Source organism: Balaenoptera physalus (genome assembly GCF_965194825.1).
Source record: "Balaenoptera physalus genome assembly, chromosome: 11".
NCBI lineage: Eukaryota > Metazoa > Chordata > Mammalia > Artiodactyla > Balaenopteridae > Balaenoptera > Balaenoptera physalus.
Window position 1 is genome coordinate 53,624,948 of NC_138896.1, and position 576,716 is coordinate 54,201,663.

The 576,716-nt window shown below is 38.9% G+C and overlaps 2 protein-coding genes and 1 long non-coding RNA gene across 22 annotated transcripts; 1 reads left to right on the forward strand and 2 right to left on the reverse strand.

Moving 5' to 3' along the window:
• Positions 1 to 12,542: 12,542 nt before the first annotated feature.
• On the reverse strand, positions 12,543 to 345,378 carry NEK10 (NIMA related kinase 10). 11 transcript variants are annotated; one of them, XM_082415108.1, is made up of 39 exons: positions 342,326 to 345,378; positions 339,456 to 339,558; positions 328,255 to 328,378; positions 327,776 to 327,836; positions 314,097 to 314,224; positions 311,497 to 311,595; positions 291,128 to 291,212; positions 283,365 to 283,406; positions 281,867 to 281,945; positions 280,843 to 280,910; positions 279,167 to 279,246; positions 277,679 to 277,765; positions 274,829 to 275,053; positions 272,069 to 272,208; positions 271,359 to 271,420; positions 269,809 to 269,886; positions 267,655 to 267,719; positions 266,230 to 266,332; positions 266,009 to 266,137; positions 265,359 to 265,496; positions 262,378 to 262,423; positions 260,102 to 260,223; positions 259,857 to 259,959; positions 226,212 to 226,287; positions 178,349 to 178,478; positions 177,728 to 177,798; positions 157,896 to 158,109; positions 138,821 to 139,004; positions 138,638 to 138,724; positions 137,094 to 137,148; positions 88,929 to 88,966; positions 88,687 to 88,829; positions 76,088 to 76,115; positions 74,170 to 74,270; positions 66,651 to 66,761; positions 35,465 to 35,573; positions 32,965 to 33,017; positions 32,828 to 32,883; positions 12,543 to 28,880 (listed from the first exon to the last, which is right to left on the reverse strand). In XM_082415108.1, the coding sequence occupies exons 3-39, from the start codon at positions 328,326 to 328,328 to the stop codon at positions 28,832 to 28,834; spliced, it is 3,519 nt and encodes a 1,172-aa protein (XP_082271234.1). In that variant the 5' UTR covers positions 328,329 to 328,378; positions 339,456 to 339,558; positions 342,326 to 345,378; the 3' UTR covers positions 12,543 to 28,831. The 11 variants fall into 11 exon arrangements, 10 of the variants coding, with proteins under 10 accessions (XP_082271234.1, XP_082271232.1, XP_082271235.1 ...); XM_082415106.1 differs by lacking the exons at positions 76,088 to 76,115; positions 88,687 to 88,829 and adding an exon at positions 267,110 to 267,250; XM_082415109.1 differs by lacking the exons at positions 76,088 to 76,115; positions 88,687 to 88,829; positions 339,456 to 339,558 and adding an exon at positions 267,110 to 267,250.
• A 107-nt stretch (positions 345,379 to 345,485) lies between these two features.
• On the reverse strand, positions 345,486 to 459,315 carry SLC4A7 (solute carrier family 4 member 7). 10 transcript variants are annotated; one of them, XM_082415100.1, is made up of 26 exons: positions 459,198 to 459,315; positions 417,639 to 417,720; positions 413,824 to 413,970; positions 403,212 to 403,350; positions 402,514 to 402,674; positions 400,299 to 400,448; positions 397,418 to 397,786; positions 392,558 to 392,673; positions 390,491 to 390,648; positions 388,838 to 388,925; positions 387,045 to 387,191; positions 383,107 to 383,213; positions 380,813 to 380,987; positions 377,029 to 377,162; positions 375,625 to 375,870; positions 373,671 to 373,776; positions 371,352 to 371,513; positions 370,838 to 370,951; positions 368,218 to 368,379; positions 367,820 to 368,071; positions 363,708 to 363,776; positions 362,146 to 362,319; positions 357,191 to 357,322; positions 354,811 to 354,908; positions 351,591 to 351,698; positions 345,486 to 349,650 (listed from the first exon to the last, which is right to left on the reverse strand). In XM_082415100.1, exons 1-26 carry the CDS (start codon positions 459,243 to 459,245, stop codon positions 349,569 to 349,571), a joined length of 3,726 nt encoding a protein of 1,241 aa, XP_082271226.1. In that variant the 5' UTR covers positions 459,246 to 459,315; the 3' UTR covers positions 345,486 to 349,568. The 10 variants fall into 10 exon arrangements, with proteins under 10 accessions (XP_082271226.1, XP_082271225.1, XP_082271224.1 ...); XM_082415099.1 differs by having other exon boundaries at positions 375,625 to 375,834; positions 400,260 to 400,448; XM_082415098.1 differs by having other exon boundaries at positions 375,625 to 375,840; positions 400,260 to 400,448.
• Positions 459,316 to 460,943: 1,628 nt separating this feature from the next.
• LOC309638788 lies at positions 460,944 to 462,205 on the forward strand. The gene is made up of 2 exons (XR_014251297.1): positions 460,944 to 461,026; positions 461,333 to 462,205. It is a non-coding gene; the product is annotated as an uncharacterized lncRNA (long non-coding RNA).
• The last annotated feature ends 114,511 nt before the right edge of the window (positions 462,206 to 576,716 follow it).

Sequence of the window (576,716 nt, forward strand, 5' to 3'; positions counted from 1 at the left end):
ACACCAAATTCACTCAAAATTATTCATAGACACATTCTAAATGCAAACCTACTCAAAATTAGAGAAGAAAACATAGCAGAATATTGACATAAGCATTGAGTCTTAACACACAACACAGAGAAGCAATCCACAAAGAAAAACAAGGGAATACTGTGGACTTGATGAAATTAAAGATTTCTACTCTGTGAAAGACTTTCTTCAGAAAAGCAAAAGACAAGTCATGCACTGGGAGACAAACATTTGCAAACACATAATGAATAAAGGATTTGTCTCAAAATGTACAAAGAGCACTAACACAAACGATCCCATGAAAAATAAGGAAAGATCTGAAGGAACACCTGGCCACAGAAAGTACACAGATAGTATACCAAAGTATGCCCAGGACTGAGGGGTAGAAAAACAACGGTCCAGTTCAACTCCTTGTGTCATATGTGACCCTGCACTAGTCCTGCCCTTCCTAGAGGGCTCAGAGAGATGGAGAAAGGGGAAGGGGAAAAGGGCCAGTTATGCTTACACCTAACTCTAACCCTAACCATGCTCACCACTTTCATTCACCATGGTCTAGGATGTCCGTAATAACTAAAAGGAAAAAAAGAAAAAAGAAATAAGAGGAATCCGATGGCAGAAGAAAAAGTAAAATGATCACTCTTTGTAGATGATATGATACTCTACATAGATAGAAAATGCTGAAGGTGACTCACAAAAACAAATAGAACTCGTCAGAGAACTCAGCTAATTTGCAGGATACAAAATGAATTGGCAGAAATTGGTTACATTTCTGTACACTCACAACAAACTATGAGAATGAGCAATGAAGAAAACAAACCCATTGACAATGACATTAACAAAAATAAAATACCTAAGAGTACATCTATCCCAGGAGGTTAAAGACCTGTACTCAGAAAACTGGAAAATTTTAATGAAAGAATTTGAAGATGACACAAACAAATGGAATGACATCTGTATGTCTGTGTTTGTGTATATATATATATGTCAAAGCCTGACACAGCTGGGTTTGTAGGAATGTTTTGGATTCAAAATACAACGATTCCATCATCTTTGTTGGGTTTAGGCTCCGGAGAAATGAAAAATTAAAAAAAAGAACACACACACACATAACCATTTTTTACGTATTCTTTTGCCACCCAGGTTTACAAATCACAGCCATGTGTATTAATATGAGAACAGCGAACTCTTTTAGAAACAATTGTGAATAGGACTAATTACACCAGTGATTAATTAAATAATGCTGGTGTGTGTGTGCATGTCTGTTTATTGTTGATCTGTGTGCTTGATTTTCTGCACACACTAAAGATGGTTGTCAGGCAGTACCCGTGGATGGATGCCACAGGGATTGTTTGCTGTCTGCAAGTCTTGGGAGAATGTCTTGAGACTGTGCACATCCTGGTCCTTTGTCCTCAGGTGGCAGAGGTAAGAGGGTGCTGGGACTCAAAAGAGAAGCTGCAAGAGAAACAACTTCAGGTGGCTTGGTGTGCATTGCGTCTAGACGAGATCCCCGAGAGAGGGAATGGATTGAGAGACTTGGACTTACCTGAATTCTGCTCTCTGGAATGCCAAGTTTTCAGGGCATTCTCTAGTCATTATCCCAGGGTAAGGGTTCTGTTGAAAGAGTGCTTGCAGAGCATCCTTCTGACTCAGCTTCAGGACAAGCCTCCTTCTTCAAGATCTTCTGAGAGTGGGCCTGTGGAAGAGAAAAGGGGGAAAGTCTCAGGAGGGAATCCATGGAGGTGCCAAACAATGGTGCCAGCCCAGCGGTTGTCCTTGTGCCATATGGGAAAACCTCTAAATCCAGGGACGATTCTGTATTTGGAATTAACTTCAGCCCACCAAAAGCCAGGCTGAATGTGACCCTGGGATTTCAAGCTAAGCTGAGAGTCAAGGCTATGGAGAGCTCCTCACCACTCATAAGTAATCCACAGAATTCCATGCAAACAGAACAGAAAGCCCTAGAAAAACAGGATATCATGACCAATGGGTGGAAGGATTTTCTACCTATGGATGCCTGGAAAGTCTTGATGGCTTCTACTCTATGCTGACAAGAGGAACCTGACTTCTGGCCTATCATATGCACAGGGCACATCTGCTTTCACTATTTGAAAGGAAACACAACAAAACAAAAACAAAGCAAAACGTACAACACAACACAAGACAGAACGCACTATGAGATTGTTTAGAAGACCCACTTTTGAGATAAGGACCAACGTGGTGCCCCTTCTGATGGCTCCTACCCATGCTGGTTCTCCTTGGAAGATGAATTTCCCTTTCCAGGCACCAAGGTCATGCTGACTCGCCATGGTGTGTATGTGCTAATCTTTCTCCTGGGGAGCCTTAAAGTGCATGACCCATGTCCTATTTGACGTTGGGTCTTTGTGGTGACAAGGAATAGAAGGGTGTTTTTTTCCCACCTCACAAAGGGAGCCAGGTGTTATAGCCACGGTGGGTGTGGTTTCAGGCATGTCCCCACATCCCTGAAATCTTGAGTTTCCTGAACTCTATCCAACTTTAGGACAACACCAGCCCTTCTCAAAGGCATACCTGCTAGCAGCTGTCAGCAGCCAATTATGGTCTCAGGGTGTCTCCCCCTGGAAGGCGCCAAGGCAAGGATTTCAGACCCCCAACAGAGACTTCCTTAACAAGCTCCCTTCCTTCTTGCCAGCTCCAAGGACAATTCTTTGGAAAGAACTCAAGGAACTAACTTATCACATTTCGGATTTTGCCTTTCTAGAGGCTCCCCCACCCCCACCCCCACCCCCATCCCTCACCTTGGAATCCAGTGGGAAACAATTAGAGTGCTTCTGGAATCTGCATTTCCCGGGCTCTAGTTTTCAGTTTCACTCGAAGAAAAACTCTCTTCTGTTCTTAATACGAATTAGATGTTGATACTTGTCATGGACACAATAGAAATTAACTAGTTCAAATGGAAGATGAAAACAAAGAGAGCAATCCACAACAAGAAGAAGAGAACAAACGAAACCAACTCAAAATCCAAAACTTGGTCAACTGGAAAATAGTGTCAGTTTAGTAGGGAGCATTTACAAACACTTGTGTTTTGTTTTCTGCACCCACAGGATAGGACTTTTGGTAGAGAAACCATTGATGGGCAACAGGGCTACCAACTTGCATTTCGATTTCAGGAAGGAAACAAAAAAGAATATGTACATAAAATGCCCAAGCCACTGTCCATCTTTTTGCCCAACTGACTCCTGAAACATGGCCCAGCAAATCTGCCCTTGCCCTCTTGGTGGTCATTGACATCTTCGTGATCAACCCTTGGGAGAGCATCAAGGCATTTGGATGATCCAACCACAGAGCCCAGATGCTGAGGTCAACATACTGCTTGAGGTGCTGGACAAGCTGGATGAATCCATGGTGGGAGACCCACATGGATGGCACAAAAACTGCTGGCCAACTGTCCAGTACCCAGAAGCACAGGACCTACAAAGGGTGAGGATGCCCCGCCCCTATTTATGTCAATAGCTGCAAAAGGAGGGGAATTTTCCTTCCAAATTTAGGGCCTGGAAGGACTCCCTTGAAGCAAGTGGGCATTGGAATGAAAGGCCAGTTCAGGGGCTCCCAGGTCCCTTTGAAGTTGCTACCCTCGTCATCATTTTCCCAGAATGCTTGGGTTCCAAGACCCTTCTTGTTTTCACACCTTTTCACATTCCACACATACTTTGCTCTCCATGGCTTTCCCTGACTCTGAGTTCTTCATCCTTAGATGTGGTGGTGTTCTTTCCAAAATGGAGAGCCTAGAGCTTAGCTTTCCTTGTGTACGTTTCCCACTTCCCTCATCATCTCCTGGACCTCATTGCATCCCACCCCTAAAGAATGTCCTTGGGGCTTCCCTGGTGGTGCAGCGGTTGAGAATCCACCTGCCAATGCAGGGGACACGGGTTCGAGCCCTGGTCTGGGAAGATCCCACATGCCGCGGAGCAACTAGGCCCGTGAGCCACAACTACTGAGCCTACATGCCTGGAGCCTGTGCTCCGCAACAAGAGAGGCCATGACAGTGAGAGGCCCGTGCACCACGATGAAGAGTGGCCCCTGCTTGCCGCAACTGGAGAAAGCCCTCGCACGGAAACGAAGACCCAACACAGCCAAAAATAAATAAATAAAATAAAGAATTATTTAAAAAAAAAAGAAATAGGAAAAAATACTTAAAAAAAAAAGAATGTCCTTTAATGGGGTTTGAGTTCCCGATAATTCACATACTAAGTTTGACTGTCAGTCCAGGGTCTCCCCGTGGTCCTCAACCATTCGGGACTTTTTCAGGTGTAACTTCAAACCCGCCCCCTTGTTTACGCACCATGGAGAGACTGGAGGAAGGGACAGACCACATTATATTGGTAGGAAGTAGGTTTCACAAGCCAAGGAACTTATTTTCAATGTTTGTCCTGGGTGACCACAAGACGAGTAGTTTTCCTCTCACCAGTCCACCAGCATTTTTTCAAAAAAGTTTGTATAGAGGCCTTAAGAGTGTCCAGTCACCTATACTGTCCAAAGGTGTGTCACCAATCCTGTCCACCTTGTTATCTCAAAGCTGTGTTGTTGTTAAGCATATCTCTCCTGGGGAAACAATTCCAAAAGCAGTGGAGGCAGTTGAAGTACTTGGGCCCATCTCCCAGATCAACTCAGGTTGGGTTCTCTCCAGGAATTCCAAGGACACATGGCCAATGTCTGAGGGGAACCCATCCCACGTCAATACAATGTATTCTAAAGCAACCTTCCCTGACAAAACTTTCCAAAGGGAAGGAAGACATAATCCTTCCATGTTTGGCTGGCAAACAGACTACCTTTAGGTACTTACTCCTTCCCTGAACTGCTCTGGTCAGGGAAAATAGACGAGTCCAATAAAGAAGAGCCACACACGAAGAAGAGAGGACTTTTAAGCCTACTGCACATTCACTGCAGATACAGTGTGGTATGTATGAAGTACAATATCATAAATATAGAGATAGAGTTAAAGATAGATAAACCTTATTCAGTTGTATGTGTATATGTATACAGATGTACATACATACACACATATATACATATACACATATGTCCATACAAATATATGTGTATATATATATATATATATATTTCTTTTCACCACCTTTCTTGCCACTGAGTGCTCTGAAGTACTCATCATGGCACCACCACTTGGGAGAATGGAAAGACAACACAAATAAGTGGGAAAGTACAATGATAGGCTCCCATCATCCACCATAGACTGAGTATTCTATGAAATGAAAACAAAATGAAGACCTGAAGTGACAATTTACATGAAAAGAAGGTGTGTTTTCAAAAAGTGAGGGAAAAAAAAAACAAGAAAAGGAAGCAACATAAAGCAACTTAGATGATGGATGATGGTACAGCCTGGTTTGAAATGAATGCTTTGGATTCAAAACACAACCATTACAACATTTTAGTTGCATGTAAGCTCCAGAGAATTGAAAAATTAAAAAAGAACAAACACACACATAACCATTTTTAATGTATTCTTTTGCCACCCAGGTTTATAAATCTCAGCTATGTGGATTAACATGAGGACAGTTAGCTTATTTAGAAACAACTGGAAATGGGACTAATTACACCAGTGATTCATGAAAACAATTCTGGGGTGTTACTGTGTGTGAGCACACGTGCATGTGCACATGTGCACGCATGTGTGTGTGCATGTGTGCGTGTGTGCTAATGTATGTTTGGGAGGCAGAAAGGCAACTGGCTCTCCATAAGGAAAACATCAGTGTTTTAACAAAGGATATTTTTTTCTTTTTGGAACCCTGGGATTCTTTCCAAAGAGCACTAGAATTTTTATAAAGCATGTTAATTCTGGGGAGCGAATCGATACAAAAATTTGGAGTCCTTTGTGAAATGTGTGGAAATCGGCGATCAACATTTCTATGGTATCAAGGAAACCTTGGTGAAGCTCTGTGTCCATAACGGGCAAAGATAAATGAAAGCCTTTCAGCTGGCAGGGAAAGGCTGCCTTTCCATTCTTTCAGTATATGGTTTCTAACAAGCAGTTGAAGCACTTACAGGCACCCTGTCCTTTCACAGACAGGAATTCACCCCAAGTGGCTGAAGCAGGTGGGGTTTTATTTCACAGCCATGTGACACCAGTGTTTGCATAGGCTACTTGGAGTTTCTCCTTAAAGCAAGTACCACCCTAAGAATAGAAGCATAAACTTGTTTAGCCTACATGCCATGAAGAGTTTCCCATGGTAATCAGAAAACCTTGTTAACAAGCTACCAGGAAAACGTTTTCCAACAGTGTTCTTCCTCAGAACGGAAACTCATTTTGTATGTGACATATGCTGTGATTCCTTCCAAAGTCTAGTTGAGCTTACCTTTGCTTTCCTTATGGTAGGTGGAGCTAAATTAGGAGAGCTCAAGATATTTCATAGGTAAAGCCCTACAAGAAGCATTGAGGTAACAGGATCGTCCCAAGGCGAATGTAGCCAATTGTTTTTTGCCTTCAGAAATGACCACTCTACACTTTGTTCTTTGGCAGTGTGAATGCTATGTTGGAAGTGTATATCATACAGTATACTCTTTAAGAGTTCTACAATTCTGTCAATCTAGAGGAAGAAAAAAGCTATGATGAGCGCTCTGTTGTAAACGTGATTAAGAAAGGCTGCCATTGCACTATGGATAAGGCACGTCTATCATGCAGAAACTATTGGTGTTTGTTACAAGCCTGGGAAAGCAACTTTTATCAAACCTGTGCATTTTGCATAGGGAATGGAGACCGTGGTTTCTGGCTCACGAGTGAAATGTGTGGAAACCTGTAGAACAACTTTTCTAAGGTTTCATGGAAAGCTGCCTGATGTTCTGTGTTCAAAACAACCAAGGAAGGGTGAGAGCCTTTCAGCCTGCAGAGAAAGGCTGACTTCCCATTCAGTCAAGGTATGTTTACTCACAAGCTGGTGGAAAGTATTTGTAGGCACTGTGTGCCCTTTCACTGTCAGGACTCAGTTCATGTAGCTGAAGCAGGTGGGGTTTTATTTCACAGCCTTGTGAAACTAGTGTTTGCATAAGCCACTTGGAGTCTCCCCTTAAAAGCAAGTACCTAACTAAGAACAGAAGAACATTCTTGTTTAGCTCGTATGAAACAAATAGTGGCCCTTGGTCACATGAACTTTTTACCAAGCCAGCAGCAGACAGGTTTTCCAACACTGTTCTTCTCTGAAGGCAAGTTCACGTTGGAAGTGATGTACGTTGTGATTCATTCCAAAACACTGTCAACCTTACCTTTGCTTGTTCTCCATGAAGTTGAGCACATCAAAGAGTGCTCCATGAGTTTAGTAGGTAAAACCCTGAAGAACTCATACCAGACAAGGTTCGTCCCATTGGGAATGTAGCCAACAGTTTCCTTCCAAAGGAAAGAACCACTATGCCCTTTGTTCTCTGACAGAGTGGAAGGTATATGGGAAGTGTGATGCATATAGTATATTCTTTAGGAGATCTACTATTCTGCTCGATCCAGAGGTTGAAATCTGTGTGAAGATCTGTGTTCCAAATGTAAGAGAAATGCCCATTGCACAGTGTGATGAGGCTTGTCTGCCATGCATCAGATGTTTGTGTTCCTTACATGCCAGGTGAATGAATGTTTATAGAGCCTGTTTCTTCTGGGCAGTAAATTGATACAGAAATTGGGAGTCACTCGTAAAATAGGTGGAGGCCTGCAGACCAATCTTCCTAGGGTTACATGGAAAGCTGTATGAAGCTCTGGTCTCAAACAACCAAAGAGGACTGAAAACCTTTCAGCCTGCAGGAAAAGGCTGGTTTCCCATTCAGTCAATGTATGGTTTCTGACAAGCACTTTTAGGCACTTTTCCTTTCACTGTTAGGAACTCTCCCCAGTGGCTGAAGCAGGTGGGGTTTTATTTTACAGCCTTGTGACCCTAGTGTCTGGAGGAAATTTAAAACTACACTTAGCTTACAGTACCCTTAGTTTCCTGCTTTGTAATCATCACACAAACATGGGCAACTCTTCAAAATTCTATTAGGCTGAGCTTTTTCTAGTTACAAAATTGTTTATCCTTTGGACCTCTCTGTAATTTGCCAATAACTGCTTTTTGATATGCTTATTGAAATTCAGGGAATATTAGCATAACATTGCTAGATTTCATTGAAGGTGTTTGCACAAATAGGTATTGAGGGGAAAGTGCTTGTATATATCAGCCATAAAGGGGTTAAGAAGGGAAAGTCAATCCAAAACAGTTGTGTTCCATAAGTATTTGGTGTCTGCTATGTGGTAAGTGCTCACCTGGCAAAGTGTAACATGTGTTGGAATGACATGGGTCTTGCCTCCTTTACCTCAAAGTCTAACACATAAACAAATAATTTTAATAAATTGTGATAAATCAGACATTAGAGGTATGTACAAATATTACAGGAAAATAGGTAGGGAAGCAATTATTTTTTCAGTTCTCAGTAAGCAAGAGAGAAGGGAAGCAGAACCTGATATAAGGCAAAAGTGTAAATACATTTTTTTGGGAAATGATCCCTAGAAACACAAGTGGGTAATGGGAAGAGAAACTGGGAAAGGAAATAAAAAAGATGCATGTTATCAAAATCAGTCCTGCTGGAGGAACTTGGAGCCCATGTGCAACATACACCTTGGAGTTATTCCTCTTAAAAAGCCATCCTGCTGGTTATTGGTTACAGCTGCTGAGTCCAGTGAGAGGGACATTGTGTTCATTACCTTGTGCTTGTGGCCAGCCTTACACATAAGCAGAATGGACTCCATGGCCAGAGTCCATTCTTCAGAGACTCTCTTGAAGAGTCAGATCGACTGACATTTGGAAGTCAGGTTGGCATGCACAGATATAGGTGCCAAGGTGATATGGGTAGGCTGATGACAACATCTGCTGCAAGATGTGGCAATTAAATTGAACCTTGAAAGATGAGTAGTACTAAAGGGAGGAGAAGCCTTAATCAGGAAGAGGGAATGGCAGGAGCAGAGGATGAGAAACAACCATGCTACAATATGTTCCTGAACACAGTTGAGAGGGGATAAAATGGGTGGAAATGAGGTTGCAAAAGCCAGCATGTGGACAACTTGATATTTACACTGCAGGCAATAAGAATCATCAGAAAAGAACAAGTGGAGAAAAATGGAGAGCTTAAGGAAAGGGGGAGCATGGTCAATGATATTTTGTAATGTGTTTTCTCTCTCATATACCCATGTCTGTTTCCACATACATTTTCAGATTGCCTCTGTGCTGTGTCTTACCCCATACCAAGGCATGGATTTCAAACGAAGATAAGACAAAGTCCGGTACTTGAGGACCTGACATCATTGTTTTTCTCTCCTACAATCTTGAAAGAAGAGGTTATCCCATGTTTTCTTCACTTCCAGTGAGCCTCACCATGCCTGGCTCAGAGTAGACCCCTAATACACATTGTGAGAGAATGAATTATTTTATCACCTCTCAGCAATCAAAGCAGAAAAATAAAAGCATCAAGACCCAAATTTCAGCCCTAGCTCTGGGATTCTTCAGATACAGGGAAGTTGCGGGAGATAATAATTAATAGTAAGAATAATAGCTAACATTAAGTGTTTTAGCATGTACAAGGACCTGTTTTGAGCATTTTACAAATGTTAAAATTAAAAATCGCCCTATGAGTAAGGTACTGTTTTTATTCTTACAGATTTGGAAACTAAGGCACAGAGAAGTTAAATGGCTATTTTAAGTGACAAAGGTGAGACTTGAACCCAAGTAAACTGGATCCAGCACTTGACTACCATTTGTACTGTCTTTGTAACGAATGAGACAATGCATATGATTATGACTTTAACCTAAGGCAAGCTGTAAAATCAACCCACTGTAAATTGTAAAACAAAGCTCCCGAGCAGAAGCAAGAAGAACTACAATCCTGCAGCCTGTAGAACAAAAACCACATTCAAAGAAAGAGAGACAAGATGAAAAGGCAGAGGGCTATGTACCAGATAAGGAACAAGATAAAAACCCAGAAAAACAACTAAATGAAGTGGAGATAGGCAACCTTCCAGAAAAATAATTCAGAAAAATTATAGTGAAGATGATCCAGGACCTCGGGAAAAGAATGGAGGCAAAGATCAAGAAGATGCAAGAAATGTTTAACAAAGACCTAGAAGAATTAAAGAACAAACAAACAGAGATGAACAGTACAATAACTGAAATGAAAACTATACTAGAAGGAATCAATAGCAGAATAACTGATACAGAATAATGGATGAGTGACCTGGAAGACAGAATGGTGGAATTCACTGCTGCAGAACAGAATAAAGAAAAAAGAATGAAAAGAAATGAAGACAGCCTAAGAGATCTCTGTGACAACATTAAATGCGACAACATTAAATGCAACAACATTCGCATTATAGGGGTCCCAGAAGGAGAAGAGAGAGAGAAAGGACTTGAGAAAATATTTGAAGAGATTGTAGTCGAAAACTTCCCTGACATGGGTAAGGAAATAATAGCCACCCAAGTCCAGGAAGTGCAGCGAGTCCCATACAGGATAAACCCAAGGAGAAACATGCCGTGACACATAGTAATCAAATTGGGAAAAATTAAAGACAAAGAAAAATTCTTAAAAGCAGCAAGGGGAAACAACAAATAAGATACAAGGGAACTCCCATAAGGTTAACAGCTGATTTCTCAGCAGAAACCCTACAAGCCAGAAGGGAGTGGCATAATATACTTAAAGTGATGAAAGGGAAGAACCTAGAACCAAGATTACTCTTCCCGGCAAGGATCTCATTCAGATTCGATGGAGAAATCAAAAGCTTTACAGAAAAACAAAAGCTAAGAGAACTCAGCACCACCAAACCAGCTCTACAACAAATGCTAAAGGAACTTCTCTAAGGGGGAAACACAAGAGAAGAAAAGGACCTATAAAAACAAACTCAAAACAATTAAGAAAATGGTAATAGGAACATACATATAGATAATTACCTTAAACGGGAATGGATTAAATGCTCCAACCAAAAGACACAGGCTTGCTGAATGGATACAAAAAAAAGACCCACATATATGCTTTCTACAAGAGACCCACTTCAGACCTAGGGACACATTCAGAATGAAAGTGAGGGGATGGAAAAAGATATTCCATGCAAATGGAAATCAGAAGAAAGCTGGAGTAGCAATACTCATATCAGATAAAATAGACTTTAAAATAAAGAATGTTACAAGAGACAAGGAAGGGCACTACATAATGATCAACGGATCAATCCAAGAAGAAGATATAACACTTATAAGTATATATGAAGCCAACACAGGAACACCTCAATACATAAGGTAACTGCTAACAGCTATAAAAGAGGAAATTGACAGTAACACAGTAATAGTGGGGGACTTTAACACCTCACTTAAACCAATGGACAGATCATCCAAAATGAAAATAAATAAGGAAACAGAAGCTTTAAATGACACAATAGACCAAATAGATTTAATTGATATTTATAGGACAGTCCATCCCAAAACAGCAGATTACACTTTCTTCTCAAGTGCGCACGGAACATTCTCCAGGATAGATCACATCTTGGGTCACAAATCAAGCCTCAGTAAATTTAAGAAAATTGAAATCATATCAAGCATCTTTTCTGACCACAATGCTATGAGATTAGAACTGAATTACAGGGAAAACAACATAAAAAACACAAACACATGGAGGCTAAACAATACATTACTAAATAACCAAGAGATCACTGAAGAAATCAAAGAGGAAATCAAAAAATACCTAGAGAAAAATGACAATGAAAACACGATGATCCAACACTTATGGGATGCAGCAAAAGCAGTTCTAAGAGGTAAGTTTATAGCTATACAAGCCTACCTCAAGAAACAAAAATCTCAAATAAACAATCTAACCTTACACCTAAAGGAACTAGAGAAAGAAGAACAAACAAAACTCAAAGTTAGCAGAAGGAAAGAAATCATAAAGATCAGAGCAGAAATAAATGAAATAGAAACAAAGAAAACAATAGCAAAGATCAATAAAACTAAAAGTTGGTTCTTTGAGAAGATAAACAAAATTGATAAACCATTAGTCGGATTCATCAATAAAAAGGGGGAGAGGACTCAAATCAATAAAATTAGAAATGAAAAAGGAGAAGTTACAACAGACACCGCAGAAATACAAAGCATCCTAAGAGACTACTACAAGCAATTCTATGCCAGTAAAATGGACAACCTGGAAGAAATGGACAAATTCTTACAAAGGTATAACCTTCCAAGACTGAGCCAGGAAGAAACAGAAAATATGAACACACCAATCACAAGTAATGATATTGAAACTGTGATTAAAAATCTTCCAACAAACAAAAGTCCAGGACCAGGCTTCACAGGTGAATTCTATCAAGCATTTAGAGACAAGCTAACACCCATCCTTCTCAAACTCTTCCAAAAAATTGCAGAAGAAGGAACACTCCCAAACTCATTCTATGAGGCCACTATCACCCTGATACCAAAACCAAAGATACTACAAAAAAAGAAAATTACAGACCAATATCACTGATGAATATAGATGCAAAAATCCTCAACAGTATACTAGCAAACAGAATCCAACAACAAATTAAAAGGATCATACACCATGATCAAGTAGGATTGATCCCAGTGATGCAAGGATTCTTCAGTATACGCAAATCAATCAATGTGATAAACCATATTAACAAATTGAAGAAGAAAAACCATATAATCATCTCAATAGATGCAGAAAAAGCTTTTGACAAAATTTGACACCCATTTATGATAAAAAACTCTGCAGAAAGTGGGCATAGAGGGAACCTACCTCAACATAATAAAGGCCATATATGACAAACCCACAGCAAACATCATTCTCAATGGTGAAAAACTGAACGCATTTCCTCTAAGAACAGGAACAAGACAAGGATGTCCACTCTCACCACTATTATTCAACATAGGTTTGGAAGTCCTAGCCACGGCAATCAGAGAAGAAAAAGAAATAAGAGGAATCCAAATTGGAAAAGAAGTAAAACTGTCACTCTTTTCAGATGACATGATACTATACATAGAGAATCCTAAAGATGCCACCAGAAAACTACTCAAGCTAATCAATGAATTTGGTAAAGTTGCAGGATACAAAATTAATGCACAGAAATCTCTTGCATTCCTATACACTAATGGTGAAAAATCTGAAAAAGAAATTAAGGAAACATTCCCATTTACCATTGTAATAAAACAAATAAAATACCCAGGAATAAACCTACCTAGGGAGACATAAGACCTGTATGCAGAAAACTATAAGACACTGATGAAAGAAATTAAAGATGACAACAACAGATGGAGAGATATACCATGTTCTTGGATTGGAAAAATCAATAGTGTGAAAATGAGTATACTACCCAAAGTGATTTACAGATTCAATGCAATCCCTATCAAATTATCAATGGCATTTGTTACGGAACTAGAACAAATCTCTTCAAATTTGTATGGAAGCAGAAAAGACCCCGAATAGCCAAAGCAGTCTTGAGGGAAAAAAATGGAGCTGGAGGAATCAGACTCCCTGACTTCAGACTATACTATAAAGCTACAGTAATCAAGACAATATGGTACTGGCACAAAAACAAAAACATAGATCAATGGAACAGGATAGAAAGCCCAGAGATTAACCCATGAACCTATGGTCAACTAATCTATGACAAAGGAGGCAAGGATATACAATGGAGAAAAGACAGCCTCTTCAATAAGTGGTGCTGGGAAAACTGGACGGCTACATGTAAAAGAAAGAAATTAGAACACTCCCTAACACCATACACAAGAATAAACTCAAAATGGATTAGAGACCTAAATGTAAGACCAGACACTATAAAACTCTTGGAGGAAAACATAGGAGGAACACTCTTTGACATAAATCACAGCAAGATCTTTTTTGATCCACCTCCTAGAGTAATGGAAATAAAAACAAAAATAAACAAATGGAACCTAATGAAACTTCAAAGTTTTTGCACAGCAAAGGAAACCATAAAGAAGACGAAAAGACAGCCCTGAGAATGGGAGAAAATATTTGCAAATGAATCAATGGACAAAGGATTAATCTCCAAAATATATAAACAGCTCATGCAGCTCAATATCAAAACAACAAACAACCCAATCCAAAAATGGGCAGAAGACCTAAATAGACATTTCTCCAAAGAAGACATACAGATGGCCAAGAAGCACATAAAAATCTGCTCAACATCACTAATTATTAGAGAAATGCAAATCAAAACTACAATGAGGTATCACCTCACACCAGTTAGAATGGGCATCATCAGAAAATCTACAAACAACAAATGCTGAAGAAGGTGTGGAGAAAAGGGAACACTCTTGCACTGTTGGTGGGAATGTAAATTGATACAGCCACTATGGAGAACAGTATGGAGGTTCCTTAAAAAACTAAGAATTACCATATGATCCAGCAATCCCACTATTGGGCACATATCCAGAGAAAACCATAATTCAAAAAGACCCATGCACCCCAATGTTCATTGCAGCACTATTTACAATAGTCAGGTCATAGAAGCAAACTAAATGCCCATTGACTGACAAATGGATAAAGAAGATGTGGTACATATATACAATGGAATATTAGCCATAAAAAGGAACGAAATTGAGTCATTTGTTGAGACGTGGATGGATCTAGAGACTGTCATACAGAGTGAAGTAAGTCAGAAAGAGAAAAACAAATATCATATATTAACGCATATATGTGGAACCTAGAAAAATGGTACAGATGAACTGGTTTTCAGGGCAGAAATTGAGACACAGATGTAGAGAACAAACGTATGGACACCAAGCGGGGAAAGCGGTGGGGTGGTGGGGGTAGTGGTGTGCTGAATTGGGCGATTGTGATTGACATGTATACACTGATGTGTATAAAATTAATGACTAATAAGAACCTGCTGTATAAAAAAATAATAACAAACAAACAAACAAAAAAGCTCCCAAGCTTCCCATGATTTCCTTTCTCACTCATATGTCCTCTCATCATAGCAGCCCTGGTCGTAGTCTTAGACCTTGACTAGCCTGAAGGATGATTAGAGTTAAAAGACTGTGTGTCTTTTATATATGTATGGAAGAAATCATAGCATGTGTATATGTGAGAATCTAGAAGAAAAGAAAAAAACTAATGATGGAAAGGAGAGGAAAGACAGTTCCCTGGAGCAGTGTCTCTGACTATGTGGGAAGAAACTCATCTAGTGGACAAGGCAGGGACTGGTTTTAAGACAAGGATGGTTTAACCCTGGGAGTAAGAGCGAAGGTCGTGTGATAGGCACTGAGGCAAGAGTTGGGTAGATATGATAGAGAGAGTAAGTGAAAGTGCTTCCAGTTGCTTGTGCAAGAGTAATCAGAGTCATCAGTAAGAGTGAATATGGAAGAGGAGGTAATGAAAATTCGAAAGAGTGGAAAAAAATGATAGAGTGAAATAAGTAAAATTACTTACAGGAGGTTGTGAGTGTAAAGGGCCTAGAACCATACAGTGGTACTGCTAAGTGGCACCAATTTGAGCTTCATGAGACCAGCTGACAGGATTGTATGTTTTTCTCTGACCAGGTCTAGGGTTATTAGTTGGCAATGTGGTGGGGGTCGGGGTGACAGGTTGATGTAATCATGATAGGGGTTTACCAGGTGATAAAGTTGATCATGAATAAAAGGAAGTAATTTCAATGATGATCCATAGAATCTATGCTGGATAGGAGGGAAAATAAAGCTATGAGCAATGTAAGGGATGGTGAAAATGTGGCAGAATCAATTCACTGTAGGACAAGTGAGGTCAAACAAATGTTGAAAGTGGGGTGTGTTTTATACTATCCCAAAATTCAATGGCTTAAAACAACAATAATTATTCTCACTCTTTTGGCTACAGTTCCACTGGGGATTGACTAATCTAGGCTGGGATTCCCTGGGCCTGCCTCCAAGCTACAAACTGAGATTCGTTTCATGTATCACTCATCCCCCCTTTGAACCAGGAGGGCATGTTTTTTTTTTCATGGAAATGGCAAAAATGCATGATATGCCCCACCACACAAGGACATACCAATAATTGCTGCAACGTGTGCTGTTAATATCTATAGTGCATCACATGATAGAGCTGATATCAGTGAGGTGAGAGAGCCACAGCAAAGGACTCAACCCAGTAATCTATCACATCCCATCAAGTTGGGAGTCTTTGGGAGTTAACACATTGTTTTTGCATACACTTCATTTGCTCTTAGGATGAGTGGGTGTTTTATTTTTAATTTTATTGGGGTATAGTTGATTTACAATGTTGTGTTTGTTTTAGGGGTTACAGCAAAGTGATTCAGTTATACGTATACATATATCCATTCTTTTTCAGATTCTTTTCCATATAGGTTATTACAGAATATTGAGTAGAGTTCCCTGTGCTATACAGTAGGTTCTTGTTGGTTATCTATTTTATATACAGTAAGTCCCCTACATAAGAACGAGTTCTGTTCTCAGAGTGTGTTCACAAGTCCAATTTATTTGTAAGTCCAACAAAGTTAACCTAGGTACCCAACTAACACAACTGGCTATATAGCACTGTACTGTAATAAGTTTATAATACTTTTTACATAAATAATACATAAAAAACAAACACACAAAAGAAGAAAAAATTTAATCTTACAATACAGTACCTTGAGAAGTACAGTAGTACAGTACAACAGCTGGCATACAGGGTCTGGCATCAAGTGAACAGGCAAGAAGAGTTACTGACTGGAGGAGGGAGAGGAGGTGGGAGATGGTAGAGCTGAAGGATCATCAGCAATAGAGATGGAGGGCAAGCTGCAATTTCACTCATGCCTGACGTTGATGGAACGCACGTTTGCATCTTTGAAAGTTCACAGCTTGAAAGTTCGTATGTAGGGGACTTACTGTATAGTAGTGTGCGTATGTTAATCCCCAAATCCTGATTTATCCCTCCCCACTATGCTTCCCGTTTGGTAACCATAAGTTTGTTTTTGAAATCAGTGAGTCTGTTTCTGTTTTGTAAATAAGTTCATTTGTATCATTTTTAAAAATTAGATTCCACATATGAGTGATATCATATGACATTTGTCTTTCTCTGTCTGACTAACTTCACTTAGTAGAATCATCTCTAGGTCGATCCATGTTGCTGCCAATGGCATTATTTCACTCTTCTTTATGGCTAATAGTCCATTGTATATATACACCACTTGTTCTTTATCCATTCCTCTGTTGATGGACATTTATGTTGCATCCATGTCTTGGATATTGTAAACAGTGCTGCAATGAACATTGGTGTGCATGTATATTTTGGAATTATGGTTTTCTCTGGATATATGCCCAGGAGTGGGATTGCTGGATCATATGGTAGTTCTGTCTTTAGTTTTTTAAGGAACCTCCATACTGTTCTCTGTAGTGGCTGTACCAATTTACATTCCCACCAACAGTGTAGGAGGGTCCCCTTTTCTCCACATCCTCTCCAGCATTTATTGTTTGTAGACAATAAATGGTCAGATGATGGCCATTCTGAGCAGTGAGAGGTGATACGTCATTGTAGTTTTGATTTGCATTGTTGCAGACAGCATAAAGCTTGGTGTTCCCTCAATTGACCCATGGAAACGTTAACCAATAGGTAAAGGACTAGGAAGCTTCTGTCCACTTTCACAGAAGAGTGGTGTGTGTGTGTGTGGGGGGGTGCTGTGCTGGGAGGAGGGCAAGTGTAGGGAGTCTACTCCCTACCTCTCCTACTGATTGCTTTAAGAGCATGGCCACAAGTGAGTGATTTTCCTCCTCACATAGGCACCCAGGGAACAAGCAGATTTTGAACAACAAGTATTTCACTACCGCTCCCTGCCTTTCTGCACCATTGACTTTGGAATACACTTTCCAAACTGGAGCACCTGTTGTCAAAACGTTAATGGTGTTACTGATGATTAGGCCCAACCAGGCAGGTGACACAGGAACAAAAGGGAACATGATAATCTCTGAAGGTTGTCATAGAAAATTTTCCAATGTTCTTAATGTGTAACTTACCAGATATGTTGTAACTGAGCAGGACCCTGTGGGGACTTCCTGGGGCAGACTGCTCACCTGTATCCTCTGCTTTAGCTCCTCTCTGAAGTACCTAGACCATAGTATCTGATGCACATTTCCTGAGTTGTCTTACAGATGTGAAAACCCCCACCAAATGGAAAATGTTAATTACTTGATGACCATGAGCACATAGCCCCCAGACCTACTGGAGCCTATGGATTGATAATGTTAACACTTGTGACAATGTTAATGCCCTGTTACCTCACCATCAGCCAATCAGAGAATTGTGCACAAGCTGATCACACACACTATGACCCCTCTCCTTCACCTGGCCTTTAAAAATGCTTTGCTGAAACTCATTGGGGAGTTTGGACTTTTTGAGCACTAGCTACCTGGACTCCTTGCTTGGCACACTGCAATAAATGCTGCACTTTCCCGGTGTCAATAGATTGGTGAGCGGACTTAAGTTTGATTCCATGACAATGCTGGTAAGCATTTTGCCAACTAAAAATTGGCACTTGCCGTCTATGCCATCTACGTCTACAAGGATCAAATAATGAGCTGCTGCAGCTGCTGACCTTCAACACCCCCTGAAAGGAGTTTAGGGTAGAGATCAGGAAGGAGGCACTCTGTGCTCTGGGAAAAACTAGCAGAACAGGTCTTCTGATAGTTAGATAGTTTTAGGAGAAGATTTTATGAGCCTAATTCTTGCATCTTCTCATATCTAGTAAAGCACTAAAATCCTTCCGGTGATGTCTGCTCCTCATGACTAGCAGTGACCTTCATGAGACTAGCAGAAACTTTCTGCATAAATATGTGCTTGATGGCATGTACCCCACCCCTTTCAGCAAAATCACATGTATACTGACCTTCCCCCCTACTGCTTTGGAGCAGTTTCTGAGCGCTATCTGAAATGCTGTCTCCGGACTATAGTCCTCATTTTGCCCCAAGTAAAGGTTAATTCACAACTCTCACATTGTGCTTTTTTTTTTCAGTTGACAATTTGAAGAGATTTAGTAGTCATTTGTTATGTATTTCATGCTAAAAGTTATATATCTGTCATGAGAATTCATTTTTTGGAAAGGCAGAAGATAAGATCATCTAAAAGGTTCACAGTAGGATTAATAAGCATAATTCAAAAGCATTTTAAGAATAAATTAGCAAAGTAATGTTCATTACTTTGGTTGAGGTTGTTTGAAAGAAACAAATACTCTCAAAGGAAAACTAGTGAGGAAGTGGGAGAAAAGCAGCCCATGTCTCTTACAGACCAAATGAGAATCAGCAGACTCTATCTGTTCTAGACAGCAGGGAGGTCTCCCCGAGGTGGAGGTTATTCTGTTTGTGTGGTTAATGAAGGCAGGGGAAGACAATTTCCTCCCTAAGGGTTCTCCCTGCTTGCTGCAACTTCCTCTCCTGTTCTTGGAATTCTGACCTGACTTTATCTAAAGTATAACAATAAATCACAAAGAGAGGCAGCTGGTTACCCAGGGGCAGGAAAGAATGTCTCCAAATTACTTTAGGAGGCTAGGGAGGTGCTGTGGACTGTTAGTTTATCCTTTCCTTTTGCTGCTGATTTCTGTTATCCCACCGACAGCTACAGGAGGCAGGGAGTGTGGTCCCAACCATCAGATCATTATGCCCAGTTTAATTCCTGCTTAATGGGGATGCTGTACCAGGACACCCCACAGTGACATCAATCAATGAATCATTTCCTTGGGCATGTGTACCATTAAGTGATTGTCAATCCACATTCTTTGTCACAAAAAATTTAAGCTAATATTAATTTAGCCTTTTATATTCTGCCAGTGCCTTATGGGGGCTTTCCCAGAAGCGTGTCCTGAGATGTGGGACACATTCATCAGGAGGTGTCACCAGGGAAACTGTGAGAGGAGAGGTGAGACAGGAGCAGGACGGGAGGCAGACACAATGCTGTGGAGGGTGGCTTTGACTCGATGCTGCAGGGAACTGTGAAAGAGTGAAGAGCACCCTCAGAGCTGTCTCAGTCAGAGGTGAGGGTGCTGGAGGATTTGCTTCCCTATACCAGGTGTTACCATTGCCAGCAGGCAAAATGGGTTCCAGCAAGTTCCCTAAGGACAGTTCCTCACACATGCAGGCTGTCAGGAGAGAAAGTGCATCAGGAGGCCACACACACAGAAATAGTCCGAGGGTCCTGGGTCTGTGGGGTCTGGGTGGAGTCTGGCTGATACTGTACTGAGTGGCTTACTCCTATTGTAGTGCTCAGCTCTTGCATCAAGCCTAGATTCTGTAACCTTTTAAAGTGGAATCTACTATTATCTCCATTATACAGATGTGGAAGCTAAACCTTAGAAATGTTAAGTCCTTGGTCTGAGGTCATCCAAGTAGAAAATCATGGAGCTGGCATTCAAACCCAAGTCTATGTGAGCCAAGGGCCCAAATCCTTAATCAACTTTACTTCTTGTTCCATGTGCATATAAATTTAGACTTTAATTTGTTTCTTGATTCTTGAGCAATTCACAATATTTATACCTATATGTTCATTAGGAAAATTGCAACAAATTTTCTGAGTTATATAAACAACATTTTGCACATACCAAAACTGGTTAAAATGTCTGTATGGCTCAAGAGACAAAAACAGTGTATGTACACAATTAATTCATGACATTTAGTCTTTATAGTATGACAGCAAATTAAATTGGTCTTATCAGGGAAGTTTCATATAAAGAGTGAAATGAATATAAAATTATATACACTTACTCTTGAGAAGAGAGGAAGAATCTTTAACTTTGGGAGACAGTTTCCTCTATTCATTGCTTATGAGGTACTTTTTTAAGATTGCAACTTGTAGCTATATAGAGCTATAATCTATAATTCCCTTATTTAATTCCTGTTCTCTGCCATAAAAACATAATTACCGAGAACAATCAATTTGTTCCCACTTGATAAAGGATTAAATCAAGCACACTGCATCAAGGTAGAAGTATGTGGGGGATGTTAACTGTGATGCTACTGAAAGCCCCTCTGGCTTCTGGAAGAAGTAGAATTTCCATTCCTGCTTCTCATGTCAGTGACTGAGGTTGGTTTGTCTATTTTCTGGATTAGATCTGTTTTTCAAATAGCCTGTTGAAGGCATCTAACTGAATCTTGGGACAGGGACTGGAAATGTTCTAGAATTCAGGTCCTGTAGTCTGAGGTCATTTTCATGAGACTACCTCACACAATTCTTCCTTCTCCAGGTATTTTAATATTGTGATGTTTCATATTTCATGACCCCAGTTTTTCAGGTCTACCTGTATCTGTGGCTTTGGTATTTCTCTCTGTGACAGACATCCTAAGGTGACCCCAATCATTCATTCTATTGTATAATCCCCTCCCCTTGTGTGTAGGCTACACCTGTGACTTGCTTATAACAACTAGAATATGGAAAAGGTGATGGACTGTCACTGCCTTGACTTGATTATATTATAAAACTGTCTTAATGAGAGAGAGAGAGTTACAGACAGACAGAGAGAGGGAGACTGACTTTCCTACTGGCCTTGAAGAAGCAAGCTGCCTTGATGTGAACTGTCTTGTCTATAGAAAGGGCCACTAGGCAGAGGACTACAGGCAGCATTCAATTACTGAGACCTTGTCCTACAAATACAAGGAACTCAAGTCTGTCAAAAATCACATGAGCTTGGAAGAGGATCTCAAGGCTCTGATGAGACCCCAGCCCCTGGCCCACACTTTGATTCCAGACTATGAGAGAATTCACTTAAGGTGTGCTCAAATTTCTGACCTCCAGAAATTGTGAGAGAAAAAAGAAAGTGTGTAGTTTCCAACTGATAAGTGTATAGCAATTTGTTATACAGCAATAAAAACCTGATACACCTGCCCACACTAAAGTTGGGTTTGAATGTGTGATCTGATTTAGCCAGTGGAATGGGGAAAACCTGATGTAAGCAGAGGCTTGACAAAGGAGTCTTGCATTTCTACATTCTTTAACTCTTGCTACCAGCACAAATACAATACATCTGCTAGGTTACTGGAGGGATGTGAGGGACACATGGAGGAGAGCTGCCCTGTCCTCTCTGGGTCCATCCTAGACCAGCCAGACCCTGACAACCAGCCAGTTGATCATAGATACATGAGGGAGCCCTGCTCAGATCAGCAGAACATCACCCAGCTGACCCACTGACTAGAGAATAAATTCTTGTCAGTTTAAGTCACTAAGTTTAAGGTGCCTGATTGTAACATTTGTAACAACAGATAATTGCTATGCATTCCATTGCTTCAGGACATATTTGAGCTTGGACACATACGTGATTGCCTGCTTGGAACTTTTTTAAAAAAAATCAAAACACTTAAAAGCATAAAAGCAGAGACTGAGGGAGCTGCTGAGAGAAAAATATGACCACTTGTTATAAACTCTTGACAGAAGAGAAATTCTTTTCCAATAAGGTTGAAAATACATTTTAAATTTTCTTTAGCATTTTACAGAGTTTATTTAAGTGATAGCAAAGATAAAAGCTGCTTGGATCTTTTACATACAGCTTTTACAGAACCATCCCATTTTTCTTCTCTTCCAAGGCCTCCAATCTCACCTTGGAGCCTTGGTGCTCACACAGGAGGACAGAGTCCCCTGCAGAGCAGCCCACTGTCCCTCCATGTCACAGATCTTCATAGAGCCACAAGCATCCTCTGTCCCTGCAGGAAACCTGGTGACAGCCTGTTCCTCTGGCAGGAATGGTGAGAGGGTGTGTGGAGACAGGAGAGAGGTCTGGGGATGGGGCTGGCAAGAAAAAGATGCTCTTTTTGAGGCTCAGAGCAAACTTGAAGTACTCTCCCATTCTGTGGGCACAGGCCTTCGTCTCAGACCCAGAGCTGTCCAGAAACTAGAAGCTCTGTGCAACGTGAGATTAGGGGTTGCACTTCTTTTTGATCCTCACAAACTCACCAATGGGAACAAGAGAATACAGGAAGCATTATAACTCAGTTTTGATCCACTAAATGTCAATAGACAAAATGCACTCAAAAGATTTTTCTTTTAAGTGATTTTCTTGATACTAAATTTTTTAAAAATAATTTTTATCCATTCAAACTTACAACCATTCAAAAGATCTGAAATAGGGGTAAGTCTAACAAAGCATGCATCTTGAAAATACACAAATCTGATGAAAGAAATCAAAGGAAATCTCAATAAACGAAGAGACATACTGAATTCATGAATTAGAAAACTACCTGGTAAAGATGTGAATTCCTAAAAATAGTACAAGGTTACAATTCCTATCAAACTCTCAGCAACAATTTTTGTAGGTAATTTTGTAAGCTTTTAAGTGATTTTTGTTTTCCATTTTAGAAGAGTAAAAAATGGAATCTTTCCACAACCTCTTTATCAACTGGTTTACTTGCAAACAACTGAAGTACCTTGAAGTATTTCTTTTCTAATTTAGCTAAGTATAACCACATGCAAGTCTGCTTGCATTTATCTATTTAAGTTCCATATAGATTTCTTGTAATATTCTTGCACTGTCAGATGAAATGGGCCTGAGACCATGGATGAAAGATGGGGCAGAAAACATGGTCCCCAGGGGAGAACCATGTTCACTTACTGGCAGATAAAGCTGTTTCTTTAGAATGCTTCACAAGGACCCTCTCCTAAGGACAAGTTACTTGGGGCCGTCTGCTACTACTCTGGGTGGTCAACTTACCTGAGACAGTGCTGAGGTAACAGTCCAATGCACACTGGGGAAAGGTGTGATCAGCTGCCTCCAGAAGACCCTGCAGCAGGAATCATTCAAGTCCTGGAGCTCCCTGGCCCCTTGCCACCTGCTCACCACCTGGTGACCAGCCTGCTGGGTGATGCCAGGCACTGGGGAACCACTGGCCTTCTACCTGCCCTCTGACTTCTCAAAGCAGTTTTTATCTGGGGATCATCTCACCTTCTTGAAAGGTTCACCTTTCCTCTTTGGCAAGTTGGGATTTCACTTCTGAGTACTTGCATTTATTCACTTCTCTCAGTGTTAATGTTGGGCTCATCCAAATAGTTCATCTATTCCTTCTGGACAGGAGGTATCCCTGAACCCGCTGCATTTCTTTCAAAATTCGTGAGGTAAACACAGAGGACATGGAGGGCAAGGAAAGCTAAAATGTAATGCCATTTATAAGACTTGTAATTCTTTTTCAGAACCCTGACTCAACTGGTGCTTGAAATGTAGAACTAAATCATGGGTTAAGAATATTTTATGAGATCCTTTCAGTCTGGCTTAAAGGTGCTAAGGCCTTAAAACATTTGTTCCTCTTGGTTTGTTATTTCTATTCCAAACCTCTTTCTACTTGTTTTTTTGGAAACAGTTCATCACATTTGCAAAAACTTCAGCTAATTTTTCATTTGTGAGTTCCCCAGGTCAATTCCAAGCACCTATTCAGACTTGTTGATTACTTATCAAAATGACAGTAACTTTCTATAAAGACAAAACTTCCATCCTTGTTTAGGAGAAACAAGATAGGCTACTTCGACATGTTAATATTTAAAGAATCACATATTTGCTGTAATACAATTTTGCTACCCCTAAGTGCAGTTCCTGGGTACAGTGCAAAGTTTCATACTACAGAATGATAAAAAGGAAGCTTGTCACATTTAGAGGAATAATGTTCAGTTTTCAATTGAGAATAGAGTTCATTTACTTTTAACATAAAGCAATAAACTGTATTTAAAAACTTTTATATTACTAGTTAATTGCTATATATGTGTAGTAAAAGAAATCTAGCATACCTCACATACCATGAATGCTGCTATGATTTTAGGACATGTGATCTTCATTTTTAAAAACAACTATCACCCATAGTCCCAGAGAGCATGAAAATTTGCAATATCCATCAGTCACCCTGTCAAAGTCATAAAATCTTTCCTGTCCCTTTTTCAAATTTCAAAACATCACAGCAGGATTGTAATCAACCATAACAGTAATATTTATAATATACAATTTAACTGTAATGACACACATAATAATTTCTTTATCACAAAGTTGTTTCCCTGAGACCTTTGTGTCTTCCTATCAGTATGGAAAACAGCATTCAAGGGTTGAGCACACTGATAACAGCACATTTCAATTGGAAAAATAACCTATCCAAAACTATGTAAATTTCCATCAAAGGATACAATCTGAAAGATACCATAAAGGTATATGTAAAATAACTTCTTATCCCATTTAGTTGTCAAACATGAAGAATTTCATGTTTGGATGGAATTTCATCCAAAGAGTCCAGGTTGACACACAAAAGCGTTGAGGTTCCCTTGCTTAGGAGTCTTTCATAGTTGTATCTCTAACGTGCTGAGAAGCTGTGTCAATTCTGATGCCCGTGCATTGTCTCTCCAGTTGATTTATGTACTTGTGAATATACACCATAAACAAAGTAAAGGGAAAAACAATAAAAGTAGTTTTAAAAAGTTTTTCCTGCCTTCAGACAGAAGCTGAAGCCATTTCTAAAGGAATCCAGCATATTTGATGTACATGGCTCCTCACCATTCCCAACAAAAGAGAGAAGTAGCAATAAATATATTTTTCAATTCAGCATATCAAAAAGAAGGATGTGGATTCTATACATATTAATACTGATGGAATTCACTAAGCAATATTGTCACCTTCACACATCTTAAATACAAATGCTGATTAATTGATGATATTGCTGGGATTGCACATAATCAACAAGTCCTATGTTAGTTTTTGAACATCAAAATTCATAGTATTTAATAAGTCATAGATGGTATCACTAGGAAGACCTTAACTCCAATTCAGTTCCATCATTTGGGTAAATTTCATAACAATGTCTCTTAATTAAGTTCTGCTTTAGAATGCCGAAATAGACGTACACATACCACCCAGAACCACATAGATGTCCATACAAAACTCAGTAGTGTTTGTTTTCCCAGAAAGTTTCTGAAATGCAACTATGAGCTCAGGGTCTAGTGTACATGTCACTATTCTCTGAAGATCTCTAATTAAATATCACACGTCTGGAAGAAGACAAAGTTAACAAACAGTAAGCACATGTGCCTGCTGCAGTCACTTCCCTGAGAATGAAATATTCTGCTTTTAAAAAGGAAATGACAATTTCAAGTACACATATTCAGATAAAGCTTTTTTTAAAACAATATTTTTTTAATTTAATTTTTAATTTTTTAAATTTATTTTTTAAAATTTTGGCTGCATTGGGTCTTCATTGCTGCACGTGGGCTTTCTCTAGTTGTGGTGAGCAGAGGCTACTCTTCATTGTGATGCGCGGGCATCTCATTGCAGTGGCTTCTCTTGTTGCGGAGCACGGGCTTTAGGAGCGCAGGCTCAGTATTTGTGGCACATGGGCTTAGTTGCTCTGAGGCATGTGGGATCTTCCTGGACCAGGGATCGAACCTGTGCCCCTGCATTGGCAGGAGGATTCTTAACCACTGCACCACCAGGGAAGTGAAAACAAAATCAACAAGTATTTTGTGTATCAAAAATGATCTGAGAAGGCTGATCCATATTCTGTCCCATACAAATATTCAGCGACTTAGAATTAGATGAACTCACAGGGATTTCATTGCACAACAAAGAATTTAAAAATTATACAAAAGAAAGAGAAAAAATTGAAATGCAATCAGGAAAAGATTGAGGCCTATTAAGTTCAAGTAACAACTTCTTTGCACTAGAAGACACTTTAGATAGTCAAAACAAAATGATCATTGTTTTACTGTGAGGGTAAGGGGTTCCTTGTTAACCTCCTTGCTGGGATGTGACCCCCTGCACAAAATGCTTCCCTTACCAGTGCCTAACCTTCCCTTAAAGTCTTGGTCTTGCACTGGGAGAATGCTGATTCAGTGACTGTGGTAGTTTAAGAATATATCATTTTGGCAAAAGAATGCATCTATCAGCTTAGAGTTGATGGGCCTAAAGCTGCTGTTGAAAAAGACATTCGTTTGCTTATTTTTGTTAATTCTTACTAACTTCTAGCATAATATATGCCATTTGTATGGTCTAGAAGAGTTAATTGGAAACATTTTGCTCCCTTTCTGGTCAATAAGGTATGCATTTAAAATTTTATGCATTTAAAAACACCTTCAAATAAGCAATTTCTCTTTTCTTACCAAGGTGTGACCTCTGAATACTATGCTTTTCTACACCATTTGAGAAGAACTTTATGGTTCAAACTTTCACCCTATAGCTTGGTTTGTTTCTAAGTACTGGCTTCTATCACAATGAAAATTTGTGCCCCTCTAGGCCTGTGCCTCCTGTACAATAAAGACATATGCCCATTCCATACATGAAAAGAGATAAAATATAATCGTGCATGTTCAAGTTAAGCTGGAATAGAAATAGAATTTTTCGTGGTTTAAATCAACAATATCATAGCCTTTTGACTTCACGTGTAAATTTCACATGTGGATGAATTTGGTTGAAAGCTAAAATTGAAAAATTTCATTGCTGTATTCTCATCTATTACTTTAAATTACAGTGTGTTTGTAATTATTAATTTGGCTTAAAGACAAGGATTCACTGGTAATTTTCAAAGGCATGGGTTAAAGAGAATAGGATATAACTTAAGTACTAAACATACTAATTGTAAAAATAGTATGGATTCACATTAAGAGATTTTTCCATACTATAGAAAAGATTATTGTGTTTCAACCACTGTACTAAATTTTATTTGATCATACTAAAAATATATCAATGTAAATAAGATAGAACTTAGTGAGAAGTAAATAAAAAGCATAATTTCAGCTTTCAGATTACTAATTATATAGATTTAAAATCTTCTTTAAGTAGTTAGAAGTGCAGTCTGATTTGGCAATAATTTCTTGACATTATTCCAGTTATAAGAAGCCAGTTGAAGAGATTTTAGCCCAATAAGAATCTAGAGAATTTTCACCATAAATTATCCCCACACAGGAATGGGACACTGTTTTGGTGTTCTGAGTTCTCTTTTCTAGAGACGTTTCAATGAATAAAGAAGACATTTATATTTTATTATATAACTTATTTTCATTTCAAATTCTCAAATAATAAAAATTTAAAAGCAATGTTGGTAATTTCAGTTAGGAGGGACTTAGAATATGGACTATTGCATCTCTTTCATAGACTCTATGACTCTTCAAAGTGCCCTAAAAACACTATGAGTTTGATTAGCAGCAAAGCATTAGCCTAATCAAAACCTCCCTCCTCCCCCTATGCATATATACATATACACAAACTATACATCAATACATTCTTAGCTTAAATCTGACAATTTGACAGTTATTCCCAGAGGCTGTGCAAGGTTACAAATACTGTTCAAGACCACTAGTACCCAACTGGTTAAGAGAAAACCAATTCTTTCATTAAAACAAACAAATAAAACTACAAAATAATTCAATCACATATTCTGAATTTCTTTTAAGATTAAAAAAATTGAGGGATACAGTGAATCACCCAATATATTACTGTTCTGAGTTCTATAATTTTCTTTATCTAAAACTATCTTTTATACATAGAAGGCTAGATGCCTTTAAACATAGTTTCACAATTCTAAGTAGATTCCTTTGAAAAATATGACAAGTTTTTTTTTTTAACTTGGAGGAAAGTTCTGCAAGGAGTGGGTTTTCTTCTCACAGATGAATTTTGCAGCATTTTCTCCCAGGAGCACACTGGGAGCCCTGTCATCCTGTATACATGTGTCCCAAGGATGAAGCCTCTTAGCACCGGACCTCCAGAAAGAGGTCCTGCAGGCATCATGGCATGTTGGTCTTTTCTCTTCCACACTCTTTTAGCAGCACCCAATCTTTGGGCATCTTGCCAGTAGTGGTTGAAGTCCAGAACTTGATCTTCACTGGGAAAACCAAGTCCATTCAAAATGCAGCACTTTCATCTTTTGGTTGGGTGATTCTTGGTCCCCCATGGATAGGAGTGATACCTAGAAGATTCAGAAGTGGAAGGAGTTGTCTACAGTCTCAAATATTTTACTTCACATATTCAATTTCAAAAGCAGTAGCTCAGGTATATAAATAAATAAATCACAATGAATAAAAAGGTGATTCTAAACATAATGGAATGGGGAGATTTTTAGAAAGTTGTCTTTTGCTGAAGTTCAGTGTTAACATTTTCTTTCTCAAATTATAAACTTAATAGGAACTAATAACCCTACAGTGGAAAAATTAATACCCATCCAAAGTAACCTGTACATTAAATGCCTATTTTAAAGCAATGCAAGTTGATTCAATGTAGATTTCTTTTTCTCTCAACACATATTTCATTGTTACAAAGTAAAATATTAATATGTGTCCCTAAGTATATAAGAATGGTATGCTGGTCATCTATTCACTCACAAAACTCAACAGTTTTACTCTCATTACAACAATGATAAAATGAAGACACCCCAGGCTGTATCCTTCTGGTAAGGAAGTGAAATATTAATGTGTGCAAAATAGAGGTAATCATACATCCCTGCAAATGACCACAAATAGAGCCCACCTGGGGCTGGCCCAGTTTGTTTTGACCTTGTTTCATTTTCCTTGCATTCTCAACTCAGTCCTACTTCCCCTTCCCAAATCCCTCATTTGGGTTAGGGCTCCTTGCTGCTGTTTCTATTTCTGTTACCACTTTCTTTAACTAATGTAGCATGTTGTGCCTGAGACATTCTTCCTACCAACTGCCCAAGCAGTCTCACCATTACTTAAACAGTTCTAGGTATCTTCCCCAAAGAGAGCTAATAGCTAGATAATGGCCTTATCCTGAGACTTTCCATTTGAGAATGGCACCTCTCTATCCCTAACTAAACATAAACCCTATGATCTAAGCTGAAATGTGCCATATCTTGGCTTAATGCTTTAGGTCCTGTCTGGATGCATTGTAGATGTGTGTATAGGTTTGAACTGACAGTCTTAATTTGTAAGCTTGAGTAATACAGGACTTATGTATGTAATTCCTTTTGCATGGTTATTAATCAAGATCATTTAATAATATTTTGCAATGATGGCTATGATGACAATTAAAATGATGATGATGATTATGAGAACAATAGCAGATCTGACTAGATACTGGTGGAGGAGTTAAAACAATGTTTCTTATTTCAAACCACATTGCTTAGGGAAGGTTTTCTCAATTTGTGTTCCAAGTAAAAGATGAAAAATCACTGGGTAAACAAGGTCAACAGACTTCTTTCCTAAAGTATATCTCAAAGTTTTCAATATAGTCATGTCTGTCAACATGCTTCAAAAATGGAAAAATGTACATTCAGGGTTTTCCAAATATATTTGGTCATGGAATTTTATTTTTCATATAACATCTATTATCATCTTTGATAATATTGGCTATTTACAAAACCTATTTGGGAAAATACACTCTACTGATTCTAAGTACTGATTCTAATTACCTCTACACATCCTGTGACATCTAGCATCCTCTATCCTTTGAGTATGGAAAAATCATGACTGTCACAGCTGATCTGATTCATATTTGGAATTATGTGCACTTTCAGTTTGTGAAGTATTAGGTGCTTCTATGTGGAGCCTGACTTACTTCTTGGAAACTAATTGGGAACATCGGTAAACAAGTAATGGTTTTAAGCACAACCAAGGGTTATTTCTACTGGTAAACCGTGAAAACTATCTCCCCCAGTTATATATTCTATCACTGCTATTAGGAACTGAAAAGGGAGTATCATGGTTATATGGATTTTTAAATGGATGATTCATTTTAATTTGGAACATTTTAAGAAAATTTGATGTCATTTCCATCATATATTACTTTAACTTGATCGTTTAAATCATATCTTCATATTATATTCACAATTCTAAATATAACTGTAAATAATTTTTCACCTTTGTCATTAGGCATCTTATTGTCTATTTACCATAAGAAGAAAACCTGCAATTTACTTTAATACAGGAATATGTCTTTGAAAGTAGAAGTAATGTTTGATTTTTTAAAAACTTAATAATTGGAGAATTGAAAAGGATAACCATAAATTTCAAAATAAGACTGGAATTACTATTTCTAAAAAAGGAAAAATAAGAGCTCTTATAAGATTTTCCCTAAGTTCCTTACACCCCTGGTTTTTCATTATATTTAGCTGATTTTCTGCAAAAATTTGAAGATATCCATTGCCCATGATCCTGAGTCTCTGAGAAAATGTGATTAAAAAAATGATAAGCATGACTTTTGCCCCACTACAAGCCAACGGCACTTGAAATAATAAGTTGCCAAGAGTCAAGAACAGAGACATTCATACTATCCATGGAAGGCTGGATGTACTCAGATCAGGAGGAAAAATGAAAATTCAAAATCCCTCCAGGGATGGGGGGAGAAGAGTGATTATGGAGATCGTGATTTCTATTAACAATATACCTTTGGAAAGTGAGAATTACTCATCATTTCTCTGCAGTTACAAATCACAACAGGACTAAATGTACAAAGGTAGTATTTTGGAAATATATTGTCAAGCCAAAAGAGCAAGCAGCTGCCTAGTCTTATCTGTGATTCATAAGAACAACTAATTGAAACAGGGGGAAAAAAGGCTGGAGACTGAACTAACCTCAAAAAAGATTCTAATTTCCATATAATGACCTTAATAGAATGTTCTTGAGACCTCTTTCTCTTTCCATGGCTAACAGTCATCTTTGGGGAAGACTTCTAGAATAATTTAAATAGTGGTCAACAGATAGCTTCATTAGCTAGACAGGAAGGCTATTCCTCCAGGTAGAAAAGGCCACTTAGGGAAAATGAACTCCACAGGACTATGCCTCCTAAAGCAACTTTGGCCATATAGGATGTGTAAGTGGTTACTCATGGTCAATTTGATGCTTCTGTTATGAGTCGGCTCCTTGGAAAAGTCAAGAGACAGCTCATGTATAGCAGACACCGTCAGCGCCCATATCCCCTCATTCAAAGCACTTCAAAGCATGCTGGCCTGATTCCCTACGGCCAGCACCTGCGTTTCTTTTCCTGAGGATATCTCTGGCCTCTAGAATCTGCTTTGTCCACCCTTACAGAAGGCCAGAAACGCCAGGGAACTAACATCCTCTGGGAAAAAAGGTCTCAAACGATGACTAATGGAAATTAGAGATAAATACCATCCCAGCTCCCTCAGTCCATAAGTGGGAGAATTGTTCTCCACTGGCTCTCAGATTTCCATAATGGGATCAAGCTCCAACCACCACAATGGTAACTTACTTGAAAAGGAAACTTTTATTGAGTTATTTCTTCAATCCCTTACCAGACTTTCTTGGGATTGCCTCTCAAACTAATTGTACTCAAATCTTTGTGCCCTAAACGGTGCCCAACAGTAAAACTGCAGGAATCCATAACTGAATGAAATTGATAAAATAGAGTATATTTTTAGACCACCAATAATGATTATTTTAGAAGATAACACACAGCCCCAGTAAACTGCAGTTTCTTATTTAGGGTAAGCAAATGGGAACACATAACAACAAATCCCTTTCCCACAAACATATCTTAAATTCACCAGAAGTGATTCTTTGTTTAGTTGCATTTTCTCCCTTGCATTCTATACAAATAATGGTTATATTTTAGTCATGGACATTTGAGTTTACGGCTCTTCCAATATAGGACAAACATGCTTAATTAAAAAAACTGTAGAAATAATTTTCCATTTCATTATGTAGGAGTAAATTACTACTAAGTGATCACCCTTTCTTTTTCAACCAAGAATACAGCAGCTGCATCCATATAAAAGATGGTCAACATACATTCTACTTACAGTTGTATCAAGTCTAAGCCAAGATATTTTACAAAAGTGTTTAAAATAGAAGGTCGGGGAAAACCTCTGGAATCAAGGATAGAGAAATTAGATCTAATATCCAATGGTCTAAAATGAATTTTCACATTTCTAGATCTCACCTGTTAGAAGTAAAATTGTAATAACCACTTTCCTCTAGGACTTCTTCAATCACAATCTAAAGTTAAAAAAAAATCAGGTTAGTATTGAATTAAAAGCAACAAAATAAAATCATTCAGAGGCACTGCAAAAACCTCACCTGCATCTGTTCATATGTTATCCCCTGCTCCAAATCAAAGCTGGAGGGTAGACCTGAAATAGATAAATTATGAAAAGGCTGACATTTGGTTCATGTTTTCTTAGATTTTATTGGCAATTATGACTCACATGCAGTGAAAAGAGGTCAGTTTCTTAGTGATGAAGATGAGTACTTACAAACACATTCCAAATTATCTTGGCTTTTGGGGTGGCCATCACAAAATAATACACAAGATTTATGGGCATTGCTCATGGTATAAATTGGCCAATTAAATTAGGGGTGTGTGTGTGTGTAAGGATAGGTGAGGAGTGGTCCTAAACACAAACTTCCTGATAGGCAAAGAAAAGATTAAGAAGCTATCCCTAATCCACAAGGCAAAAAGAATAGATATGTGCTAGAAAAAAAACAAATTCTTAGAGGAAGGCAGAAATAGCCAGAGGAGGACAACAAAGGTTTGACCCTGGCTATGGCTGCCAGGAGGGAATAAAATACATTTAAAATCAGAAGACAGTAATTCTTTTGAGGTTTGGTCTGAGTATGATATACCAGCACATTAACCAACCCCAGCACCACCCAAAGCAATGTTGACCAGTTTCCACTCAGGTCAATCAACACTTATCACATGGAGGCCCAGGAGCTCCCCTGCCACTTACTTAGGAGAGAGAAAGGAGAATGGGTTGAAGGTTAAGAGGACGCAAGAGGATGTGAGTCTTGGCAGCTGGTTTTTCAAGTCCAGCTTAAAGGTGTTGCCCAAAGTGCTCCCTGGTTCTGCTGTCTTTGCTTTTGTCCAGCCTGCCATGACTAGGGACACACCTGGTCTGCTCTGAGGAGGGGCAGCCAGCTTCTGGAAGAGCCTGTCAACTCCTTCTCAGGCCGCTGAGAGACTTCCACCAGAGCTCGTCACTCAGCAGGGCTGTTGTGGTAAGAAGTCTGGCCTGTGACTGACCTACCTGCCCAGGGGGATGCAAATGACTTTACTTCACTTAGTATGATAATCTCTAGATCCATCTATGTTGCTGCAAATGGCAAGATTTTATTCTTTTTTATGGCTAATATTCCTTGGTATATATATATATACCACATCATACTAAGTGAAGTAAGTCAGAAAGACAAATATTGTATGATATCACTTATCTGTGGAATCTAAAAAATAATACAAATGAACTTATTTACAAAACAGAAACAGACTCACAGACATAGAAAACAAACCTATGGTTACCAAAGGGGAAAGGGGTGGGGGAGGGATAAATTAGGCATACGGGATTAACAGATGCACACTACTATATATAAAATATATAAACAATAATGATTTACTGTATAGCACTGGGAACTATATTCAATACTTTTAATAACCTATAATGGAAAAGGAAAAGAATCTGAAAAAGAATATATATATATATATCTGGATCACTTTGCTGTACACCTGAAACTAACACAATATTATAAATCAACTATAGTTCAATTAAAAATAAATAAAAGCAAATGACTTTAGATAACAGTTTATCTCGATCTTACAGATTTCTCAGGGACGATTTTAAATGAAGTTCTGCCTACCCAGTTTAGCTGTATCCTAGGAGTCCAAGACTTAGGGAAAGTTTGATAATTAGTACACGAAGTGATTTGCCTAAATTAGTCAACTTCAAAAGCACAACAGAATTAAGCTTTTTTTTTTTTTGTCTGAGTAGATGGCAAGTCTTCATTTAACAGTAAAAACTTCACATCTGTCTGCCCCACTGTGAGATATAACTATAGTTTACAGGGATTCAAAAATTATTTAGGAATTCTGTAACCTCAGACTAGCTTGAAGATCTCTTCTGAGAGTCAAATATCACAAGAAAAATTACATTATGCTGAGTCCCTACTACTGGCTAAGTACTTTTTATATATTTACACTGATCATTGCTATAATCCTAAGATGGTTACCATTTTTGTTCCCATTTTACAGGCAAGAAAACTGGGGTTCAGTGAGGTCAAATAATTTTCTCAAGGTCAGCTACTAAGTGGTTGAGCTGAGATTTGAATCTAGGCATCCTGGTTTACAGAATACGTACCTTTAATCCCTATGTTATATTGCCTCCCTATGAGAAATTTTTTCAAAAAAGAAAAAAAATTAAATATGTCTGATGTGGATTCTTCAGGTAAGTTTCAAATTTTCTGTTTTATTCAAGCTCTTCATTTCTGCTTTTTATCTCCCTGGATGTTTTTGGGCATTTGATTTCCCATCATCAGATAAGAAGAAGTAAAAGGAAATACAATTTACGCACACAGATTCTGTTTGCTTACGGTATTAATAAATGATCAAGGAAGGTGTCACAAGTGTGTAAAATAAATCTCAGGGAATTTCTAAATTCCTACTGTATGTCCTTCCAACTATCACCATAGATAATCAAAATAAGCTCTATTTTCATTTTAAATTGAAGATAATCTTTTAAGGATAGCTGTTGATCCAAACAATCTATTTCTTTGTGAAAGCCAGATTTCCTGTGTTGAAGACCATTACCTGTTGGGTTATTTGGGGACAGGCTGTTTCGACCTGATGAATGATGCAATAAATGGTAATCTGCTGTGAAAAAGTTGGGCTCAATTGGTTCTGGAGATCCCTGAGATAACTGAAACAGAAAAAGCAAAACTGCATCTTATTTTGCATTCAGAATCAAATGACATGAGACCTCTGTGTGCGTCTCTGCCCAGAAAAATTAGTGCTCTTCAGTTGTCAATCCCTTGTATACAGATAAAGACCAATCTTCTTCCTTTCAAAAGAAATGATAAATTAGATGCAGGCAAATTACAGTGAAAGCAAGTAGATAATTCCTGGTCACATGAAAATAAAAAATGTTATACTTTATAGATTTATGAGAACAAAATAAAAATAGATAGAAAAATAATGGCATGGGCCTGGTATATCAAAATGTTATTTTTGTCAGGTGTAGGAGGAATAAACTCCAATCATTCAACAAAACATCATTTTTAGCCCAAATCATTCTTGTTTGACCAAGGCAAACATATTTCTTAATACGTTTTTCTAAATTACTATTAATTAATTTTAATCCCCAAACATTAATTCCCAACACTGTAAAGGAAAGAGTAATTCACTAAATGCCAGAACTTATTAAAGTTCCAATTGTTTAATGCCGTTCTATAAGGATGAAGTTTTTAAATGAAACTTTCAAAATCCTTTCACCTTTAATTCCAACTAACACTTGAGCTGGCCAAGTTTTTATGCCTGTGTAAAACAATATACTTTTTAAATGTTGATACATATTAATAAACCAGAAACAAAAGGCACAATTTAGATTATTCAACAGTAGTTACCTTGGATTCACAAACTCTATTCATGAATTAAAATATATCACGGTTCAATCATTTGAGCAAATTGTTTGGCAGTTCACAAATATGCCCACCCTTTGAGCCAACAATCCCACTCTTGGATATACACACACAAGAGAAATGAGTACTTCTGTTCATCAAAAGACATGTACAAGACTGTTTGTAGCACATTTATTCATAATAATCAAAAACTGGAAAACCCCCATATGTCCACAGGATAGACAAATATATTGTGGTGTGCTTATCCAATGGAATTTTGCCAAACATGAAAAAGAACACACTATGGATATACACAGCAAGATGGATGAGTGTTGAGCAAAAGAAGCCAGACACAAAAGGATACACAATGTATAACTTCATTTACACATATTTTCACAACTGAGAAAAGCTAACCAATGGTGACAAAGATCAGGACAATGATTACAGTGTAGCAGGTAGTAGAGTTTGACCAGGAAAAGGCAGGCAGGAGCCTTCTTCTGGGCTGGAATTGTTCTATATATCGATGTGGGTGGTGGTCACATGGGTGAATATATATGTAAAAGTTCATGGAGCTGTATATGTACTTCACTGTATACATTATGCATTTTATACCTTAATATAAACATTTTATATTAGCAATTGATAATTATTCCATCAATATGCTTTGGATACTATAAATAAAAATCATTTTTGAGTTTTCCAGTCTCCATATTGCCAACGAATGCTACACATTAGAAAAAAATATGAATCATCCTTTTATATTCTTGAAAATTTATTTTCCTTACTTTAGTGACAACTGATAAAATTAATAACCCATCTGTAAAATGACAAGATGGTAAGACCGTAATAGTGTAATGCAGGAAGATTTTATTTGCTTAATAACTTTCTCATCAGTGCTATTAGGAGGCAATGCAGACAGCCTTAAGCATTCCGTAGTTCTATTATCTAAGGTAGCAGATTATTCCAACTGAACTTCTTAATATGTCTTGTAATGTTGAAAATGATTTCCTGGTATTACCTTCCAAGTGACTTCAGATAGATTTTTTTTCATATGGTTGAGCATAGGAGTAATTTGGCTGCCTGAAATATTCATCCCAATTATTTCTTAGAAAGCTTATTTAAGTCAACTTAATTATTAAGTGAACACCTTGGAATCCTAAAGATTTCACAGACAGGAAGATGCACAGTAACATATGTGAATTGTGACATGGAGAGGTCAAGAGAGTCATTTTAAGATGACAGGACAAGTTCTTTTCATTGATTCAAACCTTGAAGAGAGGAGTGCTTGATATTTCCAGAGCCTGTGTCACACTAGCAGTCTTCGAGCCTAAGAACTGTGAATTCTCAGAGGGATGGGCCCATGGAAGAAGCCAAGGACTAAAATCTTTAGTCTTGTGTTTGAGACCCAGATACATTTATTTTTACTCTAGGAAATTTCCGGCACTTCTTTTTGCAGTTCAGTTTTTTGACATATACTATATTCTTTCAGCAAATCTTTTTTGCCCCTTACTATGTGACCTGAGCAGGTTTTGTAAATCAGAAATGTAAACCTTTCAATCCACATACACTGATGATCTGCCCAGCTTATTAGCACCATGCTGGGCACCACGGAGGACACAGAAATGATCTGGCCTCCATGAGACTTGCAACTTGACTGGAAAAATAGGCTAATGTACATAAAACAAGAGGGCAATGCATTAAATAATGAAGTGTGAAATGAGGTGGTGAGATCTAAGCTTACACAAAGAAGGATGCTTCATGAAGACCAGCATCGTTTTCAGAAACTCTGTAGAAGAAACACTAGAGCTGAAACTCAAAGGCTGGATTTGGGTGGGATGCAAGGAAGTCAAGTGGACATTCCAGGGGAGAGGAACTTGAGGGCAAAGGCTGGGTATTGAATATTAATGGCAAAGTGATAAAGGGCTATGACATTAGTCCATGTTATAGAGGCATGGGGATTTAGGTTGAAGAGAGGAAGACAAGTGTTATTCATTAATTCAGGGAGTATTTTTTATTCAAAAACATTTTTTAATTTAAATTTTTAAAATTTTAAAATATTTTTTGGCCATGCCACACAGCATGTGGGATCTTAGCTCCTTGACCAGCGATCAAACCCATGGCACCTGCATTGGAAGCACAGAGTCTTAGCCACTGGACCGCCAGGGAAGTCCCCAGGGAGTATATATTTTTTTAAACAGCAGGTTCTTATTAGTTATCCATTTTATACATATTAGTGTATATATGTCAATCCCAATGTCCCAATTCATCACACAACCACGCCCCCGCCACGTTCCCCCCTTGGTGCCCATACTTTTCTTCTTTACATCTGTGTCTCAATTTCTGCCCTGTAAACCAGTTCATCTGTACCATTTTTCTAGGTTCCACATATATGCATTAATATATGATATTTGTTTTTCTCTTTCTGACTTACTTCACTCTTTATGACAGTCTCCAGATCCATCCACGTCTCTACAAATGACTCAGTTTTGTTCCTTTTAATGGCTGAATAATATTCCATTATATATATGTACCACTTCTTCTTTATCCATTCATCTGTCGATGGGAATTTAGGTTGCTTCCATGTCCTGGCTATTGTAAATAGTGCTGCAATGAACACTGGGGTGCATGTGTCTTTGAATTATGGTTTTCTCTTGGTATATGCCCAGTAGTGGGATTGCTGGGTCATATGGTAGTTCTATTTTTAGTTTCTTAAGGAACCTCCATACTGTTCTCCATAGTGGCTGTATCAATTTACATTCCCACTAACAGTGCAAGAGGGTCCTATTTCTCCACACCCTCTCCAGCATTTGTTGTTTGTAGATTTTCTGATGATGCCCATTCTAACTGGTGTGAGGTGATACCTCATTGTAGTTTTGATTTGCATTTCTCTAATAATTAGTGATGTTCAGCAGATTTTTATGTGCTTCTTGGCATCTGTATCTCTTCTTTGGAGGAATGTCTATTTAGGTCTTCTGCCCATTTTTGGATTGGGTTGTCTGTTTCTTTAATATTGAGCTGCATGAGCTGTTTATATATTTTGGAGATTAATCCTTTGTCCATTGATTCATTTGCAAATATTTTCTCCCATTCTGAGGGTTGTCTTTTCACCTTGTTTGTAGTTTCCTTTGCTTTGCAAAACCTTTTAAGTTTCATTAGGTCCCATTTGTTTATTTTTGTTTTTATCTCCATTACTCTACGAGGTGGATCAAAAAAGATCTTGCTCTGCTTTATGTCAAAGAGTGTTCTTCCTATGTTTTCCTTTAAGAGTTTTATAGTGTTTGGTCTTACATTTAGGTCTCTAATCCACTTTGAGTGTATTTTTGTGTATGGTGTTAGGGAGTGTTCTAATTTCATTCTTTAACATGTAGCTGCCCAGTTTTCCCAGCACCACTTATTGAAGAGGCTGTCTTTTCTCCATTGTATATTCTTGCCTCCTTTAACAAAGATAAGGTGACCATAGGTGTGAGGATTTATCTCTGGGCTGTCTATCCTGTTCCACTGATCTATATTTCTGTTTTTGTGCCAATACCATACTGCCTTGCTTACTGTAGCTTTGTAGTATACTCTGAAGTCAGGGAGCCTGATTCTTCCAGCTCCGTTTTTCTTTCTGAAAATTGTTTTGGCTATTCAGGGTGTTTTGTGATTCCACACAAATTGTGAAATTTTTTGTTCTAGTTTTGTGAAAAAGGCCATTGGTATTTTGACAGGGATTGAATTGAATCTGTAATATGCTTTGGGTAGTATAGTCATTTTCACAATGTTGATTCTTCCAATCCAAGAACATGGTATATCTCTCCATCTGTTGGTATTATCTTTAATTTCTTTCAGCAGTGTCTTATAGTTTTCTGCATACAGGTCTTTTGTCTCCTTAGGTAGGTTTATTCCTAGGTATTTTATTCTTTTTGTTGCAATGGTAAATGGGAATGTTTCCTTAATTTCTCTTTCAGATTTTTCATCATTAGTGTATAGGAATGCAAGTGATTTCTGTGCATTAATTTTGTATCCTGCAACTTTACCAAATTCATTGATTAACTCTAGTAGTTTTCTGGTGGCATCTTTAGGATAATCTATGTATAGTATCATGTCATCTGCAAACGGTGACAGTTTTATTTCTTTTCCAATTTGGTTCCTTTTATTTCTTTTTCTTCTCTGATTGCTGTGGCTAAAACTTCCAAAACTATGTTGAATAATAGTGGTGAGAGTGGACATCCTTGTCTTGTCCCTGATCTTAGAGGAAATGCGTTCAGTTTTTCACCATTGAGAATGATGTTTGCTGTGGGTTTGTCATATATGGCCTTTATTATGTTGAGGTAGGTTCCCTCTATGCCCACTTTCTGCAGAGTTTTTTATCATAAATGGGTGTCAAATTTTGTCAAAAGCTTTTTCTGCATCTATTGAGATGATCATACGGTTTTTATTCTTCAATTTGTTAATATGGTTTATCACATTGATTGATTTGTGTATATTGAAGAATCCTTGCATCCCTGGGATAAATCCCACTTGATCATGGTGTATGATCCTTTTAATGTGTTGTTGGATTTGGTTTGCTAGTATTTTGTTGAGAATTTTTGCATCTATATTCATCAGTGATATTGGTCTGTAATTTTCTTTTTTTGTAGTATCTTTGTCTGGTTTTGGTATCAGGGTGATGGTGGCCTCATAGAATGAGTTTGGGAGTGTTCCTTCCTCTGCCATTTTTTGGAAGAGTTTGAGAAGGATGGGTGTTAGCTTGTCTCTAAATGCTTGATAGAATTCACCTGTGAAGCCTGATCCTGGACTTTTGTTTGTTGGAAGATTTTTAATCACAGTTTCAATTTCATTACTTGTGATTGGTGTGTTCATATTTTCTGTTTCTTCCTGGCTCAGTCTTGGAAGGTTATACCTTTCTAAGAATTTGTCCATTTCTTCCAGGTTGTCCATTTTATTGGCATAGAATTGCTTGTAGTCATCTCTTAGGATGTTTGTATTTCTGCAGTGTCTGTTGTAACTTCTTTTTTATTTCTAATTTTATTGATTTGAGTCCTCTCCCTCTTTTTCTTGATGAGTCTGGCTAATGGTTTATCGATTTTGTTTATCTTCTCAAAGAACCAGCTTTTAGTTTTATTGATTTCTATTTTATTTATTTCTGTTCTGATCTTTATGATCTCTTTCCTTCTACTAACTTTGGGTTTTGTTTGTTCTTCTTTCTCTAGTTTCTTTAGGTGTAAAGTTAGGTTGTTTATTTGAGATGTTTGTTGTTTCTTGAGGTAGGCTTGTATTGCTATAAATTTCCATCTTAGAACTGCTTTTGCTGCATCCCATTGGTTTTGGATCATCATGTTTTCGTTGCCATTTGTCTCTAGGTATGTTTTGATTTCCTCTTTGACTTCTTCAGTGATCTCTTGGTTATTTAGTAACGTATTGTTTAGCCTCCATGTGTTTGTGTTTTTTACGTTTTTTTCCCTGTAACTGATTTCTAATCTCATAGTGTTGTCATCAGAAAAGATGCTTGATATGATTTTAATTTTCTTAAATTTACTGAGGCTTGATTTGTGACACAAGGTGTTGTCTATCCTGGAGAATGTTCCACGTGCACTTGAGAAAAAAGTGTAATCTGCTGTTTTTTAATGGAATGTCCTATAAATATCAATTAAATCTATTTGGTCTATTGTGTCATTTAAAGCTTGTGTTTCCTTATCAATTTTCTGTTTGGATGATCTGTCCCTTGTTGTAAGTGAGGTGTTAAAGACCCCCACTATTATTGTGTTACTGTTGATTTCCTCTTTTATAGCTGTTAGCAGTTGCCTTATGTATTGAGGTGCTCCGATGTTGGGTGCATATATATTTATAATTGTTATATCTTCTTGGAGTGATCCCTTGATCATTATGTAGTGTCCTTCCTTGTCTCTTGTAACATTCTTTATTTTAAAGTCCATTTTATCTGATATGAGTACTGCTACTCCAGCTTTCTTTTGATTTCCATTTTCATGAAATATCTTTTTCCATCCCCTCACTTTCAGTCTGTATGTGTCCCTATGTCTGAAGTGGGTCTCTTGTAGACAGCATATATATAGGTCTTGTTTTTGTACCCATTCAGTGAGCCTGTGTCTTTCGGTTGGAGACTGTAATCTGTTCACATTTAAGGTAATTATCGATATGTATGTTCCTATTACCATTTTCTTAATTGTTTTGGGTTTGTTTTTTTTTTTTTTTTTTTTTTTAAACATCTTTATTGGAGTATAATTGCTTTACAATGGTGTGTTAGTTTCTGCTTTATAACAAAGTGAATCAGCTATACATATACATATATCCCCATATCTCTTCCCTCTTACGTCTCCCTCCCTCCCACCCTCCCTATCCCACAGGTTTAGGGGATCTTTTTTTTTTTTTTTTTAACATCTTTATTGAAGTATAATTGCCTTACAATGGTGTGTTAGCTTCTGCTTTATAACAAAGTGAATCAGTTATACATATACAATATGTTCCCATTTCTCTTCCCTCTTGCATCTCCCTCCCTCCCACCCTCCCCATCCCATCCCTCTAGATGGTCACAAAGCACCGAGCTGATCTCCCTGTGCTATGCGGCTGCTTCCCACTAGTTATCTATTTTACATTTGGTAGTGTATATATGTCCATGACACTCTCTTACCCTGTCACATCTCACCCCACCCCCTCCCCATATCCTCAAGTCCATTCTCTAGTAGGTCTGTGTCTTTATTCCCGTCTTGCCACTAGGTTCTTCATGGCCTTTTTTTTTTTTTTTTTTCCCCTTAGATTCCGTATATATGTGTTAGCATACTGTATTTGTTTTTCTCTTTCTGACTTACTTCACTCTGTATGACAGACTCTAACTCCATCCACCTCATTACAAATACCTCCATTTCATTTCTTTTTATGGCTGAGTAATATTCCATTGTATATATGTGCCACATCTTCTTTATCCATTCATCTGTCGATGGACATTTAGATTGCTTCCATGTCCTGGCTATTGTAAATAGAGCTGCAATGAACATTTTGGTACATGACTCTTTTTGACCTATGGTTTTCTCAGGGTATATGCCCAGTAGTGGGATTGCTGGGTCGTATGGTAGTTCTATTTGTAGTTTTTTAAGGAACCTCCATACTGTTCTCCATAGTGGCTGTATCAATTTACATTCCCACCAACAGTGCAAGAGTGTTCCCTTTCCTCCACACCCTCTCCAGCATTTATTGTTTCTAGATTTTTTGATGATGGCCATTCTGACCGGTGTGAGATGATATCTCATTGTAGTTTTGATTTGCATTTCTCTAATGATTAATGATGTTGAGCATTCTTTCATGTGTCTGTAGGCCATCTGTATATCTTCTTTGGAGAAATGTCTATTTAGGTCTTCGGCCCATTTTTGGATTGGGTTGTTCGTTTTTTTGTTATTGAGCTGCATGAGCTGCTTGTAAATCTTGGAGATTAATCCTTTGTCAGTTGCTTCATTTGCAAATATTTTCTCCCATTCTGATGGTTGTCTTTTGGTCTTGTTTATGGTTTCCTTTGCTGTGCAAAAGCTTTTAAGTTTCATTAGGTCCCATTTGTTTATTTGTGTTCTTATTTCCATTTCTCTGGGAGCTGGGTCAAAAAGAATCTTGCTGTGATGTATGTCATAGAGTGTTCTGCCTATGTTTTCCTCTAAGAGTTTGATAGTGTCTGCCCTTACACTTAGGTCTTTAATCCATTTTGAGTTTATTTTTGTGCATGGTGTCAGGGAGTGTTCTATTTTCATACTTTTACATGTACCTGTCCAATTTTCCCAGCACCACTTATTGAAGAGGCTGTCTTTTCTCCACTGTATATGCTTGCCTCCTTTATCAAAAATAAGGTGCCCATATGTGTGTGGGTTTATCTCTGGGCTTTCTATCCTGTTCCATTGATCTATATTTCTGTTTTTGTGCCAGTACCAAACTGTCTTGATTACTGAAGCTTTGTAATATAGTCTGAAGTCAGGGAGCCTGATTCCCCCAGCTCCATTTTTCGTTCTCAAGATTGCTTTGGCTATTCGGGGTCTTTTGTGTTTCCATACAAATTGTGAAATTTTTTGTTCTAGTTCTGTGAAAAATGCCAGTGGTAGTTTGATAGGGATTGCATTGAATCTGTAGATTGCTTTGGGTAGTAGAGTCATTTTCACAATGTTGATTCTTCCAATCCAGGAACATGGTATATCTCTCCATCTATTTGTATCATCTTTAATTTCTTTCATCAGTGTCTTATAATTTTCTGCATACAGGTCTTTTGTCTCCTTAGGTAGGTTTATTCCTAGATATTTTATTCTTTTTGTTGCAATGGTAAATGGGAGTGTTTTCTTAATTTCACTTTCAGATTTTTCGTCATTAGTGTATAGAAATGCAAGAGATTTCTGTGCATTAATTTTGTATCCTGCTACTTTACCAAATTCATTGATTAGCTCTAGGAGTTTTCTGGTAGCATCTTTAGGATTCTCTATGTATAGTATCATGTCATCTGCAAATAGTGACAGCTTTACTTCTTCTTTTCCGATTTGGATTCCTTTTATTTCTTTGTCTTCTCTGATTGCTGTGGCTAACACTTCCAAAACTATGTTGAATAATAGTGGTGAGAGTGGGCAACCTTGTCTTGTTCCTGATCTTAGTGGAAATGGTTTCAGTTTTTCACCATTGAGGACAATGTTGGCTGTGGGTTTGTCATATATGGCCTTTATTATGTTGAGGAAAGTTCCCTCTATGCCTACTTTCTGCAGGGCTTTTATCATAAATGGGTGTTGAATTTTGTCGAAAGCTTTCTCTGCATCTATTGAGATGATCATATGGTTTTTCTCCTTCAGTTTGTTAATATGATGTATCACATTGATTGATTTGCGTATATTGAAGAATCCTTGCATTCCTGGGATAAACCCCACTTGATCATGGTGTATGATCCTTTTAATGTGCTGTTGGATTCTGTTTGCTAGTATTTTGTTGAGGATTTTTGCATCTATGTTCATCAGTGATATTGGCCTGTAGTTTTCTTTCTTTGTGACATCTTTGTCTGGTTTTGGTATCAGGGTGATGGTGGCCTCGTAGAATGAGTTTGGGAGTGTTCCTCCCTCTGCAATATTTTGGAAGAGTTTGAGAAGGATAGGTGTTAGCTCTTCTCTAAATGTTTGATAGAATTCACCTGTGAAGCCATCTGGTCCTGGGCTTTTGTTTGTTGGAAGGTTTTTAATCACAGTTTCAATTTCAGTGCTTGTGATTGGTCTGTTCATATTTTCTATTTCTTCCTGGTTCAGTCTCGGCAGTTTGTGCCTTTCTAAGAATCTGTCCATTTCTTCCAGGTTGTCCATTTTATTGGCATAGAGTTGCTTGTAGTAATCTCTCATGATCTTTTGTATTTCTGCAGTGTCAGTGGTTACTTCTCCTTTTTCATTTCTAATTCTATTGATCTGAGTCTTCTCCCTTTTTCTCTTGATGAGTCTGGCTAATGGTTTATCAATTTTGTTTATCTTCTCAAAGAACCAGCTTTTAGTTTCATTGATTTTTGCTATTGTTTCCTTCATTTCTTTTTCATTTATTTCTGACCTGATCTTTATAATTTCTTTCCTTCTGCTGGCTTTGGGGTTTTTTTGTTCTTCTTTCTCTAATTGCTTTAGGTGCAAGGTTAGGTTGTTTATTCGAGATGTTTCCTGTTTCTTGAGGTAGGCTTGTATTGCTATAAACTTCCCTCTTAGCACTGCTTTTGCTGCGTCCCATAGGTTTTGGGTCGTCGTATCTCCATTGTCATTTGTTTCTAGGTATTTTTTGATTTCCCCTTTGATTTCTTCAGTGATCACTTCGTTATTAAGTAATGTATTGTGTAGCCTCCATGTGTTTGTATTTTTTACAGGTCTTTTCCTGTAATTGATATCTAGTCTCATAGCGTTGTGGTCGGAAAAGATACTTGATACTATTTCAATTTTCTTAAATTTACCAAGGCTTGATTTGTGACCCAAGATATGATCTATCCTGGAGAATGTTCCATGAGCACTTGAGAAAAATGTGTATTCTGTTGTTTTTGGATGGAATGTCCTATAAATATCAATTAAGTCTATCTTGTTTAATGTATCATTTAAAGCTTGTGTTTCCTTATTTATTTTCATTTTGGATGATCTGTCCATTGGTGAGAGTGGGGTGTTAAAGTCCCCTACTATGATTGTGTTGCTGTCGATGTCCCCTTTTATGGCTGTTAGTATTTGCCTTATGTATTGAGGTGCTCCTATGTTGGGTGCATAAATATTTACAATTGTTATACCTTCCTCTTGTATCGATCCCTTGATCATTATATAGTGTCCTTCTTTGTCTCTTGTAATAGTCTTTATTTTAAAGTCTATTTTGTCTGATATGAGAATTGCTACTCCAGCTTTCTTTTGATTTCCATTTGCATGGAATATCTTTTTCCATCCCCTCACTTTCAGTCTATATGTGTCTCTAGGTCTGAAGTGGGTCTCTTGTAGACAGCATATATATGGGTCTTGTTTTTGTATCCATTCAGCCAGCCTGTGTCTTTTGGTGGGAGCATTTAATCCATTTACATTCAAGGTAATTATCGATATGTATGTTCCTATTCCCATTTTCTTAAATGTTTTGGGTTTGTTATTGTAGGTGTTTTCCTTCTCTTGTGTTTCTTGCCTAGAGAAGTTCCTTTAGCATTTGTTGTAAGGCTGGTTTGGTGGTGCTGAACTCTCTCAGCTTTTGCTTGTCTGTAAAGGTTTTAATTTCTCCATCGAATCTGAATGAGATCCTTGCTGGGTAGTGTAATCTTGGTTGCAGGTTTTTCTCCTTCATCACTTTAAGTATATCCTGCCACTCCCTTCTGGCTTGCAGAGTTTCTGCTGAAAGATCAGATGTTAACCTTATGGGGATTCCCTTGTGTGTTATTTGTTTTTTTTCCCTTGCTGCCTTTAATATGTTTTCCTTATATTTAATTTTTGACAGTTTGATTAATATGTGTCTTGGTGTGTTTCTCCTTGGGTTTATCCTGTATGGGACTCTCTGTGCTTCCAGGACTTGATTAACTATTTCCTTTCCCATATTAGGGAAGTTTTCAACTATAATCTCTTCAAATATCTTCTCAGTCCCTTTCTTTTTCTCTTCTTCTTCTGGGACCCCTATAATTCGAATGTTGGCACGTTTAATGTTGTCCCAGAGGTCTCTGAGACTGTCCTCAGTTCTTTTCATTCTTTTTTCTTTATCCTGCTCTGCAGTAGTTATTTCCACCATTTTATCTTCCAGGTCACTTATCCTTTCTTCTGCCTCAGTTATTCTGCTATTGATCCCATCTAGAGTATTTTTAATTTCATTTATTGTGGTTTTCATCATTGCTTGGTTCCTCTTTAGTTCTTCTACGTCCTTGTTAAATGTTTCTTGCATTTTGTCTATTCTATTTCCAAGATTTTGGATCATCCTTACTATCATTATTCTGAATTCTTTTTCAGGTAGACTACCTATTTCCTCTTCATTTGTTAAGTCTGGTATGTTCTGACCCTGCTCCTTCATCTGCTGTGTGTTTTTCTGTCGTCTCATTTTGCTTATCTTACTGTGTTTGGGGTCTCCTTTTCACAGGCTGCAGGTTCGTAGTTCCTGTTGTTTTTGGTATCTGTCCCCAGTGGCTAAGGTTGGTTCAGTGGGTTGTGTAGGCTTCCTGGTGGAGGGAACTAGTGCCTGAGCTCTGGTGGATGAGGTTGGCTCTTGTCTTTCTGGTGGGCACGTCCACGTCTGGTGGTGTATTTTGGGGTGTCTGTGGCCTTATTATGATTTTAGGCAGCCTCTCTGCTAATGGATGGGGCTGTGTTCCTGTCTTGCTAGTTGTTTGGCATAGGGTGTCCAGCACTGTAGCTTGTTGGTCGTTGAGTGAAGCTGGGTCTTGATGTTGAGATGGAGATCTCTGAGAGATTTTTGCCTTTTGGTATTACGTGAAGCTGGGAGGTCTCTTGTGGACCAGTGTCCTGAAGTTGGCTCTCCCACCTCAGAGGCACGGCCCTGATGCCTGGCTGGAGCACCAAGAGCCTTTCGTCCACACGGCTCAGAGTAGAAGGGAGAAAAAATAGAAAGAAAGAAAGAAAGAAAGAAAGAGGCTATAATATAGTGAAGTAAAATAAAGCTATTGTAAAGCAAAGCTATACAGACAAAATCGCACCCAGAAGCATATACATATACACTCACAAATAAAGGAAAAGGGGAAAAATTAATATATCCTGCTCCCAAAGTCCACCTCCTGAATTTGGGATGATTCGTTGTCTATTCAGGTATTCACCAGATGCAGGCACATCAAGTTGTTTGTGGAGTTTTAATCCGCTGCTTCTAAGGTTGCTGGGAGAGATTTCCCCTTATCTTCCCAGTTCGCACAGTTCCTGGGGTTCAGCTTTGGATTTGGACCCGCCTCTGCGTGTAGGTCGCCTGAGGGCGTCTATTCCCCGCACAGACAGGACGGGGTTAAAGGAGCAGCTGCTTCGGGGGCTCTGGCTCACTCAGGCCGCGGGTAGGGAGGTGTACAGAGGAGCCGGGGTGAGCCTGCGGCGGCCGAGGCCGGCGTGACGTTGCACCAGCCTGAGGCGGGCAGTGCGTTCTCCCGGGGAACTTGTCCCCGGATCACGGGACCCTGGCAGTGGCGGGCTGCACAGGCTCCCGGGAGGGGCGATGTGGAGAGTGACTTGTGCTCACACACAGGCTTTTTGGAGGCGGCAGCAGCAGCCCCAGCGTCTCACGCCCGTCTCTGGGGTCCGTGCTGATCGCCGCGGCTCACGCCTTTCTCTGGAGTTCGTTTAGGCGGCACTCTGAATCCCCTCTCCTTGCGCGCCGCGAAACAAAGAGGCAAGAAAAAGTCTCTTGCCTCTTCGGCAGCTGCAGACTTTTTCCCGGACTCCCTACCAGCCAGCTGTGGTGCGCTAACCCCTTCAGGCTGTGTTCACGCCGCCAGCCCCAGTCCTCTCCCTGCGATCCAACCGAAACCGAAACCCGAGCCTCAGCTCCCAGCCCCGCCCGCCGAGCAGACAAGCCTCTCGGGCTGGTGAGTGCTGCTCCGCGCCGAGCCTCTGTGCGGGAGTCTCTCCGTTTTTTTTTCTCTGCGCCCCTGTTGCTGTGGGGTCTGCAGTGATCGCCGCGGCTCGCGCCCTTCCCTGGAGTTCGTTTAGGCGGCGCTCTGAATCCCCTCTCCTTGCGCGGCGGCGCTCTGAATCCCCTCTCCTTGCGCGCCGCGAAACAAAGAGGCAAGAAAAAGTCCCTTGCCTCTTCGGCAGCTGCAGACTTTTTCCCGGTCTCCCTCCCAGCCAGCTGTTGTGCGCTAATCCCTTCAGGCTGTGTTCACGCTGCCAGCCCCAGTCCTCTCCCTGCGATCCAACCGAAACCGAAACCGGAGCCTCAGCTCCCAGCCCCGCCCGCCCCGGCGGGTGAGCAGACAAGCCTCTCGGGCTGGAGAGTGCTGCTCGGCGCCGAGCTTCTGTGCGGGAATCTCTCCGTTTTTCCCTCTGCGCCCCTGTTGCTGTGGGATCCGCGTTGGTAGCTGCGGCTCGCGCCCGTCTCTGAAGTTCGTTTAGGCAGCGCTCTGAATCCCCTCTCCTCGCGCACCAGGAAACAAAGAGGGAAGAAAAAGTCTCTTGCCTCTTCGGCAGCTGCAGACTTTTTCCCGGACTCCCTCTCGGCTAGCTGTGGTGCACTAACCCCTTCAGGCTGTGTTCACGCCGCCAACCCCAGTCCTCTCCCTGCGATCCGACCGAAGCCCGAGCCTCAGCTCCCAGCCCCGCCCGCCCCGGCGGGTGAGCAGACAAGCCTCTCGGGCTGGAGAGTGCTGCTCGGCGCCGAGCCTCCGTGCGGGAACCTCTCCGCTTTGCCCTCCGCACCCCTGTGGCTGCGCTCTCCTCCGTGGCTCCGAAGCTTCCCCCCTCTGCCACCCGCAGTCTCCGCCCGCTAAGGGGCTTCCTAGTGCGTGGAAATCTTTCCTCCTTCACGGCTCCCTCCCACTGGTGCAGGTGCCGTCCCTATTCTTTTGTCTCTGTTATTTCTTTTTTCTTTTGCCCTACCCAAGTACGGGGGGAGTTTCTTGCCTTTTTGGAGATCGGACGTTTTCTGCCAGCGTTCAGTGGGTGTTCTGTGGGAGCAGTTCCACGTGTAGATGTATTTCTACTGTATCTGTGGGAAGGAAGGTGATCTCCGCGTCTTACTCTTCCGCCATCTTCCCGAGGACCCCTGGGTTTGTTTTTGTAGGTCCTTTTCTTCTCTGTGTTTCCCACTTAGAGAATTTCCTTTAGCATTTGTTGTAAAGCTGGTTTGGTGGTGCTGAATTCCCTTAGCTTCTGCTTGTCTGTAAAGCTCTTGATTTCTCCATCAAATTTGAATGAGATCCTTGCCAGGTAGAGTAATCTTAGTTGTAGGTTCTTCCCTTTCATCACTTTAAAATGTCATGCCACTCCCTTCTGGCTTGTAGATTTTCTGCTGAGAAATCAGCTGTTAACCTTATGGGAGTTCCCTTGTATGTTATTTGTCATTTTTCCTTGCTGCTTTCAATAATTTTTCTGTGTCTTTAATTTTTTCCAATTTGATTACTATGTGTCTCAGCATGTTTCTCCCTGGGTTTATCCTGTGTGGGACTCTCTGCACTCCCTGGACTTGGGTGGCTATTTCCTTACCCATGTTAGGGAAGTTTTTGACTACAATCTCTTCAAAGATTTCCTCGGGTCCTTTCTCTCTCTCTTCTCCTTCTGGAACCCCTATAATGCGAATGTTGTTGCACTTAATGTTGTCCCAGAGGTCTCTTAGGCTGTCTTCATTTCTTTTCATTCTTTTTTTGTTTATTCTGTTCTGCAGTAGTGAATTCCACCATTCTGTCTTCCAGGTCACTTATCCGTTCTTCTGCCTCAGTTATTCTGCTATTGATTCCTTCTAGTGTAGTTTTCATTTCAGTTATTGTATTGTTCATCTCTGTTTCTTTGTTCTTTAATTCTTCTTGGTCTTTGTTAAACATTTCTTGCATCTTCTCGATCTTTGCCTCCATTGTTTTTCCGAGGTCCTGGATCATCTTCACTAAGATTATTCTGAATTCTTTTTCTGGAAGGTTGCCTACCTCTTCATTTAGTTGTTTTTCTGGGTTTTTATCTTGTTCCTTCATCTGGTACATAGCTCTCTGTCTTTTCATCTTGTCTCTTTTTCTGTGAATGTGGTTTTTGTTCTACAGGCTGCAGGATTGTAGTTCTTCTTGCTTCTGCTCTCTGCCCTGTGGTGGATGAGGCTATCTAAGAGGCTTCAGCAAGTTTCCTGAGGGATGGACTGGTGGTGGGTAGAGCTGGCTGTTCCTCTGGTGGGCAGAGCTCAGTAAAACTTTACTGAGAAATGGATGCTTCTCTGTTGATGGGTGGGGCTGGGTTCCCTCCCTGTTAGTTGTTTGGCCTGAGGCAACCCAACACTGGAGCCTACCCGGGCTCTTTGGTGCAGCTAATGGTAGACTCTGGGAGGGCTCACACCAAGGAGTACTTCCCAGAACTTCTGCCACCATTGTCCTTGTCCTCACGGTGAGACACAGACACTTCCTGCCTCTGCAGGAGACCCTCTGACGCTAGCAGGTAGGTCTGTTCAGTCTCCTATGGGGTCAATTCTCCTTCCCCTGGGTCTCAATGTGCACACTACTTTGTGTGTGCCCTCCAGGAGTGAAGTCTCTTTTTCCCCCAGTCCTGTTGAAGTCCTGCAATCAAATCCCGCTAGGTTTCAAAGTCTGATTCTCTAGGAATTCCTCCTCCCATTGCAGAGCTCCCAGGTTGGGAAGCCCAACGTGGGCCTCAGAACCTTCACTCCAGTCGGTGGACTTCTGTGGTAGAAGTGTTCTCCAGTTTGTGAGTCACCCACCCAACAGTTATGGGATTTGATTTTATCGTGATTGTGCCCCTCCTACCATCTCATTGTGGCTTCTCCTTTGTCTTTGGATGTGGCCTATCTTTTTTGGTGAGTTCCAGTGTCTTCCTGTTGATGATTGTTCAGTAGTTAGTTGTGATTGCAGTGCTCTCTCAAGAGGGAGTGAGAGCACATCCTTCTACTCCACCATCTTGAACCACAGCTCCCTGGGAGTATTTTTTAAATGAACTATTGTGTGCCATGCACAGATCCAAACAATGAAAACAATCAATGGTGGCTAAATATTGTATTCTTGGAGCTTACTGCCTAGTTAGGGAGAATTATGTCTGTGAAATATCCACTTGTGTATTTGCAAAATTGCAGATATGCTGAATGCATTGAAGGCAAGGCCTGTGGTTCTAAGAGGTAACAGACAGATTTAACTTAGGGAAGGTTTTCCTGAGAAAATGATGCTTATGCTGAGAGCCAAAATAAAGAGTAAGAGTGATTAAAGGATGGAGTGGGAAGAACATTACAGGCAGAGGAAAGAGCATGTGCAGAAATGGGAGGAAGCAGCATGGTAGATGGGCACTGTAGCCAGTGTGGAGACAGCAAAGGACAAGAGTGGTATGAGGTGAGGGTGGAGAGAGAGGCAGGGCTTGGACCAAACAGGACTGTGAACACCATTGGTGGGAATTTTGACATTTTATACTATAAGAGCCCCCTGGACAATGTTTTGTGGTGTGTGTGTGTGTGTGTGTGTGTGTGTGTGTGTGTGTGTGTGTGTGTGTGACATGATCAAATTTCTGTTTTGAAGAGATCACCCTGGAAGCAATATATGTAAAAATTTGGGTGGGTCTGGGACCTCAGGGTGAACATAGGCAGATCATGAGGAGGCTCCTGCAAATAATGGAGGTCTAGGCGGTGGGACTCGGAGTTAGATGGTGAGGCAGGAAACTGGACATAAGTGTTTAGGAACACTGGCAAAAGTCTGGCAAAATGAATTGGAGAACAAGGAGAGCAGCAAGAAGTGTGACACTAGTGCAAGAGAAGGGTGCTAAGAGCTTGGACTAGGTGGAAACTGAAAGGAAGGAACAGCTATGGAAGACCAAATATTCCCACTTAATAACAATGATAGCACCTATGCCATTGATTGAGTACTTACTACATTCTAGATACATTTGATATTCTATTTTGTTCTTACAACTACTTTGTAAGGTAGGCATTATCCCCATTTTACAGATGAGGAATCTGAGAAGTAAAGTAATTTGCTCAAGGAGCATAGCTAGTAAGTGGCAGAACCGGGGCTAGAACCCAGGGCTAGAACATCAAAGGCCAACCAAAACCACCTACACTATGAATATTCCCCAGGTGTTAATGACTTAGGAGATGCAAGAGATAAAGTGGAACAGTTGAAAGTGACCACAGGGTTTAACGATTGAGCAGAATGATACTGGATGCTTCCAATGATATTCGATGTGGACAAAGGAAGGAAGCAGGTGGTGAGTTCAATTCTGGACATACCAGGTGACAAAGTAAATGTTCACCCAGTAGGTGGAAATATGGGTGATACAACAGAATCTTTCAAAGCAGTGGCCTCTCAGGCTGGCTGAAGCTGTGAGGTGGCTCAGCAGTCCCAGACCAGCACTGTGGGGCCCTCTCCTGGCTCATGAGCTAAGAGGTGTACATCCCATCTTTGGCATGTATGTTCTCTTTGGAAGAATGTGTAAGAAAATTTCTTCTGAACTGACATAAAAGGGCTTTTCTGGGGACTCCAATCGAGATGGTGGAATAGGAAGTGGATCTCGCCTCCTCCCACAAATACATCAAAAATACATCTACAAGTGGAACAACTCTCACAGAATACCTACTGAATGCTGACAGAAGGTCTCAGACAGCCAAAATTGCAAGAGAGATCACCACATAACCAAGTATGACAAAAGAAAAAAATAAAGGAAGTGAGACAGGACCTGCACCCCTGGGAGGGAGCTGTGAAAGAGGAAAGGTTCCCTTACCCTGGGAAAAGCCTTCACCAGTGGGGAGATCACCCAGGACATAAAGGGAGCTTCAGAAGCTCAGAGGAGAGAGTAGCAGCTGGCTTGAGGCAGGCAGAACAGCAAGAGACCAGCACAGAGGGTCTGCACCACCTCCCTGCACTCCCCAGCCTGAGACGTGCATCTGCTGCTGTGGGCAGGGGCTGGGTGCTGAAACTCAGGCTTCAGAACACAGACCCAGGGAGAGGACTGGGGCTGGCTGTGCAGGGACAGCCTAAAGGGGCAGGACCATGCTTTGGGCCACAACCAGGGGTATGTGGAGGAAGGAGCCCAGGTCTGCCATAGAAGTGAAGTGTTGTTAACAGGTGCAGGAAGGGAGGGACAGGGCCCACCATAGCAGCCTCTTTCTCAGCATGCTCACAGCTGGTGCGGTGCTGCCTCTATGACTTCTGGGAGCACGCAAGCACCAACAGCCTGCCCACATTCGGAGGTGGGGCTGAAATCAGAGTTCATCCCCAGGAGTTGTGCAACTTAGGAAGCAGGGCTGAAATCTGAGCCCTCTCCCTGTGGCTGTGCAATCTGCAGATTTATGCCACTGCCATCAGCTTTGTAAACTCAGTGCCTGCAGGACATCCAAGTGGACAATGGGTGCTCCCGTGGCTGGGGCAAGTCCAGCATTAGCAGCTGTGGGCTTTGCAGGTGCATGTACAAGGAGGCAGGGCCGGAGTCTGGGCTGCTTCCATAGCTCCCACAGCGGGTCCAAGTGCATGACTACTGTGGTCCTGGTACCCGACTTCAGTGGATTGGTGCCTATGGATCTGCACTGTTGGCTTTGTGAACACAGTGCCTAAGGGACACTGGGGCCAATTGCATTCCCACAGTTAAGGCAGGGCTGAGGGCAGTGCCAACAACAGTATACTTTGTGAGCTCACACAACACGTGACAGGCAACACCACTGAGCACACTCCTGGGTGGACAGCTCCTGCTGAAGAATATTCAGTGGTTCCTCTCCTAGTGTGAGGGCTTCAATCTTGCCTACCTCATGCTGCAGTCAGAAACGGATATGGGGGCTTCTACTCCAAAAACTAGAAAGTAGACCCTGTCCCTGACAGGATTGTGACAACCACAGAGCAAAGAGGAGGGCCCACTCAGTATCCAGTGCAGGCTCTGGTAATCAAAACACCAGTCACACCTCCTATCAAAGGGATAATGGCCAGTACACACCGGGGAAAGACGCAGCAGGCATCCATACTAAAAGCAGCACTTGCACCAAAAATATTAAACCCATGCAGGCTACACAGGAACTCTCCCACATAAAAACATCTCTCCAAGACCACAGTAAATAACTCTTTCTCCTAAACACATAGAGTCAGAGAAATACAAGTAAAATGAAGAAACAGAGAAATCACTCCCAATTAAAAGATCAAGAGAATTCACCTGAAAGAACAAACAATGAAACAGACTTCTTCAGTCTAATAGACTCTGAGTTCAAAAAGGAGGTAATAAAAATACTGACGGGATTAAGAAAGCCTATAAGTAGGAATGCAGATTACTATAAAAAGGAACTAGAAACTATAAAGAGGAGCCAAGAAAAATTATAAAACTGATTTGCTGAGATGAAAACTGAGCTAAAGGCAATAAAAGGCAAATTGAATAATGCAGAAGAACAAATAAGTGATCTGGAAGATAGAATAATGGAAATCACCAAACCTGAACAGCTGAAAGAAAAACAAATGAAAAACAAAATGAAAGCAATATACAAGACCTATGGGATAATATGAAACATGCCAATCTACACATAATAGGGATCCCAGAAGGAGAGGAAAGAAAAAAGGGGATAGAAAATATATTTGAAGAATCATGGCTGAAAACTTTCCAAACCTAAAGAAGGAAATGAACATCCAGGTATAGGAAGTGCAGAGGATCCCAAACAAGATGAACCCAAACAGACCTACACCAAGACATATTATAACTAAAATGGCAAAAGTTAAAGATAGGATTTTAAAGGTACCAAGAGAAAAACAAAGAATTAATTACAAGGGAACCCCCATAAGGCTATCAGCTGATTTCTCTACAGATGTTGCAGGCTAGGAGTGGCAAGATATATTCAAAGTCTTGAAAGGGAAAAACCTGCAACCTAGGATACTCTACCCAACAAGATTATCATTTAGAATAAAAGGAGGGATAAAGAATTTTTCAGACAAGCAAAATTTAAAGAATACAGCGATACTAAACCTATCTTAAAAGAAATATTGAAAAGTCTTCTCTAAATAGAAAAGAGGCAAGAATCAATAGGAAAGAAAAATCACAATTGAAAAGTAAATCATTTAAATAAGTCAGTACACAGATTTTTTAAAACATCAAAAAATTTTTGTGTCAGCATACAGTATTTGTTTTTCTCTTTCTGACTTACTTCACTCTGTATGACAGACTCTAGGTCCATCCACCTCACTACAAATAACTCAATTTCGTTTCTTTTTATGACTGAGTAATATTCCATTGTATATATGTGCCACATCTTCTTTATCCATTCATCTGTCGATGGACACTTAGGTTGCTTCCATGTCCTGGCTATTGTAAATAGAGCTGCAATGAACATTTTGGTACATGACTCTTTTTGCCAACACATATATATGGAATCTAAAAAAAAAAAAAGAACTTGTCATGAAGAACCTAGGAGCAAGATGGGAATAAAGACACCGATCTACTAGAGAATGGACTTGAGGATACGGGGAGGGGGAAGGGTAAGCTGGGAAAAATCAGAGAGTGGCATGGACATATATACACTACCAAACATAAAATAGATAGCTAGTGGGAAGCAGCCGCATAGCACAGGGAGATCAGCTCGGTGCTTTGTGACCACCTAGAGGGGTGGGATAGGGAGGGTGGGAGGGAGGGAGACACAAGAGGGAAGAGACATGGGGACATATGTATATGTATAACCGATTCACTTTGTTATAAAGCAGAAACTAACACACCATTGTAAAGCAATTATATCCAATAAAGATGTTAAAAAATTGTTTTGTGTGTGAAAGTGATGATAACTACAATGAAGAGCAAAAGGATAAACATGAAGGTGTAAAAGCGGATATCAAAATAATAAAATGTGGAGGGGGAGAGTAAGAAAAATGTACATTTTTTAAAGAATGTTTTTGAGTCTTTACCAGTCTAAAGCAAGTAGATATAGGAATGGGTTAGCATACTTGAAAAACAGGGTAACCACAAATGAAAAACATACAATAGATTCACCAAAAACCAAAAAGAAAGGAACTCAAGCAAATACAAAAGAAAACTATCAAACTACAAAAGAAAAAACAAAAAGAAAAGAAAAGGAACAAAGAAGAAATACAAAATCACCTGGGAAACAAGGTGTAAAATGGCAATAAATGCATATCTATCAATAATTACCTTAAATGTCAATTGCCTAAATGCTGCAATCAAAAGACATAGAGTGTCAGATTTGATTTAAAAAAAACAAGAGCCTACAATACGCTGCCTACAAGAGACCCACTTTAGGGCAAAGGACACACATAGATTGAAAATGAGGGGATGGGAAAAGATATTTCATGCAAATGGAAATGACAAGAAAGTGGGGGTAGCAATACTCATATCAGACAAAATAGACTTTAAAGCAAAGGCCATAAAGAAAGATAAAGCAGAACACTATATAATGATAAAAGGATCAATACAAGAAGAGCATATTACAGTTGTTAACATATATGCACCCAATATAGGATCACCCAAATACATAAAACAAATACTAACAGACAAAACTGGAGAAATTGACAGGAATACAATAATAGTAGGAGACTTTAACACCCAACTCACATCATCAATGGACAGATCTTCCAGACAGAAAATCAATAAAGTAACAGATATCCTAAATGATACAACAGAACAGTTAGACTTAATTGATATTTTCGGGACATTACATCCAAAATAACCAGAGTACACATTCTTTTCAAGTGCACATGAAACATTCTCTAGGATTGACCAATACTAGGGCACAAAACAAGCCTCAACAAATTTAAGAGGATAGAAATTATTTCAAGCATCTTTTCTGACCACAATGGCATGAAACTAGAAATTAAGCACAAAAAGAGAAATGAGAAAAAATGATTACATGTAGACTAAACAACATGCTACTAAAAAACCAAAGGGTCAATGATCAAATCAAAGAGGAAATTTAAAAATACCTTGAGACAAATGACAATGAAAACACAACCATACAAAATCTATGGGATACAGCAAAAGCAGTCCTTGGAGGGAAGTTCATAGCCATATAGGCCTTCCTCAGAAAACAAGAAAAATCTCAAATAAACAACCTAACCTACCACCTAAAAGAATTAGAAAAAGAAGAACAAACAAAACCTAAAGTTAGCAGAAGGAAAGAAATAATAATGATCAGAGAGGGAATAAATAAAGTAGAGACTTAAAAAGAGTAGGAAAAAAATCAGTAAAACAGAGAGCTGATTATTTGAAAGGGTAAACAAAATCAACAAACCTCTGGCCAGGCTCACCAAGAAGAAAAGAGAGAGGACCCAAATAAAGTAAGAAATGAAAGTGAGAAATAACAACCGATACCACAGAAATACAAAAAAAAAATAAGAGAATACTATGAACAACTACATGCCAACAAATTGGACAACCTAGAAGAAATGGACAAGTTTCTAGAAACATACAGCCCACCAAAACTGAATGAAAAAGAAATAGAAATAAGAGACCAATCACTAGAGGTGAAATAGAAAATGTAAAAAAAAACACAAAAAAAACAAAAAAAACACACCAACTCACTGCAAACAAAAGTTCAGGCTTCACTGAGGAATTCTACTGAACATACAAAGAAGTTATACTTATCCTTTTCAAACTCTTCCAAAAGACTGAAGAGGAGGGAACACTCCCAAAGTCATTCTTTGAAGCCACCATCACCCTGATACCAAAACCAGATAAAGACATTACTGAAAAAGAAAATTACAGGCCAATATCTTTGAAGAATATAGATGCAAAAATTCTCAAAAAATATTGGCAAACTGAATCCAACAACACATAAAAAAGTTCATATACCACGACCAAGTGGGTTTCATCCCAGGGTCATAAGGATGGTTCAACACATGCAAATCAATCAGTGTGATACACCACATCAACAAAAGAAAAGACAAAAACCACATGGTCATCTCAATAGATGCAGAGAAAGCATTTGATAAAACTCAACATTCATTCATGATAAAAACTCTCACCAAAGTGGGTATAGAGTGAACATATCTCAACATCATAATAGCTATTTATGACAAATCCACAGCGAATATAATACTCTGATGAAAAGCTGAAAGTCTTCCTGTTAAAATCTGGAACAAGACAAGGATGCTCTCTCTCATCATTTCTCTTCAACACAGTATTGGAAGTTCGAGTCACAGCAGTCAGACTAGAAAAAGAAATAAAATGTATCCAAATTGGAAGGGGAGAGGTAAAATTGTCATTATATTCAGATGATACGATGCTATTTATATAAAACCCTAAAGACTCCACACAAAAGCTACTAGCACTGGTAAATGAATTCAGCAAGGTAGCAGGATACAAGATTAACATACAGAAATCTGTTGCATTTCTTTACACTAACAATGAAATATCAGAAAGGGAAAGTAAAAAAAAAATCCCTTTTAAAATCACATCAAAAAAAAACAAAACAAGAAAAACCCAAAAAACCTAGGAATAAACCTGACCAAGGAGGTGAAAGGCTTGTACACTGAGAACTATAAAACATTAATAAAGGAAACTGAAGGTGATTCAAAGAAATGGAAAAATATCCCATGCTCTTGGATTGGAAGAATTAATATTGTTAAAATGGCCATACCTAAAACAATCTACAGATTTAATGCAATCCCTATCAAATTACCCATGACATTTTTCACAGAACTAGAACAAATAATCCTAAAATTTATATGGAATCATAAAAGACCCAGAATTGCCAAAGCAATCCCAAGGAAAAAGAACGAAGTAGGAGACATAACCCTCCCAGACTTCAGACAATACTACAAGGCTACAGCAATCAAAACAGCACAGTACTGGCACAAAAACAGACATACGGATCAATGGAACAGAATATAGAGCCCAGAAATAGACCCACATACCTACAGTCAATTAATCTTCAACAAAGGAGGCAAGAATATAAAATGGGGAAAAGACAGTCTCTTAGGCAAGTGGTGTTGGGAAACCTGGACAGCCACATGTAAATCAATGAAGTTAGAACACACACCATACACAAAACAAACTCAAAATGGTTTATAGACTTAAATATAAGACATGACACCGTAAAACTCCTAGAAGAGAACATAGGCAAAACATTCTCTGACATAAATCACACTAATGTTTTCCTAGGTCAGTCTCTTAAGACAATAGAAATAAAAGTAAAAATAAACAAATAGGGCCTAATTAAATGTATAAGCTTTTGCACAGCAAAGGAAACCATAAACAAAATGAAAAGACAACCTACAGACTGGGAGAAAATAGTTGCAAACAATGCTACCGACAAGGGATTAATTTCCAAAATATACAAATAGCTCATACAACTCAGTAACAAAAAAAACCCAAACAAAAAATGGTAGAAGACCTAAATTGACATTTCTCCAAAGAAGACATACAGATGGCCATGAGGCATATGAGAAGATGCTCAACATCACGACTTATTAGAGAAATGCAAATCAAAACTACGATGAGGTACCACCTCACATGGGTCAGAATGGCCATCATCAAAAATCTACAAACAATAAATGCTGGAGAGGGTGTGGAGAAAGGGGAACCCTCCTACACTGTTGGTGGGAATGTAAATTGGTGCAGCCAATATGGAAAACAGTATGGAGGTTCCTCAAAAAACTAAAAATAGAGTTGCCATATGATCCAGCAATCCCTCCCCTGGGCATACATCCAGAGAAAACTATAATTTGAAAAGATACATGTACCCCAATATTCATAGCAACACTATTTACAATAGCCAAGACATGGAAGCAACCTAAGTGTCCATCGACAGATGAATGGGTAAAGAACACGTGGTGTATATATACAATGGAATACTACTTAACTATAAAATAAGAATGAAATAATGCCATTTGAAGCAACATGGATGGACCTAGAGATTGTCATTTAAGTGAACTAAGTCAGAAAGACAAATCCATATGATATCACTTATATGTGGAATCAAAAATATGACATAAACAGATTCACACACACAGAGAACAGACTTGTGTTTGCCAAGGAGGAGAGGGTTGGGGGAGGGATGGATTGGGAGTTTGGAATTAGCAGATGCAAACTATTATATATAGAATGGAGGAACAACAAGATCCTACTCTAGAGGACAGAGGACTGTATTCAGTATCCTATCATAAACCATAATGGAAAAGAATATGAGAAAAGAATATATGTATTCTTTATGCATATACATATATATGTATAAATGAATCACTTTGCTATACACCAGAAACTAACACAACATTGTAAATCAACTATATTTCAATACAAAATAAATTTTTATAAAAGGGCTCTTCTGCTCTGAATAAACATCTACAGTTCTAAGGAGCAAATAATTGTATGCACTTTTGAACTAAACAAGTCAAGTAAATATTACAGAGAAAAGATAATATCACTATATACTACCTCTCCCCCCAAAAAACCACTAATTTTGAGCAAATATTGAACAATTTTAGCACTTTATTGGTCAATTGAGTATATAGTACTTTTTAAGCAAAAACTAAAGAGAAGAAAATAAAATTTGTAGGAGAAACTACAAATGTAATCCTCATTAAATTCCCCAAATTGTATCTTCTTTTCCATATCATAAAATAAGGCTATCTTTTCTGTAGAACAACTACATAAATGAGTTGGAACCTAATCAACTGAGATAGAACTCTGAAGGAAATTAAGCGAAAATAAATGTTAACATATGTGTATGTATAACTGATTCACTTTGTTATAAATCAGAAACTAACACACCATTGTAAAGCAATTATACCCCAATAAAGATGTTAAAAAAAAAAGAAAGAAAAGAAATGAAATTAGGTGCCAGAAATGAGAAATGTTTCAACATGTTTTATCACACTTCACTCGTCAGTCCTCTGATCTCTTTTTTCTTTAGATTTTTCTTGTCCTCTTTGACTGAATTACATAACATGTTAAGACATAAAATATTGCCTTATTTTTCATTTTTTCTAACCTACAGCTCCTTTCTATTAGTTTTTATTAGACTTTCTAGGCCACTTTGTTAACAGAAATGCCCAGTATTTACACTCACTATTTTCTTATGCTTAAATCTTAGAGGCTGATCAGATGCAGATTCAAGTGTTTAGCATGTACATTTCACAGATGTGCTGTGCACATCCATCAGGAGGCATGTACTGTCCGGTTGTTCCTCTTTTTGTGATGTCAGCAGCCAGTAGTGATCATGTCAGATCCATTATTTCATTCAGGGGCTGCAAAATGACAATATTTTTTATTCCTTCAGTACTTATTAGCTGAAGTACTTCTGTCATGAGAAACTTCCCCCTCATCAATTTAGTTACCCTGAGATAGAATTCATAAGTGAAGGGCAGAATAAATGTTTGATTCTTTCCTTTTGTAAACAATTTTCAAAATAATGAGTTGGTCACTTAGCATCTTCCAAAGGTAACCAATGAGGGATTTTTTTTTTCTTACTTTTGTGAACTCTTGGATTTAAACATTAGTTAATGTTTTCAATCAATTTTGGTTATTATTCTTATTGACGCTTTAATTATCCAATAGATAGTCTGTGAGAGCCTCTTTGTTGGCTCCCGAGTCCTTTTGACACACGCTCAGTAGTCCTTGACAGCATCCTTGCCATGTATTCTGTTATGTCAAGATATTCGAGCCTAGTCTCATTCAGTTCCTGCTCAAGAGCTGCAATGGGCTATATTTCCAAAGCTATGGGTGAAAAGGGAGCACACTGCCGCTTGCTTCGTTTCTATATCATTTTAGTGAAATTTAGGAAATATGTGTCTTTTTTAAAAGATAAGATCTATCATGAATTCGTACTGATTCATATTGATACTTCTAATTTGAATTAGTATTTTCTACTTTGTTTCTGTTTCTCCTTTCTCCCATGCTGAAAACCCTAGTTCTCAAAGACACCTATGCAATTGCATAGATGCTTTGTTCACCCTGCAATTCTAGCCAAGGTTGAGTAGCATGGACTGAAGACACCTCAGGTGAGTCATAAATAAAAAGGCTCATTTCTTGGAAAAGGGTTCTTCCATGTTTTGACTCTTCTGTCCATCTTGCTGGGCCTCAGGCCACTCATAAGTAAGTTGCAATCATCCCATAATGACTCCTTCAAACTGCAGACATGGAGTCCCAGGATTTTAGGAGAAGCTTCAGAGGGGAGGGTGGAAATCACATGCACTTTATGTGTTGTCACCACTTCTTCCAAGGCCATGGTGTGGGGTGACCGTGTCATTCAAAGGCTAATGGGCTACTCCTCTATGATTGTACAGGGGATGATAAAGCCATTTCTGAAAAAAATTGTCACTAACTAAAGATTACACCAGAAAGGGGGAAAAACAGGTCACAAACTTTTCTCATTTAGGTTTAGACTGGGGGCAGAAGGGCTTCTTTTTTTTCATGGAGAAATATATAAATATATTTATCAATATTTATATATCAATAAAGAATAGAACCAATATAGGATATGTTATATAGAATATGTCTATCAATCTAGAATTTATTCTATATTCAACAATTATTCATTAAGCATCTACCATGCACCGTGTACGACTCTGGGGAATCAAAGATGAGCAAGATAAACTCACTACCCTTACATGTAAACAGACATGTGAGCTAAATAGCTTTTGAATGAAAAGCTATTTAAAACACAATGATATGAGTGAAAAAGTGATTGAAGCATAGAGAAAGGGGAGATTAATTCTGGACAAGGAAAATTAAGAAAAGTGTTAATGGAGGAGCTGGTTAATATCCCAGGCTTCCAATTTCTTTAGCTCATAGGAGGTGAGGCCTGCCCCCGATTATAGGGTACATTTCATAAGGGTATGAAGCACCACAGGCTTATAATATCAGATGAGGAGACCATAGCATTCTTCATAGGATAATTTAATCTGCATCTTAACCCAGTTGAAAGGAGTATGAATCTATGCCCCCTTCGGTCCCCTCATGCCCCAGACCAAGAACAGAGATGAGATGCTCCTGTGAGAGATGCCGCCACAGCAGAGGAAGCACACAAGGTTGGAAGTGGGTGGCACAGCTAAACAAAAGGAGGAAAAGAAAGACACCAAGGAAGGAGGCCAAACTGAAAACCTAAGTCACAAAAGAGACGATGATTTGCGCTAAGGACAGGCACTGCTGGAAGCACGGACCAGGGACAGGTTGCAGCCCCCTTCATGCCTCAGTTTGCAGCAGGCACCTTCCTCTCATAAAGCTAGGATTTCTGTTAAAATAAAAGTGTGTACAAACTGGATTATTCTGAATATCATTTTAATAAGAATATAAAACTTATCAACATGTAACGTTTTCATGGGAGACTTGAGCTTCTGTCTTTAAAATCTATTTATTGGTATTCATGATGCAATATGTGAATATCCTAAAATAAATATTTGAAGTCTCCTCCACTTCTGTTTTGATCTCCCCTAGCTTTGTTTCTTGGCCTTATTTGCCAAGACAACCCATAAAATCTCTAATCTCTGATGAGGTAGGGTTTATGTTTTGTTTACCTGCAGCTATGTGTTTTTTCCCCCATCTCCTGTTTGTGTATGTGCAGACACCACTGATGTAAGGCAAAAAAGCAAAAACATACTGTTTGCATTTCTTATCAAAGAGCGTATATGACCGTTAGCGTAACTGATGCTACCTTGGGCCCATACAGTTCCTCCAGTCCTCCCGCTGACCCTATCCAGGACTGTACTGCACAATAAATCACTTCTCTGTCATTAGGAGCTTTGTAGTTAAGAGACATTGTTTAATAATCATTAGGACCAGGTGGCCTCCATGCTCTGTTAGTCCCTAAACAATGATGAAGACCTTTGCTGACGTATTCCCAGCGCCCACGAGACCAGTTACCCATTCATAAAACTTGACTTAGGAAGGCACGTCCTATTTCCGAGCAGCCCCCCAACTCCTTGGTTAACTATAAAACTGTCCCAATGTCCCCTCAGAGGTGTGGAGTGCAGCTGCGAATGCTTCTGGGTCGTTGTCCACCTGATCCAGATCCCACCCTGTAACTTATCCTGTAATAAACTGGTCCATTGATTACATGGAGCTGCCTGCCTCTATTTTCTGTCTCAAGATGCCTTCTCAGTTCAGTGGGCACTTTTGGTTCCCTCCGTCCTCCAACATTGCCCGAATTATGAGTTAATTTATACTACAGATTGGATACAGTAAAAGAAAAAGAAACCTTAAAGAAAAAGTTCATTGGCAGCATGCCTGTGCCAAAGTTTATGTATATGCTGAAGTTTTTAAAAAATATACAAAATTGGAGTGGGATCAAGCATCTTTACACAACTGGGCCCAAGCTGTTTGGGCCTTGTGTCTTTCTGGGACAGGAGAATGGGAGCCTGTGACCACCTCAAAGGCCTGTATCAAAATGGCTACTGACCAGGTCAAACGGATTTCCTATTACCAAGTTGTGTTAACCAGAAATAAACAATTTTCTTTCTGTCTGGTTGATTTAACCTCTTTGTGATTTAGTTTCCTTATGAAAGAATAGAACTATTTACCAGCACCCAAAGTCTAGGAGACCATAGAATGTTGAAGACGAAAAGAACCTTAGAAATTGTTCATTCCACCCTCACAGGTGATAAAAATCATGGCCTCAGATGGTTAAGTGACTTGTTCAGATTTGCAAAGCTCAATTTAGGGGCTCATTGAAGAATATTCTAACAAAGGTTGGAATAGAATTCTCTAAAAAAGACATATATATTTATTTAAATTAAAGATATTTAATAACATTTCTTCTTAGGAAAACATGCAATAATACTGAAAGAACTTTCTATTAGTCTTCTGAGAACAATGGCTTCAGAAATAAAGGGGAGAAAATTAGAGGCAAAGACATATCCTCGATTTAGTATCTTAAGCAGTGCTATGGTCTCAATGTTTGTGTCCCCCAAAATTTGTATATTGAAACTAACCTCCAAGGTGGGACCTTTGGGAGGTAATTAGGCCATAAAGATAAAGCCCTTATATAAGTGTTCTTATAAAAAATACGCTTATAAAAGAGGCCTGGAAGAGCTCCCTTGCTTCCTCTGCCATGTAAGTATACAGCAAGAAGTCGGCAGTCTGCAACCTGGAAGAGGGTCCTTACCAGACCTGACCGTGCTGGTACCTCGATCTTGAACTTCCAGCTACCAGAACCATAAGCAATAAATTCTTGCTGTTTATAAACTCTGCACTTTATGGTATTTTTACTATAGCAGCCCAAATGGACTAAGACAAACATTGATAATACCCTTTAGTAGAGGGCAGAGCTTTAAATATAGGATACAAGCACAGGAGGTATAAAATTTAATTCTTATGACTTTTTTTGTTAGTCAAAGAAGAATTCCTATATGTAGAATACTGTACCTTTTTAATTTCAGATTTCAAATTACAAGGGTTACTCTGCTGGCTGAAGAGGGATTTCTTGAATCTCTCTATAACCCTTCTTTTCAAATTGTGGTGCAAAGCTGGAGGAAGCTGCATAAAATGAGAAAATCATTATAAGCACATTGTTAACTATGCATAGCTGACTCCCAGGAAGCATTTGTGAGGGTAGCAATATTCACTCAACAGGACTAAATAAGAATTTAAATTTTACTCCAAATAGCATGACTTAATGTTACAATTTTTCATTCTACAATCCAGAAGAAACACATCACTCTGTTCTCTTTCAAAAGACTACTTCTAATTATGTTACTGTTCTTTCATTTTATTTATATTATTTTTTCATAGAATGACTAAATTATATATTAGTTGTGTGTATAAATTGAATTTTGCAAACAACAGACTTACAAGGAAAGATGCATTCTATGAATGCTTAAGTGCTTGTATCATGCCCAGAACCATGCTGAACACTCTCATCATGGTCCTTGTCCTGAAGGATCTGACACTTTGGACCAGGAAGCACACATCTGCATTAGTACAGGGTCAGAGGCCTGCTTCTGAATATACAGCTGGAGAGAGATCAGATTGGAGGGGCCAATCTTATCAAGAAGAAAGAGAGAAATGAATTTGTATACATTAGGGCTCAGCAGGATGAGTTAGATTTAATAAGTAAATAGTAGGAAGCCACTGGTTTGAGTGGAGAAGGTAAGGGAAAGTACCTGAAGACACATTTTTGGTCTTGATAATTCCCTACTGTTACCCACCAGAAGTTGCCACTTCCCTAAGTCAAACACCAAAGGGCAGTGTTGGCCCAGGACCTTCTAGTTGATGCCCAGCATGATTCTACCTGTCAAGGGTAAAGGTAGCAGCCCTTTCTGACATAACTCACTGTCTGCTACAGCACCAGTGGGTCCTTCAAAAGTGACTTACCCCGGTTGTGGCAGCCATCAGTATCACATTAATTCAGATACTCTTAAAACCTTGCTATTCATTTAACTTGATAAGCCTCTAGTTAACTTAGAATTGCTTTTACTACTCCTGATGGTCTGAATTAATCCTCACAAAAACTTTCTTGCATAAGTTAATATTCAGTCAACTTAAGATTCATATACAGGGCAGTATTTGAAAGCTATTGTATCTTATCAGAATAATTATCACAAGCAACAGCACCCTATCTTTAAAGTTTTCATGGAAGAATTAAAAATTTTGCACAGAATGATGACTCACACATAACTTAAAACTGCAGATAATATAAGTATAATTATATATATATAAGAATTATAATACTAAGAATAAAATTACTAATACCTATGACTTGTATGTGCCAGGCACTATGGTTACTCTTTCATGTGCATTAGCTCACTTTTTTCTCGACAATAAACTTATGAAGTAGGTACTATCCTATAGGTGAGGAAATCAGACATTATATAACACCCAAGATACTTTCTGAGGTAGTGAGTCTGCCAGCACAACGATTGTTCGAGAGCTAATACCATCACCACTAGCATTACACAAGTATAGCACTTTATAAACATTTCACATACTTTATTTCCTTTATCACAATAGTCCCATAAGCTACCTGAATTTTACTGATGAAGAAACTGATTCTAGAAAAGGTAATGGTTCCTTCAATGTCACGAATCTAAAAGTGTGGTTTTTGTTTGTTTTTATCATACCAAATAAAGTAACAGCAGAAAAAAAAAAGAAATCTTATACATTTATATTGTAGGTTTTCTCAAACATAATACATGGATTCTTTCTAAAGAACTAGTATCTCCAAAAATACATTGGCAGACCATCAGTAGCCCACAGGGCCCCCTTTGATAGTGACTCAAACAATATATTTTCTACTGAAAAAAAGTTATTTTGACATATTACTATTTAAGAGGAGATTGCTATATGCTGATTTTTAAAGCATTTATTTAACATAACAATCAAATCTTAACTATAGAGTTAAATCCAAAGCTTACGTTGGCTGCACAGGTTCTACCTAAGCAATAACACATAAAGACTCCTACTAAAAGATAATGTATGTACCTTAGTCACCTTATATGCTCAAAGATCGATTTTGGTTTCCAGCAATGGAAATGAACCACTGATTTCATTCTCAGCTTACTGGTCTTAAGATTCCCATCTTATTTTTGATGAAAACAGATGTCAAATCACTGAAGGCAGAGTTAGGATTCTAACATCCTGTCTTTTAAAATAGTTGCTTTTAGATGGTTTCCACAGATTTGTCTCCATGGAAACTGGATAAGAAAGGCCACCACCAGCCAAAAGTAAGCAGTTTCCCATTTAAAGTCACTTGTTGGCTGTCAGAAGGGATCTGGCTCTGCAATTCAGGGTACTACCACAGCTTAAGTCTGCAGGAATTTATATAGTAAATAAATATGTGAACAAGAAGGTTTTTTTGTTTGTTTGTCCATTCAGTTTTATTTTCAGAAGTTTTCCTTTGCAATTACAAGACAGAAAAAATTGATCTTGGTCTTTAAGCTTTGGTAAATACGTGAGTGTAATGTTTAGACTTGTATTTATCTCCTTTACTTGAAAGGCAGTGACTTTGGTTAGCACTGTAATTTAAGGTTCCCCAAAGAGGAATCATTCCTTACTATGAGCAATGCCATAAACTTTAAAGTATTCTGGAAATACATTTTTACAACCACCATGATTGTATCTTAACTTGTAGCAAGGAATTCCATCTTGCCAAAAATATGAAATCATTTGTTATGCTGGCAGTGTAAGAGCATAATAATAAGGTGTTTTTAATAGTTTCATTCTTGCTTTATAATACTTTGAACTCCAATAAAGAAACAAAATACATCCATTTAAAAAGTTTTTTAATATAAAAATTAGCAGGACAGGCATATGGAAATTATATTTAAATTTTAAAGGATATTTTCTCTCAATTTAGTAGTGAATCATTAAGGTAACCAATAAGCTATTTGAAGTTATTTCCATAGCACTAAAGTTAAGAATTCTTCTCCATATATCTATATCAGTATTTAAATGGAAATGTATTTTTGAATACAATATCTTTACTCAATAGAGATATGGCAGATTATATTTTGACTTATTAACCAGTTTTCTCCCTCATCCTATGTTCTTATGCCCCTTCACCCACTTTCATTTAATCAGGTAGACAGTTCTGCGGGATTGCCTAAAGGAAAGGCTGACAGAAGAAAATGGAGAAAAGGGTAATCAATTTTAGACTCTTGAGTCTTCAAAAGGCTGGCACTCAGGGTAACTGAAAAGAGCACCAGATTTGGTTTAAAAAATTTTTTAAAACCCACAAAAAAACCCAAAAAATAACCCAAACATGATAGATAAGAGCCAGGCTACTCTCCAGGCTGGGCAGAAGTCAAAGGGGGAACAGTGAGAAGTTAGAGGTGGGCAGGTCCCAAATAAGGTAGTCCCTTGTTGAGCCCCCAGGCTAACTGTGCCAGCTGTCAGTTTTTTTACTCTCAGCTCCAAATCCACCTTCATTGCCCTGCTTGTGACACTGGAACATATATCCCTTGTCAGCTGGCTGGATGTTCAGCTTTATCTGCAGAGGGCACTAGTGGAGGATGGAGCCTGTCTTTCTGGTTCCAGTGATGCTCCTGCCTTGCCTTAGTTTGGCAGCAGTGAATGGTCAGCAGGAATGGGGACTCCCAGCGGTGCTCATCCCCAGCCAGATTCAGTGCCACCAACCCTGCAGGCAGCTTTCCAGAGAGTTCCATGGAGCAGCACCTACCAGTGGGCAGCCTCCCCTGGTCCCATAGAGGGCAGTTCCTAGAGGGCAATTCCCAGCACACCACTCTTACAGGCTGATTTCCAGCAAGTCTACAGCACAGTACCTCAGGACATTTCTCTGACTTTCCAGTGAGGTCTGGACCTCAGCCCAGGATGAGGGTGTCCTCTTCTATTTTGTTCCTTTCTTGGGTGCTGTGCCTCAGCCCTATAAGTAGTAACTTCCTTATCTGCTCTTCTTATAGTCTTTAGATTTCTCTTCCCCTCCTCAGTAGATAATACCCTGTTATTATTAGTAATTCTTAAATAATTCTTTATGTGAAACCTTCCCTGTTGAAATCAGTTTGGTTTCTGTCCTCTGAATAGACGCTCACTGAAACAGATTTGGTTCCAGGAATGTCCAGGAGGAGCCATAGAGATGGCATTTGGAAATTGATTTGATTGTACCCTTGGAACCGAGCCCACTGCTGGGTTGTTTGCCAATAGGACAGAGGATGATAGTAATCCATGGCATGCAGTGGCATCGCAGTTAGTCAGTTGTCACCTGAATGAAGAGCCAACTGAAGCGAGTGCCCTGGAAGCTTGAGTGGCTGCTACACTTGACCATCAGGCAGTATGAAGACCACGAGGATGGTGGGGTGGGCGGGTCCTTTAGATGCACTGGGGCACTTACAGAGAGACAATGACAAACCTGGGTCCTTTAACTCTCAGCTCAATTCATAGTCTAAGAGACAGAAAGATTCCATGACAGCCCTAATAGAATGTATTTCTTGCTACCACAGCACTGGTATGGCTGATAATCAAACACAAATCTAATTGATCAGGTTGCTGAATTACAATGTCAGCTGAATGTACATTTCACCAAGTTTCTCATGCAAAAGTTAGAAAAAAAGATTAGAATACTAAAACTCCAAGTAGGGACATGTTGTTGGACCCAGATAAAACTGACAATCTTGAAACTCAACTCACTCTGAGCCATCATTGCCAGTGGAAGTAGCTTGAAACCCTGCATCTGAGAAGATAAGACTTCTTTTGCTTCAAAACTCTATACTAACCTCACCTAGCACAGATGAGGGGTAATATCTTTAAAAGGGATGCTCATTCCTCTTAAGACCCACAACAGTGAGCTTTAAGTCAGGAACAAGGGTCATATCTCAATATGATCCAGGGGAACTTGTACACTTCCCTATCTGCTCTGCATCAAAAGATTTTGCTATTCCATATCAGCAGCAACCCAGAGAACATGTGCAGGAGTGGATTCTAAGGGTGTCAGGACAAGAAGGATGAAATATAGCACTATATCAAGCTGAATTCATTCAAATGTGTGTACTTACTAGAGAGTCTAGATTTAATATATTAGTTTGTGCAGCTGGAGGTGTACTAAAACCTGGACTCAATGGTGGCCTACATTTAATGAGGATAAAATGCCAGAGCTTCTCTGGCTTGTGGAGGAGGGAATTCAAAGGCTTGGAGAGACAGGAATGCTGGGATAGATTTATCATGGGTGACCTGCACACTCACTTCCCAATTTCGTTCAGCAAGAACACTCAGAAGCCATTCCTTTTGATACCAAACAGGACCCCGTGGGGCTCCTGGGCACAAAAGCCTTTCTGTGTCCCCCATTTCTTTGATTATAGGAAATAGGTTTCATTCAGCCTCCATGACCTTCCCTGAGTTCCAACTGGCAGATTCAAGCAGTCGCTAATTAGGGAAGGGAGGGGATGTGGAGACAAGGGAGGAGCAGTCAAGAGAAACAATAGTGCAGCCTTGGGGCAGGGTCCTGGCTCCTCATTAAGGGAAACACACAATATCTTTGAGCTGTTTTGCAGATACTGAAACACCCACCAGGTGGGAGAAGTTAACTGTATGCTGCCCACAAGCACGTAGACCGCAGACCGGTTGGAACCAGAAGGTTGATGATGCTGACTCCCAGTTACCTCACCACCAACCAATCAGAAGAATGTCCACGAGCTAATGATGCCCTCTTTGAACCATTCCCATAAAACTCCTCACTACCCACTCCAGGTAGGACACAGAGTTTTGAAGGCATTAGCCTGTTGTGGCCCCCTTTGCCTGGCAAAGCAATAAAGCTATTCTTTTCTACTTCACCCAAAACTCTGTGTCCAAGATTTAATTTGGTGTCAGGGTACAGAGGCCAGGCTCGGCTTCACTTTCACTAAAGCAGTGAGAAACACATAGGAGAGGGGAGAACCAGCATCCTTGAAGACCTTACAGTTGCTCTCCTTTGTAGGCCAGATATGACAAGGAAAGTACAAGGTTCCAATGGGGATGATGTGATCCCAGAGGAGCAGAGGCCAAGAGGCAGCCCCTGACCACCAGTGACAAGTTGGGAGCATTTACCATAAAGGGTGGCAGGGATGTATACTGTTAATGAGAATGCCTGGCCCACAGAGATCTTTGATGGTAGTTAACTGATTGGGGTGCTCTTGGGAAAGAAACATGAGGTCATCCTACTAGAGTATTCCTTAATCCATATAACAGAAAAGAAACTCTAGGTCTGGTAGACAAAAACGTGATTTGAGTTGCTGTTGCCCTCAGTTGAGAGTTATCTCCTCTCACATAGTTTCCAGACGTTGGTCAATTCAAAGACTAAAAGCCCCTTGATTAGTGCGAAAGCTGGGGCCCCTTGAGGAAGGGCCCTGAAACATTGCTATACCTATGCAATAAATAAATTTTCTTCCAACCCTTCTCCAGAGATCCCTGCAGCTATTTATTAGAGTGACTGCTCACAGAGAAGAAGGAAATACACAGGCTTTCAGGGAATACTGGACACCAGTCATAAACTGACTCTATTTCCTAGAGTCTTATAATGCCACCGTGGTACACTAATCAAAATGTTTTTTTTTTTTTACTTGTTTGCTTCTTTGAGGGGGGAGGCATATTAGACCAAGTTAGACTTATAATGGGCCCAATTGTTCCACTGGCTTGGTGATATTTCTCTCTAGTACCTGAATATTTAATTGTAATTGCCACAATTGGCAACTGACAGAATCATCAGACTGGGTCTCTGAATCTTAGGGTGAGGGAGTGTTTATATGTTTTGCTCATTGGTATGTCTCAAGTGCCTAGAATAGTGGCTGGTGCATAGTAGGCATCTAGTAATTAAATGTCAAATGAAAAAATGAATGAATGAATGAACTACATATTAAGACATACAGTCTTAAACTTCAAAATAATAGTTACTTTCTTGTCCAAATATCTACACAAAATTTGTTTTCTTATTAACAGTACCTAACTTTGGTAAATGACCATTCAACTCCCTTATCGTTAGAAAGATTTCTGTAAATAATTTGTAACCAGTGATTACTTCTCCAATGCCTAAGGGTCACTGAGATTTAGAAAAAGTTTTTAAAATCCTGAATTTTGTGTTTTCAGTTTTTTGAGAGGTCTTGGTTTTATCCCAGCCTCGTCAGGATTAGGGAACTACTTTCCTTTCTTTCCTGTAGCCCAGCTCTGTCCCCACTTTCACCCCCACATAAAAGGGACATTTGTGTTGAAGTTTGTTTTTGGTTGGGCACTAACAGTAAAAGAGCAGGTTAGGAGTCACAGGGAAAACCTGACATATCTGCTTCTTTTAACCTATGACCTTCCCAGCTCTGCTGCTAAGCTAAAGTGTTCCCAAATATATGTAGTTGGAGAGAATAAGAACAAGCATCACTCGAACTGAAAGTTTCTCAAAGTAGTTCTTTACCAATATTAGCACCAAACTTGTACTTAAGATAAAAAGGAAATAAAAAGCTAGCACACTGACCTGAGTGATGTAGATGATTTTGTGCAGCTGGATTAAGATCTGCTGAATAGGATCACTGATCTGACGTACTTTCCTCTGGGACACAGCAATTCCTGCAGATGCTGTGGATGACAAATTCTGCCATTAATCAAGACCCTTTTCCCCTTCAAAAGTGGTATTAAGTGGAAAATGGGGTAAAATTCTGAAAAAAAAATACTCTCATCCTACCAACGAGAAAATATGTAGAGACCTTGTTACACTTCAATATTTTATGATATGGGATGCACAATTCTTTCCTTCTACTTCTCAGACCTCTAAGTAACATAATAATGTTATCATTTGTAACATCTTAAAGACTGTTTATCACTTGGAAATTTTGCCTGCAATTACACCAGGCTGCCACAAGGAGTCAGTGGTGTCTTGGATACTGTGGCCGTTGAGAAGCTGGACTTCAGATATGTGCAGTTAAGGGATTATCACACTTAAAAATTTTAAATTCATTTGCCCTCAGTAGCAAATAAAACTAATTTTATTAAAACTACTAAAATGCAAATAGTGAATAGGCAATCTTACAGAGCAAACAAAAAATAAAATTATAATTTGTAATAATCAAGGGTTTGAAAATTATGTTACTTTCAAACCCTTGATTATTACAAATTATAATTTTCACCGAGATTTCTCTTCAGGTCTAAATAAGACACATCTATAATTTATCCTGAATTCTCATCACAGAGCCACATCACTTTCACAGTTCTAGGCTAGCTTGGTATCAAACTGCATATAAGCTGCTTTCCCAGATTCACATGTCATAGCCACAAGTGGCCCATTCTTAACTTTGAGGAATGTAAAGCTATGTAAAGGAATAGCCTTGACCCTTGTATTAGCCACAAGGTCCCCTCTGCCTCCTCTCACCCTCAGATCCACACTGGAGAAAATGGAAGAGAGACTTCAGATATGTGGATGTATATTATCCTCTCTCCCACATTTCTGCTCTTTCCCTTCCTCCAGATAACATGCAGCATGCTTTCTGAAATAATGTTTTTCTTGACAATTTCTCTTTTTTAAAGAAAAGTTCCAAAGTCCTTCTTTTCTTACCTTCATACAACTTTGAGCACATGAAATTAAATGTGAATACAATCATTGCTTTAGCAACAGCTAAGATTTTGAAAAATGATTCTTATATATATGATTTCTGAGAAAGTTTGCATATTTTACCATAAAAACTTGTTTTCAAAACATTTATAGAGAAAATTTAATGTGGCCATTAAAAGATTCACCTTATTTTATTATTAGCATACCAAAATGTATGTTTAGGACACAAACCACATAAAAGAAAATAAATATAACATTGAAAGAAATATTATTTTCCTTATGGGTATCTTTACTGAGTTTGTTGAGAAATTCACACAAGAAATCATCTAGCTCTAGTTCATCTACATTTAATACCCTGTTTAAATGTTTGCAATTTAAAGGATCTACCTCCTCTAGGAACTGTGTCTAACTCCTTTTAAGCAACAATTACTTGCCATTAAGATGAGGTTTAATAAATTACCCTTAGGGTAAAAATGTGAAGGTAAATCAGAAAGAATTAAGGTAGCTCTGAAATAGAAAACAGAGAGCTGGAAGTATCTGCTCCAGCCTGCAGAGATGGCCAAGAGTACATATGTCATATTTTCTACAATGGTGCTTCTTTGCAGAAATAATTCTTAAAACGTAATTATTTGTTTGTCTAGACTGATATCCAAAACTAATGTGGCCAAGTTGATGTTGCTATAGGAACACTAACTTTGCATTTTCTGAAACTGGATGGCTTGGTTTTTGATCACACTTATGTTGATTACTTTATGTTTTTTGTATATGGAATTTCATTCATAGGTTAAAATCTCACAGCATGGCAGAGTTTTTAGATTTGTGATGACATTTTGAGTGGGATGTCTACCTTGCCACAAGAATGTATTCATCTGTGGCTAGATATAAAAACAGAGATAGTTAGCTAGAATGCGTGCCTTCTGAACTACTCAATATACAAAATTACTTAAAATTATTTTTCTTAAGACCTTTGACCACTACTCTCTCAATCCCGGTAAGTCCTTGAGTTTTGAAAATAGTTTTGGTTGCTTAGTCTCTAAAAAATAAATTTTAAAATGTGTAATTACACATGCCCATTGTAAAACAAGCAAACAAATGTAAAACAACCTAAGTATCACAGAAGAGACTTCGAGGGTCCCTGGAACCACCACCCATCAGCCACCTCCCCAGAAGAAACCTCTGATATCAGCTTGGTGCGTTGCCTTGCAGTTACTTTTCTATTTACGTACTTCAGTGTGTATCTTCAGAACAATATTTTTCAAACTGTGGTTGAGTCCTAAATCTGTTTAATGAATCATGACCAGCATTTTGAAAAATGGAATGGAATGGCATGAAATGAAATAGGATATAAAAATTTCAAAGTGCATTGCATGTAGTAAGGATCCACCCAGTCGAGATATAAAATGTGTGTCTTACTAAGTGTCATTTCCAAAAAGACTTACTTCCAAAAAGACTTTGAAAGCTACTATTGTAGAAAATCTATAGTATTATCTCATGCTTTATTTCCCTCTTTTTAAATAAATGGTGACACATTATAAGACTGTTTTACAATTTTTATTCTTAGTCTGTCATGGAGATTCTCTTTTATCAACACACCCAGTTATAGCTTATTCTTTATGACCACTATTGAACAGCATTACATGTCCTGCATGCATTATAGTTTCTTAGTCACTTCTGTCTTGATGGGAACTTAGTTTTTTTTCAATTTCTCATGATTATAAATGATGCTGCAATGGGTATACGTGTGCATGCCTCACTGTGCATAGTACAAGAGGTCTTTTAGGGTAAATAAGGAGAAATTAAATAGCTGGGCCCTTTGATACACATATTTCCTATTTTAACAAATACATTTTAAAGTGGCTGAATCAATTTGCACTCTGATCAGAAGAGAATCCATTTTTCTATACCGTGATCAACACTATAATCAAACTTTTCAATTTTGCCAATCTGATTTTGTTTTATTTTTTGTTTATCTGAATGCTGATGAGGTTATTGTACTTCTTCGGTGATTTTCTGTTTGCGTCCCAAGCTTTTTTTTTCTTATTGATTTGTAAGTGCTCTTTACATTGTCTGACTACTAATCCTTTTATTGTATTTTACATGTTAAAAGTATTTTCACCTAATCTGTTACTTCTTTTCAATTTAAAGGGCAGACCAGTGGTTAGGAATCTGCGCTCTCACTGCCAAGGGCCTGGGTTGGATCCTTGGTTGCTGAACTAAGATCCCGCAAGTTGGGGAGCATGGCAAAAAAAAAAAAAAAGACATCATAGAAACTGATCATATTCCAACGTCAGTCATATACAGTATGCCCATGATTCATATCTATATGGTTCCTACTGTGAAAGATAGAAAGTATTTGGTCTCATTAAAATTTAAATAAAATCAAAGTTTACATTGGAATACTTTATATTCATTTTACGGTTTTTATTAAAATAGTGAACTTAATTAGTGTTTTAAAACTTAGAAGGAAACTACAAAATTCATTATAAGAGGCAATTTACTTAGAGTGTAAAAGAAAATTATATTTGCTAGCTTACTGTGTGGTGAGCATGACATTAAACAGCTACTTTTCCCCTCTGGGGTGGTGGGTATGAGGACCTGGAGGAGGTGTTGGCAAGGGTTTTACACATTTAGTCTCATGTGATCCTCACAACTATTCTGAATGGTAGTTGTTTCTATGCCCATTTTATAGATGACTGAAATTAAGGAGATTGTCCAACCAAGACTGAAGAACTGGGACATGCAACAAGGTGGGCCCTAAACTCTACACTGATTTAGTCTCCTAACTTGTCACTGGGAGACCATGAAATTATGGACAATGTAACATAATATATATGCTCCTTCCCACACCTGAAATACTACTTTTTTCTTAAAAGGAGTTGCTACTTTTAACATGTTCTGACTATACCTTTGAACATTGGAAAGCATGTACAAGTAATAAACTGGAAGCGTTATGTCTTTGTAGCCTGTGCAGTGCACTATATCTGCTTTATTATCTCATGGCACATTACAATAGCCAAGTTAGTTGCCCATTCCTGGTGCTTTGAGACTTGATTTACATCATACATCCAGTCTATTGAAACCACAATTCACAACACAAACTTTGAAACTGTTAATTACTACAAATTGAACAAAAGATGGATTACACATGTTCCCCCAATTGACCATGATATAGTGTCAACCTACTATTTTTCTGAATTCTTTCTGCTAAGAATCAGGAATGTTTGAACAACTGGAGAAGAGAAAGCTTTGAGCAGGAGCTCCCTGAAAAAAGTAAAAAAAAAAGTTTCCCTTTATGAAGGGGGCTAAAACATGGCTTCTCCATATGGGACCAACTGCCCTGTTGAAAGACAACCTTTTAAATTTAAGTACAGTGAACAGATTTGCTCTGGTCTCTTTCCTCTACTTTTGTAAAAAGGAAATAAAGTAACTGAATTGTAGCTTAAATCTGCAAATGCTCAGCAATGAACCTCTGTGCCCAGCAGCATAGAAGGCAGCAAAATTAGACAAAGAACGTTGTATTCACAAGGGGCTCATGGGAGGTCCATTTAGAGGACCATGGATGAAGGACAGAGAACTGATGCAAACATTTCAGCTGAGAAGACCAAGAAGAATGAATAGGTTTTCAGTAGGCACAGGACATGGATTTGGTGTGAGGGAGGGTATATTTGAGTGGCAGCTTCTGAGTAGAAAAACAGTTTCAGCAAAGGACAGGAGTCAGCTAAGTGAGTGCCACATCTGGAGAACAGCAAAGTGTTCAGTTTTCCCTGCGTGCAGTACCATGAAAAGGTATAGTACTGGGTGCATCTGCAGAGGGAGCCAGGGACCATAGCAGATGGTGATTTCAGGAAAGGTGATCTCATGAGAAGAGGCCTAGGGCCTAAGTCAGGCTCGGCATGGAGCAGCACATGGTGACTGTCTGTGAGGAGCAGGAGCCGAGGAGGGGCCAAAGCTTGGACCTGAGTTGTTAAATGACTCCCACGGAAGGAGAGAGGGAAGTGAGAGAGAAGATGATGACCAGAAGGTGTGGGCATGGAATCTTTCCCAACACAGACCAACAGATGGTTCCACAATCAGGTAGAAATTATTAGGAAGAGACTCAATGGTCTGGGCCTAGTCCCCCCACAGTCCAGCCCCTGGTAGAACTTTCCACAAGATGACAGGAAGCTGCAATAAAGCCTCAGCACCGTTCACCCTGGGTGACCAGGCTCCTTCCACTCCGTTTCATTCCAGCTTCAGAAACAAGCTGTTTAAAGGCCAAAGAAGCAAGGCTGCTTTGAGGTCCTTCACTCTTGAATGCTGGCTGAATCACCTTTACATAATGCATCTCACATCTTGTTCAGGCTTAATTTGTGTGTGTGTGAGGATTAGGGTTTCATCCTATTCCAAATTCTCTATGTCTTTATTTTTTTCAAAATATATAATCTCAGGATATTTAAAGTTGCTAAGCCCCTTAAAAGGACTACATAATACACATGGCAAGATGCTGTGTGAAGAATTCACTGTTGTATTATTTCCCACACTTACTTTTGACCTCATGAACCTCCTGTTATCAAGAAGCAGAGAGAGTCAAGCACTGCCCCAAGATGGGGAGGCAGAGAGGAACCAGGGAACAGACAGCATACATTCCTGGACTTTAAAAGCAATAGTCTAAGCAGAAGACAGAGAGATTCACAGGACCTGTAGCTGAACAAACTTTTCATTCTGCCCCTCCTGGACAAGATAAAGCTTCTTTGAGGAGGAAGGACGAAGACACACGAGAAGGAAAGAAGGTCTCAGAAGAGATTCAAATTCCAGCTCACTTGGGCAAAGTCTTGGGTGGGGGCAATGAGGAGGGCAGAGATGTTTGATGGAAGTCTCTCTACGTTTGGGGATTCAAGAGTGGAAAGGCTGGGGGTGCAATTACCACAGGGAGCTCTGGGAAGTCCTAGCCATGCAGATGTTCCCTGCACCATATGACCTGGGATGGAATGGGGCAGGAGAGACAGCTTCCTGGGGTGTCAGAGGCTCAGCCCCCAAGTCTCCAAACCCAGAGAGTGTGGAAGAGTAGGCTAACCTTCCCAGACCCCTGAGAAGGTGAGCTGACAGAGCAAGGAGCTTGCCCCACAGAAGTCCTGCCTTCATGTCAAGGGGACAGCCAGAAATGGGAATGTGTACTGGGAGCTGGAAGTTAGGGAGGGCTGTGCCCACTTCTCAGGAGAGCAACGTGGAAGAGTGACCCCCACTCAGTACTCAGAGCAGATACCAGCACAGGCAGTCTCAAAGCCTCAGTACAATGATGCCAACTGAATCCTTGGAACAAAAATACCACTCAGGGAAGAAGAAGAAGAAAGAGAAGTGCAATTCTGTTTGTCTGACTTTAAGCCTGATATGATAAAGAAATCACCAACACATTGAAATTTGCCTTTAGGCTAATTGATTATGTTTTCTGAGATGTGGAATAGGGGCTTAATATAAAAATTAAGTTCAGTTTTGGGAAAATATATAAAGTTAGATTTTTTTCCCCTGAATTTGTGACCTAAAAATAACATGCATTTGGCCTAGTCCATATAACCTGGCCCTTATCCATTGACTTAGTTGTTCTTATACTATGCTACAATCACTAACCAAGCCATACTGGCTCCTTTTATTCCTACTAGAGGGAACCTTTTTTTCTCTGAAAGTCAACTCTATTGATGAAGCTCAGAATTCTCAGGAAGAAAATATTGTGCTGTGAAAATACACTGTGTTCAGCACTATGGATGCAAAAGCTAACCAATCAAACTAAAAGGAACAGAAAGAAAAGATAGGAACCCTCCCCTTATTCAATTACCTGGACAAGAAAAATTTATCTCAATCATGGAAAACAGACAAAATGATCATTGCTTGATTCTCTGACATCATGTTATGACATTTTCTAATAGTTTTACTTGATTCTAATCTAACACTTTTAATCCACACCGATAAAGGTGAAGGCAGTTACAGTCCTGTAGAGTTAGTGGTTAACCTATAGAAATTGACATGTTGGTATGACTTTATAGGCCAATCAAGACGTTAATCACAAAACTGATATGCCTTTATTGCCCCACAGAAAATTTGCCAGTCTTATGCTTAATTTAGCAATGTTGCTTCAGCTTTTCTTTACTATATATATACTTTTTTTACTATATATATATATACTATACATACTTTTACAACTATAAAAATATATTTATACAACTATAAAAATCCCTGTCTCCAAATGCTCATGAACAGGCTCTTTTATCCTCCATCTGGTTCCATCATTAAGGGAATTTAAATAAAACTAGGATTCTTGCTAAAAAATAACTTTAAGAATTGTGCTTTTTGGCTTCCCTCATGGCGCAGTGGTTGAGAATCTGCCTGCCAATGCAGGGGACACGGGGTCGAGCCCTGGTCTGGAAAGATCCCACATGCCGCGGAGCAACAAAGCCCTTGTGCCACAGCTACTGAGCCTGTGCTCTAGAGCCTGTGAGCCACAACTACTGAGCCCACGTGCCACAACTACTGAAGCCCACGTGCCTAGAGACTGTGCTCCACAGCAAGAGAAGCCACCGCAATGAGAAGCCCACGCACTGCAATGAAGAGTAGCCCCCACCCGCCGCAACTAGAGAAAGCCCATGCACAGCAAAAAAGACCCAACACAGCCAAAAATAAATAAAAATTAAATAAATTTTTTAAAAAAGAATTGTGCTTTTTGACTCCAATATGGTAAGAAACAATAAGTAGTTTCTTATAAATAAATAAGAAACTTATAAATAAATAAATTTTAAAATTTTAATTAACATGTCATCTAAAACATCCCAAATAATCTATGGCATCCACAGTGAGGAATGTCAATTAACAATGAATGAGATCTCAGCTGTACTGGAGGGCAGGAAGTTGGCCCAGCCAGAAGAGGCCTCTTGCCTGTTTCTCATTACTATTAGCTCACCAGTCACCATCTGCAATACTCAAATTACTTTATGACAACAATTCAAAGGGTAGTTGTAAGCACTCTGAAACAACTTTTTTAAAATAATTAATTAATTTATTTATTATTATTATTACTTTTGGTTGCATTGGGTCTTTGCTGCTGTGCATGGGCTTTCTCTGGTTGTGGCGAGCGGGGGCTACTCTTCGTTGCAGTGAGCAGGCTTCTCACTGCAGTGGCTTCTCTTGTTGCAGAGCATGGGCTCTAGGCACATGGGCTTCAGTAGTTGCAGCACGCAGGCTCAGTAGTTGTGGCTCACAGGCTCTAGAGCACAGGTTCAATAGTTGTGGCTCATGGGGTCTAAAGCAAGGCTCAGTAGTTGTGGTGCATGGGCTTAGTTGTTCCGCAGCATGTGGGATCTTCCTGGACTAGGGCTCAAACCCATGTCCCCTGCATTGGCAGGTGGATTCTTAACCACTGCAGCACCAAGGAAGTCCTGAAACCAATTTTTGAATCTCAGTAATCATTAATAATGGCAATTTGGAATTTGGAAGCCCTCCTTTTCTACATTGACTCAATTATTTGTACACTAAACTACAATCATCATCCAAGCCACATAGACCTCCCTTTACTACTACCAGAGGGTGGTGTAGCTTTCTTCTCCTCCTTTCATTTAGCCTTTTCCCAGGGCAGAAACCCCCAGGGCAGGGTTGTGGGCTGCCTTAACAGCTAATTTGCAGTCTGCACTTGGGCTTGGATTGGGACCATCAATAACTTTTGTGAGACTGAGTACCTTTTTGAAAAGACATTGTCCTCCAAAGAATATGTAAAAATCTACATCTGGTCCACACTCTCCCAGTGCCTGCCTGGCATGAAGAACTAGGACGCAATTCATCATTGATAAAGAAAATGTGTTATCTCCCACCCCTTCCCCAATCTGAAGTCTAACATTAAAATATCATTGTTTCCCTAGTCTTTAAGTAATCACAAGATTACTTACACAGTTGCTCTCAATAGCAAGAATAAACGAGGGTTTAAACAGTGGTAGGTCTGCATCATTTACAAAATAAGTAGTTTTCAGGGGCCTGATCTCAGAGGAAATACTCAAGATACATGCAAACTTTACTAAAGATTCTTATAATATGGTTGTGAAATATAACTAACATACCCAAATCCCAACAAACAATATAGAAAAATATATAATTATATGTCAAATTGCATAGTGTAGACTAGTATTATAAGAGTTTTGATTAAAGTCTGGTAAGCACATTTTCACGTGCTAAAAGAATTGCTATGCAATAAAATTAGAGAAGGCATTTACACAAAATCACCTTGGCAATTGTGAAATCTAGTATTAAGTATTCTATGTTAATAACTAACTTGAAAGCAAGCTACTGAAAGTTGCTCATAATAAAGACAACTAGAATATAGGTGTGCTCTCTGGAATATTTGGATGAAACATTGATTACTTTACATAGATGTGATCTTTATGAACAAAAGACAAGTATAAATATAGATTCTCAGTCATCTAGTAAGATAATTAAGAGCCTGGAAATCATGAAGAGACAATTTCTATTCAAAATGCAGAGCATAATAATTCCCATCTATTAGTTCAGTGCCTGGGTGTTAGCTGCTGAAAAATGAAAAACCCAGCAAAGGAGGGAAAATCATCAGTGTTAATCCAGTCGAAGTTGGCCATAGTCTTAGTTGACATTACATTTGCATTTTAAATTTGGGTTGGACTGACACTCCCAAAAATTTACATTTGACCTACACAAATAGCATCCATAACATTAAAATGTACCCTATTAACTTGACAAAGAATAAGTTTCTTATCATATGTTTTGGTATGATTTAATTTTCACAAACGTACAACATCATTTCCCCTATCTCAACAGGGAAGGACTATTTCTTTTTTATATATAAAAGACCCTAGACATTTTTTCCAATTCAAAATATCCAATTGTTGGATTAATTTGACTCTATAGACAACAGAACAAATAAATTATTTTTAAAGAACTGACACAAAATTAGTATACAGAAATCTGTTGCTTTCTGTACACTAACAATGAACTATCATAAAGAGAAATTAAGAAAACAACCTCATTTATAATCACACCAAAAAGAATAAAATACCTAGGAATAAATTTAACCAAGAAATTGAAAGACCTATAATCAAAAAGCTAGAAGACATTGATGAAAGAAACTGAAGATGATACAAAAAAATGGAAAAGTATCCTGCACTCATGGATTGGAAGAAATAATATTGGTAAAATGTCCATACTACCCAATGCAATGTATAGATTTAATGCAATACCTATCAAATACCAATGACATTTTTCATGGAACTAGAATAAATAATTTAAAAATATATAGAACCACAAAAGATCCTGAAGAGCCAAAACAATATTGAGAAAAAAGAACAAAGCTGAAGGTATCATGCTCCCTGACTTCAGACTATACTACAAAGCTACAGTAGTCAGAAACAGTATGGTACTGGCACAAAAACAGACACATAGCTGAGTAGAGAGCCCAGAAATAAACCCACACACATGTGGTCACCTAATCTATGACAAAGGAGGCAAGAACATACAATGGGGAAAAGACAATCTCTTCAACAAGTGATGTTGAGAAAACTGGATAGCTACAAGTAAAACAATGAGATTAGAACATTTCCTCACACCATATACAAAAATAAACTCAAAATGGAGATTAAAGACTTAAATGTAAGACTAGAAACCATAAAAGTAGAAGAAAACATAGGCAGTGCACTCTTTGACATAGGTCTTAGCAATATTTTTTGAATATGTCTACTCAGGCAAGGCAAACAAATGCAAAAATAAACAAATCGGACCTAATGAAAGTTAAAAGCTTTTGCACAATGAATCAAACTATAGACAAAATGAAAGACAAACTACTGAATGGGAGAAGATATTTGCAAATGATATGTCTGGTAAGGGGTGAATATCCAAAATAAATAAAGAACACATATAATTCAATATAAAAAAATTAAAAATGGACAGAGCACCTGAATAGACATTTCTCCATAGAAGACACACAGCTGGCCAACAGGCACATGAAAATATGCTCAACCTTGCTAATCAGGGAAATGCAAATCAAAACCACCATGAGAAATCATCTCACAACTGTCAGAATGGTTATCATCAAAAAGACAACACATAAATGTTGGCAAGGTTGTGGAATAAAGGGAACCCTAGCACACTGGTGGTGGGAGTGTAAATTGGTTCAGTCACTATGGGAAACAGCATGGAGTTTCCACAAAAAATTAAAAACAGAACTACCATATGATCCAGCAATCCCACTTCTGATTATATATCTGAAGAAAACAAAAACACTGATTCAAAAAGATGTATGCACCCCAATTTTCATTATAGCATTATTTACAATTGCCAAGATGTGGAAGCAACCCAACTGCCCACCAACAGATGAATGGATAAAGAAGATGTGGTGTATATATACAATGGAATATTACTCAGCCATAAAAAAGAATGAAATTCTGCCATTTTCAGCAATGGATGGACCTAGAGAATATTATGCTTAGTGAAATAAGTCATATAGAGAAGGACAAATACTGTGTATTTTCACTTATATGTGGAATCTAAAAAATAAAGCATACAAATGAATAGAACAAAACAGAAATAGACTCACAGATACAGAGAATAAACTAGTGGTTACCAGTAGGGAGAGGGGGAGGTGCAAATTAGGGGAAAAGGATTAAGAGGTACAAACTATTACATATAAAATAAATAAGATATAAGGATGTAATGTACAGCACAGGAAATAGAGCCAATATTTTATAACTCTAAGTGGAGTATAATCTATGAAAATAGAGAATCAATATGTTGTACACCTGAAGCTAATATAATATTGTAAACCAACTATACTTCAATTAAAAAAAATTATTCATCCAGAGAACTTTTGGACATAACTGAGTTTCCTGAGGCTAGAGGCACTTAAACAGCATAATGTTACATAGTAAGTAGATCAGGTATGAAAGGTATTCCTTTTCCAGTTTTCTTTTCTTTCTACTGATTATATCAAGGGTTAAGTTTCAGTATGGAATAAGTATGTCATCACCATCTTTGAGATATGAGCTAATGTTCCTTCATAACAAAGAAAACAGACCTCAGGATAAGCAGATAACAATACCTACTAGAATTTAATAATGTTGTTTTGCTTAGATTTGCATTTATTTTTTATAATTGTCACCTATTATGGCAAGTGACGCTATTCTGGTTTCCCATTTGTAACAAAAATATAAACTTCCCTTTAGATAACTTTAAGTTGAGAAAGTAAGTCAAATTAAAGAAACCAATACTTGGAAAATAGTAATACAGATGGTACTCAGATACAGCCAAATTTGTGCCGTGGTAATCTATAAGTGACAAAGGTTAGGGAAATAGAGCTAAAATAATTAATATGTGTAAAAAGTGTTTATTCATTCATTGATTCCATGTTAATTACTGTTAATATTTTCATCCATTCAGTATAGAAATTCCTAAATTTTCAATTCTGTTGTCAGAGAACTGGTCTGTTATTTAACCTAAAGAGTATCTTATCAAATAATTTATACAATCTAGTTAGTATTAAAAGACAGAACAAGAGGATTTTTAATAGTGTTAACTTGAAACGGCTTCATGGTTATTTGTTTTACAGGAGTTTGGAGGTACATTAAATACTGCTGTATGACCACAATGTGAACCTAGAAGTTCACATTTTAGGAGTACAATATAGGCAAGATCATATTCTAATACAGCCACTTAGCACTCTAAAATAATAGTTCTCACCCTTTGTTCTGCCATAGCACATGGAAAACGATGTTCACATACTAGATATAGTCCTGGGAGCATACCCAGGTTTTGACAAAATTCTCTCATCTCTGACAATTTTTTTCCAGAGCACTTAGGCAATACAGGACTATAGCTATTGGTTATACATAATGGAAAGAATACTGATTTGCAGAGAAGGTGATCTAAGTGGATGGGGCTGGTACCAGTTGTTTGTGATTTGATAAAGCAACCAATAGTCCAAGTTTACCTGCAATATTTAAAAAAGTATGACTTTTATAATATGTAGAAAACCCATTTTGCATTAAGATGAAGAAAAAAAATTTTTTTACTTGAAAGTGGAATAACTCATAAGTAGTAACCCAAATTTTCTCATATACATTACTATGTTCTACAATATTAGTTGAAACTAATCACTCCTTTATAGGTAAACTTTAGCATTCACTGACAACACTTAAAATGCTATAGTACATTCTGTTTTAAATTTAAAATTTATGAATCAGTAAATTTTTAAAAAGTAGACGGTATAACAAACTGTAGTTCTAAGAAATATAATATATTACATGTTAACTGTGCTAAATAGTTTGTTTAAATATCCAGAGATCTGATCAATTTTGCTGACATAAAGTCAAGTCTCAAACTAGCTAACTCAACATACCCTTTAGGAAAAATAATTCTTATTATGAATCACAACTGAACGCAAATGTATTCTGCTATCACTATTATAAAATCAATCGATGACAATCATTTTAACTTCATGATTATGTTATGAACTTACCTTATGCCAAAATAGCAGGAGTAGAGCATGGTCAACATGACAGCTTTAGATATGTTAATAACAAAGCTATCTGTTTTTTGCATCTATGCTGATCGTGACAGATTGGCCCCAAACTGTCAATAACTCTTCCAAAGCAAATTTAATAAATGTGGAGACATGGACTAATATTACAGTAAATCAATTCACATCTCCTTTGTTCACTATACGTATTAACTCTACAAAAGAATGTGAATTAAGGAAGCCAAAGTGAAAATAACATTAAGCAATAATAATTCCAAATTAACCAAAGTAGTAAAATAGAACTTTATACTCGAGTCATACACATATGTTAAAAGCACAGTCACTAAGTTTTTTTTTCTGAATTGTCCAGGTTTAGTTAAAAACTTTACTATTACTGTTGAACTTTGGTCCTCTTTAATAGAAATTAGAAATGTTAATGAATACACTCTTTTTTCTCAAACAATTACTATAAACTTTTATGTTTTAAGAATCCATAATTTTTACATTATTAGAGAAACAATGTGATATAACACTGCTTTAATCAAATACAAATAACTAAAATTATCTGTGTCAGAGTAAAGGAGATAGAATAAGATATGCTTACTCATATCATATAGGTGTAGAGCTTATAGAAATATGTATGTAAAACAAGGTTACTACTTTTTGTTAGTAGGTATGCACTGTAAGCATGAAAATTCAACTGGCTAACATTCCTACCAAAGCAAAAATACAAATTTTAGTAAAACAGCCTATATATTTCATCAAATAAGTGAACACAGAAAGCATTTTGATACTGTTTACATGCCAAATTAATAATGATGGACAAACAAAACAAGATTCTCTGGCTGATTGTACTAAAGTTACCTCCCAAGCATCATTCAGGTATTCAGGCCCAACCATAATTCTGTGTTCACCCATTGTGTGCTTGAAATCAACTTGATCTAATAAGTACTACCATGGTCTTTGAGATTGCGAAGTATCACAGTGGGAAGGCTATGGGACTGCCACCCCATCATTAACTCGGCCTCTAGCTCCTTAACGTGGGCCCTGAGCATGAGGGGTGGCACTTTCAGAAGCAGGTCAAGAGGCAGCAAAGCTGAAGAAATAAAAGGGGGAAAGATATGAAACTGTAACATGAATTGCACTGAATTTCAGGGAGGGGTGTATGATGTTATTGCTGCCAACACTAAATTACCTGGCCTTGGTCTTGATCCTATTCCACCAGTGAAGTCTCTGAAAACAGAATTAGAAGGATTTATTCAACCTGGATTTGACTAACATTTACTGAAAGCTTATACCCCGCTATGGTTTACATAGGAAAATATAGGTTTATTTTTCCTCAAGACGCCCACAAGAGTTTAATAAAGAGAGAAAATAGACATATTTGAACCCAGAGCAGAACTGACATTCTATGACCAATGGAAGAACCTTGTCCTATCACAGTTGTTTATAAGCTCTAAGAATAATTACGAGCCTAAATCTTAGTACAGTACCTTGAATGATTTTGTTACTTTTAAAATCAAAATACTTATTTTGTATTAAAAAGAAAAAACATTTAAAATTTTATATGTAGTATTTTCCATGCTTTATTCCTGCTGTCTTAAAGAAGAAACTATAACTCTTCCTATGATATGAGATGATTTTTGCATTTAAGAGGACTATATTTTTCCTTAAGTTCTCAGTGTTATTAACATTACTTGTTTGCCCTACCCTAAAATTCTGGATTTCCTGAACATTTTGCAAGTTGGTCTTCGTGGCTTCCACCTAGTGGAAGGGTCATTAGACCCTACTAAGGACAGCCATAAATAACCTTCAACCTTGTTTTTTCTACTGTAATCTAAAGTCAATTTCTTAATAGTTTTTTAAATGAAATAAGAAACATCTATGCCCTGACAAATGATAAGAACCATACTTAAATTTAATGCAATGCAACAAAAGTACATCAAACATGTTCTGTGTATATGGCACATGTGTGTATATTGAGTTGGAATGAACATAGGGACTCAAACACAAATAAACATGATTGATAATTTTCTTACCCCAACCCTTTCATTTTAATCACAGAAGTTTTGATACATACATGCAACACATACCTAAGTTATGAAGCATAACAAATTTGGCACTCATCTACCCACCACTCAATTACTAGAATAATACCAAAATCTGTGCACTCAACTGTGAGTTCCTTCCCTATCCTTTCCCATCCTTCTAATTCCCTACCAAACCAGCCCTCTCTTGATCCTATTTACTTTTTGTGTCTCATTCCCAACCCATATTTCCAGAGTCTTGAAAATTAAATGAAACTCGCCAGCTTTGCATAGGTAATACATTCTCCCAACCCCTGGAATAAGGTGGCATGTTTAAATAAAGAAAAGGGATGCCCCCTTCCCTCAAATTTTCAAAGAGGGACATAATCTCAGCAGTGCCCATATGCGTGTGGCAGAAGCCTCAGCACTGGGCTGAGGAGCAACTCATATCCTTGCATGCAGGCTATACATCAGGAAGGGCAAATGCATAGCCCTGCCCCTTAGCCTTCTAGACAAGTCCAGCACTGTCCAACAGAAATATAATGCAAACTACAAATTAATATTTAAATGAAATTTAAAATTCAGTTCCTCGGTCAAACTAGCTACACTTCAATTGCTCGAGTCACATGTTGCCAGTGGCCCCCGTACGTGACATTGCATTCCAGACGCTTCTGTAGAAGATGTTAGTCATTGTCTTCATAAACATTATGACTGAGGCTTACAGACATGCCACACAGCTGCACAATACTTCATGGACCCCACTATCTTAAACGTTGAGGAGACAAGCTTTGGGAAAGATCCCCAGTGTTCTCCTTACTTGTTGCAAGTAATAAATGCTTCCTTCTCCTGATCTTTGTCTTAGTTGTGTCTTTTGACTTGACACCCACTAAAAGGAGAACACAGTTTGCAGGTGACAAATTTTGATGACTCTGGTGGGTCCTCTCACTTAACCCCTTTGGGTTCCTCCAGCTCCCAAGAGGCAATGCAGTGGGCTGCAGCAGTTCACCCAGGCGAATTTGTCTATGTTGCTGGGGCATCTAAGGGGAAGGGCATAGGAGAATCCCTCTTGTCGCCTGATTTTTCAGGTCCATGCACCTCAACTTGCTGAATAGGTTCAGTGGCTGCTCTGGACTTCTTGATCTGGAGAGTCCCTTTGGAGAGGTGAGAGGTGTTTATCCCACAAATCAGCTTCAGGGCTCTGTCCCTATCTCAAGGGGGGAGAAGAAATGACTCAAGAACTGCCCAGTTAATCTGGTCTGGTGAGGTTGGCTCTGAGAGTCTGAGGGATTGCAAGACATTCCTCTCTTCTCCAGTCTTAGAGGTCAGGTCAGAGTCTGAGGGACTGTGAGACACCCCCGTGTTGCTCGAAGAGTCTGAGGGATTGTGAGACAAAGAAGTTGATGTGCCATTCTTTGGCCATTGAATAAAGCTTGTGCTGTTCCAGTCTCAGCACTGGTTTTGTTATTGGCTGTGCGAATCCGAGCCGAAAAGAACCTCCCTGGGGTCTTGGGGGGCTAGGGGCCTCGGCCTGAGCTAGGACCCTGGTATGGCTCCAGGTGACCAATTTGGTAACAAATCCAGCCAGAGGGCTCTCTGACTCAAGGCCAACAGGTGGCCAGCCAAAAGAACAGGGTGATTTAGCCCTTGCCCTTGACCTCTGAGTCAACGAGCCCTACTGGAATAAGTCTGAGATCTGAAAACAGCCAAGCATCTGATCTGGGAGCACTCATCTGGAAAGACGAACCCTCCCAAATATCCTTGATTGGGATGCCTGTCATGGATCAGGGTAGTGTCCTGGGGATGCCCAACACAGGGTCACTGGCTTTACCTGGCCAGAAATGCCAGGTGAGTGAGGAGCTGGACCAACTTTGTTCTAGCAGAGGGCTAAGTGAGTGAGGAGTTGGGCTGGACAAAGTCCTCTGAAGGCCACTGCACAGTAAGATCACCTCTTTGTTTCTTGTGTCTTTTTTTTTTTAACATCTTTATTGGAGTATAATTGCTTTACAATGGTGTGTTAGTTTCTGCTTTATAACAAAGTAAATCAGTTATACATATACATATGTTCCCATATCTCTTCATTCCTGCATCTCCCTCTCTCCCACCCTCCCTATCCCACCCCTCTAGGTGTTCACAAAGCACAGAGATGATCTCCCTGGTTTCTTGTGTCTTTAGTTTAAATTTCTGTCATTGGTTTGTGTCAAGTCTTCATCAGTGAATTTGGAAGGATCTTGGTTTTATGTGGTTTTGTTTGTCCAACTGCTCTTGTGAGTCTCTGCCACAATTGTGGGCACAGGTCAAGCACTGAAGACCCGTCAGCGTGCTCACCACTTGAAGAGTCCCATGAAAGTATAAGTTGGTCATGGATCAGGACAGACTGGCTCTAGTTTTGCTGCCGACCTGAAGCATGCGTCCGTGCAACCAGGAACATGTAAATCATCCATAGCCACAATCCCTGCAGCACTCCCACCTTCAGGATATAATCAGGAGTCCAAGAGCATGTCTTTAGTGTTAATCTGTCTTTCGTCTTGATCAGTGAGCTTGGATCTGTGTATATGTCTTTTTCGGGTCCACCTCTCCCTGTCATTCCTCACCATTGGTCTCCGGGAGCCTCTCTCAGAGACAAGAACCCCTAAGGAATATGGTTCTAGGCTAAGCTCAGGAAATTCAGTTTTAGTTCCCCAGGAGATCTGAGGACCCACAAGTAGCTCAGAACCTTTGGGTCCTTGTCATTGAGTTGTCCAGAACTCAAACTGGGTCATCTGAGACTCAAGCTGAGTCACCTGGGGACAGATAACTAGATCTTTGAGACTCCAAATCAGTCTCACCTTGAGATGTAAATGTTCTATGAGGGCTCTCAGAAACACTTATCTAGACCACCTGTAATTCCTGAGACTGAGAGGGAGAAGGGGAAAGAGAACTTTTTAAAAAAATTTAACTTATTCCAACCATTATAAACCAATGTGTTTTATATTATAATACCTGGTTCATAACTAAGTTTAAAATGGGGCTAGGAGATCTCTGGTTCCATCTGTCTTTATATACAAAGTAACTTGTAGATGAGCTGTATTTAATTGGCCTAAAGAAAAGTAAGTGCTTACAAGTTAAATATTTCTAAATATAAAGAAAACTGGCCAGAATAAATTTCAGGGTCATGTGATCTAGGACTAATCTTTAATGAGCAAAAACAAGCTTGTTTGTTGGTTTAATTAATATAGACATGTCTTTAGAGTCATCAGGATTAAGAATAATACTTTCATTATACTGAGAGTCAAATTTGTCAGCAAGGAAAAGAACGTGGTATAATGAAATCTTAAATTAAATGTACATGAGATAAGAGGTTTCTTTAGTTGAACTTAAAAAAAATTGCGTTTTGGGAATGTTTATCTAAAATAGTCTCTCCTGATTTTGGCAACTTGAAACTTTAGTTTTGCTATATTAAATTAAATGATAGGAATTATTGACCATCCAGGTTATTTCAAATAAAATAAAACACTGGAACACTACTTGCTAAACAGGTCTAAGTTTATCGACTTTTGTCTTCTTATGAGGGGAAACTAAAGACGTTTGGGTTTCTTAAAGACATGTAGCACATTGAGGCAAGAAATTCTGCTATGAGAAGACCTTCAAGATGGCAGAAGAATAAGACGTGGAGATCACCTTCCTCCCCACAAATACATCAAAAATACATCTACATGTGGAACAACTCCTACAGAACACCTACTGAATGCTGGCAGAAGACCTCAGACTTCCCCAAAGGCAAGAAAATCCCCACATACCTGGGTAGGGCAAAAGAAAAAAGAAAAAACAGAGACAAAAGAATAGGGATGGGACCTGCGCCTCTGAGAGGGAGCTGTGAAAGAAAAAAGTTCCCACACACTAGGAAGCCCCTTCACTGGTGGGGACGAGGGGTGGACAGTGGGGAAGATTTGGAGCCACAGAGGAGAGTGCAGCAACAGGGGTGCAGACAGCAAAGCGGAGAGATTCCCACACAGAGGATCACTGCCGACCAGCACTCATTAGCCTGAGATGTTTGTCTGCTCACCCACCAGGGTGGGTGGGGCCTGGGAGCTGAGGCTCGGGCTTTGGCAGTCAGACCTCAAGGAGAGGACTGGAGTAGGCTGAGTGAAGACAGCGTGAAGGGGGCTAGTGCACCACAGCTAGCCGGGAGGGAGTCCGGGAAAACGTCTGGACCTGCCAGAGAGGCAAGAGACCATTGTTTTGGGGTGCACAAGGTGAGGGGATTCCTACTCCTTGTGCCCACAGATGGAAGAGCACTGCCTAAGTGAGCTCCAGAGATGGGCATGAGCCGTGGCTATCAGCTCAGACCCCAGAGACAGGTATTGTCCGCTAATGCTGTCACTGCTGCCACCAAGAATCCTGTGTACAAGTGCAGGTCACCACACACCCCCAAAACCCCCAGAGTCTGTGCAGCATGTCACTGCCAGGGTCCCGTGATCCAGGGACAATTTCCCCAGGAGAACACACGGTGTGCCTCAGGCTGTTGCAATGTCACGCTGGCCTCTGCCGCCGAAGGCTTGCCCTGCATTTCAATTATGGCTACAGTACCCCTCCCTCTCCTTGGCCTGAATGAGCAAGAGAGCCCTAATCAGCCACTGCTTTAACACCCTCCTGTCTGGAACAGATGCCTGAGGGTGGCCTACATTCAGAGGTGGGGTCAAAACTAAAGCTGAACCCCAGGAGCTGTGTGGACAAAGAAGAGAAAGGGAAATTTTTCCATGCAGCCTCGGGAGCAGTGGATTAAATCCCCACAAACAACTTGATAAATGCTGCATCTGTGGAATAACGGAATAGACAATGAATGTTTCCAAAATTGAGGTGGTGGATTTTGGGAGCAACTGTAGACTTGGGGTTTGCATTATGCATCTGATTTTTTATCTTAGTTTAGTTTTTAGTGCTTGTTATCATTGGTGGATTTGTTTATTGGTTTGGTTGCTCTCTTCCTTTTTTAAAAAATATTTTTTATTTTTTTATTTTTTTTTTCCTTTTTTCTCTTCTTCTGAGTGTGTCTGTGTATGTTTCTTTGTGTGATGTTGTCTGTTTCGGTTTGCTTTTACCATTTGTCCTAGGGTTCTGTCTGTTTGTTTTTTGATGTTGTTTGTTTGTTTTCTTTTTATGAGTGAGTGTGTGTTTGTGTATGTTTCTTTCAGTGATTTTGTCTGTTAGTTTTGCTTTTACCATTTGGCTTGGGGTTCTATCTGTTCGGTTTTTTTTTCTTCCTTTTCTTCTGAGCCATGTGGCTGGCAGGGTCTCGGTGCTCTGGCCGGGTGTTGGGCCCAAGCCTCCAAGGTGAGAGAGCCAAGTCCAGGACATTGGACCACCAGAGACCTCTCGGCCCTATGTAATATCAATTGGCAAGAGCTCTCCCAGAGATCTCCATCTCAACACAAAGACCCAGCTCCACCCAATGGCCAGCAATCTCCAGTGCTGGATGCCCCATGCCAAACAACGAGCAAGACAGGAATACAATCACACCCATCAGCAGAGAGGCAGCCTAAAGTCATATTAAGTTCACAGACACCCCAAAACACACTACCAGATGTGGCCCTTCCTACCAGAAGGACAAGATCCAGCCTCACACACAGGCACCAGTCCCCTCCACCAGGAAGCCTACACAAGACACTGAACCAACCTCACCCACTGTGGGCAGACACCAAAAATAACGGGAACTATGAACTGAAGCCTGTGAAAAGGAAACCCCAAACACAGTAAGTTAAACAAAATGAGAAGACAGAGAAATATGCAGCAGATAAGGAGCAAGGTAAAAACCCACCAAACCAAAAAAATGAAGAAGGAATAGGCAGTCTACCTGAAAAAGAATACAGAGTAATGATAGTAAAGATGATCCAAAATCTTGGAAATAGAATGGAGAAAATACAAGAAACGTTTAACAATGACCTAGAAGAACTAAAGAGCAAACAAACAATGAGGAACAGCACAATAAATGAAATTAAAACACTCTAGAAGGAATCAATAGCAGAATAACTGAGGCAGAAAAACAGATAAGTGACCTAGAAGATAGAATAGTGGAAATAACTGCTGCAGAGCAGAATAAAGAAAAAAGAATGAAAAGAATTGAGGACAGTCTCAGAGACCTCTGAGACAACATTAAATGCACCAATATTCAGATTACAGGGGTCCCAGAGGAAGAAGAGAAAAAGAAAGGGTCTGAGAAAATATTTGAAGAGATTAGAGTCCAGGAAGTCAATCAAGTCCAGGAAGCACAGATAAATGCAAGGAGAAACATGCCAAGACACATATTAATCAAACAATCAACAATTAAATGCAAAGAGAAAAATATTAAAAGGGCAAGGGAAAAGCAACAAATAACATACAAGGGAATCCCCATAAGGTTAACAGTTGATATTTCAAAAACTCTGAAGGATCTTTGCAGAAAGATCAAAGCTGATCTTTGCAAAAACTCTGCAAGCCAGAAGGGAGCGGCAGGACATATTTAAAGTGATTAAAGGGAAAAACTTACAACCAAGATTATTTTATCCAGCAAGGATCTCATTCAGATTCGATGGAGAAATTAAAACCTTTACAAACAAGCAAAGATTGAGAGAATTCAGCACTACCAAAGCAGCGTAACAACAAATGCTAAAGAAACTTCTCTAGGCAGAAAACACAAGGGAGGGAAAAGACCTACAAAAAAACTGAACACAGCTAAGAAAATGGTAATAGGAACATACATATCGAAAATTACCTTAAATGTAAATGGATTTAATGTTCTGCCCAAAAGATACAGACTGACTGAATGGGTATAGAAACCAGACCCATATATATGCTGTCTACAAGAGACCCACTTCAGACCTAGGGACACATACAGACTGAAAGTGAAGGGATGGAAAAAGATATTCCATGCAAATGGAAATCAAAAGAAAGGGGAAGTAGCAATACTCATATCAGACAAAATAGACTTTAAAATAAAGACTATTACAAGAGACAAAGAAGGACAGTACATAATGATCAAGGGATTGATCCAAGAAGAAGATATCACAATTGTAAATATTTATGCACCTAACATAAGAACACCTCAATACATAAGAAAAATGCTAACAGCCATAAGAGGGGAAATTGACAGTAACACAATCATAGTAGGGGAATTTAACACCCCACTTTCACCAATGGACAAATCATCCAAAATGAAAATAAATAAGGAAACACAAGCTTTAAATGACACATTAGATCAGATGGACTTAATTGATATTTATAGGACACTCCATCCAAAAACAACAGAATACACTTTCTTCTCAAGTGCACATGGAACACTCTGCAGGATAGATCATATCTTGGGTCACAAATCAAGCCTCGATAAATTTAAGAAAATTGAAATCATACCAAGCATGTTTTCTGACCACAATGCAATGAGACTAGATATCAATTACAGGAAAAAAACTGTAAAAAATACAAACACATGGAGGCTAAACAATACACTACTAAGTAACCAAGACATAGCTGAAGAAATCAAAGAGGAAATCAAAAATACCTGGAAATAAATGGCAATGAAAATACGACAACCCAAAACCTATAGGATGCAGCAAAAGCAGTTATAAGAGAGAAGTTTATAGCAATACGATCCTACCTCAAGAAACAAGAAACATCTCAAACAACCTAAACTTACACCTACAGCAATCAGAGAAAGAAGAAAAAAAAAAACCCAGGGTGAGCAGAAGGAAAGAAATCATAAAGATTAGATCAGAAATAAATGAAAAAGAAATGAAGGAAACAATAGCAAAGATCAATAAAGCTGGTTCTTTGAGAAGATAAACGAAATTGATAAACCTTTAGCGAGACTCATCAAAAAAAGGGGGGAGAAGACTCAAATCAACAGAACTAGAAATGAAAAAGGAGAAGTAACAACTGACACTGCAGAAATACAAAGGATCATGAGAGATTACTACAAGCAACTATATGCCAATAAAATGGACAACCTGGAAGAAATGGACAAATTCTTAGAAAAGTACAATCTTCCAAGACTGAGCCAGGAAGAAATAGAAAATATGAACAGACCAATCACAAGCACTGAAATTGAAACGGTGATTAAAAATCTTCCAACAAACAAAAGCCCAGGACCAGATGGCTTCACAGGCGAATTCTATCAAACATTTAGAGAAGAGCTAACACCTATCTTTCTCAAACTCTTCCAAAATATAGCAGAGGGAGGAATACTCCCAAACTCATTCTATGAGGCCACCATCACCCTGATACCAAAACCAGACAAAGATGTCACAAAGAAAGAAAACTACAGGCCAATATCACTGATGAATATAGATGCAAAAATTCTCAACAAAATACTAGCAAACAGAATCCAGCAGCACATTAAAAGGATCATACACCATGATCAAGTGGGGTTTATCCCAGGAATGCAAGGATTCTTCAATATATGCAAATCAAACAATGTGATACACTATATTATCAAATTGAAGGATAAAAACCATACGATAATCTCAATAGATGCAGAAAAAACTTTTGACAAAATTCAACACCTATTTATGATAAAAATTCTCCAGAAAGTGGGCATAGAGGGAACCTACCTCAACATAATAAAGGCCATAAATGACAAACCCAGAGCCAGCATCATCCTCAATGGTGAAAAACTGAAACCATTTCCTCTAAGATCAGGAACAGGACAAGGTTGCCCACTCTCACCATTATTACTTAACATAGTTTTGGAAGTTTTAGCCACAGCAATCAGAGAAGAAAAAGAAATAAAAGGAATCCAAATCAAAAAGAAGTAAAGCTGTCACTGTTTGCAGATGACATGATACAATACATAGAGAATCCTAAAGATGCTACCAGAAAACTACTAGAGCTAATCAATGAATTTGGTAAAGTAGCAGGAAAGAAAATTAATGCACAGAAATCTCTTTCATTCTTATACACTAATGACGAAAAATATGAAAGAGAAATTAAGGAAACACTCCCATTTACCATTGCAACAAAAAGAATAAAATACCTAGGAATAAACTTACCTAAGGAAACAAAAGACTCGTATGCAGAAAACTATAAGACACTGATGGAAGAAATTAAAGATGATACAAACAGATGGAGAGATACACCTTGTTCTTGGATTGGAAGAATCAACATTGCAAAAATGACTATACTACCCAAACAATCTACAGATTCAATGCAATCCCTATCAAACTACCAATGGCATTTTTCACAAAACTAGAACAAAAAATTTCACAATTTGTATGGAAACACAAAAGACCTCGAATAGACAAAACAACGTTCAGAAAGAAAACCGGAGCTGGAAGAATCAGGCTCCCTGACTTCAGACTATACTACAAAGCTACAGTAATCAAGACAGTATGGTATTGGCACAAAAACAGAAATATAGATCAATGGAACAGGATAGACAGCCCAGAGATAAACCCTCGCACCTATGGTCACGTTATCTTTGATAAAGGTGGCAAGAATATACAATGGAGAAAAGACAGCCTCTTCAATAAGTGGTGCTGGGAAAACTGGGCAGCTACATGTTAAAGAATGAAATTAGAACACTCCCTAACACCATACACAAAAATAAACTCAAAATGGATTAAAGATCTAAAGGTAAGGAGAGACACAATAAAACTCTTAAGAGGAAAACATAGGCAGAACACTCTATGACATAAATCACAGCAAGATCCTTTCTGATCCACCTCCTAGAGAAATGGAAATAAAAATAAGCAAATGGGACTTAATGAAATGTAAAAGTTTTGCACAGTAAAGGAAACCATAAACAAGCCTAAAAGAGAACACTCAGAATGGGAGAAAATATTTCCAACAAAGCAACTGACAAAGGAATAATCTCCAAAATATACAAGCAGCTAATGCAGGTCAATATAAAAAAAAAACAAAGAACCCAATCCAAAAATGGGCAGAAGACCTAAACAGACATTTCTCCAAAGAAGATATACAGATTGCCAACAAACACATGAAAGGATGCTCAACGTCACTAATCATTAGAGAAATGCAAATAAAAACCCCAATGAGGTATCACCCCACACCAGTCAGAATGGCCATCATCAAAACAACCTACAAACAGTAAATGCTGTATAGGGTGTGGAGAAAAGGGAACCCTCTTGCATTGTTGGTGGGCATGTAAATTGATATAGCCACTATGGAGAACAGTATGGAGGTTCCTTAAAAAACTAAAAATAGAACTACCATACGACCCCCAGCAACCCCACTACTGGGCATATTCCCTGAGAAAACCATAATTCAAAAAGAGTCATGTACCACAATGTTCACTGCAGCTCTATTTACAGTAGCCAGGACATGGAAGCAACCTAAGAGTCCACTGACAGATGAATGGATAAAGAAGATGTGACACATATATACAATGGAATATAACTCAGCCATAAAAAGAAACAAAATTGAGTTATTTATAGTCAGGTGGATGGGTGTAGAGTTTGTCATACAGAGTGAAGTAAGTCAGAAAGGGAAAAACAAATACCATATGCTAACACACATATATATGGAATTTTTAAAAAATGGGTCTGATGAACCTAGGGGCAGCATGTGAATAATGACACAGACGTAGAGAATGGACTTGAGGACACGGGGTTGGGGGGAAAGGTAAGCTGGGATGAAGTGATAGAGTAGCATTGACATATATACACTACCAAATGTAAAATAGAGAGCTAGTGGGAAACAGCTGCATAGCACAGGGAGATCATCTCGGTGCTTTGGGACCACCTAGAGTGGTTGGATAGGGAGGGTGGGAAGGAGGAGCAAGAGGGAGGGGATATGGGGATATACGTATACATATAACTGATTCAGTTTGTTATACAGCAGAAACTAATACAACATTGTAAAGCAATTATACTCCAATAAAGATGTTTAAAAAAAAAGAAATTCTGCTATGAGAAAATGTATGATTCTAGAGGTTATAGAATATATTCATAAAATTTCCAATTAGGAAATGCTGTTTGACAAACAGTTCACAATTACTTGCTTCTTGGCTTTTGCTAGAGATTAAGGTTTTTAAGGGTTAAAATTATAATATATGTAATTAAAGCTATTAAAATAATAAGGGAAACATTTCAGTATGCCAGTTAAATAGACATGTGTTTTAGTAAAGGAAGGTACGAGGAATGGAACTGCATTTTGTTAGGAAAGTAAAAGGGTAGTTTTATTCTATAGCTGGTTATTTCTGAATAGAAAAGAAAGTAAGGGACAAAATAATATAGATACAGAAAGCTGTAGAAGGTTTACTTGGAAAGGAACACTGGGAAAAGAGTTTCGTACATGGTCAGGATTTTCCAAGACTGGATTAAATTTACTTAGGTAAATGAATTTTGTTATTAAGAGTAGGCTGGTGCAGGACTGGATTTTGTATCTCTCTGTGTAAAGAGAAATAAGTTTTCTTGGAATGCTACATTTGATAACAGATTGTGTAAGTTTCTTTGCCTTTAAGTGATCTGCGTTTGCTTTTGAAATCTTTTGTCACTTTGGTTAAATGAATAAGTATTGTTTCACAGTGACCAACGATTCTATTTGACCAAGTCTTTTGAAACTTTTTGATATTTTTGACAAACTTCCCAGTGTCAAATTCTAATTAAAGTTCTTTTGACCTCCAGCTAACTTTAAGATTCTTCAGAGGGCCCCTAAGGCATCTCAGAGAAAAATATTAAACTAATTAGGATTATTTGGTATATGTTAAGTTACAAGGAAAGTAATTATCACATGAGTGATAAGCTTTCCAAAGTTATACCCTATGGGTAAATGTCATTAATATAAATATCTTAGAAATTATATAAAGTTCCTAAAATGTGAATATGTCCTGGTGTAATGTTATCAGTCATAATTATAGTTAGAACCAAGTTCCTTTGTCAGTTGCATTGTGGTCAGGTGTTTAACCATGCCTTTTAAGTCTTTTGTCATTCATAGACACTTATTTTATTCTGATGTTTTTACAAAAATACTTCATTTCAAGATGATTCATAGAAAATACATTTTTGACAAGTACAGGTTTCTGATAACTTTCAGATCCTACTGCTGAAATGGGTAAATAAATTAAAGAATCCTAATGGAAACCCTGATAGCATCATAAAACTGTTAACAAAAGGGATTAGTTACATATGACTGAGTGAACTGGTAAATATGGTTCTAATTTTTTCGGGTTTTGTCAGAATTATTACTGGTTTTAACCTGTGTTTTCCAGGTATAAGGAAACCCTTCCTCTCAAGCTAATTATGACTTACAGCAATTTGGTAAATTACACTTCTGTAAGTGGAATTGAAACATTTATCTTCTCTTTCTACCTGATCCCTCCAGAAATTGGAAACTTATAGGTTCCCAGTAGCTTTATCCAGTAAACAAGGAAGGTCACCTACTGACTGGTGATATTTTGGGAACCTCAAAAAGGGGAGAATTCACCCAAATCTGCAAGGCAAAGTCTGTGGTAAGTCCTTGGCATGGCTTTCCTGGCCCTGAGAAGATTTTTTATTTTTAAAGTTCAGTCTGAGACTCCTTACGTAAGTAATCAGGAAAGTTTACTGAAATCAGACTTAATTTGCAAACAACTTAATCTTAATTTGGCTATATTTGGTAAAAATGAGGGTAATTTTAGAGAGAAAAAGATGATGTCTCAGTGGATATTAAATTCTAGTTTTGTTAACTGAGGTTTGTATATACAGTCTAAGACTCACCTCCCAGATAGCTTCTTGTCATTATGCTACATAATTGTAAAGTTTAACTGAATTATTAAAAATATATTCTAGGGGGGTCCTCGGGAAGATGGCGGAAGAGTAAGACGCGGAGATCACCTTCCTTCCCACAGATACAGTAGAAATACATCTACACGTGGAACTGCTCCCACAGAACACCCACTGAACGCTGGCAGAAAACGTCCGATCTCCAAAAAGGCAAGAAACTCCCCCCGTACTTGGGTAGGGCAAAAGAAAAAAGAAATAACAGAGACAAAAGAATAGGGACGGCACCTGCACCAGTGGGAGGGAGCCGTGAAGGAGGAAAGATTTCCACGCACTAGGAAGCCCCTTAGCGGGCGGAGACTGCGGGTGGCAGAGGGGGGAAGCTTCGGAGCCACGGAGGAGAGCGCAGCCACAGGGGTGCGGAGGGCAAAGCGGAGAGGTTCCCGCACGGAGGCTCGGCGCCGAGCAGCACTCTCCAGCCCGAGAGGCTTGTCTGCTCACCCGCCGGGGCGGGCGGGGCTGGGAGCTGAGGCTCGGGCTTCGGTCGGATCGCAGGGAGAGGACTGGGGTTGGCGGCGTGAACACAGCCTGAAGGCGTTAGTGCACCACAGCTAGCCGAGAGGGAGTCCGGGAAAAAGTCTGCAGCTGCCGAAGAGGCAAGAGACTTTTTCTTCCCTCTTTGTTTCCTGGTGCGCGAGGAGAGGGGATTCAGAGCGCTGCCTAAACGAACTTCAGAGACGGGCGCGAGCCGCAGCTACCAACGCGGATCCCACAGCAACAGGGGCGCAGAGGGAAAAACGGAGAGATTCCCGCACAGAGGCTCGGCGCCGAGCAGCACTCTCCAGCCCGAGAGGCTTGTCTGCTCACCCGCCGGGGCGGGCGGGGCTGGGAGCTGAGGCTCCGGTTTCGGTTTCGGTTGGATCGCAGGGAGAGGACTGGGGCTGGCAGCGTGAACACAGCCTGAAGGGATTAGCGCACAACAGCTGGCTGGGAGGGAGACCGGGAAAAAGTCTGCAGCTGCCGAAGAGGCAAGGGACTTTTTCTTGCCTCTTTGTTTCACGGCGCGCAAGGAGAGGGGATTCAGAGCGCCGCCTAAACGAACTCCAGAGAAGGGCGCGAGCCGCGGCGATCACCGCAGACCCCACAGCAACAGGGGCGCAGAGAAAAAAAAAACGGAGAGACTCCCGCACAGAGGCTCGGCGCGGAGCAGCACTCACCAGCCCGAGAGGCTTGTCTGCTCGGCGGGCGGGGCTGGGAGCTGAGGCTCGGGTTTCGGTTTCGGTTGGATCGCAGGGAGAGGACTGGGGCTGGCGGCGTGAACACAGCCTGAAGGGGTTAGCGCACCACAGCTGGCTGGTAGGGAGTCCGGGAAAAAGTCTGCAGCTGCCGAAGAGGCAAGAGACTTTTTCTTGCCTCTTTGTTTCGCGGCGCGCAAGGAGAGGGGATTCAGAGTGCCGCCTAAACGAACTCCAGAGAAAGGCGTGAGCCGCGGCGATCAGCACGGACCCCAGAGACGGGCGTGAGACGCTGGGGCTGCTGCTGCCGCCTCCAAAAAGCCTGTGTGTGAGCACAAGTCACTCTCCACATCGCCCCTCCCAGGAGCCTGTGCAGCCCGCCACTGCCAGGGTCCCGTGATCCGGGGACAAGTTCCCCGGGAGAACGCACTGCCCGCCTCAGGCTGGTGCAACGTCACGCCGGCCTCGGCCGCCGCAGGCTCACCCCGGCTCCTCGGTACACCTCCCTACCCGCGGCCTGAGTGAGCCAGAGCCCCCGAAGCAGCTGCTCCTTTAACCCCGTCCTGTCTGTGCGGGGAATAGACGCCCTCAGGCGACCTACACGCAGAGGCGGGTCCAAATCCAAAGCTGAACCCCAGGAACTGTGTGAACTGGGAAGATAAGGGGAAATCTCTCCCAGCAACCTTAGAAGCAGCGGATTAAAACTCCACAAACAACTTGATGTGCCTGCATCTGGTGAATACCTGAATAGACAACGAATCATCCCAAATTCAGGAGGTGGACTTTGGGAGCAGGATATATTAATTTTTCCCCTTTTCCTTTATTTGTGAGTGTATATGTATATGCTTCTGGGTGCGATTTTGTCTGTATAGCTTTGCTTTACAATAGCTTTATTTTACTTCACTATATTATAGCCTCTTTCTTTCTTTCTTTCTTTCTTTCTATTTTTTCTCCCTTCTACTCTGAGCCGTGTGGACGAAAGGCTCTTGGTGCTCCAGCCAGGCATCAGGGCCGTGCCTCTGAGGTGGGAGAGCCAACTTCAGGACACTGGTCCACAAGAGACCTCCCAGCTTCACGTAATACCAAAAGGCAAAAATCTCTCAGAGATCTCCATCTCAACATCAAGACCCAGCTTCACTCAACGACCAACAAGCTACAGTGCTGGACACCCTATGCCAAACAACTAGCAAGACAGGAACACAGCCCCATCCATTAGCAGAGAGGCTGCCTAAAATCATAATAAGGCCACAGACACCCCAAAATACACCACCAGACGTGGACGTGCCCACCAGAAAGACAAGAGCCAACCTCATCCACCAGAGCTCAGGCACTAGTTCCCTCCACCAGGAAGCCTACACAACCCACTGAACCAACCTTAGCCACTGGGGACAGATACCAAAAACAACAGGAACTACGAACCTGCAGCCTGTGAAAAGGAGACCCCAAACACAGTAAGATAAGCAAAATGAGACGACAGAAAAACACACAGCAGATGAAGGAGCAGGGTCAGAACATACCAGACTTAACAAATGAAGAGGAAATAGGTACTCTACCTGAAAAAGAATTCAGAATAATGATAGTAAGGATGATCCAAAATCTTGGAAATAGAATAGACAAAATGCAAGAAACATTTAACAAGGACGTAGAAGAACTAAAGAGGAACCAAGCAATGATGAAAACCACAATAAATGAAATTAAAAATACTCTAGATGGGATCAATAGCAGAATAACTGAGGCAGAAGAAAGGATAAGTGACCTGGAAGATAAAATGGTGGAAATAACTACTGCAGAGCAGGATAAAGAAAAAAGAATGAAAAGAACTGAGGACAGTCTCAGAGACCTCTGGGACAACATTAAACGTGCCAACATTCGAATTATAGGGGTCCCAGAAGAAGAAGAGAAAAAGAAAGGGACTGAGAAGATATTTGAAGAGATTATAGTTGAAAACTTCCCTAATATGGGAAAGGAAATAGTTAATCAAGTCCTGGAAGCACAGAGAGTCCCATACAGGATAAACCCAAGGAGAAACACACCAAGACACATATTAATCAAACTGTCAAAAATTAAATATAAGGAAAACATATTAAAGGCAGCAAGGGAAAAAAAACAAATAACACACAAGGGAATCCCCATAAGGTTAACATCTGATCTTTCAGCAGAAACTCTGCAAGCCAGAAGGGAGTGGCAGGATATACTTAAAGTGATGAAGGAGAAAAACCTGCAACCAAGATTACACTACCCAGCAAGGATCTCATTCAGATTCGATGGAGAAATTAAAACCTTTACAGACAAGCAAAAGCTGAGAGAGTTCAGCACCACCAAACCAGCTTTACAACAAATGCTAAAGGAACTTCTCTAGGCAAGAAACACAAGAGAAGGAAAACACCTACAATAACAAACCCAAAACATTTAAGAAAATGGGAATAGGAACATACATATCGATAATTACCTTGAATGTAAATGGATTAAATGCTCCCACCAAAAGACACAGGCTGGCTGAATGGATACAAAAACAAGACCCATATATATGCTGTCTACAAGAGACCCACTTCAGACCTAGAGACACATATAGACTGAAAGTGAGGGGATGGAAAAAGATATTCCATGCAAATGGAAATCAAAAGAAAGCTGGAGTAGCAATTCTCATATCAGACAAAATAGACTTTAAAATAAAGACTATTACAAGAGACAAAGAAGGACACTATATAATGATCAAGGGATCGATACAAGAGGAAGGTATAACAATTGTAAATATTTATGCACCCAACATAGGAGCACCTCAATACATAAGGCAAATACTAACAGCCATAAAAGGGGACATCGACAGCAACACAATCATAGTAGGGGACTTTAACACCCCACTCTCACCAATGGACAGATCATCCAAAATGAAAATAAATAAGGAAACACAAGCTTTAAATGATACATTAAACAAGATAGACTTAATTGATATTTATAGGACATTCCATCCAAAAACAACAGAATACACATTTTTCTCAAGTGCTCATGGAACATTCTCCAGGATAGATCATATCTTGGGTCACAAATCAAGCCTTGGTAAATTTAAGAAAATTGAAATAGTATCAAGTATCTTTTCCGACCACAACGCTATGAGACTAGATATCAATTACAGGAAAAGACCTGTAAAAAATACAAACACATGGAGGCTACACAATACATTACTTAATAACGAAGTGATCACTGAAGAAATCAAAGGGGAAATCAAAAAATACCTAGAAACAAATGACAATGGAGATACGACGACCCAAAACCTATGGGACGCAGCAAAAGCAGTGCTAAGAGGGAAGTTTATAGCAATACAAGCCTACCTCAAGAAACAGGAAACATCTCGAATAAACAACCTAACCTTGCACCTAAAGCAATTAGAGAAAGAAGAACAAAAAAACCCCAAAGCCAGCAGAAGGAAAGAAATTATAAAGATCAGGTCAGAAATAAATGAAAAAGAAATGAAGGAAACAATAGCAAAAATCAATGAAACTAAAAGCTGGTTCTTTGAGAAGATAAACAAAATTGATAAACCATTAGCCAGACTCATCAAGAGAAAAAGGGAGAAGACTCAGATCAATAGAATTAGAAATGAAAAAGGAGAAGTAACCACTGACACTGCAGAAATACAAAAGATCATGAGAGATTACTACAAGCAACTCTATGCCAATAAAATGGACAACCTGCAAGAAATGGACAGATTCTTAGAAAGGCACAAACTGCCGAGACTGAACCAGGAAGAAATAGAAAATATGAACAGACCAATCACAAGCACTGAAATTGAAACTGTGATTAAAAACCTTCCAACAAACAAAAGCCCAGGACCAGATGGCTTCACAGGTGAATTCTATCAAACATTTAGAGAAGAGCTAACACCTATCCTTCTCAAACTCTTCCAAAATATTGCAGAGGGAGGAACACTCCCAAACTCATTCTACGAGGCCACCATCACCCTGATACCAAAACCAGACAAAGATGTCACAAAGAAAGAAAACTACAGGCCAATATCACTGATGAACATAGATGCAAAAATCCTCAACAAAATACTAGCAAACAGAATCCAACAGCACATTAAAAGGATCATACACCATGATCAAGTGGGGTTTATCCCAGGAATGCAAGGATTCTTCAATATACGCAAATCAATCAATGTGATACATCATATTAACAAACTGAAGGAGAAAAACCATATGATCATCTCAATAGATGCAGAGAAAGCTTTCGACAAAATTCAACACCCATTTATGATAAAAGCCCTGCAGAAAGTAGGCATAGAGGGAACTTTCCTCAACATAATAAAGGCCATATATGACAAACCCACAGCCAACATTGTCCTCAATGGTGAAAAACTGAAACCATTTCCACTAAGATCAGGAACAAGACAAGGTTGCCCACTCTCACCACTATTATTCAACATAGTTTTGGAAGTGTTAGCCACAGCAATCAGAGAAGACAAAGAAATAAAAGGAATCCAAATCGGAAAAGAAGAAGTAAAGCTGTCACTATTTGCAGATGACATGATACTATACATAGAGAATCCTAAAGATGCTACCAGAAAACTCCTAGAGCTAATCAATGAATTTGGTAAAGTAGCAGGATACAAAATTAATGCACAGAAATCTCTTGCATTTCTATACACTAATGACGAAAAATCTGAAAGTGAAATTAAGAAAACACTCCCATTTACCATTGCAACAAAAAGAATAAAATATCTAGGAATAAACCTACCTAAGGAGACAAAAGACCTGTATGCAGAAAATTATAAGACACTGATGAAAGAAATTAAAGATGATACAAATAGATGGAGAGATATACCATGTTCCTGGATTGGAAGAATCAACATTGTGAAAATGACTCTACTACCCAAAGCAATCTACAGATTCAATGCAATCCCTATCAAACTACCACTGGCATTTTTCACAGAACTAGAACAAAAAATTTCACAATTTGTATGGAAACACAAAAGACCCCGAATAGCCAAAGCAATCTTGAGAACGAAAAATGGAGCTGGGGGAATCAGGCTCCCTGACTTCAGACTATATTACAAAGCTTCAGTAATCAAGACAGTTTGGTACTGGCACAAAAACAGAAATATAGATCAATGGAACAGGATAGAAAGCCCAGAGATAAACCCACACACATATGGGCACCTTATTTTTGATAAAGGAGGCAAGCATATACAGTGGAGAAAAGACAGCCTCTTCAATAAGTGGTGCTGGGAAAATTGGACAGGTACATGTAAAAGTATGAAAATAGAACACTCCCTGACACCATGCACAAAAATAAACTCAAAATGGATTAAAGACCTAAGTGTAAGGGCAGACACTATCAAACTCTTAGAGGAAAACATAGGCAGAACACTCTATGACATACATCACAGCAAGATTCTTTTTGACCCAGCTCCCAGAGAAATGGAAATAAGAACACAAATAAACAAATGGGACCTAATGAAACTTAAAAGCTTTTGCACAGCAAAGGAAACCATAAACAAGACCAAAAGACAACCATCAGAATGGGAGAAAATATTTGCAAATGAAGCAACTGACAAAGGATTAATCTCCAAGATTTACAAGCAGCTCATGCAGCTCAATAACAAAAAAACGAACAACCCAATCCAAAAATGGGCCGAAGACCTAAATAGACATTTCTCCAAAGAAGATATACAGATGGCCTACAGACACATGAAAGAATGCTCAACATCATTAATCATTAGAGAAATGCAAATCAAAACTACAATGAGATATCATCTCACACCGGTCAGAATGGCCATCATCAAAAAATCTAGAAACAATAAATGCTGGAGAGGGTGTGGAGGAAAGGGAACACTCTTGCACTGTTGGTGGGAATGTAAATTGATACAGCCACTATGGAGAACAGTATGGAGGTTCCTTAAAAAACTACAAATAGAACTACCATACGACCCAGCAATCCCACTACTGGGCATATACCCTGAGAAAACCATAGGTCAAAAAGAGTCATGTACCAAAATGTTCATTGCAGCTCTATTTACAATAGCCAGGACATGGAAGCAATCTAAATGTCCATCGACAGATGAATGGATAAAGAAGATGTGGCACATATATACAATGGAATATTACTCAGCCATAAAAAGAAATGAAATGGAGGTATTTGTAATGAGGTGGATGGAGTTAGAGTCTGTCATACAGAGTGAAGTAAGTCAGAAAGAGAAAAACAAATACAGTATGCTAACACATATATACGGAATCTAAGGGGAAAAAAAAAAAAAAAAGGCCATGAAGAACCTAGTGGCAAGACGGGAATAAAGACACAGACCTACTAGAGAATGGACTTGAGGATATGGGGAGGGGGTGGGGTGAGATGTGACAGGGTAAGAGAGTGTCATGGACATATATACACTACCAAATGTAAAATAGATAACTAGTGGGAAGCAGCCGCATAGCACAGGGAGATCAGCTCGGTGCTTTGTGACCATCTAGAGGGATGGGATGGGGAGGGTGGGAGGGAGGGAGATGCAAGAGGGAAGAGAAATGGGAACATATTGTATATGTATAACTGATTCACTTTGTTATAAAGCAGAAGCTAACACACCATTGTAAGGCAATTATGCTTCAATAAAGATGTTAAAAAAAAAAAAAAAAAAAAACAAAAAAAAAACAAAAAAAAAACAAAAAGCAGGCCAGTATAGTTACAGTTTAGTAAAGAGCAGTCCAAGATGAGGCTGGAGAAGTAGACACAGGCAAACCTGGAAGAATTTGTAGCCATGTTAAGAATTCTGAAATTTTATCCTAAAGGTAAATGAAAGCCACCGAAGGGTGTTTTTTTTTTGGCAGGGGAATGACAGGTTCCAGTTTACAGGTTAAGATCATTCTGGGTGCTATGGGATGGATTATAGGGGGCAAGACTGTGAACACATGAGTTAGAAAGCTACTGCAGTGGTCAAGGCAAGGGAATGATGATGACTTGCCTAGAGTAAAGGCAGTAAAAATGGGATTAGTAGAAAGATTAAAATGTATTTTAGGTGGCTACAGACCATGCTAACAGAATGGATGTGGCAGGCGGGGACCTTGCCAAATTGCTCTTTTGAGCAACTGGAAAGATGTAATGGAGGGACAATGAAAGAGGAGCAGGATGAGGATGGGAGCAGGAAGATAAAAGAATTCAGGACAATCTTGCCCGTTTGACATGTAAGTAGAGAAGACCGGCAGTTAGCTATGTAAGTCTGCAGTTCTGAAGAGAGGGTTGGAATTTAGAAATTGTTGCACATGGGTGATATCTGAAGTCCTGGGAATGGATGAGATCACTTAAGATGAAAATATACATGGGAAATAAAGTAAGCACATTCCATGAGGAACACTTAGGACTTAGAGTGAGAAGGAGCTTATTCATGGATTAAGACTGAACAATAATAGCAATGAGTGGCATAAAGGACAATTATGTGGTTAACAACCCTGGCTTCTCAGTACAGTGCAAGTGTTAAAGATAGTATTTCTTATAATAGTCACATATAGAAAATACTGACAACCTATTTTCTAAATATTGATTATGTAAAATTCATACTTTTATGCAATAGTCAAACAATATCAAAATTTATCCTCCCTCAACCCTGTGCATTATCCTATGCTTCCTCTACCTTGTTTAATTATATGAGCTAAATGACTTTACCTTTCCTAAACTCATTAATTTTTATAAACTATATATTAGTAAATCCATAAACAATATCTTTCAGTTACCCTCTTTTATTTGTATTATTCCTGTAGTTCTAATTTTTGCTACCTAAAGCTCAGTTCAGGTGACATTACTCTGTGGATACAGGCAACAGCTCCCAAAGCCTACAAACTTTAATGAGCACGTACCACGTGCTAGTCACTCTTACAGGATGGGGGATATGTTCTTGAACAAATGGGCAAAATTCCTGCCCTTACCAGAGCTTATTTTCTAGTAGGGAAGCTTGATGCTAAGTCACTAATCAAGCACAAAATATAATGTTAGAGAGTAATGAGAGCTATGAAGGAAAATAAAGCAAATAAATTATGAAAGAAAATAAATAAAACATAACAAAACATTCTGTCCCTCCATCTTCAACTGTGCCTCTAGGAAGTGTCATGTATACCTATGTTTGTCACTTCACTTCTTCTGCCTTTTATGATAGTACTTCTGGCCTCTAAGCTCCAAGAGGCGGGGACTATGATTCTCTGTAGCCCTCTAGTTTCTCTCACTTTGCATATACTGTATTCAAGTGCACCATTTTTCACTAAGTCATCGGTGGTCCGAAAAGATGCCAAGAAATCTTAATTCACTGTAAATGACTAGTGGCGATTATTAAAATATACACAAAATCTCTAAAAAAAAAAAAAAAAAAAAAAAAAAAAAAAATATATATTCTAAGTTTGTTTCTTTTTTATATTATTTTTTAATTAATTAATTAATCAAGTTATTTATTTATTTATTTATTTATTTATTATTTTTGGCTGCTTCGGGTCTTAGTTGCGGCATGCGGGATCTTTGTTGTGGCATACGGCATCTTTTGTTGCAGTGCGCGGGCTCTTCATTGTGGTGCACGGGCTTCTCTCTAGTTGTGGTGTGCAGGTTTTCACTCTCTAGTTGTAGTGTGTGGGCTCAGTAGTTGTGGCATGTGGGCTTAGTTGTCCCATGGCATGTGGGATCTTAGTTCCCCAACCAGGGATCGAACCCAAGTCCCCTGCATTGGAAGCAGGATTCTTTACCACTAGACCACAGGGAAGTCCCCTAAGTTTGTTTCTGAAGCTTACCACAGCAATCTATTTTTAGAGGAAGATCAGATGCCCCACGACTTGGGACGAGGCCCTATATTTCTCCATTAGTATACCTCTGAGCTTGTTTACGATATCTGATTATTTTCCCTCCAATGTGGATAACTAGGCAAATATCTATGTATTAACAAAAAGGAGGCCCAGCACCAAGGGACATGATGGACCCAAGGTTGGCAGAAACCACCCTGGCACCAAAGGACAAATATTTTGGTTTATTGAAAGATTTGTAATCAAAAGGGGAAGTGATGGAAAAATCTTCATTTTGAGGTACGGGGAAGTCATTCTGGCTTATACATGGTTTAACTTAAACTTTACTGACTACAGCGGCCTGTTTTGTGGCCTATCAAACATGCATCATACATTTGCTTTGGCCATTAAGGAGGGGAATGCATTTAGACCTCAAAAATAGAGGACCTCACCACTCACAGGAGGCCTTAATGAAATTTACCCAGCAAGCCTTAAAACGATAGTAATCAGGCTGTCAATCTGTTGAACTCAGAAGTTTCTATGATGAAAAAAGTGGCCCTATAAAGTGGTTCTTGATATTTTAACAGCCTAGCAAGGAGGTGCTTATGCTATAATATATATTAAATGCTGTTTTTTTATACCTGAAGAGTCTTCTAATATGACTCACCCTATACATATATGAAAAATCAAACCTCTCTGAATAATCCCCTTCCCAGATTAGGGAAAATACTAGAAAAATAGTTTGGTTTCGGGGGCTCTTGGCTCAAGTCTCTGCTAATGATATTGCAAGGTCATTGTTAATTGTCTCTCCTGCTGTGCCTCTCCTACACCTGTTAGAATAATGCTATCCAAGTGAGGTTCAGGCACTACTTCAATGGATCCCCATATTTATTTAGCTCTAGAAGCAAGAGAGAGTTTCACTCCTCTAAATAGGGAGACTACAATGCACATTCTCCACAGGAAGCAATTTCAGAAGACGTGCCTTCAGCCCTGTACCCCTCAAGATTGAGTAGTGAAATATCTCAAAGGGGGATTTTATAAGCAGATAGGGTAGGGGCTTTTCAGAGAAAGAGAACTAGGCATGGCTTTCTTGACAGAAAAGAATCCATTTTTGGCCTAAGCCATTTTGTGATCTAAGCCTGGCCACAATGCTTGTCCTTGAACAGGCCTCAGTAATTAATGATCTTAAGGGAACAAAAGAATGCAGGGACACATCATTGTTATCAGGCAAGTAACAATAGCAAAGAGAATATATCAGTTGGAAAGACTTCCAGTTTTGTTTCAACGGTAAAGACTGGCCTGAAGTGTTCAACCAGTAGATCAACTGGAACCTAAGGAATGATGATGTTGACTTTTTCTGACCCTCATAACTTCTATCAACTAAAGCCTGGACTCTGTCACACCCAAGCCCCTTCATGAAACTTCCCCAATTTTGCTGTTCGGTGAGACACTGCTTTGGGAAAGATCCCCAGTGTTCTCCTTACTTGCTGCAAGTAATAAATCCTTCTTCTTCCAGAAAAAAAGAAAAACGAATAAAAATGTAGCTTGTGGAAGTCCTTTATTCATAAGTTTTTGGGTGATCTTGATAGCTGGTGACCATGAACATGCTGAGTTAACTAGATGGCATTCCAGTGGTCCTGAAAATCCAAAATTTCAAACATTTTTACATATTAAAAAATGTGTGATCAAGATGACAGAGCTCACCTCCCCCCATGAACACATCAAAAATACATGTGGAACAATTCTCACTGAAAACTAAATAGAAACTGGCAGAAGGACTGCTACAACCAAAGCTACACACAAATCACATAGGAAGGGAGGAGAAATGATTGAGCCAGGACCTGTGCCCCTGGGAGGGGACTCAGAGGAAAAGGGAGATTGCACAGGTGGACAACCACCCTGTGGAGTGAGTGGGTTTAGCCACACACTGGGTGTGTCAGCCCTGGGATTTCTACACAGAGGAGACAAGTCTTGTTTGCTGGTGGAGGTCCAGTGCAAAAATTAGAAGAGCTGGGAGAAGCAGGTGCTGGTAAGCTCCTGAGGAGCGCATGCTCTGGCCTTGCTTACTCCACAAAACAGCATGGCACTGGATCTAGGGTGGCCAGGACCAGGGAAAAGACTTGACCTTGAGACACATAGGCAACCTGGTCCCAGGGTGGAGCACAGGAGTGGCAGCAGTGGCCATTGTTGGCACTTACTCAAGCAGCATCCCAGAAGTTTCCCAGATATTGATGGGGGCTGCTCTACCACAGCTAACCTCCGACACACACCAAGAGTCCACATAAATCTCTGCTAGCCCAGTGGAGTGGCTCCACAAATGCCGGGGGATGGGTGGTGGCGGAGGCAGGGGGAAGTGATTGGTCATGAGAGACAAAGGGGGCTTGCACCTGAGTCTGCATCTGAGTGTAGCTGCAGATGCTATACAATCAGTGAATTAGACCTCTGTCAATGTAGAGACCACACTTGTTTCAGCACCCCACTTCACTGGGGCAAAGGTCCTGGTGCAGAAAAGAGGGAAAAAAGCACACTTAAAGGGAATAGAGCCAGCTTGAGCTCGACTGTAAGGGCTTCTGCTCTGGCAATTTGAAAGCAGACCACACCCCTGACAGGGCAGTAATGGCCACTGAGCAGAGAGGAAGTCCTGCCTCAGATCTGGTGCCAGTTCTAGCCCCTCCATCTCCAGCACCACCCCCTACCAAGGTGATAGCTACCAGCACATCCACATCAAATCCAGCTCTCCCATCAAAGGCAGGCACACACACTCTGCAAAGGGATGCTCCCACATAAAAACAGCCATTTAAAGACTGCAACGGATAACTGTTTCACCTAAATACATAGAGGCAGAGAAAAGTTAAGCTAAATAAAAAGAGGAACTACTCTCAATTGGAAAAGCAAAAGAAAACCCCTGAAAAAATAATGAAAGAGAAATAAACAATTTACCAGAAAAGAATTTAAAACACAGTAAATAAAAAATTAACTGAATAAAGAAAAAGAACTGATCTCAACACTGAACATTTTAAAATATAAAAAAGACCCAATCCGAAATAAATAACTCAATAGCTGAAATAAAAAACACACTAGAAGAAACGAATAGCAGACTAGGTGATACAGAGAATGCATATATGACCTGGAAGATAGAATAATGGAAATCACTGAATCAGACAGTAGAAAGAAAAACAAGTTTAAAAAATGAATGCAGGGCTTCCCTGGTGGCACAGTGGTCAAGAATCTGCCTGCCAATGCAAGGGACATGGGTTCGAGCCCTGGTCCTGGAAGATCTCACATGCCATGGAGCAACTAAGCCTGTACACCACAACTACTGAGCCTGCGCTTTAGAGCCCACGAGCCACAACTACTGAAGCCTGTGCATTTAGATCCCATGCGCCTCAACCAGAGAAGCCACCACAATGAGAAGCCTGTGCACCACAACGAAGAGTAGCCCCTGCTCGCCACAACTAGAGAAAGCCTGTGTGCAGCAACAAAGACCCAACACAGCCAAAAATAAATATAAATAAAATAAATAAATTCATTTAAAAAATGAATGAAATTTAAGAGATCTCTGGTATAACATTAAGCATTCCAACATTCACATTATAGGAGAACAGAGAGAGAAGAGGAGCCAAAAGATATTTGAGAAATTATGGCTGAAAACTTCCTAAACCTGAAGAAGGAAACATATATTTAGGTACAGGAAGCACAGAGGGTCCCAAACAAGATGAACCCAAACAGACCCACACCAAGACATGTAATAATTAAACTGGCAAAAGTTAAAGATAAAGAGTATTCTAAAGGCAGCAAGAGAACAATAGTCATATACAAGAGAATCCCCTAAGGCTATCAGCTGATTCTCTGCAGAAAATTTCCAGGCCAGAATAGCGTGGCATGATATATTAAAAGTGCTGAAAGGGAAAAACCTGTAACCTAGAATACTGTATCCAGTAAGATTATCATTTAAAATAGAAGGAGAAATAAAGAACTTCTTAGACAAGCAAAACCTAAAAGAACAGCAATAGTAAACCTATCCTAAAAGAAAGGTTGGGGACTTCCCTGGTGGTCCAGTAGGTAAGACTCCACGCTCCCAATGCAGGGGGCCCAGGTTTGATCTCTGGTCAGAAAACTAGATCCTGCATGCTTGCCACAACTAAAAGTCTGCACGCTGCAACTAAGAAGTCTGCATGCCTCAACTAAGAAGTCCGCACGCTGCAACTAAGGGTCCACATTCCACAACTAAAAGATCCCACATGCTGCAACTAAAGATCCCACATGCTTCAAGGAAGATCCTGTGTGCCACAACTAAGACCCAGCTCAGCCTAAATAAATAAATAAATAAATAAATAAATAAATAAATAAATGGTTTTTAAAAAAAGAAATGTTGAAGGGTCTTCTCTAAAGGAAAAGGAACAAGAATCTATAGGAAAGGGAAAATCACAATAGGGAAGGCAAATATACAAAATGATTGAAAAATCACATAAATGAGCCAGCACATAGATTAAAAAACAGTCAAAAAAGTATTGTACAAGTGATTATAGCTATAATTAACAGAAAAAGGATAAACATGAAGATGTAAAATAGGACATCAATATATAAAATGTAGGGGAGGAGAGTAAAAAGTGTAGATCTTTTAGAATGTGTTTGAACTTATATGACTATCAGTTTAAAGCAGGTAGATATAGTTATGGGTCAACATACTTGAAAACCAGGGTAACCACTAATCAAAAACATACAATAGATTCACAAAACTCAAAAAGAAAGGAACTCAAGCATAATAAAACAGGAAACCGTCAGACCACAAAAGGAAAAACAAAAAGAAGAAATGATCAAAGAAGAACTACAAAATCAAATGGAAAACAAGATTTAAAATGACTAAAAGTATATACTTATCAATAATTACTTTAAATTTCAATGGATTGGAGGAGCTTCAAGATGGTGGAAGAGTAAGACATGGAGATCACCTTCCTCTCCACAAATACATCAGAAATACATCTACATGTGGAACAGCTGCTATAGAACACCTACTGAACGCTGGCAGAAGACCTCAGACCTCCCAAAAGGCAAGAAACTCCCCACGTACCTGGGTAGGGAAAAAGAAAAAAGAAAAAACAGAGACAAAAGAATAGGAATGGGACCTGCACCACTGGGAGGGAGCTGTGAAGGAGGAAAGGTTTCCACACACTAGGAAGCCCCTTCACGGGCAGAGACTGCAGGTGGCGGAGGGGGGGAGCTTTGGAGCCACGGAGGAGAGCGCAGCAACAGGGGAGCGGAGGGCAAAGCGGAGAGATTCCCGCACAGAGGGACAGTGCCCGGAGCACTCACCAGCCGGAGAGGCTTGTCTGCTCACCCGCCAGGGCGGGCAGGGGCTGGGAGCTGTGGCTCAGGCTTCAATCGGATCCCAGGGAGAGGACTGCCGTTGGCTGCATGAACACAGCCTGAAGGGATTAGTGTGTCACAGCTAGCTGGGAGGGAGTCCAGGAAAAAGTCTGGACCTGCTGAAGAGGCAAAAGACTTTTTCTTCCCTATTTGTTTCCTGGTGCTCGAGGAGAGGGGATTAAGAGCACTGCTTAAAGGAGCTCCAGAGATGAGCGAGAGCCACGGCTATCAGTGTGGACCCCAGAGACGGGCATGGCATGCTAAGGCTGCTGCTGCTGCCACCAAGAAGCTTGTGTGCAAACACAGGTCACTCTCCACACCTCCCCTCCCAGGAGCCTGTGCAGCCCGCCACTGCCAGGGTCCCGTGATCCAGGGACAACTTCCCCAGGAGAACACATGGCGCACCTCAGGCTGTTGCAAAGCCATGATGGCCTCTGCTGCCGCAGGCTGGCACCGCACTCTGTACCCCTCCCTCGCCCTGGCCTGAGTGAGTCAGAGCCCACAAATCAGCTGCTCCTTTAACCCCGTCCTGTCTGAGTGAAGAACAGAGGTCTCCCTCAGGAGACCTACACGCAGAGGCGGGTCCAAATCCAAAGCTGAACCCTGGGAGCTGTGCGAACAAAGAAGAGAAAGGGAAAATACTCCCAGCAGCCTCAGAAGCAGCAGATTAAATCTCCACAATCAACTTGATGTACCTTGCATCTGTGGAATACCTGAATAGACAATGAATCATCCCAAATTTAGGAGGTGGACTTTGGGGGCAAAGAGATATACATTTTTTCCCTTTTCACTTTTTGTGAGTGTGTATGTGTATGCTTCTGTGTGTGATTTTGTCTGTATAGCTTTGCTTTTACCAGTTGTCCTACGGTTCTGTCTGTTCTTTTTTTTTTTTTTAGTTTAAAAAATTTTTTTCCTAATAATTATTTTTTAATTTTTATTTTAATAACTTTATTTTATTTTATTTTACTTTATTTTATTTTATCTTCTTTTTTTCTTTCTTTCTATTTTTTCTCCCTTTTATTCTGAGCCATGCAGATGAAAGGCTCTTGGTGCTCCAGCCAGGCGTCAGGGCTGTGCCTCTGAGGTGGGAGAACCAACTTCAGGACACTGGTCCACAAGAGACCTCCCAGCTCCACGTAATATCAAACGGTGAAAATCTCCCAGAGATCTCCATCTCAACGCCAAGACCCAGGTTCACTCAACGACCAGGAAGCTACAGTGCTGGACACCCTATGCCAAACAACTAGCAAGACAGGAACACAACCCCATCCATTAGCAGACAGGCTGCCTAAAATCATAATAAGGCCACAGACACCCCAAAACACACCACTAGACGTGGACCTGCCCACCAGAGACAAGATCCAGCCTCATCCACCAGAACACAGGCAATGGGTACCTCCACCAGGAAGCCTACACAACCTACTGAACCAACCTCAGCCACTGGGGACAGACACCAAAAACAACAGGAACTACGAACCTGCAGCCTGCAAACAGGAGACCCCAAACACAGTAAGTAAAGGAAAATGAGAAGACAGAAAAACACACAGCAGATGAAGGAGCAAGGTAAAAACCCACCAGACCTAACAAATGAAGGGGAAAAAGGCAGTCTACCTGAAAAAGAATTCAGAGTAATGATGGTAAAGATGATCTAAAATCTTGGAAGTAGAATGGAGAAAATACAGGAAACATTTAACAAGGACCTAGAAGAACTAAAGAGCAAACAAACAATGATGAACAACATAATAAATGAAATTAAAAATACTCTAGAAGTGATCAATAGCAGAATAACTGAGGCAGAAGAACGAGTAAGTGACCTGGAAGATAAAATAGTGGAAATAACTACTGCAGAGCAGAATAAAGAAAAAAGAATGAAAAGAAATGAGGACAGTCTCAGAGACCTCCAGTATAACATTAAACACACCAATATTCGAATTATAGGGGTCACAGAAGAAGAAGAGAAAAAGAAAGGGAGTGAGAAATTATTTGAAGAGATTATAGTTGAAAACTTCCCTAATATAGGAAAGGAAATATTTAATCAGGTCCAGGAAGCACAGACAGTCCCATACAGGATAAATATAAGGAGAAACATGCCAAGACACATATTAATCAAACTATCAAAAATTAAATACAAAGAAAAAATATTAAAAAGCAGCAAGGGATGGGCTTCCCTGATGGCACAGTGGTTGAGAATCTGCCTGCCAATGCAGGGGACACGGGTTCGAGCCCTGGTCTGGGAGAATCCCACATGCCGCGGAGCAACTAGGCCTGTGAGCCACAATTACTGAGCCTGCAAGTCTGGAGCCTGTGCTCCACAACAAGAGAGGCCGCGATGGTGAGAGGCCCGCGCACCGCAACGAAGAGTGACCCCCACTTGCCGCAACTAGAGAAAGCCCTCACACAGAAATGAAGACCCAACACAGCCAAAAATAAATAAATAAATAATTCCCCAAAGAACTGAATGTTAAAAAAAAAAAAAAAACAGCAAGGGAAAAACAACAAATAACACACAAAGGAATCCCTAGAAGGTTAACAGCTGATCTTTCAGCAGAAACTCTGCAAGCCAGAAGCGACTGGCGGGACATATATAAAGTGATGAAGGAGAAACACCTACAATCAAGATTACTCTACCCACCAAGGATCTCATTCAGATTTGATGGAGAAATTAAAAGCTATACAGACAAGCAAAAGCTAAGAGAATTCAGTACCACCAAACCAGCTTTACAACAAATGCTAAAGGAACTTCTCTAGGCAGGAAACACAAGAGAAGGAAAAGACCTACAATAACAAACCCAAAACAATTAAGAAAATGGGAATAGGAACATACATATCGAGAATTACCTTAAATGTAAATGGATTAAATGCTCCAACAAAAAGATATAGACTGGCTGAATGGATACAGAAACAAGACCTGTATATATGCTGTCTCCAAGAGACCCACTTCAGACCTAGGGACACATACAGACTGAAAGTGAGGGGATGGAAAAAGATATTCCATGCAAATAGAAATCAAAAGAAAGCTGGAAGAGCAATTCTCATATAAGACAAAATAGACTTTAAAATAAAGACTATTACAAGAGACAGAGAAGGACACTACATAAGGATCAAGGGATCGATCCAAGAAGAAGAAATAACAATTGTAAATATTTATGCAGCCAACATAGGAGTACCACAATACATAAGGCAAATACTAACAGCCATAAAAGGGGAAATCAACAGTAACACAATCATAGTAGGGGACTTTAACATCCCACTTTCACCAATGGACAGATCATCCAAAATGAAAATAAATAAGGAAACACAAGCTTTAAATGATTCATTAAACAAGATGGACTTAATTGATATTTATAGGACATTCCATCCAAAAACAACAGAACACACATTCTTCTCAAGTGCTCATGGAACATTCTCCAGGATAGATCATATCTTGGGTCACAAATCAAGCCTTGGTAAATTTAAGAAAATTGAAATCATATCAAGTATCTTTTCCAAATATAACGCTATGAGACTAGATATCAATTACAGGAAAAAATCTGTTAAAAATACAAGCACATGGAGGCTAAACAATACACTACTTATAACAACGAGATCACTGAAGAAATCAAAGAAGAAATGAGGAAATACCTAGAAACAAATGACAATGAAAACACGATGACCCAAAGCCTATGGGATGCAGCAAAAGCAGTGCTAAGAGGGAACTTTATAGCAATACAATCCTAACTTAAGAAACAAGAAACACTTCAAATAAACAACGTAACCTTACACCTAAAGCAATTAGAAAAGAAGAACAAAAACCCCCAAAGTTAGCAAAAGGAAAGAAATCATAAAGATCAGATCACAAATAAATGAAAAAGAAATGAAGGAAACGATAGCAAAGATCAATAAAACTAAAAGCTGGTTCTTTGAGAAGATAAACAAAATTGATAAACCATTAGCCAGACTTATCAAGAAAATAAGGGAGAAGACTCAAATCAGTAGGATTAGAAATGAAAAAGAAGAAGTAACAACTGACACTGCAGAAATACAAAGGATCATGAGACATTACTACAAGCAACTCTATGCCAATAAAATGGACAACCTGGAAGAAATGGACCAATTCTTAGAAATGCACGACCTTCCGAGACTGAACCAGGAAGAAATAGAAAATATGAACAGACCAATCACAAGCACTGAAATTGCAACTGTGATTAAAAATCTTCCAACAAACAAAAGCCCAGGACCAGGTGGCTTCACAGGCGAATTCTATCAAACATTTAGAGAAGAGCTAACACCTATCTTTCTCAAAATCTTCCAAAAAATTGCAGAAAAAGGAACACTCCCAAACTCATTCTACGAGGCCACCATCACCCTGATACCAAAACCAGACAAAGACGTCACAAAGAAAGAAAACTACAGGCCAATATCACTGATGAACATAGATGCAACAATCCTCAACAAAATACTAGCAAACAGAATCCAACAGCACATTAAAAGGATCTTACACCATGATCAAGTGGGGTTTAATCCAGGAATGCAAGGATTCTTCAATATACGGAAATCAATCAATGTGATACACCATATTAACAATTTGAAGGAGAAAAACCATATGATCATCTCAATCAATGCAGAGAAAACTTTCAGCAAAATTCAACACCCATTTATGATAAAAAACCCTGCAGAAAGCAGGCATAGAGGGAACTTTCCTCAACATAATAAAGGCCATATATGACAAACCCACAGCCAACATCATCCTCAATGGTGAATAACTGAAACCATATCCATTAAGATCAGGAACAAGACAAGGTTGCCCACTCTCACCACTATTATTCAACATAGTTTTGGAAGTTTTAGCCACAGCAATCAGAGAAGAAAAAGAAATAAAAGGAATCCAAGTTGGAAAAGAAGAAGTAAAGCTGTCACTGTTTGCAGATGCCATGATACTATACATAGAGAATCGTAAAGATGCTACCAGAAAACTACTAGAGCTAATCAATGAATTTGGGAAAGTAGCAGGATACAAAATTAATGCACAGAAATCTCTTGCATTCCTATACACTAATGATGAAAAATCTGAAAGTGAAATTATGAAAACACTCCCATTTACCATTGCAACAAAAAGAATAAACTAGCTAGGAATAAACCTACCTAAGGAGACAAAAGACCTGTATGCAGAAAATTATAGGACACTGATGAAAGAAATTAAAGATGATACAAATAGATGGAGAGATATACCATGTTCTTGGATTGGAAGAATCAACATTGTGAAAATGACTCTACTACCCAAAGCAATCTACAGATTCAGTGTGATCCCTATCAAACTACCACTGGCATGTTTCACAGAACTAGAACAAAAAATTTCACAATTTGTATGGAAGCACAAAGACACCGAATAGCTAAAGCAATCTTGAGAAAAAAAACGGAGCTGGAGGAATCAGGCTCCCAGACTTCAGACTATACTACAAAGGTACAGTAATCAAGACAGTATGGTAGTTGAACAAAAGTAGAAATATAGATCAATGGAACAGGATAGAAAGCTCAGAGTTTAACCCACGCACATATGGTCACCTTATATTTGATAAAGGAGGCAAGAATATACAATGGAGAAAAGACAACCTCTTCAATAAGTGATGCTGTGAAAACTGGACAGCTACATATAAAAGAAAGAAATTAGAACACTCCCTAACACCATACACAAAAATAAACTCAAAATGGATTAAAGACCTAAATGTAAGGCCAGACACTATCAAACTCTTAGAGCAAAACATAGGCAGAACACTGTATGACATAACTCACAGCAAGGTCCTTTTTGACCCACCTCCTAGAGAAATGGAAATAAAAACAAAAATAAACAAATGGGACCTAATGAAACTTCAAAGCTTTTGCACAGCAAAGGAAACAATAAACAAGACGAAAAGACAACCCTCAGAATGGGAGAAAGGATTTGCAAATGAAGCAACTGACAAAGGATTATCCTCCAAAATTTACAAGCAGCTCATGGGGCTCAATATCAAAAAAAAAAAAAAATCCAAAACTGGGCAGAAGACCTAAATAGACATTTCTACAAAGAAGAGATACAGATTGCCAACAAACACATGAAAGAATGTTCAATATCATTAATCATTAGAGAAATGCAAATCAAAACTACAGTGAGATATCCTCTCACACCAGTCAGAATGGCCATCATCAAAAAATCTACAAACAATAAATGCTGGAGAGGGTGTGGAGAAAAGGGAGCTCTCTTGCACTGTTAGTGGGAATGTAAATTGATGCAGCCATTATGGATAATAGTACGGAGGTTCCTTAAAAAACTAGAAATACAACTACCATATGACTCAGCAATCCCACTACTGGGCATATACCCTGCGAAAACCATAATTCAGAAAGTGTCTTGTACCACAATGTTCATTGCAGCTCTATTTACAATCACCAGGACATGGAAGCAACCTAAGTGTCCATCGACAGATGAATGGATAAAGAAGATGTGGCACATATATACAATGGAATATTATTCAGGCATAAAAAGAAACGAAATTGAGTTATTTGTAGTGAGGTGGAGGGACGTAGAGTCTGCCATACAGAGTGAAGTAAGTTAGAAAGAGAAAAACAAATACTGTGTTCTAACACATGTATATGGAATCGAAAAAGAAAAAAAAAGTCATGAAGAACCTAGTGGCAGAACGGGATTAGAGATGCAGACCTACTAGAGAATGGACTTGAGGACATGGGGAGGGGGAACGGTAAGCTGTGACAAAGTGAGAGAGTGGCATGGACATATATACACTACCAAATGTAAAATAGATAGCTAATGGGAAGCAGCCGCATAGCACAGGGAGATCAGCTCGGTGCTTTGTGACCACATTGAGGGCTGGGATAGGGAGGGTGGGAGGGAGAGAGACATAAGAGGGAAGAGATATGGGGATTTATGTATATGTATAGCTGATTCACTTTGTTATAAAGCAGAAACTAACTCACCATTGTAAGGCAATTATTCTCCAATAAAGGTGTATATATATAAAAAAAGGACCCAACGCAGCCAAAAATAATAAATAAATAAATAAATAAATAAATAAATAAATAAATAATGGGCCTATGATGCCATCATAGAAGAAATCAGAAACTATCTCGAGACAAATGACAATGAAACACAACCTTACAAAATCTATGGAATGCAGCAAAAGCAGTGCTAAGAGGAATGTGCACAGTGATACAGGCCTTCCTCAAAAAACAAGAAAAATTTCAAATAAACAGCCTAAACTACCACTTACAAAAATTAGAAAAAGAACAAACAAAACCCAAAGTTAGAAGAAGGAAGGTAATAGTAAACAAAGGAAGTAAATAAAATAGAAAAAAAAAAACAATAGAAAAGATCGATAAGACCAAGATCTGGTTTTTTGAAAAGATAAGAAAAATCAACAAACCTCTAGCCAGGCTCACCAAGAAGAAAAGGGAGAAGACCCAAATAAACAAAATAAGAAAGAGGAGAAATAACACCTGATATCAGAGAAATATAGAAAATCATATGGGAATACTATGAACAGTTATAAGTCAACATATTGGACAACCTAGAAGAAATGGAAAAATTTCTAGAAATATACAGCTTGCCAAAATTGAGTCAAGAAGGAATAGATAGTTTGAACAGACCAATCTGTAGAAGTGAAATAGAATATGTAATAAAAACAAAACTCCTGAAACGAAGTCCAGACTGGATAGCTTCACTGGGGAATTCTACCAAACATACAAATAAGAAGTTATACCTATCCTTCTCAAACTCTTTCAAAAGATTGAAGACTCCCAATTTCTTTCTATGAAGCCACCATAACCTTGATACCAAAGCCAGACAAAGATACTGCCAAAAAAAGGAAATTATAGGCCAATATCTTTGATGGATAGAGATGTAAAAATCCTCAACAGAATATTAGCAAACTGAATCCAACAATATATAAAAAGGATCATACACTGTGATCAAGCTGAATTCATTCCAAGGATGGTTCTTTACACAAATCAATCAATGTGATACACCACATTAACAAAAGGAAAGACAAAAACCATATGATCATCTCAATAGACGCAGAAAAAGCATTTGACAAAATTCAATATCCATTCATGATAAAACTCTCACCAAAGTGGGTATAGAGGGAACATATCTCAACATAATAAAAGCCACTTACAACAAACCCAAAGCCAACATAATACTCAACAATGAAAAGTTGAAAGCCTTCCTGCTAAATTCAGGAAAAAGACAAGGATGCCCATTCTTACCACTTCTATTCAACATAGTATTAAAAGTCCTAGCCACAGCAGTCTAAAATCAAGAAAAAGAAACAAATATGTTCAAATTGGAAGGGAAGAGGTAAAACTGTCACTATTTGCAGATGACATGATACTCTATATAGAGAAACCTAAAGACTCCACACAAAAACTATTAGAACTAATAAATGAATTCAGCAAGGTAGCAGGATACAAGATTAATATACAGAAATCTGTTGCATTTCTTTACACTAACAATGAAATATCAGAAATAGAAAGTGAAAAACAATCCCATTTAAAATCATGTCAAAAAATAAAATAAAATAGCTAAGAATAAACTTAATGAAGGAGGTGAAAGACCTATACACCAAAACCCATAAAATATTGATAAAGGAAACTGAAGATGGTTCAAAGAAATGGAAATATGCTCTTGAATTGGAAGAATTAATATTGTTAAAATGGCCATACTACTCAAAGCAATCGACAGATTTAATGCGATCCCTATCGAAATACTCATGACATTTTTCACAGAATAGAACAAATAATCCTAAAATTTACATGGAACTACAAAAGACCCAGAATTGTCACAGCAGTCCTGAGCAAGAAGAAGAAATCTGGAGGCATAACCTTTCTAGACTCCAGACAATACTACAAAGCTTCAGTAATCAAAACAGCGTGTTATTGGCACAAAACAGACATATGGATCAATGGAACAGCATACAGAGCCCAGAAATAAATCCACACACCTACTGCCAATTAATCTATGACAAAAAAAGTTGAGAACATACAGTGGATAAAAGACAGTCTCTTCAACAAGTGGTGTTGGGAAAGCTGGACAGTTATAGGTAAATCAATGAAATTAGAACACTCCCTCACACCATACACAAAAATAAACTCAAAATGGTTTAAAGACCTAAATATAAGACATGATATCATAAAACTCCTAGAAGAGAACATAGGCAGAACACTCTTTGACATAAATTGTACCAATATTCTTTTGGATCTTTCTCCTAAGGTAAAGCAAATAAAAGCAAAAATAAACAAAGGAACCTAATCAAACTTTAAAGGTTTTGCACAACAAAGGAAATCATTGACAAAATGGAAAAAAAAAACTATGGACTGGGAGAAAATATTTGCAATTGATATGACCAACTAGGGGTTAATATCTTAAATATACAAAGAGCTCATGCAACTCAATATTAAAAAAAAAAAAAACAAATCAAACAACCCAATCAAAAACTGGAAAGAGATCAGAATAGATATTTTTCCTAAGTAGACATACAGATGACTAACAGGCACATGAAAAGATGGTCAACATTGCTAATTATTAGAGAAATCCAAAACCACAATGAGATATCACCTCACACCAGTCAGAATAGCCATCATCAAAAAGTCTACAAATAGGGCTTCCCTGGTAGCACAGTGGTTAAGAATCTGTCTGCCAATGCAGGGGACACGGGTTCGAGCCCTGGTCAGGGAAGATCCCACATGCCGTGGAGCAACTAAGCCCTTGCACCACAACTACTGAGCCTGTGCTCTAGAGGCCACGAGCTACAACTACTGAGCCCGCATGCCACAACTACTGAAGCCCACATGCCTAGAATCCATGCTCTGCAGCAAGAGAAGCCACCACAATGAGAAGCCTGCACACCCCAATGAAGAGTTGCCCCCACTTGCCACAACTAGAGAAAGCCCACGCACAGCAATGAAGACCCAATGAAGCCAAAAATAAATAAAATAAATAAATTTTTTAAAAGTCTATAAATAACAAATGTTGGAGAGGGTGTGGAGAAATGGGAACCCTCATAAACTGTTGATAGGAATGTAAATTAGTGCAGCCCTATGGAAAACAATATGGAGGTTCCTCAAGAAACTAAAAATACAATTACCATATGATCCAGCAATTCTGCTCCTGGATATATCCAGAGAAAACAAAAATACTAATTTTAAAAGATACATGCACCCCAATGTTCAAAGCAGCACTACTTACAATAGCCAGGCAATCCTAGTGCCCATCAACAGATGAATGGATAAAGGAGATGTGGTATATGTATATATATATATATATATATATATATATATATATATATATATATATATGTATATATGTATATATACTTGTCTGTAATATATATGTATGAATATTACACAGCTATAAGAATGAGAGTCTGCCATTTGCAGCAACATGCATAGACCTAGAAAATATGCTTAGTGAAATAAGTCAGACAGGGAAAGACAAATACTGCATGATATCACTTATGTGGATCTAATATATAACACAAATGAACATTTATACAAAACAGACTCACAGATGTAGAAAACAAACTAGTGATTATCAAAGGGGTGAGGGAAGAATGGAGGGGCAAGCTAAGGATATAGGATTAAGAGATAAAAACTACTATGTATAAAATAGATAAGCAATAAGGATATATTGTATAGCATAGGGAATTATAGCCATTATCTTGTAATAACTTATAACGAAGTACAAGCTACTATGCTGTACACCTGAAACTACCACAATATTGTAAATCAACTATACTTCAGTAAAAAAGATATTTTGTTTAAGGAAATGGTGTGACTTCATGCAGAATTCATAAGTCAAAACAGAAATTGAAGCGCTGAATATGAGTGTTAGCCTACTACTTTCACCTTAGCTGACTACTACAGGTAAGGTGGCAATTGGAGGTATTAGCTTTGTAATTTTTTAAATCAAGTTTTCACTGATTAATTCAAGTATGAGGTAAATTATTTGGATAATTATTTTGTCAGAGGAGTGCTGGTCATGAAGGAGATGGAGTCTAAAATTTTGTGCCTCACAAAATTCTTTTAAATATATTTCTGAAGTAAGGAAATATTTTCACATGCATTGTAAGTGCATCACATCATTTAATTCAATTATGAAAAGTAGTCAATAGTATTTGATGCTGATAGAAAGAAATATTTAACCTTATGAAATGAGAGGTATGGCTTAAAACATTAAGATGATGCAAACACACCATCTGAGCTCACTAGCATTTTACAGCTTGAAAGTCTCTTTCAGGTAGTGACACTCATAAACATGTCCCGCATGAATAAGTGACATTATGTAGGGTTGCCTTCTCCTGCTCATTAAGGGCTTTTTAATGTTAATGGAGTTGGTATCACTGCAGGAAGGTGTCATAGTGCTCCTGGGGCTCCAATAACAGCTAGAAACTAATAAGCAATAAGCCAGGAAATTTTAGAACTGCCATAGAAAAGGGATACAATGGTCTTACTGATAATTGTTTTTGTAAGCTGCTTGACTGTGACTTTGGCTACTAGGCCAGGTTAATTCTGGCAAGCAGTGAGTAGGAGTATTTATTCAATTAAGTGAAACTAGATATGGATTATTAGAAACTGGATTATGAAAAAAGAGTGGGTGGTCTCCATTCCCTATAGCTGCAAGTCAAAATAAGCAAGACTTCTGCTAAAGGGAGGCAAGATCTGTAGGTCCTGAGATCACACAAGGTCTTCCCAGTCACATGTATGATACTGGATGGCCACAAATGCCCACAATCATCTTTATACACAAAGACTAGAGTCAGGCACACATCCTTGAATACAATTATGCATACATTGATTCATCAAAGAAGCTGTGAACCACAGGCATCTCTGATACTGCAAACATCTGATGTCTCAAACCAGCCTGTCAACTGTACACTGTTGCCTTGGCAACAGGATGCAAGGATGCATGGCAAAATCTTACTGCCTGAGCAACAGGGTCTTAAAAGGGCTTAAGCTGTTGACTGTGGCAAAGGCTGTAGGTTCAAGCCAGGGGGTGAGGTTTTAGTCCAATTACAGAGAGTTACAGAATTTATGCTAAAACAGTCATTCCTCTATTAATTGACAAATATTTGTGGACTGGCACCTATGTGCAATACACTGTGCCCTGGGGAATGCAAAGATGGACCAGGCATAGTCTGGTATGTGCCAGCACACAGTAATAAATATTAATTGATGAATCAATGGATTTTATAGAAGGTCATAATACAATAACCAAAGCTTACTGGGACTTTAGTGTATGTGACAAAGAGGCTGAAGCTCCTGTGTGTATTACCAAATTCCATTATACAGGACAATTTATTTGTAAACTGAAATAAAATGTTATGATTTATTGAATTAGAACTATCAACATATATATCAACTGAGTGAGAATATAAAACCCAGACAGAAACTGGTAAGGCCAAGCCTATTTGTAATTTTCTTCCAGCAAGTAGTAATGGAGGCAGGAGATTTTTACATCACTTAGATAATTGAAAATGATTAAAGTTGGAAATTTCAAAGAAAGTCCTAATTATTGAATTTTTAATTGTTTTTTTCTTGACACAGACATTACCTCAGCTTTTGGCTAGCTCTGTCAATGTGCACAAAACATCAAACAAACATCAACAATAAGGATATTTATTTCATATGATTATTTCGAAGTAGATAATATTTTGTGAGAGTTTGACCATGAAAAGTCAATTCCAGGGCTTCCCTGGTGGCACAGTGGTTGAGAATCTGCCTGCCAATGGAGGGGACACGGGTTCGAGCCCTGGTCTGGGAAGATCCCACATGCCGTGGAGCAGCTGGGTCCGTGAGCCACAACTACTGAGCCTGGGCATCTGGAGCCTGTGCTCCGCAACAAGAGAGGCCGCGATAGTGAGAGGCCCGCGCACCGCGATGAAGAGTGGCCCCCACTTGCCACAACTAGAGAAAGCCCTCACACAGAAATGAAGAGCCAACACAGCCATAAATAAATAAATAAATAAATAAATTTTAAAAAAATGTCAATTCCATTTTCCCTCTTACTCCTTATGATTTCAGGGATGCAAACATCAAAATAAAAGATGATTTCCACAAATACCATAATTAACTTCAACATGTGAGTTCAAATCTCTCAAACTGGGAATGCAAAAATGATACAACCACTCTAGAAAACAGTTTGGCAGTTTCTTAAAAAGTTAAGCATGCACCTACCATATGACCCAGCCATTTCACTTATAGGCACTTACCCCAAAGGAAAGGAGTATGTGTTCATACAGACACAAATGTTCATTGCAGCTTTATTTGTAACAGCTAAACAGTGGAACTCAAATGTCCACTAACAGATAAATGGATAAACAGCCCACGGCATATCCATATAATGGTATACTACTTAACAATAAAAAGGATTGAACTATTGATACACAAAACAATATAGACAGATTTCAAATTAATTATGCTAAAATTAATTATGCCGACTGGAAGCAAGTCCAGACAAATGAGAGTAGGTCCTATTTAGTCCCATTCATATTAAATTCTAGAATGTAAACTACTCTACAGTGCAGCAAGCAGATCAATGATTGCCTGGGGTGGGAGTGAGGAGCAGGAGTGAGGGGCACAATTGGGCATAAGGACACTTCTGGATGGATACGTCCACTCTCTTAATTGTGTTTTCACAGGGATATGCATACTCAAAACATCACGTCTCACACTTTAAATAGGTGTAATCTACTTTGTGTGAATTATACCTCACTGAAGCTCTTAGAACAAAATAATTTCTCACATTCTCATTCAAGAAAGTTATTCATATAGACCATCACAAGATCTGTGTGCATTCATTAAAAACAATATGTGAAAATACAAAATTAAGTTAACTTTCATCTGCCTTTTGTTACTTACTAAATGAAACTTAAATGTAAGTTTATCTCATGGTTCTGTATCTTCAGGACAGCTAACTAGTTAGCCCTTGAGAGAGTATGAGCGATTGAAGTTAAAGCAGCTACTTGGTGACCACTCAGATTAATAAACATCTGGAGGAGTATCCCAAGTGACACTCTTATTTATGACTCTTCAATTACATGCAAAGAATAAAGATGTAAAATCAAATCTCTATTCTAGTAAACCAAAGGCATAACTAAAAGCAAATTATCCTTAGTAATATACTTGTAGTTTGTTACGGAATGCAGGTCAACTGGAGATTCCCCATGGGCTACTTCTGTAATATTAAAAATGCTACACTGACATCTCCAGGTCTTCTAGGGGTCCAGGAGAGCCCTGAAATGGCTGCTACATGGCATCCTGGTGGGAGAGAGTTAGTATCTGGAGACCTGGTAATGGAGATTTGGAGACTCACCTCTGCTGCAAATGAGTGAAAGGCTGCATTTCCAGAGCCAAGGAATGGGGCACTCTCTGCTGATCTAATATCTCAGCTTTGAGTTTGGCTTTCAGGACTTTTGGTGATTTGGGGATGGAGGGCTGAGATCTGGGAGGAGTTTGGCAAGAAAAGGAGCCCAAAGGAATTATTTTCTGGCTTCAAGTGAATTCTGGTAAATAGTTCATAGAAGGAACATGGACATCTAAGAGTTGGAGACTCTTTCTGGGTCTTGCCATTAATTAATGTAATTATGTTATATGTAATTACATTCCTGAAAAAAGTTTTATAATCTGATGACGGGACGGCTTGGATCACATCACCAGGATGCCTTCCAGTTCTAATATCATGTTTCCTTTCATGAGCCTTAAGAATTCAATACCTCTCTGAGGAGGCAGGAGCTGCCCTTTCTAGTTTCATTTGCTCATGTTTTGTACATTTGCCTCGCCCAGTTGCTCAAGAAAGTCTACCTCAAGTTACTAGGGAGGTACCTTGGATCTTTAGCAGGCAATTGGCTTAAATCTAGCTCCTGATATCTGAGATGACCAAAGTTGCGAGTTTATGCTTAAGCTTTCTCTGTGTACCATGTAGCCAGGACCATGTCTGAATTCTAAACTCTGCTCTCAGATCAAGTAAGCACCTCTCTGTGGCTTTTTCTTTTTGGGACCAACTCCCTTGTTTTAGGAGCCAATAAGGAGCTCTTGGGAGAGCTAATCAGGTTTCAATGTAACTCTTCTACCATTTAATATGTGGCACCAAATAGCCAAAAATACCTGCAGGCTTGATTTTCAATTGATTTTTATTATATTTTGTAGCTCTGCTATCTTCTTTTAGATTCTAACTTTTCATTTAGCTTTTAAATATTTTGCAGGAGGGGTTTACAGTTAATATTACTAAACCAAGAAACCCAGGATAATTCTAAACAAATTAGATTGCAAATAACTTTAGCCTTATTCAATGCCTTTTGAAGAAATTCTAAATATATTTTAGAATTGTCTCCTTTTAATTCGTTGAAGCTCTGGGGAATACCTGGAAGGAAGTCAAAAAGTTATTACTTTTCTCTCCTCTTATTTGGTATGAATCACAGGCTTTTTGTCATTTATTTTCTTCTCAAGTCTGCCTTTGTCCGCCCTCCATCATAAGTTCCTTGAGAGAAGAGAGCTTGCCTTAAACCAACATGTGTTCCCTGATGGCATGTCACACTGTCCCACACATGGCACAGCTTTGCACATGTTATTTTAGCTCAGACCTTATTCACCTGTTTACTTATGCCTGCTCCTGCTGATTCATCAACCTCAACATCTGGACCATCTTCCATTTTCTGCCTGTTTAACTTGGTCGTTAACCCCAAGTTAAAGCCCACTCTGTACTATCTCTCTTTCAATGAGATTCAGATTGAACTTCCTTTTTCTGATGATTCTAGTTTACCCAATTTGCTAAAAATGTTTAGATAATGACTAGGTTTTAAAAAGCATTTCAAGCTCTAATACATATGTTTCCTTTGTTTTTAAAGAGCTGAACTCTTGCAAACAAGACAATTTTCCATGAATCCTTTTAGAAAAAAGGACTAGATTTATTTGGCAATGTTAAGATTCCTAAATTCACCTGATTGAAAATTTCCATCTTAATATAAAATTCTCTTAATTAGGGAGTTCACCCATATGTCATAATTTATTTTTGTACTAAAATAATTGTTTTGCATCTCTTCTATATATTTATGCAACTTTGTATCACTGAGTAAAGCATCCAATCATAGAGGAAAAACCTTTTTATGATTTTCTTAAACATATAAATAATCGCAAACCTTAAAAGGGAGTAGTTAGACTCCAAAGAGCACTTGTTAATTATTTGAGAAGAACACATGGAACATTTCCCCATGCAGGCAGTGGACAGATTTCCAGATCAGCTCACAAAAGTCTACTGAACTCATGATGTGGTTAAGGTAGAGAAGCTCTGGTGCCAGAGTTGAGGAGGACATACCCACTCCATGGTGTCGCTCAGACCCCCAGCTCCATGGCCAGGCTCACATCTCCCACACCTGTCCCCTCACTTCCTGGGCTGAGAAGGCAAGAGCTCTCATGTTCCAGGCTGCTGTGTGTGGCTTCCTTGTCCACAGCAAGTAGAAGCAGAGCTTCTGGGTTGGGGTGGGCACCCAGAAATGGGAAGTGGGAGAGGTCCCTCAGGATATAATGATCCTTCTGGTGTATTATGCAGTCTGATAGGTTTCCTTGGGTTTTGTTTCTAGTGACACCAGAAAATATTTAGGAAGTAAAAAGGCTCCACCCTAACCCTTCCTGAACCTCACTTGGAAAAGATAAAGTTATCAGTGATGTTGTGTATTTGACTAAACAAAACAAAAAAAAGATTTTCTATGTGAGCCTTCCTTTGCCACCTAACTGAAGCCCTCAAGATTTCACTAGGCAGGTTCTTCATTCTGAAATTCATTTCCATTATGCTCTTCCTGGCACCCTCAAACCCAGCAGTGATTGTGGTCCCATTTGGACTGCTTGGCATCCACACCTGCTCCCTGTGGCAAGGCCCCCAAGGGACCCAAAGAGGCTGTCAGTGAAGGGGCTCAGACCTCTCCACAGCAGGGAATAGGGCCTGATTCAAGCCAGGCCAACCCAACTTTGTTGCAGGACACTGGATCCTAAGAGAGGCGACGCAGAAACAAAGCAAACAAGCTGGGAGCTCATTCAGGCCCGCATTAGAGCCTTGACAAGTCTTCCAGGAGTGCCTCCTCCACAGACTTCAGGGGCTGACCTGGCTCCTATCCCTTCGTAGGTTGATTCTACAAGTTCCCTAATTATGTGAGTCCTTGAAAGCCTTCTAATGAACGCCCCTGTGGCATAAGTCAGCCTGAGTCAGGTTTTTTCCTGCATCCACAAAGCCTGACTGGTAAAGCACACCCACTTACACATGGCCTGGCCTGCACTGCTGCCGTAGACCCAGAGCTGTTGGCAGCCCTCTGCCTGTCGCTGCTTAGTCCCCTGCCATCTCAATGCTGGCTCTTCCCAGTTGATCACACTCCTCAGACTAGACCGTCTTCTCAGCAGTTAGCTGGAACATTATCTAATAAACAGAAACTGAGTCAGGAGGTAGATGGGCTCCAGGCTAGACATTTACAACCGGCCTCCTATTCACACTTCCTGGAGCAAAAAAAGATGGGCTCCAGGCCAGACATTCACTACCAGCCTCCTGTTTACATTTCCTGAGGCAAGAGACAAATGGGCTCTGGGCTACATATTTATGACCAGCCTCCTGTCTACATTTTGAGATCTACACTTCAATATAAGAAACAACAACAGGAATAGGGTAAATACTAGACATTGGACACTTTTATGGCAGGAACAGAGAGGGGTTAAACCCTGTTAGAAGATCAAGAAGTCACACATTTCCCATCCTTGGAGCAAGGAAAACACTACATGTATGCAGGAAGGCTCCATGGGGTTAAAAAGGCAGGGGAGGCCAGACCATAATGTCTTGCTATTTTCCCTCCCAGACACCCTTGCGATGAAATCCATCTTGACTGAGGTGTGTGTGCATACGGAGGGGAGGGTCCTGAGACAAATTAGCCATGGGGTCAAAGCAAGTCGATTGGCAAGAAGACAAAGGCCCAGAAGACTGCCCCCTTATAAAGGATTTAAACTTCCCAAAGGCGGGACTTTTGCAACTCTCTTGCTGAGTTCACCAGTGTGTCTTTCTGCATGTACTCTGCTTTTCTAGTAAACACTTTACTTTCTTCTATACCTACTGTCTCCTTGTCAGATTCCTCCTGACAAGGCAGACAAGGACTGGGGATTTAGACTCTAGCTGCTGTCCCTGTGGTCTAGCGGTTAAGATTCCTGGTTCCCACCCAGGTGACCAGGGTTCGATTCCCGGTCAGGGAACTAAGGTCTCACTTCCAGCCGCTGCTCACTTGCAAGCTACCGCTCACTGCTGTGTGTGTCCAAAATCAAAACCACCAAGTATAATATTCCCTAATATCCCTCTTCTCTGACTCTCTAGCTTAATTTTATCTTTGCCTCTCTTTCTTCAGACACAGTCGATGGCTATCCCTTCAGGCCTGCTCTCTAGCTCCAAGCTGCTCTGAGACTGGGAACCATCTTCAATCTCTCCTCTCCATCAGCTGCTTCTCCTCAGTCCACTCACCCCACAGTCATCCTGATCCTAGAAGGCCCTTTTCCACCAAACATTCCCCACCAGCTCACTGTCAGCCCACTCCTTTCTTCAACTGCTCTCCATCTCTGCCTCTGTAACTTCTAAAACCACCACGATCAGGCTTCCCACCACCAGCCTCACCCAAGGCCATTGAACAGCTCTTATGAAGGTTACCAGGGACTTGCAAAAGGCCAAATCAAAGAGTTTCATTTTAGTTCTTAGCCCAAGAGACAACTATTGCAGAAACTGCTAGTCATTCCAAAATAACAATTCCTTCTTTTAAAACAGAGTCCTCCAAACATATTCATTCTCCCTTGCAGCTAGATGTGGCCACTGATCTGTGAGCAGAAGGGAAGAACACAACGTCTGGGTCACATCCGTAAAATGAAGGGCATGTCTCTACTTGCCATCCCACTTCCTGCTGGCTGGATGTGGGTGTGATGTGATCCACATTTGCCACATTTGCAATGAGCATAAGACCTATACCCCAGGGGTGTAGAAAAACAAGGTATAAGGAGCCACAGCTCCAGATGATCTCATGAAGCCCTACCTCCCTGGGCCACCCTTGGGCTCAGAGAGACTAACTGAGTGGCTGAGGATCACAAAGCCAGAATAAAACCCAGGCCCAAGCTTAGTGCTCTTCCCAGTACACTCCTTGGTAAAGTACAATCAGTTCTGGGAGGGTGGGCTCCAATAGCCTCTGGTACCACATGCCCACATAACTTCTGATATCAGGCATCAATTTAGCCACCAAAAGCTCAGCTCTTCAGAGTCTAAAAATATTTCTAGGAGCTCAATGTCTACATACCTTGTTTGGGATTGTCTTTCTCCTCCTGAAACACTAAAACTTCTCTTTAAAGTTACTGAAACAAGAAAATAAAAATAACTTCACATTTTCCTGTGGCAAATCTTTTATTTATTCACTCATTTGTTTGTTTAAAAAATATCTAACCAATTGTACCTACTGTAAAGACTGTCTTCATTTATTATAGCATCAGCAAAATATAACATTGCATATTATTATTTACTTGACAGGTTTGTTTAAGGGTCTTTTCTCAAAGAAAAGGTGCTAAACAAAGAAACTCCATTGTTAGTAGCTAAAAAGTTCATAAAATATCTGTGTCATAATCATCCTAAATCCCTAACCAAGAGAGCTAGAAGTAACCACATGCAAGTGTAAGGGTCCAACTTTCCTTTATCACTTCCCCACTGACCCTCCCCACCCTTGTTACTGGGGATACATAATATCCCATCATCTCAAAATTCATCTCAAACAGTTAGCTTCTAGAATTTCCTACATATGTTTAAATGCACAAATATTTTTACTGCATAATATTCATGTTTTCCCAATCGCAAATCAAGACATTTTATTTAGCAGGCAGGAATTTATAGGGAAAACAGAACAGAGTGTTGGAATTTGGGATTGCCCCAGAAAATCTGGAACATCTATTCTCCATTTTGATGGACCAATTAATTTTGGAAAGGGACAAAGAATGAAGCAAAATCCTTAGAGTTCTACTCTCATCCTTAGGGACACTATTTTAAACCATTTTTTAATGAAATTTTCACAGTATAGTCATTGATGAGAGGGTATTATTTAGACTTAATTTATTTCAGAGTATTTCTACCTATCTTACTTAATAGTCCATCAACTTACTCTTTTAAAAGAGTTATTCTTTTCTCTCCATTTTCTATTTTAACTGATCTTTTATTTCAATTTCAGATTTGTTCAGGGAATTGAATCCTATCTTTCTGTGAGGAAGATTCTTTAAATTTTATCTAAATATATCTTTACTTTCTCATACCCCAGTCGGATTTTTTTTTTTTTTACTGTTTCAAATTAAGAGTAAAGATGAACATATTTACTGAATTTACATAGCATTTTTTCATAATTCTAAACAATTAAAACATTTATTTTACTTTAGTGCTTTAAGGAAAATATATCCCTTTATATTAATGTAAATAAAATTGTACAAAACTTAGTCTACACCAAGACTAATTTCTTCTCCAGGTTTCTAACCTCTACTCAACAGACTCAAGAAAGGTCACTTCCATTACTCCTGCGGTTATTTAGTCTGTCTCCAAATAAGTTATCTCCACTCCCCAGTTAGAACCTGCATTTGCTGGAAGAAATAATGAAACTGTTCATTTGACAGGAGGCAATGGAAAACCACAGTGTCCGCTGGCCTTTGAGCTCTGTAAGAGTGACAGACACACCTGTCCTAATTAGCATTACACCTGGGAAACAAACTACTCATTTATGTAAGTGTGATGACATCTACTTGACTCCCAAGTATGATTCCCAGACCTCTACCTGCTGGAATCCCACAAACTGGTTAAAAGAAAGCTTACTGAATGTAGATTCCTTCAAAGGGTTTGAACTGGAGCTGCTGGAGTTATCCAAAGTGTCCAATTCATCATCGAACTCTGAACATATATCTGCACATTAATAAAAAAAAAATAAAGAGCAAATGAACCTTGAAACAGAAAGGAGTCAAGAGTTCATTCATGTTGTAACCCTTTCACTAGAAATACCTTTCTCAATATTTTCCAAGTTGAAGTTATCATCTGACAAGATTCCAGCACAGGCTCGGTCTTCGTCCTTATCACAGGGGGCATGGTAGCCCTCAGGCGGCAGGTCTGTGCTTTCTGAAAGCTCACTTTTCAGGCTTCCTGCTCCACTGCTGCTTCTACTCAAGCTTGCCTTCTCAAAGGATTCCTGAAAGAGAAATTCAGTTTGTAATACCCACTTCTTTCCTTTCTTCTGCAGGACTTAAAGCTCATTAGAATATATATTAAAATGGCTAAAATATTATTACAAATATTTGTGCTGAAGTGGCATCATTAGTTCCACCTATACATATGCTATAGAATTCATTCAGTCCATGACTACAAAAAGTGGGTCTGCAAGCTACCACTGGACAAAAAAGAATGGATGTGGCAAGATGCTGAGTAACAAAAGTCTGTGCAATCTGATGAAAGAAAATGTAGCACTAAGGAATAGAAATGTAGAATAATTCTGGAGGTAGGTGGCCAAGATGGAGGAGTAGAAAGACCTTAAGTTCACCTTCTCCTATGGACACAACAAAACAACAAGTATTTACAGAGCAACTATTGAAGAAAAAGACTGGAATCTAACAGAAAATATCTTCTACAACTAAAGATATAAAGAAGGAACCACAACGAGACAGGTAGGAGGGGCAGGGAGACGGTAAGTCAAGACCCATACCTCTGGTGGGTGACCCTCAAACGGGAAGACAATTACAATTGCAGAGGTTCTCACCAAAGAGCAATGGGTCTGAGCCCCACATCAGGTTCCCTAGCCTGGGGGTCCTGCACCAGGAATATGAGCCCCCAGAACATTTGTTTTTGAAGGCCAGCTGGGCTTACTTTCAGGAGAGCCAGAAGACTGGAGGACACAGAGACTCCACTGTTATATGACACACACAAAAGTTCACACACTCCAGCACCTACGGAAGAGGAAATTACTTGAAAGGAGCCTGGGTCAGACCAACCTACTGATCTTGGAGAGTCTTCCAGAGGAGAAGGAGGCACGTGGAGCTCCCCTGGGGACATGGACATTGACGGTGGCCACTTTGGGGAGCTCGTTCTACCATGTGGACACTGTTGTTGCAAGTGCCACTGTGGAGTCCTCCCTCCAGCTTATCAGCACCAGGACTGGCGCCACCCCTGCTCACCAGCCTGTAGAAGCCAGTGTTGGGAAGCCTCAGATCAAGCAGATAGTCAGGAGAAGACATAGCTCCACTCATCAGCAGGCCAGTTTCCATAAGACCCCCTGAGCCCACAGCTGCCATAGAACAAGGCCCTGTCCACCAGAGGGCCCAGAAACCAGCCCCATACACCAATGCACAAGCACTAGACCAGGGACCCTCAGGTCTTCCAGCCAGCTACACTGTGATCTGGTCCCACAAACTAGTGGGCAGATACCAGTACCACAACCACTGAAACCTTACAGCCTGCCTTGTCAGGATCCAGCCAACCCATCAGCAAGCCTACATCAGCCCTAGGACCTCCTGGGCCTGGGCCCTGCCCACCAATAGACCAAAACCAGTTCTGAGAAATCTTGGGCCCCTAAGCCAGCTACGCTGGAATCCAGTCCCACTCACCAGTGGGCCAGCAACAGCTTTGGGAAACCTCAGAACCCACAGCCAGCTGTGTCAGGAATCAGCCCCAAAGCAGGCCAACACTAGACACCGGAACACAGGCTCCACAACACCCACCCCAGGACCCACAGCTCCACCACCAATGGGCCATCACTAGCCATGTCACCCCCAGTGGCTCAGCAGTCAGTTGTGTCATGACCAAGCCCCAACAACCAGCAGCTGACAGGCAACCAACTAGACCGGGGGCCAGACACACCTACCAGAGCACTCACAGTACTCAGCCTGCCACAAAAGAAGACCCATGAAGCCCACATAGGGGGCAACCCTAGAGCACATAGCTCTGCTGACAGAGGGGAGTGTGCTGCCGGGATGCATAGGATGTTTCCTATAAAAGGCTACTTCTCTAAAGTCAGGAAATTTAAGAAACCTACCAAATACATAGAAATAGAAACAGAAAACTAGACAAAATGAGGTGACAGAGGAACATGTTCCCAAAGAAGAAACATGATAAAACCCCAGAAGAAGAACTAAGTGAAGTAGAGAGAGGCAATCTACCCAATAAAGAGTTCAAGGTAATGATTGATGGTAAATATGATCAAAGAAGTGAGGAAAAGATTGAACGAACAGAGTGAGAAGCAGAAGTTTTAACAAAGAGTTAGAAAATATAAAGAAGAACCAAACAGAGATGAAGAATACAATAACTGACATGAAGAAAACACTAAAAGGAATCAACAGTAGATTGGATGATGTAGAGGAACAGATCAGTGAGCTGGAAGACAGAGTAGTGGAAATCACTGAAGCTGGAGAGAAAAAAGAAAAAAAAAGGAATGAGGATAGGTTAAGAGACATCTGAGACAACGTCAAACATGCTAACATTCACATTACAGGGTATACGGGTACCAGAAGAAGACGAGAGAGAAAGGGGCAGAGAACATATTTGAAGAACTCCCTGAACCTGGGAAAGGAAATAGGTATCCAGGTTCAGGAAGCACAGAGAGTCCCAAACAGGATCACCCCAAAGAGGACCACAACAAGACAATTGTAATTAAAATGGCAAAAATCAGAGATAAAGAAAGAATTTTAAAAGCAGCAAAAAAAAAAAGCAAGAAGTTACATACAATGGAACTCTCATAAGACTATCAGCTGACTTTTCAGCAGAAACTGCAGGCCAGAAGGGAGTGGCATGATATAGTTAAAATATTGAAAGGGAAAAACTTACAACCAAGATATTCTACTTGGCAAGGCTCTCATTCAGATTTGATGGAGATGAAGAGTTTTACAGACAAGCAAAAGCTCAAAGAGTTCAGCATCACCAAACCAGCTTTACAAGAAATGATAGAATAAAAGGGTCTGGGAGGAGAGAAGATGGCGGTAGAGTAAGAGGTGGAGATCACCTTCCTTCCCACAGATACATTAGAAATACATCTACACGTGGAACTGCTCCTACAGAACACCCACTGAACACTGGCAGAAAACGTCAGACCTCCCAAAAGGCAAGAAACTCCCCACGTACTGGGGTAGGGCAAAAGAAAAAAGAAATAACAGAGACAAAAGAATAGGGATGGGACCTGCACCAGTGGGAGGGAGCCGTGAAGGAGGAAAGGTTTCCACGCACTAGAAAGCCCCTTCACGGGCAGAGACTGCGGGTGGCAGAGGGGGGAAGCTTTGGAGTCAAGGAGGAGAGCGCAGCCACAGGGGTGCGGAGGGCAAAGTGGAGAGAATCCCGCACAGAGGCTCGGCCGAGCAGCACTCACCAGCCTGAGAGGCTTCTCTGCTCCCCAGCCAGGGTGGGCGGGGCTGGGAGCTGAGGCTCGGGCTTCGGTCGGATCGCAGGGAGAGGACTGGGGTGGGCGGCGTCAACACAGCCTGAAGGGGTGAGCGCACCACAGCTGGCTGGGAGGGAGACCGGGAAAAAGTCTGCAGCTGCCGTAGAGGCAAGAGATTTTTTCTTGCCTCTTTGTATCGCGGCGCGCAAGGAGAGGGGATTCAGAGCGCCACCTAAACGAACTCCAGAGACGGGTGCGAGCTGCGGCGATCAGTGCGGTCCCCAGAGACGGGCGTGAGACGCTAAGGCGGCCACTGCCACCATCAAAAAGCCTGTTTGCGAGCACAGGTCACTCTCCACACCGCCCCTCCTGGGAGCCGGTGCAGCCCGCCATTGCCAGGGTCCCGTGATCCAGGGACAACTTTCCTGGGAAAACGCACGGCGCGCCTCAAGCTGGTGCAACGTCACGCCGGCCTCTGCCGCTGCACGCTCGCCCGGCATCCGTACCCCTCCATCCCCCCGGCCTGAGTGAGCCAGAACCCCCGAAGCAGCTGCTCCTTTAACCCCGTTCTGTCTGGGCGGGGATCAGACGCCCTCAGGCGACGTACACATAGAGGCGGGTCCAAATCCAAAGCTGAACCCGGGAGCTGTGCGAACAAAGAAAAGAAAGGGAAATCTCTCCCAGCAGCCTCAGAAGCAGCAGATTAAAACTCCACAAACAACTTGATGTGCCTGCATCTGTTGAATACCTGAATAGACAACGAATCACCCCAAATTCAGGAGGTGGACTTTGGGAGCAGGATATATTAATTTTTCCCCTTTTCCTTTTTTTGTGAGTGTATATGTATATGTTTCTGGGTGACATTTTGTCTGTATACCTTTGCTTTATAATAGCTTTATTTTACTTCACTATATTATATCCTCTTTCTTTCTTTCTTTCTATTTTTTCTCCCTTTTACTCTGAGCCGTGTGGATGAAAGGCTCTTGGTGCTCCAGCCAGGCATCAGGGCTGTGCCTCTGAGGTGGGAGAGCCAACTTCAGGACACTGGTCCACAAGAGACCTCTCAGCTCCACGTAAAACCAAATGGCGAAAATCACTCAGAGATCTCCATCTCAACATCAAGACCCAGCTTCACTCAACGACCAGCAAGCTACAGTGCTGGACACCCTATGCCAAACAACTAGCAAGACAGGAACACAGCCCCATCCATTACCAGAGAGGTTGCCTAAAATCATAATAAGGCCACAGACACACCAAAATACACCATCAGACGTGGACGTGCCCACCAGAAATACAAGATCCAGCCTCATACACCAGAACTCAGGCACTAGTTCCCTCCACCAGGAGGCCTACACAACCCACTGAACCAACCTTAGCCACTGGGAACAGATACCAAAAACAATGGGAACTATGAACCTGCAGCCTGTGAAAAGGAGACCCCAAACACAGTAAGATAAGCAAAATGAGAAGACAGAATAACACACAGCAGATGAAGGAGCAGGGTCAAAACACACCAGACCTAACAAATGAAGAGGAAATAGGTAGTCTACCTGAAAAAGAATTCAGAATAATGATAGTAAGGATGATGCAAAATCTTGGAAATAGAATAGACAAAATGCAAGAAACATTTAACAAGGACGTAGAAGAACTAAAGAAGAACCAAGCAACGATGAAAAACACAATAAATGAAATTAAAAATACTCTAGATGGGATCAATAGCAGAATAACTGAGGCAGAAGTACGGATAAGTGACCTGGAAGATAAAATGCTGGAAATAACTACTGCAGAGCAGGATAAAGAAAAAAGAATGAAAAGAAGTGAGGACAGTCTCAGAGACCTCTGGGACAACATTAAACGCACCAACATTCGAATTATAGGGGTCCCAGAAGAAGAAGAGAAAAAGAAAGGGACTGAGAAAATATTTCAAGAGATTAGAGTTGAAAACTTCCCTAATATGGGAAAGGAAATAGTTAATCAAGTCCTGGAAGCACAGAGAGTCCCATACAGGATAAACCCAAGGAGAAACACGCCAAGACACATATTAATCAAACTGTCAAAAATTAAATATAAGGAAAACATATTAAAAGCAGCAAGGAAAAAACAACAAATAACACACAAGGGAATCCCCATAAGGTTAACATCTGATCTTTCAGCAGAAACTCTGCAAGCCAGAAAGGAGTGGCAGGATATATTTAAAGTGATGAAGGAGAAAAACCTACAACCAAGATTACTCTACCCAGCAAGGATCTCATTCAGATGTGATGGAGAAATTAAAACCTTTACAGACAAGCAAAAGCTGGGAGAGTTCAGCACCACCAAACCAGCTTTACAACAAATGATAAAGGAAATTCTCTGGCAAGAAACACAAGAGAAGGAAAACACCTACAATAACAAACCCAAAACATTTAAGAAAATGGGAATAGGAACATACATATCGATAATTACCTTGAATGTAAATGGATTAAATGCTCCCATGAAAAGACACAGACTGGCTGAATGGATATGAAAACAAGACCCATATATATGCTGTCTACAAGAGACCCACTTCAGACATAGAGACACATACAGACTGAAAGTGAGGGGATGGAAAAAGATATTCCATGCAAATGGAAATCAAAAGAAAGCTGGAGTAGCAATTCTCATATCAGATAAAATAGACTTTAAAATAAAGACTATTACAAGAGACAAAGAAGGACACTATATAATGATCAAGGGATCGATCCAAGAGGAAGGTATAACAATTGTAAATATTTATGCACCCAACATAGGAGCACCTCAATACATAAGGCAAATACTAACAACCATAAAAGGGGAAATCGACAGCAACACAATCATAGTAGGGGACTTTAACACCCCACTTTCACCAATGGACAGATCATCCAAAATGAAAATAAATTAGGAAATACAAGCTTTAAATGATACATTAAACAAGATGTACTTAATTGATATTTATAGGACATTCCACCCAAAAACAACAGAATACACATTTTATTCAAGTGCTCATGGAACATTCTCCAAGATAGATCATATCTTGGGTCACAAATCAAGCCTTGGTAAATTTCAGGAAATTGAAATTGTATCAAGTATCTTTTCCGACCACAACGCTATGAGACTAGATATCAATTACAGGAAAAGATGTGTAAAAAATACAAACACATGGAGGCTACACAATACACTACTTAATAACGAAGTGATCACTGAAGAAATCAAAGGGGAAATCAAACAATACCTAGAAACAAATGACAATGGAGACACGACGACCCAAAACCTATGGGATGCAGCAAAAGCAGTGCTAAGAGGGAAGTTTATAGCAATAAAAGCCTACCTCAAGAAACAGGAAACATCTCGAATAAACAACCTAACTTTGCACCTAAAGCAATTAGAGAAAGAAGAACCAAAAAACCTCAAAGCTAGCAGAAGGAAAGAAATCATAAAGATCAGGTCAGAAATAAATGAAAAAGAAATGAAGGAAACAATACCAAAAATCAATGAAACTAAAAGCTGGTTCTTTGAGAAGATAAACAAAATTGATAAACCATTAGCCAGACTCATCAAGAGAAAAAGGGAGAAGACTCAAGTCAATAGAATTAGAAATGAAAAAGGAGAAGTAACCACTGACACTGCAGAAATACAAAAGATCATGAGAGATTACTACAAGCAACTCTATGCCAATAAAATGGACAACCTGGAAGAAATGGACCAATTCTTAGAAATGAACAACCTGCCGAGACTGAACGAGGAAGAAATAGAAAATATGAACAGACCAATCACAAGCACTGAAATTGAAACTGTGATTAAAAACCTTCCAACAAACAAAAGGCCAGGACCAGATGGCTTCACAGGTGAATTCTATGAAACATTTAGAGAAGAGCTAACACCTATCCTTCTCAAACTCTTCCAAAATATTGCAGAGGGAGGAACACTCCCAAACTCATTCTACGAGGCCACCATCACCCTGATACCAAAACCAGACAAAGATGTCACAAAGAAAGAAAACTACAGGCCAATATCACTAATGAACATAGATGCAAAAATCCTCAACAAAATACTAGCAAACAGAATCCAACAGCACATTAAAAGGATCATACACCATGATAAAGTAGGATTTATCCCAGGAATGCAAGGATTCTTCAATATACGCAAATCAATCAATGTGATACACCATATTAACAAACAGAAGGAGAAAAACCATATGATCATCTCAATAGATGCAGAGAAAGCTTTTGACAAAATTCAACACCCATTTATGATAAAAGCCCTGCAGAAAGTAGGCATAGAGGGAACTTTCCTCAACATAATAAAGGCCATATATGACAAACCCACAGCCAACATTGTCCTCAATGGTGAAAAACTGAAACCATTTCCACTAAGATCAGGAACAAGACAAGGTTGCCCACTCTCACCACTATTATTCAACATAGTTTTGGAAGTGGTAGCCACAGCAATCAGAGAAGACAAAGAAATAAAAGGAATCCAAATCGGAAAAGAAGAAGTAAAGCTGTCACTGTTTGCAGATGCCATGATACTATACATAGAGAATCCTAAAGATGCTACCAGAAAACTACTAGAGCTAATCAATGAATTTGGGAAAGTAGCAGGATACAAAATTAATGCACAGAAATCTCTTGCATTTCTATACACTAATAATGAAAAATCTGAAAGTGAAATTAAGAAAACACTCCCGTTTACCATTGCAACAAAAAGAATAAAATATCTAGGAATAAACCTACCTAAGGAGACAAAAGACCTGTATGCAGAAAATTACAAGGCACTGTTGAAAGAAATTAAAGATGATACATATAGATGGAGAGATATACCATGTTCCTGGATTGGAAGAATCAACATTGTGAAAATGACTCTACTACTCAAAGCAATCTACAGATTCAATGCAATCCCTATCAAACTACCACTGGCATTTTTCACAGAACTAGAACAAAAAATTTCACAATTTGTAATGAAACACAAAAGACCCCGAATAGCCAAAGCAATCTTGAGAACGAAAAATGGAGCTGGGGGAATCAGGTTCCCTGACTTCAGACTATATTACAAAGCTACAGTAATAAAGACAGTTTGGTACTGGCACAAAAACAGAAATATAGATCAATGGAACAGGATAGAAAGCCCAGAGATAAACCCACGCACGTATGGTCACCTTATCTTTGATAAAGGAGGCAAGCATATACAGTGGAGAAAAGACAGCCTCTTCAATAAGTGGTGCTGGGATAATTGGACAGATACATCTAAAAGTATGAAATTAGAACACTCCCTGACACCATGCACTAAAATAAACTCAAAATGGATTAAAGATCTAAGTGTAAGGCCAGACACTATCAAACTCTTAGAGGAAAACATAGGCAGAACACTCTATGACATACATCACAGCAAGATTCTTTTTGACCCAGCTCCCAGAGAAATGGAAATAAGATCACAAACAAATGGGACCTAATGAAACTTAAAAGCTTTTGCACAGCAAAGGAAACCATAAACAAGACCAGAAGACAACCCTCAGAATGGGAGAAAATATTTGCAAATGAAGCAACTGACAAAGGATTAATCTCCAAGATTTACAAGCAGCTCATGCAGCTCAATAACAAAAAAACGAACAACCCAATCCAAAAATGGGCAGAAGACCTAAATAGACATTTCTCCAAAGAAGATATACAGATTGCCAACAGACACATGAAAGAATGCTCAACATCATTAATCATTAGAGAAATGCAAATCAAAACTACAATGAGATATCATCTCACACCGGTCAGAATGGCCATCATCAAAAAATCTAGAAACAATAAATGCTGGAGAGGGTGTGGAGGAAAGGGAACACTCTTGCACTGTTGGTGGGAATGTAAATTGATACAGCCACTATGGAGAACAGTATGGAGGTTCCTTAAAAAACTACAAATAGAACTACCATACGACCCAGCAATCCCACTACTGGGCATATACCCTGAGAAAACCATAGTTCAAAAAGAGTCATGTACCAAAATGTTCATTGCAGCTCTATTTACAATAGCCAGGACATGGAAGCAACCTAAATGTCCATCGACAGATGAATGGATAAAGAAGATGTGGCACATATATACAATGGAATATTACTCAGCCATAAAAAGAAATGAAATGGAGGTATTTGTAATGAGGTGGATGGAGTTAGAGTGTGTCATACAGAGTGAAGTAAGTGAGAAAGAGGAAAACAAATACAGTATGCTAACACATATATATGGAATCTAAGGAAAAAAAAAAGGCCATGAAGAACCTAGTGGCAAGACGGGAATAAAGACACAGACCTACTAGAGAATGGACTTGAGGATATGGGGAGGGGGAGGGGTGAGATGTGACAGAGTGAGAGAGTGTCATGGACATATATACACTACCAAATGTAAAATAGATAGCTAGTGGGAAGCAGCCACATAGCACAGGGAGATCAACTCGGTGCTTTGTGACCACCTAGAGGGGTGGTATGGGGAGGGTGCAAGGGAGGGAGATGCAAGAGGGAAGAGATATGGGAACATATGTATATATATAACTGATTCACTTTGTTATAAAGCAGAAACTAACACACCATTGTAAAGCAATTATACTTCAATAAAGATGTTTAAAAAAAAAAAAGAAATGATAAAGGGACTTCTCCAAGTGAAAAGGGCCACAACTAAAAACAGAAAAATTACAAAAGAAAAGGCTCACTGGTAAAGGTAAATATACATGTACAAAGATAGTAGGAAGGTTAAAAGACAAAAGCAATAAAAGCATTTGGCCAGCAATAAGTAATTAAGGGGTACACAAAACAAAAAAGATGTAAAATATGATGTCAAAAACATGGAACTTAGATTGCAGGATTGTTAAAATGCAATTTAAATTGAGATCAGCAACTTAAAATTAAAAAAATGTATATCTGTGTGTATATATATGTGCATATAGCTGTATATAAACCTCATGGTAATAACAAAACAAAAATCTATGATAGACACACACAAAAAAGAGAAAAGAATCCCAACATAACACTAAAGATAGTCCTCAAGCCACAGGTGAAGAGAACAAAAGAAGAAAGAACACAAAAATAACTACAACAACAACCACAAAACAATTAACAAAATGGCAATAAGTACATACCTATCAATAATTACTTTAAATGTACATGGACCAAATGCTCTAATCAATAGACACAGAGTGGATGAATGGATAAAAAAAGCAAGATCCACATATATGCTGCCTACAAGACACTCATTTCAAATCTAAAGACACACACAGACTGAAAGTGAGGGGATGGAAAAGGTATTCCATGCAAATGGAAATGAAAAGAAAGCTGGAGTAGCAATAATTATATCAGAAAAAATAGAATTTAAAACAAAGGCTGTAAAAAGACAGAAGAATTTTACAATGATCGAGGGTCAAGAAGAAGATATAACAATTTTAAATATATAAGCACCCAACATAAATACCTAAATACATAAAGCAAATATTAACAAACATAAGTAGAAAAATTGACAGTAGCACAATAATAGCAAAGGACTTTAACACTCCACTTACATCAATGGAGAGATCATCCAGACAAAAAATCAATAAGGAAACACTGGTCTTAAATGACACACTAGACCAAATAGACTTAATAGATATACATAAAACACTCCATCCAAAAGCAGAAGCATACACATTCCTTTCAAGCATACATGGAACATTCTCCAGGATAGATCACATGTTAGGCAACAAAATAAGTCTCAGTAAATTTAAGAAAAATGAAATCATATCAAGCGTATTTTCTGACCATAATGTTATGAGACTAGAAACAAGTACAAGAAAAAAACTGCAAAATACACAAACACATGAAGGCTAAACAATATGCTACTAAACAACAAATGGATTACTGAAGAAATCAAAGAGGAAATAAAAAAATACTTGTAGACAAATGAAAATGAAACACAACAGTCCAAAATCTATGGGATGCAGCAAAAGCAGTTCAAAGATTGAAGTTTATAGCAATACAAGCCTACCTTAGGAAACAAGAAAAAATTAAAAAAAAAACCCACCCAAAACCAAAACCTAACAAACAACCCCCCCCCAAAAAAACAACAAAAAACCCAACTTAACCTTACACCTAACGGAATTTGAAAAAGAAGAATGAAGAAAACCAAAAGTTAGCAGAAGGAAAGAAAACATAAAGATCAGAGGAGAAATAAATGAAATAGAGATTTAAAAACACCCAAGACAAAACAATAAAAAAGATCCGTGAATCTAAGAGCATTTGTCTTGAAAAGATAAACAAAATTAATAAACCTTTAGCCAGATTCACTATGAAAAAAATTAGAAAAAGACAGAGGGTTCATATCAATAAAATCAGAAATGAAAAATGAAAGGTTACAAACACCACAGAAATACAAAGAATCATGAGAGAGTTCTATAAATGATTGTATGCCAATAAAATGGACAACCAAGAAGTAATTGACAAATTCCAAGAAATGTAGAATCTCCCAAGACTGAACCAGGAAAAAATAGAAAACATGAACAGACAAATTACCAGTAATTAAATTAAAATAGTAATAAAAAAATCCAACAAACTAAAGTCCAGGACCAGGTGCTTCACAGGTAAATTCTACCAAACATTTAGAAAAGAGTTAGCACCTATCCTTCACAAACTATTCCAAAAAGTTTCAGAGAAAGGAACACTTCTGAACACATTCTAAAAGGCCAATATCACACTATACCAAAGCCAGACAAAGATATAATAAAAAAGACTACTGACCAATATCACTGATGAACATAAATGCAAAATTCTCAAGAAAATATTAGCAAACCGTGTTTAACAATACATTAAAAGGATCATACATCTTCATCAAGTGGGATTTATCTCAGGGATGCAAGAATGGTCCAAATACACAAATCAGTCACTGTGAAACACCACATTAACAAAGTGAGGAACTCACCAAGAAGGAAAGATAGAGGACCCAAAGAAAGAAAATAAGAAAATGAAGGAAAAGAAATAACAACCAATACCACAGAAATACCCAAAAACATAAAAAATAAAAGAGAATACTATGAACAATTATATGTTAACAAATTGGACAACCTAGAAGAAATGGACACGTTCTAGACACATAGAGCCTGCCAAAACTGAATCAAAAGGAAATAGATAATTGAACAGACCAATCACTAGAAGTGAAATAGAATCTGTAATAATAATTAAAAAAAACAAAACAAAACCTCCCTGCAAACAAAAGTCCAGGACCACATGGCTCCACTGGGGAATTCTATAAACATACAAAGAAGAATATATACCAATCCTTCTCAGAATCTTCCAAAAGACTGAAAAGAAGGGAACACTCACACAGTCATTCTATGAAGCCACCATAACCCTGATACTAAAACCAGACAAAGACACTACCAAAAAATAAAATTATAGGCCAATATCTTTGATGGATATAGATGCAAAAGTCCTCAACAAAATATTAGTAAACCAAATCCAACAACACATAAAACTCCTTTTTCACATACGATGATCAAGCTGGATTCATCCCAGGGTCACAAGGATGGTTCCACATATGTAAATCAATCAATGTGATACACCATTATCAACAAAAGAAAAGACAAAAACCACATGATCATTTCAATAGATGCTGTAAAAGCATCTGATAAAATTCAACATCCTTTCATGAAAAATACTCTAACCAAAGTGGGTATAGAGTATAATTCAGAATAATAAAACCTATTTATGACAAAGATACAACCAGCATAATACTCAGTGGTGAAAAGTTGAAAGCCTTCCCACTAAATTCAAGGAACAAGACAAGGATACCCACTCTCATGACTTCTATTCAACATAGTATAAAATTTCTGAGCCACAGCAGTCAGACAAGACAAGGACATTAAAGGTATCCAAATTGGAAGGGAAGAAGTGAAATTGTCATTATATGCAGATGATATGATGCATATACACATATAGAAAACCCTAAAGATTCCACACAAAAATTACTAGAACTGATCAAGGAATTCAGCAAGGTAGCAGGATACAAGATTAACATACAGAAATTGGTTGCATTTCTTTTCACTAACAATGAAATATCAGAAGAAGAAAGTTAAACAACAAATCCCTTTTAAAATTGCACCATTGATCTATATTTCTGTTTTTGTGCCAGTACTATACTGTCTTGATTACTGTAGCTTTGTAGTATAGTCTGAAGTCAGGGAGCCTGATTCCTCCAGCTCCATTTTTCGTTCTCAAGATTGCTTTGGTTATTCGGGGTCTTTTGTGTTTCATTACAAATTGTGAAATTTTTTGTTCTAGTTCTGTGAAAAATGCCAGTGGTAGTTTGATAGGGATTGCATTGAATCTGTAGATTGCTTTGAGTAGTAGAGTCATTTTCACAATGTTGATTCTTCCAATCCAAGAACATGGTATATCTCTCCATCTATTTGTATCATCTTTAATTTCTTTCATCAGTGTCTTATAATTTTCTGCATACAGGTCTTTTGTCTCCTTAGGTAGGTTTATTCCTAGATATTTTATTCTTTTTGTTGCAATGGTAAACGGGAGTGTTTTCTTAATTTCACTTTCAGATTTTTCATCATTAGTGTATAGGAATGCAAGAGATTTCTGTGCATTAATTTTGTATCCTGCTACTTTCCCAAATTCATTGATTCGCTCTAGTAGTTTTCTGGTAGCATCTTTAGGATTCTCTATGTATAGTATCATGTCATGTGCAAACAGTGACAGCTTTACGTCTTCTTTTCTGATTTTGATTTCTTTTATTTCTTTTTCTTCTCTGTTTGCTGTGGCTAAAACTTCCAAAACTATGTTGAATAATAGTGGTGAGAGTGGGCAACCTTGTCTTGTTCCTGATCTTAGTGGAAATGGTTTCAGTTTTTCACCATTGGGGATGATGTTGGCTGTGGGTTTGTCATATATGGCCTTTATTATGTTGAGGAAATTTCCCTCTATGCCTACTTTCTGCAGGGCTTTTATCATAAATGGGTGTTGAATTTTGTCGAAAGCTTTCTCTGCAAAACAGAAATATAGATCAATGGAACAGGATAGAAAGCCCAGAGATAAATCCACGCACATATGGTCACCTTATATTTGATAAAGGAGGCAAGCATATACAGTGGAGAAAAGACAGCCTATTCAATAAGTGGTGCTGGGAAAACTGGACAGGTACATGTAAAAGTATGAAATTAGAACACTCCCTAACACCATACACAAAAATAAACTCAAAATGGATTAAAGACCTAAATGTAAGGCCAGACACTATCAAACTCTTAGAGGAAAACATAGGCAGAACACTCTATGAGATAAATCATAGCAAGATCCTTTTTGACCCAGCTCCTAGAGAAATGGAAATAAAAACAAAAATAAACTAATGGGATCTAATGAAACTTAAAAGCTTTTGCACAGCAAAGGAAACCATAAAGAAGACCAAAAGACAACCCTCAGAATGGGAGAACATATTTGCAAATGAAGCAACTGACAAAGGATTAATCTCCAAGATTTACAAGCAGCTCATGCAGCTCAATAACAAAAAAAACCAAACAACCCAATCCAAAAATGGGCAGAAGACCTAAATAGACATTTCTCCAAAGAAGAGATACAGGTTGCCAACAAACACATGAAAGAATGTTCAATATCACTAATCATTAGAGAAATGCAAATCAAAACTACAATGAGATATCATCTCACACCGGTCAGAATGGCCATCATCAAAAAATCTAGAAACAATAAATGCTGGAGAGGGTGTGGAGGAAAGGGAACACTCTTGCACTGTTGGTGGGAATGTAAATTGATACAGCCACTATGGAGAACAGTATGGAGGTTCCTTAAAAAACTAAAAATAGAACTACCTTACGACCCAGCAATCCCACTACTGGGCATAAACCCTGAGAAAACCATAATTCAAAAAGAGTCATGTACCAAAATGTTCATTGCAGCTCTATTTACAATAGCCAGGACATGGAAGCAACTTAAGTGTCCATCATTGGATGAATGGATAAAGAAGATGTGGCACATATATACAATGGAATATTACTCAGTCATAAAAAGAAACGAAATGGAGTTATTTGTAATGAGGTGGATGGAGTTAGAGTCTGTCATACAGAGTGAAGTAAGTCAGAAAGAGAAAAACAAATACCATATTCTAACACATATATATGGAATCTAAGGAAAAAAAAAAAGGTCATGGAGAACCTAGTGGTAAGACGGGAGTAAAGACACAGACCTACTAGTGAATGGACTTGAGGATATGGGGAGGGGGAAGGGTAAGGTATGAGAAAGTGAGAGAGTGGCATGGACATATATACACTACCAAACGTAAAATAGATAGCTAGTGGGAAGCAGCCACATAGCACAGGGAGATCAGCTCGGTGCTTTGTGACCACCTAGAGGGGTGGGATAGGGAGGGTGGGAGGGAGGGAGATGTAAGAAGGAAGAGATATGGGAACATATGTATATATATATAACTGATTCACTTTGTTATAAAGCAGAAACTAACACACCATTGTAAAGCAATTATACTCCAATAAAGATGTTAAAAAATAAATAAATAAAATAAAATAAAATTGCACCAAACAAACGAAATAGTACTTAGGCATAAACCTGACCAAGGAGGTAAAAGACTTATATCCTGAAAACTATAAAATATTTTTAAAGGAAATTGAAGATGATTAGAAGAAATAGAAAGATATCCCATGATCCTGGAATGAAAGAATTAATATTATTAAAATGGCCATACTACCCAAAGCAATCTACAGATTTAATACAAGCCCTATCAAATTACCCATGACATTTTTCAATGAACTAGAACAAATAATCCTAAAATTTATATGGAACCACAGAAAGATCCAGAATTGCCAAAGTAATCCTGAGGAAAAAAGAAGAGAGCTAGAGGCATAACCCTCACAGACTTCAGACAATACTACAAGGCTACAGCAATCAAAACTGCATGGTATTGGCACAAAAAGAGACATATAGATCAATGCAGTAGAAGAGAGAGCTCAGAAATAAACCCACACACCTATGGTCAATTAATCTTTGACAAAGGAGCCAAGAAAATACAATGGAGAAAAGACAGTCTCTTCAGGAAGTGGTGGTGGGAAAGCTGAATAGCTGCATGTAAATAAATGAACTTAGAACACATCCTCAAACCACACACAAAAATAAACTCAAAATGGCTTAAAGGGTTAACTATAAGACATGACACCATAAAACTCCCAGAAGATAACATAGGCAGAATACTCTTTGACATTAATTGTAGCAATATTTTTTTGGATCTGTCTCCTAAAGCAAAATAAATAAAAGCAAAAATAAAGAAATGGGACCTAATCAAAGGAAACAAAACAAAAAGACAACCTACAGACTGGGAAAATATTTGCAAATGATGCGACCGACAAGGGAATAATCTCCAAAATACACAAACAGCTCATACAACTCAATATCCAAAAAACAAACAACCCAATCAAAAAATGGACAGAAGATCTAAATTGACATTTCTCTAAAAAAGGCATAGAGATGGCCGAAAGGCACATTAAAAGATGCTCAATATTGCTAATTATTAGAGAAATGCAAATCAAAACTACAATGAGATATCACTTCACACCAGTCTGAATGATCATCATCAAAAAGTCTATAAATAATAAGTGCTGGAGAGGGTGTGCAGAAAAGGGAATTCTCCTACACTGTTGGTAGGAATGTAAATTTGTGCAGCTACTACAGAGAACAGTATGGATGTTCCTCAAAACACTAAAAATAGAGTTGCCATATGATCCAGCAATCCCACTCCTGGGCATATATCCAAAGAAAACTCTAATTTGAAAAGATACATGCACCCCAATGTTCATAGCAGCACTATTTACAATAGCCAAAACATGGAGGCAACCTAAATGTCCATCAACAGATGAATGGATAAAAAAGATATGGTACATATGTATACAATGAAATATTACCCAGACATAAAAAAGAATAAAATAATGTAATTTGCAGCAACGTGAATGAACCTAGAGATTATCATACTAAGTGAAGTCAGAGAAAGACAAATATCACGATATCACTTATATGTGGAATCTAAAAAAAGTGACACAAACGAACTTATTTACAAAACAGAAACAGACTCACAGACACAGAAAACAAATTTATGGTTACCAAAGGGGAAAAGAGGAGGGATAAATTAGGAGTTTGGGATTAACAAATACACACTATTATATATAAAGTAGAAAAACAACCAGGACCTACTCTATGGAACAGGGAACTATATTCAATATCTTGTAATAACCTATAATGGAATAGAGTCTGATAAAGAATAACATATATATAGAAAAACTGAATCACCCTGCTGTACACCAGAAACTATCACAACACTGTAAATCAACTCTACTTAAAAAAAAAAGAGGGGCTTCCCTGGTGGTGCAGTGGTTGAGAATCTGCCTGCCAATGCAGGGGACACGGGTTCGAGCCCTGGTCTGGGAAGATCCCACATGACGTGAAGCAACTAGGCCCGTGAGCCACAATTACTGAGCCTGCGCGTCTGGAGCCCGTGCTCCGCAACAAGAAAGGCCGCGATAGTGAGAAGCCCGTGCACCGCGATGAAGAGTGGCCCCCGCTTGCTGCAACTGGAGAAAGCCCTCACACAGAAACTAAGACCCAACACAGCCATAAATAAATAAATAATTAAAAAAAAAAAAGAAAAGTGAAATAAAAGGTATGACTGTACTAAAAACATAAAAAATGAAATAAAATTTTTAGAAACCCACCAAAATTATATTGATTGAATCTTTAACTTCCGGATTCCAAGTATGGCAAGATAAACCCACCAAATAGTATTGCTTTCCTTCTAAAAAAAAAAAAAAAAAGTTTGCTGGAAATGCTGTTATTCAAGAAATCAAAACTGGCTCTTCTTGGGGACTAATTCTTACATAATTTTCCCAGCTGAGGCAGATCCTGGAAAGGAATTTAATGAGCAGGTATCCGGATCAAGGATGGGCTTTGTGACCCTATTGTGCTGGGCCCATCCCCAGGAGGGTTAAAAAAGAACATTTATGGGTTGAAGGGCCCCTTACTAAATCCCTGCTTTCAGGGAACCCAGAGCGTGAGTGAAGGATAAGTCATGGGTCATGATACAACAAAGGCAGAGAGAAAATAGAACAAGGGCGTCACAGGCACCATCACATGCACTTGCGGAAATCTGTGGCTTTGGCATCCCTTTTTCAAGTATACTCAGAAATAAACTTAAATATCAAAATAATTTAAAGGTTAATGTCAAGAAAAATAAAAGCACATATTCTGATTTGTACCATGGAAAAATTATTACCACCAAAAACAGTAATGAAATCAATTACAGACTAATAAGAAAAAAATTTTAAGGCAAATATTATTTCCTTCTTTAAACTGACATAAATATTTTCATCTATATTTCCAAGATTGTTGAATAAATTGAATATAAGCAGTCACTGCTACTTATACAAAGATCATATTACAAACTTAATGAATTTCTAAAATATCTTTTTGATACCTCTGGTTTTGTAATATACAACAAATTATGGGTTAGTTCTTTGGAACATCAATTATATTGACAATTTTAACTATAAGATATCAAAATGGATGCAAATATGTATCTCTATAATAGTGAAATATTACAGTAGCAATTAATATTTTTCTAACTTAAGATGAATTTTCCTCAACACAAGCAAGAACAGCCTCAGACAGTCCATCAGAATGCATCCTGAAGAGATTGAAAGATTTCCACTTACTTGAGAGAGCAGAGCCGGCTTGCGCTGACACATGACTGTGTTCCGGTTGGCTTCCATAAAATACCTCTGTGTGCGTCTCCGTTCCCGTTCCAGCTTCTTCTCCAAGGCCAGCTGGGATGCGGATAAGTTATCTACATACTTCATCATGACATCTGATATCATGGAGCTGACTTCTACAATATCTGGGCGGGTTTCTGCATCAGGAGTGAGGCATCTAAGGGAAGATAACCTAATTACAGCCCTCTGGTCAAAATCGGGACCAGGCCATGGGGTGTGAAGGGCCAAGTCTAAATTCTGCTATGTATCCCCCATGATGTTTGCGCCTAAGAGAACCTGGGCAAGGTGGACATCAAGCATAGCTTTGCATCAAAGACCTCTCAAAAGGCATTTGGAAAGTTTGGGGAGGAGAGGGAGCAGCACTGTTCTCTTTGCAGCTAGGCTGGTGGGCAAGGGTTACAGGCTGCACAGGAAGCTGCTCCCAGTCTCAGGATGGGCAGGTGGGGTCTGCGTCTCCTTGTGTAACTGGTTATTTTCTAAAACCACTCCAACTCATTGGCCAGTTAAACAAAGAATGATCTCAATAATATAGGCCCTGATGATCACACCTGATGCACCAAAAGGAAGGCAGGATTCTTGGGGGTGGAATAACAACTTTTTGGCCTTTTCCAGCTGTATAGGGGCAATGTCAACAACTTTGATTAGTGAGAGTCTTACAAAGCATGATGTCATAAAAATAAAATTCGACCCAGTTACTTAGAGGTTTAAGGTGTGTTTCATAATTTTTAACAGTAGATAATTTGACACATCACATGCTAAAATTTTCTCGAATTTTGGCGGTAGAAAATATCAATCAGCCTGCTAAAGGGAGCATTGTTTCTGTCACAGCTAAACACTAAGAGAAGGCTATTCTAGATGCTTGTGGAACCAATTATCAAGATCACTGGTTAGCATAATTTAAAACATTCTGCCACTCACTAAAATATTTGTCTATCTTTTTTATTCAAAAGCTCTAATTTCAATGAAGTTATGTGTACTTCTCAATAAAATTTAACTTATTTGGACTTTGACTAAAAGATCTAATTTTCACATCTTGTATTTGACTTAGCAACCCAAAGTTAATACAACTTTCAACTATACTAATGTCTCCAGGCAAGATTTAAGAATTATTACTCACAATTACTATTAATAACAGAAGTGAAAATAACACTCTAACTTGTTATTTTTCTAATTATTCGTCCTTGAGTTTTCTTTGCATTTATTTATTTTATTTTTCTTTTATTTTAAATTGTAGATGATATACAATGTTAGTTTCAGGTATACAACATAGTGATTGAATATTTTTATAGACTGTATTCCATTTAAATTTATTATAAAATATTGACTATAGTCCCTGTGCTGTACAATATATCCTTGTATCTATTTCATACTTAGTAGTGTACCTCTTAATCCCCTTCCCCTATCTTGCCTCTCCCCCAACCCCTCTACCCACTGGTTTGTTCACTGTATCTGTGAGTCTGTCCTATTTTGTTATACTCATTCGTTTTACTTTTTAGATTAATATATGTGATAACATACAGTATTAGTCTTTCTCTGTCTGACTTAGCTCAGTTAGCATGATACCCTCTAAGTCCATCCATGTAGTTGCAAATGGCGAAATTTCGTTCTTTTTTATGGCTGATATAATTCCTATATATTTTATTCTTTTTGAAGCAACCATAAACGGCATTATTTTCTTGCATTCCCTTTCTGAGAATTCATTATTATATGTTGTTTAAAAAATAACAGATTTCCATATAATAATGTTGTATCCTGATTTACTGAATCACTTAGTAGTTCTAATAGTTTTTTGGTGGAGAACTTAGGGTTTTATATATATAGTATCATGTCATCAGCAAATAGTGACAATTTTACTTTTTCCCTTCCAATTTGGATACCTTTTATTTCTTTTTCTTGTCTGATTGCTGTGCTTAGGAATTCCAGTACTATGTTAAATAGAAATGGTGAGAGTGGGCATCCTTGTCTTGTACCTGATTTTAGAGACAATCTAATGATAACCCTGATGGTATCCTAGGTGGTAGGGGTAGGGTTTTTGTTTTTGTTTTGTTTTTTTCCTTTCAGTACGTTAAATGTATCATACCACTCCCTTCTGGCCTGCAATGTTTCTGCAGAAAAATCAGCTGAAAGCCTTATGGAAGTTCCCTGTAACTGACTGTTTTTCTCTTGCTGCCTTTATTTTATTTTATTTTTTTCTTTTTATTCTTTTTTAAAACATCTTTATTGGAGTATAATTGCTTTACAACGGTGTGTTAGTTTCTGCTTTATAACAAAGTGAATCAGCTATACATATACATATACATATATCCCCATATCTCCTCCCTCTTGCGTCTCCTTCCCCCCACACTCCATAACCCACCCCTCTAGGTGCTCACAAAGCACTGAGCTGAAATCCCTGTGCTATATGGCTGCTTCCCAGTAGCTATCTATTTTCCATTTGGTAGTGTATCTATGTCCATGTCACTCTCTCATTTCATCCCAGCTTACACTTCGCCCTCCCCGTGTCCTCAAGTCCATTCTTTACGTCTGCATCTTTATTCGTGTCCTGCCCCTAGGATCTTCAAAACCATTTTTTTTAATATTCCATATATATGTGTTAGTATATGGTATTTTTTTTCTCTCTCTAACTTACTCCACTCTGCATGACATACTCTAGGTCCATCCACCTCACTAAAAATAACTCAATTTCGTGTCTTTTATTTATTATTTATTTATTTATTTATTATTTATTTATGGCTGTGTTGGGTCTTCGTTTCTGTGCGAGGGCTTTCTCTAGTTGCGGCAAGCGGGGACCACTCTTCATCGTGGTGCGCGGGCCTCTCACCATCGCGGCCTCTCCCGTTGCGGAGCACAGGCTCCAGACGCGCAGGCTCAGCAATTGTGGCTCACGGGCCTAGCCGCTCTGCGGCATGTGGGATCTTCCCAGACCAGGGCTCGAACCCGTGTCCCCTGCACTAGCAGGCAGATTCTCAACCACTGCGCCACCAGGGAAGCCCTCGTGTCTTTTTATGGCTGAGTAATATTCCATTGTATATATGTGCCACATCTTCTTTATCCATTCATCTGTTGATGGACACTTAGGTTGCTTCCATGTCCTGGCTATTGTAAATAGAGCTGCAATGAACATTGTGGTACATGACTCTTTATGAATTATGGTTTTCTCAGGGTATATGCCCAGCAGTGGGATTGCTGGGTCGTATGGTAGTTCTATTTTTAGTTTTTTAAGGAACCTCCATACTGTCCTCCATAGTGGCTGTATCAATTTACATTCCCACCAACAGTGCAAGAGGGTTCCCTTTTCTCCACACCCTCTCCAGCATTTATTATTTGTAGATTTTTTGATGATGGCCATTCAGACTGGTGTGAGGTGAAACATCATTGTAGTTTTGATTTGCATTTCTCTAATGATTAGTGATGTTGAGCATTCTTTCATGTGTTTGTTGGCAATCTGTATATCTTCTTCAGAGAAATGTCTATTTAGGTCTTCTGCCTATTTTTGGATTGGGTTTTTTGTTTTTTGATATTGAGCTGCATGAGCTGCTTGTATATTTTGGAGATTAATCCCTGTCAGTTGCTTCATTTGCAAATATTTTCTCCCATTCTGAGGGTTGTCTTTTCGTCTTGTTTATTGTTGCCTTTGCTGTGCAAAAGCTTTTAAGTTTCATTAGGTCCCATTAGTTTATTTTTATTTTTATTTCCATTTCTCTAGGAGGTGGGTCAAAGAGGATCTTGCTGTGATTTATGTCATAGAGTGTTCTGCCTATGCTTTCCTCTAAGAGTTTTAAAGTGTCTGGCCTGACATTAAGGTTTTTAATCCATTTTGAGTTTATTTTTGTGTATGGTGTTAGGAAGTGTTCTAATTTCATTCTTTTACATGGAGCTGTCCAGTTTTCCCAGCAGCATTTATTGAAGAGGCTGTCTTTTCTCCATTGTATACTCTTGCCTCCTTTATCAAAGATAAGGTGACCATATGTGCGTGGGTTTATCTCTGGGCTTTCTATCCTGTTCCATTGATCTATATTTCTGTTTTTGTGTCAGTATCATAATGTCTTGATTACTGTAGGTTTGTAGTATAGTCTGAAGTCTGGGAGACTGATTCCTCCAGCTCCATTTTTCTTTCTCAAGATTGCTTTGGCTATTCAGGGTCTTTTGTTTTTCCATACAAATTGTGAAATCTTTTGTTCTAGTTCTGTGAAAAATGTCATTGGTAGTTTGATAGGGATTGCACTGAATCTGTAGATTGCTTTGGGTAGTATAGTCATTTTCATAATATTGATTCTTCCAATCCAAGAACATGGTATATCTCTCCATCTATTTGTATCATCTTTAATTTCTTCCTTCAGTGTCTTATATTTTTCTGCATACAGGACTTTTGTCTCCGGAGGTAGGTTTATACCTAGGTATTTTATTCTTCTTGTTGCAATGGTAAATGGGAGTGTTTCCTTAACTTCTCTTTCAGATTTTTCATCATTAGTGAATAGGAATGCAAAAGATTTCTGTGCATTAATTTTGTATCCTGCTACTTTCCCAAATTCATTGATTAGCTCTAGTAGTTTTCTGGTAGCATCTTTAGGATTCTCTATGTATCGTATCATGTCATCTGCAAACAGTGACAGCTTTACTTCTTTTCGATTTGGATTCCTTTTATTTCTTTTTCTTCTCTGATTGCTGTGGCTAAAACGTCCAAAACTATGTTGAATAATAGTGGTGAGAGTGGACAGCCTTGTCTTTTTCCTGATCTTAGAGGAAATGGTTTCAGTTATTCACCATTGAGAACGATATTGTCTGTGGGTTTGTCATATATGGCCTTTATTATTTTGAGGTAAGTTCCCTCTATGCCTGCTCTCTGGAGGGTTTTTTATCATAAATGGGTGTTGAATTTTGTCAAGAGCTTTTCTGCATCTATTGAGATGATAATATGGTTTTTAATCCTTCAATTTGTTAATATGGTTTATCACATTGATTGATTTGCATATATTGGAGAATTCTTGCGTTCCTGGGATAAATCCCACTTGAACATGGTGTATGCTCCTTTTAATGTGCTGTTGGATTCTGTTTGCTAGTATTTTGTTGAGGATTTCTGCATCTATGTTCATCAGTGATACTGGCCTGTAGTTTTCTTTCTTTGTGACATCTTTGTCTGATTTTGGTATCAGGATGATGGTGGTCTCATAGAATGAGTTTGGGAGTGCTCCTCCCTCTTCTATATTATGGAAGAGTTTGAGAAGGATAGGTGTTAGGTCTTCTCTAAATGTTTGATAGAAATTGCCTGTGAAGCCATCTGGCTTTTGTTTGTTGGAAGATTTTTAATCACAGTCTCAAGTTCAGGGTTTGTAATTGGTCTGTTTATATTTTCTATTTCTTCCTGGTTCAGTCTCAGAGGCTGTGCTTTCCTAAGAGTTTGTCCATTTCTTCCAGGTTGTCCATTTCATTGACATATAGTTGCTTGTAGTAATCTCTCATGACCCTTTGTATTTCTGCAGTGTCAGTTGTTACTTCTCCTTTTTCATTTCTAATTCTATTGATTTGAGTCTTCTCCATTTTCTTCTTGATGAGTCTGGATAATGGTTTATCAATTTTGTTTATCTTCTCAAAGAACCAGCTTTTAGTTTTATTGATCTTTGCTATTGTTTCCTTCATTTATTTTTTATTTATTTCTGATCTGATGTTTATGATTTCTTTCCTTCTGCTAACTTTGGTGGGTTTTTTGTTCTTCTTATTGCTTTAGGAGTAAGGTTAGGTTGTTTATTTGAGAGATTTCTTGTTTCTTGAGGTAGGATCGTATTGCTATACACTTCCCTCTTAGAATTGCTTTTGCTGCATCCCATAGGTTTTGGGTCATCGTGTTTTCACTGTCATTTGTTTCTAGGTATCTCTCAATTTCCTCTTTGATTTCTTCAGTGATTTATTGGTTATTTAGTAGTGAATTGTTTAGCCTCCATGTGTTTGTATTTTATAGATTTTTTTCCTGCAATTGATATCTATTCTCATAGCATTGTGGTTGGAATAGATACTTGACACAATTTCAATTTTCTTAATTTACAAAGGCTTGATTTGTGACCCAAGATATGATCTATCCTGGAGAATGTTCCTTGAGCACTTGAGAAGAAAGTGTTTTGTGTTATTTTTGTATGTAATGTCCTATAAACATCAATTAAGTCCATCTTGTTTAATGTATCATTTAAAGCTTGTGTTTTCTTATTTATTTTTATTTTGGATGATCTGTCCACTGGTGAAAATGGGGTGTTAAAGTCCCCTACTATGATTGTGTTTCTGTCGATTTCCCCTTTTATGGCTGTTAGCATTTGCCTTATGTATTGAGGTGCTCCAATGTTGGGTGCATATATATTTATAATTGTTATATCTTCTTCTTGGATTGATCCCTTGATCGTTATGTAGTATCCTTCTTTGTCTCTGGTAATAAACTTTATTTTAAAACCTATTTTGTCTGATATGAGAATTGCTACTCCAGTTTTCTTTTGATTTCCATTTGCATGGAATATCTTTTTCCATCCCCTCACTTTCAGTCTGTACGTGTCCCTAGGTCTGAAGTGGGTCTCTTGTAGACAGCATATATACGGGTCTTCTTTTTGTATGCATTCAGCCAGTCTATGTCTTTCGGTTGGAGCATTTAATCCATTTACATTTATGTAGTTTTCTATATGTATGTTCCTATTACCATTTTCTTAATAATTTTGTTTTTGTTATTGTAGGCCTCTTCCTTCTCTTGTGTTTCCCGCCTAGAGAAGTTCCTTTAACATTTGTAAAGCTAAAGTTGTAAAGCCAGTTTGGTGGTGCTGAATTCTCTCAGCTTTTGCTTGTCTGTAAAGGTGTTAATTTCTCCATCAAATTTGCATGAGATCCTTGCTGGGTAGAGTAATCTTGGTTGTAGGTTTTTCACTTTCATCACTTCAAATATGTCCTGCCAGTCCCTTCTGGCTTGCAGAGTTTCTGCTCAAAGATCAGCTGTTAACCTTGTGTGGATTCCCTTGCATGTTGTTTGTTGTTTTTCCCTTGCTGCTTTTAATATTTTTTCTTTGTATTTAATTTTTTTTAATAAATTTATTTATTTATTTATATTTATTTTTTGGCTGTGTTGGGTCTTCGTTTCTGTGCGAGGGCTTTCTCTAGTTGCGGCGAGCAGGGGCCACTCTTCATCGCGGTGCGCGGGCCTCTCACTGTCGCAGCCTCTCTTGTTGCGGAGCACAGGCTGCAGACGCGCAGGCTCAGTGGTTGTGGCTCACGGGCTTAGTCGCTCCGTGGCATGTGGGATCTTCCCAGACCAGGGCTCGAGCCCATGTCCCCTGCACTGGCAGGCAGATTCCCAACCACTGCGCCACCAGGGAAGCCCTGTACTTAATTTTTGATAGTTTGCTCAATTCTTTTCATTCTTTTTTCTTTATTCTGCTTTGCAGTAGTTATTTCCACTATTTTATCTTCTAGGTCACTTATCCATTCTTCTGCCTCAGTTATTCTGCTATTGACTCCTTCTAGAAAAATTTTAATTTCATTTATTGTGTTCTTCATCATTGTTTGTTTGCTCTTTAGTTCTTCTAGGTCCTTGTTAAATGTTTCCTGTATTTTCTCCATTCTACTTCCAAGATTTTAGATCATCTTTACCATCATTACTCTGAATTCTTTTTCAGGTAGACTGCCTATTTCCTCTTCATTTGTTTGGTCTGGTGGGTTTTTACCTTGCTCCTTCATCTGTTGTGTGTTTCTCTGTCTTCTCATTTTGCTTTTCTTACTGTGGGGTCTCCTTTTCGCAGGCTGTACATTCGTAGTTCCTGTTGTTTTTGCTGTCTGCCACCAGTGGCTAAGTTTCGTTTAGTGGGTTGTGTAGGCTTCCTGGTGAAGGGGCCTGGTGCCTGTATTCTGGTGGATGAGGCTGAATCTTGTCTTTCTGGTGGGCAGGACCATGTCCAGTGGTGTGTTTTGGGGTGTCTGTGACCTTATTATGATTTTAGGCAGCCTCTCTGCTAATGGGTGGGGTTGTGTTCCCTTCTTGCTAGTTGTTTGATATAGGGTGTCCCGCACTGTAGAGTGCAGGTTCTTGAGTGGAGATGGGTCTTAGCACTTACATGGAGGTCTTTGGGAGAGCTTTCGCTGTTTGATATTATGTGGAGCTGGGAGGCCTGTGGTGGACCAATGTCCTGAACTTGGCTCTCCCACCTCAGAGGCACAGGCCTGACACCCGGCTGGAGCAACAAGATCCTGTCAGCCCCACGGCTCAGAAGAAAAGGGAGAAAAATAGAAAGAAAGAAAGAAAAATAAATAAAATACAGTTATTAAAATAAAAACTTATTAATAATTAAAAAAATGAAAAGTAATAAAAAAAGAAGAAAAGAAAGAAAGAAAGAAAGAAGAGAGCAACCAAACCAAAAAACAAATCCACCAATGATAACAAGTGCTAAAAACTATACAAAAAATTAAAAAGAAAGAAAAAAAAACGGACTGACAGAACCCTAGGACAAATGTAAAAGCAAAGCTATACAGACAAAATCACACAAAGAAGCATACACATACACACTCACAAAACGAGAAAAAGGGAAAAAAAATCTACATATAAAAAAAAGAAAACAAAAAGGAAGAGAGCCACCAAATCAATAAACAAATCTACCCATGATAATAAATTCTAAATACTAAATTAAGATAAACATAAAACCAGAAACAAATTAGATACAGAAGCAAACCCCAAGTCTACAGTTGCTCTTAAAGTTCACTGCCTCAAATTTGGGATTATTTCTTGTCTATTCAGGTATTCCAGTGATGCAGAGTATATTAAGTTGGTTGTGGAGATTTAATCCACTGCTCCTGAGGCTGCCGGGAGAAATTTCCCCTTCTCTTCTTTGTTCGCACAGCTCTTGGGGTTCGGCTTTGGATTTGGCCCTGCCTCTGCGTATAGGTCGCCTGAGGGTGTCTGTTCTCTCCCACACAGGACGGGGTTAAAGTAGCAGCTGATTAGGGGGCTCTGGCTCACTCAGGCCAGGGGGTAGGGATGGGTATGAAATGGAGGGCGAGCCTGTGGCAGCAGAGGCCAGCATGATGTTGCAACAGCTTGAGGTGCACCGTGTATTCTCCCGGGGAAGTTGTCCCTGGATCACCAGACCCTGGCAGTGGCGGGCTGCAGTTTCCTGGGAGGGGAGGTGTGGGTAGTGACCTGTGCTTGCACACAGGCTTCTTGGTGGCTGCAGCAGCAGCCTTAGCGTTTCATGCCCATCTCTGATGTCTGCACTGGTAGCCGCGGCTCACACCCATCTCTGGAGCTTGTTTAGGTGGTGTTCTTAATCCCCTCTCCTCGTGCACCCCCAAAACAATGGTCTCTTGCCTCTCAGGCAGGTCCAGACTTTTTCCTGGACTCCCTCCCAGCTAGCTGTGGCACACTAGTCCCCTTCAGGCTGTGTTCATGCAGCCAACCCCAGTCCTCTCCCTGGGATCTGACCTCCAAAGCTGGAGCCTAAGCTCCCAGCCCCCACCCACCCTGGCATTTGAGTAGACAAGCGTCTCAGGCTGGTGAGGGCTGGTCGGCACCGATCCTCTCTGCAGGAATCTCTCCGCTTTGTCCTCTGCACCCCTATTGCTGTGCTCTCCTCCATGGCTCCGAAGCTTCCCCCCTGCCACCCCCAGTCTCTGCCAGTAAAGGGGCTTCCTAGTGTGTGGAAACTTTTCCTCCTTCACAGCTCCCTCCCAGAAGTGCAGGTCCCATCCCTATTCTTTTGTCTCTGTTTTTCTTTTTCGTTTGCCCTACCCAGGTTTGTGGGGAGTTTCTTGCCTTTGGGGAAGTCTGAGGTCTTCTGCCAGCGTTCAGTAGGTGTTCTCTAGGAGTTGTTCCTCATGTAGATGTATTTCTGATGTATTTGTGGGGAGGAAGGTGATCTCCACATCTTACTCCTCCGCCATCTTGAAGGTCTCTCCTCTTGCTGCCTTTAGAATCCTCTCTTTATCTTTAACTTTTGCCATTTTAATTATGATAGGTCTTGTTGGGGGTCTCTTTGTGTTCATCTTGTTTGGAACTCTCTGTGCTTCCTGTACCTGAATATGTTTCCTTCTTCAGCATCAGGAAGTTTTCAGCCGTAATTTCATCAAATATATTTTCTACCCCTTTCTCTCTCTCTTCTCCTTCTGGGACCCATATTATGTGAACGTTAGTATACATGTTGTCCTAGAAGTCCCTTAAACAAGCCTCATTTCTTAATATCTATTTTTCTTTTTGCTGTTTTGATTGGGTGATTTCCATTATTCCATCTCCCAGGTCACTAGTATGCTCTTCTGTTTGTATCACTTAATCTGCTGTTAATGCCCTCTACTGTATTTTTCATTTCAGTTATTATATTCTTCAGTTCTGTCTGTTTTTTAAACAAATATTTTCTAGTTCTTTGTTAACATTCTCACTGTGTTCATGTACTCTTTTTTCCCCCAAGTTCAGTTAGCATTTTCATTACTATTGCTTTGAACTCTTTATCAGGTAAATTATTTACCTCTAGTTCATTAAGATTTTCTTTTCAGGTTTTTTTTCTTATTTCTTTTGAAACATAGTCTTCTCTGTCTTCTCATTTTGTTTGACTTTCTCTGTCACTATAAAATTAGGTGAAACAGTTACCTATTCTGTCCTTGTGTGGGAGTGCCCCTATGAAGTCTTTGTGTGCCCAGTGGCCTTGGTGGGAGAGCTGGGTCTGACATTAGCATAGGCCACGTCTTCTCCCAGTGTGTGCTGGCACCTACCACCTAGGTGGGAGGTAGGGGCAGAGTTGGAGGGGCTAGAGCCAGAGCCAGGTGCCACCTGGAGCTTCTCCTCGGCTCAGTGGCCATCACCACCCTGTCAAGGGTGGGGTCAGAGCCACAGGGGCTGGAGCAGGAGCCCTGAGGAAGTTGGGTTTCTTCCAGGTGTGATGGCAGTCTCAGCCTTGGTTTGGGGTATAGATTCAGGGCCTGAGGGCTTGAGGCTGTACTTCTTTTCTGATTTCACTTTATCCCTGATGTGCTTGCTTGGCTAGAGGCTGGGTTGTGGCTGGAGGGGTTGGTATCACACTACTGAGCTGAGCTTGCTCCCTCCCAAGAGTGCCCAGGGACACACATGCTGGCAATGGGTGCCTATGCCCTGGTCAGAGGCAGGGCTGGAATCCAAGCCAGCTCTGTTCCCTCCAAGTGTGCACACTCACGTAGTTAGTGGTACCCTCTGCCTTAGTGGAGAGCAGTGCTGGAGCACGAGGGGCTAGAGCAGGAGCCAGGTGAGGGATGGGTGGGTGGTGATGCAGCAGTCCTGGCTAGCTGGTCAGAGCCCCTGGCAGTTTTCAGTGTGCTGCCTCCACACTTTGACTGGGAGCAAGCAAGTCTGTGTGCTCTTCAAGAGCAGAGGCCCAGTTTCTTACAGCCCTTCGGTAAGCCCCACTGGGTTTCAAACCAGCTAAGGGGCTTGTCTTCCTGGTGTTGTATCCCAGGGCTGGGGTGTCCAATGTGGGGCTGGAATCCCTCACTCCCCAGGGAGGATCCCTGAGCCTGTGATGTCCCCTCCTCTCCTGTGTCCCTGCTAAGGGTGTAGATCCTGACCACATCGCTTCTCCCTTCCTACCAGACTCCATGTGGATCTTTCTTTACAGCCTTGGTTGCAGAAGAGCTGTTCTGCTTGTCCCCAGGTTGATTTCAACAAGAGCTGTTTTTTGGATGAGGGGAGGTGAGCCCAGCATCCTCCTAATCTGCCACTTTGATCTCTCTCTCCTTTCTTGACTTTAATAACCATGAGTATAATACACAAGTCTTAATCAAATTTTAAGTCATTATCATTTCATGCTTTATCTTTATGCTATTTGTTTTCAAGTTCTAACAAAGGGGGCTTGCACTATGGTTATGACAGACATATCTGCTGAATTCTTATTTAACAAAGTTCAGTCTATGCATTTATTATATACAAAATAGGCAAGAGATTGAGGAGAAAGGGCCAACTACATAATTTGGGGAGTGTCCCACATAATATAAATTGTGAGGCGCCAGCAGGGAGTGAGGAAGTCAATCTCCCCTTCCCACAGTCCAGCATCCCAGTTGATGGTAGACAAGAAACCCCCCAAGATATTGCAACCTCCATGACAGCAGGATGCAATTGGTACCTGGATTAGAGGTCAGCAAGAGGCCCCCACTGAATCACCCTCCAAACAAGCCAGGGTGCCACCAGCCTGGTCAGGGATGGCCTCCTCTTTGCCCCACCCCAGATGCAGCAGGGCACCTGCTCCACCCTGACCATCTCCTTGCCTGCCTCCATATCCTATTGGGGGAGAAGTGTAAAGGTGGAACACAGTCCTCCCTTGCTGACACACCCAATCACCATACCAGGTAGAGGGAAGCAGCAATGGGACAGGGACAGGGAGGTGGAGCTGGAGGCCAGGCAGAGGCCCAGAGGGCTGGAAGCAGGTGGCTGAGAACTTAAGCCAGGGAGCTGGAGGGACCACACGTGCACTAGGGTCCAAGCCCCCAACACACATGCTTCTTTTCCCACCAGACTTCACTTCTAAAACACAAATTCAAAGATAAAATTATTGAGAGTTTCATGACCTTGAATACTGTATTCAAGTTTCTTACTTTCACTCATAATCACAAAAGAAGTTAAGTGTTCAACTTCACTTTTAATTAAATCTGGTTCCTCACCTTCACTTAATTAGCAAAAGGGATGAAAGCAGATAAAAATGCTCAGTTGACCAAGTGTTGATTATGACTACAAAAACCCCTTTCATTAGTGCAGATATTCTAAAGTCTTAGTCTGAATTCTAAGTTCTAAATTCAAGGTACTGTCAGTTGAATGATCAGCTGAGCTATTTTTTTTTAATAAAAAAGCAATGTAAGCTAGTTTTACAAATTATACAGTTATATATTATGGTAAATGGAATCCAGAATGGCCTCTGTGCTGGCATTTAGTCATCCCCTCCTCTCCCAAAGCTACTCCCCTTCCTATGTTTGCCATCATCAGAAAAGGAACCACCTGGGAGATGCAGTTTAGCATCATAATTAGGCCTGCAGGCCCTGGGTCTGATTGTTGGGGGTTAAATCCTGGCTCGCCCTTTATTAACTCTGATCTTGGGCAAGGTTTAGCTTCTAAATCCCAGATAGCCTGGGACTATAATCTGTAAAATGGGATAATCATAGTATCTACCACATCAAGCTGGTATGGTGATTAAGTGAAGCCATCCCTGTAAAGTGCCCAATAAATTAAAAAGAAAATCCACAATTTTCTTTCTCTTCCATCTCCTCCCTCATTCAGCCAACACCAAATCCTGTGGCTTCTACCTCCCAAATATTTCTCAAATCCGTATCATTCCCCTCTAATCCCATGGCTATTGGCCTATTTCATCATCACTTGCTTGGACCACTGAAACAGTCTCCTAAATGACATGCACATCTCTTGTCCACCTCTGATCCATATTGTAAACTGCTACCAGAAAAACATTCCAAAATTGATGACATCACTCCTCTGCTCAGAATTCCTCAATATCCCCTCATGGCCCAAGAGGACAAAATTAAAACTCCCTGCATGCGATACAAGCCCCTCCTGAACTAGCCCTTACCTCCCTCCACAGCCTCACCCCCTCTTCCCCCCGCCAGCAACACACCAAATGCTCCTACTTGTTCTTTCGCAAACAGCCCATGGCTCACCTATGCCCCCATTTCTTGGTTATTTTATTCACTCTGCTTGAATTTGGTTTTTGCTGATTATATCTACTCTTTCCCAAACCACATCCCTTATGTGCTTACCACTCTTTTCCAAGTCTCCATTAGGAAGACTTCTTGGACCACCCTTAGACAGACTCACTGTCCGCCTTTTACATGTTCTCATTGCACTGTCTATATTTAAGTATGTAAAACGACTGTAACTATTGTATCATAATGGTCTGTTCCACCACTGGAAACTGGAAACTCGTTGAGAGGAGGGACCTGTGTCTCCTTCACCATGATCTCCCCTGCACGTAAAATGGAATCTGGGTCCTGATGGGTACTCAGTAAGTGAATGAATGAACAAATGAATGAACAAATGAACTAAGCCTAACATCTAAGAATTTACCCGTCTATAACCTAAAATATTTCGGTATAGACTTTTGGAATCCTAGGAATATCTCCTACCAGAAGTTCCAGTTTATCCTCATTGCTGTGAAATGCCTCCCTGCTTGGATATTTCAGAGAAATTCTTAAGAGCAACCGAATGCTTTAATGATTCTCTAATCAAATAAGCATAAAATCACGTTCTAGAAAAAAATCTGGGATATTCCACTCATGCTACCCACTTCATCCCCGCTCTACTCTGAGAGACCAGATGGAAAGAAGTAAAGGGATACAATGTTCAACTGTCTTCATTTCATGTTTTAAGAAACAAAGAGGTGGGACTTCCCCAGGGGCACAGTGGTTAAGAATCCGACTACCAATGCACGGGACACAGGTTTGATCCCTGGTCCGGCAAGATCCCACATGTCACGGAGCAACTAAGTCCGTGTGCCACAACTACTGAGCCTGCGTGCCTACGGCCCGTGCTCTGCAGCAAGAGAAGCCACCGCAAGGAGAAGCCTGTGCACCGCAAAGAATAGTCCTACCTGCTCACCACAACTAGAGAAAGCCCGCGTGCAGCAACGAAGACCCAACACAGCCAAAAATAAATAAAATTAAATCTTTAAAAAAAAAAAAAAGAAACAAAGAGTTGAAGATAGGGTGGAAAATGTAAAGATCCACTGTCCTTAGAACTAGCCAAAACTAACTTCTTTAGTCCTTATGACTGCCTCTGAAACAAAGTGCCAGACAGCTTATGCAACCAAGCACAGACAGAGAAAACTTAGGCAATGGGAATATTGTGTGCATAAAAGGAAATGTTCTTCCTTTACTTTAAAGGAAGTTCTTACTTTAGAAAGTAAATAGATAACATTCTCTTAACAGTGTACTGGAAGGTAAAAACAGTAATGCTGGTACTGAGCAGAGCAGTAAAATATATTTATTTTCTGCCTCAAACTCTTCAGAGTTACTAAGTTATTCTCCCAATTTAAAAGTCTGCTAAGGTAAGAAACTAAGAAAACAGGAAATTGAATTTGTTCTCTAGTTCTTTTGAAACTTAATTTTTTAAAAAATTTATTTATTTATTTATTTTGGCTGCATTGGGTCGTCGTTGTTGGGTCTTCATTGCTGCGTGCGGGCTTTCTCTAGTTGCGGTGAGCGGGGACTACCCTTCATTGTGGTGTGCAGGCTTCTCATTGCGGTGGCTTGTCTTGTTGCAGAGCTCAGGCTCTAGGCATGTGGGCTTCAGTAGTTGTGGCACGTGGGCTCAGTAGTTGTGGCTTGCAGGCTCTAGAGTGCAGGCTCAATAGTTGTGGCACACGGGCTTAGTTGCTCCACGGCATGTGGGATCTTCCCAGACCAGGTCTTGAACCCATGTCCCCTGCATTGGCAGGCAGATTCTCAACCACTGCGCCACCAGGGAAGTCCCTGAAACTTAATTTTTAAAGACTGAAAATCCAAAGCAATTCAAGTATGTAATTGCATGCAACTCACAACTGATTTTGGTTTTATGTCAAATTTTCTAAAGATAAAACTTCACAATGTGAACCTACTGTCTTGAATAACTTTAAATGAAAACTACATCTGTTATAGGCTGCACACTGCAATCTTAATTTGTAGTCAGCTTTAAAATTAAATTGTCATTTCCTACTAATTATGGCACCTTAGTATTCTGAATTAAAAGTGTACTCAGAACATTTCATCTGGAGCCCCCTAATAGTGTTCATTCATCCTCTTAAACACTCTGGTGACAGGGAACTCACCACCCATCAGCAGCCTGCTCCACTGTGGATATCTCTAATTCTGACACACACTTCCTAATGGTGAGGTCACCTTGGCCACCCCAGAACTTCCATTCCATGGTCTTGGCTCCATTTGCTGAGGTTCCACATAATAAATCCAATTGTTTTCATATTCTCGATGCCATTCCATTTTCCCAGTTAACTGAAGTATTTTTTAAACCTCTTACGATTGTACTCCAAAACTTGTTGACTCAACTTCCAGCCCACAGTGGGAACAACCCACTTCTCTCCATCAACACCACCACTCTAGTCAAAGCCGCCATCATCTCTCAGTGGACAGCTGAACCTGGTTCTCCTTCCCACTCTCATTCCCTTCAGTCTATTCCCTGGAGATCAGCCAGAATGATCTCTGCTAAAGAAATTTTCACTATGTCTTAACCTGTTAATAACCCTTCAGTCCTCTCCTCAATACTGGAGATAAAAATTCAAAACCCTCAATGTGGCCTGTAGAACCTGTCAACCTGGGTCCTGTCAGCCTCCCAGGTCCATTTGCTGGCTATTCTCTCCCTTACTTGACATGCTGCATCTCCAACTTTTTTCAGTTCTTCAAATTAACAAGCTCTTTTGCTCAGGAAAACCTTCAGAGATGTGGGTCTATGAAATGCTTTCTCCACTCTGTTTACTATTTGAGAAGTAGTGAAGTTCAGGTCTCAGATTACATGTCCTTTCTTCAGAGAAAAACTTTCCCAAATCCCCAGACTAGACCAAGTCCTTCTGTAATCTCTCATTGTCCCTTTTACCATCCTTCATCAAATTTATCATAATTTTTATATACTTCATTCCATAAATAATAATATTATTAATAACAATACCTAAATTAATTGAGGGCTCACTACATGCTGGGAACTGTGCTAAGACCATCACAAGCATGATCTTATTTAGGCTTCAAAACAAGCCCATGAGTAGTTACTATTGCTACCTATATATCACAGATGAGGAAAGTGGGGCTTGGGAAGGTTAAGGTGAGTGGAAAAGTGGGGATTAGAATCCACTCAATTCTAGAACCTACTGATGTTCTTAACCTTTTCATGATAATGCTGATATCTGACTTTTCCACTAACCTCCTAGCCCCAAGAGGCATGGACACCAATAGCCAGGAAGCCTGTCATAAGCAAATTATGGTCCTGTTTGCCCAATGCCACAAAATCAGAATAATGTCTCTGTACTACCCTCTCCTATTTTTCGTGGCACTCAAATACCTAAGAAAAGGAGAAATTAAATGAGTAACTCTGGTATTCTTGTCTTGACCTCTCTGGAGACTTCTTGAATTTTTAAGGCACTTTCCAGAAAACAAATAGCAGAGAACAGGAGATGAGCAGTTTAAATACATTTGTCTGGATTCATTAGCAATAGGGTGGATCTAGTGTAACGTGGAATTCAGATGATTTAGAAAGGGGTTTCAGCTCATTTCCCACAATATTTATAATGATAACTGCCAACATTGCTCAAGATTTACCATTTGCCAAAGCTCTATGCTAAGTGATTTGCATGTTATAATCATCACATCGGCTTGATGAGGTTGGTACTATTACGACCCCCATTTTACCAGATGAGGAAACAGATGCTGAAAGAATAGTCAAATTGTCTGCTCAGAGTCCACAGTTAGTGAAACTCAGCCCCAGCTGGGCCTGAGGTACTTAATATTGTAGGGCAGCATTGTGCTGAGCAAAGAAAGATTCAAGATATAATCCTACAAACGTGAGGAGTATCTATTAATGCTAAACAATGGGCTGGAAGGAGAAACCAAAGGGAAAGGGACACAGCCATGAAAATACATTTATTACATTGCATCAGAGGTGGTGCCAAGAGCTAGGATAGATACAGAATTGAGATTTAAAGGAACTGGGCAGGGGGATAGGTATAGTTTCCATCTGGGGTGACCCTAGGATTTCTATTATCACAATAAGGATTTGACTCAGCTTGATGGGGCAGAGTAGTAATCTTGGGCCAATTTAAGGTCATAAAATGGTCCAGAAATAACGATCAGCCAGGTAAATGAGTCATTTATTCATACAACCAGTAAATTGTTAAGGGTCTACTTTGTACTAGGCATTGCTCTGGGCACTAAATAGCTATAAACTAAACTGAAAAAGTCCCCATTTTTGTGGAGTTTTCATTCTGGTGGGAAAGAGAGAGAATTAAGGAACAAGTCTGCATGCACATGTATAATGTGTTAGGGGTGGTGGGTGTTGTGAACTTTATAAACCGGTCAAGGGGACAAGAGAGTCTAGAGAGGTTGTGGGGGCATCAGGGCAGGTGCCCTGATTATGCAGAGACCCAGTTTCCACAGAAACCGGAGGAAGTAAGGGCCTGTGCCACTGCGTGTATCAGAGGGAAGAAAGTGCCAGGAAAAGGGAAGAGCAGTAGCGAGGAGCTCCCTGTGGTTGGAGTGGAGGGAGCAGAGGGAAAGTGGGAGGGGAAGGGTGAGGGATCAGCTGGGACAAGATCTGTGGGGGCAGAACTTTGAGACTCTATAGGGATAAGGACTTTCATTAAACTCCTACTATATGGATATATGGAGCACTTCTTTCTGACTTTCTTTGAAAAATTAAAATACTTCTTAAAAATAGAAAGGAAAAAATGCTTGCCATTTTATCATCTAACATGGCCTTTTTCAGTTTCATATGTTCTTGTCTACTCTTTTCCATATTCATGCACATTTTATGTTTTTTTCATAGTTATAAATACGTGTACATTTTGTTTGTTTTACTTAGTTTCAGATCATACTTGGTTTTCTTGTTTGTTTTCATTTTTTAATTAAAAATTTTTTTAAATTAATTTTTTACTGGCATATAGTTGATTTACAATGTTGCATTAGTTTCTGCTGTACAGCAAAGTGAATCACCCATACATGTACTTATATCCACTCTCCTCCAGACTTCATTCCCATATAGGTCATTACAGAGCACTGAATAGAGTTCCCTATGTTATACAATAGGTTCCTATTTATTATCTTTTATATATAGTAGTGTGTATATTTCAATCCCAATCTCCCAATTTATCGCCCCTCCCTTTCCCCCTTGGTAACCATAAGTTTGTTTTCTACATCTGTGACTCAATTTCTGTTTTGTAAACAGGTTCGTGTGTACCATTTTTTTTAGATTCCACATATAAGCACTATCATATGATATTTGTCTTTCTTTGTCTGACTTACTTCACTCATTATGACAATCTCTAGGTCCATCCATGTTGCTGCAAATGGCATTATTTCCTTCTTTTTTATGGCTGAGTAATATTCCATGGTATATATGTACCACATCTTTATCCATTCCTCTGTCAATGGACATTTAGGTTGCTTCCATGTCCTGGCTATTGTAAATAGTGCTGCAATGAATACTGGGGTGCATGTATCCTTTCAAATTATGGTTTTCTCTGGATATATACCCAGGAGTGGGATTTCTGGATCATATGGTAGTTCTATTTTTAGTTTCTTAAGGAACTTCCATACTGTTCTCCATAGTGGCTGTATCAATTTACATTCCCACCAATAGTGTATGAGGTTCCCTTTTCTCCACACCCATTCCAGCATTTATGGTTTGTAGATTTTTTGATGATGGCCATTCTAACCGGTGTGAGGTGATTACCTCATAGTTTTGATTTTCATTTCTCTAATAATTAGTGATGTTGAACATCTTTTCATGTGCCTCTTGACCATCTGTATACCTTCCTTGGAGAAATGTCTATTTAGCAGATCATACTTATTTTACAGGTTGATATAAAGCCTTCTGAATAATCAATCTAATGGTTGCATAATATTTCAAGTGAATGTACTACTTCCGCTTGGACACTTGGTTGGCTTCCAAATGGTCCTTATGACTGGTGATGCACAAACATTTTTCTAGCTTTGGATTATTTGAGAGCCCTTCCTCTTCCTCTTAATATTTACATAGTGAATTTGCATAGATATGAGGTATTTCTTGACAATCCCTATAGGTTTGAAGTTATGAGACTAATTACCTGCTGATGATAGTGGTCACCTTTTCAGAATAGATGCCTTCTGGCACTGGTTCATATACCGCCTCCACTATCTGCAAAACAAACAGACTAGAATGATGGAAGTAAAGGAGTCACAGGCGCCTTTGAGTGGTGATACTTGGCCATACACAAGAGTTACTTAACAAGCATCATAATTTCATGCACACATTTTCATCAGAAACAAAAATATCCCAGCAAATTAAAAATTAGCATTAATTAAACAGTTCTTGAGCATAGAATTGTATTCTTCAAATTGAGTTAAAGTTAACCTCAGATTCATAATAAATGATGTGTAGGATAATACAATATGCTAGACTGAGGGCAGTTCAAACCACAATTAAGAATAAAAGACCAAAAGCAGTTTGATATATTTATTTTTATAATTTTCTATGATAAATTGAAGACAATTATAAGGGGAAATGTGCCTTAGCACATGATGTAGATTTAGAAGAAAGGAAGAAAAATAAACTGGATCATGTGGTTAATAAAACAATGACTGCTTTTAAGTGACAGTTTTATTAAAATCACAAAGGTTCTATTTAAGAAGAAAAGGAATGGTGTTTTTGGCAATATGAGACCCTTTTGTCTTCCAAGGTTGCTTACTTTTGTGGCCAGGGAGAGCATGTTTGTACTGTAGAAGGGAGGATTCAGAGTCGCCATCTGATAAAGGATGCAGCCTGCTGCCCAGACATCAGCCTTCTCCCCATACGGCTCACTCTTCAGCACCTCAGGGCTGAATTAAAATAAGGATGTTAATGCTCAATGAAAAAGGGAGGAGTCAGTACAGAAAAAAGTTCAATTTTCAAGCTATAGTTGGAGATATAAGAAAAAAATGGAAACTCGATCACCATTTCAAGTAAACATATTAAAATATATTTTTGAATTCTCTCAGACTCATGTGAATCAAGAAGCACAACCAAGCAATTCTAATTTAAGCAATAAATGTCAATAAACAACTCCTATTAAATGTCCTTTTACTTCCAGAAAAAACTACCCCTCCGTGGTAGACGGAATGATTGGCCCCAGTTCTCACTATTCTGGAGATTTTGAATATCCCACTCTTTCCTCTTGGTGGGCAGTGTTTGCTACCCACTCCTGCCTTTGCTTTTGTTGTGTTGGCCAGTGGAATGTGGAAGTGGCAGTGCAACAGATCAGGGCCTCAGTCTTAACAGGTGTTGAGTGCTTCCATTTGTCCCTCCAGGAGCTTCTGTCCAAAAGAACATTGTATCCCAGGTAGCTAGGATAGCCCAGCCTAGGCCCAGCACAAGACACATGGAGCAGATCTGCACACATAAACCTGCATCCTGAAGGAGACCCAGCCCAGGAGACCCACAGACCTGTGAGTCTGACAATAAATGCTTATTGTTGAATGCCACTGAGATTTCATGGTGATTTGTTATGCAGCATTATTATGAGCAAAACTGACTGACATAGCACCATCCCTTTGCTATTCAATGCTAGCTTATAAAGTAGGAAGCAAGACCATATTTAAATGTGTTGCAGAAAATGACAATTTCCATCATGTTCATCTCTTCTGAAATTTCATATCTAGTCTGAATAAGGATGCTGTCAGCCTTTAAATGAAGTTAAGCTGTGAGGGTTTATGGGTTTGAAATATTTTTTAATGTGGAGGGGTGGGTAGTTCCCTTGGATATTTTGAACTGATAGAAGTTTCCTCTCTCATATTTCTAGACTGAAACTCAGCAAAGTGTTAAAAGCGCTCAGCACACACACAACCCTAAATTAAGTAGTTTGATAATTCAGTTCTAAAGTATGTATTTAGGACTGTGCTCAACCTTCTAAATTAATGGAGTAGGAATTAATGGTTAACTTGGGCAGTGGGATTAAGATACAGAGAAACTCATAAATTGGTATCAGAACAGAGTAAGTATTGGCTGTTAAGAATAACCAAGGAGTAGCAATTCTTGTGAGATTATGGAGAATGATTCCTGGTTTAAGATTTACATTATGTATTTACAGAGGAAGTGTGATTTCAAGATGTCTCAGTTAAGCATTTTCATAGGTACTGTCTTTGAGTTCAATAATATGGCAATGGGGGAATCCGGGTGAAATTTCCAGGGCTCTACTGGTCCTAAGTGTATAAAAGTGTCCCCTGTTCTCACTCGATCAACTGCTCACATTAAAAAATGCCATAGGGCTTCCCTGGTGGCACAGTGGTTGAGAATCTGCCTGCTAATGCAGGGGACACGGGTTCGAGCCCTGGTCTGGGACGATCCCACATGCCGCGGAGCAACTGGGCCTGTGAGCCACAGTTACTGAGCCTGCGCATCTGGAGCCTGTGCTCCGCAACAAGAGAGGCCGCGAAAGTGAGAGGCCCGAGCACCGCGATGAAGAGTGGCCCCCACTTGCCGCAACTAGAGAAAGCCCTCGCATAGAAACGAAGACCCAACACAGCCATAAATAAATAAATAAATAAATAAATAAATAAATTTTAAAAATACCATAAAAGGAAAAAAGTGCTTTCAACAAAAAAAATCCTTGGCTCCGCACAAATGGCTCATGTTTTAATCTACTGAGAACTCAGAAGATTTGTTTCATATTTCCAAAAGCTCATGAAGCAGGTGATGTGAGTGCGCCACCCATCACCCACTCAGATCTCTTTTCCATTTCCTGTTTCCTGTGTGCTTTCACTCTCAACAGCCAGTGTGTGTACTTCTCTGGAGGACAGCCTTCATTTTTCCTCAAAAGATAACTACTCACTGTAGAGGAAAACTCTTGTAAGAGTAGAATTTACTTAGTTTATTTTTCTCATCATTACACCTCTTCCTTCATCTCACTAGAGACCACACACTCCTTTCATCCCCACAGGCATGCCCCTTTGCAATATGGCTGTGCCGCTCCTCCCAATAAAAGATGGAGTCTATTTTGTACCCCTTGAATCCGGGCTTAACCATATAACTTGCTTTGGCCAAGAAGACATCAGGGAAAGTGATGCAAGGAGAGAACGGAAAAGCACTTACTCTTTGTGGCTTGCTCTCTCTTCCTGCTCTTGAAAACCCTACGATCACAAGCAGGTGATTGAGCCCAGGCTTGCCTGCTGGATGATGAGCATCACATGGCTCAGTTACCTCCAGAGCCCCTACCCACAGCCACTCTACCACCACATCCATCAGTGAAGCCTTTGAAAACCAGGTGACCACAATGCACAGGTGAGCCCAGACAACACAGATAAGCAATCCCAGCTCAAACCAGCCCACAATTTGCCAGTGCACAGTATATTGAGAAGAAGAAAAAGGTTATTGTATCAATCCACTAAGTTTTGAGGTCCTTAGTCAAAGTTAACTGACATGACAGCTTTCATCAGAATCTCAAAGCTGCCCATGCCTCCCTGAAAAAGACAGAGAATCACTTCTCTGGAAGAGAACAAGAAAGGGCAATAAAAGACAACACGGTTGCCAACTATCACTTTGCTTCTGGGGTCCAACTTCAAATATTCTCTAAGATAAAAGAATTTCATAATTACAATTAAAAGCAATGGCAAACACAGACAGAGTTTGATTTCCAAAAACCACACAAAATGTTCTGTTATGGTCTAAATTGTGTCCCCCCAAAATTCATGTGTTGAGTCCCAACCCCCAGTACCTCAGAGTGTAACTGTATATGCAGATAAGGCCTGCATGAGCTGATCAGAGCTGCCATTGGGGTGGACCTAATCCAGTATGACTGGTGTCTGTATTAGAAGAGGAAGAGACACCAGGAGTGTGCGAGGAACAACCATGGGAAGAGGCAGGAAGAAGGCGGGGCTGGCATTTGCAAGCCAAGGAGAGGCCTCAGAGGAAACCAAACCTGCCAACATCTTGATCTTGGACTCCAGCCTTCAAATAAATTTCTGTTGTTTAAGCCACCCAGGCTGTGGTATTTTTTATGGCAGCAGGTTCTATGAAAAAAACCTATTCATGTGTTTTTCATCTTTAAAAAGAACCCAGCCTTTGGGAAATATGGCTAAAGTAATGATTCAATCACTACTTATTTTGGTGATTATTGTTTAGAGACGATTGTAAAATAATTCACTGTCTTGTAATAATTTCCAATTTCTCCACTTAAGGTGAGCCCAACCACATTTAAAGAAATACAGAGTTACAGCTAGCAATGCTCCCTTAAGAGAAAGAAGTTAAATAGTAAACACACAGACACACACACACACACACACACACACACACACACACACACACACTTTAAAATGGGTTTTCTCTTTCCCAATCAAAAATATTACTCTGTATTTTAAAAACTGGATATTCCTATGTGATTTGGTCATCTAAAATCTTTTAATGGTAAAGTAGAGCATAATTTATATGATATTTAATAAAAATAAGGGCTTTTCTGGTAAAGATTAAACATATGCAATTAAATGTGTAAAAAATTACAGCCATTTTAAATTGTACTTCAATTAAAATATTATCATTTTTATTATTGCTGACCTAACGTACATGGTGACTATATTTAATAATAATGTATTGTATACTTGAAATTTGCTAAGAGAGTACATCACAAGTAATGCGATAATTGAATCTATTGAAGTAATAGATATATTAATTAGCTTGGTTGTATAATCATTTCACAATGTATACAAATATCAAAACATCACATTGTAAACCTTAAACATATACAATTTTTAATTGTCAATAATACCTCAATAAAGCTGGAAAAAATTTTAAGTGAAGCCAGGGATAGTATAGTTAGGTAGATGGCAAGGACATTCTTCACTTATTACTATATTTTAATAAATAAGTCAACATAGCTCATAATCAGCAGCCTTTGAGAGGGGGCTGGAGGAAAGTTTATCTAAATACTACCTCTGTTTTAAAAAGGCATAAATTCACAAACTGATAATGAAAACAAGGTGGAAGAAAGATGAGGAAGGAAGGATGCTTAATATAATTTTTTAAAAAGACAAACTGTTTAGATTTTTAAATTCCATTAGTAGTCCCTCACTGATGTGAACAATTAGGTTGCTAATTGCCAAAGATTCTTATTTACTCATTATTGAGGTAAACAAGGAAAGTATTGAATCTAGATGTTTTTCAAAACAGTTTAAAATATGAACATTTTGCTATTTCACAAATAATTCAATACTATGATGATTTATATAAGTTGGGAGGGGGTACTTCTTTCCTTTAAATTCAACAAAGAACATCCACAAAGTAAATGAAATGAAATGATATGTTAAAAGGTTCTGAGTGTAGACAGTATATTCTTCTTTCCTACAGTGGTCATGTTGTCATCTTTGTTAAAAGTTTGATTATTGTCCTCATTTTGTCAGCACATATACTAAAATTAGAATGACATGTGAAAATTAGCATGACCTCGGCACAAGGATGACATGCAAATCTGTGACGCATTCCATATTTTAGAGGCAGTAAGATGACAGGCAAAAGATGAAGACTATACTCTAGTTAATAAAGTTGTTTCCCATAGGGGTAAAGATTAACAATTTTGATACTGCTGTACATGTATACCAGAATTCAACAATTAAGTAAATGAGTGGCAGATGGCAGAAGCCAGGTTTCTCACTATTGGAGTGGAAGAAAGGTTACAGATAAGCAAGGAAAGGAGTAGGGCTACTCTACAAGGAGGTAACAGATTAGAGTTGGAGACAACAGTATAAACCCATGTTTAGCTTAATATTAATGTAGATGGTTACATATGAAAATATTTATAGTTATGTGAATATACACAGGTTACTATGCACATATATATCCTTGTTCTGTCAGATGAAAAGGCCCAGAATTGATGACTTCCTAGTAGCAATGAGCACACTTAGCACCAGATCTTGGTTTTTAACACCATTCTCCAATAAAAAGAATCAGGACCATTGGAGAAATGACTGATAATAGGACTGGGGCAAGAAATATACTAAATGAACCTGTAGTATCTTATAGTTCCAGAAAGTTAGTCTAAAAAAAAAAAAAAAAAGCACAATGATGGGGGTATGCCAGAGGGATATGGAAGACAAGTCAACCAGCTCCCAGTGGCCAAATGTAGAAAAGTTTGAACAAAATAAAGTATTGTATTAGTCAGCTTGGGCTGCCATAATAAAATACCAATAACGGGGTAGCTTAAACAGAAATAAACAGGAATTTATTTCTCACAATTCAGGAAGCTGGGAAATCCAAGAGCAAGGTGCTGGCTAATTCTGTTCCCCAATCAGGGCCTTCTTCCTGGCCTACAGATGGTTGCTGTGTCCTCACATGGCAGAGAAAGAGAAAGAGAGATTGAGCAGAGTCTCTGGTGTCTCTTCTTATAAGACCACTTATCCCATCATGAGGCCCCCGCCTTCGTGACCTCATCTAAATCTACTTAACTTCCCAAAGGCAACAATCTCCAAATAACATCACATTGGGGTTTAGGGTGTTAACGTATGAATTTGGGAGGGGGACACAATTCAGCCCACTGAAAGTTTTATAGATTATAACCCAGGGTATAAAATAATTATCCATGAGTCCCTACTGATATAAATTTTAAAAAACCGAATAAATAAATAAACAGGAGGCAATAGACAAATCTCTTGAAAAATGACAAATAATTCATGTGGAGACTCCACCTTAAGGAGATGAAGCATAACTCCCCACTCCTTAAGTTTGGGGTGCATGTAGTGACTTTCTTTCAAAAAGTACCTTATAGAAAGAAAAAAAAAAAGAGTAACTGTACAGTAGAGAGACCTGATAAACACTATCTCCAGCCAGCTGATCAAGATTAACATCAACAGTGTTAAGTCATATTGATAGTATGTACCCATGATAAGATAAGAGAATGGCAGTTTACACCTGTGATCTTCCTCCCCAAACATATTCCAGTCTAATTGTTAGAAAAATATCAGACAAATCCCAATTGAGGAAATTCTATGAAATACTTAACCAATAATTCTCAAAACTTCCAAGGTCATTAAACACAAGAAAAATCTGAGAAATTGCCAAAACTGAGAGGAGTCTAAGGAGAAATAAAAGATTACCTGGTCAACAAGTATCTGTAATATTAAGATGATAGGGTTTTTATTCTTAGAAGAAAAGGTATATGATAAATTGAAAATGAAAATATTTGAAGCAAGAAAACAAATCACTTCTATCAAGTATATCCATCCATTGTGCCACCAATTAATCTTATTATCAAACATAGAATGCTAAAATTACAGGCTATTTCCTCTCCTATGTTACATATACAGTTGACCCTTGAACAATGCAGGGTTTAGGGGTACTGAGGTAGGAGACAGATGGGTCCCTGGGTTAGACAACTGGTGTCTGTCAAGTGGAGTAAAACTGAAGCTTTGTTCTCACCCAGACACTCCAAGGACAAAGCTAGTGGCAGAAGCTGAGCTCTGCTGAAGTAAAGAGATAAGATGACCACTCCTGAGGTCAAGGAAAACTTCCTGTCTGCACACGCAAAGGAAGGCTCCTTGGGGGTCAAAAAGGGAGGGGGCGCCACCCCATAATAAGTGTGGACATACACCCACAGGCCTCTGTGGTGGGATCCATCTCAACAAAAAGTTGCACATGCATCTTGGGGAGGGTCCTAGGACTGGTCAGGTGTGGAAAAAGAAACAAGATAATTAGCCAAAGGTTAACAAAGACCCAGAAGGACTGTCCTATATACAGGATTTAAATCACCTCTTTACTGTGCTCCTCCTCATTAGAGAGGACTCCCACACCCCTTCTCTCTGGGTGTGTATTTCTGCGTAGCTTCTGGCTTAAGTAAAATAAACTGTTTCTCTGTGTGCTCTCGCATACGTTGTGCTGTGTCTCTAATAATAAACTTTGTACCTGTTTTTACAGTTTTTGCCTCCTTGAAACATTCTTGCTTTCAATGGGGGTAAGAGCCAGGAGAATTTTGCCTCTAGCCACTAGCCCCTGGTGAACTAGCGGCTAGGATTCCTAGTTTTCATCCAGGCTACCCAGGTTCAATTCCTGGGCAGAGAACTAAGATGTCTCTTCAGGACTGCTCATTGCTGTCTCTCCGAGATCAGTACGACCCTCCATGCAGTTGAAAATCCATATTTAATTTATAGCTGGTCCTCAGTACCCGCAGTTCTGCACACTCAGGTTCAACCAACCATGTCGTGTAGTACTGGAGTAAAAACTCCAGTAGTGAAGTGAAAAAAACTAGTGAAAAACTCATGTCTCTGAAAAAAACTCTCATAGTTCAAATCTGTGTCGTTCAAGAATCAACTGTATACAACATAAGGCATCAAAGGTTTTTAATTTTTCCTTTGAAGTTTATATACTACCTCCTCTTTTTTAAAGACTTAATTTTTCAGAGCACTTTTAGGTTTAGAACAAAACTGAGAGGAAGTTATGGAGATTTTCAACATACTTCCTTCCCCCGCATCCCCTTTCTTTTTTATTCTCATTAACAGCAGGCTTAAACCAGCTCACACCTGGATTATCATAAAAGCCTTACTCCTTTAAAAGTGTTTTCATTTGTTCATTAACTGAACAATTATTTACTGAGCACCTACTATATGCCTGTCTTTCAGAGAGTTTTGTTTTGAAAGAACAGAGAAAAGTGGGTCAGTAGCTGGAAGAGAAAGGGAAGAATATGAGTTTTTGTTTTTTAAGATGGGAAAAAAATGTCAGTATGCTAGTCAATTGGTAGGAATGAGTCACTGGAGGCAGAGAAATTAATGATGCAGAATTGAGAGGGCTTGTCTGGAGAAAATGGTCCCCACTAGGACTGCAGGAGTTCAGGCCACTCAGGGGCATGGGGGCAGGCAGCTGGGAGGACATGGAAGCAAAGCCTGTGGAAGTTCTCTTCTGAAGTAGGGAGCAGAGTCGCTAGTGTAAAGGTGAAGTTCAAACTCCTCCCTCTTGCCATTAATCCAAACCTTACTTGGTCAAACACCCTCTCCACAGAAGCCTCTGCACACACTGAATTCCCATTTCACTAATCTCCTGATGCCCCTTCAACTACCCGTGTCCTCCACCAGGCTTGCTCTGCTATTCCCCATCTACGTGGCAGCAGAGGGGGGTTGTGATAAACACTGGATTCCATCAAAACACGGATTATTTGCCATTCATTCATTAGTACTGTGAATAAAAAATGTTGCCTGCCATATCAGCAAACAAAGGATGCTGAGGCCATTAAGCCCTCTGCCACTACCACTGACCCCTAGGGTGAGCCCTGAGGAGACCCAGGCTGGGAAAGAACAGGATACTGGCCCCAGATAGCTAAGGTGTATATTAAAGGAATGATTTCAGCAAGCTCAGACTCTTGTTCTTCCCATACCTAGACAAACACTAAATTCCTTAACTTAAGATGTCTGGTTTTCTTTCAGTAACAGTAATCTTTGATTTTCTGACTATTTTGCAAAAACCCCTATATATCCTGGCTTCTCCCTTACCTCTTGGGAGCAGACCTATCTGAGAGGCTGTCTTCCAGGCTGAAGTCCTCAGTTTTGTCCACCAAGCTAAACATAATTCTCAACTTTTAGGTTGTGTATTTTTTTCAGTCAACAGTACAACACTTGAAAATATATATCACTAGGTAGGTGATAGCAGTAACTAAGGAAACATAATTTTACTCATATGACAAGAGCATACACATCTTTTGTTAACTGTATATGAACAGATATGAGAAGAGGCCTTGTTAATTGGGGAAGTGCCATACGCGTGACTACTTTGCCAGTGGCCAACAATTTGGTCAGAAACGACCTGGACAAAAAGCATTCAAGTTAAGACTGACCTAGTTCAAACTCTGACACACATATATAAAGGCATAGGAACTTCTAGTTAGCTATTTTTATTTTAGTGGTCAAGAAAAAAATCTGGTGAAAATGAAAATTTCTTTAGAAAATGAGAAATTGATCACCAATGAATATTCCCAGTCATTGGATTTTCCATATATTGATAATTATTTTGCTGTTAAAAATTCTTTTGCTTTCTTATTTCAAGTTAATTTTTAGCCGATTATATAAGTCCTATGTTATATGAATTAGGGAGAAGCTGGAATTTGAATGTCTTAAAAAAAGATGGCTGGTTGAATAAATTATGATTTATCCAGACAATAAAATGTAATTCAGATATTAAAACTGAAGGTACAGGAAAGCATTCGTTAACATCAGTGTGTGTGTGTGTATGGTTTGCATAAGAAAGGATTTGATATTGGGATACCAAGTTGTCTTCTGTGAGTTTGTTCCCCACCTCAGGATTAGTAGGATTATAAGTGTTCTTAATGGAATTTTTTTCCTTATTTTCAGCAATGAGAATCGTAAAAATTAATAAACAGAAACCTCATATAAATAGAGTCAGGAGACCAAAGTGGGGGTTCTCACACCCTCTGATGACAGCAGAGCCCAACAGGAAGAAGAAAGACTCCTTTCCTGGCCAGGATTCAGCCAATGACAAGCCCTGGACTCTTTGTTTCCTGCAGTCTCCTGAATTCCTTTTCCTCCCTATTGTTGCAATAAAAATAGAGGTGAGGTTTTTTTCCCTCTCCTGAGGACAAGGAAAATAAAGGGAACAGTGAACAGGCTAGAGAAGGAACAGGCCTGAAAGAGTTAATCACTCACAGTTTTTTGTTTTTTTTTTAAAGGAAATCCCTCTGGGAGTGCTGTTTCTTTCTTTTTTTTAAATTTATTTATTTATTTTCGGCTGCGTTGGGTCCTTGTTTCTGTGCAAGGGCCTTCTCTAGTTGCGGCAAGCGGGGGCCACTCTTCATTGCGGTGCGCGGGCCTCTCACTGTCGCGGCCTCTCTCGTTGCGGAGCACAGGATTCAGACGCGCAGGCTCAGTAGTTGTGGCTCACGGGCCGAGTTGCTCCGTGGCATGTGGGATCCTCCCAGACCAGGGCTCGAACCCATGTCCCCTGCACTGGCAGGTGGACTCTCAACCGCTGCACCACCAGGGAAGCCCTCACTCATAGTTTTATTTTAACTGTTACTAATCTGTAGTGTCTGTAAATAGATTTGTACTTCACAAAGCTAACCTATCACTCCCTAACTCTATGTAAATTACATCCTGCTCCTGGTGTTTACATTCTCTGCACTCCCTTGTAACAAATCACCCCTGTAGCTTTTCAGAAAGAAAGTCGAAGGCTGATAAACCAGAGATAAATGGACCCAGTTACTGAGCTGCCTGATGCCAGCTATGACTGTTTTGAAATAATGCAAGAAGAAGAAAAATGCAAGACCTTCACTACTTTGATCCTTATCATATACCCCAGACTGCGAACCCCACCTATAAAATCCTCTCCAATTTCCCAGGGAAGGGGGCACAGTTCTTGAGGCACTAGCCTGATGTGTTTTCCCCTTTGCCTGGCAAAGGAATAAAGCCATCTCTTTTATCCTCTAAAATCTCTGTCTCCATATTTCTGTTCGGCATTGGTGCACAGAAGCTGAGAGGTCGGCAACACTATGAAGTGTTCTCCTTCCCTTTTCGTGTAGAGACCTGCATGTGGCTTGCTATGTCTGCAGACCTCGAACTGCAATTCTCTGCTGATCCCAAATAAACCCATCTTTGCTGGCAAAAAAACTTAACAGTCTTTTTGTTTCAGGTAAACATTTTGGTGGCCCATATAGGGATCAGTGAAGACCCCTGACAGCTGTGAGGCTGGTGAGCAAACAGCTGTAGTACCCTCAATTGAGCCCACTGTCACTCTCTGCCTTTCTCACCAACCTTGGAGGTTGAAAGTACATCTTTCTCCTGGATCCAAGCTCAGGCCCTCTTTGCATTTGAAGCTCTCCAGGCTTTATTTAGGATCTCTTTAAAGGTTTCATCTTTCTGGTCAAGGCCCTGTTCTGTGAGTACTTGTTTGGCACTTGGGTCTGATTTTGAGATTAGACTATTTCATGGAAACAGGCCGAGATGTTCAACCTATTGTTGTTTCCCTGAACCGGTGCTGGGTTTTTCAGCCTTCAGCCTATTCCTTTGGATGCCTGTGGAGACTGACAAAAAAAAAAGCCTCAGTCAGGCTCCTCCAGGACCATGCTGTCTCCTCCTTAGGACCGGCTGGGATTAACTGGCAAGCTGTTTAAATTATGCTACTTGTGCTGTAAACTGTTTAAGCTGTTTGAAAATTATTCTTTACTCTAGAGGAAAAACCTCTAAGAAATGGGATCCCAGTTATCTAAGTATTTTGAAGATGTCTCCCCCATAGGCACTCTGGCCAATTTTATGTTTAAAAACCATGGCCCTTCCTCATGTGCATTTCTAACTAAATGGACTGACCTGACCAAAGGCAATTTAGAACATCAATGGCCATTATGGAGAACTTTTGAAATCCTCAAACCTAATTTCCTTAAATCCAGATTGGACTACAGTAGCTCAAAAATTTCCAGAACTAACTGGAATGTTGATTTTAACTGGTATTTTGAGGCTTCCCAATGTTATCAAGAGTCTCGAATTGCCTCTTGGTAAAATAAGATTTTAAGATTAATTAAGGCAAACAAATGAATATAAAAAGATAAAATGGCTTCCAAAGTCTCAGATTCCTCTCCCTCAGCTTCTTTGTCTCCCTCTGATGACATCTTGTCTCTCTGTGTTCTGTGCTGCACATGCCTCCCCTAGACTGTCAGTCCCCCCACACTGCTGTAGCAGAAACTAGATGAGACACCCCCCAGGTTGTTAGCCCTTGTTCAGCCCTTATTCTTTCAGATTTTCCCCCCCTCTATTTCTTGTTTAATTGCACTCTGAAAATGACTGCTTTCTAGTTAAAGTTGTACTGTGCACCTGGTGTTTACTTCTCCAAGACAACACTCCCTAACACTCCTTTCCTTTGTGAGCACTCTTCATTCTAGAAAGAAGGTCATGGAACAATAACCTCAAGGACCACCAGAACCACCTGACGCCAGCCCTGATGATCTCAGTGTCTCCACGAGGAAAGAAAAATGCAAGACTACATCAGACCCGATCCTTACCTACAGCCCTATTTTCCACCCTGAAACTATAAAACCCCTTCCTATTTCCCAGGAAGGGGGACACAGTCTTGAGGGTGTTAGCCTGCTATGGCCTCCTTTGCCCAGCAAAGCAATAAAGATACTCTTTTCTACTTCTCCAAATTCTGTCTCAGCGTCTCTATTTGGCACTGGTGAACAGAAGCCAGGTTTTGGCAACAATACTAATTCTCTCACCAAACTTCCCTTTTCTCTGAAACTCTCCCCTCTCATTTTTCCTCTGAAGTTAACAGAAATGGTCCCTTTAATATCAAGCCTTCTGAGGATCCAGAGGCTAAACCTTTAATTTCTTATATTCCCTGGACTGAAGCTGAGAGCCATAGTCAAGGATTTTCCCAAAGTAACTAAAGATCTATACAGATTTGCTGAGGGATTTAATATAGTCATTCAGACTGATCAACCTGGTTTCTCTGACTTATATCACCTAGTTCATGTGCTTGCTGGTAAAGGCCAGGCCCAGTATTGGATGAAAATTGCTAATTGGGAAAGTCCTGAAAGGTCTCTAGAATTACAACTGGGAGCCTAGCCCCCTAACTTATTATATGATCACGCTCAGGCAATTGCTAGGTGACTTCAATAAGCAATTTCTAGGGCTTTTCCAAAGCCTGTTGATCAGAACAAAATTCAGGTTTGAACACAAAAATCTGATGAGCCTGTTCATGACTATTACAATAAACTGCAGACTGTTTCTAAAGAAAATTCTGGTCTTCCTTCAGATGATGATTCTACCTTAGTAGCTTTTAAATCTATGTTTATTAATGGGCTGAACAGGGACTTTTCCCTTTTAGTAAAAAGGACCAGGATGGAATGGGAAACTATGCCCACTCCAGATTTAGTTAATGGCAAACCAGCTCTCTTGTACTCAAATGAGTCACCTCCAAGGAAGGTCGCCAAAATTCTTACTCTTCCACTCTAGCAACTGAAGGCTCCTAAACGAAACCAAAACCCTTCTAGTTTTTGCTACTATCACAAAGAGCCAGGACATTGGAAAAATGATTGTTACAAATCTACACTTTAGGTGCCTTCAGCCCTCTAACCAGCCTTTCCATCGTCCTCCCAATTCTCAGTGATGGGGCTCTGAGGAACTACAGGGCCTCTTCCCAATCCTCCTCCTTAATTGACTTGGAGAAACATTTTTCCAGATTGGGGATGAATCTCTTCCAGTCCTGGCTGACACTAGAGCCACACTCTTGGTGCTCAACCCCACTACTATGAAGCAGCCCCTGCCCTGGAGTACTAAAACACTTCAAATAGTGGCATCTCTAATTGAAGAAGGAAAGACAGGGCTGGGCCCAAGGACACCCTCCTCATGTATAGGCATTAGGCAGTCCTGCACATTTGTCTCCTGAAGCCACCATACAAGAGCTGTTTTCCCTTAAACCATCCCTTACTAGTCGAGCACCACACGTGGAAGGTCGTACAGGGTAATCAGCAACCTGTGCATTTTGATTGCACATGCTCCACGGTTTCCATGGTCAGAGTTTCTTGCTCAGATACTACAAAGTTGCGTTTTAGATGCCATTCCTCCATGCCTCATTAAGTGCAAAATAAGGAGGTGGCTTTGCCTTCTGCCTAATGCCTAGCATGAGGAGTCTGTCCTTGGGCCTGGCCCTGTCTTTCCTAACTCATAATGAACCTCAAGAGGTTCCTGTCTCTGAACCTATTCCCTTTTGTTTAGACCCTTTGAAAGATACACACCCTTTTCTCCTTAGTTCCTCCACTCCTACTCATTTATTAGGCCTAGAATTCTTAGAGAACTAATATGCTGGAATTTCTTTCTCCTAAAAGGGGGAAATAGTTCTATAAATTGACAGTAGTCATCAAAGTAACTCTCCAGGTGAATTAAATGACCCCTCTACATCTTTTATTTGTTCCATCTCTGATGGTACTAGAGCAGATTCTGGAAATACCGATCATTTGTCTCTACTTAATCAGCTACCACCTTCCTTATAGGCAAAATCTCAAACTGATGTTGGCAAAATTCTCAGTGCACCTCCCATCAACATTCAAACAGATCCCTCGAACTAGGGCACCTACCAGGCATCAGTGGGGACCACGGACATCTAAGGGGACGGGAGGAACCCCCAGCGACCGGGTAGGATGTGGGGCATGGGGGGAGTGAAGGGGGAGGAGAAGTGGAAGCAGGACGAGATTGGCGCCCCTGAGGGGCGGCTGGGGGAGGGGAAGGGATCCCACACCCAAACGGGGAAATTGGGGAACCATTGGAGGGCAGAGGATCAAAAGGGAGTGTGGCCAGATCTCCCCTGCCCACTTGGACCCCCAGGAACCTGTTGAGGTCCTGGGTCTGATTCTCTGCTCACCGAGGCCCCCTCCAGCCCTGCAGGTCCTGAGGGAGTGGGAGGGCGGGAAGGGGGAGCAAAAGTAAAGGTCAGACCTCTAGGACGCGCAGTCCTGAGGGGTGGCTGGGGGAGGGGAGGAGTTCCTACACCCAGTGGGACCCACTTACGGTTAGGGATCCAGCTGTGATGGGGAGACAGTGGGGGAGGGGCGTGAAGGAACAGAAGGGAATGGGGCCAGTGCTTTCCCTGTCCACTTAGGCACTGGGGAGTCTGTTGGGCTCCCAGGCCTAATCCTCTGCCCTTGGAGCCTCCCTCCTAGAGGGCAGAGCCCAAGCGCCACCCCTACACCCGTACTCAGGGCCTACCTCTACACTCGGAGACCCCCTCCAACGACCTGGGCCTAAATCCCATCCACACACCCTCACTCAGGGCCCCACCTCCAAACTCTGGAACCCCACACTCCAGAGGCCCACCTTTTGACTTGCTGCCTCTCCCCTTCTGCAGAGATCGTAAGCAGAGGCCTCGCCCCATGCTTGAACGTTGCCCCGCCCCACCCAAACCCACACCCCTGCCTAAGTTCCAACCCCCGCCTAAATTCTGCCCCCATACTCAGGGCTTTTTTTTTTTCTTTTCTTTTTTCCTCCTTTAGATTGTGGTTCTGTTTTACCTTCTTGATTCATTGTTGTTGATTCTTTTATATTTTTATTTTTCCTAATAAATCTTTTTTCTAATTTTATTTTATTCTTTATATTTTGTTAGCGATCTCTCCTTTTGGCTTGTTTCCCTCCCGCCTTTTTTTTTCTTTTTTCTGTTGTGGTTTTTTTTTGGTTTTTTCTTTTCTTGTTTTTTAAAATTTAATTAATTAATTAATTTATTTATTTATTTATTTATTTTTGGCTGTGTTGGGTCTTCGTTTCTGTGCGAGGGCTTTCTCTAGTTGTGGTAAGTGGGGGCCACTCTTCATCATGGTGCGCAGGCATCTCACTATCGTGGCCTCTCTTGTTGTGGAGCACAGGCTCCAGAAGCGCAGGCTCAGCAATTGTGACTCACGGGCCTAGTCGCTCCGCGGCATGTGGGATCTTCCCAGACCAGGGCCGGAACCCGTGTCCCTTGCACTGGCAGGCAGACTCTCAACCACTGCGCCACCAGGGAAGCCCCTCTGTTGTGGTTTTATCTTAACTTGTTTCAATTAGAGTTATATTTTTTATCTTTCTAATTTTATTTTGTTTTTTATTCTTTGATATTGTACTGCTCCTTTTCTTCTTTCTTTCTTCCTTTTTTTTTTTTTTTACCACGCCACAAAGCTTGCAGGATCTTGCTTCCCAGGCCAGAGGTTGGGCCCGAGCTCCTGTGGTGGGAGCTCCAAGTCCAAACCACTGGAGGAAGAGAGAACCTCAGACCTCAGGGAATGTCAATCAGAGTGAGGCCTCCCAGAGGTCCTCATCTCAGCACCAAGACCCAGCTCTATCAAACTGTCTGCAAATTCCACTGCTGGACGTCTCAGGTCAAACAACCAGTAATACAGGAACACAGCACCACCCATCCAAAAAAAAAAAAAAGAAACGACAAATAAATTTGTTACAGATGAAGGAGCAAGGTACAAAACCTTCAAGACTAAATAAATGAACACAAAAGAGGCAAGCTACCTGAAAAAGAACTCAGAGTAATGATAGTAAATATGATCCAAAATCTCAGAAACAGAATGGAGAAAATAGAGGAAACATTTAACAAGGATCTAGAAGAACTAAAGAGCAAACAGGGGAGGTCTGGGCAAAATGGCAGAAGAGTAAGATGCGGAGATCACCTTCCTCCTCACAGATACATCAGAAATACATCTACACGTGGAACTGCTCCTACAGAACACCCACTGAACGCTGGCAGAAGACGTCAGACCTCCCAAAAGGCAAGAAACTCCCCACTTACTTGGGTAGGGCAAAAGAAAAAAGAAATAACAGAGACAAAAGAATAGGGATGGGACCTGCACCAGTGGGAGGGAGCTGTGAAGGAGGAAAGGATTCCACACAGTAGGAAGCCCCTTCCCAGGCGGAGACTGCGGGTGGCAGAGGGGGGAAGCTTCGGAGCCACGGAGGAGAGCGCAGCAACAGGGGAGTGGAGGGCAAAGCGGAGAGACTCCCGCACAAAGGATCAGCGCCGAGCAGCACTCACCAGCCCGAGAGGCTTGTCTGCTCAACCGCCGGGGCGGGTGGGGGCTGGGAGCTGAGGCTCGGGCTTCGGTCAGATCGCAGGGAGAGGACTGGGGTTGGCTGCGTGAACACAGCCTGAAGGGGTTAGTGCACCACAGCTAGCCGGGAGGGAGTCCGGGAAAGAGTCTGCAGCTGCCGAAGAGGCAAGAGACTTTTTCTTGCCTCTTTGTTTCGCAGTGTGCAAGGAGAGGGGATTCAGAGCGCCGCCTAAATGAGCTCTAGAGACGGGAGCGAGCCGCGGCTACCAGCGCGGACCCCAGAGACAGGCATGAGATGCTAAGGCTGCTGCTGCCGCCACCAAGAAGCCTGTGTGCGAGCACAGGTCACTATCCACACCACCCCTCCTGGGAGCCTGTGCAGCCCGCCACTGCCAGACTCCCGAGATGCAGGGACAACTTCCCCAGGAGAACGCACAGCGTGCCTCAGGCTGCTGCAATGTCACGCTGGCCTCTGCCGCCACAGGCTCGCCGCACATCCAGACCTTCCCTCCCCCGGGCCTGAGTGAGCCAGAGCCCCCGAAGCAGCTGCTCCTTTAACCCCATCCTGTGTGAGCGAAGAACAGAGGCCCTCAGGTGACCTACACGCAGAGGCGGGTCCAAATCGAAAGCTGAACCCCGGGAGCTGTATGAACAAATAAGAGAAAGGGAAATTTCTCCCAGCAGCCTCAGAAGCAGCAGAATAAAGCTCCACAAACAACTTGATGTACCTGCATCTGCTGAATACCTGAATAGACAACAAATCATCCCAAATTCAGGAGGTAGACTTTGGGAGCAGGATATATTAATTTTTCCCCTTTTCCTCTTTTTGTGAGTGTATATGTGCATGCTCCTGGGTGAGATTTTGTCTGTATAGCTTAGCTTCACCATTTGTCCTAGGGTTCGGTACATCCTTTTTTTTTTCTTAATTAAAAATTTTTTTTCTTAATAAATTTTTTCTTAATACTTTTTTCCTTATTTTTTATTTTAAAAAATTAAAAAATATTTTTTCTTAACAACTTTTTTTATTTTTTATTTTAAAAATTAAATTTTTTTCTTGATAAATTTTTTCTTAATAAATTTTTTCTTATTTTTCATTGTAAAATATATTTTAAAAAATGTCTTAATAAATTTTTTTCACAATAATTTTCTTATTTTTATTATAAAAAATAAAAAAAATTATTTTAAAAAATTAAAAAAATTTTTTCTTAATAAATTTTTTCCTAATAATTTTTTTCTTATTTTTTGTTATAATAGTTTTATTTTATGTCATTTCATCCTCTTTCTTTCTTTCTTTCTTTCTATTTTTTCTCCCTTTTATTCTGAGCCATGTGGATGAAAGGCTCTTGGTGCTCCAGCCGGGCATCAGGGCTGTGCCTCTGAGGTGGGAGAGCCAACTTCAGGACATTGGTCCACAAGAGACCCCCCAGCTCCACGTAATACCAAATGGTGTAAATCTCTCAGAGATCCCCATCTCAACATCAACACCCAGCTTCATTCAACGACGAGCAAGCTACAGTGCTGGACACCTTATGCCAAACAACTAGCAAGACAGGAACACAGCCCCATCCATTAGCAGAGAGGTTGCCTAAAATCACAATAAGGCCACAGACACCCCAAAACACACCACCAGACGTGGACCTGCTCACCAGAAACACAAGAACCAGCCTCATCCACCAGAGCACAGGCACTAGTCCCCTCCACCAGGAAGCCTACACAACCCACTGAACCAACCTTAGCCAATGGGGACAGATACCAAAAACAATGGGAACTACGAACCTGCAGCCTGCAAAAAGGAGACCCCAAACACAGTAAGATAAGCAAAATGAGAAGACAGAAAAACACACAGCACATGAAGGAGCAGGGTCAAAACACACCAGACCTAACAAATGAAGAGGAAATCAGCAGTCTACCTGAAAAAGAATTCAGAATAATGATAGTAAAGATGATCCAAAATCTTGGAAATAGAATAGACAAAATGCAAGAACATTTAACAAGGACCTAGAAGAACTAAAGAGGAACCAAACAATGATGAAAAACAAAATAAATGAAATTAAAAATACTCTAGAAGGGATCAATAGCAGAATAACTGAGGCAGAAGAACAGGTAAGTGACCTGGAAGATAAAATAGTGGAAATAACTACTGCAGAGCAGAATAAAGAAAAAAGAATGAAAAGAACTGAGGACAGTCTCAGAGACATCTGGGACAACATTAAACGCACCAACGTTCGAATTATAGGGGCCCCAGAAGAAGAAGAGAAAAAGAAAGGGACTGAGAAAATATTTCAAGAGATTATAGTTGAAAACTTCCCTAATATGGGAAAGGAAATAGTTAATCAAGTCCTGGAAGCACAGAGAGTCCCATACAGGAGAAATCCAAGGAGAAACACGCCAAGACACATATTAATCAAACTATCAAAAATTAAATATAAAGAAAACATACTAAAAGCAGCAAGGGAAAAACAACAAATAACACACAAGGGAATCCCCGTAAGATTAACAGCTGATCTTTCAGCAGAAACTCTGCAAGCCAGAAGGGAGTGGCAGGATATACTTAAAGTGATGAAGGACAAAAACCTGCAAGCAAGATTACTCTACCCAGCAAGGATCTCATTCAGATTTGATGGAGAAATTAAAACCTTTACAGACAAGCAAAAGCTGAGAGAGTTCAGCACCACCAAACCAGCTTTACAACAAATGCTAAGGAACTTTTCTAGGCAAGAAACACAAGAGAAGGAAAACACCTACAATAACAAGCCCAAAGCATTTAAGAAAATGGGAATAGGAACATACATATCGATAATTACCTTCAATGTAAATGGATTAAATGCTCCCACCAAAAGATACAGACTGGATGAATGGATACAAAAACAAGACCCATATATATGCTGTCTACAAGAGACCCACTTCAAACTTAGGGACACATACAGACTGAAAGTGAGGGGATGGAAAAAGATATTCCATGCAAATGGAAATCAAAAGAAAGCTGGAGTAGCAATTCTCATATCAGACAAAATACACTTTAAAATAAAGACTATTACAAGAGACAAAGAAGGACACTATATAATGATCAAGGGATTGATCCAAGAAAAAGGTATAACAATTGTAAATATTTATGCACCCAACATAGGAGCACCTCAATACATAAGGCAAATACTAACAGCCATAAAAGGGGAAATCGACAGTAACACAATCATAGTAGGGGACTTTAACACCCCACTTTCACCAATGGACAGATCATCGAAAATGAAAATAAATAAGAAACACAAGCTTTAAATGATACATTAAACAAGATGGACTTAATTGATATTTATAGGACATTCCACCCAAAAACAACAGAATACACATTTTTCTCAAGTGCTCATGAAACATTCTCCAGGATAGATCATATCTTGGGTCACAAATCAAGCCTTGGTAAATTTAAGAGAATTGAAATCGTATGAATTATCATTTCCGACGACAATGCTATGAGACTAGATAGCAATAACAGGAAAAGATCTGTAAAAAATACAAACACATGGAGGCTACACAATACACTACTTATTTAACGAAGTGATCACTGAAGAAATCAAAGGGGAAATCAAAAAATACCTAGAAACAAATGACAATGGAGACACGATGACCCAAAACCTATGGGATGCAGCAAAAGCAGTTCTAAGAGGGAAGTTTATAGCAATACAAGCCTACATCAAGAAACAGGAAACATCTCGAATAAACAACCTAACCTTGCACCTAAAGCAATTAGAGATAGAAGAACAAAAAAACCCTAAAGTTAGCAGAAAGAAAGAAATCATAAAGATCAGATAAGAAATAAATGAAAAAAAATGGAGGAAGCAATAGCAAAGATTAATAAAACTAAAAGCTGGTTCTTTGAGAAGATAAACAAAATTGATAAACCATTAGCCAGACTCATCAAGAGAAAAAGGGAGAAGACTCAAATCAATAGAATTGGAAATGAAAAAGGAGAAGTAACAACTAACACTGCAGAAATACAAACGATCATGAGAGATTACTACAACCAACCCCATGCCAATAAAATGGACAACCTGGAAGAAATGGACAAATTCTTAGAAATGCACAACCTGCTGAGACTGAACCAGGAAGAAATAGAAAATATGAACAGACCAATCACAAGCACTGAATTTGAAACGGTGATTAAAAATCTTCCAACAAACAAAAGCCCAAGACCAGATGGCTTCACAGGTGAATTATATCAAACAGTTAGAGAAGAACTAACACCTATCCTCAAACTCTTCCAAAATATTGCAGAGGGAGGAACACTCCCAAACTCATTCTATGAGGCCACCATCACCCTGATACCAAAACCAGACAAAGATGTCACAAAGAAAGAAAACTACAGGCCAATATCACTGATGGACATAGATGCAAAAATCGTCAACAAAATACTAGCAAACAGAATCCAACAGCACATTAAAAGGATCATACACCATGATCAAGTGGGGTTTAATCCAGGAATGCAAGGATTCTTCAATATACGCGAATCAATCAATGTGATACACCATATTAACAAACTGAAGGATAAAAACCATATGATAATCTCAGTAGATGCAGAAAAAGCTTTTGACAAAATTTAACACCTATTTATAATAAAAACTCTCCAGAAAGTAGGCATTGAGGGAAGCTACCTCAGCATAATAAAGCCCATATATGAGAAACCCACAGCCAACATCGTTCTAAATGATGAAAAACTGAAACCATTTCCACTAAGATCAGGAACAAGACAAGGTTGCCCACTCTCACCACTATTATTCAACATAGTTTTGGAAGTTTTAGCCACAGCAATCAGAGAAGAAAAAGAAATAAAAGGAATCCAAGTTGGAAAAGAAGAAGTAAAGCTGTCACTGTTTGCCAATGCCATGATACTATACACAGAGAATCCTAAAGATGCTACCAGAAAACTACTAGAGCGAATCAATGAATTTGGGAAAGTAGCAGGATATAAAATTAATGCACAGAAATCTCTAGCATTCCTATACACTAATGATGAAAAATCTGAAAGTGAAATTATGAAAACACTCCCATTTACCATTGCATCAAAAAGAATAAACTAGCTAGGAATAAACCTACCTAAGGAGACAAAAGACCTGTATGCAGAAAACTATAAGACACGGATGAAAGAAATTAAAGATGATGCAAACAGATGGAGAGATATACTATGTTCTTGGATTAGAAGAATCAACTTTGTGAAAATGACTATACTACACAAAGCAATCTACAGATTCAATGCAATCCCTATCAAACTACCAATGTAATTTTTCACAGAACTAGAACAAAAAATTGCACAATTTGTATGGAAACACAAAAGACCCCAAATAGCCAAAACAATCTTGAGAAAGAAAAACAGAGCTGGAGGAATCAGGCTCCCTGACTTCAGACTATACTACAAAGCTACAGTAATCAAGACAGTATGGTACTGGCACAAAAATAGAAATATAGATCAATGGAACGGGATAGATACCCAGAGCTTAACCCATGCACATATCTCACCTTATCTTTGATAAAGGAGGCAAGAGTATACAATAGAGAAAAGACAGCCTCTTCAAGAAGTGGTGCTGGGAAAACTGGATAGCTACATGTAAAAGAATGAAATTAGAACTCTTCCTAACACCATACACAAAAATAAACTCAAAATGGATTAAAGACCTAAATGTAAGGCCAGACACTATCAAACTCTTAGAGGAAAACATAGGCAGAACACTCTATGAGATAAATCACAGCAAGACCTTTTTGACCCACCTCCTAAAGAAATGGAAATAAAAACAAAAATAAACAAATGGGACCTAATGGAACTTAAAAGCTTTTGCACAGCAAAGGAAACTATAAACAAGACAAAAAGACAACCCTCAGAATGGGAGAAAATATTTGCAAATGAAGCAACTGACAAAGGATTAATCTCCAAAATTTACAAGCAACTCATGCAGCTCAATAACAAAAAAACAAAAACCCAATCCAAAAATGGGCAGAAGACCTACATAGACATTTCTCCAAAAAGATATACAGATTGCCAACAAACAGATGAAAAGATGCTCAACATCACTAATCATTAGAGAAATGCAAATCAAAACTACAATGAGGTATCACCTCACACCAGTCAGAATGGCCATCATCAAACAATCTACAAACAATAAATGCTGGAAATGTTGTGGAGAAAAGGGAACCCTCTTGCACTGTTGGTTGGAACGTAATTTGCTACAGCCACTATGGAGAACAGTATGTAGGTTCCTTAAAAAACTGAAAACAGATCTACCATATGACCCAGCAATCCCACTACTGGGCATATACCCTGAGAAAACCATAATTCAAAAAGAGTCATGTGCCACAATGTTCATTCAGCACTATTTACAATAGCCAGGACATGGAAGCAACTTAAGTGTGTCCATCGACAGATGAATGGATAAAGAAGATGTGGCACATATATACAATGGAATATTACTCAGCAATAAAAAGAAATGAAATTGAGTTATTTGTAGTGATGTGGATGGACATGGAGTCTGTCATACAGAGTGAAATAAGTCAGAAAGAGAAAAACAAATACCGTATGCTAACACATATATATGGAATCTAAAAAAAAAAATGGTTCTGATAACCTCGGTACAGGACAGGAATAAAGACGCAGACATAGAGAATGGAACTGAGGACACGGGGAGTGGGAAGGGTAAGCTTGGACGAAGTGAGAGAGTGGCATGGACATATATATACTACCAAATGTAAAATAGCTAGCTAGTGGGAAGCAGCTGCATAGCACAGGGAGATCAGCTTGGTGCTTTGTGACCACCTAGATGGGTGGGATAAGGAGGGTGGGAGGGAGACACACGAGGGAGGGGATATGTGGATATATGTATGCATATAGCTGATTCACTTTGTTATACAGCAGAAACTAACACAACACTGTAAGGCAATTATACTCCAATAAAGGTGTTTAAAAAAAATGATCCCTCAAAACTTCTTCCAATAATTAATCAATATCCTATAAGTAAAGAAGCCCTTAAAGGCATAAAACCCATAATAGAAAATTACAAGGCTCAAAGCCTCATTATCCCTTGTTCCTATAACACTGCTATTTTACTGGTAAGAAAACTTAAGGGCTGAGGGTGGAGGTTTGTCCAGGACCTCTGAGATAGGGTGGGACCTGGGTCCTGGGACCCTTTGCTGCAGTGCTTACACCTGGGCAAAGGTCTCCTAGTCTCCTTGAGCAACAAAATACAAAGAAACTATAAGGGACTAAAAATAACTGCTTATATGTGCAGTTGGTGCAAATTATGAACAACAAGATACAAAAAGACCAAAAACCCAACTGCCACTTCTGAGATGTCAGGAGCAAAAGCAGGTCCTCTGCATGATCCGTGCACACAGCACCACCAAGTGGGGGGCAGACCACCTAAGCCACCCCTCCAGTCTGACCCATGTACCTCCCGCTAGGCTCACCCCATTTAAGGGACCAGCTCGCCCCTCCTCCACTGGCTTAGGGAGCGAGCAAGGGACCCTGTTACTTGTTTTTGTTCCCTCCTGCTGCAGCATGAGTCCCAATAAAGTTTACCTGAATTTCTCATCTGGCCTTTTATCAATTTCTATGGATTAAGGAGGCCAAGAACCCTGGTCAGTAACACCTCTGAGCAATACACAACATTGTTATCTCTGGGTACCCTGTTGTTCCTAATCCTGGTACATTACTAACATCCATTCCCACTGGAAGTCAGCTCTTTATTGAAATTGATTTATGCAGTACATTCTTTAGTATTCTAGATGATGAAGCTGGCCAATACCCTTGTGCCTTCACTTGGGAAGAAAATAATTCACCTGGGCAGTAGTACCTCAGGATTTTGCTGAGTCCTTCTTATTTGTCACAAATCCTGAAGGCTGACCTGAGTGATATAAAATTCCCTAGAGTTTCTACTTTGTTGCAGTATGTAGATGACTTGCTTCTTTGCTTTCCTTCTCAAGCCTCTTCACAGGAAGACAGCATTCACTTGCTACAGCTTTTAGCCTTAAAGGGACAAAAGGTCACCAAAAAAACATTGCAGTTTGCCCAAACCCAGGTTCCACTTTTAGGGCATCTTAGAACAGGGGCTACACCCAGATCCAGATAGACTTCATGCTGTCCTAAGTTTCCCCAAACCCAAAACTAAGCACCAACTTCGAGGTTTTCTCAGGCTAGTTGGTGATCGCCAAAACTGGATTCCAAATTTCTCTCTTACGGCCAAACCTCTCAACAATAAAAACCCGAACTCAATTTTATGGGAAGAACTGGACGACATAGCTTTCAAGGCCTTGGGTATCCCAATTATCAGATTTCCCTTTTCCTTCTGTATATGAAAAGGAAGGTAATGCCCTTGCAGTACTGACCTAAAAACACGGGGACCACCATCAACCCATAGGATATTATAGTCAGCAACTGGACCCTGTGGCACAGGGATACCCGCCTTGCTTTAGAGCCATTACAGCTACTGCTCTTTTGGTGAAGGCCACTGAGAAAATTATAGGATACCCTTTAACCATTTTTGTACCTCATGCAGCAGAATCCCTTTGGAATTCTCATCATGCCCAACACTTCTCATCAAGGCACCTCACCTCCTATGAAGTCTTTTTGTTACCTGTCCCTCACATAATTCTTTTACATTGTAATAACCTTAACCTGGCTACTTTTCTTCCCTCCATCACTGATTAATTCCCTTATGACTGTTTAACGCTGATGGACCACCTCCTGACTCCTTGAAATGACCTACAGGAAATCCTTGGGTAAAGGTGACTTTTCATGGTTCACTCGTGGTTCTTATTTAAAAGGTGACAATGGCAAATACTCTGCTGAGGATGCTATTACAACTTCTTTTAATGTTGTTGAGTCAGCATCTTTACCTATGGCTCCTTCAGCCCAACAGGATGAATTGTACTCTTACATGGGTTTGTACTTTAGCCTAGGACAAAACTGCCAATATTTATACTGATATGCTTTCAGAGTAGCTCATGATTTTGAAATGAGGTGGAAGAAATGTGTCTTCCTTACTTCCAGAGGTAATGAAATTTAAACTGGCCCCTACGTTCAGGAGTTATTAAATGTAATACTCCTACCTGCCACTTAGATTCCAGAGCATTCTAAACTTGACTCTCTGGAAGCCAGGGGAAATAACCTTGCTGACATTTCTGCAAGGAATGCTGCCCTTAAAGGGACCAACAGTAGCCAAACCTCTGTCACAGTCCAAAGGGATATTTCTCCAAATGATAGTTTAGAAAAACTGGCTAGAGGAGCCCAACAACTGGCCTCAGGAAAGGAAAAACAACAATTGGAAATTGTTGGAAATTCAACAATTTTTGGTTTGATAAAAGAGAAAGCTCTGGTTTGAACCAAATAACAACCCAGTCCCACCTAAGACTCTAAAATTCTCACTCCTCACCACTGTGCATGCATTCAACCACTGGTCTACTGACAAAATGACGGCCTTCATGAATCAATACTAGTGGGGAAACATAAATAAGGCTGCAAAAGGTGCCTGCCTCACTTGTCCCACTTAAAATACAACCCAGAGAAACTGTTCATACTGCTCCCGGACATTTTAAGTTGCCTAATGGACCATTCAAGTTCTGGCGAATGGATTTCATACAACTGCCTCTGTTTCATGGATGTAAATATGTTTTATGTTTATGTAAATATGTAAATATGTTGGTCTGTATGTTTTCACACTGAACTGAAGCCTTCCCTTGCAGACAGGCTACTGCCTCCTCTGTGGCTAAAGTCCTTTTGGAAAAGATTATCCCTACCTGGGGAACTCCTCTCAAACTTCATAGGGATTGAGAAACCCATTTTACTGGCCAGGTGCTTCAGCACATCTGTACTCTTTGGCTTGTCTTATAGCACTTTCACTGTGATTACCATCCTCAATCTTCTGGTTTAGTTGAATGCAATAATGGTATTATAGGACTCAACTGGCAAAATTTTTAGAAGCCCTCCAAAGACCTTGGCCAACAGCATTCATGTTGGTCGTTCTAAATCTCAGATCGACCCTTTTGGAACTCAAACTCTCACCCTTTGAGGTGGTCACAGGACACCCAATGCACTAGGCTCCTGCTTCTTTTGACCCACAACTGATAAAAGGAGAGGTGCTCCAACACTGAAAAGCCCTAATTGCTTCTATTAAAAATAACCATATTTTGGGTAAAGCAATCTTTTCTCAGTGTGCTCTCAAGAGACAAAGACCTTAAGCATCACACATTGCAACCTGGAGATTTTATCTATTGAAATAGACACCTCCAGAATAAATGCTCTTCACTCTTGCTGTAAAGGCCCCATGAAGTACTGTTAACCAACCCTTGTGCCACAAAACTCCAAGGAAAAGACTCTCTTTGGATTCTCATGACACACCCAAAGAAAGCACCAAACCATGACTGAACCTGCACATCACCTGGTGACCTGAGAGTAAAGATTTCCCAGAATTGGAGCAGATGACATCTGACGACACAGCTTTTGCAAGATAGCTGGACCAGGTCTGTTGGAAGTTTGTCGCCAAATGTTTGATGATGACAAAACACCATCACGTGATCGCCAGTGTCCTTGGTCTTGATAACATATGAGCTTTAGATAAAAAGTGCCTGAGAGTTCTCCCTCCCACCCTTCCTTGTTACTTGAGTGTGACTTCAGTAGGTTTCCAATCTGTGTACTTTCCTTCTGACGTGAGAAACCACACCCAGGAAAGGTCCTTTCTGACTTGGAAGGACAAAAAAGCTGCTGAAACTAGAAAACCTGACTGTTGATCAGTGATACTTTCAGAGAAAGGTCTTGAACAAAAGGGAAAAATATAAAAATTGATATATAGAAACCTCAATTAAATAGAGTTGAGAGACCAGAGTAGTGGTTCTAGTGCCCTGCAAAGATAGCTGAGCCCAACAAGAAGAAAGACTCCTCTTCTTTCCCAGCAAGGACTCAGTCCATGAAAATCTATGGACTCTGTTTACTACAGCCCTCCTGACTTCCTCTTCCCCTCTGTAAAAGTGTTCTCCTTCCCCCAGTGTGCTGGGACTTGCATGTAGCTCACCATGGTTGTAGACCCCAAAGCTGCAATTCTCTGCTGATCCAGAATAAACTCATCTTGGTTGGAGAAATATCTGGCAGTCTATTTATTTCAGGTCAACAGAATACACTGCTTTTGTAATAAAGAAACAATAGAAAGCCTGCCAGATTTGACAATACTTTTAGATAATTCTGTTTTAAATAGGATATATATATATATATATATATATATATATATATATATGTATAATTGGTAATCTAACTTTTCAATTAATATATTGTAGATAGCTCCTAGGTCAACAAAAACATTACTATCACTTACCAATATTCACCTAAACAACCCAACCAGCCTCATATTTCAACTGTACAATAGCCACAATAACTGAAAATGAATTAAATAAAATACCAAATACACAGGGAATAAAAGGAAAATATTTAAAATAGGTTAAAATGTTTATATGTCCAAAAACAATGTAAAAATTCCTGAAAATTAGCAATAAATTTTAAAAATCAGTGATGAAAAATAATTATTCATAGTAATTTCTTTATTTTGATTATATTATCACCACAACCAATTTACTTTTGATCAAATTCTTTCCAAATTGCCTGAAGCCCAACTGTGTATGGAACTCCAGGATTTGTAGTGAGGGTGATCATGGGGAAGGAGACTGGGAAGAGAAGAAAGATTGGAAAATCTTTTGGGGGCATTTAGAATTTTAATTTGCTCCATCAGTCCTGAAGTAAAAATATATATTTGAGTCAAAAATGCTACACTGAAATTGCACTTTAAAAAAGCAACTGGGATTCCTCCTTATCAGATTAATTCATTCAACTTTCCTAAGACATGGAAGGTTTGGAATGAGAAGATTCTTTTGTGGAATATCGATAAGTCTGATTTAAATTGTTAGAACTATGAATAAATAGGAAATAAATTTAGAAAAAAAGACTTAAAGAATGTTTCACTATGTGAAAAATTATTAGATGGTAAGTAGTGACCAGCTGCTTTGCATGGCCACTAAAATCCAAAACAAACGTCAAGTCATAAGAGAAGGGCTTTATTTGACATAAGAACACTTTGGGTTTTTTGTCTCTCTGGGTATAGAAATTTTTATAGCGACAAAATGAAAAGAATTTATAAATCACCTTTCCAAAAGATGTTTTCCCCTTAACCTGTCATGAAGATGGTGAAAAATAAACCAAATAAGCATTTATTAGGTCTTGGCTTCAAGAAAGGAAAACAAATTAAATGGTCTTTTTCAGGTTCCTCTAATCCTAATGCTTTATGGATGCTATTAAGAGGCCTATAATGGAAACCAATTAAATATAAATACAGTGAGGAGTTTGGGCAATTAAACAAATGGATCACAGGAGGTGTCATGATCAAGGTAGCAGGTTAGGAGCATGCTGGGCTCACATCCACTCATGAACACATCCAAACAATAGCTCTTGTTGAAATCAACCTGGGGACAAGCAGAACAGCTCTTCTGCAACCAAGGCTGTAAAGAAAGATCCACATGGAGTCTGGTAGGAAGGGAGAAGCGATGTAGTCGGGACCTGCACCCTTAGCAGGGACACAGGAGAGGAGGGGACATCACAGGCTCAGGGATCCTCCCTGGGGAGTGAGGGATTCCAGCCCCACATTGGACACTCCAGCCCTGGGATACAACACCAGGAAGACAAGCCCCTTAGCTGGTTTGAAACCCAGTGGGGCTTACCGAAGGGCTGTGAGAAACTGGGCCTCTGCTCTTGAAGAGCACACAGACTTGCTTGCTCCCAGTCAAAGTGTGGAGGCAGCACACTGAAAACTGCCAGGGGCTCTGGCCAGATAGCCAGGACTGCTGCATCACACCCCCCGCCCACCCCTCACCTGGCTCCTGCTCTAGCCCTTCTTGCTCCAGCACTGCTCCCCACTAAGGCAGAGGGTGCCACTAACTACGAGAGTGTGCACACTTGGAGGGAACAGAGCTGGCTTGGACCCCAGCCCTGCCTCTGACCAGGGTGTAGGCAACTATTGCCAGCACGTGTGTCCCTGTGCACTCTTGGGAGGGAGCAAACTCAGCTCAGTAGTGTGATACCAACCCCTCCAGCCACAACCCAGCCTCTAGCCAAGCAAGCACATCAGGGATAAAGTGAAATCAGAAAAGAAGTACAGCCTCAAGCCCTCAGGCCCTGAATCTATACCCCAAACCAAGGCTGAGACTGCCATCACACCTGGAAGAAACCCAACTTCCTCAGGGCTCCTGCTCCAGCCCCTGTGGCTCTGACCCCTCCCTTGATGTGGTGGTGACCAATGAGCAGAGGAGAAGCCCCAGCTTGCACCTGGCTCTGGCTCTAGCCCCTCCAACTCTGCCCCTACCTCCCACCAAGGCGATAGCTGCCAGCGCACACTGGGAGAAGACGTGGCCTATGTTAATGTCAGACCCAGCTCTCCCACCAAGGCCACTGGGCACACACAGACTTCATAGGGACACTCCCACACAAGGATACACTTTCAAGATCAGAGTAGGTAACTGTTTCACCTAATTTTACAGAGACAGAGAAAGTCAAACAAAATGAGAAGAGAGAGAAGAATACATTTCAAAAGAAATAACAAGAAAAAACCCTGAAAAGAAAATCTTAACGAAACAGAGGTAAATAATTTACCTGATAAAGAGTTCAAAGCAATTGTAATGAAAATGCTAACTGAACTTGGGGAAAAAAAGAATACATGAACACAGTGAGAATTTTAATAAAGAACTAGAAAATATTTTTTAAAAAAAGAACTGAAGAATGCAATAACTGGAATGAAAAATACAGTAGAGGGAATTAACAACAGATGAGGTGATACAGAAGAGCATATTAGTGATCTGGGAGATAGAATAATGGAAATTACCCAATCAGAACAGCAAAAAAGAAAAGCAATTTTTAAAAAATGAGACTAGTTTAAGGGACCTCTAGGTCAACATCATGCATACTAACGTTCACATAATATGGGCCCCAGAAGGAGAAGAGAGAGAGAAAGGGGTACAAAATGTATTTGATGAAATCATGACTCAAAAATTTCCTGACACCAAAGAAGGAAATAGATATTCAGGTATAGGAAGCACAGAGGGTCCCAAGCAAGATGAACACAATGAGATTCCCACCAAGACCTATCATAATTAAAATGGCAAGAGTTAAAGAGAGGATTCTAAAAGCAGCAAGAGAAAAACAGAGTCAAAACAGTTACAGGGAATTCCCATAAGGCTTTCAGCTGATTTTTCTGCAGAAAGATTGCAGGTCAGAAGGGAGTGGTATGATATATTTAAAGTACTGAAAGGGAAAAAAACCCTACCACTTAAGATACTCTACCTAGCAAGGCTGTCATTCACAACTGAAGAAGAGATAAAGGGCTTCTCAGACAAACAAAAACTAAAGGAGTTCATCATTACCAAACCAACCTTGCAAGAAGTGTTAAAGGGTCTTCTTTAAGTGAAAAAGAAAAGGCTACTACAAGAAGGAAGAAATTATATGAAGGGGGAAATCCTTCTGCTAAAGGCTGTGGATCAACCATTAAATAAGATTAATAGGTTAAAAGATTAAAACACAAAAATTGTAAAATCAACTATAACTACAATAAATACTTAGGGATAGCCACGATGATTTAAAATATGACACCAAAAACACAAAATTTGGGAAAGGGAGTAAAAAATGTAGCACTTTTAGAGAATGTATTTGAATTTAAATGACTATCAAATTAAAACAAGTAGATACAGGTCAACATACATGACCTGCATAGTAACCACAAATCAAACCTATAATAGATATACAAACACTAGAGAGGAATACAAACTTAACACTAATGAAGGTCATCAAAGCATAAGGTAAGAGACTAAAAGAAAATGAAAAGAACAGAGAAGAACTACAAAAAAAAAAAACCCAGAAAACAAATAACAAAATGGCAATAAGTACATACCTATCAATAATCACTTGGACTAAATGTCCCAATCCAAATACATAGAGTGGCTGATTGGATAGAAAAAAAAAAAAAGACCCATCTATATGCTGTCTACAAGAGACTCACTTCATAGCTAAATACGCACACAGACTGAAAGTGAGGGGATGGAAAAAGATATTCCATGCGAAACAAAAGGAAAACTGCAGTAGCAATACTCATATCAGACAATATAGACTTTAAAACAAAGTCTATAATAAAAAACAAAGAAGCACATTATATAATGATAAAGGATCGATACAAGAGATAGAACATTCATGAACATATACGCATCTAGTACGGAGCACCTAAATAAGTAAAGCAAGTATTAACGGATATAAAGGGATAAACTGACAGTAATACAATAATATTAAGGGACTTTAACACCCCACTTACATCAATGGACAGATTTTCCGAACAGAAAATCAATAAGGAAACATTGGCCTTAAATAACACATTAGGCCAGTTGGATTTAATAGACATTACAGGACTCTGCATCCAAAAAAGGCAAAATACACATTCTTTTCAAGTGCACATAAAATTTTCTCCAGGATAGGTCACATTCTAGGCCACAAAACAAGTCTCAAGAAATTTAAGAGGATACAAATTATATCAAGCATCTTTTCCAACCACAATGGTATGAAACTAGAAATCAATTACAGGAAAAAAAAGGGGGAAAACAAACATGGGGAGACTAAACAACATGCTACGAAAAAAACTAATGGGTCAATGAAGAATTCAAAGACAAAATCAGAAAATACTTTGAAACAAATGAAAATAAAAGCACAACTTTCCAAAATCTATGGGAAAAAGCAAAAGAAGTTCTCAGAGGGAAGTTTATAATGATACAGGCCTACCTCAAGAAACAAGAAAAATCTCTCAAATAAACATCTTAACCTTAGAAAAAGAAGAACAAACTAAGCCCAAAATCAGCAGAGGAAGGAGATTTAAAAAAGATCAGAGTGGGAATAAATAAAATTGAAACCAAAAAAAAAAAAAAAATAGAATAAGTCTATGAAACCAAGGGCTAGTTTTGTTTTTTTTTTAACAGAAAAACAAAATTGGTAAGCCTTTAGCAATGCTCATTAAGAACAAAATTGCAAGGATCCAAATAAACAGACTAAGAAATGAAAGAGGAGAAATAACCAATACCATAGTGATACAAAAAAATCATAAGAGAATACTACAAATGGTTATATGCCAACAAATTGGACAATCTAGAAGAAATGGACAAATTTCTAGAAAAATACACATGCCAAGACTGAATCAGGAAGAAACACAATCTGAACAAGACCAATCACTAGTAGTGAAACTAAAATTGGAACAACAACAACAACAAAAAACGCCCAGCAAACAGAAGTCCAAGACCAAACAGCTCAGGGGAATTCTACCAAGCATATAAAGAAGAGTTAATACCTATCCTTCTCAAAATATCCACAAAAACTTAAGAGGAAGAAATACTCCCAAATTCATTCTACAAGGCTACCATTATCCTGATACCAAAACCAGACAGACACTACAGAAAAAAGAAAATTACAACCCAATATCTCTGATTAATAAATGTGCAATAATCCTCAACAAAATGTTAGCAAACTGAATTCAACAATATATAAAAAGGATAATTCACCGTGATCCAGTGGGATTTATAGCAGGGATGCTATGATGGTTCAATACCCACAAATCAATCAATGTGATACACCACATTAACAAAAAGAAGGGTAAAAATCACATGGTCATCTCAATAGATGCAGAAAAGCATTAGACAAAATTCAACACCCATTCATGATAAAAACTCTCAACAAAGTTGATATAGAGGGAACATACCACAACAAAATAAAAGCCATTTGTTACAAACCCACAGCTAACATCATGCACAATGGTGAAAAACTAAAACAAGCCAAGTATGCCCACTCTCACCATTTCTATTTCAAGACAAGTATGCCCACTCTCACCATTTCTATTTAACATAATATTGGATATCCTAGCTACAGCAATTAGACAAGAAGAAATAAAAGGAATCCAAATTGGAAGGGAAGAAGTAAAACTGTCACTATTTTCACATGACATGTATAGAAAACCCTGAAGTCTCCACCAGAAAACTATAAGAGATAATAAATGAATTCACTGAAGTTGCAAGATACAAGATTAATATACAGAAATCTGTTGCTTTTCTAAACACTAATAATGAACTATCATAAAGAGAAAGCAAGCAAATAATGTCACTTAAAATTGCATCAAAAAGAATAAAATACCTACAAATAAACTTAACCAAGGAGGTGAAAGATCCATACTCTGAAAACTGTAAGACATTGATTAAGGAATTGAATAAATAAATGGAAAGATATCACATGTTCATGGATTGGAAGGATTAAAATTTTTTAAATGTTCATTCTACCCAAAGCAGTCTACAGATTTAATGCAGTAACTATCAAAATACCAATGACGTTTTTCACAGAACTAGAACAAATAATCCTAAAATTTGTATGGAACCACAAAAGACCCCAAAGAGCCAAAGCAATCTTGAGAAAAAAGAACAAAGCTGGAGGTATCACACTTGCTGACCTCAGACTATACTACAAAGCTACAGTAATCAAAACACTATGATACTGGCACAAAACAGATACATAGACCAATGGAACAGAATAGAGAGCCCAGAAATGAAACAATGCACATATGGTCAATTAATCTATGAAAAAGGAGGCAAGAATATACAATAGGGAAAAGACAGTCTCTTCAATAAGTGGTGTTGGGAAAACAGTTACATGTGAAAGAATAAAATTAGAACATTTTCTCACACTGTATACAAAAATAAACTGAAAATGGATTAAAGATCTAAATGTAAGACCAGAAACCATAAAACTCCTGGAAGAAAACATAGCCAGTGCCCTCTTTGACATAAGTCTTAGCAATATCTTTCTGGATCTGTCACCTCAGGCAAGGGAACAATAGCAAAAATAAACAAATGGACCGAATTAAACTTAAAAGCTTTAGCACAGTGAAGAAAATAATCAACAAATTGAAAAGTTAACCTACTGAATGGGAGAATATGTTTGTAAATGATACATCTGATAAAGGCTTAATATCCAAAATATATAAAGAGCTAATATAACTCAATATCAACAAAACACACAACTTGATCAAAAAATGGGCAGAATCTAGATAGACATTTCTCCAAAGAAGACATACGGATAGCCAAAAGGCACATGAAAAAATGCTCAATATTGCTAATTATTAGAGAAATGCAAATCAAAACTACCGTGAGATATCACTTCACACCAGTCAGAATGGCCATGATGAAAAAGTCTACAAATAATAAATGCTGGAGAGGGTGTGGAGAAAAGAGAACCCTCCTACACTGTTGATGGGAATGTAAATTGGTGCAGTCACTATGGAGAACAGTATGGAGATTCCTTAAAAAACTAAAAATAGAGCTACCATATGATTCTGCAATCCTACTTCTGGGCATATATCCAAGAGAAAACCGTAATTCAAAAAGATACATGCACCTCAATATTCATTCAGCACTATTTACAATAGCCAAGACGTGGAAGCAACCAAAGTGCCCATCAACAGAGGAATGGATAAAGATGTGATATATAAATATATATAGATATAGATATAATGGAATATTACTCAGCCATAAAAAGAATGAAATAATGCCATTTGCAGCAACATGGATGGACCTAGAGATTATCATACTAATGAAGTCAGACAGAGAAAAACAAGTATCATATGATATCACTCATATGTGGAATCTAAAAAAATGATACAAATGAACTTATTTACAAAAAAGAAACAGACTCACAGACATAGAAAACAAACTTATGGTTACCAAAGGGGAAAGCAGGGAAGCAATAAATTAGGAATTTGGGAGTAATATATACACACTAGAATAGGTAAACAATAAGGACCTATTGTATAACACAGGGAACTATATTCAATATTTTGTAATAACCTATATGGGAAAAAATATGAAAAAGATATATGTATATATAACTGAATCACTTGGCTGTACACCTGAAACTAACAACAGCATTGTAAATCAACTATACTTCGATAAAAAATAAATTTTAAATAGATATATTTAGAGTTCAATTTGTGCAATTAAATCCTGAATTCACTCAAAATTGCCTCCAAAGCAAATAATGTAATAAAACAATTCTGTGGGGGAGGAGCAGTTATTGAGTTCAGGGAAGGGTGCTATTATTCAGGTAAATCTTACCCCACCGGACAGAGAAGCCACAAACAGAAGCAATTACAAGCGAAAGTATTCTCACATCCCACCCATCAAGGCACGATTATGGAAAGCTCTGTTCCTCTCATTCCTTGCCTTTGCATGCTTAGCACTTTTTTCCCTTTCACACTCCTCAGCTGCTTGGGCCTTGCAGGTAGAAAAATCCTAGTCCCTACTAGTACCAAGGCAGCCTCACAGGGAGCAAATATAGAGATGGAGAGGGAGAAGGAGCTATACGTATACACAGCATAAGTAATTCTTCTCTACTGTGACTATTAAGAAATTAATCTGATTATTAGGCACAATACAATCTTATATATTCAAATGAGCACTATCCTTTCACATTTCAGACTAACAGCAAACAATCACTATTGTCTAGTGAGTGCTTACCATATGCCAGCCAGGCACTGTTACAAGAACTCAACATGCATCACCACTTTTAATCTCACAATAATCCTGGAAGGTGGGCACCATTAATATTCCCAGATTGCAGATGAAGAAACTGAGGCACAGAGAAGTCCAATAATTTTTAACCCTCAACAGCAGACCCAGGACTTAAACCCAGTATTACTCCAGAGCCTGTGCTTTTAATAATGACCCTACCAACCTGCCTGTCAATATTACAATTTTTTTAATAGTAATCTTTTATTTATTTATTTATTTTTGGCTGTGTTGGGTCTTCGTTTCTGTGCGAGGGCTTTCTCAAGTTGCGGCAAGCGGGGGCCACTCTTCATCGTGGTACACAGGCTTCTTCACTATCGCGGCCTCTCTTGTTGCGGAGCACAGGCTTCAGACGCACAGGCTCAGTAGTTGTGGCTCACGGGCCTAGTTTCTCTGCGGCATGTGGGATCTTCCCAGACCATGGCTCGAACCCGTGTCCCCTGCATTAGCAGGCAGACTCTCAACCACTGCGCCACCAGGGAAGCCCAATATTACATTCTTTTTCCAATTATGCTCTTATACTTGCAAATTCCTCTTTAGCAATTTCCCTCAGGGCCAATATATCAGTCACAGAAGAATACTTGTCACAGTAATTTATAACCATTCCACATTTTTAAAAAAATGATAACATCTTACTTGAACTCATTATTCACTGTTCTATTAACTATGGAAGATATAAAGATACAGCAAATAAATGGGAAAAAAATAAAACAGACCCTAGCACCAAGTATGTACTTACTGTTTCAAACTAAAAACATTCTCACTCGAGGCTTCATTGAGGCAAAAGTCAGAAAAGTTCAAAAATATGTTAGTGCTAGGAAGCTGTCAATGAAATTAAAAGACAACCTACAGAATGGGAGAAAATATTTGCAAATAATGCAACCAACAAAGGGTTAATATCCAAAATATACAAACAGCTCATACAACTCAATATCAAAACACAAACAACCCAAACAAAAATGGGCAGAAGTCTAAAATAGACAGTTTTCCAATGAAGACATACAGATGTCTAACAGGCTCATGAAAAGACATTCAACACTGCTAATTATTAGAGAAATGTAAATCAAAGCTGCATGAGGTACCACCTCACCCCAGTCTGAATGGTCATCATCAAAAAGTCTACAAATAATAAATGCTGGAGAGGGTATGGAGAAAAAGGAGCCTTCCTATACTATTGGTGCGAGTAAATTGGTGCAGCCACTGTGAAGACATTATGGAGGTTCCTTAAAAAACTAAAAATAGAACTATCATATGATCCAGCAATTTCATGTCTGGTTATATATCTGGAAAAAATGAGAACACTAATTTGAAAAAATACATGTACCCCAATGTTCATAGCAGCATTATTTACAATAGTGAAGACATGGAAACAATCCAAGTGTCCATCAACAGTGATTGGATTAAGAAGCTGTAGTATGTACAAGGGCATGAAACTAGAAATCTACCATGGGACAAGAAATGAGGGGAAAAAATGATTACATGGAGACTAAACAACATGCTTCTAAAAAACCAATGAGTCAACAAGGAAATCAAAAAGGAAATTTAAAAATACCTTGAGACAAATGACAATGAAAACACAACCATACAAAATCTATGGAATGCAGCAAAAGCAGTTCTTAGAGGGAAGTTCATAGCAATATGACTTTCCTTAAAAAGCAAGAAAAATCTCAAATAAAAAACCTAACCTACCACCTAAAAGAATTAGAAAAGGAACAACAACAACAACAACAACAAAAAGTCAGTATTAGGAAGGAAATAATAAAGATCAGGGAGAAAATAAATAAAATAGAGATTAAAAAATAGAGAAGATCAATAAAACCAAGAGCTGGTTCTTTGAAATGGTAAACAAAATTGACAAACCTCTGGCCACACTCACCGAGAAGAAAAGAGAGAGAACCCAAATAAACAAAAAAAGAAGGGAAAAAGGAGAAATCTCAATTGATACCGCAGAAATACAAAAAGCCCTAAGAGAACGCTATGAACAACTACATGCCAACAAATTTGACAACCTAGAAGAAATGGACAAATTTCTAAAAACATATAGCCCACCAAAATTGAATCAAGGAGAAACAGATAATTTGAACAGACTGATCACTAGAACTGAAAAAGAATCTGTAATTTTAAAACTCCCTACAAAACAAAAGTTCAGGACCAGATGGCTTCACAGGCGAATTCTTCCAAACATACAAAGAAGAACTTACACCAATTCTTCTCAAATTCTTGCAAAAGATTGAAGAGGAGGGAACACTCCCAAACACATTCTATGAATCCACCATCACCCTGATACCAAAACCAAACAAAGACACCACGAAAAAGGAAAATTACAGGCCAATATCTTTGATGAATATAGATGCAAAAATTCTCAACAAGATATTAGTAAACTGAATCCAACAACACATAAAAAAGATCATACACCATGACCAAGTGGGATTCATTGCAAGTTCACAAGGATGGTTCAATATATGCAAATCAATCAGTGTAATACACCACATTAACAAAAGAAAAGCAAAAAACCACATGATTATCTCAATAGGTGCAGAAAAAGTATTTGACAAAATTCAACATCCATTCATGACAAAAACACTTACCAAAGTGGGTATACAGGGAACATATCTCAACATAGTAAAAGCTATTTATGACAAACCCACAGCCAACATAATACTTAATGGTGAAAAGCTGAAAGCCTTCCTGCTAAAATCTGGAACAAGACAAGGATGCCCACTCTCACTACTTCTATCCAACATAGTACTGGAAGTCCTAGTCACAGCAATCATACAAGAAAAAGAAATAAAAGGTATCCAAGTTGGAAGGGAAGAGGTAAAATTGTCACTATATGCAGATGACATGATACTATATATAGAAAACCCTAAGGACTCCACACAAAAACTATTAGATCTAATAAATGAATTCAGCAAAGTAGAAGGATACAAGCATAACATTCAGAAATTGTTTGCATTTCTTTACACTAACAATGAATTAGAAAGGGAATGTTAAAAAAAAAAACCTTTTAAAATTGCACCAAAAAAAAAAATACCTAGGAATAAACCTGACCAAGGAGGTGAAAGACTTATATGCTGAGAACTATAAAACATTACTAAAGGAAATTAAAGAGGATTCAAAGAAATGGAAAGATATCCCATGCTCTTGGATTGGAAGAGTTAATATTATTAAAATGACAATACTACCCAAAGCATTCTGCAGATTTAACGTGATCCTTATCAAATTACCCATGATATTTTTCACAGAACTAAAACAAATAATCCAAAAATTTATATGGAATCATAAAAGATCCTGAATTGCCAAAGCAATGCTGAGGAAAAAAAACAAAGCAGGAGGCATAACTCTCCCAGACTTCAGACAATACTACAAAACTACAGTAATCAAAACAGTGTGGTATTGGTACAAAAATAGACATACGGATCAATGGAACAGAATAGAGAGCCCAGAAATAAATCCACACGGTCAATTAATCTTTGACAAAGGAGGCAAGAATATAAAATGGGAAAATGTTCTTCAGCAAGTGGTGCTGGGAAAGTTAGCTGCATGTAAATCAATGAAGTTAGAATACACTCTCACACCATGCACAAAAGTAAACTTAAAATGGCTTAGTGACTCAAACATAAGACATGATACCATAAAACTCCTAGAAGAGAGCACAGGTAAAACATTCTCTGACATAAATTACACCAGTGTTTTCTTAGGTCAGTCTCCCAAGGCAATAGAAATAAAAACAAAAATAAGTAAATGGGACCTAGTCAAATTTACAAGCTTTTGCACAGCAAAGGAAACCATAAAAAAGAAAAAAGAAAAAACATACAGAATGGGAGAAAATATTTGCAAATGATGCAACTGAGAAGGGCTTAATCTCCAAAATATACAAACAGCTCATACAACTCAACAACAAAAAAACAAAAAACCCAATAAAAAAATGGGCAGAAGACCTTAATAGACATTTCTTTAAAGAAGACATACAGATGGCCAGTAGGCACATGAAAGGATGCTCAATACCACTAATTATTAGAGACATGCAAATCAGAACTACAGTGAGGTATCACCTCACACTAGTCAGAATGGCCATCATCAAAAAAGTCTCCAAACAGTAAATGCTGGAGAGGGTGTGGAGAAAGGGGAACCCTCCTACACTGTTGGTGGGAATGTAAATTGGTGCAGCCACTATGGAGAACAGTATGGAGGTTCCTCAGAAAACTAAAATTACAATTACCATATGATCCAGCAATCCCACTCCTGGGCATATACCCAGACAAAACTATAATTCAAAAAGATACATACACCCCTGTGTTCATAGCAGCACTATTCACAATAGCCAAAACATGGAAACAACCTAAATGTCCATCGACAGATGAATGGATAAAGAAGATGTACACATATACAATGGAATATTACTCAGCCATAAAAAAGAACAAAATAATGCCATTTGCAGCAACATGGATGCAACTAGAGATTATTATACTAAGTGAAGTAAGTCAGAAAGAGAAAGACAAATACCATATGATATCACTTACATGTGGAATCTAAAATATGGCACAAATGAACCTATCTACAAAGCAGAAATTCATAGAGATAGAGAACAGATTTGTGGGTTCCAAGGGTTGGGTGGGAGGGAGAGGGGTGGACTAGGAGTTTGGGATTGGTAGATGCAAACTATTATATATAGAATGGATAAACAATATGGTCCTACTATACAGCACAGGGAACTATATCCAATCTCCTAGGATAAAACATAATGGAAAAGAATATTAAAAAAATGCATATATTTCCATAACTGAGTCACTTTGCTATACAGCAGAAATTGGCACAACATTGTAAATCAACTAGACTTCACTTTAACAAAAGAATTATGAGAGAAAGTATGTAGCCGGTATAAATAATAAAACTAGAGAATTTAAAATTGCTGCAGCCATTATGGAAAACAGTATGAAGATTCCTCAAAAAATTAATAGAACTACCATATGATCTAGGTATTCCATTTCTGGGTATTTATTCAAAGAATATGAAAACAGTAATGTCAAAATTTATATTCACCTCTATGTTCATGATTTACAGTATCCAAGATATGGAAACAACCTAAGTGCCCATCAACAGATGATGGATAGAGAAGATGTGGTATATATATACAATGAAATACTACTCAACCAGAAAACAATGCAATCTTGCCATTTGCAACAACATGGATGGACCCTGAACATCTTATGCTAAATTCAATGTCAGATGGAGAAAGACAAATACAGTATGATTTCACTCACATATGGAATATAAAAACAAACAAGCAAACAAAACAAAATAAATAACCAAATCAAACAAACCTGGAGATACTGAGAACAGAGTAGTGGTTACCAGATGGTAAGGGGTGGGAGGGGGGTGTGAAATGGGCAAAGAGGGTCAGTTGTACGGTGACAGATAGAAACTAAACTTTTGGTGGTGAACACACTCTACTGTATACTGAAAAAGAAATATAATGTTTTACACATGATACTTATGTTATAAACCAATATTACATCAATAACTTTTTTTAAATAAAAAAGGAAGATGTGGTATATATATATATATATATATATATATATATATATATATATACATACATACATACAATGGAATTCTACTAAGCCATAAAAAAAGAATAAAATTCTGCCATTTGCAGCAATGTGGATGAAGCTAGAGATTATTTTGCTTAGTGAAATAAGTCAGAGAAAGACGTCATGTATGATATCACTTATATGTGGAATCTAAAAACTAATACAAATAAGTGTATAGCAAAACAGAAAAACAGACTCAACAGACATAGAAAACAAACTTACGGTTACCAAAGAGGAGAGGAAGTGAGGAAGTGGGGGTACTGCATTAACAAACTACTGTATATAAAATAATCAACAAGGATATACTGTACTGCACAGAGAATTATACCAATGATCTTGTAATAACATATAATGGATTATAATCTGCAAAAATATGAATCACTTTTCTGTACACCTGAAACTAACAATATTGGAAATCAACTATACTTCAATTAAAAAAATATGTTAGTGCCTTAGAGCTTGATAAAAATGCACATGGATTTTAGTCACATTAAAGCACAGAATGTGGTATACATATGTACAATGGAATATTTATAGTTTTCAACCATTCAAAAGAAGGAAATCTTGTCATTTGCAACAACATGGTTGAACCTGGAGGACATTGTTCTAGTTGAAATAAGCCAGACAAAGACAAAAAAAAAACAAACTGATTTCGTAGAAACAGAGAGAGTAGAATGGTAGTTGCCACAGGCTGGGGGTAGGGAGAAATGGGGTGATACAGGTCAAATGGTACAAATTTTCAGTTATGAGAAGAATGAGTTCTGAGGATCTAATGTATGGCATGGTGACTATAGTTAATAACATGCTACTGTGTACTTAAAAGTCCCAAGAGTAAATCTTAGCATTCTCAGAACAACAAAAAAGAGTTAATTATGTGAGGTGATGGATTTGTTAATTATACTGATCTTGGTAATCATTTCACAAATGTATATCAAATCGTGTTATACACTCTAAATATATACAATTATATTTGTCAATTTTTCCCAATTACTCTTCAATAAAGTTCAAAAAAGACATTTTAAGACAAAACCAGAATAACTTATTTTCACTTTAATAATTCAAAAGATTTATTAGGATTCTGTCAGTCTGCTCCTAGAGGAGCAGGGAAACAACAGTGAACAAAACAGTTAACAGCTCTACGTTGTGGAGTTTGTGTTTTAGTGGGAGACACATGATACACCAATCAAAATACAACATAATGCCAGAGAGACACAAATGCTATGAAAAAATAAAGGGATAGCGTCTGAAGGAGGTTGCTATTTGGGGCAGATGATCAGGAAAACCTCTCTACAGAAGGGGACATTTAACAGAGAGCAGAAGGAAGAAAGGAGGTGAACTGCAGCTCTGGAGGGGAGCATCCGGTGGGCACACATTGGAAATCTGAAGGCATAGCTGAGGGGGCGGTTGATGGGGTGGAAGGTTTGTTACAGTGTGAGGGAGAAATTTCCTTTATTATATTTCCATTATTTCGGGTACTGTTCATAGTCATACAAGTACTGGATCACTCATATAGTAAATGTTTCTCGTGAGCCTATAAACCACACTTGGGCTCAGTGCTGGGGACAGTGGCCTATCACAAAACAAATATAAAATTCCACCTGGTGAAGGACAAGTGCATGGTGTGTGTAGGCCAGGGGCATCCTGCCCTGTTTTGGGGGGTTTGCCTGAGGAGGCTACATTCTAGCTGAGAGGTGAAGGGTGAGAAGAGTTAACCCAGTGACAAGTGGGAAAAGCAGTATTCCAGGCAGAGAGAGCAGCATGTGCAAAAGCCCTGTGGTCACAGGGAACATGCAGGGAGCAGCTAAGAGCAGTGAAGTCTGGGTGGAGGTAGAGCAGGAAGACGTGGCAGAGGCAGAGCATGCAGGGCTGTCCTCGTGTAGCCTGACTGAGGACGTGGTCTGTGAACTGTGAGCAGCTGGAGGCTACCGAAGTGTTTTAAGTCAGTTAAGAGTCTCAGAGCTTGGAGATTCCTTAAGAACTTGAGAAGTACAGCAGGTTTCACTGTGTCTCTACTTGTTCAGGTTTTCCTACAGGTTTATTTTGATCCATCCAATGAAAACTTCAGCAGCTTTTAAAAAAATTATCTAATGTAATAACATGAATGGGATTACACTAAGCAATAAAGTCCCAAAGAATTCCCATTCCAGGATTAGTCAAAGTTTTCTATTTTTATTAGATCATACTTGTTTATTATCCAGAAATCCCAAATATACATTCTGTGAAGAACTAACCCAAAATATTTCTCAGAGCGTCAGACTCTAAAATCTGCTCTGAAAATGCAGTTGAAGGAAGTGTACAGTTTTGGACTCTGTAATTGGAGTAAGATGCAGAGATAAAAAATGGAACCAAGGACCATATTTAGAGATTATTCTCCATGAGAAGGATAATAAAGACCTGCCTAATAATGATAATAATCAGATAAGAAATAATATGAGATAATAATCAGATAAGAAAAGGTTTTATGGAACTTGTGTTCCAGCACAATCAGTCCAGTGCCCATAGCACAATCAGTCCAGTGCCCACAAACCACTTATCTAGCAGCTGAGATATAAAGAATGCTCGGATGGGACTTCACTGGTGGTGCAGTGGGTAAGATTCCAAGGTCCCAATGCAGGGGGCCTGGGTCTGATCCCTGGTCAGGGAACTAGATCCCACATGCATGCCACAACTAAGAGTTCACATGCCACAACAAAGGATCCCTCCTGCCACAACTAAGGAGCCCATGTGCTGCAACTAAGGAGCCTTCCAGCTGCAACTAAGGAGACTGCTGGCTGCAACCAAGGAGCACACGTGCCACAACTAAGGAGCAGGAGAGCCACAACTAAGGATCCTGCCTGCCACAACTAAGGAGCCCATGTGCTGCAACTAAGGAGCCTGTCAGCTGCAACTAAGGAGACTGCTGGCTGAAACTAAGGAGTCCGCAAGCCACAACCAAGGAGCCCACCGGCTGCAACTAAGACCCAGTGCAACCAAATAAATAAATAACAAATATTTTTAAAAAAAGAATGCTCCCAGGCACTTCCTGCAAATGTTGATAAAGAACTTTCTGCTATTAAATAAGTTAATACCTGAGGAAGCAAAGGCAAAAGCAAAGAGCAAAATGACATGGGAACATCAAACTCTGGGGAACGTGGAGAGCCGGGGCAGGCATCCCAGGTCCACATGAATTGGCTCAGAGGAGCTCAAAAGAATTACACAAAGATTACAGAATGTGGAGGGAAATACCCTGGAAATAGATAAAAGGACAATTCAAGAAAAGGCATGAAGGTATGAGACTCAGAGCAGAGAATGTGAAAGATATTTGTTTTACTTTTGTTCAATTCACAAACTCAGAGAAAACACAAAGGGAAGGATATAAAAATATTCAAAAGTAACTGGACATGTCAAACAATATATTAGGAAACATCTTAAATTTGGAACAATTAGAATTTGAGAGATTTACAGCTGACATTTCCAGTGCATGTCCTTGACATCATGCAGTGAACAAGGTCCCATGATTCTCTGCCTGGGGGCTTCCTCCCAGCCACCCCAGGAGGCCAGGAGTGACTGAAGGTCACCCATGGAGTAGCCCTTAGCCACTTGTGACTGAGAAAAGAAAAAAAAAAAACTCCTACCTTTAATTTGGCATATAGGACAACTCTGAAACATCTCGTGCACTGTATCCCAGATAATAATCTACGGATCTGATTTTTTAAAAATAAATTTATTTATTTATTTATTTTTGGCTGTGTTGGGTCTTCGCTGCTGCATGTGGGCTTTCTCTAGTTGAGGCGAGCGGGGGCTACTCTCAGTTGCGGTGTGCAGGCTTCTCATTGTGGTAGCCTCTCTTGCTGTGGAGCACCAGGCTCTAGGCACGCAGGCTTCAGTAGTTGCAGCATGCAGGCTCAGTAGTTGTGGCTCACGGCGTCTAGAACACAGGCTCAGTAGTTGTGGTGCATGGGCTTAGTTGCTCCGCGGCATGTGGGATCTTCCCGGACCAGGGATTGAACCTGTGTCCCCTGCATTGGCAGGCGGATTCTCAACCACTGTGCCACCGGGGAAGCCTGGACCTGATTATTAATGTTTCCTGTACTGGCTGCTTTCCCTTCTCTGTCTCATTTCCTACCCCCCACCCCCCACCACTATTTCATGGAACCACCTACTAAATAAACTATTTCACTTGGATTCTTGTCTTTTGGAAAATCCCAAAGTAAGAAAGTAATGGAATGTAATTTAGAACTGAGTTCTTTTAACTCTGGCTTGTGAGCCTAAGTTTATTGTGTATTTTAAAATACAAGGGGCATTTCTAACAACCAGGAGAGAGGAAGGCGGGATAAGGGAGTAGAAATAAATATTTTAAAGCAATTTAAAAGAACAAAGAGCTTGATAGAAAGATGAATGGTCATACATTTGTGATATTCCTAAGTGAAATAATACCTTAACTGTATTAGGAGGTTCAGCTTTCCTAACTCTGTAGTTAATTTAAAAATTAAAAGAAAATATGAATCCATCTTTGGGCTAATAAAACAAAATAGTTATCATGTTTTAGATTTCTTCTTACATACTCTATAGATTTCCTGCCCCCCACCTCAACACACACACAAAATTATCATAATAGCGATTCTAAACTGAATTCACAGTCTTGGGAATAAATGTGCTTATTTTTAGTTTGTATTTTATTTGTTCTGTAATTTTGATTGACAATCAAATCTGTTCAGGAATATATGATTATTTAACACTTTTATGATTAAGCTTTTATTATTTTTGAAAAAGAATACAAAGTAGAACAAATGAAAACTCTTATTCCAGCAACAAGTAATGGGTGATTCATATCCTTATTATTAAGAGATTAAGTGCGCAGATAAACTATCAGTTTTCAAGGTACAATATTAACCTGGCCACCAATCTCTGCATCTTCCCATGAAGTTAGTTTCAAAAACAAAGATGTAAGAAATTTCTAGCAAAATAAATGAAAATTCACCCCTTAAAAACACTATTTTGCACATTCTTGTATGAAAGGACTTTGTAAAATAGGGCTGTTATTTCCAAATTCCACCCTCCTTGGAGAAGATTCATTCTGAATCCTACATCCAGGACTCTGATGAACAATAGACTAGATTAAAAAAAGAAGATGGAAGTGTCTTGATTGCTTGACCCGATGAATGAAATTTCAGAATATTTCCCTGAAATCTGCTGCATCTACGGACTACCATATCTGTTTGCTAATTTCGACAGATTCAGACAAATGATATGTGATCAGCAAAAGAAGATTCTCACTTCATGATAATTAATGGATTGCAAAGGAACCCTAAAAAGCATGCTAAAAAAGCCTCAATTCATCAAAATAATGCTCATTTACCCAAGAAGCACCAACTTTGTAAATATATGTGTAAGTATACATATCATCATTTATTCATTCACATAATAAAATTTATTCAGCACCTATTATTTGCCAGATGCTGGGATAGGTATTAGGACATAAAAACCCTTTCCTTGACCTTGAATGTCTATAGATGGAAAGAGAGCAAAAGAATCATATATACAATAGATGCAATAAAATGTTCCAAGTGTCATATTGCGTAGCAAGTCTACTAATTCATTCACAGATTCATTCAACGACTGTACACCTACTGTGCGCCAAAGATCACTTCAATTACAAGTAATCGAGGGGCAGAGTTACCTTAAAGGAAAGATAGTTTGTTATTTTAAACACATAATGGTATGATTCTATACATGTGTATTACCTGGGTAATTGAGGAAAACTTATTAAATATGTAAATATCTTTCCTTTGCAAGCCAAGAAAAGAAATGAAAGCCCAAACCAGTTAAAAAATGGTGTTAGAGAGCTATAAAATAATTGTCCTTACCAGGAATACAGAATTGTTCCTACAACAGATGTAAGTTTACTGCTTTCTTGTTTTTGCTTTGCCAGGCCAAAGTCAGCTACAATTCAAGAAGAAAAACAATTTGATTACATTTTCCCAGAATTAGCATTGTTCCTTAGCTTTTAACATTCTGCAAAAACAAAACAAAACAAAGCAAAAAGCTATTACAATTACAAGAGAAAGCTTTTCTTGTTTTCCCTGTCAAAATGCCCCATGCGCCAATCTTCTGAACCACTCCCAGCCTTCATTAATGGTGTACATACATTAGGTCATTATGCTATCTATATATATTGACATGATGAGGTTTCATTAAAAAATATTAAAATAAGTCTTTCTGACTGGAAGATAGGACAAAGTACTTATTGAACTTGTGATTCTACTTTTTTAGGTTACCCTTTATAATTTTCAAATAAATAAAATGAATCTAATGTTTTGGCATATGGCAGTCATCACCTCATCCAGCTAAAAATGTAAACAAATATGGTAAGCCTAAATAATCACCATGAAGGTCTGAAAACCTGAAATTAATGGTATCTATTTGTACAAAGTCATAGTAAATAACAATGTTCACAATCATCTCAAAATACTTATATAATAATATAATTATGTTAATACAATGGATTCTAATTTTTAAACTAGAACACTGAATATTTATATTTAATATTATCACTAGCTATATTTTTCAAAGCACCTTCACATACTTCTCTTTTTTAAGCCACTCAATAACTTAGGTCAAAGTGGTAGAAACAGATATTATTCCTATTATCATTGTATGGATTTACAAACATTTCAAGAGGCTTAATTACTAGAATTAAACAAAAAGACAGTGTTGAACCAGGGCAAAAATTCAAGTTGCTATTCCTAATAAAGTTTGATGTTCACAATATCACTTTTTTAAGTGTACTAAATATGTATGGAATTTCACTGTAATGAATTTTAATAAAAAGTATTTGATTATCTATACTAAAGTGTCTTTGACAGGTTGAAAATATTCTGAAGTACCTTGACTTCAAAGTAATATTAATTCATGTTATTAATAACAATATCCATTTACAAAACAACAACCTTGAACTAGCACAGATTTAGCTGCTTACATATATTGTCTATTTTAATACTCACAGTGCAATAGGAATTACTATAGTTAGTGCCTGTTAGTGCTTAAAGGCAAGGACTCTGGAACCGAACAGGCTCAGTTCAAATCCTGGCTTCATTATGTGCTACCTGAGTAACCCTGGGCAAGTTATTTAATCTCTCTTTGCAATAGTTTTCTTATCTGTAAAATAGGGATTGTAATAATATAGATAGTAGTACTATAATATTAAAATCTGAATAAGTTAACATATGCAAATGTAGTATAGCATAGTGATAATCAACTGATGTATATCGCTATTTAATCTTCACAACCACCCATTTTATAGATGAGGAAACTGAGGCTCAAAGAGAATGAGTGCCTTGCTCAGGGTTTCTCAGGGAGAAATGAACAGAGTTAGACATGAATTTGAGGTTGCTCAATCTAAAGCCCCAAATTCTTATCAAAACAGAATATAATACTGCCAACAAAGAAAAATCAGGCCCAAACCATTTTATTTACAAATTCAACCAAACACTTAAAAGATAAATATCAGTTATGCATAAACTCTACCAGAAAATAGAAGAGGAGAGAACACTTCCCAACTCATTTTATGAGGTCAACATTACCCTGAACAAGTCCAGACAAAGACATTACAAGAAAAGAAAAGCACAGAACAATATTCCCCATGAGAATAGATGCAAAAAATAAGTAAATCCAATCTAGGGATATATTAAAAAGGATAACAAATAATAACCAAGTGGGGTTTATGCCAAAAATACAACGCTGATCCAACATTTAAAAATTAATCAATATAGTTCACCAGATCAGAACATTAGAGAAGGAAATCATACGAACATCTCAATAGTTGTATAAGAAGAATTTGAGAAAATTCAATATCTATTCCTTTCAGCAAAGTGGAAAATAGACAGGCATTTCCTTAATCTGATAAAGGGCATCTATGAAAAACCTACAGCCAACTTTCTAGTTAATGTTAAAAGATTGAATGTCTTTCCCTTAAGATCAGAAAAACAAGGCTGGATGTTATCTTGACTTATGGTGATCATTTCACAGTATATAACAAATATCGAATCATTATGTTACACACCTGAAACTAATACAATGTTGTAGGTCAATTATATCTCAATTAAAGCAAAAAAGAAAAATAAAAAAGAAATAAAAGATATAGCTATCTTGTTAATATATTGATAGATATTTTGAAGAGATTGTTATATAAGAACATTTTTAATGTGCCTTGATAACTGAATTTTAAAAATAAATCAGAAAACATTATTTTCTCTTTCCTTTCAAAAAAAAAATAAAAGAAAGAAAACATACTAATTACAATACCATCATAGGAACAAATATCTAGGAATAATATGACAAAGGACATGAAAGACCTATGCAGGAAAAATTATAAAATTTTGTTACAGAGTCATTAAAGAAGATTAAAATTAATGGAGAGAAAGTCCAAATTCATGGATTGGGATTTTCAATATTATATAGATTTCATTCTTCCTAAACTAATTTATGTAATTCTAATCAAATGTCTTCATATTTTGGGCAGAAATTCACAAATTGAGTATAAAATTCATATAGAAATAGAAACTGCCAAGAGGAGCCATGGATTTTAATATAAAAGAGGACAGAGTTTTCTATAGTATATTAAGAATTATTACAAGGCTATAGTAATTAAGACAAGGTAGTATAAACTCAGGATACACAGAAAAAAAGGCAAGGATGTCCACTCTCACCATTCCTGTTCAAGATTGTACTACAGGTCCAAGCAAGTACAATAATTGCATACAAATTTTTGTGCGAAGATAATTTTTTATTTCTCTTTGATAGATTCCTTGGAGTGGGATTACTGGATCCTATGATAAGTGTATGTTTAATTTCATAAAAAACTACCAAGCCAAAATATTTTCCATTGTGTCCTCACCAGAAATGTATGAGAGTTCTAGTTGCTTCTGCCTCCTCACAAGCATTTGAAGTTATCAGGGGTTTTTTAATTAGCCATTTTAACTAGCATGTATTGGTAGCCCAGTATAGCTTTCATTTGCATTTCCCTAATGACTAATTGTGCTGAACATGTTTTATGTACTTATTTGCCATCTGTGTATCTTCTTTAGTGAAGTGCTTGTTCAAAATTTGGCCCATTTTTTCATGGGGTTGTTTGTATTCTTATTACTGAGCTTTCTTATTATTTGTATTATTGATACTAATTCTTTGTCAGATAGATGATCTACAAATATTTTCTCCTTGTCTTCAACTTATTTTTTCATCCTCTTAATAATATCTTTCATAGAACAGAAATTTTAAACTTTAAGGAAGTTCAATGAATTAATCTATATATATATATATTACGGTTTTGATGTTATAGTTTATTTTCATTTATTTATTTTATTCTGGTTGTGCTGGGTCTTCTTTGTGGCACGTGGGCCTCCCTAGTTGCAGCGTGTGGGCTTTCTAGTTGCGGTGTGTGGGCTCTAGAGCACACAGGCTTAGTTGCAGCATGTGGGGTCTTAGTTCCCCGACAAGGGATCGAACCTGGGCCGCCGGCATTGGGAGCACAGAGACTTAACCACTGGACCACCAGGGAAGTCCCTTGATATTATAGTTAAGAAATATTTGTCTAGTCCAGGCTATTCTGCTGAAGAGGCCACATAGAGAAGAGGGGTCCTGGTGAATGAGAGGTCAAGTTCCAACCAAAAGCCAGAACTAATTGCCCATCATGTGAGTGAGCCTTCTTGGAAGTGGATTCCCAGGCCAAGTCAAGGCTTCAGATGATGCAGCCCTGGCTGACAGCTTGACTGAAGCCTCATGAGAGACCCTGAGCCAGAATCATCCAGCTAAGCTGCTGCTGGATTCCTGTCCCTTGAAATGGTGAGAAAATAAATGTTTGTTGTCTTAAGCCACTAAGCTTTGTGGTAATTGGTTACACAATAATGGATAATTAATACAACCACTATCACCTAGTCCAGGACACCACGAACTCTCATCCAGGCTACTGAACTATACTTTCTAAGCAGACTCCCCACAGCCATCACTACCCTCCGAAACATAATTCTGCATACCAGAGTCACAGTGGTCTTTGAAAGACCTAAAGCAGATATCACTACCTAAAGGTTAAAATTCTTTAAAGGCTTCTGATAGATATTAAGAATAAAGACCAAACTCCTACCAGGCATAAAAGGCCACACATGATCTGGGTTTTCAGAAACGTCTTTCTTGACCGTACTATCAAAAACTCATCCCTTTCCTCAATTCTCTCCTATTATATTTATTGAATTCTTACTATCTTTTAATCTGAAATTACTTTCTTTGTTTTTATTTACTTAATATTCATTTACATATTGGGGTCTGTAATTCCTAACCAGAATGCAAGATTCATGAGAGCAAAGATTTTGTGTGGTTTATCACTGTAGACAGATGGAGATGTATCTTTTGATACATATATAGACATATATGCATATGTATGAGTATATTTATCTATCTGTCCTCTCGATACAGTAGTACTACTGACAAATGAGAGGGCTAAGCTCTACAAAGTGTTTTTAAGAACTATGCAAAAGCTAGATGGCTTGTTATAACCTTTCCATTTCTCTATAGTGCAATGGAGAAAACTGGTAGAAATAGCATAGTGTTTCAATATTTTTGGGAGCTCACTATAATTTTGATATACATAAACTTTGACCAACTTACTATCTAAAATAATACTTTGACTTTTAGTTCTAATGCTACATAGAAATTATCCTGTTTCTATAAAAATGCCACTGATCTTGAAAGGCAAAAAACCAAGGATTGGCACTCACAATGACTCTACTCACTCCAGTTAATTGAGATAATGGCAGAAACTTGGACAGCTGTCTGCAAAATCACCGACGGTCAAGAAGTACTCTTTTTTTTTTTGAACAAGGACATTTTAATTAGTTAATTAATTTATTTTTGGCTGTGTTGGGTCTTCGTTTCTGTGCGAGGGCTTTCTCTAGTTGTGGCGAGTGGGGGCCACTCTTCATCACGGTGCGCGGGCCTCTCACTGTCGCGGCCTCTCTTGTTGCGGAGCACATGCTCCAGGCATGTAGGCTCAGTATAACAATAGATGAGAAGCACTTGGAAATACTGCACAGATATAAGGTGTTCCCATTCCTCTCCACATGAGCATTCATCCATCACATGTCTGTCAGAAACTCCCAAGTTCACAGCCAAGCCAGAAAGCCCCAGTCTTTGTCTGGGGATTCACCCCCAGCCCTATGAAGCACCTGCCTCTTCACACCCCATCTGGGATATCCCAAATCACAGATGACATCACATCTTCCCCATTTCCTAGGCTTGAAATCTCTGACACGTCTCTCTTGCTCCTACACTTACTCACTCACCAGGTCTTATATCTGAATTTCCAATTGTTTCTGTGATCACAGTTTAAATATGCCAGGAGCCCAGGCACTCTCTACTCCTGCAATAACCCAGGTGTACCTCATTAGAAAGCTTTTCCTTATAATCCATTCTACAAAGTATTTAACAGTGGAAAAATCTACCAACCCCTGTCTTCAGCACAGTAGGTCCCCATTAAGTACCAGAAGGTCTCCTGATTACTATTCTTTATAAAGTTTCCAGCTGCCCTATCTGGCCTTCAAGATGGTACATGTACATACTGATTCACTCATTTGTCCAACAAATATCCACTAAGTATATACTATGTTCCAGGTAATGGGCTAGGTACTAAAGATAAGATGGTAACCACATCAGAAGCCATCCATATTGACACAACCCTTAGGACCAGTGGCAGAGATACACATTAAACCAAGAATCACACATATAAATGTAAATTTACAGTTAGGATAAGATGATTAAAGAACAGGTAAATATATGATATTATGAGAGGGTAATGTAGGGGACACAGCTGATCAGGAAAAGCTTCTGTGATAAAATGGTGGTTGAATGAATATATGAAGGAGGGCAGGAGTTAACTAGGTAAGAAAAGAAAGTGGAGAAGAGACTTCCAGGCTGAGGAAGCTACATATACAAAGGTCCTGTGATCAAGGGAGCATGGTCCATTGAGGAACTGAGAAAAAGCCAGGCTTGCCAGAGAGTAGAGAATCAGGGATAAAGGACTCTGCAGGCCATGCTCAGATGACTGAGCTCTCTCATTATCAGCCAATCTAAAATGTCCACTCCAAAAAAGTATTGGCCTCACGCCTGTACCACACTTGATTATGAGCACCTGGGTGCCCTTAAGCCTGCCTTTTTCTTTGCCCAAAATGGCTTCCCTAAGGGAATACTATAAAGAAACTCGGTTAAAAGATGAACTCCAGAGGAGAGGAGAAGATGGCAGAAGAGTAAGACGCAGAGATCACCTTCCTTCCCACAGATTCATCAGAAACACATCTACACGTGGAACTGCTCCTATAGAACACCCACTGAACGCTGGCAGAAGACGTCAGACCTCCCAAAAGGCAAGAAACTCCCCACGTACCTGGGTAGGGTAAAAGAAAAAAGAAACAACAGAGACAAAAGAATAGGGATGGGACCTGCACCAGTGGGAGGGAGCTGTGAAGGAGGAAAGGTTTCCACACACTAAGAAGCCCCTTCGCAGGTGGAGACTGCGAGTGGCAAAGGGGGAAACTTCGGAGCCACGGAGGAGAGCACAGCCACAGGGGTGCGGAGGGCAAAGCAGAGAGATTCCTACACAGAGAATCAGTGCCGACCAGCACTCACCAGCCCGAGAGGCTTGTCTGCTCACCCGCCAGGGTGGGCGTGGGCTGGGAGCTGAGGCTCAGACTTCAGTTGGATTGCAGGGAAAGGACTGGGGTTGGCGGCGTGAACACAGCCTGAAGGGGTTAGCGCACCACAGCTAGCCGGGAGGGAGTCCGGGAAAAGGTCTGCAGCTGCCGAACAGGCAAGAGACTTTTTCTTGCCTCTTTCTTTCCTGGTGCGCGAGGAGAGGGGATTCAGAGCGCCACCTAAATGAGCTCCAGAGACGGGCGCGAGCTGCGGCTATCAGCGCGGACCCCAAAGACGGGCATGAGACGCTACGGCTGCTGCTGCCGCCAACCAAGAAGCCTGTGTGGAAGCACAGGTCACTATCCACACTGTCCCTCCCGGGAGCCTGCGCAGCCCGCCACTGCCAGCATACCGTGATCCAGGGCCAACTTCCCCGGGAGAACGCACGGCGCACCTCAGGCTTCTGCAACATCACGCAGGCATCTGCCGCCACAGGCTTGCCCCGCATCCGTACCCCTCCTGCCACCTGGCCTGAGTGAGCCAGAGCCCCCGAAGCAGCTGCTCCTTTAACCCCGTCCTGTCTGAGCGAATAAGAGACGCCCTCAGGCGACCTAAACACAGAGGCGGGGCCAAATCCAAGGCTGAAACCCGGGAGCTGTGCGACCAAAGAAGAGAAAGGGAAGTTTCTCCCAGCAGCCTCAGAAACAGTGGATTAAAGCTCCACAAACAACTTGATGTACCTGTATCTGTGGAATACCTGAATAGACAACGAATCATCCCAAATTGAGGAGGTGGACGTTGGGAGCAAGATATATTATGTTTTCCCCTTTTCCTCTTTTTGTGAGTGTGTATGTGTTTGCTTCTGTGTGAGATTTGTCTGTATAGCTCTGCGTTCACCATTTGTCCTAGGGTTCTGTCCGTCCGTTTTTTGTTTTTTTGTTTTTCTTGTTTACGTAAAAAATTTTTTTTCTTTTTTTCTTCATAATTATTTTTTACTTTTTATTTTATTTTATCTTACTTTATTTTATTTTATTTTATCCTCTTTCTTCTTTTCTTTCTATTTTTTCTCCCTTTTGTTCTGAACCATGTGGATGAAAGGCTCTTGGTGCTCCAGCCAGGCATCAGGGCTGTGCCTCTGAGGTGGGAGAGCCAACTTCAGGACACTGGTCCACAAGAGACCTCCCAGCTCAATGTAATACCAAACGACGAAAATCTCCGAGAGATCTCCATCTCAACACCAAGACCTAGCTTCACTCAACGACCAGCAAGCTATAGTGATGGACACCCTATGCTAAACAACTAGCAAGACAGGAACACAGCCCCATCCATTACCAGAGAGGCTGCCTAAAATCAAAGTAAGGCCACAGACACCCCAAAACACACCACCAGATGTGGACCTGCTCACCAGAAACAAAATATCCAGTGTCATCCACCAGAACACAGGCACTCGTCCCCTCCACCAGGAAGCCTACACAACCCACTTAGCCACTGGGGACAGATACCAAAAACAACAGGAACTATGAACCTGCAGCCTGCAAAAAGGAGACCCCAAACACAGTAAGATAAGCAAAAAGAGAAGACAGAAAAACACACAGCAGATGAAGGACCAAGGTAAAAACACAGCAGACCTAACAAATGAAGAGGAAAATAAAAAAGAGAGGAAATCGGCAGTCTACCTGAAAAAGAATTCAGAATAATGAGAGTAAAGATGATCCAAAATCTTGGAAATAGAATAGAAAAAATGCAAGAAACATTTAACAAGGACCTAGAAGAACTAAAGAGGAACCAAGCAACGATGAAAAACACAATAAATGAAATTAAACATACTCTAGAAGGGATCAGTAGCAGAATAACTGAGGCAGAACAACGGAAAAGTGACCTGGAAGATAAAATAGTGGAAATAACTACTGCAGAGCAGAATAAAGAAAAAAGAATGAAAAGAACTGAGGACAGTCTCAGAGACTTCTGGGACAACATTAAAGGCACCATCATTCGAATTATAGGGGTCCCAGAAGAAGAAGAGAAAAAGAAAGGGACTGAGAAAATATTTGAAGAGATTACACTTGAAAACTTCCTTAATGTGGGAAAGGAAATAGTTAATCAAGTCCTGGAAGCACAGAGAGTCCCATACAGGATAAATCCAAGGAGAAACACACCAAGACATATATTAATCAAACTATCAAAAATTAAATATAAAGAAAACATACTAAAAGCAGCAAGGGAAAAACAACAAATAACACACAAGGGAATCCCCGTAAGATTAACAGCTGATCTTTCAGCAGAAACTCTGCAAGCCAGAAGGGAGTGGCAGACCATATATAAAGTGATGAAGGAGAAAAACTTACAACCAAGATTACTCTACCCACCAAGGATCTCATTCAGATTTGATGGAGAAATTAAAACCTTAACAGACAAGCAAAAGCTGAGAGAGTTCAGCACCACCAAACCAACTTTACAACAAATGCTAAAGGAACGTCTGTAGGCAAGAAACACAAGAGAAGGAAAACACCTACAACAACAAACCCAAAACATTTAAGAAAATGGGAATAGGAACATACATATCAATAATTACCTTAAATGTAAATGGATTAAATGCTCCAACCAAAAGACACAGACTGGCTGAATGTATACAAAAACAAGACTCCTATATATGCTGTCTACAAGAGACCAACTTCAGACCTAGAGACACATACAGACTGAAAGTGAGGGGGTGGAAAAAGATATTCCATGCAAATGGAAATCAAAAGAAAGCTGGAGTAGCAATTCTCATATCAGACAAAATAGACTTTAAAATAAAGACTATGACAAGAGACAAAGAAGGACACTATATAATGACCAAGGGATCGATTCAAGAAGATATAACAATTGTAAATATTTATGCACCCAACATAGGATTACCACAATACATAAGGCGAATACTAACAGCCATAAAAGGGGAAATCGACAGTAACACAATCATAGTAGGGGACATTAACACCCCACTTTCACCAATGGACAGATCATCCAAAATGAAAATAAATAAGGAAACATAAGCTTTAAATGATACATTAAACAACATGGACTTAACTGACATTTATAGGACATTCCACCCAAAAACAACCGAATACACATTTTTCTCAAGTGCTCATGGAACATTCTCCAATATAGATAATACCTTGAGTCATAAATCAACCCTTGGTAAATTTAAGGAAATTGAAATCGTATCAAGTATCTTTTCCGACCACCACGCTATGAGACTAGATATCAATTACAGGAAAAGATGTGTAAAAAATACAAACACATGGAGGCTACACCATACACTACTTAATAACGAAGTGATCACTGAAGAAATCAAAGGGGAAATCAAACAATACCTAGAAACAAATGACAATGGAGACACGACGACCCAAAACCTATGGGATGCAACAAAAGCAGTGCTAAGAGGGAAGTTTATAGCAATAAAAGCCTACCTCAAGAAACAGGAAACATCTCGCATAAACAACCTAACCTTGCACCTAAAGCAATTAGAGAAAGAAGAACAAAGAAACCCCAAAGCTAGCAAAATGAAAGAAATCATAAAGATCAGATCAGAAATAAATGAAAAAGAAATGAAGGAAACAATAGCAAAAATCAATGAAACTAAAATCTGGTTCTTTGAGAAGATAAACAAAATTGATAAACCATTAGCCAGACTCAATCAATGAAACTAAAAGCTAGTTCTTTGAGAAGATAAACAAAATTGATAAACCATTAGCCAGACTCATCAAGAGAAAAAGGGAGAAGACTCAAATCAATAGAATTAGAAATGAAAAAGGAGAAATAACCACGGACACTGCAGAAATACAAAAGATCATGAGAGATTACTACAAGCAACTCTATGCCAATAAACTGGACAACCTGGAAGAAATGGACAGATTCTTAGAAATGCACGACCTGCCAAGACTGAACCAGGAAGAAATAAAAAATATGAACAGACCAATCACAAGCACTGAAATTGAAACTGCGATTAAAAGTCTTCCAAAGAACAAAAGCCCAGGACCAGATGGCTTCAGAGGTGAATTCTATCAAACATTTAGAGAAGAGCTAACACCTATCCTTCTCAAACTCTTCCAAAATATTGCAGAGGGAGGAACACTCCCCAACTCATTCTACGAGGCTACCATCACCCTGATACCAAAACCAGACAAATATGTCACAAAGAAAGAAAACTACAGGCCAATATCACTGATGAACATAGATGCAAAAATCCTCAACAAAATACTAGCAAACAGAATCCAACAGCACATTAAAAGGATCATACACCAAGATCAAGTGTGGTTTATCCCAGGAATGCAAGGATTCTTCAATATATGCAAATCAATCAACGTGATACACCATATTAACAACTTGAAGGAGAAAAACCATATGATCATCTCAATAGATGCAGAGAAAGCTTTCAACAAAATTCAACACCCATTTATGATAAAAGCCCTGCAGAAAGTAGGCATAGAGGGAACTTTCCTCAACATAATAAGGGCCATATATGACAAACCCACAGCCAACATCATCCTCAATGGTGAAAAACTGAAACCATATCCATTAAGATCAGGACCAAGACAAGGTTGCCCACTCTCACCAATATTATTCAACATAGTTTTGGAAGTTTTAGCCACAGCAATCAGAGAAGAAAAAGAAATAAAAGGAATCCAAGTTGGAAAAGAAGAAGTAAAGATGTCACTGTTTGCAGATGCCATGATACTATACATAGAGAATCCTAAAGATGCTACCAGAAAACTAGTAGAGCGAATCAATGAATTTGGGAAAGTAGCAGGATACAAAATTAATGCACAGAAATCTCTTGCATTCCTATACACTAATGATGAAAAATCTGAAAGTGAAATTATGAAAACACTCCCATTTACCATTGCAACAAAAAGAATAAACTAGCTAGGAATAAACCTACCTAAGGAGACAAAAGACCTGTATGCAGAAAATTATAAGACAATGATGAAAGAAATTAAAGATGAAACAAATAGATGGAGAGATATACCATGTTCTTGGATTGGAAGAATCAACATTGTGAAAATGACTCTACTACCCAAAGCAATCTACAGATTCAATGCAATCCCTATCAAACTACCACTGGCATTTTTCACAGAACTAGAACAAAAAATTTCACAATTTGTATGGAAACACAAAAGACCCCGAATAGCCAAAGCAAACTTGAGAATGAAAAATGGAGCTGGGGGAATCAGGCTCCCTGACTTCAGACTATATTACAAAGCTACAGTCATCAAGACAGTTTGGTACTGGCACAAAAACAGAAATATAGATCAATGGAACAGGATAGAAAGCCCAGATATAAACCCATGCACATATGGTCACATTATCTGTGATAAAGGAGGCAAGCATATACAGTGGAGAAAAGACAGCCTGTTCAATAAGTGGTGCTGGGAAAATTGGACAGGTATATGTAAAAGTATGAAATTAGAACACTCCCTGACACCATACACAAAAATAAACTCAAAATGGATTAAAGACCTAAATGTAAAGCCAGACACTATCAAACTCTTAGAGGAAAACATAGGCAGAACACTCTATGACATAAATCACAGCAAGATCCTTTTTGACCCAGCTCCTAGAGAAATGGAAATAAAAACAAAAATAAACAAATGGGACCTAATAAAATTTAAAAGCTTTTGCACAGCAAAGGAAACCATAAACAAGACAAAAAGACAACCCTCAGAATGGGGGAAAATATTTGCAAATGAAGCAACTGACAAAGGATTAATCTCCAAGATTTACAAGCAGCTCATGCAGCTCAATAACGAAAAAACGAACAACCGAGTCCAAAAATGGGCAGAAGATCTAAATAGACATTTTTCCAAAGAAGATATACAGATTGCCAACAGACACATGAAAGAATGCTCAACATCATTAATCATTAGAGAAATGCAAATCAAAACTACAATGAGTTATCATCTCACACCGGTCAGAATGGCCATCATCAAAAAATCTAGAAACAATAAATGCTGGAGAGGGTGTGGAAGAAAGGGAACCCTCTTGCACTGTTGGTGGGAATGTAAATTGATACAGCCACTATGGAGAACAGTATGGAGGTTCCTTAAAAAACTACAAATAGAACTACCATACGACCCAGCAATCCCACTGCTGGGCATATACCCTGAGAAAACCATAGTTCAAAAAGAATCATGTACCAAAATGTTCATTGTAGCTCTATTTACAATAGCCAGGACACGGAAGCAACCTAAGTGCCCATCATCGGATGAATGGATAAAGTAGATGTGGCACATATATACAATGGAATATTACTCAGCCATAAAAAGGAATGAAATGGAGGTATTTGTAATGAGGTGGATGGAGTTAGAGTCTGTCATACAGAGTGAAGTAAGTCAGAAAGAGAAACACAAATACAGTATGCTAACACATATATATGGAATCTAAGGGGAAAAAAATAAGGCCATGAAGAACCTAGTGGCAAGGCAGGAATAAAGACACAGATCTACCAGAGAATGGACTTGAGGATATGGGGAGGGGGAAGGGTAAGATATGACAAAGTGAGAGAGTGTCATGGACATATATACACTACCAGATGTAAAATAGATAGCTAGTGGGAAGCACCTGCATAGCACAGGGAGATCAGCTCGGTGCTTTGTGACCACCTAGAGGGTTGGGATGGGGAGGGTGGGAAGGAGGGAGGTGCAAGAGGGAAGAGATATGGGAATATATGTATATGTATAACTGATTAACTTTGTTATAAAGCAGAAGCTAACACACCATTGTAAAGGAATTATACTTCAATAAAGATGTTAAAAAAAAACAACTAAAAGATGGTTCTTTGAGAAGATAAACAAAATTGAGAAACCATTAGCCAGACTCATCAAGAAAAAAAGGGAGAAGACTCAACTCAACAGAATTAGAAATGAAAAAGGAGAAGTAACAACTGACACTGCAGAAATACAAAAGATCATGAGAGATTACTACAAGCAACTCTATGCCAATAAAATGGACAACCTGGAAGAAATGGACAAATTCTTAGAAATGCACAACCTGCCTAGACTGAACCCGGAAGAAAGAGAAAATATGAACAGACCAATCACAAGCACTGAAATTGAAACTCTGATTAAAAATCTTCCAACAAACAAAAGCCCAGGAACAGATGGCTTCACAGGTGAATTCTATCAAAAATTTAGAGAAGAGTTAACACCTACCCTTCTCAAACTCTTCCAAAATATTGCAGAGGGAGGAACACTCCCCAACTCATTCTATGAGGCTACCATCACCCTGATACCAAAACCAGACAAATATGTCACAAAGAAAGAAAACTACAGGCCAATATCACTGATGAACATAGATGCAAAAATCCTCAACAAAATACTAGCAAACAGAATCCAACAGCACATTAAAAGGATCATACACCAAGATCAAGTGTGGTTTATCCCAGGAATGCAAGGATTCTTCAATATATGCAAATCAATCAACGTGATACACCATATTAACAACTTGAAGGAGAAAAACCATATGATCATCTCAATAGATGCAGAGAAAGCTTTCGATAAAATTCAACACCCATTTATGATAAAAGCCCTGCAGAAAGTAGGCATAGAGGGAACTTTCCTCAACATAATAAAGGCCATATATGACAAATCCACAGCCAACATCATCCTCAATGGTGAAAAACTGAAACCATTTCCACTAAGATCAGGAACAAGACAAGGTTGCCCACTCTCACCACTATTATTCAACATAGTTTTGGAAGTGTTAGCCACAGCAATCAGAGAAGAAAAAGAAATGAAAGGAATCCAAATCGGAAAAGAAGAAGTAAAGCTGTCACTGTTTTCAGATGACATGATACTATACAAAGAAAATCCTAAAGATGCTACCAGAAAAGTACTAGAGCTAATCATTGAATTTGGTAAGGTAGCAGGATACAAAATTAATGCACAGAAATCTCTTGCATTCCTATACACTAATGATGAAAAATCTGAAAGTGAAATTAAGAAAACACTCCTATTTACCATTGCAACAAAAAGAATAAAATATCTAGGAATAAACCTACCTAAGGAGACAAAAGACCTGTATGCAGAAAACTATAAGACACTGATGAAAGAAATTAAAGATGAAACAAATAGATGGAGAGATATACCATGTTCTTGGATTGGAAGAATCAACATTGTGAAAATGACTCTACTACTCAAAGCAGTCTACAGATTCAATGCAATCCCTATCAAACTACCACTGGCATTTTTCACAGAACTAGAACAAAAAATTTCACAATTTGTATGGAAACACAAAAGACCCCGAATAGCCAAAGCAAACTTGAGAATGAAAAATGGAGCTGGGGGAATCAGGCTCCCTGACTTCAGACTATATTACAAAGCTACAGTCATCAAGACAGTTTGGTACTGGCACAAAAACAGAAATATAGATCAATGGAACAGGATAGAAAGCCCAGATATAAACCCATGCACATATGGTCACATTATCTGTGATAAAGGAGGCAAGCATATACAGTGGAGAAAAGACAGCCTGTTCAATAAGTGGTGCTGGGAAAACTGGGCAGGTACATGTAAAAGTATGAAATTAGAGCACTCCCTAACACCATACAAAAATAAACTCAAAATGGATTAAAGACCTAAATGTAAGGCCAGACACTATCAAACTCTTAGAGGAAAACATAGGCAGAACACTCTATGACATACATCACAGCAAGATCCTTTTTGACCCAGCTCCTAGAGAAATGGAAATAAAAACACAAATAAACAAATGGGACCTAATGAAACTTAAAAGCTTTTGCACAGCAAAGGAAACCATAAACAAGACCAGAAGACAACCCTCAGAATGGGAGAAAATATTTGCAAATGAAGCAACTGACAAAGGATTAATCTCCAAAATTTACAAGCAGCTCATGCAGCTCAATAACAAAAAAAGAAACAACCCAATCCAAAAATGGGCAGAAGACCTAAATAGACATTTCTCCAAAGAAGATATACAGATTGCCAACAGACACATGAAAGAATGCTCAACATCATTAATCATTAGAGAAATGCAAATCAAAACTACAATGAGATATCATCTCACACCGGTCAGAATGGCCATCATCAAAAAATCTAGAAACAATAAATGCTGGAGAGGGTGTGGAGAAAAGGGAACACTCTTGCACTGTTGGTGGGAATGTAAATTGATACAGCCACTATGGAGAACAGTATGGAGGTTCCTTAAAAAACTACAAATAGAACTACCATACGACCCAGCAATCCCACTGCTGGGCATATACCCTGAGAAAACCATAGTTCAAAAAGAATCATGTACCAAAATGTTCATTGTAGCTCTATTTACAATAGCCAGGACACGGAAGCAACCTAAGTGCCCATCATCGGATGAATGGATAAAGTAGATGTGGCACATATATACAATGGAATATTACTCAGCCATAAAAAGAAATGAAATGGAGGTATTTGTAATGAGGTGGATGGAGTTAGAATCTGTCATACAGAGTGAAGTAAGTCAGAAAGAGAAACACAAATACAGTATGCTAACACATATATATGGAATCTAAGGGGAAAAAAATAAGGTCATGAAGAACCTAGTGGCAAGACGGGAATAAAGACACAGACCTACTAGAGAATGGACTTGAGGATATGGGGAGGGGGAAGGGTAAGATGTGACAAAGTGAGAGAGTGGCATGGACATATATACACTACCAAACGTAAAATAGATAGCTAGTGGGAAGCAACCACATAGCACAGGGAGATCAGCTCTGTGCTTTGTGACCACCTAGACGGGTGGGATAGAGAGGGTGGCAGGGAGGGAGATGCAAGAGGGAAGAGATATGGGGACATATGTATATGTATAACTGATTCACTTTGTTATAAAGCAGAAACTAACACACCATTGTAAAGCAATTATACTCCAATAAAGATGTTTAAAAAAAAAAAAAAAAGATGAACTCTAGAAGCAGACATGGTTCATCCCTGGCTCTGTCAACCAATTACTTGGGTGATTTAAGCAAGTTTCCTAACCCCTCTAAACCTCTTCATTATCTGTAAAGATGGGAATGTGCTTGAGAGTATTAGAGGAGATAAAGGATGTATAACTTTTATCCCATATTAAATAATCAAGAGATGTAGTTATGGGCAGTTTCTCCTATCCTTCAAAGCATAGCTAAAATTTGTGTCATTTTAAAATATCTTCCCTGAGCAAAATAAAAACAAGGAGTGACTCTTACAATCTTAGGAAGTGATAAGTTAAGATCCCCATAATACTTGGCAATGACAGAAGATTCTGCTTGAGCATAACTGTACAAGAAGCCAGAAGAAAGATGTCCACCTTGCAACCCCACTGCATCCACCATTCTTCCCTTTCCTTCTGCCTCAGTAAATGCAGAGGGAACCTTCAATTTCCATAGCAATGGAATTATCAGTAACATCCTATCAGTGTAGGGTTGCACAGGGGATAAGTGTTTCCCAGAAAGATGCTCAGAAAGGTTTCCTCAGAAAATCCCTGTCCCACTAGCACATCTGCCTCTGTAGATCATGCAGATTTCTAATCCCTACCCCCAAAACTTCCCTCTGACCTTCCTCCAAATGAAGTACAGCTGATATTTACAATATTATTTCTAATTTAACAAGTGAAAGTCTAATCAAGTCTAAAATGGAATTTCCTAAAATCCAGAAAATAGTTAACAAAATGGCAATAAGAACATACCTATCCATAATTACTTTAAATGTAAATGGAATAAATGCTCCAATCAAAAGACACAGAATGGCTGAATGGAAACAAAAACAAGACTCACGTATATGCTGCCTACAACAGACTCACTTCAGACCTAAAGACACACACAGACTGAAAATCAGAGGATAGAAAAAGATATTCCATGCAAATGGAAATGAAAAAAAAAAGCAGAGGAAGCAATATTGATATTAGACAAAATAGACTTTAAAACAAAGATTTGTAACAAGAGACAAAGAAGGGCATTACATAATGAGAAAAGGATCAATTCAACAAGAGAATATATACTTGTGTATACATATGTATATACGTACACAACATAGGAGAACCTAAATATATAAAGTATATATTAGCAGACATAAAGGTAGAAATTGACAGTAACACAATAATAGTGGGGGATTTTAACACCCCACTTACATCAGTGGACAGATCATCCATACATAAAGTCAGTAAGGTCTTAATGACACATTATACCAGCAATCTGGTATAGATTAGATATATTAATCTGTATATTAATAGTTATATATAAAACATTCCATCCAAAAGCAGCAGAATACACATTCTTTTCAAGTGCACATGGAATATTCTCCAGGATAGATCACATGCTAGCTCACAGACCAAGTCTCAATAAATTTAAGAAGATTGAAATCACATAATGCATCTTTTCTGACCACAATGGTATGAGACTAGAAATCAACTACTAAAAAAGAAAAAAAAAAACTGTAAAAGCACAAACACGTGGAGTCCAAACAATATGCTACTAAACAACTAATGGGTCAGTGAAAAAAATCAAAGAGAAAAAAAAAAAAAAACCTTGAGACAAATGAAAACAGAAACACAACAATCCAAAATCTATGAGATACAGCAAAAGCAGTTCTAAAAGCAATATAAGTCTGTCTCAGAAAACAAGAAAAACCCTAAAAGAAAATCTAATCTTATACCTAAAAGAACTAGGAAAAAAAAACCAACAACAAACCAAACCCAAAGTTAGTAGAATGAAAAACATATTACAGATCAGCGTGGAAATAAGTGAAATAGAGACTAAATACACAATACAAGAAAACAATCAATGAAATAAAGAATTGGTTCTTTGAAAAAATAAACAAAATCGATAAACCTTTAGACAGACTCATCAAGCAAAAACGGAGAGGGCCCAAATAAATAAAATCAGAAATGAAAGAGAAGTTACACTTGACACCACAGAAATAAAAGAACCATAAGAGATAACAATGAACAATTACTTGTGAATAATATGGGTAACCTAAAAGAAATGGATAAATTTCTAGAAACATACAATCTCCCAAGACAAAACCAGGAAGAAATAGAAAATATGAACCGGCCAATTACCAGTAAGGAAATTGAATCAGTAATAATAATTTTAAAAAAACTTTGAACAAACTAAATTCCAGGACCAGACAGCTTCACAGGTGAATTCTATAAAATATTTAAAGAAGAATTAACATGTATCCTTTCCAAATTATTCCAAAAAATTAAAGAGGAAAAAAATACTTCTGAACTCATTATATAAGGCCAGAATCAACCTGATACCAAAATCAGACAAATACATCACACACACACACACACAATTTACAGGTCAGTATCACTGATAAATATAGATGCAAAAATTTTCAACAAAATATTAGCAAACTGAATTGAACAATACATTAAAAGGATCATACACCATGATCAAGTGGGATTTATCCCAGGGATGCAAGGATGGTTCAACATCCACAAATCAATCAATGTCATACACCACATTAGCAAACTGAAAAATAAAAATCATATGATCATCTTAATAGACGCAGAAAAAGCTTTTGACAAAATTCAACATCCACTTATGATAAAAACTCTCAACAAAGTGGGCACAGAGGGAACATACCTCAACATAAGAAAGACCATATATGACCTTTATTTACTTTCATCATTTACTCAATGACGAAAAGTTGAAAGAATTTCCTCTAAGATCAGGAACAAGACAAGGATGCCCACTCTTGCCACTTTTATTCAACATAGCATTGGAACTCCTAGCTATAGCCATCAGACAAGAAAAAGAAATAAAAGGAATCCAAATTGGAAAGGAAGAAGTAAAACTCACTGTTTCCAGATGACATGATACTATATACACAAAATCCTAAAGATGCTACCAAAACTATTAGAACTAATAAATGAATTGAGTAAAGTTGCAGAATACAAAATTAATATACAGAAATCCATTGTGTGCTTTACATTAACAACAAACTATCAGAAACAGAAATTAAGAAAACAATTCCATTTACAATTGCATCAAAAAAGAATAAAATACATAGGAATACACCTAACCAAAGACCTAAAAGACTTGTACTCAGAAAACTATAATACACTGATGAAGAAAATTGAAGACGACCCAAACAAATGGAAAGATACACCGTGCTCATGTATTGTAAGAATTAATATTGCTAAAATGACCATATTACCCAAGGAAATCTACAGATTCAATCCAATCCCTGTCAAAATACCAAAGCCATTTTTCACAGAACTAGAACAAATAATTCTAAATTTCTATGGAAATTAGACCCTGAATAGCCAAAGCATCTTGAGAAAAAAAGAACAAAGCTGGAGGTATCATGCTTCCTGATTTCAAACTATCCTACAAAACTACAGCTATCAAAATAGTCTGGTACTGACACAAAAACAAACACATAAGTGAATGAAACAGAATAGAGAGCCCAGAAATAAACTCATGTTTATGTGGTGAATTAATCTATGACAAAGGCAAGATTATACAATGGGGCAAAGACAGCCTCTTCAATAAATGGTGTTGGGAAAGCTGAACAGCTACATGCAAAAGAATCAAACTGGACTACTTTCTCACACCATGCAAAAAAATAAATTCAAGATGGATTAAAGACTTAAATGAAACCATAAAATTCCTCGGAGAAAACAGGCATTGTTTGGCATTGACATTGGTCTTAGGATTTTTTTTTATATGTCTCCTCAAACAAGGGAAATAAAAAAGCAAAAATAAACAAATTGGACTACATCAAACTAAAAATCTTTTGCACAGCTATAGGAGATACCAAGAAAATGAAAAGGCTGCCCACTGAATGGGAGAAGATATTTGCAAATGACATATAAATATATAAACAGCCATACAACTCAACGTAAGAAAAGAGAACTGATTAGAAAATGGGCAGAGGACCTGAATAGACATTTTTCCAAAGAATACATACAGCTGGCCAACAGACACATGAAAAAATGCTCAACATCACTAATCATCAGGGAAATGCTAATCAAAAACACAATAAGATATCACCTCATACCTGTCAGAATGGCTATCATCAAAAAGACCACAAATAACAAATGTTGGATGTAGAAAAAAGGGAACCCTTGTGTACTATTGATAGGATTGTAAATTAGTACTGCCACTATGGAAACAGTATGGAGGTTCCTCAAAAAATTAAGAATAGAACTACGATACAATCCAGCAATTTCACTTCTGAGTATTACCCAAAGAAAACAAAAACACTAACTCAAAAATATATATGCACCCTTATGTTCACTGAAGCATTGTTTACAATAGCCAAGATATGAAAGCAACCTAAGTGCTCATCAAGAGATGAATGGATAAAGAAGGTGTGAGATATATATATATATATATATATATATACACACACACACACACACAAACACACACACACACAGTGGAATATTACTCAGCCTTAGAGGGCATTATGCTTAGTGAAGTAAGTCAGACAAAGACAAATACCATAGGATTGTACTTATATATGGAATCTAAAAATCAAAACAAACAAAACAAAATGATAACAAACTCATAGATAAAGAGAACAAATGGATATGGCCTGCCACTGTTTGTGGCATGATTCAAGAATCTAAAAGGCTCCAATGCCTTCATTACACTTAGGAAGGTGGGCAGACTGATCAGAAAATCAGATGTGTAGTACCATACATTGCTGAATTAGTCTCTGTAAAAACAGACACTCCCACCTATTCACAATGCTGCTTCAGAGAACACACTTTGGGAAATCTCCCAGGATAAAAATAATGTGTCCAGAACACATCAGATTCTACTTCCTATATTAAAAATTTTCTCAAAGAACTAAATTATATCCCAATATGCCCATATGAAAACACACACTAAAATAATCTCTACTTTATTATCTTTCATCTTTGGTGCTTTTATATGGACATATAAACCCAAAAGGCCTGATTAACCCAACATTGGAAAGTCTTTATTTCTAAGTTTTTCCTAAGGTGGTAAAGATTTGGTGCCTCCATATTCTCTCACCCAGCCTACTGTCTCACCAGAAGAGACTAACCACCAGCGTTAGGAACTCACCCTGCTCTGACTTTCTCCCAATTACTATTCTCATCTTTTCCTCAATGCAACTGCTATTCAAATCTCAGAATTGCAGAATGACCCACTAATGGTCATAAAATCAATAATCTTAAAATTTTTTTAGAGGTTGGATTTGACTGAATTTGCTTCAATACCTCTTCATGGCAATATAAGGAAACTGTGGTGGACTTGACAGAAAACATTCTCGCTTTTTAAGTAACATGAAGGCGACATGAGAGAAATTCCAGAAATTCTGTGGCTACCCTTCCAACAACAGATGCTATGAGGGTATGCAGTACAAGTGGCTCAATATTCTATAGACTTTTGAGAGCACTCAAGGTTCTGTGTCAGCTCAAACTCATATAGACACTAAATCTGATTAATAGGAAATAAACCACAGAACAGGCTCAAAAAACAAGAACAGGTCAAGAGACCTAATTAATTCATTTTTCCTCTAATGACACAGATTTCTCAGCAGCAGTTGAGCCAACCAACAATAATTAAAATCCTCTAATCCTTTAGAAACATTTAAAATGCCAGGGATCCTTCAATAGCAAGACAGGTCTAATTTGATTTCTCAAATTTTGGTGGCATTCAGAAAGTAAAATCTTTCCTTTAGATAACTTTGGGTTACACTGTTTGCTGAGATGATAGTGGGAACTGCTTGTATCTTCCCCCATTTATGGACCTGATTTCCACCTTAATCCCCAATTCCTCTTGCATTAAAGCACTCTTCTTAGGCAATCTTGGCTATCATATCAAGATCTCAAAATTCATTCATTCACTTGTTCATTCATTCTTCTATCTATTTATTCAACAAATATTTATTAAATGCTTTCAGAGGAACAAAGTCAAGGAAATTGGTTTCCCTTACCTCAAGGAGGGATTGGCAATAAACCAATGTCTTACATGCAATGAGCGAGGCCAGGCCAGTGTACTAAGGGAGCACAGACTCAGAACCTATTGGATGTGGACATCAAAGATGCCACCTGGAGGAGTAGCATTAGAAGTGAGTAGCAGCAGGGCATTCTGGACAGAGAGAGCAACACTTTGGAAGCCACAGAGCAATAAAAGCACAGACTGGTCTATTCAGGAAACAGAAATATGTCTCATGAGTCCAGAGCAAAAGGCAAGGAGAGATCAGGAGAAAAGGGCCTTGGGTGCCCTAGGGAATCTAAACTCTCTTAAATGTCATGGGGAGCTACTTTAAGAATTTTAACCAGGAAAAGACTATAATCGCATTTCTAACTTAGCATGTTAGAAATCTCACACCTTAAATTTCCTCACCTAATTCTCTGTCAATGGTGTCACAATCTTCATAAACTCAGACTCTTTCTCAACTGTTGTCACACCTCATTAACTGGTCAGCAACCTTTTTAACTCTGGGTCCCAAATAACTGCTGAGTATAATCCTTCTGCCATATCCTCTTCTCCTGCTGCCATAGGTAAAACTTACACATCTTTATGGGCAACTGCAAGAGCTTTAGCGGCAAATACCACAGGCTAGCTCTCCAAAAGCCATTGACCACCCCCACCTCCCTTTCCCATCTCCAGCTGTACAGGCTGGGAGCTCACCTAGAGAGTCTCCCTTACAGCCAGGGGTGGTTGCATGACTTTGCTTTGGCCAAAAGAATGTAATAACTCTAACATGAATCCCTGTGAAAGACCCCTGTGAAAGATTTTCTTCTATGATAAAAAGAGTAGCTATTCAAAAAGAAGAATCTATTTTTTCACCCTAGCTGCCACCCTGATTCCTGTCTTTGGATTTGGTAATAATGCCTGGAGCTTTGGCCAATCTGCTGAGGAAAATGGAGAGAAAGGACAGAAAAACCTAGATTGTAGCTGACCTCCTTGAGCTGCTGAACCAGACCTGGCACTGCTCACCTCCAGTCCCTTTATTATGAGATAACTACGTGTCCTCATGGATTAAACCATTGGCATCCTGGCTTTTTGCACCCAAACATATCCAAACCAATCTACCTCCTATACTGGGGATCTGTCTCCAGTCCTTCTCCACGGTGCCCCCTCACCTGCCATCACAATGATCTCTCCATCTCAAATCTGATCACATAGTTTTCAGTCTGAAATCTTGAAGCTAAATCTCTGAACAGACGTCAGAGTCCCAGCTCTCACCCACCAAAGCCTCTACTGAGCATCTTGCTAGCCCCTCGGCACACTGTACTGCTTTGGGTCTCTAATCCTTTGCATTTGCTGTACCCCTACCTGAAACGCTGTTACCTATCCTGCCCAGCTCCTCACCAGAAGGCTCCCCCAGGCAGAACTAGTCACATTTTCTCCTGTGCATGATAGTTGTGGAAGACTATATAACTGCTCACCCACATTCTTTCTGGAGGAGGAACATATCCTCACCCTGGTGAACTTGGCTTGCTTTGACCAATGAATTCTGAGCAGAAGTAATATCTGACACTTTGGGGAAGAGCTTTGAGAGCTGAGGTATGGTTTGCCATGCTCTCTCTTCCCTACCTCTGATGTGGAAGCAGGTATGGAGGTCTTCAGCCAGCCTGATCTCTGAGCACAGCTCCCTTACTGACCTACAATGCTCATGTATTATGAACAAGATAGAGACCTTGCTGTTTTAAGCCGTGGTGGACAGACTTTTTCTATAACGGGGCAGATGATAAATATTTAAGCTGTTGGGGCCACATATGGTAACTGCCACATATTCTTCCTTTTAACGCCATTTAAAAATGTAAAACCCTTCTTAACTCACAGGACATTAGAAGACAGGCCACAGCTGGATTTGTCCCACAGGCTGTAGTTTGCCACTGTTTTAAGCTGCTGAGACTTTCACATTACTTGTTACTACAGCATAACATGTCCCATCCTGACTAATATATTTTGCATAGACAATACTCTAGGCTTTATCACCCTGTAATACAACTATAAGCTCCATGAAGATAGTGATCATGTCTGGCATGCTTGCCTTGTTCACCACAGGATACGGCAGCTCAGAAAATAATTGCTGAGTGAAGAACTGAAAGTCTTTCCCATAAGAATCGGGGGACAGAGACCATGGCTTTCATCTTCTACCCACCCCCACATGTCTAGCATGTGATGGCATTTGATGAGCATTTGAGCCTTTGATAAATGTTCCATCGACTTGAGTATGCTCTTGTTGTTATTACCAGTAGCAACAGCCACATGTCATTGGAGAAACATCTAGAAATATGCACGGCCTGTTTGGTTGCAGGATGAACATGTGACCTCTTGAGTAATGCGCCAAAGTCCATGTCTGAAATCTATTATTTATACTTGAATGAGTTTTGTTTTTTCCTTTTTCTTCCTTTTATATTTGGGAGCAGGGAAGAAAAGGGGGCATGCAGGTTTTACATTAAAATGTGTATTTGAAAAGCCAAGAAATGTGAAATGGTGGGTTCAGATGCAAGTTCCCTTTCAGCAGATTCTCTCCTACTTGGCAGCAGGCAGCTGGCAGCATTTAGGCCCAACTTTGTGCTTCACCTGGTGTGCCCCTGAGTCAGGGTCTGCTCCCTTGTGTGGTCTCCAAGTCTGTAAATAAACTCAGGGGTGAGACCTGGGCATGTTCCATGGCACAAGTCATTGAAAAATCCAGTCTTTTAAATGTAAACATGTTTAGACATTAAATTAGTTACCATTTGTAAAACCACACATACCCAAATATGTTATTACTTTCTACTGCCTCATGAAGGCAAACTCCACTTGCTATATAAATAACTGCAAACCAACCTCAATCTTAAATCATCTCATTCACCTACATTGAGAAAAAAGAGGAGAAGAAGGCAATTTTAGTTTTTCTACAACTCTTTTTTCTGGTCACGTTTTCAATATATTTTGTCTCATGCATCTTAAACATCACTTGGTAATTCTGTGCTTCTTTTCTGGGAGTAAATAAACCTAGCAAAAGAAAAGAGAAAAATAAAATACGATACGGCTGTCCCTCTTTGGTGATATGCTTTCACATGTGTACCACAGCCTATTTTTATAGGCTTTATGAATTGCAACTTTATTTAAACCTCTCAAATTATGGGAATCTTATACATTTGGTTTCAAATTAATGCCATAAGATTTTAATTTAACAATAACCCCTCTTAAAAACAAGAGTCTCTAATGTCCATATTTATATCAATAGTGATAGGCACTGAAAAACATATTTCATCATTATATTTTAAATATTTTTAAATAGTGATGTCAGTTCTCTATGGATTATCTTCTTAGTCAAAAAATCATTTTATACTCATTGAAAATAATGGCAGCCTATTCATGTCCTGCAAATAATTACTTTAGTGAAGAGAAAGTGAACTAGGATAAAATTCTGTTCTGAGATTTATCACTGCTTCTTTATTTGAAACTAGAAAAATATTGCCTCACTTAAAGCTAAAAAGTCTTAAAAATTGAAAATAATTTTAAAATTAATAACACTTAAGTATAAGTCTAATAAATGGTAATAAGAATAAGGTTAGGCAGACTTGCAATGAGGGGCAGGACAAAGAAAAATAATTAAGGTTTTATTATTTTTGTAAAACAAAGTAACTCTTTCTAGGGAATCCTTTACAATTTGAGTGTGAGTAAAATATAAGTATATTTATTAAAGTTATAGAGTAAACATGGGAAGTGGGGTATTTTGTTAAGTTTAATGTGTGGACTTAATAATGTAACTAGCCTGCCCATTTTGGGTTAAAGGATGGAGTGACTTATGTGTTTATCTCCTCTAGCTCTCAAAACCTTGCTAAAGTGAAGAGAAAGGAATTTTCCTTGAAAAGTTACCCATAGGGACAATGAGATGTGACAACAGAGGATGATATATTCCAAGGAATTTTTGGAAGATGGGAAGTAGATGAAGGATGGTACACAGCAGGCGTCCTAACCCATGTGCCTGAGAATAGAAAGGCCAAAAGGGTGCTGCCCAAGGCAGAAGTGAAGTACAAATCAAGTCCCCAGGAATTAAAATCAAGTCCCCAGGTCCTGTCCCATACTCACACATGGCGCTACCAGTAAATTGAGTTCTCTTTTTCACTAGCAGAAAAATAGACATTTATTTTGCAAAGAAACTGAACCAGAAAAGCACCAAGCAGAGTGAGGCTGAACTCATGGGAATTCAGTGAAAATCTATCAACTGAACGTGGCTCCCTGAGACCTCTTCCTCCACACTGCTCCCAGAATGACAGCAGACAGAAGGACATCATCTCAGGCAAGATATTGGGGGTACATTATCTGGAAAAAGTTTAAGCAATGACATTGGGGGGTCTCCTAAGGAAATTTTCCGCTGTGCTCTAAAGTCCACCAAATGACACCCTTAACTGGAACACACAGCCTTTTTAGTGTCTTTCTCATAAGTATTAAGGGCCAGCTTAGATCAACAGACATTTGAGGAAAATCTCCAACAGGAAATAGAGAGCACATGAACTAGGAAAAAAAAAAAAAAGATGGATCCAAAAGATACAGAAACAATGCAGGGGGTGGAAGAGAAAAGTCTATATTATACTGAGAGAGAATAAAATCAAGATTCCATGAAAATGGAATAAGGAACAAGATGAAATTTGAGGGGATTAAAAATATATTAATCAAAATTAAATATTCAATATAATCACTAGAAAATAAAGTTATAGAAATAACTCTAAAGTACAAAGAGCTGAAAACTAAGAGAACAATTATTTTAAAAATTAGACTACAGCAAGTCCCCGACATATGAATGAGTCCCATTCCGAAAGTGCGTTTGTAAGTCCAATTTGTTCGTAAGTCCAACAAAGTTAGCCTAGGTACCCAACTAACACAACTGGCTATATAGTACTGTACTGTAATAGGTTTATAATACTTTTCACACAAATAATACATAAAAAACAAACACAAAAAAATAAAGAAAACATGTTTAATCTTACAGTACAGTACCTTGAAAAGTGCAGTAGCACAGTACAACAGCTGGCATATAGGGGCTGGCATCGAGTGACCAGGCAAGAAGAGTTACTGACTGGAGGAGGGAGAGGAGGTGGGAGATGGTAGAGCTGAAGGGTCGTCAGCAATAAGAGATGGAGGGCAAGCTGCAATTTTACTCACGCCTGACATCAATGGAATGCACGTTCACATCTTTGAAAGTTCACAACTTGAAGGTTCGTATATAAGGGACTTATGTATTTAGAATATACAACATCTAAGAATAATAGGAATTCTAGAAGAGAAAACAGAGAAAGCAGAGGGAAGAAAAGTAATGAAAAAACAGTGCAGGAAAATTTCCCAGGAGTGAAGTTTTAAGTCTCCAGATTGAAGAGCAGACCTAGTTTCAGACATGCTGAATGAAAAGAGACCCACCCAAAGCAGTGGATAAAGGGAGCATCCTACAAGTTTCCAGAGACATAAAACAACTCATGTATCAAGCAATGGGAATTAGAATACCATTGGATTTTCTAACAGCAAAACGGGATACTAGAAGACTGGAGTAATGCCTTCAAAATTTGGAAGGATAATCATGTTCATCTGAGAATATTACACCTAGCCAAACTAACAACCAAATATGAGGGTCCCTCAAAAATATTTTGTGACATGCAAGCATCTAAAAATTAAAACTTCCAATGGTGTTGGGAAAACTGGACAGCCATACGCAAAAGAATGAAACTGGACTGCTATCTTATACCATACACAAAAATTAAGTCAAAATGGATTAAAGACTTGAATGTAAGACCTGAAACCATAAAACTCCTAGAAGAAAACGTAGGCTCCTTGACATTGATCTTGGCAATGATTTTTAGAATTGACACCCAAAGCAAAGCAACTAAAGCAAAAATACACAAGTGGGACTTCATCAAACTAAAAAGCTTCTGCACAGGAAAGAAAACCATTAACAAAATAAAAAGGCAAGCTACTGAATGGGAGAAAAGATTTGCAAATCACATCCAATACAGGGTCAACGTCGAAAATATATAAAGAACTCATACAACTCTGTAGCAAAAACAAAAAAATCCCAAAAGCAGTCTGATTGAAAAATGGGCAGATCTGAATAGATATTTTCCCAAAAAAGACATATGATGGCCAAGAGGTACATGAAAAGATGTTCAATATTCCTAATCATCAAGGAAATATGAATCACAACCACATGAGATATATCACTTCACACCTGTTAGAATGGCTATCATTAAAAGGCAAAAAACAAAACAAAACAAAACAAGCATTGGTGAGGATGTGAAGAAAAGGGAACCCTTGTGCACTGTTGGTAGGAATGTAAATTAGTGCAGCCACCTTGGAAAACAGTATGGAGGTTCCTAAAAATATTAAAGATAAAACTACCATATGACCTAGCAATTCCACTTCTGGGTATTTATCCAAAGAAAACAAAAACATTAATTTGAAAAGAGTTAATTGCAGCATTACTTTAAATAGCCAAGATATGGAAGCAACCTAAGAGCCTATCACAAATGAGTGAATAAAGAAAATGTGAAATGTATGTGTATATATGTATCTATATCTACATATATTTATTCATATGTATATATGCATTATACACATACATATATACACATACACACATACATATATGATTCAGTCATAAAAAAGAATGAAATCTTGCCATTTGCAGTAACGTGGATGGACCCTGAAGGCATTCTACTAAGTGAAATAAGTCAAAGACATACCACATAATCTCACTTATACGTGGATGGTAAAAACCAAACAAACAATCCCCACCCCAAAAAAAACGGAGGCACTTCTCACACACTCCAGTTGTGGCAGCCTTATTCCTCCCTGGCCTGAGTGAGCAAGTGTGCTCCAATCAGCCGCTGCTTTCATTCTCTCTCGCCTGGGCAGGGAACAGACGCCTGAGGGCAGCCCACATGCAGAGGTGAGGCCAAAACCAAAGCTGAGCCCCAGGGGTGGTGCAACTAAGGAAGAGGAATAGAAATCTCTCTGTGCAGCTGCACAAGCTGTGGATTAAATCCCCATGATCAGCTTGGTAAACCCTGTGTCTATGGAATATCTAAGGGACAACGAGTGCTCCCACAACTGAGACCAGTCTAGGTCTAGTAGCTGTGGTCTTTGGGGGCAAGTACACATAGGAGTCAGGCCATGTCAGAGACCGAGCTGGCCCCACAGTGCCCATAGTGGGTCCAGAGACCTACCTAGAGGTATTGGAAGGCCTCCTGGGGAGGTGGGGTTGGCTGTGGCTCATGGTGGGGGCAAGGACACTAACAGCTGAGGCCCCAGGAAAATATTATTATTACTGTTATGTTTTGTTTTGTTCTGTTGTTATTGTTTATTTTTTTATTCATTTTTTTCTTTTCTTTAAAACATTTTTTAATATTTGTTATTTTTCTACTTTTACTTTACTTTTTGTTATTTTGTGGTTTTTTTCTTGTTTTTGTTCTTTGTTTTGTTTTTAGATATAAACATTTTTGATCATTTTTGTGTGTTTTATGTTTTCTTTGCTCTTTTTTTTTTAGTGTGCTTTCTGCTTTTGTTTTTGTCAGTTTTGTTTTTATTGTTCATTTTCACTTTGGGGTTCTTTTGTTTGGTTGTTCTCTTGTTTTTAGTTTTCTTTTTTTTTTCTTTCTTTGTCTGTTTTTATCATTTGCCTTTGGGTTTTGTTTGTCTGTTTTCTTTTCCTTTTTTTTTTTTTAACTGCGCCACGTGCCCTGTGGGGTCTTGGTTCCCTGGCCATGGGTCAGGCCTGAGCCTCTGTCTGGGGTGGGAGTCCAGGACACTGGACCACCAGAGAATTCCCTACCCCAGGGAATATTAATTGACATGAGCTCTCCCGGAGGTCTCCATCTAGACACCAAGACCCAGCTCCACCCAACTGCCTGCAGGCTCTAATGTATACAAATATCAAATCATTATGTTGTTCACCTGAAACTAATATAATGTTAAATGTCACTTATACCTCAAAAATTTCTAAATAAGAAAAAAATTTTTTAAAGTAAAAATTATAACTTCCAAAGCACTCTTTCTTAGGAAAGTACTAGAAGATACACTTTGGCAAAATAGGGGAGTTAAAAAAGAAAGAGAAAGAGACAGGATGTAGGAAATAGAGACTCTGATCAGAAAAGGAGCATGGGAATTCCCTGGTGGTCTAGTGGTTAGGATTTGGTGCTTTCACTGCAGTAGCCCAGGTTCAATTCCTGGTCAGGGAACTGAGATCCCACAAGCCACACGGTGTGGCCAAGTTAAAAAAAAAAAAAAGGAGCACGAAAGTTCCAGGACAATGGCTGTGCAGCAGACCTAAAGTCAAACCCAGTCTACATTACAGCCAACAGGTACAGGAAATGGGTGTCCAGGAAAAAAAAAAAACTGAGAGTAACTGTCATGTTTGACCATGTGGAAATAGTACAGAGAGGGCTTTTATAATCCTTTTAGAAGATTTGGGAAGAAGAAATAAAAGGTACACAGAAAACTAGGAAAATAAACAAGAAGGCAATTATTAACTCTAGAAAAAACAAAAGGTCTATAAGCAAGGAGAGGTAATCAACATTGAACAATAATCACACAGTAGTGGAGCTTCCCTGGTGGTGCAGTGGTTAAGAATCTGCCTGCCAATGCAGGGGACACGGGTTCGAGCCCTGGTCTGGGAAGATCTCATGTGCCGCGGAGCGACTAGGCCCATGAGCCACAATTGCTGAGCCTGCATGTCTGGAGCCTGTGCTCCGCAACAGGAGAGGCCGCGATAGTGAGAGGGCTGCACACCACGATGAAGAGTGGCCCCCACTTGCCGCAACTAGAGAAGGCCCTCGCACAGAAACGAAGACCCAACACAGCCATAAATAAATAAATTAAAAAAATAAAATAAAATAAAAATAATAATAATAATCACACAGTAGTAATAATGTAAATACTGAATGCTGATTTAACCCCAAATTGTGCTATAACTGTTTGCAGGATGGCGGATGGGGACGAAGAAAAAATAAGAAAACTGAATCTTCAGCTATCACAATGGAAAACCAGATACCAGAAGAAAGAGCTAAAAAGACTGAAAAGTGGTTGTTTTAGGGAAATGGAACTGGGGGTTGCAAAGAGGTAGGTTTTTCTTCATAAGATTTTTAGCACTATTTTATTATGTAAACCATTTTTATGTGTGCTACCGGTTAAAGAAAATAAATATAAAAATTACTTAAAATAAGTTTAGTAAGAAAATAAATCAGGCTACTACAATAAAAGATTAATCTCAATGTATTTAAATGTAACCAAAGGAAATGACTGCAGCTAATCTTAGTAAGAAAATGGAATGCGGGGTTGGCTATTCCTCTGAAAATATGACCTGAATAGTCATCTTAGAAGGATTAAACAGATCTATTAAACTATTAAACAAATCTGTTTAATACTATTTAAAAGTATATATACTGTTTGCTATGAAATTCAAACACACAATTTATAATAATCCTTATTAACTTATAAATTAAAATATCTACAAGCATATAAATAGTAAATATTCTTAAGGAAACACAAGTGTAATTTATAAAAAGTAAAAAGCTTATGATGAACAAAACTATGATTAATTTCTAATGATTAAGCAAATGTGTATCTGAGATGAAGAGTCACAATTATTTGGTCTCATCTTACATTTCACAAAGCGCTGGCTTGAAATATTTCCAAGTAACTTTGCATTGAAAGTTATCAATAAAACTTCTGTTTTAGGATATTTTTTATTTTTTAAACTGATATAACATGTTCTACTTTAAAAAATCTGGACAGTGAATCTAATTGTTGTTACTGAGGATGTGGTTATAGGTAAATGTGTACATTTGGAATTGCCTTCATGAGGAATCAGATTCTTCCAAAACTAAGAGACTCAGCTTTAAAATGTTGTCAAATGTCTTTCACATCAATAAAATTTAGGGCAGTGGCCTCCAAAGCTGTGTGCCTAAGGCAATCCACTGGCGGGTGGGGGTGGGGTGAAAAATATCAAAACCCCTATTTTGAATTTTAATGTACCCCTTTATATTTTATTTCTGTTGACGGTATGTACTATAGAATAATTATACAGTGATATGTGTACAGAATTCATAAATAAGCATACATATTGATATACTGGCAGTGTACTATCAAAAGAATTTACTAATGGAATTTCATGATCACAAATATTCGCAGACCACTGATTTAGAGATGTCTCCCTACTTGCAGTTGGCAAACCATTAATAGTCCATGAGAGTAACTTAAGTGTTCGTGAGTGAAGAGGGCAGGAGAAAGCTAACATATCGCTCTAAGCTAAAAAGTTCATTTTAAGTTATGATTAAGAATTAGACAACTTACCTGCTACAGTTGAAAATATTGTGATAAAAAGTGAAAATGTTGAAGTATACAAATGGCTGGAATTTTTACAGCCCTTGATATGTACATTTGTCACCCATATGTCACAGACTATATTAAAATAGTTCAACAATGTGCTCATGTGGTGGTTCTAAAAGGCTTTGTTGACGAAGAAGTGTTCTACAGAAAAGAAAAAAACCTAGAAACCATTGATTTAGGAATTAAATGCCCAAGCAACCTAAGAGTATTTTATTCTCTCATACAGGCAAAATACAACTCAGTCATCAAGAACTACACTAGTCACTGTCCAATACAGTATCCACTAGTCACATAGGGATATTTAAATTAACTAAAATTTGATAGAATTTAAAATTCATATCCTCAGGCACACAGGCTATCGGACACGTTTCAAGTGCCTGATAGCCACATGTGGCCAGTGGCTGCCATACCAGACAGTGTAGACAGAGATCATGCCATTCAGTGCAGAAAGTTCTATCGAACAACTCTGTCCTAGAATAATATTCAGAGACTCTCAAGTTGAAAATTTTCAGATTTTTATACTTACTAACTGTTACTCTGTCCTTATCCCCCAACATAATGTTGTTTGGCGTCAGGTCTCTATGGATGATCCTCTTCTCCTTATGTAAGTACCGAAGAGCTAGGCACAGCTTCAAACAGCAAAGAACAAACAAATGTTATTTCCCCGATATATACAGATAGACAGCCACTCATGACTGCTACACACAACTCTAGGAAATCAGCTCAGAACTTTACTGTTTCATAGAAAAAGTTAATGAAGATAAAAGATACCTGTATAAATATTTTCCATAGTCTCTCTTCAGCAAAATGATGTTGTTTTTCCTTCAAAGAACTGAAATGCTCTCCAAGAGGGACCCCTTCTATAAGCTCCATAACTATATACAACCTATCATCTATATAAAAAACAAGAAAAGGTAATAGAAATAAATTCAATATAGACATTTTGAAAAAACTTATGAATTAGAATCCAAGTTTCCCAATGGGTGTTGAGGGCACAACACAAAAGAGTTAGAGACATGGACTCAATCAGCTCTGGAGGGGCTGGGGGCGAGGGGGGTCTTGGGGACAACTGGAGCCCAGCAACAGTCTCTTTCAGCTACAGGCAACCTCCTAGCATAAGTTTACGCTGGCAAATTTTATCATTTTCTATGTACACCAGGATGTGGAAGGGGTGAGAGGCACCAAAGAGAGCAAGTAAATGATCCCAAGTCATGGAGGAGTCCCTGAAGAACAGGTAAACCCAGCTTTCCTCTCAATGGTCTAAAATTTACCCTTAAATCAAGCCAGACATTCAGACATTAAACTGCACTGTTCTTCAGTCTCGTAGATTTACCTTACAGTATTTTACAATGAAATCATACCGTGGTTTAGCAATGACCCAACTGGATATACCACCCATGACGGAAGTCTCTGTGATGCCAGCTCAAGAGCTGAGAAAGCTGGCCTTCTCCAGATTTCAGCTCATGGATCCCAGGAACCTCACATAACTGACTGGGTTTGTCTCTTTGCTTTGGATGCAAGAAACAGAAGTAAATTCTACTTTCTCCTCCAAAGTCAATATGAAGCTATTAACAACAGTATGTGATATGTATCTTCTGTAATGTTTTGGATGTATGTAAAATATGTATATATACAACATTTACAAAATTGAAGCCACACCATACATATTCTGCAACTTATACTTTTTTCATTCAACATTCTTATATGTTCGTCAGTACACACAGACCCACGCCATTCTTTCTGTTGGTTACATAGTATTCCACGATACAGATGTATCATAAATTTAATCATTCTCCTAAAGGTTGACATTTATATTGTTTCCAATTTTTCATAATCCCAAGAAATATTTACTGTATGTATTAACCTTGCCTCTAGCATTAATTTTCTCACCTTTTATCATGATTTCTTAATCTATTTTATCTTATTTTATGTATTTTTAAGCCACTGCCAATTCTTTTTGGAAGAAGTCAGGTTATTTTTTTTTTTTTAATATTTATTTATTTATTTATGGCTGTGTTGGGTCTTCGTTTCTGTGCGAGGGCTTTCTCTAGTTGTGGCAAGTGGGGACCACTCTTCATCGCAGTGCGCGGGCCTCTCACTATCGCGGCCTCTCTTGTTGTGGAGCACAGGCTCCAGACGCGCAGGCTCAGTAATTGTGGCTCACGGGCCCAGCTGCTCCGCGGCATGTGGGATCTTCCCAGACCAGGGCTCGAACCCGTGTCCCCTGCATTGGCAGGCAGATTCTCAACCACTGGACCACCAGGGAAGCCCCAGTTATTTTGTTTTTAAATTAAGACAAGTTGTGTTACTTCAGTACAAGTCAGAAGCTAGTCTAGGTCTCTTTATGATGGGATATGCACTAAATTATGGGAAATTATTCTAATATCAAGAACAAATGGCCAAGGGGGCAGGATTTACTGAACAGTTTCAGCACTGAGTTCCTCTGAGTCAACCAGAGGAAGGGAGATGGGTAAAATCATAACATGCCAAAGTACACAACAGGTTTGCATAACAATAGCACTGATAAAGAGGCAGCAAGGAAGCCCCTTTAAAGGAGATTTATTTTGAAATTTCACAGGTGAAGCACATAAAGGTCTATTAATATGTATATTACTTCAGTCAAATGTCCTATTTTTTTAAAACAAGTGACTGAGTTTGGTTTCACCTCAAGATTTGATTCCGTATTCCATCATCCCAATGATGACGCAGAATCAGTCAGGGCTCCATCGCCACCTTGTGGCAATTACCTGAACTTGAAGAAAAAGAAATCTCAAAAAACCTAGACATGAAAATAGCAATAATTATTATTTTGCTTTGTTCATGCAGTCTTACATATAGGGATCTAAGAATTTTGTATGTATCTTTTGATCATTGATTATCAGTGTTTCACTGCTCAAGAAAGTGATGCATAATGTCATCCACTGTCATATAGACAACAAAAAAGGTAGAGAAAATAGTTGACTAAGCTTATTTTGTGACATTCTAAAATAAAAATATGTAAGTAACATAGATACATTATTAGAAATATCATGGAAAATCACACTTACTTTCCAGAAATGTTTTGTAATAGCGTACAACATTGGGATGATAAAGCTATAAGAAAATAAATAACAAACATTATACTACTTCAAAATGTAAACTTGTGTTCGCAGACAATTTAGTTGGATTTCATACTTGAAAACAACAAAGAAATCATCATATTTATATTTATTTATAAAACAAAGCATTTCAAGATATCATCTAATTTTTCAGGATTCTTTTTATTTGCTGCTCACAAAACTGTTCTGAAAATAGCAATCTCCCATATAGCCTTACCAAATAAAATTGAAAGCTGATTGTGCTTTATCACCTAATTTAACTAAATTAGAGGACTGCAGAACTGGAAGCTATCTTAAGAATTAATTTAACACTTCCTGTTCCAACATCACACACAGATTGCATAGAGGAGAAAACTGAAATGAAGCAATTAATTTTGAATACATATACCTATGCTCTTAACCTCCCCCTGCCACTTAAATGTTTATATACACTGTATCTATTTACACGAGTGGTGTCTTTCTATGCTCTCCAAAATTATCAGTTTGAAACTGAAATAATCTAAGAGTTATTAACTCCATTAAAATTATAATAATAATTGCCAAGGACTCCCTCCTTAAACAAACTTAGGTCAGGCTCCTTGGAGTCCTCCTCTGGACCAGGCCTCCTCCTTGGCCTGCCTCGTTTCAGCAAGAATCCTGCTAAGCCAGTTTAGTGAGCATCTCTGCCCTCTGGATATCCAATCAAGTTCCTCATCTCCCCATCTTTGTTATCTAATCAAGTTTTTCTTCCCCCAACCTGATAACTAACCAAGTTCCTCTTAGTAACTTTCCATCCTTTGACCCCCCTAGCCCTGCCTTTTGGTTGTAAATCCCCAGCCATCCCTGTTGTGTTCAGAGTTGAGTTCAATCTCTCTCCTCTACTCTAATAGTTTGACTTCTATTGCAGTGGTCCTGAATAAGGTCTTCCTTGCCATCTAAAAGTTCTTATCACAAGGAAAAAATGTGTAACTACGTGTGATAGATGTCAGCTGGACTTACTGTGGTGATCATGTCACAATACATACAAATACTGAATCATCATGTTGTACACCTGAAACTAATATGCAGTCATATGTCAATTATACCTCAACAAAAAGTGTCCAGTACAATTTCTCTTTGGCATAGTTTACCTCAGAAGGTAACATGGAAATTCTATTTTTTTAATAACATAATAATTTTCTACAAGAATACTAAATTTTTGAGGTTGTTTATTTACAATTTGAGTTTCTACATAAACTGAAATTTATCTCAGAATAGTCACTGGTACATCATAAATGGCTTGCATCTCTTTCTGGCCTTTCTTCTTGCCTTCTTTTGAAGGAGAATCCACTGGCTATCCACCAAAAACCTGCTCTCACACTCCTCCAGTCCATCGACTTGTAGCAGGACGTGCTTCCCCACCACAGATCACACCTCTCAGCCTCTCTCGCAGCCTCAAGGGGCTCATCACTCAGTTCTCCCCAGTGGAGTGTGAGGGGAATCCTGTGTCTGAACCCAAAACGCCAGGTGCACCAGCGGATATAAATGTGCCTCGGCAGCTGCAATGGGAGAGGAGGAGTGGGCATCCCTGTGTGACCTCATGGAGCAGAGCACCACACCCTGGACTGACAGGAAGACAAAGCCCATTGCATGGTGAGATATCTCCTTCAAGCCCACGCACTTTGGGGCTTCTTTGTTACTGCAGCTTAGTCTTAATATTAACAAATACACTCTCCCTTTCTAGTCCCATTTCTCTCACTTCTGTCTGCCATTACCTCCTCCTTTTTGACCTCAATTTATTGTCCTTTCCTTGGTTTAAGCCCATGGTGCAAGCACAGTTCTACAATTTTGAGCTCCCTCAAAGTTCAAGCAGAGGCCTCCTATATGGCCCCACCCTGACACTTTATTTTCTTAGAAAATATACTAAAACCAATAGTCTACCTCATCAACTAGCAAATGGCCAGAAGATTTTTAACAATATGGAACTAGGTAAGCAACAGAACCATATTCTGGACCTAGCTCACTGGCCAGGACTACATCCAGATTTGGGTTCAAATGAAGATACTAGACCAGCCTAGGGCAAAAGCCATGCTCTAACCTTGTGCTGTGAAACAGCACACTGCCCACGGCTACAGTGTTGGAACATGAGCAAACACTAACTTTTCAAAACCTAATCTCTTTGTACATAAAAGTCAACTATAAAACAACCTATTAATGATATTTACTGTAAATTATAAATTGGAGTGGAACTAGAGATTTCAATGAATAAAGATCATCATATTTATGGTTCTTTATGTCCCAGCACAGATGTTATGCAAATTTAACTATTTGAAAACAAAGAGCCATGAACTGATAGGTCTCCCCAGGAGTTATAGATGAACAGTATTCATAATGAATGTATAAATAAAGAAAGCTTTAAAAGAAACCAATGTGTTCTTTGATCACAAAAAGAATTCCCATTTCTCTCTGACACGTTTATTCTTTCTCCTGAAACAAACCTTCATAATGATACATGAGTTGTGAACATTATGTTAGAATGTTTTGCTCATGTCAATAAATAATAACCCATCTTGAAAAATTCACATTTTAGATTATATAAGCCATATTTGAGGAATGTTAACAACTTGGTTCCATTTGACAAAAGTCAGGGAAGTCTTAGTCATACTCTTATGCATGTAACAAAGTAACCAAATATTCTACAATATAATAAGAAGGAAACGAATATGCTTTCTCATATATAATACTCTCTGTGCTGTGAACTCAATTGTTCTGCATCCCTGGCCCTGATATAGTTATGTCTATGGTTCAGTGTCAAGCCTTAGGAGAAAACTTGGTGATTGATATCACCTCAATGCCAATTATATTAAACAGAACCAGTTCTTAACACAGCATGGACAAGAACAGCACATGAACTCTACTTTTTTTGATGACATTTATTTAAGGAAACCGTCTTCATAAACAAAAGCATTTACCTGCTCTTTAATTATGGTTAATTCAGAAACAATATTCCTTACACTGCTGTCTCGATCTTTTTTATCCTTTCCAAATGCTGGGTTATGTAAATTGACTTCTTTCATTGCTAAAAGATTTTGACCACTACGCTTTCTAACCTAAAATAAAGGAGACAAAAAAAAAAAAAAGAATGGTTTGGGAGTAGAGAGGGGAAGAAAGTGATTAGATTAATAAGGTCACATGATTAAGCCAAGTCATCTAAATAAGTCATATATCTTTAAAAAGTAAATTTGTATTTACACTAAGCTCACCTCAAAAAAATTGGTATATTCTGGATCAGTCTGCAATATTTCATAGGATTTTACTGGGTAAATACAGAAACACTGGTGTGAACTTGGAGAATGTGTCATACATTGGGACAAGCCATTTTGACTATTTGTATGAGAGATTAGTGACAGCTTTTGTCTTAGAAGGTCAGTGACCAATTTCTAGAGCTGAGAGCTAAGGTAAGACAACATCAGTGCAGCTATCTGTTGGACAGAAACAGTCATTCTAATTTTTATATCTATTTGTTCACTGACAAGGGCTCCAATTCACTTGTGTGTGGGTGTGCAGGGAGACATGCAGTTTGTTTGGGAACATTGGAAATGTTGTTCAAGGGCAAGGTCACCTTGTAAACACAGCCAAAAGCTCCACTTCCAAGATGATCCAAAACTGCATAGTTGCCTATATATTTCGAAGGAGCTTTATTCTGATTAATGCTTTCAATATTTTCAGCAATTTGCTTCAGTTCATCCTCCTAACCAAAAAATGAAAAGGAAATGGGTTGCTATGATACATGCATCCTAACTGCATAGCAGCCTGACAAAATATTTAAAGCTCAAGACTTACCACTAATAAATTCAACTTTGATACTAATTCTTCATAAGCACTGATATCACGAACATAATGTCCTATGTCAATGAAGATCTCAAACAAGTCGGTGGGGAAAAGTCTACAGAGAAAAATACACACACATACTTCCTATAGGAGTTGGAAACTCTGGCCCGTTCCTTCCCTTTTGGACCTGGCTCACTTATAGGTTAATTACATTAAATACACTGTCCAACAAATGGGGGAAAATAATACTCACCAACTTATCTCACGAAAATAAACTAGAGACACAGTTCTTAAGAGGTAAGGGAAAACAACTGGAAAGGAAAGTTCCAGAGATCTACTGTATGACACTGTGCTTATAGTTAAGAACACTGTACTGCACACAAAAATTTAAGAGGGTAGATGTCACGTTATATGTTTTTTGCTACAATAAGATATGATACAGATTTTACAAAAATCGTATTTGTAAGACATTTGGGGGTGTAGTATTAAACATACTAGGAATGAATGTTTATTGGGTGTTTATTGTGCACAGAGCACTTTCACAAATACTATTTGATTTAGTCCTCATGAAAATAAAATTAAAATACAGGTGAATTAAAAAAATGAAGAGATTTATGCATCATTTCCAAGCTACTGGCTTCAAGGGTTTAGGTTTATTAAAATCTTTAAGTCCACTGATGTGGATGATTTAGGGCTTTGAAATGAAAGGTTATAATGAATAACGAATACTTCCTTTTCTTCCCCTAAATTCAACTGTTATATAGAAATAAAATAAAAACATAAAATGCCCCATTCTTCAGAACAAAAGATGGTATATTAACTCAAGATTTTATTTCTATTTTCCCTTATGAATAAAATTCTAGTAAGAACTTGGGCCTATGATTTGGCTAACCTGCCACCTCTATGGCACGCAGACCACACCTGTAGGTAACTGCTGTCTGCTTCCCAAGGTGGTGGTTTTTCTGTCATGCTCACCACACAACCTTCTGATCCAGGAACATCCAGCCTCCTCCCCTTCAAATGGGTTCCTATCCTGTTAAGGACATCCAGACAAATACTTTCTATTCTATTGATTAAAAGGAAATGACTAGATCAACTCTGGACATTTCTGAATCGGCAAAAACAAGCACATATTTTTATTTCATCCATTAAAAATGTTAATGTCTTAAAAAAGAGAGAAAAACTAAAACCCACAGCAGTTACATGTAATTAAAAGAGTTGTGTTGATGTGATTCATGTGCTTTCCTCATCATTTTGTGAATTTTCAGTGTTAAGATATCACTAGGGCTGCTCAGTATTATCTGTGGATTTTAAGAAATCTGAAGACACATGTTTTGCATACTGACTCTTGCGTCTCTTACTGTTTGCATCTAAATCAGGTACATGAAAACAGTTGACTAATGATCACTGGTCACTTAAATTTCTCTAGGGTCATACCTTTTAAAGAGTGGTCTGTTTCTTTCCATACTGAAGAGAAACCTCAAGGCTCTGAACGCATAACACTGGAAATAAAAGGATATGTGATTCTCAAATGGTAGCTCAACAAAGTAAAACATTTTCAGGATAGCATGATCATGAAGCGAACATTAACGTGGCTTTTTGGTGAGTGTGGCTGGTCTCTGTGGGAGCCACAGCTTGTAACTGAAAGCAGACAACATCAACACCTGGACCGGTTCTCATGTTTAAAAAGCATTTGCGTTGTGGAAGGCTAGGGATCTGGGCCTTGTTTCACTCAGTGCCTGTCATTAGTTCCTTTCTAGAAAGTACAGAAGGAGCAGAGAGACAAGAAATAAAACTCCTACACCGAGAAAACCAAATGTCCCAAGATTTCCAGGAGCTCAAGGTTTATTTTCTTTCTAGCCTGCTATGTATGCCTCAATATTTATATAGTTTCTGTGAGAAAATAAACACTAGAAACAATGACATATAAAAATAGCCACAGGCACACTGGACTCAAACTTGACAAATTGGTCTCTTGAGTAAGGTCTAAAGCATTCCCCAGATAGAACCATCTACAGTAACTCCTGAGAACACTCAGAAAGAGGCCTGTGAGACTTTAACAAAGAAAAATAAACACTGGACGTTTTGCAGTGCTGAGAAAAAAGAGAGAGCCCCAGGCTTGCAGCTGTACCTGTACAATAGGCCACCACTGGAGTGACCAGGGTCTGCTGAATTCGAATCTGGAATCATTTCATAAAATTAGTGATCTGAATATAGAAGGGTCACAAACAAGACTGTCTGGAGAAGCCAGGCAGATAACAGGACCACATGAAGGAGACTGGTGAGAAAGCAGTGGAGACTGTGAGAAGTGAGGAACATGCATGTGCCTCGAAAGAATTTCCATACATATTCTTTAAAAGCCTCTACTGGCTTAACAGAATGCATGCGCAGGAGGGAGTGTACTTTACCATGTTCCAGCACAGTGTCATGCATCAGTGCTGTACTAGAGAAGTAAGTCCCACGCCTGTGTGTTCTCAGTGGTAGCCCTCCAAAATCTCTGCCTGCCAGCCCACAGATACCACCAAAAATTCTCTGCTAGGTTTGACCATCATTCTGGCTGAAAGCTCTTAAATCAGATTGAAGGCAAACATTGTTTTTTACTTCCTGTTCTAACGACTTGAAAAAAAGATAAGCTGCAGCTACTGCAAAGGCTTACTTTAAATTGATTTTATCATGCCAATGTCTTTGGGGACACTTGCCCCCTGGTGTCCAATCCTCAAAAAAGCACATAGGGCCCTGCATAATGTGGCCCTGTCTTACCTTCCAGGCCTATCTCCTAAGGCAGGGGTCCCCAACACCTGGGCCATGGACCGGTACCAGTCCGTGGCCTGTTAGGAACTGGGCTGCACAGCAGGAGGTGAGCGGCAGGTGAGCGAGCAAAACTTCATCTGCCGTTCCCCATTGCTCCCCATCGCCCACATTACTGCCTGAACTCTGCCCCCACCCCCACCCCCATCCATGGAAAACGTGTCTTCCACAAAACCAGTCTCTGGTGCCAAAAAGGTTGGGGACCGCTGTCCTAAGGCACTCCCTCTGCCCCACACCCTACACCCACCTCACTGAGCAGCCTAAGCACACTCTACGCTGCCAGGCTCCCGTCCTTTGTCCACGCTCTTCTCCCTATGCGGATGCCCGTCCACCCTGGAGCAGATGTCATGGGTGTCCACCTCTATCCCTTTACTCACCTGACCAGCACCATCTCATCCATCAAGATCCATTTTACAAGTTTGCCTTTGTAAAGGTGAAATGCTACTGACTGTGGTCTGTGCTTAAAGATGGCACATAATTTTCCCCTTAGTATTATTTTCTGATACACAAGCAATGTTTTTAAAACATAGAACTTAACAGATAAGCAAAGAAATATCTAAATAAAATCACCTAATACCCTACGGAGAAACTACTGTTAAGCCTTCTACATTGTTTTAACAGCATTTGTTTCCATGCCAGCCTCCCTCACCAGATATTTTTCCCTCTTGGTCAGTAGAGGGGACCAGTGCTAACCTAAAAATTCTAAAAATCATAGATTATATTACCAAAATTTCCCCAGAGTCCAGTAACTTGATATTAAAGAATAATGGATATGTTTATTACCTGTAATAGATTAGTTTTTGCTGCATTCTTTTGTTTATTTCGTAAAATTAATTTTGCTATTGTATATATACCATTTTCCTGGAAGAATAAAGATGCCATGTTATAGGTGACCAGCCACAATGCCAGGGAGATACACAGCATAAAGAAGGAAGGAACAATTTTAAAATATTAAAGAAGAAATGTTAGTATAATTTTGGAATCAGGAGTAAATATTACAGGACAATAGTAAAAATGTCAGTGTATTACTTTTAAACATCAAAGACTATAACCACATCGTAAAATCTCAACTGTCGTTAAAGATTATAAATAACAAAGTATATCAATTAAAAGTGATTTAAATACTTTAAAAACAAAGAGTAGGGGCCAAAAAAAGGGGCAGAGTAAAGGGATCCAAATGTCTTTATATTTTGCATTTTAAATATCTAATTATGAAATATTTCTCCCTTTATTGTTTTGTTAATTAAACAATACATGTAGATAAACTAGTATAGAAAAGAAAATAGAAAAATAAGAGAAAAATAAGAGATTTTAAAAAATGAAAGTTATTTGTATAAATGGTTAACATCTTTCTAGCCTTATTCTAATACAAATACAGACATGGAGGAATGAACAAAAAGTATTACCTTATTGCTACATTTTTTATTATCTATTAAATACATAATTTACTGAATTCTACTCTATGTGGGCATTTATATTATAACTGTGAAGAGCTTTACCTGCCTTACTACATTTAGTCTTCAGAGCTGTTCTGTGAATTAGTCTATAATTTCCTTGTTTTATACATGACAAAGTCAAAACTTAGGCTAAATAATTTTTCTAGGGGCCAAGAGAGCAAGCAACGATAACAGGACTGAGCCTCCGCCTGCCTCAGCAGCCACCCTGACCTGCTGAGCTTCCCCAGGGACTCTGATCACTGTTGACCTGACCCTTTACTAACTTTATGAATTTATGCATTTTTAAGTTGATGTATTGAACAAAAAAAAAGTTTTCTCTGTAAAATTCAACAAGCAGGAAACAACTTTTATAATAGAAACACATACAAGGGTTGTATATAAATGTGTGTATTCACACACACACATACACACACACACATACATATGACTGTATATGTAGTGAATTGGTTAATGAATTATGCTTTGTGTGCTTTGTGAAATCAGTTTCCTGACAATAAATATTTTGTTTGGTGTGTTTCAATCACCTCTAGCTGAATAACTTCATGTCCTCTTAAAGTGACTGCTATCCTTAACTCATGGTGTCCTATGTGCCATAGGAATTAAAACAATTAAATTAAAACAATTCAGAATAGCTTTAAAAAAAAAGATAAAGAAAATGAAATAGACTGCACATAATATAGGGAATAAACACCATCAGTTACCTACATGGCAGTTCTTTTTAAGCTGAGTTGAAAGAGGAAGGACAAGAATATAAAATGGAATTCTACATGTTAAATAAGACATATTACAATATTTTTAAGCCATGTTCCAGGATACAGGTGTCACCTGAGGTGGGCTCCCTCCATCGTGACAGGTCCTGGCACCCAGCTCTCTCACCTGAACCACCTGGTGGGCGTTGGTGTCGTCAAGCACCAGTTCCGTGAGGGCCGCACAGCAGGCTGCAACGAAAACCACCAAATGCCGTGTCTGTCGTGGCCATGGCGGCACTTGCACATCAGCACTCTCGCTCCCTGCCTCAGAGAATTTTGTTGGCAGAGCCATCCCTCAAAAAACACTAACTTTCCTTCTGGCACGTCTCTGGGAGAAAGGCACTTGAGTTGTGCTGGCTGGTACCTCTCCTCTTCATGTAGCTCACATGCATGCACACCCCACGGCAGCCTGTGGGGCACCCCCAATGCACCCCGCTGTGCATGGAGGGGGGGGGAGGGGGGGCAGGCACCGTCAGCCTCATACCCAACATGTGCCTGGTGTGGAGCACGTGCTCAATGTACATCAACAATGGTCAGATAAATAGTGCATACTTTAAATATATTATCCAAGTTAACCCTTATAATCCAAGTATGAACTACTTTAGAGGGCTAACAGATTAGGCCACAGAACTTGGCAAGCAGAGGAAAGTTTGGGGTGTCCTTAACCTGCAAGTCCAACACTGGTACCAAGAAGTTTCAGGCATCCACATGGATTTAACATCACATTTTTTAAGTTATCAATTGGGCCTAATTAATATTATCATTATAATTTTATAATAGAATAATATAAGGTTAAACAATATCAAATAATGAAACATAATAATATGATATAAATACCTGCTTGAAGAGAGAAAGTATTTTCTTGTATTTCCCGAGGGCTTAAATCTTCTGACAAATGAAGCTGCTGGATTCGGCCTGCCGCATTGGCACTAGACAGGCTTCCAATGGAGGAATGATCAGAAACAAAATTTCTGTCCCTGAAAAAGAAAAGTTAATGCACAGACCAATTTATCAATGGTAGTTCATGGTCAGTGCTTTCTGGTTCCTGTTTCATAAATCTTTGCCTTCCCCAAGTCATAAAGTTTTCTCCTGTGTAACCTTCCAATCCACTCAGACATGACTTTTGTGTGCAGTGTGAGGTAGGAGTCATCTCTCTCTTTTTCACATGGCCCCCTTTGTTTTGAACGTTATTCTTCTGCCATTTACTTGAATACATCTCAGTCTTCATCATTCTGAGTTTTGTCTTTTTCCATTAAATTCCAATCTTCTTTTATTTTAGGAAAGTTCTCTTCTATTAGATCATTGAGGCTTTTCAAAATTTCCTTTTGCTTTATTCTCTACCTTAGGGATATCAATTATCCACGTGTTGAAAACCCATCTTCTGTGGGCCATATCCTTCATTTTACGTTGCTCTTATTCCCTTGTCTTCCTCCTCTGCATCGTGTGTAAGTTTTCAAGCGTGCCCTTCCTTTCACTAACTCCACGTTCTTTCTGGTACTCAGTCTCTGCATGTTGTTCAGTCCTCATCTTCTTTCCCAGCTTCACAATCATTCTGTTCTCCTTTTTACTATCCTATCATCTCATCTTTAATCTCATTCCATAAACTTCATGTTCTGTTTAATGTGTTTGATAAAATAAAGCATTTGTTTTTCTGTTTACTTAGTGCAACATCTTCCACAATAGATCATTCGTCTGTCTTTATCTGCTATGTTCCCTTCTGTTTTACATGGTTGCCATGTTTTTTCGTGCATTTATTTTTATGGCAGCAGCTCTATGTAGATTTCTATATGCCCAAACGTAAAGTGGATGGAGTCTCCCTGGCCTCCGTCCTGTGTCATCTGGGCCCTCTGCCCTTCTTTCGGGGAGCATAGGGAACGTAATGGAATAGTCGCAGTCAATGATCTTTAATTATGTTAAAACTTGAATTTTAGGGATCACTCTACCTGATCAAGAGTATGTAACATTTTAGAAACTGCCTTTGAGTTTGGGACTGCAGGTGAATGGGCATGAACAGATTTCCTATAAACCACCCTGACAACAGAGCCTGTTCATACTCAAGCCAGCAGACAACCTGGCAACCTCACCCTTTATACCAGCTCTAGGCAGCCCAGCTCTGAAAGGATATTGTTTACCCAGCTGGGGTAATAAATTCTCCCAGAGCACTGAGCCATATTTAACATGGAATAAGTATTGACATACATCTTCTTCCCAGGGAAGAGATTTCTAACATTGTACCATAGAAGTGGACTGGGAAAGTTACTCTTTAGATGTGAAAGAACTCTTTTCTATCAAGAATGGTTATGGCTTGAGCAAAAGAGGAAAACTAGTACTTTATATTAAACTCAGTTCTATGTGGTCAAAAGGGAGGTTTTGTCCTTGAAGTATTGCTTAACTATTATATAATTTAATTTTATCATCAAGAAAATAGCTGCCCTCCACGAGGGCTACCCACGGCCACTGTAATACGTATGATGGACCAAAAATAACCACCACCATCATTGTCATCATCCTATAAACTCAAGTGGAAAAAAACCTTTGCAATCATAATTACATTGACTGTGGGACTAGCTCATTATGCCACAATACTAATGAAAGATTTATAATTTATACTTTAAAGTACTTGAGATTTTTATGTGATATTCATAAAAGCAAGTAGATTGTCAACAGTCTACACATTATTTACTTGGTTTTGGTAATGATAGAAATTGTTAACAAAGCCACTGCTCATATCTCTAGTCTGTTCTTATGCTTTGGAAAGTTCCTTCAGAGAATGGAGCTGATGACACATAGCTCCACAATATCAAGTTATCAGGCACAACAAGCACAAAGTCTGAATAATATTGATTTGATAACAAGTCATATTAAAATTGATGTTACTCTGCTTTTATTAGAATGAACTTTATTTACATACTACAGATAAATGTGATCTTTTTCCAGGCAGATATAATCCTTTTCAACTTTGATTCAGCACCTAGGGGGATGAATTATGCTCTATAATAATTTTAGGTAATAGATCCTTCCCACTGGTGGTACCAGTAATATTGTTATTCAATACTTCAATACATGTAATACATACCATATCTACTATTTTTTGCTTTTGTTATAGTTTTTGCAACATAATTCAAGAGAATTTCAGTTTGAAACTATTTTAACAAGCCATTCCTTCCCCAGATTCATGGCTTTGAATGCCACCAGATTCTACTTTTAAAAGAGAGACAACAAGGTGTTAATCCACCTCAGAGCACTGCCACGGAGATTAGAGAGAAAAGAGGAGCAACTGGACCAGGGTCAGTAACATGGAATCATTTGAATAACAGTATTTCCTCCTATTTTAACTAAGGATCATACATCTGTTCCTTTAATGCAGGCTGGTGATTCAAAGATAAATACGTCAGGGCTCCCAAGGAGCTGAAAAGATGAATGCTCCCAACATTGATTTAGAGCCTGTTTGCAACAAGTAAAAATGACTCTGTAGAACATGAATGACCGAAGAATGGGAGGGAGCCAGCTGAGCACATGCCCACCCTGCCCTCGAACAGCTGAGACCCCAGCCTTCATCAGCCAGAGTGAAGCAGGCCAAAGCCTGCTCTGACTCACCCTCGTAAAATATGAAGAATCTGCTTGATGCCTCCCCAAATGCGAATTTCCACACTGGTCTCAGGGTCCTCACAAACCTGAACCAGGATCCAGACGACGCTCCACAGCAGCTGTAGGTGGTCTGAGTGCAGCAAGCTGAGGAGGATGGGGACCCCCTCGTAGAGCTTCACCTGTTCTCTCACCTGGCACTCGGCACAGAGCAGGCGCAGCAGCTCAGCTGTCAACCTGCGAGGGATGGGCGGGAGGGGAGACTCAGCTCAGTGACGGCTTGAGTTTATTCACACGGAGCTGCCGACACGCACGGACGGTCGCGCTAACAGGCTCTATGTCACAGTCAGCATATGTTCTCTGTAGAGGGCTGGATCACAGCCAAGTGTTTGCAGCTCTATGGGCCACACAGTCTCTGTCATGACTACCCAGCCATGCCAACATGTGCAAAAGCAGCCACAGACAACGCACAAAAACCAACGGGCATGGCTGTGTGCCAATAAACCTTTATTCACAAAAACAGCCAGGGAGCCAAATTTAGTCTGCAGGTCATAGTTTCTGGACAACTTTCTAAGTCATATCCTCATGGTACCCCTATTGGTCTGGCTAAAAACCTACTAACCAGCAAACAGGCATCAAGTACATACAATGGGACCTGCATTATGCTCAAGACAAAAGAAATATAAAAGTTTTATCCTAGTCTTCAGAAACTTACTATGTGATTGCAAAAATAAGACATTAATACCTGATGGCAAAAACACTATGATCCAGGGAAATTAAATGCACAGTGCTCAGTGAATATCTGGAGAGTAAAATAAAGATAATGATGGCATAAGACATAAGGTTCAACTAAGCTCTGAAACATTATGATGATAGACGTTTCATAGAGCTGTCCTGAATCCTCCAGGCTCATACTCTGAACACTTTCCTGGACGGTGTTATTTATTCCTATGGCTTCAAACACTCCCTCTACCCTGGCACTGTGATCTCAGCCCAGGCATCACTCCCAACCTATAGAGGTTCCAGCAGTCACTTAACTGTTCCACAGGCACTCACCCCACTGTTTCTAAACTCAAAGTCATTATCCTCCTCCCCAAGTCAGCCCTTCTACTTATGTCCCCAATCTGGACTCAGGACACCACAGTCTTTTCAATTTCCAAGCCAAAGACTGGGAATCCTCCAAGACACTCCCTTCTTCTCCAACCAGTGGAGAGCCTTTGGTTCCCCCTGTTTCCTAAGCAAGCACTGGGGTTAATTCTTCTGTGAGTCCTGCAGCTAGCTAAACCCACTGCCCTTCCATCCTTGTGAGCCTCGATTATGCTCAAGATATAAGCTTCTCTGTCACCCTCCTCTCCAATATTCCCATTCTTACCCTGCTTCACAATTCCTTTCCCTGAGCTAATTTTCCATGGCTCCTCTCCCTCCCAAACTTTTATGCTCTGACATATGTTCTTTGGTAGATAGTATTCTTCACCTTCTCAAACTTTCTACACCAAACATTCCCTCCTTGTTCTAAGTGGATCTCATTGTGTGGCTAAACTCCACACCCCACACACTGCAATCAGAATAACTGTCCCCCCAAAATCAATCTGATCGTGATTAAAATCTGTGAGTCTCCATAATGTTCGTGATAAAAACCACACTATTAGGCACAAAGAGCCCATCATGACCTTGCTAAAGGTATCTCATCTATAAAATATGGAAAGAGAATTGCAGATCAAACAAGTTAAAACACAAAAGTGCTTAGAGCAGGGCCTGGCATGTAGAAGGCCTGGCCAAAATTAGCTCTATTTCTAACTTATCACCAACTATCTAACTAGTTTTCTGGCACCCTCCCTCCTGCACTCTGCTGTAGCTGCGCCCACCCATGCACGCTCCTCTCTCACACACCACTGCAGGCCTCCAGGTGGGAGCATATTCTGTTTTCACTTGCTCTCTTCCTCTGCCTAGACAACTGCTCCTTCTTTTAGGAGACTTGGCATGACCCCTCGCTCTGATTGGAGGTGCTGCTCCATGCCCCCAGGGTATCTATCCTGTGCATCCACTGACCACACCACCTACAATGTTGTGGTGAAACTGATGATTTGTGTGTCTGCCCCTCTCCTACACCATGCAACCATATCTTATTCATCTTTGGTTTTCCAACATCTGTGCAGAGGCTATTGGGTGAATCAATTCAGACAACCAAGTCTAAGTATAGTTTGTAAAAGAGGGTTAAATTGGCTTAGACGAAGAATTCAAGGGATTTACTATGAGTTAAATGTCAGTGTTTTATTGCTTGGGATTTCTGTTAACTATTTTGCCTCTTTAGAAAATTATGACTTACTCGACTAAATATCAAATGATGCAGGTAACCTAATAAATATCTGGATACAATAAGTTTTTAGGGCAATAGGTAGTTCAAGTGAAAATGATTTCATTTTACTCTAGATTCTGTTTTGGTCATGAAATAAGTCAGTAGCTATCTTAATGTATTTTACTTGCCTTAAGCAAAATAGATTTTAGGAATCTAATCACTTATTCAACACACAATCTGAAATTACTGAAAGTAGAGCCATCTCAGAGTTTCCTTCCTTAAGGAGACAGGATGTAAATAAATGTAATAAAAAAAATATTAAAGATGTAATCATGAGACTTATATATTTCAAATCTATGACCAGTTCTAGAAGTAAAGCAGGACCAAAGATAGATCGATATATCTCTTTGCTATTGGTTACTTTATATAAACTTAAATAGAAGATAAATGCCAAGTTGACTCATGATATTCAGTTAACAATGTAAATAACATGACATAAGTAAAATAATAATAATCATTTTCATTATATGTCAGACACTGTCATTTTCCCCTGTTAGCAATCCTACCTTTTGGAAAGCAAGTCATATTCATGTAAAATCATCAGCAGATTTTCTACAATGTTGAGTTCACTTATTTTCTCCCTACATTCTGGACTACAAATTGAAAAGTATTAGTAACTATGAAAAATGTATTTTACCATATCCACGTATTTAATATCTTAGCCCTCATATTATCCCAGGAGGAGAAACAAAATGCAATGTAGCTCTATGGGGCAGGGCTACATTAAACTCCAACATTCAATAAATATTATATGTCATAAATTTAAATTTGTTTAATAACAGTATGATGATAACATGATTCCCTTTGGAGAAAGGGAATCATATGCTGTTCACAAAAAAGCAATGATCAGCATTATTCACAATAGCCAAGATATAGAAATGACCTATATGTCCTTTGATAGATGAAGTGGATAAAGAAAATGTGATATACATATTTATATATATAATTGAATATTTATATATAGTTATAATTGAATATAATTATATATACATAATTGAATATTGTTCAGCCATAAAAAATCTTGTCATTTGTGACAATATGGATGAACCTAGAGAACAATCTGTTAAATGAAATAAGCCAAACAGAGAAGGGCAACTACCATACGGTATCACTTATATGTGGAATCTAAAATAAACAAACAAAACCGACTACATAGAAACAGAATAGAATGGAGGGTGTTTATAAGTGGCTGGAAGTAGGGGGAAACAGGGAGGTGTAGGTTAAAGGGTACAAACTTTCAGTTATAAGAAGAATGAGCACTAAGGATCCAATGTGCAGCATGGCAACTACAGTTAATAATATGGGGTCGTGCACTTGAAAGTTGTTGCGAGGTCTTACATGTTCTCGTCACAAAACCAAAAAAAGAGTTAACTATGAGAGGTGATGGACGTATTAATTATCTTGATCCTGGTAATTATTCCACAATGTATATGTGTATCAAATCATTATGTTGTACACTTTAAATACATAAAATTATATTTGTCAATTAGTCCTCAATTAACTTGGAAAAAACCCAAAAAAACAAAAAAGCAGTGATCCACTTACTGGTATAAAAACATATTTAAAGCTTTTTTATTTAAAATATCATAACATCTGTAGGGGTTATCTAGAATTTTTTAAAGGGCAAAAATGTTTGAAAATGTTAAAATATATATAGGGGAGAGAATGAAGAAAACAAGTCAGGGAGATTCAACTGTCCAAGACATATTGTGTAATTGTGAAAGTAGAAGTAACTGAGGGTTGGATGAAAAGACTAGGTAAATATTTCTAGTCAGGAAAAAAAAAGAAAATTTTAAACTGCTTTGCTGCTCCAACTTAAATTCTAAAATGATGCTTTTCCATCCCGGATCCTCTTCAGTACAGTTATGGTACTTCATGTTTATTTTTCACAAATTTTAACTAAGTAGATGGCAAAATAAATAGAGAAACTGATCTATTTTGCATTTCTTCCATCTGAGTTGTTAAAGCAGCAGAACTTATTAAAATACACTCACCTTTCAGCTAAACTAGCCAGAGCCAGAAGGGCACCCAACAGAACATTAGTATCTCGGGCACTGAGTAAATTTACTAATGTCTGAAAAATGAAGTAAAATAAGGTTTAATTATGTAAGTACTACAAGCTTCTTGAACAGTATGTTTCCTTCTAAAGATCATAGAGGCTTAACCTCAAAATTTGTTAAACATTCACGATCTCCAGTTCTTAAGGGGCAGGCATCCACACCCTCTTCAGATGAGCTCCTTGTAAGTATTCCTTGCCCAGGACAGGAAGCAAAGGGACCAAGATACATGGCCCTCTACTTCCAGGTGCCCACGCTGTCTGCTCTCTGTCTTCTGGTAGCGACCAGTCACTGAGCACTCATTTTGAGTTGGGCATTGGCATTGTGGCAGGCACTTTCCAAATTATGAAAGTACTTTTTCAACAAAATGTTGAAGACTGTCTTTTTTCCCCAAACTAAGCAAGATATGTTAACACTACCAGACAATTCATTTGCCTCTCAAATTTCTGAGTAACATCACTGAGTTGGGAGTCGTATATATCTTATCAGTCACCTTCTTGGGATTCCCATTACTGCAAATTTATGTATATTCCCTCTACATTTTTAGAACTCAGGGTCCCCCAAAGCACACACCCAAACATACTTCAGACCAGAGTTGTGACCTGTATAACAACTACTAGGCTGATTTTGGGTTTCTATTATGTGGGTTTTTCCCCTTTATGATCTCATGCATTTTCTATGGAGCTATTATTATCTTTGTTTCTCAGATCCCTCCCTCTTTTTCTTCTCTCACTTTTTCCTTTCTGTCTTCTAACATAGTGTTTCCCAAACTCCAGTCACTGAGATAGCATTTCACAATTTTTGTCATGTCCACCCTTAACACCTTAATGCTACTCAAAAATGTTCTTCAAATTCTAAGTGAGATCAGTGAAATATATAGCTATTGAAATAAAAAATGCTGACCTGTATTATCACTAAGAATCACCCCCCCCCATACAATGAGCAGCATGTGTTAACACATTTTAGGCAACTTTGCTCTAATATATGCTGGAAAGTGGCTTCCTGGGATATAAAAACTCAACAAATTATTGAAACCTGGTTCTAGGCAGCTACCAGCTAAATAGCTTTGCTATAAATATAAATGTAGTCTGTTTTGATTAAACCTGCATTCATTCATCTCGAAATATGTATTTGACCCATGGGCTTATAATACTAAACCATCTTATTATGAGGTTAAACCATATGAAACTGACCTACACACCAGGGTAATTTCACATGGTTCAAACTAATATAACCTCATGTGCCAAATGGAATGTATTTATATGTATACATACATATATATGTATTTATTTATTTATTTGTAAACACACACCCAGGATCAGTTTATATATAGTCAAGGTTTTACAAGCAACATTTAAATTAAGCAATAAACTTAGTTGATTAAGCAATAAAGAATTAAATGACATAGAAAAAAGAAAAAAGTTTCAGAAAACCTTTATTTGCTCTTTCTATATTTACTCCTTAGGCGGTTAGCAGAGATTGGCAATTTTAGGCTAGGTTAGCAGGCTTGAGAATTATAATTACACGTGGCTTGACCACAAGGGCTCTGGACTCTAGCATGTGAACCACCACCATATGAAGCTGAAGCAGGAACTCCTTCTGGGACCACTCACCTTGTGGGCTCCGCTTGTGGTGACCCATTCTCTTTGGTCTTTGACAGCAGCAAGTTTTTGAAAAATATCTATAAAAGAATGGAATATCTCAACGAGGGATTTGAAGCTTAAAGGGGGTCAGTGCTCATAGAGCCTCAGGTCTCAAGTACTGATGGGCAAGGAAAGGAAGGACAAATGGGAACACAGGCCACACAAAAAGGACAATGGAGGGAGGAGGGACAGGGTTGATTTTTTTACTTCAAGAATCACGTTTCAAGCTCAACTAGTATTTATTATATATTACTATCACAATAATAAAATTTGGAGATAGCAAGAAAATTAAACCTTCCCTTCCACTTAAAGTTGAATGAGTTCCTTAATATCATTACAAGTTCAAAGTGAAACCTACTCTTCAAAGATCGCCCCCATAAAGATTTCATGTGTTGGACTTAGCAAGGTTCCTCAGTGGAGGGGAACGGCTGGCCTCACAGAACCTTCCTGGTGCCTGAGGCTCACCACAGATTCCTCTCTCCCTGGAACTGAGAATTAAGGTCCAGTCCTGTGCACACAAAGAAAGTGGGCTCACTCCCACGAGAGCAGGAGTGCGCACTCATCAAATCCAGAGAGCACGGAAGGTGGGCTGGGAAGAGCTTCCAAAAAGAGAAGCTTTGGAAGTGGGTATTGTTATTACCCCAATTTTATAGATGAAAAATGAATAGTCTCTGACATTTTAATAGTAATCGAAGGAGGCAAAAAATATTTTTACCAAAATCTGCTTTTATGGAAGGAAGTCTCTCTTGCACTAAATAAACTAAGCTTGGGCTCAATGAAAATCTTTTAAAACATGAAATCGGGTTTTTCAAGGTAAGAACTGTGATCTAAAAATCTCCCCTCTGGGTGCATTTTGCCTCTGAGCAAAACAGCTGGCATGGACTCTCAAGCCCATAGCTGTGTGGGGACCCCCGTGAGTATTCAAAGCGTCCCCCCTTCCCTGCTGCAAAAGCCATGCCCGGGATGGCCAGCTGCGTCCCGGGACCGCGCTTACACGTCATGTTGACCAGCTTGTCCACGCTGTGCTGCGCCTCCCCGGAGCCGAGGTACCCGTGGGCCACGATCTCCATGTACTGCGGTGGGGAGAGGGGGAGACCGACAGGCGAGTCAGAGGGGAGGACGCTCAAGCACACAGCAGGTGAGGGGAAAGGTTGTGCACTTCTGAAAATGAGCTGTAGGTGGCACAACAGGCTCACCAAACAATACTTGGTGGCCCTGGGCCTGCTTCGCTCAAGTGCAGAAGTGGGTGGGTTTCTGGGTTCTTGGCTTCTGTGGAACGCCCCAAAGTGGAGGGAAGGACCTGAAAGATTGTTTAAACTCTCAAAAGTCCCAAAATGACTCCTAACTGAATAAATTTGTGTTGCAATTTAACCTCCAAATACAAGATACAAATAAGATGCAATAATATAGTACATAGAATTTTAATTCTTCAATGTAACTTTTCAGCAGAATTTTAATAACACACTGCATATATTTTATCGACCTTATGTTTTATAATACCCTAAGTTATATCTAACCAGCATACAAGCAGATAGCAATAATTAGAATGAAATGTATGGGGTAGTCTAATAATCCCTCACTGTGGATGACTGATTGTAATAAGAAATAAGTTCAGAGAAACACACATAAATTTCTGACATTTTAATGAAAGTAAAATGGATAAAAAGATCCTTTACAATATAATTTTATTAAAGATTATTTCATTAAATGAGCTAAACCTCTAGCCAATTAAAAAATTTCTTAAAAATAAAAACAAGATATGTTTTATCAATTTCCCAAGAATAAAAAAATAATAAAATAGATTTAATATTAAATTGCCATTAAAATTAATCATCCATTAATAACTCAGAATGAGTTTGCAGGGCCACGGGTTTATTATGAAAATTATTCTTTCCATACATGGTATAGATTTCAGGAGAATGGGCTTTTTCAACTGTTTCCATGCCTGGAAATTTTATTTTATTGTATTAATAAGCCCAAACATTGGACTGTCTCAGCATATATATTCACCTCCTTACCTTCCCTCAGTAGTTACCAAAGCAGAAAAATAAATTAAGTCAAGATCATTCCTCACATTGTTATTTATTTTTAATATTTTAGTGAGCACAGCAATTCTTTTTTGTGTGAAAAAGTTATGAACATCTTCATAACCAATATTTTCTCCCACCATTTGGTGTGTGCAGTGCTGAGGCCTGGGGCTTGCCAGACGACACCTATTTATTTTCTTTACTAACTAAAGACAGGTGACCTCTTATATTGATAGAACTTTCTCGTTTCAACAGGCTGGGTAAAGTGACCCCAATCAGCCAAGAGAAAATGTCACGAGTCCCTCCCTGCTCTGTGTGTATCCTGCCTCATGCTCACACTCACAACCCTGCCTACTCCTCTCCTTGGCAGGCAGCTAAGGTAAGAAAGACATCTTCTGTCACACACCTATGTAATCTCTGCCTAAAAGAGAAAGGCAAAACCAGCCACCACAAAAGGAATCTTACCTGAGCTAGGTTTTCAATCCCACCCAAGCTATGGAGCATTTCCTGATAAAATAAAAACAACAGAACACACATGAAAGATGAGAGTGGTGGGGGGAATATATTTTACATGCAATCTATTTATTAAGTTATGAGTTTTAATTATTTTTTTAAGGCCCACATTCTAACATAAATATGGAAAACTTTAATGTTCGCCAGTCATACTATATTTAAGATAAGTTATTAATAAATATGAATGAAAGTTGGGTTGAGATTAAGAGAATGTAAGTATGCTCAGAACTGCAGCCTGCCTCCTAATTCTTTTTACTTCCTCTCATGTCATCATAAAATGTTAGAGCTGGAAAAAGCTGTTAGATATCATTCCCTTCAACGCCCTCATATTACAGAGTAGGAAAACTAAGACCCAGAATGGTAAACCATTTTGCCTAAGTGACAGAGCCTGGATAAGAATCCAGCATCACTGAATCCCAGGACCTTCCTCTAGGCCTCTGCCTAGTGTGGCCCATGGACCAGCAGCAAAAACATTATCTGGAGCTGATTAGAAATGCAGAATCTCCTACTCCCCCCAGACCTGCTGAATGACACTATGAATTTCAACAAGATCCCTGGGTAATTCACACGCCCAATAAAATCTGAGCAGCATTGCTCTAGTAGACTAGACGACAGGGCTTCTCCTTAAAATGATGTGGCTTATGGTCTTATTACACCCATACCCTAAACTAATGTAAGGATAATCATTGCAAAATGTCCTCAGATATAGGTCTTTAAAATCAATTCCCAATAACAAGGCACTGCATGAAACTTCTGAAAAGTGCTAATTAAAAGAGAGAGTGCTGGGAGGCTGGAGTTGTGAAAAGAACTGGTTTGGAGCTCTCCTAACAGTCGATGCTCTCAGGTTACCCACACTGACATTTATCTTGGGGTTAATGGGTTTCAGGTGGGCTAACCTGTGTAACTCTGTATTGACACCTCTCTCCTTACTTTCTCTGCACACAAGGGAGTTATTTGAAATACAAACATTAGCCAACATTCCAACTCTGGAAAATTCAGGGCAATAAGTACGTGACTGTGGGGGCGCCATCTCATTCTACCCGGAAGCTGAGTGGGCAGCTGAGGAAAGGCTCAGGGGCTCAAGGCCTCCTGGGTCAAGGTTTCCTTATTCTGTGTGAAGGGAATTTGGAAGCAACATACACTTGTTTAAATTAAGAATAAAGATACATTTATAACTCAATTAAAAATCATTCTATGACCACCTATTAATTTGAATTCCCATGATTGCTATTCACTTTAGAAGAGCTATAATTAAAGAACGTAAGAATATTGTATACATTATTGCTAATTATGGCAGAAATTTTATACATATAAAGATAAAAATAACATTTTAAAACCACTTATATTTTTTCAACAAATATTTTTTTTCATTCCTGTTAGGTAAGATCCCTGGGTTAGGCTCTGAAGGGGACACAAATATGTAGATGACAGAGGCTGACTTCACTGAGCTGCAAGCAAGCATAAGGCAGATATACAAATAACTGGAATTTAAGACAGAATTTGGTAAGTGTTATAAGAAAGTTATACATGAGGTGCTGTGATGCTGCAGAGAAGGGACATATAATAGCCTGCTGAGAGGACTAAGGAAAACTTTGTAAGGATAGTAGCCTCTGAATGGGCTTAGAAGGATGGATAGATGTGCTGAGAAGACGTGGGGGGAGAGGGAGAAATAAAGGGGATTCCAAGCAAAGAGAACAAAGAGGCTCAAAGGTGCATAGAAGTTGCGTAGAAAGAACATCAAGATGTTCTATTACTGTGAAAAGCACCTCCCTAACACCATGAAGGGAATCTTTGGGAATAATGTTAGAAAAATAGGGTGAGATAAACTGGACATGTCCATTCAGACTTGGACATGAGCCTGAATTTGAACTTTGCCATTCGGGCCTGATGAAAAGGTGCGAACAAAGGCCGATCAGAATCAGCCGTGAGCACATTGTCCCTCTACTCTTAGAATGAACTGGAGAGGCAGGGACGTGGAGAGAAGCCCTGTGGGTTGGCAGAGGCAGCGAGAAGGGAGTGGACAGGTGGGCTGTCTTGGCAGTGGTGTGACCAACTGGGCGTGAAAGGGCCAAGGGCAGGAAGGGAGTGCAGGAGGCATCTCCGTCTGTGAGCCAGGGTGACTGGGGGCAAGGACACGATGAACCCGGGAAGGGGAGAATAGGCTGGGTAGACAAGGAGACTGAGTCTGGACATGCTGAGTTGCTGGTGGTGTATCCAAGTGACAAAAGAACAACAGGCTGGGGAAAAATGAGGCCAGGGCAGAAGACTGAAATCTGGCATCGCTGACATAAAGGAAATTTAAATTTGAAGCTTGGGAGGGAGAAGACACCAGGGAGAGAATAATGGTTAAATGATTAGTCATGGTCATCTTTAAATGTTTACCTTGACAAAAATATATCTATCCAATAATCAATGTTAACAATATGGAACTAAGCCCATGTTTCCCAAACTATCTCCTGGGAATAATCATTTTATTCTGTGCAGTGGGTGGTACTTGGTATTCTTAAAAAAAAAGAAAATTTCATGATCAAATGGTAGGTTAAACAGAATGTAACAAATTATTTTACTGTAGATTAAAACTCCTCAGTAAAATTAAAAACTCCTCAGAGCTTTAATATGCTGCCGTGCACTGTAAGTCTCTAGTGGGAGAACCCGTGTGCAGCTTTCCTACATATCACCGGGCAGAGCACACTTCTTTTCACAGAATACTGACCAAGTCCTGTGGAGCACCGTGAGAGAAGCGCTGCTATGAAGTACAATAAGGGGAAAATGCACTCAAGCAGTTACCCTCCATTTGTTAAACAAACACTTTCCCAGAGGCCCGAGGCCCCGACAGAGACTGGAGCGCGGCGGGGACACACCTGCTCTAACCTGCCCGTGTCTATGGGAGAGAAGACCTCGAGGCACGCACACCCCTGGGCTCAGCAGTCCTGGTTACTGATCTGAAAAGCAAACAGGACTAGCATGCCCTTCCCCACCTCAGCCCTCCTCCCCGGCATGGGCTGGAGGCTCATGGGACTGGGCTCTGGACTTCTGAGGCTAATGGCCTGGAGAAAGTCCCCATCAATCTGAACTTCAGTTCAATGAGCCACATGTGAACAAATGTCCTTGCTCTACCCATTCCCAGAATTTTTCTCTTTTTAAAAAAAAAATGATACAATAACATAATACTGATAAAAACTATATAGAACAATGGAGCACCCTGCAACACCAATCTGGCTGTTGTCAGTCCAGCACGATGTCACTGCGGCCCAGAGCATCGGGGCCCTTAGACACGCTCCCCTGTGTCTCTCGGCCAGCAGAGCAGTGAGCTCTGAGCGCTGCGCCCTGACCCACCACCCACGCCTCTGCCGTCAGGGTTCCACACCTCTCATCCCTCCATCTCAGTTGAAGGCTCCCCTATGCCCTGGCCTTTACTTATCTTTCCAGTTGTATTAGTAACTACTCTTCTAAAAGGCTCGTAGGGGGTGAGGAGAAGTTTCCTGCCTTGGAGTCTGGAGGAAAGGTGGTGCCATTAACAGAATCAGGAGCTGATTCTGCAGGTTGGAGGAGAGGGAGGACGAAGAGGACCCTGTGCAGTTACTGAGGGTCCTGTGCATATCAGCCTCTCTAACCCTTTGGCATCTGTATTCCTTTACACACTTAGAAATTACTGAGAATCCCAAAGAGCTTCTGTTTACATGGGTTCTATCTACTTATATATACCATATTAGACATTAAAAGTGAGGAATTTTTAGAACACAAGAGTACACAAGCATATGTTCCGTCATTACACATCCTGTAGCCTCTACAAAGCTCCACTGCACACTTGTAAGAGAGTGAGAGTGAAAAGGCAAATAACACTGTAGCATCACTTTTAAGATAGTTTTGACCTTGTGGGACCCCTGGAAGAGTTTCAGAGACCGACGACGGTCCCCAGATCACACTTGAGAACCACTGTGCTACTGTGTCATCAGGATCGCTGCCCAACATATACCTGGAAATTTGGGACTTAAATGAATGGAAAAGTCTGAGGCTGGAGATATGTGCTTGTGAGCAAAGAACAACAACAACAAAATGATAGTTGAAGCCAAGAGCTCAGAAGATAGGGTAGAAGATGACAAAGAAAATAACTTTGGGGAAGGTTCACATTTAGGAAGGCAGAATTTTAAAAAGGAGCAAGTAAATAATACAGAAAAAAGAAAAAGAAAAAGTAATGAGTAAGAGCTAGAGGTTCTCAGGATCAGTGAAGGCAAACAGAAAATGTGGCAAAGGGTATGGGTTGCTAAAGAGAGGCTGGCGGTGCAAGGGCAGCGGGGAGAAGGCCAACCAGCTCCACTCTCCTTTTATTGTTGTAGCTGATGTAAATGTAGTTTAGGGGCTTTTAAGAGTTTTTCTTAGGACTTCCCTGGTGGTGCAGTGGTTAAGAATCCTCCTGCCAATGCAGGGGACATGGGTTCGAGCCCTGGTCCGGGAAGATCCCACATGCCACAGAGCAACTAAGCCCGTGTGTCACAACTATTGAGCCTGCGCTCTAGAGCCTGCGAGCCACAGCTACTGAGTCCACATGCCACAACTCCTGAAGCCCGCGCACCTAGAGCCCATGCTCCGCAACAAGAGAAGCCACTACAATGAGAAGCCTGAGCACGGCAACGAAGAGTAGCCCCCGGTCACCGCAACTAGAGAAAGCTCGTGCACAGCAACGAAGACCCAACGCAGTCAAAAATAAATAAATAAATAAATAAATTTAACAAAAAAAGGGATTTTCCCTTTATCCTTGATAAGCAATGTGCTATGACAGCTTACTGTAAGGAGTCCAGGTGGACTTTTACCTTTATCCTGCTTGGGACTCCAACTACACTTGAAATCTCCAAACATATGTTGCCCTTTAATTATGGAAAACTAAGCAATTTTATCTTTAAAAATGGCTTCTCTTTCATCCCTTCCACTCTTTTCTTGCTGGAACCTCCATTAAGCATATACTGGAGCCTCTGGGTCAAGAAATGATGACTGGATCATGGCCCACCATGGTCTTCTTAAATGACTTCCAGAGAGAACCTTGTGCATAATATTCAATGAAAAGTTCTACAACACATCAGTTGTAAAAGAAAAGGAGTGAGTTCAAGACCTATAGTCTGACCTTTCAATGAATGCAGTGATGAAGGTGAGATGAAGGCTTGAGGGGATAGCAGGTCAAGAAAAGGGCATTTTACGATAAGAGAAAACAGAAAGGGAGCCACTGACACTGTAACAAAGAAAACAGATGGAAGGCTGAACCTTGGCAAGGAGGAGGGCTTTCTTCAGAAATAAGAAGGGACGTAAAGGTGCATGATAATATGAATATTTCAAGCAACAAAGAAAATACGAACACTCCTACTGGGATGGCTTCAGTTTTGCCTGTAAAACAGGTAATGCTGTAATCTGTTAAGAATGACAGGGGTAGGAGGGGTCTGGGTATGAGAAGTGGAGATGGTCTGGAACAGCCACTGTGGATCCTGCAGTACTGATTCACCAAGAGAGGAAGGGAAGGCCTCGCGAGGGCAGAGGCGTGCTGACATTTGTTGGCACAGGTTGTATTAAACCCCAGCATTGCTATGTGACTTCGGACAAAAATTCTTGGCAACTCAAGATGTTAAACAACTGCTCCTCTTTGTGGACAGAGTGCCAGGAGGAGAGATTCAGGCAGCACCCCCCTTCTATGGAAAGACTGGAAATCAATGGGAGGTTTGGCTTCATACGTGTTTCGGTCATAAAATCCCATAAGCAAAGAGGTCACGGAATTCTTTCCTTTAGAGGGCAATCCAGTCAACCTTGTTCCAGCCCATCAAGAACTAGATTAAGAAAGGCACTACTTTAGATGAAGATCAGCAGAGTATGACACAAGGGCCATCAATTCTCTGAGCAAACATGTCGAAGGCAAATATTTTGCTAACTTCTATAAGTCAAAAAACTAGACCTTCTGCTAAAAATCCACCTTCTTCCATGAATAGTTATATTAATATTATATACACAGTGTTCTTACCCAAGCTGAGGCCTGTGGGGCGTACAGGGGGCTATTAATAATGACTTGCGGACAAGGAGCTCATGTGGGTGACCCAGGCAAAGCGCAGCACGTGGCCCACCCTCACCATGCGCGGCCCACACAGCTCTGTCTGCGTGTCACAGGAGAAAAGGAAAATTCCCAGAAAACTGTGAGCAACCAGGACAGAAAGCCATTTGAAGTATGTAATATATTCAAATGACTGTGGTTGGCTAAACTAGAACAGCACAAAGACAGCTTAGAATACGGAATGAGGAAGGGAGTGACTCTTCTAAAGAAAAGATTGAAGCCATCATGAATCCCAGGAGACTCAAATCAGAGCAGGCTCTGTAGCTGGCTAGTACCAGAACACTTTTTTTTTTTAAATGCCAAGTTTGGAAAAGATGATTATTGGGGTAATGAAATTATTATTATTATTATTCTGACTCAAATAATAATTCATCAATAAAACTGAATCCAAAATAAAAGAGCTTCAGAGTGGTCTGAGCATCCCAGTAGCTTATCAGGACAGGGCATAAAAGGAGATACCTCTTAGGAAAAGAAATAATCTGTGAAAATGATTGAAGCATGTATGAATAATAAGGATAGTAAGAATGCTCTTTAGATATTTAACACTGGCAAGAAGAAACAGTAATGGTTCATAAGCAATTTGGAGGCTTCTCCAAATTGGCTGGGCAGTGGTTCTGCCCGTGTTCTCAAACTGTGGTCCCCCGGCCAGCAGCATCAGCATCACCTGGGAAAAGTTGTTAGAAATGCAGATTTCCAGGCCCTCCCCAAACTTACTGAATCAGAAACTGTGGGGGCAGGTGCCAGCAATCTTTAAGTCTTCCAAGTGTTCCTGATGTACAGAAAGTTTAGGAACTTCTGCTTTATAAAAGCAGCTATCTTAGCAGCTAAGACTGGACGGAACAACTTTCACGATCCAGGTGAAGTGTTAGGTAAGCCTTTCTTTAGAGCCTCACTGCTAAAACACTAAGTTCTTGCTAATCAAAATGTGGGCCATGAACCAGTGGCCTCAGCAGAATCGTGGGTCTCAGGGTACAACTACAGAATCCACATCCGCATTTACAAGATCCCCAGGTGATTCCTCTGCCCTTTAAAGTTTGAGAGGCACTAAACTACAGCTGCATGTTTAACTAACTAATGATTGGAGGGGAGATTCCTGCCTGCAGACACCTCCTCTGAGACAAGTGGGAGGCCCCTAGCTCACCTCTAACTCAGGGTCTGAGGCTGGACTCTGGGACAAACATGGCTCTGGAGCAGCTACCAAAGCTGCAGGCCCTGCCTTTCCCACTCACTGCCCCTGGAGCCCCCTGAGGAAGCCCCCACTTGTCGCTGCTGACTTTGACCTAGTGAGCTGCTTGGCATCAACATGCTCGAAGGTGTGGCCAAGTGTTCACCTCTCCAAACTGACTATGGTTTAAAATGCCAGGAGATAATACAAACATAGACCCAAAGTTCAATCCACTTCATCCCATAGGTAATAGAGTAGAAATATACAGGTGTTTTTGTCCCCATTAAATCACCTCTCTCCTATCATTTTAAACAGCAGGTGAGATACTTCCCAAATTTGGAAACTACTGAGTTGTGAGAGAGGAGAAAAAAAAAGTTACCATGCTCTGCTTCAAAGAAAAGCCCACCAGGTTTTTCTTCATCTTCGAACAAGTAAAAAATATTTTTATTTTTTGCAACCAACCTGATAACATGGATCCCTCATTAGAAGTCTCAGACAAATTAATACTCTCAGAAAATGAAGAGATGGGGCTCGATCAACCCACTCTCTGAAAGAAGAAAACAAGAGAGAACATGTTCGTTCATGTTTAAAGGCCAACGTGACAGTTCATGAACAATGCAAGAAGAATAAAAAACATCTAAAGGAAGAGCATTAGTTTATCTCAAACAGTCTGCAATGGGGACTGTTATTTGATTCTTGAACACTTGACCCATTTTAATGCAAAACACATAGAAACTGTCACTGTCACTACAAAGTAGAGGCCCCCAAAATTATTTGGTTCACAGGGCCCTTACTGACTCACGGCAGCCCCTGACCAAAAGAAATAGCTAAAGGGTTCAACTTTAAAAGACTTGATACCCTGATAACTTAGTATCCATTTGAAAAAATAATACACAGACACTAAAAGAAAAGTATTTTTATTTTATTCTTAATCACATTTACTTACTAATGGGGTGTGTGCACCTGTGGACAGAAAACAACTTCTCCAGCCTTGGAATCAGATCTAACACTATTACCTCCATTCCCTCTTCCACCTGACTTTCCCAGGGCACTTGCTTTTTATCACAGTAACCACTGAAAACCCAGCTACAGAAAAGTAAGCCATCATCTAAGGGAAGGCGGTACAATCTAATGTGGAAACTGTAACTACCTGGAGTAGTTTGCACTGTGTCTGACAGATGTTGTGTATCATTACTGTTTTCCTTGAAATTTAAAAATATCCCACGACACCCCTGGGGGTTCTCTGCAGCCCCCAGGGCACTTCAGCGCTCCCTGTGGGAAACATCGTGATGAACTATTTTCTTACACCTTAGATCAGTCTCCCCGGAAGCAGACTCTTCCATGAAGATTGGTGTGCACGTGAGTGATTGAGGACATGCTCCCGGGGAGTCCACCTGGAGTGGAGAGCAGGAGGTGAGGAGTGGGGAAGCCAAGTGGGCAAGGGCCCTTCTGCGCCAGCCTCACCTCCAAGGACCTCCCACCCCCACGGAGGCAAGCACCCTGGCTTTCCTGCTCCCAAAACGGCTGTCACAGTGGTGGGGGGGGCGGGGCTGCAGCAGGGACGAGGGAGCAAGTTCTCAGGCACTGCTGCTCTCCGGGCCTGCGGGCAAAGTGGACTCAAAACACCAGAGCGGGGTGCCAGGGCCCAGCCGCTCACATGGGCGCTGCCACCCAGTCCTCGACCCGAGTCACAGGGGCCACCAGCACGGCTGGGGCTCACTGCAGGCATGGCTCGCTCAGTGGTTCCAGCTCGAGGGAGCAGAGTGGTCGGCGCGGCACCCCGGTCGCTCTGGGGTGGGGTCATCGGCACACCCAGCGCCCGTCCCAGCTGCTGTGCCTCCGTGAGCAGCTTCTACTTCACTGCTCAGCTGCTCTGTGCCAGTTAGAGTTAGTAGTAAAAAAAATTCAAACTGGGAAAATTTTTCAGGCTGCTCCAGTGTTGCCACTCAGGCTGCAGAGAGTGAACACTGCGACGGGCCTTTCATGGCACTCTGTGAGGACGCTTCTGCCCAAGAACCTGGAGGAACAGAGCCCAGGCTGAGGCCGGGACCCATGGCTTCCTGAGTCTCAGCTGACAGTTAGCACGTCTGAAACTGAATTCATGCCCCGCCGGTCCCCACACACAAACACGCCTCACCCCTCCAGGCCTCCAGTTGATCAGACCGAAACCCTGGGTGTTTTCTCACCTCCTCTACTTCCCTCACCTCTTTCATCCAATCCCTCAGCACATCCTGTCTGCTCTACCTTTAAAATATCTCCCCATTCCCACCACTTTGAGGTAGGAGGTAGATGGGCCCCTGGGCTGAGCAGCTGGAGTTCGTCAAGCAGAATAAATTGGAGCTTTGTTTTCCCTGGACACGCCAAGGACAAAGCTAGTGGCAGGAGCTGAGCTCTGAGGGGGAGTAAAGAGATAAAACGACCACATCTATCACTACTGAAGTCAAGGAAACCTCCCTGACTGCACATGCGCAGGAAGGCTCCTTTGGGGTCAAAAAAGGGCAACATCATCCCATAACACGTGCTGTCAAACCTCCGTTAGCCTCTGCACTGGAATCCATCTTGGCAAAAAGATGTGCACACATATCAGGCAGGGCAGTAGGACAGGTCAGGCGTGGGGAAAGAAGCGAGATAACTGGCCAGAGGAGAAGGAAGACCCAGAAGAACCGCCCCATATAAATGATTTAACCGCCTCTTTACTGCACTCCTCATTCAGGAGGATGCCCACACCCTTTCTCTCCAGGTGTGTACTCCTGTTTTGTTTCTGTCTAAATACACTGTTTCTCTGTGTGTTCTCCCACATGTTGTGCTGTGTCTCTAATAATAAACTTCGTACCTGTTTTTGCCTCCTTGAATCATTCTTGCTTTCAAACAGGGGCAAGAGCCAGGGGAACTTTGCTTCTAGCCTCCAGCCCCTGCTGGACTAGCGGCTAGGATTCCTGGTTTTCATCCAGGCTACTCAGCTCCAATTCCTGGGCAGGGAAATAAGATCCCGCTTCGAGACCACTCACCGCTGTCTCTCTGAGATCAACTTCTCACTCCCTCGTCTTCTATGACCCTGGTTCAAGCCACCATTATCTTTTGCTTGAACTATTGCAAAAGCCTCCCATCTGGCTTTCTTGCTTCCATCTTTGTCCCCAACTTCAATCTTCACACGTCTGCCAAGGAGACAAACAACCTCCCCTGCCCTCCTCCAACAGTTCTCCTCTCACTCAGTCCTCATGGCCCCTGGGGCCCTACAGGACCCGGCCTCCACACTGCCTCTCGGACCTCATTCCCCCCGCTCTCCACTGCCCCCACCCATGCTCTCTCAGACACACTGACCCTCTCATAACATGGCTGGGCTGGGCTGGGAGCCTGTGCCTTTGGTGCTTCCCATGAAGCAGCCTTGGTGTGACTTTTTAACACTGGAACCTCCCATACAACTATATAGATGTCCTCCGACGTGACATGAGGCCAGTCACATGCAGTTGTTCTAACCAAAGTGTATGTCAAGGTACAGAAGCCACCAACACAGCACAGCCTGGACTCCTGAGGTGAGGAAGGGGGTCTGAGCACTGCCGAGCACTGGACCTGCCTGCATCACCTGCGGAAGTTAGTCCCTGCCAGGTGACACGTCTTACACTGCTCTCCAAACTAGTCCAACAGTGGCACTTGGTGCAAATGTTAGCAAAAACCTAAAACAAAATGTGTCTGCTATTTCATACATAGCCAAGAAAAACAGAGAAAGATAATGGAAGCTACTTTGGACTAGAATCCACATAATTTCTCCTACCCTCTCCCACCTCCACTGCTGAGCTGGTTGTACATCCAGTAAAGTTAGGATACTTTAAAGATCTGCCCCTTAGTCAAGTGGAGCATTTATTTGAGCTGCAGTCCCAAGCCAACCCTTGCCTGGCTTGTCCGATATTGATCCTTGACCTTTGGTGGGAAATTCAGCTTTGACTCTTCCACAATCCTGAGAAATTCAACTCTGTCCCATACCTGCCCATCTCAGACCTGAGTACACGAGACACACCCTCCTAGAAGGCAAGCCAAACATCTGTGGTTCCTGCCACTGGAGGTGTCACCTCCAGCCCAGCCCCCTTACACTCCGCCCCAAGCCACTCACTGTTCCTTCCATCTACTAACTTAGCTCATGGGAAGGAAGTTGGAAATATGCTTTTCCCGTAGCCTTATATTCCCAAGGATGTTTGACTGCTTCTTATAAATTAGAGCCCCCAGCAGAGGCCTGGCTCTGCAAATAGAGGTTGAGCAAGATGTCCCAAGAACATCACTGGCTGGGAGTCACTCCTCCTGCCATCACCAAGGCTCCTAGCAAGAGCTGCCTGCCACAGCCACCAGCAACATCACAACCCTCCTATTGCCAGGGCACCACGACAGTGACACCTCTGCTATGGAGGCAAAGCTCAGTTTCTTCTGAAAATAAAGGCAGGACTCAACCCATCTGAGGCCTGCAGCCAGGCAGAATTATCCAAGGCCACAGTGGGAAGCTGCACTATATTTCATCCTAAGTTCCTTGTACTGGGAAAAATAATGCAAATTTGAAGTACATTTTGAATTTAAAACAATCACCTCTGGGAACACTTGTAAGGATGTGGTTATTCTGAGGCTCCTATTAGAGAGAGAATACCTTTAATCTCATAAGTAGAGGGATGGCGCATGACTAGTCTCCCTTCCAGGTGCTCGGGTCAGCTAAAGATAGCGTGTAGCCTGCAGTGCAGTGCAGACAGTACATCCCAAAGATCTAACAGGAATAATGATCCAGTTGCAACAGCTGCTGGTAACCTCCCGAGGTTTAATGCTGGCTGCTCTTCATTACTTAAGAGGAGAAGCCATGGGACATATTGAAAGATGACTCACACTACAAATATGTGTGTACTTGAAATTTTTCCTGTTAAGAATATACAATCTTCATGAGGAAAGTCCATGGCCTTTCTAATGTTTTTTCACATTTAATATGAAAAGGTTTTTTTGTTCTGTTTCTTCTCACCTCTAAAAGAAAAAAAGAAAAGAAAAAGAATTCCGGAACGGTTTTTGTTTTGTTTTTACCATAAAAGGAGTGTAAACAAATGAAGAGTTCCAAAAAAGTCTCAAAGTTCTGTTCCAAGCAAATGGCATTTTTTTGCTCTACAATTTAGGAACTGTGGCCCAAAGCTATTAATATTTCTATATGATTCTGGCCTGTTGTAAATGTAAATAGAATTCCTGGTGTCTGGGTCCTGCAGGGCCTCCCCTCTGAGCGCTGACCTCTGAGGAGCAGTTGTTCCCTCCATGGCTTCCAGCCCTCAACCTCCCCCCTCACCCAAGGACCTGGCTCACTGGCTGGAGCTCTGCTGTTCATGAGGAATGGCATGTTCTGTAAGGTGATATAGAGCTCTGTTTGTCAAGAGTCGGGGGACTAGGAAACACACTGAGTCTAGTGTAAGCAGAGGATTACAGAGAATAATAATGACAGACTCTAAAGATGGCTGCCTTTATTTGACTGAGGAGGAGCCAGGTGACGGATCCAAGAGCGCGCATAGGTAGCAGAGCTGGGCCCTGACTCCCAGGCCAGGGCTCCCGCATCCCCCACCTCCACCCGGCACAGAAAGGGGCTCTTAGATACGTCTACTGCGGAGGCAGGCATGATCTGCACAGTGGTGAGGGATCTCCTGAGGTAGCTCTGAAAACCTTGTCTGTCGGCAAAGACAGTGTTTCCCTGGAGGCTGTGTTCCAATAGAGCAGCTGCACAGCAGCAGATTCATGACCAGGCAAATATTTATCCCCTCTTGTGACTGAACTTTTGCCACTGCTTTCACAGGACTATTACCACATGGCAGTATGACCAGGCCCCACGGCCTTTGTCCACGACCACCTGCCACATCGCTTTAGGCATCAGATGCCATTTTCTGCTATCAGTATAAAAAAAGAGAAGGAAAAATGGTACCACCAGAGACATAGCATTTGAAAAGAGAAAGGGTAGTTGGGGTTTCACCTTCCCATGCAGTCAAAGAAACCAGTATGTGATGTGAGAGTCACAAAGCTGCAGGACTGAGCACTGAGAGTCACACGGTCTGGGTTTAACTCCATCCAGGGGCTGATGCAAATGCCAGAGGTCACAACCTCAGCTGGCTCTCACCCAGAAAAAGCAGCGTCTTCAGATGAGGCGTTATTTAGATTGCCGTTTTCATTAACGCACAAAACAACCACCACCAAAAAACTACCACGTTCCACTAAAAGTTTAAAAGTGGAGAAACTCAAACCTGTTTCAGTATAAATATTACCTCAAATTCATACGACGGAGCCCTATTTTTTTGGATAGTTGTAAAAGCAAAATTGACATCAAAATAGACATGTAAAACTTAAAAGGAATAAGAAAACGTGAAGAAATGAATTATAAATGAGTATTCAAGGAATCTTTACTGACTTGTTCCACTATTCTTAATGGGTAGTGTCATCAATTAAACCTGGCCCAGAAGAGACACCGAGTCAGAGGTCCATCCAATTCGTCATGTTGGTCCCAGAAGTCAGACAGATATTGAGTAGAAAGGACTGTTCTAGCTGTTTCTTCTCCATGGCTGGTGAAAGTTTCAGAGACTGAATGCTTTCAGATATTTGCTGATCACCTACTGGGAGCCAGGCACTGTTAAACGCCCAGGACTACAGCCTGGACAAAACCATGCCCTTGTGTTCACCGAGGTTACCATTTAGAGAAAGAAGACCAATAACACACACAAACAAACAAAACTGCACATCAGGTGGTGACCAGAGAAAAACAACCCTAAAGTTAAGGGTTTAGGGAGTCCTGAGAATGCTATTTAAGGAGAGTCAGAGAAGGGTTTTCTGATACGGTTAGCATCTGAGTGAACTGAGGAGTGAGTCAAGGTCAGAACAGCGAAAGAGTTAAGTTATCTAGTTCCTGAGCAGGAGTGCACTGGTTTGCGCAAGTAAGCCCTTGGGGGCTGGAACAAACTGAGCAAAGACAGCGTAATAGGAGCTGAAGTTACAGAGGTGGTAGGAGCCAGTTCTGTAGGTCTTTTGTAGAATAGGAATAGGGATTTTGGACTTTTTATTCTGGAAAGTCACGGGAAGGCTTTAAGCAGAGGACTGACATTATGGGACAGAAATTCTGAAAAGACCATTTTGGATGTGCTGTTAGGAACACCATACCATAGGGAGTCAAGGGTCAAAGCCAGGAGCCCAGTTAGCCCACTGCAATGGTCCAAGCAAGAGACAGTGGCAGCTAGGACTAGGTTAATAGCTGGGAAAGACTAAAGTTGAGAGGAAGGCAAGTTGAGTAAGAGAAATCAAAAGTCCCATTTTAGGCATGTTAGCTTTGAGATGCCCAAAGAAGTCCACCAATCAATATGTGAAAGAAAAGACTAATTTATAGCAGGAGAGAGCTGTACTTTAGTCTCTCAAAGCAAAGCTGATAGAGGAGTTCAGGAACGGGTGGACTTTCATAAGTGGGGGTTTTGGGGGACTGATTGATTTTAGCCATGGAAAGGGGGTTCCTGGAATGTGTTCCAGCTTACTCCCTGGCTCTCAGAAGCTCATGTACTGATGGGAAGTTGTCACTTACTGATTTGGTCAGGTTTAAAACAGGTTCTGGTGCTTATGTGTGGCCAAAGAACAAGCAGTCCTTTCCTGGGAAGGTGGGAACATTTTAATTTCATGCCTGTTAGACATCCAAGTGAATGAGTTTCACAAGAAGCAGTAGTAAATAGTAGAAAAGAGAGAACATAATTACTCAAGTGACACTTTTCTGTGGGGCAAACCTGAAAACCAATTTTAAACATATTGGGTTGGCCAAAAGGTTTGTTCAGTTTTTTCCATAAGATGGCTCTAGTAGCACTTAGTTGTCTTTAACTTCATTCGAAACAATTTTGTTAGATTGTATGTGACAGCTGTCATATCAGCATGCATTTAAAAAAAGACATCAAAATTGGCGAATTTTTGTGTAGCGATTTTAATATTGAAGATGGAAGATAAAAAGGAACATTTTCGGCATATTATGCTTTATTATTTCAAGAAAGGTAAAAACACAACTGAAACGCAAAAGAAGATTTGTGCAGTGTATGCAGAAGGTGCTGTGACTGATCGGACGTGTCAAAAGTGGTTTGCAAAGTTTTGTGCTGGCGATTTCTCGTTGGACGATGCTCCACAGCTGAGTAGACCAGTTGAAGTTGATAGCAATCAAATCGAGACATTAACTGAGAACAATCAACATTTTACCACATGGGAGATACTCAAAATATCCAAATTAAGCGTTGAAAATCATTTGCACCAGCTTGGTTATGTTCATCACTTTGATGTTTGGGTTCCCCATAAGTTAAGCGAAAAAAACCTTCTTGACTGTATTTCCACATGCGATTCCCTACTTAGAAGTAATGAAAACATTCCGTTTTTAAAACAAATTGTGACGGGTGATGAAAAGTGGATACTGTACAATAATGTGGAATGGAAGAGATCATAGGGCAAGCAAAATGAACCACCACCAACCACACCAAAGGCTGGTCTTCATCCAAAGCAGGTGATATTGTGTGTATGGTGGGATTGGAAGGGAGTCCTCTATTATGAGCTCCTTCCGGAAAACCAAACAATTAATTCCAACAAGTACTGCTCCCAATTAGGCCAACTGAAAGCAGCACTCAATGAAAAGCATCCAGAATTAGTCAACAGAAAATGCACAATCTTCCATCAGGATAACGCAAGGCCACATGTTTCTTTGATGACCTGGCAAAAACTGTTACAGCTTGGCTGGGAAGTTCTGATTCAACCGCTGTATTCAAAGGACATTGCACCTTCAGATTTCCATTTATTTCAGTCTTTACAAAATTCTGTTAATGGAAAAAATTTTCAATTCCCTGGAAGACTGTAAAAGGTACTTGGAACAGTTCTTTGTTCAAAAAGATAAAAAGTTTTGGGAAGATGGAATTATGAAGTTGGCTGAAAACTGGCAGAAGGTAGTGGAACAAAAGGGTGAATACATTGTTCAATAAAGTTCTTGGTGAAAATGAAAAATGTGTCTTTTATTTTTTCTTAAAAACCAAAGGCACTTTTTGGCAAACCCAATACTTTGGCTAATAAAGAACCAGGGAATCAGCAAGGCGGAGGAGAACACAGTACCAGTCAAGGTTGTACCTCAGCCCCTCAGCTACTGGATCTCTCAAAAGAGGTGGAATGGATTTTGTCTTCAGGGTCCATTCCAGCTCTAATCGGATGACACTTTTGTGTGTGCGTATATACATATAGTGTGCGTGTATACACAATTTAAGTTTGGGATAAACTCTAAATAACATTTTAGGAGAAATTAACATGTAAGAGCTAGATATTTCCTCCAAGTTAGGAATCAGCTTGAGGCCTACAAGCTTATTTTCTTCCTTTCTACATTTAACGTTGTGAAACTTAGAACAAAAGGGAGACAAAAAGACAAGATTCTAAAGGATTCTACTCTGCATAAAAGCACAAACAGTTGAGGAGATTTGTTCAAGATGGCAGAGTAAAAGGACCTGTGCTAACTCCCTCTTGCAAGAGCACCAGCATCACAAGTAACTGCTGAACAATCATCAACAGTAAGACACTGGAACTCACCAAAAAAGATACACCACATCCAAAGACAAAGGAGAAGCCTCAGTGAGGTGGTAGGAGGGACACAATCACAATAAAATCATATCCCATAACCACTGGGTGGGTGACTCACAAACTGGAGAACAATTATACCACAGGAGCCTACCCAGTGGAGTGACGGTTCTGAGCTCCACGTCAGGCTTCCCAACCTCGGGGTCCGGAAACGGGAGGAGGAATTCCCAGAGAATCAGACTTTGAAGGCTGGCCAGATTTGATTGCAGGACTTCGAAAGGATTGGGGGAAACAGAAATTCCACTCTTGGAGGGCACACATAAAGTAGTGTGCACATCAGGACCCAGGGGGAAGAAGGAGTGACCCCATAGGAGACTGAACCAGACCTACCTGCTAGTGTTGGAGGGTCTCCTGAAGAGGTGGGGGGTGGCTGTGCCTCAACGTGGGGACAAGGACACTGGCAGCAGAAGTTCTGGGAAGTACTCCTTGGCATGAGCCCTCTCAGAGTCCACCATTAGTCCCACCAAAGACACTGTGGCCTCCAGTGATGGGTTGTCTCAGGCCAAACACCAACAGGGAGGGAACTCAGCCCCACACATCAGCAGACAAGTGGATTAAAGTTTTACTGAGCTCTGCCCACCAGAGCAACACCCAGCTGTACCCACCACCAGTCCCTCCCATCAGGAAGCTTGCACGAGCCTCTTAGATAGCCTCATCCACCAGAGGGCAGAGAGCAGAAGCAAGAAGAACTACAATCCTGCAGCCTGTGGAATGAAAACCACATTCACAGAAAGACAGACAAAATGAAAAGGCAGAGGACTATGTACCAGGTAAAGGAACAAGATAAAACCCCAGAAAAACAACTAAATGAAGTGGAGATAGACAACCTTCCAGAAAAAGAATTCAGAATAATGATACTGAAGATGATCCAGGACCTCGGAAAAAGAATGGAGGCAAAGATCAAGAAGACGAAAGAAATGTTTAACAGAGACCTAGAAGAATTAAAGAACAAACACCTAGAAGAATTAAAGAACAAACAAACAGAGATGAACAATACAATAACTGAAATGAAAAATACAGTAGAAGGAATCAATAGCAGAATAACTGAGGCAGAAGAACGGATAAGTGACCTGGAAGACAGAATGGTGGAATTCACTGCTGTGGAACAGAATAAAGAAAAAAAGAATGACAAGAAATGAAGACAGCCTAAGAGTCCTCTGGGACAACATTAAATGCAACAACATTTGCATTATAGGGGTCCCAGAAGGAGAAGAGAGAGAGGAAGGACCAGAGAAAATATTTGAAGAGATTATAGTTGAAAACTTCCCTAACATGGGAAATAGCCACCCAGGTCCAGGAAGCGCAGAGAGTCCCAGGCAGGATAAACCCAAGGAGAATCATGCCGAGACACAGACACAGAGTAATCAAATGACAAAAATTAAAGACAAAGAAAAATGATTAAAAGCAATAAGGGAAAAACTACAAACAACATACAAGGGAACTCCCATAAGCTTAACAGCTGATTTCTCAGCGGAAACTCTACAAGCCAGAAGGGAGTGGCACGATATATTACAATGATGAAAGGGAAGAACCTACAACCAAGATTACCCTATCCAGCAAGGATCTCATTCAGATTCAATGGAGAAATCAAAAGCTTTACAGACAAGCAAAAGCTAAGAGAATTGAGCACCACCAAACCAGCTCTACAACAAATGTTAAAGGAACTTCTTTAAGTGGGAAACACAAGAGAAAAAAAGGACGTACAAAAACAAACCCAAGGGACTTCCCTGGTGGTGCAGTGTTTAAGAATCTGCCTGCCAATGCAGGGGACACAGGTTTGAGCCCTGGTCCGGGAAGATCGCACATGCTGTGGAGCAACTAAGCCCTTGCACCACAACTACTAAGCCTGCACTCCAGAGCCCACAAGCCACAAATACTAAAGCCCATGCACCTAGAGCCTGTGCTCCACAACAAGAGAAACCACCGCAGTGAGAAGCCCACACACCGCAATGAAGAGTACCCCTGCTCGCTGCAACTAGAGAAAGCCTGTGCATAGCAGGGAAGACCCAATGCAACCAAAAATAAATAAATAAATGAATAAACCCAAAACAATTAAGAAAATGGTAATAGGAACATACATATTAATAATTACCTTAAATGTGAATGGATTAAATGCTCCAACCAAAAGACACAGGCTCGCTGAATGGATACAAAAGCAAGACCCATATATATGTGTCTACAAGAAAACCACTTCAGACCTAGGGATGCATACAGACTGAAAGTGAGGGGATGGAAAAAGGTATTCCATGCAAATGGAAATCAAAAGAAAGCTGGAGTAGCTATACTCATATGAGATAAAATAGACTTTAAAATAAAGAATGTTACAAGAGACAAGGAAGGACACTACAAATGATCAAGGGATCAATCCAAGAAGAAGATATAACAATTACAAATATATATGCACCCAACATAGGAGCACCTCGATATATAAGGCAAATGCTAACAGCTATAAAAGAGGAAATCGACAGTAACACAATAATAGTGGGGGACTTTAACACCTCACTTACACCAATGGACAGATCATCCAGACAGAAAATTAATAAGGAAACTCAAGCTTTAAATGACACAATAGACCAGACAGATTTAATTGATATTCATAGGACATTCCACCCAAAAACAGCATATTACACTTTCTTCTCAAGTGCACACGGAACATCCTCCACGATAGATCACATCTTGGGTCACAAATCAAGCCTCAGTAAATTTAAGAAAATTGAAATCATATCAAGCACCTTTGCCGACTACAATACTATGAGATTAGAAATAAATTACAGGGAAAAATACATAAAAAACACAAACACATGGAGGTTAAACAATACGTTACTAAATAACCAAGAGATCACTGAAGAAATCAGAGGAAATCAAAAAATACCTAGAGAGAAACTACAACGAAAACACGATGATCCAAAACCTATGGGATGCAGCAAAAGCAGTTCTAAGAGAGAAGTTTATAGCAATACAATCCTACCTCAAGAAACAAGAAAAATCTCAAATAAACAATCTAACTTTACACCTAAAGGAATTAGAGAAAAAAGAATAAACAAAACTCAAAGTTAGTAGAAGGAAAGAAATCATAAAGATCAGAGCAGAAATAAATGACATAGAAACAATGAAAACAATAGCAAAGATCAATAAAACTAAAGGCTGGTTCTTTGAGAAGATAAACAAAATTGATAAACCTTTAGCCAGACTCAACAAGAAAAAGAGGGAGAGGACTCAAATCAATAAAATTAGAAATGAAAAAGAAGTTACAACAGATACCACAGAAATACAAATCATCATAAAAGAGTACTACAAGCAACTCTATGCATATAAAATGGACAACCTGGAAGAAATGGACAAATTCTTAGAAAGGTATAAGCTTCCAAGATTGAACCACGAGGAAATAGAAAATATGAACAGACCAATCACAGGTAATGAAATTGAAACTGTGATTAAAAATCTTCCAACAAATAAAAGTCCTGGACCAGACGGCTTCACAGGTGAATTCTATCAAACATTTAGAGAAGAGTTAACACCCATCCTTCTCAAACTCTTCCAAAAAACTGCAGAGGAAGGAATACTCCCAAACTCATTCTACAAGGCCACCATCACCCTGATACCAAAACCAGTCAAAGATACTACAAAAAAAGAAAATTACAGACCATATCACTGATGAATATAGATGCAAAAATCCTCAACAAAATACTAGCAAACAGAATCCAACAACACATTAAAATGATCATATACTTTTATCATGCGAGATTTATCCCAGGAATGCAAGGATTCTTCAATATATGCAAATCAATCAATGTGATACACCATATTAACAAATTGAAGAAGAAAAACCATATGATCATCTCAATAGATGCAGAAAAAGCTTTTGACAAAATTCAACACCCATTTATGATAAAAACTCTCTAGAAATTGGGCATAGAGGGAACCTACCTCAACATAATAAAGGCCATATACGACAAACCCACAGCAAACATCATTCTCAATGGTGAAAAACTGAAAGCATTTCCTCAAAGATCAGGAACAAGACAAGGATGTCCACTCTCGCCACTATTATTCAACATAGTTTTGGAAGTCCTAGCCACAGCAATCAGAAGAGAAAGAAATAAAGGGAATCCAAATTGGAAAAGAAGAAGTAAAACTGTCACTGTTTGCAGATGACATGATGCTATAAACATACAATCCTAAAGATGCCACCAGAAAACTCCTAGAGCTAATCAATGAATTTGGTAAAGTGGCAGGATACAAAATTAATGCACAGAAATCTCTTGCATTCCTATACACTAACAACGAAAGATCAGAAAGAGACATTAAGGAAACCATCCCATTCACCAGTGCAACAAAAAGAATAAAATACCTAGGAATAAACCTACCTCAGGAGGTAAAAGACCTATACTCAGAAAACTATAAGACACTGATGAAAGAAATCAAAGATGACACAAACAGATGGAGAGATATACCATGTTCTTCGATTGGAAGAATCCAATATTTGAAAATGACTGTACTACCAAAAGCAATCTACAGATTCAATGCAATCCCTATCAAATTACCAATGGCATTTTTTACAGAACTAGAACAAAAAATTTTAAAATTTGTATGGAGACACAAAAGACCCCAAATAGCCAAAGCAATCTTGAGGGAAAAAAATGGAGCTGGAGGAATCAGACTCCCTGACTTTAGACTATACTACAAAGCTACAGTAGTCAAGACAGTATGGTACTGGCACAAAAACAGAAATATAGATCAATGGAACAGGGTAGACAGCCCAGAGATAAACCCATGCACATATGGTCACCTTATCTTTGATAAAGGAGGCAAGAGTATACAATGGAGAAAAGACAGCCTCTTCAATAAGTGGTGCTGGGAAAACTGGACAGCTAAGTGTAAAAGAATGAAATTAGAACACTCCCTAACACCATACACGAAAATAAACTCAAAATGGATTAAAGACCTAAATGTAAGACCAGACACTATAGAACTCTTAGAGGAAATCATAGGAAGAACACACCTTGACATAAATCACAGCAAGATCTTTTTTGACCCACCTCCTAGAGTCATGGAAATAAAAACAAAAATAAACAAATGGGACCTAATGAAACTTAAAAGCTTTTGCACAGCAAAGGAAACTATAATCAAGATTAAAAGACAACCCTCAGAATGGGAGAAAATATTTGCAAATGAATCAATGGACAAAGGATTAATCTCTAAAATATATAAACAGCTCATGCAATATTAAAAAAACAAACAACCCAATCAAAAAATGGGCAGAAGACCTAAAGAGACATTTCTCCAAAGAAGACATACAGATGGCCAAGAGGCACATGAAAAGCTGCTCAACATCACTAATTATTAGAGAAAGGCAAATCAAAAGTACAATGAGGTATCACCTCACACCGGTAAGAATGGGCATCATCAGAAAATCTACAAACAACAAATGCTGGAGAGGGTGTGGAGAAAAGGGAACCCTCTTGCACTGTTGGTGGGAATATAAAGTGATACAGCCACTATGGAGCACAGTATGGAGGTTCCTTAAAAAACTAAAAATAGAACTACCATATGACCCAGCAATCCCACTACTGGGCATATACCCTGAGAAAACCATAATTCAAAATGACACATGCACCCCAATGTTCATTGCAGCACTATTTACAATAGCCAGGTCATGGAAGCAACCTAAATGCCCATTGACAGACAAATGGATAAAGAAGATGTGGTACATATATCCAATGGAATATTACTCAGCCATAAAAAGGAACGAAATTGGGTCATTTGTAGGGACATGGATGGACCTAGAGACTGTCATACAGAGTGAAGTAAGTCAGAAAGAGAAAAACAAATATCATGTATTAATGCATGTATGTGGAATCTAGAAAAATGGTACAGATGAACCAGTTTGCAAGGCAGAAATAGAGACAACAGGTGTAGAGAACAAACGTATGGACACCAAGGGGGGAAAGCAAGGGGGGGTGGTGGTGGTGGCAGGATGAATTGGGAGATTGGGATTCACATATATACACTAATATGTATAATGTAGGTAACTAATAAGAACCTGCTGTATAAAAATAAAATAAATTTTTTAAAAAAGCACATACAGTTTTGTATGTGCATAATAATCTCTCACATATGTGAAGTAAAAAAGCATATACTTTTTTAAAATTACAAGGAAATGTAGCCAGAGTTAATGTAGCCATTTCTAAGAGTGGTATAAAGGGTAAATTTTCATTTTTTATAATTTTCTGTGTTTTTCAAACTTTTTACAGTGATAAAAAGAATTTAATGCAAAGAAATTCGACTTTATGAAGACTCTCAGCCTCCACACTCCCCAATAAAACCAATGTCAATGGCTTGAGTTGGGGAAAAAGACCCAAGCCTTGTTCTCCAACAGCTCAGCTCAGCTCAGGGTGTGGTGGGAGGGACACGGGCCCAGGGCCACTTGAGGGGCCAGAACAGCCAGGAAGGCAAAGAGGTGGGGATGGCAGGCTTCAGGCAAGGATGAGCAGGGGCCAAGGCTCAGAGGCAAGAGAGAGAATAACTTTCCAAGAAACAACAAAGGGTGCAGTCTGACCTTGGTGAGCCCAAAGGATGCACTGGGCAGGAGGGAGAGATGAGGCCAAGAAGGAAAAAGACCTTAAGGAAAACTGTGAAGCAGTCAAGGAATTTTACCCTGACCATCAGATTTTTTAAAGTACCTAAAGACACAAACCTAAGATGTTGGGGACCTTAATGAACGTTTATCTCTATCTAATTTGTGGGGCTGAGTTGAATATCTCTCTAGGAAGTTCTGAACTATCTGATAGACTTTACCAAAGGGACCAGGCTTCTCTTTTTCTAGGCGAGGAGGAAGTCTTCAAAGGCCCCTACTGGCCTCTCTACTACCTGATGAGATAAAATCACAGAAAAAGCATCTCTCCATCAACTTTGTACAATTTTAAGAACTTAATCGAGACACTGAAGAGATTGCTGCTGTTTCTGACCTTCTTGTCCTCTCCCCTCATCCCCTGTGATGGGGTCAAGAGAGCCAAGGCTGAAGATCAGGTAAAAGTTCCAAAGAAGACTCACTTGCATCATGACCTCGGTCCTCGTGTGGACACGGACAACCACGGTATGACTAGCAAACAAATAACTATGTAGGCCTTCTTGGTTAGAGGTTTCTGTGACATTCCCAGAACACTTAATGGCATTTTTTAACAGGATTGTGATGATTTGGACTAGATATTTTCCCCTAGCTCAAGCAGTTCTTGAGCTCCCGTAGAGAATGTAAATAGCTTCCCAATCTAGACTTCCTATAGACCCATTTCCAAAATATTTCAAATTTGCAGCAGATATTTCAGGAAATGTGATGTAAAATAATAAGGATGCCAACTTGTTCTTATCAGAAATGTGACTGCACTTTTGGACAAAAAAATAAAGTCATGTTTAATTAGACGAGGTGGTTCTCTTTTAACGGAACTTAGAGAACCTGGAACATACCTCTACAAAAGTTACAGGTGGGAGAAGAGGAGATATCCTGGCAATTCTGGGATAATAGTACCCAAAAGAGAACCCACTTTATTTATTTATTCTTTTTTGGGGGCTGTGACATGTGGCTAACGGGATCTCAGTTCCCCAATCAGGGCTTGAACCCGGGCCATGGCAGTGAAAGCCTAAAATCCTAACCACTAGTCCACCAGGGAACTCCTGAGACCCCACTTTAAAATAACTCCAAATTTCATATTAAATAGCAGGGGACAAGATGTAATTAAAATATTATTTTAAAAAATAACTATGAAACTTAGATATATTTTATCTTACATTTAACAAAATTTAACTTATAATGCAACTCTGCCCTAATGACTAGAACAAAGCAAGAATGGGTTCTGCTGACACTTTTTGGCATATGTTTTCTGACAAAGTCATATAACATGATCCAATTTCCTCAAATTTACTTTTCACTTTTGCAGCATAAAAGAGGTTCATTTCTGCAAATATATTAGAAAGATCCATCAAGTTTTCCTAATGCCCTCTCCTATTCTTTGCTATTCAAAACATGCTTTTCTGAAGTTCCATCCTGTCACCTTCCTTGTAACTTCTACAATTGTCAAGCCGTCTGATTCTGGCAGGGCCTCATCTGTCAGATCCCACCAGTTCAGCACCATCACTTTCAGTAACTTCATGAAATTCTACATCTTTAGTCAGATTCCCTAGTTCATTTCACAAATCAGATTATGTTTTATTTGTATTATATTACAGAATCTTCACATCAGCTGGCAATAAGCAGGGAATGGACCGACAGGGGCCTCGGAGGAACAGTTACACAAAAGAGATACTGGAATAGAGGCCGATTGTATACGTAGTCAGTTAACTGGGAAATGTGTCAGCTTTGTAACAATTTTTACTTCCCTACACAACCTCATAACCCTTTGTGCTTTCCTGCACAGGCAAATGAGATGAAAAAGAGGTGGGTATTTTCTAATGGCAGACTCTACTGTGGACAAATGATCTTAGGGCAGAAAGAAAAGTTAGAAGATGAAAATTCATTTCCATACCCTGCCACACATCAAGATTCATTGCCATGTGTAACCCAGAGTAACCTCAGGTTCAGCGCTTGCCCTTTGAGATCTACCATGAGATCTTGCCTTATCTGACTCTGGGTTAACAATTCTTGTCTCATTTCAGATGCTGCTTGGCAATTTTATTTCTGAGAACAAAGGCTCAATCACAGGTCAACCTTAGGGAAAAAACCCAGAAAAGGGGGTATCCAGAAGTGTGGTTTAGGGGAGACTGCAGGTGGGGAAAGTGAAATAGAAGAGGGACAACAAGAAGAATGTCAATTGGGCATAAGTAAATGAGACTAAATTCCCAACCAGCCATATTCTCAGAGTAAATTTGAACAGCATAACATCCAGAATATGCCCAACCTTATCTATAACCAGAATTGGAACAAAGACCACACCCCCACTCCCGCAATCTCATCCATCCCTTGGTTGTATTAATAGTTTATATTTATCACATTTTCTTTGTATTGAGATGCTGGGTAACTGGCTGATCAGAGTGAGTCCCTAGGAAGAAAGGGACCACATGTCCTACTCATCTTTGTATTTTTACCCTCCCTTCCTTCTCCACCATGTGCTCCCTCTCTTCCTTGCACATAGTGATGATCAATAATTTGTTTACTGAATTGAATCCAAGCCTTCCAGGCAACATCAAATCTGATGCTCACAAAGAAAGGGGATAGGAAGCCATACCAGGAAAGGCCCTGAGATGTAATTCTTCTATTAGTCTAAAGCTAGAGGGTAAAGAAACAAAAAAAGGTAGTTCTGACCAAACAAACGAGGTTATCTGGGGTGAGAAACAATGGAAGACCTTTATACTTAATCCATCTTTTACCCAACCCCGCTTTTAGAATAGAACTGAACAAAACAACCTCTCAGCAGTGAAAGGATGACATAAAAGGATGCTCTTGATGTTCAACATTGCTAAATTCCTTCTCCTACTATGAAAGCAAAGACATTTATAATCATCACTTCCTGGTTTAAAGATTTCCAGGGACCGATCATGTTGCAAGCCAGTAACTCCATCCAATCTAAGATGCCTCATTAATCACTAAGAATCTGAAAAGGTCCTGACAAGAGACCTCTTGACTTCAGAATTGTTAAGATCTCTTTCAATGGCTGGATGCCAACCCCTACCCAGCTGTTTTCCCTAACAATTCCTGCACCCAGTGCCTTCAGTGCAGAGACACAGTAAGGTCTCTACATCCTTAATATAGGAAATCTTCTGCCTTCACCCAAAGTACCAACCTGACAAATGGCCTACTGGACATTCCCTGAGGAGTCTATGATAGCTGTCTTCAAAACAAATTAAAGAACTTCATTTTCCAATACCATTTCAGACATAATTACTCTGCTACTAACCATTGCTCTACTCTCGTCAAGCTCAAGAAGAAACAGTCTAGGACAACCTCAGGTCCTTTGCAATGGTCATTAATCTTTTAACAATCTTTGAGTATATTGTCAAGAGCTGAGCTGTGACCAAATTATATAACCTTGGTAAAGATTCTAGGCTTCTTGTATCATCTGAGCAAGTCTAATAATCTTCTGCTTAAACCAAGTAAAAAGGCATGACAGATGCAGTCCCAACCTTGGATTGTTTTAAACTAAACCAATGTACTTGGCGGTCACTGTCCAGTACATAAATACGCAATACTAAATAACCCATCCAAAAGATCAAATCATTAGACCACCACTTAGACTGTATTTAGGGATGCTTTTCTACTTACAGTCACCTACAGCACTGGACCAAGTCAGAGTTTTATTTCGGTCAGGCATTAAATTATTAAGATTTTTCCTATTTTCCAGAATAAGGGTAATTTTTCCTATCTCACTGGGACAGAATTCAGATATCTCAATCAAGTCCCAAAGTGATGGAGAAGATTCAAGGTTCTTCATGGGCTTTTCAGCCAGTGCTTGTGGGGAGAGAGTCTGGGCCTCCTGGGAAGAGTATAAGGCCATGTACGACCATGAAGGATGTTGGGAGCCTCCTTCTCCCAACAAAGTCTGCTCCCAAAGTCTGGCAGCAGCATAGCTCTCACTGCAAGCAACCCAGAACAGAGAGAAAATTCATTCCTGACTGCAATCCAGCACCAGTCAATGGTTCACTGAAAACCCCTGGAATTTTCGAGAGAGAATCTCGAGGACCTGCTAGCGAGCCCTTCCCTACAGCACCACACTGCACCTGTGTTAAGACAAAGGAGAGCAAAGGAAAGAACATTTGATCTGGTCCTGAGAAGAGATGTCGTCCCCAGGCTGTGACTGGATGTCTCACCCCCATCCTTTCCCCAAGGTCCAGGCTGAGGCGGCCCAGTTAATCAGCACTTGTTATCGACTGCAAACCTATACCATGAGGATGCTGGCCACGGTGCTACCAGATGTCTCTGCAATAAATGCCTTCTGAGAATCCAAACTCAAGACAAGGAAAACAGTGTGATTTGGGTGTTTTCTCATTTTGCCTGTCTATCATAAAATTCAGCTAAATTCAGGCCTAACCAGAGGGATTTAAATGAGGTCATCTGCAATGCCTGTTCATTCACCTCCTTCGAAATGGTCTTTGCTCTGTTTTGTCCTTTGAGCATGCTATGTTCAGTCTTGTAAACTGCTTCAAACCATATGCTAGAAATAAGATATATAAAATATGCCATTCTTGGGTAAATGTCTTTTTCTTTCCTGGGACAATCTTACCTGCATATGAGTCTATTTTTCACCAAGGCTGTAAAAATCTCCTGAAATAGTTTATGCTGGGGATGTGTGCTGAAATTTCTCTCATTCTTGTAGTTTATACTGAGATGAAACAAACAGAAAAGCATTTTATAGTAAAAATTATTTAGGCTGCCTCAAAATTAACAATGCAGAGAAAGATCACCTGTATGCATGAAGATATTGAAGGATTTTTGGGATTCAATGTATCACCAAAGCAAGTATCAGTTGTTAAAATAGGAAGTAGAAATTCAATTATAAAGTTAATAATAAAGATTATAGCATATATATTTCATTTTACCACATTAACTAAATTATTCCCTATAAACATTTAACAGCTAAAACTGGTGGGAGGGAAGAAAAGGGCATATGGAGAGAAAGAATGACTGGGCACATGATCTAGACAGCCATGAAACAGGTAGACAAGGATCCCTCCCTTTACTTTACTACCCACAATGGCTCGTGGCCGCTCTAGTTGTTAACACCACTGGACGCCATGCATATTTCCTCTTGGTCAACACCACTTCGACTGTGGTTGTGGATTGTGGGGGTGGGTGTGTGTACAACAAAGTTGTGAGATATTCGAGCTTCAGTTTTTTCTTTCCTGATATTACAGCCATCAGAGAGGTTAAAAACATCCCAAAGCATTCCACTTTAAAACTGGGAAAGGATAAGAGGTAATGCACAAAAGGGTCATATCACTATGGAATATACAATACAATATTTTTGTGCCCATTAAAATAGACCAATTTTAAGATCTAGGAGAAATACGCTGGAATTACATGGATGCACCACCTCAGAGGCAGGTTTTGTATCCTTATTATTGCTGTTTGTTCTGTTCTGCCTTCACAGTCTTTCAGGTGTCATGGGACTGACTGTGTGTCCCTAAGCTAGCCAGGGCTGTCATTTCTTAGTACATGGACATGGGCAGACTGAATATGTAACAATTTTTAAAGAATTTTGTGTTCCTCACTAAACACGTATTTTAAAAATATTAACTCATGTAACATCATGTGATGTTTGTGGACTATTAAAGTCATTGTCATAAAATAACAGGGAAACAAAACCTAGGCCAAATAAATAATCATTCTAAATATTTATATATATATTTTTTTAATTTTTTAACATCTTCATTGGATTATAATTGCTTTACAATGGTGTGTTAGTTTCTGCTTTGTAACAAAGCGAATCAGTTATACATATACATATGTCCCCATATCTCTTCCCTCTTGCGTCTCCCTCCCTCCCACCCTCCCTATCCCACCCCTCTAGGTGGTCACAAAGCACTGAGCTGATCTCCCTGTGCTATGCGGCTGCTTCCCACTAGCTATCTATTTTACGTTTGGTAGTGTATATATGTCCATGACACTCTCTCACTTTGTCCCAACTTACCCTTCCCCCTCCCCGTATCCTCAAGTCCATTCTCTAGTAGGTCTGCGTCTTTATTCCCATCTTGCCCCTAGGTCTCATGAACATTTTTTTTTTTTTAGATTCCATATATATGTGTTAGTATACGGTATTTGTTTTTCTCTTTCTGACTTACTTCGCTCTGTATGACAGACTCTAGGTCCATCCACCTCACTACAAATAACTCAATTTCGTTTCTTTTTATGGCTGAGTAATATTCCATTGTATATATGTGCCACATCTTCTTTATCCATTCATCTGTTGATGGACACTTAGGTTGCTTCCATGTCCTGGCTATTGTAAATAGAGCTGCAATGAACATTTTGGTACATGACTCTTTTTGAATTATGGTTTTCTCAGGGTATATGCCTAGTAGTGGGATTGCTGGGTCATATGGTAGTTCCATTTTTAGTTTTTTAAGGAAACTCCATACTGTTCTCCATAGTGGCTGTATCAATTTACATTCCTACCAACAGTGCAAGACGGTTCCCTTTTCTCCACACCCTCTCCACCATTTATTGTTTGTAGATTTTTTGATGATGGCCATAGAATATATATATTGATATTTCATGTCATTCATTATTTACATGACACTTGGTGCCAAATGACCTTAACAAACTGTAAAATGGAGAGAACCAGCTCCTGGAAGGACGGTGGCCCATGACAGTGTGCAGCTTCTAAGAGGTCTCCATGGCAACAGGAGAGCAAAACAGGGGTTGACACTTTCAATGTGAAAGGGGAGGGTGATGCTTCAACTGGAAGCCTCATGGCCTTGACAACCACAGCCTTCAGCCATCACATCTGCTCACAGCAGGTGCTTCTTTATGCTTCCTCACAGCTGGCAAGATATGCACCGGCCAAAAGCTAAAGACAAAGCTTGTTATCAGCCTCGCCAGGTCAACAGCCTGAGCCACTTCCTCATGGAGCAAACCTTAAATGTATGTCAAGAGGGTATCCTGAAACTCCCACGTCACTTTCACCTGCAGCCATTCAGCCTGCTATTCACACAGTACTTATGGGAACAGGTTAAGCACTAACTAAAATTATTAAACTAAGAATCCCCACGGTAAATTTTAAAATGGGTTTTAAATTTTAGCTCCTGTGACAAACTTAAATAAATCTTTGGGCTAATTAGTGGCCCAGGCTGCTGAAGGTAAGGGACATACTGGATTTCTTACCTAAAATTTTCAAGTTCAATGGCTTCTGTGGACTCGTGCCACTGACCTCGAGCTCTGTGTCCACCCGCCCTGGCAGGCTCAGATTTCATCATGTTGCTTCTGGCACTATCGAAGTTAATGGCTGGAAGCTACAGAAATAAAGGCACAGAGGACTTGAGGATGACAATTCAGCACAGGATAAAGACAGTCACAAAAGCAGAGGGGACGGTAAAGGGAATGAGTGTTTCCCCAAGCCAACAATTAACAAGTTAGCTATGTCAAATGTAGGGGTTTTCCAAGATTTAGACATCCTTGACATAAACATTTACTCTCTCTATCTTATGCTGCTTTTTCTTCATAGCTTGTAACACCACCTGATATCTTACAGTTATTTATGTATTTTCAGTATCCCTTGGTTATACTGTCAGCTCGACACAAGCAGGAGCTTGCCTATTGCTGTTCAATGTTGTATCCCTAGTACCTTACACCGTCCTGGGGATCCAGACCTGGGGGAGGCCTGGGCATTAGGCACTTTTGCAGCTTCTTGGGCGATTCCAACGTGCAATCAGAACAGAGAGCTGACAGATACAGCTAGAAACTCTCTGGCCTAGAGTGGAGCCCCAAACTGAGAATGAGTCATCTCCACTCATTCTTCATCTTTACCAGTCACGTACACTGCTTGCCAACTGTTAGAGTTATAAAGGTAAAGAGATTCTATCACTTTTAATCAGTCTGAATATCCTAATTCCTCAATCATGTTTATAAAAGTCATGAAAATATATTTTAGAATTAACCATAAGAAAAGGAAAAATTTACTTACATTAACTAAAACAATTTGAGTATGCCCCCATTTACAATATTAACCGGTAATTATTTATATAGTAAATTGTGATGTTATCAGTATTCAAGTAGTCTCACTTACCAACATTTACGTATAATTGGGATAACCCTGAGAATTGTTTCTTGTACCACAGTAAAGCTGAACAAAGTGCAAACAAATACCCTATTCTTTCCAAAGTACAAATGAGGAATGTTCTATAACTAGCTAAGTTGTTACAGATGAGTTACGGAAAGCATAGTATAACAAAATAAACTTTTATTTTCAGTAAATCATTCTGTCCTATATATTATAATTATCAAATAATGCTACAATACGCTGTGCTTGTTGTCCTATTTCATCAAAGCATTTGATAGAAGTCTGCATAAAGACATGGTTTCCTCATCTAAAGAGAACATGCTGGACTTCCCACAAGGCAGGCAGCTGATAGATACATTCTAATAAGGACGTTCTTTAATAGGAAGCAAACCCTTCTTCATCATATGCCACCCATAGTTGAATTCTCAAAATATTAATAATAAATCTTATATCCTGTAAAACTACATTTCTGTCTCAGTTCAGTGGGCCAATCCACAGCCACCACATGACAACAGGCCACAGGCACTTGAGGCACAATGCTCAGGGGTTAAGAGAATGAACTCTAGGCCAGATGCCCTGGGTTGAAATCTACTCTTAGACAGCTGCATGATCTTGAAAGCTACTTAATCTCTCTGTACATCAGTTTCCACATCATTACAATGAAAATCATAATAATTCTATGTAGTTCAGAGTTATTATGAAAACTAAATGACTTAGAATTTATAAAGCACTTGCTATGTGCCAGGCATAGTTCTCAGTGCTTTATACTCTTTTAATTCCCAAAATTATTCTCATTGCACAGATGAATTTGCTAAATAAATGAGATTTGACCTTCCAAATTAGATGATTAGATGTGATAACCCAAATGATGCTAGGCATGAAGTCATAGCAATGAGCAGATTGTCCTGTGTTACTCAGGATGTGGAATGATGCAGCAAACAAGAAATAGGTTTTCCAGGCCCAAGGGCTCTCAAACCCCCTTGCTGTCACCACAACTGCCAGAATAGTGACTGCCAGGTGAGCAGCGCCTTACAGACTTCTGTCATGTTAAGCCAATAGTTCTGTTAAGATACACTACATCCGATGGGTTATTTTGGGCAACTCAAAATCTGAATTTTCAGCATCATAAATGTAGCATAACACAAATTCATATATATAATTTAAGTGTGTCCCTTCCTACAAGTGACAGACTTATAGACTCTCAGATTTTAAAACTTCCTCGAAAGGCATAGGATTCAGCCACCAATCATCATCACCATCATCACCATCATAATCATCATAAAGATCATCATCATCATCATCATCATGATCACCATCATGATCATCATCATCACCATCAACACAGATAACACTTGTGTGGTAGTTACCACATGCCAGGCACTGCTCTAAGTGTTTTGCAGGTTTAAATCTATTTAATCCTCATAATGACCGTATGAGGTAAATACCATTTTATGATGAGAGGACTAAGGCACAGAGGGCTAAGTGACTTAGGGCCCATAGTTCACAAGGGGCACAGCTGGGATTCAAATCCAGGCAATCACCCTTCCTCTCCAACACTCTCATTCCTCCAACATCTCTGGTGTATCGCCAATGATGAGAAACACTATCTTGAGTCAGCCCATTTGCTTTTCAGAGTCCTACTCTTGCCCAAGGTTTCCTTCAGGCTGAGATGAAAATCTGTCCCCCTGTGTTCTTTCCCTGTCTTTCAGCCCAGCGTCATCTCCTTTTACAACGTTAGATTTGACTATAAGTCCACATAAAATAAAAAAACAAAAAGTTGGGGTGAATAAAAACAACTCCCTAAGTTGTAGGTGCATTAAACTGGTCACCCATCCCAGAAAGCATGCAGTGTAAGCATGCATCCACTCCTGCCCAGGAGCATGCTGTGGCCACAGTTGCTTACCACTTTTCAGGGCTCAGCACACACAGCTCCTGGAGATCACCTGCCCCAGCCTCCCTGGTGGAGCCAGTCACTCCCTACCCAGTGGCATTACTGTGCCAATCTCTCTTACAGCACTTATCACAATCTCATACTACGTCTGCACGACACATCAGCCTTTCCCCCTGAATTTGGCCACCCTGAGGGCAGCATCACATCTGTCTGTCTTTGTGTTCTTAGCACCTCTCACAGATCCAGTGGGAATGGGATACCTACTTTACCTACTGTGGAATGGGAAGCTCACTTCATCCCCAGTCTCTTTGCTAAACTGATTCATCTCCAGACACGTTCATTTGCTCAGCGCATGTGTTGCAGACACATCACTTGCCAGATGTGTGAGACACTGGGTATATAGTGAGCAGGATAGCCACAGCCTCTTCCTTCTCAAAAAGTTTACAGTCCAGTGGGGGGGTTGGGGGTCAACTAGCACTAGAACACACAGCAAAATGAGTGAACAAGGGTTTGTTGTGGTAGAAAGTAAAAGAGAGATAGGGTGGGTCATGGACCAGGATGCCCGGAATATTCCAGAGTATTCCAGGCAGATTTTTACACAGGCTGGAAGGCAGAGAAAAACTACATGTGCTCTAGAAAGTGGCAGGTCCCTGTGCAGCTTGAGTAGCATGAGTGGAAAGGAAAGAGACTAGAGATTCAAGTGAAGGACCTTCCTAAAAATTTGATCATGTCACTTCTGCCTGGAAATTTCAACCTTCTCTGTTGCTTATGTGATAGATACAAAATTTGTAGATAGGCCTTCAGACATTGCACAGTTTCTTACATCTTTATTTATCACTACTTTCAACAGAAATGTCTAGTCACCATTTTGCTTCAGTGCGTGTTATGTTCTTTCCTTCAGATATCTGATTATTTTACTCGCTTCACCCAGACTGCCTTTCCCAGCAATTCCACCAGAGGACAGCCAGCCCATTTTCCAAGAATCATGTCCTTTCTTGTGACTTGAGCTAAAAGTGGACTCCTCATCCTCCTCAGAATCCACCCAGCCACTTCCCGTGCCTCTCCTACAGGATTCAAGTGTCCACTGGCCGTGGAAACCATAACTGCCGTTCCTAGTCCTGGTGTCTCAGAGCACAACAACAGTGCCTTAGACTTTTTCTTTCCACATCATCTATCAAGACCTCTTTTATTTCAAGGCAATTAATGGGCCTGTAATGAATTATTTTTCTATCTTTCTTTCATCTTTTTTTTCCTAATTGCAAACCAATTTCTCAGCTCCCTATGGTTTTAAATGTAGGAAAAAAATTTAATTCCAGCTCAAGGCAAATTATTTCAAGACTTCTGAAAATCTCTGGTGAAACCTCCAACCAACTTTATGGTTTTACTTTGCTTCAACAACCCTGGGGCAATTCTTTTTCTTGAAGTATTTGGTTTTACTGGATTATGATTATTCTTATCCTGCTTACGATGAAGGGGCTCCTCTGCCTCAGTGTGTCTCTGTCCCCACTTCTGTGACAACAGAACTGTCCTCAGAACAGCAGTCTCTAAGGTGGTGAAGCAAGGTATGCAGAGACTCACAGAGCAAACAGGATGAGAGCGAAAGTAGAACAGGGAAACAGACGCAACAATGAGGAAGGGCTTGGCTCATTAGAGATTCAGATGAAGGACATCCAGTTCTTGTAATTCTCTGCCCAAACCCACAAAGTACACTTCCCTCTGCAACTGCTTAATTGGCCATCTTGGTTCATTTGTAAGTGACAGGTCAGGTCTTGTTAGAACAGAAATTCAGGTGAGTGGGCCTTAATCCTCAGGCTTCCCTTTTCAAACTGACTGCTAAAAATCTTAGAGCCTAATGTGTGGCCAACTTGCATATTTTGATGGTCATTTCCTCTGGACTCTGAGTCTACTTTGTTCCCAAACCTTGTTTTTCTTTTATGATAATCTCAGTACTTTACATATCTTCATAAGCCACCTTACACTCTTTCTGGAGCAATCAAGATATAAACAAATTCTTGATTTATCCTCTCCAATATCTTTCTTCTCCTATAAATGTCTCCGCATTATTTTACAGAAAGGAGAATAGGGTGTTTAGGATAACATTTATTATTTCAAAATCACAAATGCATGAAAGTTTTATAAACAGAATTAAGAATGAATTTTGTCACCCTCAGGACATTTATATAAATGAGCAGTTATTTTCATTTTTTTCTTAGAACTATGCACTTTCTGAATAATTCAAGCATTACAAACATGCGTTTTTAAATGTGTGAAATACTTTACAAAAAGATATGCCATGTGAACTTGTCAGACAACAGATTGCAAATTCTAAAATTGGTTAAAGGGGGGAAAACTCTTAAATTTACTTTAAGCCTGCCAGGTGTTAGCAAGGGAGTGGTGTTGAGAGAAGGCACAACAGATCCAGCGAGCGTGGACTTCAAAGCTGGACAAGCAGAGCCCAAACCCACCACTGGTGTCTCTTTTACACTAGCCAGGTGGTTATACGTACCCATGAGGTCATCTAATTTTTAAGTTACAATTCAATTTGGTGAAAACTGACCAAGAGCTCACCGAATAGAGGATACAGTGAACCGGAACCAAAAGTCAAAGTTGGAAACGTATAATCTCTCAGGAAATTAGAAATGTAGACAAGTCTTTCCAAAGCACAGAAAAAAATAATGCTACAATGTTGAAAGAAGGTACTTTGGGAAGAAAGGGATCACTTCTGGAATGGAAGATAAAGGAAAGCTTTTTTATGGAGGTGCTATCATTAGATCTTGGTCCTGGAAATAGGTAAGGTTTTATAGAAAAGAAACTTGGGAGAAGGACAAATTTGAGAAAAAGCAAAAAGTAGAAATATTTGACATTCTGGTTACATCTTAGGATGTACAGTGAGAAAGAATGGAAACTATTGATACAACCAAATCTGAATGCTGAGTCACTGTGCTTCCTTTACTAAGAAAGAGTGAACTTGATGTGTGGCACCCACTCATGACTATCAGTAAGCAGTGGGCCAGGAAGACTGTTTTAGCAGTGTGGAGACGGACAAAGAGTAAGTGATGCTGAAATAGACAGGTGAGAAGAAAAGAGTTCCTGGGGCGAGGGTGGGGTTATAGGCTTAAAAACAGAGAAGAAGGAAGAGGAGAAAAATATTTTAAGGCCATGTTTTCTTCAAATCAATGCTTATCCAGCTATTTTTTGAATTTAACTTCCCAAATCATTTAAAAGATATCTCAGTGGTTAGAGGCACACATTGCAAAGATGGAGTATTTGGTTAGATCTGTACCTACCATTAGTTGGCTGTATGATCTTGAGAAAGCCATTAACTTCTCTGTGCCTCAACTGGAGGAGAAGTGATGGGGTCAACCTGTGCCCCTGGGAGGAGACACAGAAGAGGAGGATAATATCACGGGTTCAGAGATCCTCCCTGGGGAGTGAGGGGTTCGAACCACATACTGGGAACCCCAGACCTGGGGGCCGACACTGGAAAGATGAGTCCTCTTAGCTGATTTGAAAACCAGTGGGACCTACAGGAGGGCTGTAAGAAACCAAGACTCTGCCCATGAAGAGCATTCACATGCTTGCTTACTCATGGGAACAAGGCAGAGGAAGCAGATTGAAGCTGCCTGTGGCTCCGGCTGGTTTCCCGCGACCACCCCAGAGCACACCCCAACCCATGCTGCATGCCTGCTCTGGCCCCTCTAGATCCAGCACAGTCCCCCACTAGAGTGAAGGCTGCCATAGTTGAGGAGGGTTCACACTTGGAGGGGGACAGAGCCAGCTTGGACCCAGCACAGCATCTAAACAGAGTGAGGGTGGCCTTTACTGGCTTTCATAGGGGCGGTGGGTCTAGCTTAGACCCAACCCTCAGGGCTTCTGCTCCAGCAACTCGGGCCCCACCCTGCCCGTGATAGAGCAGTGATGGCCACTAAGTACAGGAGAAGCCCTGGCTCACACCTGGTTCTGGCTCTATCCCCTCTGTCTCCAGCCCCACCTCCAACCATAGTGAGAGCTGCCAGCACACTCTGGGGGAAGACATGACCTTGGGCTCACATCGGATCCAGCTCTCCCACCAAAGCCACTGGGCACACACAGACTGCATAGGTATGCTCCCACTCAAGGACATGCCTTCAAGACCGGATTAGGTAACTGTTTCACGTAATTTCACAGAGACAGAGAAAATTAAGCAAAATAAGAAGACAGAGGAATTTGTTCCAAATGAAAGAAGAAGAAAAAAAAAAACCTGAAAAAAAACAACTAATGAAATAATTTTTACCAGGTAAAGAGTTCAAAGCATTATAATTTAATAATGCTTTTACCAGGTAAATAGTTCAAAGCATTATTAATGAGAATGCTAACTGAACGTGGGAAAAGAATAGATGAACACAGTGAGTATTTTAACAAAAAAACTAGAAAATATAAAACAGAACCAGTCAGAGCTGAAGACTACAATACCTGAAATGAAAAACACAATACAAGTAATAAACCGCAGACTAGACAATACACAAGAATGTATAAGTGATCTGGAAGATAGAATAATAGAAATCACCCAATCAGAACAGCAAAAAGAAAAGCAAATTTTAAAAGTGACAATTGAATAAGGGACCTCTAGGACAAACATCAAGCATACTAACATCCGCATTATAGAGATCCCAGACGGAGAAGAGCGAGAGAAAGGGGTCAAAAATGTATTTGATAAAATTATGGCTGAAAACTTCCCAAACCTTTAGAAAGAACAGATATTCAGGTATGAGAAGCACATAGGGTCCCAAACAAGATGAACCCAAAGAGACCCACACCAAGACATATCATAATTAAAATGGCAAAAGTTCAAGAGAAAGAGAGAATTCAAAAGGCAGCAAGAGAAAAATACAGTCACATACAAGGGAACCTCCATAAGGCTATCAGCTGATTTTTCTGCAGAAACTTTGCAGGCCAGGAGGGAGTGGCAGATATATTTAAAGAGCTGAAAGGAGAGAAATCTAAAACCTAGGATACTCTACCCAGCAAGGTTATTATTCATGATTGAAGGAGAGATAAAGAGCTTTTCAGACAAGCAAAAATTAACAGAGTTCATCAGGACTAAAATGACCCTACAAGAAGTGTTAAAGGGTCTTCTTTAAGTGGCAAAGAAAAGGCTACAACAAGAAGTAAGAATTTAGAGGAAAGAAAAAAATTCCACTAGTAAAGGCAAATATATAGTATAGGCTGTGGATCAACCACTTAAATAAGCTAGTAGAAAGATTTGAAAAAAAGTTGTATAATCAACTATAACTACAACAAACTGTTAAGGGATAAACATGAAGATGACATCAAAAAGACATAACATGGGGGAGGGGAGTAAAAAATGTAGATCTTTTAGAATGTGTTTGAACTTAAATAATTATCAGTTTAAAACAAGTAGATATAGTTATAAGTCAAGATATATATAAACCCCATGGTAACCACAAATCAAAAACCTACAATAGGTACACAAAAACAAGAGAGAAAGTAACACAAATATACTACTAAAGAAAATCATCAAACCGTAGGGAAAGAAACAGAAAGAAGAACAGAGAAGAACTACCAAAACAACCAGCAAACAATGAACAAAATGGCAATAAGTACACACCTATCAATAATCACTTTAAAAGTCAATGGACTAAGTGCCCCAATCAAAAGACATATGGTGGCTGACAGGATAAAAAAACAAGACCCATCTATATGCTGCTTAGTGAAGAAATGCACTTCAGAGCTACAGACACCAACAGACTGAAAGTGAAGGGATGGAAAAAATATTTCACGCAAATGGAAACGACAAGAAAGCTGGTGTAGCAACACTCATATCAGACAGAGTAGACTTTAAAACAAAGTCTATAACAAAAGACAAAGAAGAGCATTATGATAAAGGGATCAATACAAGAAATGGATAAAAATTCATTAACACATAACGCACCTATTATAGATGCACATAAATATATAAAGCAAATACTAACAGACATAAAAGGAGAAGTTACAATAATACAGTAACAGTAAGGGACTGTATTACTGTACAGTGGGGACTTTAACACCCCACTTATATCAATGGACAGATCATCCAGAGAGAAAATCAATAAGGAAACAGTGGTCTTAATCACACATTAGATCAGTTGGACTTAATAGATATATACATGACATTTCATCCAAAAACAGTAGAATATATGTTATTTTCAACTACACATGGGACATTCTCCAGGATAGATCACATGCTAAGCCACAAAACAAGTCTCAACGAATTTAAGAGGATAGAAATTATATCAAGCATTTTTTCTAACCACAATAGTTTGAAACTAGATATCAATTACAGGAAGAAAAATAGAAAAACAAACACTGGAGAGTAAACAACATGTTACTAAAAAAAATCAGTGGGTCACTAAAAAAAAAAAAAAAAATCAGACGAAATTAGAAAATACCTTGAGACAAATGAAAATAAAAACACAATTTTCCAAAATCTATATAGGATGCAGCAAAAGCAGTTTGAAGAAGGAATTTTATAGTGATACAGGCCTATCTCAAGAAACAAGAAAAACTCAGATAAACTACCTAACCATTCATCTATAGGAATTAGAAAAAGAAGAAGAAACAAGGTCTAAAGTCAGCAGAAGGAAGGAAATAATAAAGATCAGAGAGAAAATAAATAAAATAGTGACCAAAAACAATAGAAAACATCAATGAATCCAATGCTGGTTTTTTTTTTTTGAAAAGATAAAATTGATAAGCCTTTAGCCAGACTCATCAAGAAAAAATGAGAGAGGATTCAAATAAACAACATAAGAAGTGAAAGAGGAGAAATAACAACCAATATCAAAGAGATACAAAAAATCTAAAGAGAATACTTCAAACAGTTATATGCAAACAAATTGGAAAACCTAGAAGAAATAGATATATTTCTAGAAATATACAATCTTCCAAGACCGAATGAGGAGGAAATTGACAACCTGAACATACAGATCACTAGCAGTGAAATTGAATTAGTAGTTTAAACAATTCTCTGCCAACAAAAGTCCAGGACCAAACAGGTTCACGAGGGAATTATACCAAACTTTCAAAGAAGAGCTAATGCCTATCCTTTTCAATCTACTACCAAAGATTGAAGAGGAAGGAGCACTCCCAAATTCATTCTACAAGGCCATCATTATTCTGATACCAAAACCAGACAGAGACACTACAAAAAAAGAAACTTACAGGCCAATATTTCTGATGAAAATAAATGCAAAAATTCTCAACAAAACATTAGCAAACCAAATTCAATAATACATAAAAGGGTCATACACCATGATCAACTGGGATTTATTCCAGGGTCACAAGGATATCTGCAAATCAACTAATGTGATACACCCCATTAACAAAAGGAAGGATAAAAATCACATGATCACCTCAGTAGACAGAAAAAGCATCTGACAAAATTCAACATCCATTTATGATAAAAACTCTCATCAAAGTTGGTATAGGGAACATATCTCAACATAATAAAGATCATATATGACAAAGCCACACCTAACATCATACTCAATGGTGAAAAGCTGAAAGCTTTTCCTCTAAAGTCACAAACAAGACAAAGATGTCCACTCTCCTCACATGCATTTAACACAGTATTAGAAGTCCTAGCCACAGCAATCAAACAAGAAAAAGAAATAAAAGGCATCCCAATTGGAAAGGAAGAAGTAAAACTGTCAGTAGTTGCAGATAACATGATACTATATATATAAAACCCTATAGTCTCCAACCAAAAACTATTAGAACTAATAAATGAATTCAGTAAAGTTGCAAGATACAAGATTAATATACAAAAAAATGTTGCTTTTCCATACACTAATAATGAACAATCAGAAAGAGGAAGCAAGAAAACAATCGTATTTATAATTGCATCCAAAAGAATAAAATACATAGAAATAAACTTAACTGAGGAGATAAAAGACTTATACTCTAAAAACTATATGACATTGACATGGGGAGGGGGAAGGGTAAGCTGGGACAAAGTGAGAGAGTGGCATGGACATATATACACTACCAAACGTAAAATAGATAGCTGGTGGGAAGCAGCCGCATAGTACAGGGAGATCAGCTCAGTGCTTTGTGACCACCTGGAGGGGTGGAATGGGGAGGGTGGGAGGGGGGAGATGCAGGAGGTGGGAGATGTGGGGACATATGTATGTGTATGGCTGACTCACTTTGTTATGGAGCAGAGACTGGCACACCACTGTAAAGCAATTATACTCTAATAAAGATGTTAAAAAAAAACACAACTATATGACACTGATGAAGGAAATTGAAGACAACACAAAGAAATGAAAAGATATCCTGTGTTTGTGGATTGTAAGAATTAATATCATTAAAATGCTCATACTACCCAAGCAATCTGCAGAGTTAGTGGAATCCCTATCAAAACACCTATGATATTTTTCACAGAACTAGAACAAATAATCCTAAAATTTGTATGGAACCACAAAAGACCCTGGATAGCCAAAGCAATCTTGAGAAAAAAGAACAAAGCTGGAGGGATCAAACTCCTTGACTTCAAACTGTACTACAAAGCTACAAGTGATCAAAACAGTATGGTATTGGCACCAAAAAAGACACATAGATCAAGAGCCCAGAAAAGAACCCACAAACTTACGGTCAATTAATCTATGACAAAGGAGGCAAGAATATACAATGGGGAAAAGACAGTCTCTTCAATAAGTGGTGCTGGGAAAACTGAACAGGTACATGTAAAAGAATGAAATTAGAACATTTTCTCACACTATATACAAAAACAAACTCAAAATGGATCAAAGACCCAAATGTAAGATTGGAAACCATAAAACTCCTAGAAGAAAACACTCCTTGACATAACCTGTAGCAATATTTTTTTGGTTCTGTCTCCTAAAGCAAAAGAAACAAAAGCAAAACTAAAGAAATGGGATATAATTAAACTTAAAAGCTTTTGCATAGCAAAGAAACTGTCAACATAATGAAAAGACAACCTACTGAATGGGAGAAAATATTCACAAATGATGATGACCAGTAAGGGGTTAATATCTAAAATATATAAATAGCTAATACAACTCAATATCAAAAAAACAAACAATCTGATTAAAAAATGGGCAGAAGACCTGAATAGACATTTTTGCAAAGAAGACATACAGATGGCCAACAGGGACATGAAAAGATGCTCAACCTTGTTAATCATCAGGGAAATGCAAATCAAAACCACAATGAGATATCACCTCACACCCATTAGAATGGCTCTCATCACAAAGACAACAAATAACAAATGTTGGCAAGGATGTGGAGAAAAGGGAACACTGCTGGTGGGAATGTAAACTGGTGCAGCCACTATGGAAAACAGTATGGTGGTTCCTCAAGAAACTAAAGATAGAACTACCATATGATCCAGTAATTCCACTCCTGGGTATATATCCAAGGAAAACAAAAACACTAATTTGAAAAGTTACATGCACCCTAATGTTCATAGCAGTATTATTTACAATAGCCATAACATGGAAGCAACCTAAGTGCCCATCAACAGATTTATGTAGATGATATACATATCACACGTATATATCACACACACACACACACACACACACACACACACACACACACAATGGAATTCACTCAGCCATAAAAGAGAATGAAATATTGAGAATGAAATATTGTCATTTGCAACAATATGGTTGGACCTAGAAAATATTAACCTTAGTGAAATAAATCAGAGAAAGACAAATCCTGTATGTTATCACTTATATGTGGAATCTAAAAAATAAACAAACGAATATGTATAATAAAACAGAAACAGACTCACAGAGAATAAACTATTGGTTACCAGAGGGGAAAGGGAAGTGAGGAGGGGTGATATAGGGGTAGGGGATTAAGAGGTACAAACTACTATGTATAAAATAAATAGGCTACAAGGATATATTGTACAGCACAGGGAACATAGCCAATATTTTACAATAACTATAAATGGAGTATAATCTTAAAAAGATTGAATCATTATGTTGTACCACTGAAACTAATATAATATTGTAAATCAACTATACTTCAATAAAAAAAATTTTGTAAATGCTGTAGTTCTCTGGTAAGTTTAGTGGATATAACAAAAGCCAGTAGGGCTGTATTACCACATGAGCTCATAAACAAATTTACTTAACAAGTATACCACAGTTGACTTTGGAGTCTGGCTCCCGGGGTTCAAATCCCATCCCTGCCATTTACTAATTGACTGTGCTAAATAAGCATTATTATTAGCATTTCTGTGTTATTCCCTAAACCTCCATGGATAGCCTCTAATCTCTTGACTCTCTAAAGTCTTACAGAAGCTAAACCAAAAAGAAACATTTAGAGATAAATTCAAGCAGCAGTACCATTCTTTCTCTGTCTATTAAAAAAATAAAAATGCTATTGTAAAAATAGCCAAAACTCACTCCTTCCTTTCCCCTGTTTTTGGTGAGATATAATTTGCAGCAAGCATCAAAAGTGGTGCTGTAGCAAGTGGGCAGCCTGAGAAGTGGGGAAGGGGAGACGAAGGGAAAGGTGATGAACAGTGTTTTGGAGAAATCAACTTCCCTAGAGCTCTGCAGAGTCAAACATTGGGCATTCAAAAGAAGAGAGCTCTGTTTCTATACTGAAATGCTTTTGCTGATTAGGACACATGGCACTGAACAGAGGATAAAGTGGGCCCCAGGCATGAGAGCAAAAGAATGAAAAAGCTGTGGATACAGAGTCTTGCATCCTGAACCTGAACCAGGTATGAAAGAAACAGCTAGAAGAAAGACAAAACATACGAAAGAACAAAGAAAAATAGACTTATCGTTCATATGATGTTAAATGGATCCCTTTGGAAACATGTGATTTCTCTGTCGTTAATGGACGCACATTCTTTGAAAACACTACCTGTTGTTTGCTTGACTGAACGTTCAAAAGGCACAGAAGTCTTTTAAGATCTGAATAGTCCCTAGGAGAAAGAATAACACAAGGGGATATGGGGATATGTGTATACATATAGCTGACTCACTTTGTTATACAGCAGAAACTAACATGACATTGTAAAGCAATTATACTTCAATAAAGATGTTAAAAAAAAAAAAAGAATAACACAATGTCAACCAACAGAAGACTCCAGGTGAACTAGCCATGTCATGTTACCCACTAGTAACATGGAGCACTGCCACTTGGAGGCCTGCTTTTATAGATTGAAACATATACATGCTAAACGTTTCTGTAGAACTCTAGAAATGCACAAACATTTCAGTAAACACTGTACCCCAGAGCAGCAGTTGTCAAGGATCTATTCTATTTCTCAAAAAGCCATTAAATCTGGTTGCTGGTCACTGCCTGAGTTAATAATTAGCAAAGACTCAGAAGGGAGTTACCTGGTGATGATTCCTTGTTGTTTTTTATCGGTTGATTTTTCTGTGGTCTTCACTTTTTTGTCTTGATCAGGCATGGTAAAACATCAATGCCCCAGAATTAACATCACATTCCTTTCAAAGTAAACTAGAAGGAAAAACTTTAGTTGGGTTATGTGCTCCAAAATATTCTCAATTAATGCAGGCAAAATTCACTTATAACATTTATTTAAATATGCACAAACTAACATTTATTTGTAATACAGTAATAAAAATGTTAATATGAATAACATTTACTATCTATCATTCAAAGGCCTTTGGATACATTTAGGGCATAGCTTATAATTATAGTAGTAACTTAGCCTATATTTTCTGAGTCACTCTTGATTTCAAATATTCTGACCCATTACCCCAACAAGTATTGTTCTGCTTGTCAGAAAAAGTGCCCCGATTTGGGGTTTCCAAAATATACATAAGCAAATACCTGAAGTCCAACTGACACTTTTATGCCATCTTACTTGTCTTTCTCGGCAAGTTTCCTTAACAGTAGAGTATGCTGCTACTTCAGGGAGTTCCTCTCTCATCATGGGTCATGCCCCTAAAAATCCCAGAGAAAGCCCCACCCACTTGCAAATAAGCATTACAGTGTCAAGGGCAACACACAAAATGTCCTTGGGTTTCCAGAATTCCTAAAGTTTTCGAGCTGAATCCCCATGTGGGTCAACTCTAGTCATAACCTCTTCTGCAAGAATTGGGTCAGTCTTGCACAGCCCCTGAACTCACTCAAACATCCTGCTAAAACTAAGACAATGGGCACAATCAAAATGGAGTTGTTTATGCTAATCCCTGGGTCACCAAACTTAACTTAATTACAGTTTCGTCTCTCCCAGAAATGGAAACTTAAACTAGCCAATCAGGAATCTCCTGATCAGCACTAGTTAGGTAAGCTGCCTGATAAAACCCTCTATCCTCTTTAGGAAAAGTAACCTTGCAATAACCAATCCATTTTTTGACTGACTCCTAATGAGGAATAACTTCCTCGTTCCTGCCCTCTTCTGCCTATAAAAGTCTTTCATTTGTACAGTTCCTCAGAGCTCCTTTCTATCTGTTAGATTGAATGCTGCCCATCCATGACTCACTAAAGCCAATAAGATCTTTAAAATGTACTCAATTGAATTTTGTTTTTTAACAATCCAGACAGTGAGGCTGCCAGCCTGGGAACACAACCCAATAGGCATCTCACTATTCTGAATTAGGCTTTGTAGTCATTATGGTTGGTCACCCTTCCTAGGATAACTTTTAATACTATTTCCCACTCCTACTCAAAAGGTTATTATGAGTTCACCAATGCAGAACAATTTATTCGTTTACCCTTTTTCCTTAATCAATTTCTGACTAAATTGTTTTAGCTTCCAGAATAGAAACAAAAAGAAAGTTGAAGATACTCATACTTTCAATTACATAGCAAATACAAAATTAAATGCACTATTGGTTTAATTCTTGATTGGATGTAAAATTTTCCAGTTGTGCTTCAATGCTACTGCTTGACTTCAGAGTGTTTTTCAGGCATGAAAAATCATGCATTATTGTCCTATAATTGTATGCCTCAATGTATTATGAAATTGATGGTCAAAATCCAAGTGTTTCAGAGGTATTTAGAGGCAAAAGGAATGTGCCAATGGGTGCTTTACTGCAACAGAATCTAGTGAAATTTAGTTTTGTGAAATGAACAAACACAGTTTATCTAATAATTTAAAAATCATTTTCCCAATATTGTTGTCACACTTGTGACAAATAGTTGAGCTGGAACTAAGAGCTGAAAACCAAGGCTCTCATCACAGATGCACACCAAGAAAAGCACAATATCAATATTTTAGGATTGTGCCCAGGACCTAGCACCATGGATTCATTCCTTCAACAAATATTTATTGAATGCTTACTATGTCCAATCTCAGACTGAAAACTAGTAAAGATAAAAGAGGCTATCCCAGATATAGGGTTCTACTACAAGCAAAGAAAAACCCACTTAGGAACTTTAAACTATGTTTTGTGAGTTATTCAGATAGAGAGATGATTTAGCATCTGTTTAAAAGAAAGAAAGAAAAAAGGAAGGAACAAAGGGAGGAGTAGGGAGGAAAAGAGGAAGAATGGATGATCTGTACATAATTTTTCAAAAGCAAGAGATCCAAGTGCTTTTCATATATAGATATTAAAATGCCCCAAAAGTTCTAAAATAAATGGAAATCCAGTCAAAATAAATATAATCTAACTTTACTTTTCCCTGAAGGACAGAGGGAAAATTCCACATAGACACACTGGCCTGTCAGCTTCAAATTCTGCTCAAACCATAGCTCCAGACCATTTTAGAAACAGGGACATGAAAGTCACAGTGATTAGTACATGAAAATGTGTGGAAAAGCTCACAGGCTTCTGATGCTAGATGATATCTCCCACAATCAAACCCTGCTAAACACTGTCTTATTCCCTTGTTTAATCTCTGTAATTTTATTGACCCAGTGTGTGAACAGGAAATAATCCTCTAATAGTTTTATCAATTTAAGATTAGCTTCTACTCTCTGAGCTGGAAGAGTGAAAATAGATAACTCTCTGGAAATGTTTCACTTAATTAAACAGTAAACAAATTCACCAAAATCAGAAGAAATAGGCAATTGCCTTTAGGATAAAAAACAAAATCCTTTCCATTTGATGGCTGTTAAAATGGAAACTGTTCCAAAAAAATACTTCAAGAACTTGGGAATACTATAAAATATTTAATTTAATCCCATCTTTAATTAACAAAAATGATAACACTATACCAAAGGCTATAATTCAAAACTGGTGGGCAGCAGGGAGGGCAGTTCATCTCTTAAGTCATTTCCTAGAAGCAAACAACTTTCTGAGGAGGTGTTCCTCAGAGGGCAAGTGAGGGCAAGAACCTCACTTGCAGGTAGAGTTTGCCTCAGAGCCAGTGTCCAAACCTGAGGGAAGGAGTGGTTGGTAAAGGGCCCTGAGGGAGGTCCTAGCCCCTCAGGTGTAAGGGAGCAGGACCCTATGGGGCCTTCCTGGGGCAGACCCCTCCCCCGTCCTCTGCTGTAGCTCCTCTCTGAAGTACTTACTATCTGATGCACATTTCCTGACTTGTTTTACAGATGCTAAAACAACCATCAAAAGGAAGAAATTAACTAGTTGATGATGGTAAGCAGCTAAAACCACCATCAAAAGGAAGAAATTAACTAGTTGATGATTGTAAGCACCTATTGGCACCTAAGGATTGATAATGTTAATACCCTGTAATCTCACCATCAACCAACCAGACAATTGTGCATAAGCTGATCATATACCCTGGGACTCCCCTCCCTCACCTGGCCTTTAAAAATGTTTTGCTGAAACACATCCGGGGAGTTTAGGCTTTTTGAGCACTAGCTGCCTGGACTCCTTGCTGGCCCCTGCAATACAGGCTGCACTTTTCTTCACCACAGCTGGGTGTCAGTAGATTGGCTTTACTGTGAGTGGACAAGCAGACCTGAGTTTGGTTCTGTGACACAGGCACTGCTGACTGGGGGCAAAGAGACTCCAGTAGCTTGAGCAGTCCTCCCAAAAAGAGACCCAGGAGCTGGCTGTTAGAAGAAAAAGAACTTTGAATCCAATACCTGGGGCACACAAACAGTCCTTAGGGATGGGGGCTCTGTGGATGCCCACGTCCCCCAAGGATGAGCGTGGGTGATGGGGCTGCAAGGGCCCGGCTGCAGATGCACACAGAGCAGAGTCGAAGGCAGTTCCCTCTTGCCTTGACTCTGACTTCTCTGAGCTCTTCCATCGTCTCCCTCACCCTCAGCCCACTGCAGCTCAGCTCCTTCAGGTCACTCAGCCTCAGCTCAGATGTCGTCTCCTTGCTGAGGACTACTCTGTGACCTATTCACCACCACATGCTCACACTCACTACTCTACCCTGTTTTACTTCCTTGTGGGGCTCATCAACATCAGAACTCCTAGCCATTCACTGGTCTCCGTGCACTTGATAATAAGCCCCATGTGGGCAGGGACTGTGTCTGCTTTATCCCCACACACAGAACAGCAAGTGGCACAGGGTAAGCACAGCGTATGGACTCAAAAAATATTTGTGTCACAGTAAGGAGTGGCTCAGGTATTTTTACCAAAGTTTGTGAATTATTTGCTTTTTAACAATTACTGATTTTGGGATTAGAACCTCACTTGACCACCCACCACCCCCCGCCCCCAACCAAGCCTGGTGCTCCTCCTCAGAGCCCAGGGAAGCCTGTACTCCCCATACTGCAAACCTGTGCAAAAAGTATGGCAATTGTCTGACGACCCCATAAGGCAGGATTGGGCCTCCTGTGTACACCAGACACATGGTAGGCAAACAATAAATATTTATTGAAAAAAAATTAATGAATGGATGAATAAATAAAAGAATTATTTTTAAAAACTAATGTCATTATTCCTTTAGTTCAAAGATCTTTCATAAAGCTTCCTTATAAATCAAATCAATTGGTAAGTATTTTTAATGTTATAATAATATTGAACACACTCAGGAATGATCTAACTTATTCAATCTTTAGGAGGAAAATTGGAGTCCTAAATAAGAAAATATTCATGAACAGTGTTTCTCAAATTCTCCATAAAGTTTTTTTTTTTTCCAGTCTATTATGGACCAACACTTTTGGTCCATATCGTATCCAGGAAAATAAGCCCATCACTGATCATGTGCTTGGATAGCACAGCAATGTCAAATTGCTATAAACATTTCTCAATGCTTGCTCTCAATCTTGTATTTCTCCCTCATGGACCAGTAACATACTAGTCTGAAGATTACCTCAATAGCACTGGCCTAGGTACCTGAGGGTTCTCCTTTCAAATAACAATATTGTTTTCACAGTGACCCTAGATGATCCTCTGAGAATCACTGCCCTACGTGGAGTGCCTGAAAGGACTAACCCAGTCGTTGTCAATTCCAGGACAACCAGGGGAGGGTGAGAGTGGCTGAATGCAGGCTCTTCACTGAAACCCAAGAGTCCTATTTCTCTGAGGGTCTCTGTACAGTTTCATTTGAAAACAAGGTTCCACTGCTAAAAATAAAAATAGAAAACCACTCATTTTCTAACATTTATTTTACAGATGAGATGAGGCCAGAGATTATGATACTTGCGACGCAAACACTTGTATTCACTAATATTCATATGGAGATTTTCCTTTGATTCTAAATGGAAAAGGTGAAATTTAGTATTTTTTCTTAAAATGGAATGGGTATAGAAGTGAAAGATTACATATAAAACACAAGTGCATATTACTATAAGAACAGAAACATTCAGTATCTTTCCTCTGTACCTGTCAGTCATGTAACCCAAACACTATCTCAGATCAGATAGTCAAATAGTTTGGTGTTTACAGCCCTAGTCAACTACAGGTATAATCACAGTTCTGACTCATTGTTGAATTTTTAAAACCATTTTAAAAAAGAAACTCTCGAAAGTAATTCATATCTCCTGATGTCACCTGAAATTTGGGTTAATACTAAAAGAAAGTCCCCAGAGACACATACCTCACTCGGTAATTGCAGGGTAAACATGTATGACAGAGAGATTATCCATGCCATGGTAAAATTAATTGATTGTAATTAATCTAAATTGTACAATATAAACCCACTAACTAAATAACATGGCGAGTATTTGTGATATGGTTTTCAGATTCTCTGCCCAGAAATTCCTTTTTATACGACAATTGCCTTAGCTGCTGAAGAGATCCTTAAATGGCCTCATCTTTTCTAAAGATAAAACAGAAAAATCACTTGATTCATTTTGGGAAATAGCTTCATATCCCACAGATACATGTTTTTCCTTCTAATCACTTAGGCTGCATCTTTGTAACTATGCCATTTTATTTACTACCTTTACTAATGGTTAAAAAAAATAAAACCAGCACTTAGAACATAATAGCAGTAAGAGTTTGGCATGACTAAGGTTAATTACCACTTTGCTACATCAGCTTTATTATTTTTGAAAAGGCACTAAAATAAAGTGTCATGAACCCTACCATGGAAGTTAGAACTTCCTGTACCAACAACAGGGAGTCCTTCTTTCCTTGGCTGAATGACGGCTAACCTCCGTGTTAGATGTCAAGATGCAGTCTGTCTGTGCTCAGGTAGGTTTTAAAATCTTACAGAACTTTCAGCCCCACAAATAGCTGGAAATGCAAAATGAAAAATCATTACTCCAATTCCTTTACTGTAGACATATTTCCTTAAAATCCCTTTAAAATTTGAAAAAAGTGGTTAAAATAAGATATAATTTTAAATAAGATATAATTCACATAGAGCAACCAGAAATAAGGGAAATGTGTTTAAATGTATTGGTTAAATGCAACTGGACCCTGGCGTGCTTACAAATACACATCCATTCATCCTGGTTCACTCATGAGAACTCGGTAGGTGTTGTATTTTAATACCATCGTATTGTGCCAAACAAAGATGCAGTTGCTACAGAACTGCCATTGGCAGAAGTGACATCAGCCAAGGGCAAGTACTGTCATGGCCTTGCTCCCTAGTCAGCAGAATTGACACTTTCCTTATGCACACTTTATTCTTTAAACGACCTTCTATTTTCTAGTTAAACAAGCACTTGGGGGTAAAAGAATAAAAAATGATAAGAGTATTCTGACTGTTTCCCACTCATTCCCCTGAATATTTATTGAGCACCTGCTACAGGTTAGACACTCCTTTAGGAGTTTGCCTTCATCTTCTTCTGATGAATAGTAACCCAAAGTGGACTGAGAGTGCTGTTCCAAAGTCAACTAGAATATATGACAATAGGCACCATTATCAGTTTCCTGTTTTCAAGATGTATTCCCATTTTAACTCATATCTTTTGTGATAAAGGGTAATGCCTGCAGATAGGAATGGATTTCCTGTGGGCCCCCTCAACTGCCACTGCACAATATTTGTGATAGTCTGTGCTCATGCCTTTTGTGGCTGCTCACCCAAGTCTATTCGTGACAAAGGGTGGAATGAACCTAAGACCCATGTATTAAGTAGTGACATTGTAAAGGGGAAAAAAGGTCCAGATGGTATGAAGAAAGAATTTATATTAACCAGTCAATGAAAATAAATAAAGCAGCACACCAAATTTCTCTTTATTCATTGACCTCCAAACATAGTAAGATTACATTCAATTCTCTGTTTCTGTGAGACAGAGAAAGGTGACAATATTTATTCATTCCTTCAAGAAACAATTTTTGATCTCCTCATATATGCCAGGCACTGAGGATACTGCACTGAATAAGACATGGTAAAAAAAATGCCTTCTCTCCAAAGTTAGCCATCATGGAAATAAGTCATGATAATAAGTGAGTATGGATTCAGCCCAATCCCCTAGACCCTCAAAGAGTAAAGAGAACACCGGGTAAACACACTGATGTTCCTAATAATTGGTGGCACTGAATTACTTTTGTTTCATCTAATAACACTTCTTTTAAGTGTATTTTTAATTTATTGTGTGCTGACCGTGCACAAGACACTACTGGATGCTGCAAGAACATCCATCCATAACTCAGCAAGTGTGGGAAATGAGAAATATGTAGGTTAAACAACATGAAACTGCTGATATTGGGCCTTTAAAAAAAAAAGAACAATTTCTTATGGTTCGGCCTAATACAAGGGATTAAATAAGAACACTGGAAATGTCAAAAAGCAGAGAAAATTAGTTCCCCAAGGAGATTATAAATTGAATGAATTTAAGGGAAAGAGAGACCACTGTGGGCTGAAGAAAGAGCCATGGAAAGGCACATGTGACAGGGCTGTGAAGCAGGTCAAGGAGAATGGGTGGGGCAGGGGAAGAATACTCCAGGGGATGCACAAAGGGAGGAAGGCCAGATCCTGAGAGTGGTTTGGGGAGACAGGGAGCAGATGAGCTGGGCTGGGGCTGATGGTGGCCTCCAAGGCTACGGCCAGCTCATAGAACAGAAGATCCTCAAATAATCTCAACTCAAGAAGAGCCCTTGGGCATGAACCTTGGGAAAATGACACTTCCTCTTCCTAAGGTCCTTACTCATTAGCTCACTATTTTTCTATTCAGTACAGTCCCTGTCTGCCCACTTCTCTCCGTCCTCACTGCCAACACCCTCGTCCTCATCATTGCCCACCTGAACTACAGGAACCACTTTCTAAATGGACTCCCAACTTCCAATTTCTCTCTCCTCCCAACAACAAGAAGTCTGTTCTCCACACAGCATCAAAAGCACCATTTTTATGGTACAAATCTGACCAATTGAGCCTTCGTGGGCTTCCCATTTCTCTTGGCATAAAAACAAATGTAAGGAGGACTTGAGGTGTCCTGTGAGATGAAGCCTCTGCCCCCAACAGCTCCACTCAGACCTGGGCCATGTGTCCCTGCCCCAGGCCTGCTTTTCCTGCACTCCTGAGACCTTTATTCCTAGACTCAAGGGCCAGATTAGTGCAGAAAGGCCTGGAAGGCTCATCCATCTCAACTCAAGTATTCATTCTTTAAGGAAATTTTCACTGACCTCCCTGTCTTGAAGCTCTTAATAAAGGGGCAGAGTCAGGCAATAATTCAATAACTATGCATATGTCTCCTCCAGCTTACTATAAACTAGTCAGGGATGTGGATGACAGCTAGTTTGCTCATCCCCAACATCCAGCACAGCATTGCTAGTTTATAACAAAAGAAGTATTCAATAAATGATTGCTGAATGAATGAATGAATAAACAAATCCCAAGAGAAATGTGATTGGGAAGCTCCAGGTATAACTGGAGGATCATTGTTTATAGATGGAGAATAAAGATTATGAAAAAAACTATCAGCAAATGATACATTTGCCCCAGCTGACCAGCATCTAGTTATTACAGAATGTTGGTTTGACAAAAATCTCTTTATAAACACAGGGAAGCCACAAGGTAAATAAGATATTCGTGTTAAATATGGGCTACCTCAAGTATACATGATAGGACAATAACATTTCCTACAGGAATGAGTATTCACATTTATGTCAAGTGTAGCACACACACACACGCACATTATATGAATGCTGTGGTCTCCACTGATGAGAGCTAACAGGCTTGGGACTATGAAGTCTTCCTGTTACACGGCTGGGATGCAGGTGAAAGGAGCAGCAGTGATGGAGGAGACCTGGTTTCTACTTGCCTGCTGAGTGACCTCAGAAAGTCCCCGGGCCTCTCTGATTATTAGTTTCCTCATTTACCAAAAAATAGACATAATTATATCCCCATTATAAGATGGTAGTTGGAACTAAATAAAGTCAAACGCCTTTAAAACTGTCCAGGGGAATTCCCTGGTGGTCCAGTGGTTAGGACTCTGCCCTTCCACTGCCGTGGGCCCAGGTTTGATCCCTGGTCGGGGAACTAAGATTCCCACACGCCATGTGGTGTGGCACAAACAAAACAAAAAACTGTCCTTAGCTAGCTAAGTTGTTATTATGACAGCTGTTGTAAATACTATCATTGGTAATATTACTATTACTTCAGCTTGAAGAGCTTGTCATGCTTATTTTAAGTCATTTGCTTATATTCACTGACTTTGGTTCACTGATGACAAATACTAGATATAAAATGAAAAAAAAAGTTTTATTTTTAATGTCACAAATAGTCTTCATTTTAATTTGTTACACCTGATGTTATTTCGGGTTTACAATTAGAAGCACTTTCATGTATTTGTTTAATCCTAAAACAACCCTAGGAGATGGTTGTGTTGTATCTCCAACTCACAGATGAAGGAACTGAGGTGCTGAGCTTCAGTAACTTGGCTAAGATCTCGTATCTGGTAACAGTAACAACAATAATAAAAGCAAATGTTTACATGGGGCTTACCCTGTGCCAGCACCATTCTAATTGCTTCCATACGTTAACTAATATAATTCTCCTAACAAAGCTATAAGGCAACTACCTTTACTGTCCCCATTTCACAGATGACAGAACTGAGGCCCATAGAGGTTAAGTAATTTGTCCAAGTCACAGAGCTTTAAACCTCTGGTGGAAGAGCAGGAATTTAAAGCCAGGCAGGGCCTTCCCTGTTAATTGAATGTTATACTAACTTTCACTTATTGGTGGCCTTTATCCAGCTCTCTATCTGCCTAAGTGAATTTTCTAGGTAAATGTTTATCACCTTAATAATCAAATATTACTTCAGACACACTTTTCTCAAATTAAGTAACAATTCCCTGTCATTTATGCAAAATACACTATATACTGGGTAACTTTTTCCTGATGGCCCAGGATCAATGTTATGGCTGCTGTGCTTTATCCATTCTGCCTCTTGTTTTTATTTCAATTTTTGTAGGAGGGTTTTTTAGTCTCTCTTCTAGATATGTGCCATTTGATTGTGATTTTGTCACTTTGACTCTCTTGAGGGTTGTGAAGCTAGACTCCCTGTCAACTATAACTATTCCTAATACAAGACTGAATAAGCTCTGAGTTGAGCCACCCCTATGGACGTGAGTGCATGACCTTTATTATGACTGTTGCAGATTTCAGCTGAGATGAAGGGAAGTTTGACTTCTAGATATGAATGAGCAATCATTTTACCAAATGAAAAACCATCTATTTTATTCAGTGCTCATTTTCATGTTTTTTTTTAATCACACATGTCAGGCGGATATATGAGTACACATAGAGTTCACTTTCCTGTGGAAGACCAAGTCTGAAAAATGTAAGACTCATTTCCAAATCCAAGCCACATAACCTGTTCCCAAGGTGACACTTTCTATCCCCCCCATCCTGCTTTATTGTTATCTCTTAACTTATTTCTCTCCCCCAGGTAAAACATAACAGAAACAGCTAACATGTACCTGGCACTTCCTATGTACCTACCATAGTTCTAGGAAATTTGTCTCTAGTGATTCATGTAATACTCACAACAACTTCACTGTATATGTAAGGAAATTGAGGTGCCGAGATGAAGCAACTTGGCAGACACCCTGTGTCCAGCAGTGGCAGAGCTGGAATTTGAACCCATGAACCTAGCATGAGAGTGTGAATTCTATGGACTCTGGGCTACCACCCCTGGGATCCTGGGCTCTGAGGGCACAGGGACTTGGTCATGCTCCCTTCTGGATGCCCAGTAAACTTCTACCTCCTCTCCACCTCTCCAAGGGCTCCACTCAGTCCACTCTGACTCTGACCTCAAAGTCTGACCGGCTGAGACAGGCAGAGTGACATTCCAGGCCCTTCTTTCACTTACTTGAGACTTTACTGGTTACACTTTCTTTTGCCCCGCCTTTATCTGGCAGAGTGCCCTGGATCCATCAGACGGTCAATAAGTTGTCACTGAATGAGTCTCTTACCTGTATCAGAACAAAGTTTGTGATCAAGTAGTATAGTGTGACTGGGTAGCAGGATGATGTCCTAGAAACTGTACTTGACTGAATTAAAAGATTGATTTTTACCTTTTGTGAGCTGACCATGGAAATTTCACAATTCCAACCTTCAGTGTTTCTTTTACTTCTTTTTTAAGACTATTTTTTAGGGCAGTTGTAAGTTTACAACAAATTTGAGAGGAAGGTACAGAGATTTCCCATATACTCCCTACCCCTACACCTGCAGAGCCTCCCTCATTATCAAAATTACTTACCAGAATGGTACATTTATTACCAAGAATGAACCTACAGGGGCTTCCTTGGTGGCACAGTGGTTGAGAATCTGCCTGCCAATGCAGGGGACACGGGTTCGCGCCCTGGTCTGGGAAGATCCCACATGCCGCGGAGCAACTAGGCCCGTGAGCCACAGCTATTGAGCCTGCGCGTCTGGAGCCTGTGCTCCGCAACAAGAGAGGCCACGACAGTGAGAGGCCCGCGCACCGCGATGGAGAGTGGCCCCCGCTCGCCGCAACTAGAGAAAGCCCTCCCACAGAAACGAAGACCCAACACAGCCATAAATAAATAAATAAATAAATAAATAAATAAATGAACCTACATTGACACATCATAATCACCCAATGTCCATAGGTTACCTTAGGGTTCACTCTTTGTGTTGTACATTCTGTAGGTTTGGACAAACATATAATGACGTATCCATCATTATAGTGTCACACAGAGTATTTTCACTGTCCTAAAAATCCTTGTGCTCTGCCTATTCATTTCTCCCCCAACCTCCGCTAACCCCTGACAACCACTGATCTTTTCACTGTCTCCAAAGTTTTACTCTTTCCAGAATGTCATGTAGTTGGAATCACACAGTACATAGCCTTTTCAGACTGACTTCTTTTCTTAGTAATATGCACTTAAGGTTCCCCCATGTCTTTTCATGGCTTGATAGTTAATTTCTTTTCAGCAATTCCATTGTCTGGATGTACCACAGCTAATTTATCCATTCACCCACTGAAGGACATCTTGGTTGTTTGCAGGTATTGGCAATTGTGAATAAAGCTGCTACAAACATTCATGTGAATGTTTCTATTCTTTACACATGTGAAAACTTATTAAGTATAAGGCACTGTGCACTTGATATGGGTTATACACGTTTAGTCTTTAAAATAATCCTATGAGGTGGGGGTTATTATTAGCCCATTGTACAGATAACGAAGCCACAGATAAGCGGCCACAGAGCTAAAATGTTGGAGCCAGTATTCAAACCCACGCATGTCTGACTCAAAGCCTATCTCTTGCAAACTGCACTGTACTCTCTCTCTTTCCCATGTTAAACTTATGCCATATAACAACAGCTACCATTAAAATGATTATGGCATGAAATATAGACTGTGAATTGAAATAGTTTCCAAACCAAGGATCTTGAAATTAAAGTAAAACCTGGAAATTCAACATTCATCTTTTATAAGTGAAAGCTTTACTGGATGCTATGAAAAACAGTAACTTCTTGTTTTAGAGAATCATTCATTTAACCAGTATTTGTTGAGCCCCTGCTACTTGCAGAGTGCTATGATAGACACAACAAATGGTGAGGAAGACAAACCTGGCCTCTGCGCTCAGAGAGAGAGTCTAGAGGAGGAAGCAGAAAAGCAATTAGGCAACACGCAGAGAATGACTGGGGAGTGAGAGCAAGGTTGGGGAAGGTGCAAAAGTGGAGTCCATTGAAGGCAGTGTGAGCAACAGGTGACATCAGCACACACAGGAGAGAATGTGGCATGTTCTGGGAACAAAGATGGAACTGCTGATGGAAGGCCTAACTAAGAAGTGTGGGTGAGGATGACAGCGAGTCTTGGCAGGAAGTGAAATGCCCTTATATATTTTTTAGAATGATCAGTCTAACAATAGACGGAAAATGGATTAGATAGGGCCAAACTGCCATCAGGGAAGGTGGATGGGTGTTGAATTTAACTAAGAAACTGGTGGAAATTCTAATGTAGAGAGAAGGGATTTAGTGATGTGGGAATTGATTTGACAGCTATTAAGAAGGTATAGCCTTGATAACCGGTGGAAATTTAGAAGAGGCAGTAAGTGTCAAAGATATTGTCCAGATGTGGTTTTTGTATCTTGGTGCCCAAGACAGGGAATCCAAGGGCGAGGCACTCTGTGGGAATGGGGAAGATGGTGTTTAGGGTTGCGCACGTGTGGAGTTAACTCGCGGTTGGGTTTTGGGGTCTGGTGCTTAGTGGAGCAGCCTAGGCTGGAGGTGGAGGTTTTCAAGTAATCAGCTGACATGTGGTGCCTGAAGGCATGGAACTGAACAGGCTCACTCACTTTGAGCAGAGAAGCAGAGGGACTGTCAGAGCAGCATCATAACATAAGGGGAAGGCAGAGAAGCGACGCTCATAAAGGGTTTTATGAAGGAGCCTCCGGAGTGTAGGAGCAGATTGGAAGAGACACACTCAGGCTTCCTGTAACCAGAATAAGTCCTTATGGAACTGAAAGGACCATCACGCATGGTTGATGGCACTTTCCCACCATCCATCCGCCAACACCAACCCATCCGCTATGAGACAGGCTCACAGTGACTCCCGCACGCCCGACAGCCCGCACTCTCTGCCCTGCCTCCTGCCGAGGGGAGCTCACTCCGAGGCCTCGGGCTGCTCCACAAGCACCTGAGGACATCTCCCTGGAGACCCTGCCTGAAACCGCGCGCCGGCAGAGGAACGCCCGCTCCGGCCCCACTCACCGCGCCCAAGGGAGGGCCCCTCCTTCAGGCCAAGCTCGAAATCACCCTTCTCATCGTCTCTGCTACTGTCACGCTGCTCTGGATCGGGAACCCGTCCTCCTCTCCCCTAGCCCGCGCCTGGTCCCCTCCACCTCGGGGGCACTGCTACCAGCAGCACCGTTGGTGCATCAATCCAATCCTCCTTCCGGCCACGAAACCGGCGCGTCCTCAGCCAATGCCGACACCTCTTCTTCCACCGGCAGGGCGCCCCAGCCAATCAGGGTTAGCCGTGCTGCGGCCCGCCGGCCTCGGGTTGCCGTAGCAACCGGAGACGCGCCGGGCCGGGCCGCAGCGCGCGCTGTGGGGTGGGGCTTGAGGGCCTCACGGCGGCAGCCACCTCACCCCGACCTCGGGCTGCCTGCCAGCCAGGGTTTCCTAAACGCTGTCGGTTTTCCTGGACTCGGTGTGCCAACCTTCAGCATTTGAAATAAAATGGGTAGGAGAGAGAGCAGCTTCATTCTGGGGTGTTTAATTTCAAGAATTGCTATGAACTAAAAATCAGTTATCTTCCAAAGCAGATATTTAGTTTGAAAAGGATCAACGGTACCTGCTGAATAGCTTTCGTGTAACGTGGAGACAGTTTCAGGGACTCCGGCGTGACAGTACGAGTGAGCTGTGTGGGACACCTGTCACTAGTTCGTTTTGTGGCATTGGGCAAGGCTCTTCACCTTTTGTGAAAGTCTGAAGCTTTTTTTTATTGAAAAAATTTTAATTTTACTAAAGCTTTAAAAAAAATACTCAATTTTACATTATGAAGCTTCAAAAAATGAAAAATATTGAGCGCTTATTTTGTGCCAGGGACTGTTCCAAACTCTTTCCTCGTTATTTCACCTACACTTCACATCATCTGCTTTTTTTTTTTTTTTTTTTTTTTTCTTTGGCTGCGTTGGGTCTTCGTTGGTGTATCCGGGCTTTCTCTAGTTGCAGCGAGCGGGGGCTACTCTTCGCTGCAGTGCACGGGCTTCTCATTGTGGTGGCTTCTCTTGTTGCAGAGCACGGGCTCTAGGCGTGAGGGCTTCAGTAGTTGAGGCACACAGGCTCAGTCGTTGTGGCTCGCGGGCGTAGTTGCTCTGCAGCAGGTGGGATCTTCCTGGACCAGGGCTCAAACCCGTGTCCCCTGCATTGGCAGGCGGAGTCCTATCCACTGCGCCACCAAGGAAGCTTCCATCTGGTTATTTTTCATCCTAGTTTAGAGTTGTAACATGGAGGCCCAACAGGGCAGAGCTGGTAAGTGATGGAGGCAGGGGAGAACCTAGAACTTCAATCCAGAGCCCAGCCTTAACCACCATGCTGTCTGTCCCCTGGACAATTTAATCTAGGACCTACTCAATCCCATCTTAATGTTGCTCCAAGTGCCCACAGGAATGTCAATTAGTGTGGTGATTCAATCTCCCAAAACCTGATTTAAAATGAATACCGTGAACCGCTTCCCTGATGTTTCTCTGCTTTGAATAATAATGAAAAGTAGGCCTAATGGAATAACAACACTTAGGTTTGAGTACTTGAAAATACATATTTAAAACTAAAACAGTAAGGTACCATTTTGGAAATACAGAAAGGTGAGAAGGAAGTCAAACTCAGGTGAATGGAGCAGAACTAATTATACTTCAGAGAACATAAAACCAGCAGAAATAATGTTACCGATCAAAACACAAAAAGTTGATAGGGGAAGGCAGACTGATGCTGAGTAGAAAAAGTATTCTCTACAGACATTTTAAATATTATGCAGGAGACAAAATTACTCCTCTGAACTTTTCTTCATCAGAATATTTAATGTGCTTCCCACCTTTCTTCTTCTCCTCTCTTAAAATAAAATCTTAAACCAATGTTTTGGCCTTCCCTAAATGTAACTGAAAGTTGCAGAGGTGATTATGCGGCATGGGAGACACGGGGCTCTGCAGGAGAGGAGACCACACCCATCCAGGGCCCACACTGTACTCTGTAAAGTGAGAAATATACACGACCCCAGAGGGGTCATGCCTGCATTAAGCTCATGGCTAATGTGGTAGGGTCCAAATCTGTAAAATCTGGTGTTTTTGAATATCCCTTTTACTATCCTGAGGTGAATCCACAGATAAGGTAAATTACATACTTCGGAAGTAAAAGAGTGTAACGTGGTAACTATAACATAAGGAACAAATAAAATTAACTTAAATAGGTATTAAAATAAATACTCAGAATCAACAAGAAGAAAAAAATAATTCCCCAAATTTCTAAAATACCCCTGGACCACTGGTCTAGGACAAAAAACAAAAACAAAAAGAGGGCATTTTAAACACAGACACACTCTTGAGTGGAGGCAGAAGAATGATCTTACAGAACACAGCACAAGGCAGAGCACAATTTGAAGAAAATGCAGAACTTAAATTGAGCTTTCCAAGAATAGCAGAGAAACAGGAAGGAAGGTTTTCCAAACAATAGGAATGTTTTCATTAAAAGCATAGAGGTAGTGAGATAAAGGTCACAGAACTGATACTGGAGAGATCAGATATACCTTAAGGAGCAAGATCAAAGAAAAACTAGTGAGAAACTCGCTATTTCCCTTCTTCCCGCCCCCAACCCCACAAAAATCTCAAAGTTCTGTTGATGGGAATAATAAATTGACAAATTCATTGTGGGATATCAGAAACTATACAGTGCAGAAAACACAGGAGGAAATTGTTACATACGTGCCTAATGGAAAACAAACCAAGACCTGTCATTAGCTATTACTAAAAAAATTTCATAATGAAATTAGCCATTAAAAACAAAAAAGCCTTGAGTCTATGAAAGTTCAGTATTAACATGCTCATTACATATCGTGTAATGTGATGTGTGTTTATTACATATCCCACTGCAAAATTCTGTTCTAAACAGATGTGTTTTAAAATAGGGAAAATAATGGACCAGCCTATCTTAAAGGGCTTTAATTTCAGTATTTCTTAACTATCAAAAAATCATTGTGAAACACACACTATTTTGTTTCATCTTCTTTTCTCACTGTTTCCTCTTTTCTGTCTTCTGCTTAGGAAAATTAGGAGGCAGGAAATAGAAATCACTTATTTTTCTCCATCCCCTATCAGTTCTCATAAGAAAGACATGCAGCTCTTCTAATATCAAAATAAAGACAATATTCAACAACTGATTCAGTAGACTTTTATTGATCTTTCAACTTCAATAACATCTCCAAAAATAGTTTTCTTCTAATATTATGAAACAGATTTGAAAAGCAGGATTATTCACATTATAGACTTGGTAGATACTTGTACTTCATATAGATGAAAAATATCACTTCTACATTTTAAATGTTTACTTTGGATTTTATTATAAAAGAAAATATTATCATTGTATAATTATAAAAGTCATAAAAATTAGAACTGTACTGTTATTATACCAAGCTATCAAATACTGCATAAATGAACAATAAAATTCAATTTCTATTTATTTAAATGTAGTAAACATTGGAAGAGAACCCCCCTACAAAAAAAAAAAAAAACTCTTAATATGAAAGTAACAAAAGAAAAGCCACAACACAAGAATCAATCAACGCACAAAAATCTGATTAAAAAAACAACTGTTAACAATTACTCTAAGTCAACTGTAGAAGTCAATATACACTAATTAAATTTTTTAAAATGATCTTTAGATGATTCCATTTCCAACTATGTTTTCCTATTATTGACACTCACAATACTTTTTGAAAAGTTAGAAAAGAACCAACTTTACATTAAAATTGCCAAATTTTGAAGTATGAACACTATTTTAAATTTTGGATGTCCTTAAACTCTTTAAGTTTACTTTCTAAAAAAATAAATAATTGTTGGACTAAACCAAAAGACAGTTCACATAGTTCTACTGCATATGATAACAATGATGTGATCTACATAAATAAATTTAAAACATTAAATTATTTAAACATTTTTGAATTACAATGTTATATTAATGGCTTACACATCCGAAATCTGAGCACTTTAAAACAGGATTCACATGTTACACTGTTGAGCACATTTACAGAACTGATATACATGATACAATCCTTTAAAAACAGCAAGCTCTGGTGTCATACCTCTGTTTCGGAAACCATTTTTCTTTTTACAGAATTTTGAACCTGCTTTTGCAAAAGGTAAAAGTTATAAAGCTATTATATATATACACAAACTTAAGGTATGTGGAAGAAACATTTTTTTTAGATGGAGAAAACAAAAGTTAGTAATTTTGAGTGGTAAAGAAATCTGCTTTATAAATACATGTGTTAGCACATAAAAAATTCTGTCCTACACATTTTATATGCTTGGCAAATATGAACAATGATATGCCACAGCTTTTTTAAACAACTTGAGAGATTTATGATTGACAACATCATTCACACAAGCACACTCACATATACAACACCCATTAGAAAGATCTTGTGCCTCACTTCGTATATCTAATATCATTAGAGAATATATAGCATCATCCTTTTATCATAAGGAAGTTATTAGTTCATTGTCTTCTCAAAAGCGGCAATTTTAGAGTGAAATAGCATTCAAGTGAAAGTGAATTTCAGATGGTCAACATGAGGATGTATTATAGTCCTTGTAAACAGATGTCTATAAATAAATAAAATAGGTGGAGGAAAGAATATCCTGAGGTGGCCCTGCGGCCAGGGTACTCAGTAGCACTGAGCTCCATCCTGGAAACCAAGGCATCTGAAAAAGTGCAGGGCTGTTTATATGAATTTATTTTATAAATGGAATATGCACAGGTTTAATTCTTTTTCACCTTGAGGTAAATCAGTACATAGCAATTACTACTGCTCATCTATACCTGTTTAAGGCAACATTTAAAAAGCAATATATGTAGTAAATTACATTTTTCACTGTCTTTCAAAGAATGCTATCCATGATTGTTATTTTTCAAAAATAGTAGAAAAATATTATAACCACATAAAACAAGCTATTACTAAAACATGAGTTACCTTTGCTTTTCAATGGAGTAGTCAATCAGATCATTTTGTAAGTCAAGTAGTCAAAAGAAAGCAGAAACTATTAACAATTAGAAACATAGTAAAAACACTGAGTGCAAGCCATTTTGCACATCATGGTTTTTCTGGCACTGGACAACTAGTATTCATAAATAAAATCACATAAACACTATGATCCCAGGTAGATTTCAGTTCAAATTTTAAAATTACTTCCCATAAAAAAGCACATTTGTTAACCCTGTGACATCCAGACACTAGGGAATGATGTAAGGAAATCCTCTTGTTCAGCTTCATCAGGGGAGATTACAAAATCATAGCAGCAAATACTGGGGTCTTTGGAAATGATTATGCTGCTATGAATAAAAAGGAATCACTTCAATGGAAGCTCATAAACACTAACAAGCACCGTGGGTAATACTCTCTCATCAAGTGCTGACAGCATCTCTCTTCTTTAGGCAGTACCAAATGGTGCCAGCTACATTTTCTAAAGAAAATCAGCTACATTTCCAACCTCCCATATGAGGCAGAAGTTGAATCCATTATTTTAACTAGAATCGGATCACATGGTCTTAAAATGTGGAAATTTTATTAGTTAAGTAGTTTAGAATGCATTGCTAGAATTGCTAAAATATCAGCTTTTGGCATTGCTCATGATCTTCTATAAGATCAATTCTTCATACTTTTGTACTTTAATTAAAAATGATTAAAGGAAGCATCAGAATTTCATTAAAATTTTCATCCTTTCATATTATTATTTTTGATATTTCAGTGGCTTCTCAATACTCATTTGGTTTTTAGAAATCATCCTCTTGCCAAATCAGTTTCACAACCCCATTCATCCAGTCCTACAGGCTTAACAAGAACAACATTTATTTATTTCATATGGAGGTAAAAGTATATAAAAGATGACTAAAAAGATTTGCTAGAAGTTAAAAAGACAGCTCAGAAAAGCAAAATCTAAATAAAACATACAAACACAAACTAGGAAGAATGTCATCAATCTGAGCTATACATAATAGGTCTAAATTTCTTTTAAAATACAAATATGGCAGTGCTTTATATCAAAGATGTAAAATCTATCAACTGCTCTGATAATAAACCATAAATGCAAGTGAGCACCAACTATTTACATTAACAATTTACTCTATATTTGTTACCTTTTCAAATGTTTATATAATATTTAAGCATCATATCAATTAAAATAAATAAAATATTTTAAAATGAAATCTATTAAATATTACCTATACAACAGAAAGAACAACGTAAACAGGAAATGAAAGGTAATTCATAATAAAGTAATACTGATCATAAACCCACTTAAGAGAATTCTGACTCCTGATTATTTAGTCATACTACTTATAATAGAAAAATAATCAAGAACTTGAACCTGATACAAACTAAACCACATTTTAAGTAAAGGACAGCAAAGGCAGAGAATAGAGTGGGCATTTGGGGCTCTAACAGGGTACTAGGATTCAGAAAAAAATTTCTACAAAGGCAACAAAATTTAACTATTGTACATTGGTATTTTATAGCTTTTAAAATTCATAAACTAATGAGTGGTATGGGAGTTAAATTATAAAATCACCTGCAGTTATACTTGTCTATCAGAATGGAGACCTAGATGTGGAGGTTTTAAAGTTTAAAATAAATTTCAAAAACATAAAGGTCAAAATTATAGTTCTTATCTAGAAAGTTTCCACTGTTCTACCTCTATAGCGAAAAAGTTCCCTTCACCTGTGAAACATGATGGACATGTATGTAATGCAACACACACACAGCAGCCAGGATACGGCCCCATCTGTGCCCCACCACTGGCAGAGACGCCCTGTTCTTCCCACAAAGCCCCTAGCAGAAAGGAAGTAATATGGGAACATTTCTAGCAACTCAATGAAAAAATTTAAATACGTATCACTTAAGGTTGGTACGGACTGCCACTGATGAACAAACAGATGTAAAGAAAAGTAGACTGAATGCATTTCCCCACATTTTTCTATTGAAGAACAGAAAAAAATTTTCCAACAGAAAAATAAATATTTGAGTAGTAAGAATCATGTACCTCACTTCTAAGAGACCATTTCATTATACACACAGTCTCCATGGTGCTCCTAACAAACTTCAGACACTACTTCAAAAAACCCCGTAGTCATGCATAAATGGCATGACATACAATATTGTTATATATAGTGACATGAAATATTATATATACATACACATATATATGTATATATATATCTATAAATAATTCCTCTTGGTTCAATTCTATAATGAAGTTTCAGCATCCATGTATTTCTTTGTTGGTTCATCTTCAAAACTTATTTTCACACTTACAGGTTTTTCAGGGCTATTTAAAACAAAGAATGAGAATAAATAATTTTGAAGTGGTTAAATATTACATTCAAACATGGCCAACAGTAAATATCCATAAGAGCCTTTTGAGACAACTATTAGTACCATAAACATACAACTTGCTATTACTATCTTACTGCTTTCTTTTCATATCAGTAAACTTAACTGGAAAGGCAAATATTAAAAAGTCTTAGCTTTTTAAAGATATTTTTGCCACTAAATTTCACATTTTTCTTACAACTGAAGAGGAGCTCCTTAAAATTGGTCAGTGTATGATGACTGTGCTTGACTTAATAGTTTTACTTTATATGTGAACAGTTGTAGCATTTGACTTTTATTTTACTGACAAATTCATTAAAAATTAATCTTTGTCAATATAAATAAGCATCAAATAATTTCCTGCAAAATGTAACAAATCTTATCTCCCCAAATCTGGTTCACAAATACAAGATCAAAATACAATTCTACATTTTCAAGTTAATATCAAATACAATGATTCCATGTATATGGATTTAACTGATTAACTGATTTAATTGTAACATGAATATCTGGGCTTTGAAAATTTTGCGAAAGATAGAAACACGCTATGGTTTGCTGCCTTCTCCAGACAAAACTGAAGGAAGATAACCCAAACATTTTTCTGTTCAACAATGTAACAAAACATTCCCTTTCTTCCCATGTGATTTTGAATTGAGGGGCAACCTGAATGAAAGGCAGAAGTATAAAAGACAAAATAATACTACTGTAAGGTCTTTCTATTTATCCTAACTATACTAACATTCTGGGCCAGGGGTGCTGACAAGGTGTGAAAAATTACTAAGAGTAAAAAGAGTATCTAGTGAAATTCTGGCTGCATGAAATAATCCAAAATGACAAAAAGTTTAACTTAAAAACTTTTGAGATCAAACATAGAAGTGAAGGAAACAGTCTAGCTTAGAGAATTCAAACTCAAGAAATGATGAGAGAAAACCAAAAGAGTTGATAACTGAGATTAAGTAGGAGCAAGGTTCTAAAAGGAGGTAGGGAAAGATATCTTGGAGAAAAACCTAATCAATCATTATCAAAAGACAGTTGCCAGAAAGACAATAACTAAACAGAAATAGCTATGTGATTGCTTGCCTGGAAAAGTTTTAATTTTTGACACCCAAGCAGAATATACTGACACCCAACACAGCATCTGGCACAAAGTGTACAACAAAAAAAATATTTGTTGACTATGAATGACTGAGTACTCTACAGGATAATACCTAACTTCTCCAGAGACCTAAGGGATCAATGTACTAATCATTATCAAGCCAGAATTCCTGAGGTTTAGGTCTTGAAGTGAGTGGGAAAGAAAGAAAAAAGGGTTATTACATAACAAGAAATATAAGGAAGGGGTTATGAAACAGTTGTGTAATACATGGTCCATTATAAAACTGAATGGCCTTTACACCCATGGATTAAATTTCTTACAAATATCTTCTAGGAAAATGTTTACCTCACCGAAGAAATAGTAGGCTGAAACAAAGCAAAACAAAAGAAAGTCTTTTTTTTTTTTGGACCATCAGAAAGCATGATTGAGGTAGTATTCTATTTTAGTATTCAATCCCTAGTAATTATCTTTCTTTATATGGTTTCTGATCTTTTATATATTTATTCCATACGTATATATTCATTTTTATTACAAAACAATTCTTTTTTGAAATAGGCAACTATAAATTTAAAAAATAACAAAACAATCAGCACCTATATCTGCTTCCAGTATACAGTGGAATGATGGATAGATGAAAGGAAGAAGGAAGAAAAAGAGGAAGAAAAAAAGGTTGGTTTTGTTAAGTAAAGAGAATATAAATTAGGTAAACTGAGTTAAATTTAATGGTTTTCCTGAATAGCTATCCATAAGTAAACTGAAAGTTGGCTATAGTTAGAAAATGCATAAATCATTACAGCTACCTCGTGTTAGATCTGGTTACTTTGGCATTCTCAGTATTCATGGACAGTGCCTTCCACTGTGCAGTTTTGGCCATTTCATCTGATATGTTAACAACTGAGGGATCAACACTGAAGAACAAATACACTTTCTGGTTAGTATTCAGTACTTGCAAAAGCATTAATATTGTCATTCCTATTATCTATATCATATTTGCTTTCATCAACTTAAAATTGAGAAAACTCTTTGTCATGCACTTAAACCGAGATCTAGCAAGATAGCAGTATTTTGGAGTTCTATTATAAAGGTCTCAAGGGGAATTGCATTTTTCTTTATAATCAAAACTAGCAATGAGACTAATTAAATTGGCAATGATGCCCAAAGGTGATTATCTTGGCTATAAGTATACTATTGAAATAACATAAAGGAATATATTAATGTGCTTATAAATATAAAAAGTGATACAGCCTCAAGTCAGTTAGAAAACTTTTATAATCTGCGCGAATTTCAATTGCAGCAAACAACTATCCAAAGTATGTAAAGAAAAATTACAATCAGGATTAAAAAAATTTTTTTCATAGCTTTTAAAAATCATTAAAAAGAATTCTGGGAAATGGGACACTTTAAAATTAGAAATTAAAATACTTCAACAGATAACACACAAAAAAGGTTTATAAGTACTGCTTTTAGCTGGTATTACCATATCAGTAATATTTTTAGTATGAAGGTGTTACTATATAAAATTTATCAAAATCCAAATACTGTCCTTTCATTATAAGAAACAAATGTAACCATTCCATGTCTCTGTGAAATATTGCAAAAATTACCTCAAGACCCCAAATCCAATAATGAAGATATCCATAATAATTTTGGGTTCAAGGTTGTCAGTTTGGAGTAACATGAAAGTACTAGGAAGTTAACAGGAATATATTTGCAAGTCCTTTTTCTTCACCAAAAGGAAAACATTTCATGTAAACAAGCGACAAATACAAATGTCAAATGAGATGTTAAATTAACAATGTGCTGGCAGCCAGGTTATGACTAAAGAGCAGTCATCTGTTCACACTTTAAATCTGCATGTCGTTTATGATGTAAGACTGCAGTAAAGAGTGACGTGGCCACTGGAGACTCTCTAGGAATGGCTGCTTCACCAAGTGAAGTTTTTAAAAGTGCACAAATTTGAACACCCAAATTCACCATGGCAGAGCCATCCAACTTGAAACCCTGTCTACCCCAAGAAAACGTTTTTTTGCTCAGTTGCCAACTTCAAATAACTGAAGAGAGAAGTTCTTGAAGCACTTTCTAGCTTCTAAATGATCTTCTCTAAGCAAGAACTTTCCCGTTATAGAAATTGAGACCTTTTTTGAAGAAAGTATACATTTTGTTTTTCCCCAAAATAAAACTAGATGGGAAAAATTTTGTCTACATTAAATAAATTATTTTCATATTTTATAGGACTTTACAGTTTCCAGATGCTTTCATATGTTATCTCACTCCATTTTCATGGCAAGTAATCCAAAGCTACTTAAGATTTAAAATTCTGGCAAATAAACAGGTCAGCCAGTTCCTGGCATTCTGGATGTTCAAGTTTTAATCCAAATGACATTAATCATGGTTCACGTCATCATTTAAAAGACAAAAGTAAATATATATATACCCATTCTTTTTGTTAAATATTAGACAGTGTAAGCATGGACTCCATTTAAATTTGTCAAGATCCAAGTGTAATCACAGTGAGGAAGAGATAATGCAGGACCTGAAGAAATTAAGTGGCAAACAACCTCAGCAAACTGGTGAGTCACCAGTAACTATCACGGCAGTTCCTATACTCTTTTTTTTTTAAATTTTTATTTATTTATTTATCTATTTATTTATGGCTGTGTTGGGTCTTCGTTTCTGTGCGAGGGCTTTCTCTAGTTGCGGCGAGCGGGGGCCACTCTTCATCGCGGTGTGCGGGCCTCTCACTATTGTGGCCTCTCTTGTTGCGGAGCACAGGCTCCAGACGCGCAGGCTCAGCAACTGTGGCTCACAGGCCCAGTCGCTCCGCGGCATGTGGGGTCTTCCCAGACCAGGGCTCGAACCCGTGTCCCCTGCATTGGCAGGCAGATTCTCAACCACTGCGCCACCAGGGAAGCCCCCCTATACTCTTTTTAGCAACAAAGTCAATACATTAATTCATTTAAGAAACATTGACAGAATCTAGAGAAGCAGAGCACTCTATTTGGATATATCAAAACGTCTATACTTGACATTTAATTTTAGGTATATACAAATTTGAGGCAAAATCATGAAAGGTGACAAAGAATAATACCAATGATAAAGGTGACAAAGAATAATACCAATGATAAAAGTTAATAATACCAATGATAAAAAGTATTAGAGAAAAATTACTTGTGAATTCATTTATCAAAACTAATAAACATGTATAAGTCCAAATGTGCCCTTATAAAAACTATAAAGATAAGTTAAAAATGAAAAAAGGTTGAAGCAAGATAATTAAATATCAACAAACATTTTCCATTAACTGGTCAAGGAAGGAACCTATATATATTCTAAAACAGATCTTTCTTCTATAAATGGCCAGTCATAAATAGAATAAATGTGTAGAAGAATCAGATGTGTACATAAATAATAGAGGTTTTTAATCTACAAAAAAGCTTACATTTCCCAACCTCTATATTTAGTTCTTAGATTCAAATATAAATCGCCAAAATCATACGTGATAAACTATATATGAAACAATAATTTTTCCCTAGTATTAGCCCTCACTGCCAATGGTCAAATCACACCTTTGGAAACCGCAGGAGAGTTCTAGGGCCTCTAAACATAGTCACATTGTCACAGGTTATCAAAAAATGGATTACAAATGTTTTTTTTCCAGCATACACCAACCCCAGCCATAATGAAAGGCAGAACAAAAAAAAGCTGTACTACTGAGAGAATGGGAATATTCTACGACTGATTTTAAACGTCACTGAAACAGAAGGAGTGATGAACGACAAGACAATCTCTGCTTGCAATGGATGCCAAGGTCTCCTTCACTCCTTCGTGCAAGCGAGAAGGAGGATGAGCCAGTGACTTTCTTTTCCACCTGCAGAAGCCCTCCTTTAGCCCACATGTCAGATGCAGTATTTGTCATCTTTTAAAAAACAGGTAACATGACTTTAAAGAAACATTGCATGGCTTATTCATGCATCTGACATGTAAATGAAGCACATTTTAAAGGATGAAGCTGCATCTCACCTGTATTTTAGCGCCTTAACTGGAATCTGCAAGAGGCTTCCCCCTTCAAATGGAAGATGCACTGTATCTTCACCAGCCTGAAGCATTCTCTCAGCTTCCTTTAAAGCACATACATGAAGAGATTACTTTTCCCAGAATATTTCCAGGAGGACCAATTAATATATTAGTATCTTAAAGAATCAGAAAACCAAACTGACAATATTATTTAATCTGCCATGACTGAAAATTTTTCCATGAACACATACTTGTAGCACAAGATGAAAACAACCACTTGTAAAGATTAATTTTAAGAGGTTGTAACTTTCACCCCTATAAGTTAATAATCACTGATACTGTTTAAATATCAATTTAGCTACATAAATTTTATTATCAATTATTACACAGGCATACAATGAGCAACAAAATTTTGTGAAACCTCATAACTCTCATTAAAGTATAAGCAAAACCTCACTTGGATAAGGCAGGGTTTCTCAATCTCAGCGATACTGACATTTAGAGCCAAACAATTCTTTGTCTGGGAGGCAGTCCTGTGTATGCAGGATGTTCAGCAGGCCACTAGATGCCAGTAGCAGCCCCTTTTTGACCATCAGAAAGTCACCCCAGGTTGAGAACACCTTAGCTAAGAAACAGCCAAAATCATGACACAATTATAATGGGGAGGGTGGGCAGTACAGCAGAGACAGAAAGAGCATTCTCTCCTCTGTCTTACTGATAGAAATCCCAGTACTTGGGGGTGGCGATGCACCCAGTTTTAACAAAAATAATAAAAGATTAAAAAATAAAACCTAAACTAAATTTCCCAGCACTCCTTGTAACTCAGTGTGGTGTCAGTGGAAATTCCTGGATGCCATTCTGGATGGCAGGGTGGAGCTGCCCACGGTCTACCTCCTGCTGTCTCTGATGCTGACATGACAGCTCAAACTCAGCAGCCCTTCTGACCCATCAGGGGATTCTGAGGATGGAAAGTCTATGCCGAGCTGGGAGAAAAGCAGCAGAGTTCCAGATAACTTTGTGGAGCCATCACACCAGATCACTTACTTTCAAGATTCCTTCTATAGGAGAAAATAAGCTCTTGTGTTTAAGCCAGCTTTACTTTTGTTTTGTGATATGCAAATAACCTTATTCTCCCTGATATAGGAATAAGCAAGCAATTTTACCTAAGTATTTTATAAATAGATTATATCCTATTTGAAAAATCATCAAGTTCATAAACATTTACATACATATATAGCTTTGAAGGAAACAAAGCTCTTAAAAATTTTGCAGACTCAATCCAAATGTTTTAATTAGTGTCTAATTAAAAAGGCAAAATTTTTGTTGAAAAGTAAATACACAACCAGTAATTTTGCCATAAATCAGCACTGAAAAATCAATCGAAACCATGAAAAAATGCCAACAAGCCCTAAACGCATTTGTCTGCAAAACTTTAATAAATGTTTTTCCATAATAACTATGCAATATAAGTTATAAATTAATACATTTTAAATTATAAATTATGCTGATTTCCCTCAAAAATTAGAAAAAAACCCCAGCAATTTTGAGATCTATTTAAATAGGACCACAACTTTTAAAAATGCATATCTTCTTATCTTTGATTTTCAAACAATATTCTGAATGGGAAAATTAAGTGAGGCACTAAAATCAACAAAATCACCTATGCTACATACTCAAGTATTTATTTGTCCTTCTTACTAGGTTATAGTATTGAGCTGGTTATTTAAAAAAAATCAAATTCAGAAAAGAGTATTCATGTAAATCTCAATATACAAATCAACTAAGGGTACATAATATTGAATATAAAAACTAAAGTTTTACTATACTTTCTGTAAAAAGATATTTACTTAAAGTCCTTTTTGTCCTTACACTGGGTTGGTCAAAAAGTTCATTTCTGTAAGATGTAACGGAAAAACCCAAACAAACTTTTTGGCCAACCCAAAATATGCCAGATTATTAAAATGCTGTTAAAATTAAAATGTATGCTAAAATGTACTTATGTACATTTAAGGTTATATTAGATGAGAGACTATGATGTAGAATTATTTTGTGTTACCTATGTTTTAATACTGGTAAATTCTTCTGTTGATTTAGTATACACATGATATGTAATTTTTTTTTTAAGTATTTTTGTGCAAGGGCTAAAGGCAAGTTGGTAAAATGGGTAAGAGCCTGTGTTTAGGACAAACTACCTACTAACCTCTCTCTCTCTCTGTTTCCTCATTTGTAAATTGGGGATAATAAAAGTACCTACACTTTATAATAATAAGGTTCTTAGGAGGACTGAAGGAGTTGATTCCATCAAAGTGACTATAATAGTGCTTGCTACTTGGTACAAAATATTAAACAATAAGTGAATAGTGTATATTTAAAATTCTTTTTTTACCTCTTTCTCTTTTTTCTTTTTGTCGTCTTCTTTCTTTTTCTTACTTTCTGGCATGAGATCATCAAGCCAACTAAGCTCTCTCTTTGTGAAACACAGATCCATGAGTTTGCGTACAAAGACTAACGCAAGAACCTTTAAAAAGTGATGGAGAGAATATTAAGTAACATCTAAAAATATACAAATTATATCACTTGGAGAAAAAGTATTTATTAAATCGTAAATTGAAAAGTACTTCACATATTTTATTTTAAAATGATTTCATACACTATCTTATTCCAAAGAAACTGAGTCACCTATTTATATTTTTCAACTTTCTGCTCAAAGACATAAAGGAAATGACATTTTTAGCCTTTTCCTATATAAATCCCTTGAACTCTGCATAAAACTATAAAGCAGATTAAGCATGATGAGTCTTCACAAACATGATTATTAATTTTTATGATGACTTTACATTATGTACATTATTTAAGTAGATATAATTTTTAAAAATCTCTTCAGCAATGCGTTAGAGAACCCATTTTCCAGCATTAGGTTTTAACTTTCAAATTATATTTGTGAAAAAGACACATTGTTCTTTAATTTGCTTTTCTTCAACTGCTGCTGAGGTTGAAGATGTTTTCAAATGTTCACTGGACATTTGGATTTCCTCTTTTTTTTTTTTTTTTTTTACTTTATTTAAAAAAAATTTTTATTTTATATTGGAGTATAGTTGATTCACAATGTTGTGTTAGTTTCAGGTGTACAGCAAAGTGATGCAGTTATACATATACATATATCTATATTCTTTTTCAGATTCTTCTCCCACAGAGGTTATTACAGAATATTGAGTAGAGTTCCCTGTGCTATACAATAGGTCCTTGTGGATTACCTTTTATATATACAATAGTAGTATGTATACGTTAATCCCAAACTCCTAATATATCCCTCCCCACCACCATTCCCCTTTGGTAACCATATGTTTGTTTTCTATGTCTGTGAGTCTGTTTCTGTTTTGTAAAGAAGTTCCTTTGTATCATTTTTTTTTAGATTCCACATATAAGTGATATCATATGATATTTGACTTTCTCTATCTGACTTACTTCACTTAGTATGATAATCTCTAGGTCCAACCATGTTGCTGCAAATGGCATTATTTCATTCTTTTTTATGGCTGAGTGACATTCCATTGTATATATAAATACCACATCATCTTTATCCATTCATCTGTTGATGGATATTTAGGTTGCTTCCATGTCTTGGCTATTATATAGTGCTGCAGTGAATACTGGGGTGCATGTATTTTTCGAATTATGGTTTTCTCTGGATACATGCCCAGGAGTGGGATTGCTGGATCATATGGTAGCAGCTCTATTTTTAGTTAGAACCTAAAGGAGGTTCTGAGGAACCTCCATACTATTCTCCATAGTGGCTGAACCAATTTACATTCCCACCAACACTGTAGGCGGGTTCCCTTTTCTCCACACCCTCTCCAGCATTTACTGTTTGGAGACTTTTTGATGATGGCCATTCTGACCAGTGTGAGGTGATACCTCACTGTAGTTCTGATTTGCATTTCTCTAATAATTAGCGATGTTGAGCAGCTTTTCATGTGCTTTATGGCCATCTGTATGTCTTCTCTGGAGAAATGTCTATTTAGATGTTCTGGGTTGTTTGTTTTTTTGATATTGAGCTGCATGAGCTGTTTTTGTACTTTGGAGATTAATCCCTGTCAGTCACATAGTTCGCAAATATTTTCTCCCATTCTGTGGGCTGTCTTTTCATTTTGTTTATGCTTTCCTTTGCTGTTAAAAACTCATAAGTTTGATTAGGTCCCATTTGTTTATTTTTGCTTTTATTTTCATTACTCTAGGAGGTGGATCCAAATAGACATTGCTGCGATTTATGTCAGTGTTCTAACTATGTTTTCCATCTTCTGTTTTCACTATTTCCTGTCTTTTGCCTGTTTTTTCAATTGACTGCTGTTCATGAACTCCTAAAAGTTCTGGGTGGTTTGGACAGAAACACTTTATCTGTCTTATATGTTACAAATATTTTCTCCCAGTTCACAATCTGATTTTAATAAGGACATACAAAACAATTATCATGTGGTCAAATATATCATCTTTCTTTTACTGTTGGATTTCTCTACCTTCTTTGAAAAATTACCTTCAATCACTGGATTATACAAATAATCTTCAAGATTTTCTACTACAATTCATTTTAACATTTAAATCCTGAATTGATTTATTATTTCTTTCTGAATATGATATAAGATAGCAACTTTATTTAGCTCCCAGTATGCAGTCAAATCTTCTAACACTATATACTAAATTTTCCCATTTAAATGAATTACCGCCTTTAATGAAATAATCCGCTTATGTTATTCGGGTGGTAAATTCTCATATATTCTTACAAATTTCTGGACTCATTAGTCTGTTTTTCTGATCTATTTGTCAATTCCTATGCCAATTTCATACTGTATTAGCTATGCTGACTTGACAGCAATTTGTAAATATTCAGTTATCAAAACACTATGGTATCAGCACAGGAACAGCGAAGCCCCTCACCCCCGGACCCAGCCAGGAATTCTGAATTATAATTATCTTTGTTTTGTTATTCTCTGGTATTTATTATATCTTTATCTTTTCATTAATATACAATTTAAATATAGTAAATAAAAAAATATCAGGTGTAGAGTTTAATGCTTTTGAAAAATACATGTACTCTTATAAAGCACACCCCAGTAAGACACAGAGTATGTCTACCATCCATGTTGTTGTGGCTCTGGTATCTATTTTTCTCTATAAACTTTAAAATTACCCAGTTCACACTGATACCAACCCCACCCCCACACAAACACACATGCAAATAAAACCAGTAGGCTTCATACTTGGAAGTGACATTTTTATAATACTAAGTATGCAAAACAAAGAACATGGTATATATTTCTATCTGTTCAGGTCTTAATTTTATGTCCTTCAATATTGTTAAGGGTTGACTTGTGTCTCCCATGAAAATATTTAAGTCCCAGCCCCTAATACCTCATAATATGACTTTATTTGGAAGCAGGTTCTGGAGGGAGCAGGGCCCTGTCCAAACCTTGATTTCTGACTTCTGGCCTCCAGAACTGTGGCACAAATTTCTGTTGCTTTAAGCCAACGAGTTTGTGATACTTTGTTATAGCAGCCCTAAGAAACTAATACAAATATTATTATAAAGTTTTTTTTCTTTAAGTAGGTTTTTCCTTTTAAATTTATTAACTATTTTATAGTGTTTGGCCACTATTGTGAATAAAATTTTTTTCATTTCAATTTTTAGCATTATTACTAAGATAGAGCCTGCATACTAATTTTCATGTTTTCTTGTATCCAGCCACCCTAACAAAATTCTAATTAATTCTATTAGAGATTTTAGTCTTTTTTGAGTCATTTGGGTTAATAGGTATACAATCACATTACCAACAAATAATGTTATCTTCTCTTTATACCAATTATTATATTACTCTTATCTCACATCACAGTTAGAACTTTCAATTCATATCAAATAACAGTAGTAAATAGTGGGCTTTTTCCTCTGCATCAGGGGTAGGCAAACCACAAGCCCCTGGGATAAATCCTTTCCACCACCTGTTTTGTATGGCTTGTGAGCTAAGACTAGCTTTTACAGATGAACATTTAGAACTGATTTGATGAGAGGAACAGTAAACTTTTAACTCCAATTAAGTGAAATATTGTCCCAAGTGAAAAATTTCCATTCTTCTCATTAGCAGTCTTTCATTAAAAAAAAAAAACTAAAACCGTACAATTATTTTGAATTTTATCAATAAAAAATTGTGGAAACTTCTCTCGTTATATAAGTGTCTGTATAATATTCTAGTGGCCTACAAAGCCGAAAATATTTACTATCTGACCCTTTACATAAAAAAGTTTATTGACCTCTACTCTAGATGTTCATATTTACTGCTATAGATTCATGTACTGTTTTCTTAAAACCCCTCAAATCTCTTCCATAGCTGTGGTTATTATGTATCTTTTCTCTTTCTTAATCTTGTATATTTTGCTCTCTCATGTTCTTCTTTACTAATGAGTTCATCCATTATTGATCTTTACAAATAAAAAACTTGGTTGCATTTATTTTAAGTCTTCTTGAAAAAATAAGGGCAACGAAGGGTACACATTTTCCTACGAGTATAACTTTAGCTCTATCTCATAGATAAAAAGTTATTCATTTCAGTATCTCCACAATGGTTTTTTTAACTCAGTTTTCCACCCAGGGCTTATTTCAGAATTTAATTTCTAAATACTGAATATTTTTTAGTGACTTTTCACTATTCATTTGTAATTTAATTTATTTGTGATCAGGGAATATTAACTGCATAATTTTCTCAACTTTTTAATTTTTAAAGATTTTCTTTGTGGCCATGTACATAAAGCAACTTCTGCATAATATTTACAAAGGATGAATATTCCCTATTTGCAAAATGCAATTTTGAAATGTGATAATTTAATGATTAAATTATGAATAATTATTAAATTATATGATAATGTAATGAATTATTAATATCATCTATAATCTTTATTACTTTTTGACTTCTAGATCTATTAATTTCTGAAAAAGATGTATTGAAATAACCTATTAAAGAACCATGTTGCTCTGGTTGCTCTGGCTTTTAAGTTAGGCTATCATATTTGCTTCATAAACGTCCTAAACTCTGAAGTTGTTTAAAAATACAGAACAGTGTTCTATACCCAAGGACTAAAAATCAAAAACAAACCAAAATTAGAAAATGACAAGCAAATTCAATTTTGAAAACTATTGGTTTCATAGCTAGAAAGGGCTAATTCACATTTCAAAACACCTAAGGTGCTTAAAATCCTTTTCTGAAAGTCAATTATAAATATTAGTAAGATAAGTACTACCAAAACACACAAAAATGTTATTAATTACTGATGAAGTCTGAAAAAAAAAAATCTTACCATCATGGGAAAAACTACTGCAGCAGCCGAAGCTTTTATCACCCACAAGAGGATCAGACAGGTGAGCTGGACGACTGTGAAGACGTGGACCTTCCAGAGCGGCACGTAGCGGAGGTAAATCAGGTCGGGCTGGTGCTTAGCGGGCATTCCAAATAATTTTATACGGTCAAAAAACTGCATATCGAATGGAAAGCAAAACAAGAAAAAGTTTTCAACAAAAATTTCATTTCTGCTACTTAGGAAAAGAAACTGTATTCTACTTTAGAGTTTTGTGATTTAAACTCTAACTTCCCTGATATGCCGTGATAACACAGGAGAATGTTTCAGTTTGCAACATCTTGATCCAAGGAGGAAAAAAAAAAAATCAAGGCAACCACTTAAACAAATGTAATTCATTAATCAGAAAACTCAAGTCAAAATGTTTTAAATTGGGGAATTAAAATATTTCGATAAATTTATCTGCTATAATCAAATGCACAAGTCATTTAATCTCTCTGACCTTGTTTTCTAACATGTAAAATAAAAGAGTAACAATCTCCCAAGGTACTTTCTAAGTCTAACATTACCAATTTTATGAAAATAACCTGAGGTAACAATTACTAATTTTTCACCCAGTGAAAAGGAAACTATGAGCCAATTCCTTGGTCCTTTTGAGCTTTAATTTCCTCATTTATAAACCGGGAATAAGATCAGCCCTACATACCTCACAAAATTGTTGTAAAACAATCAACTGAGTTAATGAGATCATCTCTTGACCACCGGAGAGTAGATACTGGACTGTGTTGGAAAAAAAAAACGCTGGTGCGTCTGAGATACCCGGCAGCCAGAAGCCGGCAGCTCGGGACCACACGCTGCTCAAGGCCAGGACTGGGTGAGTGGTGCCAACCCTGCCTGAGCAGCTACACGTTCCACACTAAGGCTGGATTCACACAAATCCTAATTCATTCTATCAGCTTGTTTCCCAAGAAATACTATAAATAAGACAAAACAGTAGTGAAAACACTAGATTCTAGCCTTGGCTCCATTGCTTACTTAAAAACCTTCAGTAAGTCTATTTCTGTTTCATGATTTACAAAATTAGTATTTCTTCCTTTCGTATCCCAAAGTTGTTTTGAGGATCACAGAAAATCATCTGTATACTAGGCTCTATAAGCTGTACTGCACCATACAAATGGCAGGTATTACCATGGTTATAGAAGACTAATACCTACATTTTCTTTTTAAGCAACTGAAACTGCTGTTCTAACATGTCAGAAACAGCCCCTTTTCCCCCATTCCAATCCTTTTGATCCTCCCTCTTACTATACTAGTCTTCATTGATAGTTACCTTTCATTAGCTTCAATTAAAAATAGGTAAGGACATAACAGTTCATGATCTCACTCTCGGGGGAAAAAAAAAATGTGCAGTAAGCAATAATTACTTGGAAAATGTGGATTTGAAGTCACTAGTTAACCTGCCCCCAAAATATCAGAGGATAAATCACTACCATCACAAAAACAATCACTGCAAATATAAAATGTTTAAGTTTTTTTTACAAAGTTATTAAATGCTTAAGACTTGCCTGGATTCCTTTTAATGAGGAAACTCCCATGTAGAGGAAAACACCATATAGAACAGGCATTGGAATAAACTGTAAGTAAAATGACCACAGTTAGAACCCATGTTACCAGAACAATTTCACATAAAAAATACATAAAAACATAGTCAGTGCCTATGAGATAGAGTTAAAAGATCTTTCAGTGATGAGACTTTTCTATAACAAAGAAAAATGCCAGTAAACAATCACCACCTCCTTGAAGAATCATTCACCATCTACATGTTTCCCCCTAAGAAGGGACTGTGTTCTGTGGTTAAGAGCACAGGCACTACAATCAGACTACTTGGCTTAAAAACCCAGTTAACCTCTTCTTGAGCCTTAACCTCTCTGTTTTAGTTTCTGTATCAGATTGCCTTGAAGATGAAAAAACTTCAAACTCATAAAATACTCAGAAAAACACATGGTACATATCAATCACTCAAAAACTGTTAGCCATTATTATTACTATCACTACCACTACAGTGACTGCTATACAATACCATTTACTGAATACGTATAATAAATAAACACCATCCTGCAAAAAAAATGTCATTGTTACTTTGGCAGTTAGGGGGATCCCAAATTGCCTACCTAGTCCATGCCCAGGCATCCCACAGGAAAGCCAGCAACAGGCCCCATTCATTGATTCAAACACCACAATCAGCACTCACCCAAGGGAGAGACCTATAAGGAAAAAAGACCTAACAGCCAGAGGAGAATCACACTCGTTCTCTATTAAACAACCTCGTATGTCCTTAACTAAGGACCGTGGGAGAAAAGAAAACATGTCAAAAATCTAATCAATATCCTCAGGGAATCTCAAGAAAATATTTAATCCATAAAGCAACTTCAGAATGCTACGAATAATGAATAACCAATGAAAAAAAAAACCTCCCAGAAATTAAAGATACAATTATCAAAATAATTTAAAAGAATTTTGTAACAATGATTTTGATAAGACTAAAGAGATCAATAAAATGATAAGGAAAATGGAGGAAATTTTAACAGTGAGAGAGAGAGTAGAGAAGAGGAATGTAACAACATATCTGGAAAGTCTAGTATCTGTCTAATTGAAAGTGAAGAAATACCTAAGAGTAAATAGAGAAGAGGAAATAAACAACTGAAGAACATTCCCACAGTTAAAGGCACAAGTTTCTAGAGTAAAATGACCCACAGAGAGAGAAGCAAGGTGAATTAAAAGTCTCTATTTACCTAAATATCCTAGTGAAATTTCCAAACTCTAAGAGTAAAAAGGACATTTTGGTAGCTTCTAGAAAGGAAAAAGATGCTTCCGAAGACACAAAAACCAAATAGATATCAGACCTCTTACTAGAACCACTGATCTCTAGGCAACAATAACTTTAAGACTCAAAGAAAAATAAATTTGAACCTTGAAATGAATATCCATCTATCAATCATAGAGGGTAATTTTGAAACATGCAAGAACTCTGAAAGTTTACTAATTATGGTACCAGACATGAAAAAATTACTCAAGGAATTCCTTTAGCAATACAAAAAAGAAATACAAGAAAAAGTGGAACCTGTATATGTACTTTTTTTTAAGTAAGAGAAGTCAACAAATATTAAGAAAACTTCTCAGGTCTTGCGGCTTGGGCTATTATTCTGAAACAGCAGGAGTTTGGGGAAATAAGGGTTATTTCTGCCTCCACGCAGGCTGATCACACTGCCTAGTCCTCAGCGAATATTTATTTCATCATAATACTGATTACGTGTTCCCAGAGGGCTTACATTGCTATAATTTAACTTACAGAAAAAGCACAGAGTGTAAATGTTGGTAACCTTTACAATAATAATAAAACTAAAAACACAGCCAACCAAAAACAACTGATGAAAGGGAGAATGGGATGTTTGGGGTAAATCCTCATGAAAGACATAAACTAAGGTCAGAGGCTCTCAAGTTTTTGGTCTCAGGACCCCTTTATACTCCTAAAAAGTACTGAGGACCCTCCCCCCAAATACTTTTATGTGGATTCTATATATAGAGATATATATATATATAGACATAGATATAGATATATAAATAGTTAGGTATATAGGTATGTGGGAAATAGATAGATATTCACCATATTAGAAATTAAAATAAAATTTTTAAATAGTTTTTTTATTTTTTATTTTATTTATTTTTGGCTGCATTGGGTTGCTACATGCGAGCTTTCTCTAGTTGCAGAGGGCAGGGACTACTCTTTGTTGCAGCGCGCAGGCTTCTCATTGCAGTGGCTTCTCTTGTTGCAGAGCACGGGCTCTAGGCGCACGGGCTTCAGTAGTTGCAGCACGTGGACTCAGTAGTTGTGGCGCACAGGCTTAGTTGCTCCACAGTATGTGGGATCTTCCCAGAACAGGGATCGAACCCGTGTCCTCTGCATTGGCAGGCAGATTCTTAACCACTGCGCCAACAGGGAAGTCCCAATGGTTATTTTTAAACTCATTTTGAAATAATAATAAACCTATTACAAGTTAATATAAAAAACATATTTTTACTGGAAAACTATAATTTCCAAAGAACATAAGATTAAGTGAGAAGGATAGCGCTGTTCTGTATTTCTGTAAATCTCTTTAGTGGGTGGCTTAACAGAAGACAACTACACTCTCATATCTGCACCTGCATTAAATCTGCTACAATACATCGTTCTGGCCAAAGTCTATGAAGACAACCTGGCCTCAACACAGTCACATAACTGGGAAAGGGAGGCTCCTGCAGACCCCGGAGAGAGTGTCAGGGACTCCCAGAGGTCCTTGGACTAGACTTTAAGAATCACTGTCTTAGGCAAAGAGATTCAGTCTAAAGATAATAAAGTGAATAATAAAATTATAAAAGTATATAGATCTATAATGGTGTTAACTAACAAAATAACTTAAAAAACAAAGGAGTAAAAAGTTTACCTCTGGAGAGTTGCTTTTGGAAAGTGAGAGAAAATAGACTAACTTTTTATTTTAGAGTTTTCTTGATATTCTACTTGAATTTTTTTGCCTATATGCAGTTAATACTTAAAAATTTTTAGAACTACTTAAAAAATGTAAAGGGCAACCTTCATCAGGAGACGCAGCATCCCCATAAGACTGCACTACATATTTCTCCTCTTGTCCCAAGCACCTCTAACAATATACTCACCACTATGCAGTAATTGCCCATTTGCCTATCTGTTTCACCAAGTAGATTGCCAAGTTTTTCAAAGTAGACAATAATGTGTCCTATTTATTATTGTTGCCTCAGTACTTAATAGCACAGAAAGTACTCAACAAATATTTGGTCAATTAATTGGCTCCATGAAAGGAGGCCAAAGAATTCTAGTGTTAACTACAATTTTTCTAGTTAATATGTAACACACACACACATACACACTCCACGTTTGTACCCTAATTTATAAATAGTTTAGAACTTTTTACTTATTAATTTTCTTTACAACAAACATAACTGAAACATCAAAAGAAATGGAGTTGAGCTCTTCCATGATGAATAGAAAATTTAAGATTAGATACTTAGCTACGTTTGCTATGGTTATTGTTTTTTATTAAATCACTAGATTAGGTAGAATGTGTACAGTAAAGATCAGATGTGACTAAAAGATGTTTATCATAAAGTATAATTTCTTACATGCTTCATTTATAGTATTAGCTCTTTTTGTTTTCCTAATGAGTGCTACTACTTATATTTCATTTAATACATTCATTTCATTAACACGTTCTTTGTCAGGAAGAATGTATTAATTCAATTAATAGCAATATTATTTTTTACATTTTGGTCAAATAACTGTTTCATCTATCTTTCAATATTACTTCTTCTAATATGCTTATAAAATCCTCTGGTATATTCTTCTTTTACATCATAACTAAGCCATGGATTAACTCCTTCCAAAACTCTATAGTCTTTAATACTACCCTTTTACATGATTTTTTAAAAGGATACAATCTAACACTGATGCCTACTATACTAACCACCATTCCAAAATATTATTTTCCAAGTAAATTCTAGGAAATGAAACTAATTTTAGATATTTTAATGTTTCACTTTCATACAACCAAGTGTAAATTTTATGATAAAGAAAGATTTTAAAACATTGCAATAAAGAGATTTTTACCTTTAGTACTGAAGTCATGAACACAGACAGGCCCATTAGAATAAAAATCATTAGCCCTGTAACCCGCTGTTCACGAATTCCCAAAAACTTGGGTTGTTCCCCTGGAGCAGAACATTCAGATTCAACTTTTAGGCTGTTGACATGACTTATTGACAACACTGTTGCAGCCACAAACCATGGAAGTCCCATAACAGAGCAAACTCCCAACATAACACCAACCACGAGCAAGTCAAGGTGATAGCCAGCTCCTTTCTGAAAAGTGAAACAAACATGAATATTTGTAAGCCTATATTGTTCTTTTAGGTTAAAACTCTATACTACTTATAAAGAGAGAAGAAATTAATTTTCACCACCTCCAACTCAAAGAAACAATTCTTGGGACAAAATTTTTAAATTACCTTCAACTTGTGCTCCTTTCTGTTTATGATTACAGCTGTAATTTGTTGATCCATAAAGATGAGAATGGTACAAAGCAGAGCTGGAATAGCAGCTATTAATAAGGTCCACCAAGGATTTTCTCCCAACGGGCTTATGATCCAGCCCCTATTTGTATCAGTAGGCTGTTAAAACATTTAAAGATTAAAAGAAGGAAAGAAAAAAAAGCTTCCTTCTCCTACTGCACAAAATTTCCACAGCACAGACTGTGTCTACCCCAAGAAATGCCAAGGGACTGGAAAGGACTGGATTAAATATTGGGATATATTGTGAATTATTTGCAGGGACAGCCATAGGAATTCTTCTCATCCCTAGAGGCAGGTCTCTTGTCCCCGTGACTCAGCCACTCTTTCCACCTAGAAGGGGAGTCTATTTCCTCCCCTTGAACCTGCGAATAAGGCCAAAGTAACCCTGTGCTTTCTGAGTCTTGATCTCAAGGGACCCTGCTGCTTCTTCTCTAACCCGTTTGGAACCCTGAGATTAAGCTCTGAGTAAGCCTGGATAAGCTTTCTTGAGGATGAGACACAATGTGATGAGACGGGGGCGGGGGGAGGCAATTACCCAGCTCCTTCAGCCGTCTGAATTGAGCTCCCAGACAGGCTCCCATCAAGGCAATAAAGACTGCAGCCACGTAAAAGATCTCAAACCAGGAGACCAGAGCACTAACCAGCTAAGCCTAGTCCCAACTGTCGCAGATTTATGAACAAAAAAAAGTGTTGTCGTTTAAAGGTATGATGTTTTGGGAGGTTTGTTATGCAGGAATAGATAAGTGAAGTAGAGTATCCTTTCAACACACGCCTATCTACTTCATATAAAGTGAAATCAATTTACCTACTAGATCAACTCCTAAACTAAACTGCTTTGGAGATCCTACAGACTAGTGATCTTGTCAGGGTCAGTACTAAAGCAGAACTGGGCCTCGCTACACTATTTTTCCAAAGCATTGGCTGACAAAAATCTGGCACTTTAAAAATCTATTTCAATGCTGTAACATAAAATTTGTTTTATAATAAAACATTTTTAAAGATCATAAGAGTTCAGCATTCTTGGAGGATATTGGATATATTGAAATTTAAATGCTTCTATTACTTAGACTTCATATTGACTGTTTTTTCTACATGAAAACATTTGTCAATACAAAAGGGAAATCTACTGTTTTTGAATTCAGATATTATAATTTTCCCACACTGATATACATTATACTGCTTTATATTTAATACTGCACATGAATAAATATGTTTTATCTATACAATGCATATATTCTTAACTGTTTCTTAATTTGTTTCCCCAAGTGTATTTTAAGCCCCTTGAAATCAGTTTGCTACTTGAAAGCTGGATAAATGAATAACAAGGATATATTTGGAACCAGAATAAGGAAATGGGACCAGGATTACAGGAAATTACATTAATATAATTTACAGTTTTGTCTATTTGTAAGACTTGGTAAAAACAGAATGACTTTGATATAGTCACCTCTTAACGGCCTAAAATCTTTAGTGGCTCAATATCTATGCTTTTAAACAAAGGTCTCCAAAACTTTTTAAATTATATACTCTTAGCAGCAAAAAAATATGTACCCAATGACGCTATACTCTTTTATGTATTATGTTACTTATAATTATCCTTATAGTAAAATTCATACAATAAATATTATAAAGCTTAATTTTTCTTATTTTTAGATAAAAATATAAATAGATTTATATAATTTTGCTGGATCATTTTCCACCTCTACTTTTGAGGACCCTGGTTTTTAAAATAATGTTATTTTTCAATCCCAGAGAGAGAGAGAGAGAAGAGACTAAATTTATCTTCGTTATATTCCTTATTCCTAATTCCCTTTAAATCTTCTGCTTATAAAAGAAGTCATATAATTAGTTAAATGTAAATATAAGCAGTGACACAAATACTTGACTATTAAAAATTTCCAGAAAGTATTCAAAAGCTACCACCTCTAACTTAGAAGGGAAAATAATTATCAGATTCTGTGTTATGCACATGATATACTGTATACAAAAGAACTGTAGTTTGCTAATGAAACCAAAGAGTTCATGGATGCTCAGATTAAGTATCATTTTTCTTGTGGAAAAAAAAAATTGATTCTCTCTTGATTCTGCTGGGAAGTGTTACACAAAGCTTTCCAATTACTGTCAGATATACCACCCTTCTAAAAATTTTAATGAGGATCCCCTTGCCACTCTTATAAATTCAAGTTTGAGTTACTCCTTTATAAAGGAATAAAGAATGTTTCTTTCACCTGGAAAGTATATTGTGAACTCCAGCTATGAGAGCAGGGTCAAAAATTTTAAATGACTCCCAACTCCTCACCATGAATATTTTCATTCACTCTCCCTGATGGGCCAGCTTTGATACCTTCTTGCTTATTTCCTAAATATGTTCACTTGTCTCTGTTCATCCTTTCATTTTTTTATATACATGAGGCATATATATAATTTTTGCTTTCAAAGCATCAGCTCTTCAGAGGGACTATGCATATTTTAGAAATAACTACTTAGGAGGCGGTATCTCACTTTAAAGTAGTTTGGTATTCTCAAGTAACAAATAGCCAAGTGTTTTAATCCTTACCTCAAATTTTTCAGGAACATGAAGTTTAGGAGATGGAACTCCTACAAGGTAGTCAATTGCAACCATTATTACTATGGTGAGAAACACAGCAAAGTCACTGATTGTCGATCGCACCTATGTTAAAGGGGTTTCGTTAGTATAAACACAGAAATACTATGTGTCCTTTCTAAATAATTCATATCTTTCACAGATTAAAATATGCCACTAGAAAGTGTGAATGAGGTTTTAAATTAGTGACAATGTATCAGTGAAATACATTTATAACTAATATTTTTTGCAAAAGATAAGAAACACATTTCACAACTAACCTATCATCTCTCATGATACCATTGTCTTCCTACTGTTAGCTCAGACATGGAATATACACTTTTCACTATGAATAATCTCTTTATAGCTATATGACATAAAGTACTAACTTCAAACAATATCTTATTGTTTTGAAATAAACCAAACCAAGGAAATGAAAACTAAAAACATGACTCTTACAAGAACTCCAAAATTAAACCCCAATTACCTTGGTAGGAAAATAGCGCTTGGTCTTAAATTGCTTGAGGAATGAAGACAGAAAAAATGTTGTGAAAAATAAGATGACACACCAAAAGAGCACATCTGGAATATAAGGTCCATGGAGACTACAAGCTGATCCTACAAATGTACCATGAAAGATTTTACATTCCTGAAAAAAGGGGAAAAAACAGAAAAGGAAGGGATGAAAGGGATTCTCAGATAGCTAATAAATTACTAAGAACTTCTTTGACTCTAAGATGCTACTGATCATAAGGCACACCATTATTTTATGTTTCACTTAGAAAAAACACTATCAAGTCAACATTAATACACAACCAATTTTAAAACATATCCTGAGTTCAGAGAGGTCATGGTTTGACAAATCTGTGCATCTTAAATCACTGAAATGAAATACTGTATTTTTGTCAAGTTATTAACGTCATACACTCCTTTCTTTCAACTCCTTATTTCCTTTAGTGAAAGGCTTATATATCTCAATATATAAGCCTTTTATTAATTCCCAAATATTTGTTTGCATTCTTGTTCAACAATTTCACTATCTTTCCTTTACCTCTGAACAAGTTGCTTAAAACAAAAGCGACAGACAGAAAATTACGACTCTGCCTTTATAATGTGGAATAAGAGATGGCTATACTATTAAATTCAAATCAATAATAAAAACTGTGTTTGGCTTTTCTGACTTTTTTTCTGACTTTTCTGATGGTGAGATTAAAGCATGGGACTGTGAGCAGTAAAGTGACCACTGAAATATTTCCATTAATAAAATCAATAATATAGTCAATAATATAACATAATACAATACAATTATAGAAATATATTGACTTGATTTTCCTTTGGGGGGAAAAATAACTGAAAGGCAACCAGAGATTAACAAAGGCACATGCAACTGAAGTCCTTTTTTTCCTTACTTAGATTCTAATGAGACTCATTTTAAAAATACAACTCAGGTTTACTGAAAGAAAAACAGTCAAAGTTTCCATTATTCTCAATTTCTACGTGCTAAGATTAGTAATCCTACAATTTACAACATGGATCATAGAAATAAAAGCTATAGCTACACAAAAAAACCTAACATGGCCCTGATGGATATCAAGAAAATACACTGAAAAGACCATATACATAATCTAAAATATTAAGACATCCTATTCATCATGAAATGAGCTTTTTTAACAAATCACTTTCATTTGGGCACCTCTATTAACTCTACCTCTTTCACAACAAAAGAGATAGAGTTAATAAAGTATTATTCTAATATAAAACAGTAAAGTGTTATTCTAAGCTGATTACTGACACACAGTGCTTTACATCAGCACTGCCCCCACAACTGTCCGTGATGATAAGATGTCAGGTATCTGCACCGTCCCGTACAGCCAGCCAGCAGTCAGTCACTTGACGGGACTGAGCACTTGGAACATGGCTAGTGAAGCCAAGAAACTGAACTTTTAATTAATTTTATTGAACGTACAGTTAAATAGACACATGTGGCAGTGACTACTGTACCAGACAGTGCAGATGTAAATTATCAATGGGATAAAATTTCAGATGAAATCCCTCCAGTTACATATTTAGGAGCTATCACCCTTAGAGAAAAGAATGACCTACAATTGCTTACATGATATAAAAAGCACCAGAGAAGCTCAAGGGATCTTGGTTTTAATTGATATTGCCAGCATCACTGGACATCTTTATTTCTAAATCCCAACCTGGGAAGTGTCCAAAACAGATACTCTAGGGCTAGGACAACATTTCCCAACAGAATACAAAAATATGTATGTAATAGTGCTCAGTACCCAGTAGGTGCTCATTATATGTTTCTGTCCTTTTTCCTTTCCTTTCCTTCAGTGCTGAAGTCACACTAGTCTCTACAAGGTAAACAGTTTCAGTCTGAGCATTCCTCATCTTCTAAATAAGCAGTTCCCGGAACAGATGGACTGATCAACAGAAGGCACAAGTGGGTAAGAGCTGCTGGAACTGTCGACTTGCGGACCAGCAACCACAGGCCTATGAACTTATGAATCCAAGAGGAATTAGAAACCAGAAGATTATTCACATCTTTTTAATAATTAATATCTTGGAAGCCAAATACAGTCCATCTTGATCTCCCTTCCTACCAGCTTCATTCTTTTCAACCTGTATGCTTCAGTACATGATAAATAAAAATGTGGTAACTTCTATTTGGTCAACACAACTCTATATTCTGAAAACATACGATATCCATCAATCAAGAAGGAAATTTAAGTTTACTAAGGAAAAGCTAAATAACAAGGTTACTGTTTGCACCAGCCTTCACTTCACATATACTCACAGAGACAGTGAGGTTCCCCCAGGGAATGTTGTGTGCTGTTACATTCCTTTCCTGCCACACCTTCAGAGTTTCATTGCCAGGGTTAGAAGGCTCAACACATACACATCTGAGAAACCAGAATTGGATAGTTTTAACCATTCTGCATTTCATGTTTACATTTTATTAAATCAGTCACACAATAGAGTAGCTTTCAACTTCTTAACTTTTTTCCATGTTGCAAAGCATGGAGACTAAAAAGTGAAAATATAAGAAACAATGGAATGGAATAAAGTTTGGCTTATATAAATATAACAAAGCTAATAGAAATACCAATAAAATGTTTACTTAATGAAACTGGTTAGATATATCCCTTGGGGCAGTACTATTTTCTTTAAAAATTTGAGAAGACACCACGTATAACACGGTCAGCCTCCACTAAATCTTACCACTTACCCTCCACAGGAGCTGCTGCTGCCTTCCCATCTACACATACACAACATGCACTGGGAACCAGTATAAGTTATACTCCTACTAATTCTAGCCCTACCTGCTCATGCTCATCCCTTATTCATCTTAAGATCCATCCTTAAAGTAATAGGTAAAACATAGTTTTTCAGGACAGGACTAGGAGAGTCAAAGCAATCAGAGAGTTCAGTTCATATCCAGAACTATCTCACCTGCCTGAAAAAGCTAGAAACACATACATAAGCAAAGAAATCTCTAAATATGGATTTAAAAAATGAAAAGAAACAAACAAGAATATTCTCAATTGGATTATGAGCTGTTTGAGAAAAGGCAGGTGGCTGGACTTTGGATTCAACTGAAGCTCTATCATTTACTAGCTGTTTGACCCAAGTCAAGTTTTAACCTCCACGAGCCTCAGTTTCTTCATACACAAAAGGGGCTATAATATGAATGACGAACACTGACATGAATATTACGCAACATTCCTAACACAGTGCCTGCTCACAGAATGTTAGCTGAACAAATGATGTTCACATGTAGGAAACAGTACTCTAACTGGCTGGCACTAGCTATAAAAACCATGCTTCTTAAACATCAAAGTAGCAGGAAAAGAGAGAAGACAACAAATAACATTTAAAAAATTAACTAGTTTAAGAGCAAAGAAAATGACACAAAATAGACTTGGCATCAAAGTGTCACTAATATTTTCAAATAGGTCAATGTCTTATAGGAAGTTTCACATCCCTCCCTCCTCTGTGCATCAAAGTCGAGAGTGTGTGAGGACAGCAAGAGGAGGAGGGGTGTGAAGTGAGGGACTGGGGCCGAGGGGGGCAGGAGGAAGGAAGGCTTTTGGTAACCACGTTCCTCCATGTAAGTTAATCAAATGCAGGCTCACGCTCATACCAACTGTGCTCAAGACGGCAAATACAGGCATCTACCTCAGTATGTCTAAGTTTAATAACCTTTTTCACGTTTAAACAAGTTTGCCAACCCTTTGTAACTACTATAATTACTTCTCAAATCCTATTTTATTCTAGAGTCCTAAAATATTTTCATTTCATGCTTTTCTTATCACAAAGAAAATAATCCACTAAACAACATACAACACTGCACTGAAATTACACTTTAAAATAACTTCCAATAAAAATTATCAAGTTTCAAAAACGTTAATGAAAATGCAAAACATGAAGAATATATAAATATATGGTGGTTAGTTGCCAAACAACTGAATTTAAATTGGCCAATCCAATTTACACATAAAACCAAAAATACACACACTTGGACAAATTGTTTCGGTGAATAAAAATGACTGAATTTGTTCAACCGCATTTACATCCACTGCGTGCTTTGGTAAGATCTCATCTGTAACAAACAAGTCAACCTCCGTATTGCTAGTTGGGTAGTTATAGCTAGATATATAGTGAGCATCACATTGCAAAAAATCCATTTTCTTTTGCTCAGACACCTCTGCAAAAATACATTTACTATTAGGGGAAACAGAAACACTTACGAGTAGCTGGTCAGTTCATCTAAATTGTTGTGCATATTAAATGCATATATTTCTCCTAAATGAAAGAGCTTCTCCAAAGCCTCATAGATGAATATGATGCAAATGAGAGCTGCGAAAGCCTCCTCAGTGAACCGGGTGATGTAACACACAAGGCTGCTTGCATCTGTCGCAACCAAAACAATGCACAAGAAAGAAGTCCACAGACCTATACTGGTTCTCAAAGACAGATAGGAAAGGTGATAATCTCTGTTTAGAAAGAAAAATGTGGACATGATCAACATATACATGCCAAACAGTATTGGTACTTAAAATTTTCATAACAAACAATAAGAACAGTATAAAAACTTAAGATTTCTAAAAGAGAACACATTACAGAATAACAAAATAATGACTAAAGAAAGCTCTATGTGTTTTTCTGCTTCAACTGAAGACTAGCTTCTTATTAGAAGACTTAATGATTATATTTTACTTATACAAAAGATTTACAGTGAAAATCTACTAGGCAATAAATATTTTAAAAACAAAGACCTCACTTTAGAAATCAGTTATGAGGAGTAAATGACAGATAAGCAGCCTGTAGAACAAGTGGATGTATGTCGCTCTCTCTGAAGACCCAGATGCTCCAGTGTCAACATGGCAGCCACGCCCCAGCCCCACCACCACCGGCTCCTCTACCACCAGTATCACCACAGTGACTTCATTTTCCAATTCAATTTCAAATAAGAAATTACTACCAGTGAGTCTAAAACACTTGAGGCCACTACATTCTCTATTTATGTGTGTACTGTGCCAGATCAAAATCAGGATCAGCTTGTCCAGTGGCAAAAGAATCCAAACAAGAGGAATTAGTGAATCAAACATTTAACAGCATCAAGTTGTTTCAGACTAAAATATTCAACTGCATTTATCTCACAAAAGGGATAGTACTGTCATGTCAAATTCCGAGGCTACCAGCTCCAGTAACCTGCACTGACCCCACGCTGTGAGCTGCAGCTCCCTCTGTGACACAGGCCTGCTGGGTAAAGTCAGCGTGAGCCTTCGAGATCCACTGCTTTCTAACCTTCCTTTATAATACCAACATACCGTATAATAAATAATTCAGATTAACTACGTTCTTACTAGGTTGAAATTTGCTAACACAAAGGACTTTTATTGTTCCTCAAGTGATTTGCTTATCAGCACTCGAATCCATTGATTTTATATTCAAGGTGACTGGGGATGAGAATAGGAGCCAGAGTAGGGTTGACCACACAGTAACCCCAAAATATTGAAAATATGTATACTCATCAGATCCTCTTTTTCAGCTATTAATTATACAATGTACTTTTAACTAAAGTTAGTAACAATAATATATAATTATAAACATACATAAACAAATGTGACAAGTAGGTAACTATTACATACCTGCAAAATTTAAATAAAATTTTTTCAAACACTAAAACTGGACCTGTGCTCCCCAATATTGTTAGAGGTTGCCCAGCAAACAACGAATAGGCAATCCCAGTTAATGATGCTCCAAAAAGAGACTCTATTGCACTCTGTTTAAGGAAAAAAGAAACGAATAAAGGTAATACATCATAAATATATCTCTATCCTACTATAATACATATATATAAGACACCTGGAAAATAAAAATATTAATCAAGTGGTTAAAAAAAATAAAGCAAATGCAACTTTAAATCTCAAATTTAAAATTTAAATATGCAAAATTACAAATATATTTTAAATACATGGGAAAATTTAAATTTGTTTTAGCATATTAAAGGTGAACTTTTACAATCAACCCTAATTTAAAACTCAGTACTACGGGAGGTAAGGAGGAAGGGGTAAATAGAAGATGGACACAGAGGCTCCAACCCTATCTATACATGTTTTACTTCTTAAGCCATTGGTGAATACAAAGATGTATACATTATTTTGAATATTTTTGCATGTCTGAAATAGTTCATTTAAGAAAATAAAAAACATACTAAATGCTCGATGTGGTGTGCTACAAAAAAAAGACTCCTCCAAGTAGATGAATAAGAAATTAGCATGCTCAAATTTGAAACTATCATTCTCAAACTTGCTTATAAAGTGCAATTTCCCATACATTTTAAAGAAATTAATCTAATATGATAGGCTTAACCAACATATATAAAACATGAAATGCTTAACATAAATAATAGATGAAAAATCTCCTTAAAAAAACTCCTAGAAACCATAAATGAGGAAATATTATTATTAAAGTTTGGTAAAAACGATAAAATGAAAGACTCATAGAAATCTTAAATCAAAGCTAGTAGGCCAATTTTGTTCCACTACCAACATTACATCCTAACTGATTAGGTTATCAGTTGCTAAGGCATATAGGCTATGACACTCGACAGAGGGGAAGGGTCAGAAAGAAAACGGTTTACCATTCACAAACATCAAGGTCAACTGGGATATACAATTAAGAAAGGAAAAGCCCATCATCAGTAAAGCAAAGACAAGACACTTGTGAGAAACAAGCCTCCTGGAACCGAGAGGCAGCACAGCAGTAGGCAGAGAGCAGGGTTTCAGAACCAGATCTGAAGTAGAAGATTGCTTCCTACCAGGTGCTAAACCATGGCCGTATCTCAGACTTGTCCAGCCCAACTTTTCTCATTTTTAAATGTGGGTGATGATAGCCAGGAGAACTTAAAGAAGCAGCATTTCTGAAAACACTAGCAAGCACACTGCCTGGCATATGGAATGCACTCAATAAATGGTAGCAATTATCATCATCAGTAATAACAGCATGTTCCAAAATCAAAATCACAACATAAGAATAGTATGTAGTAAAAGTAACATTCAATTATTAATATAAAAATAGGATCAAACCCACATACAAACTAGACTTTTGGCAAAATGAATGTGTTCATATTAACAATATATTTATGAATTGTATGAGACAAATTTGTTTTCTTGCCCACAAACAAGAGATTGTCCTGGAAGACACTACTAAGCTATTAGAAAATCCTTAGTTCAATTATAATATGTACACTTAGTAATGAATTTAGAGTTCAAATCAAAGGAAAAAATGTCTAAACAACATCTAGAAATAGAAAGCAAAAAATTGATCAGAGAAACAAGGAGATGGCAAATAAAGAAATGCTAATGGGGTGGGGAAGGCAGTTGGGCACAAAATTAGTTTTCCTCCTCAATGTTGTGTTGAAAAAGCAGAAACTTCCAGGTGAAGACCTTCCTTTCACCATTCCCCAAACCCCTCATTGCCACGTTTACTAGGTTTCTTTACCCAGACCTACTTTTTCCCATTTTAAACTGTTTCTATGTTCATTCCCAAACTAAAGCCTGTCTTTCCCTAAAGAAATCACAGTCCTCCCTATACTGCCCTAACTAACCCACATTCAAAAGCTTCCATTTTACCCACTAGAAGCCCTCCCCTACTCTCCCCCATACGCCTCACCACTGTACGGCACTGAACAATCCCTGCTGATCTTCCTCCTTCTCTGCACCTCTATTTTGGTTTTTACAAAATTACATCATCCTGACTCCTCTTTCAGAGCCCTGACTGTGCCTGTGTCTAATTTGCTGGGCCATTTTTCTCTTCATTCTCATCCTTCCTCCATTTCATAAATGGGGATAACTTCCCACACTTTTTTCCTCTCCTTGTCTCCCTTTACATTGTTAACCTCATCTATTTTCAGTTTCCCAATCTTCATATTTCTTTCTTATCACTCTATAAATTCTGGAACTGCACCTCCTAATGTCTCCATTTCTACCTGAAGTTCCAATAAAGCATCTGAAAATAAACGCATCATCTCCATATCATTTCGCTCCATAATATTTCTGATTTCTCTATTCTAACAACTCCTACAGCTCTTCCTTTATCTCACTCATGTGTGGCACAGAACACCACGACATAGTAACTACATATATACTATCCTATCTTTTTCTCCTAGGTTAGGACCCTGAGGACAGATGACACATGCCCATGTCTTACCCTTGTCTATGTTCCTCTAGTGCCTAAAGCTCTATCACATGCACAGGGTATTAAATAGCAGGATGAGATGGGCAGGCAGTGAGTGACAGTCCAAGAGGAAAGAAACAGTATTTCCATGATGGTAACAGACAAGACACACTTCCTCAGGGACCAGCAGAGTTACATGTACAACTTGTGACAGCACATAAAGCAACTTACTAAAAATATCTATCTTTGCTATAATAATGTAAAAGAATAATATAAAAGAATCTAAATAATCAAAAATAAATTGAGTTGAAAGGAAATTTCAGTTGTCAGGTTTATCTCATGTTCAGCTTATGAAATACTTTAATTGAACAATTATTACTACTTAGAATTGGTTGGTTTTTAACCTTTTGTCTGTACAAAATAAATTTTCTCCAAACAGTAAATATCATTAAACAAAATATACTTAGGAATCACAAACTGTCTCATTTAAATGCCATTAAAATGTATATAAACAGCAACAAAAAAGTCTTTCCAAATTTCACAAAGCACTAGAATGCTGTTCCAATATCAGGCCCCCACAGCCCCAATACAGTATCACCAAGAACAAAAAACATAAAAACTTTCATTCTAGTCATATCAAAATATAGATGCAGTTTTCAGTTATACTTTCCAATTAACACTTTGGCAACGTTCACACAAATTTAATAACAGCAAAATTAAAGTAAACACCACTTCAAAAATCCATCATTTGTCCAGAATTATGCTCCCTTCTTCCAAATAGTCTAGCCCGGGGGACCTGCCAGGGTGGATTAGTTAATGTTAATCACATGGCTCTAACTAATCCTATGATGCCTTAAAGGATACAAGGTGACCCCACAGATAAATTCTCCCACCCATGACCCACCCAGAATCAGTTCAATTGATCTGTCTCCTCCCACCCACTCCCCCCACAAGGACAATACAAGCCTTTTACTCAATTTATAAAACCATTCATCCAGCGAGCCATGACAAACTTTTTTCTTTCTTTCTTTCCTTTTTTTTTTTTTTTTTTACCTCAACTGTGCATCTTCTCCTGTTCAAATGGCTTCCCCATGTTTTCCATTGCAATTACCTTTGGGGGAAGTCTGCTTTGGGACAGGTTAATCATGCTGTGGGTAGACTCTTCAAATAAAAGTATGAATAGTGAGACAAATGCACACAGACACTTGCCTCTGAAGAGCTAAGAGCCTGGCCACTACCAATCTTTGTACTCACTATTCTGCCTTCTGTAGCTTCTCCAAGCAGCCCTCCAAAAGTGATTACAGGAGACATACAGGCACAGTATAGGAAAAGAATCGAGGCCAGGCACTGCAGACTTAATGCATCCTTGAAGTCACTCAAGAAAAAAGGTGCTTTCCTTTTGATGTCAAGTATCAAACCACCAAAAAGCCTAAATAGGTGAGATGAAACTCGTCAAACTGTACACTAGAGGATTCTGGCTAGTTCAAACTAAAACTATGGGCTACATAAAACTGCTGGTGCCTAGCGTTTTGTCAACAAAAATCAATATCCTATTTAAATAATGGTATAAATTATAGAAGACAAACTCATTTAATCTAATCCACTGATAGTGGAAAGGTAGACCTCACTAAGTTAAAAGAGGCACAAACATCTGTATCATATGGACTATATACTGAAAAGACTACAGGCAAATGACTATATGAATAAATGCAATAAATATCAAACACAAATGTGCAAGGAAATACATAATAAAAATAAATAAAACCTAACAACCCATTCATGAAAATGTGCATAAGCAATGCTATTAATCATTATTTATATTATAAATCTTAAAGGCAAGTGTCAGAAATACCAGGAATGCAATTATAATATAATCATAAATCCCCAAATACCCTTTAATATGAATGTAGTATGCTCAGGCCCACTCAGTAGTGAATTAAATAATTTTAGTTTTAAAATTTTAGTACTTCAAACACATAAATACTTCTGGTCTAGAAAAAAAACCTAAAAACTATTTCAGTGTATGTAATTTACTGTATATGTAGTCAAACCAGTGTGCATATTAATAAAACTAAGAGGTTTTAGTTAGTAAATTTAAAATCTATATTTGCACATCAAATCATTTCAATGACTTATCATTTCAGTGTGTTTTAAAATCAGACTTTTGGATACATCTAATTTGAAAGCATTCCACTACAATATAAGCTCTGTGAGGGGCAGGGACCTTTTCTTATTCACTGCCATTATCTCCAATGTCTAGAACACTGCCTGGGAAATAGTAGGTATTCAATAAATACTGGTGACAAATCAGTAATTTAAAAAGATTTTGTGACTCATAAAATAGCATTCAAATCCCTACTGCAGAAAAATACACCAAACAGATTAATCTTATGCTTTCAAATGCTTTAGATGTTTCAAGCTTTACCATTCTAGCTTTTTCCAAAGTTAATACTGAAATAAAGCCTAAACATAAATTGACACCTGGAAGAAGTTATCCTATAAATAATATGACAGCAAGGGGACTAAGAAAACTATAAAAAAAGGTGCCAACTTGCAATAAAAAAGGTGCCAATGATAATCTAGAAAATGAAAGTATATCATCAAATCAATCATTTATATGAGACTCTCGGGTAACATGAGATCACTGGGGGTCTGGCTTGGTACTTCTCAGTGACTAACCCTACCTCAGTTTGAAGTCTGAAGAAGTAATAATAATAATAACAACTTAAATGAGCACCTTTCGCATGGGGACAGAGTCTTACTCTATTATACACAGAGACTACTATATTAGTCAATGAATTAAGATATCCTGTATAAGCTATCCTGGTTTTTTAAACAAATATTTAAGCTTCAAGATCTTTAGTTCTATAGGGACCACCAATGGATAAAACAGTATCAACATCCACATGCTTTTTTCTACACAATGGTAATACCATATCATTTTCTACCTCTACAAAATATTTTAAGACAATGTTTGCACCCGGTAATATTTCTATTCTTTATTCCAAAAATTAAGTTCTGCAACCATTTTTCTAACTAGGTTTCCAGAGACTATTACTATGGTTTAATTATGCTTGTCTGTCGAATTTTACATTACCTCATGATGTACTGCTCATGGAAGAGTTTTACATCTATGCACACACACGACACATTGGTTACAATTCCTCTCTGTTCCCATAATTCTCTAACTTCATATAAGAATGGCAACAGGACAACACACTTTCCTCAAGAACCTTCTGTACAGGCAGTTAAATTAACCTACTATAGAACTACAATACTCTTAATATATGCTGCATAATATTTTCATTTTAAATTAAATCCTGTTATACAGAACCCAATATAGTCTAGTAAACTACTTTAAAATGCATATTAATTATCCTTAACATTATATACCTATAAAATAATACACATTTTTTTAAATATGGAAAAAATACTGTACAAAATTACTTTCCAAATATTTGCAAAGAAAAAGAATGCTTATGCCTTTTCCATCAAATCAATCTCTAGCCCCTAAAAGACACCCACACTATATCAGTATCTGTACCCACCGTCCAGTCCTCTGTAGCTCAGGCCCAGCATGGTGTGGGGCCTCCTTAGGGGTCTCACCCGAGCTGGGGGCAGATCCATTGGGAAATACAGGAATCTTTCTCTTTTCCTGCATTTCACAAAAAACACATTTTCAGAATTGTTTTAAGGAAGCTGAGAAGGCATCTTCAATTAGAGGGAACATGAGATCTCATACTGATTATATATCTAACCAGTACTCCTAGAAAAAAATGCTTCCTAATGTAAACTTCCACTTTAAAGAAACTGCACTTTGAAATAGAATCTAAAATTTGCCTCTATTAATATTTCAGATTTACATTGTTTTTTTCTGCTTTATATTCTACTATCAGATATACTATAAAACACCCACACACACCATTTCAAATTACTCCTCAGCAACAGAAGCAAAAATATCCAATAAAGCATCTCTCCAACTAGAATTTTTTAAATCTTACTCATGTTAACTATAGAAAAAATATACTTTACATTAAGAGTAAATGCCATTTTTTTCTTTTTAAAATACTTCCCTTAAGACATAAGTAGCACAAGAGTTATTAAACAAATTTTCATAAAAATCAATTTCCCATTAAGTTTTATTACAAATTCAAGAGTACTATTCTCATGATAAAAGATCTCCTCCTCCTCACCAGAGTGAGCTTTTAATTTGTTACCTCCAAAGGTCAGAGGCTGCTGGACTAAAAAATGTGTGTGTGTGTGTGTGTGTGTGTGTGTGTGTGTGTGTGTGTGTGGTGGGAGTGGGGGGCGGGGCGGGGTTTGGGTTGGGGTGGGTGGGAGACTGCTAGAGGGAGAGAGAGGAGACCAAAGAGAAAGGGAGAGGGAGGAGGAGAAAGAAAAAGACGGGGTTGGGGGTGGTGTTCATCCCAGGAGGTGCCCCGGATCAAAGACTCTGGCTCAACTACAGACTTAAACTCCCTGGTTCACATATTCAGTATTTATAGAGCAGCACAACTTATCTATAATCATAAGATTACCATTTGAAAATGTCAAAATTAAAACTAACTTACATCATAGCTCAAAGGGGAAAGAGAAAACAAAAGTACAGAATTCCTAGAAAACAAATCTAAAGAAAAATACTATATATTACAATCTATGGGATACAGCAAAAGCTTCATTCAAGAAAATGAAGCACTTATATTAAGAAAATTGGAAGAATAAAAATAAGTGTATTAAGCATTTAATTCAGGAAATGTGAAAAAAATCTTTTAAGGAAGGTGAAAGGAATAAAATAAAGCAGCTAAAAGCAGAAATTGAGTTACAAAACACAATATACTTTTTTAAAAAGGAGAACTGAAATAAATTTTAAAAGCTGCTCTACTGGAAAAATATGATAAACCATTAGCTAACATACAACCAAAGATACGACAAGGAGGCAACTTCAAAAATTTTACATATATATAAGAAATATATATATATGTACAAAGAGAGAGACAGACTGCACAACACAACCCTCTGCAAATAAATGAAAAATTTTGATGATATGGGTAATATACCAAAAAACATAATTTCCCAAAATTGACACCAGAAAATAGGTAATTTTCTATGGTATACAGTTTACCTAAACTGACTCCAGAAAAAAGAGAAAGCTTACACAAACCAATTTCCACAGAAGAAATAAGCAAGTTGTTGAAGTCTACGACACAAGAGTCAAGCTCAGAAAATTTTAATAAAGAAATCTTTCAAACTTTCAGAACCAAATTATTCCAAACCACTTAAGGTTTAAAGAACACAGAAAAAGGAAAACTTACAAATTTGTTTTTATGAAACAAGTATAATGATGATACCAAAACGTGAAGACCACACAAAAATCTATATACCAATCTACTTACAAACAGAGGATGGCAAACAACTTAAATAAAACATTAGACAAAGACTACAGGCACTTTAAAGCCCAAGTTGGCTTATTCCAACACGGCAAGAGTGTTTTCAAATTAAAGAACCTATTAATGTGATTTACCATGATAACTGATAAATAAAATTTATATGATCATCTCCAGAGATGCTAAAAAGCCCTTTGACAAAATTCAACATTCACTTTTATTAAAAATTTCAATAAAACAGAAATTAGGGTAATTTCTTAACATGATAAAATGTGTACTTTGGCACCAAACACAGTAACTTAATGAGAGAAACACTAGGGATATTGACTACAATTAGGAAAAAATTAAGAAATGCCCTTTAAAGTCAACTACTACTTAAAACTATTAGAGATTTTAATCAATACAATTAACAGAAAACTTGTTAGAGGTATAAGAATTAGAAAATAAGGGATAAAATTATCTCTTATTGCAGATTACATGACTAAAAAACTACTACATACAATAAAAGCATTAAGAAAGGTAGCAGGATACAAAAGAAATATACAATAATCAATAGCCTTCATAAATAAATATATATGTGTGTGTGTATATACATATATATATATATAGCAACAAGCAGATGATATAATGGAACAAAGACCTCATTTATAATAGAAACAAAGATAAAATACTTATGAATACACTCACCAAGAGCGTGTAAGGCACAGATAAGGAGAACTTTACAATATTCTTTAAGGACACAAAAACTGACTTGAAACAGGAAAACAACTGGGGGAAGATGTACCATGTTCTTGAATAGATTCAATATTATAAAGATGTCAACTTTCCCTCAGTTCATTCAGAAATTTAATTTCCATCACAATTTTTTAAAAATCACATTTTATTTCTGTAAGTAAAAAGCTGATTTTAAAGCTTATGTGAAAAATAAATATGCAAAGATGGCCAAGAAAATTCAGAAAAACAAGAGTAAGAGAGAGGTTGAGAATGAATGCAGACCTACCAGATATTAAAATATAACAAAAAGCCTCAGAAATTAAAGTGTGAAATTGGTCCATGAATAGACAGACCACTGGAAAAGAAATTCCAGAAACAGACCTGAATGCATATGGAAATTTAATAAATGATAAAGACAACATCACCAATCAAGTGGAGAAATGCTTAACTTTTTAATAAATAGGGACAACCAGGCCGCAATTTAGAAAAAAGACAAATTGCATGCATTCTCTACATAAGACGTCATGATAAATTCAAAAGGATCAACGAATGATTTAAATGTTAAAAAAAAGTGATGGAGGGCGATGAGCAAAAAATACTCAGGAATATTCAACTCCACTAATTACAGAAACGCAAATTAAAACCACATTAAATACCAGATATAGTAAGATAATGATACCTATCAGACTGACAAATATTCAAAAGTTTGACAACACACTGTGCTAGTGAGGCTGTAGGGAAACAGGCATTCTCATTCATCACCAAAATGAGTCCACAACAGTTCAACCCGATAAGAGGAGATTCCGTTAATATCTGCTAAAATTATAAACAAATTCCCATGTGAGCCAGCAATCTTATTCCCATGAATCCATCCTATAGACAGACACATCTGCACAAGACTAAAATGGCAATAGGAACACTATGATATGGTTTGTAATAGCAAAAGACTGAAAACAACCTGCACCAGAAACAGGACAAACTATGATGCACCCATACTGGAATAAAACACAGCTGTGAGGAAAGGAAGAAGGAGTATTTCTATGATTTCTTATGATCAGATCCCCAGGAAATATTGTTACATGAGAAAAGCAAGGTGCAGAACACTAACAGTAGGATGTTAACTTCTGGTAAGAAAAAGGAGAGAACAAGACTATATGTTCATATTTCCCTGTACTAAATAAAAACTGGAAGGATAACAAAAAACTAATAACAAATGGTGACCCACAGGAGGTGAGGACAGGGGTAAGAAGGTAAACGGGACACGGTGGGGAACAACTTCTCTGAGTGTAGTTCTTCATATAGTTTTGAGTTTTGAAAATGTATAAACTATTTGAAAATGTTTAATAAAAAAAAAAAGTAACTCCAAGAAGTACTGTGTGGATTCTCACCTGAGAAGGAACGCTCTTCGGCGGCTCTATGCGTATGGAAGGGTCCCACTCTCCTGGAGGTAGGACAGTCACTTGATCTAAAAATTCATCAATTCCAGATAGGAGGTCATTTCTGTCTTTTGCTTTATAAGCTACATCATGAAAAATCTAAAGAAAAATACACATATTGAGTAAAAGGATTGTAAAGCTGAAAGAAAATTCTACGCATAGTAATCCACTTTAGATATCATAACTAAGTCTACATAATTACCTTAACTCTTGTTCCCACTCTCGCTAATAACTTTAAAAAATAACCCACTATTAGTACTACCAGATGAATTAACAGTAACAAACAACAAAGGAAACCAGTGATGTGTTAATACACAACAATTTTTAAAAAGAGAATATTTTACTTGGGAAATAATAAATACAGAATAAAATAATACTGCAGGTGCGTCATTCCACTTTTATGACATTTTAATGTCATTTATCCTAAAGGAATAATCATGGGTATGCTAACAATCTTACTTAAATAACTAATTTGATCATTTATATTTACTGGGTGCCTACTATTTGGCAGGCACAATTCTAAGCACTGTGGACACAGATATGGCAAAGTCCCCACACTCAAGAACTCAGGGGGAAAGACAGTGAAACAGGTAATTACATAAATACACAACTGCAGGTAATAATAAATGTGCCTATAAAAATAAAGCAGGGTAAAGGAAGGGAAGCTGATGGGGAAGAATTGGGTGGCCAAGGAAGGTCTCTTAGAGGAGGAAACACTACAGGAGGAATCTGTCTGAAATGAGGGACAAAGCATGCACAGGGTGGGGTGGAGGTGGTAGAGTTAGCACTCAGGCAAAGGGAAGAGCAGCAATGTCCAGGGGCAGCAGTGAGCATAGCACATCTGAGGAACAAAAAGGAAGCTGATGTGGACGGAGCAAGTGGTAGAGAAAAGGTGACTAGTCAGTCATAGCATGTAAATTTCCAAAAAAAAAAAAAAGCGTACAAAGGCTAGATTAGGCAGACCCTATTAACACAACAGTAAAGAGTCTAAATTTAAACAAATATACAATAGGATGTCATTGATACATCTGGATCAAGGAAATGATTTATTCGAATCTGCATATTACTGATAGTACAGAGGAAAATACTATAAGAGAAAGGCCCATATGATCCACTTTTGTCACCAAAGAAAAGAAGGTAAGAGAGTCTAAGCTGGAGGGAGAAGTGATGGTGCAGATGGAAAGGAGATGGTAGATTAAATGCAAAATACATAGAAAAGGTAAAATCAATAAAATCTGGTTACTGACTGAGACAGAACAGAGAAAGGAGGTCAGTTCAGACATGTGGGGTTTCAGATGCCTTAGGGACACAAAGCAGAGATGTCTAACAAGTACCCAACTATAAAGCTCTCTCCCAAAGAGATAAAAGTCCTGATCAATACAGGCCATGGTCAAAGATGAAGTCCACAAAAGCAAGAAATTATAGAGAAAAAAGGGGAAAACACAAAGTCCTGAGGAAAACCCAAAGAACCAATATCCTGAAATGCAGGATGAAGAAAATTTCAAAACGTCAAGAAGATGGTCAATAATTTCAACTTGGGGGGGAGAGAGGAAACCAAACAGTATCCACTGATCCCTGACAGAAAGGTCCTAAAGACCTTGCAAAAGGCAAATAGTGAATATGAGATAAAATAGTAAAGACAAGCAAGGACAATTTTTTAAGCTTCACTATGAAAGGAGAAGTATAATTTAATATGCATTATATGCTTTTTAATCAGTGTCCATGTCAAAGGGCATTTTAATTACCTCATCCGTCATGAGGGTGGCTATTGATCTTCCAATTTCGTGGTACTGTGGCGCCTTGCCTGCAGGACCCAATAACAGAAACAAAAACCTAAGGAAACATGAAAACACAGATTTAAACATAAACAACATACACATATAAATTTAGGAATCATAAAGAAATCATTCAAATGTAAACACAGAAACAACACTCAGACCTCTTTTCCATCCTCACACACCAATGGCTGAAAAGAGGATGGAACTCTATTCAGATGAAAACAGATCACAAAACTAAGAAAGGCATTCATAAATAAGTTTCTACCAAGTTATTACTTTTCATCTTCCTTAGAGTAAAAAAGTACTTAAGGAATTGGTGTTTTACATTAAAAGTTCCCATCTTCTATATCCTTCTGAATTTTGAGTAAACAATTTTTTCTTGTCTGTACTGATGAAAAAAAGTAAATTAGTAAATAAAGTGAATACTAATCCCATTTAAGTATTTACTTTGGCTTAATAAAATAGCTAAGAGTATGCACAAGAAATCCATGATCCCTCAAACTACAGTCTGGATAAAGACACTAATGTGGTAAATAAGGGACTAATCCCTTTGGAAGGAAAAGCATTTTTATTTACGACTCCAAATTTAACATCAAACCTCTTATTATTTGATTTTATTTATAGTGACTAAATAAAAATTATTTAACTTCCTACTTAGTTATATCATTGTTAACACTAAAGTAAAATATTAATATTCACAATAATCCAAACTGGAAGTATTCATCTTCCTGCTTTATAAGAATTTAAATGTGAATCTATGAAATTATTCTTCTCATTTATCTTAATACTATACCGTTAATGCAATTCAGTAAAGCTTAAGAACTGGCACATATATTTCAATCAAGCTGCAATTAATTCTTCTTATTTACTATTATATGAATAAGAAAAAACTATTTTTAATTATTCTCATTTGTAATTAAGTTTATACAATCAGTAGCTAACAAATTGATAACCCTTTATAACACAACTTGCTAATTCTTAAGGATATGACCCCCATTTCAATTTTTACTTATAATGTATACTGAACAGAAGATTTGATCAGGTCAGAACAAAGCATTTTGCCTAATTCAGAGGCATTATTACATTTAATCAACCCTGTGAGGTACTGCTACCCTCATTTTACAAATAAAGCTTAGAGAACTGAAGTCTGGCTTGACCATCCCACAAAAAGTGGCAGAGCAAGGATTCAATTCCATTCTCTATGACTTCAGTGCCTGTACAGAACATACTATGTCTAAAATGATGAACTGTTTTTTAAACCAAAGCTCCCAAGATACCGAACTTCTTGTAAAAATATAAATCCAATGTATTTTTTTTAATTTATAATTTGAGTTTTTAAATTTATCAATTTTTTTTAACAGATCTTTATTGGAGTATAATTGCTTCACAATACCGTGTAAGTTTCTATTGCACAACAAAGCAAATCAGCCACATGCATACACATGTCCCCATGTCCCCTCCCTCTTGAGCCTCCCTCCCATCCTTCCTAGGTCATCCCAAAGCACCGACCCGATCTCCCTGTGCTGTGCTGCATAAAGCAACATGTTCCTTCAGTGAATAAAATTTTTTAGATTTTGGACATTCTGGGAGAATGTTAATTGGAATTAACCCTCTCTTTACCTTGTAGGAACAGGGACCTCGGTCAGCCCTGAGAGAAGAACAGCAGGAGCCAGTCTCACAAACGCAATTATAGGTCTCTCCAAAAAATCCACTTCTCCCACCAGAACATTGGATGCCTCAGCTCCCGAAGGAATTTTTCTCATGAAATTCATATCAACCTAGTGACAAATAAATAATAATTAAAAATAAAGTGTGCATGGTATTAATAAGACCAGAGGGAAATAGGAAAGAAAAGATGCTTTTAAGACTACTATTTGCTAATCAAAACTGGTGATCTAAAGGATGTAAAAATGCCAAAATTCTCACAAATACAAAGAATGAAGTAGACAAATACAAAAAAGCAAGCAAAACACATCTACCAAACAATACTCCCAACTGTTTTACTGTCATAGTCTTTACTACTTCAGAGATCTAAATTACCAAACATACAAACTAGAGAAAATTTTCAATGAATATAGCAGTATTCATTAAAAACTATTAAAGACAAAAATATAGTTCACAAGCTAACAGTGGTCCATGAAATTATACACAGTGCTAAAAATATTCATTTAATTATTATCTATTGTTTAATCTTAGAAATCAATTAGTTCCTTTATAGTTTATGTATTTTTATAAGTCCTTTTTATTTTAAAGAACTCTGGGCATTCCCCAGTATTTTCATTAAGTGGGAAAAATTATGTTTATTTAAAACTACAATAGCCATAATTGGTATAGATATATGGTAGTGCTATATAATCAAATTCAGTTGTCTGTGTATAATTACAAAGAAAAGGTTACGAGCATAATATCAAAGTATGGCAACTTCTTCGTTTATACGCAGTTTCACACAAGGCACTAAACAACCACTTACAGGGCTATCTATTAAAATAAAACCAGCACTTACAGCGGGCCTCTTGAGTCCCACACCCAGTGTGCCACAACTACAGTGCCAGGAGGCAGACTCCTGCCCAACAGGAGATAAGGAGGTGTACACAAGGACAGACCAAGTAAAAAAAGGAAAACTGTGACAGAGGAACAAAAGTAAATGGCATCTGCCATGTCTAGAGGAGATGTATAACGTAAACTATAGTAATGTATTCATTGCAATTTAGTTACTGAACACTTTACACTCATCTGAAATAATTGGAGCACCAGTAAAAATATGATCGACTTAGAACAGTACAACGTCCCATAAGCAAGGCTTTTTTTTTGCAAAGCATTTTATAATTTTAGAGCATGAAGCTCAGCAAAGCTACCGCAAATCATCATTTAAATGCCTTTTCTGCAAAATGTGATTTATAGACTTTGCATCATAAAATAAAGGCTTAAAAAATGAACCTTACTTGAAATAATCACATTTAATTAAAAGTCTGACATTGTATCCTATAGTAAATACCAATAAAAAAATTTACAATGGCCACAGGGGATCAATTATTCAGAGGCAGTACTCACAAAGTATGCTTTAAATTCAATTGTAATTTGAACTTGTAGTTTTTTGTCCTGTTCTTTTGAAATAAGTTCTTTTTATATTTCATTTAAATACTCATCTACCACAATTAAAAATCATAGTTGAGATAGGTGAATTGTTTTTAAATCCATGCCTTTACCTTTACCTACCCATGGGGAAGCACCAATGTTTCCCAGTGACATTCCAGAAAGTACTGACACCATAAGACAATAATTCTGGGATCACATTACAGCTGAGAAAAAGCTGAATCATTACTGCTGTAACATCATTACCAGAATTAATCTTTCTAGTGGTGGTAGCTCCAGAACAAACGACTGTAATTCAAAAGGTACTGAAGTTTCATGATATCTATGGGTAGGTATAGATAAAAATACCATATTATTCATATATTCTTTTTTCAGAATTTCTAACACTAGTAAGATATAACGTTATTCAAGTGCTATGAGACTGTTACCTTTCTCACAATTTCTGATCATAAATTAACAGATCACAAGCATCACATGCAGGTTTATAGGCACCAGTTATTAAAAAATTATTATAATCAATGTTAATAAAGCCACATTGCTACAATTTTCTCAGTAAAAATGACTATGAAAATGTATAGTTAATAACAGAATTACCTTGCTGAAGTCAACAGTACTATTTTCTCTGCTTCCTCCACTTCCATTACCTTTCATTTCTCCACTTTTACTATTGTCCAAGTTTCCAGGTGCAGACTGTGGAGAGGCCAAAATACCTGTATTTAAGAACAAACAAATTCCAAACTAGTAAGGAGAAAATTCACTTTGTAACCTGAATCTGCTCATATCCTGAAAGTGATGGTTTATTAGAAGCAAATGTGTTAGGTAAAAAAAAAAAAAAAAAAAAAAAAAGGTGCCAAGTGTTAGTACCATACCAGCAAGAGTAGATTAACATTTTAAGCAATAATGAAGCTATATATTTTAACATTTTAAATAATATAATTGGCATTTACAAAAATGGTGGCCTTTTGCAAAAAGAAAAAAAGTGAGTAGAAGGTGGAAGACCTGGGTCTGATCACCACTAGAAATACTTAGGGCATCCATTTTCAATGTATCCAATAGACATGTGAACTGCACATCATTAAGTTAGCTTAATGATGTCTAGCACACTTACATCAATAACAATATAAAATTTCTGTTAAAACCTAAATGTAACTCAGAAAATGTTAAGAGCCACATCAACTAAATGTACACTAATTTTGCCATAATCATCCCTAATCTTAACAGTTTCCTCAAGAATTTTCATTCTCTTGTGTAAAATTTATGTGCTGCCTACTGTCATTATTCCTAAGAAATATGTTAAAACATAATAGTAATGTTTTTACTATTTTAGATACACGTTCTATTAAATTAGCTTGTTTGTATTACAAATGATAGATATATGTTCACGCATTATGTATACTCATTTCAAGTACACTCAGCAGCAACAATTCACACAATAACATAAAAATACCCAGTAGCATATGACCAATCATTACCACTACGAATTTTGCATAAAGTTCAAATCTCAAAAATGTTGAAGTACTTAACACAGATTTCTACCATTAAATGCATCTAATTTTTTCAAAACACCCAAGACTTTCTAGTTCAAGAATATAGATTTAATATTACCCAAAACACTGAGTATCACAGGAGAAGATGCACTAGACAATTAACAACAGTCTTCACTTTTAGTTTTAACTCTGCCACTCAAGACAATCTAGTGACCCACAGAAATTCAATTAAATTGTCTGTGGTTAGATCCTATAAACTTTAAAGTTAATATTCGTAATTGAGTTCCAAAATTTTAAGCATATCAGATATATTCAATGCCTCTAAGGGAGTTTTCATTTTTACAGAATACAACATACACTAACTAGTAACTTTAAGTCATTTGAGTTTACTGCTTAAACTTAGTGAAAGAAGACCTTTGTGATACCCACTTCTATGTTAAATATCTACGCTAGGATGTCACTCTGACCCAAAAATCTCAGTGTAGAAAGTATGCGCAATCCCCTTAGCCATGTGCTCAATTCCCTAGAAGTATTAAACAATTCTGAAATAAAAACTATTTCCTAAAACTTAACTAATTTTTCACCATTTTAGCCTCTTCTTTGAACTTTGTCCCTACACTTCCATAATAGAGTCCATTCCTTTATTAAAATACATGCCCAAGTGGAAAAAAAAAAAGTGAACCAGTATTTTTCAGTGGTTTCCACCAACTCCCACACAAGAAAATGAAGAGTATCATTAAGGCCCTGGCAGCAACTGCAATGACCATCAACACACACACACTGCTAACTACTAAATGCATCCAACCTGCAAACGTGTAACCAAAAAAAAACATAGGCACAGCTTCCCAGAACAGTCCCAGCCACCAGATTTTGGGGAGAAGAGTGGAATGGGGAGAAGGCTCTGAGGGAAAACAAGGATACAGTAGAATGGGAAGAAGAAATAATGTGCAACTCAATACTGACAAAGCCAGAAGAAATGATGTGAAGTCATGGGCTCACCTGGTCACCTTGAACCTGCTAAAGTCAGCATGCCAGGCACACCTTAGAGATTCCCACCACCGCCTTCTCCATGCAATCCTTCCTACTCTCAGCTAAGTTAAAGCTATTTCTTCAAAAGGTTAAGGAAGTATCCCTGCTCCTACAGTAAATTCCTAGAGCTCAGAATTAAATGAGTAAATTCCCCAAAATTAAAACTATCATTAGCACAGATAACTCAGAAGGACTTTATTTGCTTTGAGCAAAAGCAAAAACAAATATGAGTATGTATACAATCAGTACTGGGATTTAAAAATCATACCCTGGTAAATCTATTATTGTGCCCTTACATTCTTTTTCTTGAAATAGCAAAGCTACCTAGAGAAACAGAAATCAAAGATATCAGTTTTCTGTCATTAAAAGTTTGAAAGTAGAAGTATTTGGATCAGTGGTTCTCATCTGGGGAAGATTCTGCCCCCCAGAGACATCTGGCAAAGTCTAGAGACATCTTTGGTTGTCACCACTAGGGAGTGTACTGGCGGCTAGTGAGTGGAGGCCAAGGGTGCTGCTCAACATCCCACAACGCACAAGACATCCCCCACCACAAAGAAGTGTCCACCCCAAAAGGTCAATAGTGCCAAGCGTGAGAAACACTGAGTCAGAAAACAGTTACAAACACTAAAAGTGAGTTATGTCTTTTACATAATTATTCTCCAAAAAATAACTAATGGGAAACACCACTTTTTTCTTTTTTTTTTTTTTACTACAGGTATTCACAAATCATGACCCCGTGCCACAAAAATCTATGACATTAGTCTCTCAAAAATGATGCCAAGGCCACCTTCTTCATCAGACTTCAGGAAAACTTATAGAGTTTCCAGCTGCTCTAAGCAGCAAAGGTAACTAAGCAAGGAATAATAGAGAGCTGCCCCTGTTATTGTAATTACATTCCTTCTATAAATATCTTTTTAAACAGTAATTATAAGCTCTCCCTTTTCCTCAGAAATTCCCTCTTTTCCCTACGTTCTAATTTCTTTTCTTCAGAAAGGCTAATAAATCTCATGGCATACTTAATGGCAGAGGGGGAAATAATTTAATTGTGTCCCTCAATTTTCAGTAAATTGCTCTTTTTATCCTCTTAACAACATGACTTAATAAGCCATTGTGAACCTGTACATCCCTTCCTTCCCATATAAAATTTATAGTCCCTTATCATTAATAACATTGAAACTGGTAAAACAAGAAATGTCCAGTATTACTGACAGATATAGGTAAAAACAAATGCAAGGGGAAGTAACTTTAAAGTCATTTTTATTCAATAAAAATAGTAAACCTTGCTAGTCCTTTTTAATTAAAATAAGAATGTTCGTTATTTCTGAGTAATTATTTCTAGATTTTTTTTTCCTTTTTTGTTTAGTTACCTCATTATATAATTCTCTATCTTTTCCACAAAGTATTAAAATTTACAATGAAATTCTATACTATAGATTTTGTTGTAAGTAGATCTGGGTTCAATTCCTTGCTCTGGTCATTTACGGTATAACCTTAACATCTCTAAGTCTTAATTTTCTTCATTTTACAAACAGCAATAACATGAACTCATCAAATTGTTAGACAAATTAGAAACATGATATTTGAAAAGTATACATCACTGTGTGTGATAACCTATGAAACAATGGTTACTATAAGTACTATCATAATTAATGTTACAATGATTTAACCACAAAACTTCTATTTTTTAACTTCTAGAAGTATCATTTTTTGGCAACTACAATGAGCTTTGATTAAATTTAAATGTATTTAGTATGTCTGGATACAGCCAATAAAGAGAAGGAGAGGCTGGTTGGTCATATACTGGTAGGAACACAGGATGTTTAGTCAGAGGACGTGGGCTGTCACTTACTAGCTGTATGATCCAGGGGAATTTATTTAACTTTGCTGAGCCTGAGTTTCTGAAAATAGGTATATCCACCCAACTTACACAAAATTTTATACACATCAAACAGGCCAATAACTATAAGCTACTATTGAAGTGTTATATATTATTCAGCGTTATGCAGAAATGTGATAATAATTATGTGATTAAAACCACTATAGTTAGTGTTCATATGTCACGCTGATGCTTAGCTGTCAGTAAAACATATAGTCACTAAAGAATACTTTTTTATATGAATTGGGTAGAAAGATATATATGTATAAATGTGCATATAATTAATATATAAGAGGAAGAGCCAAAATTATATATAATAACCCTTAAGTGAGTTACAAACCTTTTATCCACTAAGAAATAATTTTTCTAATTCACGTAGAAATATATCCTAGCCACAACTATTGGAACTCTAGTCCTGAAAATTTCAAGGTGCATTAGGATTAAAAATAGATATGGCATTAAATAAAGGACAAGTAAAGTCTATTCCAAATTATAAAACTAGTCTTGAAATAATGATGATGCCAGGCAGTCATTAGTGAACCTCAATCTTCTCAGAGACAAAATGAGAAAAAGAACGTTCAATTCTATTTTTGTTAGGAAGGTTAAAACATACTGCATTCCTTGAACAAAAGCACCAAATAGTAGATAAAAGGCATATCACCCCATTTTACTTTATGTAAAACATGTGTTCATTCACCTTATGGAATGAAATGCACAAGAAGGGCCACCATTTTTTTAATCATGGCAAATTAAAAGATAACTTGTAAAAATGTCTACATTTTTTTGAACCATTCAAATGCATTGACCTGTAAAATCTCAGTGAAAATTTTTGAAAAATAATTAAATTATGTGTAGTCTTATTTGGAGTCTTTTTAAAACTTAAAATTTTTAATAATTCTATCCTTCTCTGTAATATACTATAAAGAAAAAAACATGCAGAAGTCAAAATAAATTATAAGCATTATCTATGTATGCTGCTAAAGCTATGTGCTTGAAAGGCATTCCAAGTGCAAGTGATCCAGAGGCAGAAAGCACCACACATGGAGGACTTTGAATAGTTGCCTGAAGTTATGTCAACATTTTCCTCATTCTTCTGCTCCTGGCCTTGCAGTGCTTCTAAGTCTTCCTCAGGCGGATGAATTACTACTGTGGGAATATCGTCACTGGCAGGTGAAACCAGTAGCTCTGGGGCCTGAAGCTGCCTCTGCTGGGAACTTCTGGAGTTCAGGCGACTGAGCCTAGGGCTGGAAGGAGGACTGTTCTGAGGGGTGGGTACTGGGGTTGTACACTTCGAGCCTGCAGGGGTTCCAGCTCTTGAAGAAGGAAGAAGATGACTGAGAAGAAGAGATAAAGGTGATTCTCCTCTCAATGAAAGGTTTGAGGCAGACAGACCTGTTCGCAAAGAGTGGCGGGAGGCTGAAAGGCCTTCCCCTGAGATAAAACAAATAAATGAAAAGTGATGAAGTTCACTGCAGAAGACAAATGACACACAAAAAAAATCAATTTACACCATAAACTGCAAGATTTAAAAAAGATCCAAAATTTCAAATTCATGCTATCAGGGTTAGTATGACAATCAGATTTTTAAGTATTAGAAAATCATTGAAAAATGGCTTAAACTGTAATTAGTTCTCTGAAGATGTATCCAAAAATCAAAACAAAAAATAAAAAACAATGCTAATGATAGATGGTCGGGGACGATATTCTGTTAGTAATGAGAATGTCCAATAGTGTGGCTTTAAATTAAAGAATAATATCAATGGAAAGCTGCTGCTTAAAAAAATGATAAATAGCAAATGAGAATATAACACAAAAATAATCTAAGAAATAAAATCCAAAACAAAACTTACCAGCACTGATATTTAGTGCATTTTATCTACATTGCACCGAACTTCTACATATTCTCTCATAAGAAAAGTCCACATTAACAGTATCTAATAATTCCTAACTTAAAGGTGATATCAATAACATTAAGTCAATAGGGCATCACCTACTGATAGCACTCTCAAGTAAAATTTAAAAACATAAGACAAGTTATAGGAATTTCTTTTTTCAAAAGAGAAACGTCAATTTTAAAAGATACATATTCTTGAGCTCATTATCTGATATTAATAAATGTCCTAAAATATGCTTCCATTTCTAATGCAGCAGATAAATTAAAACAAATACATACAATCTTTAATTTAACTAGCTAAGAATAAAGTATTTCTTACCAACAAGAGTGATGAGGAAGCTAAGTCTACAGTATTTCAAAAGGTGAGGTATAGTTATACTTCAAACACTTGGTTATTCTAATCAAGTGTGGCTTAATGGAATAACATTGTTTTTTCAGGAAAAGCATGAGAAATATAACAACCTCACATGATCTAAGTAATCAAAGCTACATGCTCAAGAGATCCCAGAAATATTAAAAATATGAACTTTTAATCCATAAACCACCATTTAGTTAAAAAATAAGCTACATGCAGAAAAAATTGTTAAATTACAACTATAATATAACAAAATAACAGAATGCCCATGCTAAAATGGCATCTAAAAGAAAATAGCCATTGTCTTATGATTAAAAGGAATCAACTGACAATTGGAGAATAATCAGGAACCACTGCATATGGGGAAGAAAGATTTAATATGGTCTCTCTAGGCAAACAAATTCACTTCACTAAAGTAGAGCATATGCAATACATGGAAAGGTGAAAAAAAGACGTGACATAGATGGCTTGCTTTCAGATTGAACTTAGGTCCATAAGAGATTTCTTTCATTCTTAAGGTTCGATGAATATAGAAAGGCACAATTTTAAATAGATTAAAAAGAGTTTTATTGGTCAAATGCTCAGAAGAAAATGGACTTAATTATCTTACACTGAGCTGCAAACGATGACTAAGTACTGTCAACTTTAGACATGTTAAATCCTACCACCTGTGACTGTGTGCTTGTAGAAGAGTTAAAAGCCATACTCTTTTCAAAGACAGAAAAGATGAGCAGAAGAATTTGTGGCCCATCCTCCACTCCTCTTCACTGTATAATTCTCACAAGCCTTGGGTAATGGTAGCAACTAGAGGCAGCAGTGATCCTCAAAACCAGCTCCAATTCTTCGCACCTGGATTTTTCCAGTCACTGTCATCAGAGCTATCTTTGAGACCCAAAATAGAACCCCAGTGATAGCATGCCAGCCTTAAGACAGTGACATAGGTAAATGGCTACAAAAACACATTCTCCCCATGTCCCACATAACCCATGCTAGACCGTGAATGAGAGGGGAGAGCAGCAGTGTGTGGGTCTGTGCCATTCTCAATGGCTTGAAAAAATCAACTGCATCATCCCTAGCATAAAACAGGAACAAGCACAAAAATCTTTCACAAATTATGTAAATAAAAAGCAGTGAAATCAGCAGACCAACCCCAAAATACTTGTTTATGCCCAGCAAGTAAAGTATACTCAGGAGAAAAAAAAAAAATCTCTAGGAAAAATCTAATATTAAAGGCCCAAACACAAGACTTAAAATTTTCAAAAGATTAAATTTATAGATAATAATTTATGGCTCTTTTATCAAATATACAAGAATTCTTCAGCAGAAACAAAAAAGCAAGAAGGAGAGTAATTCAGGGTTACGTATAGTATAGTGTTTAAATATTACCAATACTTAAATGTCCCATTTTAACACAGTAAATGCTTAATTTTTTCATCTAAGTAATTTCTACAGATAATTCTGTCACGTTGTAAAGACATTTTAGAAATGAAATCTTTAAATGCACAAATTATTATTTTAAAGAGAATTAAAAAGATAAAGGCCTATGTAATTATCTAGAAAAAATATGTTTCTTTTCCAGAATGCTAATTGTAACACACTGGAATGCCATTAGTGTAGACGTGTTAGCAAAAATTGAATGCCACAACTTATCTCACCATTCCTTTCAAGCAAGTGAGGGTCAGAATGTTTCTTGCCTATATCTGCAAAAGATCGAACAAGGGGAATCCGGCTGGTGAACCTTTTCTCATTCTGATGATGGTGCCTCTTCAGAAGGGCTTCTCTGACATTCTCTCTTATGGACTCGTCCAACTGGCCAGAGGCGATCATGTTGTCCAATACCATATCTAGGCAAAGAAAAATACATAGATAACAATCATTTTTATTAAATAAACTAACACTTGGATGACTATAACACAGAATAAATCTTAAGTGAAATTTTACCAGAAAAATAAGACTCTTAAATAGCTCTAGAAAGTATCATTCTCTTCTAATATTGAATAATGGATGCATAAAGATAAATATGAACATTATCCAACAAAAATGAACATATTAATAGAGACCCTTATTTTAATAAATACTATTATTTATTGAAAAGCTACTGTTATTCACCAATAGCCTTCCTATATAGTTGAAGGTGGTTTACTGATGATACAATAAATTCTATTAAAATGGATATTCAAATATTGGCTTCCTAAGAAGTGAAGGTATTTTCTTGCTTCACCTCATACTTTTCCCCAAAACTGTAGATGAATATCTCTACTCATTCATTCAATCATTAACTATTTACTGAGTACCTATTATGTGCTGGGAATACGGCAATTAAGCAGATCAAGTTTCTGCTCTCACTCGCCCAGAGGTAGAAAAACCAGTGAGTAACTGAATAGATAAAATATGAAGTAATAAGTTTTAGAAAGATGACTATATCAGGCTGTGAGGGAGGTGTGGGAAAAGGGGAGATTGATGGCAATGACATTTTATACATTACTGCGGTGCCTGGACTATTTTTAATTTATAAAGTACATATAAATATTTTTTAAAAGCGGCAGCAACTTGAGATAAAAGAGTCAGGCTTTCAAATCTATGATAAGATTCGTCTGAGAGAAAACTGGAAGGGATCAACCTAGCAGGTAAACTATTAACAGTAACACCATGACTGCAGGCTACCATACAAATGAACACTGGATTATACATTTACTAAAATATTATATTGTATTATGTGATAATTAAAAGCCAAAGTAAGACATATTGAATATATTTAAATTCAATATTCCTAATCCTAACTCAGTTTTTCAGTCATTTATATAAAACAAGAAAGTAAGGACTTTGATAACTTAAAGATTTGCAGCACAAGGTCAAATCTATCAATCTGGTAATATCAACGTATTGATATTTCTAGCCTGAGAAATTCTAATAAATTTATGGTCCTCTTGAAAATCAAATACAATAGTTTTTTGTTTTTATATTGGGCAATCTATAATGGTAGTCACACTATCAATTTTATTACTACTGAACTGGATATTGGTTTTGAGCAACTTCAGTTAGTGACCAAATAGCTTTATCACAGCTATCTTTTCCTTCTTTCTACCTCCACAGTATCCTTCGATTTTCTCTCCTTCGTTTCCATTGCTACTACCTACCAGACATCAGATCGTCATTACTTCTTGCTTAGACATTCCAAGAGAATAAATGACCTCCTTGCTTCTAACCTCTTCTTATCCAAAGCCACCCTACCTCTTCTTGCCAGAATGATATCCCTGACACACATCGAGATCATACTATTCTCCAACTTAAAAATCATTGAGAGCCAAAATGCCTACCAAATAAAATCCAATTTCTTAACCCAGTAATTCAAGGCTAGTCACAATCCACCTCTAATTTATTTTTCTAACATATCTCAAGAATCTGTATACTCACAGAGAATTGACTTTTTTGAGATTCATAGCTGTCTATACTTTCTAGACTTTTCTTCCTTCTCTTCCTCCTCCTTAGAATACTTTCTTTTCTCTTGCACCACCCTGCTCCTTATTGCCATGTGTTCAAATTCTATGGATAAGTTGTATAGTTAATGTACTCTCTGTATCTTCCCCAGATACCTTGGTCCAGACAACAAAGAAACAAAAAGCTCCTTCCTCTGCACTTCCAGAGAACAGGCTCCATATCTTGCTTATGGCACTAGTCACTTTCTTCTTGATAACCGTAGTTACATCTCTCTAATTTAATCTTTTAGACTCCAAACTTATCAAAGACAAAAAGGGTTATTTATACGTCTACTCCTCATACTGCCCTGCACAGAATGGAAGCTCAACATGTAACTGTCAAATCAATGGTCTAAATGCCACTTTATTTTCCTTATTTAAGTATCTCTAACTTCAATACAATTTAACTATAAAGAAGTCACTTTGCTATCACCTGCTATTTCATCAAGAGTGCTTGCTCTCATATCCAGCATGACTGTTCCATTTAGGATGCAACTTCTCAGTTCAAAAAGACTGTGCAAAGAGAGGGTCGCCACGTAAGGCTTACTCCACCGGTCACCGCCATCTTCAACATCCTCTTCAAATTTCAGCCATCTGAAATGTATAATGTATAACAATATTTTACAAATAATGATTCCATTGGTTTATTTTAATATGATAAACATAAGCTTGTTCTTTTAAACAGAAACAAAGATCACCACCACCAAAACAAAATTTCGCTACAAACACATTTTTACAAATTAGGTTAACGGCCTATAATGTCAATAGGCACAAGTTACCTTTGTAGTTCCTCTTTCTATTCTAGCTATCACTGTAGTAAGTTTACAGAAACAAACTCTGGAAATTCATAGTTTCAGCTTCCAATCTTATTTTAAACTTTAAACATGCAAGATGTTGATTTTTCAAACTTGTTTCCTCTAATTGTAAGTCTACAGTAACATATTTCCTTTTGTTATATTATAGTATTAAGAATTAAGGAAACAAATTTTGAGAATAAAGATAAAATTTCCAGACAGAAGGAAATTCTCTACTCATTGTTTTAAAGCACTGGATGTCTCAATTTCAATTTTATATTCTCATTACAAAAAGAAACCAAGTAAAGGCAGTTAAAAACTGAGAGAGTATCATCACCTGGCAGTTTCTTTCCATTCATACTCTTCTCCATCTCTGTAGCACAGCTCATCCATTTCCGTGAAGAGATCATGGGGAATGTGTTCTTCATCATCATCTTCAGTACCCAGGATGAACTGGACTCTCTGGGATGGTGTGTCTTGACAAAATCAGAATTTAAAAATATACACTCAAAATTTTCCTCAATTAATACAAAGGTAAATTCTAAATTTTGAAAATGAAATGCTTTTGTTATAAATATATTCCATCAGAACAAATTTCTTTTCATTATTATTAAAATACTATAATTCTGGAAGGAAACAAGGACCAACAATCTAGAACAAAAGAATTTTACAGAAAGATCACCTCCACAGATGAAAAAGAAAAATTATATGTTAAAGTCACACTAATCTTTAACAAACTAATGTAAATCAAACAAATAACAGTAAGCAACATCCAAAAACAAGAAAACACTATGCATAAGACAGGACCTTTTCCTCACCAAAAATAGATGGAAATGTTAGATAATATAGAACATTTCAAATATTTAATCAATATGTAGTTAAGTTCAAGAGTAAAAAAAGAAATCCCCAAGTTCCAAAAAAAGGATGAGAAAACTCAAAACTAACTTTTCCTACTATCATGGAGAAGCAAAAGTCTGTCAGCTGAGGTTAGGGGGGTAGACAGGTCACTGCCACTCATGACATCTGAGTTTAAACTACCTGTGTGGTACAGGATCCCCAAACAGAGAAATTAGCATACATTCTAGTCCAGGACAGTTGAAAGCCCCAGAGGTCCCAGAATAAACACTGAAGCATACAACAAGCATCAATTAAAAACAAAATCAAATTCTTCCAAATATAATAGAGGAGGTCAAACTCAAAATTTACATCTAAGTAAACAAACCTCCAGGAACTTACAGCTGCAAGAGGGATATTAAAACAGGTTAAAAAGTAGATTAGAAGGACTTCCTTGGTGGCACAGTGGTTAAGAATCCACCTGCCAATGCAAGGGACACGGGTTCAAGCCCTGGTCCAGGAAGATCCCACATGCCATGGAGCAACTGTGCCCGTGTGCCACAACTACTGAGCCTGCCCTCTAGAGCCCGCGTGCCACAACTACTGAAGCCCACGCACCTAGAGCCCATGCTCCACAATAAGAGAAGCCACCACAATGAGAAGCCCGTGCACCGCAACGAAGAGTAGCCCCCGCTCGCCGCAACTAGAGAAAGCCCCTGTGCAGCAACAAAGACCAAAGACCCAACACAGCCAAAAATAAATAAATTAATTAAATAATTTTTTTTTAAAAAAGTAGATTAGAAACAAAATTGTTAAAGGAAAAGACAGATCTAAGGAGGAGGCGGTTACACAGAATGCATCAATGACAAATAAGACAAAAACACGCAAGGTTAAGAGATATAGAAAACAGAATAAAAAAGTCGCACAAGAAAAACTCCAGAAAGAGGAAAATATAAAGAACAGGGGAAGAGGCAATATGAAAAACATATCTGAAACTTGTCCCGTGTGTACACGACATGGGTCTTCATAATGAAGGAATACTCTAAGACCGATGCAGGACAAATAAAAACACAATGTAACTGAACTTCCTAATATTTGAACCTTTCAACAATTAGGTCTTGCACATCTTTTGTGAAATTCATCCCCAAGAAATATTTCTGGTGCTATTGTGCTGTTTTTTATTTCAGTTTCAGATTGCTCATTGCTACTATATAGAAATACAGTTGATTCTGTACACTGATTTTGTATCCTGTAACCTTGCTAAACTCACTTAGTTCTGTAGTTTTGTAGATTGCTTAGGATTTGCTACACATATGATTCTGTAACTATGAATAAAAACAATTTTACTTCTTCCTTTACCTTCTGGATGCATTTCATTTCTTTCTTGCCTTATTATACTGGCTACGTGTGCCAGTACCATGTTGTACAGAAGTGGTGAGAGAAGACATCCATGCCTTTTCCCAATTCATAGGGAGAAAACATTCAGTCTTTCACCACCATTTCTAAATGCTCTCTATCACACTGAAGAAGTTTTCTAATATTCCTAGTTTGCAAGGAGATAAAATTCTAGAATAGAATTTAGAATTTAGAAAAATTCTAAATAAATAGAATTTGTTAGATGTAGATAAATAGAATTTATCTAAAGACAGAATTTTAACTCCTAGCAAACTAGCGGGGAGGAATTTTGTCAAAGGCTTTTTCTGTCTTATTGATATGATTATATGGGTTTTTCTCCTTTATACTATTAATATGTTTATTTACACTGATAGATGTTTAAATTTTAAACCAACCCTGCATTTCTACTTGTTCATCATATTAATTTCCTAATGCTGCTATAACAAATTTCCACAAACTTGGTGGCTTAAATAACACAAATTTATTCTCTTACAGTTCTGGAGACCGGAAGTCCAAAATGAATTTTACACAGGGCTAAAAAATCATGGGCTGGTTCTTTCTGGAGGCTCTAGGGGAAAATCCATTTCCTTACCTTTTCTAGCTTCTGGAGGCTGCCTACATTCCTTAGGTCTGGATGCCTCCTCATTCCATCACTATAACTACCATCTCCTCTCTGATCTTCTGACTCCTTGTGATTAAATCTGGCCCATCTGCATTAATCCAGCATAATCTCCACTTCACAAAATCCTTTAACTTAGTCACATCTACAGATTCACTTTTGCCAAATAAGGTTAACATTCACAGGTTCCGGACAGTAGGAATATGGACATTGTGGGGGCCACTATTCAGATTACCACCATCATGATGTATTATCCCTCTTAAGTATTGCTGGTTAAGATATGCTTTTATTTTGTTAAGGATTTCTGAATCTATACTCATGAGAAATAATTAGTGTGTAGTTTTATTCTATTGTAACATCTTCATCAGGTTTTGGTATCAGGGTAATGCTGGATTCACAATATGAATGGAAAAGTGTTCCCTCATCTTCAATTTTCTGGCAGAGTCTGTGTTATTTCATTCTTATATGTTTGATGACATTTGGGAGTAAATTTCCATTGTGGGAATGCTTTAGACTACAAATTCAATTTCTTTTTATACATGTAGGATAATTCAAGTTACCCATTTCTGCCTAATAGCATGTATTCCTAAGAAACTTTCCCATTTAATCTGAAGTATCAATTTTGTTGGCATAAAATCATTCATAATATTCCCTCCTTATTCTTTAATATCTGTAGAATCTTTACTGAAAATTTCTGGTGCTGGTCATTTGTATCTTTTTTTCCCTCACCTGATCAGTCTGGCTATTTAGATTTCTCAATTTTATTGATCTTTTCAAAGAACCAGATTTCAGTCTGATTGATTTTTGCTACTGTTGGTCTGATTTTTATTTTATTCATTTCTGCTTTCATTTTTATTGTTTCTTTTCTTTTACTTATTTAGGCTTAATTTGCAGTATTTTTTCCTTCAATTTCTTAAGTTACAAGCTTAAATCATTGATTAGGCTTTTCTTGTTCTGCGTTTTTTAAATTAATTTCTTTACTTAAATTTATTTGTTTGCACTGGGTCTTAGTTGCAACAGGTGGGCTCCTCGGTTGTGGCATGCAAACTCCCGAATTCCCACCTGTGGCATGCATGTGGAATCCAGTTCCTGGACCAGGGATCAAACCTGGGCCCCCTTCACTGGGAGCGTGGAGTCTCTACCACTGTGCCACCAGGGAAGTCCCTTCTTTTCTAGTATAAAAACTAAATGCTATACATTTTTCTCTAAGCACTGCTTTAGCTATATCTAACAAATTCTAATATGTAGGCAGTCCTCACTTTGCACAGTACCATGCTAAATGAAACCTGTGTGTGTCAGGACTGTGTCCTCACTTTGCAAGATTTTCTCTCAATTTTCTGCCTGTACTGTGTTTTCATTTTCATGAATTCAATATATTTTCTAATTTCTGTTGTGATTGCATCTTTAACCCATGGGTTACTGAGAAACTTCGTGCTTAATTTCCAAATATCTGGGCATTTTTCTTAATATCTTTTAAGTTTAATTCTATTTGTGGTAACAGAATACACTTTCAGTCTTTTTAAATGTATTAAGACTTGTTTTATGGCCTAGAATATGATCTTGGTTAAATCTTCAATATGCAATTGTAAAGAATGTGTATTCTGCTGTGGTTGGGTGAAATGTTCTATGCATGTGACTATCAATCTGACTGACAGTGTTATTTAGGTCTTCTATATCCTTACTGATTTTTTGTTTACTTGTTATATCCATTACTGAGAAAGGAGAGTTGCAATCTCCAACTATAAGTGTGGATTTCTCTCTTTCTCTTTTCAATTTTATCAGTTTTTGCTTCATGGATTTTGAAGCTGTTGTTATATACATTTAGGACTGTTAGGTCTTGGTTTCAGCGGTTTGATTTTTATGTGACTTTGTGTGGTTTTTTCTTCATGTTTCTTCCCCTTGGGTTTTGCTGAACTCCTTGGACCTGTGAGTTCAGACTTTTTATTAATTTTGGAAATTTTTCTGGCACTCCAATTACACATATGATAGACTACCTGATACTGTCCAACAAATTACTGATGCTGTTTATTGGTCTTCAGCTTTTTTTCGTTTCATTTTGATTAGTTTCTATCACAATATCTTCAAAAATCACTTATCTTTTTTATTCTGTAATGTCAAATCATCTGTTAATCTTATCTAGTGTACTACTTATTTCAGATACTGCATTTTTCATCTGTAGAAGTTCCATGTGGGACTTTCATATATTTTCAGCCTCTCTCTTCTTGAACATATAAAGCATATATATTATACTGCTTTTACATGCTTGTTTTCGAACTCCATCAACTTTGTCATTTCTGGATCTGTTTCTTTTTTTTTTTAACATCTTTATTGGAGTATAATTGCTTTAAAATGGTGTGTTAGTTTCCGCTTTATAACAAAGTGAATCAGTTATACATATACATATGTCCCCATATCTCTTCCCGCTTGCGTCTCCCTCCCACCCACCCTCCCTATCCCACCCATCTAGGTGGTCACAAAGCACCGAGCTGATCTCCCTCTGCTATGCGGCTGCTTCCCACTAGCTATCTATTTTACATTTGGTAGTGTATATATGTCCATGCCACTCTCTCACTTTGTCCCAGCTTACCCTTCCCCCTCCCCATATCCTCAAGTCCATTCTCTAGTAGGTCTGTGTCTTTATTCCTGTCTTGCCGCTAGGTTCTTAATGACCTTTTTTTTTTTTAAGATTCCATATATATGTGTTAGCATACGGTATTTGTTTTTCTCTTTCTGACTTACTTCACTCTGTATGACACACTCTAGGTCCATCCACCTCACTACAAATAACTCAATTTCGTTTCTTTTTATGGCTGAGTAATATTCCATTGTATATATGTGCCACATCTTCTTTATCCATTCATCTGTTGATGGACACTTAGGTTGCTTCCATGTCCTGGCTACTGCAAATAGAGCTGCAGTGAACATTTTGGTACATGACTCTTTTTAAATTATGGTTTTCTCAGGGTATACGTCCAGTAGTGGGATTGCTAGGTCGTATGGTAGTTCTACTTTTAGGTTTGTTTTTTTTTTTATTCAAACAAAAAGTCACAAAAATTATAATCATCCTCATCACTTCACTCAGTTCCATGTAATTAATTTTTTTTTCACCTTGATCTTTGTTAGCACTTTTATGAATTCACCAGTTTTCCATTAGAGTTCTGAAAATGCTTATTCATTCAGTTCAGCAGTATAGTCAGTTACCAGAAACCTGTACTTGTCAGAGTCTTTTCCATGAATTCCTTGAAGATGAAAACCTTTTATAGGAACATTTTTGCAAAAGCATCAGAGTACACCCAGAACTGTCTGTAAATGACAAAAGACTTAAAAATGACCATGGTTAAAGATTTGATGAAAGTTCATAATAATGCAATTGACAAGAAAATTTAGTTATTTCTGAAATATACATTTTAAAGTAATAACCAGAATTATGACTTATAACATTATACCAGAACATATAAGATTTTTAGAAATTTCATGTAATGTCTGAAACATTTATATTAACATATTTCCATACAATAACCCAATGAGTTTAGTATTAGTTGTTTTTTGCTTGTTTGTTTGGTTTTTTATACTGCAGGTTCTTATTAGTCATCAATTTTACACACATCAGTGTATACATGTCAATCCCAATCACCCAATTCAGCACACCACCATCCCCACCCCACCGTGGTTTTCCCAACTTGGTGTCCATACGTTTGTTCCCTACATCTGTGTCTCAATTTCTGCCCTACAAACTGGTTCATCTGTACCACTTTTCTAGGTTCCACACACATGCATTAATATACGATATTTGTTTTTCTCTTTCTGACTTACTTCACTCCGTATGAGTCTCTAGATTCATCCACGTCTCAACAAATGACTCAATTTCGTTCCTTTTTATGGCTGAGTAATATTCCATTGTATATATGTACCACATCTTCTTTATCCATTCGTCTGTCGATGGGCATTTAGGTTGCTTCCATGACCAGGCTATTGTAAATAGTGCTGCAATGAACATTGGGGTGCATGTGTCTTTTTGAATTATGGTTTTCTCTGGGTATATGCCCAATAGCGGGATTGCAGGATCATATGGTAATTCTATTTTTAGTTTTCTAAGGAACCTCCATACTGTTCTCCATAGTGGCTGTATCAATTTACATTCCCACCAACAGTGCAAGAGGGTTCCCTTTTCTACACACCCTCTCCAGCATTTGTTGTTTGTAGATTTTCTGATGATGCCCATTCTAACTGATGTGAGGTGATACCTCATTGTAGTTTTGATTTGCATTTCTCTAATAATTAGTGATGTTGAGCAGCTTTTCATGTGCTTCTTGGCCATCTGTACGTGTTCTTTGGAGAAATGTTTATTTAGGTCTTCTGCCAATTTTTGGATTGCGTTGTTTGTTTCTTTAATATTGAGCTGCACGAGCTGTTTATATATTTTGGAGATTAATCCTTTGTCCGTTGATTCGTTTGCAAATATTTTCTCCCATTCTGAGGGTTGTCTTTTCATCTTGTTTATGGTTTCCTTCGCTGTGCAAAAGCTTTGAAGTTTCATTAGGTCCCATTTGTTTATTTTTGTTTTTATTTCCATTACTCTAGGAGGTGGATCAAAAAAGATCTTGCTGTGATTTATGTCAAAGAGTGTTCTTCCTATGTTTTCCTCTAAGAGTTTTATAGTGTCCGGTCTTACATTTAGGTCTTGAATCCATTTTGAGTTTATTTTTGTGTATGGTGTTAGGGAGTGTTCTAATTTCATTCTTTCACATGTAGCTGTCCAGTTTTCCCAGCACCACTTATTGAAGAGGCTGTCTTTCTCCATTGTATATTCTGGCCTCCTTTATCAAAGATAAGGTGACCATATGTGTGTGGGTTTATCTCTGGGCTTTCTATCCTGTTCCATGGATCTATATTTCTGTTTTTGGGCCAGTACCATACTGTCTTGATTACTGTAGCTTTGTAGTATAGTCTGAAGTCAGGGAGCCATATTCCTCCTGCTCTGTATTTCTTTCTCAAGATTGCTTTGGCTATTCGGGGTCTTTTGTGTTTCCATACAAATTGTGAAATTTTTTGTTCTAGTTCTGTGAAAAATACCAGTGGTAGTTTGATAGGGATTGCATTGAATCTGTAGATTGCTTTGGGTAGTATACTTATTTTCACAATGTTGATTCTTTCAATCCAAGAGCATGGTATAACTCTCTATCTATTTGTATCCTCTCTAATTTTTTTCATCAGTGTCTTATAATTTTCTGCATACAGGTCTTTTGTCTCCTTAGGTAGGTTAATTCCTAGATATTTTATTCTTTTTGTTGCCATGGTAAATGGGAGTGTTTTCTTAATTTCACTTTCAGATTTTTCGTCATTAGTGTATAGGAATGCAAGAGATTTCTGTGCATTAATTTTGTATCCTTCTACTTTACAAAATTCATTGATTTTGTAGTAGCTTTTGTAGCTCTAGTAGTTTTCTGGTAGACTCTTTAGGATTCTCTATGTATAATATCATGTCATCTGCAAACAGTGACAGCTTTACTTCTTTTCCGATTTGGATTCCTTTTATTTCTTTTTCTTCTCTGATTGCTGTGACTAAAACTTCCAAAACTATGTTGAATAATATTGGTGAGAGTGGGCAACCTTGCCTTGTTTCTGATCTTAGTGGAAATGGTTTCAGTTCTTCACCATTGAGGACGATGTTGGCTGTGGGTTTGTCATATATGGCCTGTATTATGTTGAGGAAAGTTCCCTCTATGCCTACTTTCTGGAGGGTTTTTATCATAAATGGGTATTGAATTTTGTCAAAAGCTTTCTCTGCATCTATTGAGATGATCATATGGTTTTTCTCCTTCAATTTGTTAATATGGTGTATCACATTCATTGATTTGCGTATATTGAAGAATTCTTGCATTCCTGAGATAAACCCCACTTGATCATGGTGTATGATCCTTTTAATGTGCTGTTGGATTCTGTTTGCTAGTATTTTGTTGAGGATTTTTGCATCTACGTTCATCAGTGACACTGGCCTGTAGTTTTCTTTCTTTGTGACATCTTTGTCTGGTTTTGGTATCAGGGTGATGGTGGCCTCATACAATGAGTTTGGGAATGTTCCTCCCTCTGCTATATTTTGGAAGAGTTTGAGAAGGATAGGTGTTAGTTCTTCTCTAAATGTTTGATAGAATTCGCCTGTGAAGCCATCTGGTCCTGGGCTTTTGTTTGTTGGAAGATTTTTAATCACAGTTGCAATTTCAATGCTTGTGACTGGTCTGTTCATATTTTCTATTTCTTCCTGGTTCAGTCTCGGCAGGTTGTGCATTTCTAAGAATGTGTCCACTTCTTCCACGTTGTCCATTTTATTGGCATACAGTTGCTTGTAGTAACAGAGCTCAGCATCCTATGCTGCTTGTTGTCCATTGTCTGAAAATTACTGTTTCATATATTTTGTGCAGTTTTCTAACTGTTTAAAATTGGAGGACAAATGCAATTCCTGTTAGTCCATCATGTCCAAAACACCTGTGTAATCTCTTTTTGGAGAGTGAGGGGAAGAAAGAAGGTACTTCATAGCAATTTCTAGGACACAGATTGGAGTTAAAACCAAAACAAACCCAATTCTGTGGCATAAAACTTTTCTAGGCATAATTACTCTATGAAAAAGTTATAAATATTTTCTCCACCAAATTTATTTTTCAAACAACTATATTTAGACTACATATTTCAGACCTCAGCTTGAACATTAAACCACCTAGCCAGGTGAACATATAAACATACTTACAGTCTAGTAAGCAGCATTCCTATAAAAAATATTGTGTGCCTTTTTATTCAGAATGAAATAGAGAAGCATACCGATCCACTCACAAAATAACAGCAAAATACTTCTCAACTACCAATGTCATCAAAGTCCACTAGTGATGCTTTTAAAATTACTGTTGATTTTTCCTTCACCAGCGACATATTTTTGTTAGCTATATGACCACTTAATAGTTTATTAGGCCATCAGGATCTCTTAGTACTGGCTAAGAGATTCCCATCATTTAGCCTCTCTAAGTTGAGGTTTCTCCATCTATATAACGAAAACAATAATATCTATCTTTAATTTTTTAAAAATGCTGAGAAGATTAAGTCAAAGCACGTATGTCAAGGGCTTGGTGGAATACTTAGCACAGAATTGGCACTTAATATTTTACTAGGCCATCAGTATCTTCTTTCTTATGACCATGACATAAGCTGTAGTATACACAGTAATTCTTTCCCTCTTTACCTCGTCAAAAGAACTTTCCTCCAGCACAGCACACAAGTGCCTGTGGGGGTGCAGCTCACATGGCTCCTCAAGAATGCACACACTAGGACCTATGGTGTAGATGGCCATATGGGCCACGATGTCCTAAAAAACCAATGATGCCTTACATGTCAACTGAGTGCAATGTCCTGCTCAAGCCGCACAGCTGTTTTTTCGGGCTCTCGCCTTTCCAGCTTTCAGGGGCCCTTAAATAACTACTAATCTTTATTATCAGATAATAATTCATTTTCCTCTACCATATGCCTTTTTTGCTTTCTGAGATTCCCATCATTTCCTCTGTCTACTGGTACTTCTTTATTGCTCTGCTTTCAAACAAAAAAATCTGTCCTTCTAAAGACAATACTATCAAATCAAAGCACTCTTTGCTGCACAGATAACCAAGTAATCCAGCTTTATGGATAAAAATCTTCTGGCAAAAAATGTATTTAAAAATGAAAAAAAAAAATTTCAATCTGTTCCAGGAGCCTAAGGATTCCAGATATTTGTTCATTGCATATGTTAATAATGAAATATATAATAGAGAAAAGGAAATAAAAACCCTCCTAAATTGAATTTTAAGTGCCAAGACTCAACATTTACAATTCCAAGGCTGGAATACAATAAAGAAACCAAAGCCCCTTACTTTTTTCACTCATCCTAAGTAGATCTTAACCAATAAACTAAGCATTTTTCTTGTAGAAAAAATATTCTTACTTCAATTAGTATTCCTCAATGCATATACTGTGTCTGAGTTATTACAGAAATACAATTTTAAAAAGGAAATATTTAATTAAAAAAAAAAACTTTCCAGGAAAGAACCTTAAACTGTTAATGGAGAACTTTCCATTCTCTTACCGTAAGAAGGAGATTCCCGTCCATCTTCTCTGTCTGAGTCTTTGTCTTTTCTTCTCCGGTGGTGATGTTTGTGTCCACGATGCCTGTGACGCCGGCGACTCTCTTTACTAAATGGCACGTGGACACCTATATACACAGCTCGATGACCTGGTAAAATGTTCGGAAACATTACTGGCAGACCTCATTTTATTGCACATCACAGATACTGTGTTTTTTTTCAAACAGAAGGTTTGTGGCAACCTTGCATTGAACCAATGTATCAGCACTATTTTTCCAACAGCATTTGCTCACCTCCTGTCTCTGTGTCATGTTTTGACAGTAATTCTTGCAATGGTTCAAACTTTTTCATTATTATTATATTTGTTATGGTGGTCCATGATCAGTGATCTTTGATTTACTATGGTGATTGTTTGGAGGCACCACAAACCATGCCCATATAAGATGGTGAACTTAATCGATAAATGTTGTATGTGTTCTGATTGCTCCCCTGACCATCCGTTCCCCCATCTCTCTCCCTCTCCTTGGGCTTCCCTATTCCCTGAGACACAGCAATGCTGAAATTAGTCCAATTAAAAGCCTTACAATGGCCTCTAAGCGTTCAAGTGAAAGAGTCGCACATCTCTCACCTTAAATCAGAAGCTAGAAATGATTAAGCCTAGTGAGGAAGGCATGCCGAAACTGGCATAAAGCCAGGCCTCTTGTGCCAAACAGCCAAGAAGTGAAAGCAAAGGAAAAGTTCTTGAAGGAAATTAAAAGTGCTAGTGAACACACAAATGATAAGAAAGTGAAACAGCCTTACTGTTGATAAGGAGAAAGTTTTAATGGTCTGGATAGAATGTAGACAAAACAGCCTTCTATTGGAAGAAGATGCCATCTAGGGCTTTCATAGCTAGAGAGGAGAAGACAATACCTGGCTTCAAAGCTTCAAAGGACATGCATGCTAATGCAGCTGGTGACATGAAGTTGAAGCCAATGCTCATTTACCATTCTGAAAATCCTAGGGCCCTTAAAGAGTCATGCTCAGTCTATTCTGCCTGTGCTCTATATATGTATTTTTTTTCCTTCCTTCCTTCCTTTCTTCTTCTTTTTTATTTAACTTTAGTTGATTTACAATATTGTGTTAGTTTCACGTGTATAGCTTCAGATTCTTTTCCATTATAGGTTATACAAAGCCTGGATGACAGCGCATCTGTTGACAACAGTTTACTGAATATTTTAAGCCCACTGTTGAGACTTACTGCTCAGAAAAAAAGATTCCTTTCAAAGTATTACTGCTCATTGACAAGGCACCTAGTTACTCAAGAGCTCTGATGGAGATGTACAAAGAGATTAATGATGTTTTCATGCCTGGTAACACAACATGCATTCTGCAGCTCATGGATCAAGGAGTCATTTCAACTTTCAGGTCTTGAAGGCTATAGCTGCCATAGATAGTGACTCCTCTGATAGATCTGGGCAAAGTTAATTGAAAACCTTCTGGAAAGGATTCACCATTCCTTCCCAGATGCCATGAATAGCATTCATGATTCATGGGAAGAGGTCAAAATATCAACATTAACAGGCATTTGGAAGAAGTTGATTCCAGCCCTCGTGGATGACTTTGAGGGGTTCAAGACTTCAGTGGAGAAAGTCACTGCAGATGTGATGGAAATAGCAAAAGAGCTAGAATTAGAAGTGGAGCCTAAAGATGGGACTGAATTGCTGCCAGTTCATGATAAAACTTGCTTCCTACTGATGAGCAAAGAAAGTGGTTTCTTTGGATGAAATCTACTCCTGGTGAAGCTGCTGTGAAGATTGTTGAAATGACAACAAAGGATTAGATTATTGCATAAATTTAGTTGATAAAGCAAAGGCAAAGGCAGGGTTTGATAGGACTCTAATTTTGAAAGACATTCTACTGTGGGTCAAATGCTATCACACAGCCTTGCAGGCTACAGAGAAATCATTCATGAAAGGAGGAGTCAATCAAAGTGGCAAACTTTACTGTTGTCTTATTTTAAGAAATCAACCCCAACCTTCAGCAACTACCACCCTCATCAGTCAGCAGCCACCAACATCAAGGCAAGACCCTCCACCAGCAAAAAGATTATGACTTGCCGAAGGCTCAGATGACGGTTACCATTTTTTAGCAATAAAGTATTTTTAGTTACGGCATGTACATTGTTTTTTAGACATAATGCTATTCACACTTAATAGACTACAATATAGCATGAACATAACCTTTATACGCACTAGGAAACCAAAAAAATTCATGTGACTCACTTTACTGCAATATTCACTTTACTGCAGTGGTCTAGAACCAAACCTGCAGTATCTCTGAGTATTGACAGTATTAGTTTTCCAAAAAGGAAAAAAAGTAACATACACAAAAGTATACCAAAATTTACTATGATAAAAAAGAATTACGTATAAGTTCATGTAATTAACAATGCTAGTCTCCTGTTACTTCTCTTATTTTACAGAGCACCAAGGGCTCTGTTATACCAAGGGCTAATTACACCAAGGGCTAATACCATCAACTGATAAATACACTACATATACAGGTTACTTTAAAAAACGGGTTTTTTCCATTTCAGGAAGCAAATGTGGAGAACACCTATTTGTGCCTCTTTCCACCTCTTTTTGTAAAGCAATGGCTCCATTCAGCTGTCATAGAAGACTTTAACTCAAAAATGTAGGTCTCAAAAAAACCCCAAAATAAGTCTATCAAAACATCTGCCATGAACACCACCTTAAGCAAGTGTTCAGGCTTAACATCACCAACAGTTAAGTTATGTCGATAACACCTGTCCACAGGTGAGAGGGGCACATCACGTGTGGTATGCTCCTCACATACCCATGATCTGGGCTATGAGATTATAACGTCACAATGTGACATTAGACAAACCCACATTTTGGGACATTCTATTAGTATCTAACCACTACTCTTCCAAATGTCAAGGTCATGAAAAACGGGGAAAGATCTAGAAACTGTCATAGGTTACAGGAGGCTAAGGAGACCTGACAACTAAGTGTCCTATCACAACCTGAGCTGTTCAAAGGGATCCTGGGACAGAAAAAGAACATCAGCGGAAAAACTAGTAAAATCTGCATAAAATCTGTAGTTTAGTTAGTAGTATTGTATCAATGTTAATTTCTTCATTTTCATAAACTTACACCTAAATAAAATGTTAACATTAGAAAAAGCTGGGTGAAACGTATACAGGGGACACTCTGTACTACCCTTGCAACTCTTCTGTAAATCTAAAATTATTTCAAAAAAAAGAAACAAACAAACAAACCATTTGTCAGGACTTCTTCTGGCTAAGGGAAAACAGATTGGCAAATAACTCATTTGCTACACAATTCTATGCTGAGGTTTTTATAAGTACTTTAAAAGGCTGATTAACAGACATATAAAACGAACATTTAGATGACAACCAGTGATAACTGTGGCTTATTAGTCTGGCACGCTATAATTTGCTCATAATTCAAATTACCCAGGCTGTTAGAAAAAAAATTAAAGAATTAACTCATTTTATAATTGTGGCATTTCAATTTCCAAGATAAGTAATGGTAACCATGAGTAAAGTTTGAAAAGCATTCTGATATTTATGTTTCAGGGAATGTTCTATTTGCAGATATGGGTAGTGGTTAAATGGGTTTTTGCTGTATTACTCTTCTTTAAACTATATTTAGAAAAGTGTTGAACACTCTTCTAAATGTATGCTCTACAATGACAACAACAAATATTTCAACAAATAATAGGTAAAGGACACTAACAAACATTCATTAGTAATTTATCCTGCTAAACAAGTTATTTTAGACAAACTTACTCTCTAGTTCTTCTTTTTCAAACTTGGTGTTCACAGTTGAGCTGGTTTTGCCAAGATCTACAACAGCTTCTTCATCAGGACCCTACAAAGAAATTATTCTCATTCACTCATGAAATCAATAAATACTGAGGACCTACTTACTAGGGTGTGTTATTTGAGACAGCCAAAAATATGTAACAGATTGCCTTCCTCTCAAAGAACTGAATTTGTAATATAGCTAACTGTATTCTTTTAAAAGTATGTTTATAGGCTTTTTTTTTTTAAAATCCACAGAAGACCATTCAAAAATCTCATGGAAAGAACTGAAATGACAAAGATTTTTCACTGGTCTTCTATGGAAGTTACTGGTAACTGGTACACATACTCACTTCAATGGAACAATCCTCCAGATCAGAAATTAAAGAAAATCGGGGATGAGGGAAACCCTTAGATATCAATATAGAGTACTTTTTTTCTTTCCTTCTTCTTCTTTTTTTTTTTTTTTTGCTCTTAGGTACTCTTAACCAAAAAAAAAAAAAAAAAAAAAAAAAAAAAAAAACCCGCTTAACTCCGCTACACTGGATTATGGTTAAACATATAATGGTCAAAAATAAGTCCATAGACTTAACATGTAGTATCACTTTCACTCATAAGTTACCAAGAAACAATCAAAGTTATAAGAACTTTTTATTTCTCTACAAAGGAAAAGCCATGCCAAAATTTAACCTCTAAGGAGAGTCCAGCTTTGAGTTGTGGAAGTCAACCGTCACAATTTTGTTCCAGTCTTCAGCTCAACAAAAAGACTAACCATATTTACTGTAAAACACTACACAGACTATTTTTAAAAGAAAATTTTAGCTTAAATTTCCCTTCTCAACTTCTAACTTAACTTTCAAAAGAACATTATATAATCCTCATTAACTACTTATTATGAATTTAGTATGTACAAGATTCTGCGTCACTGACTGAGACAGATGGACGAAGCCCCTTCCCTTCAGAGGTCTTATGTGAGCTGTGGCTCACGCTGGACCCATGCCCAGCAGGGCTCTGCAGCCTCATAGACCTTCACTGCTGACGGGAGTGGCCAGCAGAGCCACCATGAGGTGAGCAGAGCCACCATGGCTCTACAGGTGCACCCAGACTCAGTGGGCAAGAGTGATGAGGAGGACAGCACCCACCACTTCCAGTTCCTCAGGGAAGTCTGTTCCATCTTAAGTGACAAAGACCAGAGAGCAGAGTACAATGAGCAGGGGGACAGTGGATAAGGACTCCGCTGTACTCAACCAAACCTGGGACTGGGACACACACTGGAGGAGGACACTCAAGGTTCTGAAAAGACAGACAAAGGTTCTGAGGAAGAGCTGACTGATGTGACAAAGGCCTATCTGAACTTCAAGAGTGACATGGATCAGTTCGTGGAGTGTGCATGTGTGCAGTACAGAGGAACCCAGAATATGGAACCTCATTTGGCAAGGCATTCTTACTGGAGAAATCCTGTGCCACAATGCCTCTGTCAAAGGATCAAAGCAAGAGATGAACGGAAGGAAAAGGATGGCCCAGGAAGAGGCTAAAAAAACACAGAAATGAGCAGAAAGGAGCCAGAGCTTGATGATGAGGTAGATGACCCAACCAGTCATTCAGGGCAGGCAAAAGATGGGCAACTGGAAATGGATGATATTCCTGCTCAGACAGAAGCAAAGTACTACAAACCTCCCAAAGGAGAAGAGGAAAAAAACCCCAGCATCTTTCAAGAAGGAAAAGAACTAATCTAATTTGTTCTCTTTGAAGGTCCTTATGCTTTAATTGATAACTTTATAGTACTCCACACTATCAATTTTCTAGAAGGAAGTTATTTTATCCATCAGATGACAGTCATTTTCCCCCATGGTCTCCGTGCTTGCTCACTGCCTAGCACTTCCTCTCCACTTAAAACAATAAACCAGAAGGACATATAACATAGTCAGCTTCTCACCACTTTCCATGTCCAAGCATCAACTGGAGGGCCAGTTTGTTTTAGAAAGGATCAAATAGGAGGTTGGGTAAAATGATCTTTTAAGGTCTCCTCCAACTCTTGACCTTAAAATATCTTACTTTTGTGTATAGGTTTTTTTTTCAGTGCATATAAAATAAATTCATATACAATTATTCCTTGCTATCCAAACTCTCAGTGTCTTAATTCTAATATCTTAAAACTCAGGAACTGAATCAATTTGATTAAATTTTCAAATATATTCCCTACTATCCAAACCCTCACTATTTGCTACCCCAAACTCGGAAACAGACACAGTATATTAAGAAAATGCAGATCTCAATATCCAAACTTACTTTCTGAAGGAAGGCTAGATATCCAAACTGTAGAATCAAATAGACCTGGATATCAAGAGGTACTTGTATATGACTCTAAAGAACTGGGATTCAACTTAATACAGGAAACTCAGAAGTTAAATGACTTGCTAAGGCTTTATATCTAAAGGACTTGGAAACAGGCTGTGTAGACCATTATACATCTTCATATAGTAGACTAAGAAAGAAGAGACAGCTGTATGTATGGTAACCTGCCTCACAGCAGTCGCACTCCCTTAATAAGGAGGAAAGGCTAAAGTAGGAAACACACACACACACACACACACACACACACACACGTACAAGAATGAAGAACTAATCATTACCATCCATTAAGCATGCCACACTCTAAAACCATTCCTCCAATGATGTCATGCTATTTAGTCACTAAGCATGCACAGGTAGGTACAAAAAAGAAGCTGCCTCTCAAACAAAAGACACAGATGTTGTATGATCCAAGAGGTAGCACACTGTGTATTCTAAAAGGGATTAACTGCTCCCATTCCAAACTTTCATTTCACCAGAACAACTGCCAAGGAAGCAAAACAATATACTTATCTCTCATCCTTAACAAACAAACAAAAAAATCTCTTTTATTTCTATGCAGATGTACTTACATGTTTAGATGTACTAACACTAATCAGCTAACACTATGAAATAGCTGAAGTTGGGCAAGCTCACAATATTTATTTAAAATACACATACTCTTTGACCTGTAAACATCTATCACAGAAAAATACTGCCACGTGTGCCAAAAGGGGCATGTAAAAAAGAGGATGTGCATCTATTCATCTTCTCATGATCCACTCACCTTGCTCTCCTTAGATACCCTCTGTGAAGCCAGGAGGAAGTGACTCAAAGCCAAGTGAATATATAATTTTATTGTTAATGTTTGGGTTTTCAATGAGAATGCTGTCATGCGTAACTTGTAGAAAAAAATAAAGTGAAAATTTTGGAAGTCTGGAAAATTTACAACACAACACTGTTAAAAACAAAACAAACAAAACAGGGAGGGGGTATCTGCATTTCTCCCTTCCCTTAAAAACATTATCTACTTTTCAACAACTGTGAAACATGAATCAGAAAGGAAGTTTGCTATAAAGGCAAATATTAAGTGGCACACACGTTGCACATCTCAACATATTACAAGTAAGTCAACAAAATATGCAGGTGCATATGGCTATATATTGAAAATATATATATTTTCTGAGGGATAAATATATCCCTCAGAATGAAGGGATTGATGTTTCAAGGTAGAAATACATTTCTGAAAAAACACTGCATTTTAAATTCTATCATCTTAGGATAAGCTTTAAGCCATATTTCTAAATATAGATCTAGTTAAAACACTATATAAAATACAATTTTGAGTTCTTTTTTGAAATAGATGTAAAAAATACATGTAAATATTTAAAAGGTTAAACATCAAACCACTGACACTGTGTCACACGGATGGCTGGCGAAGCAGAAACAGACAACCCTGTAGTGTTTAATTTTCTGTTAACAATAAACGTAATTTTGGTAATTTTTAAAAAGAATAAATTCAAGTTTCAATTTAATATGTCAGTTACTTTTAAATCTGCATCTAGAAAAAAACTCTTCTTCGTTTTTTAACTCCAAGAATATAGTGGAAAACTAAAAATAGCAAAAGCAAAGAGCCACCCCTGACATCAAAATGTTTTCGTTCTTAACCTCAGATGAGTAAGCCACACAAGCCAGTCCTTATAAAGCCTACCTAAAATGAAATAAAGCCAAGGCACTGGGAAAACTCAAGTACACGGAAGAATAAAAAGGTACCCTAAGTATACCAATGCAAGATTGACTCACTGTAATCTTAAGAAAATTATTTTGCCTTGGTTTCAATTTTTTATTTATAAAATAAGGTAACTATTCAGAATACAACTGCTCTATAACACAGAAGACAACAGATTTAAGAATTATCCATATAAGATCACTAAGAAAATTTAAATTCTCTGTATATGAAATAACAAATGTGCAAGGTTATTTACTGCAGCTTGTAACTGGAAAAGACTGGAAACCATCCCCAGGGGCCCTTAAAGAGGAATGGCAATGTACTTGACGGAATAGCAAGCTACTAAAAAAAATTAAGATGCTATGTACTGACATTAAAAATATTTAAGACCTATTATAAAATGAAATACACACAAGGTAGATAGAGAACCACATGTACAGCATACTACTTTCTGTATAAGAAAGTCCCCAGAAGAGGAGTATCTGAATTTACACAATGAACACTGAAACTGAAAGGACATACAAGCAAACAGTATAACTGGTTACCTCTGACTTCTGTATTTACTGTTTTTCTTATATTGCTTTGATTTATTTTAACCATGTGAACACAGAGGTAGACTTAAGCATAAAATCTTTTGAAAGCCTTGTCACCTATCTACTTGGTCCTCATCTACAAGTGTTACTTGCCCTTGAAAGAGCTGTGAGGCGAGGTGCCATGTGTGTGTGCCAAGCACAAGGGCACAAGCACAGCTGTGCACAGAAGAGGCCCACATTTTACTGAATCTAAATAAGGAGACTAAAAATGCTTTCTCATCTACCATACAGCTTTAAAACTAGATTAATCAGCAAAGTCTTAACAATTACAGAAACAAATACCTATTAATTTCCTAATTAAAACTGATATGAAGATTCAAAATATATCCTGAAATAGTATTGTGGTTGTATAGGAGAATTATTCATAGGAAATGCGTTCCTAAGCATCTAGGATGAAATGCCAAGAGAAGGCAACTAACTCTCATAAGGATCTAGAACTGTATTACTTTAAGAGATTTTCAGATTTTATGATATATTATAAATTCAGACACACCTAGAGAGTTTGTTAAAATTCAGTTTCCTGTGCCCAGTGCTGGAGATGCTGACCCAGTAGTTTAGGTGGAGCCCAGGCATCCATATTTTCAATAACCTCTGTGTGATTCTGCTGCACGCCAGTTTGCACACCATGTCCTTGGTTATGTTACAGACTTAAGCCATATATATTTAAATTGTTCTTCAAGAGAGGCTGCTTCCTGCCCTTAACCATTTTAGGAGGCCTTATAGGGCCTACTCTCACTTCATTCACATTGTTTTAATCCTTCAGAAAATGAAATATACATTCCAATTCACAAGAAAACACTGTAAAGTTACTATATACTTTCACTGTATTACAAGCAACCCTAAATCTATTTAGTGCTCTAAAAGTTGATCTGTATGTCAGATATTTTCCCCAAGATTCCTAGGGCAACCTATCAAAGTATATATAAATAGTAATGTTGTCCCACAAAATACAAGTTTCTTCCAAATACTGCCAATTCCCAACCTTATCCCACCTACTACCAAGAGTTGAACTTAATATTAAAAAAACTTTAAATTTACGGGCAAAACGCTTAAGGGTAAGCAAATAATCTTTCCTAATCCAGGTAAAGGGAGAAATCATCAGTGAATACTGTTTCACAAAATAAAAAGCCAAAGAATGATATTCATAGTTTCTAAAGAATTCACTTGGCATTTTTTGATTGATTCATTACTCTAAAATAGGTGGAAGAGATGTAAAAGGTATATGGAAAATTAAAGCAATTTAAAATCACAAATTTTATACTCAGGCGATCATGTGATTCCGACAGAAAAAAATTTAAAGCCCTGGGAAAAATGCTTTGTCACCAGACAGAGGAGGAACTGGATAGATTCAGATACTGGAACACACAGTTACAGAAATTTTTATTTTAAATACACACCATGATTAACACTAAAGAAAATCTGAGTTCTAAGAAAAAGTTACAAAGGGAAAAAGTGAAGAGGTCAAAGAATATAAGAGCAAGAGAACTCAAAGAGGTGTGAGGTGTAAAAACTCACAAGTGACAGATTCCAATAATAAAGAAGATTATTAGTGAAACACTATTGTCAGAAACTTTATTACAAAGCACAAGAGTCATGGACAAATGGAAAGCCTCATTAGGGTCTATCTGAAATTATAAATCACAAATATTTATGGCACTCTTGCTATGAGGAGATATTTACATTCATTCCAAGTTCTAATTCAGCACACACACCAAAAAACACATAGGAATCACTTACTTTAGGTTATCGAGTATATATAAATTGATTAACAGAAATGAGGATAATAATAAAATCTATTTCTGAAATGGGCTTTTTAAAAAACTATCTCAACTTTATCAGTAACTAAAATGTATAGAAAAGCACAGGCATTCTGCACAAAAGGAAAAACACACATACACAAAGATCCAGTAGATGTTTTGTAGCAGAAGGTCTAGCAGGTATTCTGTCAAAATTCCCCAATTTCAGTCAGCAGGGGTTATCGTTAGCTAGGTATTTTTAGAATTCCAAGATTTTTTTTTACCAAAAATCAACAAGAAAAAACCAGGAAATCCCTCAGCAATATGGTCTATTTGCCTATTCTTTCCATGGTTAATACCCCTGACTGCATGAATCTGATGGACCATTAAAAAAAGTCTCATTTCCTTAAATAAAGACTAGGAGTTTGGACTCATCCATTCATTCAACAAATATCTACTGAATGTACACTATGTGTTGAGCATCATTCCAGATACTGAGGATACATCAGTGAATAAAAAACTGTAATATAATCAAATGGCCAGCTTATCAGTTAATTTACAGCTAAGGTGGGGCTCCCCATGATAAGAAATCAAGGCATAAATGAATTATCTTCTCTATTCCTGATGAATAAATGAGGTCTCACAGACTCATAGGTATGGATGGGTTTTACTTTTCCAGTTCCATCTTCTCATTTTACACACACACACACACACACACACACACACACACACACACACACACACACACACCCCAAACAGAGCTTAAGGGACTTGTTCTTTATCCAGGAGACAAGAGACCAAGGTCACTGTAATACAGGCTGGGAATACACAGTACTTTTTCTTTATAGTTTTTATTAAAACTTATAATTACGTATTTATGTAACTAGCTGCTTAACTGTTTCCCAGCCTGAACAATAAGCTCCAAGAAGAAGGGAATCATGTCCATTTTGCTCACCACTGTCTCCTCAGCATCAAGCAGGGCCTGGGCCTTGGTTAAATACTCATTGACTGTTGTGTATATTCCAAAGGACAAGACACTGGGCTAAAAAATTTATATTGGATACACTTATGGCCTCCTTATGAACACAATCAAAGCTCAAACATAGATAGGTACTCAATAGTTTGGAAGTTAATCAATCAGTTTATAAACAAAAAAGCCCAGCATCAACACATGATAAAATCAAAATTCAATTCACTAGTAGGAATTCCCAGCAAAATCAAACAAATCTAAGTTTTGTATCAAACAGGTCTTACCAATATCTCTCATAGTCATTCATCCTGCCTGAAAAGACAAAATTCACAATTTGTACTGTCTTGGTCAAATGATCAAAAATAAGACTTTAACATGCCAAAGGCATAATATTAGGGGGAAAGTAGTGTTAAAAGATTATTTAACAATATAGTCATAAACCTAGGCTATTATCCTCTTCTGACACCTGAGGTTTACAAAATCCATTATTAAAACAGCATCAGAAGATCCCTATCACAAAGTAATTTCTTCATTATAAGACATATGGCTATAGCCCCAAAGTAACACCTCCCATAAATTATGATTATTAACCATGTAATTTCACAGTTATCAAATACTTCAGTTTAGCTTCAAAACATATTTAACCATTAAGACACAGTAATTTCTTTCCTAATATCTTAGCCATATAAAACTGCTTAAAGCCTCATTCAAGTAATACTAATCAAAAGACGCATTCTATAGAATAATAAAAATGCTACAAACATTGTTAATATCACACAAGGATTTACTCCTTTCAGCGGATGACTTCCACGGCCAAGGACACAGAGGATGATACTATTCTAAGCCAGTGCTAATAAGCCTGACATTTCTTCAAGCTTCACTATTAAACTCTGAAAGATTCAAACTTGTTCGTAAATAAAACACAAGATCATAACTAGGTACATACAGGTAACTTCTTCTCCAGCCGAAATCTTTCCATAGCGGTATATAAATGCCTTGTTTTTGATAGTGTAGTGCAGTAAGTCCCTTGCAGAGTCCAGGGGCAGGGAGGACATAGCTGATTTAGGTCACTGTGCTTTGCACAGATGAACCCTCTAAGTTGCTTTCATGGTACAACCAATCAGGGTCCTCTAAGTTACCTCATCTTCCAAGCTAATAACTACCACTTACGCAGGGTCAGAGCATAAGAGATCTGACAAGTAATACACACATTTAGTTATAACTGAAAATACCAAAAGAGGAATGTAGCAATCAGTTTTCAACTGAAACCTTTCTATAACAGTTAGTTCAAAAGAAAGCATACACTAAGGATATATGTAATGGGTGTGTGTATTTTTTTTTTTTTAGAGAATAAATTTTCAACAACATAGTTAAATCTAGCTCTTAATTTCATTTAAATTCAGGAAAGATCCAAATATATTTTCGCCTGAAGAGAGTTTTGCCTTTTTATCATTACTATATTTATACCAACTTATTGTAACCATATACTAATAACAGGATTAATAAATCATATTGTGGCTTTAATTATCATTTTACTCCCAAATTAAGTATTCATATGGATAACAGCTAAAAGGGAAAACGGGAATAAGCAGCACCCCTCTAACCTTCAGACTCAAGATCTCTTTCCACCCTTAAAGACTACTGAAGACCTCAAAGGGCCTTTGTTTATAAAGTTTACCATCTATACTAACCATATTGGAAGTAAAACTAAGAAAACTTTAAAATATTTATTTAAATTCATTTTTAAAAATAAAGCCATTACACGTTAACATAAATAACATTTTAGTTAAAAACAAATTTTCAAAAACAAAACAAGATTTAGTGAGAATAGCTTTTACATTTTTTCAAATCTCTTAATATCTGACTTAAGAGAAGATGACTGGATTCTCATATCTACTTCTGTAATCCATCTCATATGATTTGTTATTTGGTTGAAATATATGAAAAAAATCCAAGTTCAGACAAATACTCTATTGGAAAAGGGAGAAATGTTCTAATACTCTTTTCAGGTGACTGGATATTCCTCTCTGATGTGTCACCAAACTCAACAAGTAGTCATTCTTAAAGGTTAGATTGTAAGGTGGAATCTGAAACCATTTCAAGTGAATGTTTTACATACTGCTACATTAAAATCCATTGGTCTGTCATATACTTTGAATGGATCTCTCATCCATTTGTAAAATTTCACACTTCATTATACAATATTTTAAAAAATCACATTTGATAATATTATCAATAATCTCGTAAGTTTTAAGTGTTGAGAACAGACATGTTTTTCAAAATTATAATTTTGTTTTATGAAAGCTAGACTCATTATCATTAGTAGCAAGTACCATGAGTTGTTTTTCTTGAAGTGACAGGCTCACTTCATTTCTTTCTGAGGAAATATCTGTCAAATGTCAAGTCTGAATAACCATAGTTAGTTTGTCCGTTCTTTCAAGTAAAAATGGCATCCTGAGAAAAAAAGCAGCTAGAGGAGCTCACAATTCAAGCAATCACACCAGAGCTTTTTCTCCAAACAACCCACTGTACCTCAGTATACAGATGTATTTCTATGCATGCTTCCTATTCTGTCATTTGGAATATTAAAGCAACGTGTACTCAAAGGCTCGGATTTAACAAAATAATTAAGTTTTTACTGCTTCATCAAGGACGTTCTTTTCTTCAGTGAACAGTTTTGTTTTGCTTTTAAACGGAGAGTGCCTGGTGGTACTGCCTGGTGCCTCCCTGAGTCTCACCCAGCACTGCTCCCGCACCATCCGCACAAACTTCAACCCGGGGGAAAAAGGCAAGTAGTGTCCCAGTATTATTATGAAAGTAATTCTGATCTTGCAGATCCTCTGAAAGGATTTCAGGGACTGGCAGGGGTCCCTGAATAGCACTTTGAGAACTATTAAAAAATTCAGGTTTAAAATACAGAACTAAAGAATTGTAGGTGAATATTCTTTTTATTTTCTCTGTGATGCTGTTTGTTCAATGAATATTTTAATGTGTATAGAAGGAGAGAAGATTAAAAAGTATTATCTTGTTATTCTGGTTTCTAGAAAATGATAAAACATATTTATTATACCTATTATGTGCTAAAACTATGCTAAATCTTATCATATATACTATACAGCACATTCAGATATTTCATTTACTCCTCTCAGCTCTGACTAAAGCTCAGAGAAGTGAAGTCACTTCTCCAAAGTTCCAGAGCTAGTAGGCAGTGGATTTAGGATTCAAACCTAGTCCTTCTCAATTCATACTTTTCTTCTACTCCAACTACATATAATAAAATTTAAGAAAAAAATTTTGATAATAGTTGAATAAAACAAAATTCTAACTGAACACAGATGAATAAAATAAAATGTTTACTGAATTCAAATAAAATGTAATCTAAATTAAATTAGAAATATGTTCTGTGAATAGACAGACTTGCTTCCTGATAAACAAAGCAAACAAACGGTAATTTCTATAGAAATATCTATATCTCAAAAGTAAAGTCTTACTACCAGCTAATCCTGTAGAATTTACTGACAACATGCACCAAATAACAAAATAAGTTTAAATTGAAATAATATATATCAAACAAAAAAAAACTTTATTTTAATCTTCCATGATCTATATGAGACAGTAGATACCAGGCAAAAGACATGACACAGCCTTCAAGTACAGTTTTGGTTTTAGTAAACTTCTCTAAGAACTGGAGACCCCAATGGCATCAACAGCTACAATAAAATTTTTAAAAATTTTAAAAACTTCAACCTTTCTATGATTTACACTTGGCAAATGAACATAAATCTGAAGAAACAAATACAAATAATGTATGTTATTCACTGATTTTTAAAATCCTCAATACATCAATCCTGGAGTAAAGAACATCTACAAACAATTAGGTTCAACACCAATTTCCACAATGACCTCTTGAAATTTACCTACTGTGGAAAATCTTGGCCCTCGCCACTGGTATTTAAGAGCTTAATCTTCTGGTGTGGCACATGTCTCATGCCCACTGGATTACAAGAGCCCTCAGCATAGGGACTTAGGTAGAAGGAAGGGAGGGAGAGAAAAAGAAGAAGCTTAAGAGGCCTCAGGGGAAAAGGAGGAATTAGGTGCATACAAATTTTTAATTTCCCAAATTGCAAAACAAAATGTTATTCATCAAAATACAGAAGATCCATTTTTCCAATATGTTACCTGTTATGACACTATCCTGGGCACTACTAAACCAATATTCAAATAAAAAATTTGAAATCAAGTTTTACAGGTTAAATAGAAAGGTAAAGTCAGTTTTAGTCTACTACTTTCTTGAAAAATAAAGATATTAACTCAACATATAAACTCAGGAATTTTAATCTGGCTAGTCCTTTAAAGATTTCTTTTCAGTTTTATTTTATAGCAATACTTAATCCTTTTAAACCAATCTACTGAGCTATGACTGACATGTAAAAAAGCTATACATATTTAATATATACAACTCGATGAGTTTGGGGTAAGTATACACTCATGAAGCCATCACCACCTTCAAGGCCACAGACATATCTGTCACCTCTCAAAGTTTCCTCCCAGCCCCATATTATCATTATCATTTGTGTGTGTGTGCCTGTTCATGTGCGTGTTAAGAACACTTAACTTGTAAGATCTACTCTTAAAAAATGTGTACAATGTGGTACTGTTAGCTATAGGCACTATGCTGTACATATTACTTATCTTGCTTAACTGAAACTCTGTACCCTTTGACCATCACCTCTTCATTTTCCCCACGTCCTAGTCCCTGGCAACCACCATTCTACTCTCTGTTTCCATGATTTTGACTATTTTAGATTCCACGTAAAAGTGAAATCATACAGGATTTGTCATTCTGTATCTGGCTTATTTCACTTAGCAATAAATATGTTTACACGAATCAAAAAAGTCTCACTTGTTCCCTTGGTTTCTCTGCCAAATCTTCAACCTTTTCTCCATTTTTATAACACAAATATAAGTATATATACACTTACCAAAAAAGGTAGCTACATACAACTCACTGTTGTATACATAACTTACTTTTTTCCACTTAAAAATCCTTAAGTTTTTTCTGTATCAGTATATGGAAACTACATTTTAATGTAATTTATTAAATTAACCTGTGTATGGGAGAAAAATTCAAGTCTTACAGAAGTGTTCCCAAATAAGCATTCCTCCCATCCCACTTCCACTCACCAGATATAATTACTTTTTGTTTCTGCCTTATAATTGTTCTTGTTTGCCATCATAATTTTAAATAATGTACCATTTGAGACAATATCTGTTTATTCTACAAAAAGAAAAATTAGATTTTTTTTCACCCACATGTACCTTTTTCACTTACAATCTCCCTTCCACATCTCGGTTTTAATTAGATTTTTATTTTTATATCAAGATTGATAACACTTACATTCTGCTCCATATTTATAATGAAGCCTTCTAAGCTGTGTCCTCTAGCTAATTCTAAAATTTTAAAACCTGTGTTCAAAAGCATTTGAAGGCACATATGCATGCACTACCCAGAAGTACATGGAGGTAATGCCCTGGTGGCCACCCCTAACCAGTGGGGTTTGGGAAGCTGATAAATGCTTTGCATGCCTCCTCCATCCCTCAGGCAGACAGGTCTGAGATGCAGTACACAACGGTCCTCTGAGGGCCTGCAGGACTGAAGGCCAGCCACTCACTGCAATGGCCAGTCTCTCACTTATGCTCGCAGAGGCTTCCTCGCATCTCTTTAATTCCCTGTCCCTCACTCTTGCTTCTTGATCTCACTTCACAAATAAATTACCTGCAGAGCCCTTGTCTCAGAATCTGCTTCTGGGAAAACCCACGCTAACACATCCAACAAAAATGTATACATACATGCACCAAAAAGACATGTAAAAGAATGTCCATAGCAGCATTATCCATAGTAATATGAAACTGGAAATGATCCACATATCCAAAAACAAGAATACAAATAGACTGTGGTATATTCATACAATGTAATTCCATGAAACAGTGAAACTAAACAAACCACTGCTACAGGCAAGAACATGGATAAATCTCACAAACATAATCTTGAGAGAAAAAAGCCAAACATATAAAACTATTCTGTTATGTTTCTAGTCAGGATAGTGTTACAGCGGGAGGGAGGAAGCAATGATGCGGAAGATGATGAAGAGGGTCTTTCTGGAACGCTAGCAATGTTCTACTATTTCTTTTCTAAAGTGATAGTTACATGGATTTGTTTGCTTTCTGATAATTGGCCACATTTACTATTTGTACATGTTGATGTATGTTTTACTTGAATTAAAAAAAAACTAAAATAAATAACTACATTATCACCAAGAAACAGAACAAGAAAGAACTTTGGAAAATTAAAAATAAGACTTTCAATGTATAAAAGGGCTAAGACTTCGAAGATAAAATATCTCAAACAGTGTAATAAAAAGAAGAGTTGGAAAACATTAAAGATAAAAGAGATAAACAATCAACCAATTCACAAGGTTCAACTTCCAAATAATATGAGAGCTAAAAAGGGTAAACAGAAAATGGATTAAAGGAAATTATAACTTAAAATAAACTATGAGAATCTGCTAGAATGAAAAAGAGATATGAGCCTTTAAACTGAGCAGGCCCTGAGTGACAAGTGCAGTATTTTAGGTAATAACTGTAAATTCTCAGGGAACTGCGGGTTTAAAAACAAATGTTATGGAAGGAAGTGGAGGAAGAGAGAACATACGCTGGCACAAGTCTTTCTCGATAGTAACCCTGGAGGAAGAGGACAGAGACTATTATCAAGTTGGAGTTATGAACACATTCTCTTGCTCAGCCTCTCATATTTCCAGGAACTGTTATAATTGCTTTTGTTTGTTTTACATTCCCTGCCTGTTATGAACTGAATTGTTTCCCCTAAAAATGTATTATATTGAAGTCCTAACTAAAAATAACAATAATAATAATAATAATAATAATAATTGGGAATATTAGGATTACTTAAATACTATCTCATTCAGAATCAAGATTAATGACTGGACCAACAGAAAAAGAGACCCTTTCAAACATTAAAGTCAAGTAGGTCCCTTTCCTTGTGACTTAAGTATAATGGGAATAAAAAGAACCTGCCTAAAAATGATGAGATTATTGACCAGTTACCAAAAGCAAACATATTAAAGTGCAAAATACTAAAGAGTTCACTTTTCACATGAGTCATAAGTCTCCACTATCTCTAGTATAATCCATCAATTTGTATGCTGTAGCTAATGTAACAAACAGAATTTTAAAAACCCAAAATTATCTTTATTTGCAGATGATATCATTGCGTACCTAAAATACAAAAGATTCCACCAATTAGCACAAATGAAAAGATTCATTTGATGGCAGCCAGTTACAAGATAAATAAACACCAATAGCTTTTCTTTAAACTACCAATAGCAAACTAGAGATAGAGGTAGAAAAAGATCCTATAAGGATTTTTGCCCTATAACAACAAAATGATAAACTACATAGGAATAAATTTAATCTTAAAAAAACTATAAAATTTTATTGAAGGACACTAAATAATCTAAAGATACTCTGTTCTCCTGGGTGGGTAGACTTTAAATATACCAAGAAAAATAATAATAAAACTTTCTATATTAATATAGAAATTATAAAGTAAATCAGAATCCCAAAGGGTTACGTTTATCTTTTTAAAATGATTTTGAAGTTTCCATAAAAACTAGAATTCCCAATAAAATCATGAAAAAAATAAGGGGGCACTATGCCTAATAAATATTCCAATATACCATAAAACTATGGTAAGCTAAACATATGGTACCAAAATGGAAACAATTCAATATAGTAAATATTTGCAAGACAAAACAGAATGAAGAAACAGATTAAATATATATTGCAGGAAGGACCATTTGGCTCTCTAATTTGATGAAGCTGTCTACGTCAAACCACAGGTAAAAATAAATTATAATGGATTAAAGATAATTTGAAGGGTAGTATTTAAAATTTAGAATAGTAGTTTATATTATTGGAGTGGGGATGTATTCTTCGGCAAGATGAGAAACCTAGAAGTCATAAAGAAAAAGCCTGATATAGATTTTTTTACTCTATTAAAAAAAAAAATTCGGACTTCCCTGGTGGCGCAGTGCTTAAGAATCCATCTGCCAATTCAGGCGACACGGGTTCGAGCCCTGGTCCAGGCAGATCCCACATGCCGCAGAGCAACTAAGCCCGTGTGCCACAACTACTAAGCCTGCACTCTAGAGGCTGCAAGCCACAACTACTGAGCCCACATGCCACAACTACGGAAGCCCGTGTGCCTAGAGCCCGTGCTCCACAACAAGAGAAGCCAGTGCAATGAGAAGCCTGCGCACCGCAACGAAGAGTAGCCCCCGCTCGCCGCAACTAGAGAAAAGCCCGCGCGCAGCAACGAAGACCCAATGTCGCAATAAATAGATATCTAGATAGATAGATAGATAGTATCTACAAAAAAAAAATTCCAACATTCGTCTAAAGCAAAGAAGACAATAAAGAGACAAGGTAGAACACGAGGAGATATACGCAGTATAACAGACATGGCATTAAATATTTGTAATCAAGAAACTTCTTGATTTTAAAGGGAAGTGAAAGGAATATAAAAATGGACAAAGAATGTGAACCAAGTAATTCCCTTAAGAGAAAATACAAATGGCCAATAAATAACCACATATTAAGATGGATACTCTCACTGGTGGTTCAACAAATTTTATCCATCAGATCAGCAAAAAAAAAAAAAAAAGTCTAACATCTAAAGCTCACAAAGGCAGGGAGACAGAAACACTCTCATACTTTCTAGTGGGAATGTAAGTTGCTCAAAATTTTCTGGAGAGTAAGCTAGGAAGAATTCATTTAAATTTTTGAGAATATCCTTTGTGTAGCAATATCACTTTTGGATACCTACTCCACAGAAATTAAAACACCAAAATATAAATATACGGTCAAGAATGTTTACTGTTCAAACTGGCAAAAACAGAAAACAACCTGAAAGTAAATAAATATGGGCATGGCTGGTTACCGTGGAATATTATGAAGTATAAAGAATGAGACAGAACTACGAGCTCCCACTCAAGCGATGTCAGGAATATATTGGTAAGGAACAAGCAAGTTGTAGAGTTATACGCTTACTATGATCACATTTTTATGTTTTACAAAGGATAAAACAATTCTAGGATAAGGTATTACTACTATCTTAAACATATAAAAGAATAAATTTAGGCTCTAAAATTAAGTAATTTTCCCAAGGCCCCACAGCTGTACGTGGAGAAGCTAGAATTTAAAATCATGTCGTCGCCTCCAGGGACATGCACTTTTCAGAAGGCCACTTACAAACATTATTTTTAATTTTCACTGTAAGAAACTCTGTAAGGTAACCTGGCTGATCATTTTCCAACCCAGGGCCATCTGACTTCACAGCCTAAGCTCTTTCCGCTAGGCCACATACCTTCCCCTAAGTCATACTACATGTAATTTTATTTGCTCATCTGCCTTATTTAGGGAATTATAAGTAAAATATAAAGTATTCAGTCACAAAAACATTCACCTAATTATTTTTGAATGCTTTAAATGTATTAGAAATTCAGTAACAGCTAGTAACTACCATAAAAAGAAAAAACTTTAACAAAATAAAATCAGCATCAATATTATAATAAATACGTGAAGATATTGTTTTAATTTGGTTTCCACAGAGATATTTGAAGCAAGCAGCCAAGAAAAGAAGAAAAGCTCCTGTAAAAAAAAAAGGAAACCTGTCTAATTTTAAAGCACATGTTTCAAAGAGTAGCACTGCCAGTCCACACCTTTCACCATTGCTGAATATCACCGCTCACACCAATTCAGTTTTCACCACCTATCACTAGTCTTCAGCAGTGTAGTATAAGCTCTCCATCTGGTGGCCATCATTAGACATGTGGAATTTTTCTCTCACGCTGTGTTTATGATGAAGAGCAAAGAAACTGAGTTTGAAAAAACTTCCCTGACAGTTGTTTTTAAAAAATCTGGACATTTAATTTCATTCAAAAAACACTTAAATACTAAGAAGGTAAAAAACTATTGAATAAATATTCCGTTTATATATCAGGATATTCAGGATGTAGTAGAGCCAAATTTTTCATACGGGCATTTATACCTACCACTGAATACTCAACGTGTTACAGTGAAATAGAATTACAGTCATGTTTTTAACGTTGTTTCAAATACCTGCAGCATTTTGGAATTTTGTTTTTAAACATATTTTGAAGTATATCTGTAATTTCATGAGAATTAAACAGTTGAAGAATCTAATTCACAGATAAAATATAGTTAACATAGGATAAAAATTGTCTGTTTTATCAAAAACTTTCCAGAAACATACACATCATGACAGAAAATGGCAAGTGTACTTGGCAAAGTGTATCTGTATTTTTGTTAATAATACTCCACATTTAAATGTTAGGAACAAAGAATATGTAGCTCAATTTATATTTACATTGAGAAAATATTAATTTAGTTACAGTGTTCCTAAATGTTAATTGTTTTTCGTTCTTGTAGGTCTCATCTTGGGCTACCATTAGCTAGGAAAATTAATCTAAGAAATTAAAAAATAATCTGATTGGTAAGAATTTAAATACAACTGAAACTGGTTTAAATACACAATTACCAAAGTCAAAATATGGCTTAATATAGTGAATTCAGATATATTTAAACTCTAGCTTTCAGCAGAAGTGAACTCCTCTCTCACTCCCTCTAAGACATTCAAAACCAGTGAGGGGTGATTTCTCTAACTCCAAAAAATCCTCTGTCTTCTCTGTTTTGAACCTTGTGACCTTTTTGCTCTATAATCCTTGAGTCTACAGACAGGGCTGCTCAGCTCTAGCACTGTTGGCTTTTGGGCTGGATATTTCTCTGCTGTGGGGTGGTCCTGTGCATTGCAGCATGGTCAGTAGTGTATCTGGCCTCTACCTACTCCACACAAGTAGCACACATAACGCTTCTCTCCCCAATTGTGACAAACAAAATATATCCAGGAATTGTCAAATGCCCTTTAAGAAGTAAAAATACACCCCGACACTCACACCCATTGAGAACCACTGCTTTAGAAATAACTGGGAGCTGCTAAAGTGCTCACTTCCAGCACTTTAAAATGCTGTGAAGAAAAAAAATTTACCAGATTCTTCCTCGTAAGTCACCATGAACGCAAACATAACCTAAAGCCTCCATCCTTTTATAAAAACTACATTTAGCAATGAACTCTACAGGAAGAAATGCATCTTTTTTTTTTTAAGAAATGCATCTTGAACTTGCATTTAGAGTTTCACTGAAAGCTACCTGATCTCAGTGTATAGACATATAAATGATGTCATGTGGATAACTGTATTCTAAAAAATATTCCTACTGTAGCTTCACTACAACACTTTCAGCTAAAGGCGAGATAGAAATGTTTTTTTATATGCATACTTTTAAAACTTTACAGAGCGAATCCTCAGGTTTTTGAAATGCAGAGCACCTCTACACTGACTCATCCAGACCAACTAACTACACTAGAAAATCACTGTAACTTGTTCCTGTGTGCATTTCACCACAACTCAGTTTTTTGGTTAATCTGCTAAATTAAAATTCATAGTCCTACCCTGCTTAGAAGGATGCAGACTAGAGACTCAGTCTGACAGAAAAAAAAAAGGGGGGGGGGGGGATTGAAGTAGATGCAGATATAAGAAATAAAAGAGACTTCAAGTGGTACCTGACAAAGAAGCCATACATCAGAGATGAGAAAGATAAAGATTAGAGGTAGCTGTTTTCTATTCTCTTTCCTCTTTTTGAAGTTTTTGTTCAGCAAAAACTCTACAAACTTAGAATAAGTATCTAATGCTTATTTAAACTTGTAGTTAAAGACTACAAGTTTAAATATACTTCTGACACCGGGCAACCAAAAGAACCCTGCCTGGAACACTCACACAATTCCTTCCATTTGTTTTTTACTTACTGAGATAAAAGCTGTCATTTCTGAAACAGCAGTAATTTAAGAATTTAAGATTAAAATATTGCCAAATTTAATTTGTTATGCAAGCAAACTGGCAGGTCTTTACCAATTACAAATGGTTGTTGCCATTTACTCCTTGATATTAGTTACTTTTAAAGAGTCAAGATAGGGACTTCCCTGGTGGCACAGTGGTTAAGAATCCGCCTGCCAATGCAGGGGACACGGGTTCAAGCCCTGATCCAGGAAGATTCCACATGCCGCTGAGCAACTAAGACCGTGCGCCACAACTATTGAGCCTGAGAGCCACAACTACTGAGCCCGCGTGCCATAACTACCGAAGCCTGCGTGCCTAGAGCCCATGCTCTGCAACAAGAGAAGCCACTACAATGAGAAGCCCGTGCACCGCAACAAAGAGTAGCCCCTGCTCACTGCAACTAGAGAAAGCCCGCACACGCAACAACGAAGACCCAATGCAGCCAAAAATAAATAAATTTTAAAAAGAGTCAATATAATATTCACCTTTCAAATTACCCAAATCTGAATGAAAATTCATTCACAGGCAATTATCCTCATGCTCAATAGAATATAATCTAACTTTAAGCACTTTTAGTAATTCAGTTCAATTCAAACAAACACTATGGTCAGACATTTTATTTCATATTCTCCCAATATTGTCCCATATTTGTTCTCTAACAAGAGAAACATTTTATGTGAATAAAAATATAACTTCCTTACAATAGTAACTCATTCTATGCTTATAGAAGGAAGAGGAGTAAAGAAAAACAACTTGGAGGTCATCAAGATAACATGAGAAATCAAAGATTTGGGTTTGGGTTTATCTCTTCGTCCCATATTACTAACATGATAGTAAATTAATTTTTAAAAGGATAAACTGACAAGGATAAAGACAATAGAAAAAGCTACAACAAATCAGAGATTTCACAGAATTTTTGGAAGATGGAAAGTGGATGTAGGAATGGTTACATCATTTGGAAAATAGACAGCAACCTTAAAATAGGTGGCTATGGAAGAAATAAAGTAGGACACAGAAAGCAAAATCATGTTTAATTAATGAAACATTGCATAAAATCTCATTAAGTTATTAATTTACATATGTGTGAAAAACAGCTTTTAATTAATGACCTAATCCAGAAAACTATCTCCACAAATTTTATTAGCATGAAATTTACTGAAAACTGTACCAATATACACATAATGCAATTTGTCAACTAGTTTATTTTGGCTGAAGATAAAACATTAATGAGTATAGGTTCTAGATCCAGATAGCCTAAATTCAAATCCTAGCTCTTCTACTCACTAGATGGGCAAGCTATAACCTCACTGGATCTCAGTGTCCTCAGTTGTAGAATATGGATAACAACAGTACTTTCAACTAATAGATGATAAAAAATTAAACAAGATAATGAATATAATGTGCTTAGAAAAGTTCCTGGCACAAAAGAAGCCCTCAATTAAATATTTAGTATTAGTACTATCCTACTACATGATCATCTTTACTGGCCCTACTATGTTACTTTTAGATTTTATATTTAAGTAAAACTGAATTTATTTTCTACATATTCTCCACCATTTCCCAACTCATTTCAAGCTCCTTGAAAATATAATTTTCTTTACGCAGAATTGTATTGACTCTATGTATGCAATAGATTCTTAGTGATAAATACAAAATACAATGTTCTATGCTAGATAGGTTGGAAGCAAGTCATATAGAGCTTTTATCCGTTTTAATTCGAAAGCACTGACATTTAGAAAGGTTAAAAAAAAATCTCCTAGCAGAGGGAAGACAAATGCTTCACTGCCTTTCCAGTTGTGATAATGGTTTCATACTAATTTAAGTCACCTCCTCATGAGTCTAAGAGACAGATGAAGAAACAACCAAGAACTAAGCCATGACACTGCATGCAAACCTGAGTGTGAGGAAAGTGAGCACCAACTTTTATATCAAAGGCTTCCTCAATGCAAATGTTTCTCCATTCATTTTATACAAAATTTACATCTAATTGAAATTACAGTATACACTATTCTGAACAGCCAAGTTGTCCCTGCATTATCAACTAATTCTGCAGTTGAATAAAAGATTTTAAGTATATTTTGTAACTACCTGAATCATTTGGACATCTATATATTTCAGAGATTGTTATACCTATCCTTCCACTACAAGACACTCTTCATTTGCTCCTTTATTCACGTAATCGTCTAACAGACATTTATCAAGTGCCTACTGTGTGCCAGGCACTGTACTAGGACTAGGAATAGGGTTACACCATGCCCAGGTCCAGAGATGAGAAAAGTCTACTGTGTTCAAATAACTAAAATACACCGACTATGGACAGAAAAAGATGGAGCAGACAAAATGGGCAGGACCTTTCAGGACCTAGGTAAGTTTCAGACTCATTCTGAGAGCAATGGGCTTTAAACAGGGGAGGTCTCTCTAGCAAGGTAACAGTGTAGAGAATTATAATAAAGACTCTCTCCTTTGGCCAAACTTTAACTAGGATCCTCTGAGCCAACCTCCAGCTTCCCTCTCTGTCCCTATAGAATCCAGCGTGAGCAAGAACCTTGCTAAGTCAGTTTGGCGAAAATCCTTCATCGTCGGTATCTTATCACCCTGTCCTGCCTTCAGCAACTCTGCTGAGTTGTTCTAACAAGAACCCGCCTCCCTCTGATGTTTCCTCTTAGCAATTTTCCATCCACTGCCCCCTACCCCTGCTTCTTGGATATAAATGGCCACTTGTCCTTGTTAAGAGTTGAGTCCCATATCTCTCCCCGACTGCTGTGGTCCCTACACCCACCACGACAGCCTCCCTTAAAAAGTCTGCTTTACCATTCTTTAACAAGGGTCACTGAATAATTTTTTCCTTAAGAGAATATTTTTTCTTTAACACTGGAAGCCAGCTAGAAGGGTGCTGCATTATTCCAGACAATAGCAAATACGGTGGTCAAAGGAAATATGGAGAGAAACAGACTTAACTAGAGACAGTTAGGATGCTGAGTCCACTGGACTTGGTGTTTGGGTAGAGGGAGAGAAAAGTCATAGATAATGCTCACATTTTCAAATCTGAGTAACCAAACAGAAAGTGGTACCCATTCACTGAGATAAGAAATGCAGAAAGAAGGGAAGGTTTGATAAGTTGTAAAACATGTTAAGTCTCAGCTGAGTTATCCAAGTGGAAATAGCAGTGGATGGGAGCTCCCTTCTGGCATCTTCTACTGATTCTGTTTAGAAAGTAGCAGCATTTCCTAGGATTGAGGGGTGAGAGGATACAGTCTGAAGAGAGCAGGGAATGTTCAATGTACCCACTGCAGAGAATAAGAGAGAATTAGAAAGACAGGGGAGTATTTTCTATCTCTGAGGAACCAGAGAGAAACCTGAATGGAGAGGGGTACCAACCTATAAGGCTGCGTAACAATTTTTCCACTTGTGTTGAGCAATGTCAGCACAGTTAGATTGATCAAGAATTAGGGAGGGGGCTTCCCTGGTGGCACAGTGGTTGAGAATCTGCCTGCCAATGCAGGGGACACGGGATCGAGCCCTGGTCTGGGAAGATCCCACATGTCGCGGAGCAACTAGGCCCGTGAGCCACAATTACTGAGCCTGCGCATCTGGAGCCTGTGCTCCGCAACAAGAGAGGCCGCGACAGTCAGAGGCCCGCGCACCGCAATGAAGAGTGGCCCCCGCTCGCCGCAACTAGAGAAAGCCCTCGCACAGAAACGAAGATCCAACATAGCTAAAAATTAATTAATTAATTAATTAATTAAAAAAAAAAAAAGAATTAGGGATTTACCAGCATATTTAATACTAATAGACATGATGGTATTCTCTCTCTCAAACAAGACAGAGGCTGGATATGAGCCGTGCATTCTAAACTGGATAGGGCCATGGAGGCAGTGGACCAAAAAAAGCGGGGGATGGGGGTAGTATGTGACTCAAGAGCCTCAAAGTTCAAAGAATAAGAATTATGGGATTAGTAGAGTAAGAGAAGAAAGCTAAAAAAAAAAGAAGCTTGTGGTTAGACTCAAATATCTAAATTTAGGAATTCACTTGTACAGGAGGAGCTCCAGAAGTTAAGGCCCTACGGCCATGAGCATTGCAGAATGGAAGTAAGGGCCCTGGCAGATGAGAAAAATCAATAAACTGATATGGGTCACCCCACTGGCACTCTCAAATAACCTAAGACAATAACAGGCCTTAGCCTAGGGAACCTACGGGAAGACTGTGAGTCAGGTGTCAACATTTCCAATAGCTGAGTACACTTTAGTAGATAACAGGGAAGAAAGATACAGGGTGCTACGGCTACATAGCATAAGCCTCAAAAGTTCAACAGATATGCCAAGGTAATAAAAACATACTTTTAATCAGTTCTCTCAGCAGGAAGAGGGAAAAAACTGGCTAAATACCAACAACGAAAACCATCACCTTTTAACTTTTAGAAGGACATAGGCTATATCCACTACATATATCCACTACAAACATTCCCATTCATATTAAGAAAAAGACAGGATTGAGCACAAAATAAAAGGTATTCTATGTTTGCTTTGTGAGCATTTTCCACAATATTAAGATGGATATTAAGGGCACTTACTGTACCAGCTTGAGGGCCAGACAGCCTGGGTGTGAACTCTGATTCCTCGATTCACCAGCTGAGTGAACGTGCACAGAGGCCTCATCTTCCTGAGACTCATTTTCCTCATTTGTACAATAGGAACTTTACACTATCACATGTGACTGACAGGGTTATGTTCTAACACTACTCACAGCACATGAGTAAATATTCAGTTAAACTATTATCAATAAATAAAAAAAGTTAAAAATTAAAAAAACAAACTATTAGCAATATCAGAAATATGAACATCACCCTAATTTATAATAAAAATTGAAAATTATATAAAATCAATTACTTTACGAAGTGACTAATACTATTAGATATCTCTACACAAATGCTATTTTTTAAACCATAAGTATGTTTTCTTTTTTTAATAAATTTATTATTTTTTTTATATTTATTTTTGGCTGCGTTGGGTCTTCGTTGCTGCGCGTGGGCTTTCTCTAGTTGCAGCAAGCGGGGGCTACTCTTCGTTGAGGTGTGCGGACTTCTCACTGCAGTGCCCTCTCTTGCTGCGGAGCATGGGCTCTAGTCGCAAGGGCTTCAGTAGTTGTGGCACTCAGGCTCAGTAGTTGTGGCTCGCGGGCTTAGTTGCTCTGCGGCATGTGGGATCTTCCCGGACCAGGGCTCAAACCCGTGTCCCCTGCATTGGCAGGCGGACTCTTAACCACTGTGCCACCAGGTAAGTCCTGATGCTATTTTTTAATGTTTATACTTTACAAATATATATCCTGCGAAGTAAATGAACTTTCATAAAGTACATCTTTATGAAATGTCTGTCTCAGTTTCTCATGCAGCATTTGGCAGCAGTGAATGCTTCCATGTAAAGAATAAGAAATGTAATGACTACTGTCCACAGTGGGGCAAGTCTGGGTGAGGGACTGCAAACCTGGCAGTTAAGAGCACAGAAAGGAAAAGTAAGGAAAACCATCAACTTAACAATTTTATTTTTAAAAGCCCTGACAAGTATCGAATGAATGCCCTTCAAAAAAAGATTCTGGAAGAAAAAACTAGGTAACAGCTTAGGTGTTTAAATGAAATATATCTGGGCCACAGATTCTAACTACATATGAAAGAAAGTGCAAACAGTGGAAAGAGGGGAAATAAAGGGTGGGGGGGAGAATAAGCAACGAAGAACCCTCAAAGTTCAAAGAATGAGAATGATGGGAATATACTGGTTATCAAATCACATTAATGACCCTGTAAATTAGAAACGGGCATAAATTCTTATCATAGTTTCATTGTCAACTTCTGTAACAGTCATCAAAAACTTACACATTGATTAGCCTTGAAAACTTCTTAAAGGGACTCATTTCTAGAATGGCCTATGTAATTTAGAGGACTTCTGGTAAGATGAGAAGCATGCCTAAACACACTCTTCAAAAGCCTAAACTTCAATTATGTGAAAATGGTTTTCACTACAACCATCTTCACATTAAAAACAAAACACACAGGTATTGAAAACACATAGCAATTAAAAGCCATTGCTATGGTGCTAAAAATGATGATACAGTTGGCAGTCTCCGAAAAAGATGACTGACCATTTTATCCAATCCCCAAAAATTAATTTAACTCTTTTAGAGATAATCATTTGACTGATTTGTGTGAGAAATGGCTATAAGAGGATAACTTCAGATACTTAAAAATACTTTTATTACAAAAATATTACACACTCTAAAAATTTTGAAAACTAAAACATAATAATCTGTCTACCTTCAAATTCCACCTCCAAGAGATCGTCAATATTTACTTTTGACCTACTTCAGTATTCAATATTAATAATAATTATTGAATATACACACAAAAAGTTAAATCATACAGGAACATATTCTGCTTTTTTCACTTTCAGATACTTAATCTGCAAATATACTGAGTCTTATATTATAGTTCAGTCTCTAAGGATTATCCAATACAATAAACAATACCTGTCTTCTTTCAAGCCTCTTCTAATTCAATGTCACTAAGCATTCCACGCTTCTCATCTTGCCTCTTAAAAAATCTCAAAGCACTTAAACTGTACTAATAGAGTACAGATTCAACAGTAAAGGCAAGATCTCTACAGCATCTTCCATATAGGTCCTTTCCAAAGGATAATCTCATTAAAAATATTGCAGTATTTCAGGTACTTCTGGGTCAAACTGACTAAACAAAGTCTTTCTAATTACAAATATTATAAATTTTTTTTTGCTCACGAGCCTAAAGAATTAGTTGATGAGAGTTTGAAAATGAACAGAAATCTGTTGACAGTTCTTCCTTTTCATTACACTTCATTTATTATACATGGAACCAGTAAGCTACTATTAATGAAATATGAAGTTAAATTCTCCAATATAAAAACTGCTGATGTAGCATTAATTTATAAGTCAAATAACAGTGTCTAATCTAAATACTTACTTGCATATGTTAAACTTTTAAATGAAAAAAGTGTTAATATTATTCCTAAATGAATGCAATCAAATGTTAATTTATAGAAAGGGATTTAAAAAAAATTTTTTAATAGCAACCCCTGGGAATACATTTTACATCACAACCAGTACGCATATGTCTGTTTACATGTCTGCGTATGTATATATAAAACAAAAGTTCCACAAAACAATATTTGCCCTTACTATTGCAATGTACTGTTATTTTCTACTCCTGTTTCTTTTCTTTTTTAATGCTTGTGATAATCCACTAGTTGTTTCTGCAACCACTAACAAGTCACAACCTGCAGTTTGGAAAACAGTGAGACAATTCAGAGACAATGAATACGCGGGATAACCCACCCTAAATTTTACATGGTCCCCAACTTCAAATGGTTCAACTTAACAATTTTTCCACTTTATCATGGTACTAAACCAATACACATCTGGTAGAAATCGTACTTCCATTTTTGAATTTTGATCTTTTCCCAGGCTAGCAATACATGGGATGACCCTCTCTGGTAAGGCTGGGCAGCCACAGCTCCCACTCAGCCACGTAATCCTGAAGGTAAACAAGCAAACCAACACACTTTCAACCATTCTGTACCCAGACAACCATTCCACTTTTCACCTTCAGTACAGTATTCAATAAATTACACGAGATATTTTTCAATGCTTTATCATAAATGAGGCTTTGAGATAGATAACTGTGCCCAGCTATAGACTAATGTTAAGTGTCCTGAGCACATCTCAGGTAGGCTAAGCTCTGCTGTCCTGTAGGTTAAATGTGTTAAAAGCATTTTCAACTTAGGATATTTTGAACTTACGAAGGGTTTATCGAAACATAACCCCACTGTAAGTTGAGGAAGATCTGTACTTTAAAAGCTGGACAAGCACAGGCTCGTCAGGGTTTTAACTCCACAGCTACTTTGAAAAGTGGAGGACAAGGTGAAGAGGAGCAAGTTAAAGCTGTACTTCTCAACCCACACAGTAAGTAAAACATTCTCACTAAAGACCCTAGACCTGCACTCTGTAAACCACAGGTCAAGTTTATTTACTTCAGACAACAAACTAAGATAAAAGCTGTGACACTACAGTGATTCAAGGCATTTAAACAGTAATTGGCCCCTACCCACAGGCCCAACCAAAGTTAGCCTACCAATGCTCCTTTATTAAGGTATATAGACCATTCTCTTCAGGCTGCTTGGAAAATGTTATCATTTTGGCTTTCTACAAAAATTTTCTCAATGAACATGATTTACTCCTCCATCAGATACCTCTCTCTGCCTATTCTAGACACAGGGAGATGAAGCAATCCCCGATGATCTGAAATTCACTGCCACCAAACTGTCATCTCAGACTGCCCCTATTTGAAGTTCACAACCATAAGGGGAGAGGCACCAGCACTGCAAGTGTAAAACAATCCCTCATGGCTAATCCACTCAATATTCAGCACTTAACCTTTTAAACCCATTTATTGCTAAATCAATGCAATAATAAGAATGCAAAGAATAAGAATGGCTATTTTCAGCCCTTGCAAAATAAGTTAACATATAAAAACTGAGTAGATGCAATTATGTAAAACAGGCAACTGGTAATTTTCAACTGTGATCTGAAATGATGAAACTTAATCTAAAATCCTTTCCCTCACCCCCCTTTACCACCTTATCGCCCACCCCTCCTCATACCTCCAATGTGAATTCTAAATTTGGGGGAGGTCATACCTTGCTGTGAGATCATTATGTTAAAATACTATGTTTTGATTTCTAATCAATAAAATTACTTTTATTTATTTATATCTTACTCTATCAAAACTGTCTTTAAAAATGATTTGAAGTAGCTTGAAAAATGTAGGTAAGAAAACATCAACCTCAGAAAAGTACAGTTAACTTAATTAAGTCCGCACTGACATCCTTAAAACAAACTGCCTTACTTTAAAACTCCCATGAGAAATCACATGTTCGTAAAACAGAATGAAAACTTGACTATTTTAACTCAATAAAATTCAATGTTACATAGTTAATCTGAAAATTCCTAAGTGTCTCTATGTTGTTTAATTATCCAATGATTCAAATAAACATATAATCACATATATAAAATGACTGTGTGTATACATTTATATGTATGTATGTGTGTATGTATACGCAAAACAAAATTCAGAATATTCACTTTATCCAATAAAATACATTCTTGTTACTTCAGATTACAGAAAAAAATAATATAAATGACAATTAAATTTAAGAAGAAACTATGAACTCTTTATAAAGTATAATTTATTATCATGCCTCAGCAGAATAACTAGGAACTATCTTATACCTACCCTGCCAAGCAGTGTGCGAAACTCTTTTGCATTGTAATACCCTGCAGACTAAATTCTGATATCCTAACAAGAAAATACAGTAAAATCTCATCAAGACAGTATTAAGCTATCTAGCAACCCCAGCAATCTACAACAAGCCAAGAATTAGAAGACCATCCATCGTAGGTGGTAAAATTTGTGCCAGAGTGACATAACAGAAAACCCTTCCCCCATCCCATTTAATAACTACAAGATTTCATTTGTTATCTATAACAAATCTATAGTAGATAAGAAATTCAATGACAAAAGAAAATAATTAAAACAAGATAAGATTAAAAATACCCACAAGCCTAAAGCTAGTCAATGATCAGTAGTCTATTTTTAAAAGGAGAGACATATATCACATTTTAAATGTTTTGTCAAATGGTTAACATTATTTAAAGACAAATAACTATATTATGCTTTAAACTTCTAAACACTTTGTCAAAATATAATTATATTCTTTTAAATTTGAGGTGTAAGGCAATAACCCATTATCTAACCTGTGAGATAAGAGACCAATAAATATATATATTGGTCTCTGTCCCTGGTTCCTGGCACAGAACTCCTAAAGCCCTTGTAATTTCCTAAGTAATACAGCACTAAGAACATCTTTTGTTCTAGTATTTGGTCTTTGACCCCAGTTCCTGACACAGGGCTCCTAAATCCCTTGGAGTTTCCTGGGTGACAGCAGTGTCTTGTTCTAATGAGGTGACTGGGTGGGCTCTTGGATGGGGGCGGTCACCAGAAAGACTAAGCCATGACGAGAAGCTTGAAACTTTTAGCCCCAGACCCCATTCTCCAGAGAGGGGAGGGGACTGGAGAAGGATTTAATGACTGTCATGCCTACATGATGAAGCCTCCATAAAAATCCCACAAGTGAGGCATTTGGAGAGCTTCTGGGTTCCTGAACACATGGAGGAAGTGGGAGAGTGGCTTCCCAGAGACGGCACCTCCCATATACCTGGCCCTGTGTATCTCTTTCATCTGGATGTTCATCTGTATCCTTTATCACACCCTTTTATAGTAAGTTGGCAAATGGTAAGTAAACTTTTCCTGAGTTCTGTGAGCCACTCTAGCAAACTAATCAACTCCAAGGAGGGAGTCACAGAAACCTCTGATTTATAGCTGATGACTCAGATGCCCAGGGGGCCATCAGGACTTGCAAGTGGCATCTGAAGGGGTGGGGGCGGGGGACAGGCAGCCTTGTGAGACTGAGCCCATGGGACCTGACACCATCTCCAGAAGGAGAGTGTCAAAACTGAGTGAGATTACAGGACACTCAGCCGCTGTCACAGAACTGCTTGGTGTGGGAACAACCCGCACACATCTGATGTCAGAACTGCTGCAAGGGTGGTAGTAGCATGAGCGTAGACAAGAAGCACAGGAGGAAAACCAAGTGTTTCCTAATACATAGTCCCTCCGCACAGAGCTAATCAGAATCTCTCAATGCCAGGGTTTAAGGGGAGTTGACTTTCTATTTTCTATCTATTTCTCCAATCAATATGTACACTAACTCTTTTAGAATTCTGTTACATGAGATAATTTATAAGAACACAGGATGATTATTCATAACAAGTTTCCAAGGTCACAGTTAGCATTTTATACAGTATATTCTTTTCCTTAATCATGAAAAAGCCCTATAAGTATTATAATATCAATTTTACAGATGAGAAAAATGAGATTCAAAGATGGTAGCGGCCCAAGGCCACCTGGTGGCAGATTAGGGATACGGAACCCAGGTGTGTCTGAAACCCAAGCATGTAGCTGTTACACCAGGGACTAAAGTTAAGCTACTTCTAAATTTTACCTTGTTTTGAAAAAGAGGTTTTGGGCTTTTGGTTATTTAGTAAATTTCCTATTACTGAATAAAAATAGCTCAATAAAATAAAATGAAAGACCAAATGAAGGCCAATTTTTAGTCTGAATGAATCCCTTATTACAAGTTGGCCAGACATAAACAGGCTCCTAACAGAACCTTATCCTGAGGATACTGCTAATGGCACGTGCAAAAATGGAAAAGGAAGTTCCTCCTGAACATATTATGAGGTCATCTGGGAACAATTAAAGGAAAACAGAAAAAAGCACAGAATACTGAAGGATGCTGAGTCAGTGCACTGGTTACTTACAGCACCTGCACAGGCAGTGATGAGTGGACTGCAAAGTTAGGGAGGCAGAGTCCAGGAAGGAAGAGGGTCCACAAACCTCAAAGGTATAAAATTAAAAGCAGATGAACAAAAAAGTTCTATTATGTAAGTAATCATTCTAAAGAATTAATAAAAACAGCACAATTTTAAACCAATATATATAACAGCTGACATCATATCTGGGATTTGAGATCCCTTTTCTTGCCATTGGCTATAATCATATATTTTGAAAGTCACTGATTTTCATGAAGAAACTATTATAGAAGTATTAATATATAAGTAAAATACCTACTGTTTTCCAACAATCAATGGAAATGTATTTCAAACTTGTGAAAATATCTTAAGAGTCATAAAATTGTCATTTTAATGATGCTTAATGCTCACTTGCCTAAAATCCTAGCTCAGGTTAAAAAAAAGGTTAAGTACTCTTACTTTGGGATCAATCCAAACCATTTATTCAATATTCCCCCTCAACAGAACCAAGGAAAGGAACATTCTATTCTCTTCTACTGGCAGTTATATCAAGCAAAGTAGAAGCCTTTCTCTTAACCACAAATAAAAGTTATATAATTTATTAAGTTACTGATTAAACAATTAACTAGAAATATATTCAACTTCAAGTCTATGAGTTCATGGTATTATCCTAGCATTCATTCATTGAACAAATATTCACTGAATACCTTCTATGTTTGAAAACCTAGAAAAGACCTAGCTGAGAACTGAGTAATGATCCAGAAAAATTCTATCCCAGCCCTCAGAGAACCTGGAGGCAAAGGGGCAAATTTCATTAAAATATTTAACTTCTGTAATATTAGCAACTAATTCACAAAAGTTATAGTAATAAAGCTTTTAAATATAGAAGAAAACTACAGTTATCTGAGGCAAATAGAGCTTTCAACTATCACACCAGTAAAATCACCTAGTATGCTTAATGTTAAGGTACTGACAAACAGGGATCTCTCATTACTCCAGACTAACGAGAGATGGAAGACGAGGAGTAAGCAGTGGTCTGGCACCAACCATGAGTTCAAATCTCAGGTTAGCCTCTTACTAACCGTATGGCCTGAGAAATTTCAGAAACCCTCTCTGCCTATGAGTTCACATCTGCAACAGGAATAGTAAGTGATTTAAAGATGCCTAAAAAAATGCATGGCTCAAAGCAGGCTTTCTGTAAAAAGTCAGTTTCCAGTTCTTCACCAACTTAGCCACAGCAAGGTTAAAACCAAATATCCTAGATAAGTGACGCGCATCAATGTGAGAAAAATGACATCCTTCACCGCCAGTGCTGCGATTGAAGGAAGAGTGAGCAGTCTTCAGTGGGGTTTCACTGTTTCATCTGAGGTGCTGTAGTCTCAGAATATCACTGAGGTTTACACTCAAATGGAAATATAAAAACACCCTCAGGAGAGGGAAAAAAATGATCATCACTCTTTTCCAAATTACTGGCTTCTAAAAACTGGCTAAGTGGAAATCATTTCTTTAGTTTTACGTGTAACTAATTTTTTAAAGTGTAGGGCTAGACGTTTCACACGGATTATACAGAACAGGAGGAACCCACAGTTACAGGGGCGTCTTCCCAGAGCAATGCCATGCTGCACAGCCCAGAGAAGCCAGTCAGCAAGGCAGACGCTGCCTTCCGGAGCAGACACAGGACAGCAATGCGAGTGGGGCCCCTGCAACTGTGCCACAGTACTCTCAACAAATGTAATTAACCTGGATAATTTTTTTAATGTATATGATCCTCAATCGAAGGGAAGTATAAAAATCATAAAGGAAAACAAAGTTTAAAGACATATATATAACCAGGCAGTTACTTCCTTACACCTAAGGCACTTTCATTTATAACAGCATCACCCTCAGTCTCTTCCCACATCCTACCTTCTTCCACTGACTCCTCACTAATCTAAATCCCTGGATAGAAAGAAAGAAGTTGAAAGGGAGAGAAGGATCAGGACATCGGTAACATGCAAACTTAAAATTTCCAAAGGAATCGAGCATTCATTATCATAATTAGGCATGTAGCATCTGATTTTACTGATAGACATGTATTGTTATATGGCACCTTTAGAACATGAAAAATTACGTAGTTCATAATATACTACACTATATCGACAGCTATACAATTCTCTTTCATGAAACAGCTGGATAAATATGTCAACCCATGACATAAAGCAATATAAGAAATCATCCTATTTTACTGAATATGTTTGCATGGTTCAAAAATCAAAACTATATTGAAAGGTATACAGTGTGTCCCCTGCATATGAACGAGTTCCGTTCTGAGAGCACATTCGTTAAGTCCAATTTGTTCGTAAGTCCAACAAAGTTAGCCTAGGTACCCACCTAATACAATCAGCTGTATAGTACTGTACTGTAATAGGTTTATCATACTTTTCACACAAATAATATATAAAAAACAAACAAACACAAAAAATAAAAACATTTTTAATCTTACAGTCCAGTACCTTGAAAAGTACAATAGTACAGTGCAACAGCTGGCATACAGGGGCTGGCATCAAGTGAGCAGGCAAGAAGAGTTACTGACTGGAGGAGGGAGAGGAGGTGGGAGATGGTAGAGCTGAAGGATCGTCAGCAATAGGAGACGGAGGGCAAGCTGCAATTTCACTCACGCCTGACGTTGATGGCACAGGTTCTGGTTCCTTGCTGGATTCAATTCTATCTACCCTCTTGAAAAAACAATCCAGTGATGTCTGGGTAGTAGCTCTTTTTTTTTCACCATAGATGATACGGTAGCACTGGATTGCCTTCTGAATGGCTGCTGCAACCTTCATGTACCGTTCCACTTTCGGGTCCTGTGCCTCAAAAACTAACAGTGCCTCTTCAAATAAAGAAAATCCCCTTGCCATTTCCTGCATCGTGAATCTCTTCGGTTCTTCAGTTACTTCTTCTTCCTCTTGTCTCTCTCCGTCTTTTCTCTGGGCCTCCAATTCCAGGCACTTCTTAGCAGTACCAGCTACATCACTGCTGCTTTTACACTTGCTTCCAGACATCCTGGGCTTGAAATAAAGATACTGTACTACTGTACTCTATACAGTACTGTAGAGTAAAGTACACAAAAGTACAACCACTTGTAGAGGATGCACACACATGACAATGTACGCCAGACACGTGAACTAACTTACATGATTGGACATGCACGTTCACATCTTTGAAAGTTCCTACGTAGGGGACTTACTGTACACTGAAGTTTTGTTCCCACTCTTGTCTCAAGTCCTGTTCCCTCATACTCTCAATGGCAATCGTTTTTATTAGTCTTTTGACAATATTTCCAGGGTATTTATACAAATACTACTACAAATATACATTCTTATTACTCCCCTTAGAGAAAAGGCATGAAATAGTATCTTCTGACCCACACCTTGATTTTTTTAAATCAATATATCCCAGAGATCTCTCCACATCAGTACAAAGAGATCTTCCTCATTCCTTTTTCATAGCTGTAGCAACCTACGGTGTGGATATACCATAATTTATTCATCTAGTGCCCTATCATGTTGCTTCCAAAGTATCTTCTTAAGTGATACATTTTTCAAATCTCTCCTGTTACTGTAACAAAGTGAATTATAAATACCATAGGATTTGCTTTCTTAGACCTATAATAACACAACATATTAGTGACCTACTTTTTGTCGGGGGGGCGGGGAGGGGGCGCCACACGGCATGCGGGGTTTTAGTTCCCAGACCAGGAATCGAACCTGTGTCCCCTGCCGTGGAAGCACAGAGCCCTAACTACCAGACCACCAGGGAATTCCCAGTGACCTACTGTTCAGATTTTGTAAGAACCATCAGAAATTTCTACCCCACATGGCTGCATTCTCTCCCCATCAAAGCTGAATGTCTTTCTCAGAGCCTTTAATTGTGCATTGTGAATCTCCCAAAAGTATAGCACGTGACATTTACCGAACTTAATTTGGCTACAGAATGGTTCTTTTGCAAAACCTTCTACAGGTGTATAGTATTTTGCAAAACAAAATTTAGCGAATACTGGGGTGAATTTAATAATTACTGTCATCTATGAAGTGAGAGAGTGGCATGGACATATATACACTACCAAATGTAAAATAGATAGCTAGTGGGAAGCAGTCGCATGGCACAGGGAGATCAGCTCAGCTCGGTACTTTGTGTCCACCTAGAGGGGTGGGATAGGGAGGGTGGGAGGGAGATGCAAGAGGGAGGAGACATGGGGATATATGTATATGTATAGCTGATTCACTTTGTTATACAGAAGAAACTAACACACCATTGTAAAGCAATTATACTCCAATAAAGATGTTAAAAAAAAAAAAAAGGGCATGTAACAGAATTCTGGTCAGTAAAACATATGGGGAAGTCTGTCAAGTGGCTTTTGGGAAAGGTTTCCTTATTCCTAAAAAAAGTTACACAAGACAGGGTCTCTGCTGTCTTTGGATAATGTTGCTTTAAATTTGATCGAAATGCTACAGCCACCTTGTGAACATGAGGAGAGCCAGTCTAAGACCAAAGCCTCCCCACTAAATGGCAGAGTAGAGTAATGGATGGAATATGAGTTCTTAATGAAATCAATTATCACTGAATTGTTACCAAGTCTGTATTCTCATCATGTGAGATAACAAGATGGTAAATTTCCTTTTGTTAAATCACTTGGAGTTGAAGTTATGTAACTTATAGCCAAATACAACCTAATAATAGAATTATATTTATATTTCTGTATTACTTTTTAATAAAAAAAAGTTCTTATCAGTCAGTGACTGCCAAAAACATAGTAATAACTATTGTCATCTAGTTAAGCAAAATATAAGACTATGAACTTTCAAGGAAGGCACAAAACCAAACTGAGCTAATTTTTAGACTAGGCCTTAGCTGTTTTCTGAATTATAAACCCCTTCGAGATCTGAATGTAAAGCTATTTGACCCTCTCCTAGATAATGCATATAAACTTAAAATTTTTCAGTTTCTGGGGATTCACGGACCCGTGAGGCCCTTCCACAGTCCCCATGGGCATATCTATTTTAGAAGCAATTTTAAATAGACAGTGCTATATTATCTATGGCACCATCAATACCCAGCTCTAGGACAGAACTCAGAGCACTTTTCATGCAAAGCAGAAAATTCGCTATGAGGTGTTCCTTGGTGCAAAGTGAATAAAGCATACTCAAAGGGATCATATTTAACAATTAATGATATCAGGCAAAGTAAATTCTATTAAATAACTGTGGGAACTTTTACAAGGGGTTGTGGTTTGATTTTTACACAGGTGTCTCTTATTTTAAATAAATAAATTAGGTTCTTACAGGATTAAGAAAGTTGGCCTTTAATTCATCTTATACAATGTGTAATCTTATCTGGGATTTTAAAAACGCAATACATTTTACATTAGACAGTAGTATCTACTAGAAATATAACTGCAGCAAATTTGAACATGACTGTGTAAATGCCCAGGAGAAACAAAAAAAAATTCTGTGCGTTTTAAATGCAGATCAAAGAATCCCCAAGCATGATTACAGTCATGCTATAATGGTTAGGAGAGAAGAGGTATTAAACTGAAAAGGTGATACATGCAGGGCCACCACATTTGGTTTTGAGGGTGATACAGAAGAGCATTCGGAGGAGAGAACCAGTAGGGGCTGAAGCCCAGCCCAGGCTCCTCTCATCAAGCCTGATGCTAAAGTTGCATCTGTCATAATTCAGACAAACACAGCCCTGTAATACCCTCTTCCCTCCCTTCCCTGACACTTTGTCCCCCCAGAACCCCACCCACCCATGGCAAATATTAAAAAGTGCTAAAATTTTGAAAAGGAAAGATGTTTTCTAGATCAAGATAATATCCCAGTGGCCAAAGTATAGTACAATGGGAACTTCTAATTTAAATTCTTATCAAAAATGTGTTTCTTAAAGACTTACTTTAACAGAAACATCTCCAATACTACCATGGAACTCAATGGGAAGAGTCTACTATACATAAATTTGCTTTATTCCTTTTTTGTTGTTGTTGAATATATCAATTCCTAAAGTGAGAGGAGTTCTGTGTAAGTATTGTCAGTATTTTTCCAGAATAAAGAGTAGTATTAGGCTGCAAATATTCTGTATATAAGAGAACAGGCACCAAGCACAAAAGCACCAAGTGTTAATTATATGTTATGGGAAATTATGAGAAAAAGATTTTGAGTATCATCTTGTCCCTTCTCATGCTCTACATGAGTATAGGCATCTTGCACATGTGAATCCATTTTCAAAGATATATCCATTTCCCAAGTGTCTGATGAGAGATGATATACAACTCAACAGCTCTCCAAATCGAGCAATCTGACAAAAAGAAGCAATGCAGTCCTAAAATCCGGAGAAGACGATTCTATACTGCCCGACATGGGAAAAGAATAAGAACCAAATGATACCAGTCAACATAACACTCTCTACAAAGAAAAAGAAAGGATATTAAAAATATTAGTGCATCTTTTCTATTTTGTTATGAAAGGTGGATTGTTTCACCCTTCACTGTGATACTTACTGTGCCCCCCCCAAAAAAACTGCTCTAAATAAACTTATTAAAATTCAAACTATGGCTAAAGAAAAATCAAAATACTTAAAAATAACCTCTTTGGAGGAAATCTGAAAATATGCTTAAAATAGCCAAACTAGAACCTTTCTATACTGGCATATCAGCTCCAGATAAATATGCAAATCTATAGCATAATCTCATTATCTTCCTAAATCAAGCACTGAAAAAGTATTTGGCCACTCTCATCTTACAGCAGTCACTGAAAAGCATTCAGCCCATGGAAGCAAAGTCAGTACTTTAGGAATCCAGGACTACTCCAGTCTGCTGGCCCTCTGCCCTCAGGAAGACTGTCAGCAGCAGCATCACCAGACACCATCGTAACACTATGCCAACCACAGACCCCTTCATGGTTTATTATCATTATACAGCTGACCCTTTAACAATGAAGGTCCACTTATATGTGGATTTTTTTTCAACACATACCACATCTTACACGGTCCACAGGTGGTTGAATCTGTGGATGTGGAACTGCAGATACAGAGGATTTTCCACTGCATGGAGGGTCAGAACCCCTAACTTCTGTGTTGTTCAAGGGTCAACTGCAATTACAAATAATCCTAAAAGTCTCCCCAAGTTGTAAAATTCAATGAATACTACTCAACAAAATACATAAAGTTGTCTGCTAACAAAAACAGAGGCAAACTTCATTTTGAGTTAGAACCTTGGAATAGCTACCCGCTTTGTATAGGAATCAAAAATTCTCTTGTTCAAAAGGAGGCTAAAAAAGAGGGGGAGGTAGCTAACTGAACCTTTACATATATAAACACTTATCTTTATTACTGATACATGCTTATTGCAAAATTGGAAATAATGTATGCAAAAAAAGTAGTAACTATAGAAGAATCCTTAATCAATAAGAGAAAGCTATAACAAAAGCCACACTGAATAATCTATAATATTAACCCTATGAATCACCTGTATGCTCCTTGATATAAATGGCCCATTTTGTGAGTTGCAGATACTATCTACTTTAAGATCACATTTGCAGCAAAATACAGTAAGAAAGAAAGGGAAGGAAAGAGGAAGAAAAACCCATTACAGGATGTTGACAAGTATAAGTGCCAAGGTTTTAGCACACCACATACCACTAAAATAACATACCAGGTTCCTCCAACACCAGGTTACTTTGGCTTTCGATTTTAACCTACCCAATTAACAGGAGTTTAGTGTAACAAAACACTCTATTTTCATATCTTAAGTTCTCTTAGAAGAAAACCTGTGTACTTCCCCGGCTCAGTTACCAAATAAACCAATTCTTCAATCCAACTCAACTGTCCCACAGTTTCAGTTGGACTGATGACAGATTTGCTATTGTTCCCTTTATTACATCTCCACAGATCATGGCCCAGAGATACCAACTATAAGGCCAAAAGGGAACTAAAATCCTTATAATGTGCCTGGGGTGCTTAATATCTCTAGAGCTAACCATACCTAGTCAGAGAGCTCCCCAAAGAGAATGCATACTTAAAGACCTACCAAAAAACCTTCTACTGCCAATCACCACTGAATTCATACCAGGTTGTTAATATCTTTCATTTCTACTAACAACTACTTTTCTAAAAGTATTTCTAACTCATGAAAATGTTTTAACTAGCACTCACAAGTGGAATTAGCAGGAATGCAAATGCTATCACTGTATTCACTACACATGCCAAAATAAACTCAATGAGATTAGGATTCTGCCTACCTTGTCTGCTTATATCCCCAGTGCCTGCCACCTAGGAGATACTTAATAGATAGTGGGAAAATGAATGAAATTACATAACAATTATTAACAGAATCCTGTTAAATCAAATAGTGCTTAAAAGTAGAACATTTCCTAAAACCTGGGAACCTTCTAAACAGTGCTATTTGTTGTTAACAGGATTTAATCTATACCAGAAAATAAGAATGACAGTTCAAATCAATTCTCAGGGAGGCCCAGGATAATGAGTTTTTGTACAAAGCAAACAAAAGTTGCATTTTTTTCTGTAAGATAAATGCCTTTCCTCAAAACCATAATCAATGAAAATTACAGAATTTTAAGAGCAGAAGAAACCTTAGAGCCTGATTTATGAAACAGATAGGCTCCAGTTTCAGAGTAATATAAACTGCCACCAATTTATTCAAAAATTTTTGCATAATTACATACCTAAGATAGCATTTTAGGAGTAATAATTGTATTCTACTTTGTTTTTACTATGCTAAGCAGTTGGCTAGGAGTTAGAGAAGTTATGACTGATGAATACCATAATCTTCCACTTTTATGACGTGCATTTACCAGTGGAAAATCAGTGAGGAAAGAGTTAATTTTGTCAACACAAATAGTTCCTCTTCCCAGTTTTCAAGTAATAGTGTTCTCTACTACTTAAACCAACGGTTCTCCTGTTCTCTCATTCTATTTTTAGACTGTATGATCGCTTATCATATTTGATTTATATTATCAATTTGTATATGGTTACTGTAGCCAAGTCTTATCTTCCCAAGATTTAGAAGGTATACCCTTCCAAAGTGCTCCCCTGCCATGCCATTAATAACAGTGTTTGATAATCCCTTTGTCATTTGTCTCTCCTTCATTTGAGCAGAGCTGGTTCTGTCTTGTTGGATACTTCAGAATGGGTTCTAAGTAGTGTTATCACAATGAATGAATGAATGATTTGGAAGGCAATGGCATTATCAGAGGCCTCCTTTGCTAGCTAAGGAGGCAATATTTGAGAACACATAATAGTTTCTCTCCAGCTTTATGTAAACGCTGAGGCTCTTTACTGTTCTGAATTGAAAGTTTGCAAATAATAAATTTAAGAACAGCCAAGTGTATCTGATACATAGTATCAGAGAAGGTGCTAAGAAATACATCTAAAACACAGTTTATTCAAAGGCCACACAAAGAATTACAGAAGATCCTTAGGACGAAGGAGCTTCCAGGATTCCATTACCATTAGTACGAGTGATCTTCCCAAAAACCACTGCTAAACGACTTCACTGTCTGGAGACTAACTTTTTCTCCATGTTTTGAGAATTTATAGGTGAACATGTTTAAATGATGAATGGCTACTCTCCAGGCCCTTACAATAACCTCTAAAAGGACGGGGGGAGCGGGGGCGGGGTGGGGGGGAATAAGTGTAATTCTTGAATAAAAATACGTGAAAAGCAATTTTCCTGTTAGTTGTGAAAGACTGGAAGTTTTTCACTGCAACCTTCCCTCCTTTCCTGGTCACCAAGTAAGAGCTGGAAGCAGGAAAATTTCTAACACCTCTATGCCCTTAGAGTCACGAACTATGAAGGGAGGAAAGAATCACAACCGTGGGGACCTATGCATCCTATACGAAAGCAGGAAGTCAGTTTCTTGAGCGTAGGCCGCCAGTCCGGCATCCCAAACGCGAATGCCGACCTTTTGAAAGCCCACCCCCACTCCCATCTCACCCTGAAGCCACCCCCAGCTTCAGCGGAAAACGCGCTTTTGCTAGGCTGCTGAAAAGAGCAGCGCGCAGGGTCAGAACACCTTCCACTTTGCACTTGGCCTGCGGCAGGAGGACACTCGGGTTCTCGCCAAGAGAGGAGGAGGCTGGCCGGGCAGAGTCGGCAGCGAGACGCAGCCTTGGCCGCCAACGCAGGCGGCTCGTCCACGCGGCCGGAGAAGTCCCGGAACAAAGCGCGCGGCAGGCGGGTGGGGAGACAGGGAACACGGGGAAGATTTAACCGGCTCCTCACCAGGGCCTGTGGCTTAGCCAGGTGGGGCCACGCTCCTCCTCACGGGAAGAAGATGGGTTTATCGAGGGTCTGACCTCAAGTCCAGCGCCAAGGCCACTGGAACCGAGACCTGGCGGGGAGAACGCCGGGAAGGAGAGGCGAGCCCCGCGGAGACGAGGAGGCGCCTGTCCGGCTGTTGACCGGCCGAGCCCGCGGGCTGCCGGGCCCCCCGGATGCCGAGACCCCGGGACGCGGCAGCCGGGATGCCGGCGGCGCGCTGCCGGCCCCCCACATCGGCCTCCTTGGCGCCGAGCCGCCCGCCCCTACCACCGGGCGGTCACACAAAGGGGCTGCCCCGGCGCGCCGGCCGCCTGCGGTGGGGGGGGCCCGACCCGGGACCTGCGGCCGGCCCGCCGCGCCCCAGCCTTTGTCCGCCGAGCCCCGCGCCCGCCTGCCGAGGAGCCCCGCCGCCCGCACCCTTCTCGTTACCCGGGTGAGAAGCGGTCTCATCTGCTCTCCGGCCCCGTCCGCCTCCATGGTCGGCCGTCCAGCCCGCGGCGGCCGATCCGCTGCTGCCCCGCGCGGTCCGCCCGCCGCCGCCGCGGCCGAGAGCCGGACGCGCGAGGAGAAACGAACGTGCGCTCGCGGGCGAGGCACTCGCGTGGGGAGAGCCGTGAGCGAGAGACTGGGGCGCGTGCGCGGCGACCGCGAAGCTGCCTCTCGCGGGCGCTCGAGGCTGCAGCGTGGGACGTGGAGCGAGCACTGAGCTGGAGAGAGGCCGAGGCGGGGAGGAGGGCGCCGCGGAGGCCCGGGGGCGGAGCCAGGCCGTGACGCGCGGAGGCCCCGCCCACAGCCCGCCCCCGGCTGGCCGGGGGCCTCCAGGCAAGTCCCGGCCCGGCGGCCAGGCAGCCCAGAGGTGGAGCGGGAGGGTGGGAGGAAGACGGGCGTTCCAGCCCCTCGGAGGCCTTCGGGGTTCCACACTCATCTCGGCGCCACGCCACCTCCTCAGGAGGCCCGCCCCTCTTTAAAATCTTAAGTGACCGAAACTAAGCGTGTAGCTCGTTTTCCTAGTCCGAGGGGGGCTGGGGGTCACCACGGCGCCTACCTCCTAACCACGTTCCTCGTGGCAGGAGGGAAGAAGGTCGCTGCCCATTACAGGGGCGCTCACGGGAACCCCAAAGGAACTAACGGGTCGTTAGGAGTGCTGCAAGGTTTTTTTCGCTGTTCTGTTGGCACGAACCCCAACTCGGGGCCAGTGAAACAGAGAGCACTCCTGGCCAGGTGTCCTCGTGTGCTTGCGCCCCTGACCGGCACCACTGCGGCACCCACACCCGAGTCCACCCTCTGGGGCACCCCCCCCCCCATATCCACAGCTCTAACTGCACATGGTGACGGTGCCTGCCACACAGGGTCATTGAAGGATCAAGTGAATTTCTATCCTTAAACGTACCTGAAACATAGCATGCTTATTAGAGGCATTATTGTTTACTGGATTGTCTTGCGTGTTTAAAAAAGAGAACAAAAAGATTAGCTGGGAAGAGCTAAATCAGTGCTATGGAAGGAAACTTTATATTCCAGCAAGTCTGGAGCGCTTACCCTATCCATCTCAAAATAGATATTAGTAAAGCCCTTTGTCAGAAATAGTTAAGTATGCTGGATGACTCCTTCCTGGTTTGGGTCTTAGTCCCCTTTTTTTCTAAATTTCCCAGACAGTTACTTCTAGGTGGGCACCCATTATTCACTTACTGTATAAAGAGCAGATGTGCTACCGTTTAAAGAAGCCTACAATTAGACACTGTACATTAAGGCAAACATGCTGCATCTCTAATCCTCACAACACCACAATATGTTTTCTGTTATCCCCATTTTACAGATGAAGAAGCTGAGCTTCAGATAGGTAACTGGTTTTAAATCCTAGTTAGTGGAACTGCTCTATTGCACCATTCTAATGATTCGTTAAAGAAAGTTGTACAGCAACAAGGAAAAGGGATGAAAAGATGAAACAAGAATGAAAAGGAAAGAATATGGAGAAAGAGAGGAACTGGAATTTAAAAAAAAAAAAGAGCCTCCTAAAGTTGTTTAAGGCTTCAATCACTTTTACCCATACCATCACAAGGTAAATATGATTTATATTGAAGAATTAGTTCTGGGGTCTCTTAAAATGCAGCCTCCCTACCAAAAAACTAATTAGTGTACACAGAACATCTTCTATTCCCTTTCTCTGCTTCATTTTTCTATACAGCAGTTATTCTTTTATAACATTCTATATATTTATGCTTCATTATGTTTATCATCTGTATACACACACACACACTGATGTAACAAAATTATTATTTCTTTTTTAATTAATTAATTAATTAATTAATTTTTGGCTGTGTTGGGTCTTCGTTTCTGTGCGAGGGCTTTCTCTAGTTGCGGCAAGTGGGGGCCACTCTTCATCGCGGTGCGCGGGCCTCTCACTATCGCGGCCTCTCTTGTTGTGGAGCACAGGCTCCAGACGCGCAGGCTCAGTAGTTGTGGCTCACGGGCCCAGTTGCTCCGTGGCATGTGGGATCTTCCCGGACCAGGGCTCGAACCCGTGTCCCCTGCACTGGCAGGCAGATTCTCAACCACTGCGCCACCAGGGAAGCCCGTAACAAAATTATTTTAAAGGCAAGACAAGAAAAATTTAACATGCACTTTTTTCTGCCATCTGAGCCACTACCCTCTCCCCTTTTGTGTGTATTGTGCATCTGCATTACACATTAATTAGATCCCCTTGGAAGACACAGGAATGCCTACTAGCCAAAAAAAAGGCAACATCCTCCTGGCACCAGCAAGGTAATTCCTTAGGAGATAATATTCCTTTCTCAATCCTGTAAGGGGTCACAATGACCCACTATCACCTTGTTGGACTATGTAAACTGTCAATATGTTATTTTGATATATAACCGTTTGTCTCAAAAACTTACATAGCTGTGCTTTGACCTCTAATGGGCAGATCAGTCCTCAGAGCTTTCTGAAAGACTATCTCCTGGGTTATAACCCTCAGGTTGGCTCGAATAAAATTGTCCATTTCTTTCTTAGATTGACTATCAATTAATTTTTAAATTATCGATTAATTTTAACATTAAACACAGATTAATGTGTGCTCCAGGCTTTCCTGGTGGCACAGCGGTTAAGAATCCACCTTCCAGTGCAGGGGACACGGGTTTGAGCCCTAGTCCGGGAAGATCCCACATGCCGCGGAGCAACTGGGCCCGTGCACCACAACTACTGAGCCTGTGCTCTAGAGCCTGCGAGCCACAACTACTGAGCCCGAGTGCCACAACTACTGAGGCCCGCACACCTACAGCCCGTGCTCGGCAACAAGAGAAGTCACCCAATGAGCAGCCCGCGCACCGCAACCAAGAGTAGCCCCCGCTCACTGCAGCTAGAGAAAATCCCGTGCGCAGCAACAAAGACCCAACACAGCCAAAAATAAATAAATTAATTAATTAATTAATTATTTTAAAAAATGTGTGCTCCATGTAAGCTTCATGCAAACAGTAATTTTTTGCCTGTTTCATTTTCCTGTTATATTCCCAGCATGCCTAGAAGAGTGGTTGGCCTTTGTAAGCTTTCAGTACCTGTGTTAATTGAATGAATTTGGGAGGTGGGGAAGGGGGGAGGCAAACATCCTTTAAGACCTAGGAGCATCCTGGGAGAAATCTGAGGATGTGGCCAAAGTAGTGACAGGAGCAAAGTAGGAACATATACCCTTGGTGCCAGAGTTGAAAGAGCTAAGTAGGCAACTTCAAGAAGGGCTTAAAAATATATGTTCAGGAGACCATGCTAGAAAATGAGTTTCTCTTAATCCAACTTGTGAAAAGAAAAACATAAGCCCTTAGTTTATTTAGTCCACAATTATTTTTTGAGTGACCTCTCTGTTGCCATGAACTTTTTCCACTCCTCAGTTCATCCCACCTGCTGGAAAAATAGTGTAGTAAAGGTCTGAATTATAGAATTGATTACTCTCAATTGCCCGCTTAATTCGTATTCAGCCAGAGTTCATCCCGAGGTGATGGTTGCAGCAAGTAAAGAAGATAATGTGTTAAAATGGCTTTCATGTAAATGGTGATGGCTATAAAATGTTCAAAGTTTCTGAAAGGCAAATTGTTCTCTTAGTATTTTAAATACTCATCCAAAATGTAGCACGGGGAAACATTTGCTAACCAAAGGTGAATCTAAACCTAAATTCATCACTCACAATGAACTTGTAGCACCTAAAATTAATGACATTTAGCTATATCCCAGATTTAGTACACTTCCTGGGTTTCTGGAACAGTAGGTAATACTAGCAGGGACTTGGATACAACCCCTTGGCAAGATCTTCATCCTGAGGTGCGAATAATCTTCCCACCAACAGCTCTCTATGAGCCAGAACATATTTTTTAAAGAAAAATAGCAGTTTCTCTGTCATTTTGAAAAGCTTGGAACCATCCTTTAGCAGAGGATCCTTTGACAATTCTTTATCTCTTCATTGCCTCTTCTTGGTGCTAGCTGAAATTTAAATGTTCCCAATCATCTGATTCTATAAGGAAAACCAAAATCCTTGGAATAATGTTTACAAGAGCATCAGAGCAGCCTCAGTGGGGAAAAGACAAAAGGAAAATAGTTGAAAAAATTGTTCCTCTTATTTCTGCAGGCTAGGCCTACAGATAAGCTAAAACAAGACAAAAAACCAGACCTGATCTCATGGAGTTCTGAGTGGAAACTGATATAGAAACAAATGCCAACAATGCAATGTGTACACTCTAATGTGGGAATCTCAATGAAGGAGAGTGGGATGACTTTTGCTAGAGGTAGAAGGGGCAGGGGACTGTCAGCTGTGAGAAAAGGATGCATATGAAGGTGTCTGAAAAAGCTACAGAGATACAACAGATTTAAACTGAGTCATGAATGATAATGGCATAACTTCATCAAATAAGCATGGGGAGAAGAAGGGCATTACAGGCAGAAGCAACAACAAAATCAATGGCATCACCTGAAAAGGCAGGGTAGCCCAATGGCGAAGCATCCCCCTCTCTGGAGACAAACTGCATGGGGCTGATTCCCTTTGTGCTAGTGGTTGTGTCTGTAGGCAAGTCACCCACCTTGCCAGCCTTCTTTTTAGAACCCCTCTGGACACTGTAATTGGGGTAATAGTGGCAATGTCATGGGTGTTCCATGAGAGCATAAGGCACAGCACCTAACAGACAAGAAACACTCATTACACATTCGTTATCATTATCTGTTTGGGAAACCATGAGGTGGGAAAAAGGTGGGCTTAAGCTCATACTAGAGGAAGGGCCTTATTCACCAGGCCCCTGAGGAGCTTACATTCCCATTAGAGTGTAATTCCTATTACACTCCTCAGGGGCAGAGACCACACCTGTCTTGTCACTGGGGACACCCTGGAGTACCTGGCACATGGTGAGTACATAAAAAATATGGAATGAATGAGTGAACAGCACTAAGGAAATTGGACTTTTTACTACATGCAGTTACAGACGCACCATCAGAGGGCATTAAGGAGGGAAATGGTATATTACAGACCATATAAAAGGATGGAAAGGAGAGATGCTAAGAGCAAGGAGATTGGTTCAAACTGCACTGCTCAACATGGTGGTTATTGAGCCCTCGAAATATGGCACATATTAATTGAGATGTGCTGCAAGCTTAAAAGATTTGACATACACGAGAAGAGTGGAATCTTGTTATTCATATTGATTACATGTTGAAATGAAAATATTTTGGATATGTTGGGTTAAATAAACATTAAAATTAATTTCCCCTATGTCTTTTGACCTTTTTAAATGTGGCTACTAGAAAATTTTAAATTACATATGTGGCTCACATTATATTTCTATTGGATGGCCCTGGGTTGCAAAGCACGGGCTAAGGCAATGACAAAGGAAATAGAAAATGTAAGTCTGATATAAGAGATAGTTTGGAAGTAAAATTGATAGAATATAGTGACTCCTTAGGTCTAGAAGCTGCAGGAGGAACAACCAAAGATGATCCATGTCCATGAACAGGTTGAATTTGATGTCCTCAGGATAAACATGTCTGGAACTGAAAACTGAGCTGGATGTATATAGTCTGTGAAACTTATCTGTCTCCACTGAAGCACTAAATCCCTAGGCCAGTATCCTCCCAGACACTCTGGAGCCTATTATTACTCGAAGAGTTAAGCAGAGAGAGAGAGAAGGATACAGATCACTAAGATCAAGGTAAATGTGACAGGAAATCTATGTGTACACATACAGTTCACCTACGATGTAACACCACGATCACCACCATTCCTCTTCCTTGATAGAGACACTTCCCCTTCAAGACTTAAAAAGCATTTTAAGAGAGAAAATATTTGCAAATGATACATCTGGTAATGGACTGTTATCCGAAATATGTAAAGAACTCTTAAAACTCAACAATAAAAAAATACACACCCAATTAAAAAATGGGCCAAAGACTTTAACAGACAGCTTACCAAAGAAAACATAGAGATGGCAGTTAAGCATATGAAAATATGCTCAACATCATATGTTATTAGGGAAATGCAAATTAAAACAACCATGAGATAACACTGCAGACCTGTTTGAATGGCCAAAATCCATAACACTGACCGCTCCAAATACTGGTAAGGATATGGAGCAGCAGGAACTCTCATTCATTGCTGGTGGGAATGCAAAATGGAACAGCCACTTTAGAAGACAGTTTGGTGGTTTCTTACAAAAATAAACATACTCTAACCATATGATTCAGCAATTGTGCTTCTAGGTATTTACCCAAAGGAGCTGAAAACTTATGTCCACACATAAACCAATGCTTTATAGCAGCTGTCTTCATAATTGCCAAAACTTGGAAATAACCAAGATGTCTTTCAGTAGGTTAACAGAAAAAATAAACTGAATATACAATGAAATATTATTCAGCAATAAAAAGAAATGAGCTATCAAGCCGTGAAAAGACACTGAAAACACTTAAATACGTATTACTAAGTAAAAGAAGCCAATCTGAAAAGGCTACATACTATATGATTACAACTGTATGACATTCTGGAAAAGGCAAAACTATGAAGACAGTAAAAGATCACTTGTTGCCAGGGATTGGTGGGGGTGGTGGTGAATGTGGATGAATAGGGAGAGCACAGAGTATTTTTACTCTGTATGATACCATAACGACGGATACATGTCATTACACATTTGTCTAAACCCATAGAATATACACCACCAAGAGTGAACCCTAAGGTAAACTATGGACTTTGGGTGATTATGATGTGTCAATGTAGATTCATCAGTTGTAACAAATGCACCATCTCGTGGGGGATGTTGATAATGAGGGAGGCTGTGCCTGTGAGGGGGCAGGTCACGTAGGGGAAATCTCTGTACAATGGACACTTTTCAACGATTTTGGTTTCTTAATAATACATACAAAACCTTTTGTGTGTCTGTTTCTGAATTCTTTTATGCACATATATTCAAAAGTAACTATAATTACTGAAACTAAAGATTGTAAGCACGATCATGGCCAAATAACACAGCAAGTTAGGAAGGGGCCTGGGACCGACTGGACTAGACTAGCTGACTCTCAGCTCATTGTTTCTTCAATAATTCTGAGTTTTTCTGAGTCAGTTCATAGTCACTGGTCACCATCTAGTTTGCTCAGGCATTGGAATAGTGTCATCTACTGTTGAGGAACAAGTGGCAAGTGAGTACAGGATTGGCACTCCGAGATGTGCCAGCAAACTCCTTTTAAAGAGTGTTGTATGTTTTGATGTAGGCAGTGTTCTTTCAAAGTCAGAGTCTATTTTGGTCACACCTAGGCATATCTGAGTGTGGTTTATATTTTTGTTTCTTTCCAAAGACTATTCCTCTTAGTGCTTGGGCTAGGGAAGCACTGAAAGACCCTTGTTGCTTACTTTTTTTCTTCGCAGGACCACTCTTTATATATAGTTAAGTTTCGATAAACGTTTACCCCTTTCACGAAAGTGCTCCCTTCAACCATGTCCATGACTGAGACTACAATGAATTTTGGAGAAGAACTCATCTGAACCAAAGGGGAAATCTAAAATCCCAAGGTCCCATCTTGAGAAACATAATACAAAAACGTAATAGACTTCCAGGGAGGCAGAGATAGAAAAAAACATTTTTTGCCAAGGAATCAAAACACTCAAAACAAAACTCTCCATCAGTGAATGTTAAAATAAGTACTTATATTGTTTTAGATAATCTTGGGATATTCATAATAATCCCATTTTAAAATAATCTAAAACTAACATTGGATATATCACTTAACGTCTCTGGACTTCTGTTTCCTCATCTATAAAATGGGGATAATTGAGGCCATAATTCCTTATCTTCAGTTGCAAGCTTCATAAATCTCTGAAAAACTAATGGCTTTTCATAACTCATTTGGCTACAAAAACCTAACCTAGACTGAGATGAGGCTGTTTATAGTCTTTATCTCCTTACTGTGGATGCCCGTATTCCTCATTACTGAAATATTAATGTGTCTGAAAACAGGATGTTGTCCCAGACCCTACTAGGGGTGTTTCATAACATACATAACTGGCATTATATCACTTGTCTAAATTCTGATAAATTCTGAAATCTAAAATATCTGGCCTTAAGGGTTTCAAATAAAGGATTGCAGACCTGTAATACGTGTTCTGTTTATTTCAAAGATGTTGCAAAAGCCAAATAAGGTAATACATAAAAAAATATTTGACAGAATGGTGCTGTACCTACTTTAACCACAGAGAGCCCTGGGGATGCTACTTTTTAGAACTCTGGTGTGGAGACTCTCTCCTCCTGTGGTAGGAGCAGCTTCCACTTCTACCTGTCTTCCTCCAGCCTCCTTTCCTGTCCCACACCCATGCTGTCCCTCTCCCTTAAGATTTCTCTTAAAGGCAGCTACCTATGGTTAAGGGTTCGTCCCCACCCGACCAGTTTGAGTATCTCTCATTGCTCTGTAGCTTTGCTAAACTCAGGCTGGTAAGGAATTGCCAACAGAGAGTGGAAAGAAATCAGGTTAAGTGGGAACATAAGCCCTTGAGATGCTTCTGAATGTTCTCATCATCCTGGAGATTTCTGCAATCTTCACTGCTTGAGGCCAGAAGCCAAATATAGGGTACGACCTGTGCTTGTATGTGAAACAGGACACATACTTTTCCCTTTTTCTCTCTCTCTCTCTCTCTCTCTCACACACACACACACACACACACACAAGCAACCCAAGCCCTAGTCTATTCAAGTAAATTATGGTACCTTTCTTATACCAACTGATTCATTTGGTGGGAATAGCAGTTCATCACACGTCACTGGGCACACCCACCCACACGACAACTTCTCTTAAATATAATTGTGTCCTTGTAACTTGGGGTAACTAGGACTGAAAAGTTACTGAAAGGTAAGCTTTCCTTTTACTTGTTTTTCATAACTAAGGTTCATGGAGACATTATACACAATTGAAAGTTGAGTGGGGAGAGAAAGCTGAAAAAGATATTTTACAAAGTATGAAGCAATGAGCACCAGCATTTCATCTTTTCTTAGAGACAATTAACAAGAAAAAGCACTGAGAATTTGTTTCCATTTGAGGACTGAGAATATATCCCCCACGAATAGGAATCCTAGTATTATTATTCACCAGTGATTAGTATTATTATTCACTAGCTGTATCTCCTCTTTAAACAACAATTAACAATAGTGCTTATAATATAAGCAGAGATACAGACCATGGTTCCAGTCATAAGCTGCCCTTTGTATGTAAAGATAGCCGGACTACTTATCATCAGTAAGACATGTTCTTCAAGACTTTGGTGCAATAGCAGACATAAGTTGATATGGCTCTTTCCATGTGCTACCAATAGTATGCATTTGTGAAAATATATTGTCAGAGTTAGGAATACAAGTCTGGGATCACAGAACACATGGAGGCTAATTGATGCATCCATAAATCACATCTGTTTCCTAGTGTTTACTGGTCCCTGTGGATCCATCTACTCAAGGATGGAATCCTTTCAATTCCTGAAAAGCAATTTGGCAACATGTATTAATCTCAAAAAAAAGCATATCCTTCAATCCAGCAATTTCATGACTAGGACTGTCTTGTAAGATGTCATAGCTACAGATATAGATTTACATACAAAGGGGTTTATGCCAATGTTATGTGTGAAAGTGAAAAGTTTAAAACCATATAAAACTGAAGCAATGAAAAAACTATTAAATAAATGTTTGCATACCAGTATGATAGAATATAATGTACTCATCAAAAAGACATTCTAAACTTTAATGGAAAAATGCTCATGGTATCAAGTTTTGTTAAAAGATCTGGATACAAACTTGATATAGAGTATAATCCCAGTTATAACTATCTATCAATGAGTGATCAATTGAAAGTAATATATTAAAAATTAACAATAGACTAAAATGCTAACAGATGTTGCTGGGTAGTAGGATTATGGGTGATTTTTAAATTTAAAATTTCATTCTTTATAGGTTCTACAAATATCTACTATGAATAAATTACATTTAATTGAGAAAAAAGCTGTAAACATTATTTTTAATACAAAATAGTCTAAAACACTAGTGGAAATTTTACAATGTTTTACAGTAGGAATATTCCAAACTTAAATACCACTTTTAAAAAGCCAAACACATTAAAGCTAAACAGTGTAAATACAGTATAACGATATTCATAACCTGTTAAGAGAGACCACTTCTCTCATTGAGGCCAAGTCAAAACCTGAATGGGTTAAACTAAAGCCTGCCATGAAGTCTGTTGAGTATGCTGGGGGTTCTGAAGGGAGAAGATTGTTAAATTATTAAGTAAATATTCTCAATGGCATATTTTCTGGATAAGCATTTTTTTTTTTAATGAAGAGAAAGAAAACTGCAGGAGTTTCAGAAAGTCTTGTATCTAGGAAACTAAATCCAGCTGGTAGAGTAGCCCATTGCCTAGCAACCTAATGAAGGTTTCATAAAGGTGGCATTCAAGTCCATAGGTCATCAGCATCAGCAAACACAAATTTGAATTGGAAGTTTTCTGCCACTTATTATAACCAATCTTCAAAGACATGCCAAATAAGCCTTCTTTAGAATGAAAGCCTGGTTGGAAGTTAGAGTTGTTGTCTTTGCTTTAAATTCTGTTCGACCAGGGTTTTCCAAGTGTGCTTGTTCATAAGGATTGTCTGGGCTACTTGTGAAATATATGGAGTTCCCTAGAGATCATGATTCAGCAGATCTGTGATGGGGCCAAAAGGAATCCATTATTTTAACAAGGGCCCTAGATTATTGCTATGACCAGCAGTATTTGAGATATATTATAAACTTTCATTTCCTTTCTATCAGTTCTTGCTAGTTCTAATTACATGCTGTCTTATCTGTTTGATAATTGTTTAACATGTGCCTCTACCAGCAAACAGCAAGTTCCATGAGAGCAGAAATGGTATCTATTCATTCCTGCCCCTCCAAGGACCTGTGTGGTACATATGATGAGCAGCTGAGTAGACATTTCTTGAATCAATCAATCAGTGAATCAAAATTTCTTTTGTTGTATGTAATAAGAGACCACTTTAAGTCTGGATCATCTTCAAGCTTGTAGGTAAAACCCTGCCTCTGGAAAGCACAATGGAACGTAAAATATGTTATACTCTGGGAGGGAGTGACCTTTAGTTACCTTAAGGAGAGTACCCAAGCAAAACGGGAAGAGTATTGCAAAAGAGGAGATGCTGACTGCCAGGCACATTAAGACATCACATTCATAGAGAAAACAAATATCCTGTCCATATCTACCTATCTATCTAGATAATACTTATTACTTAGGCAAGCATATTGCATGCTGATCTGATATGGAAAAAAAATACAAGACTTAACTTCCTGGCTCCTTTGAGGCCACTCTGGGGGGAAGAGATTGCCAAGCAGGTCAAGGGCCAGTACAACTGAATAAGGTTCCACTTTCTTCTAATATTTAGACTCACCAAGAACTATATAGGCAAAGAATATTATAGAAAAATTTTTTCTCTAGTTTTTGAAAGATTAAATTAGAGATGAATATTGAATATTAATTGGTTGAAGTATGGTCCTTGTATAGTTAAATAAATTATACAATAGGCTACCATGAAAATACAGTAAACCATTGCATATGTAGCCACTGAGCAGGTGTTTATAAAATGCTCATTGAATCAACTTGTCAGGACAGAATTAATTCTGGAGAGTGAGCTACATGGAGTTCTCCAGCTGTAGCCTATCTCCTCTACTACCTCCACCAGCCCCCATGGCACTGTCCACAGAGATGACGCCTCTGCCCTCACTCTGGGCCATCACACCTAGAGAAGCCTGTTACTACTGTGACCTGGACTTCAGAGGACTGAGGTCACCGTTGCTCCTCACTCCTGACTCCTGGCTAAGCCTTCACACTCACCTATCAAAAAGGTGTGTCTGTGGGTGGGGAGCAGGGGTGGTCAGCAGATGAATTGCCCATGAGCACAATCTGACCAGCCATCTGTTTTTGTAAATAAAGTTTTATTGAAACTTAGTCATGCCCATTCATAAAAGTATGGTCTAAGGGTGATTTCAGCATTACAACAATAGACTTGAGTAGTTGTGACAGATCACCTGACCCACAAAGCCTCAATTATCTACTGTCTGTCCCATTAGAGAACAATTTTGCCTACACCTTGCCTGGATGCATGGGGCCAGATCATAGCAATTATTGTAATGAAATTCTTATGTGGCATTTACTGTTCGCCAGGTAGTAGTCTAAGGTCTTTGCCTGTGTTAATATTCCTCACAATCCTATCAGGAAACTAAGGCGCTAAGAGGTTAAAATAACACAGCTAACAGGGACCAGCCTAGATAGGAGATGTACTGCAAAATAAGTAGGTTATCACAGGGCTCCAAAAATGATGAATAAAATCATAATTTGGAAGCTCTAGTAGAGAAGCAAACAAATCATGATGGACATTGTAAGAGCAATGCGATCATGGAAGCAGGTTATTACTAATAACCATATTTTGATCAGCTGCAGATTTCTCTTATGTATGGAATTAGATGAAAAAGTAATGTTTAAGAAAATTAAAAACACAGAAATTACCCAAAAAAGCTTTCTTCAAAAATTATTTACTCCAGAGTTTCTATATTTAAAGTATAATTTATGCTTCAAGTTAGTCCCCTTGAGATACTCTTCATTTACTAAAAGTAATTCAAAATGTTTTTGAAACTTATATTTGAAAATTATCTTCAGAACCAGTTTACTCACATAAGAAACCCAGTGTTTTTAATTTATGGTTCCATAGTTATAAAGTTTATTTTAGTCCCAAGTGGTATTATTGATATTACTTAGTTTTATGGCCTGCTTTATTCACCAGATATGACCCCCCAGAGACTTTTGACTTCTTTAGAGAAGTAAATCCACCCCAAAGCAATTTTAAGGATGAAGATTTTCCATAGCCTTATCTGAATAGTTCACTGCTATACACCAGAACCTGGTGTAGTAAATGTTCAAAAAATATTTGTGACCAAATGGTGACCTTCTCAAAAAGAAGTTCCAAAAATGTTACAGGAAATTACAACTACTGGAAAATTCATCAAGGTGGTTGCTTTGAAGAAACATGCATTTGACTCATCAAATTCCTTTGATTCATCTATTCAACAAACACTCATGGAGAGCCAGAGATAGCTACATAATTTGTGGGGCCCAGTGCAAAGTGAAAATGCAGGGTACCTTGTTCAAAAAGGAGGAGAAAAGTGTTTTTTTTTCTTCTGAGTCTCCTTCTCGACTTGTCTTTTCGTTTTTTATTTGCTGCTCAGCATAGTGTCCCCTTGGACACATGGGTACTTGCAAAGACAGTGCATATCCTCACAGATGCTGCAGACTCTGTGCAGGACTCCACATGTGAGCACAAGAACCTGCCCATCCCTCATTGTTCCTGCACCAAAGCGGGGTGCTGGAGGGGAATGGGCGAGGGAGACAGTGATCATGGGTCGGAGGTGGAGGAGCCTCCCAGGGACCAGGTGGGACTAGGTGGGACCAGGTCGGAGCCTAGGCTCCATGCCCCTGGCACATGCTCCATCATTCCATTGACTTCACTTATAAAGCATAAATCCAAAGACAAATGATTCAGAATTTCAAGACTGCACTGACGAGCGTTAAACCCCAATTGTTCAGCTCCCTTCCAAGTGTTCCTGAAGATGGCCTTAGTGAGAACCCACTGTGTGCTAGGCCATGTGTGTAGCATGCGAACAAGACAAAGAGAAGGCCTTTCAGGAACCTCTATGTCTTAACAGGGAGAGCAGATAAGGAAAGAGGAAATGATCCTGCAGCGTTTAAGAGCATTGATACAAACACAAGCAGACCCTGGTAGCTGGTGTCCTGGTGTCAAGGAAGGAGTCTCCAGTACAGAGACTGCTAAGTGAAACCTAAAGTAGAGGAGGAATAAAACCAGAGGAAGAGTGTAGATAGAGGAAATAGCCCTGGAAGAACTGGGGGTGGAGAGCATGGGACATTGCAGGACCTGAAGAGGCTGGCTAGATCAGGAACACACATTTCAGGGCTGGCAAGTGGGAAGAGGGGGCTTTCTCCATTATGTTAGGGAATTCCAACATTTTCTGAGGGCAATGGGAGACGTTTAGAGGAATTTAAGACAGTGAATGACTTGATCAGACCTGTGTTGTATAAAATCATTCAAGTTGTGGTGCGAAGAAGAAAAATTTAAGTTGCAGTGCGAAGAAGAAAAGTTCCAAAGGGTGGGAAGTTTGGCAGAGAGAGCAGTCAGGGTCAAAGGAGAGGCAGTAGAGGGCAGTTTGGGGAGGTATGGGAGGTACTAGGTAACTGAAGGGGACTTGCACGGTATAAGGAAGAGCTTGAATACAGAAGATTGAGGCATGTAGAATTCCCTTCAATATTAATCTGGTAGGTGGGGAGCAGAAGTATCAAGACAGAACAGGCTGAAGCCCGCATTGAGCATGCTTCTTCGGAGGCCTGGACCAGATTAGCTGTAGACTCTGGCCATCCGTTGTTCTAAAATTGTGGCACAGCATTGAAACCTGAGTGCTGTTCTGGAGCCTGTTAACAGCACTCAGTTCCACACCCTTCCTTACAAAAGAACTTACTCTGCAAAGCAAATATAACAACCCTGGGGGAATGTTATCTCAGCAATTCTATAAATGGACCACAGGTAAAATATGAAGACACATTTCGTTCCCTTTAAAAAACATGGGATATGTGTCTCTGTTTAATCTTTAGGCCTGTGCACACAGAACAGCATCATGGGGTAAATGTTGGGGAGATGGTATCCTAACACATTCAATCTGCCCTACAACTTTCTGAGCACATGAAGTATCTACTGTATTTTAGCAATCCCTAGCTTGCCTGTCAGGTGCAATAAAAGTGACTGATAGTTTCAAAAGTAATTTACAGTCTGAATCTGATTTGTTGAACAGTGTGGCAAGTGCTGTAAGGGATAGCAGAGCTGGTCCAAGGAGCTTGTTGGATGTGCAGAACTGTGGGCATTTGTACACACTTAAAGATCAGGAAGCACAGCTTTTACTGTCTCCTTTCCGGCCGTAAGAAGGTTATCATTTGAGCTGGGAAAGCCATAGGAAGCCATTGAGGGCAGAAATTTTAAAAACTGCTAAATAATGTGGCATGAAATATAAGGGTAATAAGACTTAATGAGAGAAGGGCTATCACCACTAATGTTCTCACAGGATATCAGAGTACCATTTCACTTCATGTTGGGTTATAATTAATTGCTTTCAGGCCTTCCGTGTTGAATACCAATAAGTTCCCTAAGAACTAGAGACGTGGCCCACTCATTTTTGCCTCCCTCTCAGCTCTCTGTACATTGTCCATAAAATACATAAAGATTTGTTAAATAAATGAATGAATTAAACAACTTCCTCATTGGTAATATGATCCTGGCTGGTTTTTAACAGATTAAATTTTTAGGGGGATTTTCTTAGTGAAGACATAAGAAAATGTGCAGGGTCAGGACGTCTCTTGTTCATCCTTTACTGCATGTCCTGGGAGCCCCAGCATTGCCCTTCAGCTCTGCATGGGAGGAGAGGGGAAAGCTGACCCTAACTGCACAGCAGTAATCTAAGTCAAGGATATCAAACTAGCTCTTCAGGAAGTGAGCCGATTAAATGTGATTTCCTTAGATATGAGGCTAATAAACAAAATTTAAAGAATCAAAACTCTTTAGATTCTTATTTTCCCTAAAGTGGTACAAATAACTGATATCCTGTGATAAAAATAAATGAGGACCATGGGAAAATTTTCTCATTCTTCCCCAATGCATTGTCTCCTCTTTCATGCCTTCTGTGACATGAAAATCAGCAGAAGAACTTCTCTTTTCTTTCCCCTTTTCTTGGGTGGTAAATACCAGCTGGAGCTTTGTGAGCAGTGAGTAATACACCTGGCACAAGACCAAGGTAACTGCCACCTGAAAACTTTCCACTCTGCCATTATTCTCCAGCTCAGGAGTCTTATGGTCCAAATGGACGACTGGAGGAAACTGCCTGTGTGAGCCCTCATTTATTTATTTATTTTAAAATTTATTTTCTATTGGACTATAGTTGATTTACAATGTTGTGTTAGTTTTAGGTGTATGGCAAAGTGATTCATACGTATGTATACATACACATTTATCCGTTTTCAAATTCTTTTCCCATGTAAGTTATCACAGAATATTGAGCAGAGTTCCCTGTGCTATACAGTAGGTCCTTGTTGGTTATCTATTCTATGTATAGTAGTGTGTATATGTCAGTCCCAATCTCCCAATTTATCTCTTCCCCCACCTTTCACCTTTGGTGACCGTAATGAGCTCTCATCTACAGGACGTTTCCTATGGCATGAGTGCCTGCTCAGGCTGCTGTCAACCTTCCATGGCCCTGTGCCCAGCCCACGCCCGAATGTTTAATCTCACAAGGGTTTCCTCCTGTTTCTCGGCACACAGCCAGCTCTCTCTCCCCTGGCCACAACTTGGCACATTCTCAGGGATGGAAACCAACTTTAATATCATAACAAGAAAAATACATTCAGACCATCAATGTAGCAGAGGCTGCCTTGACAGTTCCCTGCATGCACCCCTCAGGCTTCATTTGCAGGCTTCCAATACTCAGCTTCTGCCTCTCTGTCCCCCCTGGCCACTTCCTTAAGCCCAGAGAGACTGCTCCCCCTGTGCACAAAGCAGATCTGAAGTTGAGAGAACAATAAGCTCTGGTGACTAGTACCCCCGCTTCCTTGCCCCTCCGTCAAGATAATTCTCCAGTGTGTTTTTTTTTCACTGTAGGGTTAAGCTCCTGACTACCTTTGATGGGCTGCATTCTCCATCCCTATATCATCACCTGCTACCATCTAACATTTCCTAAACCTGGGAGGACGAAGCTTCCAGAGCCACGTTGTTGAGGAAGATCTCCATCCCCATTGGAACGAGGTCTTTGAGGTGATCGTCACATCAATTCCAGGCCAAGAGCTAGAGGTTGAGGTTTTTGACAAGGACCTGGACAAGGATGACTTTCTGGGCAGGTGTAAAGTGGGTCTCACCACAGCCCTAAACAATGGCTTCCTTGATGAGTGGCTGACCCTGGAGGATGTCTCATCTGGCCGCCTACACTTGCGTCTGGAGAGTCTGACCCCCCCGTCCCACTGCTGCCGAGTTAGAGGAGGTGCTGCAGATGAACGGTTTGATCCAGACTCAGAAGAGTGCAGAACTGGCGACAGCCCTGCTCTCCGTCTACCTGGAGTGGGCTGAGGACCTGCGGCTCCGAAAAGGTACCAAGCCTCCCAGCCCTTATGCTACTCTTGCTTTGGGAGATACTTCTCATAAAACTAAGACTGTTTTCCAAACGTCAGCCCCTGTCTGGGATGAGAGTGCCTCCTCTCTCATCAGGAAACCAAACTCTGAGAGCCTGGAGTTGCAGGTTCGGGGTGAGGGGACTGGCACACTGGGCTTGTTATCTCTGCCTCTCTCCAAGCTCCTCGTGGCTGACTGGCTCTGCTTGGACCGCTGGTTTATGTTCAGCAATGGTCCAGGGCAGGAGCTACTGCGAGCACAGCTCGGGGTCCTGGTGTCCCAGCACTCAGGGGTGGAAGCTCACAGCCACAGCTAGAGCCACAGCTCCTCATCTCTGAGCGAAGAACCAGAGCTCTGGGGAGGATTCCCTCACATCACTTCCTCAGCCCCAGAGCTCCGGCAGTGCCTAACACACAGTGACAGTCCCCTTGAGGCTCCAGCCGGGCCTGTGGGCCAGGTGAAACTGACTGTTTGGTACTACAGTGAAGAACGCAAGCTGGTCAGCATCATTCACAGTTGCTGGGCCCTTCAACAAAATGAACGGGATCCCCCCGACCCCTACGTGTCACTGTTGCTACTGCCAGACAAGAACCAGGGCACCAAGAGGAAGACCTCACAGAAGAAGAGGACCCTAAATCCTGAATTCAATGAACGGTTTGAGTGGGAACTGACCCTGGATGAGGCCTTTCGGTGAAAGCTGGATGTCTCTGTGAAGTCTAGTTCCTCCTTCATGTCAAGAGAGCGTGAGCTGCTGGGGAAGGTGCAGTTGGACCTCGCTGAGATAGACCTTTACCAGGGTGCAGTCCAGTGGTATGACCTCATGGATGACAAGGACAAGGGCAGCTCCTAGGAGCCGGAGATTACCAGCCTGACTGCTCTGTCTCCTTGCCTCACCTCTCGCTGCATCACCGTCTCAATGTGATGAGCCTAAAGCTTGGAGTCCAAGGACAGAGGCTGCACCCCTCAGCCATCTCACCTCCCAGGCCCATGATAGGGCCTTTGCGTGACCAAAGAGGAGGACCGTATGTTACCCTTTACTACACGGCCTTTATCCTTCTGGGCTCCTGGGACAGGGACGTGAGCTGGCTATTTCCTGCTCTGCCTGCACATTCTCCTTTCTGCCCAGCTCCTCAGGACCTTCTGTGTCTGTGCCTGGCCACTGGCAGCACTAGCAGTGGCATTAGCTTATGCCAAATACAGCTTTTTGAAAGACCAAAGAAACAAAAAACAAAAAAAACCACGTAGTTTCCCCAGGAAACTACTGGCCCTTGAATCTTTGTCTCAGGTCCGTTTCTGGGGAAACCCAAACCAAGATGATCAATGGGCTCCTCCCAAAATTCTTGTAACAAATTCCAAAGCCAAATGGACATCATTTAAAAATCATCCATAGGATGATTAAAAGTTGACAATTCATAGATAAGCCAAGACTCAAATTTGCTAAATTTAAGTTCTTTCACTTACAGCATCAATATTCATCAAACCTGCTTCTTCGTGCTCTGAAAGTGTTCTTATGACTGAATGACCTCTGTTAGGAAATAGTTTAACAGAATGCATTTCCATTCATTTTCATGTGCTTTGAAGGTTATGGCACAATCCTCTGAATCATGATTCACAGGTGTTTTCCAAAACTCTCATTCTGTGACCTTGGCCATTTTAGCAACTACCTTCCCTGGGAATGTGCTGTGCGTGAAATCATAATGGCTGGTACACACAAATTTTTATTTTTAGATTTATTTACTTTCCACTATACTTTCCCTTTTTCCCAAATACTGATGTATTATTTTTCTTCTCTTCCCTTTTTACCCACATTTCTCCCTTTGCTTATTTCTATCCTGCCGCTTCTATTTTTATGACAAAATGATACAATCTCACATAGTGTGCTGACAGTGGATGCTGTGTGCCCAACACATCCCTCTTGGATCAAGGAACTCACTCTTCCTGCTGAGGGATATTGGCTGCTGATGGCTCACAACTCAGTTCCTTTTCCAAAATTGTCCTCAGCTGAAGGAAGCTACCTTGCCCAAGATTATGCTCCACCCTGGGGACAGCCTGCATCCAAAAAGACCCAAACACTTTGTCTCAGTTTGGAAAAACTCTGAAGGACAATCCCAGTTCCTAAGCTCCGCATGGGATCAGCTGAGGCTTCTTTTGCAATTGCATCATGGTTTACCTTCTCCCTTTGCCTGTTCTGCTTTCCTTACTCTTCACAAGTACTATTCCTGACAGCACACTCAAATTAAACTTCTGAACGACTGTCTCAGAATCTCAGAGTCTGTTTCCCAGGAACCTGACCTATGACACAAATAAAATAAGATCAAGAGGGACAAAAATTCATTCATTTAGATTTACTATCATCTGTGCACCCCGTCTAGTATATATAAGATTTATATATAAGATGGTGTCACAAAAACTTGGAAGGTGTTAGTATATATTTGTATATTCTACTACTAAAATGTATGGAAAACTAAAGCGTGTAGATTTGGTTGAACTGTGGGAGACAAGTGTAACAGCACCTGATATACAGAAGAGTTCAACAAATATTTCCAGAATCTTTCATTCAGCTTTCTTACAATAAAATGTGATATACACTTGTCTCATAACTCAATGCTTCAAAGATTGTGTATCTTAAATTGAAGATAGTGTTTTTAATAAAAATGTTCACATTTTAATCTATATCCAGGTAAATAAAACAATTTAAAATAAATTATTTCTTAAACTGCAGAAATTATCAGATCAATTTCATTGAGTAGGCACTCTGGGTCAGTTTCTTTACCTGAACCCTCCCTAAGTTACTATCCATTACAATATTTCATAAAATCAAAATCCCCAAGAATCAAGAAAAAAAGACTATAAATTAGATGGTTCATGCTATCCAGCTGGCTGTTCATGCTACACCTACATCTACTTTTTGACAGTTGAATAGGTAGATGGAATGTAAGCAATGTGCATTTTGTTGAACGAGAATTTAAAAACTTAACATACCTGAAAATAATCCACCATCATCCTTAATGAGCAGCTGTGTCTTCTCACCATCATTGCGGGGAAACAAGGCCCCTGTATGCTCCCTGAGGCCTCCCATTAATCACCACTCAGCCTCTCACTCACTAAGCTCCCATCACCCTCATTTTCATCCTTGGAGAATTTATGAAAATCTTTCCTGGTGACTTTTTCCAAACTCAGTTTTATTTGGTGTGTGTTTGGGGGATGGGGGTGGAGGTGACAAGATTTATAGAAGAGCTATCACTACCAACAAATTAATCAGTTAAAATATGAAAATACAAAGTGAGCCAATGGTAGACCAAAAATGAGAAACAAAAGGAAGAAAAGGGGGCTTGGAGGAGAAGATGGTGGAAGAGTAAGACGCGGAGATCACCTTCCTCCTCACAGATACATCAGAAATACATCTACACGTGGAACTGCTCCTATAGAACACCCACTGAACGCTGGCAGAAGACGTCAGACCTCCCAAAAGGCAAGAAACTCCCCACGTACCTGGGTAGGGTAAAAGAAAAAAGAAACAACAGAGACAAAAGAATAGGGACGGGACCTGCACCAGTGGGAGGGAGCTATGAAGGAGGAAAGGTTTCCACACACTAGGAAGCCCCTTTGTGGGCAGAGACTGCGGGTGGCAGAGGGGGGAAGCTTCAGAGCCACGGAGGAGAGCGCAGCAACAGGGGTGCGGAGGGCAAAGCGGAGAGATTCCCGCACAGAGGCTCGGCGCCGAGCAGCACTCACCAGCCCGAGAGGCTTGTCTGCTCACCCGCCGGGGCGGGCGGGGCTGGGAGCAGAGGCTTGGGCTTTGGTCGGATTGCAGGGAGAGGACTGGGGTTGGCGGTGTGAACACAGCCTGAAGGGGTTAGTGCGCCACAGCTAGGCGGGAGGGAGTCCGGGAAAAGATCTGGAGCTGCCGAACAGGCAAGAGAGTTTTTCTTGCCTCTTTGTTTCCTGGTGCGCGAGGAGAGGGGATTCAGAGCGCCGCCTAAACGAGCTCCAGAGGCAGGCGCGAGCCGCGGCTACCAGCACGGACCCCAGAATCGGGCATGAAACGCTAAGGCTGCTGCTGCCGCCACCAAGAACCCTGTATGCGAGCACAGGTCACTATCCACACCGCCCCTCCCGGGAGCCGGTGCAGCCCACCACTGCCAGGGTCCCGTGATCCAGGGACAACTTCCCTGGGAGAACGCACGGCGCGCCTCAGGCTGCTGCAACGTCACGCAGGCCTCTGCCGCCGCAGGCTCGCCCCACATCCATACCCCTCCCTCCCCATGGCCTGAGTGAGCCAGAGCCTAAGCAGCTGCTCCTTTAACCCAGAACTGTCTGAGCAAAGAACAGACGCCCTCAGGCGACCTACACGCAGAGGCGGGTCCAGATCCAAAGCTGAAACCCGGGAGCTGTTCGAACCAAGAAGAGAAAGGGAAATTTCTCCCAGCAGCCTCAGAAGCAGCGGATTAAAACTCCACCAACAACTTGATGTACCTGCATCTGTGGAATACCTGAATAGACAAAGAATCATCCCAAATTGAGGAGGTGGACTTTCTGAGAAAGATATATTATTTTTTCCCCTTTTCCTCTTTTTGTGAGTGTGTATGTGTATGCTTCTGTGTGAGATTTTGTCTGTATAGCTTTGCTTTCACCATTTGTCCTAGGGTTCTGTCCATCCATTTTTTTTGTTTTTGTTTTTGTATTTTTTTTAATTAAAAAATATTTTCTAAATAATTATTTTTTATTTTTTTATTTTAATAACTTTATTTTATTTTATCTTACTTTATTATATTTTATCCTCATTCTTTTTTTTTTTTCTTTCTATTTTTTCTCGCTTTTATTCTGAGCTGTGTGGATGAAAGGCTCTTGGTGTTCCAGCCAGACATCAGGGCTGTGCCTCTGAGGTGGGAGAGCCAACTTCAGGACACTGGTCCACAAGAGACCTCACAGCTCCATGTAATACCAAACGACGAAAACCTCCCAGAGATCTCCATCTCAAGACCTAGCTTCACTCAATGACCAGCAAGCTATAGTGCTGGACACCTTATGCCAAACAACTAGCAAGACAGGAACACAGCCCCATCCATTAGCAGAGAGGCTGCCTAAAATCACAGTAAGGCCACAGACACCCTAAAACACACCACCAGACGTGGACGTGCCCACCAGAAAGACAAGATCCAGCCTCATCCACCAGAACACCGGCATTAGTCCCCTCCACCAGGAAGCCTACACAACCCACTGAACCAACCTTAGCCACTGGGGACAGATATCAAAAACAACGGGAACTATGAACCTGCAGCCTGTGAAAAGGAGACCCCAAACACAGTAAGATAAGCAAAATGAGAAGACAGAAAAACACACAGCAGATGAAGGAGCAAGGTAAAAACACACCAGACCTAACAAATGAAGAGGAAATAGGCAGTCTACCTGAAAAAGAATTCAGAATAATGAGAGTAAAGATGATCCAAAATCTTGGAAATAGAATAGACAAAATGCAAGAAACATTTAACAAGGACCTAGAAGAACTAAAGAGGAACCAAGCAACGATGAAAAACACAATAAATGGAATTAAAAATACTGTAGAAGGGATCAATAGCAAAATAACTGAGGCAGAAGAACGGATAAGTGACCTGGAGGATAAAATAGTGGAAATAACTACTGCAGAGCAAAATAAAGAAAAAAGAATGAAAAGAAGTGAGGACAGTCTCAGAGACCTCTGGGACAACATTAAATGCACCAAAGTTCGAATTATAGGGGTCCCAGAAGAAGAAGAGAAAAAGAAAGGGACTGAGAAAATATTTGACGAGATTATAGTTGAAAACTTCCCTAATATGGGAAAGGAAATAGTTAATCAAGTCCTGGAAGCACAGAGAGTCCCATACAGGATAAATCCAAGGAGAAACACGCCAAGACACATATTAATCAAACTATCAAAAATTAAATATAAAGAAAACATATTAAAAGCAGCAAGGGAAAAACAACAAATAACACACAAAAGAATCCCCATAAGGTTAACACTGATCTTTCAGCAGAAACTCTGCAAGCCAGAAGGGAGTGGCAGGACATATTTAAAGTGATGAAGGAGAAAAACCTACAACCAAGATTACTCTACCCAGCAAGGATCTCATTCAGATTTGATGGAGAAATTAAAACCTTTACAGACAAGCAAAAGCTGAGAGTTCAGCACTACCAAACCAGCTCTACAACAAATGCTAAAGGAACTTCTCTAGACAAGAAACACAAGAGAAGGAAAACACCTACAACAACAAACCCAAAACATTTAAGAATATGGGAATAGGAACATACATATCGATAATTACCTTCAATGTAAATGGATTAAATGCTCCCACCAAAAGACACAGACTGGCTGAATGGATATGAAAACAAGACCCATATATATGCTGTCTACAAGAGACCCACTTCAGACCTAGTGACACATACAGACTGAAAGTGAGGGGATGGAAAAAGATATTCCATGCAAATGGAAATCAAAAGAAAGCTGGAGTAGCAATTCTCATATCAGACAAACTAGACTTTAAAATAAAGACTATTACAAGAGACAAAGAAGGACACTATGTAATGATCAAGGGATCAATTCAAGAAGAAGATATAACAATTGTAATTATTTATGCACCCAACATAGGAGCACCTCAATACATAAGGCAAATACTAACAGCCATAAAAGGGGAAATTGACAGTAACACAATCATAGTACGGGACTTTAACACCCCACTTTCACCGATGGACAGATCATCCAAAATGAAAATAAATAAGGAAACACAAGCTTTAAATGATACATTAAACAAGATGGACTTAATGGATATTTATAGGACATTCCACCCAAAAACAACAGAATACACATTTTTCTCAAATGCTCATGGAACATTCTCCAGGATAGATCATATCTTGGGTCACAAATCAAGCCTTGATAAATTTAAGAAAATTGAAATCGTATCAAGTATCTTTTCTGACCACAACGCTGAGGCTAGGTATCAATTAGAGGATAACATCTGTAAAAAATACAAACACATGGAGGCTACACAATACACTACTTAATAACGAAGTGATCACTGGAGAAATCAAAGGGGAAATCAAGAAATACGTAGAAACAAATGACAATGGAGACACGATGACCCAAAACCTATGGGATGCAACAAAAGTAGTTCTAAGAGAGAAGATTATAGCAATACAAGCCTACCTCAAGAAACAGGAAACGTCTCGAATAAACAACCTAAGCTTGCACCTAAAGCAATTAGAGAAAGAAGAACAAAAAAACCCCAAAGTTAGCAGAAGGAAAGAAATCATAAAGATCAGATCAGAAATAAATGAAAAAGAAATGAAGGAAACAATAGCAAAGATCAACAAAACTAAAAGCTGGTTCTTTGAGAAGATAAACAAAATTGAGAAACCATTAGCCAGATTCATCAAGAAAAAAAGGGAGAAGACTCAAATCAATAGAATTAGAAATGAAAAAGGAAAAGTAACAACTGACACTGCAGAAATACAAACGATCATGAGAGATTACTACAAGCAACTCTATGCCAATAAAATGGACAACCTGGAAGAAATGGACAAATTCTTAGAAATGCACAACCTGCCGAGACTGAACCAGGAAGAAATAGAAAATATGAACAGACCAATCACAAGCATTGAAATTGCAACTGTGATTAAAAATCTTCCAACAAACAAAAGCCCAGGACCAGATGGCTTCACAGGCGAATTCTATCAAACATTTAGAGAAGAACTAACACCTATCCTTCTCAAACTCTTCCAAAATATAGCAGAGGGAGGAACACTCCCCAACTCATTCTACGAGGCCACCATCACCCTGATACCAAAACCAGACAAAGATGTCACAAAGAAAGAAAACTACAGGCCAATATCACTGATGAACATAGATGCAAAAATCCTCAACAAAATACTAGCAAACAGAATCCAACAGCACATTAAAAGGATTATACACCATGATCAAGTGGGATTTATTCCAGGAATGCAAGGATTCTTCAATATACACAAGTCAATCAACGTGATACACCATATTAACAAATTGAAGGAGAAAAACCATATGATCATCTCAATAGATGCAGAGAAAGCTTTCGACAAAATTCAACACCCATTTATGATAAAAGCCCTGCAGAAAGTAGGCATAGAGGGAACTTTCCTCAACATAATAAAGGCCATATATGACAAACCCACAGCCAACATCGTCCTCAATGGTGAAAAACTGAAACCATTTCCACTAAGATCAGGAACAAGACAAGGTTGCCCACTCTCACCACTATTATTCAACATAGTTTTGGAAGTGTTAGCCACAGCAATCAGAGAAGAAAAAGAAATAAAAGGAATCCAAATCGGAAAAGAAGAAGTAAAGCTGTCACTGTTTGCAGATGCCATGATACTATACATAGAGAATCCTAAAGATGCTACCAGAAAACTCCTAGAGCTAATCAATGAATTTGGTAAAGTAGCAGGATACAAAATTAACGCACAGAAATCTCTTGCACTCCTATACACTAATGATGAAAAATCTGAAAGTGAAATTAAGAAAACACTCCTATTTACCATTGCAACAAAAAGAATAAAATACCTAGGAATAAATCTACCTAAGGAGACAAAAGACCTGTATGCAGAAAATTATAAGACACTGATGAAAGAAATTAAAGATGATACAAATAGATGGAGAGATATACCATGTTCTTGGATTGGAAGAATCAACATTGTGAAAATGACTCTACTACCCAAAGCAATCTACAGATTCAATGCAATCCCTATCAAACTACCACTGGCATTTTTCACAGAACTAGAACAAAAAATTTCACAATTTGTATGGAAATGCCAAAGACCCCAAATAGCCAAAGCAATCTTGAGAATGAAAAACCGAGCTGGAGGAATCAGGCTCCCTGACTTCAGACTGTACTACAAAGCTACCTTAATCAAGACAGTATGGTACTGGCACAAAAACAGAAACATAGATAACTGGAACAGGATAGAAAGCTCAGAGATAAACCCACGCACATATGGTCACCTTATCTTTGATAAAGGAGGCAAGCATATACAGTGGAGAAAAGACAGCCTCTTCAATAAATGGTGCTGGGAAAACTGGACAGGTACATGTAAAAGTATGAAATTAGAACACTCGCTAACACCATACACAAAAATAAACTCAAAATGGATTAAAGACCTAAATGTAAGGCCAGACACTATCAAACTCTTAGAGGAAAACATAGGAAGAACACACTTTGATATAAATCACAGCAAGATCTTTTTTGACACACTTTCTAGAGTCATGGAAATAAAAACACAAATAAACAAATGGGACCTAATGAAACTTAAAAGCTTTTGCACAACAAAGGAAACCATAAACAGTACCAAAAGACAACCCTCAGAATGGGAGAAAATATTTGCAAATGAAGCAACTGACAAAGGATTAATCCCCAAGATTTACAAGCAGCTCATGCAGCTCAATAACAAAAAAACAAACAACCCAATCCAAAAATGGGCAGAAGACCTAAATAGACATTTCTCCAAAGAAGATATACAGATTGCCAACAAAACATGAAAGAGTGCTCAGTATCATTAATCATTAGAGAAATGCAAATCAAAACTACAATGAGATATCATCTCACACCGGTCAGAATGGCCATCATCAAAAAATGTAGAAACAATAAATGCTGGAGAGGGTGTGGAGAAAAGGGAACCCTCTTGCACTGTTGGTGGGAATGTAAATTGATACAGCCACTATGGAGAACAGTATGGAGGTTCCTTAAAAAACTACAAGTAGAACTACCATACGACCCAGCAATCCCACTACTGGGCATATACCCTGAGAAAACCATAATTCAAAAAGAGTCATGTACCAAAATGTTCATTGCAGCTCTATTTACAATAGCCAGGACATGGAAGCAACCTAAATGTCCATTGACAAATGAATGGATAAAGAAGATGTGGCACATATATACAATGGAATATTACTCAGCCATAAAAAGAAACGAAATGGAGTTATTTGTAGTGAGGTGGATGGAGTTAAAGTCTGTCATACAGAGTGAAGTAAGTCAGAAATAGAAAAACAAATACAGTATGCTAACACATATATATGGAATCTAAGGGGGAAAACAAAAGAGTTCATGAAGAACCTAGTGGCAAGTCGGGAGTAAAGACACAGACCTACTAGAGAATGGACTTGAGGATATGGGGAGGGGGAAGGGTAAGATGTGACAAAGTGAGAGAGTGGCACGGACATATATACCTTACCAAACATAAAATAGATAGCTAGGGGGAAGCAACTGCATAGCACAGGGAGATCAGCTCTGTTCTTTGTGACTACCTAGAGGGGTGGGATAGGGAGGGTGGGAGGGAGGGAGATGCAAGAGGGAAGTGATATGGGAACATATGTATATGTATAACTGATTCACTTTGTTATAAAGCAGAAACTAACACACCATTGTAAAGCAATTATACTCCAATAAAGATGTTAAAAATAAACAAAGGAAGAAAAGGTGAAAGGATTATGTTTCTGAAATGTTTCCCATGAGTTTCAAGAAGGACATCCATTGGTGCTGCCTCCTTTAATTGCTAGCTACTCAAGTGCCTTATTAGTTAGGGTCATCCTAGCAGCTGTAATAAATAGGCCTCAAAATATAAAATATGCAAGCCTAATACAAGTTTATTTCTTGCTCAGGTAAGTTGTTTCTGGGTGATGGGAGGCTCTCCTGCACCTCAGGCCCCTTTGTATTGTGTCCTGGGTGTCATGTAGCCCTCGCTTCCCTGAGGAGTCACTTTCATCAGCATCCAGTCAGTAAAGGAAGAAATAGAGCGAGGAGGAGACATAGCTATCTCTTAAAAGGCTTGGCTCAGAAATGGCACAGATCATTTCTGCACGTGTTCCATTGGTTGGAATTCAGACTCCCAGCCACAACTAACCGCAAGGGAGCCTGGGAAATGTGGTCTAGCGTTGTGTGCAGGAAGAAGAGGAAACATTCTTGCTGAACAGCCAGGAGACCCAGACACAGAGACTTTGTGAGGCTTAAGGAAGACAAGTGAATACGAAGCTTCTCAAACGACGGTGGGGGAATCTTAAAGGTGCCAGTGGGCTGACTACTGGAACCAGTCAATGGGAGTCCATGTTCTTCAGCCCTCCTCAGAGTGCCTAAAACTTAATATTTTAAAATAATTCTAATCTTTCAGTAAGAGTTGTACCAATACACCAAAGTGATCCTCACAGTAAAGCACTTTGTCTCTCCAAGACAGGATAGATGGCCTCTTAGGGACTGACGAAAGAATTAAGTCAGTCTTTCCCCCCCTCCCTCCTTCTACTGAAATAGTCACCTTGTTTGGGAAGGTTTCTGAGATCATTATCTGGATGCCTCATCACTCTGACACTGCTACTTTGGGCACTAGAATTTCAATCTTGGAGTCCTGTGAAACTTAACCAGTTCGTTTTCTTAATGTTTTGTCAACAAATGGATAGGCTCTTTTTATAAAATGACAGTTAAGAAAAAAATAAGCATTTCTCTTGACCTATTCACACAAGAAAACAGTGACTCTTTCATTGCAACATTCAAGCCAGAGATGAGAATTTTATTTGAAGAAGATGACAACTTGGTGGTTAATGGTATTCTTTTTGTACTTACCCGCTCTTCCAGATGAACGACAGAGAATAATCGGTCATTCTGAAGATGGGTTCACAACAGGCAAGCTTGCAACCCGTACTGTGTTTTTTTAATTCAAAAAGGACATTCCTGAGGGTAAATGTGATCAGGTTTATGCGTCAAACAAAACTGTCTGTGTGGGAGGCTTTTGCTTTGTAGCCTAAATGGTTAACTCAGGCGTGTCTACACATAAAACAGCTGAATGATAATTAAGAACTGTCAATGAGCACCACCACACTAGATATTATGTGTTTACCCGCAGTATCTGCTCATATTTACAAATCACTTTATAATTTTCATGGAAGTATCTTACCTCAATTATTTATTTGTAACTAGTCATATAGCATGGGTGGATAATGTTTTTTTTAATTGCTGGTTACATCCCCCAAAGCAAAACCAACCTTGTAATTAATTTAGAGCTGTTTTTTCTTAAAGAATTATTAAACATCAAAATCACTTCCTTTTTTACCTATGCAAAGACAGCCAAAAAGTACATGTCTTACAAAAATACTTTAAAATATGCTTTATTTCCACATTGTGACCAGTTAAGAGAGGAAACAAAGAGGATGAGAAGAAAGAAGAGGTGGAAGCGAAGGATGGGAAATAGACAGAGACAGGGAGGTGAGTAGATAGAAAAAGAGAAAGAAAAGCATGAATGACAGAGGAGGGGCATGAGAAAAAAAGAGCAGGGGAAAGAATGAGAAAGAAAAATGGAGGAAAAAAGGAGTAGCAGATTGCTTTCTTGAGCGGAGTGGGGGACATTTGGACAAAGTGAAGAACAGAATCCACCATCAGGGAAGGGTACCGGAGGAAAGGTTTTCTCTCCTATCACAGCCATTATGATCAGAGCAATACTAAGATTGAATGAGATCAGGTCCAAGGTAGGTCTAACGACAGGACGAGGTTTCCCACACTTGCTGTGGACTCTACGAAGAGCCATGTCTCTTTAGTCACTTCAATGATTCCTTCTCTATGAATTTCATAGATTCTTAGATTCTTTTTTTAAAATTGACATGTAATTTAAATACCATGAAATTCACTTTTTAAAAGTATATATTTCAGGGTTTTTGATAAATTCACAAGGTTATACATTCATCCCACTACTTAATTCAAAAATATTAATCACCCTTAAAAGAAACTGCATAAAAATTAACAGTAAGTCCTCATTCCTTCCTCCTACCAACCTCTGGAAACCAAACATCTCCTTTATGTTTCTAGCAATTGGCATATCCTAGAAATTTCATATAAAGGGAATCACGCCATATGTGGCCTCTTGTGTGTGCCTTCTTTTACTTAGCATGTTTTTAAGGTTCATCCATGTCATAGCAGTATACTTCACTCCTTTTCATAGTTGAAAAATATTTCACTGTATGGATATATCACATTTTCTTTATCCATTTATTAGTTGATGGACATTCGAATTGTTTCCACTTCTTAGCTATTATGAATAATGTTGTTTTGAACGTTCCTGTACAAGTTTTTGTGTGAATATATGTTTTCAATTTTCTTGATTATATGCCTACAATGGAATTGCCAGGTGTTGTGGTAACTCTATGTTTAAAATTTTGAAGAATTACCAGAATTTTTAACAGAATAAAGATCACCGTTTTATTCACACCAGCAATCTTGGAGTGTTCCAAATTCTTCACAACCTTCCCAACACTTGTTATTGTCCACCTTTTTGATTAAAGTGATCCTAGTGGGTGAGAAATTGCTCTCACTGTGATTTTGATTTGCATTTCTCTAATGACTAATGATGGTGAGCATCCTTTCATGTGCCTATTGGTCATTTGTTTATCTTCTTTGGAGAATTATCTAATCAAAACCTTTGCCCAATTTTTAACTGGGCTGCATTTTGTTATTGAGCTATAAATGTGCTTCATATATTCTGGATACCAGACCCTTATCAGATATATGATTTGCAAATATTTTCTCCCATTTGGTGGGTTTCTTTTCACATTCTTGATGCATAAAAGTTTTAAATTTTTATAAAGTCCAGTTTATGTTTTCTCTGACGGATTATGCTTTAGGTGTCATATCTAAGAAACCATTGCCTAATCCAAGGTCATGAAGATGTACACATAGGCTTACTCTAATAAGGGTTTTATAGATTTAACTCTTACATATTTAGGTCTTTGATCCATTTTTTGAGTTAAATTTTGTATATGTTATGAGGTAGGTGACCAACTTCATTATTTTGCATGTGAATACCAGTTGACCTAGCACCATTTGCTGGACTATTCTTTCCACATTGATTTTTCTTGGCACTCTAGATATTTGTCCATTTCATCTAGGTTATCTTATTTGTTAGTATACAATTGTTCATAATAATCCCTTATAATCCTTTTTATTTCTGTTGGGTTGGTAATAGTATCACCTCTTTCATTCTTGGTTTTAGTACTCTGAGTCCTCTTCCTTTCTTTGTCAACCTAGCTAAATGTTGTCAAATTTTTTGGTGCTTTCAAAGAACCACATTTTGGGTGTTTTTATTTTCTCTACTGTTCTTCTATTCCCTATTTCATTTGTTTCTGCTGTAATCTTCATTATTTCCTTCCTTCTGCTTGCTTTGGGTTAAGTTTGTTCTTCCTTTCCCTAGTTTCTTAAGGTGAAAGGGTAGGTTATTGATTTGAGAGCTTTTTTCTTTTTATATAGGCATTTAGAACTATAAAGTGAGCATTGCTTTCATTGTATCCCATAAGTTATGCTATATGTTGTGCTTTTGTTTTCATTCATCTAAAAGTATTCCTAAGGTCATGTGATTTCTTCTTTGACCCGTTAGTTGTCTATGAGTGTGTCATGTAATTTCCAGTATTTATGAATTTCCCTGAGTTTCCTCTGTTATTGATTTCTAACTTCATTTTTTTTTTATGGTCAGAAAACATACTTTGTATGACTTCAGTCTTTTTAACTTTTTTAAGACTTCTTTTATAAGGCTTAATATATGGTCCATTCTGAAGAATACTCCAAGTTCACTTGAGAAGAATGTGTATTTAGCATTTGTTGGGTGTTCTATAGATGTTTTTTATGTCAGGTTGGTTTGTAGTGTTGTTCAAATCTTCTTTTTCCATGGTAATCTTCTGTCCAGCTGTTCTATTCATTATTAAAGTAGAGTATTGATGTGTCCAGTTATTACTCTTGAATTTTCTACTTCTCCCTTAAATTCTGACTTTTTTGCTTCATGAATTTGAGGGCTCTGTTGTCAGGTACATATAAGTTTATAATTGTTATATCTTCCAGATGCATTGACCATTTTATCATTACAAAATGTCTATTTTTTTTTTGTCTAGTAAAAATTTTATCTTAAAGTTTATTTTGTCTGATATTAATATAGCCAGTCCAGCTCTCTTTTGATTGCCGTTTGAATGGTATATCTTTTTCTATCATTTTACTTTTAACCTATTTGTCTTGAATCTAAAGTATGTTGCTTGTAGACAGCATATATTTGAATCATTTAAAAAAAATCCATTCTACAAATCTTTGCCTATTAATTGGAGTGTTTAATCACTTATATTTAATGTAATTACTGATAAAGTAGAATTTCCTTTGCTATTTACATTTTGCTATTTGTTTTCTACATGTCTTATGTCTTTATCTCTTCTTTTTCCATTACTGCCTCCTTTTGTGCTAAAGTCCAGTTCTCCACTGTTAGTAATGTTAATTCTGATCATTTGACAACTAAGAAATATCAACCACTCTGAGGTTGCCCAGGTGACTTTAAATCTCACTTGAGATATTGATTGTTCTTCATTATTCCAATAAAACCAAATCATGAGAAAGATTTCATGATATAGTTTAGGGTTTAGTCACCACTTGCTAGAAAAATTCAACATATTATCAATGACAATATAAAATATTTTGAAAAGTTTTATTTTGTGTCTTAACTCCTTTCATTATTCATTCACACACAAGATGCTAAGTGCCAATTTAATTATAGACAATGACGTAGACACGGGGGAAACAACAGTGAATAAGATAGACAAGGTCCCTGTCCCCATGAAGCTTAAGTTCTAGTGGGAGAGACAGTCAATGAATAGATGAACAAGTATATTCTAAAATACACAGCAAGATAAGAGCTAGGAATAAAATGCGGTACGGGAAAGATGTAGAGATGCATAGTGGAGGGGATATTTTAGATTGGAGGATTCTGAGAAGTGCTCTCTGAGAAAGTGACTTTTGAACAAACACCTAAATGAAGAGAGGGTTCAAGTCATAAAGTTCTGTTGGGGTAGTGTTTGAGGTAGAGAAAATAGCTGCAAAAACCCTCAAGCAGAAGCGTGCTTGGCATGGTTGAGGAGCAGCAAAGATTCCCATGTGGCTGAAGAGAAATAAGTAGGGGGAAGACTGGTGAAAAACGAAGCAAGATAGGTAGCCAGTGTTCATATATGCATGATCTCATAGGCCTTATTCTAAGCCAGTAGAGGGTTGTGAGCAAAAGAATGGTATTGTTAGTTTTCATTTTTAAAGGATCACTCTGGCTACTGCATGGAGAATAAACTGTTGGAGGGCATGAGTGAAGTTGAAAGACCAATGTAGTGGACACTCCTTAAGTTGATTTCTAATAAGCTATACCCTCGTATAGGTATTCTCCCTGAATTCAGGCAGAACCTATGACTTACTTCTAATGAACAGAATATGGCAAAGGTGATGGGATTCAATGTCATGGTTATGTTATCTTAGCAGACTAGAATGTGAGACATTCTCTTGATTCTGTTGAAGAAGCAAACCATCTATGGCCTAGGAGTGGGCCATGTGTCAGAGACCTCTAGGACCTATGGGCAAGGCAGTCCCCAGCCAAGAGCTGGTAGGAAGCTGGGCCCTCAGTTCTATAACCACAAGACACTGAATTGTGCAAACTATTTGAGTTAACTAGGAGGTGGATCCTTCCTTAGTTGAACCTCCAGATGAGAATGCAGCCTGCCAACATCTTGATTACAGACTGTCAGATGCTAAGCAGGGTCAGTTAAGCTATTTCCAGACTCCTTCCGGATCCATGGAAACTGTGAGATAATTAATGTGCATGGTTTTAAATTGTGAGATAATGCATGTGCATGGTTTGTGGTAATTTGTTACACAGCAACAGAAAAACAACACAACCAACTCAGATGTTTTCGTAGTAGTCCAGGCAAGAGATGATAGCTAGTAGTAATGGAGATGGGGGGAAGTGGTCTGATTTGGGATGTGTTTTGAACATAGAGATTTTGCCAGTAACATTTGTCAGTAGCTTGGATATGGCATATGTGAGAAGGGAGGAGCCCAAGTTGACTCCAAGAATGGCTCCATAAATAAAAATATCCCACTTACAAAAATCAATTGATTTATATTTTGCCCATCTTATAAATAAAATCTGCTCAATCCCCATTGGCATGATGTAGCACTTTTCCAGGAAGGCATTTGACCCTTTTCTAAGCCAGGCTAGTTTTGCTCATGCTTCACGTTTCACGTGAAATGTGTCCCTTCTGTGAAAGCTCCATGATGTAGAATAGTAGCTTAAATTTTTGCTCCCTGTCTTAGTCAGTTTGAGCTGCTATAATGGAATCCCATAGCATGGGTGTCTTATAAACAACAGAAATCTATTTCTCACAGTCTAGAGGCTGGGAACTCCAAGGCACTGGCAGATTCAGTGTCTGGTTCACAGATAGCTGTCTTCTTGCTGTGTCCTTTCATGGCAGGAGGGGCAAAAGAGCTCTGTAGGGTCTCCTTTATGAGGGCACTAATCCTGTTCACGAGGACTCTGTCCTCATGACCTAATCACCTCCCAAACACCCCACCCCAAAAACACCACCACACTGGGGATTCGATTTCTACCTATGAATTCTGGGGACACAAACATTCAGTCTACAGCACTCCCCTAGCACATTGCTCAGAAATCTCTTTACAACATTTGTCTCATGAACTGTAACTTATGTTTGTGCCTCTCTCTCCTACACAAGGCAGATGGTTTTCATCTTTATATTCCAAAAGCCTAGAACAGAGTCTGGGACATCTAGAAAATATTCAAAAGTTTGGTGAATGAATAACTGCAGTTATTCTGAAAATATCTGAAATCATCAGATTCAACTGTATTTTACCTGATTCTGTCCTCCCATATCAACATAGTTCATCTCACTATATGATCAACTAAAGCAGAAAAGATGTGTACTCATATATTACCTGTATATGTGAGTGTATGTAATAAATAGACTGTACTGTAATCATTTGACATTGTTAACTCCATAAATAACATTATTACTCATGTTATATACACTGTGTGTATGTGTGCATGTGCTTGTTTACATGTGTTTTGTGTGTGTGTGAGAGAGAGACAGACAGACAGACAGAGAGATAAAGGATTCTTATAAGCTGAAAAAACATGTTTAATCCAGTTTAAATTGCAGATCCAGCATTTACCTTCTTGATCTATTGTTTCCTAGCCTTGTAAAAGGATAAAAGTGAAATTTTGAAAAGACTTTTGAGACTGATACTTCAACTACTCAAGAATGTGCAAAAGGGATAAGATAGATGCTAAGTCTCTTTAAAAAAGGAAAGGAATGTTCCAATATAAAAAAATATGGTATTTGTGGGCTATGGTTTGTTCAAACACACTGGGGTAAATTTCCAGGCTTCAGTCCAATTGTATGATGCATTCAGAAGCTCTGTGCCTACTCATAAAAATGTCTCGGATAAAAGACTTTGAAAATTGTTTAGGGGCTTTAACTGTTCTGAGCACAGAAATGTTGGCCATTTCATTTTGGGACCAGAGGTTCAATATGGAACCTGATAGACCAGTGATTATAGTTTCTCTAATTCCAGAAAACACACACACACACACACACACACTCGTACACATGCACACACACCCTTCCTAAGAGGGCAAGTGACCTCAAAGGATTGGAGGAGCCTCTCTGAGTCAGTTCACCATTTGCCTTAAAGTGTTCATTTTCCTATACTCATCATTCTGGGACACCCAAGCTCTCCAATAAATCACAAATACACAATTGCTGTCACTCGGGAAAATTTTTGGCAACAAGACTTATGATCTGGAGCATGATGGAATTTCTGTCTCTCCAATTAAAAATGATGTTCAACACTATAGTATATTCAGAAGTTGAAATACAATGTTGTACAAGTGAAATCAATATAATGTTATAAAACAGGGTTACCTCAATTTAAAAAAATGATGCTCAAAGCAACCCATTACTTCGGTTAGAGTAATTCACAGATGGGAACCAAAGCAGAAATGCCAAGCTCAGAAGAAAGCCAGACCTGAACACAACTGAAAGGGTTTTCCATAGACAAAATCAAGAAACAGAACAAATTTGGCTGTTCAAAATATTACTTAATCCTAACTTAGTTCTCAGACAAGGATGGAATATCAATTGATAATGATAGATATACCTTTACCAGTATGGGTTGAAGCTATCCAGGAGACACCACCAAACGGTCAGTCTCAAAATTTGAACTATGTTACCTTGTAAACATTCAAACAACTGTCATTGCTGAAAATGGATAAGAATTGGAATCTATTTTTGGAAAGCATATTTAGTATATTCACTAAGCCCCTCACGGCTCTATCAGTGACTCTGCTAAGGGATTGTACCATTCAGAGCCGTGCAGGATGCCGTTTAAAATGCACATGCATGTGAAATGGAAAAAAAAAATCAATAGGTAAAGAAATATTTGTTCTGTGGTTACAAAACCATATTTCAGAGCCAGGAAATATGCATAAGACTTTTCTTTTGGAGAAAATCGTGTAATTTCCAGATGAAAATTTAAAAATAAAAAAAACAACAAAATATCAAGAATGTAAATTAGTAACACAACATGGTTCAAGAAAGTGAACTATGCTAAATTCTGCACAGAAGTTTCCATGATGTTCATACACAGAAAGAAAATATTTTGGAAATTATTTTCATGTTGATCTTCTAGACAGGAAACCAAACCTATATGGCCCTAACACTTTGTTTGCATTTAATAACCATTAAATTTAAAATTATTATGTTTTTAAATTTCCCAGCAAACCAATTTTCTAACTTAGCCTTTTTCCAGATTTGATAATTTTTAAACATAAGATTTGAGGTTTCCTGTCCTTGAATGTTCATGAGATGATTTATTGTTGCCTGTGTGAGAGCTAACTTAAGTGGATTTATGTATCTTAGAATGAAATAACTACCTAACTTTAGTAACTCTGGGGTTAAAGGATGCAAAGTTTTGGCAGGAGTTTAGTCATGTATTCTTTTGGCTGGGTAACCTAGATTCCATTTTACTTAGGGAAATTCTTTACAGACATAGTTTTACATCTTCAGAGTAAAACAAAGTTTTATTTCTTTAGTTACTTCATTAATTCTACTTTGTTTTATACTCAGCTTGCTACTCCATCCTTTGTTCTAGTGTCACTGAAATATCATGACCAACTTTTTTTTCCTTCTCATTTTAAGTTTAAGATAGGCAGAATGGGGTGATGGAAAGAACAATGGATTTGAACTCAGAAGATCTAGGTTTGAATCTTGCACTAACTGGGTGATGTCATGCCTTTGTTTTCTCAGTTGTAAAATGGGGATTATCTTCTTACCAAGACATGTTGAAGAATCTAATATGTATAGTATACATATATAATAGATTATATATATATATTCTCACTAATATATAGTGAGAATCTAATGACTTCTATATAAAGATGGTGGATTGAACACAGTCCTCTTAAAATCTGACTGCAGCATCAATTAAAGTAAAATTATAATGATGGAGCAGAAAAGGAAATTAAAAGACAGAATTTTGGAGACACGAAGACAAATAGTCAACTGGCAATCAAATTGCAAAACTCAAGAAAGCTGAATCTTAAGCCAACAGTGGAGAAAGCTAGCTTAAGATTCATCAAAATGTCCAGGAATTGATGAAACCCTCTGAAAGTGGGGGGTGAAGAGAATGCTGATACAAGGAGACTGGTTGAAGGATGTGTGAAAAGTGGTTGGGTCCCTATATCGCCTCTCCCACGCCATGTACTTGGGCAAGAGGCCTTTCCCCCACCCTGGCAGAAGTCTGGAAGTTTATTCTCTGGAAAAGGTAAAATGCAGGGTCTCTTTATCTGAGCATCAGGCACAGTTCAGCAGACAGGATCCATGACAAAAAAAAAAAAAAAGATTAAGTGAAGGAATTCACAGTACTTTAAGATGCTCTCCACCTACATGTCCAACCCTCTACCCTGGGATCATTGGCAATCAGATCTATACCTGCCTCTGGGCAGGAGATTGAAAGAGCCTGTTTTGGAGAACTCTGACCAACTTAACAGAAAATACCCAAATCTACTGACCTCAGGGATTCTGTAACCCAGAACCTACACTGGTAATTACACACATTCAGAGCTTCCATCAGCTTTAGAGTCTCCCATTATTAAACATAAATGGAAAAATTAATGATACCAACATTCAAGGAAAATCTCTAATATGAAGAATACAGAAAACAACAACACACGGGGTGGGGGTGGGAGTGGAAGCCACTTAGAGGAACCAGAGCTGTACAGGAAGGATCAAACTTCAAGTTAATACTATAAATATCCTTAGACAGAGAAGAACATATTATATCCATGAAACAAATGAAATGCTATTTAAGAGAGAAAACAAACAGAATAAAAAGAGGTTTTGAAAAAAATAGTAATATTATAGCAGAAATGAAAACCTCAATAGAAGAGTTAAAAGATAAAATTAAGGAAAACTCCCAGAAAGTAGAACTAAAATACAGAGAAGGAAAATAGAAAATAAAACATAATAAAAAGAGGATAAGTCATGAACATCCAACAACTAATTAATAGGAGTTCCAGAAAGAGAGAACATGGGAAATAGAGAAGAAATTGTCAAAGAAATAATTCAAGAGTATATCCCAGAACTAAGGAACACTAATTTCCAGACTGAGAGATCCTGACAAGAGTCAGGACAATAAATGAAAACAAACTTCATGCCAAGGCATATTGTTGTGAAATTTCATAATAGTGAGAACAAAAAAAAAATCCTAAAATCTTTCAGAATGTAACAATACATAATATACAAAGGGATGGTTTTCAGAATGGCAGTGGATTTTTCAATAGAATCCTAGAAGCTAGAAGATAATGGACCAATGTCTTCAAAATTCTGAAGGATAATTATTTCCAATCAAGAATTCTGTACTCAGGCAAACTATCAATCAACTGTGAAGCTAGAATATGCAAAGCCTCAAATGATTTTCCTCCCATACAACTTTGCTAAGGAAGCTACTGGAGTAAATGAGGGAGTAAACCAAGAAAGAGGAGTACATGAATTTCTAGAAACCAGAGATCCAACCCAGGAGAGAGGTGAAGGTAATCCCTGAGATGCTGATGAGGGAAGTCCTCGAACGTCAGCTCTCATGTCCAGTGCACAGCAAGTCCAGATTGGAGCAGCACAAAGAGGGCACCACCAGCAATCATCCTAAAAAGAAAGATGACCTTGAATTTGATGGACTACCTGATACACTTGAACATAGTCACAGATGTATCCTTCTGGAAGAGAATTTGAAGATAAATTACTAAAATTTACACAGAAAATTAAGAAAATAAAAAAGTGAGATAATTCTTAAATCCAGAGAAAGCAAGAAGTTATTCAAGCAAGAAAATCTAATCAGCATATTACATGGCTCAGCTGTGGGTAATATTACATAATTAACCGAGTATTGATCAAATTTACCAAAGTCTATGCCTTAATTAGGATATCAGAGGGAAGTATTTGTGAGTGTAGTAGAGGCAGAGAGAGAATTAACTCCTCATCTTTCACTTTAGGAAATCAACAGATTATCTCTCAAAGGGGAAAATCAAAGAATAGCAGGGTAAGCCTGTTATGTGGACATATAGTGGAAAATATTAGAACAACTGAGGGTAAACACGGTTGCCTTTGGGGAGTGGGGACTGGGGAAGGGATAAAAGTGAAGGATTGCTACTTCCATAGGAAGCTTCATTTAACTTTTAAAACAATGTACATATACAACTTTGATAAAAATTAAAACATAAAAAAAATTAAATGACACACTGTGCCTCAAAATCATCTATCAGAGTACCTGGTTTGTAATAAACAGCTAATAAATTTATTTGTTTTTAAAAAAGATAGGAAAATTAGATGTTTGCTGTAGTCTTTTCACACAGGAGGAAGGAAGTGATCCAGAAAATGGAATCTAGGAGCACATTGTCCAAGAATGTATGACAATATCACATCTTTTGAAATTATGTGGACTTCATTGGGTAGTAACTCAGGCACAGCAAGGGAACAATTCGTCCTTATTGGTCCAGCAAGTCTGTTGAAACACAAAACAATGAAGCAATTTGAGCAAAGACCTTATGTGCCTGCATGTGTAGTGAATCCATTCACTTGGCCCAGAGAGGAGTATGAGATAGGTCAGAATCATGAGACAAGTTAGTGAGATAGATCTGTGTCAGGTGCTCACTCAGAGCCCATCTGGAGCTGTTCTCAACCTTGATTGCACACTAGATTCATTTGGGGAGCTTTAAAAAATCCGGATACCCACCACATCCTAGAATTAAATTAAATCAGAATCTTCTCCCAAGTACCTCAAGTGATTCCAATGTGTAGTGAGGTGGAGAAGCATAGCCCTAATGGGTAAGTTCATGAGACTGGGCTTGCAGCTGCCATTTCCCAAATCTCATCAGAGCCCAGGGAGAGGTAGGGAGATGCAGAGCCAATGGGGAGAGAAGTTGGGTATTCCCCCCCACACCCCAACCATGCCAGGTGCAAACTGCACTTCTAGCCCAACCCCACCTCCCTTGGTACAGTTGTAGGAATGTGTCTTCTGGGTAATCCTAAGGCACACAACAGGGTCCTGTCTTCCCTCCCTTATCCTCACTCACCAGAACAGGAGTTCTGATTGGTCAAAACCTGAGACACTGATGGGCAGTGTCTTGAAGGCAGAGACCAGGCTCCATCCTTTCCCCTCTATTCCTAGTATCTGGGGAAATAGACCATTTTTCTGTTTCTAGGCCACTGGCCTTCTTGGGGTGGGCTCAGGCACACTGGTCCCCTCCATTTCAAAATCTCTGCATGTGGGACTGGGGTCTCTCATGAAAATCCAGTGAGTGGGGAGTAGGACACTGTCTTCATCAGCTCAGGCTGTCATAACAAACATACCATAGCCTGGTGGCTTAAACAACAGAAATTAATTTTCTCACAGTTCTAGTGGTTGGTAGTCTGAGATGAGGGTGCCAATGTAGTTGGGTTCTGGTGAGAGCTCTCTTCTTGGCTTACAGAATGCCACCTTCCTGCTGTGTCCTCACAAGACCTCTTCTTTGTGTGGAAGTAGGGAGGGAGAAAGGGGAACAAGAGGGTAAGACAGAGAGGTAGAGACAGAGAGTGGGGAGCGGGAGAGAGAGAGATATCTGTCTGGTATCTCTTCTTATAAGGGCACTAATCCCATCATGAAGGACCCCCCCTTATGACCTCATATAAACCTAATTATCTTCCAAAGGCCTCATCATTGTGAGTTAGGTCTTTAACATACAAATTATGGGGGTGTCAGATGCAAACATTCAGTCCTTAACAGATACCTTAGGCCTCAGGCCTGGGTCTTGCCTCCAGCAGAACCTTCCTGAGGCTATCAGCTTTTTGGTCAGCTCTCCATAACCAGAGGGCATTCTGTTTCCTATCCAGTCATTGATTTTCTGTGTGCCCTCTCTCAGTTCAGAACCCCCAAGGGAGTGAATGGGAGAATTTGAGTTCTAAATTTTCTTCTAGAAACACCCAAATACAGTTTGTAGGGAAACTCCAAGCTGGCCCTCCACTACTCTGATGGCCTAAACAAGCAGCTGGAGTTTTCCATTCTCCTCCCCAATCAATTAGTATATGCATTTCACATATAAAGCAGGATGTTATGCTGAGCACTGTATGAAACTAAGAAGGAAGACACTCCTAGCTCACAAAGCAGGAGTGAAATTCAAAATATTTAACAATGGGAGCTGTAGGCAATGACTACAGTTCACCTTGAACAACATGGAGGTAAGGGGCCCTAACCCTCCCAACAGTCAAAAATCCATGTATAAGTTTACAATCAGCCTTCCAGATCTGCAGTTTCGTATCCTTGGTTTTAATCAACCGTGGACTGTGTAGCACTGCAGTATTTACTGGTGAAAAAAATCCGTGTATAAGTGGACCAGTGCAGTATTGTTCAAGGGCCAACAGTATTTAAATACAAATCAATATAGGAGTATTGCACTATATTAGTAATATGAATGGTAATACCATTAGCCTTGCCCCAAACAGTTTAGGAGTGATCTGCCAGGTGTGCACTGGGATTCAGGAATGCAGTGAAGAATGCAAGCGATATGTTAGGGAATCGCTGACCGAAACCGCCCACCTTGGCCAGGCACGATGATAACCACTTGCATGAGTTGTCTCCCAACGAGAGGTCCCAATTAGGAACATAGTGCTGCCGCTGAAAACTAACTGGGAGAATTTAGGAGGGGCCAAAAGGAGAAAGGAGACACCAGTCCATATGTGCTACCAACCTCCCAGAATCCTTCTCGCTGTAATCCATCTTGGCTGAGCGATGTGCTAGCCACCAGGAAGGACCCTGAGTCAGAATGATAGGCCAGAGACAACCTGGAAACTAACCCCATCACCATAAAACCTGAGACTGCGAGCCACGTGGCAGAGGAGTTCTCCTGGTTTCCCTTATCCTGCTGCTCTCCAACCGGGCACCCTTTCCCAATTAAGTCTCTTGCTTTGTCAGCACGTGTGTCTCTTTGGACAATTCATTTCTGAGTGTCAGACAAGAGCCCACTCTCGGGCCCTGGAGGGGGTCCCCCTTCCCGGAACAGATACAGAAGCAAAACCAAGCTGGGGCCTCCACTGAATGCCCCTTCTGTAGCAGGGAAGAGCCAAATCTGTCTACATGTTGGATCTGTTTCTTTTACTTTAACCTTTGCTTCCCGTTGCTTTTGTTCACTAAAAGGATACTGTCTATACATAATGGCCAGCCTCGGGGAACCCTGCCCCTCTGCCTCAATGTTAAACCAAAGTGCCTTTGTTCAGGTAAACATCCTGACCCTGCCCACCTGTGAATGGCTGCAAGAAAGAAGAAATTAACACATCCCCTTCCCAAGGCTGGCCATTCCAGGGGACGTTTGCAAATCTTATAGCCTATTTACTTTACTTCCTCATCTCCAGTTCTGTAGAAGAAACTGGCATCCAAACCCTGATAAGATGGTTATTTTGAGACATCAGTCTGCCATCTTCTCGGTCTGCAGGCTTTCTGTATTCCTTGCCTCAACACGTCATCTCCAGTTTATTGGCCTGTTGTGTGGCAAGCAGAGTGAGCTTGGACTCGGTAACACTTCCTGTGCTGTATTTGGATTCCTCCACCTGGGGAGGCCTAGACACACAGGGGTCCAGGCCCAGAGTCAGGGACCAGAGTTAATTATAAGTCTGAACCAGTCTTCCCTTTCAGAGAGGCCTTGGCTTGGAAAACAGAGAAGTGAAAAGAAAAAGAGGTCCTTTAGCTGGAGTCAGGTAGGGTCACAAGCAGAGTGAAGAAGAGGCTCTTAATTCAAGCTGCCTCAGATTACATTTGTCCACACATGCATGCAAAATACTGCTTAAAAAATAAATGAGGTTAATTTCTCTCTAGGGGTTCCCTTTCATCTCAGGGTTTCAAAGCACTTTGCCACAAAAAATCGCCATCTTCACTCATTTTTAAATCTAAACTGAGAGCCCTAAGGGTTAAATTTCGGTAAAGCCCTTTGAACTTTTGAAAAGTACTAAAGAATATTTTATCATTATAAGATCCAAGTGGCCAACCAAGGACCACATAGCCAGAAAACTCCTCCTGATGAAAGCCCACACCTCTGATCAGAGGACCAGCCTGCTAATTAAAATCACAATTAAAACCAGCAGGGGAGAGGGAGAGTGGTGACTCAACACCCTTACCCAGAAGCAGAAACACTCACGACTGACTCACACAGGATACATGAGATTTTCTCCAACGGGCATTTGGAAAAAAAGAGAAGAAATATGAGTCCCGACCGCCCTCCCTCTACTGACCCAGTAAACTCCCTGTCGGAGTCAGTGACACAGCCCTGACTTCCTCCCACCTCAGCAGGAAGGGCCAGCTTGGTCTCCTGTAGACGGGAATGTGGAGCGTTGTTCGCATACGCATTTTTCAGCAAAGGAATGTCTCAGAATCTCCCCGGTTCCAGCATGTGAGTCAGTAGTGGGTGTTTGTTCTCTGGGTTCTGGGTGTGAGTCACCGTCATCCTGCTGTTGGTCTTCTCAATTCAGGGGTAACAACTAAAAAGAGACACGTAGAAATGTCTCTGATGCTTAAAAGGCACGTGGTAGGGAGGGATAAATCAGGAGCTTGGGATGAACATACACGCACTACTATGTATAAGATAGGTAACCAACAAGGACCTACTGTATAGCACAGGGAACTCTACTCAATATTCTGTGATAACCTATATGAGAAAAGAATCTGAAAAAGAATGGATACATGTATATGTATAACTAAATTACTTTGCTGTGCACCTGAAACTAACATAACATTGTAAATCAACTATACTCCAATAAAAAAAAAATAAAAAAAAAAAAGCCACCTGGAAGTTCAGTTGGCAGTTACATCAGCAGCTCTTTTCTCTATAAACAAGTATACAGCATTTATAAATAACGGTGAGAAAGAGGAAGGAGGAGGAAGGAGGGGACATCAGTCTTTAGAGGATGTGATTGCAGTAAACGGAAGCAGAGTCTAGTCAAAGTAAAAATAGACAACTGCCTGTTTGTCGGCTGGAGGAGGGCTTTGGCAGCTGGTATGGCCCAGGAGCCCTGTGTGCTGCTCCTCACTGGCCCAGCAGTGTGGGTGGGAGGAGGGGGGCTGCCAATGCCATCCAACAATTCTGGAACCTGAAAGACCATCTTGGCTTTGAAAGGACATCTTCCTGATGTCCCTCACCTCAGTGCTGTGCTTGGCACCATTTATTCCTGGAAAGCACTTCAAGACCACCCAGAATTCTACAGCAGGGAACGATCTACAAGGTCCCAGTGTCACACGGGGACCAGCGCCAACTATACCAGCTTGAAAGACAGTGATCTGACAGTTCGGGCTACACCAACAGCTAGTTCTTATTTCAGTAATATTGACCAACAAATCAAGCCACTTAAGGTGGCTGAAAAACATAAGGTGATCACCAAACAAACAGGTTTTGAGCTGTGGACAGCTGAACTGGATTTGATCCAGGAAGAAAGCAGAGGGATCACTAGTGAAAAGAGCTTCAACTTTTCAACTGGTTTGGATATGGAAGTCAAAGCTGGACCTTTTATATGCCGTTGGAGGCTGGATACTATGTTCCATTTCTCGTATATATAATTAAAAGATTTCTGGATGCCCACACACTGTCGCTACTAAGGACTTTACAAAGCTCAGAAAAACAGAGGTCCTGCCCTCTCATTCCAATGTTAGTCAACCTACACAAATCCTTGGCAGGAAAAGATAATAAAAACTAACTCTGATGTCAATCCATGAAGAGTCATAAAGGAAGGAAGAAGTTTTGCTTCAAAACATTTTCATTTGAGGAGAAAAAATTATAATGCACGTCAGCACCAAACGGAATACAAAGATTATAAACTTGGAGCTGTTTTCCTGGGACCCGACATTTTAAAATAAAATGTTTGCAGAATACTTTTTACATTAATGTCTCAGTTTTTTGTTTGAAAGATAATTATCTGTGGATATTGCAGAACTTCCTGAACACCCATTTGCTGTAGGCTTATACACTCGAAAGATGTATACACTGAGGCCTATTCCAAAACAAACCAAAACCAATTAACACATACTCCTGATTGTGAGTTTTGCTTAACTAACCTGCTATTCTCTCAAAAAAGTGAGGAGCTGGAATTTGACTGGCAGATGGAGTCATTCCACTTTTTCAAAATAATTCTGCTCTTAACCTGCTCAGTCATGGGGATCATTTTTTGGATAAGTGACTGATGAGATAGTCTCATAGTTTATGACAACCCAGCAAACAGCTTCCATGCCAAAACTGAGTTGGCATAACCAGGAAGTGGGCACCCAGGAAGCATGTCTTTGCTCTTCTGTATTTATTTTTTCCAGTTTTATTGAGATATAATTGACATACAGCATTGCATAAATTTAGGGTGTACAGCATAATGATTTGGCTTACGTACATCATGAAATGATGACCACAGTAAATTTAGTGGACAGCCATCATCTCATACAGAAACAAAACCTTGTGATGAGAACACTTAGGATTTGCTCTCTTAACAACTTTCACATATAACGTATGGCAGTGTTAATCATATTCATCATGTGGTGCATTGCATCCCTAGGACTTATTTATCTTATAACTGGAAGTTCGTGCCTTTTGACTGCCTGCACCCAGTTGCCCCTTTCCCTACCCCCACCTCTGGTAACCACACATCTGATCTCTTCCTCTAGGATCATATCTTTTCTGTTACCCCAACTCTTTAGCCATAGATTATCGATATAGGGTTAGACACCTGACCCAAGCCAGGCCAGCTGGAGTGCTGCCTTGGAGTTTTTCACACTGGAGTGTGGCAAAGAATCCCATATTCTCTTGTCTGAGAGCATGGGGTGTGAAATTTGCAGGTGCAGTGTTCCTTACCCCGTAGAGGAAGCCAATATTCAGAGAAAAAAATGAGCTCACAACTAGAGAGGTGAGACAGAAAAAGTACTGGCTGCATTTGAATTTTTAGTTCCATTTGTCCCTAAGATCATTCAGCTTGTCTTTAAGACATAAGACATCCCAGAATCCTTTAAAAAATTGTCACCACCACTCTTTTTTTTGCCTAATCTACTTAAGTTTCCAATACACCAAAAAAAGAGTCTTACTGTATACATGGATCCAGTTGATTATGAAAAAATGAATCAAGATTGCCAAATTTTTTTTTCTCAAAGAAAATTTGATCCAAGGGACTATAGAGAGATATTTATTTACATTGTTATTTACATATAGAGAGATATTTATTTACATTTATTTACATTTACATTTATCTTTCAACAAACATCTAGACAGCACACACATAGGGTATTCCACCTTTATAAGGCTATAGACCAGGGCATGTCATCTCCACCCTTCTAGGAGTTTGTAGTCTTGTCAGAGATATAATTAGCTTTGTTTCCATGGAAACCAAAGTTTCTTCTTTTCTGTGTATTCCCCACCCCTATCAGAACAGGAGCTACACAAGGTGGGGTATTGGTTTTGTTCATTGATGTGTCCAAGCACCTAGAACAGTGCTTCGCATATGGTAGGCACTGAACAAAAATGTACTAAATGAATGAACTAACCTTTGTCCATGTCCTAATCCTGTTAGGTGTGTTAGCTCCTCAAGAATGTTAGGCTTAGAGATAGATGGAACAATGAAATTAAAAGAACAGAAGATGGACACTAAGATACTGGGGACATAAAGAAGCTTAAAGGTCAAAAGAGAAGTATTTTTAAATTTAACAATTTGGAAGCACTTCTGTTTCAACAACCGATCAATAGATTAAGCATATATATTTCTCTCCATCCCACTTCTATTTAAGCTCTAATTTACTTACTACTAGTTATACCATTATTCCTTCAGTCATAGGACCCTTTCAGTTTTAGCTAAGCAAATGGCAGCCCAACCAAGAACCATGTTTTCCAGCCTCCCTTGCATCTAAGTAAGACCGTACGATTAAGTTTTGACCAATAGAATGTTAGTAGAAATGATGTGTTTCACTTATGAATCATGCCTTTAAATGGTATGAGCATACTCACTCTTAGTCCCTTTTTTTCTTCCCATTTACCGTGATGCAAATTTGATGGCAGCACCTGGACTAGCCATCTTAGACTGCCAAATGGAAGCTGCATGCCAAGGATGACGGAACAGGAACATAGGAGTTAAGGTTTGTGATACCATGCAGCTGCCACATTAAACTTGGACAGCTCACATTTGGACAGTTAACATGAAAGAAAAAGAATTGTCTGTTTTATTTCAGACACTGCTATGTTTGGGTCTTTGTTATTATAGCTGAAGCTATGTAGTAACTAATACATTGACACAATCAAAATTAATCTGACCTGGAACTTTTCCTATCTTCAATTGACTTTCATTAAGCTTATGTCCTTCAGGTTCTTGACAAATTTGTCTTATGTACTCAATCATTGTTTCCATCCATATATGCAGCCAGTGTTAGGAATTCTTGGTTCTCATTCCTCTTGTAGATTCCTAATGAGCACCAGGCTTCGAAATAAAGTTGGACTGACCAGAACTGGTTGCTTGAGTGCCGTAAACCTGCCGCTCAGTCATTCTCAGAGTCAACAGCTTGTAGTGCAGCATGAACTTTTCTCTCATTATTTCCAAAGAGTTTAGTCTCTGCAGCAAGATGACACTGCCTTAAGGAAAGAAGCTCTGTCTTCCATATTTCCAAATGCCACTCAGCCAGTGCTTAGCACAGAGTGGAGCAATTATTAAGGGCTCCATAAATACACTAAAACCTCTATTATTATTTGCACAGTTTACCTGGGACTTCCTACCACATATTGCTAGTTATTATTTTGGTGGTACAGTCTATCATAATCATTGGTCAATATTAATATGCAAAGATACCCAACAGGACAAGCTGGTCTATGCTAAGTGCCAGATGAATGACAGAGGAGAGGGCATCACAGAAGGTCATGGGAGGGAGAGGATTGGCTCAGTGGGAGATAACCTCCTGTCTTCATGCCAGACAGCAAATTCTCACAGAAAGGAAGGAGGAATGAGATACTATTTTGTGGGTCTAAAAACACTACCCCACATCCCTAAGCTGGTGCCACCAAGGGAATGCAGGACAAATGGAAGGACAGAACATCATACTCAATGCTTCGGGCAACAGGCAATCTTGTTTCTGGCAAAACAGAGGTGGGTTGAACGGGCCATAGAACTTAAACCTCATCAGAGAGGGAGGCTGAAGCTGCATGAACCTTTCGCTTGGTTCATGCCCAGATCTTTGAAGAATGGGGAGTACCTATAAACAAATAAAGCCCAGGTAGTAAGAAAGTTACGATCCCCTTGGGAAGGAAAGCTGGATATGGCATCATAGAAGAGGGGGCTTAATTCAGATCCTAAATTAAGGATAAACATTAGAAACAGAGAGTATTCTGGAATCTGAAGGTGTGGAGGGAAGATGGCAGCATGAACAGTAATCTAGAGTCAGGAAAAAGTATACTGTGCTTAGTCAGAGCTGACAGCTCACATAGGAGGTCTAATGGACATATTTTAGTTTGTTTGTTTGACTTCCCTTGCTTTCAGGAATTGCTTCTTCACTACTCTTGCCAATCACAGGGCCCTGCCTGCCACCTAAAGGGAATAGATGTGGGACTCAGCCTGAACCATCAGGACGCTGTACACCCCTGGGCTGGAACGTGGAACTTCTCTGGAGCAGGCACATGACCCAAGCAGAGCCAAGCAGAGTCCTTTGGGTAGATTAATAAGGATACAAGAAGAGAAGGGATTATTTTCTCTTTTATGTGATTGCTAGCTATGAAGACCATGTAAATTTAGCTCTGCCACCGGCATCACTGCTGTTACAGAGAAGGTTGCCTAAGAATTAAGCCCGTTTGGAAGATGAAGAGCCACAAGGGAAGAAAGGAGATCCTGAGGACAGAGTCTGAATCTCAGAACCAGCTGTGCCTGGAGCAAACTCCTGTGCTACCTTGGACTCTCCAGTTACAGGAAGCAATCAATTCTTCTTGTGTTTCTGCCACATTGGGTTTCTGTCCCTTGCAACCAAAAGAGACCTGACTAATGTGGGAGTAAGTGGGGATAGGGTTAGAAAGTAGATACAGCTGTGTTACGGAGGCCCTGAGTGCTAGACAAAAAGGTTTGGACTTGTTTTTGAATATGACAAGATGAGCCATTTAAGTTGGGAGGCTGTTACCGTGTACGCGGTGGCTCTGTAGAAAGAGCTCAGCCAGGGGCGGCTTCCAGCCTCATCACCTCCGGGTGACAGATCCCATGCAGATCCCGAGCCACTGTGTCCCCTTCTGCAGAGCAGGGTGTGACTCCATGTACCCCGCTGAATGGCTGTGAGGAAGACGTTCAATAACTCAGTCAGCACCTGATACAGGCGCGACAGCTCTTCAGAGTAGCAGGGGTGGCAGTCATGGTGACAGAAGAGGATGAAGGAAGAGGGGGAGGACTCTTCCTGGACCAGGTTGGCGGGGCGGAAGTGAGTAAGAAGGACGGTCATGGGAGCCGCTGGCCAGCATCAGCAGGACCGCGCTGCCTGCCAACAGGAGAGGAAAAGGAAAGTCGGTTATGATCCAAGGTAAAAATATCCATTGAATTAACCGATTCTGGAACTTTTCCTTCTTTCGCATCCATACCACCAAAAATAGAAAACCCCACAACAGTGAAAAACACCCTGTATGTGTATGTGGTTGTGTTTGTGCGGGACGAAGAGGCAGCTACTTGCCTCCTGGAGTGTCCTCCTGTCCAGCGCCAACTGCGAGCTTCGCAGGGTCCTGTGCAAAAGGGAAATTCAGGCCTCTGTTCAAAAAATCAGGAAAACAGTTTTTTCCTTTCTTCCATAGTCTTTCTCTTGATGCGTCTTGGTGTTTTTGCTGTTGTTTCATTTGTTTCTGATATTTAATGTCACATGACCTCAGGCACAGGGACACTCGCAGAACCAAGGCAGACCCTCCAGGTGCCTGACCCTGGTCCTTCCCCCCAGGCCCAGGTCCTGTGCAGGAACCGCGGCTGCAGCCGTCACCAGGCAGGGATGCAGGAACTGGCCGATAAGAAATGGTCCCTGGAGGCTGGGAGGTGGTGCAGGTGGGACTTTGGGTGAATTGAGGCTCCAAGACCCTGGTAAGTTCTTTATGTTCATTGGGTGGGCTTCAATTAGAAAATATAAATTCAAAAGAAGAGTATTGAAAATTTCCAGATGGTGACCACAGAATATTAAACTCTAAGCATGTGTTCTCCGTCTGTGATGGTTAATTTTCTGCGTCAAGTTGACCAGGCCATGGGGTGTCCAGATATTTAGTCAAACATTCTTCTATAAGTTTCTGTGAGGGTGTTTTTAGATGAAGCTAACATTTAAATCAATAGAATGAGTAAAGCAGATTTCCTTCCCTAATGTGGATGGGCCTCATTCAATAAGTTGAGTGAAACAGAGACGTTGATCCTCTTCTGAGTAAGAGAGAGTTTTTCCTGCCTTCAGACTCAAACTAAAGCATTAGCTCCTCGTGGATCTCGATCCTGCTGGCTCCCAGCCTGGAATTGCACCGTGGGATCTTGTGATTCTCAGGCCTTGGGACTCAGACTGAATCAGCTTTCCTGGGTCTTCAGCTTTCCAGCTCACCCTGAAGATCTTCAGATTTTCCAGCCTCCATAATCACATGAACCAATTTCTTATAATAAATTCTCTCTCTCTCTCTGTGTCCTGTTGATTCTGTTTCTCTGGTAAACACTGCCCTACACACTTCCTGAGTACAAAGCCTTGTACTACACTGGTAGTATCAATGAAGCAATTTTCTCCACTTGCCCCCTCCACACACACAGGAGTTGGGGGGGAGAGAGAGAGAGAGAAAGAGGGAGAGAGAGGGAGACTAGTAGGAAGAAGAAATTGACTTGGTTTTAATGAGCTATCAGTAATGTCTTTGCTGTCATTATAAAGTACAAATAATATTTTTTACTATATAACAATGAAAGTATAGACCCCATAAAGCAGCTTACAAATTTCCAGGGTCCCAAGATCACTTATTGAAACCTATTGATCTAGAAAAATATTAATTTCTTTGCTAAAGGGTGAGAATTTAGAAATAAGTGAACCAAGGTCCATCTTTTGTACAGTGAGTTCAGCTCTTTACCCTGTGCATGATCAATGGTACACTTTGTACTGTGGGACCACAAGGACTTATCCAAAATCCTGGGGCCAGGTGTCAGAGTTCAGAATTATCTTGGATTTTTTAAAAAGTAGTACAGTGTAAGTACTGTATGTTATTTACACTCCCAGCAGACTCCGGGACAGCACTCTGTACTAAATTACATTTCTGCAATAAAGCATGTGAGTATCTGTGCCAGGCGGCTGAAGACTTTAAATAGCCTCATGTTAGTCCAGGTGAGATTTTGTTTTCAAATGAATTCAGGTGAGGTCAGATTTTGCTGCCAAATGAGTTACAAAAACTCAGTTTGTGGAGCTTCCTGGATTTTGGAGATGCAGGTTGGGGCAGGTAGCTTTGTAGTTCCTGTTTCCATGGTTGGCCTCCCCAGCCACTCACACTCACACTCCAGCTGCAGTGACCTCAGGAGAACTAAGCGAGAGAGGAGAGCTTGCTGGGAGAGCATCCTGGGATACAGAGGTGAGGCTACGGGGAAAGCTTAGGGTTGTGCTTTGCAATTGCCTTCCACACCCTTTGGCCCAGATAACTGAGAGCTACATGATCCTAGAAAATGAATCAGAACCGAAAGTCCCCACAACCTCTCCTGGACTTGTCTCCTTACACACCGTAGCACACCCATGGAAACTTCCTCTAAAGCATCGCGATGGTGGCTGCTAGCACTTGGGGCCCTGAGCTGGGAAAAGGCAGCCACCTCTTTAAGGAGTATTCGTGTCTGTCGACTGAGGGGCTGGTTGTATTTACACTTAGGGAAGGAGCTTCAAGAGACTGCACCATCCAGTCACAGGTATACTATTTGGAAACATCATCTTCAAATACACATGTTAGTTCCTAAATCTAGTTATACGTAACTGTCACAGACACAGAGAGCTCCCCACCCCATGTTTTCTCAGTGTACCTCTAGTAATGCTCTCAGTTCAGTTGGTGTCTTAAGTATCTCTAGAGACCCTATTAGCAATTATGATGCCATCTTGGAAATTCTCAGACTTGTGGCCACTGTATGATCATTGTTCTGGGCCTTCTTTAGAGGATGTAGTTTTCAAGCAATTGAAAGTTGTGGAGGAGGGCTTTGCTACAGGGACCCTTCTGCAAGGCAGGGCCTTCTCACCCATCTTGAAATCTTACCTACCCATGAAGGCCCAGGACTGATGCCACCATGTCTGTAAAAACCAGGAACAAAGTCTTTCTTACCTGGGTCCTCCAGTTGGAAGGGAACTCGCTCACATCATTTTAGTTCTTACTGAATTTCTTATGTACCTCTTATGTAGTGTCAATTTCTTTTATCTTGCCAAATTATGTCATACCCCTAAATAAGACTGTTCTTTCTGGAAGGCACTCATTTTTCTATTTGCAATTCTCCTAGGCTAAAACCTTAAATGGAAACAAATAATTACGTTCTTAATAAATGAATAATTTTGGAATTAAATTGATTTTCTTTATGGCATTTTAGGTTAAAGATTCCTAGTGATCTACTAATTCATGTATTTTCCATTAGATGCTCAACAAGTATGTTAAACTGTGTAACCAATTGTGTATTACAGATTTTTCCCTTCTTTGTTACCTATATCTTTTTATGATATAGTTTGTGTTATAAATATTTGTGCCCTTAACCTTATCAGTGTTTGTTCCCTTATTAATTCACTGAGAAAATAAATTCTATCTTAAAAAGGGTCTCTGATAAGTTCTTGGTGAAACTGAATTAGAGAGATATATTGTATTTATTAAAAAAGGAAATCAGATTACTCATTAGTTACTCAGCAGCAGTAACTACAGATTGTGCAATAATGAAAGTAAAATTTAAAAGTGGGAGAGTCCAAAAAGAGTCAGCAAATTAGACTGTCAATGGAATGTGTAAAAGAATTAGAATTTAGCAATTTTAAAGGGTCACAGCTCTTCCTAGGAATTTAACCAACCATCATGTTCAGAACAATAGAGTATGTAAAGGAATGCATGTTATATTGGTGCACATTAAGCCAGGGTACTGAAATGCTGAAATTCAAGCAAAAAAACCCTACACAGTCCCCATGGTTTAAAGAAAGAGAAAGAGAAGCAATTTATTCATCACCAGCAACATGATTATTCTCTACATTGACTGCTAAGGTAGTCAGTAGTCTAAGATTTGGCTTTGTTGAAATTAATACATTTATTCCTGAGACATACAGAAAGAGGCATTTCATTAGCAAGTAAGATGCCAAGTTAAATTTGAATTTCAGATAAACAACAAATAATTTTTTAGTATAAATGTGTCTCAAACATTTCATATAGCTGGGATTGGTATCTCAGCTCTGATTCCTGCCACCTTCTAATGTCACCATTCATTCATTCATTCATTCATTCACTGATTCAACATGGACTTACTAGAGGCCTGCTCTGGGCTGAGCTGTGTGTGGTCCTGACAACACAGTGATGAGCAAGTCAGACACGATCTTTCCCCATGGTCCCTACAGTTTAATAGGCTGATCTAGACAAGTAAAAAGGCAATTCCCATATAATGTGGTAAATTCCATTATTCACAGTGTCTTTATTCATAGAGGGGCAATTAACCCAGATCAGTAAAAGACTCCCAGAGGAAGTGATATCTAGATTAGGCCAAAAAGCAAAAAAGTTGGGGAAGTGGAGGGAGGTTCTAATCAGGGCAAAGCTTGCGAGGAGAGATGTCAGTGGTGCACTGGAGAAACTGAAAACTCCGCTTTCTAGTGCAGTCAAACCACAGACCAGAAAGAAGGCTGTATGTGGTGAGAAACACGACCGGGGAGGTGCGCCATGTCCGGGTCACCAGGTGCCTTGTTCAAGCCCATCGAATGGCCCACGCAGCAAAGCGACATAGTCATATTTGTAAGTTAGAAAACTCTCTCTGGCAGTAGAGGAGAAACAAGGCTGGCAGTGAGCACAGTGTTACCGTGGGAATGTGGTGGGTATGGGGGGAGTAGATGGATGTGACAGCTATTCAGGAGGTTACTCCACAATGGTCTTGTGCTTTTGTGGACGCAAAATCTTTGAGCCTATTCTCCGCCTGTGCTTTGATGTTGCATATTACATGGCAAGGCCCTGCTACCTGAACTTTTCAGGGCAGTTTTGTCTCAGCCATTGCTGTCATGCCAACTCCACTAGCAAGAAATGAACACCTCATAAGGGGATAGGAAATGACATGTGTGTAATTTCTTACATGAACATATTTAGTACGGTGTACATAATTTACACAGCATGTAAATTTTATTTGACCTGGACTTACTGGAGAATCAGCCCAGAAATGAACACTATGCCAGATCTGTGGACAGAAATGACCATGGGCCTCTCTTGACTAGCTGCTTAAGAAGGTCACCAATTATACAAACTATCCATATGGATGACTCTTATCAGTAGAGGAATGTGTTGTAGCTTTTTCATGAAGATGAACTATGCCCAGCCAAAATGAAAGAAATAATTCAAATAGGAAGCCAGAAAGAAAGGATATGCAAAGGAATCGAGACCACTGATATGCACAGGTAAATGGGAACAGGAAGAAGCAAACAACATCATCAAATAAAACAAATAAGCAAACACAGTCACATCTACCCTTTATCGAAAGCTGATTATGTGCCAGGAGCTATTTTAGTATAGTATGCACATTATCTCATTTAATTCTCATACATGTACTAAAGAATTAATCATTGTTCCTATTTTCCAGATGAGGAAAATTGTGGCTCAGCGTGTTTAAGCAACTCTCCCAAGATCACACAGCATGTAAGGGCTGGAACCAATATTTGCGCCCCAGGTTTCTCTGCCTCGAAAGGACAAGCATGCCGCCCACAGCCTCTGGTGTGGCATAAAGGAAAAGATACTTTTCCCATGGGGGGTCAACTTGGCATTTCTGAAGCAGCACCCTTCCACGCTGAACAGAACAACAAAGACAATTAATAGGCACCATTAAGTTTATGGAATGCTGGGACCTCCCTCCTGGGAGGCCCACAAGCATCCATGAATAGATCTGAAAGAGAAATGTTTTATAATTTGTGAAGAATTTATTTAAGATTTAGTATACCCACCTACTACTTCTTAGTTCTACTGATTTAGATGACGACAAGTGATTTAGCCAAAAAAATAAGTTATTGATGATTGATTTATGAACATTTAGAAACAGCAACATTGATTTGGAGCCAGTGCTGGGAACTATGTTCACCAAGATCAAATCATGTCAGGCTAATGCCATGTTTACCTTATGTCTATGCAATCCTCCTGAAATAGATTAGGGGGATGCCAGAGAGATACTCAGGCCTGATTTCATCAAGCTTCCTAGGAAAACACTTTATGATATCATTGTTGAATCAGTGTGAGAATGGTAAATTGAATACTAGTTCAACTGAACAGAGGTGTTAGAGACTTAAACAATATCATCCTAAAAGGATCAGTGTTGACTTGGGTGCATCTAGTGATGCACTATAGGACATCAGACTTAGACTTGTCTTTTTCAATATATTTTTGACGACTTGGAGAATGTGATCTATCTTCTGATCTTCAGCTTCATCATGGACACTTCATCTGGAAATCTTCATGTGGATGTCCAAAGCAACTCAACCTAAAATGTCCCAAACTGACCTCATTCTCCTCTCTCTCAGACTTGCCTCTCTCTATTTCTCCCCAGCTCAATTAATGGACTGCGATATTAGTCAAGACTCTTAGCTGCAAGTGTCTGAACTCAACTTGAACTAGCTTAGTCAACAAAGGGGAAGTATTGTCTCAGGAAATCTAAGGAGTGTTGTATAATCAAATTGTAGGAGAAACAGGGATGCAAATGGGCCCCAAGAAGAACTGGAACCAGGGTCTCGAACATTATCAGGACTTTGCTCTCTGCTTCTCCTTGCCTGTTAGTTTCATTTTCTTTTGCTTCAGACTGACTGCTGTACATGGTGGAAAACATGGCTGCCGGCTCCATCATCTTTTATCTTGCAACTTTGTCTTAGGTCAAGCTGCTATAATAAAAATACCATAGACTCGGTGACTTAAATAACAAACAGTGAAAAATATTTCACAGTTCTGGAAGCTGGGAAGTCTACAGTTAAGGCTCTGGAAGATCTCGTGTCTGGTGAGCATGCACGTCCTGGCTTGTAGATGGCTGCCTTCTCACCGTATCTTTACATGGCAGAGAGAGAGCATCATTCTCATGTCATTTCTGATAAGGGTATGAATCCCATTCATGATCCTCACCCCCAAACACCATCGCACTGGGGATTAGGTTTCAACGTGTGAATTTGGGGGGGAGGGTCACAAAATTCAGTCCTTAGCAAATTTCTATCCATAAAAAGGGACTGACTGAAGCTTGCTTTGGTTCCAAGTTCAACATCTGGACAAGAATTCTGATTGGCTTGGCTTGAGTCAGTTGCCCTCCTCTGCATCCATTACCTGCTTCCAGGGGTTGAGGTTCCATGATCGTCACAGGTAAGGTGTCTTTCTGGACCAATCGGTTAAGTCCACGGGGGCAAAATTACGGAAAAACAATGGCATCTCCCTTGAAGTAAATTGTTAAGCAGTTTTCTGAAGAAAAAGTGTATTTTTTTTCAGTAAAAAACACAGAATGCTAGGTAAACAAAGCCATAGGTGTCCACTGTGATCATCCACCCACTCACATCAGTGAGAGACCCGTCCTAGAGTCTCTCCAGAACTCCCTCAGTCAGAAAATCCCCAAATGTATCAAATTGGCCCCCTCCCATTTTTTCCAAATACATTCTACTTTTTAAATACAGATCCTCCCCATTTCTTGCCTGAAAAATTAGTGGTAGTTTTACCTGGTGGCACTGACTTCTGTCTTCACCATCCCTCATGTAACCATCAGAATGAACTTTCTAAAACACAAATCTGATCATACTTGCAAGATTCTCCATCATTCAGAGAATAAAGTTCCAAATGTAACATATAAGACAAGGTCCCTCCTAACGAAGCTTGAGGTCACTTCTCCAGGCTCATCTTCACTGATTCCTAATTTATTCATATGCCAGTGTTTCAACTTGCTTCTTCTGGAAATGCACCCAGATGGCTCACCCAGCAAATACAAGGAACATTTGCTTAACTGCAGAGCTTTAGAAGTTAGCAAGATAATTCTGAAGACCTCCATCTTCAGCTGTTGATAGGGACCTGATTTTACACAGAACCTGAGAGAGAAATAGATGGAGAGACACACTAGTTTACCCTTTCTTTCTTTTTACAGCTGAGATACTGAGTCCAAGGAGAATAAAGTCACTTTATCTATGTGCTGATGAGCATGAGTCCGGTCTTCTGACCCCCATTCCAATGCCCCCAATCCAGTAAGAAGTGACAACAGTTCTTATGTTTATAAGAGGAGTCAACAAGGGAGGAAGGGAATACAGCTACAGGGAGAAAAGATCCAGAAAAGGAGGAGGACGTGCCTTCATTTTCCAGAATCATCCTTCACCCCAAAATGTAAGAATAAACAAGAAAAGCTTAAGAAGGATGGGGAGAAGAGGGGCCTGGCATTCACACAGAAAGTGGAGGCATAAAGAAGAAGAAAGGAGCAATGGCTAGTTTAAGAAATCATCTCCTCTGAATGGGGTGGGTCCAGGGCCAGGAATAAAGGGCCCAGATGGTTTTAATGACCAGACTTTGTCTCTCACCTTTCCTCTGGCTGCAGCAGGAACTGTCAGAAGGGAAGGGCCTTATCTCATCAGTGATCTGCCTCCCAGGTTCCCACTGGTGCCTCAGACATTCTTCACTGAGCCTGGGTCCCGAAGCCTTACACTAGGAAGCCTGCTCACCCATTCCCAGAGCTGCCCAGTGTTCAGAAATGTGGTAGGATTTATAAGATGAATAATTCTCAGCCTTGGAAGTCTCTTTTGGTCCTTTCCATCATTTACTTAAAAATGTAAACCATATTGGAATATGATTTCTGGATTGTCTGGATAAAGAAAGAATTGTTAACATTTGTGAGAAATAAAAAAATACCAACTCCAATGTGTTGTCAAAAACAATACTTAGAATACATTTGACTCTGAGGAAAAGAATTGGTAAACTTCACCTAGAAATAATTCTCCTCTCTTTCCTTCTTGTTGCCTTCCCCCAACAAAAGTTGAATTATTAAGAGATGCAAATGTTGTGGTTACCTGCAAATATTGAAATATTCACAAAAATTTTACCCCATAACAGCAAAGCAGAAAAGTAACTCCAGGAGTTCTGAAGTGAATCATTAGCCTTCCACAGATCTACCCAAACTCTTTTTCCAACACTTGACTTAATACCAGTATCATGAGATCCCAGACTGTGTTCTTCTTTTTGTTAGTTCGGAAAGAATGACTAATCCCTGTATACTATTCTTAGGCTCTGTTATTTGGCCAATTTAGAAAGAATGGACTAATACTAATAATATCCAATGTTTACAGCACAATCACAGTTTACAAATCCTTTTTCCATTTAATTCTCACAGCAGTTCCCAGATGAAGTAACTTGCCCTGGCTCATCTGTAACTAAGTGGCAGAGCTGGGATATAAACACAGGTCTTCTGAATCCAGCCTTTGGTTTTAACTGTGCACAAGACAGGGTAGGTAATTGCAGCTGCTGTAACTAAGAGCCTTCATGTTTCAGTAAAGATTTTTCTTGTTCTTGTCAGAGCAATGTGGTTGGTGGCGCCGGGGATTCTGCTCCATATAGTCACACAGGGATTCATGTTCGTTCCACCTGTGCATCAGTGTCCTCCACATGTGGTTTCCAAAGCCCTTGGAGGATGGGAGAGAATGGGAGATCACACACAGGAGAGTTTTATGGTCCAGGCTGGTGGTAGAGCACAGTAATTCCACTCAGGTTCTTTCCACCAGACTATCATCTCAGCAAGGGAGGCCAAGATGTAATTCAGCTGTTTTCCCAGATTCACAAGCTTTGGGACAGTGGATTTGAGAGCTTTATCTTTAGTACTTTGACTTTATCAAGGCTCCGTGAAGTTCCTTCAGCTGGGGAGATATTTATTTTTCTTCCCTTCCAGTGTCTTTTCCCCCCTTTAAACTCCCAGAATTTCTTTCTATCCCTATTTCTAGTCCTTTCTTGGAGGTTATTTTGAGATCTATTTTCTTTTAACTTCTCATCTATGAATTTGTCTTTGCCCTCATGAATCATAAGCTCTTTAAAGACAAAAATGTGATGAAATTAAGGTGTGATAAAGCATGATGGATCTGGATGCCTGCTGTAGAGTTTAGACATAATTCTGTAGGCACTGATGTGAGCCATGAGGACTTTCTGAGGTTGGATGGATAAAATAATAATGATAATAATGATGATAATAGTAATAATAATGAATAGTAGTGGTAATAATAACTAATGTTTATTAAGCACTTATTATATGCTAAACTTTGCATAAAGCATCTTTCATAAATTATTTTATTTAATTCTAATAATAACCTATGAAAAGGGTACTGTTACTATTCCCTAAGGTTTAGAAAGGTTAATATACTTGTTCAAGTTACACAGATTTTGAACCCCCAAATTCCATGCTGTTTTGCCACCAGAGCTGGGTTTAGAAACATAACTCTGGAGGAAGTGTGGAGGACTGATTGGTGGCTAAAAATATTAGAAGTAGGGCTGCTCTTAGTTGAGGATTTTGTTAGCTTTTACAAAAAAAGAACAGGGAAGAAGTTTCCTTCTCCACAAAAATTTGTTTCAATTTATTCATTCAAGATAACTGTCGGAGCATGGCAGGAACTGATCTGAAAGCTGGGGATCAGGCAGTGAAACAGATTTCCCTGTCCTCACAGAACTTGCAGGTGAGTGGGGGAGACAGAAATTAATCAAAGAATTATGTATATATCATTGGAAACTGCCATGTGCTCTGACGGAAAAGCACAGGGTGTGAAGAATGCATATTCCATGAAAATAATATAGTTTGGCAGACATGGATCCTACTTCAGAAAATAACCCCTCACAGACATAGAAAACAAACTTATGGTTACCAAAGGGGAGGGGTAGGGGAGGGATAAATTTAGAATTTGGGACTAACAGATACACATTACTATATATAACATAGATAAACAACAAGGACCTACTGTATAGCACAGGGAACTGTATTCAGTACCTTGTGATAACCTGTAATGGAAAAGAATCTGAAAAAGAATATATGTACATATATGTATAACTGAATCACTTTGCAGTACACCTGAAACATTGAAAATCAACTATAATTCAATAAAAAACATACAAATTAAAAAAAGAAAGTAGTCCCTCTACTGAGAATCCGGGTAGCCAATGAAAACTGGGTAACCAGTGGAAACCTAGCACGTTCTAATATCTTTTGAAACGTAGCAAGTCTGTAACTAAGCTCTGGTTCGTTCCCTACCCTTGAATCTCCCATCTCAGTTAATGGAAACAACATCTTCCCAGTTGTCTCAGGCCAAACACTGTAGTCACCTTGACGCCTCTCTTTTTCTCATTACTTGGGTGGATTCCTCAGCAGATGCTGCTGCCTTTGCCCTGACAACATGTGGTGTCCCATCACTGCTCAGCATCACCCCTGCTACCACCTGCTCCAAGCCACCATCCCCTCGGGGGGCTATTGGGTGGCCTCCCTGCTTTCACTCTTGTTCCCACAGTCTTTTCTCAACAGTGACCTTGTTGAGATATGTCACATCATGTCACCTCTCTGCTCGGAACCCTCCACCAGCTGCCTGTCTCATTCAGAGGAAGATCTAAGGACTCACAATGACCCACAAGGCTCTTTGAGACCCAGGGTCCTTCCTCAATTTCTCTGCTCACTTCTTGGGCCTCTCCTGCAGCTATTCTCTGCCTCTTTTTTTCTCCTCCAGCCACACTGGCCTGCTTGTTATTTCTTAAACCTCCCTGGCTCACCTCACCACAGGGCCTTTGCACTTGCTGTTCCATCTGTCTGGAAATCCTCACCCTGCTCCCACCTTAACTGGCACCTCCTGTCCTCCCTTCTGGTTCCACAGTAACCCTTACCTTCTCACACTGTGTCTTCTAGTCAGTTCTTTTGTCTGTCATCTGTATCCACCACCTCTAGAATGTAAGCACTATTGTTCTTATTCATTGTTGTGATGCTGTGATGCTTTAACATTGAAAACAGTATCTGCCACATGGTAGAAACTCATTAAGCAGTTGTTAAATAAATTAACTTAAAAATGTTGAGGGCTTGTTCTGCAAGGCACTTGGCCACTGCATAATTTCAAGCTGGGGAAGAGAGGAGGTCAGGCCCAGGCCCCTGTGTCATCCTTGGATGGCAGACAGCAAAACACTGAGATATGCCCCCTTTGGGGTGGACATTGTGATGCTTAGTTCAGCCCACGCTTCTGGAATGAAAGTCTTATCTTCTCAGCACAGCCCCTTTGGAGCTCCCCTGAGCCAAAGAGAGGGGTCTCCCCCAACATCACACCCCCTACCAGCTGCCCAAACCCAGCGACTGACTGATGTGGGGTATAAAGGCCCTACCCTCCTGCCCCAGTCCAGAGCAGCTCTGAAGGACTCTCCTGTCTTCAGAACTCCCTTTGGGGTTAGCTGAGGCCATCACTAGGCCAGCGTGGCTGTTCGACCTGTCCCTCTGCCCGAATCTGCTTCATGTCCTTCCCTTCCCCAGTGTGGATGCTCGTGCACACAAGCTCCATCGCAGACTGTGCTTTCAAGGAACCCATCTGTGACACTCCCCAAAGCAAGATGCATCTCTGTTTCTGATATTGATACTCACAAATAGTGACCTTTTGTCATTACAGGCAAAATCAGACTGTCTCCTGGAAAAGACAATTGGATTCATACCGGCTGAGAGGTTAGTCACCTCTGAACTCACAAAAGCAATGGCATGTCATTAAGGAGGAAATATAAAACGTATCCGAGCAGCTCTAAAGAAAGAGGATGTTATCACTGGGAATTTGGGAATTTAGTGTCAACGCAGGTAACATATCTGCTTTTAACTGAGACCTCCTGAAGACAGTTCATGTCCCTTTATGAGGTTGCTGGGAAGGCCGTGGTCTTCTCTGAACCTTGACATCCAAGAACAGTGAGGGTCAGTGGAGTCTAACTGGGCTAGGGGAGGGTGAAGGGGGCCGTCACAGGCTTTTATGCATGCCTCTGTGTCGTTTCAACATATCAGGAGAAAATGTGTAGGTTTATTTTTCCAATACAAGTGAACAAAATATATAGAGACTAAAACATAAAATGCATGCCTTCTTAAGAAGTGGATGCAGGAGCCGCCACTGACGGCGCCTGATGCTCCCTGTTCCTGTCCTTGCCACCTGCTGCTGCTTCCCTGCAAGACAAACCCCAGCATGTCTTGAACCACCTTAGAAGCTGCTTCTCATGCTTTTTTGCTGATAATATAAAGACCAAACTCCTTACCACACTGTCAAATGCCGTTCACGATCCAACCACAACCAAACAGTCCAGGTTCCATACTAATTCTTGGAATATTCTCTCTCCTCCCTGCCCCCCATCTTTCAGAATCACTTCCAGTTCCTTAAAGAAGCTCAACCCATCCCAGCTTTTTGTTTTGGCATTTGCTAACTCCCCTTTCCCTCTTCTTCTAATTCTGCCCAGCTTCACCTCTCCTCAACCCGAGGCATGATTCATGATTTTCACCTTTGTTCTCATGCAGCACCTTGTTCTATCACTTTTCTAGCTTTTTTCTTTATTTAAAAAAAAATTATAGTATTAGTGCATAAGCATGCTTATGTATTAATACTGTAAAATGTACAAGTACATAGAGTGGCAAGTATGAATCCCTTCACCCATACTTTGATTCAGAAGCTGGTTGATGGTAGATGCAACTAGAGATGATCATACTAAGTGAAGTAAGTCAGAAAGAGAAAGACAAATACCATATTATATCACTTATATGTGGAATCTAAAATATGACACAAATGAACTTATCTATGGAACAGAAACAGACTCACAGACATAGAGAACAAACTTGTGGTTGCCAAGGGGGAGGGAGCTGGGGGGAAGAATGGAGTGGGAGGTTGGAGTTAGCAGATGCAAACTATTATATAGAGAACAGATAAACAACAAGGTCCTCCTGTATAGCACAGGGAACTATATTCAATATCCTGTGATAAACCACAATGGAAAAGAATATGAAAAAGAATGTATATATACGTATAACTGAATCACTTTGCTGTACAGCAGTAATTAACACAACATTGTAAATCAACTATACTTCAATAATAATAATAATAATAATAATAATAATAATAATAATAATAATAATAAAACAAAAATAGAAAACAAAAAGAAGTTGGTTGACGGGAGCAGGAGAGGTACACAGCCAGGTGTTCAGTATATCATTCTGTGTACTTTTTTATATCTGAACTATTTCATTAAAAAGTGACGCTTTCCTTTTCTTTGCTACTGATACTCTTTGCAAGAAAAAACTGTTAACAGTTTGTTGTGTACTCATTTTTCTAGACATATTGCTGTGTCCAACCATGTAAATACACAATACACATGCAATTATTTTTTATTCAAATGGACTCATACTATACCTATAGTTTCATAATTTTAAAAAATTCATAGACTTTATTTCTTAGAGCAGTTTTAGGTTTAGAGAAAATTGAGCAGATAGTAGAGAGGGTTCCCATTTATTCCCCCTCCCCACGGTTTCCCCTATTATTAACATCTTGGTTCCTTCCTCTGTGTGGTACATTTGTTATAATAATGAGCCAATATGAATACATTATTATTAACTAAAGTCCACAGTTTACATTAAGTTCACTCTGTTGTACGGTTCCAGTTCTGTGCGTTTGCCTGATACAGTGTCACGTATCCACCACTACAGTGTCACACAGAATAGTGTCACCTCCCTGAAACCCCCTGTGCTCTACCTATCACCGCTCCCCCACCTCAGCTCCTGGCAACCACTGCTCTTTTTACTGTCTTTGTACTTTTACCTTTTCCAGAATGTCACATGGTTGGAATCACACAGTATGTATCCTTTTCAGGCTGGCCTCTTTCACTTAGCAATACACACTTACGGCTCCTCCATGTCTTTTCATGGCTGTAATTAATTTAAAAAAATTTTTTTATAATTAATTTTTTAAAAACTGACATCAATATTTTCCCACGTCTTTACGTGTGTAGATCTACCTTTACTCTTTAATAGCTACATAAGTCTTTCATAATGTGATTGCACAAGATTCTTTATCTGTTTCCATCCTGGCGGGCACATAAGTTTTTTCCTGTTTTCTAATTGTCTATTTACATATCTTTGTCTCTCACTAAACTTTGTACTCCTTACCCATAAAACTTGGTGTCAATAAAAAGCCTTTCTTCTGTCCACAAAGAAGAACTATATACACAAGAAAAGGGTGGTGGTAGCTCAAAGCAAGAAGAGGGAAGGGTTCCACTTCCCAGGTTTATTGATAGGTATAAGTGTGATCTCAGAATACACAGGTGACATAGATATGATATGACAACTGGTAATGGTGGATTCATTTACATTGTTTACACTTCTATGACCAGGCCTTAAGGGAGGGTCAGTTTTTTAAAAACGAAGTAGTGTCTTCCTCCAAATACATGTCAAAAAAGGAAGGTGTTTGTATTTCAGCTTTGTTTTTGCTCAGTAATACAGCGAAGCAAGAGTTTGTTTCCAAGTGAGCCATTGAGCTGTGTAAGCATTTTTGTTTATTTCAAATAAAATATATTTGTATTGTTTGTCATTCATGCTACCCATCTATACCACACTATCCTCTGTATCAGGTAGTCCAATAGAAATATACCTGTTTTGTTCTTAAAAAAAAAAAAAAAAAGATGAAAAGGGAAGAGTCCCGAAGTGATGGCAGAGGAGTGGGGGGCGGGGGAGGGACGGGTCAACACATACTTAACAAAACCTTGACAGGAGGTGGGACTGAAACTGGGGGAGGATGATTAGGATGATCAGGGGATTTGGTCCTTCTATTTCTAAAATAAAGCAGCAGCCTCGGCCGCTACTCCTCAGCAGTCCAGGACCTAGACACCTGCCCACTTGCCTGCTGTGGGCTTCCCACCTGCCTGGCTTCAGCATATGAAGGAAAGACCGAATTACTGGTAACCAGAGCTTCCTAAGAACACGGATGGGTGTGCATGGGATGACTCCCATGCAGGGCCTGGCCAAAAAAGGCAAGGAGGCCCAGACTCTAGGAGCTCTTGTTCCAAAAATATTCTTTGCTTGTAGAAACCAAGTAGATGCCAAAGGACTCCCAGGGTGATTGCCTGACTGCTGCTGGGGCTGCATCTCATAAAGTTTCTTACCACCTCGTGTACAGAACGTGTCCTGGTCCATCAATGCTCCCCGCCCACACTGGCTGTAGCTGTGCTCGCGAGCCGCGTCGTAGCCACCTTAGTTCCTCCAGGAGTCCCTCCGAGCCAGAGTCACCCCGAGTGTTGGTCGCTGAATGACTCCATGAACAAACTGTTGGAAGCTCCCTCTCCTAATCTGGGCTCCCCCAGCACATAGCCTAAAACAAAGCTTCCAGTGAAAGTAGTTTATTTGGGAAGTGACCCCAGGGACACCCACAAGGGAGGGGGACGTGAGGTGGGGAAGAGAAGGTATATGATTATCAAGTCATCTTTATGGGCAACTGCAGCCCAGGCTCCCAGGGAAGCTCTGGGAAAAGGTGCAAACTTGTCCTGGGAATCATCCTGCCTGGGGCTGAGACATTTATACGTCAGTTGCTGAGAGGCTGGTTGAGGGCTGCTCCTGGGCGTATAATAATAATTCCCCAGCCCTTCAAGCCAGCCATACACAGGAGGACAAGGTGACCTTCTACAGTTCCAGAAAATTCCTTCAGGCTCCGAGGGGCAGATGCTGGAAGGTGGGAGTCAGCCAGAGCATAAGACTTAAGGTAGCAAAGTCTGAGGGCGAGGGGAGCATTTACCACCACACTCTCCGGGGAAAATATTCACAGGAGACCTGGACAGCCTCTGCAGGTGTAGCCTCAAGTGGTGGTCCCCACGTCCACCCCCACAGAGAAGTGACGGGAAACTTAGCACATTCCAGGGCAAGTGACTTCATTGTTGGCAAACCCAGGAGTTAGAAGTGCTTCCCCATTTATTCTAAAGCTCCTCATCTCTAAATTCCTCCTGGGCTGCTGGTTGAGCCCCATGAGCGACTCAGAACATCTACTGCCTGTTCCCCGTGTCAGCCCTTCAAATACCTGGAAACAGTCCCAACAGTCCCTCTGCACAGCCATCGTCCCCTCTCTTTTAAGCATCTCCAATTCTTTCATCCTATTCCTCACATGATGTGGCTTTTATTTCCTAGACATCCCTCACACAGCCGCTTAAGCAAAATTAAAAAAAAAAAAAAAAAAAGGAACATAAATTATCTACTAAAGACTATGTGCAAAGTTACTTTTACATGTGACACCCTGTCAACCCACGTGTTAAAAATATGTCATAACCACATAGTAGGAGAGAGGCAAAGTCTTCCCGAGGGTGGTGGGGTGAGGACGGGGCGGGGGAAGAGGGGTGTGGGGGTGGAGGGCGGTGGGCAGCGCCCCGCCCCCTCCTCTGTCCCACAGGATCCAGCTCTGTTTCCACAGTCTAAAGTCCCCCAAACAAAGTGCAAGCCCTGTAGGTAATAGTTGCACCTTCTCCCAGAGGCAGATGAGGGCTTTGGGTTTCCGTTCTTTACTCCACCCCAGATTGTTTATGAGCTTCTTGCTTCCAGCCACATACAGTACCTTCCTGAGTGGCTGGGGAGCAGGCAGTTTTCTTTTTCTTGTTACAGTTCTGGCATCGTCTCATTGATGCCCCAAGAGCTGATTCCTCTTCCCAGCAGTTGCTTAGCTTTCCTGTCCACGTTCAGGGTATCCTGTGTACCCCTCACTGCTCCCCATGGGGAAAGGAGCATTCTCCCTACTTCACAGAAGGAGAACTGAGGCTCAGAAAGTGAAGACATGCGTCCAAGCCTCCACAGGCAGGGGATGGAGCCTAAGCCCACCTGACTCTGAGCTACTCCCATCGTCTTTTCTCTGTCCAGGATTCATTCTCCTCCTTCTGGTAATGATACCCCATTTTTTGGGAAGCCATTCCTCTCCCCTCACTCTTTGTTGTTTAGGGGAAGATGTCTCCACCCCCAGTTTCCAAGGAGCTCACTTGATCCAGGCTCAACCAATCACTGTGTGTTCTCCCCTTTGGACATTATTGGTTCAAAGATGGACACAAGTCAGGCCTATATTTCAATGAGATGAAAGAAAGTAAGAAGCTCCTCTTTCCACTGGGACTAGCAAGTGTAAGCGTGGTACGAACCTGAATCCACCAGGAGTCACTGTGAAGACCCTGATAACAGAGGCATCAAAGAGGACAACAGACACGGAGGAGAGAGGAGGAGCCACCTGACACCACTTGAGCCCCTGGATCCAGCTGAACCTGATGTCTATTGTCTCTGGACTTTTCAGTTACAGGATCCATAAGCCAATCTCAGTAACTCCTTCACCTTCATCATCTCCCTCTGTCCTTCCCTCTCTTCCTCCCTTCTTCCTTTCTAAGCAAGTTTGAGTTGGGATTTATTATTTGCAGTGGAACAAGCAAAAGAATCCTAACAAACTTGGACTCTTCTCCCCAAGGGCTTCCCATGATACTGTATAGGCTACATTTTGGTATAGACATACACACATACACCCCCATATATAGACACAATCACTTTTGTAGAGCACTTTGTAAAGCATCTTCACACCCTCTGAGAGAAGACTGGTATTAAATTGCTACAGACATTTTTATAAATAAGGAAACTGAAACTCAGAGAGGTCAAGTGACTTATCTGAGATCACATAGCTAGCCAGTGAGTGGCAGACCTGATGTAAGGACCCAGATTTGCTGGGTCATAGGCCAATGTTCTTTCCACTGTATCTTGCTGGAGTCCTGGGTTCTTGACCCATCTTGGTGATCAGCAAGCTGTGTGATCTTCCAAATAAGTTCACCTTCCTGGGCTTCAATTTCCCATCTGTAATATGAGGGGCTTGGCAACTATGATTTCTAAGGGCCCCCCCCAAACTTGCATTCTGGTGGTCTGCTTGTGCTTCATAACTGTGCTCAGAACTGGCTGGGTTAGCTCAAAATCAAAGACCCTACTTGGACAGCGTCTCATCAGTCAGAGACTTACTCAGCACATACACACTTGTGCACACAACTGTCTAATGACATTAAAGTTTCCCATGATTCTGTTCTGAGATGGAGCAAACATTAGCAACAACCCAAGAGTAATAAAATAATTGTGTAGAAGCCCGGTACCCCATCTGCTGTTTTCATGCTTAGAAAAAGTGCCATGTGCTAGAATCTTTTTGTCTTTCAGTCCTCAGACAGAATGAAATAAAGCAGGCTTCGTGCCACTGCATCCCCCTGACAATGAGGAAGCAAGCTCTGCACAGGTCCAGAGTCACCCATGTGGCTTTGGGTTGGGAGGTGGGGGTGGGAGAGCTGAAAAGCCTGTCTCCCCTCTTAAGTGTGGATTTAAGGCTCAGACACAGCCCTTGGGCCATTCATGTGCACTCCCAGCTGGGCCTGGGGCTTCTCAGGACCTCAGATTTGGGGAACAGTATGGCCACACACTGATGGATTGATGAGAATTTTAAATCCACTCAGGTTGCCCGTTTGCTGTGGGCACCTCCATGGCCTTCATTTGCTTTGCAGATTCTCTGAATCATTCTTGGACTTTTTTTCCTGGATACAGTACTAAAGATTTCTACAATGAATAGGGGCAAAGCCTGTTTGCTTTGCTATATTTTGCTGAGCTCCAACATAATCTTTCCCAATGACCCTCGAGGATGGTCTAAGGGCACCTGCCTGCTCCCATGCGGGTCTTTCCTCACAACCCTTGTTCCAGGATCTTCATCTGAAAGAGATGTTTTGTCCTGACAAGTCAGCTCATGTCCTTACTCTGTTCTTTGGAAAGTTAATATTACACAGTCATGTGATCACCCTTTAGCTTCCCAGTTTTCATTCCTGAATTCAGAATTAGTTTTAGCCAGTGGGACCTTGAACCTTTGCTGGGGTGAGTCCAGAGGGGTGGAGAGGCAGCAAAGCAGCAGCAAAGCCTCAATTCACTGTTTAATTTATAATAAGCTCGGATACAGTCCTCTGCGAAGGAAGAAAGACACTTGGTGTAATTCTTACTTTCTGAGGAGTCAGAGGTTTCCAGATTGACTATTATTGATGTCCAACTTGCTTCAGAATCTTAGTGACAGCTCTATATTTTGAGCAATATGCACATTTTAATACATCTAGAAAAAGAGTTCTTTAAGATAGATTCCCTGCTGTACAACTGAGAAAAGTCTCCAAGAGTTCATAAGATATAGCCATAAAACCCTGGGGTGTGTGTTCTGCAAGAAGGATACCACTGTCTCGGTGTCCATTGGCAGAAGCCCTGCCCTGAATCTTAAGCTCAGATCGTCTGGTTAGATTCAGGGCAATCCCTTTACATGAACATGAGATGCTTCATTCTTGGACCAATGGGGAGGTAAAGACCAAGAGTACTCATGGAATAGTTGGGTCCAAAGAAGTACCTCCTGCTAAATTCCATGTAACCATAATACCTGCTTGCTGTTCCTTGATGAGGCATAGACTTAGGTCTCCCTGGTCTAATCCAACCCCATCAATCCCTTAAGGACCAGCTAAAACCACATTATCACCTGTTCCATGACGACATTCTCAATGATTTCTGTCTGGCCACAGCCTGTAGTTTTAAGCTGTGCTGCTGCTTCCTTCGTAACCAGGATCCAATCCAAACTCCCCACGCCCCAGTCTTGCTCTTGGCCTATACTTTGAAGCTTTTTGGCTCTTCCTGTCTCTTCCTCTTCCTCCTGACTTGTTTCTGATCTCCAGGGCTCTGGTTTTTGTGTCTCATCTCCTGTATCCAGTCTCACACTTGCCCCTTGGACCCAAGACCAGTTTGGCTTCTCTGGAAATGACCATGGCCCAGAGTTCCCTTCTTTGGCTCCAGCATTGCTACTTGCCTTTTGGGTTTGGTCTGCTGATGGGAGATCTGGGTGTGTTCCGTGACTCATTTCAGGGTCTGGGACCTACCGCAGTGCTGACCCTTATGGTCAGCTAGTTTTTGGTCCTGTCCAAAGGAAACTGGACAACACTACAAAGAATGGTCTTTTTCCTTATGACTAAATGTCTTCCCCAGGTGGTCAGTAATCTGCTGAGGTCGAGCACAGCCATGGACAAGGCCAAGCCTACACTCAGTCAGCTTTGGGTCAAGTCACCTGAGTTATAATTCTAGCTTGCAATTGACTCATTTACTTACTATATGAACTTGGGTAAGTAACGAGCCTCTTTGAGCCTCAGTCTCCTCATTCTCAGTTAAATAGGAATAGTAACAATAGTGCCAACTTCACAGGATTGCATGAGTGGTAGGGTGGAACTCTGAGATATTTACTAAAGCTTTTTACACTAGTACAAACTCTTCTACCTGGTCCCAGGATGGTGTGTGTGTGTGTGTGTGTGTGTGTGTGTGTGTGTGTGTGTGTGTGTGTGTGAGTGATTGGTGAAGAACCCTCAGAGAGCTCTGGGCGCACCACCTGGCACACAGCAGACACTAATAAATATAAGCTTAAAAAATATAGAGGATTGAGAACAAACAGATGGATCACCAATCCTTTCAGGTCTGCAGCAAAGAGCACTTGCTTACACTTACTTTATAGATTTTCCAAGGTTAAGGGTTAGGGTTAGGATTCAGATTTTCAGAGGGGAAGATGGTTTCATTGTATTTGACTGGAAAGGCCTAGCTTCTAGATGTACCTAAGGATGCATCTAAGGTGAGGTCCAAATTTTACAGATGTTATTTGTTCCTGAACCCTGGGACATGTCATCTTGTGTAATCATCCTTCAAAATCTAGTTTTTCCCTGAGATTTGAAGAGAGCTCCTGACTTTGAGACCCAAACTACTTAAAAATTGTGTCCTGCACTAGTGGTCAGCAAACTGAGGCCTATGGGCCAAATTTAGCTCGCTGACAACTTTTCGTAAGTAAAGTTTTCTTGGAATTACAACCATGACACTCATTTATGCGTTGTCTGTGGTTGCTTCCTCAATATAATGGCAGAGTTGAGTAGTTCTGACAGAGACCAAATGGCCTGCAAAGCATAAGACCTTTACTATGTGAACCTTGGAAAATGCTTGTCGGCCCTGCTCTATATCGTACATGCAAAACCCCTAAATGTCAATTTATAAATGATATGTTCTCTTACATTTCACTATTTATCTCTGTTACAAGAAGTCTAATCTTGAGGGCAAAGCCCAGTCACCCATGCCTTTTGTACTCTCTGTGACGCCTCCTCAGTCAGGCACCAACTGCTCTGCAGCCTTAAACCTCTTCACTTTCCTGTACTTTCTTATTTTCCAGTCTAGGTAAGTCAGTCAGTCTTCTGACCTTTGCCAGAGGGAGAGGACTTAACTCCTGGTTAACCTCCTCATCAAAATGGTGCTTTTTGTCTCAAGCCCCTGATCTCTCACAACGTCTTCCTGATGCTCCAGTCAGAAGACATCTCTCCCGCACTGAGACCTGTCAGGGACTTTGCCTGTGTTTCCTGAATAGCACAGAGACGGCTCCATTCTTTACCTGTTAGTCTCCCCAGACAAGTGGTCCAAGCCTGGAGGCAGGCACTGTGTCTCGCGGTGCTGTCTGTCGCACAACTTTCATTAGCTGAGTTCTTAGTAGAGGTGGCTGTGGAGGTGAACAGGTCCTGGCTAACCCCGATACAAATGTAGCCTTATCTGCTCATGGAAGGGCAGTACATACAAGAATCCGTTTGCATGTTGCTGCTTTGCATGGGGGGGAGGGACATTCCAAGAGGAAGTTTAGTGCCTGAAGCTGGAGAGGGGAGCCTGAGGTTAGCTACCAAAGCTGGGCCCTGGGGATTCATTTGGACTCCAGGGAGGGAAGGAGCTGTTGCAATAGCAGAAGGAGCAGATTCTTGAGGGGATTTGTAGCTCGTAGGGTATTAGCAGTACTGCTTCGGGGCCAGATGAGGGTGTGGCTTAGAGTTGGGGTCCTTCTCCCCATTTCTGTATGAATGCTTCATGGTTCTTACTAAGGAGGACCACCATTGTTTTGCCACCTCCAGGGTTTTCGGCTATGGGGGAGCTAGTGGACAGCACTCTTGCTTGGGGCTCAGGTTTTCACAAAAAGCCTTGTTTTAAAATATAGATTTTATTACTATTTGGATATGATCGGGCCAACAGATCAGGAGACAATTCCCACTGGAAATATAGTTTGTTACTCATAGGCCCCAAGAGCAGGGTCATGGCATGTCATGCAGGGCCACATGGGGAGGCATGAGGGTTGGTTGGGAGGCAGAGGGAGGGGGAGGAGGAGGGCAAGGGCCTTCATTGGGCTTCCTTGAGAAGGAACAGCTGAGGGAGGGTAAGCAGGCGTGGCTAGTTTAAATACCTTTAGTCAGTCCTGGGACGTTGGACTGTCTCTAGTTGTCTGGCACCTGGCCATGGCAGTTAGGGCAGGGGGACCATGGTATTGAGTGTGAGAGCCCTGTAAGAGTCCCATAAAGGAGCAGGGCATGGGCTGGGGAGAGGTTGATTTGCCTATGTGTGCTTATAGGTGAGGCCTTTACCATCTCTAGGAATTGGCTACCCTTGGAGGTGCCATCCCCAGGATGTCAAGGCTTTGGAAAGACAGTTTAATGCAAGTCTCAACAATTGTGGTCATAGTAAAGGCCTGCATTAGCTGGCTAGGGCTGCTGTAACAAAACACCACAGACTGGGTGGCAAAAACAACAGAAATTTATTGTCTCATAGTTCTGGGGGCTAGAAGTCCAAGATCAAGTTGTCAGCAGGGTTGAAGTCATTCTGAGGCCTCCCTCCTTGGCTTACAGATGGCCGCCTTCTCACTGTGTCCTCACAGGGTCTTTTCTCTGTGCACTTGCATCCCTGGTGTCTCTTTATGTGTCCAAATTTCCTCTTCTTATAAGGACATCAATCAGATTGGATTGGGGCCCCCATTTTAAATTAATCACCTCTTTAAAGGCCCTCTCTCCAAATATTGTCACATTCTGAGGTACTGGGTTTAGGGATTCAACATATGAATTTGGAGGATTCAAAAATTCAGTCCATGAAACATTGCTGAAGCAGCCATGGGATTGCTGGAGCTGAGAATATCAGAGGACCACCGTGGGCAGACACCTGAGTATCACACAAGAGGAAGGGCAGGAGACGCGGGAGGGCCATGAACCAGTGTGATTCAGGTAGGATGTAAATAGGTCTGTATTTATATAAGCTTTGGGGCCTTAACAAACTTAGAGTACAGAGGTAGCTGTTCCTGGGAAAGACTGACAATAAATATTGAGTATTATTTTCAATATTGAATCAGGATTCCATCAATACCAAAAGCCAATGCCCACAACACCAGGGGCTCAAGTTCTCTTTAAAGAGCACAACAATCACATTTCCTTGTATTAACAGTTAATGGCCTGAAAATACTAAGCCTGGGGTCCTCTCTTTGACCCCAAAAGTTCATTCCTATCTTGCAGGGAAAAATACAGCCAACAGATTTGGGTGTCTGAAAGAAAGCACACAATGTTCAGTTTTTAAAAGTTCACTGGAGAACAAATTGGTTGTTCATTTCCTTCTCCCACGCCCTTCTCAGGAGAGTCTGGCACAGGTTACCTGGCTCCCTTCTCTGACACGCGTGTGTGTACACTCCCTGTCACACACACACACACACACACACACACACAAGTTTTCTCTCACACCCTCAATACCCATTCATCCAGCCAGATATCTTGCCTCACAAAGTACCATCCAGGATTCTTCAGAAATTGTTTTATGCCCTGCATTCTGCTTGGAGCAGTGGCTGGAAACAGCAGGCAGAAGCCAGGCTGCTAGCCTCTTTACTCCATGCCCCCTTCTTCTCACAGGAAGTAGGGGACCTTTGTCGCTAGTAGACTCTCCCCATCCTTAAAAAAAAAAGAAAGAAAAGAGCACAGCTCATGCCAGCAGCTCTTAAGGAGGCAGGCGTCCAGATTTTTCAATAACCATGGTGTTTCCAGCAGTTACCAGACTAATCAGAATTAACCAAGCTGCAGACCAGGTGGAGGCAGATTTAGACAACTGCTCTGAAAAAGCTTTGTATCAATCAAGGTTGTGGGTCCAGGAGAGAGAAACCAGCTTTGGGTAACTTAAGCAAAAAGAAGATGTCTTTGAAAGCTATCAGGAGGTGGTTCACAGAATTGACCAACGGCAGGGGCTGGGGTGGCTGGTTAGGGACATCTTGGAAAACAGGTAGGAACTGAAGGGCTTCAGAATTCATCACAGGAACAGTTTGACAGGTTCTCATTCTCTGGCTTAATGCCAGCCCACAGCTGGACACAACCACAAAACGTGGCCACCCATGGGCACTGCTGAAACGGTGCAAGTGAACCCTGGCATCACCAGGCTTTTGCATCATACTCAGCAGATCCAAAGGGCCAAGAGGGACCATCTGATCCACTGGTGAAATTTTGCTTGAGTCCTCACTGCTGGAGGCAAGGGAAGTTGAGGGTGACTGTGTCCCAGAATAATAGGCATATGGGTAGATTCTTCCAAAATAAGAAGGGTGATTGAATGTAGGAAATTTTAAAAAAATCAATAAATGTTCACAACAGCTATGATCATAGCCATGGACATTTGAAAGCTGTGTCATTCATAAGAACATTGAATCCGGAACTTTGCATGTGCCCCAGCCCCTGGTTGGTGAGGCTAAATGCCCACCCAAATCTGTGATCTTCCTTTCTTAGTGTAGACTTCTCGAAGAGCAGTGTCTTCAGGTCTGGGAACTACACGGCCCAGTGTTCCCAGCTCTCTGCACTGAGGTGCCCCAGGTGGCCAGTGTATAGTGAGTGCCATGTGCAAGGAAAGCATGCCACTTCCACACTGAGCTTATAACATTTTTCCATTTAGAAATTGCCCATGCCATTTCCCTCTCTGGTTGTTTGGAATGAAAATGATATCCAAAGTGACTTTGGAAGCTATTGTGTTACACACAACAGAGCCTCTGACATTTGGCCCCTAAATGACCACAAGGTGAAGTTCGCTACCTAACCTGTTCACCTGCACAGTGATTTTACAAGAACAAGAAATGATTTTTGTTTGGGCTTTTGGGTCATTATACATGGTTAGGTGCATTTGTTACATTTATTTAGCTTGTTTCTCTGTTTATTCTAACTGAGGTACCGAATGAACCCAGTCTTTAGAATGAGACAGGCTTGCGTTCAAATCCACACTCCACTACTTATTTCCTGGGAGCCCTTTTGTAGTCTCTGTTCAAGAAAATGAGATTAATAGTATCTATCACAAAAGGTAGATGGAAGGATTAAATGAAATGATAAATGCAAAACACCTAGTAAGATGATTGGCATATAGTAGGTACTTTATAGATGGTAGAGTATGGGCAGAGTCTGGTGTATATGGTGGGAAGAGGTGTAAACTGGAAATTAGGAGGCTGCTCCCGGTGCAACCTTAGGGAAATCCCTCCACCCCTCTGAACCTTTGTTTGTCTATAAAGCAATGGCATAGGATGACACCTGGGGTTTCCACGCTCTTTCCTGTAGAAACTCTCGGCTTCGCAAAATTCCTCAGCACTCCATCTGGGAGGGGCTGGATAGAGCCCAGCAGACTCTGGCCCCTGCCTTAGGTCCAGTTTGGTTTGTTGGACATGCTGGGTTTCCAGAGGAGAGTTAGTTTGAAGAAAAAGCATCACTGTTCTTGTAAACAAACTAAATATCACTGTACTCCAAGGGCTTCCAAATCCTTCCCTGCTCTAATACTCCAGTGTCCTGTGAGAGTCTGGGTGGTGGTGGCTTAGTCCACCAAGTCATCTTGGGAGAGGGTTTGACTTTCCTCTCCCACCTGACTAGTTTGCGAGAACCCAAGGGTGACCTACAATTCCCAAGGCTGCCCAGGCATAAAGATACTCAGGTGGGGCAGAATCACGATTATGAATAAGAGCTAAAAATGCAGCTCACAGGTACAGTCCCTGGAGCTGGGACCTAGGGGAGGGTGGGTGCACACTGTTCTGGCTAGAAAATGCTTAAATCAAGTACAAGACAGGTCACACCCTTTCTGACCACGAGCTGTGGATCAGGAAGTAGGCAGGCTCATGGGCTCACAGAGCTACCATCAAGAAGAAAGCAGCTGGCTTCTGGTAAGGACCTCAGCATTCCAACATGGCTTTAAGAAGATGTCTGGCCTTATAACGCACAAGTGTCACAGAAAGGGAGGTTGGCCAAATGCTGTATGATAACTTTCTATTTACTCAGTCCACAAACATTTATGCTTAATGTTCTGGACAATCTTTTAGGGATAAAGACTAATCCCTGTATTATACATTCTAGTGTAAGGAGACAACAGAAATTAATAAGCAAATAATTATACAAGTCAGGTAGTAAGAACTGCTAAATAAAGGGGACAGAGATAAAGGGGTGCTATTTTAGAGAGATTACTCTGGGAAAGTTTTGATGAGAAGTTGGTATTAGAACAGAAACATGAAGGAAGTCAGGGAGGTGGGGAGCCTCTCTCTCTTGGGGAAGAGCTGTCCAGGCAGAGAGGTGAGTGACTGTGGAGCCCTGAGGGCAGAGCGGTGAGGGGCACAGAGCAGTTGTGAAGCCGAATCCGGCCTCTGTACCCCATAACCAAATTAAATCTCGGAGACAGAGTTCTGGGTGAAGTAGGAAAGAACAGCTTTATTGCTTTGCCAGGCAAAGGGGGCCAATGCCCTCAAAATGGTGTGTCCCTCCTTGGAGAGAGTAGTGAGAAGTTTTATAGTAATGGTTCAAAGAGGGTGTGATCAGCTCATGGACATTCTTCTGATTGGTTGGTGGTGAGGTAAGCGGGAGTCAGCACCATCAACCTTCTGGTTCCAACTGGTCTGGGGTCTACTTGTGCTTGTGGGCAGCATAGTTAACTTCTCCCACCTGGTGGGGGTTTCAGTATCTGCAAAACAGCTCAAAGATATTGTTATGTGTATCCCTTGATGGGAACCAGGACCCTGCCCCAAGGCTGCACTATTGTTTCTCGGCCACTCCTCCCTTGTCTCTGAATCCCCTCCCTTCCCTGATTAACAACTGCTTGGATCTGCCAGTTGGAACTCAGGGAAGGTCATGGAGACTGAATGAAGCCTATATCCTGTATTCAAGAAATGGGGGACACAGAAAGGCTTTTGTGCCCAGGAGGCCCACAGGGTCCTGCTTGATATCAGTTGGGTTGTGGTGAACAAGGAGGAGGGTGGCAGGAAGCAGCAGGGGTTGCAATCAGTCTGTTAATGGAGGTTAAGGGACCACTCTAAGGAATCCAAATTTGTTCTGAAGCCATTGAAGGGTTGAGAACAGGAGTGATTTAACTTTTAGCAGGGTCCCTATGGTTGATGTTTTAAACATTGAAGGGAAAAAGTAGGATGAGAATGATGGGTTGGAAAGCTAACATAATAATGTAGGTAAGAGACGGTGGTGGATTAAACTATGGCAGCAGCAGTGGGGGCAAGCAGTCTGTTGCTAGATGTATGTTGAAGGTAGAGCCAACCAGCCCAACTGAAGGACCAGGACATCACCAATGCCTCTGTTTTTACTCCATGCTCTTCCCCTAACCTATCCCTTTCCTCCACCCAGGAGAGAAGATTTCCTCTTGAATGAAGAGAGGGGGAAGAAAGCAAAATAAAGAGACAGAAAACATGATTGGACATGAGTAAGACAACAAAAAGAAGATTAAAAGGCAACAGAAGAATAAAAATAGAAGAGGCAAGAAATGAACACCAACAAGAGAATAAAAGCAAGAAAGAGAAAGAAATGCTCTTCATTCTTCTAGCTTTCTCATCTCTTTCCTTCTTGTTGATAACATAAAAGTAAGAGAGGTTGATTTCCTCTGTAGCAAAAGTCCTCTTGGGAAACACTGATAAGTGTTCTGCTTGCAATGACTATGTGCACAACTCCAGGCTGAGCAGGAGAAATAAATCTTCTGTCAAGAAAAATGAAAACCAGTGCTGAGGGTGAGCTGCCTGCTCAGAGATCTAAATTCAAGCAATCATCGTTTCTGATAAAGCCCAAGTTCTCCTTGGACAGTAATAGGTGCTGGCTTAGAATCTTATTTTCCCTGCCATCTTCCAAAAGAGAAATTCACCACCTCTCCTAGGTCCCCTTCAACAACTGCAGAGCTGGTTTTATGAAGTGGTGTTTCATGAAGTCACAATACCCTTGGGGTAACCAGAAACCATTGTTTTCACAAGAGGAAAAAAAAGCAACAGGAAGTCTCAACTTCCACTGGAGAATATAATCATATCCCTTTGCTGTGGGGCTGAGAACGCTCCCTGGCCGCTGTAGCTTTTTGATACTGTCAGTAACGGAAACGCTGGTCATAAATCTTGATGAAAGATCACAGGAGCCGTATCCACCTTGGAGAATTGCTAGTGTTCAAGTGTTTAACATAATCTTAAAATGCCATAAGAGCCTTCCTCTAATTTAATCTTCAGTCTTTAGCTGTCAACACAGATGCATTGAATTGGTAAATGGCAAAAGGAAGAAATAAAGAAGTGCTTACACAGTGACCAAAGATACTTTCATTTCCCTTAAAGCTTGGTGTAATCAACAGTTTCCAAGAAGCACACAGCAGTCTGTGTGTATGAAATTTTGCTGGAAGGAATTAAGCTGAAAAAGATGATTTTCCTTTCAGAACTTGCAAAGTTCCAACTGGGACATTTTGTAAAATGGATCCAGTTCTCTGTTGTGAACATGCAACTATGTATGAAAATTGCTTCAATAGATGAAAACAAAAAAACCAGAGCAAATCCAACATTGCCAAGATTCAATTGCTTTCAAAATGTTTTCTTTCTTCAATTCTTTTTCTTTTTTTTTTTTGGCTGTGTTGGGTCGTCGTAACTGTGCGCAGGCTTTCTCTAGTTGCAGTGAGCGGGGGTTACTCTTCTTGTGGTTCATGGGTTTCTCATTGTGGTGGCTTCTCTTGTTGCAGATCACGGGCTCTAGGCACACAGGCTTCAGCAGTTGCAGAGCGTGGGCTCAGTAGTTGCAGCACGCGGGCTCTAGGTTACACGGTCTTCAGTAGTTGTGGTGTACGGGCTCAATAGTTGTGGCTCACGGGCTTAGTTGCTCTGTGGCATGTGGGATCTTCCCAGACCAAGGATCGAACCCGTGTCCCCTGTGTTGGCAGGCGGATTCTTAACCACCGCATCACCAGGGAAGTCCCAAAATGTTTTCTGCACTCTCTCTTTGTTCCTTATTCCTTCCATATCTTTCCTCTTTCCTGTCCCACCAAACCCCAAACTAACAGAGAATGCTCTGATGAGGCTTTAAGTTTATATTATAGCTTAAGGTTGAGTTGTAAAAGATACACTGTGACATATATGGTTCCAGGCCTGTGCTCACCTTCCACCAAAACTCAGTCTTAACAACAGTTCTTTACAGCCTGGAATTTTGCATTAAGCTGTCTTGTTTTCAGCTCTTCAGAAGGACAGGATATTAATGGTTCATGGTCTACTAGGAAAAGCTTTTACCTAAGCAGAGGTGGGCTTTTGAAGGAAGAACAATAACCTCCATCAAGTCTTGAGAATAAACAGGCAATGGGGCCTCCTTCACCATTCCAATCAAGGTGTTCTCTCTCTTTCTCATACACACACGCGTGTGCACACACCCACACACTCACACACACTGTGTACTGGGAGAAAGCCTTTGGGCTTTATCAGTAACTTTGACTCTGGAAACTAAGCAGCTATCGTTTTAGCAGGGATGCCGTTAGGAGTTGAAGAACAATGTGCAGCTGGATGCCTCTTGCAAAGTGTTCCAGCAACTTCTCATTTTATCTCCTCCTGGAGTAGAATCTGGCTTAGTACCTTAAACATAAAGAAAAAGCCCAGTAGCTGTGGACTTTGAATCATCACTCCCCAGACAGCCCACTCAGATTGTAGAAACTCATTGGTGATGCCAGGCAAAGTGAGGAAGCCCATAAATCATTGACTGATGATGTCAGAAGAAAGAGCTTCCGGGTGGAATGTCAGCATTGGAATAATAGAGCCATTTACACCCTCTTTAATTACACTACAAATTAAATTGCATTTAATTATATTAATTCATATAATGAGTGATACTGGACTCCCGTAGGTTTTGCAATTTTTCAAAACCATATCCTTCCTCATTCTTCTACCAGCTGCCTAAGCTGTTTTTCTTCCCTGAGGCATCCCTCAGAGATAAGAACATGTAAGGAACCCCCGGAGAAGTGGAAATCTCAAATGACAAAAAGATGGCACTATTAAAAATGAATATCCCACTTGAAAGGACAATTGTGTGAGATTATTTTGATAGGATTATCATTTAAATGTGGTTCCTTCACCATTTAAAAATAATAGTGAGGACAAATCTCTTCACTGGAAAGCTAGCTTACTTTTGGGAACAGCTACTAAATATTATGTGATTTTCTTGTTAATAAGTATAACAATGCTGAAAAAATGTGGTTTCCATTTTTCTTCAGGAGAATTATTTGCTATTCACTCAGATTTCAAATATGTATTGATCATGTGCCTAGTGAAATGTTAGACAAAAGTTAATATGTCCAATTAATAACCTGAAGTTCTCCAGCAAAAACTGTAGATATATTTTCTTAATGTATAACACATGATATACTATACATTATATATATATATATATATATATATATAGAGAGAGAGAGAGAGAGAGAGAGAGAGAGAGATTGGCCTGACCAAGTGAAAAGCCTACTCATTTTAAGCCACAAAGCTATTGGAGGAAAATATAAACATTTCTACCAATTCAAGTATTTCCACGGTACCTCTGGCCACTACAGCTCATTGGCTAACCCAACACTCTTTCTCACCCCTTCTCCTTGTCACCTTCTTGTCTGACATATTTGCTCCTCAGCTTCCCTTGCTGTTGTAGAGGCAACTTGGTCACATTCTAGCCAAAAAGGCATAATGAAACATCTGTTGGGGAGATCATAGAAAAGCTTTTGCTTTTCCAACAAAAGGGGCAGATGGTATTAGCGTGATCCGTCCGTTTCCTTTCTTCTTTGAATGTGGATGTGATGCCTTGAAATACAGCAGCCATCCTGTCCCTGTACAATGATTAACATGAGTGTGAAAGGCAATGTGCTAAAGATGGCAGAGCATAAAGGAAGAAAGAAGATCTGGGTCCTAGATGTTATCCAGCCATTCTACCAACTGCTTCCTTCCAAGCTTCCCGGCAAGACAAATGAACCTTATTTGTTTAAGCCTCCGTGGTCTTCATTGTTGTTTTGTGGTTGTTGCTATTATATTTCTTGAAGCAACCCTAACTGATATGAAGTCTATATGCCCTAGACATGCACTGAAACATACTATAAACTCAAGATCCCCAAAGTCGATACAGTCATGGCAGGATAGAAAGGGAGAGACTAAGAGGAAGGAAACAGAGTCAACCATTGTCTGACTTGCCTGGTATGACAGGAACTCCAAAGAGCCTGAGGGAGCCTCACAGAACGTTGATTTGATGTTCTTTTAAGAGTAAAATAAAACTGGGGAAAAAAATCTTCAAAGTATTGTACCCGGCCAGTGGGAACAATCTGAGAAATTCGCCAAGGGGTTTAAAAGCAAAACCAAGCTAACACAACATTGTAAAGCAACTATGCTCCAATAAAAACTAATTTAAAAAAAAAAAGAGAGAGAGAAGGATCAAGAGTCAGTGCCAAAGAGGAAACTGGATGCATGAGGAAGTTGGCTAACAGTGAATGAGGAGAAACTAAAAAAATTCAAATTTGTATTTAATATTGATGTTTTTGGATGAAAACTGAGTGTGTTTATGTCTGTGTCTGTGTGTAACTCACACAAAGACATAAAGGTAAGACAAGCACTATATTCTCCCTTTGTTGCTGCTCATGGGTCTGTGCCACACTATCTCTTGCAGGTGACATCATGTTACATTGTTTCCTCTGGAGCCTCTTTCTTCCTTGGATGGACTTGCAGGTAGGCATGTATCAAACTAAATTATGGTCTAAGTATCTTCAATTAATATTCATTTTTTCAAATAAAAAAAAGCAAAACCAAAACCCAGCCTCATCAGCCCACTATTCAGAAGGTTGCTTTTAGGAGAACAGGGGGGAAAGGGAAAAGAAAGGAAGGAAGAAGAGAATACAGAAGGAAGGGGTCGGCTTTGTCCCACCACAGGCCCCAAAGGAAAAGCCTGCAGCTAGACAGACAGCTGGAACCGGGGTCTCTTTGCCAGAGGACTGTCCTGGGGACCAGAGTTCCCTTTCTTTCATGTGCAGAAAGCCGGGAGGGCCTGGGCCTTTGTGCCCTCCCGGGACAGCCTTTAACCACTGTTGACGGACACGCAAGTATAAATACCCCAACTCTCTCACCTGTTTGAGATAGCGCCCTTCTGCAGGCCCCCTGCAGGTTTGGAACCGGCCTTGGTGAGCTGTGCTTGGCCCTGCCCTGCTGATCAGCTTCCTTCTGTTCCTCATCAAATCTCCCCCACCCCACGCCCCTCCCCACTCTCTTATTATTTTCTTCCTGGGAATTCTTCCCAATAAAGTATTTTAACATAAATCTTGGTCTCTGGTGAACCCCACCTAAAACTCGTTTTCTCTGGGCTATAAATAAAATTGCTCACCCAAGGCCAGCAGAACAGAAAGCCAAAAGAAGTTAAGCAGACAGTGAATCAAAAGGAAAGTGAGGTTTGCCAAAAGCCAAAAATATGAACAATAATTCCTTGGGCTGCCCATTCTGGCCTGAATGTTGCTATAGAGTAAAGCAGCAGTATTTTCCACAAAATAAATTTGAGGTCCTGCTAAACATCAAGCCATTTGTCATCTTCAATACCAAACCTAATATTGCTTATAGTTAGTTAGGGGAATCAACACAGAAGGGAGAGCAGAATTATCACTACAGCACAGCTGGAAAGTGTTCCCAAGCCTGGAATGGCCTCTTCCTTTTAGGGAGACAAAGAGAGAAAACGCAGAGCTCTCTTTATCTACTCATGAATTTTCCCATCCCAGGTGGCTGACTAGCTGCAACGTTGAGTTAAAGAGCAGTTTCTTATCTTTCTTTTTAAGGATCTAGTCTCTAGTGACCTCGGGCTCCATTCTCATAACAACAAGAAAACCAGACCAGGGCTCAGATGACCTGTGGTTCATGCGTCTTAATGACTGACCCTTGCTTGCTGTGTGCTGGGTAATTTCAGCAAATACCAGATCAGTCACCATGGAGCCAACTCATTTACGTCAAACAACCAAAGGATCAGTCTCTGAGGCTCTGGGAAGATTGGGTTTGGGGTAAAGACTGAAACTGCTTTTTTTTTTGTTTTTTTTTTCATTTTTAATTAAACAAAGAATCTGAGAACCAACAGGGCAAGAAGAAAAGGAAGCCATTATGTACAACATGGATATCGATGTGCCTAATAGGGTCATTCTTAATTCACTACTCTAGAAGGAAAATATTCTGCTTTCTTGACAAAAATGAACAACTTCCAGAAAATTTTAACCCCAAAGTGAGCAATAACACTTTTAGTAACTCAAAGTGCTAACTGATCAAATAGGTATCACCTGAATTCAACAGACATCCCCCAAATTCAATGTGATTCCATTACTAAAACAGGAAACACATTTACAATTAAAATTAAAAAAGACAAGTGGAATGGTTTAACAGAAGAGAAATGAACTATGGACCTTTCTGCAGGGTTTTATCAAATGTACTTTTAGTCCAAATGCTGACAGTTTGTGATTAGTCCACAAGATGAATTAATTTTAAAGTAGACCACATTAGGGAAATAAGACAAGTAGAACAAGGTCAAAAGTTGATTTTTATGGCTATAATAGATCACTTTACTTTTTATTTTTAAATTTTTTAATTGAAGTCTAAATTGCATCCAGTAAAATACATAGATATTAAGTTTGCAGTTTGATGAGTTTTGACAAAGGTGTGCATCCACGTACCATTGCAAGCATCATGATAAGAACATTCTCTGTGCCCAGCAAGTTTCCTCATTCTCCTCCCAGAGTCAACCCCTCTCAATTTCCATCACATATTTCCAGTCTTCATATAAATGATCTCAACCAATATATACTCTTTTGTGTCTGTCTTCTTTTTCTCAGCATAATGTTGTTGAGATTCATCCACATGGCTGGGTGTAATGTTAATATGTTCATATTTATTGCTCAGTAGTAATAGTCAATTGTACAATTTATCTGTTCACTTGTTAATGGACATTGGGTTGTTTGCAGTACTTAGTTATTATGAATAAGGCTGCTATGAGCATGCTTATACAGGTTTTTTGTGGAAACGTTTTTACTTCTTTTGGATAATATCTAGAAGAAGAATTTTGCACCATAGAATAGGTGTTAGCCTTAACTTTATGATAAACTTCCAACATATTTCTCAAGTGCTTGTACCATCTTTCCACTATTGCCAGCACCATGGGAAGGTTCCAGTTGCTCCACATCCTTGCCAACATTTAGTAATGTCACTCTTTCTAGATTTAACTATAGAACATACAGATGAAGTCACAGTGCTTCCAAATGGAGAAAGCAGCGCTTTATTATTTCCCATCCTTCACAATTCTAAAGTCACACAAAAACTCAGGCAATCAAAAAGGAACCTGGCTCATGAGCAAGGAAACCAGCTTTATCTGTGTCCCCTCAGCAGTCAGTTTCCTTTCTCCACACATTTTACAACCTTGGGCAGGAGAAGAATAGTGTCTATTTAGTTCTCATTAACAGTGACCTTTACCTTTAGATGAGGCAAACATGGCCCTACATCACTACAATCTTCTGCTTTTCCTTAACTTTTAGTATTTCAAACAAGATGTTTTATATTCTTCCTGTCTCCTCAGAGTGTTTGCATGGTTGATGTACTAAGACAACCAAAGCAGCTTGCATCTGCCCATCTCCCCACCCACCCTCCCTCCCAATACCCAGAGTGGGCATGTGGAAAGCTGTTTCTGCCTGGGGACAAATAAGTGCGAGCATGATATGATAGAAAAAACAGAGTTGGCAATTGCTTTTGACTGAATGTTTGCAACCCTTCCCCCAAATTCATTTGTTGACACCCAATCCCTAATATGATGGTATTAGGAGGTGGGGTGGAACCCTCCCAAATGGGATTAGTGCCCTTATGAAAGAGACCCCAGAGACCTCTGTCCCCCTTCCTCCATGTGAGGACACAGTGAAAAGCCCACTGTCTCTGAACCAGGAAGCAGGCTCTTGCCAGAACTCCACCATGCTGGTACCTGACCCTTCCAGCTTCCAGACTGTGAGAAAAACATTTCTATTGTTTGTAGGCCACCAAGTCCATGGTAGTTTGCTGTAGGAGCTCACACGGACGAAGACAGCACTCGGTGCTTTCTGTGCTTCTCTGTACCTGTAACTGGTGTGTGCTTGTGTCTGGGTCACTGATGGTGCGACTCATGGGCGAAATGAAGGGATTGAAGTAGATCTTCACCATCCAGGAAACAGCACTAGCCACAAAAGGCTATTTAAATTTGAATTCATTAAAATTAGATAATATTAAAAATTCAGTTGCTCAGTCACATGAGCCACGCTTGAAGGGCTCAGTAGGCACCTGTGTCTTGTGATGACCACACAAGACAGTGCAGATCTGGAACATTCCATCCTGGCAGACTGTTCTGTGAGATAGCACCAGATTAATGGGCTTGAGGGCTTTTCTGGCTCTGAGACTCAAAGACTCTACATCTAAGGTAAGAAAATGAGGTTTATCTTAGGCTGAAAGATGAGCAAAGGAATTCATTCTCAGCATGATTTAACATAACTATGGAAAGAGAGTGAAATGGCCACATATTAGTAAGAGCTCTAGACACACTAAGAACACAAGACAAAAACCATGAGGTACTAGTGATTTGAAGAGTTTTATTCTGGCTAGAATGACCTTGAAAGCAAGAACACTTAGATCTAACATGACACTGTCAATATACTGGCCACATGCCAGTGAGATACGATGTTTCATGTCTGCATCAGGTTGTTTCAGGTTACTTTTTCTAGTGTTTATATCCACATCCTGTGGCCAGTTCATCAGTGGCCATTTCTAGAGACAGGAACATCGCCATAACATCAAAGAGTAAGGTGAAGCAGCAAGTGCTGATGTAGAAGCTGCAGCAATTTCTCCACAAAGTCTAGCTAAGATATTCATGAAGGTGGCTACCCTAAGCAACAGATTTTCAGTGTAAACAAAACAGCCTTATATTGGAAGAAGATGCCATCTAGGGCTTTCATAGAGGAGAAGTCAATGCCTGACTTCAAAGCTTCAAAGGACAGGCTGACTCTTTTGTTAGAGGCTAATGCAGCTGGTGACTTGAAGTTGAAGCCAGTGCTCATTTAGCATTCCAAAATCCTAGGGCTCTTAAGAATTATGCTAAATCTACTCTGCCTGTGCTCCGTAAAAGGAACACCAAAGCCTGGATGACAACGCATCTGTTTACAACAGGGCTGACTGAACATCTTAAGCCCACTGTTGAGACCTACTGCTCAGAAAAAAAGATTCCTTTCAAAATATTACGGCTCATTGACAAGGCACCTAGTTACCCAAGAGCTCTGATGGAGATGTACAAAGAGATTAATGATGTTTTCATGCCTAGTAACGCAACATCCATTCTGCAGCTCATGGATCAGGGAGTCATTTCAAATTTCAGGTCTTATTATTTAAGAAATATATTTTGTAAGGCTATAGCTGCCATAGGTAGTGATTTCCCTGATGGATCTGGGCAAAGTCAATTGAAAACCTTCTGGAAAGTATTCACCATTCTAGATGCCATGAAGAACATTGATGATTCATGGGAAGAGGTCAACATATCAACATTAACTGGAGTTTGGAAGAAGTTGATTCCATCCCTCCTGGATGACTTTGAGGTGTTCAAGACTTCAGTGGAGGAAGTCACTGCAGATGTGATGGAACAGCAAAAGAGCTAGAATTAGAAGTGGAGCCTAAAGATGGGACTGAATTACTGTATCTCTTCATAAAACTTGATGGATGAGGAGCTGCTTCTTACTGGTGAGCAAAGAAAGTGGTTTCTTTGGATGAAAGCTTCTCCAGTGAAGCTGCTGTGAAGATTGTTGAAATGACAACAAAAGATTCAGAATATTACATCAACTTATTTTATAAAACATTGGCAGGGTTTGAGAGGATTGACTCCAATTTTGAAAGACACTCTACTATGGGTGAAATGCTATCACACAGCCTTGCAGGCTACAAAGAAATCATTCGTGAAAGGAAGAGTCAATCAAAGTTGCAAATTCATTGTTCTTTTGTTTTAAGAAATTGCTGCAACCACCCCAACCTTCAGCAACCACCAACATGCAGGCAAGACCCTCCACCTGCAAAAAGATTATGACTCTCTGAAGGCTCAGATGATGGTTGGCATTTTTTTAAATAATAAAGTACTTTTAAATTAAGGCATGTGCATTGTTTTTTTAAGGCACAATGCTATTGCACACTTAATAGACTATAATATGGTGTGAACTATGTACCAGGAAACAGAAATATTTGTGTGACTTGCTTTATTGTGATATTCACTTTAGTGCAGTGGTCTGGAACCAAGCCCGCAGTATCTCCAAGGCTTGCCTGTACCAATGCTTGCACACTCTTTACTTTATTGTTATGGTATTATTTACTAATAATAGCAATCACTATTATTTATAATGTCCCAGGGACTGTACTTAATATCATATATCTCATACTCCTTCATCCCTCAAAACAACACTAATGTGGGTGTGTTTTACCACTGCCCTGGCTACAAGGAAGATGCACAGGCCCATCAGAAGGGTTCCATGCCTCTCCAGTCTTCCTGGTGCTTTTGGCCCCAGTGTTCGTTGTGATCAGGGGAGCTTACTAGTGTTACAGGTCATGTGGAAAATGTCACAGGAGCACTGCACATGTTGAAGCCAGATAGACATCACTTCTGCTGTGTGATTTTAGGCAGTAACAACTTTGTTGGCTGCTGAGGATGGGTTGTCTTCCCTGGGAACCCAGAGGCAGGATGACTAGTGCAGCCCCTCAGCACGGGCAATGCTTCTCACTGGGATGGAAGCTGGAGGCTCCGAGGCAGTAAGAACCCACACGGCTTCCTGGTGGCAGCAGCAGATGATGCTCGTGTTGGCTGGTGGGCGCTGGAGGACTCTGGGTCTCTATGCAGACCACCTAGATCTGTTCCTCCACTCCAGGACCCACTCGTCTAGTCCTCTAAGCCAGAGCAATGGTAAAACCTACCTACATGAAGTCTAATTTCAGAGGGTGGTTTTGAGGAATGAATGAGATATGAGATGTATCTCATTTTGCAGTCTGCTTGCCGTGTAGTAAATATCTGATACATAGCAACTGTTAATAGCATCACCGTTGTTGTTGATAATAGTAATATTTGTAATAGTAATGGGAATGATAATGCAAATTTTGGTATTTTATTGTGAGTATCTCATTCTTTACAACTCTAGAATCTGATCTAGTCTATGGATGTGAATGTTGTGGAGCAGTTGGGATAAAGATTTGCTCTGACAAATCATGCCTTCCTTCTTCCACACCCTGGAAGACCCCTCCCCAACCCCTCCTCAACCCAGAGCATGTGTATTTCTATTACAGTTTACAAATGTGGAAACTGAGGCTCAGAGAGGTTAAGGAACTCATCCAAGTGGATACCTCTAGTAACATCACCATCATTCTTTTTATTCTCACACACGTTCTTGAAGGAAAGAGGTGAGGGTGACAGCTGGGAATGCACAGAACATGAAGACAGCTTATGGTAGTGTGTGGGCATGTGGGTGTCAATGGTCCTGCGTGTCACAGCTGAAAAATAAGGTTTCTGGGAGTGTAACGTGTCACCATCAAAATGGCTCACAGACAGTGACGATGTGGTGTCACTGCTGGCTGAAGAACAAAAAATTCAACCAACCAGAAAAGACGCTGATGTAACATCAGTGTGGTTCATCTCTGAAACCCAGTTGTTTGCTTTGCTCTAAATAAACCCAGCTTCAAAAGCCACAACCAGATAGAATTCTCTTAACAGCTAGAGGAATGTGCAGTTAGGATCTAGGGCAATTATCTGAAAAATGCCCCCTTGGGCTGGAAGCTCAGTCTGGACTTTGGGCTTCTGTCATCCTCTAAGGACCTTGGATCAACTCCAGGGTGATCTCTGGGGCAGAGGTCTGGCCCCAGGGCTTATTCCTAATTCTGTCACTTCACTCAGCTGTTTGCATTGCTTTCCTCTGTGGATTGGCCAAGAGCAACTTTCCTTGTCACTAAGGCCAGGGTGATAAAGTTCAGCCTTCATGTCCCTAAAATGTACATGTCTCATAAGGGCAGGAAGAGCCATAGAGCATGGTTTCCTCAAGAGTTATTAGAATGTAGAACTTAACAGCCTGGACTCCTGGGTCAGCAGACCAGGGTATGAATCCAGTCCCACTGCCTCTCAGCTGTGTGACATGGGACAAGTCTGTCTCTTTAAGCCTCAGTCTCCCCAGCTGTCAAGTTGGAATAATAAGAGCATACATCTCGCAGGGTGGCTGAGAAGATCCAAAGAGCAAAGGTCCTTGAGGTGCCCAGTGCCCGGCAGGTAGTAAGGTGGGGTTGACATTGGCAGTCCTCAAATGTCCAAATAGCTACTTGATAAGATATTTAACCGGTATGGGGAGAGCATGGGCTGGTCAGAATGGATGCTGTTACAACAAGCAATCTTGTTATTGTTGCTGTTCTCACAAGGAAGGGAATTAGGAATTAGGAATTACCAGGGCAGGGTGTCCTGCACAATGTGTACCCGTACATTGTGGGTTGTGTCTTGAGTCCCCCATCCCCACCTCCTCCTTGTTGCCAGGAGAAGACAGTTTTGCCATAGCAAACAGCATCGAGGTGTCATCCATCAAAGGAGGAACTCTTCAATGTCTCACCTACAGTGAAGCAGATAAGAAGAGCCCTCACTCTCATAGCTGAATGCTTCCAAGCTACAGAACATCATTACTAAAAGATGATTGTGTATCTTCATCAGAGAGAGGCACTTTTTCCTACCTGTTTTATGCTCAGTGGAAAAATGAGATCAAGAAGAGAGACGAGAGAAGACAGAATGAGCATATGAGGAGGCAGAGATGAAAGTGATGGATACCCCCATCTATTAGAACAAAAGCAGAAATAATAAACAATGCCACCTTGTATTCAAACAATGAATTTGTTCATTAAAGTCTTACAATGAATTTGTTCATTAAAGTCTTACAATGGCCTGGCATGGGGAATAAGACTATTTCGTTCCTTATTTGTACCAAAACAATGTGCTTTCCAAAATATACATGTCTTTTGATTCTCCCCCAAATGGTTACATGGGTAGTCTGATTCATTGGAGTACTGAAACAATTGCATCCTTGAAGATGAGTTCTCTGAAGAACTCCAAAAATATACACAAGCACAGATGACACAAAATAGGTTAAAAATGCATTAGATGTATATATATGAAAACTTCTTTTCCCTAAACATACCAAAAAGCATCATTTTTTACTTTCTCTGTGTGGTTGGGAGTAGTAGAGATACCCATGCCCATTTCACAGAGAAGGGCAGGGAATCAGAGTATTAAAATAACCTAGTTGTAGTAGGATTTTCAAATTCCCAAAGTCAGATATTTATATTCGAACTGGATAGTTCATTACTGTATTTGAATTTTTTATCATGTGCCCAGGAATTGAGCAAAAAGCCACAATTAACAGTCTATGAATATAAAGTTGTTTGTCTTAACAAATAAAGAGGGTAAACCAGGTTCCAAGGCAGACGTAAACTGTGGTAGACCGATTCTAGTGTGGCTCCATGTTCATGTCCTGCATAGTTTTCTCCCCTTGAGTGTGAGAAACATATTACTTGCTTCTAACCAGTAGAATATGACAAAGCTGATGCAATATCACCCCTGTTATTATGTTATGATATGGCTAATTTTGTCAGCATGCATCAGAGACTTTCTCTACTGCTGGCTGTAGTAAGTTGCCATTATCTGAGAGGGCCCACGGGGAAGGCTATGTGGCAAGGTACTGTGGGTGGAACTGAGGGGCTGAGATCAGCCCCTGGCTGACAGCCAGCAAGTAGCGGGGACCTCAGTCCTACAAACAAATTCTGCAAACAACTGAAGGAGCTTGGAAATGGACATTTTTCCAATCAGGCCTGGCCAACTCTAGATTGCAATGTGTAAAGACCCTGAAAAAGAGAACCCAGATAAGCTGTGACCAAACTTCTGAGCCATTAAGTTTATGGTAACTTGTTACATATCCAATGGGAAACTTAATACATAAACTTACATCAGCCAGCAGGTATCAGATGATCTCTTTGCCTAACACTGGCAAAATGGCATGGTGGTTATGAAAGAAATATATGACCTGGTTCCTGCTCAGAATCTAGCTGGAGACAGAAAATACCGGGTTGATGGAGAGGTAGCATAGTTATGAGTTTTCCTAAGTCTCTCAGATAAGCAGACAGAGCAGTTAGGCTACCAAATCAAACACCAGTAGGTAACATCTACAATAAAACTGCATGGCAAGGCATCCACACACCCGCCAAATGTGAGTGGATGGGGACAAACTACCCAAAGCTTCAAGATCTATGTGAGATTAGGAACTGTATAGGATGAAACAAATGTAAGGCAACTGGGTTTCTGACAGTCCCTAAGTCAACAAAAAGCACTCACCAGAAAGCATAGTGGCTCAATCTCAGAATAGTCACTAGAACTGAAAGAGTTCCGCAAGATCCAATTTGGGTGTGAATGCAAGAAGATGGCAAAGCCACTCTCACCACTTTTATTCAACAAAGTACTGGAAGTCCTAGCCACAGCAATCAGACAAGAAAAAGAAATCCAAATTAGGAGGGGGGAACCAAGATGGCGGAGGAGTAGGAGGATGTGGAGTTCATCACTCTTCACAAGTGCATCAGGAATACATCTACAGATGGAAGAATTCTCACAGAACACTGCCTGAACACTAGCAGAAGACCTTGGACACTGGAAAGGACAAGAAAGATCCCCGCATAACCGGGCCTGACCTTCTCACACCTGCAGCCAGGGCTAAGAAAAGCCCCCTCCTGGGCTGACCTTCTTACGCTGGCCGTCAGGCGCTAGGGCCAGATCTATAATGTCCTTGACCTCTGGCTTTCCTGTGCACCTGTCACCACCAGGGCCCCTGCAACCCAGGCAATCATGCCACCTCCGTGCCCTGCCCTCACTGGGGCAGACCCACGTCCTCCAGGGCAGCCTCGGGAGCAGACCTCTGTGGGTGGTCCACACACAGAGGTGAGCCTAAAACCACAGCTGAGCCCCAGGGGCAAGGCGACTAAGGCAGAGGAACAAAAGTCTTCCTGTGCAGCTGCACAAGCCACAGATTAAATCCCCATGATCAGCTTGGTAAATCCTGCATCTGTGGAATAGCTGAATGGACAATGAGTGTTCCCACAAATGAAACTGGTCTAGCTCTAGGAGCTGTGGACTTTGGGGACTAGTACATGCAGAAGTTGGGCCAGGTCAGAGCCTGACCTGCCACCATAGTGCCCACAGAGGGACCAGAGACCTAACTAGAGGTTTTGGAGGGCCTGCTGGGGAGGTGAAGTTTGGCTGTAACTCACGGTGGGGGCAAGGACAGCTGAGACCCCAGGAAAATATAATTATTACTATTTTTTTTAATGTTTTGTTCTGTTGTTGTTTTATTATTATTTGTTTTTATTTTTATTTAGTTAAAAAAATTTTTTAATATAGTTTTTTTTAACATTTCTATCTCTATGTTACTTTTTCTGTTTTTCTGTGTTTTTTCCTTGTTTTTTCTTTCCTTTATTCTATTTTGTTTATATCTTTTTTCCTTGTTCTATTTGTTCTTATATTTTTGTACTTCTTTTAAAATCATTTTTGTGTGTTTGTTTTGTTTGCTTTTCCCTTCAGTTTGCATTCCGCTTTTGTTTGTTTTTTATTTTTTTATTTGTCAGTTTTGTTTTTAATTGTGTGATTTCATTTTGGGGTTTTCTGTTTGTCTGGTTGTTCTCTTGCTTTTTGTTTTCTCTGTTTTTGTTTTTGTGTCTTTTTTGTATGTGTGTGTGTTTATTTTTTTGTTTTTGTTTGGTTCTGCTTTTACCATCTTTCTGGGGTTTTGTCTGTCTGTTCATTTGTTTGTTTGTCGTAATTTTTGTTGATGTTGTTTGCTTGTTTTTTTCTTTGAGATTTGTCTAGGGTTTTTTAATCTGCTTGTTTTCATTTGTTTGCTTCCTGCCCTTTTTTTATCTTTCTTTTTTCCTTTAATTGCCAAGACGTGTGGCTTGCGGGGTCTTGGTTCCCAGGCCGAGGGTTGGGCCTGAGACTCTGGGGTGGGAGCACTGAGTCCGGATGCTGGAATGCCAGAGAATTTCCAGTCTCAGGGAATATTAAACTGAAAGAACTCTCCAAGAGGGCTGTATCTCAACCCCAAGACCCTGCTCCACCCAACTACCTGCAGGCTACAGTGCTGAATCCCCATGCCAAACAACAAGCAAGAGAGGAACACAAACCCACCCAACAGCAGACAGGCTGCCGAAAGTCATACTAAGCACACAGAAACCCCCAAACACACCACCTGACACAGCCCTGCCCATCAGAGAGACAAGATTCAGCTCCACCCACCAGAACTCAGGAACCAGTCCCTCCCACCAGGAAACCTACACAAGCCACTGGACCAACTTCACCCAATGGGGGCAGACTCCAGAGGCAAGAGAAATTACGACTCTTCAGCCTGCAGAAAGGAGACCTCAAAAACAGTAAGTGAGACAAAATGAGAAGACAGAGAAATATGTTGCAGACAAATGAGCAAGATAAAAACCCACAAGATCAAATAATTGAAGAGGAAATAGGCAATCAATTTGAAAAAGAATTGAGAGTAATGATAGTAAAGATGATCCAAAATCTTGGAAATAGAATGGAAAAAATGCAAGAAATGTTTAACAAGGACCTAGAAGAACTAAAGAACAAACAAACAGTGATGAACAATGCAATAACTGAAATTAAAAATACACAAGAAGGAATCAATAGCAGAATAACTGAGGCAGAAGAATGCATAAGTGAGCTGAAAGATAGAATGGTGGAAATAACTGCCATGGAGCAGAATAAAGAAAAAAGAATGAAAAGACTTGAGGACAGTCCCAGAGACCTCTGGAATAACATTTAATGCACCAACATCCAAATTATAGGGGTCCCAGAAGAAGAAGAAAAAGAGAAAGGGTCTGAGAAAATATTTGAAGAGATTATAGTCGAAAACTTCCTTAACATGGGAAAGGACATAGTCAATCAAGTCTAGGAAGCGCAGAGAGTCCGATACAGGATAAACCTAAGGAGAAACATGCCGAGACACATAGTAATCAAACTAACAAAAATTAAATACAAAGAAAAAATATTGAAAGCAGCAAGGTAAAAACAACAAATAACATACAAAGGAATCCCCATAAGGTTATTAACTCATCTTTCATCAGAAACACTGCAGGTCAGAAGGAAGGGGCAGGATATATTTAAAGTGATGAAAAGGAAAAACCTACAAACAAGATTACTCTACCCAGCAAGGCTCTCATTCAGATTTGATGGAGAAATCAAAAGCTTTATACACAAGCAAAAATTAAGAGAATTCAGCACCACCAGATCAGCTTTACAACAAATGCTGAAAGAACTTCTCTAGGCAGGAAACACAAAAGAAGAAAAGACCTATAAAACAAACCCAAAACAATTAAGAAAATGGTAATAGGAACATACATATCAATAATTACCCTACGTGTAAATGGATTAAATGCTCCAATCAAAAGACACAGACTGGCTGAATGGATACAAAAACAAGACCTGTATATATGTTGTCTACAAGAGACCCACTTCAGACCCAGGGACACATACAAACTGAAAGTGAGGGGATGGAAAAAGCTATTCCATGCAAATGGAAATCAAAAGAAAGCTGGAGTAGCAGTACTCGTATCAGATAAAGCAGACTTTAAAATAAAGACTGGTACAAGAGATAAGGAGGGACACTACATAATGATCAAATGATAAATCCAAGAAGAAGATATAACAATTATAAATGTTTGTGCACCCAACATAGGAGCACCCCAATACATAAGGCAGATGTTAACAACCATGAAAGGAGAAATCGACAGTAGCACAGTAATAGTAGGGGACTTTAACACCCCACTTACACCAATGGATGGATCATCCAAATAGAAAATAAATAAAGAAACACAAGCTTTAAATGGCACAATAGACCTGGTAGATTTAATTGATATTTATAGGACATTCCATCTAAAAGTAGCAGAATACACTTTCTTCTCAAGTGCACATGGAACATTCTCCAGGATAGATCACATCCTGGGTCACAAGTCAAGCCTCTGTAAACTTAAGAAAATTGAAAACCCATCAAGCATCTTTTCCTACCATAACGCTATGAGATTAGAAATCAATTACAGGAAAAAAGATACTGTAAAAAGCATAAACACATGGAGGCTAAACAATATGCTACTAAATAACCAAAAGATCACTGAAGAAATCAAAGAGGAAATCAAAAAATACCTAGAGACAAATGACAACAAAAGCACGACGACCCCAAACCTATGGGATGTAGCAAAAGCTGCTCTAAGAGGGAAGTTTATAGCAGTACAATCCTACCTCAAGAAACAAGAAAAATCTCAAATAAAAGACCTAACCTTACACCTAAAGCAACTAGAGAAAGAAGAACAAACAAAACCCAAACTTAGTAGAAGGAAAGAAATCATAAAGATCAGATCAGAAATAAATGAAATAGAAACAAAGAAAACAATAACAAAGATCAATAAAACTAAAAGCTGGTTCTTTGAGAAGATAAACAAAATTGATAAAACTTTAGCCAGACTCATCAAGAAAAGAGGGAGAGGACTCAAATCAATAAAATTAGAAATGAAAAAGGAGAAGTTACAACAGACACTGCAGAAATACAAAGGATCATATGAGACTACTACATGTAACTATATGCCAATAAAATGGACAACCTGGAAGAAATGGACAAATTCTTAGAAAAGTACAACCCTCCAAGACTGAACCAGGAAGAAACAGAAAATATGAACAGACAAATCGCAAGTAAGGAAATTGAAACTGTGAATAAAAATCGTCCAGCAAACAAAAGTCCAGAACCAGATGGCTTCACAGGTGAATTCCATTAAACATTTAGAGAAGAGCTAACACCTATACTTCTCAAACTCTTCCAAAAAATTACAGAGGGAGGAACACTCCCAAACTCATTCTATGAGGCTACCATCACCCTGATACCAAAACCAGACAAAGATATCACAGAAAAAGAAAATTATAGGCCAATAACACTGATGAACATAGACGCAAAAATCCTCAACAAAATACTAACAAACCGAATTCAACAACACATTAAAAAGATTATACACCATAATCAAGTGGGATTTATCCCAGGGATGCAAGAATTCTTCAGTATACACAAATCAATCAGTGTGATACACTATATTAACCAATTGAAGAATAAAAACCACATGATCATCTCAATAGATGCAGAAAAAGCTTTTGAGAAAATTCAAAAACTCTCCTGAAAGAGGGCATAGAGGGAACCTACCTCAACATAATAAAGGCCATATACGAAAAACCCACAGCAAACATTATTCTCAGTGGTGAAAAACTGAAAGCATTTCCTCTAAAATCAGGAACAAGACAAGAGTGCTCACTCTCACCACTACTATCAACATAGTTTTGGAAGTCCTAGCCATGGCAATCAGAGAAGAAAAAGAAATAAAAGGAATCCAAATTAGCAAAGAAGAAGTAAAACTGTCACTGCAGATGACATAATACTATATATAGAAAATCCTAGGGACTTCCCTGGTGGCACAGTGGTTAAGACTCCATGCCCCTAATGCAGGGTGCTTGGGTTCGATCCTTGGTCAGGGAAATAGATCCCACGTGCATGCCGCAGCCAAGAGTTTCCATGCCACAACTAAAGAGCTCAAGTGACACAACTAAGGAGGCTGCAAGCCGCAACTAAGTAGGCCGCCTGCTGTAACTAAGACTTGACACAATGAACGAAATAAATAAATAAATAAATAAATTCTTAAAAATAAAAATAAATAAATAAAAGAAAATCCTAAAGATGCCACCAGAAAACTAATAGAGCTAATAAATGAATTTAGTAAAATTTTAAGATACAAAATTAATACACAGAAATCTCTTGCATTCCTATACACTAACAACGAAAGACCAGAAGGAGAAATTCAGGAAACAACCCCATTCACCATTGCAACAAAAAGAATAAAACACCTAGGAAAAAAATCTACCTAAGGAGACAAAAGACCTGTACATGGAAAACTATAAGATACTGATGAAAGAAATCAAAGATGACACAAATAGATGGAGAGATATACCATGTTCTTGGAATGGAAGAATCAATATTGTGAAAATGATTATACTACCCAAAGCAATCTACAGATTCAGTGCAATCCCTATCAAATTACCAATTGCATTTTTCACAGAACTAGAACAAAAAAATTTACAATTTGTATGGAAACACAAAAGACCTTGAATAACCAAAACAATCTTGAGAAACACAAGTAAAGCTGGAGGAATCAGGCTCCCTGACTTCAGACTATACTACAAAGCTACAGTAATCAAGACACCATGGTACTGGCACAAAAACAGAAATATACATCAATGAAACAGGATAGAAAGCCCAGAGATAAACCCACACATGTATGGTCACCTAATCTATGACAAAGGAGGCCAGAATATACAATGGAGAAAGACAGCCTCTTCAATAAGTGGTGCTGGGAAAACTGGACAGCTACATGTAAAAGAATGAAATTAGAACACTCCCTAACACCATACACAAAAATAAACTCAAAATGGATTCAAGACCTAAATGTAAAGCCAGACACTATAAAACTCTTAGAGGAAAACATAGGCAGAACACTTTATGACATAAATCACAGCAAGATCCTTTTTGACCCACCTCCTAGAGTAATGGAAGTAAAAACAAAAATAAGCAAGTGGGACCTAATTAAACTTAAAATGTTTTGCACAGCAAAGGAAACCATAAACAAGACGAAAAGACAATCCTCAGAATGGGAGAAAATATTTGCAAATGAAGCAACTGACAAAGGATTAAACTCCAAAATATATGAGCAGCTCATGGAGCTCAATATCAAAAAAACAAACAACCCAATTCAAAAAATGGGCAGAAGACCTAAATAGACATTTCTTCAAAGACATTCAGATGGCCAACAAACACATGAAAAGATGCTCAACATCACTAATTATTAGAGAAATGCAAATCAAAACTACAACGAGGTATCACCTCACACTGGTCAGAATGGCCATCATCAAAAAATCTACAAAAAATAAATGCTGGAGAGGGTGTTGAGAAAAGGGAACCCTCATGCTTTGCTGTTGAGAATGTAAACTGATACAGCCACTATGCAGAACAGTATGGAGATTCCTTTAAAAACCAAAAATAGTACTACCATATGACCCAGCAATCCCACTACTGGGCATATACCCAAAGAAAACAATAATTTAAAAAGACACATGCACCCCAATATTCATTGCAGCACGATTTACATTAGCCAGGACATGGAAGCACCCTAAATGTTCATCAACAGAGGAATGGGTAAAGAAGATGTGGTACATATGTACAATGGAATATTACTCAGCCATAAAAAGGAATGAAATTGGGTCATCTGTAGAGACATGGATGGACCTAGAGACTGTCATACAGAGTGAAGTAAGTCAGAAAGGGAAAAACAAATATCGTATATTAATGCACACATGAGGAATCTGAAAAAATTGGTATAAACGATCTTATTTACAAAGCAGAAATAGAGACACAGACATAGAAAACAAACGTATGGATACCCAGGGGGAAAGGGAGGGGGTGTGGGATGTATTGGGAGATTGGGATTGACATATGTACACTACTGATACTATGTATAAAACAGGTAACTAATGAGAACCTACTGTATAGCACAGGGAACACTACTCAGTGCTCTGTGGTGACTTAAATGAGAAGGAAATCCAAAAAAGAAGGGATATATGTACACATATAGCTGATTCACTTTGCTGTACAGTATAAAATAACACAATATTGTAAAGCAACTATACTCCAATAAATAAAAAAGGGAATATTTAGTGCTTAAAGAAAAAGAAATCCAAATTGGAAAGGAAGAAGTAAAACTGTCACTGTTTGCAGATGACAAGATATTATACATAGAAAATCCTAAAGATACCACTAGAAGACTATTAGAGCACATCAATGAATTCAATAAAGTTGCAGTACACAAAATTAATACATAGAAATCTATTGCTTTTCTATACACCAACAATGAACTATCAAAAAGAGAAATTAGGGAAACACTCCTATTTACCAATGCATCAAAAAGAATAAAATACCTAGGAATAAACCTACCTAAGGAGGTAAAAGACCTGTACTCAGAAAACTGTAAGACACTGATGAAAAAAGTTGAAGACAACACAAACAGATGGAAAGAATTAATGTGCTCATGGTTTGGAAGAATTAATATTGTAAAATGACCATTCTACACAAGACAATCTACAGATTCAATGCAATTCCTATCAAAATACCAATGGCATTTTTCACAGAACTAGAACAAATAATTTTGAAATTTGTATGGAAACATTAAGGACCTGGAATAGCCAAAACAATCTGGAGAAAGAAAAACAGAACAGGAGGAGTCACGTTCCCTGACTTCAGACTATACTAAAAAGCTACAGTCATCAAAACAGTATGATAGTGGCACAAAAACAGACACATATATCAATGGAACAGAATAAAGAGCCCAGAAATAAACCCATGCATTTATGGTCAATTAATCTTCAAGAAAAGAGGCAGGAATATACAATAGAGAAAAGTCTCTTTAATGCCAGGAAAACTGGACAACTACATGTAAGAGAATGAAATTAAAACATTTTCTCACACCATATGCAAAAATAAACTCGAAATGGATTAAGGACCTAAATGTAAGACTTAAAACCATAAAACTCCCAGAAGAAAACATAGGCAGAACACTCTTTGACATAAATTGTAGCAATATTTCTTTGGATCTGTCTCCTAAAGCAAAGGAGTAAAAGCAAAAATAAGCAAATGGGACCTAATTAGACTTAAAAGCTTTTGTACAACAAAGGAAACCATCAAAAATCCAAAAAGACAACCTACTGAATGGGAGAGAATATTTGCAAATTATATGACCAATAAGGGGTTAATATCCAAAATATATAAACAGCTCATAAATCTCAATAGCAAAAAACCAAACAACCTGATTGGAAAATGGGCAGAAGACCTGAATAGACATTTTTCCAAAGAAGACATACAGATGGCCAACAGGCACATGAAAAGATGCCCAGTATTGTTAATCATCAGAGAAATGAAAATTTAAACCACAATAGGTATCACCTCATACCTGTCAAATGCCTATCAAAACAACAACACAAATAACAAATGTTGGCAAGGATGTGGAGGAAAGGGTACCCTAGTACTCTGGTGGTGGAAATGTAAATTGGTGCAGTCTCTGAGGAAAGCAGTATGGAGGTTTCTCAAAAAACGATATGACCCAGCAATTCCACTCCTGGATATATATCTGAAAAAAATGAAAATACGAATTTAAAAAGATACATGCACCCCAATGTTCATAGCAGCATTATTTACAATAGCCAAGATATGGAAGCAACCTAAGTGTCCATCAGCAGATAAATAGATAAGGAAGATGTGGTATATATGTACAATGGAATACTATTCAGCCATACAAAAGAATGAAATTTTCCAGTTGGAACAACATGGACAGACTTGGAGGGTGTTACACTTAGTGGAATAAGTACAGAGAAAGACAGACACTGTATGATATCACTTATATGTGGAATATAAAAAATAAAACAAACCAGTGAATATTAAAAAGAAAAAGAAACGGACTCACAGATATAGAGAACAAACAAGAGGTTACCAGTGAGGAGAGGAAAATGGGGAGAGGTAAGACAGTGCAGAGGATTAAGAGGTACAAACTACTCTGTATAAATTAAATAAGCTACAAGGATATATTATACAGCACAGGGAATATAGCCAATATTTTATAATAACTATAAATGGAGTATAACCTTTAAAAATTGTGAAACACTATGTTGTACACCTGAAACTTGTATAATATTGTACATCAGCTATACCTAATAAAATAAATAAATAATTAAAAATAAAAGACACCCTCCCCCCAAAAGAAGATGGCAAAGCAATAGGTTATGGCAGTGGTGGAGCCACCAGAACTCTGAAAACCCTTGAAACTACAGACAGGATCTCCCTTCCAAGGCAAAGCCCTGCAGTGAGAAGAAACTGCTGGACAGAGAATCCAAACCGAGCAGGACTAGGATGGGGAGACAAAAGCAAAAATAAGGACCAGATATTAGAGGAGAAGGGGGAAGGAAGCAGTTCAGACATGAGTGGTCTCAGAATGTTTGAGGACGCACACAGACACATACACACAGACACACACACACACACACACACACACATACACATGCACACAGAGTTTCTTATCACTTTGTATAAACAACAGTTGAGTTCTAGAGCCCTGAAACTAGAAAGGTTATCCTGGCCATCCTTCCTTTTTAAACAGAAAGAAAAATTTATTTTACTTAAAAACTTACAAACAGAAAATCATGCTAGAATCTTTTAGAAAGTTATTAAAGATAAAAGAGAATAAAGAGCAGAATAATGTCCTTAAGCACAAAGACATCATGCCAGGAAAACATGCCTACAAATCAGATAAAAACTAATATTTAAAAATGAGCTATAGACATTTCTCCAAAGAAGATATACAGATTGCCAACAAACACATGAAAGAATGCTCAACATCTCTAATCATTAGAGAAATGCAAATCAAAACTACAATGAGGTATCACTTCACACCAGTCAGAATGGCCATCATCAAAAAATCTACAAACAATAAATGTTGGAGAGGGTGTGGAGAAAAGGGAACCCTCTTGCACTGTTGGTGGGAATGTAAATTGATACAGCCACTATGGAGAACAGTATGGAGGTTCCTTAAAAATCTAAAAATAGAACTACCATACAACCCAGCAATCCCACTACTGGGCATATACCCTGAGAAAACCATAATTCAAAAAGAGTCATGTACCACAATGTTCATTGCAGCTCTATTTACAACAGCCAGGACAAGGGAGCAACCTAAGTGTCCATCGACAGATGAATGGATAAATAAGATGTGGTACATATATATAATGGAATATTACTCAACCATAAAAAGAAATGAAACTGAGTTATTTGTAGTGAGGTGGATGGACCTAGAGTCTGTCATACAGATTGAGGTAAGTCAGAAAGGGAAAAACAAATGCTAACACATATATATGGAATCTTAAAAAAAAAAAGGTTCTGAAGAACCTAGGGGCAGGACAGGAATAAAGATGCAGATGTAGAGAATGGACCTGAGGACAGGGGAGAGGGAAGGGTAAACTGGGACGAAGTGAAAGAGTGGCATGGACATATATACACTAACAAATGTAAAATAGATAGCTAGTGGGAAGCAGCCACATAGCACAGGGAGATCAGCTTGGTGCTTTGTGACCACCTAGAGTGGTGGGATAGGGAGGATGGGAGGGAGACGCAAGAGGGAGGAGATATGGGGATATATGTATATGTATAGCGGATTCACTTTGTTATAAAGTGGAAACTAACACACCATTGTAAAGCAATTATACTCCAATAAAGATATTTTTTAAAAATGAGCTAAAATGAAGGAAGAAAACAACAGAAACTATGAAAGAAGAGAATAAATTGGAATTGAAAAAAATTCAGATATGAGGTAATTGGAGAAAAAGACTATTTAAAAACAAAGGTGATGTGACAAAGGAAAAAATTAGAAATAAAACAAAAAATTATTCCATAAATAAAGACTAAACTAAAAGTAACACAGAGTAAGTAGACAGAATGGATAACACCTGAAAAGAAAGAAATGAAAAGGAGACAAAAACAAAGTAAATAAAAACAAAGGAAGAGACTTCCGTGTCTGACTCTGATGGAGTAACCTGAACTGTGCTAACCCTTCCACCAGGAACAGTCATAAAACTGGGCCAGACATATGAAGGGACGTTTTCTGGTCTCAGACAGCAAGCCGTGTAAGACTTGAGAGTCCTGAGGAGGACAAGAAAGTCTCAGGAGGCAGCCCTGTGTTTGCCCACCTCTGGCCTGCAAATGTCCTGACAGAGGCACAGCCTCACACAGTCTGAGAAGAATGGATGGACCCCACCTCACTGAGGTGGCAGAGGTCATACTTGGGGTATGAGGTGAGATTATATGCTGGATTAACAAACAAGTGTACTAGATTTCAAAAGAGTGAAATATTATAGCATATATCTCCTGTAAGGAATAGAATTAAACTAGCAACCAATAACAAGATCTGTAGAAAATCCCCCAATGTGTCAATTAAATGAGATTTGTAAATAATTTTGAATCAAAGAAAATTCACAAAGGCGTATTAGAAAATATTTTCAACTGAATGATAATTGAAAATCAATAAGTCAAAATTTGTAGGGGGCAGCTAAAGCAGTGTTGAGAGGCAGACATATAAAGCTTTAAATGCCAATATTAAGAAGAAAATTTTAAATCAATTATCTAAATTTCCATCTTAGAAAGTTAAGAAAAAAATTCATTAAGCACATAGAAAAAGAAAAAATGAAGCTACTCTTTATAAATCTACTACATCATATTTTATTTTTTTCTCACTAATGTTTAGTAATTTTCATTATAAAGTTTATGCACAAAGAACAGAAATCAATGTGCTAGAAATAAACCAACCCAGAAAATGTAAAACCTTAAAGTTGGTTATTTGAACAGATCTACACAATTGATAAGCCAGCCCCTAGTGAGCAAATGTAAGAGAAAACAAAAATGATCAATATCAGGAATGAAGGAGGGAATTATCTTTATATATCCTACAAATATCGAAAGGATAATGAGGAAATATTAGCAAAAACCTATGCCAAGAAATTTAATAACTTAATGGAAATAGACAAGTTTCTTGAAAAGTTCAACTTACCAAAACTGAACAAGAAGAAAAAAGAAAATTTAAACAGCCTTATAAGTGTTAAGTCAATTGAACATAAAATTTTTAAATCTTCCCACAAAGAATCTCAAAGACCAAATGATTCCATGGGTGAATTCTATCAAACGCTGAAGGAAGAAATAATACTAACATATACAAACTCTTTTAGAAGGTGGAAGAGAAGTGAATGCATCCATCTCATTTTTAGACCAGTATAACTCATATCAAAATCTGACAAAGAGGGCTTCCCTGGTGGCACAGCGGTTAAGACTCTGCCTGCCAATGCAGGGGACACAGGTTCGAGCCCTGGTCCAGGAAGATCCCACATGCCATGGAGCAACTAAGCCCGTGTGCCACAACTACTGAGCCCATGTGCTGCAACTACTGAAGCGCATGTGACTAGAGCCTGTGCTCCACAACAAGAGAAGCCACCGCAATGAGAAGCCCGCGTGCACTGCAACGAAGAATAGCCCCTGCTCACCGCAACTAGAGAAAGCCCTTGCGCAGCAACGAAGACCCAGTGCAGCCAAAAATAAATAAATAAAAATAAATAAATAAATCTGACAAAGATATTATAAGAAAATTACTGACACCCTAATGAATACATATGCAAAAATCACCAAAAAAATTAGCAAGTCAAATCCAGCAGTATTTAAAAATGATAATATATTATGACAAAGTGGGATTTATTCTAAGAATTCAAGGTTGAGTTGACATAAAAAATATTTGAAAAAAAATCCATTTATTATAAAATCTCTCAGCAAATTAGAAATTAGGGACAACTTCCTAAATCCAATAAACAGCATATTTTAAAAGCCTATAGCTAACAATGTACTTAATGATGAAAGAGTAAATGTTTTCCCATTAAGACTGGAAACAAGGCAAGGCTGTGCATTCTTACCATTTCTAGTCAACATAGAATAGGAGGTTCTAGCTAGAAAAATAAGGCAAGAAGTAAAAAATTAGAGATATGGGCTTGGAAAAGAAGAAATAAAATTTTCTATTCACAGGTAACATGACTGTCTACATAGAAAATCTTAAGCAAGCTAATAAACAAAAGGTAGAAGTAATAAGTGAATTTATCAACGTTTTAGGATAGGAGGTCAATTGAATTTCTATATGCTAGCAACAAAAAGTTGGAAAATAGAATTTTAAATGTATTATTTACGATATTTGGAATAGTATCAAATCATAAATTACTAAGGGATAAATTTATTTAAAGATGTGCAAAATCTTTACATTGAAAACTACTAAACATTGTTGAAAATAATAAGAAAGATCTAAATAAATTGAGGTGCATACCATATTTGTGAATTGGAAGGCTCAGCTTTGCTGGGAAGGCCAGTGTCCCTAAACTGTTCTACAGAGTCAGTGCAATCCCAATTGGAAACCAGCAGTTTTTGTTTTTAAACATAATAACAAGCTTATTCTAAAGTGTATATGAAAATGCACAATAGGCAAAACAATTTTGGAAGATAACAAAATTGGATGATGGGGGCTTTGTAATGTGTCAACTTGGCTAGGCTGAACTATGTTTCCCAGAATTCCCCTCTTTGTGTGTCTCCAGGGCCTGGAGAGACTTCTTTTGTCTGTGAGATTGGAGGGCGGAAATGAAGCAGCAGGCAGTGGGAAGGTGGGGGCAGGTGTTTTTGTAGTTGATGTGCCCTGTTCTTTACCTGCTGACATGTGTGGTTGGCGTGGCAGCAGCCGGGCCTGCACCTTCTCCCAGATTCTTATGTGTCCTGGGCCAGGTGTGGGTTTCGCTCTGTGACAAAGGATGCCAGCTTCTCTTGCAGGACGCACACTTCCTCGAGATCCTAGGCAGTGAGGACTGGCCCAGGGCTCACACTCCTGAGTTCCAGCTTGTCTGGCTCTCCACTTCTTTACCTCTGTCTTCCCTCCCTGAGTGCCTGCTGCGCGGACTCCAAGCTCCAGTATTTGACACCAAGACAACAGTCTTGCAGAGATTGTTTAACCAAGTACCACAACTGCACACAATCAAATCCCAGTGATAAATCTCCTATTAGTTATATGTAACCTTCAAGTAATTCTATCTCTATGATTGAACCCTAATACAGAGAACTTACACCAAATGATTTCAAGACTTAACTGTAAAACCTCAGTTATCAAGACAGTGTAAAGAGATGTAAAGGCAGATCAATGAAACAAAATAGAGAGTCCAGTTATAGACCCAAAAATCTATGGCCAGTTGATTTTTGATAAAGGGATTAATGCAATTCAATAGTGGAAAAGATAGTCTAACAAATGCTGCTGGAACAGCTGGATCTCTAAAAGGAAAAATAATGACCTTTCACCTCTACATAACACCATACACACAAATTTATTCAAAATGCATCATACATCAAAGCATAAGAGTAAAATTATACAACTTTTAGAAGAAAACATAGGATAAAAACCTTTGTGAATGTGGATAAACTTTTTTTGACAGGACATATGCATTATGCATAAAATAAAAAATAATAAGATTGAATTCATTGAACTTAAAACTTTCTGTTCTTCAAAACTATCAGTAAGAAAATAAAAAGTGAAAAAGTAAGCCACAGACTGAAAGAAAATATTCACAATACATATATCTGACAAAGAATTTGTATCCAGAATATAAAAAGAACTTTAAAGCTCAATCATAAGAGACAAACATCCCAATTAAACAATGATCAAGTCAAAACAAGTGTAATTTAGAAAAAAAAGATTGCTTTTATTCCAGGTGCTGTTGTCTGCTTTTGATTCCAATTAAAAAATGATCAAGTCAAAACAAGTGTAATTAAAAAAAAAAGATTGCTTTTATTCCAGGTGTTGTAGTCTGCTTTTGATTCTAATATGGTAAACTTTAAGTAGGAAAATGATGTGATCTGATGATTTACACAAAATAACATTTTTCTACTCTCTGTCATGCCCAATGCAGTGCTGGCACATTATTGAATAAATTAACAAATTAGTTCATCAATTAAAAAGAAAAGGTCAAAAACCTTAAACAGTTTACACACAGACATAAAAACATATATATGACCATCGTAAAGTGTTCATAAAAGAAATGTAAATTAAAGCCACAGTGAAGTTTCACTTCATGCTGAGTATAATGGCTAAAGTGGAAAATTATGATAATATCAACTATGGGCAGGGGTGTGGAGCAGCTGGAATGTCTCTACATTTGTTACTGGGAGTGTTAAGTAGCACAACTAGATCGGAAACATTTTGACAGTTTCTAATGAAGTTAAACTTTATACATTTACCAAATGATCCAGCAATTGTATTCTTAGGTGTTTATTTTTGTTGAAGTTGATTTACAATGTTGTGTTAGTTTCTGGTGTACAGTTATTCAGTTATACAAACATATATTCTTTTTCATATTCTTTTCCATTATGGTTTATTACAAGATACTGAATATAGTTCCCTGTGCTATACAGTAGAACCTTGTTGTTTATCCATTCTATATATAATAGTTTGCCTCTGCTAACCCCAGACTCCCAGTCCTTCCCTTCCCTCCCCCTCAGCAACCCCAAGTCTATTCTCTATGTCTGTGAGTCTGTTTCTGTTTTGTAGATAAGTTCATTTGTGTCGTATTTTAGATTCCACATATAAGTGGAATCATCATGTGGTATTTGTCTTTCTCTGTCTAACTCACTTCATTAGTATGATAATCTCTAGGTCCATCCACGTTGTTGCAAATGGCATTTATTAAAGGGAAATCAAAGTATATACTCAATAATAGATTTGTATGCAGATATTTATAGCTTTATTCATAATAGCTCCAAACTGGGAACAAATCAAACATATCCAACAGTGAATGAATAGATAATTACAATATATTTATAAATTGGGGCACTACTCAGCAATAAAAATGAATGAATTGTTGATATACACAACATCGTGGATGAATCCTAAAAATATGCTGAACAAAAGAAGTCGGATTCAAAAGAGTACATACTGCATAGTTAACTGCATTTATATGAACTCCTATAGGAGTCAAAACCAACATATAGTGGCATAAGTCAGATCGGCCATAGCCTGAGAGAAGGAGGGAGGGGATTTACCCAGCAGCATAAGGTAATTTCCCAAAGTGATGGAAATTTTCTACATTTTGATTTAAGTGCTGCTTGCATAGGTGTAAACTTTGTCAAAAGTCTTCACCTGTACACTTAAAATGTGTGAATTTTATTGTATATATCAATAAAATTGATTTAAAAGAAATGTACACTTCTTATATCTGTCCACTGAAAAGACCAAACAACAGTGACCAATCCATTGCCAATGGGTAGCCCTAGCACCCAGACTCTGACACCTTGGAGAAATGGCTAATTCCAATCAGCAACATTGTACATTTCCATATACAAATGAGCCTATTGCACTATGTCATGCCGTAAAGCAAGATAGCTCTAAAGATTAACAGGGTTGTGTTAAAAAGACAGATGCCATACTAAACAGGCAACCTGTGGTCAAGGATGGAGCAAATTAAGCACCAATAATGAATTAAAACCCTCAGATATGTTTAAATACACAAGTTCATTATGGTACTTAAAAATCATCCAATCACCTTATTGAATCCCTTTGAAGATGCTAGAGAACTGCTTTATTATTTTTTAAACTGGCAAACAAAAATCAAATGTTTATCCTGACTTTACTATTCAAAAAAAAAAAAAAAAAGCAAAGAGTTGACATGGGAAGTTTCTCTTTATAAAAAAATTGCAGCTAATAAATAAAGAATGCATGATAGAGTTAGAATACTACCATTTGAATTACTGGACCTAGGCAGTGATCATTAAGGGTTGATTACATCACAAAAAGGGAGACAGCAGACATTGCATACTTCCCAGGAGAAATACACAGCACCACCAATGGTGTAGTTTTGCCCCCCCAAAAAATTAAATAATTAATTACTTGAGGGTAAATCTCATCAAGTTTCCTGAACTGACTACACCTTTATGGGAAATACAAGACATAGAGAAATGCACTAATGACACCACAGGGATGCAGGCAGCAAAATTCAGACTGTGGGAAACTTCAAATCAGACAGCTCAAGTTACTTCAACAAAAAAATTGCAAGAAGAAAAAATAAAAGAGAAATGTTAGAGGAAATCTGTAGGTTAAAAGAGATGAGGCAAATCAAACAATCACAATGTACGGACATTATTTTGATCCAAAATAAAGTAAGTAAAGTGTAAAAACAGTATGTAAAACAAAATTTGAAACACTGGATATAGATTATATTTAAGAAATAAGTGTGAATTTTTTAGGTGTGGAAATAGTGTTGTGTATTTTTTTTTTAAGTTATTAACAGATGAAGTGATATAATGTCTGGAATTTGCCTCAAAATAATCAGGGTGGGGGGACTGGGTGTGGTTATAAGTGAAATGAGACTGGATATGTAGTGTATTAAACATTGTTGAAGCTGAGTTAATTGGTACATTTGGTTCATTATACTAGCATCTCTACTTTTTGTATATGTTTAAGAATTTCCACCATAAAAAGTGGAAAATAGCAATCTATCTGGGGGGGAAAGAAAAAAGATTGACACATTGAAACAATTAACAACTCATGCCAAACAGATGTCAGGACACAAATATAGGCTCAAAGATAGAGCAAAATTTCATCCCCTGAATTATATTTCAGAAAAGGAGTGAGTGGCCTTAAATTCTAGTCCTTATAAGTCTATCTCATGGGGCTCTGGTTCAATGATTTCATTTTGAACAACAAAGTATTAAAGGGAAACAGTATATTTACCTGAAACCACTTCAATCATTACTAGCTTGATATTTATAGATATCAAGGGATGAAACTGTTTTTAAAAGAATGCAGAGGTATAATGAAGATGTAGTAATTATTCTGAAGGCTAAGACCTCTCAGTTGCAAATATTGGCTGTCATTATAAAGCAGCTAGTTTAAAACAAGATCATTTTTAAAAAGCAATTCAGTGATTACATTGAGGGAATTACAAACAGCCCTACTGTCATGTGAACAGCTACTTGTAGCTTGGAACCAATTTTCTAACAAGAGCCACATAAAGAATTTCAAGAAGGACTTTTTTGGAAGTAAAGAGCTTAGCTGGAAGTGAAGATGATGTCATCTGGACATTGCGACTGGTGACTCAAAATGTACCCTAGTGATGACTAAGAACTTAGGTTGCGATGAGAGTCTAGATAAAACTGTCTCATGAAATATAAGACCAAAAGGCAGTATTTCTAAATCAAGATATGATTTTATATAAAAAACTATTTTTAAAACTTCTGTATGCTTAAATGAATAGCTTAAACATGTTAAGCCGATGTTTGACTATTTCATCTATATCACTCTTCTTGTTCTAGCTGGGGGCAATTTCTCATTTGGGAACGTGAGTGACTGCTTCCCATCCAGGGTTGTTTGTATTCTGCCACGTATAGTAAATGAAATGTGCTGTAGGTTAGAATATAGATCCACGGGGGCAGTTGTAGTGGGGGAGGGCCTGCTGACAGAAAGTGGGGTTGAAATGGGTAGGTTCTGTATTAGTAAGATGGAGAGCTTTCCAGATGCAGAAAAAGAAATGAATAAAGACATTAACAAAACTTGACCTGGGGCCCTTGCCCACACAACAGTGGGAAAAGGACAAGCATGGCTAGCACAGAGGGCCCAAGCGGAGGAAAATGAGCAATGGTCTGCCCATGCAGACTGAGGCCAGGCTGTGGAAGACCTTGACAGCCAGCCAGAGGGCTTTGGATAAATTCTAAGGCCCACTCTTCCTATCACAGTCAGGGCTGCATTGTGACTTACATGGGCCCTCGGACTTTTGCCTTTGTGGGTCTCTTTCTTCATAAAAATATTAAACATTATATTTATAACTACATCAGTATAAAGAAGAATATAATCCAGGCTGCATTTATTATCATATTCATATTATTATAGTTATTTTTTTCTTATGATTTTAAAAGAAATTAAAATTTAAAATTTTTCATGGGCCCCTGAAAGTATCATGGGCCTTAGGCACTGTGCCTGCTGTGCCTAATGGATAAATTGGCCCTGATTAATGTTGGATAATTTGTGTTTTACGTATGTACCAGAGATTTTAGGGCTAAGGAGTTGTTATAGCCATTCTATATATGTGGACAAAACCATTTTCTGTAAACAGAGAGATGGGTCTCACCTGGATCACAAAATGCTTCTATGTGGGCAAAGCTGGCTGAGAAAGGATGAGATGTCTTGTGTCTGCCATTTGGTCAGGCCATGAAATACCCCCAGCTGGAAGGCAGAACTTAGTGGAAAGTATAGTGTGTCTGGAAGGCTAATATCTGGGTCTAGTTGTTGGGGAAACTGTGCCCAGGACACTAGAAATAAGATGATGTCCGTCGTAATGGAAGTCGGAGTTGGAAAGTCAGATCATCTTCTGAGAAAATTTTAACAGTCTTTGGGGCTGGCGTGTATGCCTTAAGATCAGATACTTGAATCTGATGACCACAGTGTTCTTTAGAATCTTTACCACTACTTCCTTTCTGTGCTGAGTATGACTAAGAAAAAGGACTTTGGGCCATTCCTAGGTGAGGGTTTTAAAGTGACAGCAGAGGATCCTTTGGGACTGGGGTGATACTGACAGCAGAGACCACAACCAGAAAGACTGTACAGAGAATGGGGTTTAGGAGAGAACTGCAAGGTTTACTTCCAGGCTTCTTCCAGAAGAGTCAACTAATCAAGGCTCAACTGTTGGAGGGCCCTGAGTCTCTTTCCCTCTAAGGGAAGTTGACTGGTCCCTTACTGAAATGACCGGGGCAGTACTTAAGAAACATTTATCTGCCAGGGGTTTTTGGAAGGGCTGGAAGGGAGAGACTGACCTGTAGAGCCAATATGAGGTTAGAATTGAGGGTAGGGTGGGGAGGAAAGCAGAGGCTAAAGCCTTGCTACTCAAAGCGCAGTCCCTGGACCAACAGGATCTGCACCACAATATATATTTTGATGAAATAATCCCAGAGATTAGTCAATATAGTTGAAATTTGGGAAGCCCTGGGCTAATGCTGAGAGACTGAGGAGGGAAGGGCAGATTTGAAAAGCATATGAAGGTGACAATTAACAGGCCTTGGTATCTTGATATTTTTAGAGATGGAGATGGCTCAAATATGACTCCAAGAATACAGATCTGGGAAATTAAAGAAGACAAGTAATGTTCCAATACTCATTTACTTACAGATAATTGATAGTCTAATTAAGAATTATCATGTCTGTTAATCAAAGCGATATATCCACTGACAGATCAAGTTTTGTTTTGTTTGCCAAGCTTGATAAAACCATTAGCATCGTTTTTTATGCATTTGAGGACAATCAGATTGCCTTTTTCTTCCGAATAAATCACACAGGTTGTACTTACTTGTGTTCACGTCTCACTTCATTATTTAATCAGGGTTTTCTTTCTATGCATTTTTATGTAATCTTGGACATTGCTAATTATTAGGGCCATTGCAAACAAGGTACCAGCTTTCTCAGTGTGTAACCTATTCAGTTATAGTAGCATGGCGGTTGCACATGTGCTCTGATACAGCCCCTAGGATGGTACTTAGTTTAGGGTACCAGTAAGAAAATGGTGTACCCAGAGCTATGAAAGGAATAGAACAGCCTCATTTATAGTCCAGGAATACTAAGTTGAGTGACTCTGGGTTCCTTTGTTAAGTGAAAGAATCAAGAAAGAGAAAAGTTGGTGCCTTTCCATCAGTAAGTGGAAATAGCACCCTTGCAGTGTTCATATGTCAGGCATGTGTCCAATGGCTGACAGTTTCAGTGACTCATCCCGATGAGGTAGGAGGTAGATGGGCTGCTGGGCTGAGCAGCTGGGGTTCGTCAAGCAGAGTAAATTGGAGCTTTGTTTTCCTTGGACACTCCAAGTACAAAGTTAGTGAGCTGAGCTCTGCTAGTGTAAAGAGATAAAACGACCACATCTATGCCTCCTGAGATCAAGGAAACCTCCCCAACTACACATGGGCAGGAAGGCTTCTTGGGGATCAAAAGGCAGGGGGCGTCATCCCATAATATGTGTTGTCAACCTCCCATTAGCCTTTGAGCTGAGATCCATCTTGGCAAAAAATGCACATGCATCTCAGGAGGGCCCTAAGACAGGACAGATGTGGGAAAGAAGAGAGATAATTGGCCAGAGGAGAACAAAGACACAGAAGAACTGCCCCATATAAGTGATTTAAATCACCTCTCCTCATTCAGGATGCCTGCACTCCTCTCTGGGTGTGTATTTCTGCCTTGCTTCTGTCTTAAATAAAACACTGTTTCTCTGTGTGCTCTCCCATACCTTGTGCTGAGTCTCTAATCATAAACTTTGTACTTGTTTTTGCAGTTTTTGCCTCCTTAAAACATTCTTGTTACAACAGGGGCAAGAGGCAGGGCAACTTTGTTTCTAGCCTCTAGCCCCTGATAGCCTAGCAGCTAGGATTCCTGGTTTTCATCCAGGCTATGCAGCTCCAATTCCTGGGCAGGGAAATAAGATTCTTCTTCAAGACCACTCACTGCTGTCTTCCCAAAACCAATACCGGTCTCGTGGATATTTGCAAACATACATATAATTGAACACCTTTTTCCATTTCCACCCCACCATGTTCCTTCACCATACAATCACTGTAGTGCTCTTGCCCTCTCCCACATGCAGGTGAAAAAAGCACCAGCGACCCCCTCAACTTCTCCTCTCACCTAGCTACTTCCAAATCAGAATTTCTAATTCAAACCAAGAAAAACAATGTTCTCTGAATCTTTTTCTCCGTGGACCAATGGAGAGAAAACAATTCTTTTCTGTCTGCTAAGGCTAGAGAGTGATGAAAGCTGCACATGTTGTTCTTCATAATATGTGTGATTCATTCCTCAAGGAAAAACAGTAACTCAGGTGAATTTCAGTGCTCGAGATGCTGAGAGGCTCCAGCTAGTCTCTCCTGTAACAATTGCAGAATGAACCTGGTGGCCCGCTGCTCCCTTTATAACACCGGGCACCTCTCTTCTTCCTAGATGTTATCATTCCCCATCACAGGCTCCAAACTGGTAGCCCAAAGGCTAGATCTGGCCTGCAGTCATGTTTAGTTTGGACTACACAGTGCTTCTACAAAATTTGAGCCAAAATTTAAGAATAGGGATATTTCACATTCCTTGTATGACAAAGATCAGCTGGAACTGGCTAGCGACCACCCCCCCCCCCACACACACACAGGGTGCCATAGTTCCCATCATTCCCTACCATGTCTCTGACTACTAGGCTGAGTGCTTGTGAGATAGTAGAAAAAAAAGTATAGATTGTTCTCTGACCCCAGTTCCTGGCACAGAACTCCTAAAACTCTTGCAATTTCCTAAGTGATAAGAGCACTAGGAGTGTTTTTTGGTTCTAACATTTGGTCTTTGACCCTGGTATCTGACACAGGGTTCCTAAATCCCTTGGAATTTCCTGGGTGACAGCAGTGTCTTTAGTTCTAATGAGGTGACTCTGGGTGGGTTTCTGGATGGGGGTGGGTCACCAGAAAGACCAAGCCATGATGAGAAGCTTGGAACTTTCAGCCCTACCCTCCATTCTCCAGAGAGGGGAGAGGGGCTGGAAATGGAGTTAATGATGGATCACGTATGTGTGACGAAGCCTCCATAACAAATCCCAAAAATACGGTGTTTTGGGAGCTTCTGGTTGGTGAACATAACCACATGCTGGGAAGGTGGTGGACCCCATCTCCATGGAGATAGAAGCTCCTGTGCTTGGGACCCTTCTAGACCTTGCCCTAAGTTTCTCTTCATCTGGCTGTTCATCTGTATCCTTTATTACGTTCTTTGTTAAATAATTCACTGGTAAATGTAAAGAAGTGTTTCCCCAAGTTCTGTGAGCTCTTCTAACAAACAATCAAATCCATGGGGAGGTCATGTGAAGCTGATATCTAGCCAAGTTGGGTAGAACTTGTGGGTAACCCGGGGACCTTCTACTTGAGATTAGCATCTGAAATGGGGGGCAGTCTCATGGGATGGAGACCTTAACCTGTGGGGTCTGTGATAAGTCTGTTTAGTGTCAGAATTAAACTGGCTTATAGGACACCCAGCTGGTGGCTTGGTGTCAGGGGAAGACTCACATCTCTGGTGTCAGGAGTGTTGTGAGTGTGGCAGTAGTGTGAGAGGAATGGAGAAACATACGGAAATGAGTTTTTCCTATTCAGTGCCAGTTTTCTTTTACTGATATTTGTACTTGCTATGTTATTTTTCTTGAAGCAGAGACATATTTATCTGGGCCCATGCCTTTATTAAGAGTGAGATAGTAAAAGACAAACTGAGAATTATATTTCAAGGAAAACAGGAGTGCACAAACTTCTTTCTGGACTTGGGAAATATTCTTGCATCTTCAATATGCAAACTATATGCATGTGTTGAAAGATAACTGAAGACCCTGGTTACTGCCTGGGCTCTGCGGTCAATTGAATGAGTGACCTTCTTCATTTGCCAGATTTGGACATAGAGACTAAATTGTCAGTGACAGAAACTAAAATAAGTTTGCAAAACCACCATGACATAGTACATGAGGTGTCAACAGAAATGCACCTTGAGCTGTAGGTACCAGCTGTGTTCAGTGGTGCTGTGTAGGAAGTGTCATGGTATCACTGTGTCTGCCTTTCTGGGGGAACACCTGCTCTCAGCTCAGACTTCAATCAGGAAATAACTCTTCATGTCAAAAGCAGCAGAATAAAGATATCTCCCACCCTCCCCCACACCCATAGCATGGTGACTAAAAGAGATTGCTGAATTTTCAGTCTGTTGGCACTGGTATAACAAAGTACCACAGGCTTTGTTTATTTATTTCTCATGTTTCTGGATGCTGGAAGTCTGAGGTCAGGGTGCCAGCATGGTCTGATTCTGGTGAGAGTGCTCTGAGGGTTGCAGACGGCCAATTTCTCATTGTATTGTATCTTCAGTTGGTGGAGAGCAGAGAGAAGAAGCAAGTTCCTCAGGACTCCTATAAGGACACTAATCCCATTCATAAGGGCTCCACCCTCATGACCTCAGCTAGTCCTAATTATTTCCCAAAGGCTCCACCTCCTCAAACCATCATATTGGGGAGAGGGTTTTAACATATGAATATGGGGGGGAACTCAGACCTTCAGTCCATAACACTGACCCCTGCCCACTGAGGGTAGAGACCAGAGCTGCAGCATCTTGCAAACAGGGGACAAATCTACCTGTAACGTGTTTAATAGCAGCTCAGATTTTTAGAGCACATCTGTAGGTTCCCATCTGTGAAGAAAGAAAGTGACAAAGAGAAGAATAAAATGTGAACTTTAAGTGCATAAGCAGCCCTGAGATTTGGGATATTGCAGGGGAGACAGACAGAAGACAATCAGTAGAACCTCAAAGAGGAAAAATCCAGACCATAGCAGATCAGAGATGATACCCTTGGCTGAGATCCCTTGTCTACTCCCACCCTCCAACAATAGTTCTTGAGCAGAAAGAATCAGAAGATGCTAAAGATTGTCCATGATGGAGTGCCCAGTGGAGCAGAGACTATATTCTATACATGTTATTTGGGGAGGGAGTGGGGCAGGCAGGGTGGTGGAAATCATTTCTTAGGTTCAGGGAAGAACCTCTCTTCAGGCCTTCTAAGCGTGAAGGAAGGTGGGAGGTGTCTGCTGCTTTGAACCCTCCCGCCTTACAGAGCTGTTTTCAGAGGGAGAAACAGGAAAGTTTCACAGGGACAAAAGAGCCTGCTGCCACAGCCCTGACACTCTTTCGGGGTTCCACACT

Excerpts from the sequence above, each read along its gene's own strand:
- NEK10 (XM_082415108.1), bottom strand. The coding sequence starts at position 328,328 with ATGCCTGATCAAGACAAAAAAGTGAAGACCACAGAAAAATCAACCGAT. Across the intron at positions 279,247-280,842 it reads CCACAAGCGGAGCCCACAAG|ACATTAGTAAATTTACTCAG; the intron begins GTGAGTGGTCCC and ends TTCATTTTTCAG. Across the intron at positions 265,497-266,008 it reads CTTTTGGCTGTGTTTACAAG|GTTAGAAAGCGTAGTGGTCA; the intron begins GTGACCTTGCCC and ends CCTTTATTTTAG.
- SLC4A7 (XM_082415096.1), bottom strand. The coding sequence starts at position 459,245 with ATGGAGGCGGACGGGGCCGGAGAGCAGATGAGACCGCTTCTCACCCGG. Across the intron at positions 390,649-392,557 it reads GTACTGTTGACTTCAGCAAG|GTTGATATGAATTTCATGAG; the intron begins GTAATTCTGTTA and ends ATTTGTCACTAG. Across the intron at positions 387,192-388,837 it reads CCACCCTCATGACGGATGAG|ATTTTTCATGATGTAGCTTA; the intron begins GTAATTAAAATG and ends ATTTTTCTTTAG.